Source organism: Nelusetta ayraudi, unplaced genomic scaffold (genome assembly GCF_046127955.1).
Source record: "Nelusetta ayraudi isolate G7.1 ecotype Tasmania unplaced genomic scaffold, CSIRO-AGI_Nayr_v1 ptg000034l, whole genome shotgun sequence".
Lineage (NCBI taxonomy): Eukaryota > Metazoa > Chordata > Actinopteri > Tetraodontiformes > Monacanthidae > Nelusetta > Nelusetta ayraudi.
In genome coordinates, this window is record NW_027466084.1 from 9,711,231 (window position 1) to 10,287,946 (window position 576,716).

The following is a 576,716-nucleotide window of genomic DNA, read 5'->3' on the forward strand; positions in this document are numbered from 1 at the left end:
GACGACCTGTCACCTGGCCTCCCTGTTTGTTGCATTTGCCTCCCTTGTCTGAAGGTAAACTTTAAATTACATTTCTTGAGTTTTTTCTCCATATTGTCCCTGGGATGATCTTTGGCTGACATAATCTTTCTCCAGAACTACAAGCCCTCACCAGCCTCCTTCTTCAGCATCGCACCCAGAGTTCCAGCACTGCAACCCGGTCACCCACTCGCACCAGGGGGGCCCAGCCTGAGGCCGAGTTTGTCATTGCAGTCTGCCGTCCCACATCGGACGCGCTGTCACCAGGCCTCCCTGTTGGTTGCATTTGCCTCCCTTGTCTGAAGGTAAACTTTAAATTACATTTCTTGAGTTTATTCTCCATATTGTCCCTGGGGTGATCTACGGCTGACTTAATCTTTCTCCAGAACTACAAGCCCTCACCAGCATGTTACTCCAGGCCACCCTGGGGCTCCAGCACTGCTGCCTGGTCCCCCACCCTCACCAGGGGTTTCCAGCCTTAGGGGGTGGTTGTCGTTGCAGTGGGCGTCGCCCTCTCGATCAAGCTTTCCCCAGGCCTCCCTGTTGGTTGCATTTGCCTCCCTTGTCTGAAGGTAAACTTTAAATTACATTTCTTGAGTTTATTTTCTAGATTGTCCCTGGGATGATCTTTGGCTGACATAATCTTGCTCCAGAACTACAAGCCCTCACCATTCTTTGTCTTCACCATCGCACCCAGAGCTCTGGCCTGCAACCCGGTCCCCCACTCGCACCAGGGGGGCCCAGCCTGAGGCCGAGTTTGTCATTGCAGTGTGCCGTCCCATGTCGGACGCGCTGTCACCAGGCCTCCCTGTTGGTTGCATTTGCCTCCCTTGTCTGAAGGTAAACTTTAAATTCCATTTCTTGAGTTTATTCTCCATATTGTCCCTGGGATGATCTTTGGCTGAAATAATCTTTCTCCAGAACTACAAGCCCTCACAAGCCTTTGTCTTCAGCACCGCACCAGGAGTTCCGCCAGTGCAACCTCGGTCCCCCACTCGCACCAGGGGGGCCCAGCCTGAGGCCGAGGTTGTCATTGCAGTGTGCCGCCCCACGTCGGACGAGCTGTCACCAGGCCTCCCTGTTGGTTGCATTTGCCTCCCTTGTCTGAAGGTAAACTTTAAATTCCATTTCTTGAGTTTATTCTCCATTTTGTGCCTGGGATGATCTTTGGCTGACTTAATCTTGCTCCAGAACTACAAACCCTCACAAGTCTTTGTCTCCAGCACCACACCCAGGGCTCCAGCACTGCAACCCGGTCCCCCACTCACACCAGGGGGGCCCAGCCTGAGGCTGATTTTGTCATTGCAGTCTGCCGTCCCATGTCGGACGCGCTGTCCCCAGGCCTCCCTGTTGGTTGCATTTGCCTCCCTTGTCTGAAGGTAAACTTTAAATTCCATTTCTTGAGTTTATTCTCCATATTGTCCCTGGGATGATCTTTGGCTGACATAATCTTTCTCCTGAACTACAAGCCCTCACCAGCCTTTGTCTTCAGCACTGCACCAGGAGTTCCGCCAGTGCAACCTCGGTCCCCCACTCGCACCAGGGGGGCCCAGCCTGAGGCCGAGGTTGTCATTGCAGTGTGCCGTCCCATGTCGGACGACCTGTCACCAGGCCTCCCTGTTGGTTGCATTTGCCTCCCTTGTCTGAAGGTAAACTTTAAATTACATTTCTTGAGTTTATTCTCCATATTGTCCCTGGGATGATCTTTGGCTGACATGATCTTTCTCCAGAACTACAAGCCCTCACCAGCCTTTGTTTTCAGCACCGCACCCAGAGCTCTAGCACTGCAACCCGGTCCCCTACTCACACTAGGGGGGCCCACCCTAAGGGCGATTTTGTCATTGCAGTGTGCCGCCCCACATCGGACGAGCTGTCCCCAGGCCTCCCTGTTGGTTGCATTTGCCTCCCTTGTCTGAAGGTAAACTTTAAATTCCATTTCTTGAGTTTATTCTCCATATTGTCCCTGGGATGATCTACGGCTGACTTTATCTTGCTCCAGAACTACAAGCCCTCACCAGCATGTGACTCCAGGCCAGACCGGGGTTCCAGCCAGGGCTCTAGCACTGCTGCCCGGTCCCCCACCCTCACCATGGGTGTCCAGCCTTAGGGGTTGGTTGTCGTTGCAGTGGGCGTCGCCCTCTCGATCAAGCTTTCCCCAGGCCTCCCTGTTGGTTTCATTTGCCTCTCTTGTCTGAAGGTAAACTTTAAATTCCATTTCTTGAGTTTAGTCTCCATATTGTCCCTGGGATGATCTTTGGCTGACTTAATCTTGCTCCAGAACTACAAGCCCTTACAAGTCTTTGTCTCCAGCACCACACCCAGGGCTCCAGCACTGCAACCCGGTCCCCCACTCAAACCGGGGGGGCCCAACCTGAGGCTGATTTTGTCATTGCAGTGTGCCGTCCCATGTCGGACGCGCTGTCACCAGGCCTCCCTGTTGGTTGCATTTGCCTCCCTTGTCTGAAGGTAAACTTTAAATTCCATTTCTTGAGTTTATTCTCCATATTGTCCCTGGGATGATCTTTGGCTGACATAATCTTTCTCCAGAACTACAAGCCCTCACCAGCATGTGACTCCAGGCCACCCTGGGGCACCAGCCAGGGCTCCAGCACTGCTGCCCGGTCCCCCACTCTCACCAGGGGTGCCCAGCCTTAGGCGGTGGTTGTCGTTGCAGTGGGCGTCTCCCTCTCGATCAAGCTTTCCCCAGGCCTCCCTGTTGGTTGCATTTGCCTCCCTTGTCTGAAGGTAAACTTTAAATTCCATTTCTTGAGTTTATTCTCCATATTGTCCCTGGGATGATCTTTGGCTGACATAATCTTTCTCCAGAACTACAAGCCCTCACCAGCCTTTGTCTTCACCATCGCACCCAGAGCTACAGCACTGCAACCTGGTCCCCCACTCACACTAGGGGGGCCCAGCCTGAGGCCGAGTTTGTCATTGCAGTGTGCCGTCCCATGTCGGACGACCTGTCATCTAGCCTCCCTGTTGGTTGCATTTGCCTCCCTTGTCTGAAGGTAAACTTTAAATTACATTTCTTGAGTTTATTCTCCATATTGTCCCTGGGATGATCTTTGGCTGACATAATCTTTCTCCAGAACTACAAGCCCTCACAAGCCTTTGTCTTCAGCAACGCACCAGGAGTTCCGCCTGTGCAACCTCGGTCCCCCCCTCGCACCAGGGGGGCCCAGCCTGAGGCCGAGGTTGTCATTGCAGTGTGCCGCCTCACGTCGGACGAGCTGTCACCAGGCCTCCCTGTTGGTTGCATTTGCCTCCCTTGTCTGAAGGTAAACTTTAAATTCCATTTCTTGAGTTTATTCTCCATATTGTCCCTGGGATGATCTTTGGCTGACTTAATCTTGCTCCAGAACTACAAGCCATCACAAGTCTTTGTCTCCAGCACCACACCCAGGGCTCCAGCACTGCAACCCGGTCCCCCACTCACACCGGGGGGGCCCAACCTGAGGCGGATTTTGTCATTGCAGTCTACCGTCCCATGTCGGACGCGCTGTCACCAGGCCTCCCTGTTGGTTGCATTTGCCTCCCTTGTCTGAAGGTAAACTTTAAATTCCATTTCTTGAGTTTATTCTCCATATTGTCCCTGGGATGATCTTTGGCTGACATAATCTTTCTCCAGAACTACAAGCCCTCACCAGCCTTTGTCTTCACCATCGCACCCAGAGCTCTGGCCTGCAACCCGGTCAGCCACTCGCACCAGGGGGTCTAGCCTGAGGCCTAGTTTTTCATTGCAGTGTGCCGTCCCATGTCGGACGTGCTGTCACCAGGCCTCCCTGTTGGTTGCATTTGCCTCCCTTGTCTGAAGGTAAACTTTAAATTCCATTTCTTGAGTTTATTCTCCATATTGTCCCTGGGATGATCTTTGGCTGACATAATCTTTCTCCTGAACTACAAGCCCTCACCAGCAAGTGACTCCAGGCCACCCTGTGGCTCCAGCCAGGGCTCCAGCACTGCTGCCCGGTACCCCACTCTCACCAGGGGGGCCCAGCCTGAGGCCGAGGTTGACATTGCAGTGTGCCGTCCCACATCGGACGCGCTGTCACCATGCCTCCCTGTTGGTTGCATTTGCCTCCCTTGTCTGAAGGTAAACTTTAAATTCCATTTCTTGAGTTTATTCTCCATATTGTCCCTGGGATGATCTTTGACTGACATAATCTTTCTCCAGAACTACAAGCCCTCACCATCCTCTGTCTTCACCATCGCACCCAGAGCTCCTGCACTGCAACCCGGTCCCCCACTCTCACTAGGGGGGCCCAGCCTGAGGGCGATTTTGTCATTGCAGTGTGCCGCCCCACATCGGACGAGCTGTCACCAGGCCTCCCTGTTGGTTGCATTTGCCTCCCTTGTCTGAAGGTAAACTTTAAATTCCCTTTCTTCAGTTTATTCTCCATATTGTCCCTGGGATGATCTTTGGCTGACTTAATCTTGCTCCAGAACTACAAGCCCTCACCAGGATGTGACTCCAGGCCACCCCGGGGCTCCGGCCAGGGCTCCAGCACTGCTGCCCAGTCCCCCACCCTCACCAGGGGTGCCCAGTCTTAGGCGGTGGTTGTCGTTTCAGTGGGCGACGCCCTCTCGATCAAGCTTTCCCCAGGCCTCCCTGTTGGTTGCATTTGCCTCCCTTGTCTGAAGGTAAACTTTAAATTACATTTCTTGAGTTTATTCTCCATATTGTCCCTGGGATGATCTTTGGCTGACATAATCTTTCTCCAGAACTACAAGCCCTCACCAGCCTTTGTCTTCACCATTGCACCCAGAGCTCTGGCCTTTGTTGTGATTCTATATTTAGTTTAATGCATTATAGCAGTGAGAGTTAGTATATTAGCAAATATTGTATGTATGTGTTAGAAGTATTATAGTTAGTTAAATGTTTAAATGTAATGAATGTCAATACATGTAGTCCTCTTATAATCATTTGCCCATTCTTATCAGTACCATTCAGAACCTCGGAGTAAAGACAGATACTGTTTGACTGATTAAGCCTCAGGAACAGTGACTTGGGGTGATCAAAGTGGGGGTGAGCACAGAAACTGCATTTGTTACCCCCCATAAAGTTTGTGACCCTTTCAGGCACGGGAACACAAACTTTTCACCTCAGGGTTTTATGGCAGGAAAGTTTCCAGCAGACCAGATCGAGAGGAGGATGGACTATTTGGCTCCCGGCCAAATAAGGACTTGTTTCCTGCCACAGATTAGCCTAAAACGGGGAAGGCTACACCATCGGACAGCCAATAGGAGGACGACATGGAAGAAGACATCTACATATTTTATTACTGTTTGTTTCTGTATTTAAGATGGCGTAAGGGACAGATAGATCAGACTTGGCATCTGATAACACATTGTTGTTGTTAGGGTTAAGCCTCCGGAGCTCTGTACCAAGTATCTTGTTTTTTCTGTTACTAAAACTTCTTAAGATTTCATTTGTCTACTATTCTCTTCATTCAACGAACACGCGGTTTGGTAGCATAAGATTGGATAAAAGAACCAAACCAACACAGTGGGCGTCGCCCTCTCGATCAAGCTTTCCCCAGGCCTCCCTGTTGGTTGCATTTGCCTCCCTTGTCTGAAGGTAAACTTTATATTCCATTTCTTGAGTTTATTTTCCATATTGTCCCTGGGATGATCTTTGGCTGACATAATCTTGCTCCAGAACTACAAGCCCTCACCAGCCTTTGTCTTCACCATCGCACCCAGAGCTCTGGCCTGCAACCCAGTTAGCCACTCGCACCAGGGGTTCCAGTGTGAGGCCGAGGTTGTCATTGCAGTGTGCCGTCCCATGTCGGACGCGCTGTCACCAGGCCTCCCTGTTGGTTGCATTTGCCTCCCTTGTCTGAAGGTAAACTTTAAATTCCATTTCTTGAGTTTATTCTCCATATTGTCCCTGGGATGATCTTTGGCTGACTTAATCTTGCTCCAGAACTACAAGCCCTCACCAGCCTTTGTCTTCACCATCGCACCCAGAGCTCTGGCCTGCAACCCGGTCACCCACTTGCACCAGGGGGGCCCAGCCTGAGGCCGAGTTTGTCATTGCAGTGTGCCGTCCCATGTCGGACGCGCTGTCACCAGGCCTCCCTGTTGGTTGCATTTGCCTCCCTTGTCTGAAGGTAAACTTTAAATTCCATTTCTTGAGTTTATTCTCCATATTGTCCCTGGGATGATCTTTGGCTGACATAATCTTTCTCCAGAACTACAAGCCCTCACCAGCCTTTGTCTTCACCACCGCACCCAGAGCTCTAGCCTGCAACCTTGTCACCCACTCGCACCAAGGGGGCCCAGCCTGAGGCCGAGTTTGTCATTGCAATGTGCTGTCCCATGTCGGACGCGCTCTCACCAGGCCTCCCTGTTGGTTGCATTTGCCTCCCTTGTCTGAAGGTAAACTTTAAATTCCCTTTCTTGAGTTTATTCTCCATATTGTCCCTGGGATGATCTACGGCTGACTTAATCTTGCTCCAGAACTACAAGCCCTCACCAGCCTTTGACTTCAGCACCGTACCAGGATTTCTGCCAGTGCAACCTCGGTCCCCCACTCGCACCAGGGGGGCCCAGCCTGAGGCCGAGGTTGTCATTGCAGTGTGCCGTTCCATGTCGGACGCGCTGTCACCAGGCCTCCCTGTTGGTTGCATTTGCCTCCCTTGTCTTAAGGTAAACTTTAAATTCCATTTCTTGAGTTTATTCTCCATATTGTCCCTGGGATGATCTTTGGCTGACATAATCTTTCTCCAGAACTACAAGCCCTCAGCAGCCTTTGTCATCGCCATCGCACCCAGAGCTCTGGCCTGCAACCCGGTTAGCCACTCGCACCAGGGGTTCCAGTCTGAGGCCGAGGTTGTCATTGCAGTGTGCCGTCCCATGTCGGACGACCTGTCACCAGGCCTCCCTGTTGGTTGCATTTGCCTCCCTTGTCTGAAGGTAAACTTTAAATTCCATTTCTTGAGTTTATTCTCCATATTGTCCCTGGGATGATCTACGGCTGACTTAATCTTGCTCCAGAACTACAAGCCCTCACCAGCCTTTGTCTTCACCATCGCACCCAGAGCTCTGGCCTGCAACCTGGTCACCCACTTGCACCAGGGGGGCCCAGCCTGAGGCCGAGTTTGTCATTGCAGTGTGCCGTCCCATGTCGGACGCGCTCTCACCAGGCCTCCCTGTTGGTTGCATTTGCCTCCCTTGTCTGAAGGTAAACTTTAAATTACATTTCTTGAGTTTATTCTCCATATTGTCCCTGGGATGATCTTTGGCTGACATAATCTTGCTCCAGAACTACAAGCCCTCACCAGCCTTTGACTTCAGCACCGTACCAGGATTTCTGCCAGTGCAACCTCAGTCCCCCACTCGCACCAAGGGGGCCCAGCCTGAGGCCGAGTTTGTCATTGCAATGTGCTGTCCCATGTCGGACGCGCTGTCACCAGGCCTCCCTGTTGGTTGCATTTGCCTCCCTTGTCTGAAGGTAAACTTTAAATTACATTTCTTGAGTTTATTCTCCATATTGTCCCTGGGATGATCTTTGGCTGACATAATCTTTCTCCAGAACTACAAGCCCTCACCAGCCTTTGTCTTCACCATCGCACCCAGAGCTCTGGCCTGCAACCTTGTCACCCACTCGCACCAAGGGGGCCCAGCCTGAGGCCGAGTTTGTCATTGCAATGTGCTGTCCCATGTCGGACGCGCTGTCACCAGGCCTCCCAGTTGGTTGCATTTGCCTCCCTTGTCTGAAGGTAAACTTTAAATTCCCTTTCTTGTGTTTATTCTCCATATTGTCCCTGGGATGATCTACGGCTGACTTAATCTTACTCCAGAACTACAAGCCCTCACCAGCATGTGACTCCAGGCCACCCTGGGGCTCCAGCCAGGCCTCCAGCACTGCTGCCCGGTTCCCCACTTTCACCAGGGGTTCCCAGACTTAGGCGGTGGTTGTCGTTGCAGTGGGCGTCGCCCTCTCGATCAAGCTTTCCCCAGACCTCCCTGTTGGTTGCATTTGCCTCCCTTGTCCGAAGGTAAACTTTAAATTACATTTCTTGAGTTTAGTCTCCATATTGTCCATGGGATGATCTTTGGCTGACATAATCTTTCTCCAGAACTACAAGCCCTCACCAGCCTTTGTCTTCACCATCGCACCCAGAGCTCTGGCCTGCAACCCGGTCAGCCACTCGCACCAGGGGGGCCCAGCCTGAGGCCGAGTTTGTCATTGCAGTGTGCCGTCCCATGTCGGACGCGCTGTCACCAGGCCTCCCTGTTGGTTGCATTTGCCTCCCTTGTCTGAAGGTAAACTTTAAATTCCATTTCTTGAGTTTATTCTCCATATTGTCCCTGGGATGATCTACGGCTGACTTAATCTTACTCCAGAACTACAAGCCCTCACCAGCATGTGACTCCAGGCCACCCTGGGGCTCCAGCTAGGGCTCCAGCACTGCTGCCCGGTCCCCCACTTTCACCAGGGGTTCCCAAACTTAGGCGGTGGTTGTCGTTGCAGTGGGCGTCGCCCTCTCGATCAAGCTTTCCCCAGGCCTCCCTGTTGGTTGCATTTGCCTCCCTTGTCTGAAGGTAAACTTTAAATTCCATTTCTTGAGTTTAGTCTCCACATTGTCCCTGGGATGATCTTTGGCTGACATAATCTTTCTCCAGAACTACAAGCCCTCACAAGCCTTTGTCTCCAGCACCACACCCAGGGCTCCAGCACTGCTGCCCAGTCCTCCACTCTCACCAGGGGTGCCCAGCCTTAGGCGGTGGTTGTCGTTGCAGTGGGCGTCGCCCTCTCGATCAAGCTTTCCCCAGGCCTCCCTGTTGGTTGCATTTGCCTCCCTTGTCTGAAGGTAAACTTTAAATTATATTTCTTGAGTTTATTCTCCATATTGTCCCTGGGATGATCTTTGGCTGACATAATCTTTCTCCAGAACTACAAGCCCTCACCAGCATGTGACTCCAGGCCACCCTGGGGCTCCAGCCAGGGCTCCAGCACTGCTGCCCGGTCCCCCACTCTCACCAGGGGTGCCCAGCCTTAGGCGGTGGTTGTCGTTGCAGTGGGCGTCGCCCTCTCGATCAAGCTTTCCCCAGGCCTCCCTGTTGGTTGCATTTGCCTCCCTTGTCTGAAGGTAAACTTTAAATTCCATTTCTTGAGTTTATTTTCCAGATTGTCCCTGGGATGATCTTTGGCTGACATAATCTTGCTCCAGAACTACAAGCCCTCACCATTCTTTTTCTTCACCATCGCACCCAGAGCTCTGGCCTGCAACCCGGTCAGCCACTCGCACCAGGGGGGCCCAGCCTGAGGCCGAGTTTGTCATTGCAGTGTGCCGTCCCATGTCGGACGCGCTGTCACCAGGCCTCCCTGTTGGTTGCATTTGCCTCCCTTGTCTGAAGGTAAACTTTAAATTCCATTTCTTGAGTTTATTCTCCATATTGTCCCTGGGATGATCTACGGCTGACTTAATCTTACTCCAGAACTACAAGCCCTCACCAGCATGTGACTCCAGGCCACCCTGGGGCTCCAGCTAGGGCTCCAGCACTGCTGCCCGGTCCCCCACTTTCACCAGGGGTTCCCAAACTTAGGCGGTGGTTGTCGTTGCAGTGGGCGTCGCCCTCTCGATCAAGCTTTCCCCAGGCCTCCCTGTTGGTTGCATTTGCCTCCCTTGTCTGAAGGTAAACTTTAAATTCCATTTCTTGAGTTTAGTCTCCACATTGTCCCTGGGATGATCTTTGGCTGACATAATCTTTCTCCAGAACTACAAGGCCTCACAAGCCTTTGTCTCCAGCACCACACCCAGGGCTCCAGCACTGCTGCCCAGTCCTCCACTCTCACCAGGGGTGCCCAGCCTTAGGCGGTGGTTGTCGTTGCAGTGGGCGTCGCCCTCTCGATCAAGCTTTCCCCAGGCCTCCCTGTTGGTTGCATTTGCCTCCCTTGTCTGAAGGTAAACTTTAAATTATATTTCTTGAGTTTATTCTCCATATTGTCCCTGGGATGATCTTTGGCTGACATAATCTTTCTCCAGAACTACAAGCCCTCACCAGCATGTGACTCCAGGCCACCCTGGGGCTCCAGCCAGGGCTCCAGCACTGCTGCCCGGTCCCCCACTCTCACCAGGGGTGCCCAGCCTTAGGCGGTGGTTGTCGTTGCAGTGGGCGTCGCCCTCTCGATCAAGCTTTCCCCAGGCCTCCCTGTTGGTTGCATTTGCCTCCCTTGTCTGAAGGTAAACTTTAAATTACATTTCTTGAGTTTATTTTCCAGATTGTCCCTGGGATGATCTTTGGCTGACATAATCTTGCTCCAGAACTACAAGCCCTCACCATTCTTTTTCTTCACCATCGCACCCAGAGCTCTGGCCTGCAACCCGGTCAGCCACTCGCACCAGGGGGGCCCAGCCTGAGGCCGAATTTGTCATTGCAGTGTGCCGTCCCATGTCGGACGCGCTGTCACCAGGCCTCCCTGTTGGTTGCATTTGCCTCCCTTGTCTGAAGGTAAACTTTAAATTCCATTTCTTGAGTTTATTCTCCATATTGTCCCTGGGATGATCTTTGGCTGACATAATCTTTCTCCAGAACTACAAGCCCTCACAAGCTTTTGTCTTCAGCACCGCACCAGGAGTTCCGCCAGTGCAACCTCGGTCCCCCACTCTCACCAGGGGGGCCCAGCCTGAGGCCGAGGTTGTCATTGCAGTGTGTCGCCCCACGTCGGACGAGCTGTCACCAGGCCTCCCTGTTGGTTGCATTTGCCTCCCTTGTCTGAAGGTAAACTTTAAATTCCATTTCTTGAGTTTATTCTCCATTTTGTGCCTGGGATGATCTTTGGCTGACTTAATCTTGCTCCAGAACTACAAGCCCTCACAAGTCTTTGTCTCCAGCACCACACCCAGGGCTCCAGCTTTGCAACCCGGTCCCCCACTCACACCAGGGGGGCCCAGCCTGAGGCTGATTTTGTCATTGCAGTGTGCCGTCCCACATCGGACGCGCTGTCCCCAGGCCTCCCTGTTGGTTGCATTTGCCTCCCTTGTCTGAAGGTAAACTTTAAATTCCATTTCTTGAGTTTATTCTCCATATTGTCCCTGGGATGATCTTTGGCTGACATAATCTTTCTCCTGAACTACAAGCCCTCACCAGCCTTTGACTTCAGCACCGCACCAGGAGTTCCGCCAGTGCAACCTCGGTCCCCCACTCGCACCAGGGGGGCCCAGCCTTAGTCCGAGGTTGTCATTGCAGTGTGCCGTCCCACATCGGACGCGCTGTCTCCAGGCCTCCCTGTTGGTTGCATTTGCCTCCCTTGTCTGAAGGTAAACTTTAAATTCCATTTCTTGAGTTTATTCTCCATATTGTCCCTGGGATGATCTACGGCTGACTTAATCTTGCTCCAGAACTACAAGCCCTCACCAGCCTTTGTCTCCAGCACCACACCCAGAACTCTGGCCTGCAACCCGGTCAGTCACTCGCACCAGGGGCGCCCAGCCTGAGGCCGAGTTTGTCATTGCAGTGTGCCCAGAACTACAAGCCCTCACCAGCCTTTGTTTTCACCATCGCACCCAGAGCTCTGGCCTGCAACCCGGTCAGCCACTCGCACCAGGGGGGCCCAGCTTGAGGCCGAGTTTGTCATTGCAGTGTGCTGTCCCATGTCGGACGCGCTGTCACCAGGCCTCCCTGTTGGTTGCATTTGCCTCCCTTGTCTGAAGGTAAACTTTAAATTACATTTCTTGAGTTTATTCTCCATATTGTCCCTGGGATGATCTACGGCTGACTTAATCTTGCTCCAGAACTACAAGCCCTCACCAGCATGTGACTCCAGGCCACCCTGGGGCTCCAGCCAGGGCTCCAGCACTGCTGCCCGGTCCCCCACTCTCACCAGGGGTGCCCAGCCTTAGGCGGTGGTTGTCGTTGCAGTGGGCGTCGCCCTCTCGATCAAGCTTTCCCCAGGCCTCCCTGTTGGTTGCATTTGCCTCCCTTGTCTGAAGGTAAACTTTAAATTACATTTCTTGACTTTTTTCTCCATATTGTCCCTGGGATGATCTACGGCTGACTTAATCTTTCTCCAGAACTACAAGCCCTCACCAGCCTCTGTCTTCAGCACCGCACCCAGTGCTCCAGCACTGCAACCCGGTTCCCCACTCTCACTAGGGGGGCCCAGCCTAAGGGCGATTTTGTCATTGCAGTGTGCTGCCCCACATCGGACGAGCTGTCACCAGGCCTCCCTGTTGGTTGCATTTGCCTCCCTTGTCTGAAGGTAAACTTTAAATTCCCTTTCTTGAGTTTAGTCTCCATATTGTCCCTGTGATGATCTTTGGCTGACTTAATCTTGCTCCAGAACTACAAGCCCTCACCAGCATGTGACTCCAGGCCACCCCGGGGCTCCAGCCAGGCCTCCAGCACTGCTGCCCGGTCCCCCACTCTCACCAGGGGTGCCCAGCTTTAGGCGGTGGTTGTCGTTGCAGTGGGCGTCGCCCTCTCGATCAAGCTTTCCACAGGCCTCCCTGTTGGTTGCATTTGCCACCCTTGTCTGAAAGTAAACTTTAAATTACATTTCTTGAGATTATTCTCCATATTGTCCCTGGGATGATCTACGGCTGACATAATCTTTCTCCAGAACTACAAGCCCTCACCAGCCTTTGTCTTCACCATCGCACCCAGAGCTCTGGCCTGTAACCCGGTCAGCCACTCGCACCAGGGGGGCCCAGCCTGAGGCCGAGTTTGTCATTGCATTGTGCTGTCCCTTTTCGGACGACCTGTCATCAGGACTCCCTGTTGGTTGTATTTGCCTCCCTTGTCTGAAGGTAAACTTTAAATTCCATTTCTTGAGTTTATTCTCCATATTGTCCCTGGGATAATCTTTGGCTGACTTAATCTTTCTCCAGAACTACAAGCCCTCACCAGCCTTTGTGTTCAGCACCGCACCAGGAGTTCCGCCAGTGCAACCTCGGTCCCCCACTTTCACCAGGGGGGCCCAGCCTGAGGCCGAGGTTGTCATTGCAGTGTGCCGTCCCACATCGGACGCACTGTAACCTGGCCTCCCTGTTGGTTGCATTTGCCTCCCTTGTCTGAAGGTAAACTTTAAATTAAATTTCTTGAGTTCATTCTCCATATTGTCCCTGGGATGATCTTTGGCTGACATAATCTTTCTCCAGAACTACAAGCCCTCACCAGCCTTTGTCTTCACCATCGCACCCAGAGTTCTGACTTGCAACCTTGTCACCCACTCGCACCAAGGGGGCCCAGCCTGAGGCCGAGTTTGTCATTGCAATGTGCTGTCCCATGTCGTACGCGCTGTCACCAGGCCTCCCTGTTGGTTGCATTTGCCTCCCTTGTCTGAAGGTAAACTTTAAATTCCCTTTCTTGAGTTTATTCTCCATATTGTCCCTGGGATGATCTACGGCTGACTTAATCTTGCTCCGGAACTACAAGCCCTCACCAGCATGTGACTCCAGGCCACACCGGGGCTCCAGCCAGGGCTCCAGCACTGCTGCCCGGTCCCCCACCCTCTCCAGGGGGGCCCATCCTTAGGCGGTGGTTGTCGTTGCAGTGGGCGTCGCCCTCTCGATCAAGCTTTCCCCAGGCCTCCCTGTTGGTTGCATTTGCCTCCCTTGTCTGAAGGTAAACTTTAAATTCCATTTCTTGAGTTTATTCTCCATATTGTCCCTGGGATGATCTTTGGCTGACATAATCTTTCTCCAGAACTACAAGCCCTCACCAGCCTTTGTCTTCACCATCGCACCCAGAGCTCTGGCCTGCAACCCGGTTAGCCACTCGCACTAGGGGTTCCAGCCTGAGGCCGAGGTTGTCATTGCAGTGTGCCGTCCCATGTCGGACGACCTGTCACCAGGCCTCCCTGTTGGTTGCATTTGCCTCCCTTGTCTGAAGGTAAACTTTAAATTACATTTCTTGAGTTTATTCTCCATATTGTCCCAGGGATGATCTTTGGCTGACTTAATCTTGCTCCAGAACTACTAGCTTTCACCAGCCTTTGTCTTCACCATCGCACCCAGAGCTCTGGCCTGCAACCCGGTCCCCCACCCTCACCAGGGGGGCCCAGCCTGATGCCGAGTTTGTCATTGCAGTGTGCCGTCCCATGTCGGACGCGCTGTCACCAGGCCTCCCTGTTGGTTGCATTTGCCTCCCTTGTCTTAAGGTAAACTTTAAATTCCATTTCTTGAGTTTATTCTCCATATTGTCCCTGGGATGATCTTTGGCTGACATAATCTTTCTCCAGAACTACAAGCCCTCACCAGCCTTTGTCTTCACCATCGCACCCAGAGCTCTGGCCTGCAACCCAGTTAGCCACTCGCACCAGGGGTTCCAGTCTGAGGCCGAGGTTGTCATTGCAGTGTGCCGTCCCATGTCGGACGCGCTGTCACCAGGCCTCCCTGTTGGTTGCATTTGCCTCCCTTGTCTGAAGGTAAACTTTAAATTCCATTTCTTGAGTTTATTCTCCATATTGTCCCTGGGATGATCTTTGGCTGACTTAATCTTGCTCCAGAACTACAAGCCCTCACCAGCCTTTGTCTTCACCATCGCACCCAGAGCTCTGGCCTGCAACCCGGTCACCCACTTGCACCAGGGGGGCCCAGCCTGAGGCCGAGTTTGTCATTGCAGTGTGCCGTCCCATGTCGGACGCGCTCTCACCAGGCCTCCCTGTTGGTTGTATTTGCCTCCCTTGTCTGAAGGTAAACTTTAAATTACATTTCTTGAGTTTATTCTCCATATTGTCCCTGGGATGATCTACGGCTGACTTAATCTTGCTCCGGAACTACAAGCCCTCACCAGCATGTGACTCCAGGCCACACCGGGGCTCCAGCCAGGGCTCCAGCACTGCTGCCCGGTCCCCCACCCTCTCCAGGGGGGCCCATCCTTAGGCGGTGGTTGTCGTTGCAGTGGGCGTCGCCCTCTCGATCAAGCTTTCCCCAGGCCTCCCTGTTGGTTGCATTTGCCTCCCTTGTCTGAAGGTAAACTTTAAATTCCATTTCTTGAGTTTATTCTCCATATTGTCCCTGGGATGATCTTTGGCTGACATAATCTTTCTCCAGAACTACAAGCCCTCACCAGCCTTTGTCTTCACCATCGCACCCAGAGCTCTGGCCTGCAACCCGGTTAGCCACTCGCACTAGGGGTTCCAGCCTGAGGCCGAGGTTGTCATTGCAGTGTGCCGTCCCATGTCGGACGACCTGTCACCAGGCCTCCCTGTTGGTTGCATTTGCCTCCCTTGTCTGAAGGTAAACTTTAAATTACATTTCTTGAGTTTATTCTCCATATTGTCCCAGGGATGATCTTTGGCTGACTTAATCTTGCTCCAGAACTACTAGCTTTCACCAGCCTTTGTCTTCACCATCGCACCCAGAGCTCTGGCCTGCAACCCGGTCCCCCACCCTCACCAGGGGGGCCCAGCCTGATGCCGAGTTTGTCATTGCAGTGTGCCGTCCCATGTCGGACGCGCTGTCACCAGGCCTCCCTGTTGGTTGCATTTGCCTCCCTTGTCTTAAGGTAAACTTTAAATTCCATTTCTTGAGTTTATTCTCCATATTGTCCCTGGGATGATCTTTGGCTGACATAATCTTTCTCCAGAACTACAAGCCCTCACCAGCCTTTGTCTTCACCATCGCACCCAGAGCTCTGGCCTGCAACCCAGTTAGCCACTCGCACCAGGGGTTCCAGTCTGAGGCCGAGGTTGTCATTGCAGTGTGCCGTCCCATGTCGGACGCGCTGTCACCAGGCCTCCCTGTTGGTTGCATTTGCCTCCCTTGTCTGAAGGTAAACTTTAAATTCCATTTCTTGAGTTTATTCTCCATATTGTCCCTGGGATGATCTTTGGCTGACTTAATCTTGCTCCAGAACTACAAGCCCTCACCAGCCTTTGTCTTCACCATCGCACCCAGAGCTCTGGCCTGCAACCCGGTCACCCACTTGCACCAGGGGGGCCCAGCCTGAGGCCGAGTTTGTCATTGCAGTGTGCCGTCCCATGTCGGACGCGCTCTCACCAGGCCTCCCTGTTGGTTGCATTTGCCTCCCTTGTCTGAAGGTAAACTTTAAATTACATTTCTTGAGTTTATTCTCCATATTGTCCCTGGGATGATCTTTGGCTGACATAATCTTTCTCCAGAACTACAAGCCCTCACCAGCCTTTGTCTTCACCATCGCACCCAGAGCTCTAGCCTGCAACCTTGTCACCCACTCGCACCAAGGGGGCCCAGCCTGAGGCCGAGTTTGTCATTGCAATGTGCTGTCCCATGTCGGACGCGCTCTCACCAGGCCTCCCTGTTGGTTGCATTTGCCTCCCTTGTCTGAAGGTAAACTTTAAATTCCCTTTCTTGAGTTTATTCTCCATATTGTCCCTGGGATGATCTACGGCTGACTTAATCTTGCTCCAGAACTACAAGCCCTCACCAGCCTTTGACTTCAGCACCGTACCAGGATTTCTGCCAGTGCAACCTCGGTCCCCCACTCGCACCAGGGGGGCCCAGCCTGAGGCCGAGGTTGTCATTGCAGTGTGCCGTCCCATGTCGGACGCGCTGTCACCAGGCCTCCCTGTTGGTTGCATTTGCCTCCCTTGTCTTAAGGTAAACTTTAAATTCCATTTCTTGAGTTTATTCTCCATATTGTCCCTGGGATGATCTTTGGCTGACTTAATCTTGCTCCAGAACTACAAGCCCTCACCAGCCTTTGACTTCAGCACCGTACCAGGATTTCTGCCAGTGCAACCTCGGTCCCCCACTCGCACCAGGGGGGCCCAGCCTGAGGCCGAGGTTGTCATTGCAGTGTGCCGTCCCATGTCGGACGCGCTGTCACCAGGCTTCCCTGTTGGTTGCATTTGCCTCCCTTGTCTGAAGGTAAACTTTAAATTCCCTTTCTTGAGTTTATTCTCCATATTGTCCCTGGGATGATCTACGGCTGACTTAATCTTGCTCCAGAACTACAAGCCCTCACCAGCCTTTGACTTCAGCACCGTACCAGGATTTCTGCCAGTGCAACCTCGGTCCCCCACTCGCACCAGGGGGGCCCAGCCTGAGGCCGAGGTTGTCATTGCAGTCTGCCGTCCCATGTCGGACGCGCTGTCACCAGGCCTCCCTGTTGGTTGCATTTGCCTCCCTTGTCTTAAGGTAAACTTTAAATTCCATTTCTTGAGTTTATTCTCCATATTGTCCCTGGGATGATCTTTGGCTGACATAATCTTTCTCCAGAACTACAAGCCCTCACCAGCCTTTGTCATCACCATCGCACCCAGAGCTCTGGCCTGCAACCCGGTTAGCCACTCGCACCAGGGGTTCCAGTCTGAGGCCGAGGTTGTCATTGCAGTGTGCCGTCCCATGTCGGACGCGCTGTCACCAGGCCTCCCTGTTGGTTGCATTTGCCTCCCTTGTCTGAAGGTAAACTTTAAATTCCATTTCTTGAGTTTATTCTCCATATTGTCCCTGGGATGATCTACGGCTGACTTAATCTTGCTCCAGAACTACAAGCCCTCACCAGCCTTTGTCTTCCCCATCGCACCCAGAGCTCTGGCCTGCAACCCGGTCACCCACTTGCACCAGGGGGGCCCAGCCTGAGGCCGAGTTTGTCATTGCAGTGTGCCGTCCCATGTCGGACGCGCTGTCACCAGGCCTCCCTGTTGGTTGCATTTGTCTCCCTTGTCTGAAGGTAAACTTTAAATTACATTTCTTGAGTTTATTCTCCATATTGTCCCTGGGATGATCTTTGGCTGACATAATCTTTCTCCAGAACTACAAGCCCTCACCAGCCTTTGTCTTCACCATCGCACCCAGAGCTCTAGCCTGCAACCTTGTCACCCACTCGCACCAAGGGGGCCCAGCCTGAGGCCGAGTTTGTCATTGCAATGTGCTGTCCCATGTCGGACGCGCTGTCACCAGGCCTCCCTGTTGGTTGCATTTGCCTCCCTTGTCTGAAGGTAAACTTTAAATTCCCTTTCTTGAGTTTATTCTCCATATTGTCCCTGGAATGATCTACGGCTGACTTAATCTTGCTCCAGAACTACAAGCCCTCACCAGCCTTTGACTTCAGCACCGTACCAGGATTTCTGCCAGTGCAACCTCAGTCCCCCACTCGCACCAAGGGGGCCCAGCCTGAGGCCGAGTTTGTCATTGCAATGTGCTGTCCCATGTCGGACGCGCTGTCACCAGGCCTCCCTGTTGGTTGCATTTGTCTCCCTTGTCTGAAGGTAAACTTTAAATTCCATTTCTTGAGTTTATTCTCCATATTGTCCCTGGGATGATCTTTGGCTGACATAATCTTTCTCCAGAACTACAAGCCCTCACCAGCCTTTGTCTTCACCATCGCACCCAGAGCTCTAGCCTGCAACCTTGTCACCCACTCGCACCAAGGGGGCCCAGCCTGAGGCCGAGTTTGTCATTGCAATGTGCTGTCCCATGTCGGACGCGCTGTCACCAGGCCTCCCTGTTGGTTGCATTTGCCTCCCTTGTCTGAAGGTAAACTTTAAATTCCCTTTCTTGAGTTTATTCTCCATATTGTCCCTGGAATGATCTACGGCTGACTTAATCTTGCTCCAGAACTACAAGCCCTCACCAGCCTTTGACTTCAGCACCGTACCAGGATTTCTGCCAGTGCAACCTCAGTCCCCCACTCGCACCAAGGGGGCCCAGCCTGAGGCCGAGTTTGTCATTGCAATGTGCTGTCCCATGTCGGACGCGCTGTCACCAGGCCTCCCTGTTGGTTGCATTTGCCTCCCTTGTCTGAAGGTAAACTTTAAATTCCATTTCTTGAGTTTATTCTCCATATTGTCCCTGGGATGATCTACGGCTGACATAATCTTTCTCCTGAACTACAAGCCCTCACAAGCCTTTGTCTCCAGCACCACACCCAGGGCTCCAGCACTGCAACCCGGTCCCCCACTCTCACCAGGGGGGCCCAGCCTGAGGCTGATTTTGTCATTGCACTGTGCCGTCCCACATCGGACGCGCTATCACCAGGCCTCCCTGTTGGTTGCATTTGCCTCCCTTGTCTGAAGGTAAACTTTAAATTCCATTTCTTGAGTTTATTCTCCATATTGTCCCTGGGATGATCTACGGCTGACTTAATCTTGCTCCAGAACTACAAGCCCTCACCAGCCTTTGTCTTCACCATCGCACCCAGAGCTCTGGCCTGCAACCCGGTCACCCACTTGCACCAGGGGGGCCCAGCCTGAGGCCGAGTTTGTCATTGCAGTGTGCCGTCCCATGTCGGACGCGCTCTCACCAGGCCTCCCTGTTGGTTGCATTTGTCTCCCTTGTCTGAAGGTAAACTTTAAATTACATTTCTTGAGTTTATTCTCCATATTGTCCCTGGGATGATCTTTGGCTGACATAATCTTTCTCCAGAACTACAAGCCCTCACCAGCCTTTGTCTTCACCATCGCACCCAGAGCTCTAGCCTGCAACCTTGTCACCCACTCGCACCAAGGGGGCCCAGCCTGAGGCCGAGTTTGTCATTGCAATGTGCTGTCCCATGTCGGACACGCTGTCACCAGGCCTCCCTGTTGGTTGCATTTGCCTCCCTTGTCTGAAGGTAAACTTTAAATTCCATTTCTTGAGTTTATTCTCCATATTGTCCCTGGAATGATCTACGGCTGACTTAATCTTGCTCCAGAACTACAAGCCCTCACCAGCCTTTGACTTCAGCACCGTACCAGGATTTCTGCCAGTGCAACCTCAGTCCCCCACTCGCACCAAGGGGGCCCAGCCTGAGGCCGAGTTTGTCATTGCAATGTGCTGTCCCATGTCGGACGCGCTGTCACCAGGCCTCCCTGTTGGTTGCATTTGCCTCCCTTGTCTGAAGGTAAACTTTAAATTCCCTTTCTTGAGTTTATTCTCCATATTGTCCCTGGGATGATCTACGGCTGACATAATCTTTCTCCAGAACTACAAGCCCTCACAAGCCTTTGTCTCCAGCACCACACCCAGGGCTCCAGCACTGCAACTCGGTCCCCCACTCTCACCAGGGTGGCCCAGCCTGAGGCTGATTTTGTCATTGCACTGTGCCGTCCCACATCGGACGCGCTATCACCAGGCCTCCCTGTTGGTTGCATTTGCCTCCCTTGTCTGAAGGTAAACTTTAAATTCCATTTCTTGAGTTTATTCTCCATATTGTCCCTGGGATGATCTACGGCTGACTTAATCTTGCTCCAGAACTACAAGCCCTCACCAGCCTTTGTCTTCACCATCGCACCCAGAGCTCTGGCCTGCAACCCGGTCACCCACTTGCACCAGGGAGGCCCAGCCTGAGGCCGAGTTTGTCATTGCAGTGTGCCGTCCCATGTCGGACGCGCTCTCACCAGGCCTCCCTGTTGGTTGCATTTGTCTCCCTTGTCTGAAGGTAAACTTTAAATTACATTTCTTGAGTTTATTCTCCATATTGTCCCTGGGATGATCTTTGGCTGACATAATCTTTCTCCAGAACTACAAGCCCTCACCAGCCTTTGTCTTCACCATCGCACCCAGAGCTCTAGCCTGCAACCTTGTCACCCACTCGCACCAAGGGGGCCCAGCCTGAGGCCGAGTTTGTCATTGCAATGTGCTGTCCCATGTCGGACGCGCTGTCACCAGGCCTCCCTGTTGGTTGCATTTGCCTCCCTTGTCTGAAGGTAAACTTTAAATTCCCTTTCTTGAGTTTATTCTCCATATTGTCCCTGGAATGATCTACGGCGGACTTAATCTTGCTCCAGAACTACAAGCCCTCACCAGCCTTTGACTTCAGCACCGTACCAGGATTTCTGCCAGTGCAACCTCAGTCCCCCACTCGCACCAAGGGGGCCCAGCCTGAGGCCGAGTTTGTCATTGCAATGTGCTGTCCCATGTCGGACGCGCTGTCACCAGGCCTCCCAGTTGGTTGCATTTGCCTCCCTTGTCTGAAGGTAAACTTTAAATTCCCTTTCTTGAGTTTATTCTCCATATTGTCCCTGGGATGATCTACGGCTGACATAATCTTTCTCCAGAACTACAAGCCCTCACAAGCCTTTGTCTCCAGCACCACACCCAGGGCTCAAGCACTGCAACCCGGTCCCCCACTCTCACCAGGGGGGCCCAGCCTGAGGCTGATTTTGTCATTGCACTGTGCCGTCCCACATCGGACGCGCTATCACCAGGCCTCCCTTTTGGTTGCATTTGCCTCCCTTGTCTGAAGGTAAACTTTAAATTCCCTTTCTTGAGTTTATTCTCCATATTGTCCCTGGGATGATCTTTGGCTGACTTAATCTTGCTCCAGAACTACAAGCCCTCACCAGCCTTTGTCTTCACCATCGCACCCAGAGCTCTGGCCTGCAACCCGGTCACCCACTCGCACCAGGGGGGCCCAGCCTGAGGCCGAGGTTGTCATTGCAGTGTGCCGTCCCATGTCGGACGCGCTGTCACCAGGCCTCCCTGTTGGTTGCATTTGCCTCCCTTGTCTGAAGGTAAACTTTAAATTCCATTTCTTGAGTTTATTCTCCATATTGTCCCTGGGATGATCTTTGGCTGACATAATCTTTCTCCAGAACTACAAGCCCTCACCAGCCTTTGTCTTCACCATCGCACCCAGAGCTCTGGCCTGCAACCTTGTCACCCACTCGCACCAAGGGGGCCCAGCCTGAGGCCGAGTTTGTCATTGCAATGTGCTGTCCCATGTCGGACGCGCTGTCACCAGGCCTCCCAGTTGGTTGCATTTGCCTCCCTTGTCTGAAGGTAAACTTTAAATTCCATTTCTTGAGTTTATTCTCCATATTGTCCCTGGGATGATCTTTGGCTGACATAATCTTTTTCCAGAACTACAAGCCCTCACCAGCCTTTGTCTTCAGCACCGCACCAGGAGTTCTGCCAGTGCAACCTCGGTCCCCCACTCACACCATGGGGGCCCAGCCTGAGGCCGAGGTTGTCATTGCAGTGTGCCGTCCCACATCTGACGCGCTATCACCAGGCCTCCCTGTTGGTTGCATTTGCCTCCCTTGTCTGAAGGTAAACTTTAAATTCCCTTTCTTGTGTTTATTCTCCATATTGTCCCTGGGATGATCTACGGCTGACTTAATCTTACTCCAGAACTACAAGCCCTCACCAGCATGTGACTCCAGGCCACCCTGGGGCTCCAGCTAGGGCTTCAGCACTGCTGCCCGGTCTCGCACTTTCACCAGGGGTTCCCAAACTTAGGCGGTGGTTGTCGTTGCAGTGGGCGTCGCCCTCTCGATCAAGCTTTCCCCAGGCCTCCCTGTTGGTTGCATTTGCCTCCCTTGTCTGAAGGTAAACTTTAAATTCCATTTCTTGAGTTTAGTCTCCACATTGTCCCTGGGATGATCTTTGGCTGACATAATCTTTCTCCAGAACTACAAGCCCTCACAAGCCTTTGTCTCCAGCACCACACCCAGGGCTCCAGCACTGCAACCCGGTCCCCCACTCAACCCAGGGGGGCCCAGCCTGAGGCTGATTTTGTCATTGCACTGTGCCGTCCCACATCGGACGCGCTATCACCAGGCCTCCCTGTTGGTTGCATTTGCCTCCCTTGTCTGAAGGTAAACTTTAAATTCCATTTCTTGAGTTTATTCTCCATATTGTCCCTGGGATGATCTACGGCTGACTTAATCTTGCTCCAGAACTACAAGCCCTCACCAGCATGTGACTCCAGGCCAGACCAGGGCTCCAGCCAGGGCTCCAGCACTGCTGCCCGGTCCCCCACCCTCACCAGGTGTGTCCAGCCATAGGGGGTGGTTGTCGTTGCAGTGGGCGTCGCCCTCTCGATCAAGCTTTCCCCAGGCCTCCCTGTTGGTTGCATTTGCCTCCCTTGTCTGAAGGTAAACTTTAAATTACATTTCTTGAGTTTATTCTCCATATTGTCCCTGGGATGATCTTTGGCTGACATAATCTTTCTCCAGAACTACAAGCCCTCACCAGCCTTTGTCTTCACCATCGCACCCAGAGCTCTGGCCTGCAACCTTGTCACCCACTCGCACCAAGGGGGCCCAGCCTGAGGCCGAGTTTGTCATTGCAATGTGCTGTCCCATGTCGGACGCGCTGTCACCAGGCCTCCCAGTTGGTTGCATTTGCCTCCCTTGTCTGAAGGTAAACTTTAAATTCCATTTCTTGAGTTTATTCTCCATATTGTCCCTGGGATGATCTTTGGCTGACATAATCTTTCTCCACAACTACAAGCCCTCACCAGCCTTTGTCTTCAGCACCGCACCAGGAGTTCCGCCAGTGCAACCTCGGTCCCCCACTCACACCAGGGGGGCCCAGCCTGAGGCTGATTTTGTCATTGCACTGTGCCGTCCCACATCGGACGCGCTATCACCAGGCCTCCCTGTTGGTTGCATTTGCCTCCCTTGTCTGAAGGTAAACTTTAAATTCCCTTTCTTGAGTTTATTCTCCATATTGTCCCTGGGATGATCTTTGGCTGACTTAATCTTGCTCCAGAACTACAAGCCCTCACCAGCCTTTGTCTTCACCATCGCACCCAGAGCTCTGGCCTGCAACCCGGTCACCCACTCGCACCAGGGGGGCCCAGCCTGAGGCCGAGGTTGTCATTGCAGTGTGCCGTCCCATGTCGGACGCGCTGTCACCAGGCCTCCCTGTTGGTTGCATTTGCCTCCCTTGTCTGAAGGTAAACTTTAAATTCCATTTCTTGAGTTTATTCTCCATATTGTCCCTGGGATGATCTTTGGCTGACATAATCTTTCTCCAGAACTACAAGCCCTCACCAGCCTTTGTCTTCACCATCGCACCCAGAGCTCTGGCCTGCAACCTTGTCACCCACTCGCACCAAGGGGGCCCAGCCTGAGGCCGAGTTTGTCATTGCAATGTGCTGTCCCATGTCGGACGCGCTGTCACCAGGCCTCCCAGTTGGTTGCATTTGCCTCCCTTGTCTGAAGGTAAACTTTAAATTCCATTTCTTGAGTTTATTCTCCATATTGTCCCTGGGATGATCTTTGGCTGACATAATCTTTTTCCAGAACTACAAGCCCTCACCAGCCTTTGTCTTCAGCACCGCACCAGGAGTTCTGCCAGTGCAACCTCGGTCCCCCACTCACACCATGGGGGCCCAGCCTGAGGCCGAGGTTGTCATTGCAGTGTGCCGTCCCACATCTGACGCGCTATCACCAGGCCTCCCTGTTGGTTGCATTTGCCTCCCTTGTCTGAAGGTAAACTTTAAATTCCCTTTCTTGTGTTTATTCTCCATATTGTCCCTGGGATGATCTACGGCTGACTTAATCTTACTCCAGAACTACAAGCCCTCACCAGCATGTGACTCCAGGCCACCCTGGGGCTCCAGCTAGGGCTTCAGCACTGCTGCCCGGTCTCGCACTTTCACCAGGGGTTCCCAAACTTAGGCGGTGGTTGTCGTTGCAGTGGGCGTCGCCCTCTCGATCAAGCTTTCCCCAGGCCTCCCTGTTGGTTGCATTTGCCTCCCTTGTCTGAAGGTAAACTTTAAATTCCATTTCTTGAGTTTAGTCTCCACATTGTCCCTGGGATGATCTTTGGCTGACATAATCTTTCTCCAGAACTACAAGCCCTCACAAGCCTTTGTCTCCAGCACCACACCCAGGGCTCCAGCACTGCAACCCGGTCCCCCACTCAACCCAGGGGGGCCCAGCCTGAGGCTGATTTTGTCATTGCACTGTGCCGTCCCACATCGGACGCGCTATCACCAGGCCTCCCTGTTGGTTGCATTTGCCTCCCTTGTCTGAAGGTAAACTTTAAATTCCATTTCTTGAGTTTATTCTCCATATTGTCCCTGGGATGATCTACGGCTGACTTAATCTTGCTCCAGAACTACAAGCCCTCACCAGCATGTGACTCCAGGCCAGACCAGGGCTCCAGCCAGGGCTCCAGCACTGCTGCCCGGTCCCCCACCCTCACCAGGTGTGTCCAGCCATAGGGGGTGGTTGTCGTTGCAGTGGGCGTCGCCCTCTCGATCAAGCTTTCCCCAGGCCTCCCTGTTGGTTGCATTTGCCTCCCTTGTCTGAAGGTAAACTTTAAATTACATTTCTTGAGTTTATTCTCCATATTGTCCCTGGGATGATCTTTGGCTGACATAATCTTTCTCCAGAACTACAAGCCCTCACCAGCCTTTGTCTTCACCATCGCACCCAGAGCTCTGGCCTGCAACCTTGTCACCCACTCGCACCAAGGGGGCCCAGCCTGAGGCCGAGTTTGTCATTGCAATGTGCTGTCCCATGTCGGACGCGCTGTCACCAGGCCTCCCAGTTGGTTGCATTTGCCTCCCTTGTCTGAAGGTAAACTTTAAATTCCATTTCTTGAGTTTATTCTCCATATTGTCCCTGGGATGATCTTTGGCTGACATAATCTTTCTCCACAACTACAAGCCCTCACCAGCCTTTGTCTTCAGCACCGCACCAGGAGTTCCGCCAGTGCAACCTCGGTCCCCCACTCACACCAGGGGGGCCCAGCCTGAGGCCGAGGTTGTCATTGCAGTGTGCCGTCCCACATCTGACGCGCTATCACCAGGCCTCCCTGTTGGTTGCATTTGCCTCCCTTATCTGAAGGTAAACTTTAAATTCCCTTTCTTGTGTTTATTCTCCATATTGTCCCTGGGATGATCTACGGCTGACTTAATCTTACTCCAGAACTACAAGCCCTCACCAGCATGTGACTCCAGGCCACCCTGGGGCTCCAGCCAGGCCTCCAGCACTGCTGCCCGGTCCCCCACTTTCACCAGGGGTTCCCAGACTTAGGCGGTGGTTGTCGTTGCAGTGGGCGTCGCCCTCTCGATCAAGCTTTCCCCAGGCCTCCCTGTTGGTTGCATGTGCCTCCCTTGTCTGAAGGTAAACTTTATATTCCATTTCTTGAGTTTATTCTCCATATTTTCCCTGGGATGATCTTTGGCTGACTTAATCTTGCTCCAGAACTACAAGCCCTCACCAGCCTTTGTCTTCACCATCGGACCCTGATCTCTGGCCTGCAACCCGGTCAGCCACTGGCACCAGGGGGGCCCAGCCTGAGGCCGAGTTTGTCATTGCAGTGTGCCGTCCCATGTCGGACGCGCTGTCACCAGGCCTCCCTGTTGGTTGCATTTGCCTCCCTTGTCTGAAGGTAAACTTTAAATTCCATTTCTTGAGTTTATTCTCCATATTGTCCCTGGGATGATCTTTGGCTGACATAATCTTTCTCCAGAACTACAAGCCCTCACCAGCCTTTGTCTTCAGCACCGCACCAGGATTTCTGCCAGTGCAACCTCGGTCCCCCACTCGCACCAGGGGGGCCCAGCCTGAGGCCGAGGTTGTCGTTGCAGTGTGCCGTCCCACATCGGACGCGCTGTCACCAGTCCTCCCTGTTGGTTGCATTTGCCTCCCTTGTCTGAAGGTATACTTTAAATTCCCTTTCTTGAGTTTATTCTCCATATTGTCCCTGGGATGATCTTTGGCTGACATAATCTTTCTCCAGAACTACAAGCCCTCACCAGCCTTTGTCTTCACCATCGCACCCAGAGCTTTGGCCTGCAACCCGGTCAGCCACTCGCACCAGGGGGGCCCAGCCTGAGACCGAGGTTGTCATTGCAGTGTGCCGTCCCATGTCGAACGACCTGTCATCTAGCCTCCCTGTTGGTTGCATTTGCCTCCCTTGTCTGAAGGTAAACTTTAAATTCCATTTCTTGAGTTTATTCTCCATATTGTCCCTGGGATGATCTTTGGCTGACATAATCTTTCTCCAGAACTACAAGCCCTCACCAGCCTTTGTCTTCAGCACCGCACCAGGATTTCTGCCAGTGCAACCTCGGTCCCCCACTCGCACCAGGGGGGCCCAGCCTGAGGCCGCGGTTGTCATTGCAGTGTGCCGTCCCACATCGGACGCGCTGTCACCAGTCCTCCCTGTTGGTTGCATTTGCCTCCCTTGTCTGAAGGTAAACTTTAAATTCCCTTTCTTGAGTTTATTCTCCATATTGTCCCTGGGATGATCTTTGGCTGACATAATCTTTCTCCAGAACTACAAGCCCTCACCAGCCTTTGTCTCCAGCACCACACCCAGGGCTCCAGCACTGCAACTCGGTCCCCCACTCACTCCAGGGGTGCCCTGCCTGAGGCTGATTTTGTCATTGCAGTGTGCCGTCCCATGTCGGACGCGCTGTCACCAGGCCTCCCTGTTGGTTGCATTTGCCTCCCTTGTCTGAAGGTTAACTTTAAATTCCATTTCTTGAGTTTATTCTCCATATTGTGCCTGGGATGATCTCCGGCTGACTTAATCTTGCTCCAGAACTACAAGCCCTCACCAGCCTTTGTCTTTAGCACCGCATCAGGAGTTCCGCCAGTGCAACCTTGGTCCCCCACTCGCACCAGGGGGGCCCAGCTTGAGGCAGAGGTTGTCATTGCAGTGTGCCGTCCCACATCGGACGCGCTGTCACCAGGCCTCCCTGTTGGTTGCATTTGCCTCCCTTGTCTGAAGGTAAACTTTAAATTCCATTTCTTGAGTTTATTCTCCATATTGTCCCTGGGATGATCTACGGCTGACTTAATCTTGCTCCAGAACTACAAGCCCTCACCAGCCTTTGTCTTCAGCACCGCACCAGGAGTTCCGTCAGTGCAACCTCGGTCCCCCACTCACACCAGGGGGGCCCAGCCTGAGGCCGAGGTTGTCATTGCAGTGTGCCGTTCCACATCGGACGCGCTGTCACCAGGCCTCCCTGTTGGTTGCATTTGCCTCCCTTGTCTGAAGGTAAACTTTAAATTCCATTTCTTGAGTTTATTCTCCATATTGTCCCTGGGATGATCTTTGGCTGACATAATCTTTCTCCAGAACTACAAGCCCTCACCAGCTTCTGTCTTCACCATCGCACCCAGAGCTACAGCACTGCAACCCGGTCCCCCACTCACACTAGGGGGGCCCAGCCTGAGGCCGAGTTTGTCATTGCAGTGTGCCGTCCCATGTCGGACGACCTGTCTTCTAGCCTCCCTGTTGGTTGCATTTGCCTCCCTTGTCTGAGGGTAAACTTCAAATTCCATTTCTTGAGTTTATTCTCCATATTGTCCCTGGGATTATCTTTGGCTGACATAATCTTTCTCCAGAACTACAAGCCCTCACAAGCCTTTGTCTTCAGCACCGCACCAGGAGTTCCGCCAGTGCAACCTCGGTCCCCCACTCGCACCAGGGGGGCCCAGCCTGAGGCCGAGGTTGTCATTGCAGTGTGCCGTCCCATGTCGGACGCGCTGTCACCAGGCCTCCCTTTTGGTTGCATTTGCCTCCCTTGTCTGAAGGTAAACTTTAAATTACATTTCTTGAGTTTATTCTCCATATTGTGCCTGGGATGATCTTTGGCTGACATAATCTTGCTCCAGAACTACAAACCCTCACAAGCCTTTGTCTCCAGCACCACACCCAGGGCTCCAGCACTGCTGCCCGGTCACCCACTCACACCAGGGGGGCCCAGCCTGAGGCTGATTTTGTCATTGCAGTGTGCCGTCCCACATCGGACGCGCTGTCACCAGGCCTCCCTGTTGGTTGCATTTGCCTCCCTTGTCTGAAGGTAAACTTTAAATTCGATTTCTTGAGTTTGTTCTCCATATTGTGCCTGGGATGATCTACGGCTGACTTAATCTTGCTCCAGAACTACAAGCCCTCACCAGCATGTGACTCCAGGCCAGACCGGGGCTCCAGCCAGGGCTCCAGTACTGCTGCCCGGTCCCCCACTCTCACCAGGGGTGCCCAGCCTTAGGCGGTGGTTGTCGTTGCAGTGGGCGTCGCCCTCTCGATCAAGCTTTCCCCAGGCCTCCCTGTTGGTTGCATTTGCCTACCTTGTCTGAATGTAAACTTTAAATTACATTTCTTGAGTTTATTCTCCTTATTTTCCCCTGGGATGATCTTTGGCTGACATAATCTTTCCCCAGAACTACAAGCCCTCACCAGCCTTTGTCTTCAGCACCGCACCCAGAGCTCCAGCACTGCAACCCGGTCCCCTACTCACACTAGGGGGGCCCACCCTAAGGGCGATTTTGTCATTGCAGTGTGCCGCCCCACATCGGACGAGCTGTCCCCAGTCCTCCCTGTTGGTTGCATTTGCCTCCCTTGTCTGAAGGTAAACTTTAAATTCCCTTTCTTGAGTTTATTCTCCATATTGTCCCTGGGATGATCTACGGCTGACTTTATCTTGCTCCAGAACTACAAGCCCTCACCAGCATGTGACTCCAGGCCAGACCGGGGTTCCAGCCAGGGCTCTAGTACTGCTGCCCGGTCCCCCACTCTCACCAGGGGTGCCCAGCCTTAGGCGGTGGTTGTCGTTGCAGTGGGCGTCGCCCTCTCGATCAAGCTTTCCCCAGGCCTCCCTGTTGGTTGCATTTGCCTCCCTTGTCTGAAGGTAAACTTTAAATTACATTTCTTGAGTTTATTCTCCATATTTTCCCCTGGGATGATCTTTGGCTGACATAATCTTTCCCCAGAACTACAAGCCCTCACCAGCCTTTGTTTTCAGCACCGCACCCAGAGCTCTAGCACTGCAACCCGGTCCCCTACTCACACTAGGGGGGCCCACCCTAAGGGCGATTTTGTCATTGCAGTGTGCCGCCCCACATCGGACGAGCTGTCCCCAGGCCTCCCTGTTGGTTGCATTTGCCTCCCTTGTCTGAAGGTAAACTTTAAATTCCATTTCTTGAGTTTATTCTCCATATTGTCCCTGGGATGATCTACGGCTGACTTTATCTTGCTCCAGAACTACAAGCCCTCACCAGCATGTGACTCCAGGCCAGACCGGGGTTCCAGCCAGGGCTCTAGCACTGCTGCCCGGTCCCCCACCCTCACCATGGGTGTCCAGCCTTAGGGGTTGGTTGTCGTTGCAGTGGGCGTCGCCCTCTCGATCAAGCTGTCCCCAGGCCTCCCTGTTGGTTGCATTTGCCTCCCTTGTCTGAAGGTAAACTTTAAATTCCATTTCTTGAGTTTAGTCTCCATATTGTCCCTGGGATGATCTTTGGCTGACTTAATCTTGCTCCAGAACTACAAGCCCTCACAAGTCTTTGTCTCCAGCACCACACCCAGGGCTCCAGCACTGCAACCCGGTCCCCCACTCACACCGGGGGGGCCCAACCTGAGGCTGATTTTGTCATTGCAGTGTGCCGTCCCATGTCGGACGCGCTGTCACCAGGCCTCCCTGTTGGTTGCATTTGCCTCCCTTGTCTGAAGGTAAACTTTAAATTCCATTTCTTGAGTTTATTCTCCATATTGTCCCTGGGATGATCTTTGGCTGACATAATCTTTCTCCAGAACTACAAGCCCTCACCAGCATGTGACTCCAGGCCACCCTGGGGCACCAGCCAGGGCTCCAGCACTGCTGCCCGGTCCCCCACTCTCACCAGGGGTGCCCAGCCTTAGGCGGTGGTTGTCGTTGCAGTGGGCGTCGCCCTCTCGATCAAGCTTTCCCCAGGCCTCCCTGTTGGTTGCATTTGCCTCCCTTGTATGAAGGTAAACTTTAAATTACATTTCTTGAGTTTATTCTCCATATTGTCCCTGGGATGATCTTTGGCTGACATAATCTTTCTCCAGAACTACAAGCCCTCACCAGCTTCTGTCTTCACCATCGCACCCAGAGCTCCAGCACTGCAACCTGGTCCCCCACTCACACTAGGGGGGCCCAGCCTGAGGCCGAGTTTGTCATTGCAGTGTGCCGTCCCATGTCGGACGACCTGTCATCTAGCCTCCCTGTTGGTTGCATTTGCCTCCCTCGTCTGAAGGTAAACTTTAAATTCCATTTCTTGAGTTTATTTTCCATATTGTCCCTGGGATGATCTTTGGTTGACATAATCTTGCTCCAGAACTACAAGCCCTCACCATTCTTTGTCTTCACCATCGCACCCAGAGCTCTGGCCTGCAACCCGGTCACCCACTCGCACCAAGGGGGCCCAGCCTGAGGCCGAGTTTGTCATTGCAGTGTGCCGTCCCATGTCGGACGCGCTGTCACCAGGCCTCCCTTTTGGTTGCATTTGCCTCCCTTGTCTGAAGGTAAACTTTAAATTACATTTCTTGAGTTTATTCTCCATATTGTGCCTGGGATGATCTTTGGCTGACATAATCTTGCTCCAGAACTACAAACCCTCACAAGCCTTTGTCTCCAGCACCACACCCAGGGATCCAGCACTGCTGCCCGGTCACCCACTCACACCAGGGGGGCCCAGCCTGAGGCTGATTTTGTCATTGCAGTGTGCCGTCCCACATCGGACGCGCTGTCACCAGGCCTCCCTGTTGGTTGCATTTGCCTCCCTTGTCTGAAGGTAAACTTTAAATTCCATTTCTTGAGTTTATTCTCCATATTGTGCCTGGGATGATCTACGGCTGACTTAATCTTGCTCCAGAACTACAAGCCCTCACCAGCATGTGACTCCAGGCCAGACCGGGGCTCCAGACAGGGCTCCAGTACTGCTGCCCGGTCCCCCACTCTCACCAGGGGTGCCCAGCCTTAGGCGGAGGTTGTCGTTGCAGTGGGCGTCGCCCTCTCGATCAAGCTTTCCCCAGGCCTCCCTGTTGGTTGCATTTGCCTCCCTTGTCTGAAGGTAAACTTTAAATTACATTTCTTGAGTTTATTCTCCATATTTTCCCCTGGGATGATCTTTGGCTGACATAATCTTTCCCCAGAACTACAAGCCCTCACCAGCCTTTGTTTTCAGCACCGCACCCAGAGCTCTAGCACTGCAACCCGGTCCCCTACTCACACTAGGGGGGCCCACCCTAAGGGCGATTTTGTCATTGCAGTGTGCCGCCCCACATCGGACGAGCTGTCCCCAGGCCTCCCTGTTGGTTGCATTTGCCTCCCTTGTCTGAAGGTAAACTTTAAATTCCATTTCTTGAGTTTATTCTCCATATTGTCCCTGGGATGATCTACGGCTGACTTTATCTTGCTCCAGAACTACAAGCCCTCACCAGCATGTGACTCCAGGCCAGACCGGGGTTCCAGCCAGGGCTCTAGCACTGCTGCCCGGTCCCCCACCCTCACCATGGGTGTCCAGCCTTAGGGGTTGGTTGTCGTTGCAGTGGGCGTCGCCCTCTCGATCAAGCTGTCCCCAGGCCTCCCTGTTGGTTGCATTTGCCTCCCTTGTCTGAAGGTAAACTTTAAATTCCATTTCTTGAGTTTAGTCTCCATATTGTCCCTGGGATGATCTTTGGCTGACTTAATCTTGCTCCAGAACTACAAGCCCTCACAAGTCTTTGTCTCCAGCACCACACCCAGGGCTCCAGCACTGCAACCCGGTCCCCCACTCACACCGGGGGGGCCCAACCTGAGGCTGATTTTGTCATTGCAGTGTGCCGTCCCATGTCGGACGCGCTGTCACCAGGCCTCCCTGTTGGTTGCATTTGCCTCCCTTGTCTGAAGGTAAACTTTAAATTCCATTTCTTGAGTTTATTCTCCATATTGTCCCTGGGATGATCTTTGGCTGACATAATCTTTCTCCAGAACTACAAGCCCTCACCAGCATGTGACTCCAGGCCACCCTGGGGCTCCAGCCAGGGCTCCAGCACTGCTGCCCGGTCCCCCACTCTCACCAGGGGTGCCCAGCCTTAGGCGGTGGTTGTCGTTGCAGTGGGCGTCGCCCTCTCGATCAAGCTTTCCCCAGGCCTCCCTGTTGGTTGCATTTGCCTCCCTTGTATGAAGGTAAACTTTAAATTACATTTCTTGAGTTTATTCTCCATATTGTCCCTGGGATGATCTTTGGCTGACATAATCTTTCTCCAGAACTACAAGCCCTCACCAGCTTCTGTCTTCACCATCGCACCCAGAGCTCCAGCACTGCAACCTGGTCCCCCACTCACACTAGGGGGGCCCAGCCTGAGGCCGAGTTTGTCATTGCAGTGTGCCGTCCCATGTCGGACGACCTGTCATCTAGCCTCCCTGTTGGTTGCATTTGCCTCCCTCGTCTGAAGGTAAACTTTAAATTCCATTTCTTGAGTTTATTTTCCATATTGTCCCTGGGATGATCTTTGGTTGACATAATCTTGCTCCAGAACTACAAGCCCTCACCATTCTTTGTCTTCACCATCGCACCCAGAGCTCTGGCCTGCAACCCGGTCACCCACTCGCACCAAGGGGGCCCAGCCTGAGGCCGAGTTTGTCATTGCAGTGTGCCGTCCCATGTCGGACGCGCTGTCACCAGGCCTCCCTTTTGGTTGCATTTGCCTCCCTTGTCTGAAGGTAAACTTTAAATTACATTTCTTGAGTTTATTCTCCATATTGTGCCTGGGATGATCTTTGGCTGACATAATCTTGCTCCAGAACTACAAACCCTCACAAGCCTTTGTCTCCAGCACCACACCCAGGGATCCAGCACTGCTGCCCGGTCACCCACTCACACCAGGGGGGCCCAGCCTGAGGCTGATTTTGTCATTGCAGTGTGCCGTCCCACATCGGACGCGCTGTCACCAGGCCTCCCTGTTGGTTGCATTTGCCTCCCTTGTCTGAAGGTAAACTTTAAATTCCATTTCTTGAGTTTATTCTCCATATTGTGCCTGGGATGATCTACGGCTGACTTAATCTTGCTCCAGAACTACAAGCCCTCACCAGCATGTGACTCCAGGCCAGACCGGGGCTCCAGACAGGGCTCCAGTACTGCTGCCCGGTCCCCCACTCTCACCAGGGGTGCCCAGCCTTAGGCGGAGGTTGTCGTTGCAGTGGGCGTCGCCCTCTCGATCAAGCTTTCCCCAGGCCTCCCTGTTGGTTGCATTTGCCTACCTTGTCTGAATGTAAACTTTAAATTACATTTCTTGAGTTTATTCTCCATATTTTCCCCTGGGATGATCTTTGGCTGACATAATCTTTCCCCAGAACTACAAGCCCTCACCAGCCTTTGTCTTCAGCACCGCACCCAGAGCTCCAGCACTGCAACCCGGTCCCCTACTCACACTAGGGGGGCCCACCCTAAGGGCGATTTTGTCATTGCAGTGTGCCGCCCCACATCGGACGAGCTGTCCCCAGGCCTCCCTGTTGGTTGCATTTGCCTCCCTTGTCTGAAGGTAAACTTTAAATTCCCTTTCTTGAGTTTATTCTCCATATTGTCCCTGGGATGATCTACGGCTGACTTTATCTTGCTCCAGAACTACAAGCCCTCACCAGCATGTGACTCCAGGCCAGACCGGGGTTCCAGCCAGGGCTCTAGCACTGCTGCCCGGTCCCCCACTCTCACCAGGGGTGCCCAGCCCTAGGCGGTGGTTGTCGTTGCAGTGGGCGTCGCCCTCTCGATCAAGCTTTCCCCAGGCCTCCCTGTTGGTTGCATTTGCCTCCCTTGTCTGAAGGTAAACTTTAAATTACATTTCTTGAGTTTATTCTCCATATTTTCCCCTGGGATGATCTTTGGCTGACATAATCTTTCCCCAGAACTACAAGCCCTCACCAGCCTTTGTTTTCAGCACCGCACCCAGAGCTCTAGCACTGCAACCCGGTCCCCTACTCACACTAGGGGGGCCCACCCTAAGGGCGATTTTGTCATTGCAGTGTGCCGCCCCACATCGGACGAGCTGTCCCCAGGCCTCCCTGTTGGTTGCATTTGCCTCCCTTGTCTGAAGGTAAACTTTAAATTACATTTCTTGAGTTTATTCTCCATATTGTCCCTGGGATGATCTTTGGCTGACATAATCTTTCTCCAGAACTACAAGCCCTCACAAGCCTTTGTCTCCAGCACCACACCCAGGGCTCCAGCACTGCAACCCGGTCCCCCACTCACACCAGGGGGGCCCAGCCTGAGGCTGATTTTGTCATTGTAGTGTGCCGTCCCACATCGGACGCGCTATCACCAGGCCTCCCTGTTGGTTGTATTTGCCTCCCTTGTCTGAAGGTAAACTTTAAATTCCATTTCTTGAGTTTATTTTCCATATTTTCCCTGGGATGATCTTTGGCTGACATAATCTTTCTCCAGAACTACAAGCCCTCACCAGCCTTTGTCTTCACCATCGCACCCAGAGCTCTGGCCTGCAACCCGGTCACCCACTCGCACCAGGGGGGCCCAGCCTGAGGCTGATTTTGTCATTGCAGTGTGCTGTCCCATGTCGGACGCGCTGTCACCAGGCCTCCCTGTTGGTTGCATTTGCCTCCCTTGTCTGAAGGTAAACTTTAAATTCCATTTCTTGAGTTTATTCTCCATATTGTGCCTTGGATGATCTACGGCTGACTTAATCTTGCTCCAGAACTACAAGCACTCACCAGCATGTGACTCCAGGCCACACCGGGGCTCCAGCCAGGGCTCCAGCACTGCTGCCCGGTCCCCCACCCTCACCAGGGGTGCCCATCCTTAGGCGGTGGTTGTCGTTGCAGTGGGTGTCGCCCTCTCGATCAAGCTTTCCCCAGGCCTCCCTGTTGGTTGCATTTGCCTCCATTGTCTGAAGGTAAACTTTAAATTACATTTCTTGAGTTTATTCTCCATATTGTGCCTGGGATGATCTACGGCTGACTTAATCTTGCTCCAGAACTATAAGCCCTCACCAGCATGTGACTCCAGGCCACACCGGGGCTCCAGCCAAGGCTCCAGCCAGGGCTCCAGCCAGGGCTCCAGCACTGCTGCCCAGTCCCCCACTCTCACCAGGGGGGCCCAGCCTTAGGCGGTGGTTGTCGTTGCAGTGGGCGACGCCCTCTCGATCAAGCTTTCTCCAGGCCTCCCTGTTGGTTGCATTTGCCTCCCTTGTCTGAAGGTAAACTTTAAATTCCCTTTCTTGAGTTTATTCTCCATATTGTGCCTGGGATGATCTACGGCTGACTTAATCTTGCTCCAGAACTATAAGCCCTCACTAGCATGTGACTCCAGGCTACTTCGGGGCTCCAGCCAGGGCTCCAGCCAGGGCTCCAGCACTGCTGCCCAGTCCCCCACCCTCACCAGGGGTGCCCAGCCTTAGGCGGTGGTTGTCGTTTCAGTGGGCGACGCCCTCTCGATCAAGCTTTCCCCAGGCCTCCCTGTTGGTTGCATTTGCCTCCCTTGTCTGAAGGTAAACTTTAAATTACATTTCTTGAGTTTATTCTCCATATTGTCCCTGGGATGATCTTTGGCTGACATAATCTTTTTCCAGAACTACAAGCCCTCACCAGCCTTTTTCTTCACCATTGCACCCAGAGCTCTGGCCTTTGTTGTGATTCTATATTTAGTTTAATGCATTATAGCAGTGAGAGTTAGTATATTAGCAAATATTGTATGTATGTGTTAGAAGTATTATAGTTAGTTAAATGTTTAAATGTAATGAATGTCAATACATGTAGTCCTCTTATAATCATTTGCCCATTCTTATCAGTACCATTCAGAACCTCGGAGTAAAGACAGATACTGTTTGACTGATTAAGCCTCAGGAACAGTGACTTGGGGTGATCAAAGTGGGGGTGAGCACAGAAACTGCATTTGTTACCCCCCATAAAGTTTGTGACCCTTTCAGGCACGGGAACACAAACTTTTCACCTCAGGGTTTTATGGCAGGAAAGTTTCCAGCAGACCAGATCGAGAGGAGGATGGACTATTTGGCTCCCGGCCAAATAAGGACTTGTTTCCTGCCACAGATTAGCCTAAAACGGGGAAGGCTACACCATCGGACAGCCAATAGGAGGACGACATGGAAGAAGACATCTACATATTTTATTACTGTTTGTTTCTGTATTTAAGATGGCGTAAGGGACAGATAGATCAGACTTGGCATCTGATAACACATTGTTGTTGTTAGGGTTAAGCCTCCGGAGCTCTGTACCAAGTATCTTGTTTTTTCTGTTACTAAAACTTCTTAAGATTTCATTTGTCTACTATTCTCTTCATTCAACGAACACGCGGTTTGGTAGCATAAGATTGGATAAAAGAACCAAACCAACACAGTGGGCGTCGCCCTCTCGATCAAGCTTTCCCCAGGCCTCCCTGTTGGTTGCATTTGCCTCCCTTGTCTGAAGGTAAACTTTAAATTCCATTTCTTGAGTTTATTCTCCGTATTGTCCCTGGGATGATCTTTGGCTGACATAATCTTTCTCCTGAACTACAAGCCCTCACCAGCCTTTGTCTTCAGCACCGCACCAGGAGTTCCGCCAGTGCAACCTCGGTCCCCCACTCGCACCAGGGGGGCCCAGCCTGAGGCTGATTTTGTCATTGCAGTGTGCCGTCCCACATCGGACGCGCTATCACCAGGCCTCCCTGTTGGTTGCATTTGCTTCCCTTGTCTGAAGGTAAACTTTAAATTCCATTTCTTGAGTTTATTCTCCATATTGTCCCTGGGATGATCTTTGGCTGACTTAATCTTGCTCCAGAACTACAAGCCCTCACCAGCCTTTGTCTCCAGCACCACACCCAGAGCTCTGGCCTGCAACCCGGTCAGTCACTCGCACCAGGGGCGCCCAGCCTGAGGCCGAGTTTGTCATTGCAGTGTGCCCAGAACTACAAGCCCTAACCAGCCTTTGTCTTCACCATCGCACCCAGAGCTCTGGCCTGCAACCCGGTCAGCCACTCGCACCAGGGGGGCCCAGCTTGAGGCCGAGTTTGTCATTGCAGTGTGCTGTCCCATGTCGGACGCGCTGTCACCAGGCCTCCCTGTTGGTTGCATTTGCCTCCCTTGTCTGAAGGTAAACTTTAAATTCCATTTCTTGAGTTTATTCTCCATATTGTCCCTGGGATGATCTACGGCTGACTTAATCTTGCTCCAGAACTACAAGCCCTCACCAGCATGTGACTCCAGGCCACCCTGGGGCTCCAGCCAGGGCTCCAGCACTGCTGCCCGGTCCCCCACTCTCACCAGGGGTGCCCAGCCTTAGGCGGTGGTTGTCGTTGCAGTGGGCGTCGCCCTCTCGATCAAGCTTTCCCCAGGCCTCCCTGTTGGTTGCATTTGCCTCCCTTGTCTGAAGGTAAACTTTAAATTCCATTTCTTGAGTTTATTCTCCATATTGTCCCTGGGATGATCTTTGGCTGACATAATCTTTCTCCAGAACTACAAGCCCTCACCAGCCTCTGTCTTCAGCACCGCACCCAGAGCTCCAGCACTGCAACCCGGTTCCCCACTCTCACTAGGGGGGCCCAGCCTGAGGGCGATTTTGTCATTGCAGTGTGCCGCCCCACATCGGACGAGCTGTCACCAGGCCTCCCTGTTGGTTGCATTTGCCTCCCTTGTCTGAAGGTAAACTTTAAATTCCCTTTCTTGAGTTTATTCTCCATATTGTCCCTGGGATGATCTACGGCTGACTTAATCTTGCTCCAGAACTACAAGCCCTCACCAGCATGTGACTCCAGGCAATCCCGGGGCTCCAGCCAGGCCTCCAGCACTGCTGCCCGGTCCCCCACTCTCACCAGGGGTGCCCAGCCTTAGGCGGTGGTTGTCGTTGCAGTGGGCGTCGCCCTCTCGATCAAGCTTTCCCCAGGCCTCCCTGTTGGTTGCATTTGCCACCCTTGTCTGAAGGTAAACTTTAAATTACATTTCTTGAGATTATTCTCCATATTGTCCCTGGGATGATCTACGGCTGACATAATCTTTCTCCAGAACTACAAGCCCTCACCAGCCTTTGTCTTCACCATCGCACCGAGAGCTCTGTCCTGCAACCCGGTCAGCCACTCGCACCAGGGGGGCCCAGCCTGAGGCCGAGTTTGTCATTGCATTGTGCCGTCCCTTTTCGGACGACCTGTCATCAGGACTCCCTGTTGGTTGTATTTGCCTCCCATGTCTGAAGGTAAACTTTAAATTCCATTTCTTGAGTTTATTCTCCATATTGTTCCTGGGATGATCTTTGGCTGACTTAATCTTTCTCCAGAACTACAAGCCCTCACCAGCCTTTGTCTTCAGCACCGCGCCAGGATTTGTGCCAGTGCAACCTCTGTCCCCCACTCGCACCAGGGGGGCCCAGCCTGAGGCCGAGGTTGTCATTGCAGTGTGCCGTCCCACATCGGACGCGCTGTAACCTGGCCTCCCTGTTGGTTGCATTTGCCTCCCTTGTCTGAAGGTAAACTTTAAATTCCATTTCTTGAGTTTATTCTCCATATTGTCCCTGGGATGATCTTTTGCTGACATAATCTTTCTCCAGAACTACAAGCCCTCACAAGACTTTGTTTCCAGCACCACAACCAGGGCTCCAGCACTGCAACCCGGTCTCCCACTCACACCAGGGGGGCCCAGCCTGAGGCTGATTTTGTCATTGCAGTGTACCGACCCACATCGGACGCGTTATCACCAGGCCTCCCTGTTGGTTGCATTTGCCTCCCTTGTCTGAAGGTAAACTTTAAATTAAATTTCTTGAGTTCATTCTCCATATTGTCCCTGGGATGATCTTTGGCTGACATAATCTTTCTCAAGAACTACAAGCCCTCACCAGCCTTTGTCTTCACCATCGCACCCAGAGTTCTGGCTTGCAACCTTGTCACCCACTCGCACCAAGGGGGCCCAGCCTGAGGCCGAGTTTGTCATTGCAATGTGCTGTCCCATGTCGGACGCGCTGTCACCAGGCCTCCCTGTTGGTTGCATTTGCCTCCCTTGTCTGAAGGTAAACTTTAAATTCCCTTTCTTGAGTTTATTCTCCATATTGTCCCTGGGATGATCTCCGGCTGACTTAATCTGGCTCCAGAACTACAAGCCCTCACCAGCATGTGACTCCAGGCTACCCTGGGGCTCCAGCCAGGGCTCCAGCACTGCTGCCCGGTCCCCCACTCTCACCAGGGGGGCCCAGCCTTAGGCGGTGGTTGTCGTTGCAGTGGGCGTCGCCCTCTCGATCAAGCTTTCCCCAGGCTTCCCTGTTGGTTGCATTTGCCTCCCTTGTCTGAAGGTAAACTTTAAATTACATTTCTTGAGTTTATTTTCCATATTGTCCCTGGGATGATCTTTGGCTGACATAATCTTTCTCCAGAACTACAAGCCCTCACCAGCCTTTGTCTTCACCATCACACCCAGAGCTCTGGCCTGCAACCCGGTCACCCACTCGCACCAAGGGGGCCCAGCCTGAGGCCGAGTTTGTCATTGCAGTGTGCCGTTCCATGTCGTACGCGCTGTCACCAGGCCTCCCTGTTGGTTGCATTTGCCTCCCTTGTCTGAAGGTAAACTTTAAATTACATTTCTAGAGTTTATTCTCCATATTGTCCCTGGGATGATCTTTGGCTGACCTAATCTTTCTCCAGAACTACAAGCCCTCACCAGCATGTGACTCCAGGCCACACCGGGGCTCCAGCCAGGGCTCCAGCACTGCTGCCCGGTCCCCCAGCCTCACCAGGTGTGCCCAGCCTTAGGCGGTGGTTGTCGTTGCAGTGGGCGTCGCCCTCTCGATCAAGCTTTCCCCAGGCCTCCCTGTTGGTTGCATTTGCCTCCCTTGTCTGAAGGTAAACTTTAAATTACATTTCTTGACTTTATTCTCCATATTGTCCCTGGGATGATCTTTGGCTGACATAATCTTTCTCCAGAACTAAAAGCCCTCACAAGCCTTTGTCTCCAGCACCACACCCAGGGATCCAGCACTGCAACTCGGTCCCCCACTCACAACAGGGGTGCCCAGCCTGAGGCTAATTTTGTCATTGCAGTGTGCCGTCCCATGTCGGACGCGTTGTCACCAGGCCTCCCTGTTGGTTGCATTTGCCTCCCTTGTCTGAAGGTAAACTTTAAATTACATTTCTTGAGTTTATTCTCCATATTGTCCCTGGGATGATCTTTGGCTGACATAATCTTTCTCCAGAATTACAAGCCCTCACCAGCCTTTGTCTTCACCATCGCACCCAGAGCTCTGGCCTGCAACCCGGTCAGCCACTCGCACCAGGGGGGCCCAGCCTGAGGCCGAGTTTGTCATTGCAGTGTGCCGTCCCACATCGGACGCGCTATCACCAGGCCTCCCTGTTGGTTGCATTTGCCTCCCTTGTCTGAAGGTAAACTTTAAATTCCATTTCTTGAGTTTATTCTCCATATTGTGCCGGGGATGATCTACGGCTGACTTAATCTTGCTCCAGAACTACAAGCCCTCACCAGCATGTGACTCCAGGCCAGACCGGGGCTCCAGCCAGGGCTCTAGCACTGCTGCCCGGTCCCCCACCCTCACCAGGGGTGTCCAGCCTTAGGGGGTGGTTGTCGTTGCAGTGGGCGTCGCCCTCTCGATCAAGCTTTCCCCAGGCCTCCCTGTTGGTTGCATTTGCCTCCCTTGTCTGAAGGTAAACTTTAAATTACATTTCTTGAGTCTATTTTCCATATTGTCCCTGGGATGATCTTTGGCTGACATAATCTTGCTCCAGAACTACAAGCCCTCACCATTCTTTGTCTTCACCATCGCACCCAGAGCTCTGGCCTGCAACCCGGTCAGCCACTCGCACCAAGGGGCCCCAATCTGTGGCCGAGTTTGTCATTGCAGTGTGCCGTCCCATGTCGGACGCGCTGTCACCAGGCCTCCCTGTTGGTTGCATTTGCCTCCCTTGTCTGAAGGTAAATTTTAAATTCCATTTCTTGAGTTTATTCTCCATATTGTCCCTGGGATGATCTTTGGCTGACATAATCTTGCTCCAGAACTACAAGCCCTCACAAGCCTTTGTCTTCAGCACCGCACCAGGAGTTCCGCCAGTGCAACCTCGGTCCCCCACTCGCACCAGGGGGGCCCAGCCTGAGGCCGAGGTTGTCATTGCAGCTTTCCGTTCCACGTCGGACGAGCTGTCACCAGGCCTCCCTGTTGGTTGCATTTGCCTCCCTTGTCTGAAGGTAAACTTTAAATTCCATTTCTTGTGTTTATTCTCCATATTGTCCCTGGGATGATCTTTGGCTGACTTAATCTTGTTCCAGAACTACAAGCCCTCACAAGTCTTTGTCTCCAGCACCACAACCAGGGCTCCAGCACTGCAACCCGGTTCCCCACTCACACCAGGGGGGCCCAGCCTGAGGCTGATTTTGTCATTGCAGTCTGCCGTCCCATGTCGGACGCGCTGTCCCCAGGCCTCCCTGTTGGTTGCATTTGCCTCCCTTGTCTGAAGGTAAACTTTAAATTCCATTTCTTGTGTTTATTCTCCATATTGTCCCTGGGATGATCTTTGGCTGACATAATCTTTCTCCAGAACTACAAGCCCTCACCAGCCTTTGTCTTCACCATCGCACCCAGAGCTCTGGCCTGCAACCCGGTCAGCCACTCGCACCAGGGGGGCCCAGCCTGAGGCTGAGTTTGTCATTGCAGTGTGCCCAGAACTACAAGCCCTCACCAGCCTTTGTCTTCACCATCGCACCCAGAGCTCTGGCCTGCAACCCGGTCACCCACTCGCACCAGGGGGGCCCAGCCTGAGGCCGAGTTTGTCATTGCAGTGTGCTCTCCCATGTCGGACGCGCTGTCACCAGGCCTCCCTGTTGGTTGCATTTGCCTCCCTTGTCTGAAGGTAAATTTTAAATTCCATTTCTTGAGTTTATTGTCCATATTGTCCCTGGGATGATCTACGGCTGACTTAATCTTGCTCCAGAACTACAAGCCCTCACCAGCATGTGACTCCAGGCCACCCTGGGGCTCCAGTCAGGGCTCCAGCACTGCTGCCCGGTCCCCCACTCTCACCAGGGGTGCCCAGCCTTAGGCGGTGGTTGTCGTTGCAGTGGGCGTCGCCCTCTCGATCAAGCTTTCCCCAGGCCTCCCTGTTGGTTGCATTTGCCTCCCTTGTCTGAAGGTAAACTTTAAATTCCATTTCTTGAGTTTATTCTCCATATTGTCCCTGGGATGATCTTTGGCTGACATAATCTTTCTCCAGAACTACAAGCCCTCACCAGCTTCTGTCTTCACCATCGCACCCAGAGCTACAGCACTGCAACCCGGTCCCCCACTCACACTAGGGGGGCCCAGCCCTAGGCCGAGTTTGTCATTGCAGTGTGCCGTCCCATGTCGGACGACCTGTCATCAGGCTTCCCTGTTGGTTGCATTTGCCTCCCTTGTCTGAGGGTAAACTTCAAATTCCATTTCTTGAGTTTATTCTCCATATTGTCCCTGGGATGATCTACGGCTGACATAATCTTTCTCCAGAACTACAAGCACTCACAAGCCTTTGTCTCCAGCACCACACCCAGGGCTCCAGCACTGCAACTCGGTCCCCCACTCACACCAGGGGTGCCAAGCGTGAGGCTGATTTTGTCATTGCAGTGTGTCGTCCCACATCGGACGCGCTGTCACCAGGCCTCCCTGTTGGTTGCATTTGCCTCCCTTGTCTGAAGGTAAACTTTAAATTCCCTTTCTTGTGTTTATTCTCCATATTGTCCCTGGGATGATCTTTGGCTGACATAATCTTTCTCCAGAACTACAAGCCCTCACCAGCCTTTGTCTTCACCATCGCACCCAGAGCTCTGGCCTGCAACCCGGTCAGCCACTCGCACCAGGGGGCCCAGCCTGAGGCCTAGTTTTTCATTGCAGTGTGCCGTCCCATGTCGGACGTGCTGTCACCAGTCCTCCCTGTTGGTTGCATTTGCCTCCCTTGTCTGAAGGTAAACTTTAAATTCCATTTCTTGAGTTTATTCTCCATATTGTCCCTGGGATGATCTTTGGCTGACATAATCTTTCTCCTGAACTACAAGCCCTCACCAGCATGTGACTCCAGGCCACCCTGGGGCTCCAGCCAGGGCTCCAGCACTGCTGCCCGGTACCCCACTCTCACCAGGGGGGCCCAGCCTGAGGCCGAGGTTGTCATTGCAGTGTGCCGTCCCACATCGGACGCGCTGTCACCATGCCTCCCTGTTGGTTGCATTTGCCTCCCTTGTCTGAAGGTAAACTTTAAATTCCATTTCTTGAGTTTATTCTCCATATTGTCCCTGGGATGATCTACGGCTGACTTAATCTTGCTCCAGAACTACAAGCCCTCACCAGCATGTGACTCCAGGCCACCCTGGGGCTCCAGCCAGGGCTCCAGCACTGCTGCCCGGTCCCCCACTCTCACCAGGGGTGCCCAGCCTTTGTCTTCACCATCGCACCCAGAGCTCTGGCCTGCAACCCGGTCACCCACTCGCACCAGGGGGGCCCAGCCTGAGGCCGAGTTTGTCATTGCAGTGTGCTCTCCCATGTCGGACGCGCTGTCACCAGGCCTCCCTGTTGGTTGCATTTGCCTCCCTTGTCTGAAGGTAAATTTTAAATTCCATTTCTTGAGTTTATTGTCCATATCGTCCCTGGGATGATCTACGGCTGACTTAATCTTGCTCCAGAACTACAAGCCCTCACCAGCATGTGACTCCAGGCCACCCTGGGGCTCCAGCCAGGGCTCCAGCACTGCTGCCCGGTCCCCCACTCTCACCAGGGGTGCCCAGCCTTAGGCGGTGGTTGTCGTTGCAGTGGGCGTCGCCCTCTCGATCAAGCTTTCCCCAGTCCTCCCTGTTGGTTGCATTTGCCTCCCTTGTCTGAAGGTAAACTTTAAATTCCATTTCTTGAGTTTATTCTCCATATTGTCCCTGGGATGATCTTTGGCTGACATAATCTTTCTCCAGAACTACAAGCCCTCACCAGCATGTGACTCCAGGCCACCCTGGGGCTCCAGCCAGGGCTCCAGCACTGCTGCCCGGTACCCCACTCTCACCAGGGGGGCCCAGCCTGAGGCCGAGGTTGTCATTGCAGTGTGCCGTCCCACATCGGACGCGCTGTCACCATGCCTCCCTGTTGGTTGCATTTGCCTCCCTTGTCTGAAGGTAAACTTTAAATTCCATTTCTTGAGTTTATTCTCCATATTGTCCCTGGGATGATCTACGGCTGACTTAATCTTGCTCCAGAACTACAAACCCTCACCAGCATGTGACTCCAGGCCACCCTGGGGCTCCAGCCAGGGCTCCAGCACTGCTGCCCGGTCCCCCACTCTCACCAGGGGTGCCCAGCCTTAGGGGGTGGTTGTCGTTGCAGTGGGCGTCGCCCTCTCGATCAAGCTTTCCCCAGGCCTCCCTGTTGGTTGCATTTGCCTCCCTTGTCTGAAGGTAAACTTTAAATTCCATTTCTTGAGTTTATTCTCCATATTGTCCCTGGGATGATCTTTGGCTGACATAATCTTTCTCCAGAACGACAAGCCCTCACCAGCCTTTGTCTTCACCATCGCACCCAGAGCTTTGGCCTGCAACCCGGTCAGCCACTCGCACCAGGGGGGCCCAGCCTGAGGCCGGGTTTGTCATTGCAGTGTGCCCAGAACTACAAGCCCTCACCAGCCTTTGTCTTCACCATCGCACCCAGAGCTCTGGCCTGCAACCCGGTCACCCACTCACACCAGGGGGGCCCTGCCTGAGGCCGAGTTTGTCATTGCAGTTTGCCGTCCCTTGTCGGACGCGCTGTCACCAGGCTTCCCTGTTGGTTGCATTTGCCTCCCTTGTCTGAAGGTAAACTTTAAATTCCATTTCTTGAGTTTATTCTCCATATTGTCCCTGGGATGATCTTTGGCTGACATAATCTTTCTCCAGAACTACAAGCCCTCACCAGCCTTTGTCTTCACCATCGCACCGAGAGCTCTGGCCTGCAACCCGGTCAGCCACTCGCACCAGGGGGGCCCAGCCTAAGGCCGAGTTTGTCATTGGTGTGTGCTCTCCCATGTCGGACGCGCTGTCACCAGGCCTCCCTGTTGGTTGCATTTGCCTCCCTTGTCTGAAGGTAAACTTTAAATTCCATTTCTTGAGTTTATTCTCCATATTGTCCCTGGGATGATCTACGGCTGTCTTAATCTTGCTCCAGAACTACAAGCCCTCACCAGCATGTGACTCCAGGCCACCCTGGGGCTCCAGCCAGGGCTCCAGCACTGCTGCCCGGTCCCCCACTCTCACCAGGGGTGCCCAGCCTTAGGGGGTGGTTGTCGTTCCAGTGGGCGTCGCCCTCTCGATCAAGCTTTCCCCAGGCCTCCCTGTTGGTTGCATTTGCCTCCCTTGTCTGAAGGTAAACTTTAAATTCCATTTCTTGAGTTTATTCTCCATATTGTCCCTGGGATGATCTTTGGCTGACATAATCTTTCTCCAGAACGACAAGCCCTCACCAGCCTTTGTCTTCACCATCGCACCCAGAGCTTTGTCCTGCAACCCGGTCAGCCACTCGCACCAGGGGGGCCCAGCCTGAGGCCGCGGTTGTCATTGCAGTGTGCCGTCCCACATCGGACGCGCTGTCACCAGTCCTCCCTGTTGGTTGCATTTGCCTCCCTTGTCTGAAGGTAAACTTTAAATTCCCTTTCTTGAGTTTATTCTCCATATTGTCCCTGGGATGATCTTTGGCTGACATAATCTTTCTCCAGAACTACAAGCCCTCACCAGCCTTTGTCTCCAGCACCACACCCAGGGCTCCAGCACTGCAACTCGGTCCCCCACTCACACTAGGGGTGCCCAGCCTGAGGCTGATTTTGTCATTGCAGTGTGCCGTCCCATGTCGGACGCGCTGTCACCAGGCCTCCCTGTTGGTTGCATTTGCCTCCCTTGTCTGAAGGTAAACTTTAAATTACATTTCTTGAGTTTATTCTCCATATTGTGCCTGGGATGATCTCCGGCTGACTTAATCTTGCTCCAGAACTACAAACCCTCACAAGCCTTTGTCTCCAGCACCACACCCAGGGCTCCAGCACTGCTGCCCGGTCACCCACTCACACCAGGGGGGCCCAGCCTGAGGCTGATTTTGTCATTGCAGTGTGCCGTCCCACATCGGACGCGCTGTCACCAGGCCTCCCCGTTGGTTGCATTTGCCTCCCTTGTCTGAAGGTAAACTTTAAATTCCATTTCTTGAGTTTATTCTCCATATTGTGCCTGGGATGATCTACGGCTGACTTAATCTTGCTCCAGAACTACAAGCCCTCACCAGCATGTGACTCCAGGCCAGACCGGGGCTCCAGCCAGGGCTCCAGTACTGCTGCCCGGTCCCCCACTCTCACCAGGGGTGCCCAGCCTTAGGCGGTGGTTGTCGTTGCAGTGGGCGTCGCCCTCTCGATCAAGCTTTCCCCAGGCCTCCCTGTTGGTTGCATTTGCCTACCTTGTCTGAATGTAAACTTTAAATTACATTTCTTGAGTTTATTCTCCATATTTTCCCCTGGGATGATCTTTGGCTGACATAATATTTCCCCAGAACTACAAGCCCTCACCAGCCTTTGTCTTCAGCACCGCACCCAGAGCTCCAGCACTGCAACCCGGTCCCCTACTCACACTAGGGGGGCCCACCCTAAGGGCGATTTTGTCATTGCAGTGTGCCGCCCCACATCGGACGAGCTGTCCCCAGGCCTCCCTGTTGGTTGCATTTGCCTCCCTTGTCTGAAGGTAAACTTTAAATTCCCTTTCTTGAGTTTATTCTCCATATTGTCCCTGGGATGATCTACGGCTGACTTTATCTTGCTCCAGAACTACAAGCCCTCACCAGCATGTGACTCCAGGCCAGACCGGGGTTCCAGCCAGGGCTCTAGCACTGCTGCCCGGTCCCCCACTCTCACCAGGGGTGCCCAGCCTTAGGCGGTGGTTGTCGTTGCAGTGGGCGTCGCCCTCTCGATCAAGCTTTCCCCAGGCCTCCCTGTTGGTTGCATTTGCCTCCCTTGTCTGAAGGTAAACTTTGAATTACATTTCTTGAGTTTATTCTCCATATTTTCCCCTGGGATGATCTTTGGCTGACATAATCTTTCCCCAGAACTACAAGCCCTCACCAGCCTTTGTTTTCAGCACCGCACCCAGAGCTCTAGCACTGCAACCCGGTCCCCTACTCACACTAGGGGGGCCCACCCTAAGGGCGATTTTGTCATTGCAGTGTGCCGCCCCACATCGGACGAGCTGTCCCCAGGCCTCCCTGTTGGTTGCATTTGCCTCCCTTGTCTGAAGGTAAACTTTAAATTCCATTTCTTGAGTTTATTCTCCATATTGTCCCTGGGATGATCTACGGCTGACTTTATCTTGCTCCAGAACTACAAGCCCTCACCAGCATGTGACTCCAGGCCAGACCGGGGTTCCAGCCAGGGCTCTAGCACTGCTGCCCGGTCCCCCACCCTCACCATGGGTGTCCAGCCTTAGGGGTTGGTTGTCGTTGCAGTGGGCGTCGCCCTCTCGATCAAGCTGTCCCCAGGCCTCCCTGTTGGTTGCATTTGCCTCCCTTGTCTGAAGGTAAACTTTAAATTCCATTTCTTGAGTTTAGTCTCCATATTGTCCCTGGGATGATCTTTGGCTGACTTAATCTTGCTCCAGAACTACAAGCCCTTACAAGTCTTTGTCTCCAGCACCACACCCAGGGCTCCAGCACTGCAACCCGGTCCCCCACTCAAACCGGGGGGGCCCAACCTGAGGCTGATTTTGTCATTGCAGTGTGCCGTCCCATGTCGGACGCGCTGTCACCAGGCCTCCCTGTTGGTTGCATTTGCCTCCCTTGTCTGAAGGTAAACTTTAAATTCCATTTCTTGAGTTTATTCTCCATATTGTCCCTGGGATGATCTTTGGCTGACATAATCTTTCTCCAGAACTACAAGCCCTCACCAGCATGTGACTCCAGGCCACCCTGGGGCACCAGCCAGGGCTCCAGCACTGCTGCCCGGTCCCCCACTCTCACCAGGGGTGCCCAGCCTTAGGCGGTGGTTGTCGTTGCAGTGGGCGTCTCCCTCTCGATCAAGCTTTCCCCAGGCCTCCCTGTTGGTTGCATTTGCCTCCCTTGTCTGAAGGTAAACTTTAAATTACATTTCTTGAGTTTATTCTCCATATTGTCCCTGGGATGATCTTTGGCTGACATAATCTTTCTCCAGAACTACAAGCCCTCACCAGCTTCTGTCTTCACCATCGCACCCTGAGCTACAGCACTGCAACCTGGTCCCCCACTCACACTAGGGGGGCCCAGCCTGAGGCCGAGATTGTCATTGCAGTGTGCCGTCCCATGTCGGACGACCTGTCATCTAGCCTCCCTGTTGGTTGCATTTGCCTCCCTCGTCTGAAGGTAAACTTTAAATTACATTTCTTGAGTTTATTCTCCATATTGTCCCTGGGATGATCTTTGGCTGACATAATCTTTCTCCAGAACTACAAGCCCTCACAAGCCTTTGTCTTCAGCACCGCACCAGGAGTTCCGCCTGTGCAACCTCGGTCCCCCCCTCGCACCAGGGGGGCCCAGCCTGAGGCCGAGGTTGTCATTGCAGTGTGCCGCCTCACGTCGGACGAGCTGTCACCAGGCCTCCCTGTTGGTTGCATTTGCCTCCCTTGTCTGAAGGTAAACTTTAAATTCCATTTCTTGAGTTTATTCTCCATATTGTCCCTGGGATGATCTTTGGCTGACTTAATCTTGCTCCAGAACTACAAGCCCTCACAAGTCTTTGTCTCCAGCACCACACCCAGGGCTCCAGCACTGCAACCCGGTCCCCCACTCACACCGGGGGGGCCCAACCTGAGGCGGATTTTGTCATTGCAGTCTGCCGTCCCATGTCGGACGCGCTGTCACCAGGCCTCCCTGTTGGTTGCATTTGCCTCCCTTGTCTGAAGGTAAACTTTAAATTCCATTTCTTGAGTTTATTCTCCATATTGTCCCTGGGATGATCTTTGGCTGACATAATCTTTCTCCAGAACTACAAGCCCTCACCAGCCTTTGTCTTCACCATCGCACCCAGAGCTCTGGCCTGCAACCCAGTCAGCCACTCGCACCAGGGGGTCTAGCCTGAGGCCTAGTTTTTCATTGCAGTGTGCCGTCCCATGTCGGACGTGCTGTCACCAGGCCTCCCTGTTGGTTGCATTTGCCTCCCTTGTCTGAAGGTAAACTTTAAATTCCATTTCTTGAGTTTATTCTCCATATTGTCCCTGGGATGATCTTTGGCTGACATAATCTTTCTCCAGAACTACAAGCCCTCACCAGCTTCTGTCTTCACCATCGCACCCAGAGCTACAGCACTGCAACCCGGTCCCCCACTCACACTAGGGGGGCCCAACCCTAGGCCGAGTTTGTCATTGCAGTGTGCCGTCCCATGTCGGACGACCTGTCATCAGGCTTCCCTGTTGGTTGCATTTGCCTCCCTTGTCTGAGGGTAAACTTCAAATTCCATTTCTTGAGTTTATTCTCCATATTGTCCCTGGGATGATCTACGGCTGACATAATCTTTCTCCAGAACTACAAGCCCTCACAAGCCTTTGTCTCCAGCACCACACCCAGGGCTCCAGCACTGCAACTCGGTCCCCCACTCACACCAGGGGTGCCAAGCCTGAGGCTGATTTTGTCATTGCAGTGTGTCGTCCCACATCGGACGCGCTATCACCAGGCCTCCCTGTTGGTTGCATTTGCCTCCCTTGTCTGAAGGTAAACTTTAAATTCCCTTTCTTGTGTTTATTCTCCATATTGTCCCTGGGATGATCTTTGGCTGACATAATCTTTCTCCAGAACTACAAGCCCTCACCAGCCTTTGTCTTCACCATCGCACCCAGAGCTCTGGCCTGCAACCCGGTCAGCCACTCGCACCAGGGGGCCCAGCCTGAGGCCTAGTTTTTCATTGCAGTGTGCCGTCCCATGTCGGACGTGCTGTCACCAGTCCTCCCTGTTGGTTGCATTTGCCTCCCTTGTCTGAAGGTAAACTTTAAATTCCATTTCTTGAGTTTATTCTCCATATTGTCCCTGGGATGATCTTTGGCTGACATAATCTTTCTCCTGAACTACAAGCCCTCACCAGCATGTGACTCCAGGCCACCCTGGGGCTCCAGCCAGGGCTCCAGCACTGCTGCCCGGTACCCCACTCTCACCAGGGGGGCCCAGCCTGAGGCCGAGGTTGTCATTGCAGTGTGCCGTCCCACATCGGACGCGCTGTCACCATGCCTCCCTGTTGGTTGCATTTGCCTCCCTTGTCTGAAGGTAAACTTTAAATTCCATTTCTTGAGTTTATTCTCCATATTGTCCCTGGGATGATCTACGGCTTACTTAATCTTGCTCCAGAACTACAAGCCCTCACCAGCATGTGACTCCAGGCCACCCTGGGGCTCCAGCTAGGCCTCCAGCACTGCTGCCCGGTCCCCCACTTTCACCAGGGGTTCCCAGACTTAGGCGGTGGTTGTCGTTGCAGTGGGCGTCGCCCTCTCGATCAAGCTTTCCCCAGGCCTCCCTGTTGGTTGCATTTGCCTCCCTTGTCTGAAGGTAAACTTTAAATTACATTTCTTGAGTTTATTCTCCATATTGTCCCTGGGATGATCTTTGGCTGACATAATCTTTCTCCAGAACTACAAGCCCTCACCAGCCTTTGTCTTCACCATCGCACCCAGAGCTCTGGCCTGCAACCTTGTCACCCACTCGCACCAAGGGGGCCCAGCCTGAGGCCGAGTTTGTCATTGCAATGTGCTGTCCCATGTCGGACGCGCTGTCACCAGGCCTCCCAGTTGGTTGCATTTGCCTCCCTTGTCTGAAGGTAAACTTTAAATTCCCTTTCTTGTGTTTATTCTCCATATTGTCCCTGGGATGATCTACGGCTGACTTAATCTTACTCCAGAACTACAAGCCCTCACCAGCATGTGACTCCAGGCCACCCTGGGGCTCCAGCCAGGCCTCCAGCACTGCTGCCCGGTTCCCCACTTTCACCAGGGGTTCCCAGACTTAGGCGGTGGTTGTCGTTGCAGTGGGCGTCGCCCTCTCGATCAAGCTTTCCCCAGGCCTCCCTGTTGGTTGCATTTGCCTCCCTTGTCCGAAGGTAAACTTTAAATTACATTTCTTGAGTTTAGTCTCCATATTGTCCATGGGATGATCTTTGGCTGACATAATCTTTCTCCAGAACTACAAGCCCTCACCAGCCTTTGTCTTCACCATCGCACCCAGAGCTCTGGCCTGCAACCCGGTCAGCCACTCGCACCAGGGGGGCCCAGCCTGAGGCCGAGTTTGTCATTGCAGTGTGCCGTCCCATGTCGGACGCGCTGTCACCAGGCCTCCCTGTTGGTTGCATTTGCCTCCCTTGTCTGAAGGTAAACTTTAAATTCCATTTCTTGAGTTTATTCTCCATATTGTCCCTGGGATGATCTACGGCTGACTTAATCTTACTCCAGAACTACAAGCCCTCACCAGCATGTGACTCCAGGCCACCCTGGGGCTCCAGCTAGGGCTCCAGCACTGCTGCCCGGTCCCCCACTTTCACCAGGGGTTCCCAAACTTAGGCGGTGGTTGTCGTTGCAGTGGGCGTCGCCCTCTCGATCAAGCTTTCCCCAGGCCTCCCTGTTGGTTGCATTTGCCTCCCTTGTCTGAAGGTAAACTTTAAATTCCATTTCTTGAGTTTAGTCTCCACATTGTCCCTGGGATGATCTTTGGCTGACATAATCTTTCTCCAGAACTACAAGCCCTCACAAGCCTTTGTCTCCAGCACCACACCCAGGGCTCCAGCACTGCTGCCCAGTCCTCCACTCTCACCAGGGGTGCCCAGCCTTAGGCGGTGGTTGTCGTTGCAGTGGGCGTCGCCCTCTCGATCAAGCTTTCCCCAGGCCTCCCTGTTGGTTGCATTTGCCTCCCTTGTCTGAAGGTAAACTTTAAATTATATTTCTTGAGTTTATTCTCCATATTGTCCCTGGGATGATCTTTGGCTGACATAATCTTTCTCCAGAACTACAAGCCCTCACCAGCATGTGACTCCAGGCCACCCTGGGGCTCCAGCCAGGGCTCCAGCACTGCTGCCCGGTCCCCCACTCTCACCAGGGGTGCCCAGCCTTAGGCGGTGGTTGTCGTTGCAGTGGGCGTCGCCCTCTCGATCAAGCTTTCCCCAGGCCTCCCTGTTGGTTGCATTTGCCTCCCTTGTCTGAAGGTAAACTTTAAATTACATTTCTTGAGTTTATTTTCCAGATTGTCCCTGGGATGATCTTTGGCTGACATAATCTTGCTCCAGAACTACAAGCCCTCACCATTCTTTTTCTTCACCATCGCACCCAGAGCTCTGGCCTGCAACCCGGTCAGCCACTCGCACCAGGGGGGCCCAGCCTGAGGCCGAGTTTGTCATTGCAGTGTGCCGTCCCATGTCGGACGCGCTGTCACCAGGCCTCCCTGTTGGTTGCATTTGCCTCCCTTGTCTGAAGGTAAACTTTAAATTCCATTTCTTGAGTTTATTCTCCATATTGTCCCTGGGATGATCTACGGCTGACTTAATCTTACTCCAGAACTACAAGCCCTCACCAGCATGTGACTCCAGGCCACCCTGGGGCTCCAGCTAGGGCTCCAGCACTGCTGCCCGGTCCCCCACTTTCACCAGGGGTTCCCAAACTTAGGCGGTGGTTGTCGTTGCAGTGGGCGTCGCCCTCTCGATCAAGCTTTCCCCAGGCCTCCCTGTTGGTTGCATTTGCCTCCCTTGTCTGAAGGTAAACTTTAAATTCCATTTCTTGAGTTTAGTCTCCACATTGTCCCTGGGATGATCTTTGGCTGACATAATCTTTCTCCAGAACTACAAGCCCTCACAAGCCTTTGTCTCCAGCACCACACCCAGGGCTCCAGCACTGCTGCCCAGTCCTCCACTCTCACCAGGGGTGCCCAGCCTTAGGCGGTGGTTGTCGTTGCAGTGGGCGTCGCCCTCTCGATCAAGCTTTCCCCAGGCCTCCCTGTTGGTTGCATTTGCCTCCCTTGTCTGAAGGTAAACTTTAAATTATATTTCTTGAGTTTATTCTCCATATTGTCCCTGGGATGATCTTTGGCTGACATAATCTTTCTCCAGAACTACAAGCCCTCACCAGCATGTGACTCCAGGCCACCCTGGGGCTCCAGCCAGGGCTCCAGCACTGCTGCCCGGTCCCCCACTCTCACCAGGGGTGCCCAGCCTTAGGCGGTGGTTGTCGTTGCAGTGGGCGTCGCCCTCTCGATCAAGCTTTCCCCAGGCCTCCCTGTTGGTTGCATGTGCCTCCCTTGTCTGAAGGTAAACTTTAAATTACATTTCTTGAGTTTATTTTCCAGATTGTCCCTGGGATGATCTTTGGCTGACATAATCTTGCTCCAGAACTACAAGTCCTCACCATTCTTTTTCTTCACCATCGCACCCAGAGCTCTGGCCTGCAACCCGGTCAGCCACTCGCACCAGGGGGGCCCAGCCTGAGGCCGAATTTGTCATTGCAGTGTGCCGTCCCATGTCGGACGCGCTGTCACCAGGCCTCCCTGTTGGTTGCATTTGCCTCCCTTGTCTGAAGGTAAACTTTAAATTCCATTTCTTGAGTTTATTCTCCATATTGTCCCTGGGATGATCTTTGGCTGACATAATCTTTCTCCAGAACTACAAGCCCTCACAAGCTTTTGTTTTCAGCACCGCACCAGGAGTTCCGCCAATGCAACCTCGGTCCCCCACTCGCACCAGGGGGGCCCAGCCTGAGGCCGAGGTTGTCATTGCAGTGTGTCGCCCCACGTCGGACGAGCTGTCACCAGGCCTCCCTGTTGGTTGCATTTGCCTCCCTTGTCTGAAGGTAAACTTTAAATTCCATTTCTTGAGTTTATTCTCCATTTTGTGCCTGGGATGATCTTTGGCTGACTTAATCTTGCTCCAGAACTACAAGCCCTCACAAGTCTTTGTCTCCAGCACCACACCCAGGGCTCCAGCTTTGCAACCCGGTCCCCCACTCACACCAGGGGGGCCCAGCCTGAGGCTGATTTTGTCATTGCAGTGTGCCGTCCCACATCGGACGCGCTGTCCCCAGGCCTCCCTGTTGGTTGCATTTGCCTCCCTTGTCTGAAGGTAAACTTTAAATTCCATTTCTTGAGTTTATTCTCCATATTGTCCCTGGGATGATCTTTGGCTGACATAATCTTTCTCCTGAACTACAAGCCCTCACCAGCCTTTGACTTCAGCACCGCACCAGGAGTTCCGCCAGTGCAACCTCGGTCCCCCACTCGCACCAGGGGGGCCCAGCCTTAGTCCGAGGTTGTCATTGCAGTGTGCCGTCCCACATCGGACGCGCTGTCTCCAGGCCTCCCTGTTGGTTGCATTTGCCTCCCTTGTCTGAAGGTAAACTTTAAATTCCATTTCTTGAGTTTATTCTCCATATTGTCCCTGGGATGATCTACGGCTGACTTAATCTTGCTCCAGAACTACAAGCCCTCACCAGCATGTGACTCCAGGCCAGACCGGGGCTCCAGCCAGGGCTCTAGCACTGCTGCCCGGTCCCCCACCCTCACCAGGGGTGTCCAGCCTTAGGGGGTGGTTGTCGTTGCAGTGGGCGTCGCCCTCTCGATCAAGCTTTCCCCAGGCCTCCCTGTTGGTTGCATTTGCCTCCCTTGTCTGAAGGTAAACTTTAAATTACATTTCTTGAGTCTATTTTCCATATTGTCCCTGGGATGATCTTTGGCTGACATAATCTTGCTCCAGAACTACAAGCCCTCACCATTCTTTGTCTTCACCATCGCACCCAGAGCTCTGGCCTGCAACCCGGTCAGCCACTCGCACCAAGGGGCCCCAATCTGTGGCCGAGTTTGTCATTGCAGTGTGCCGTCCCATGTCGGACGCGCTGTCACCAGGCCTCCCTGTTGGTTGCATTTGCCTCCCTTGTCTGAAGGTAAATTTTAAATTCCATTTCTTGAGTTTATTCTCCATATTGTCCCTGGGATGATCTTTGGCTGACATAATCTTGCTCCAGAACTACAAGCCCTCACAAGCCTTTGTCTTCAGCACCGCACCAGGAGTTCCGCCAGTGCAACCTCGGTCCCCCACTCGCACCAGGGGGGCCCAGCCTGAGGCCGAGGTTGTCATTGCAGCTTTCCGTTCCACGTCGGACGAGCTGTCACCAGGCCTCCCTGTTGGTTGCATTTGCCTCCCTTGTCTGAAGGTAAACTTTAAATTCCATTTCTTGTGTTTATTCTCCATATTGTCCCTGGGATGATCTTTGGCTGACTTAATCTTGTTCCAGAACTACAAGCCCTCACAAGTCTTTGTCTCCAGCACCACAACCAGGGCTCCAGCACTGCAACCCGGTTCCCCACTCACACCAGGGGGGCCCAGCCTGAGGCTGATTTTGTCATTGCAGTCTGCCGTCCCATGTCGGACGCGCTGTCCCCAGGCCTCCCTGTTGGTTGCATTTGCCTCCCTTGTCTGAAGGTAAACTTTAAATTCCATTTCTTGTGTTTATTCTCCATATTGTCCCTGGGATGATCTTTGGCTGACATAATCTTTCTCCAGAACTACAAGCCCTCACCAGCCTTTGTCTTCACCATCGCACCCAGAGCTCTGGCCTGCAACCCGGTCAGCCACTCGCACCAGGGGGGCCCAGCCTGAGGCTGAGTTTGTCATTGCAGTGTGCCCAGAACTACAAGCCCTCACCAGCCTTTGTCTTCACCATCGCACCCAGAGCTCTGGCCTGCAACCCGGTCACCCACTCGCACCAGGGGGGCCCAGCCTGAGGCCGAGTTTGTCATTGCAGTGTGCTCTCCCATGTCGGACGCGCTGTCACCAGGCCTCCCTGTTGGTTGCATTTGCCTCCCTTGTCTGAAGGTAAATTTTAAATTCCATTTCTTGAGTTTATTGTCCATATTGTCCCTGGGATGATCTACGGCTGACTTAATCTTGCTCCAGAACTACAAGCCCTCACCAGCATGTGACTCCAGGCCACCCTGGGGCTCCAGTCAGGGCTCCAGCACTGCTGCCCGGTCCCCCACTCTCACCAGGGGTGCCCAGCCTTAGGCGGTGGTTGTCGTTGCAGTGGGCGTCGCCCTCTCGATCAAGCTTTCCCCAGGCCTCCCTGTTGGTTGCATTTGCCTCCCTTGTCTGAAGGTAAACTTTAAATTCCATTTCTTGAGTTTATTCTCCATATTGTCCCTGGGATGATCTTTGGCTGACATAATCTTTCTCCAGAACTACAAGCCCTCACCAGCTTCTGTCTTCACCATCGCACCCAGAGCTACAGCACTGCAACCCGGTCCCCCACTCACACTAGGGGGGCCCAGCCCTAGGCCGAGTTTGTCATTGCAGTGTGCCGTCCCATGTCGGACGACCTGTCATCAGGCTTCCCTGTTGGTTGCATTTGCCTCCCTTGTCTGAGGGTAAACTTCAAATTCCATTTCTTGAGTTTATTCTCCATATTGTCCCTGGGATGATCTACGGCTGACATAATCTTTCTCCAGAACTACAAGCACTCACAAGCCTTTGTCTCCAGCACCACACCCAGGGCTCCAGCACTGCAACTCGGTCCCCCACTCACACCAGGGGTGCCAAGCGTGAGGCTGATTTTGTCATTGCAGTGTGTCGTCCCACATCGGACGCGCTGTCACCAGGCCTCCCTGTTGGTTGCATTTGCCTCCCTTGTCTGAAGGTAAACTTTAAATTCCCTTTCTTGTGTTTATTCTCCATATTGTCCCTGGGATGATCTTTGGCTGACATAATCTTTCTCCAGAACTACAAGCCCTCACCAGCCTTTGTCTTCACCATCGCACCCAGAGCTCTGGCCTGCAACCCGGTCAGCCACTCGCACCAGGGGGCCCAGCCTGAGGCCTAGTTTTTCATTGCAGTGTGCCGTCCCATGTCGGACGTGCTGTCACCAGTCCTCCCTGTTGGTTGCATTTGCCTCCCTTGTCTGAAGGTAAACTTTAAATTCCATTTCTTGAGTTTATTCTCCATATTGTCCCTGGGATGATCTTTGGCTGACATAATCTTTCTCCTGAACTACAAGCCCTCACCAGCATGTGACTCCAGGCCACCCTGGGGCTCCAGCCAGGGCTCCAGCACTGCTGCCCGGTACCCCACTCTCACCAGGGGGGCCCAGCCTGAGGCCGAGGTTGTCATTGCAGTGTGCCGTCCCACATCGGACGCGCTGTCACCATGCCTCCCTGTTGGTTGCATTTGCCTCCCTTGTCTGAAGGTAAACTTTAAATTCCATTTCTTGAGTTTATTCTCCATATTGTCCCTGGGATGATCTACGGCTGACTTAATCTTGCTCCAGAACTACAAGCCCTCACCAGCATGTGACTCCAGGCCACCCTGGGGCTCCAGCCAGGGCTCCAGCACTGCTGCCCGGTCCCCCACTCTCACCAGGGGTGCCCAGCCTTTGTCTTCACCATCGCACCCAGAGCTCTGGCCTGCAACCCGGTCACCCACTCGCACCAGGGGGGCCCAGCCTGAGGCCGAGTTTGTCATTGCAGTGTGCTCTCCCATGTCGGACGCGCTGTCACCAGGCCTCCCTGTTGGTTGCATTTGCCTCCCTTGTCTGAAGGTAAATTTTAAATTCCATTTCTTGAGTTTATTGTCCATATCGTCCCTGGGATGATCTACGGCTGACTTAATCTTGCTCCAGAACTACAAGCCCTCACCAGCATGTGACTCCAGGCCACCCTGGGGCTCCAGCCAGGGCTCCAGCACTGCTGCCCGGTCCCCCACTCTCACCAGGGGTGCCCAGCCTTAGGCGGTGGTTGTCGTTGCAGTGGGCGTCGCCCTCTCGATCAAGCTTTCCCCAGTCCTCCCTGTTGGTTGCATTTGCCTCCCTTGTCTGAAGGTAAACTTTAAATTCCATTTCTTGAGTTTATTCTCCATATTGTCCCTGGGATGATCTTTGGCTGACATAATCTTTCTCCAGAACTACAAGCCCTCACCAGCATGTGACTCCAGGCCACCCTGGGGCTCCAGCCAGGGCTCCAGCACTGCTGCCCGGTACCCCACTCTCACCAGGGGGGCCCAGCCTGAGGCCGAGGTTGTCATTGCAGTGTGCCGTCCCACATCGGACGCGCTGTCACCATGCCTCCCTGTTGGTTGCATTTGCCTCCCTTGTCTGAAGGTAAACTTTAAATTCCATTTCTTGAGTTTATTCTCCATATTGTCCCTGGGATGATCTACGGCTGACTTAATCTTGCTCCAGAACTACAAACCCTCACCAGCATGTGACTCCAGGCCACCCTGGGGCTCCAGCCAGGGCTCCAGCACTGCTGCCCGGTCCCCCACTCTCACCAGGGGTGCCCAGCCTTAGGGGGTGGTTGTCGTTGCAGTGGGCGTCGCCCTCTCGATCAAGCTTTCCCCAGGCCTCCCTGTTGGTTGCATTTGCCTCCCTTGTCTGAAGGTAAACTTTAAATTCCATTTCTTGAGTTTATTCTCCATATTGTCCCTGGGATGATCTTTGGCTGACATAATCTTTCTCCAGAACGACAAGCCCTCACCAGCCTTTGTCTTCACCATCGCACCCAGAGCTTTGGCCTGCAACCCGGTCAGCCACTCGCACCAGGGGGGCCCAGCCTGAGGCCGGGTTTGTCATTGCAGTGTGCCCAGAACTACAAGCCCTCACCAGCCTTTGTCTTCACCATCGCACCCAGAGCTCTGGCCTGCAACCCGGTCACCCACTCACACCAGGGGGGCCCTGCCTGAGGCCGAGTTTGTCATTGCAGTTTGCCGTCCCTTGTCGGACGCGCTGTCACCAGGCTTCCCTGTTGGTTGCATTTGCCTCCCTTGTCTGAAGGTAAACTTTAAATTCCATTTCTTGAGTTTATTCTCCATATTGTCCCTGGGATGATCTTTGGCTGACATAATCTTTCTCCAGAACTACAAGCCCTCACCAGCCTTTGTCTTCACCATCGCACCGAGAGCTCTGGCCTGCAACCCGGTCAGCCACTCGCACCAGGGGGGCCCAGCCTAAGGCCGAGTTTGTCATTGGTGTGTGCTCTCCCATGTCGGACGCGCTGTCACCAGGCCTCCCTGTTGGTTGCATTTGCCTCCCTTGTCTGAAGGTAAACTTTAAATTCCATTTCTTGAGTTTATTCTCCATATTGTCCCTGGGATGATCTACGGCTGTCTTAATCTTGCTCCAGAACTACAAGCCCTCACCAGCATGTGACTCCAGGCCACCCTGGGGCTCCAGCCAGGGCTCCAGCACTGCTGCCCGGTCCCCCACTCTCACCAGGGGTGCCCAGCCTTAGGGGGTGGTTGTCGTTCCAGTGGGCGTCGCCCTCTCGATCAAGCTTTCCCCAGGCCTCCCTGTTGGTTGCATTTGCCTCCCTTGTCTGAAGGTAAACTTTAAATTCCATTTCTTGAGTTTATTCTCCATATTGTCCCTGGGATGATCTTTGGCTGACATAATCTTTCTCCAGAACGACAAGCCCTCACCAGCCTTTGTCTTCACCATCGCACCCAGAGCTTTGTCCTGCAACCCGGTCAGCCACTCGCACCAGGGGGGCCCAGCCTGAGGCCGCGGTTGTCATTGCAGTGTGCCGTCCCACATCGGACGCGCTGTCACCAGTCCTCCCTGTTGGTTGCATTTGCCTCCCTTGTCTGAAGGTAAACTTTAAATTCCCTTTCTTGAGTTTATTCTCCATATTGTCCCTGGGATGATCTTTGGCTGACATAATCTTTCTCCAGAACTACAAGCCCTCACCAGCCTTTGTCTCCAGCACCACACCCAGGGCTCCAGCACTGCAACTCGGTCCCCCACTCACACTAGGGGTGCCCAGCCTGAGGCTGATTTTGTCATTGCAGTGTGCCGTCCCATGTCGGACGCGCTGTCACCAGGCCTCCCTGTTGGTTGCATTTGCCTCCCTTGTCTGAAGGTAAACTTTAAATTACATTTCTTGAGTTTATTCTCCATATTGTGCCTGGGATGATCTCCGGCTGACTTAATCTTGCTCCAGAACTACAAACCCTCACAAGCCTTTGTCTCCAGCACCACACCCAGGGCTCCAGCACTGCTGCCCGGTCACCCACTCACACCAGGGGGGCCCAGCCTGAGGCTGATTTTGTCATTGCAGTGTGCCGTCCCACATCGGACGCGCTGTCACCAGGCCTCCCCGTTGGTTGCATTTGCCTCCCTTGTCTGAAGGTAAACTTTAAATTCCATTTCTTGAGTTTATTCTCCATATTGTGCCTGGGATGATCTACGGCTGACTTAATCTTGCTCCAGAACTACAAGCCCTCACCAGCATGTGACTCCAGGCCAGACCGGGGCTCCAGCCAGGGCTCCAGTACTGCTGCCCGGTCCCCCACTCTCACCAGGGGTGCCCAGCCTTAGGCGGTGGTTGTCGTTGCAGTGGGCGTCGCCCTCTCGATCAAGCTTTCCCCAGGCCTCCCTGTTGGTTGCATTTGCCTACCTTGTCTGAATGTAAACTTTAAATTACATTTCTTGAGTTTATTCTCCATATTTTCCCCTGGGATGATCTTTGGCTGACATAATCTTTCCCCAGAACTACAAGCCCTCACCAGCCTTTGTCTTCAGCACCGCACCCAGAGCTCCAGCACTGCAACCCGGTCCCCTACTCACACTAGGGGGGCCCACCCTAAGGGCGATTTTGTCATTGCAGTGTGCCGCCCCACATCGGACGAGCTGTCCCCAGGCCTCCCTGTTGGTTGCATTTGCCTCCCTTGTCTGAAGGTAAACTTTAAATTCCCTTTCTTGAGTTTATTCTCCATATTGTCCCTGGGATGATCTACGGCTGACTTTATCTTGCTCCAGAACTACAAGCCCTCACCAGCATGTGACTCCAGGCCAGACCGGGGTTCCAGCCAGGGCTCTAGCACTGCTGCCCGGTCCCCCACTCTCACCAGGGGTGCCCAGCCTTAGGCGGTGGTTGTCGTTGCAGTGGGCGTCGCCCTCTCGATCAAGCTTTCCCCAGGCCTCCCTGTTGGTTGCATTTGCCTCCCTTGTCTGAAGGTAAACTTTGAATTACATTTCTTGAGTTTATTCTCCATATTTTCCCCTGGGATGATCTTTGGCTGACATAATCTTTCCCCAGAACTACAAGCCCTCACCAGCCTTTGTTTTCAGCACCGCACCCAGAGCTCTAGCACTGCAACCCGGTCCCCTACTCACACTAGGGGGGCCCACCCTAAGGGCGATTTTGTCATTGCAGTGTGCCGCCCCACATCGGACGAGCTGTCCCCAGGCCTCCCTGTTGGTTGCATTTGCCTCCCTTGTCTGAAGGTAAACTTTAAATTCCATTTCTTGAGTTTATTCTCCATATTGTCCCTGGGATGATCTACGGCTGACTTTATCTTGCTCCAGAACTACAAGCCCTCACCAGCATGTGACTCCAGGCCAGACCGGGGTTCCAGCCAGGGCTCTAGCACTGCTGCCCGGTCCCCCACCCTCACCATGGGTGTCCAGCCTTAGGGGTTGGTTGTCGTTGCAGTGGGCGTCGCCCTCTCGATCAAGCTGTCCCCAGGCCTCCCTGTTGGTTGCATTTGCCTCCCTTGTCTGAAGGTAAACTTTAAATTCCATTTCTTGAGTTTAGTCTCCATATTGTCCCTGGGATGATCTTTGGCTGACTTAATCTTGCTCCAGAACTACAAGCCCTTACAAGTCTTTGTCTCCAGCACCACACCCAGGGCTCCAGCACTGCAACCCGGTCCCCCACTCAAACCGGGGGGGCCCAACCTGAGGCTGATTTTGTCATTGCAGTGTGCCGTCCCATGTCGGACGCGCTGTCACCAGGCCTCCCTGTTGGTTGCATTTGCCTCCCTTGTCTGAAGGTAAACTTTAAATTCCATTTCTTGAGTTTATTCTCCATATTGTCCCTGGGATGATCTTTGGCTGACATAATCTTTCTCCAGAACTACAAGCCCTCACCAGCATGTGACTCCAGGCCACCCTGGGGCACCAGCCAGGGCTCCAGCACTGCTGCCCGGTCCCCCACTCTCACCAGGGGTGCCCAGCCTTAGGCGGTGGTTGTCGTTGCAGTGGGCGTCTCCCTCTCGATCAAGCTTTCCCCAGGCCTCCCTGTTGGTTGCATTTGCCTCCCTTGTCTGAAGGTAAACTTTAAATTACATTTCTTGAGTTTATTCTCCATATTGTCCCTGGGATGATCTTTGGCTGACATAATCTTTCTCCAGAACTACAAGCCCTCACCAGCTTCTGTCTTCACCATCGCACCCTGAGCTACAGCACTGCAACCTGGTCCCCCACTCACACTAGGGGGGCCCAGCCTGAGGCCGAGATTGTCATTGCAGTGTGCCGTCCCATGTCGGACGACCTGTCATCTAGCCTCCCTGTTGGTTGCATTTGCCTCCCTCGTCTGAAGGTAAACTTTAAATTACATTTCTTGAGTTTATTCTCCATATTGTCCCTGGGATGATCTTTGGCTGACATAATCTTTCTCCAGAACTACAAGCCCTCACAAGCCTTTGTCTTCAGCACCGCACCAGGAGTTCCGCCTGTGCAACCTCGGTCCCCCCCTCGCACCAGGGGGGCCCAGCCTGAGGCCGAGGTTGTCATTGCAGTGTGCCGCCTCACGTCGGACGAGCTGTCACCAGGCCTCCCTGTTGGTTGCATTTGCCTCCCTTGTCTGAAGGTAAACTTTAAATTCCATTTCTTGAGTTTATTCTCCATATTGTCCCTGGGATGATCTTTGGCTGACTTAATCTTGCTCCAGAACTACAAGCCCTCACAAGTCTTTGTCTCCAGCACCACACCCAGGGCTCCAGCACTGCAACCCGGTCCCCCACTCACACCGGGGGGGCCCAACCTGAGGCTGATTTTGTCATTGCAGTGTGCCGTCCCACATCGGACGCGCTGTCCCCAGGCCTCCCTGTTGGTTGCATTTGCCTCCCTTGTCTGAAGGTAAACTTTAAATTCCATTTCTTGAGTTTATTCTCCATATTGTCCCTGGGATGATCTTTGGCTGACATAATCTTTCTCCTGAACTACAAGCCCTCACCAGCCTTTGACTTCAGCACCGCACCAGGAGTTCCGCCAGTGCAACCTCGGTCCCCCACTCGCACCAGGGGGGCCCAGCCTTAGTCCGAGGTTGTCATTGCAGTGTGCCGTCCCACATCGGACGCGCTGTCTCCAGGCCTCCCTGTTGGTTGCATTTGCCTCCCTTGTCTGAAGGTAAACTTTAAATTCCATTTCTTGAGTTTATTCTCCATATTGTCCCTGGGATGATCTACGGCTGACTTAATCTTGCTCCAGAACTACAAGCCCTCACCAGCCTTTGTCTCCAGCACCACACCCAGAACTCTGGCCTGCAACCCGGTCAGTCACTCGCACCAGGGGCGCCCAGCCTGAGGCCGAGTTTGTCATTGCAGTGTGCCCAGAACTACAAGCCCTCACCAGCCTTTGTTTTCACCATCGCACCCAGAGCTCTGGCCTGCAACCCGGTCAGCCACTCGCACCAGGGGGGCCCAGCTTGAGGCCGAGTTTGTCATTGCAGTGTGCTGTCCCATGTCGGACGCGCTGTCACCAGGCCTCCCTGTTGGTTGCATTTGCCTCCCTTGTCTGAAGGTAAACTTTAAATTACATTTCTTGAGTTTATTCTCCATATTGTCCCTGGGATGATCTACGGCTGACTTAATCTTGCTCCAGAACTACAAGCCCTCACCAGCATGTGACTCCAGGCCACCCTGGGGCTCCAGCCAGGGCTCCAGCACTGCTGCCCGGTCCCCCACTCTCACCAGGGGTGCCCAGCCTTAGGCGGTGGTTGTCGTTGCAGTGGGCGTCGCCCTCTCGATCAAGCTTTCCCCAGGCCTCCCTGTTGGTTGCATTTGCCTCCCTTGTCTGAAGGTAAACTTTAAATTACATTTCTTGAGATTATTCTCCATATTGTCCCTGGGATGATCTACGGCTGACATAATCTTTCTCCAGAACTACAAGCCCTCACCAGCCTTTGTCTTCACCATCGCACCCAGAGCTCTGGCCTGTAACCCGGTCAGCCACTCGCACCAGGGGGGCCCAGCCTGAGGCCGAGTTTGTCATTGCATTGTGCTGTCCCTTTTCGGACGACCTGTCATCAGGACTCCCTGTTGGTTGTATTTGCCTCCCTTGTCTGAAGGTAAACTTTAAATTCCATTTCTTGAGTTTATTCTCCATATTGTCCCTGGGATAATCTTTGGCTGACTTAATCTTTCTCCAGAACTACAAGCCCTCACCAGCCTTTGTGTTCAGCACCGCACCAGGAGTTCCGCCAGTGCAACCTCGGTCCCCCACTTTCACCAGGGGGGCCCAGCCTGAGGCCGAGGTTGTCATTGCAGTGTGCCGTCCCACATCGGACGCACTGTAACCTGGCCTCCCTGTTGGTTGCATTTGCCTCCCTTGTCTGAAGGTAAACTTTAAATTAAATTTCTTGAGTTCATTCTCCATATTGTCCCTGGGATGATCTTTGGCTGACATAATCTTTCTCCAGAACTACAAGCCCTCACCAGCCTTTGTCTTCACCATCGCACCCAGAGTTCTGACTTGCAACCTTGTCACCCACTCGCACCAAGGGGGCCCAGCCTGAGGCCGAGTTTGTCATTGCAATGTGCTGTCCCATGTCGTACGCGCTGTCACCAGGCCTCCCTGTTGGTTGCATTTGCCTCCCTTGTCTGAAGGTAAACTTTAAATTCCCTTTCTTGAGTTTATTCTCCATATTGTCCCTGGGATGATCTACGGCTGACTTAATCTTGCTCCGGAACTACAAGCCCTCACCAGCATGTGACTCCAGGCCACACCGGGGCTCCAGCCAGGGCTCCAGCACTGCTGCCCGGTCCCCCACCCTCTCCAGGGGGGCCCATCCTTAGGCGGTGGTTGTCGTTGCAGTGGGCGTCGCCCTCTCGATCAAGCTTTCCCCAGGCCTCCCTGTTGGTTGCATTTGCCTCCCTTGTCTGAAGGTAAACTTTAAATTCCATTTCTTGAGTTTATTCTCCATATTGTCCCTGGGATGATCTTTGGCTGACATAATCTTTCTCCAGAACTACAAGCCCTCACCAGCCTTTGTCTTCACCATCGCACCCAGAGCTCTGGCCTGCAACCCGGTTAGCCACTCGCACTAGGGGTTCCAGCCTGAGGCCGAGGTTGTCATTGCAGTGTGCCGTCCCATGTCGGACGACCTGTCACCAGGCCTCCCTGTTGGTTGCATTTGCCTCCCTTGTCTGAAGGTAAACTTTAAATTACATTTCTTGAGTTTATTCTCCATATTGTCCCAGGGATGATCTTTGGCTGACTTAATCTTGCTCCAGAACTACTAGCTTTCACCAGCCTTTGTCTTCACCATCGCACCCAGAGCTCTGGCCTGCAACCCGGTCCCCCACCCTCACCAGGGGGGCCCAGCCTGATGCCGAGTTTGTCATTGCAGTGTGCCGTCCCATGTCGGACGCGCTGTCACCAGGCCTCCCTGTTGGTTGCATTTGCCTCCCTTGTCTTAAGGTAAACTTTAAATTCCATTTCTTGAGTTTATTCTCCATATTGTCCCTGGGATGATCTTTGGCTGACATAATCTTTCTCCAGAACTACAAGCCCTCACCAGCCTTTGTCTTCACCATCGCACCCAGAGCTCTGGCCTGCAACCCAGTTAGCCACTCGCACCAGGGGTTCCAGTCTGAGGCCGAGGTTGTCATTGCAGTGTGCCGTCCCATGTCGGACGCGCTGTCACCAGGCCTCCCTGTTGGTTGCATTTGCCTCCCTTGTCTGAAGGTAAACTTTAAATTCCATTTCTTGAGTTTATTCTCCATATTGTCCCTGGGATGATCTTTGGCTGACTTAATCTTGCTCCAGAACTACAAGCCCTCACCAGCCTTTGTCTTCACCATCGCACCCAGAGCTCTGGCCTGCAACCCGGTCACCCACTTGCACCAGGGGGGCCCAGCCTGAGGCCGAGTTTGTCATTGCAGTGTGCCGTCCCATGTCGGACGCGCTCTCACCAGGCCTCCCTGTTGGTTGCATTTGCCTCCCTTGTCTGAAGGTAAACTTTAAATTCCATTTCTTGAGTTTATTCTCCATATTGTCCCTGGGATGATCTACGGCTGACTTAATCTTGCTCCGGAACTACAAGCCCTCACCAGCATGTGACTCCAGGCCACACCGGGGCTCCAGCCAGGGCTCCAGCACTGCTGCCCGGTCCCCCACCCTCTCCAGGGGGGCCCATCCTTAGGCGGTGGTTGTCGTTGCAGTGGGCGTCGCCCTCTCGATCAAGCTTTCCCCAGGCCTCCCTGTTGGTTGCATTTGCCTCCCTTGTCTGAAGGTAAACTTTAAATTCCATTTCTTGAGTTTATTCTCCATATTGTCCCTGGGATGATCTTTGGCTGACATAATCTTTCTCCAGAACTACAAGCCCTCACCAGCCTTTGTCTTCACCATCGCACCCAGAGCTCTGGCCTGCAACCCGGTTAGCCACTCGCACTAGGGGTTCCAGCCTGAGGCCGAGGTTGTCATTGCAGTGTGCCGTCCCATGTCGGACGACCTGTCACCAGGCCTCCCTGTTGGTTGCATTTGCCTCCCTTGTCTGAAGGTAAACTTTAAATTCCATTTCTTGAGTTTATTCTCCATATTGTCCCAGGGATGATCTTTGGCTGACTTAATCTTGCTCCAGAACTACTAGCTTTCACCAGCCTTTGTCTTCACCATCGCACCCAGAGCTCTGGCCTGCAACCCGGTCCCCCACCCTCACCAGGGGGGCCCAGCCTGATGCCGAGTTTGTCATTGCAGTGTGCCGTCCCATGTCGGACGCGCTGTCACCAGGCCTCCCTGTTGGTTGCATTTGCCTCCCTTGTCTTAAGGTAAACTTTAAATTCCATTTCTTGAGTTTATTCTCCATATTGTCCCTGGGATGATCTTTGGCTGACATAATCTTTCTCCAGAACTACAAGCCCTCACCAGCCTTTGTCTTCACCATCGCACCCAGAGCTCTGGCCTGCAACCCAGTTAGCCACTCGCACCAGGGGTTCCAGTCTGAGGCCGTGGTTGTCATTGCAGTGTGCCGTCCCATGTCGGACGCGCTGTCACCAGGCCTCCCTGTTGGTTGCATTTGCCTCCCTTGTCTGAAGGTAAACTTTAAATTCCATTTCTTGAGTTTATTCTCCATATTGTCCCTGGGATGATCTTTGGCTGACTTAATCTTGCTCCAGAACTACAAGCCCTCACCAGCCTTTGTCTTCACCATCGCACCCAGAGCTCTGGCCTGCAACCCGGTCACCCACTTGCACCAGGGGGGCCCAGCCTGAGGCCGAGTTTGTCATTGCAGTGTGCCGTCCCATGTCGGACGCGCTCTCACCAGGCCTCCCTGTTGGTTGCATTTGCCTCCCTTGTCTGAAGGTAAACTTTAAATTACATTTCTTGAGTTTATTCTCCATATTGTCCCTGGGATGATCTTTGGCTGACATAATCTTTCTCCAGAACTACAAGCCCTCACCAGCCTTTGTCTTCACCATCGCACCCAGAGCTCTAGCCTGCAACCTTGTCACCCACTCGCACCAAGGGGGCCCAGCCTGAGGCCGAGTTTGTCATTGCAATGTGCTGTCCCATGTCGGACGCGCTCTCACCAGGCCTCCCTGTTGGTTGCATTTGCCTCCCTTGTCTGAAGGTAAACTTTAAATTCCCTTTCTTGAGTTTATTCTCCATATTGTCCCTGGGATGATCTACGGCTGACTTAATCTTGCTCCAGAACTACAAGCCCTCACCAGCCTTTGACTTCAGCACCGTACCAGGATTTCTGCCAGTGCAACCTCGGTCCCCCACTCGCACCAGGGGGGCCCAGCCTGAGGCCGAGGTTGTCATTGCAGTGTGCCGTCCCATGTCGGACGCGCTGTCACCAGGCCTCCCTGTTGGTTGCATTTGCCTCCCTTGTCTTAAGGTAAACTTTAAATTCCATTTCTTGAGTTTATTCTCCATATTGTCCCTGGGATGATCTTTGGCTGACTTAATCTTGCTCCAGAACTACAAGCCCTCACCAGCCTTTGACTTCAGCACCGTACCAGGATTTCTGCCAGTGCAACCTCGGTCCCCCACTCGCACCAGGGGGGCCCAGCCTGAGGCCGAGGTTGTCATTGCAGTGTGCCGTCCCATGTCGGACGCGCTGTCACCAGGCTTCCCTGTTGGTTGCATTTGCCTCCCTTGTCTGAAGGTAAACTTTAAATTCCCTTTCTTGAGTTTATTCTCCATATTGTCCCTGGGATGATCTACGGCTGACTTAATCTTGCTCCAGAACTACAAGCCCTCACCAGCCTTTGACTTCAGCACCGTACCAGGATTTCTGCCAGTGCAACCTCGGTCCCCCACTCGCACCAGGGGGGCCCAGCCTGAGGCCGAGGTTGTCATTGCAGTGTGCCGTCCCATGTCGGACGCGCTGTCACCAGGCCTCCCTGTTGGTTGCATTTGCCTCCCTTGTCTTAAGGTAAACTTTAAATTCCATTTCTTGAGTTTATTCTCCATATTGTCCCTGGGATGATCTTTGGCTGACATAATCTTTCTCCAGAACTACAAGCCCTCACCAGCCTTTGTCATCACCATCGCACCCAGAGCTCTGGCCTGCAACCCGGTTAGCCACTCGCACCAGGGGTTCCAGTCTGAGGCCGAGGTTGTCATTGCAGTGTGCCGTCCCATGTCGGACGCGCTGTCACCAGGCCTCCCTGTTGGTTGCATTTGCCTCCCTTGTCTGAAGGTAAACTTTAAATTCCATTTCTTGAGTTTATTCTCCATATTGTCCCTGGGATGATCTACGGCTGACTTAATCTTGCTCCAGAACTACAAGCCCTCACCAGCCTTTGTCTTCACCATCGCACCCAGAGCTCTGGCCTGCAACCCGGTCACCCACTTGCACCAGGGGGGCCCAGCCTGAGGCCGAGTTTGTCATTGCAGTGTGCCGTCCCATGTCGGACGCGCTCTCACCAGGCCTCCCTGTTGGTTGCATTTGCCTCCCTTGTCTGAAGGTAAACTTTAAATTACATTTCTTGAGTTTATTCTCCATATTGTCCCTGGGATGATCTTTGGCTGACATAATCTTTCTCCAGAACTACAAGCCCTCACCAGCCTTTGTCTTCACCATCGCACCCAGAGCTCTAGCCTGCAACCTTGTCACCCACTCGCACCAAGGGGGCCCAGCCTGAGGCCGAGTTTGTCATTGCAATGTGCTGTCCCATGTCGGACGCGCTCTCACCAGGCCTCCCTGTTGGTTGCATTTGCCTCCCTTGTCTGAAGGTAAACTTTAAATTCCCTTTCTTGAGTTTATTCTCCATATTGTCCCTGGGATGATCTACGGCTGACTTAATCTTGCTCCAGAACTACAAGCCCTCACCAGCATGTGACTCCAGGCCACCCTGGGGCTCCAGCCAGGGCCGAGTTTGTCATTGCAATGTGCTGTCCCATGTCGGACGCGCTCTCACCAGGCCTCCCTGTTGGTTGCATTTGCCTCCCTTGTCTGAAGGTAAACTTTAAATTCCATTCCTTGAGTTGATTCTACATATTGTCCCTGGGATGATCTTTGGCTGACATAATCTTGCTCCAGAACTACAAGCCCTCACCAGCCTTTGACTTCAGCACCGTACCAGGATTTCTGCCAGTGCAACCTCGGTCCCCCACTCGCACCAGGGGGGCCCAGCCTGAGGCCGAGGTTGTCATTGCAGTGTGCCGTCCCATGTCGGACGCGCTGTCACCAGGCCTCCCTGTTGGTTGCATTTGCCTCCCTTGTCTTAAGGTAAACTTTAAATTCCATTTCTTGAGTTTATTCTCCATATTGTCCCTGGGATGATCTTTGGCTGACTTAATCTTGCTCCAGAACTACAAGCCCTCACCAGCCTTTGACTTCAGCACCGTACCAGGATTTCTGCCAGTGCAACCTCGGTCCCCCACTCGCACCAGGGGGGCCCAGCCTGAGGCCGAGGTTGTCATTGCAGTGTGCCGTCCCATGTCGGACGCGCTGTCACCAGGCTTCCCTGTTGGTTGCATTTGCCTCCCTTGTCTGAAGGTAAACTTTAAATTCCCTTTCTTGAGTTTATTCTCCATATTGTCCCTGGGATGATCTACGGCTGACTTAATCTTGCTCCAGAACTACAAGCTCTCACCAGCCTTTGACTTCAGCACCGTACCAGGATTTCTGCCAGTGCAACCTCGGTCCCCCACTCGCACCAGGGGGGCCCAGCCTGAGGCCGAGGTTGTCATTGCAGTGTGCCGTCCCATGTCGGACGCGCTGTCACCAGGCCTCCCTGTTGGTTGCATTTGCCTCCCTTGTCTTAAGGTAAACTTTAAATTCCATTTCTTGAGTTTATTCTCCATATTGTCCCTGGGATGATCTTTGGCTGACATAATCTTTCTCCAGAACTACAAGCCCTCACCAGCCTTTGTCATCACCATCGCACCCAGAGCTCTGGCCTGCAACCCGGTTAGCCACTCGCACCAGGGGTTCCAGTCTGAGGCCGAGGTTGTCATTGCAGTGTGCCGTCCCATGTCGGACGCGCTGTCACCAGGCCTCCCTGTTGGTTGCATTTGCCTCCCTTGTCTGAAGGTAAACTTTAAATTCCATTTCTTGAGTTTATTCTCCATATTGTCCCTGGGATGATCTACGGCTGACTTAATCTTGCTCCAGAACTACAAGCCCTCACCAGCCTTTGTCTTCCCCATCGCACCCAGAGCTCTGGCCTGCAACCCGGTCACCCACTTGCACCAGGGGGGCCCAGCCTGAGGCCGAGTTTGTCATTGCAGTGTGCCGTCCCATGTCGGACGCGCTGTCACCAGGCCTCCCTGTTGGTTGCATTTGTCTCCCTTGTCTGAAGGTAAACTTTAAATTACATTTCTTGAGTTTATTCTCCATATTGTCCCTGGGATGATCTTTGGCTGACATAATCTTTCTCCAGAACTACAAGCCCTCACCAGCCTTTGTCTTCACCATCGCACCCAGAGCTCTAGCCTGCAACCTTGTCACCCACTCGCACCAAGGGGGCCCAGCCTGAGGCCGAGTTTGTCATTGCAATGTGCTGTCCCATGTCGGACGCGCTGTCACCAGGCCTCCCTGTTGGTTGCATTTGCCTCCCTTGTCTGAAGGTAAACTTTAAATTCCCTTTCTTGAGTTTATTCTCCATATTGTCCCTGGAATGATCTACGGCTGACTTAATCTTGCTCCAGAACTACAAGCCCTCACCAGCCTTTGACTTCAGCACCGTACCAGGATTTCTGCCAGTGCAACCTCAGTCCCCCACTCGCACCAAGGGGGCCCAGCCTGAGGCCGAGTTTGTCATTGCAATGTGCTGTCCCATGTCGGACGCGCTGTCACCAGGCCTCCCTGTTGGTTGCATTTGCCTCCCTTGTCTGAAGGTAAACTTTAAATTCCCTTTCTTGAGTTTATTCTCCATATTGTCCCTGGGATGATCTACGGCTGACATAATCTTTCTCCTGAACTACAAGCCCTCACAAGCCTTTGTCTCCAGCACCACACCCAGGGCTCCAGCACTGCAACCCGGTCCCCCACTCTCACCAGGGGGGCCCAGCCTGAGGCTGATTTTGTCATTGCACTGTGCCGTCCCACATCGGACGCGCTATCACCAGGCCTCCCTGTTGGTTGCATTTGCCTCCCTTGTCTGAAGGTAAACTTTAAATTCCATTTCTTGAGTTTATTCTCCATATTGTCCCTGGGATGATCTACGGCTGACTTAATCTTGCTCCAGAACTACAAGCCCTCACCAGCCTTTGTCTTCACCATCGCACCCAGAGCTCTGGCCTGCAACCCGGTCACCCACTTGCACCAGGGGGGCCCAGCCTGAGGCCGAGTTTGTCATTGCAGTGTGCCGTCCCATGTCGGACGCGCTCTCACCAGGCCTCCCTGTTGGTTGCATTTGTCTCCCTTGTCTGAAGGTAAACTTTAAATTACATTTCTTGAGTTTATTCTCCATATTGTCCCTGGGATGATCTTTGGCTGACATAATCTTTCTCCAGAACTACAAGCCCTCACCAGCCTTTGTCTTCACCATCGCACCCAGAGCTCTAGCCTGCAACCTTGTCACCCACTCGCACCAAGGGGGCCCAGCCTGAGGCCGAGTTTGTCATTGCAATGTGCTGTCCCATGTCGGACACGCTGTCACCAGGCCTCCCTGTTGGTTGCATTTGCCTCCCTTGTCTGAAGGTAAACTTTAAATTCACTTTCTTGAGTTTATTCTCCATATTGTCCCTGGAATGATCTACGGCTGACTTAATCTTGCTCCAGAACTACAAGCCCTCACCAGCCTTTGACTTCAGCACCGTACCAGGATTTCTGCCAGTGCAACCTCAGTCCCCCACTCGCACCAAGGGGGCCCAGCCTGAGGCCGAGTTTGTCATTGCAATGTGCTGTCCCATGTCGGACGCGCTGTCACCAGGCCTCCCTGTTGGTTGCATTTGCCTCCCTTGTCTGAAGGTAAACTTTAAATTCCCTTTCTTGAGTTTATTCTCCATATTGTCCCTGGGATGATCTACGGCTGACATAATCTTTCTCCAGAACTACAAGCCCTCACAAGCCTTTGTCTCCAGCACCACACCCAGGGCTCCAGCACTGCAACGCGGTCCCCCACTCTCACCAGGGGGGCCCAGCCTGAGGCTGATTTTGTCATTGCACTGTGCCGTCCCACATCGGACGCGCTATCACCAGGCCTCCCTGTTGGTTGCATTTGCCTCCCTTGTCTGAAGGTAAACTTTAAATTCCATTTCTTGAGTTTATTCTCCATATTGTCCCTGGGATGATCTACGGCTGACTTAATCTTGCTCCAGAACTACAAGCCCTCACCAGCCTTTGTCTTCACCATCGCACCCAGAGCTCTGGCCTGCAACCCGGTCACCCACTTGCACCAGGGGGGCCCAGCCTGAGGCCGAGTTTGTCATTGCAGTGTGCCGTCCCATGTCGGACGCGCTCTCACCAGGCCTCCCTGTTGGTTGCATTTGTCTCCCTTGTCTGAAGGTAAACTTTAAATTACATTTCTTGAGTTTATTCTCCATATTGTCCCTGGGATGATCTTTGGCTGACATAATCTTTCTCCAGAACTACAAGCCCTCACCAGCCTTTGTCTTCACCATCGCACCCAGAGCTCTAGCCTGCAACCTTGTCACCCACTCGCACCAAGGGGGCCCAGCCTGAGGCCGAGTTTGTCATTGCAATGTGCTGTCCCATGTCGGACGCGCTGTCACCAGGCCTCCCTGTTGGTTGCATTTGCCTCCCTTGTCTGAAGGTAAACTTTAAATTCCCTTTCTTGAGTTTATTCTCCATATTGTCCCTGGAATGATCTACGGCTGACTTAATCTTGCTCCAGAACTACAAGCCCTCACCAGCCTTTGACTTCAGCACCGTACCAGGATTTCTGCCAGTGCAACCTCAGTCCCCCACTCGCACCAAGGGGGCCCAGCCTGAGGCCGAGTTTGTCATTGCAATGTGCTGTCCCATGTCGGACGCGCTGTCACCAGGCCTCCCAGTTGGTTGCATTTGCCTCCCTTGTCTGAAGGTAAACTTTAAATTCCCTTTCTTGAGTTTATTCTCCATATTGTCCCTGGGATGATCTACGGCTGACATAATCTTTCTCCAGAACTACAAGCCCTCACAAGCCTTTGTCTCCAGCACCACACCCAGGGCTCAAGCACTGCAACCCGGTCCCCCACTCTCACCAGGGGGGCCCAGCCTGAGGCTGATTTTGTCATTGCACTGTGCCGTCCCACATCGGACACGCTATCACCAGGCCTCCCTTTTGGTTGCATTTGCCTCCCTTGTCTGAAGGTAAACTTTAAATTCCCTTTCTTGAGTTTATTCTCCATATTGTCCCTGGGATGATCTTTGGCTGACTTAATCTTGCTCCAGAACTACAAGCCCTCACCAGCCTTTGTCTTCACCATCGCACCCAGAGCTCTGGCCTGCAACCCGGTCACCCACTCGCACCAGGGGGGCCCAGCCTGAGGCCGAGTTTGTCATTGCAGTGTGCCGTCCCATGTCGGACGCGCTGTCACCAGGCCTCCCTGTTGGTTGCATTTGCCTCCCTTGTCTGAAGGTAAACTTTAAATTCCATTTCTTGAGTTTATTCTCCATATGGTCCATGGGATGAACTTTGGCTGACATAATCTTTCGCCAGAACTACAAGCCCTCACCAGCCTTTGTCTTCATCACCGTACCAGGATTTGTGCCAGTGCAACCTCGGTCCCCCACTCGCACCAGGGGGGCCCAGCCTGAGGCCGAGGTTGTCATTGCAGTGTGCCGTCCCACATCGGACGCGCTGTCACCAGGCCTCCCTGTTGGTTGCATTTGCCTCCTTTGTCTGAAGGCAAACTTTAAATTACCTTTCTTGTGTTTATTCTCCATATTGTCCCTGGGATGATCTACGGCTGACTTAATCTTACTCCAGAACTACAAGCCCTCACCAGCATGTGACTCCAGGCCACCCTGGGGCTCCAGCTAGGCCTCCAGCACTGCTGCCCGGTCCCCCACTTTCACCAGGGGTTCCCAGACTTAGGCGGTGGTTGTCGTTGCAGTGGGCGTCGCCCTCTCGATCAAGCTTTCCCCAGGCCTCCCTGTTGGTTGCATTTGCCTCCCTTGTCTGAAGGTAAACTTTAAATTCCATTTCTTGAGTTTATTCTCCATATTGTCCCTGGAATGATCTACGGCTGACTTAATCTTGCTCCAGAACTACAAGCCCTCACCAGCCTTTGACTTCAGCACCGTACCAGGATTTCTGCCAGTGCAACCTCAGTCCCCCACTCGCACCAAGGGGGCCCAGCCTGAGGCCGAGTTTGTCATTGCAATGTGCTGTCCCATGTCGGACGCGCTGTCACCAGGCCTCCCTGTTGGTTGCATTTGCCTCCCTTGTCTGAAGGTAAACTTTAAATTCCCTTTCTTGAGTTTATTCTCCATATTGTCCCTGGGATGATCTACGGCTGACATAATCTTTCTCCAGAACTACAAGCCCTCACAAGCCTTTGTCTCCAGCACCACACCCAGGGCTCCAGCACTGCAACCCGGTCCCCCACTCTCACCAGGGGGGCCCAGCCTGAGGCTGATTTTGTCATTGCACTGTGCCGTCCCACATCGGACGCGCTATCACCAGGCCTCCCTGTTGGTTGCATTTGCCTCCCTTGTCTGAAGGTAAACTTTAAATTCCATTTCTTGAGTTTATTCTCCATATTGTCCCTGGGATGATCTACGGCTGACTTAATCTTGCTCCAGAACTACAAGCCCTCACCAGCCTTTGTCTTCACCATCGCACCCAGAGCTCTGGCCTGCAACCCGGTCACCCACTTGCACCAGGGGGGCCCAGCCTGAGGCCGAGTTTGTCATTGCAGTGTGCCGTCCCATGTCGGACGCGCTCTCACCAGGCCTCCCTGTTGGTTGCATTTGTCTCCCTTGTCTGAAGGTAAACTTTAAATTACATTTCTTGAGTTTATTCTCCATATTGTCCCTGGGATGATCTTTGGCTGACATAATCTTTCTCCAGAACTACAAGCCCTCACCAGCCTTTGTCTTCACCATCGCACCCAGAGCTCTGGCCTGCAACCTTGTCACCCACTCGCACCAAGGGGGCCCAGCCTGAGGCCGAGTTTGTCATTGCAATGTGCTGTCCCATGTCGGACGCGCTGTCACCAGGCCTCCCTGTTGGTTGCATTTGCCTCCCTTGTCTGAAGGTAAACTTTAAATTACATTTCTTGAGTTTATTCTCCATATTGTCCCTGGAATGATCTACGGCTGACTTAATCTTGCTCCAGAACTACAAGCCCTCACCAGCCTTTGACTTCAGCACCGTACCAGGATTTCTGCCAGTGCAACCTCAGTCCCCCACTCGCACCAAGGGGGCCCAGCCTGAGGCCGAGTTTGTCATTGCAATGTGCTGTCCCATGTCGGACGCGCTGTCACCAGGCCTCCCAGTTGGTTGCATTTGCCTCCCTTGTCTGAAGGTAAACTTTAAATTCCCTTTCTTGAGTTTATTCTCCATATTGTCCCTGGGATGATCTACGGCTGACATAATCTTTCTCCAGAACTACAAGCCCTCACAAGCCTTTGTCTCCAGCACCACACCCAGGGCTCAAGCACTGCAACCCGGTCCCCCACTCTCACCAGGGGGGCCCAGCCTGAGGCTGATTTTGTCATTGCACTGTGCCGTCCCACATCGGACGCGCTATCACCAGGCCTCCCTTTTGGTTGCATTTGCCTCCCTTGTCTGAAGGTAAACTTTAAATTCCCTTTCTTGAGTTTATTCTCCATATTGTCCCTGGGATGATCTTTGGCTGACTTAATCTTGCTCCAGAACTACAAGCCCTCACCAGCCTTTGTCTTCACCATCGCACCCAGAGCTCTGGCCTGCAACCCGGTCACCCACTCGCACCAGGGGGGCCCAGCCTGAGGCCGAGTTTGTCATTGCAGTGTGCCGTCCCATGTCGGACGCGCTGTCACCAGGCCTCCCTGTTGGTTGCATTTGCCTCCCTTGTCTGAAGGTAAACTTTAAATTCCATTTCTTGAGTTTATTCTCCATATGGTCCATGGGATGAACTTTGGCTGACATAATCTTTCGCCAGAACTACAAGCCCTCACCAGCCTTTGTCTTCATCACCGTACCAGGATTTGTGCCAGTGCAACCTCGGTCCCCCACTCGCACCAGGGGGGCCCAGCCTGAGGCCGAGGTTGTCATTGCAGTGTGCCGTCCCACATCGGACGCGCTGTCACCAGGCCTCCCTGTTGGTTGCATTTGCCTCCTTTGTCTGAAGGCAAACTTTAAATTACCTTTCTTGTGTTTATTCTCCATATTGTCCCTGGGATGATCTACGGCTGACTTAATCTTACTCCAGAACTACAAGCCCTCACCAGCATGTGACTCCAGGCCACCCTGGGGCTCCAGCTAGGCCTCCAGCACTGCTGCCCGGTCCCCCACTTTCACCAGGGGTTCCCAGACTTAGGCGGTGGTTGTCGTTGCAGTGGGCGTCGCCCTCTCGATCAAGCTTTCCCCAGGCCTCCCTGTTGGTTGCATTTGCCTCCCTTGTCTGAAGGTAAACTTTAAATTCCATTTCTTGAGTTTAGTCTCCATATTGTCCCTGGGATGATCTACGGCTGACATAATCTTTCTCCAGAACTACATGCCCTCACCAGCCTTTGTCTTCACCATCGCACCCAGAGCTCTGGCCTGCAACCTTGTCACCCACTCACACCAGGGGCGCCCAGCCTGAGGCTGATTTTGTCATTGCACTGTGCCGTCCCACATCGGACGCGCTGTCACCAGGCCTCCCAGTTGGTTGCATTTGCCTCCCTTGTCTGAAGGTAAACTTTAAATTCCATTTCTTGAGTTTATTCTCCATATTGTCCCTGGGATGATCTTTGGCTGACATAATCTTTCTCCAGAACTACAAGCCCTCACCAGCCTTTGTCTTCAGCACCGCACCAGGAGTTCCGCCAGTGCAACCTCGGTCCCCCACTCACACCAGGGGGGCCCAGCCTGAGGCCGAGGTTGTCATTGCAGTGTGCCGTCCCATGTCGGACGCGCTGTCACCAGGCCTCCCTGTTGGTTGCATTTGCCTCCCTTGTCTGAAGGTAAACTTTAAATTCCATTTCTTGAGTTTATTCTCCATATTGTCCCTGGGATGATCTTTGGCTGACATAATCTTTCTCCAGAACTACAAGCCCTCACCAGCCTTTGTCTTCAGCACCGTACCAGGATTTCTGCCAGTGCAACCTCGGTCCCCCACTCGCACCAGGGGGGCCCAGCCTGAGGCCGAGGTTGTCATTGCAGTGTGCCGTCCCATGTCGGACGACCTGTCATCTAGCCTCCCTGTTGGTTGCATTTGCCTTGTTTGTCTGAAGGTAAACTTTAAATTCCCTTTCTTGTGTTTATTCTCCATATTGTCCCTGGGATGATCTACGGCTGACTTAATCTTACTCCAGAACTACAAGCCCTCACCAGCATGTGACTCCAGGCCACCCTGGGGCTCCAGCCAGGCCTCCAGTACTGCTGCCCGGTCCCCCACTTTCACCAGGGGTTCCCAGAGTTAGGCGGTGGTTGTCGTTACAGTGGGCGTCGCCCTCTCGATCAAGTTTTCCCCAGGCCTCCCTGTTGGTTGCATTTGCCTCCCTTGTCTGAAGGTAAACTTTAAATTACATTTCTTGAGTTTAGTCTCCATATTGTCCATGGGATGATCTTTGGCTGACATAATCTTTCTCCAGAACTACAAGCCCTCACCAGCCTTTGTCTTCACCATCGCACCCAGAGCTCTGGCCTGCAACCCGGTCAGCCACTCGCACCAGGGGGGCCCAGCCTGAGGCCGAGTTTGTCATTGCAGTGTGCCGTCCCATGTCGGACGCGCTGTCACCAGGCCTCCCTGTTGGTTGCATTTGCCTCCCTTGTCTGAAGGTAAACTTTAAATTCACTTTCTTGAGTTTATTCTCCATATTGTCCCTGGAATGATCTACGGCTGACTTAATCTTGCTCCAGAACTACAAGCCCTCACCAGCCTTTGACTTCAGCACCGTACCAGGATTTCTGCCAGTGCAACCTCAGTCCCCCACTCGCACCAAGGGGGCCCAGCCTGAGGCCGAGTTTGTCATTGCAATGTGCTGTCCCATGTCGGACGCGCTGTCACCAGGCCTCCCTGTTGGTTGCATTTGCCTCCCTTGTCTGAAGGTAAACTTTAAATTCCCTTTCTTGAGTTTATTCTCCATATTGTCCCTGGGATGATCTACGGCTGACATAATCTTTCTCCAGAACTACAAGCCCTCACAAGCCTTTGTCTCCAGCACCACACCCAGGGCTCCAGCACTGCAACGCGGTCCCCCACTCTCACCAGGGGGGCCCAGCCTGAGGCTGATTTTGTCATTGCACTGTGCCGTCCCACATCGGACGCGCTATCACCAGGCCTCCCTGTTGGTTGCATTTGCCTCCCTTGTCTGAAGGTAAACTTTAAATTCCATTTCTTGAGTTTATTCTCCATATTGTCCCTGGGATGATCTACGGCTGACTTAATCTTGCTCCAGAACTACAAGCCCTCACCAGCCTTTGTCTTCACCATCGCACCCAGAGCTCTGGCCTGCAACCCGGTCACCCACTTGCACCAGGGGGGCCCAGCCTGAGGCCGAGTTTGTCATTGCAGTGTGCCGTCCCATGTCGGACGCGCTCTCACCAGGCCTCCCTGTTGGTTGCATTTGTCTCCCTTGTCTGAAGGTAAACTTTAAATTACATTTCTTGAGTTTATTCTCCATATTGTCCCTGGGATGATCTTTGGCTGACATAATCTTTCTCCAGAACTACAAGCCCTCACCAGCCTTTGTCTTCACCATCGCACCCAGAGCTCTAGCCTGCAACCTTGTCACCCACTCGCACCAAGGGGGCCCAGCCTGAGGCCGAGTTTGTCATTGCAATGTGCTGTCCCATGTCGGACGCGCTGTCACCAGGCCTCCCTGTTGGTTGCATTTGCCTCCCTTGTCTGAAGGTAAACTTTAAATTCCCTTTCTTGAGTTTATTCTCCATATTGTCCCTGGAATGATCTACGGCTGACTTAATCTTGCTCCAGAACTACAAGCCCTCACCAGCCTTTGACTTCAGCACCGTACCAGGATTTCTGCCAGTGCAACCTCAGTCCCCCACTCGCACCAAGGGGGCCCAGCCTGAGGCCGAGTTTGTCATTGCAATGTGCTGTCCCATGTCGGACGCGCTGTCACCAGGCCTCCCAGTTGGTTGCATTTGCCTCCCTTGTCTGAAGGTAAACTTTAAATTCCCTTTCTTGAGTTTATTCTCCATATTGTCCCTGGGATGATCTACGGCTGACATAATCTTTCTCCAGAACTACAAGCCCTCACAAGCCTTTGTCTCCAGCACCACACCCAGGGCTCAAGCACTGCAACCCGGTCCCCCACTCTCACCAGGGGGGCCCAGCCTGAGGCTGATTTTGTCATTGCACTGTGCCGTCCCACATCGGACACGCTATCACCAGGCCTCCCTTTTGGTTGCATTTGCCTCCCTTGTCTGAAGGTAAACTTTAAATTCCCTTTCTTGAGTTTATTCTCCATATTGTCCCTGGGATGATCTTTGGCTGACTTAATCTTGCTCCAGAACTACAAGCCCTCACCAGCCTTTGTCTTCACCATCGCACCCAGAGCTCTGGCCTGCAACCCGGTCACCCACTCGCACCAGGGGGGCCCAGCCTGAGGCCGAGTTTGTCATTGCAGTGTGCCGTCCCATGTCGGACGCGCTGTCACCAGGCCTCCCTGTTGGTTGCATTTGCCTCCCTTGTCTGAAGGTAAACTTTAAATTCCATTTCTTGAGTTTATTCTCCATATGGTCCATGGGATGAACTTTGGCTGACATAATCTTTCGCCAGAACTACAAGCCCTCACCAGCCTTTGTCTTCATCACCGTACCAGGATTTGTGCCAGTGCAACCTCGGTCCCCCACTCGCACCAGGGGGGCCCAGCCTGAGGCCGAGGTTGTCATTGCAGTGTGCCGTCCCACATCGGACGCGCTGTCACCAGGCCTCCCTGTTGGTTGCATTTGCCTCCTTTGTCTGAAGGCAAACTTTAAATTACCTTTCTTGTGTTTATTCTCCATATTGTCCCTGGGATGATCTACGGCTGACTTAATCTTACTCCAGAACTACAAGCCCTCACCAGCATGTGACTCCAGGCCACCCTGGGGCTCCAGCTAGGCCTCCAGCACTGCTGCCCGGTCCCCCACTTTCACCAGGGGTTCCCAGACTTAGGCGGTGGTTGTCGTTGCAGTGGGCGTCGCCCTCTCGATCAAGCTTTCCCCAGGCCTCCCTGTTGGTTGCATTTGCCTCCCTTGTCTGAAGGTAAACTTTAAATTCCATTTCTTGAGTTTATTCTCCATATTGTCCCTGGAATGATCTACGGCTGACTTAATCTTGCTCCAGAACTACAAGCCCTCACCAGCCTTTGACTTCAGCACCGTACCAGGATTTCTGCCAGTGCAACCTCAGTCCCCCACTCGCACCAAGGGGGCCCAGCCTGAGGCCGAGTTTGTCATTGCAATGTGCTGTCCCATGTCGGACGCGCTGTCACCAGGCCTCCCTGTTGGTTGCATTTGCCTCCCTTGTCTGAAGGTAAACTTTAAATTCCCTTTCTTGAGTTTATTCTCCATATTGTCCCTGGGATGATCTACGGCTGACATAATCTTTCTCCAGAACTACAAGCCCTCACAAGCCTTTGTCTCCAGCACCACACCCAGGGCTCCAGCACTGCAACCCGGTCCCCCACTCTCACCAGGGGGGCCCAGCCTGAGGCTGATTTTGTCATTGCACTGTGCCGTCCCACATCGGACGCGCTATCACCAGGCCTCCCTGTTGGTTGCATTTGCCTCCCTTGTCTGAAGGTAAACTTTAAATTCCATTTCTTGAGTTTATTCTCCATATTGTCCCTGGGATGATCTACGGCTGACTTAATCTTGCTCCAGAACTACAAGCCCTCACCAGCCTTTGTCTTCACCATCGCACCCAGAGCTCTGGCCTGCAACCCGGTCACCCACTTGCACCAGGGGGGCCCAGCCTGAGGCCGAGTTTGTCATTGCAGTGTGCCGTCCCATGTCGGACGCGCTCTCACCAGGCCTCCCTGTTGGTTGCATTTGTCTCCCTTGTCTGAAGGTAAACTTTAAATTACATTTCTTGAGTTTATTCTCCATATTGTCCCTGGGATGATCTTTGGCTGACATAATCTTTCTCCAGAACTACAAGCCCTCACCAGCCTTTGTCTTCACCATCGCACCCAGAGCTCTAGCCTGCAACCTTGTCACCCACTCGCACCAAGGGGGCCCAGCCTGAGGCCGAGTTTGTCATTGCAATGTGCTGTCCCATGTCGGACGCGCTGTCACCAGGCCTCCCTGTTGGTTGCATTTGCCTCCCTTGTCTGAAGGTAAACTTTAAATTCACTTTCTTGAGTTTATTCTCCATATTGTCCCTGGAATGATCTACGGCTGACTTAATCTTGCTCCAGAACTACAAGCCCTCACCAGCCTTTGACTTCAGCACCGTACCAGGATTTCTGCCAGTGCAACCTCAGTCCCCCACTCGCACCAAGGGGGCCCAGCCTGAGGCCGAGTTTGTCATTGCAATGTGCTGTCCCATGTCGGACGCGCTGTCACCAGGCCTCCCAGTTGGTTGCATTTGCCTCCCTTGTCTGAAGGTAAACTTTAAATTCCCTTTCTTGAGTTTATTCTCCATATTGTCCCTGGGATGATCTACGGCTGACATAATCTTTCTCCAGAACTACAAGCCCTCACAAGCCTTTGTCTCCAGCACCACACCCAGGGCTCAAGCACTGCAACCCGGTCCCCCACTCTCACCAGGGGGGCCCAGCCTGAGGCTGATTTTGTCATTGCACTGTGCCGTCCCACATCGGACGCGCTATCACCAGGCCTCCCTTTTGGTTGCATTTGCCTCCCTTGTCTGAAGGTAAACTTTAAATTCCCTTTCTTGAGTTTATTCTCCATATTGTCCCTGGGATGATCTTTGGCTGACTTAATCTTGCTCCAGAACTACAAGCCCTCACCAGCCTTTGTCTTCACCATCGCACCCAGAGCTCTGGCCTGCAACCCGGTCACCCACTCGCACCAGGGGGGCCCAGCCTGAGGCCGAGTTTGTCATTGCAGTGTGCCGTCCCATGTCGGACGCGCTGTCACCAGGCCTCCCTGTTGGTTGCATTTGCCTCCCTTGTCTGAAGGTAAACTTTAAATTCCATTTCTTGAGTTTATTCTCCATATGGTCCATGGGATGAACTTTGGCTGACATAATCTTTCGCCAGAACTACAAGCCCTCACCAGCCTTTGTCTTCATCACCGTACCAGGATTTGTGCCAGTGCAACCTCGGTCCCCCACTCGCACCAGGGGGGCCCAGCCTGAGGCCGAGGTTGTCATTGCAGTGTGCCGTCCCACATCGGACGCGCTGTCACCAGGCCTCCCTGTTGGTTGCATTTGCCTCCTTTGTCTGAAGGCAAACTTTAAATTACCTTTCTTGTGTTTATTCTCCATATTGTCCCTGGGATGATCTACGGCTGACTTAATCTTACTCCAGAACTACAAGCCCTCACCAGCATGTGACTCCAGGCCACCCTGGGGCTCCAGCTAGGCCTCCAGCACTGCTGCCCGGTCCCCCACTTTCACCAGGGGTTCCCAGACTTAGGCGGTGGTTGTCGTTGCAGTGGGCGTCGCCCTCTCGATCAAGCTTTCCCCAGGCCTCCCTGTTGGTTGCATTTGCCTCCCTTGTCTGAAGGTAAACTTTAAATTCCATTTCTTGAGTTTAGTCTCCATATTGTCCCTGGGATGATCTACGGCTGACATAATCTTTCTCCAGAACTACATGCCCTCACCAGCCTTTGTCTTCACCATCGCACCCAGAGCTCTGGCCTGCAACCTTGTCACCCACTCACACCAGGGGCGCCCAGCCTGAGGCTGATTTTGTCATTGCACTGTGCCGTCCCACATCGGACGCGCTGTCACCAGGCCTCCCAGTTGGTTGCATTTGCCTCCCTTGTCTGAAGGTAAACTTTAAATTCCATTTCTTGAGTTTATTCTCCATATTGTCCCTGGGATGATCTTTGGCTGACATAATCTTTCTCCAGAACTACAAGCCCTCACCAGCCTTTGTCTTCAGCACCGCACCAGGAGTTCCGCCAGTGCAACCTCGGTCCCCCACTCACACCAGGGGGGCCCAGCCTGAGGCCGAGGTTGTCATTGCAGTGTGCCGTCCCATGTCGGACGCGCTGTCACCAGGCCTCCCTGTTGGTTGCATTTGCCTCCCTTGTCTGAAGGTAAACTTTAAATTCCATTTCTTGAGTTTATTCTCCATATTGTCCCTGGGATGATCTTTGGCTGACATAATCTTTCTCCAGAACTACAAGCCCTCACCAGCCTTTGTCTTCAGCACCGTACCAGGATTTCTGCCAGTGCAACCTCGGTCCCCCACTCGCACCAGGGGGGCCCAGCCTGAGGCCGAGGTTGTCATTGCAGTGTGCCGTCCCATGTCGGACGACCTGTCATCTAGCCTCCCTGTTGGTTGCATTTGCCTTGTTTGTCTGAAGGTAAACTTTAAATTCCCTTTCTTGTGTTTATTCTCCATATTGTCCCTGGGATGATCTACGGCTGACTTAATCTTACTCCAGAACTACAAGCCCTCACCAGCATGTGACTCCAGGCCACCCTGGGGCTCCAGCCAGGCCTCCAGCACTGCTGCCCGGTCCCCCACTTTCACCAGGGGTTCCCAGAGTTAGGCGGTGGTTGTCGTTACAGTGGGCGTCGCCCTCTCGATCAAGTTTTCCCCAGGCCTCCCTGTTGGTTGCATTTGCCTCCCTTGTCTGAAGGTAAACTTTAAATTACATTTCTTGAGTTTAGTCTCCATATTGTCCATGGGATGATCTTTGGCTGACATAATCTTTCTCCAGAACTACAAGCCCTCACCAGCCTTTGTCTTCACCATCGCACCCAGAGCTCTGGCCTGCAACCCGGTCAGCCACTCGCACCAGGGGGGCCCAGCCTGAGGCCGAGTTTGTCATTGCAGTGTGCCGTCCCATGTCGGACGCGCTGTCACCAGGCCTCCCTGTTGGTTGCATTTGCCTCCCTTGTCTGAAGGTAAACTTTAAATTCCATTTCTTGAGTTTATTCTCCATATTGTCCATGGGATGATCTTTGGCTGACATAATCTTTCTCCAGAACTACAAGCCCTCACCAGCCTTTTTCTTCAGCACCGCACCAGGATTTCTGCCGGTGCAACCTCGGTCCCCCACTCACACCAGGGGGGCCCAGCCTGAGGCCGAGGTTGTCATTGCAGTGTGCCGTCCCACATCGGACGCGCTGTCACCAGGCCTCCCTGTTGGTTGCATTTGCCTCCCTTGTCTGAAGGTAAACTTTAAATTCCATTTCTTGAGTTTATTCTCCATATTGTCCCTGGGATGATCTTTGGCTGACATAATCTTTCTCCAGAACTACAAGCCCTCACCAGCCTTTGTCTTCAGCACCGCACCAGGATTTCTGCCAGTGCAACCTCGGTCCCCCACTCGCACCAGGGGGGCCCAGCCTGAGGCCGCGGTTGTCATTGCAGTGTGCCGTCCCACATCGGACGCGCTGTCACCAGTCCTCCCTGTTGGTTGCATTTGCCTCCCTTGTCTGAAGGTAAACTTTAAATTCCCTTTCTTGAGTTTATTCTCCATATTGTCCCTGGGATGATCTTTGGCTGACATAATCTTTCTCCAGAACTACAAGCCCTCACCAGCCTTTGTCTCCAGCACCACACCCAGGGCTCCAGCACTGCAACTCGGTCCCCCACTCACACCAGGGGTGCCCTGCCTGAGGCTGATTTTGTCATTGCAGTGTGCCGTCCCATGTCGGACGCGCTGTCACCAGGCCTCCCTGTTGGTTGCATTTGCCTCCCTTGTCTGAAGGTAAACTTTAAATTCCATTTCTTGAGTTTATTCTCCATATTGTGCCTGGGATGATCTCCGGCTGACTTAATCTTGCTCCAGAACTACAAGCCCTCACCAGCCTTTGTCTTTAGCACCGCATCAGGAGTTCCGCCAGTGCAACCTTGGTCCCCCACTCGCACCAGGGGGGCCCAGCTTGAGGCAGAGGTTGTCATTGCAGTGTGCCGTCCCACATCGGACGCGCTGTCACCAGGCCTCCCTGTTGGTTGCATTTGCCTCCCTTGTCTGAAGGTAAACTTTAAATTCCATTTCTTGAGTTTATTCTCCATATTGTCCCTGGGATGATCTACGGCTGACTTAATCTTGCTCCAGAACTACAAGCCCTCACCAGCCTTTGTCTTCAGCACCGCACCAGGAGTTCCGTCAGTGCAACCTCGGTCCCCCACTCACACCAGGGGGGCCCAGCCTGAGGCCGAGGTTGTCATTGCAGTGTGCCGTTCCACATCGGACGCGCTGTCACCAGGCCTCCCTGTTGGTTGCATTTGCCTCCCTTGTCTGAAGGTAAACTTTAAATTCCATTTCTTGAGTTTATTCTCCATATTGTCCCTGGGATGATCTTTGGCTGACATAATCTTTCTCCAGAACTACAAGCCCTCACCAGCTTCTGTCTTCACCATCGCACCCAGAGCTACAGCACTGCAACCCGGTCCCCCACTCACACTAGGGGGGCCCAGCCTGAGGCCGAGTTTGTCATTGCAGTGTGCCGTCCCATGTCGGACGACCTGTCTTCTAGCCTCCCTGTTGGTTGCATTTGCCTCCCTTGTCTGAGGGTAAACTTCAAATTCCATTTCTTGAGTTTATTCTCCATATTGTCCCTGGGATTATCTTTGGCTGACATAATCTTTCTCCAGAACTACAAGCCCTCACAAGCCTTTGTCTTCAGCACCGCACCAGGAGTTCCGCCAGTGCAACCTCGGTCCCCCACTCGCACCAGGGGGGCCCAGCCTGAGGCCGAGGTTGTCATTGCAGTGTGCCGTCCCATGTCGGACGCGCTGTCACCAGGCCTCACTGTTGGTTGCATTTGCCTCCCTCGTCTGAAGGTAAACTTTAAATTCCATTTCTTGAGTTTATTTTCCATATTGTCCCTGGGATGATCTTTGGCTGACATAATCTTTCTCCAGAACTACAAGCCCTCACCAGCATGTGACTCCAGGCCAGACCGGGGCTCCAGCCAGGGCTCCAGTACTGCTGCCCGGTCCCCCACTCTCACCAGGGGTGCCCAGCCTTAGGCGGTGGTTGTCGTTGCAGTGGGCGTCGCCCTCTCGATCAAGCTTTCCCCAGGCCTCCCTGTTGGTTGCATTTGCCTACCTTGTCTGAATGTAAACTTTAAATTACATTTCTTGAGTTTATTCTCCTTATTTTCCCCTGGGATGATCTTTGGCTGACATAATCTTTCCCCAGAACTACAAGCCCTCACCAGCCTTTGTCTTCAGCACCGCACCCAGAGCTCCAGCACTGCAACCCGGTCCCCTACTCACACTAGGGGGGCCCACCCTAAGGGCGATTTTGTCATTGCAGTGTGCCGCCCCACATCGGACGAGCTGTCCCCAGTCCTCCCTGTTGGTTGCATTTGCCTCCCTTGTCTGAAGGTAAACTTTAAATTCCCTTTCTTGAGTTTATTCTCCATATTGTCCCTGGGATGATCTACGGCTGACTTTATCTTGCTCCAGAACTACAAGCCCTCACCAGCATGTGACTCCAGGCCAGACCGGGGTTCCAGCCAGGGCTCTAGTACTGCTGCCCGGTCCCCCACTCTCACCAGGGGTGCCCAGCCTTAGGCGGTGGTTGTCGTTGCAGTGGGCGTCGCCCTCTCGATCAAGCTTTCCCCAGGCCTCCCTGTTGGTTGCATTTGCCTCCCTTGTCTGAAGGTAAACTTTAAATTACATTTCTTGAGTTTATTCTCCATATTTTCCCCTGGGATGATCTTTGGCTGACATAATCTTTCCCCAGAACTACAAGCCCTCACCAGCCTTTGTTTTCAGCACCGCACCCAGAGCTCTAGCACTGCAACCCGGTCCCCTACTCACACTAGGGGGGCCCACCCTAAGGGCGATTTTGTCATTGCAGTGTGCCGCCCCACATCGGACGAGCTGTCCCCAGGCCTCCCTGTTGGTTGCATTTGCCTCCCTTGTCTGAAGGTAAACTTTAAATTCCATTTCTTGAGTTTATTCTCCATATTGTCCCTGGGATGATCTTTGGCTGACATAATCTTTCTCCAGAACTACAAGCCCTCACCAGCATGTGACTCCAGGCCACCCTGGGGCACCAGCCAGGGCTCCAGCACTGCTGCCCGGTCCCCCACTCTCACCAGGGGTGCCCAGCCTTAGGCGGTGGTTGTCGTTGCAGTGGGCGTCGCCCTCTCGATCAAGCTTTCCCCAGGCCTCCCTGTTGGTTGCATTTGCCTCCCTTGTATGAAGGTAAACTTTAAATTACATTTCTTGAGTTTATTCTCCATATTGTCCCTGGGATGATCTTTGGCTGACATAATCTTTCTCCAGAACTACAAGCCCTCACCAGCTTCTGTCTTCACCATCGCACCCAGAGCTACAGCACTGCAACCTGGTCCCCCACTCACACTAGGGGGGCCCAGCCTGAGGCCGAGTTTGTCATTGCAGTGTGCCGTCCCATGTCGGACGACCTGTCATCTAGCCTCCCTGTTGGTTGCATTTGCCTCCCTCGTCTGAAGGTAAACTTTAAATTCCATTTCTTGAGTTTATTTTCCATATTGTCCCTGGGATGATCTTTGGCTGACATAATCTTGCTCCAGAACTACAAGCCCTCACCATTCTTTGTCTTCACCATCGCACCCAGAGCTCTGGCCTGCAACCCGGTCACCCACTCGCACCAAGGGGGCCCAGCCTGAGGCCGAGTTTGTCATTGCAGTGTGCCGTCCCATGTCGGACGCGCTGTCACCAGGCCTCCCTTTTGGTTGCATTTGCCTCCCTTGTCTGAAGGTAAACTTTAAATTACATTTCTTGAGTTTATTCTCCATATTGTCCCTGGGATGATCTTTGGCTGACATAATCTTGCTCCAGAACTACAAGCCCTCACCAGCTTCTGTCTTCACCATCGCACCCAGAGCTACAGCACTGCAACCCGGTCCCCCACTCACACTAGGGGGGCCCAGCCCTAGGCCGAGTTTGTCATTGCAGTGTGCCGTCCCATGTCGGACGACCTGTCATCAGGCTTCCCTGTTGGTTGCATTTGCCTCCCTTGTCTGAGGGTAAACTTCAAATTCCATTTCTTGAGTTTATTCTCCATATTGTCCCTGGGATGATCTACGGCTGACATAATCTTTCTCCAGAACTACAAGCACTCACAAGCCTTTGTCTCCAGCACCACACCCAGGGCTCCAGCACTGCAACTCGGTCCCCCACTCACACCAGGGGTGCCAAGCCTGAGGCTGATTTTGTCATTGCAGTGTGTCGTCCCACATCGGACGCGCTGTCACCAGGCCTCCCTGTTGGTTGCATTTGCCTCCCTTGTCTGAAGGTAAACTTTAAATTCCCTTTCTTGTGTTTATTCTCCATATTGTCCCTGGGATGATCTTTGGCTGACATAATCTTTCTCCAGAACTACAAGCCCTCACCAGCCTTTGTCTTCACCATCGCACCCAGAGCTCTGGCCTGCAACCCGGTCAGCCACTCGCACCAGGGGGCCCAGCCTGAGGCCTAGTTTTTCATTGCAGTGTGCCGTCCCATGTCGGACGTGCTGTCACCAGTCCTCCCTGTTGGTTGCATTTGCCTCCCTTGTCTGAAGGTAAACTTTAAATTCCATTTCTTGAGTTTATTCTCCATATTGTCCCTGGGATGATCTTTGGCTGACATAATCTTTCTCCTGAACTACAAGCCCTCACCAGCATGTGACTCCAGGCCACCCTGGGGCTCCAGCCAGGGCTCCAGCACTGCTGCCCGGTACCCCACTCTCACCAGGGGGGCCCAGCCTGAGGCCGAGGTTGTCATTGCAGTGTGCCGTCCCACATCGGACGCGCTGTCACCATGCCTCCCTGTTGGTTGCATTTGCCTCCCTTGTCTGAAGGTAAACTTTAAATTCCATTTCTTGAGTTTATTCTCCATATTGTCCCTGGGATGATCTACGGCTGACTTAATCTTGCTCCAGAACTACAAGCCCTCACCAGCATGTGACTCCAGGCCACCCTGGGGCTCCAGCCAGGGCTCCAGCACTGCTGCCCGGTCCCCCACTCTCACCAGGGGTGCCCAGCCTTTGTCTTCACCATCGCACCCAGAGCTCTGGCCTGCAACCCGGTCACCCACTCGCACCAGGGGGGCCCAGCCTGAGGCCGAGTTTGTCATTGCAGTGTGCTCTCCCATGTCGGACGCGCTGTCACCAGGCCTCCCTGTTGGTTGCATTTGCCTCCCTTGTCTGAAGGTAAATTTTAAATTCCATTTCTTGAGTTTATTGTCCATATCGTCCCTGGGATGATCTACGGCTGACTTAATCTTGCTCCAGAACTACAAGCCCTCACCAGCATGTGACTCCAGGCCACCCTGGGGCTCCAGCCAGGGCTCCAGCACTGCTGCCCGGTCCCCCACTCTCACCAGGGGTGCCCAGCCTTAGGCGGTGGTTGTCGTTGCAGTGGGCGTCGCCCTCTCGATCAAGCTTTCCCCAGTCCTCCCTGTTGGTTGCATTTGCCTCCCTTGTCTGAAGGTAAACTTTAAATTCCATTTCTTGAGTTTATTCTCCATATTGTCCCTGGGATGATCTTTGGCTGACATAATCTTTCTCCAGAACTACAAGCCCTCACCAGCATGTGACTCCAGGCCACCCTGGGGCTCCAGCCAGGGCTCCAGCACTGCTGCCCGGTACCCCACTCTCACCAGGGGGGCCCAGCCTGAGGCCGAGGTTGTCATTGCAGTGTGCCGTCCCACATCGGACGCGCTGTCACCATGCCTCCCTGTTGGTTGCATTTGCCTCCCTTGTCTGAAGGTAAACTTTAAATTCCATTTCTTGAGTTTATTCTCCATATTGTCCCTGGGATGATCTACGGCTGACTTAATCTTACTCCAGAACTACAAGCCCTCACCAGCATGTGACTCCAGGCCACCCTGGGGCTCCAGCCAGGGCTCCAGCACTGCTGCCCGGTCCCCCACTCTCACCAGGGGTGCCCAGCCTTAGGGGGTGGTTGTCGTTACAGTGGGCGTCGCCCTCTCGATCAAGCTTTCCCCAGGCCTCCCTGTTGGTTGCATTTGCCTCCCTTGTCTGAAGGTAAACTTTAAATTCCATTTCTTGAGTTTATTCTCCATATTGTCCCTGGGATGATCTTTGGCTGACATAATCTTTCTCCAGAACGACAAGCCCTCACCAGCCTTTGTCTTCACCATCGCACCCAGAGCTTTGTCCTGCAACCCGGTCAGCCACTCGCACCAGGGGGGCCCAGCCTGAGGCCGGGTTTGTCATTGCAGTGTGCCGTCCCATGTCGGACGCGCTGTCACCAGGCCTCCCTGTTTGTTGCATTTGCCTCCCTTGTCTGAAGGTAAACTTTAAATTCCATTTCTTGAGTTTATTCTCCATATTGTCCCTGGGATGATCTTTGGCTGACTTAATCTTGCTCCAGAACTACAAGCCCTCACAAGTCTTTGTCTCCAGCACCACACCCAGGGCTCCAGCACTGCAACCCGGTCCCCCACTCACACCGGGGGGGCCCAACCTGAGGCTGATTTTGTCTTTGCTGTCTGCCGTCCCATGTCTGACGCGCTGTCACCAGGCCTCCCTGTTGGTTGCATTTGCCTCCCTTGTCTGAAGGTAAACTTTAAATTCCATTTCTTGAGTTTATTCTCCATATTGTCCCTGGGATGATCTTTGGCTGACATAATCTTTCTCCAGAACTACAAGCCCTCACCAGCCTTTGTCTTCACCATCGCACCCAGAGCTCTGGCCTGCAACTCGGTCAGCCACTCGCACCAGGGGGGCCCAGCCTGAGGCCTAGTTTTTCATTGCAGTGTGCCGTCCCATGTCGGACGTGCTTTCACCAGGCCTCCCTGTTGGTTGCATTTGCCTCCCTTGTCTGAAGGTAAACTTCAAATTCCATTTCTTGAGTTTATTCTCCATATTGTGCCTGGGATGATCTTTGGCTGACATAATCTTTCTCCTGAACTACAAGCCCTCACCAGCATGTGACTCCAGGCCACCCTGGGGCTCCAGCCAGGGCTCCAGCACTGCTGCCCGGTACCCCACTCTCACCAGGGGGGCCCAGCCTGAGGCCGAGGTTGTCATTGCAGTGTGCCGTCCCACATCGGACGCGCTGTCACCATGCCTCCCTGTTGGTTGCATTTGCCTCCCTTGTCTGAAGGTAAACTTTAAATTCCATTTCTTGAGTTTATTCTCCATATTGTCCCTGGGATGTTCTTTGGCTGACATAATCTTTCTCCAGAACTACAAGCCCTCACCAGCCTTTGTCTTCACCATCGCACCCAGAGCTCTTGCCTGCTACCCGGTCAGCCACTGGCACCAGGGGGGCCCAGCCTGAGGCCGGGTTTGTCATTGCAGTGTGCCCAGAACTACAAGCCCTCACCAGCCTTTGTCTTCACCATCGCACCCAGAGCTCTGGCCTGCAACCCGGTCACCCACTCGCACCAGGGGGGCCCTGCCTGAGGCCGAGTTTGTCATTGCAGTTTGCCGTCCCTTGTCGGACGCGTTGTCACCAGGCTTCCCTGTTGGTTGCATTTGCCTCCCTTGTCTGAAGGTAAACTTTAAATTCCATTTCTTGAGTTTATTCTCCATATTGTCCCTGGGATGATCTTTGGCTGACATAATCTTTCTCCAGAACTACAAGCCCTCACCAGCCTTTGTCTTCACCATCGCACCCAGAGCTCTGGCCTGCAACCCGGTCAGCCACTCGCACCAGGGGGGCCCAGCCTGAGGCTGAGTTTGTCATTGCAGTGTGCCCAGAACTACAAGCCCTCACCAGCCTTTGTCTTCACCATCGCACCCAGAGCTCTGGCCTGCAACCCGGTCAGCCACTCGCACCAGGGGGGCCCAGCCTGAGGCCGAGTTTGTCATTGCAGTGTGCTCTCCCATGTCGGACGCGCTGTCACCAGGCCTCCCTGTTGGTTGCATTTGCCTCCCTTGTCTGAAGGTAAACTTTAAATTCCATTTCTTGAGTTTATTCTCCATATTGTCCCTGGGATGATCTACGGCTGACTTAATCTTTCTCCAGAACTACAAGCCCTCACCAGCATGTGACTCCAGGCCACCCTGGGGCTCCAGCCAGGGCTCCAGCACTGCTGCCCGGTCCCCCACTCTCACCAGGGGTGCCCAGCCTTAGGGGGTGGTTGTCGTTGCAGTGGGCGTCGCCCTCTCGATCAAGCTTTCCCCAGGCCTCCCTGTTGGTTGCATTTGCCTCCCTTGTCTGAAGGTAAACTTTAAATTCCATTTCTTGAGTTTATTCTCCATATTGTCCCTGGGATGATCTTTGGCTGACATAATCTTTCTCCAGAACGACAAGCCCTCACCAGCCTTTGTCTTCACCATCGCACCCAGAGCTTTGTCCTGCAACCCGGTCAGCCACTTGCACCAGGGGGGCCCAGCCTGAGGCCGGGTTTGTCATTGCAGTGTGCTCTCCCATGTCGGACGCGCTGTCACCAGGCCTCCCTGTTTGTTGCATTTGCCTCCCTTGTCTGAAGGTAAACTTTAAATTCCATTTCTTGAGTTTATTCTCCATATTGTCCCTGGGATGATCTTTGGCTGACATAATCTTTCTCCAGAACTACAAGCCCTCACAAGCCTTTGTCTTCAGCACCGCACCAGGAGTTCCGCCTGTGCAACCTCGGTCCCCCACTCGCACCAGGGGGGCCCAGCCTGAGGCCGAGGTTGTCATTGCAGTGTGCCGCCTCACGTCGGACGAGCTGTCACCAGGCCTCCCTGTTGGTTGCATTTGCCTCCCTTGTCTGAAGGTAAACTTTAAATTCCATTTCTTGAGTTTATTCTCCATATTGTCCCTGGGATGATCTTTGGCTGACTTAATCTTGCTCCAGAACTACAAGCCCTCACAAGTCTTTGTCTCCAGCACCACACCCAGGGCTCCAGCACTGCAACCCGGTCCCCCACTCACACCGGGGGGGCCCAACCTGAGGCTGATTTTGTCTTTGCAGTCTGCCGTCCCATGTCGGACGCGCTGTCACCAGGCCTCCCTGTTGGTTGCATTTGCCTCCCTTGTCTGAAGGTAAACTTTAAATTCCATTTCTTGAGTTTATTCTCCATATTGTCCCTGGGATGATCTTTGGCTGACATAATCTTTCTCCTGAACTACAAGCCCTCACCAGCATGTGACTCCAGGCCACCCTGGGGCTCCAGCCAGGGCTCCAGCACTGCTGCCCGGTACCCCACTCTCACCAGGGGTGCCCAGCCTTAGGGGGTGGTTGTCGTTGCAGTGGGCGTCGCCCTCTCGATCATGCTTTCCCCAGGCCTCCCTGTTGGTTGCATTTGCCTCCCTTGTCTGAAGGTAAACTTTAAATTCCATTTCTTGAGTTTATTCTCCATATTGTCCCTGGGATGATCTTTGGCTGACATAATCTTTCTCCAGAACGACAAGCCCTCACCAGCCTTTGTCTTCACCATCGCACCCAGAGCTTTGTCCTGCAACCCGGTCAGCCACTCGCACCAGGGGGGCCCAGCCTGAGGCCGGGTTTGTCATTGCAGTGTGCCCAGAACTACAAGCCCTCACCAGCCTTTGTCTTCACCATCGCACCCAGAGCTCTGGCCGCAACCCGGTCACCCACTCGCACCAGGGGGGCCCTGCCTGAGGCCGAGTTTGTCATTGCAGTTTGCCGTCCCTTGTCGGACGCGCTGTCACCAGGCCTCCCTGTTGGTTGCATTTGCCTCCCTTGTCTGAAGGTAAACTTTAAATTCCATTTCTTGAGTTGATTCTACATATTGTCCCTGGGATGATCTTTGGCTGACATAATCTTTCTCCAGAACTACAAGCCCTCACCAGCCTTTGTCTTCAGCACCGCACCAGGATTTCTGCCAGTGCAAACTCGGTCCCCCACTCGCACCAGGGGGGCCCAGCCTGAGGCCGAGTTTGTCATTGCAGTGTGCCGTCCCACATCGGACGCGCTGTCACCAGGCCTCCCTGTTGGTTGCATTTGCCTCCCTTGTCTGAAAGTAAACTTTAAATTCCATTTCTTGAGTTTAGTCTCCATATTGTCCCTGGGATGATCTTTGGCTGACATAATCTTTCTCCAGAACTACAAGCCCTCACAAGCCTTTGTCTCCAGCACCACACCCAGGGCTCCAGCACTGCAACCCGGTCCCCCACTCACACCAGGGGGGCCCAGCCTGAGGCCGAGTTTGTCATTGCAGTGTGCCGTCCCTCATCGGACGCGCTATCACCAGGCCTCCCTTTCGGTTGCATTTGCCTCCCTTGTCTGAAGGTAAACTTTAAATTCCATTTCTTGAGTTTATTCTCCATATTGTGCCTGGGATGATCTACGGCTGACTTAATCTTGCTCCAGAACTATAAGCCCTCACCAGCATGTGACTCCAGGCCAGACCGGGGCTCCAGCCAGCGCTCCAGCACTGTTTCCCGGTCCCCCACCCTCACCATGGGTGTCCAGCCTTAGGGGGTGGTTGTCGTTGCAGTGGGCGTCACCCTCTCGATCAAGCTTTCCCCAGGCCTCCCTGTTTGTTGCATTTGCCTCCCTTGTCTGAAGGTAAACTTTAAATTACATTTCTTGAGTTTATTCTCCATATTGTCCCTGGGATGATCTTTGGCTGACATAATCTTTCTCCAGAACTACAAGCCCTCACCAGCCTTTGTCTTCACCATCGCACCCAGAGCTCTGGCCGGCAACCTTGTCACCCACTCGCACCAAGGGGGCCCAGCCTGAGGCCGAGTTTGTCAGTGCAATGTGCTGTCCCATGTCGGACGCGCTGTCACCAGGCCTCCCTGTTGGTTGCATTTGCCTCCCTTGTCTGAAGGTAAACTTTAAATTCCATTTCTTGAGTTTATTCTCCATATTGTCCCTGGGATGATCTTTGGCTGACTTAATCTTGCTCCAGAACTACAAACCCTCACCAGCCTTTGTCTTCAGCACCGCACCAAGAGTTCCGTCAGTGCAACCTCGGTCCCCCACTCACACCAGGGGGGCCCAGCCTGAGGCCGAGGTTGTCATTGCAGTGTGCCGTTCCACATCAGACGCGCTGTCACCAGGCCTCCCTGTTGGTTGCATTTGCCTCCCTTGTCTGAAGGTAAACTTTAAATTCCATTTCTTGAGTTTATTCTCCATATTGTCCCTGGGATGATCTTTGGCTGACATAATCTTTCTCCTGAACTACAAGCCCTCACCAGCATGTGACTCCAGCCCACCCTGGGGCTCCAGCCAGGGCTCCAGCACTGCTGCCCGGTACCCCACTCTCACCAGGGGTGCCCAGCCTTAGGGGGTGGTTGTCGTTGCAGTGGGCGTCGCCCTCTCGATCAAGCTTTCCCCAGGCCTCCCTGTTGGTTGCATTTGCCTCCCTTGTCTGAAGGTAAACTTTAAATTCCATTTCTTGAGTTTATTCTCCATATTGTCCCTGGGATGATCTTTGGCTGACATAATCTTTCTCCAGAACGACAAGCCCTCACCAGCCTTTGTCTTCACCATCGCACCCAGAGCTTTGTCCTGCAACCCGGTCAGCCACTCGCACCAGGGGGGCCCAGCCTGAGGCCGGGTTTGTCATTGCAGTGTGCCCAGAACTACAAGCCCTCACCAGCCTTTGTCTTCACCATCGCACCCAGAGCTCTGGCCGCAACCCGGTCACCCACTCGCACCAGGGGGGCCCTGCCTGAGGCCGAGTTTGTCATTGCAGTTTGCCGTCCCTTGTCGGACGCGCTGTCACCAGGCCTCCCTGTTTGTTGCATTTGCCTCCCTTGTCTGAAGGTAAACTTTAAATTCCATTTCTTGAGTTGATTCTACATATTGTCCCTGGGATGATCTTTGGCTGACATAATCTTTCTCCAGAAGTACAAGCCCTCACCAGCCTTTGTCTTCAGCACCGCACCAGGATTTCTGCCAGTGCAAACTCGGTCCCCCACTCGCACCAGGGGGGCCCAGCCTGAGGCCGAGTTTGTCATTGCAGTGTGCCGTCCCACATCGGACGCGCTGTCACCAGGCCTCCCTGTTGGTTGCATTTGCCTCCCTTGTCTGAAAGTAAACTTTAAATTCCATTTCTTGAGTTTAGTCTCCATATTGTCCCTGGGATGATCTTTGGCTGACATAATCTTTCTCCAGAACTACAAGCCCTCACAAGCCTTTGTCTCCAGCACCACACCCAGGGCTCCAGCACTGCAACCCGGTCCCCCACTCACACCGGGGGGGCCCAGCCTGAGGCTGATTTTGTCATTGCAGTGTGCCGTCCCTCATCGGACGCGCTATCACCAGGCCTCCCTTTCGGTTGCATTTGCCTCCCTTGTCTGAAGGTAAACTTTAAATTCCATTTCTTGTGTTTATTCTCCATATTGTGCCTGGGATGATCTACGGCTGACATAATCTTTCTCCAGAACTACAAGCCCTCACCAGCTTCTGTCTTCACCATCGCACCCAGAGCTACAGCACTGCAACCCGGTCCCCCACTCACACTAGGGGGGCCCAGCCTGAGGCCGAGTTTGTCATTGCAGTGTGCCGTCCCATGTCGGACGACCTGTCTTCTAGCCTCCCTGTTGGTTGCATTTGCCTCCCTTGTCTGAGGGTAAACTTCAAATTCCATTTCTTGAGTTTATTCTCCATATTGTCCCTGGGATTATCTTTGGCTGACATAATCTTTCTCCAGAACTACAAGCCCTCACAAGCCTTTGTCTTCAGCACCGCACCAGGAGTTCCGCCAGTGCAACCTCGGTCCCCCACTCGCACCAGGGGGGCCCAGCCTGAGGCCGAGGTTGTCATTGCAGTGTGCCGTCCCATGTCGGACGCGCTGTCACCAGGCCTCACTGTTGGTTGCATTTGCCTCCCTCGTCTGAAGGTAAACTTTAAATTCCATTTCTTGAGTTTATTTTCCATATTGTCCCTGGGATGATCTTTGGCTGACATAATCTTTCTCCAGAACTACAAGCCCTCACCAGCATGTGACTCCAGGCCAGACCGGGGCTCCAGCCAGGGCTCCAGTACTGCTGCCCGGTCCCCCACTCTCACCAGGGGTGCCCAGCCTTAGGCGGTGGTTGTCGTTGCAGTGGGCGTCGCCCTCTCGATCAAGCTTTCCCCAGGCCTCCCTGTTGGTTGCATTTGCCTACCTTGTCTGAATGTAAACTTTAAATTACATTTCTTGAGTTTATTCTCCTTATTTTCCCCTGGGATGATCTTTGGCTGACATAATCTTTCCCCAGAACTACAAGCCCTCACCAGCCTTTGTCTTCAGCACCGCACCCAGAGCTCCAGCACTGCAACCCGGTCCCCTACTCACACTAGGGGGGCCCACCCTAAGGGCGATTTTGTCATTGCAGTGTGCCGCCCCACATCGGACGAGCTGTCCCCAGTCCTCCCTGTTGGTTGCATTTGCCTCCCTTGTCTGAAGGTAAACTTTAAATTCCCTTTCTTGAGTTTATTCTCCATATTGTCCCTGGGATGATCTACGGCTGACTTTATCTTGCTCCAGAACTACAAGCCCTCACCAGCATGTGACTCCAGGCCAGACCGGGGTTCCAGCCAGGGCTCTAGTACTGCTGCCCGGTCCCCCACTCTCACCAGGGGTGCCCAGCCTTAGGCGGTGGTTGTCGTTGCAGTGGGCGTCGCCCTCTCGATCAAGCTTTCCCCAGGCCTCCCTGTTGGTTGCATTTGCCTCCCTTGTCTGAAGGTAAACTTTAAATTACATTTCTTGAGTTTATTCTCCATATTTTCCCCTGGGATGATCTTTGGCTGACATAATCTTTCCCCAGAACTACAAGCCCTCACCAGCCTTTGTTTTCAGCACCGCACCCAGAGCTCTAGCACTGCAACCCGGTCCCCTACTCACACTAGGGGGGCCCACCCTAAGGGCGATTTTGTCATTGCAGTGTGCCGCCCCACATCGGACGAGCTGTCCCCAGGCCTCCCTGTTGGTTGCATTTGCCTCCCTTGTCTGAAGGTAAACTTTAAATTCCATTTCTTGAGTTTATTCTCCATATTGTCCCTGGGATGATCTTTGGCTGACATAATCTTTCTCCAGAACTACAAGCCCTCACCAGCATGTGACTCCAGGCCACCCTGGGGCACCAGCCAGGGCTCCAGCACTGCTGCCCGGTCCCCCACTCTCACCAGGGGTGCCCAGCCTTAGGCGGTGGTTGTCGTTGCAGTGGGCGTCGCCCTCTCGATCAAGCTTTCCCCAGGCCTCCCTGTTGGTTGCATTTGCCTCCCTTGTATGAAGGTAAACTTTAAATTACATTTCTTGAGTTTATTCTCCATATTGTCCCTGGGATGATCTTTGGCTGACATAATCTTTCTCCAGAACTACAAGCCCTCACCAGCTTCTGTCTTCACCATCGCACCCAGAGCTACAGCACTGCAACCTGGTCCCCCACTCACACTAGGGGGGCCCAGCCTGAGGCCGAGTTTGTCATTGCAGTGTGCCGTCCCATGTCGGACGACCTGTCATCTAGCCTCCCTGTTGGTTGCATTTGCCTCCCTCGTCTGAAGGTAAACTTTAAATTCCATTTCTTGAGTTTATTTTCCATATTGTCCCTGGGATGATCTTTGGCTGACATAATCTTGCTCCAGAACTACAAGCCCTCACCATTCTTTGTCTTCACCATCGCACCCAGAGCTCTGGCCTGCAACCCGGTCACCCACTCGCACCAAGGGGGCCCAGCCTGAGGCCGAGTTTGTCATTGCAGTGTGCCGTCCCATGTCGGACGCGCTGTCACCAGGCCTCCCTTTTGGTTGCATTTGCCTCCCTTGTCTGAAGGTAAACTTTAAATTACATTTCTTGAGTTTATTCTCCATATTGTCCCTGGGATGATCTTTGGCTGACATAATCTTGCTCCAGAACTACAAGCCCTCACCAGCTTCTGTCTTCACCATCGCACCCAGAGCTACAGCACTGCAACCCGGTCCCCCACTCACACTAGGGGGGCCCAGCCCTAGGCCGAGTTTGTCATTGCAGTGTGCCGTCCCATGTCGGACGACCTGTCATCAGGCTTCCCTGTTGGTTGCATTTGCCTCCCTTGTCTGAGGGTAAACTTCAAATTCCATTTCTTGAGTTTATTCTCCATATTGTCCCTGGGATGATCTACGGCTGACATAATCTTTCTCCAGAACTACAAGCACTCACAAGCCTTTGTCTCCAGCACCACACCCAGGGCTCCAGCACTGCAACTCGGTCCCCCACTCACACCAGGGGTGCCAAGCCTGAGGCTGATTTTGTCATTGCAGTGTGTCGTCCCACATCGGACGCGCTGTCACCAGGCCTCCCTGTTGGTTGCATTTGCCTCCCTTGTCTGAAGGTAAACTTTAAATTCCCTTTCTTGTGTTTATTCTCCATATTGTCCCTGGGATGATCTTTGGCTGACATAATCTTTCTCCAGAACTACAAGCCCTCACCAGCCTTTGTCTTCACCATCGCACCCAGAGCTCTGGCCTGCAACCCGGTCAGCCACTCGCACCAGGGGGCCCAGCCTGAGGCCTAGTTTTTCATTGCAGTGTGCCGTCCCATGTCGGACGTGCTGTCACCAGTCCTCCCTGTTGGTTGCATTTGCCTCCCTTGTCTGAAGGTAAACTTTAAATTCCATTTCTTGAGTTTATTCTCCATATTGTCCCTGGGATGATCTTTGGCTGACATAATCTTTCTCCTGAACTACAAGCCCTCACCAGCATGTGACTCCAGGCCACCCTGGGGCTCCAGCCAGGGCTCCAGCACTGCTGCCCGGTACCCCACTCTCACCAGGGGGGCCCAGCCTGAGGCCGAGGTTGTCATTGCAGTGTGCCGTCCCACATCGGACGCGCTGTCACCATGCCTCCCTGTTGGTTGCATTTGCCTCCCTTGTCTGAAGGTAAACTTTAAATTCCATTTCTTGAGTTTATTCTCCATATTGTCCCTGGGATGATCTACGGCTGACTTAATCTTGCTCCAGAACTACAAGCCCTCACCAGCATGTGACTCCAGGCCACCCTGGGGCTCCAGCCAGGGCTCCAGCACTGCTGCCCGGTCCCCCATTCTCACCAGGGGTGCCCAGCCTTTGTCTTCACCATCGCACCCAGAGCTCTGGCCTGCAACCCGGTCACCCACTCGCACCAGGGGGGCCCAGCCTGAGGCCGAGTTTGTCATTGCAGTGTGCTCTCCCATGTCGGACGCGCTGTCACCAGGCCTCCCTGTTGGTTGCATTTGCCTCCCTTGTCTGAAGGTAAATTTTAAATTCCATTTCTTGAGTTTATTGTCCATATCGTCCCTGGGATGATCTACGGCTGACTTAATCTTGCTCCAGAACTACAAGCCCTCACCAGCATGTGACTCCAGGCCACCCTGGGGCTCCAGCCAGGGCTCCAGCACTGCTGCCCGGTCCCCCACTCTCACCAGGGGTGCCCAGCCTTAGGCGGTGGTTGTCGTTGCAGTGGGCGTCGCCCTCTCGATCAAGCTTTCCCCAGTCCTCCCTGTTGGTTGCATTTGCCTCCCTTGTCTGAAGGTAAACTTTAAATTCCATTTCTTGAGTTTATTCTCCATATTGTCCCTGGGATGATCTTTGGCTGACATAATCTTTCTCCAGAACTACAAGCCCTCACCAGCATGTGACTCCAGGCCACCCTGGGGCTCCAGCCAGGGCTCCAGCACTGCTGCCCGGTACCCCACTCTCACCAGGGGGGCCCAGCCTGAGGCCGAGGTTGTCATTGCAGTGTGCCGTCCCACATCGGACGCGCTGTCACCATGCCTCCCTGTTGGTTGCATTTGCCTCCCTTGTCTGAAGGTAAACTTTAAATTCCATTTCTTGAGTTTATTCTCCATATTGTCCCTGGGATGATCTACGGCTGACTTAATCTTACTCCAGAACTACAAGCCCTCACCAGCATGTGACTCCAGGCCACCCTGGGGCTCCAGCCAGGGCTCCAGCACTGCTGCCCGGTCCCCCACTCTCACCAGGGGTGCCCAGCCTTAGGGGGTGGTTGTCGTTACAGTGGGCGTCGCCCTCTCGATCAAGCTTTCCCCAGGCCTCCCTGTTGGTTGCATTTGCCTCCCTTGTCTGAAGGTAAACTTTAAATTCCATTTCTTGAGTTTATTCTCCATATTGTCCCTGGGATGATCTTTGGCTGACATAATCTTTCTCCAGAACGACAAGCCCTCACCAGCCTTTGTCTTCACCATCGCACCCAGAGCTTTGGCCTGCAACCCGGTCAGCCACTCGCACCAGGGGGGCCCAGCCTGAGGCCGGGTTTGTCATTGCAGTGTGCCCAGAACTACAAGCCCTCACCAGCCTTTGTCTTCACCATCGCACCCAGAGCTCTGGCCTGCAACCCGGTCACCCACTCACACCAGGGGGGCCCTGCCTGAGGCCGAGTTTGTCATTGCAGTTTGCCGTCCCTTGTCGGACGCGCTGTCACCAGGCTTCCCTGTTGGTTGCATTTGCCTCCCTTGTCTGAAGGTAAACTTTAAATTCCATTTCTTGAGTTTATTCTCCATATTGTCCCTGGGATGATCTTTGGCTGACATAATCTTTCTCCAGAACTACAAGCCCTCACCAGCCTTTGTCTTCACCATCGCACCGAGAGCTCTGGCCTGCAACCCGGTCAGCCACTCGCACCAGGGGGGCCCAGCCTAAGGCCGAGTTTGTCATTGGTGTGTGCTCTCCCATGTCGGACGCGCTGTCACCAGGCCTCCCTGTTGGTTGCATTTGCCTCCCTTGTCTGAAGGTAAACTTTAAATTCCATTTCTTGAGTTTATTCTCCATATTGTCCCTGGGATGATCTACGGCTGTCTTAATCTTGCTCCAGAACTACAAGCCCTCACCAGCATGTGACTCCAGGCCACCCTGGGGCTCCAGCCAGGGCTCCAGCACTGCTGCCCGGTCCCCCACTCTCACCAGGGGTGCCCAGCCTTAGGGGGTGGTTGTCGTTCCAGTGGGCGTCGCCCTCTCGATCAAGCTTTCCCCAGGCCTCCCTGTTGGTTGCATTTGCCTCCCTTGTCTGAAGGTAAACTTTAAATTCCATTTCTTGAGTTTATTCTCCATATTGTCCCTGGGATGATCTTTGGCTGACATAATCTTTCTCCAGAACGACAAGCCCTCACCAGCCTTTGTCTTCACCATCGCACCCAGAGCTTTGTCCTGCAACCCGGTCAGCCACTCGCACCAGGGGGGCCCAGCCTGAGGCCGGGTTTGTCATTGCAGTGTGCCGTCCCATGTCGGACGCGCTGTCACCAGGCCTCCCTGTTTGTTGCATTTGCCTCCCTTGTCTGAAGGTAAACTTTAAATTCCATTTCTTGAGTTTATTCTCCATATTGTCCCTGGGATGATCTTTGGCTGACTTAATCTTGCTCCAGAACTACAAGCCCTCACAAGTCTTTGTCTCCAGCACCACACCCAGGGCTCCAGCACTGCAACCCGGTCCCCCACTCACACCGGGGGGGCCCAACCTGAGGCTGATTTTGTCTTTGCTGTCTGCCGTCCCATGTCTGACGCGCTGTCACCAGGCCTCCCTGTTGGTTGCATTTGCCTCCCTTGTCTGAAGGTAAACTTTAAATTCCATTTCTTGAGTTTATTCTCCATATTGTCCCTGGGATGATCTTTGGCTGACATAATCTTTCTCCAGAACTACAAGCCCTCACCAGCCTTTGTCTTCACCATCGCACCCAGAGCTCTGGCCTGCAACTCGGTCAGCCACTCGCACCAGGGGGGCCCAGCCTGAGGCCTAGTTTTTCATTGCAGTGTGCCGTCCCATGTCGGACGTGCTTTCACCAGGCCTCCCTGTTGGTTGCATTTGCCTCCCTTGTCTGAAGGTAAACTTCAAATTCCATTTCTTGAGTTTATTCTCCATATTGTGCCTGGGATGATCTTTGGCTGACATAATCTTTCTCCTGAACTACAAGCCCTCACCAGCATGTGACTCCAGGCCACCCTGGGGCTCCAGCCAGGGCTCCAGCACTGCTGCCCGGTACCCCACTCTCACCAGGGGGGCCCAGCCTGAGGCCGAGGTTGTCATTGCAGTGTGCCGTCCCACATCGGACGCGCTGTCACCATGCCTCCCTGTTGGTTGCATTTGCCTCCCTTGTCTGAAGGTAAACTTTAAATTCCATTTCTTGAGTTTATTCTCCATATTGTCCCTGGGATGTTCTTTGGCTGACATAATCTTTCTCCAGAACTACAAGCCCTCACCAGCCTTTGTCTTCACCATCGCACCCAGAGCTCTTGCCTGCTACCCGGTCAGCCACTGGCACCAGGGGGGCCCAGCCTGAGGCCGGGTTTGTCATTGCAGTGTGCCCAGAACTACAAGCCCTCACCAGCCTTTGTCTTCACCATCGCACCCAGAGCTCTGGCCTGCAACCCGGTCACCCACTCGCACCAGGGGGGCCCTGCCTGAGGCCGAGTTTGTCATTGCAGTTTGCCGTCCCTTGTCGGACGCGTTGTCACCAGGCTTCCCTGTTGGTTGCATTTGCCTCCCTTGTCTGAAGGTAAACTTTAAATTCCATTTCTTGAGTTTATTCTCCATATTGTCCCTGGGATGATCTTTGGCTGACATAATCTTTCTCCAGAACTACAAGCCCTCACCAGCCTTTGTCTTCACCATCGCACCCAGAGCTCTGGCCTGCAACCCGGTCAGCCACTCGCACCAGGGGGGCCCAGCCTGAGGCTGAGTTTGTCATTGCAGTGTGCCCAGAACTACAAGCCCTCACCAGCCTTTGTCTTCACCATCGCACCCAGAGCTCTGGCCTGCAACCCGGTCAGCCACTCGCACCAGGGGGGCCCAGCCTGAGGCCGAGTTTGTCATTGCAGTGTGCTCTCCCATGTCGGACGCGCTGTCACCAGGCCTCCCTGTTGGTTGCATTTGCCTCCCTTGTCTGAAGGTAAACTTTAAATTCCATTTCTTGAGTTTATTCTCCATATTGTCCCTGGGATGATCTACGGCTGACTTAATCTTTCTCCAGAACTACAAGCCCTCACCAGCATGTGACTCCAGGCCACCCTGGGGCTCCAGCCAGGGCTCCAGCACTGCTGCCCGGTCCCCCACTCTCACCAGGGGTGCCCAGCCTTAGGGGGTGGTTGTCGTTGCAGTGGGCGTCGCCCTCTCGATCAAGCTTTCCCCAGGCCTCCCTGTTGGTTGCATTTGCCTCCCTTGTCTGAAGGTAAACTTTAAATTCCATTTCTTGAGTTTATTCTCCATATTGTCCCTGGGATGATCTTTGGCTGACATAATCTTTCTCCAGAACGACAAGCCCTCACCAGCCTTTGTCTTCACCATCGCACCCAGAGCTTTGTCCTGCAACCCGGTCAGCCACTTGCACCAGGGGGGCCCAGCCTGAGGCCGGGTTTGTCATTGCAGTGTGCTCTCCCATGTCGGACGCGCTGTCACCAGGCCTCCCTGTTTGTTGCATTTGCCTCCCTTGTCTGAAGGTAAACTTTAAATTCCATTTCTTGAGTTTATTCTCCATATTGTCCCTGGGATGATCTTTGGCTGACATAATCTTTCTCCAGAACTACAAGCCCTCACAAGCCTTTGTCTTCAGCACCGCACCAGGAGTTCCGCCTGTGCAACCTCGGTCCCCCACTCGCACCAGGGGGGCCCAGCCTGAGGCCGAGGTTGTCATTGCAGTGTGCCGCCTCACGTCGGACGAGCTGTCACCAGGCCTCCCTGTTGGTTGCATTTGCCTCCCTTGTCTGAAGGTAAACTTTAAATTCCATTTCTTGAGTTTATTCTCCATATTGTCCCTGGGATGATCTTTGGCTGACTTAATCTTGCTCCAGAACTACAAGCCCTCACAAGTCTTTGTCTCCAGCACCACACCCAGGGCTCCAGCACTGCAACCCGGTCCCCCACTCACACCGGGGGGGCCCAACCTGAGGCTGATTTTGTCTTTGCAGTCTGCCGTCCCATGTCGGACGCGCTGTCACCAGGCCTCCCTGTTGGTTGCATTTGCCTCCCTTGTCTGAAGGTAAACTTTAAATTCCATTTCTTGAGTTTATTCTCCATATTGTCCCTGGGATGATCTTTGGCTGACATAATCTTTCTCCTGAACTACAAGCCCTCACCAGCATGTGACTCCAGGCCACCCTGGGGCTCCAGCCAGGGCTCCAGCACTGCTGCCCGGTACCCCACTCTCACCAGGGGTGCCCAGCCTTAGGGGGTGGTTGTCGTTGCAGTGGGCGTCGCCCTCTCGATCATGCTTTCCCCAGGCCTCCCTGTTGGTTGCATTTGCCTCCCTTGTCTGAAGGTAAACTTTAAATTCCATTTCTTGAGTTTATTCTCCATATTGTCCCTGGGATGATCTTTGGCTGACATAATCTTTCTCCAGAACGACAAGCCCTCACCAGCCTTTGTCTTCACCATCGCACCCAGAGCTTTGTCCTGCAACCCGGTCAGCCACTCGCACCAGGGGGGCCCAGCCTGAGGCCGGGTTTGTCATTGCAGTGTGCCCAGAACTACAAGCCCTCACCAGCCTTTGTCTTCACCATCGCACCCAGAGCTCTGGCCGCAACCCGGTCACCCACTCGCACCAGGGGGGCCCTGCCTGAGGCCGAGTTTGTCATTGCAGTTTGCCGTCCCTTGTCGGACGCGCTGTCACCAGGCCTCCCTGTTGGTTGCATTTGCCTCCCTTGTCTGAAGGTAAACTTTAAATTCCATTTCTTGAGTTGATTCTACATATTGTCCCTGGGATGATCTTTGGCTGACATAATCTTTCTCCAGAACTACAAGCCCTCACCAGCCTTTGTCTTCAGCACCGCACCAGGATTTCTGCCAGTGCAAACTCGGTCCCCCACTCGCACCAGGGGGGCCCAGCCTGAGGCCGAGTTTGTCATTGCAGTGTGCCGTCCCACATCGGACGCGCTGTCACCAGGCCTCCCTGTTGGTTGCATTTGCCTCCCTTGTCTGAAAGTAAACTTTAAATTCCATTTCTTGAGTTTAGTCTCCATATTGTCCCTGGGATGATCTTTGGCTGACATAATCTTTCTCCAGAACTACAAGCCCTCACAAGCCTTTGTCTCCAGCACCACACCCAGGGCTCCAGCACTGCAACCCGGTCCCCCACTCACACCAGGGGGGCCCAGCCTGAGGCCGAGTTTGTCATTGCAGTGTGCCGTCCCTCATCGGACGCGCTATCACCAGGCCTCCCTTTCGGTTGCATTTGCCTCCCTTGTCTGAAGGTAAACTTTAAATTCCATTTCTTGAGTTTATTCTCCATATTGTGCCTGGGATGATCTACGGCTGACTTAATCTTGCTCCAGAACTATAAGCCCTCACCAGCATGTGACTCCAGGCCAGACCGGGGCTCCAGCCAGCGCTCCAGCACTGTTTCCCGGTCCCCCACCCTCACCATGGGTGTCCAGCCTTAGGGGGTGGTTGTCGTTGCAGTGGGCGTCACCCTCTCGATCAAGCTTTCCCCAGGCCTCCCTGTTTGTTGCATTTGCCTCCCTTGTCTGAAGGTAAACTTTAAATTACATTTCTTGAGTTTATTCTCCATATTGTCCCTGGGATGATCTTTGGCTGACATAATCTTTCTCCAGAACTACAAGCCCTCACCAGCCTTTGTCTTCACCATCGCACCCAGAGCTCTGGCCGGCAACCTTGTCACCCACTCGCACCAAGGGGGCCCAGCCTGAGGCCGAGTTTGTCAGTGCAATGTGCTGTCCCATGTCGGACGCGCTGTCACCAGGCCTCCCTGTTGGTTGCATTTGCCTCCCTTGTCTGAAGGTAAACTTTAAATTCCATTTCTTGAGTTTATTCTCCATATTGTCCCTGGGATGATCTTTGGCTGACTTAATCTTGCTCCAGAACTACAAACCCTCACCAGCCTTTGTCTTCAGCACCGCACCAAGAGTTCCGTCAGTGCAACCTCGGTCCCCCACTCACACCAGGGGGGCCCAGCCTGAGGCCGAGGTTGTCATTGCAGTGTGCCGTTCCACATCAGACGCGCTGTCACCAGGCCTCCCTGTTGGTTGCATTTGCCTCCCTTGTCTGAAGGTAAACTTTAAATTCCATTTCTTGAGTTTATTCTCCATATTGTCCCTGGGATGATCTTTGGCTGACATAATCTTTCTCCTGAACTACAAGCCCTCACCAGCATGTGACTCCAGCCCACCCTGGGGCTCCAGCCAGGGCTCCAGCACTGCTGCCCGGTACCCCACTCTCACCAGGGGTGCCCAGCCTTAGGGGGTGGTTGTCGTTGCAGTGGGCGTCGCCCTCTCGATCAAGCTTTCCCCAGGCCTCCCTGTTGGTTGCATTTGCCTCCCTTGTCTGAAGGTAAACTTTAAATTCCATTTCTTGAGTTTATTCTCCATATTGTCCCTGGGATGATCTTTGGCTGACATAATCTTTCTCCAGAACGACAAGCCCTCACCAGCCTTTGTCTTCACCATCGCACCCAGAGCTTTGTCCTGCAACCCGGTCAGCCACTCGCACCAGGGGGGCCCAGCCTGAGGCCGGGTTTGTCATTGCAGTGTGCCCAGAACTACAAGCCCTCACCAGCCTTTGTCTTCACCATCGCACCCAGAGCTCTGGCCGCAACCCGGTCACCCACTCGCACCAGGGGGGCCCTGCCTGAGGCCGAGTTTGTCATTGCAGTTTGCCGTCCCTTGTCGGACGCGCTGTCACCAGGCCTCCCTGTTTGTTGCATTTGCCTCCCTTGTCTGAAGGTAAACTTTAAATTCCATTTCTTGAGTTGATTCTACATATTGTCCCTGGGATGATCTTTGGCTGACATAATCTTTCTCCAGAAGTACAAGCCCTCACCAGCCTTTGTCTTCAGCACCGCACCAGGATTTCTGCCAGTGCAAACTCGGTCCCCCACTCGCACCAGGGGGGCCCAGCCTGAGGCCGAGTTTGTCATTGCAGTGTGCCGTCCCACATCGGACGCGCTGTCACCAGGCCTCCCTGTTGGTTGCATTTGCCTCCCTTGTCTGAAAGTAAACTTTAAATTCCATTTCTTGAGTTTAGTCTCCATATTGTCCCTGGGATGATCTTTGGCTGACATAATCTTTCTCCAGAACTACAAGCCCTCACAAGCCTTTGTCTCCAGCACCACACCCAGGGCTCCAGCACTGCAACCCGGTCCCCCACTCACACCGGGGGGGCCCAGCCTGAGGCTGATTTTGTCATTGCAGTGTGCCGTCCCTCATCGGACGCGCTATCACCAGGCCTCCCTTTCGGTTGCATTTGCCTCCCTTGTCTGAAGGTAAACTTTAAATTCCATTTCTTGTGTTTATTCTCCATATTGTGCCTGGGATGATCTACGGCTGACTTAATCTTGCTCCAGAACTATAAGCCCTCACCAGCATGTGACTCCAGGCCAGACCGGGGCTCCAGCCAGCGCTCCAGCACTGTTTCCCGGTCCCCCACCCTCACCATGGGTGTCCAGCCTTAGGGGGTGGTTGTCGTTGCAGTGGGCGTCACCCTCTCGATCAAGCTTTCCCCAGGCCTCCCTGTTTGTTGCATTTGCCTCCCTTGTCTGAAGGTAAACTTTAAATTACATTTCTTGAGTTTATTCTCCATATTGTCCCTGGGATGATCTTTGGCTGACATAATCTTTCTCCAGAACTACAAGCCCTCACCAGCCTTTGTCTTCACCATCGCACCCAGAGCTCTGGCCGGCAACCTTGTCACCCACTCGCACCAAGGGGGCCCAGCCTGAGGCCGAGTTTGTCAGTGCAATGTGCTGTCCCATGTCGGACGCGCTGTCACCAGGCCTCCCTGTTGGTTGCATTTGCCTCCCTTGTCTGAAGGTAAACTTTAAATTCCATTTCTTGAGTTTATTCTCCATATTGTCCCTGGGATGATCTTTGGCTGACTTAATCTTGCTCCAGAACTACAAACCCTCACCAGCCTTTGTCTTCAGCACCGCACCAAGAGTTCCGTCAGTGCAACCTCGGTCCCCCACTCACACCAGGGGGGCCCAGCCTGAGGCCGAGGTTGTCATTGCAGTGTGCCGTTCCACATCAGACGCGCTGTCACCAGGCCTCCCTGTTGGTTGCATTTGCCTCCCTTGTCTGAAGGTAAACTTTAAATTCCATTTCTTGAGTTTATTCTCCATATTGTCCCTGGGATGATCTTTGGCTGACATAATCTTTCTCCTGAACTACAAGCCCTCACCAGCATGTGACTCCAGCCCACCCTGGGGCTCCAGCCAGGGCTCCAGCACTGCTGCCCGGTACCCCACTCTCACCAGGGGTGCCCAGCCTTAGGGGGTGGTTGTCGTTGCAGTGGGCGTCGCCCTCTCGATCAAGCTTTCCCCAGGCCTCCCTGTTGGTTGCATTTGCCTCCCTTGTCTGAAGGTAAACTTTAAATTCCATTTCTTGAGTTTATTCTCCATATTGTCCCTGGGATGATCTTTGGCTGACATAATCTTTCTCCAGAACGACAAGCCCTCACCAGCCTTTGTCTTCACCATCGCACCCAGAGCTTTGTCCTGCAACCCGGTCAGCCACTCGCACCAGGGGGGCCCAGCCTGAGGCCGGGTTTGTCATTGCAGTGTGCCCAGAACTACAAGCCCTCACCAGCCTTTGTCTACACCATCGCACCCAGAGCTCTGGCCGCAACCCGGTCACCCACTCGCACCAGGGGGGCCCTGCCTGAGGCCGAGTTTGTCATTGCAGTTTGCCGTCCCTTGTCGGACGCGCTGTCACCAGGCCTCCCTGTTTGTTGCATTTGCCTCCCTTGTCTGAAGGTAAACTTTAAATTCCATTTCTTGAGTTGATTCTACATATTGTCCCTGGGATGATCTTTGGCTGACATAATCTTTCTCCAGAACTACAAGCCCTCACCAGCCTTTGTCTTCAGCACCGCACCAGGATTTCTGCCAGTGCAAACTCGGTCCCCCACTCGCACCAGGGGGGCCCAGCCTGAGGCCGAGTTTGTCATTGCAGTGTGCCGTCCCACATCGGACGCGCTGTCACCAGGCCTCCCTGTTGGTTGCATTTGCCTCCCTTGTCTGAAAGTAAACTTTAAATTCCATTTCTTGAGTTTAGTCTCCATATTGTCCCTGGGATGATCTTTGGCTGACATAATCTTTCTCCAGAACTACAAGCCCTCACAAGCCTTTGTCTCCAGCACCACACCCAGGGCTCCAGCACTGCAACCCGGTCCCCCACTCACACCGGGGGGGCCCAGCCTGAGGCTGATTTTGTCATTGCAGTGTGCCGTCCCTCATCGGACGCGCTATCACCAGGCCTCCCTTTCGGTTGCATTTGCCTCCCTTGTCTGAAGGTAAACTTTAAATTCCATTTCTTGTGTTTATTCTCCATATTGTGCCTGGGATGATCTACGGCTGACTTAATCTTGCTCCAGAACTATAAGCCCTCACCAGCATGTGACTCCAGGCCAGACCGGGGCTCCAGCCAGCGCTCCAGCACTGTTTCCCGGTCCCCCACCCTCACCATGGGTGTCCAGCCTTAGGGGGTGGTTGTCGTTGCAGTGGGCGTCACCCTCTCGATCAAGCTTTCCCCAGGCCTCCCTGTTTGTTGCATTTGCCTCCCTTGTCTGAAGGTAAACTTTAAATTACATTTCTTGAGTTTATTCTCCATATTGTCCCTGGGATGATCTTTGGCTGACATAATCTTTCTCCAGAACTACAAGCCCTCACCAGCCTTTGTCTTCACCATCGCACCCAGAGCTCTGGCCGGCAACCTTGTCACCCACTCGCACCAAGGGGGCCCAGCCTGAGGCCGAGTTTGTCAGTGCAATGTGCTGTCCCATGTCGGACGCGCTGTCACCAGGCCTCCCTGTTGGTTGCATTTGCCTCCCTTGTCTGAAGGTAAACTTTAAATTCCATTTCTTGAGTTTATTCTCCATATTGTCCCTGGGATGATCTTTGGCTGACTTAATCTTGCTCCAGAACTACAAACCCTCACCAGCCTTTGTCTTCAGCACCGCACCAAGAGTTCCGTCAGTGCAACCTCGGTCCCCCACTCACACCAGGGGGGCCCAGCCTGAGGCCGAGGTTGTCATTGCAGTGTGCCGTTCCACATCAGACGCGCTGTCACCAGGCCTCCCTGTTGGTTGCATTTGCCTCCCTTGTCTGAAGGTAAACTTTAAATTCCATTTCTTGAGTTTATTCTCCATATTGTCCCTGGGATGATCTTTGGCTGACATAATCTTTCTCCAGAACTACAAGCCCTCACCAGCTTCTGTCTTCACCATCGCACCCAGAGCTACAGCACTCCAACCCGGTCCCCCACTCACACTAGGGGGGCCCAGCCTGAGGCCGAGTTTGTCATTGCAGTGTGCCGTCCCATGTCGGACGAGTTGTCACCAGGCCTCCCTGTTGGTTGCATTTGCCTCCATTGTCTGAAGGTAAACTTTAAATTCCATTTCTTGAGTTTATTCTCCATATTGTGCCTGGGATGATCTTTGGCTGACATAATCTTTCTCCAGAACTACAAGCCCTCACCAGCCTTTGTCTTCACCATCGCACCCAGAGCTCTGGCCTGCAACCTTGTCACCCACACGCACCAAGGGGGCCCAGCCTGAGGCCGAGTTTGTCAGTGCAATGTGCTGTCCCATGTCGGACGCGCTGACACCAGGCCTCCCTGTTGGTTGCATTTGCCTCCCTTGTCTGAAGGTAAACTTTAAATTCCATTTCTTGAGTTTATTCTCCATATTGTCCCTGGGATGATCTTTGGCTGACTTAATCTTGCTCCAGAACTACAAACCCTCACCAGCCTTTGTCTTCAGCACCGCACCAGGAGTTCCGTCAGTGCAACCTCGGTCCCCCACTCACACCAGGGGGGCCCAGCCTGAGGCCGAGGTTGTCATTGCAGTGTGCCGTTCCATGTCGGACGCGCTGTCACCAGGCCTCCCTGTTGGTTGCATTTGCCTCCCTTGTCTGAAGGTAAACTTTAAATTCCATTTCTTGAGTTTATTCTCCATATTGTCCCTGGGATGATCTTTGGCTGACATAATCTTTCTCCAGAACTACAAGCCCTCACCAGCCTTTGTCTTCACCATCGCACCCAGAGCTCTGGCCTGCAACCCGGTCAGCCACTCGCACCAGGGGGGCCCAGCCTGAGGCGTAGTTTTTCATTGCAGTGTGCCGTCCCATGTCGGACGTGCTGTCACCAGGCCTCCCTGTTGGTTGCATTTGCCTCCCTTGTCTGAAGGTAAACTTTAAATTCCATTTCTTGAGTTTATTCTCCATATTGTCCCTGGGATGATCTTTGGCTGACATAATCTTTCTCCAGAACTACAAGCCCTCACCAGCCTTTGTCTTCACCATCGCACCCAGAGCTCTGGCCTGCAACCCGGTCAGCCACTCGCACCAGGGGGGCCCTGCCTGAGGCTGATTTTGTCATTGCAGTGTGCCGTCCCACATCGGACGCGCTATCACCAGGCCTCCCTTTCGGTTGCATTTGCCTCCCTTGTCTGAAGGTAAACTTTAAATTCCATTTCTTGAGTTTATTCTCCATATTGTGCCTGGGATGATCTTTGGCTGACATAATCTTTCTCCAGAACTACAAGCCCTCACCAGCCTTTGTCTTCACCATCGCACCCAGAGCTCTGGCCTGCAACCTTGTCACCCACACGCACCAAGGGGGCCCAGCCTGAGGCCGAGTTTGTCAGTGCAATGTGCTGTCCCATGTCGGACGCGCTGACACCAGGCCTCCCTGTTGGTTGCATTTGCCTCCCTTGTCTGAAGGTAAACTTTAAATTCCATTTCTTGAGTTTATTCTCCATATTGTCCCTGGGATGATCTTTGGCTGACTTAATCTTGCTCCAGAACTACAAACCCTCACCAGCCTTTGTCTTCAGCACCGCACCAGGAGTTCCGTCAGTGCAACCTCGGTCCCCCACTCACACCAGGGGGGCCCAGCCTGAGGCCGAGGTTGTCATTGCAGTGTGCCGTTCCATGTCGGACGCGCTGTCACCAGGCCTCCCTGTTGGTTGCATTTGCCTCCCTTGTCTGAAGGTAAACTTTAAATTCCATTTCTTGAGTTTATTCTCCATATTGTCCCTGGGATGATCTTTGGCTGACATAATCTTTCTCCAGAACTACAAGCCCTCACCAGCCTTTGTCTTCACCATCGCACCCAGAGCTCTGGCCTGCAACCCGGTCAGCCACTCGCACCAGGGGGGCCCAGCCTGAGGCGTAGTTTTTCATTGCAGTGTGCCGTCCCATGTCGGACGTGCTGTCACCAGGCCTCCCTGTTGGTTGCATTTGCCTCCCTTGTCTGAAGGTAAACTTTAAATTCCATTTCTTGAGTTTATTCTCCATATTGTCCCTGGGATGATCTTTGGCTGACATAATCTTTCTCCAGAACTACAAGCCCTCACCAGCCTTTGTCTTCACCATCGCACCCAGAGCTCTGGCCTGCAACCCGGTCAGCCACTCGCACCAGGGGGGCCCTGCCTGAGGCTGATTTTGTCATTGCAGTGTGCCGTCCCACATCGGACGCGCTATCACCAGGCCTCCCTTTCGGTTGCATTTGCCTCCCTTGTCTGAAGGTAAACTTTAAATTCCATTTCTTGAGTTTATTCTCCATATTGTGCCTGGAATGATCTTTGGCTGACATAATCTTTCTCCAGAACCACAAGCCCTCACCAGCCTTTGTCTTCACCATCGCACCCAGAGCTCTGGCCTGCAACCTTGTCACCCACACGCACCAAGGGGGCCCAGCCTGAGGCCGAGTTTGTCAGTGCAATGTGCTGTCCCATGTCGGACGCGCTGACACCAGGCCTCCCTGTTGGTTGCATTTGCCTCCCTTGTCTGAAGGTAAACTTTAAATTCCATTTCTTGAGTTTATTCTCCATATTGTCCCTGGGATGATCTTTGGCTGACTTAATCTTGCTCCAGAACTACAAACCCTCACCAGCCTTTGTCTTCAGCACCGCACCAGGAGTTCCGTCAGTGCAACCTCGGTCCCCCACTCACACCAGGGGGGCCCAGCCTGAGGCCGAGGTTGTCATTGCAGTGTGCCGTTCCATGTCGGACGCGCTGTCACCAGGCCTCCCTGTTGGTTGCATTTGCCTCCCTTGTCTGAAGGTAAACTTTAAATTCCATTTCTTGAGTTTATTCTCCATATTGTCCCTGGGATGATCTTTGGCTGACATAATCTTTCTCCAGAACTACAAGCCCTCACCAGCCTTTGTCTTCACCATCGCACCCAGAGCTCTGGCCTGCAACCCGGTCAGCCACTCGCACCAGGGGGGCCCAGCCTGAGGCGTAGTTTTTCATTGCAGTGTGCCGTCCCATGTCGGACGTGCTGTCACCAGGCCTCCCTGTTGGTTGCATTTGCCTCCCTTGTCTGAAGGTAAACTTTAAATTCCATTTCTTGAGTTTATTCTCCATATTGTCCCTGGGATGATCTTTGGCTGACATAATCTTTCTCCAGAACTACAAGCCCTCACCAGCCTTTGTCTTCACCATCGCACCCAGAGCTCTGGCCTGCAACCCGGTCAGCCACTCGCACCAGGGGGGCCCTGCCTGAGGCTGATTTTGTCATTGCAGTGTGCCGTCCCACATCGGACGCGCTATCACCAGGCCTCCCTTTCGGTTGCATTTGCCTCCCTTGTCTGAAGGTAAACTTTAAATTCCATTTCTTGAGTTTATTCTCCATATTGTGCCTGGGATGATCTACGGCTGACTTAATCTTGCTCCAGAACTATAAGCCCTCACCAGCATGTGACTCCAGGCCAGACCGGGGCTCCAGCCAGCGCTCCAGCACTGTTTCCCGGTCCCCCACCCTCACCATGGGTGTCCAGCCTTAGGGGGTGGTTGTCGTTGCAGTGGGCGTCACCCTCTCGATCAAGCTTTCCCCAGGCCTCCCTGTTGGTTGCATTTGCCTCCCTTGTCTGAAGGTAAACTTTAAATTACATTTCTTGAGTTTATTCTCCATATTGTCCCTGGGATGATCTTTGGCTGACATAATCTTTCTCCAGAACTACAAGCCCTCACCAGCCTTTGTCTTCACCATCGCACCCAGAGCTCTGGCCTGCAACCTTGTCACCCACTCGCACCAAGGGGGCCCAGCCTGAGGCCGAGTTTGTCAGTGCAATGTGCTGTCCCATGTCGGACGCGCTGTCACCAGGCCTCCCTGTTGGTTGCATTTGCCTCCCTTGTCTGAAGGTAAACTTTAAATTCCATTTCTTGAGTTTATTCTCCATATTGACCCTGGGATGATCTTTGGCTGACTTAATCTTGCTCCAGAACTACAAACCCTCACCAGCCTTTGTCTTCAGCACCGCACCAGGAGTTCCGTCAGTGCAACCTCGGTCCCCCACTCACACCAGGGGGGCCCAGCCTGAGGCCGAGGTTGTCATTGCAGTGTGCCGTTCCATGTCGGACGCGCTGTCACCAGGCCTCCCTGTTGGTTGCATTTGCCTCCTTTGTCTGAAGGTAAACTTTAAATTCCATTTCTTGAGTTTATTCTCCCTATTGTCCCTGGGATGATCTACGGCTGATTTTATCTTGCTCCAGAACTACAAGCCCTCACCAGCATGTGACTCCAGGCCAGACCGGGGTTCCAGCCAGGCTTCCAGCACTGCTGCCCGGTCCGCCACCCTCACCAGGGGTGTCCAGCCTTTGGGGGTGGTTGTCGTTGCATTGGGCGTCGCCCTCTCTATCAAGCTTTCCCCAGGCCTCCCTGTTGGTTGCATTTGCCTCCCTTGTCTGAAGGTAAACTTTAAATTACATTTCTTGAGTTTATTCTCCATATTGTCCCTGCGATGATCTTTGGCTGACATAATCTTTCTCCAGAACTACAAGCCCTCACCAGCCTTTGTCTTCAGCACCGCACCAGGAGTTCCGCCAGTGCAACCTTGGTCCCCCACCCTCACCAGGGGTGTCCAGCCTTAGGGGGTGGTTATCGTTGCAGTGGGCGTCGCCCTCTTGATCAAGCTTTCACCAGGCCTCCCTGTTGGTTGCATTTGCCTCCCTTGTCTGAAGGTAAACTTTAAATTACATTTCTTGAGTTTATTCTCCATATTGTGCCTGGGATGATCTTTGGCTGACATAATCTTTCTCCAGAACGACAAGCCCTCACCAGCCTTTGTCTTCACCATCGCACCCAGAGCTTTGGCCTGCAACCCGGTCAGCCACTCGCACCAGGGAGGCCCAGCCTGAGGCCGGGTTTGTCATTGCAGTGTGCCCAGAACTACAAGCCCTCACCAGCCTTTGTCTTCACCATCGCACCCAGAGCTCTTGCCTGCAACCCAGTCACCCACTCGCACCAGGGGGGCCCTGCCTGAGGCCGAGTTTGTCATTGCAGTTTGCCGTCCCTTGTCGGACGCGCTGTCACCAGGCCTCCCTGTTGGTTGCATTTGCCTCCCTTGTCTGAAGGTAAACTTTAAATTCCATTTCTTGAGTTTATTCTCCATATTGTCCCTGGGATGATCTTTGGCTGACATAATCTTTCTCCAGAACTACATGCCTTCACCAGCCTTAGTCTTCACCATCGCACCCAGAGCTCTGGCTTGCAACCCGGTCAGCCACTCGCACCAGGGGGGCCCAGCCTGAGGCTGAGTTTGTCATTGCAGTGTGCCCAGAACTACAAGCCCTCACCAGCCTTTGTCTTCACCATCGCACCCAGAGCTCTGGCCTGCAACCCGGTCAGCCACTCGCACCAGGGGGGCCCAGCCTGAGGCCGAGTTTGTCATTGCAGTGTGCTCTCCCATGTCGGACGCGCTGTCACCAGGCCTCCCTGTTGGTTGCATTTGCCTCCCTTGTCTGAAGGTAAACTTTAAATTCCATTTCTTGAGTTTATTCTCCATATTGTCCCTGGGATGATCTACGGCTGACTTAATCTTGCTCCAGAACTACAAGCCCTCACCAGCATGTGACTCCAGGCCACCCTGGGGCTCCAGCCAGGGCTCCAGCACTGCTGCCCGGTCCCCCATTCTCACCAAGGGTGCCCAGCCTTAGGGGGTGGTTGTCGTTGCAGTGGGCGTCGCCCTCTCGATCAAGCTTTCCCCAGGCCTCCCTGTTGGTTGCATTTGCCTCCCTTGTCTGAAGGTAAACTTTAAATTACATTTCTTGAGTTTATTCTCCATATTGTCCCTGGGATGATCTTTGGCTGACATAATCTTTCTCCAGAACGACAAGCCCTCACCAGCCTTTGTCTTCACCATCGCACCCAGAGCTTTGTCCTGCAACCCGGTCAGCCACTCGCATTAGGGGGGCCCTGCCTGAGGCCGGGTTTGTCATTGCAGTGTGCCGTCCCATGTCGGACGCGCTATCACCAGGCCTCCCTGTTTGTTGCATTTGCCTCCCTTGTCTGAAGGTAAACTTTAAATTCCATTTCTTGAGTTTATTCTCCATATTGTCCCTGGGATGATCTTTGGCTGACATAATCTTTCTCCAGAACTACAAGCCCTCACAAGCCTTTGTCTTCAGCACCGCACCAGGAGTTCCGCCTGTGCAACCTCGGTCCCCCACTCGCACCAGGGGGGCCCAGCCTGAGGCCGAGGTTGTCATTGCAGTGTGCCGCCTCACGTCGGACGAGCTGTCACCAGGCCTCCCTGTTGGTTGCATTTGCCTCCCTTGTCTGAAGGTAAACTTTAAATTCCATTTCTTGAGTTTATTCTCCATATTGTCCCTGGGATGATCTTTGGCTGACATAATCTTTCTCCAGAACTACAAGCCCTCACCAGCCTTTGTCTTCACCATCGCACCCAGAGCTCTGGCCTGCTACCCGGTCAGCCACTGGCACCAGGGGGGCCCAGCCTAAGGCCGAGTTTGTCATTGCAGTGTGCCGTCCCATGTCGGACGCGCTGTCATCAGGCCTCCTTTTTGGTTGCATTTGCCTCCCTTGTCTGAAGGTAAACTTTAAATTCCATTTCTTGAGTTTATTCTCCATATTGTCCCTGGGATGATCTTTGGCTGACATAATCTTTCTCCTTAACTACAAGCCCTCACCAGCCTTTGTCTTCAGCACCGCACCAGGATTTCTGCCAGTGCAACCTCGGTCCCCCACTCGCACCAGGGGGGCCCAGCCTGAGGCCGAGGTTGTCATTGCAGTCTGCCGTCCCATGTCGGACGCGCTGTCCCCAGGCTTCCCTGTTGGTTGCATTTGCCTCCCTTGTCTGAAGGTAAACTTTAAATTCCATTTCTTGAGTTTATTCTCCATATTGTCCCTGGGATGATCTTTGGCTGACATAATCTTTCTCCAGAACTACAAGCCCTCACCAGCCTTTGTCTTCACCATCGCACCCAGAGCTCTGGCCTGCAACCCGGTCAGCCACTCGCACCAGGGGGGCCCAGCCTGAGGCTGAGTTTGTCATTGCAGTGTGCCCAGAACTACAAGCCCTCACCAGCCTTTGTCTTCACCATCGCACCCAGAGCTCTGGCCTGCAACCTGGTCAGCCACTCGCACCAGGGGGGCCCAGCCTGAGGCCGAGTTTGTCATTGCAGTGTGCTCTCTCATGTCGGACGCGCTGTCACCAGGCCTCCCTGTTGGTTGCATTTGCCTCCCTTGTCTGAAGGTAAACTTTAAATTCCATTTCTTGAGTTTATTCTCCATATTGTCCCTGGGATGATCTACGGCTGACTTAATCTTGCTCCAGAACTACAAGCCCTCACCAGCATGTGACTCCAGGCCACCCTGGGGCTCCAGCCAGGGCTCCAGCACTGCTGCCCGGTCCCCCACTCTCACCAGGGGTGCCCAGCCTTAAGGGGTGGTTGTCGTTTCAGTGGGCGTCGCCCTCTCGATCAAGCTTTCCCCAGGCCTCCCTGTTGGTTGCATTTGCCTCCCTTGTCTGAAGGTAAACTTTAAATTCCATTTCTTGAGTTTATTCTCCATATTGTCCCTGGGATGATCTTTGGCTGACATAATCTTTCTCCAGAACGACAAGCCCTCACCAGCCTTTGTCTTCACCATCGCACCCAGAGCTTTGTCCTGCAACCCGGTCAGCCACTCGCACCAGGGGGGCCCAGCCTGAGGCCGGGTTTGTCATTGCAGTGTGCCCAGAACTACAAGCCCTCACCAGCCTTTGTCTTCACCATCGCACCCAGAGCTCTGGCCGCAACCCGGTCACCCACTCGCACCAGGGGGGCCCTGCCTGAGGCCGAGTTTGTCATTGCAGTTTGCCGTCCCTTGTCGGACGCGCTGTCACCAGGCCTCCCTGTTGGTTGCATTTGCCTCCCTTGTCTGAAGGTAAACTTTAAATTCCATTTCTTGAGTTGATTCTACATATTGTCCCTGGGATGATCTTTGGCTGACATAATCTTTCTCCAGAACTACAAGCCCTCACCAGCCTTTGTCTTCACCATCGCACCCAGAGCTCTGGCCTGCAACCCGGTCACCCACTCGCACCAGGGGGGCCCAGCCTGAGGCCGAGTTTGTCATTGCAGTGTGCTCTCCCATGTCGGACGCGCTGTCACCAGGCCTCCCTGTTGGTTGCATTTGCCTCCCTTGTCTGAAGGTAAATTTTAAATTCCATTTCTTGAGTTTATTGTCCATATCGTCCCTGGGATGATCTACGGCTGACTTAATCTTGCTCCAGAACTATAAGCCCTCACCAGCATGTGACTCCAGGCCAGACCGGGGCTCCAGCCAGCGCTCCAGCACTGTTTCCCGGTCCCCCACCCTCACCATTGGTGTCCAGCCTTAGGGGGTGGTTGTCGTTGCAGTGGGCGTCACCCTCTCGATCAAGCTTTCCCCAGGCCTCCCTGTTGGTTGCATTTGCCTCCCTTGTCTGAAGGTAAACTTTAAATTACATTTCTTGAGTTAATTCTCCATATTGTCCCTGGGATGATCTTTGGCTGACATAATCTTTCTCCAGAACTACAAGCCCTCACCAGCCTTTGTCTTCACCATCGCACCCAGAGCTCTGGCCTGCAACCTTGTCACCCACTCGCACCAAGGGGGCCCAGCCTGAGGCCGAGTTTGTCAGTGCAATGTGCTGTCCCATGTCGGACGCGCTGTCACCAGGCCTCCCTGTTGGTTGCATTTGCCTCCCTTGTCTGAAGGTAAACTTTAAATTCCATTTCTTGAGTTTATTCTCCATATTGTCCCTGGGATGATCTTTGGCTGACTTAATCTTGCTCCAGAACTACAAACCCTCACCAGCCTTTGTCTTCAGCACCGCACCAGGAGTTCCGTCAGTGCAACCTCGGTCCCCCACTCACACCAGGGGGGCCCAGCCTGAGGCCGAGGTTGTCATTGCAGTGTGCCGTTCCACATCGGCCGCGCTGTCACCAGGCCTCCCTGTTGGTTGCATTTGCCTCCCTTGTCTGAAGGTAAACTTTAAATTCCATTTCTTGTGTTTATTCTCCATATTGTCCCAGGGATGATCTTTGGCTGACTTAATCTTGCTCCAGAACTACAAGCCCTCACAAGTCTTTGTCTCCAGCACCACACCCAGGGCTCCAGCACTGCAACCCGGTTCCCCACTCACACCAGGGGGGCCCAGCCTGAGGCTGATTTTGTCATTGCAGTCTGCCGTCCCATGTCGGACGCGCTGTCCCCAGGCTTCCCTGTTGGTTGCATTTGCCTCCCTTGTCTGAAGGTAAACTTTAAATTCCATTTCTTGAGTTTATTCTCCATATTGTCCCTGGGATGATCTTTGGCTGACATAATCTTTCTCCAGAACTACAAGCCCTCACCAGCCTTTGTCTTCACCATCGCACCCAGAGCTCTGGCCTGCAACCCGGTCAGCCACTCGCACCAGGGGGGCCCAGCCTGAGGCTGAGTTTGTCATTGCAGTGTGCCCAGAACTACTAGCCCTCACCAGCCTTTGTCTTCACCATCGCACCCAGAGCTCTGGCCTGCAACCTGGTCAGCCACTCGCACCAGGGGGGCCCAGCCTGAGGCCGAGTTTGTCATTGCAGTGTGCTCTCCCATGTCGGACGCGCTGTCACCAGGCCTCCCTGTTGGTTGCATTTGCCTCCCTTGTCTGAAGGTAAACTTTAAATTCCATTTCTTGAGTTTATTCTCCATATTGTCCCTGGGATGATCTACGGCTGACTTAATCTTGCTCCAGAACTACAAGCCCTCACCAGCATGTGACTCCAGGCCACCCTGGGGCTCCAGCCAGGGCTCCAGCACTGCTGCCCGGTCCCCCACTCTCACCAGGGGTGCCCAGCTTTAAGGGGTGGTTGTCTTTTCAGTGGGCGTCGCCCTCTCGATCAAGCTTTCCCCAGGCCTCCCTGTTGGTTGCATTTGCCTCCCTTGTCTGAAGGTAAACTTTAAATTCCATTTCTTGAGTTTATTCTCCATATTGTCCCTGGGATGATCTTTGGCTGACATAATCTTTCTCCAGAACGACAAGCCCTCACCAGCCTTTGTCTTCACCATCGCACCCAGAGCTTTGTCCTGCAACCCGGTCAGCCACTCGCACCAGGGGGGCCCAGCCTGAGGCCGGGTTTGTCATTGCAGTGTGCCCAGAACTACAAGCCCTCACCAGCCTTTGTCTTCACCATCGCACCCAGAGCTCTGGCCGCAACCCGGTCACCCACTCGCACCAGGGGGGCCCTGCCTGAGGCCGAGTTTGTCATTGCAGTTTGCCGTCCCTTGTCGGACGCGCTGTCACCAGGCCTCCCTGTTGGTTGCATTTGCCTCCCTTGTCTGAAGGTAAACTTTAAATTCCATTTCTTGAGTTGATTCTACATATTGTCCCTGGGATGATCTTTGGCTGACATAATCTTTCTCCAGAACTACAAGCCCTCACCAGCCTTTGTCTTCAGCACCGCACCAGGATTTCTGCCAGTGCAAACTCGGTCCCCCACTCGCACCAGGGGGGCCCAGCCTGAGGCCGAGGTTGTCATTGCAGTGTGCCGTCCCACATCGGACGCGCTGTCACCAGGCCTCCCTGTTGGTTGCATTTGCCTCCCTTGTCTGAAAGTAAACTTTAAATTCCATTTCTTGAGTTTAGTCTCCATATTGTCCCTGGGATGATCTTTGGCTGACATAATCTTTCTCCTTAACTACAAGCCCTCACCAGCATGTGACTCCAGGCCACCCTGGGGCTCCAGCCAGGGCTCCAGCACTGCTGCCCGGTACCCCACTCTCACCAGGGGGGCCCAGCCTGAGGCCGAGGTTGTCATTGCAGTGTGCCGTCCCACATCGGACGCGCTGTCACCATGCCTCCCTGTTGGTTGCATTTGCCTCCCTTGTCTGAAGGTAAACTTTAAATTCCATTTCTTGAGTTTATTCTCCATATTGTCCCTGGGATGATCTTTGGCTGACATAATCTTTCTCCAGAACTACAAGCCCTCACCAGCCTTTGTCTTCACCATCGCACCCAGAGCTCTGGCCTGCTACCCGGTCAGCCACTGGCACCCACATCGGACGAGCTGTCACCAGGCCTCCCTGTTGGTTGCATTTGCCTCCCTTGTCTGAAGGTAAACTTTAAATTCCATTTCTTGTGTTTATTCTCCATATTGTCCCAGGGATGATCTTTGGCTGACTTAATCTTGCTCCAGAACTACAAGCCCTCACAAGTCTTTGTCTCCAGCACCACACCCAGGGCTCCAGCACTGCAACCCGGTTCCCCACTCACACCAGGGGGGCCCAGCCTGAGGCTGATTTTGTCATTGCAGTCTGCCGTCCCATGTCGGACGCGCTGTCCCCAGGCTTCCCTGTTGGTTGCATTTGCCTCCCTTGTCTGAAGGTAAACTTTAAATTCCATTTCTTGAGTTTATTCTCCATATTGTCCCTGGGATGATCTACGGCTGACTTAATCTTGCTCCAGAACTACAAGCCCTCACCAGCATGTGACTCCAGGCCACCCTGGGGCTCCAGCCAGGGCTCCAGCACTGCTGCCCGGTCCCCCACTCTCACCAGGGGTGCCCAGCCTTAGGGGGTGGTTGTCGTTTCAGTGGACGTCGCCCTCTCGATCAAGCTTTCCCCAGGCCTCCCTGTTGGTTGCATTTGCCTCCCTTGTCTGAAGGTAAACTTTAAATTCCATTTCTTGAGTTTATTCTCCATATTGTCCCTGGGATGATCTTTGGCTGACATAATCTTTCTCCAGAACGACAAGCCCTCACCAGCCTTTGTCTTCACCATCGCACCCAGAGCTTTGTCCTGCAACCCGGTCAGCCACTCGCACCAGGGGGGCCCAGCCTGAGGACGGGTTTGTCATTGCAGTGTGCCCAGAACTACAAGCCCTCACCAGCCTTTGTCTTCACCATCGCACCCAGAGCTCTGGCCGCAACCCGGTCACCCACTCGCACCAGGGGGGCCCTGCCTGAGGCCGAGTTTGTCATTGCAGTTTGCCGTCCCTTGTCGGACGCGCTGTCACCAGGCCTCCCTGTTGGTTGCATTTGCCTCCCTTGTCTGAAAGTAAACTTTAAATTCCATTCCTTGAGTTGATTCTACATATTGTCCCTGGGATGATCTTTGGCTGACATAATCTTTCTCCAGAACTACAAGCCCTCACCAGCCTTTGTCTTCAGCACCGCACCAGGATTTCTGCCAGTGCAAACTCGGTCCCCCACTCGCACCAGGGGGGCCCAGCCTGAGGCCGAGGTTGTCATTGCAGTGTGCCGTTCCACATCGGACGCGCTGTCACCAGGCCTCCCTGTTTGTTGCATTTGCCTTCCTTGTCTGAAGGTAAACTTTAAATTCCATTTCTTGAGTTTATTCTCCATATTGTCCCTGGGATGATCTTTGGCTGACATAATCTTTCTCCAGAACTACAAGCCCTCACCAGCTTCTGTCTTCACCATCGCACCCAGAGCTACAGCACTCCAACCCGGTCCCCCACTCACACTAGGGGGGCCCAGCCTGAGGCCGAGTTTGTCATTGCAGTGTGCCGTCCCATGTGGGACGAGTTGTCACCAGGCCTCCCTGTTGGTTGCATTTGCCTCCCTTGTCTGAAGGTAAACTTTAAATTCCATTTCTTGAGTTTATTCTCCATATTGTGCCTTGGGATGATCTTTGGCTGACATAATCTTTCTCCAGAACTACAAACCCTCACCAGCCTTTGTCTTCACCATCACACCCAGTGCTCTGGCCTGCAACCCGGTCACCCACTCGCACCAAGGGGGCCCAGCCTGAGGCCGAGTTTGTCCTTGCAGTGTGCCGTTCCATGTCGGACGCGCTGTCACCAGGCCTCCCTGTTGGTTGCATTTGCCTCCCTTGTCTGAAGGTAAACTTTAAATTCCATTTCTTGAGTTTATTCTCCATATTGTCCCTGGGATGATCTTTGGCTGACATAATCTTTCTCCAGAACTACAAGCCCTCACCAGCCTTTGTCTTCACCATCGCACCCAGAGCTCTGGCCTGCAACCCGGTCAGCCACTCGCACCAGGGGGGCCCAGCCTGAGGCCTAGTTTTTCATTGCAGTGTGCCGTCCCATGTCGGACGTGCTGTCACCAGGCCTCCCTGTTGGTTGCATTTGCCTCCCTTGTCTGAAGGTAAACTTTAAATTCCATTTCTTGAGTTTATTCTCCATATTGTCCCTGGGATGATCTTTGGCTGACATAATCTTTCTCCTTAACTACAAGCCCTCACCAGCATGTGACTCCAGGCCACCCTGGGGCTCCAGCCAGGGCTCCAGAACTGCTGCCCGGTACCCCACTCTCACCAGGGGGGCCCAGCCTGAGGCCGAGGTTGTCATTGCAGTGTGCCGTCCCACATCGGACGCGCTGTCACCATGCCTCCCTGTTGGTTGCATTTGCCTCCCTTGTCTGAAGGTAAACTTTAAATTCCATTTCTTGAGTTTATTCTCCATATTGTCCCTGGGATGATCTTTGGCTGACATAATCTTTCTCCAGAACTACAAGCCCTCACCAGCCTTTGTCTTCACCATCGCACCCAGAGCTCTGGCCTGCTACCCGGTCAGCCACTGGCACCAGGGGGGCCCAGCCTAAGGCCGGGTTTGTCATTGCAGTGTGCCGTCCCATGTCGGACGCGCTGTCATCAGGCCTCCTTTTTGGTTGCATTTGCCTCCCTTGTCTGAAGGTAAACTTTAAATTCCATTTCTTGAGTTTATTCTCCATATTGTCCCTGGGATGATTTTTGGCTGACATAATCTTTTTCCAGAACTACAAGCCCTCACCAGCCTTTGTCTTCAGCACCGCACCAGGATTTCTGCCAGTGCAACCTCGGTCCCCCACTCGCACCAGGGGGGCCCAGCCTGAGGCCGAGGTTGTCATTGCAGCTTGCCGTTCCACGTCGGACGAGCTGTCACCAGGCCTCCCTGTTGGTTGCATTTGCCTCCCTTGTCTGAAGGTAAACTTTAAATTCCATTTCTTGTGTTTATTCTCCATATTGTCCCAGGGATGATCTTTGGCTGACTTAATCTTGCTCCAGAACTACAAGCCCTCACAAGTCTTTGTCTCCAGCACCACACCCAGGGCTCCAGCACTGCAACCCGGTTCCCCACTCACACCAGGGGGGCCCAGCCTGAGGCTGATTTTGTCATTGCAGTCTGCCGTCCCATGTCGGACGCGCTGTCCCCAGGCTTCCCTGTTGGTTGCATTTGCCTCCCTTGTCTGAAGGTAAACTTTAAATTCCATTTCTTGAGTTTATTCTCCATATTGTCCCTGGGATGATCTACGGCTGACTTAATCTTGCTCCAGAACTACAAGCCCTCACCAGCATGTGACTCCAGGCCACCCTGGGGCTCCAGCCAGGGCTCCAGCACTGCTGCCCGGTCCCCCACTCTCACCAGGGGTGCCCAGCCTTAGGGGGTGGTTGTCGTTTCAGTGGGCGTCGCCCTCTCGATCAAGCTTTCCCCAGGCCTCCCTGTTGGTTGCATTTGCCTCCCTTGTCTGAAGGTAAACTTTAAATTCCATTTCTTGAGTTTATTCTCCATATTGTCCCTGGGATGATCTTTGGCTGACATAATCTTTCTCCAGAACGACAAGCCCTCACCAGCTTTTGTCTTCACCATCGCACCCAGAGCTTTGTCCTGCAACCCGGTCAGCCACTCGCACCAGGGGGGCCCAGCCTGAGGCCGGGTTTGTCATTGCAGTGTGCCCAGAACTACAAGCCCTCACCAGCCTTTGTCTTCACCATCGCACCCAGAGCTCTGGCCGCAACCCGGTCACCCACTCGCACCAGGGGGGCCCTGCCTGAGGCCGAGTTTGTCATTGCAGTTTGCCGTCCCTTGTCGGACGCGCTGTCACCAGGCCTCCCTGTTGGTTGCATTTGCCTCCCTTGTCTGAAGGTAAACTTTAAATTCCATTCCTTGAGTTGATTCTACATATTGTCCCTGGGATGATCTTTGGCTGACATAATCTTTCTCCAGAACTACAAGCCCTCACCAGCCTTTGTCTTCAGCACCGCACCAGGATTTCTGCCAGTGCAAACTCGGTCCCCCACTCGCACCAGGGGGGCCCAGCCTGAGGCCGAGGTTGTCATTGCAGTGTGCCGTCCCACATCGGACGCGCTGTCACCAGGCCTCCCTGTTGGTTGCATTTGCCTCCCTTGTCTGAAAGTAAACTTTAAATTCCATTTCTTGAGTTTAGTCTCCGAATTGTCCCTGGGATGATCTTTGGCTGACATAATCTTTCTCCAGAACTACAAGCCCTCACAAGCCTTTGTCTCCAGCACCACACCCAGGGCTCCAGCACTGCAACCCGGTCCCCCACTCACACCAGGGGGGCCCAGCCTGAGGCTGATTTTGTCATTGCAGTGTGCCGTCCCACATCGGACGCGCTATCACCAGGCCTCCCTTTCGGTTGCATTTGCCTCCCTTGTCTGAAGGTAAACTTTAAATTCCATTTCTTGAGTTTATTCTCCATATTGTGCCTGGGATGATCTACGGCTGACTTAATCTTGCTCCAGAACTATAAGCCCTCACCAGCATGTGACTCCAGGCCAGACCGGGGCTCCAGCCAGCGCTCCAGCACTGTTTCCCAGTCCCCCACCCTCACCATGGGTGTCCAGCCTTAGGGGGTGGTTGTCGTTGCAGTGGGCGTCACCCTCTCGATCAAGCTTTCCCCAGGCCTCCCTGTTGGTTGCATTTGCCTCCCTTGTTTGAAGGTAAACTTTAAATTACATTTCTTGAGTTTATTCTCCATATTGTCCCTGGGATGATCTTTGGCTGACATAATCTTTCTCCAGAACTACAAGCCCTCACCAGCCTTTGTCTTCACCATCGCACCCAGAGCTCTGGCCTGCAACCTTGTCACCCACTCGCACCAAGGGGGCCCAGCCTGAGGCCGAGTTTGTCAGTGCAATGTGCTGTCCCATGTCGGACGCGCTGTCACCAGGCCTCCCTGTTGGTTGCATTTGCCTCCCTTGTCTGAAGGTAAACTTTAAATTCCATTTCTTGAGTTTATTCTCCATATTGTCCCTGGGATGATCTTTGGCTGACTTAATCTTGCTCCAGAACTACAAACCCTCACCAGCCTTTGTCTTCAGCACCGCACCAGGAGTTCCGTCAGTGCAACCTCGGTCCCCCACTCACACCAGGGGGGCCCAGCCTGAGGCCGAGGTTGTCATTGCAGTGTGCCGTTCCACTTCGGACGCGCTGTCACCAGGCCTCCCTGTTGGTTGCTTTTGCCTCCCTTGTCTGAAGGTAAACTTTAAATTCCATTTCTTTAGTTTATTCTCCATATTGTCCCTGGGATGATCTTTGGCTGACATAATCTGTCTCCAGAACTACAAGCCCTCACCAGCTTCTGTCTTCACCATCGCACCCAGAGCTACAGCACTCCAACCCGGTCCCCCACTCACACTAGGGGGGCCCAGCCTGAGGCCGAGTTTGTCATTGCAGTGTGCCGTCCCATGTCGGACGAGTTGTCACCAGGCCTCCCTGTTGGTTGCATTTGCCTCCCTTGTCTGAAGGTAAACTTTAAATTCCATTTCTTGAGTTTATTCTCCATATTGTGCCTGGGATGATCTTTGGCTGACATAATCTTTCTCCAGAACTACAAGCCCTCACCAGCCTTTGTCTTCACCATCACACCCAGAGCTCTGGCCTGCAACCCGGTCACCCACTCGCACCAAGGGGGCCCAGCCTGAGGCCGAGTTTGTCATTGCAGTGTGCCGTTCCATGTCGGACGCGCTGTCACCAGGCCTCCCTGTTGGTTGCATTTGCCTCCCTTGTCTGAAGGTAAACTTTAAATTCCATTTCTTGAGTTTATTCTCCATATTGTCCCTGGGATGATCTACGGCTGACTTTATCTTGCTCCAGAACTACAAGCCCTCACCAGCATGTGACTCCAGGCCAGACCGGGGTTCCAGCCAGGCTTCCAGCACTGCTGCCCGGTCCGCCACCCTCACCAGGGGTTTCCAGCCTTAGGGGGTGGTTGTCGTTGCATTGGGCGTCGCCCTCTCGATCAAGCTTTCCCCAGGCCTCCCTGTTGGTTGCATTTGCCTCCCTTGTCTGAAGGTAAACTTTAAATTCCATTTCTTGAGTTTATTCTCCATATTGTCCCTGCGATGATCTTTGGCTGACATAATCTTTCTCCAGAACTACAAGCCCTCACCAGCCTTTGTCTTCAGCACCGCACCAGGAGTTCCGCCAGTGCAACCTTGGTCCCCCACCCTCACCAGGGGTGTCCAGCCTTAGGGGGTGGTTATCGTTGCAGTGGGCGTCGCCCTCTTGATCAAGCTTTCACCAGGCCTCCCTGTTGGTTGCATTTGCCTCCCTTGTCTGAAGGTAAACTTTAAATTCCATTTCTTGAGTTTATTCTCCATATTGTGCCTGGGATGATCTTTGGCTGACATAATCTTTCTCCAGAACGACAAGCCCTCACCAGCCTTTGTCTTCACCATCGCACCCAGAGCTTTGGCCTGCAACCCGGTCAGCCACTCGCACCAGGGGGGCCCAGCCTGAGGCCGGGTTTGTCATTGCAGTGTGCCCAGAACTACAAGCCCTCACCAGCCTTTGTCTTCACCATCGCACCCAGAGCTCTGGCCTGCAACCCGGTCACCCACTCGCACCAGGGGGGCCCTGCCTGAGGCCGAGTTTGTCATTGCAGTTTGCCGTCCCTTGTCGGACGCGCTGTCACCAGGCCTCCCTGTTGGTTGCATTTGCCTCCCTTGTCTGAAGGTAAACTTTAAATTCCATTTCTTGAGTTTATTCTCCATATTGTCCCTGGGATGATCTTTGGCTGACATAATCTTTCTCCAGAACTACAAGCCTTCACCAGCCTTTGTCTTCACCATCGCACCCAGAGCTCTGGCCTGCAACCCGGTCAGCCACTCGCACCAGGGGGGCCCAGCCTGAGGCTGAGTTTGTCATTGCAGTGTGCCCAGAACTACAAGCCCTCACCAGCCTTTGTCTTCACCATCGCACCCAGAGCTCTGGCCTGCAACCCGGTCAGCCACTCGCACCAGGGGGGCCCAGCCTGAGGCTGAGTTTGTCATTGCAGTGTGCCCAGAACTACAAGCCCTCACCAGCCTTTGTCTTCACCATCGCACCCAGAGCTCTGGCCTGCAACCCGGTCCCCCACTCTCACCAGGGGTGCCCAGCCTTAGGGGGTGGTTGTCGTTGCAGTGGGCGTCGCCCTCTCGATCAAGCTTTCCCCAGGCCTCCCTGTTGGTTGCATTTGCCTCCCTTGTCTGAAGGTAAACTTTAAATTCCATTTCTTGAGTTTATTCTCCATATTGTCCCTGGGATGATCTTTGGCTGACATAATCTTTCTCCAGAACTACAAGCCCTCACAAGCCTTTGTCTTCAGCACCGCACCAGGAGTTCCGCCTGTGCAACCTCGTTCCCCACTCGCACCAGGGGGGCCCAGCCTGAGGCCGAGGTTGTCATTGCAGTGTGCCGCCTCACGTCGGACGAGCTGTCACCAGGCCTCCCTGTTGGTTGCATTTGCCTCCCTTGTCTGAAGGTAAACTTTAAATTACATTTCTTGAGTTTATTCTCCATATTGTCCCTGGGATGATCTTTGGCTGACATAATCTTTCTCCAGAACTACAAGCCCTCACCAGCCTTTGTCTTCACCATCGCACCCAGAGCTCTGGCCTGCAACCCGGTCAGCCACTCGCACCAGGGGGGCCCAGCCTGAGGCCTAGTTTTTCATTGCAGTGTGCCGTCCCATGTCGGACGTGCTGTCACCAGGCCTCCCTGTTGGTTGCATTTGCCTCCCTTGTCTGAAGGTAAACTTTAAATTCCATTTCTTGAGTTTATTCTCCATATTGTCCCTGGGATGATCTTTGGCTGACATAATCTTTCTCCTTAACTACAAGCCCTCACCAGCATGTGACTACAGGCCACCCTGGGGCTCCAGCCAGGGCTCCAGCACTGCTGCCCGGTACCCCACTCTCACCAGGGGGGCCCAGCCTGAGGCCGAGGTTGTCATTGCAGTGTGCCGTTCCACATCGGACGCGCTGTCACCATGCCTCCCTGTTGGTTGCATTTGCCTCCCTTGTCTGAAGGTAAACTTTAAATTCCATTTCTTGAGTTTATTCTCCATATTGTCCCTGGGATGATCTTTGGCTGACATAATCTTTCTCCAGAACTACAAGCCCTCACCAGCCTTTGTCTTCACCATCGCACCCAGAGCTCTGGCCTGCTACCCGGTCAGCCACTGGCACCAGGGGGGCCCAGCCTAAGGCCGAGTTTGTCATTGCAGTGTGCCGTCCCATGTCGGACGCGCTGTCATCAGGCCTCCTTTTTGGTTGCATTTGCCTCCCTTGTCTGAAGGTAAACTTTAAATTCCATTTCTTGAGTTTATTCTCCATATTGTCCCTGGGATGATCTTTGGCTGACATAATCTTTCTCCAGAACTACAAGCCCTCACCAGCCTTTGTCTTCAGCACCGCACCAGGATTTCTGCCAGTGCAACCTCGGTCCCCCACTCGCACCAGGGGGGCCCAGCCTGAGGCCGAGGTTGTCATTGCAGCTTGCCGTTCCACGTCGGACGAGCTGTCACCAGGCCTCCCTGTTGGTTGCATTTGCCTCCCTTGTCTGAAGGTAAACTTTAAATTCCATTTCTTGTGTTTATTCTCCATATTGTCCCAGGGATGATCTTTGGCTGACTTAATCTTGCTCCAGAACTACAAGCCCTCACAAGTCTTTGTCTCCAGCACCACACCCAGGGCTCCAGCACTGCAACCCGGTCCCCCACTCACACCAGGGGGGCCCAGCCTGAGGCTGATTTTGTCATTGCAGTCTGCCGTCCCATGTCGGACGCGCTGTCCCCAGGCTTCCCTGTTGGTTGCATTTGCCTCCCTTGTCTGAAGGTAAACTTTAAATTCCATTTCTTGAGTTTATTCTCCATATTGTCCCTGGGATGATCTTTGGCTGACATAATCTTTCTCCAGAACTACAAGCCCTCACCAGCCTTTGTCTTCACCATCGCACCCAGAGCTCTGGCCTGCAACCCGGTCAGCCACTCGCACCAGGGGGGCCCAGCCTGAGGCTGAGTTTGTCATTGCAGTGTGCCCAGAACTACAAGCCCTCACCAGCCTTTGTCTTCACCATCGCAACCAGAGCTCTGGCCTGCAACCTGGTCAGCCACTCGCACCGGGGGGGCCCAGCCTGAGGCTGAGTTTGTCATTGCAGTGTGCTCTCCCATGTCGGACGCGCTGTCACCAGGCCTCCCTGTTGGTTGCATTTGCCTCCCTTGTCTGAAGTTAAACTTTAAATTCCATTTCTTGAGTTTATTCTCCATATTGTCCCTGGGATGATCTACGGCTGACTTAATCTTGCTCCAGAACTACAAGCCCTCACCAGCATGTGACTCCAGGCCACCCTGGGGCTCCAGCCAGGGCTCCAGCACTGCTGCCCGGTCCCCCACTCTCACCAGGGGTGCCCAGCCTTAGGGGGTGGTTGTCGTTGCAGTGGGCGTCGCCCTCTCGATCAAGCTTTCCCCAAGCCTCCCTGTTGGTTGCATTTGCCTCCCTTGTCTGAAGGATTGCATTTAAGGCATTTAAAGATGGCGCCGTCCATGGCTGCTATGGCACTGACGTGTGTTGTGTTCTGTCTAAGTTTTGTGTATGTGTCCTGTGAGCCTTCTTACACTAAAGAAGAGTTGCTGCACTTTAGGGGTTTTACCCCACCGGACCTTTTTCCAACATTACTCACCCGTTCCACGGATATATTGGATATCCTGGTGAGAGGGACAGCGTTCTTTGCCAATGCTGTACGCTGGACCAGAAGACAACGGGGGAAGCGAGGTGGTTGTCTGGTTCGTCTAAGGAGGAGAAGTTTGCGCCCACCACTCCCAGGTATATTCCTCTGTAACGTGAATTGCTTGCCCAATAAGATGGATGAACTCCAGCTGCTGGTTTCGCGGGACAACGACTTCAAATCCACGGCTGTTTTTGCGTTCGTGGAGACGCATCTGAAACCGGCAGACCCAGATGAGGCTGTACGGCTGGAGGGTTTTTCCGCGTTTCGTGCCGACAGAGACTTCGAGGCAGTGGCGAAGTCGCGTGGAGGTGGATTAATGTTCTTCGTGAACGATCGCTGGTGTTCCGACGTGACAGTGCTGCAACAACACTGTTCCATTGACATTGAAACTCTCTTCATACTCTGTCGCCCATTCTATTCCCCCCGTGAGTTTAACGCGTTCATCCTCGTGTGTGTTTACGTTCCTCCGGATGCTGACGTCACCGCAGCAGTGGACACACTGACCGAACAGCTGTCGGGGGCGGAGCGTACTTACCCGGACAGTTTGGCTGTGGTGCTCGGCGACTTTAACCAGGCTCATCTGAGCAGGGCTCTCCCCAAATACAGACAGCAGGTCACTTGTGCCACTAGGGGTACGAATATTCTGGATCACTGCTACTGCACTATCCGCCAGGCATACCACTCTGTCCCCCGTGCTGCACTGGGCAATGGAGATCACCATCTCATCCATCTGATCCCTCGCTACAGGCAGAGATTGAAAATATCAAAACCTGTGGTGCGGTGCTTCAGAGTGTGGTCCAGTGAAGCGAGTGAGAGACTCTGTGCATGGTTGGAAAATGCGGGCTGTGACCAGGACTTTGTTGGGTGGGCGGGGCCTGAGGCTGGAAACGACCTGGATGAATACACGGACACTGTGACATCATTCATCAGCCTCGGCGAGGAGGTGTGTGTCCCTATCCGCTCCAGGAAGATCTACAACAACGACAAGCCCTGGTTTTCAGCCCATCTCAGGAGGCTGAGGTCGGAGAAGGAGGGGGCCAGGCGTAGCGGTGACGTTGTTTTGTTTAGGCAGGCCAAGTACAGGTTTGCCAAAGCAGTGATGGAGGCAAAACATTGCTTCTCCAAGAGACTGCGCCAGCAGCTCTCTGAGGGGAACTCCTCCTCGGTCTGGAAAGGCCTGAAGACCATCACCAACTACAAGCCAAGGTCCCCGCAGGCGGCTGACAACCTCCTCCTCGCGAACGAGCTCAATGACTTTTACTGCAGGTTTGAGAAAGAGAGTTCCCCACCCGCCCTCTCCCTCCAACCCCCCCAGCTACAACCACAACCACTACCCCCATACACTAGGGTGTCCCTCTCCTCCCACCCCACATCCTCCCTCTCTGTTACGGAGAGAGAGGTGAAACTGCTGCTCAGGAGTCAGAACCCCCGGAAGGCGTCTGGCCCGGATTCTGTCTCCCCCTCTGTCTTGAAGCACTGCGCTGAACAGCTCGCCCCGGTGTTTACCAACATCTTCAACACCTCACTGGAGCTGTGTCGTGTCCCAGCATGCTTCAAGGCTTCAACCATCATCCCCGTCCCCAAGAAGGCCAAGGTCACAGGCCTGAATGACTACAGACCCGTTGCCCTGACCTCAGTGGTCATGAAGGTCCTGGAGCGCCTTGTCCTGGCTCACCTGAAGCGCATCACTGATCCTGAGCTGGACCCGTTGCAGTTTGCGTACAGAGCAAATAGATCCACGGAGGACGCCGTGAACATGGCTCTGCACCACACCCTAAACCATCTGGACACTGCCGGCAACTATGCCAGGATCTTGTTTGTCGACTTCAGTTCGGCCTTCAACACCATCCTACCATCCACCCTGGAGCACCAGCTGTCCCTGCTGCAAGTACCTGCCTCCACCTGCAGGTGGATTACGGACTTTCTGACCAACAGGTCTCAGCGTGTGAAGCTAGGGAAGAGCATCTCCAGCTCCAGGTCCACCAGCACCGGTTCCCCACAGGGCTGCGTCCTGTCCCCCCTCCTGTTCTCCCTGTATACCAACACCTGTGTTTCCATCCACCCCTCGGTCAAGCTCCTGAAGTTTGCTGACGACACCACCCTGGTCGGCCTCATCTCCAAGGGGGACGAGTCAGACTACAGGAGGGAGATCGAGCGGCTGCGGAGGTGGTGCAACCAAAACAACTTGGAGCTAAATACACGAAAGACAGTGGAGATGGTGGTGGACTTCCGGAGGAGCGCAGCCCCACCCCCTCCCATCATGCTGGAAGGCACCCAGGTGAAGGCCGTAGAGTCCTACAGGTTCCTGGGTATAACCATCTCCCAGGACCTAAAGTGGGAACGTAACATCACGGCCCTCCTGAAAAAGGCCCAGCAGAGGCTGTTCTTCCTTCGGCAGCTGAGGAAATTCAGACTGTCTAGGGATATGATGACCCAGTTCTACACGGCCATCATCGAGTCCATCATCACCCACTCCATCATCACCTGGTTCCCCGCTGCAGCTGCTAAGGATCTTGTCAAGCTGCAGCGGGTGATTCGCTCTGCAGAGAGGGTGATTGGCCGTCCCCTGCCCTCCCTAAAGTCCCTGCACGACTCCAGGGCACTGAGGAGGGCGAGGAAGATCATGGCCGACCCCTCCCACCCTGGTCACGGACTCCTCACCTTGCTCCCCTCTGGGAGAAGGATGCGGCTGCTGAAGGCCACTACAACTCGCCATAAACTGAGCTTCTTCCCCTCAGCCGCCAGGCTGCTCAATGACTCTGGCTTCCCTCCCTCTGCCCCTCCAGTGACACCAGTGACACCAGCACTCACCACCAGCAGTACATAAATACCCTGCACTAACTAATCCCAACATGCACTTTATCTATATATATATATATTACTATATATATGGTCTTTGTTTACTTCCGCGTTGCACTGTGTTGTATGTTTGTTAGTTGATATATATATGTGAAAAGAACTGAAATGCACACATGCATTGCCAAAACAAATTCCTACGTGTTTACACAATGGCAAATAAAGAAATCTGAATCTGTAAACTTTAAATTACATTTCTTGAGTTTATTCTCCATATTGTCCCTGGGATGATCTTTGGCTGACATAATCTTTCTCCAGAACGACAAGCCCTCACCAGCCTTTGTCTTCACCATCGCACCCAGAGCTTTGGCCTGCAACCCGGTCAGCCACTCGCACCAGGGGGGCCCAGCCTGAGGCCGGGTTTGTCATTGCAGTGTGCCCAGAACTACAAGCCCTCACCAGCCTTTGTCTTCACCATCGCACCCAGAGCTCTGGCCTGCAACCCGGTCACCCACTCGCACCAGGGGGGCCCTGCCTGAGGCCGAGTTTGTCATTGCAGTTTGCCGTCCCTTGTCGGACGCGCTGTCATCAGGCTTCCCTGTTGGTTGCATTTGCCTCCCTTGTCTGAAGGTAACCTTTAAATTCCATTTCTTGAGTTTATTCTCCATATTGTCCCTGGGATGATCTTTGGCTGACATAATCTTTCTCCAGAACTACAAGCCCTCACCAGCCTTTGTCTTCAGCACCGCACCAGGATTTCTGCCAGTGCAAAATCGGTCCCCCACTCGCACCAGGGGTGCCCAGCCTGAGGCCGAGGTTGTCATTGCAGTGTGCCGTCCCACATCGGACGCGCTGTCACCAGGCCTCCCTGTTGGTTGCATTTGCCTCCTTTGTCTGAAGGTAAACTTTAAATTCCCTTTCTTGAGTTTATTCTCCATATTGTCCCTGGGATGATCTACGGCTGACTTAATCTTGCTCCAGAACTACAAGCCCTCACCAGCATGTGACTCCAGGCCACCCTGGGTTTCCAGCCAAGGCTCCAGCACTGCTGCCCGGTCCCCCACTTTCACCAGGGGTTCCCAGACATAGGCGGTGGTTGTCGTTGCAGTGGGCGTCGCCCTCTCGATCAAGTTTTCCCCAGGGCCTCCCTGTTGGTTGTATTTGCCTCCCTTGTCTGAAGGTAAACTTTAAATTCCATTTCTTGAGTTTATTCTCCATATTGTCCCTGGGATGATCTTTGGCTGACTTAATCTTGCTCCAGAACTACAAGCCCTCACAAGCCTTTGTCTCCAGCACCACACCCAGGGCTCCAGCACTGCAACTCGGTCCCCCACTCACACCAGGGGTGCCCAGCCTGAGGCTAATTTTGTTATTGCAGTGTGCCGTCCCATGTCGGACGAGTTGTCACCAGGCCTCCCTGTTGGTTGCATTTGCCTCCCTTGTCTGAAGGTAAACTTTAAATTACATTTCTTGAGTTTATTCTCCATATTGTCCCTGGGATGATCTTTGGCTGACATAATCTTTCTCCGGAACTACAAGCCCTCACCAGCCTGTCTTCACCATCGCACCCAGAGCTCCAGCACTGCAACCCGGTCCCCCACTCACACTAGGGGGGCCTAGCCTGAGGGCAATTTTGTCATTGCAGTGTGCCGCCCCACATCGGACGCGCTGTCACCAGGCCTCCGTGTTGGTTGCATTTGCCTCCCTTGTCTGAAGGTAAACTTTAAATTCCATTTCTTGAGTTTATTCTCCATATTGTCCCTGGGATGATCTTTGGCTGACATAATCTTTCTCCAGAACTACAAGCCCTCATAAGCCTTTGTCTCCAGCACCACACCCCGGGCTCCAGCACTGCAACCCGGTCCCCCACTCACACCAGGGGGGCCCAGCCTGAGGCTGATTTTGTCATTGCAGTGTGTCGTCCCACATCGGACGCGCTATCACCAGGCCTCCCTGTTGGTTGCATTTGCCTCTCTTGTCTGAAGGTAAACTTTGAATTACATTTCTTGAGTTTATTCTCCATATTGTGCCTGTGATGATCTACGGCTGACTTAATCTTGCTCCAGAAATATAAGCCCTCACCAGCACGTGATTCCAGGCCACCTTGGGGCTCCAACCAGGGCTCCAGCACTGCTGCCCGGTCCCCCACCCTCACCAGGGGTGCCCAGCCTTAGGCGGTTGTTGTCGTTGCAGTGGGCGTCACCCTCTCGATCAAGCTTTCCCCAGGCCTCCCTGTTGGTTGCATTTGCCCCCCTTGTCTGAAGGTAAACTTTAAATTCCATTTCTTGTGTTTATTCTCCATATTGTCCCTGGGATGATCTTTGGCTGACATAATCTTTCTCCAGAACTACAAGCCCTCGCCAGTCTTTGTCTTCACCATCGCACCCAGAGCTCTGGCCTCTAACCCGGTCAGCCACTGGCACCAGGGGGGCCCAGTCTGAGACTGAGGTTGTCATTGCAGTGTGCCGTCCCACATTGGACGCGCTGTCACCAGACCTCCCTGTTGGTTGCATTTGCCTCCCTTGTCTGAAGGTAAACTTTAAATTCCATGTCTTGAGTTTATACTCCATATTGTCCCTGGGATGATCTACGGCTGACTTTATCTTGCTCCAGAACTACAAGCCCTCACCAGCATGTGACTCCAGGCCAGACCGGGGTTCCAGCCAGGGCTCCAGCACTGCTGCCCGGTCTCCCACCCTCACCAGGGGTGTCCAGCCTTAGGGGGTGGTTGTCGTTGCAGTGGGCGTCGCCCTCTCGATCAAGCTTTCCCCAGGCCTCCCTGTTGGTTGCATTTGCCTCCCTTGTCTGAAGGTAAACTTTAAATTCCATTTCTTGAGTTTATTCTCCATATTGTCCCTGCGTTGATCTTTGGCTGACATAATCTTTCTCCAGAACTACAAGCCCTCACCAACCTTTGTCTTCAGCACCGCACCAGGAGTTCCGCCAGTGCAACCTCGGTCCCCCACTCGCACCAGGGGGGCCCAGCCTGAGGCCGAGGTTGTCATTGCAGTGTGCCGTCCCACATCGGACGCGCTGTCACCAGGCCTCCCTGTTGGTTGCATTTGCCTCCCTTGTCTGAAAGTAAACTTTAAATTCCCTTTCTTGAGTTTATTCTCCATATTGTCCCTGGGATGATCTTTGGCTGACATAATCTGGCTCCAGAACTACAAGCTCTAACCAGCATGTGACTCCAGGCCACACCGGGGCTCCAGCCAGGGCTCCAGCACTGCTGCCCGGTCCCCCATCCTCACCAGGTGTGCCCAGCCTTAGGCGGTGGTTGTCGTTGCAGTGGGCGTCGCCCTCTCGATCAAGCTTTCCCCAGGCCTCCCTGTTGGTTGCATTTGCCTCCCTTGTCTGAAGGTAAACTTTAAATTACATTTCTTGACTTTATTCTCCATATTGTCCCTGGGATGATCTTTGGCTGACATAATCTTTCTCCAGAACTAAAAGCCCTCACAAGCCTTTGTCTCCAGCACCACACCCAGGGCTCCAGCACTGCAACTCGGTCCCCCACTCACACCAGGGGTGCCCAGCCTGAGGCTAATTTTGTCATTGCAGTGTGCCGTCCCATGTCGGACGAGTTGTCACCAGGCCTCCCTGTTGGTTGCATTTGCCTCCCTTGTCTGAAGGTATACTTTAAATTCCATTTCTTGAGTTTATTCTCCATATTGTCCCTGGGATGATCTTTGGCTGACATAATCTTTCTCCAGAACTACAAGCCCTCACCAGCCTTTGTCTTCACCATCGCACCCAGAGCTCTGGCCTGCAACCCGGTCAGCCACTCGCACCAGGGGGGCCCAGCCTGAGGCCGAGTTTGTCATTGCAGTGTGCCGTCCCACATCGGACGCGCTATCACCAGGCCTCCCTGTTGGTTGCATTTGCCTCCCTTGTCTGAAGGTAAACTTTAAATTCCATTTCTTGAGTTTATTCTCCATATTGTGCCTGGGATGATCTACGGCTGACTTAATCTTGCTCCAGAACTACAAGCCCTCACCAGCATGTGACTCCAGGCCAGACCGGGTCTCCAGCCAGGGCTCTAGCACTGCTGCCCGGTCCCCCACCCTCACCAGGGGTGTCCAGCCTTAGGGGGTGGTTGTCGTTGCAGTGGGCGTCGCCCTCTCGATCACGCTTTCCCCAGGCCTCCCTGTTGGTTGCATTTGCCTCCCTTGTCTGAAGGTAAACTTTAAATTACATTTCTTGAGTTTATTTTCCATATTGTCCCTGGGATGATCTTTGGCTGACATAATCTTGTTCCAGAACTACAAGCCCTCACCATTCTTTGTCTTCACCATCGCACCCAGAGCTCTGGACTGCAACCCGGTCACCCACTCGCACCAAGGGGCCCCATTCTGAGGCCGAGTTTGTCATTGCAGTGTGCCGTCCCATGTCGGACGCGCTGTCACCAGGCCTCCCTGTTGGTTGCATTTGCCTCCCTTGTCTGAAGGTAAACTTTAAATTACATTTCTTGAGTTTATTCTCCATATTGTCCCTGGGATGATCTTTGGCTGACATAATCTTGCTCCAGAACTACAAGCCCTCACCAGCCTTTGTCTTCAGCACCGCACCAGGAGTTCCGCCAGTGCAACCTCGGTCCCCCACTCGCACCAGGGGGGCCCAGCCTGAGGCCGAGGTTGTCATTGCAGGTTGCCGTTCCACGTCGGACGAGCTGTCACCAGGCCTCCCTGTTGGTTGCATTTGCCTCCCTTGTCTGAAGGTAAACTTTAAATTCCATTTCTTGTGTTTATTCTCCATATTGTCCCAGGGATGATCTTTGGCTGACTTAATCTTGCTCCAGAACTACAAGCCCTCACAAGTCTTTGTCTCCAGCACCACACCCAGGGCTCCAGCACTGCAACCCGGTCCCCCACTCACACCAGGGGGGCCCAGCCTGAGGCTGATTTTGTCATTGCAGTCTGCCGTCCCATGTCGGACGCGCTGTCCCCAGGCCTCCCTGTTGGTTGCATTTGCCTCCCTTGTCTGAAGGTAAACTTTAAATTCCATTTCTTTAGTTTATTCTCCATATTGTCCCTGGGATGATCTTTGGCTGACATAATCTTTCTCCAGAACTACAAGCCCTCACCAGCCTTTGTCTTCACCATCGCACCCAGAGCTCTGGCCTGCAACCCGGTCAGCCACTCGCACCAGGGGGGCCCAGCCTGAGGCTGAGTTTGTCATTGCAGTGTGCCCAGAACTACAAGCCCTCACCAGCCTTTGTCTTCACCATCGCACCCAGAGCTCTGGCCTGCAACCCGGTCAGCCACTCGCACCAGGGGGGCCCAGCCTGAGGCCGAGTTTGTCATTGCAGAGTGCTCTCCCATGTCGGACGCGCTGTCACCAGGCCTCCCTGTTGGTTGCATTTGCCTCCCTTGTCTGAAGGTAAACTTTAAATTCCATTTCTTGAGTTTATTCTCCATATTGTCCCTGGGATGATCTACGGCTGACTTAATCTTGCTCCAGAACTACAAGCCCTCACCAGCATGTGACTCCAGGCCACCCTGGGGCTCCAGCCAGGGCTCCAGCACTGCTGCCCGGTCCCCCACTCTCACCAGGGGTGCCCAGCCTTAGGGGGTGGTTGTCGTTGCAGTGGGCGTCGCCCTCTCGATCAAGCTTTCCCCAGGCCTCCCTGTTGGTTGCATTTGCCTCCCTTGTCTGAAGGTAAACTTTAAATTACATTTCTTGAGTTTATTCTCCATATTGTCCCTGGGATGATCTACGGCTGACTTTATCTTGCTCCAGAACTACAAGCCCTCACCAGCATGTGACTCCAGGCCAGACCGGGGTTCCAGCCAGGGCTCCAGCACTGCTGCCCGGTCTCCCACCCTCACCCGGGGTGTCCAGCCTTAGGGGGTGGTTGTCGTTGCAGTGGGCGTCGCCCTCTCGATCAAGCTTTCCCCAGGCCTCCCTGTTGGTTGCATTTGCCTCCCTTCTCTGAAAGTAAACTTTAAATTACATTTCTTGAGTTTATTCTCCATATTGTCCCTGCGATGATCTTTGGCTGACATAATCTTTCTCCAGAACTACAAGCCCTCACCAGCCTTTGTCTTCAGCACCGCACCAGGAGTTCCGCCAGTGCAACCTCGGTCCCCCACTCGCACCAGGGGGGCCCAGCCTGAGGCCGAGGTTGTCATTGCAGTGTGCCGTCCCACATCGGACGCGCTGTCACCAGGCCTCCCTGTTGGTTGCATTTGCCTCCCTTGTCTGAAGGTAAACTTTAAATTCCCTTTCTTGAGTTTATTCTCCATATTGTCCCTGGGATGATCTACGGCTGACTTAATCTGGCTCCAGAACTACAAGCCCTCACCAGCATGCGACTCCAGGCTACCCTGGGGCTCCAGCCAGGGCTCCAGCACTGCTGCCCGGTCCCCCACTCTCACCAGGGGTGCCCAGCCTTAGGCGGTGGTTGTCGTTGCAGTGGGCGTCGCCCTCTCGATCAAGCTTTCCCCAGGCCTCCCTGTTGGTTGCATTTGCGTCCCTTGTCTGAAGGTAAACTTTAAATTCCCTTTCTTGAGTTTATTCTCCATATTGTCCCTGGGATGATCTTTGGCTGACCTAATCTTTCTCCAGAACTACAAGCCCTCACCAGCATGTGACTCCAGGCCACACCGGGGCTCCAGCCAGGGCTCCAGCACTGCTGCCCGGTCCCCCAGCCTCACCAGGTGTGCCCAGCCTTAGGCGGTGGTTGTCGTTGCAGTGGGCGTCGCCCTCTCGATCAAGCTTTCCCCAGGCCTCCCTGTTGGTTGCATTTGCCTCCCTTGTCTGAAGGTAAACTTTAAATTACATTTCTTGACTTTATTCTCCATATTGTCCCTGGGATGATCTTTGGCTGACATAATCTTTCTCCAGAACTAAAAGCCCTCACAAGCCTTTGTCTCCAGCACCACACCCAGGGCTCCAGCACTGCAACTCGGTCCCCCACTCACACCAGGGGTGCCCAGCCTGAGGCTAATTTTGTCATTGCAGTGTGCCGTCCCATGTCGGACGAGTTGTCACCAGGCCTCCCTGTTGGTTGCATTTGCCTCCCTTGTCTGAAGGTAAACTTTAAATTACATTTCTTGAGTTTATTCTCCATATTGTCCCTGGGATGATCTTTGGCTGACATAATCTTTCTCCAGAACTACAAGCCCTCACCAGCCTTTGTCTTCACCATCGCACCCAGAGCTCTGGCCTGCAACCCGGTCAGCCACTCGCACCAGGGGGGCCCAGCCTGAGGCCGAGTTTGTCATTGCAGTGTGCTGTCCCACATCGGACGCGCTATCACCAGGCCTTCCTATTGGTTGCATTTGTCTCCCTTGTCTGAAGGTAAACTTTAAATTCCATTTCTTGTGTTTATTCTCCATATTGTCCCAGGGATGATCTTTGGCTGACTTAATCTTGTTCCAGAACTACAAGCCCTCACAAGTCTTTGTCTCCAGCACCACACCCAGGGCTCCAGCACTGCAACCCGGTTCCCCACTCACACCAGGGGGGCCCAGCCTGAGGCCGAGTTTGTCATTGCAGTGTGCTCTCCCATGTCGGACGCGCTGTCACCAGGCCTCCCTGTTGGTTGCATTTGCCTCCCTTGTCTGAAGGTAAACTTTAAATTCCATTTCTTGAGTTTATTCTCCATATTGTCCCTGGGATGATCTACGGCTGACTTAATCTTGCTCCAGAACTACAAGCCCTCACCAGCATGTGACTCCAGGCCACCCTGGGGCTCCAGCCAGGGCTCCAGCACTGCTGCCCGGTCCCCCACTCTCACCAGGGGTGCCCAGCTTTAGGGGGTGGTTGTCGTTGCAATGGGCGTCGCCCTCTCGATCAAGCTTTCCCCAGGCCTCCCTGTTGGTTGCATTTGCCTCCCTTGTCTGAAGGTAAACTTTAAATTCCATTTCTTGAGTTTATTCTCCATATTGTCCCTGGGATGATCTTTGGCTGACATAATCTTTCTCCAGAACGACAAGCCCTCACCAGCCTTTGTCTTCACCATCGCACCCAGAGCTTTGTCCTGCAACCCGGTCAGCCACTCGCACCAGGGGGGCCCAGCCTGAGGCCGGGTTTGTCATTGCAGTGTGCCCAGAACTACAAGCCCTCACCAGCCTTTGTCTTCACCATCGCACCCAGAGCTCTGGCCTGCAACCCGGTCACCCACTCGCACCAGGGGGGCCCTGCCTGAGGCCGAGATTGTCATTGCAGTTTGCCGTCCCTTTTCGGACGCGCTGTCACCAGGCTTCCCTGTTGGTTGCATTTGCCTCCCTTGTCTGAAGGTAAACTTTAAATTCCATTTCTTGAGTTTATTCTCCATATTGACCCTGGGATGATCTTTGGCTGACATAATCTTTCTCCAGAACTACAAGCCCTCACCAGCCTTTGTCTTCACCATCGCACCCAGAGCTCTGGCCTGCAACCTTGTCACCCACTCGCACCAAGGGGGCCCAGCCTGAGGCCGAGTTTGTCAGTGCAATGTGCTGTCCCATGTCGGACGCGCTGTCACCAGGCCTCCCTGTTGGTTGCATTTGCCTCCCTTGTCTGAAGGTAAACTTTAAATTCCATTTCTTGAGTTTATTCTCCATATTGTCCCTGGGATGATCTTTGGCTGACTTAATCTTGCTCCAGAACTACAAACTCTCACCAGCCTTTGTCTTCAGCACCGCACCAGGAGTTCCGTCAGTGCAACCTCGGTCCCCCACTCACACCAGGGGGGCCCAGCCTGAGGCCGAGGTTGTCATTGTTGTGTGCCGTTCCACATCGGACGCGCTGTCACCAGGCCTCCCTGTTGGTTGCATTTGCCTCCCTTGTCTGAAGGTAAACTTTAAATTCCATTTCTTGAGTTTATTCTCCATATTGTCCCTGGGATGATCTTTGGCTGACATAATCTTTCTCCAGAACTACAAGCCCTCACCAGCCTTTGTCTTCACCATCGCACCCAGAGCTCTGGCCTGCAACCCGGTCAGCCACTCGCACCAGGGGGGCCCAGCCTGAGGCTGAGTTTGTCATTGCAGTGTGCCCAGAACTACAAGCCCTCACCAGCCTTTGTCTTCACCATCGCACCCAGAGCTCTGGCCTGCAACCTGGTCAGCCACTCGCACCAGGGGGGCCCAGCCTGAGGCCGAGTTTGTCATTGCAGTGTGCTCTCCCATGTCGGACGCGCTGTCACCAGGCCTCCCTGTTGGTTGCATTTGCCTCCCTTGTCTGAAGGTAAACTTTAAATTCCATTTCTTGAGTTTATTCTCCATATTGTCCCTGGGATGATCTACGGCTGACTTAATCTTGCTCCAGAACTACAAGCCCTCACCAGCATGTGACTCCAGGCCACCCTGGGGCTCCAGCCAGGGCTCCAGCACTGCTGCCCGGTCCCCCACTCTCACCAGGGGTGCCCAGCCTTAGGGGGTGGTTGTCGTTGCAGTGGGCGTCGCCCTCTCGATCAAGCTTTCCCCAGGCCTCCCTGTTGGTTGCATTTGCCTCCCTTGTCTGAAGGTAAACTTTAAATTACATTTCTTGAGTTTATTCTCCATATTGTCCCTGGGATGATCTTTGGCTGACATAATCTTTCTCCAGAACTACAAGCCCTCACCAGCCTTTGTCTTCACCATCGCACCCAGAGCTCTGGCCTGCAACCTTGTCACCCACTCGCACCAAGGGGGCCCAGCCTGAGGCCGAGTTTGTCAGTGCAATGTGCTGTCCCATGTCGGACGCGCTGTCACCAGGCCTCCCTGTTGGTTGCATTTGCCTCCCTTGTCTGAAGGTAAACTTTAAATTCCATTTCTTGAGTTTATTCTCCATATTGTCCCTGGGATGATCTTTGGCTGACTTAATCTTGCTCCAGAACTACAAACCCTCACCAGCCTTTGTCTTCAGCACCGCACCAGGATTTCCGTCAGTGCAACCTCGGTCCCCCACTCACACCAGGGGGGCCCAGCCTGAGGCCGAGGTTGTCATTGCAGTGTGCCGTTCCACATCGGACACGCTGTCACCAGGCCTCCCTGTTGGTTGCATTTGCCTCCCTTGTCTGAAGGTAAACTTTAAATTCCATTTCTTGAGTTTATTCTCCATATTGTCCCTGGGATGATCTTTGGCTGACATAATCTTTCTCCAGAACTACAAGCCCTCACCAGCTTCTGTCTTCACCATCGCACCCAGAGCTACAGCACTCCAACCCGGTCCCCCACTCACACTAGGGGGGCCCAGCCTGAGGCCGAGTTTGTCATTGCAGTGTGCCGTCCCATGTCGGACGAGTTGTCACCAGGCCTCCCTGTTGGTTGCATTTGCCTCCCTTGTCTGAAGGTAAACTTTAAATTCCATTTCTTGAGTTTATTCTCCATATTGTGCCTGGGATGATCTTTGGCTGACATAATCTTTCTCCAGAACTACAAGCCCTCACCAGCCTTTGTCTTCACCATCACACCCAGAGCTCTGGCCTGCAACCCGGTCACCCACTCGCACCAAGGGGGCCCAACCTGAGGCCGAGTTTGTCATTGCAGTGTGCCGTTCCATGTCGGACGCGCTGTCACCAGGCCTCCCTGTTGGTTGCATTTGCCTCCCTTTTCTGAAGGTAAACTTTAAATTCCATTTCTTGAGTTTATTCTCCATATTGTCCCTGGGATGATCTTTGGCTGACATAATCTTTCTCCAGAACTACAAGCCCTCACCAGCCTTTGTCTTCACCATCGCACCCAGAGCTCTGGCCTGCAACCCGGTCAGCCACTCGCACCAGGGGGGCCCAGCCTGAGGCCTAGTTTTTCATTGCAGTGTGCCGTCCCATGTCGGACGTGCTGTCACCAGGCCTCCCTGTTGGTTGCATTTGCCTCCCTTGTCTGAAGGTAAACTTTAAATTCCATTTCTTGAGTTTATTCTCCATATTGTCCCTGGGATGATCTTTGGCTGACATAATCTTTCTCCTTAACTACAAGCCCTCACCAGCATGTGACTCCAGGCCACCCTGGGGCTCCAGCCAGGGCTCCAGCACTGCTGCCCGGTACCCCACTCTCACCAGGGGGGCCCAGCCTGAGGCCGAGGTTCTCATTGCAGTGTGCCGTCCCACATCGGACGCGCTGTCACCATGCCTCCCTGTTGGTTGCATTTGCCTCCCTTGTCTGAAGGTAAACTTTAAATTCCATTTCTTGAGTTTATTCTCCATATTGTCCCTGGGATGATCTTTGGCTGACATAATCTTTCTCCAGAACTACAAGCCCTCACCAGCCTTTGTCTTCACCATCGCACCCAGAGCTCTGGCCTGCTACCCGGTCAGCCACTGGCACCAGGGGGGCCCAGCCTAAGGCCGAGTTTGTCATTGCAGTGTGCCGTCCCATGTCGGACGCGCTGTCATCAGGCCTCCCTGTTGGTTGCATTTGCCTCCCTTGTCTGAAGGTAAACTTTAAATTCCATTTCTTGAGTTTATTCTCCATATTGTCCCTGGGATGATCTTTGGCTGACATAATCTTTCTCCAGAACTACAAGCCCTCACCAGCTTCTGTCTTCACCATCGCACCCAGAGCTACAGCACTCCAACCCGGTCCCCCACTCACACTAGGGGGGCCCAGCCTGAGGCCGAGTTTGTCATTGCAGTGTGCCGTCCCATGTCGGACGAGTTTTCACCAGGCCTCCCTGTTGGTTGCATTTGCCTCCCTTGTCTGAAGGTAAACTTTAAATTCCATTTCTTGAGTTTATTCTCCATATTGTCCCTGGGATGATCTTTGGCTGACATAATCTTTCTCCAGAACTACAAGCCCTCACCAGCCTTTGTCTTCACCATCGCACCCAGAGCTTTGTCCTGCAACCCGGTCAGCCACTCGCACCAGGGGGGCCCAGCCTGAGGCCGGGTTTGTCATTGCAGTGTGCCCAGAACTACAAGCCCTCACCAGCCTTTGTCTTCACCATCGCACCCAGAGCTCTGGCCGCAACCCGGTCACCCACTCGCACCAGGGGGGCCCTGCCTGAGGCCGAGTTTGTCATTGCAGTTTGCCGTCCCTTGTCGGACGCGCTGTCACCAGGCCTCCCTGTTGGTTGCATTTGCCTCCCTTGTCTGAAGGTAAACTTTAAATTCCATTTCTTGAGTTGATTCTACATATTGTCCCTGGGATGATCTTTGGCTGACATAATCTTTCTCCAGAACTACAAGCCCTCACCAGCCTTTGTCTTCAGCACCGCACCAGGATTTCTGCCAGTGCAAACTCGGTCCCCCACTCGCACCAGGGGGGCCCAGCCTGAGGCCGAGGTTGTCATTGCAGTGTGCCGTCCCACATCGGACGCGCTGTCACCAGGCCTTCCTGTTGGTTGCATTTGCCTCCCTTGTCTGAAAGTAAACTTTAAATTCCATTTCTTGAGTTTAGTCTCCATATTGTCCCTGGGATGATCTTTGGCTGACATAATCTTTCTCCAGAACTACAAGCCCTCACAAGCCTTTGTCTCCAGCACCACACCCAGGGCTCCAGCACTGCAACCCGGTCCCCCACTCACACCAGGGGGGCCCAGCCTGAGGCTGATTTTGTCATTGCAGTGTGCCGTCCCACATCGGACGCGCTATCACCAGGCCTCCCTTTCGGTTGCATTTGCCTCCCTTGTCTGAAGGTAAACTTTAAATTCCATTTCTTGAGTTTATTCTCCATATTGTCCCTGGGATGATCTTTGGCTGACATAATCTTTCTCCAGAACTACAAGCCCTCACCAGCCTTTGTCTTCACCATCGCACCCAGAGCTCTGGCCTGCAACCTTGTCACCCACTCGCACCAAGGGGGCCCAGCCTGAGGCCGAGTTTGTCAGTGCAATATGCTGTCCCATGTCGGACGCGCTGTCACCAGGCCTCCCTGTTGGTTGCATTTGCCTCCCTTGTCTGAAGGTAAACTTTAAATTCCATTTCTTGAGTTTATTCTCCATATTGTCCCTGGGATGATCTTTGGCTGACTTAATCTTGCTCCAGAACTACAAACCCTCACCAGCCTTTGTCTTTTGCACCGCACCAGGAGTTCTGTCAGTGCAACCTCGGTCACCCACTCACACCAGGGGGGCCCAGCCTGAGGCCGAGGTTGTCATTGCAGTGTGCCGTTCCACATCGGACGCGCTGTCACCAGGCCTCCCTGTTGGTTGCATTTGCCTCCCTTGTCTGAAGGTAAACTTTAAATTCCATTTCTTGAGTTTATTCTCCATATTGTCCCTGGGATGATCTTTGGCTGACATAATCTTTCTCCAGAACTACAAGCCCTCACCAGCTTCTGTCTTCACCATCGCACCCAGAGCTACAGCACTCCAACCCGGTCCCCCACTCACACTAGGGGGGCCCAGCCTGAGGCCGAGTTTGTCATTGCAGTGTGCCGTCCCATGTCGGACGAGTTGTCACCAGGCCTCCCTGTTGGTTGCATTTGCCTCCCTTGTCTGAAGGTAAACTTTATATTCCATTTCTTGAGTTTATTCTCCATATTGTGCCTGGGATGATCTTTGGCTGACATAATCTTTCTCCAGAACTACAAGCCCTCACCAGCCTTTGTCTTCACCATCACACCCAGAGCTCTGGCCTGCAACCCGGTCACCCACTCGCACCAAGGGGGCCCAGCCTGAGGCCGAGTTTGTCATTGCAGTGTGCCGTTCCATGTCGGACGCGCTGTCACCAGGCCTCCCTGTTGGTTGCATTTGCCTCCCTTGTCTGAAGGTAAACTTTAAATTCCATTTCTTGAGTTTATTCTCCATATTGTCCCTGGGATGATCTACGGCTGACTTTATCTTGCTCCAGAACTACAAGCCCTCACCAGCATGTGACTCCAGGCCAGACCGGGGTTCCAGCCAGGCTTCCAGCACTGCTGCCCGGTCCGCCACCCTCACCAGGGGTGTCCAGCCTTAGGGGGTGGTTGTCGTTGCATTGGGCGTCGCCCTCTCTATCAAGCTTTCCCCAGGCCTCCCTGTTGGTTGCATTTGCCTCCCTTGTCTGAAGGTAAACTTTAAATTACATTTGTTGAGTTTATTCTCCATATTGTCCCTGCGATGATCTTTGGCTGACATAATCTTTCTCCAGAACTACAAGCCCTCACCAGCCTTTGTCTTCAGCACCGCACCAGGAGTTCCGCCAGTGCAACCTTGGTCCCCCACCCTCACCAGGGGTGTCCAGCCTTAGGGGGTGGTTATCGTTGCAGTGGGCATCGCCCTCTTGATCAAGCTTTCACCAGGCCTCCCTGTTGGTTGCATTTGCCTCCCTTGTCTGAAGGTAAACTTTAAATTACATTTCTTGAGTTTATTCTCCATATTGTGCCTGGGATGATCTTTGGCTGACATAATCTTTCTCCAGAACGACAAGCCCTCACCAGCCTTTGTCTTCACCATCGCACCCAGAGCTTTGTCCTGCAACCCGGTCAGCCACTCGCACCAGGGGGGCCCAGCCTGAGGCCGGGTTTGTCATTGCAGTGTGCCCAGAACTACAAGCCCTCACCAGCCTTTGTCTTCACCATCGCACCCAGAGCTCTGGCCTGCAACCCGGTCACCCACTCGCACCAGGGGGGCCCTGCCTGAGGCCGAGTTTGTCATTGCAGTTTGCCGTCCCTTGTCGGACGCGCTGTCACCAGGCTTCCCTGTTGGTTTCATTTGCCTCCCTTGTCTGAAGGTAAACTTTAAATTCCATTTCTTGAGTTTATTCTCCATATTGTCCCTGGGATGATCTTTGGCTGACATAATCTTTCTCCAGAACTACAAGCCTTCACCAGCCTTTGTCTTCACCATCGCACCCAGAGCTCTGGCCTGCAACCCGGTCAGCCACTCGCACCAGGGGGGCCCAGCCTGAGGCTGAGTTTGTCATTGCAGTGTGCCCAGAACTACAAGCCCTCACAAGCCTTTGTCTCCAGCACCACACCCAGGGCTCCAGCACTGCAACCCGGTCCCCCACTCACACCAGGGGGGCCCAGCCTGAGGCTGATTTTGTCATTGCAGTGTGCCGTCCCACATCGGACGCGCTGTCACCAGGCCTCCCTGTTGGTTGCATTTGCCTCCCTTGTCTGAAGGTAAACTTTAAATTCCATTTCTTGAGTTTATTCTCCATATTGTCCCTGGGATGATCTTTGGCTGACATAATCTTTCTCCAGAACTACAAGCCCTCACCAGCTTCTGTCTTCACCATCGCACCCAGAGCTAAAGCACTCCAACCCGGTCCCCCACTCACACTAGGGGGGCCCAGCCTGAGGCCGAGTTTGTCATTGCAGTGTGCAGTCCCATGTCGGACGAGTTGTCACCAGGCCTCCCTGTTGGTTGCATTTGCCTCCCTTGTCTGAAGGTAAACTTTAAATTCCATTTCTTGAGTTTATTCTCCATATTGTCCCTGGGATGATCTTTGGCTGACATAATCTTTCTCCAGAACTACAAGCCCTCACCAGCCTTTGTCTTCACCATCGCACCCAGAGCTTTGTCCTGCAACCCGGTCAGCCACTCGCACCAGGGGGGCCCAGCCTGAGGCCGGGTTTGTCATTGCAGTGTGCCCAGAACTACAAGCCCTCACCAGCCTTTGTCTTCACCATCGCACCCAGAGCTCTGGCCGCAACCCGGTCACAGACTCGCACCAAGGGGGGCCCTGCCTGAGGCCGAGTTTGTCATTGCAGTTTGCCGTCCCTTGTCGGACGCGCTGTCACCAGGCCTCCCTGTTGGTTGCATTTGCCTCCCTTGTCTGAAGGTAAACTTTAAATTCCATTTCTTGAGTTTATTCTCCATATTGTCCCTGGGATGATCTACGGCTGACTTTATCTTGCTCCAGAACGACAAGCCCTCTCCAGCCTTTGTCTTCACCATCGCACCCAGAGCTTTGTCCTGCAACCCGGTCAGCCACTCGCACCAGGGGGGCCCTGCCTGAGGCCGGGTTTGTCATTGCAGTGTGCCGTCCCATGTCGGACGCGCTGTCACCAGGCCTCCCTGTTTGTTGCATTTGCCTCCCTTGTCTGAAGGTAAACTTTAAATTCCATTTCTTGAGTTTATTCTCCATATTGTCCCTGGGATGATCTTTGGCTGACATAATCTTTCTCCTTAACTACAAGCCCTCACCAGCATGTGACTCCAGGCCACCCTGGGGCTCCAGCCAGGGCTCCAGCACTGCTGCCCGGTACCCCACTCTCACCAGGGGGGCCCAGCCTGAGGCCGAGGTTGTCATTGCAGTGTGCCGTCCCACATCGGACGCGCTGTCACCATGCCTCCCTGTTGGTTGCATTTGCCTCCCTTGTCTGAAGGTAAACTTTAAATTCCATTTCTTGAGTTTATTCTCCATATTGTCCCTGGGATGATCTTTGGCTGACATAATCTTTCTCCAGAACTACAAGCCCTCACCAGCCTTTGTCTTCACCATCGCACCCAGAGCTCTGGCCTGCAACCTGGTCAGCCACTCGCACCAGGGGGGCACAGCCTGAGGCCGAGTTTGTCATTGCAGTGTGCTCTCCCATGTCGGACGCGCTGTCACCAGGCCTCCCTGTTGGTTGCATTTGCCTCCCTTGTCTGAAGGTAAACTTTAAATTCCATTTCTTGAGTTTATTCTCCATATTGTCCCTGGGATGATCTACGGCTGACTTAATCTTGCTCCAGAACTACAAGCCCTCACCAGCATGTGACTCCAGGCCACCCTGGGGCTCCAGCCAGGGCTCCAGCACTGCTGCCCGGTCCCCCACTCTCACCAGGGGTGCCCAGCTTTAGGGGGTGGTTGTCGTTGCAGTGGGCGTCGCCCTCTCGATCAAGCTTTCCCCAGGCCTCCCTGTTGGTTGCATTTGCCTCCCTTGTCTGAAGGTAAACGTTAAATTACATTTCTTGAGTTTATTCTCCATATTGTCCCTGGGATGATCTTTGGCTGACATAATCTTTCTCCAGAACGACAAGTCCTCACCAGCCTTTGTCTTCACCATCGCACCCAGAGCTTTGGCCTGCAACGCGGTCAGCCACTCGCACCAGGGGGGCCCAGCCTGAGGCCGGGTTTGTCATTGCAGTGTGCCCAGAACTACAAGCCCTCACCAGCCTTTGTCTTCACCATCGCACCCAGAGCTCTGGCCTGCAACCCGGTCACCCACTCGCACCAGGGGGGCCCTGCCTGAGGCCGAGTTTGTCATTGCAGTTTGCCGTCCCCTGTCGGACGCGCTGTCATCAGGCTTCCCTGTTGTTTGCATTTGCCTCCCTTGTCTGAAGGTAAACTTTAAATTCCATTTCTTGAGTTTATTCTCCATATTGTCCCTGGGATGATCTTTGGCTGACATAATCTTTCTCCAGAACTACAAGCCCTCACCAGCCTTTGTCTTCACCATCGCACCCAGAGCTATGGCCTGCAACCCGGTCAGCCACTCGCACCAGGGGGGCCCAGCCTGAGGCCGAGGTTGTCATTGCAGTGTGCCGTCCCTTGTCGGACGCGCTGTCACCAGGCCTCCCTGTTGGTTGCATTTGCCTCCCTTGTCTGAAGGTAAACTTTAAATTCCATTTCTTGAGTTTAGTCTCCATATTGTCCCTGGGATGATCTTTGGCTGACTTAATCTTGCTCCAGAACTACAAGCCATCACAAGTCTTTGTCTCCAGCACCACACCCAGGGCTCCAGCACTGCAACCCGGTCCCCCACTCACACCAGGGGGGCCCAGCCTGAGGCTGATTTTGTCATTGCAGTGTGCCGTCCCACATCGGACGCGCTATCACCAGGCCTCCCTTTCGGTTGCATTTGCCTCCCTTGTCTGAAGGTAAACTTTAAATTCCATTTCTTGAGTTTATTCTCCATATTGTGCCTGGGATGATCTACGGCTGACTTAATCTTGCTCCAGAACTATAAGCCCTCACCAGCATGTGACTCCAGGCCAGACCAGGGCTCCAGCCAGCGCTCCAGCACTGTTTCCCGGTCCCCCACCCTCACCATGGGTGTCCAGCCTTAGGGGGTGGTTGTCGTTGCAGTGGGCGTCACCCTCTCGATCAAGCTTTCCCCAGGCCTCCCTGTTGGTTGCATTTGCCTCCCTTGTCTGAAGGTAAACTTTAAATTCCATTTCTTGAGTTTATTCTCCACATTGTCCCTGGGATGATCTTTGGCTGACATAATCTTTCTCCAGAACTACAAGCCCTCACCAGCCTTTGTCTTCACCATCGCACCCAGAGCTCTGGCCTGCAACCTTGTCACCCACTCGCACCAAGGGGGCCCAGCCTGAGGCCGAGTTTGTCAGTGCAATGTGCTGTCCCATGTCGGACGTGCTGTCACCAGGCCTCCCTGTTGGTTGCATTTGCCTCCCTTGTCTGAAGGTAAACTTTAAATTCCATTTCTTGAGTTTATTCTCCATATTGTCCCTGGGATGATCTTTGGCTGACTTAATCTTGCTCCAGAACTACAAGCCCTCACCAGCCTTTGTCTTCAGCACCGCACCAGGAGTTCCGTCAGTGCAACCTCGGTCCCCCACTCACACCAGGGGGGCCCAGCCTGAGGCCGAGGTTGTCATTGCAGTGTGCCGTTCCACATCGGACGCGCTGTCACCAGGCCTCCCTGTTGGTTGCATTTGCCTCCCTTGTTTGAAGGTAAACTTTAAATTCCATTTCTTGAGTTTATTCTCCATATTGTCCCTGGGATGATCTTTGGCTGACATAATCTTTCTCCAGAACTACAAGTCCTCACCAGCTTCTGTCTTCACCATCGCACCCAGAGCTACAGCACTCCAACCCGGTCCCCCACTCACACTAGGGGGGCCCAGCCTGAGGCCGAGTTTGTCATTGCAGTGTGCCGTCCCATGTCGGACGAGTTGTCACCAGGCCTCCCTGTTGGTTGCATTTGCCTCCCTTGTCTGAAGGTAAACTTTAAATTACATTTCTTGAGTTTATTCTCCATATTGTGCCTGGGATGATCTTTAGCTGACATAATCTTTCTCCAGAACTACAAGCCCTCACCAGCCTTTGTCTTCACCATCACACCCAGAGCTCTGGCCTGCAACCCGGTCACCCACTCTCACCAAGGGGGCCCAGCCTGAGGCCGAGTTTGTCATTGCAGTGTGCCGTTCCATGTCGGACGCGCTGTCACCAGGCCTCCCTGTTGGTTGCATTTGCCTCCCTTGTCTGAAGGTAAACTTTAAATTCCATTTCTTGAGTTTATTCTCCATATTGTCCCTGGGATGATCTACGGCTGACTTTATCTTGCTCCAGAACTACAAGCCCTCACCAGCATGTGACTCCAGGCCAGACCGGGGTTCCAGCCAGGGCTCCAGCACTGCTGCCCGGTCCCCCACTCTCACCAGGGGTGCCCAGCCTTAGGGGGTGGTTGTCGTTGCAGTGGGCGTCGCCCTCTCGATCAAGCTTTCCCCAGGCCTCCCTGTTGGTTGCATTTGCCTCCCTTGTCTGAAGGTAAACTTTAAATTACATTTCTTGAGTTTATTCTCCATATTGTCCCTGGGATGATCTTTGGCTGACTTAATCTTGCTCCAGAACTACAAGCCCTCACAAGCCTTTGTCTCCAGCACCACACCCAGGGCTCCAGCACTGCAACCCGGTCCCCCACTCACACCAGGGGGGCCCAGCCTGAGGCTGATTTTGTCATTGCAGTGTGCCGTCCCATATCGGACGCGCTGTCACCAGGCCTCCCTGTTGGTTGCATTTGCCTCCCTTGTCTGAAGGTAAACTTTAAATTCCATTTCTTGAGTTTATTCTCCATATTGTCCCTGGGATGATCTTTGGCTGACATAATCTTTCTCCAGAACTACAAGCCCTCACCAGCTTCTGTCTTCACCATCGCACCCAGAGCTACAGCACTCCAACCCGGTCCCCCACTCACACTAGGGGGGCCCAGCCTGAGGCCGAGTTTGTCATTGCAGTGTGCAGTCCCATGTCGGACGAGTTGTTACCAGGCCTCCCTGTTGGTTGCATTTGCCTCCCTTGTCTGAAGGTAAACTTTAAATTCCATTTCTTGAGTTTATTCTCCATATTGTCCCTGGGATGATCTACGGCTGACTTTATCTTGCTCCAGAACTACAAGCCCTCACCAGCATGTGACTCCAGGCCAGACCGGGGTTCCAGCCAGGGCTCCAGCACTGCTGCCCGGTCTCCCACCCTCACCAGGGGTGTCCAGCCTTAGGGGGTGGTTGTCGTTGCAGTGGGCGTCGCCCTCTCGATCAAGCTTTCCCCAGGCCTCCCTGTTGGTTGCATTTGCCTCCCTTGTCTGAAGGTAAACTTTAAATTACATTTCTTGAGTTTATTCTCCATATTGTCCCTGCGATGATCTTTGGCTGACATAATCTTTCTCCAGAACTACAAGCCCTCACCAGCCTTTGTCTTCAGCACCGCACCAGGAGTTCCGCCAGTGCAACCTCGGTCCCCCACTCGCACCAGGGGGGCCCAGCCTGAGGCCGAGGTTGTCATTGCAGTGTGCCGTCCCACATCGGACGCGCTGTCACCAGGCCTCCCTGTTGGTTGCATTTGCCTCCCTTGTCTGAAGGTAAACTTTAAATTCCCTTTCTTGAGTTTATTCTCCATATTGTCCCTGCGATGATCTTTGGCTGACATAATCTTTCTCCAGAACTACAAGCCCTCACCAGCCTTTGTCTTCAGCACCGCACCAGGAGTTCCGCCAGTGCAACCTTGGTCCCCCACCCTCACCAGGGGTGTCCAGCCTTAGGGGGTGGTTGTCGTTGCAGTGGGCGTCGCCCTCTCGATCAGGCTTTCACCAGGCCTCCCTGTTGGTTGCATTTGCCTCCCTAGTCTGAAGGTAAACTTTAAATTCCCTTTCTTGAGTTTATTCTCCATATTGTCCCTGGGATGATCTACGGCTGACTTAATCTGGCTCCAGAACTACAAGCCCTCACCAGCATGTGACTCCAGGCTACCTTGGGGCTCCAGCCAGGGCTCCAGCACTGCTGCCCGGTCCCCCACCCTCACCAGGGGTGTCCAGCCTTAGGGGGTGATTGTCGTTGCAGTGGGCGTCGCCCTCTCGATCAAGCTTTCCCCAGGCCTCCCTGTTGGTTGCATTTGCCTCCCTTGTCTGAAGGTAAACTTTAAATTACATTTCTTGAGTTTATTTTCCATATTGTTCCTGGGATGATCTTTGGCTGACATAATCTTGCTCCAGAACTACAAGCCCTCACCATTCTTTGTCTTCACCATCGCATCCAGAGCTCTGGCCTGCAACCCGGTCACCCACTCGCACCAAGGGGCCCCATTCTGAGGCCGAGTTTGTCATTGCAGTGTGCCGTCCTATGTCGGACGCGCTGTCACCAGGCCTCCCTGTTGGTTGCATTTGCCTCCCTTGTCTGAAGGTAAACTTTAAATTACATTTCTTGAGTTTATTCTCCATATTGTCCCTGGGATGATCTTTGGCTGACATAATCTTGCTCCAGAACTACAAACCCTCACAAGTCTTTGTCTCCAGCACCACAACCAGGGCTCCAGCACTGCAACCCGGTTCCCCACTCACACCAGGGGGGCCCAGCCTGAGGCTGATTTTGTCATTGCAGTCTGCCGTCCCATGTCGGACGCGCTGTCCCCAGGCTTCCCTGTTGGTTGCATTTGCCTCCCTTGTCTGAAGGTAAACTTTAAATTCCATTTCTTGAGTTTATTCTCCATATTATCCTTGGGATGATCTTTGGCTGACATAATCTTTCTCCAGAACTACAAGCCCTCACCAGCCTTTGTCTTCACCATCGCACCCAGAGCTCTGGCCTGCAACCCGGTCAGCCACTCGCACCAGGGGGGCCCAGCCTGAGGCTGAGTTTGTCATTGCAGTGTGCCCAGAACTACAAGCCCTCACCAGCCTTTGTCTTCACCATCGCACCCAGAGCTCTGGCCTGCAACAAGGTCAGCCACTCGCACCAGGGGGGCCCAGCCTGAGGCCGAGTTTGTCATTGCAGTGTGCTCTCCCATGTCGGACGCGCTGTCACCAGGCCTCCCTGTTGGTTGCATTTGCCTCCCTTGTCTGAAGGTAAACTTTAAATTCCATTTCTTGAGTTTATTCTCCATATTGTCCCTGGGATGATCTACGGCTGACTTAATCTTGCTCCAGAATTACAAGCCCTCACCAGCATGTGACTCCAGGCCACCCTGGGGCTCCAGCCAGGGCTCCAGCACTGCTGCCCGGTCCCCCACTCTCACTAGGGGTACCCAGCCTTAGGGGGTGGTTGTCGTTGCAGTGTGCAGTCCCATGTCGGACGAGTTGTCACCAGGCCTCCCTGTTGGTTGCATTTGCCTCCCTTGTCTGAAGGTAAACTTTAAATTCCATTTCTTGAGTTTATTCTCCATATTGTCCCTGGGATGATCTACGGCTGACTTTATCTTGCTCCAGAACTACAAGCCCTCACCAGCATGTGACTCCAGGCCAGACCGGGGTTCCAGCCAGGGCTCCAGCACTGCTGCCCGGTCTCCCACCCTCACCAGGGGTGTCCAGCCTTAGGGGGTGGTTGTCGTTGCAGTGGGCGTCGCCCTCTCGATCAAGCTTTCCCCAGGCCTCCCTGTTGGTTGCATTTGCCTCCCTTGTCTGAAGGTAAACTTTAAATTACATTTCTTGAGTTTATTCTCCATATTGTCCCTGCGATGATCTTTGGCTGACATAATCTTTCTCCAGAACTACAAGCCCTCACCAGCCTTTGTCTTCAGCACCGCACCAGGAGTTCCGCCAGTGCAACCTCGGACCCCCACTCGCACCAGGGGGGCCCAGCCTGAGGCCGAGGTTGTCATTGCAGTGTGCCGTCCCACATCGGACGCGCTGTCACCAGGCCTCCCTGTTGGTTGCATTTGCCTCCCTTGTCTGAAGGTAAACTTTAAATTCCCTTTCTTGAGTTTATTCTCCATATTGTCCCTGCGATGATCTTTGGCTGACATAATCTTTCTCCAGAACTACAAGCCCTCACCAGCCTTTGTCTTCAGCACCGCACCAGGAGTTCCGCCAGTGCAACCTTGGTCCCCCACCCTCACCAGGGGTGTCCAGCCTTAGGGGGTGGTTGTCGTTGCAGTGGGCGTCGCCCTCTCGATCAGGCTTTCACCAGGCCTCCCTGTTGGTTGCATTTGCCTCCCTAGTCTGAAGGTAAACTTTAAATTCCCTTTCTTGAGTTTATTCTCCATATTGTCCCTGGGATGATCTACGGCTGACTTAATCTGGCTCCAGAACTACAAGCCCTCACCAGCATGTGACTCCAGGCTACCTTGGGGCTCCAGCCAGGGCTCCAGCACTGCTGCCCGGTCCCCCACCCTCACCAGGGGTGTCCAGCCTTAGGGGGTGATTGTCGTTGCAGTGGGTGTCGCCCTCTCGATCAAGCTTTCCCCAGGCCTCCCTGTTGGTTGCATTTGCCTCCCTTGTCTGAAGGTAAACTTTAAATTACATTTCTTGAGTTTATTTTCCATATTGTTCCTGGGATGATCTTTGGCTGACATAATCTTGCTCCAGAACTACAAGCCCTCACCATTCTTTGTCTTCACCATCGCATCCAGAGCTCTGGCCTGCAACCCGGTCACCCACTCGCACCAAGGGGCCCCATTCTGAGGCCGAGTTTGTCATTGCAGTGTGCCGTCCTATGTCGGACGCGCTGTCACCAGGCCTCCCTGTTGGTTGCATTTGCCTCCCTTGTCTGAAGGTAAACTTTAAATTACATTTCTTGAGTTTATTCTCCATATTGTCCCTGGGATGATCTTTGGCTGACATAATCTTGCTCCAGAACTACAAACCCTCACAAGTCTTTGTCTCCAGCACCACAACCAGGGCTCCAGCACTGCAACCCGGTTCCCCACTCACACCAGGGGGGCCCAGCCTGAGGCTGATTTTGTCATTGCAGTCTGCCGTCCCATGTCGGACGCGCTGTCCCCAGGCTTCCCTGTTGGTTGCATTTGCCTCCCTTGTCTGAAGGTAAACTTTAAATTCCATTTCTTGAGTTTATTCTCCATATTATCCTTGGGATGATCTTTGGCTGACATAATCTTTCTCCAGAACTACAAGCCCTCACCAGCCTTTGTCTTCACCATCGCACCCAGAGCTCTGGCCTGCAACCCGGTCAGCCACTCGCACCAGGGTGGCCCAGCCTGAGGCTGAGTTTGTCATTGCAGTGTGCCCAGAACTACAAGCCCTCACCAGCCTTTGTCTTCACCATCGCACCCAGAGCTCTGGCCTGCAACAAGGTCAGCCACTCGCACCAGGGGGGCCCAGCCTGAGGCCGAGTTTGTCATTGCAGTGTGCTCTCCCATGTCGGACGCGCTGTCACCAGGCCTCCCTGTTGGTTGCATTTGCCTCCCTTGTCTGAAGGTAAACTTTAAATTCCATTTCTTGAGTTTATTCTCCATATTGTCCCTGGGATGATCTACGGCTGACTTAATCTTGCTCCAGAATTACAAGCCCTCACCAGCATGTGACTCCAGGCCACCCTGGGGCTCCAGCCAGGGCTCCAGCACTGCTGCCCGGTCCCCCACTCTCACTAGGGGTACCCAGCCTTAGGGGGTGGTTGTCGTTGCAGTGGGCGTCGCCCTCTCGATCAAGCTTTCCCCAGGCCTCCCTGTTGGTTGCATTTGCCTCCCTTGTCTGAAGGTAAACTTTAAATTACATTTCTTGAGTTTATTCTCCATATTGTCCCTGGGATGATCTTTGGCTGACATAATCTTTCTCCCGAACGACAAGCCCTCACCAGCCTTTGTTTTCACCATCGCACCCAGAGCTTTGGCCTGCAACCCGGTCAGCCACTCGCACCAGGGGGGCCCAGCCTGAGGCCGGGTTTGTCATTGCAGTGTGCCCAGAACTACAAGCCCTCACCAGCCTTTGTCTTCACCATCGCACCCAGAGCTCTGGCCTGCAACCCGGTCACCCACTCGCACCAGGGGGGCCCTGCCTGAGGCCGAGTTTGTCATTGCAGTGTGCCGTCCCTTGTCGGACGCGCTGTCACCAGGCCTCCCTGTTGGTTGCATTTGCCTCCCTTGTCTGAAGGTAAACTTTAAATTACATTTCTTGAGTTTATTCTACACATTGTCCCTGGGATGATCTTTGGCTGACATAATCTTTCTCCAGAACCACAAGCCCTCACCAGCCTTTGTCTTCAGCACCGCACCAGGATTTCTGCCAGTGCAAACTCGGTCCCCCACTCGCACCAGGGGGGCCCAGCCTGAGGCCGAGGTTGTCATTGCAGTGTGCCGTCCCACATCGGACGCGCTGTCACCAGGCCTCCCTGTTGGTTGCATTTGCCTCCTTTGTCTGAAGGTAAACTTTAAATTCCCTTTCTTGAGTTTATTCTCCATATTGTCCCTGGGATGATCTACGGCTGACTTAATCTTGCTCCAGAACTACAAGCCCTCACCAGCATGTGACTCCAGGCCACCCTGGGTTTCCAGCCAGGGCTCCAGCACTGCTGCCCGGTCCCCCACTTTCACCAGGGGTTCCCAGACTTAGGCGGTGGTTGTCGTTGCAGTGGGCGTCGCCCTCTCGATCAAGCTTTCCCCAGGCCTCCCTGTTGGTTGTATTTGCCTCCCTTGTCTGAAGGTAAACTTTAAATTCCATTTCTTGAGTTTATTCTCCATATTGTCCCTGGGATGATCTTTGGCTGACTTAATCTTGCTCCAGAACTACAAGCCCTCACAAGCCTTTTTCTCCAGCACCACACCCAGGGCTCCAGCACTGCAACTCGGTCCCCCACTCACACCAGGGGTGCCCAGTCTGAGGCTAATTTTGTCATTGCATTGTGCCGTCCTATGTCGGACGAGTTGTCACCAGGCCTCCCTGTTGGTTGCATTTGCCTCCCTTGTCTGAAGGTAAACTTTAAATTCCATTTCTTGAGTTTATTCTCCATATTGTCCCTGGGATGATCTACGGCTGACATAATCTTTCTCCAGAACTACAAGCCCTCACCAGCCTTTGTCTTCACCATCGCACCCAGAGCTCTGGCCTGCAACCCGGTCAGCCACTCGCACCAGGGGGGCCCAGCCTGAGGCTGAGTTTGTCATTGCATTGTGCCGTCCCTTTTCGGACGACCTGTCATCAGGACTCCCTGTTGGTTGCATTTGCCTCCCTTGTCTGAAGGTAAACTTTAAATTCCATTTCTTGAGTTTATTCTCCATATTGTCCCTGGGATGATCTTTGGCTGACTTAATCTTTCTCCAGAACTACAAGCCCTCACCAGCCTTTGTCTTCAGCACCGCACCAGGAGTTCCGCCAGTGCAACCTCATTCCCCCACTCGCACCAGGGGTGCCCAGCCTGAGGCCGAGGTTGTCATTGCAGTGTGCCGTCCCACATCGGACGCGCTGTAACCTGGCCTCCCTGTTGGTTGCATTTGCCTCCCTTGTCTGAAGGTAAACTTTAAATTCCATTTCTTGACTTTATTCTCCATATTGTCCCTGGGATTATCTTTTGCTGACATAATCTTTCTCCAGAACTACAAGCCCTCACTAGCCTTTGTTTCCAGCACCACAACCAGGGCTCCAGCACTGCTGCCCGGTCCCCCACTCACACCAGGGGGGCCCAGCCTGAGGCTGATTTTGTCATTGCAGTGTGCCGTCCCACATCAGACGCGCTATCACCAGGCCTCCCTGTTGGTTGCATTTGCCTCCCTTGTCTGAAGGTAAACTTTAAATTACATTTCTTGAGTTTATTCTCCATATTGTCCCTGGGATGATCTTTGGCTGACATAATCTTTCTCCAGAACTACAAGCCCTCACCAGCCTTTGTCTTCACAATCGCACCTAGAGTTCTGGCCTGTAACCTTGTCACCCACTCGCACCAAGGGGGCCCAGCCTGAGTCCGAGTTTGTCATTGCAATGTGCTGTCCCATGTCGGACGCGCTGTCACCAGGCCTCCTTGTTGGTTGCATTTGCCTCCCTTGTCTGAAGGTAAACTTTAAATTCCCTTTCTTGAGTTTATTCTCCATATTGTCCTTGGGATGATCTACGGCTGACATAATCTTTCTCCAGAACTACAAGCCCTCACCAGCATGTGACTCCAGGCCACCCCGGGGCTCCAGCCAGGCCTCCAGCACTGCTGCCCGGTCCCCCACCCTCACCAGGGGTGCCCAGCCTTAGGCGGTGGTTGTCGTTGCAGTGGGCGTCGCCCTCTCGATCAAGCTTTCCCCAGGCCTCCCTGTTGGTTGCATTTACCTCCCTTGTCTGAAGGTTAACTTTAAATTCCTTTTCTTGACTTTATTCTCCATATTGTCCCTGGGATGATCTTTGGCTGACATAATCTTTCTCCAGAACTACAAGCCCTCACGAGCCTCAGTCTTCAGCACCACACCCAGAGCTCCAGCACTGCAACCCGGTTCCCCACTTTCACTAGGGGGGCCCAACCTGAGGGCGATTTTGTCATTGCAGTGTGCCGCCCCACATCGGACGAGCTTTCACCAGGCCTCCCTGTTGGTTGCATTTGCCTCCCTTGTCTGAAGGTAAACTTTAAATTCCCTTTCTTGAGTTTATTCTCCATATTGTCCCTGGGATGATCTACGGCTGACTTAATCTTGCTCCAGAACTACAAGCCCTCACCAGCATGTGACTCCAGGCCACCCCGGGGTTCCAGCCAGGCCTCCAGCACTGCTGCCCGGTCCCCCACTCTCACCAGGGGTGCCCAGCCTTAGGCGGTGGTTGTCGTTGCAGTGGGCGTCGCCCTTTCGATCAAGCTTTCCACAGGCCTCCCTGTTGGTTGCATTTGCCTCCCTTGTCTGAAGGTAAACTTTAAATTACATTTCTTGAGTTTATTCTCCATATTGTCCCTGGGATGATCTACGGCTGACATAATCTTTCTCCAGAACTACAAGCCCTCACCAGCCTTTGTCTTCACCATCGCACCCAGAGCTCTGGCCTGCAACCCGGTCAGCCACTCGCACCAGGGGGGCCCAGCCTGAGGCCGAGTTTGTCATTGCATTGTGCCGTCCCTTTTCGGACGACCTGTCATCAGGACTCCCTGTTGGTTGCATTTACCTCTCATGTCTTAAGGTAAACTTTAAATTACATTTCTTGAGTTTATTTTCCAGATTGTCCCTGGGATGATCTTTGGCTGACATAATCTTCTCCAGAACTACAAGCCCTCACCAGCCTTTGTCTTCACCATCGCACCCAGAGCTCTGGCCTGCAACCCGGTCACCCACTCGCACCAAGGGGGCCCAGCCTGAGTCCGAGTTTGTCATTGCAGTGTGCCGTCCCATGTCGGACCCGCTGTCACCAGGCCTCCCTGTTGGTTGCATTTGCCTCCCTTGTCTGAAGGTAAACTTTAAATTACATTTCTTGAGTTTATTCTCCATATTGTCCCTGGGATGATCTTTGGCTGACATAATCTTTCTCCAGAACTACAAGCCCTCACCTGCCTCTGTCTTCACCATCGCACCCAGAGCTCCAGCACTGCAACCCGGTCCCCCACCCTCACCAGGGGTGCCCAGCCTTAGGCGGTTGTTGTCGTTGCAGTGGGCGTCGCCCTCTCGATCAAGCTTTCCCCAGGCCTCCCTGTTGGTTGCATTTGCCTCCCTTGTCTGAAGGTAAACTTTAAATTCCATTTCTTGTGTTTATTCTCCATATTGTCCCTGGGATGATCTTTGGCTGACATGATCTTTCTCCAGAACTACAAGCCCTCACCAGCCTTTGTCTTCACCATCGCACCCAGAGCTCTGGCCTGCAACCCGGTCAGCCACTGGCACCAGGGAGGCTCAGCCTGAGGCCGAGTTTGTCATTGCAGTTTGCCGTCCCATGTCGGACGCGCTTTCATCAGGCCTCCTTGTTGGTTGCATTTGCCTCCCTTGTCTGAAGGTAAACTTTAAATTACATTTCTTGAGTTTATACTCCATATTTTCCCTGGGATGATCTACGGCTGACTTAATCTTGCTCCAGAACTACAAGCCCTCACCAGCATGTGACTCCAGGCCACCCTGGGGCTCCAGCCAGGGCTCCAGCACTGCTGCCCGGTCCCCCACTCTCACCAAGGGTGCCCAGCCTTAGGCGATGGTTGTCGTTGCCGTGGGCGTCGCCCTCTCGATCAAGCTTTCCCCAGGCCTCCCTGTTGGTTGCATTTGCCTCCCTTGTCTGAAGGTAAACTTTAAATTCCATTTCTTGAGTTTATTCTCCATATTTTCCCTGGGATGATCTTTGGCTGACTTAATCTTGCTCCAGAACTACAAGCCCTCACCAGCCTTTGTCTTCACCATCACACCCTGAGCTCTGGCCTGCAACCCGGTCAGCCACTGGCACCAGGGGTGCCCAGCCTGAGGCCGAGTTTGTCATTGCAGTGTGCCGTCCCACATCGGACGCGCTATCACCAGGCCTCCCTGTTGGTTGCATTTGCCTCCCTTGTCTGAAGGTAAACTTTAAATTCCATTTCTTGAGTTTATTCTCCATATTGTCCCTGGGATCATCTTTGGCTGACATAATCTTTTTCCAGAACTACAAGCCCTCACCAGCCTTTGTCTTCAGCACCGCACCAGGAGTTCCGCCAGTGCAACATCGGTCCCCCACTCACACCAGGGGGGCCCAGCCTGAGGCCGAGGTTGTCATTGCAGTGTGCCGTTCCACATCAGACGCGCTGTCACCAGGCCTCCCTGTTGGTTGCATTTGCCTCCCTTGTCTGAAGGTAAACTTTAAATTCCATTTCTTGAGTTTATTCTCCATATTGTCCCTGGGATGATCTTTGGCTGACATAATCTTTCTCCAGAACTACAAGCCCTCACCAGCCTTTGTCTTCAGCACCGCACCATGAGTTCCGCCAGTGCAACATCGGTCCCCCACTCACACCAGGGGGGCCCAGCCTGAGGCCGAGGTTGTCATTGCAGTGTGCCGTCCCACATCGGACGCGCTGTCACCAGGCCTCCCTGTTGGTTGCATTTGCCTCCCTTGTCTGAAGGTAAACTTTAAATTCCATTTCTTGAGTTTATTCTCCATATTGTCCCTGTGATGATCTTTGGCTGACTTAATCTTGCTCCAGAACTACAAGCCCTCACAAGTCTTTGTCTTCAGCACCACACCCAGGGCTCCAGCACTGCAACCCGGTCTCCCACTCACACCAGGGGGGCCCAACCTGAGGCTGATTTTGTCATTGCAGTCTGCCGTCCCATGTCGGACGCGCTGTCACCAGGCCTCCCTTTTGGTTGCATTTGCCTCCCTTGTCTGAAGGTAAACTTTAAATTCCATTTCTTGAGTTTATTCTCCATATTGTCCCTGGGATGATCTTTGGCTGACATAATCTTTCTCCAGAACGACAAGCCCTCACCAGCCTTTGTCTTCACCATCGCACCCAGAGCTTTGGCCTGCAACCCGGTCAGCCACTCGCACCAGGGGGGCCCAGCCTGAGGCCGGGTTTGTCATTGCAGTGTGCCCAGAACTACAAGCCCTCACCAGCCTTTGTCTTCACCATCGCACCCAGAGCTCTGGCCTGCAACCCGGTCACCCACTCGCACCAGGGGGGCCCTGCCTGAGGCCGAGTTTGTCATTGCAGTTTGCCGTCCCTTGTCGGACGCGCTGTCACCAGGCTTCCCTGTTGGTTTCATTTGCCTCCCTTGTCTGAAGGTAAACTTTAAATTCCATTTCTTGAGTTTATTCTCCATATTGTCCCTGGGATGATCTTTGGCTGACATAATCTTTCTCCAGAACTACAAGCCTTCACCAGCCTTTGTCTTCACCATCGCACCCAGAGCTCTGGCCTGCAACCCGGTCAGCCACTCGCACCAGGGGGGCCCAGCCTGAGGCTGAGTTTGTCATTGCAGTGTGCCCAGAACTACAAGCCCTCACAAGCCTTTGTCTCCAGCACCACACCCAGGGCTCCAGCACTGCAACCCGGTCCCCCACTCACACCAGGGAGGCCCAGCCTGAGGCTGATTTTGTCATTGCAGTGTGCCGTCCCACATCGGACGCGCTGTCACCAGGCCTCCCTGTTGGTTGCATTTGCCTCCCTTGTCTGAAGGTAAACTTTAAATTCCATTTCTTGAGTTTATTCTCCATATTGTCCCTGGGATGATCTTTGGCTGACATAATCTTTCTCCAGAACTACAAGCCCTCACCAGCTTCTGTCTTCACCATCGCACCCAGAGCTAAAGCACTCCAACCCGGTCCCCCACTCACACTAGGGGGGCCCAGCCTGAGGCCGAGTTTGTCATTGCAGTGTGCAGTCCCATGTCGGACGAGTTGTCACCAGGCCTCCCTGTTGGTTGCATTTGCCTCCCTTGTCTGAAGGTAAACTTTAAATTCCATTTCTTGAGTTTATTCTCCATATTGTCCCTGGGATGATCTTTGGCTGACATAATCTTTCTCCAGAACTACAAGCCCTCACCAGCCTTTGTCTTCACCATCGCACCCAGAGCTTTGTCCTGCAACCCGGTCAGCCACTCGCACCAGGGGGGCCCAGCCTGAGGCCGGGTTTGTCATTGCAGTGTGCCCAGAACTACAAGCCCTCACCAGCCTTTGTCTTCACCATCGCACCCAGAGCTCTGGCCGCAACCCGGTCACAGACTCGCACCAAGGGGGGCCCTGCCTGAGGCCGAGTTTGTCATTGCAGTTTGCCGTCCCTTGTCGGACGCGCTGTCACCAGGCCTCCCTGTTGGTTGCATTTGCCTCCCTTGTCTGAAGGTAAACTTTAAATTCCATTTCTTGAGTTTATTCTCCATATTGTCCCTGGGATGATCTACGGCTGACTTTATCTTGCTCCAGAACGACAAGCCCTCTCCAGCCTTTGTCTTCACCATCGCACCCAGAGCTTTGTCCTGCAACCCGGTCAGCCACTCGCACCAGGGGGGCCCTGCCTGAGGCCGGGTTTGTCATTGCAGTGTGCCGTCCCATGTCGGACGCGCTGTCACCAGGCCTCCCTGTTTGTTGCATTTGCCTCCCTTGTCTGAAGGTAAACTTTAAATTCCATTTCTTGAGTTTATTCTCCATATTGTCCCTGGGATGATCTTTGGCTGACATAATCTTTCTCCTTAACTACAAGCCCTCACCAGCATGTGACTCCAGGCCACCCTGGGGCTCCAGCCAGGGCTCCAGCACTGCTGCCCGGTACCCCACTCTCACCAGGGGGGCCCAGCCTGAGGCCGAGGTTGTCATTGCAGTGTGCCGTCCCACATCGGACGCGCTGTCACCATGCCTCCCTGTTGGTTGCATTTGCCTCCCTTGTCTGAAGGTAAACTTTAAATTCCATTTCTTGAGTTTATTCTCCATATTGTCCCTGCGATGATCTTTGGCTGACATAATCTTTCTCCAGAACTACAAGCCCTCACCAGCCTTTGTCTTCACCATCGCACCCAGAGCTCTGGCCTGCAACCTGGTCAGCCACTCGCACCAGGGGGGCACAGCCTGAGGCCGAGGTTGTCATTGCAGTGTGCTCTCCCATGTCGGACGCGCTGTCACCAGGCCTCCCTGTTGGTTGCATTTGCCTCCCTTGTCTGAAGGTAAACTTTAAATTCCATTTCTTGAGTTTATTCTCCATATTGTCCCTGGGATGATCTACGGCTGACTTAATCTTGCTCCAGAACTACAAGCCCTCACCAGCATGTGACTCCAGGCCACCCTGGGGCTCCAGCCAGGGCTCCAGCACTGCTGCCCGGTCCCCCACTCTCACCAGGGGTGCCCAGCTTTAGGGGGTGGTTGTCGTTGCAGTGGGCGTCGCCCTCTCGATCAAGCTTTCCCCAGGCCTCCCTGTTGGTTGCATTTGCCTCCCTTGTCTGAAGGTAAACGTTAAATTACATTTCTTGAGTTTATTCTCCATATTGTCCCTGGGATGATCTTTGGCTGACATAATCTTTCTCCAGAACGACAAGTCCTCACCAGCCTTTGTCTTCACCATCGCACCCAGAGCTTTGGCCTGCAACGCGGTCAGCCACTCGCACCAGGGGGGCCCAGCCTGAGGCCGGGTTTGTCATTGCAGTCTGCCGTCCCCTGTCGGACGCGCTGTCATCAGGCTTCCCTGTTGGTTGCATTTGCCTCCCTTGTCTGAAGGTAAACTTTAAATTCCATTTCTTGAGTTTATTCTCCATATTGTCCCTGGGATGATCTTTGGCTGACATAATCTTTCTCCTGAACTACAAGCCCTCACCAGCCTTTGTCTTCACCATCGCACCCAGAGCTATGGCCTGCAACCCGGTCAGCCACTCGCACCAGGGGGGCCCAGCCTGAGGCCGAGGTTGTCATTGCAGTGTGCCGTCCCTTGTCGGACGCGCTGTCACCAGGCCTCCCTGTTGGTTGCATTTGCCTCCCTTGTCTGAAGGTAAACTTTAAATTCCATTTCTTGAGTTTAGTCTCCATATTGTCCCTGGGATGATCTTTGGCTGACATAATCTTTCTCCAGAACTACAAGCCCTCACAAGCCTTTGTCTCCAGCACCACACCCAGGGCTCCAGCACTGCAACCCGGTCCCCCACTCACACCAGGGGGGCCCAGCCTGAGGCTGATTTTGTCATTGCAGTGTGCCGTCCCACATCGGACGCGCTATCACCAGGCCTCCCTTTCGGTTGCATTTGCCTCCCTTGTCTGAAGGTAAACTTTAAATTCCATTTCTTGAGTTTATTCTCCATATTGTGCCTGGGATGATCTACGGCTGACTTAATCTTGCTCCAGAACTATAAGCCCTCACCAGCATGTGACTCCAGGCCAGACCAGGGCTCCAGCCAGCGCTCCAGCACTGTTTCCCGGTCCCCCACCCTCACCATGGGTGTCCAGCCTTAGGGGGTGGTTGTCGTTGCAGTGGGCGTCACCCTCTCGATCAAGCTTTCCCCAGGCCTCCCTGTTGGTTGCATTTGCCTCCCTTGTCTGAAGGTAAACTTTAAATTCCATTTCTTGAGTTTATTCTCCACATTGTCCCTGGGATGATCTTTGGCTGACATAATCTTTCTCCAGAACTACAAGCCCTCACCAGCCTTTGTCTTCACCATCGCACCCAGAGCTCTGGCCTGCAACCTTGTCACCCACTCGCACCAAGGGGGCCCAGCCTGAGGCCGAGTTTGTCAGTGCAATGTGCTGTCCCATGTCGGACGTGCTGTCACCAGGCCTCCCTGTTGGTTGCATTTGCCTCCCTTGTCTGAAGGTAAACTTTAAATTCCATTTCTTGAGTTTATTCTCCATATTGTCCCTGGGATGATCTTTGGCTGACTTAATCTTGCTCCAGAACTACAAGCCCTCACCAGCCTTTGTCTTCAGCACCGCACCAGGAGTTCCGTCAGTGCAACCTCGGTCCCCCACTCACACCAGGGGGGCCCAGCCTGAGGCCGAGGTTGTCATTGCAGTGTGCCGTTCCACATCGGACGCGCTGTCACCAGGCCTCCCTGTTGGTTGCATTTGCCTCCCTTGTTTGAAGGTAAACTTTAAATTCCATTTCTTGAGTTTATTCTCCATATTGTCCCTGGGATGATCTTTGGCTGACATAATCTTTCTCCAGAACTACAAGTCCTCACCAGCTTCTGTCTTCACCATCGCACCCAGAGCTACAGCACTCCAACCCGGTCCCCCACTCACACTAGGGGGGCCCAGCCTGAGGCCGAGTTTGTCATTGCAGTGTGCCGTCCCATGTCGGACGAGTTGTCACCAGGCCTCCCTGTTGGTTGCATTTGCCTCCCTTGTCTGAAGGTAAACTTTAAATTACATTTCTTGAGTTTATTCTCCATATTGTGCCTGGGATGATCTTTAGCTGACATAATCTTTCTCCAGAACTACAAGCCCTCACCAGCCTTTGTCTTCACCATCACACCCAGAGCTCTGGCCTGCAACCCGGTCACCCACTCTCACCAAGGGGGCCCAGCCTGAGGCCGAGTTTGTCATTGCAGTGTGCCGTTCCATGTCGGACGCGCTGTCACCAGGCCTCCCTGTTGGTTGCATTTGCCTCCCTTGTCTGAAGGTAAACTTTAAATTCCATTTCTTGAGTTTATTCTCCATATTGTCCCTGGGATGATCTACGGCTGACTTTATCTTGCTCCAGAACTACAAGCCCTCACCAGCATGTGACTCCAGGCCAGACCGGGGTTCCAGCCAGGGCTCCAGCACTGCTGCCCGGTCCCCCACTCTCACCAGGGGTGCCCAGCCTTAGGGGGTGGTTGTCGTTGCAGTGGGCGTCGCCCTCTCGATCAAGCTTTCCCCAGGCCTCCCTGTTGGTTGCATTTGCCTCCCTTGTCTGAAGGTAAACTTTAAATTACATTTCTTGAGTTTATTCTCCATATTGTCCCTGGGATGATCTTTGGCTGACTTAATCTTGCTCCAGAACTACAAGCCCTCACAAGCCTTTGTCTCCAGCACCACACCCAGGGCTCCAGCACTGCAACCCGGTCCCCCACTCACACCAGGGGGGCCCAGCCTGAGGCTGATTTTGTCATTGCAGTGTGCCGTCCCATATCGGACGCGCTGTCACCAGGCCTCCCTGTTGGTTGCATTTGCCTCCCTTGTCTGAAGGTAAACTTTAAATTCCATTTCTTGAGTTTATTCTCCATATTGTCCCTGGGATGATCTTTGGCTGACATAATCTTTCTCCAGAACTACAAGCCCTCACCAGCTTCTGTCTTCACCATCGCACCCAGAGCTACAGCACTCCAACCCGGTCCCCCACTCACACTAGGGGGGCCCAGCCTGAGGCCGAGTTTGTCATTGCAGTGTGCAGTCCCATGTCGGACGAATTGTCACCAGGCCTCCCTGTTGGTTGCATTTGCCTCCCTTGTCTGAAGGTAAACTTTAAATTCCATTTCTTGAGTTTATTCTCCATATTGTCCCTGGGATGATCTTTGGCTGACATAATCTTTCTCCAGAACTACAAGCCCTCACAAGCCTTTGTCTTCAGCACCGCACCAGGAGTTCCGCCTGTGCAACCTCGGTCCCCCACTCGCACCAGGGGGGCCCAGCTTGAGGCCGAGGTTGTCATTGCAGTGTGCCGCCTCACGTCGGACGAGCTGTCACCAGGCCTCCCTGTTGGTTGCATTTGCCTCCCTTGTCTGAAGGTAAACTTTAAATTACATTTCTTGAGTTTATTCTCCATATTGTCCCTGGGATGATCTTTGGCTGACTTAATCTTGCTCCAGAACTACAAGCCCTCACAAGTCTTTGTCTCCAGCACCACACCCAGGGCTCCAGCACTGCAACCCGGTCCCCCACTCACACCGGGGGGGCCAAACCTGAGGCTGATTTTGTCTTTGCAGTCTGCCGTCCCATGTCGGACGCGCTGTCACCAGGCCTCCTTGTTGGTTGCATTTGCCTCCCTTGTCTGAAGGTAAACTTTAAATTACATTTCTTGAGTTTATTCTCCATATTGTCCCTGGGATGATCTTTGGCTGACATAATCTTTCTCCAGAACTACAAGCCCTCACCAGCCTTTGTCTTCACCATCGCACCCAGAGCTCTGGCCTGCAACCCGGTCAGCCACTCGCACCAGGGGGGCCCAGCCTGAGGCCTAGTTTTTCATTGCAGTGTGCCGTCCCATGTCGGACGTGCTGTCACCAGGCCTCCCTGTTGGTTGCATTTGCCTCCCTTGTCTGAAGGTAAACTTTAAATTCCATTTCTTGAGTTTATTCTCCATATTGTCCCTGGGATGATCTTTGGCTGACATAATCTTTCTCCTTAACTACAAGCCCTCACCAGCATGTGACTCCAGGCCACCCTGGGGCTCCAGCCAGGGCTCCAGCACTGCTGCCCGGTACCCCACTCTCACCAGGGGGGCCCAGCCTGAGGCCGAGGTTGTCATTGCAGTGTGCCGTCCCACATCGGACGCGCTGTCACCATGCCTCCCTGTTGGTTGCATTTGCCTCCCTTGTCTGAAGGTAAACTTTAAATTCCATTTCTTGAGTTTATTCTCCATATTGTCCCTGGGATGATCTTTGGCTGACATAATCTTTCTCCAGAACTACAAGCCCTCTCCAGCCTTTGTCTTCACCATCGCACCCAGAGCTCTGGCCTGCTACCCGGTCAGCCACTGGCACCAGGGGGGCCCAGCCTAAGGCCGAGTTTGTCATTGCAGTGTGCCGTCCCATGTCGGACGCGCTGTCATCAGGCCTCCTTTTTGGTTGCATTTGCCTCCCTTGTCTGAAGGTAAACTTTAAATTCCATTTCTTGAGTTTATTCTCCATATTGTCCCTGGGATGATCTTTGGCTGACATAATCTTTCTCCAGAACTACAAGCCCTCACCAGCCTTTGTCTTCAGCACCGCACCAGGATTTCTGCCAGTGCAACCTCGGTCCCCCACTCGCACCAGGGGGGCCCAGCCTGAGGCCGAGGTTGTCATTGCAGCTTGCCGTTCCACGTCGGACGAGCTGTCACCAGGCCTCCCTGTTGGTTGCATTTGCCTCCCTTGTCTGAAGGTAAACTTTAAATTCCATTTCTTGTGTTTATTCTCCATATTGTCCCAGGGATGATCTTTGGCTGACTTAATCTTGCTCCAGAACTACAAGCCCTCACAAGTCTTTGTCTCCAGCACCACACCCAGGGCTCCAGCACTGCAACCCGGTTCCCCACTCACACCAGGGGGGCCCAGCCTGAGGCTGATTTTGTCATTGCAGTCTGCCGTCCCATGTCGGACGCGCTGTCCCCAGGCTTCCCTGTTGGTTGCATTTGCCTCCCTTGTCTGAAGGTAAACTTTAAATTCCATTTCTTGAGTTTATTCTCCATATTGTCCCTGGGATGATCTTTGGCTGACATAATCTTTCTCCAGAACTACAAGCCCTCACCAGCCTTTGTCTTCACCATCGCACCCAGAGCTCTGGCCTGCAACCCGGTCAGCCACTCGCACCAGGGGGGCCCAGCCTGAGGCTGAGTTTGTCATTGCAGTGTGCCCAGAACTACAAGCCCTCACCAGCCTTTGTCTTCACCATCGCACCCAGAGCTCTGGCCTGCTACCCGGTCAGCCTCTGGCACCAGGGGGGCCCAGCCTAAGGCCGAGTTTGTCATTGCAGTGTGCCGTCCCATGTCGGACGCGCTGTCATCAGGCCTACTTTTTGGTTGCATTTGCCTCCCTTGTCTGAAGGTAAACTTTAAATTCCATTTCTTGAGTTTATTCTCCATATTGTCCCTGGGATGATCTTTGGCTGACATAATCTTTCTCCAGAACTACAAGCCCTCACCAGCCTTTGTCTTCAGCACCGCACCAGGATTTCTGCCAGTGCAAAATCGGTCCCCCACTCGCACCAGGGGGGCCCAGCCTGAGGCCGAGGTTGTCATTGCAGTATGCCGTCCCACATCGGACGCGCTGTCACCAGGCCTCCCTGTTGGTTGCATTTGCCTCCTTTGTCTGAAGGTAAACTTTAAATTCCCTTTCTTGAGTTTATTCTCCATATTGTCCCTGGGATGATCTACGGCTGACTTAATCTTTCTCCAGAACTACAAGCCCTCACCAGAATGTGACTCCAGGCCACCCTGGGTTTCCAGCCAAGGCTCCAGCACTGCTGCCCGGTCCCCCACTTTCACCAGGGGTTCCCAGACATAGGCGGTGGTTGTCGTTGCAGTGGGCGTCGCCCTCTCGATCAAGTTTTCCCCAGGGCCTCCCTGTTGGTTGTATTTGCCTCCCTTGTCTGAAGGTAAACTTTAAATTCCATTTCTTGAGTTTATTCTCCATATTGTCCCTGGGATGATCTTTGGCTGACTTAATCTTGCTCCAGAACTACAAGCCCTCACAAGCCTTTGTCTCCAGCACCACACCCAGGGCTCCAGCACTGCAACTCGGTCCCCCACTCACACCAGGGGTGCCCAGCCTGAGGCTAATTTTGTTATTGCAGTGTGCCGTCCCATGTCGGACGAGTTGTCACCAGGCCTCCCTGTTGGTTGCATTTGCCTCCCTTGTCTGAAGGTAAACTTTAAATTCCATTTCTTGAGTTTATTCTCCATATTGTCCCTGGGATGATCTTTGGCTGACATAATCTTTCTCCGGAACTACAAGCCCTCACCAGCCTCTGTCTTCACCATCGCACCCAGAGCTCCAGCACTGCAACCCGGTCCCCCACTCACACTAGGGGGGCCTAGCCTGAGGGCAATTTTGTCATTGCAGTGTGCCGCCCCACATCGGACGCGCTGTCACCAGGCCTCCCTGTTGGTTGCATTTGCCTCCCTTGTCTGAAGGTAAACTTTAAATTCCATTTCTTGAGTTTATTCTCCATATTGTCCCTGGGATGATCTTTGGCTGACATAATCTTTCTCCAGAACTACAAGCCCTCATAAGCCTTTGTCTCCAGCACCACACCCCGGGCTCCAGCACTGCAACCCGGTCCCCCACTCACACCAGGGGGGCCCAGCCTGAGGCTGATTTTGTCATTGCAGTGTGTCGTCCCACATCGGACGCGCTATCACCAGGCCTCCCTGTTGGTTGCATTTGCCTCTCTTGTCTGAAGGTAAACTTTGAATTACATTTCTTGAGTTTATTCTCCATATTGTGCCTGGGATGATCTACGGCTGACTTAATCTTGCTCCAGAAATATAAGCCCTCACCAGCACGTGATTCCAGGCCACCTTGGGGCTCCAACCAGGGCTCCAGCACTGCTGCCCGGTCCCCCACCCTCACCAGGGGTGCCCAGCCTGAGGCCGAGGTTGTCATTGCAGTGTGCCGTCCCACATCGGACGCGCTGTCACCATGCCTCCCTGTTGGTTGCATTTGCCTCCCTTGTCTGAAGGTAAACTTTAAATTCCATTTCTTGAGTTTATTCTCCATATTGTCCCTGGGATGATCTTTGGCTGACATAATCTTTCTCCAGAACTACAAGCCCTCTCCAGCCTTTGTCTTCACCATCGCACTCAGAGCTCTGGCCTGCTACCCGGTCAGCCACTGGCACCAGGGGGGCCCAGCCTAAGGCCGAGTTTGTCATTGCAGTGTGCCGTCCCATGTCGGACGCGCTGTCATCAGGCCTCCTTTTTGGTTGCATTTGCCTCCCTTGTCTGAAGGTAAACTTTAAATTCCATTTCTTGAGTTTATTCTCCATATTGTCCCTGGGATGATCTTTGGCTGACATAATCTTTCTCCAGAACTACAAGCCCTCACCAGCCTTTGTCTTCAGCACCGCACCAGGATTTCTGCCAGTGCAACCTCGGTCCCCCACTCGCACCAGGGGGGCCCAGCCTGAGGCCGAGGTTGTCATTGCAGCTTGCCGTTCCACGTCGGACGAGCTGTCACCAGGCCTCCCTGTTGGTTGCATTTGCCTCCCTTGTCTGAAGGTAAACTTTAAATTCCATTTCTTGTGTTTATTCTCCATATTGTCCCAGGGATGATCTTTGGCTGACTTAATCTTGCTCCAGAACTACAAGCCCTCACAAGTCTTTGTCTCCAGCACCACACCCAGGGCTCCAGCACTGCAACCCGGTTCCCCACTCACACCAGGGGGGCCCAGCCTGAGGCTGATTTTGTCATTGCAGTCTGCCGTCCCATGTCGGACGCGCTGTCCCCAGGCTTCCCTGTTGGTTGCATTTGCCTCCCTTGTCTGAAGGTAAACTTTAAATTCCATTTCTTGAGTTTATTCTCCATATTGTCCCTGGGATGATCTTTGGCTGACATAATCTTTCTCCAGAACTACAAGCCCTCACCAGCCTTTGTCTTCACCATCGCACCCAGAGCTCTGGCCTGCAACCCGGTCAGCCACTCGCACCAGGGGGGCCCAGCCTGAGGCTGAGTTTGTCATTGCAGTGTGCCCAGAACTACAAGCCCTCACCAGCCTTTGTCTTCACCATCGCACCCAGAGCTCTGGCCTGCTACCCGGTCAGCCTCTGGCACCAGGGGGGCCCAGCCTAAGGCCGAGTTTGTCATTGCAGTGTGCCGTCCCATGTCGGACGCGCTGTCATCAGGCCTACTTTTTGGTTGCATTTGCCTCCCTTGTCTGAAGGTAAACTTTAAATTCCATTTCTTGAGTTTATTCTCCATATTGTCCCTGGGATGATCTTTGGCTGACATAATCTTTCTCCAGAACTACAAGCCCTCACCAGCCTTTGTCTTCAGCACCGCACCAGGATTTCTGCCAGTGCAAAATCGGTCCCCCACTCGCACCAGGGGGGCCCAGCCTGAGGCCGAGGTTGTCATTGCAGTATGCCGTCCCACATCGGACGCGCTGTCACCAGGCCTCCCTGTTGGTTGCATTTGCCTCCTTTGTCTGAAGGTAAACTTTAAATTCCCTTTCTTGAGTTTATTCTCCATATTGTCCCTGGGATGATCTACGGCTGACTTAATCTTTCTCCAGAACTACAAGCCCTCACTAGAATGTGACTCCAGGCCACCCTGGGTTTCCAGCCAAGGCTCCAGCACTGCTGCCCGGTCCCCCACTTTCACCAGGGGTTCCCAGACATAGGCGGTGGTTGTCGTTGCAGTGGGCGTCGCCCTCTCGATCAAGTTTTCCCCAGGGCCTCCCTGTTGGTTGTATTTGCCTCCCTTGTCTGAAGGTAAACTTTAAATTCCATTTCTTGAGTTTATTCTCCATATTGTCCCTGGGATGATCTTTGGCTGACTTAATCTTGCTCCAGAACTACAAGCCCTCACAAGCCTTTGTCTCCAGCACCACACCCAGGGCTCCAGCACTGCAACTCGGTCCCCCACTCACACCAGGGGTGCCCAGCCTGAGGCTAATTTTGTTATTGCAGTGTGCCGTCCCATGTCGGACGAGTTGTCACCAGGCCTCCCTGTTGGTTGCATTTGCCTCCCTTGTCTGAAGGTAAACTTTAAATTACATTTCTTGAGTTTATTCTCCATATTGTCCCTGGGATGATCTTTGGCTGACATAATCTTTCTCCGGAACTACAAGCCCTCACCAGCCTCTGTCTTCACCATCGCACCCAGAGCTCCAGCACTGCAACCCGGTCCCCCACTCACACTAGGGGGGCCTAGCCTGAGGGCAATTTTGTCATTGCAGTGTGCCGCCCCACATCGGACGCGCTGTCACCAGGCCTCCCTGTTGGTTGCATTTGCCTCCCTTGTCTGAAGGTAAACTTTAAATTCCATTTCTTGAGTTTATTCTCCATATTGTCCCTGGGATGATCTTTGGCTGACATAATCTTTCTCCAGAACTACAAGCCCTCATAAGCCTTTGTCTCCAGCACCACACCCCGGGCTCCAGCACTGCAACCCGGTCCCCCACTCACACCAGGGGGGCCCAGCCTGAGGCTGATTTTGTCATTGCAGTGTGTCGTCCCACATCGGACGCGCTATCACCAGGCCTCCCTGTTGGTTGCATTTGCCTCTCTTGTCTGAAGGTAAACTTTGAATTACATTTCTTGAGTTTATTCTCCATATTGTGCCTGGGATGATCTACGGCTGACTTAATCTTGCTCCAGAAATATAAGCCCTCACCAGCACGTGATTCCAGGCCACCTTGGGGCTCCAACCAGGGCTCCAGCACTGCTGCCCGGTCCCCCACCCTCACCAGGGGTGCCCAGCCTTAGGCGGTTGTTGTCGTTGCAGTGGGCGTCGCCCTCTCGATCAAGCTTTCCCCAGGCCTCCCTGTTGGTTGCATTTGCCCCCCTTGTCTGAAGGTAAACTTTAAATTCCATTTCTTGTGTTTATTCTCCATATTGTCCCTGGGATGATCTTTGGCTGACATAATCTTTCTCCAGAACTACAAGCCCTCACCAGTCTTTGTCTTCACCATCGCACCCAGAGCTCTGGCCTGTAACCCGGTCAGCCACTGGCACCAGGGGGGCCCAGTCTGAGACTGAGGTTGTCATTGCAGTGTGCCGTCCCACATTGGACGCGCTGTCACCAGACCTCCCTGTTGGTTGCATTTGCCTCCCTTGTCTGAAGGTAAACTTTAAATTCCATGTCTTGAGTTTATACTCCATATTGTCCCTGGGATGATCTACGGCTGACTTTATCTTGCTCCAGAACCACAAGCCCTCACCAGCATGTGACTCCAGGCCAGACCGGGGTTCCAGCCAGGGCTCCAGCACTGCTGCCCGGTCTCCCACCCTCACCAGGGGTGTCCAGCCTTAGGGGGTGGTTGTCGTTGCAGTGGGCGTCGCCCTCTCGATCAAGCTTTCCCCAGGCCTCCCTGTTGGTTGCATTTGCCTCCCTTGTCTGAAGGTAAACTTTAAATTACATTTCTTGAGTTTATTCTCCATATTGTCCCTGCGTTGATCTTTGGCTGACATAATCTTTCTCCAGAACTACAAGCCCTCACCAGCCTTTGTCTTCAGCACCGCACCAGGAGTTCCGCCAGTGCAACCTCGGTCCCCCACTCGCACCAGGGGGGCCCAGCCTGAGGCCGAGGTTGTCATTGCAGTGTGCCGTCCCACATCGGACGCGCTGTCACCAGGCCTCCCTGTTGGTTGCATTTGCCTCCCTTGTCTGAAGGTAAACTTTAAATTCCCTTTCTTGAGTTTATTCTCCATATTGTCCCTGGGATGATCTACGGCTGACTTAATCTGGCTCCAGAACTACAAGCCCTCACCAGCATGCGACTCCAGGCTACCCTGGGGCTCCAGCCAGGGCTCAAGCACTGCTGCCCGGTCCCCCACTCTCACCAGGGGTGCCCAGCCTTAGGCGGTGGTTGTCGTTGTAGTGGGCGTCGCCCTCTCGATCAAGCTTTCCCCAGGCCTCCCTGTTGGTTGCATTTGCCTCCCTTGTCTGAAGGTAAACTTTGAATTACATTTCTTGAGTTTTTTTCCATATTGTCCCTGGGATGATCTTTGGCTGACATAATCTTTCTCCAGAACTACAAGCCCTCACCAGCCTTTCTCTTCACCTTCACACCCAGAGCTCTGGCCTGCAACCCGGTCACCCACTCGCACCAAGGGGGCCCAGCCTGAGGCCGAGTTTGTCATTGCAGTGTGCCGTTCCATTTCGGACGCGCTGTCACCAGGCCTCCCTGTTGGTTGCATTTGCCTCCCTTGTCTGAAGGTAAACTTTAAATTCCATTTCTTGAGTTTATTCTCCATATTGTCCCTGGGATGATCTACGGCTGACTTAATCTGGCTCCAGAACTACAAGCCCTCACCAGCATGTGACTCCAGGCTACCCTGGGGCTCCAGCCAGGGCTCCAGCACTGCTGCCCGGTCCCCCACTCTCACCAGGGGGGCCCAGCCTTAGGCGGTGGTTGTCGTTGCAGTGGGCGTCGCCCTCTCGATCAAGCTTTCCCCAGGCCTCCCTGTTGGTTGCATTTGCCTCCCTTGTCTGAAGGTAAACTTTAAATTACATTTCTTGAGTTTATTTTCCATATTGTCCCTGGGATGATCTTTGGCTGACATAATCTTTCTCCAGAACTACAAGCCCTCACCAGCCTTTGTCTTCACCATCACACCCAGAGCTCTGGCCTGCAACCCGGTTACCCACTCGCACCAAGGGGGCCCAGCCTGAGGCCGAGTTTGTCATTGCAGTGTGCCGTTCCATGTCGTACGCGCTGTCACCAGGCCTCCCTGTTGGTTGCATTTGCCTCCCTTGTCTGAAGGTAAACTTTAAATTACATTTCTAGAGTTTATTCTCCATATTGTCCCTGGGATGATCTTTGGCTGACCTAATCTTTCTCCAGAACTACAAGCCCTCACCAGCATGTGACTCCAGGCCACACCGGGGCTCCAGCCAGGGCTCCAGCACTGCTGCCCGGTCCCCCAGCCTCACCAGGTGTGCCCAGCCTTAGGCGGTGGTTGTCGTTGCAGTGGGCGTCGCCCTCTCGATCAAGCTTTCCCCAGGCCTCCCTGTTGGTTGCATTTGCCTCCCTTGTCTGAAGGTAAACTTTAAATTACATTTCTTGACTTTATTCTCCATATTGTCCCTGGGATGATCTTTGGCTGACATAATCTTTCTCCAGAACTAAAAGCCCTCACAAGCCTTTGTCTCCAGCACCACACCCAGGGCTCCAGCACTGCAACTCGGTCCCCCACTCACACCAGGGGTGCCCAGCCTGAGGCTAATTTTGTCATTGCAGTGTGCCGTCCCATGTCGGACGAGTTGTCACCAGGCCTCCCTGTTGGTTGCATTTGCCTCCCTTGTCTGAAGGTAAACTTTAAATTCCATTTCTTGAGTTTATTCTCCATATTGTCCCTGGGATGATCTTTGGCTGACATAATCTTTCTCCAGAACTACAAGCCCTCACCAGCCTTTGTCTTCACCATCGCACCCAGAGCTCTGGCCTGCAACCCGGTCAGCCACTCGCACCAGGGGGGCCCAGCCTGAGGCCGAGTTTGTCATTGCAGTGTTCCGTCCCACATCGGACGCGCTATCACCAGGCCTCCCTGTTGGTTGCATTTGCCTCCCTTGTCTGAAGGTAAACTTTAAATTCCATTTCTTGAGTTTATTCTCCATATTGTGCCGGGGATGATCTACGGCTGACTTAATCTTGCTCCAGAACTACAAGCCCTCACCAGCATGTGACTCCAGGCCAGACCGGGGCTCCAGCCAGGGCTCTAGCACTGCTGCCCGGTCCCCCACCCTCACCAGGGGTGTCCAGCCTTAGGGGGTGGTTGTCGTTGCAGTGGGCGTCGCCCTCTCGATCAAGCTTTCCCCAGGCCTCCCTGTTGGTTGCATTTGCCTCCCTTGTCTGAAGGTAAACTTTAAATTACATTTCTTGAGTCTATTTTCCATATTGTCCCTGGGATGATCTTTGGCTGACATAATCTTGCTCCAGAACTACAAGCCCTCACCATTCTTTGTCTTCACCATCGCACCCAGAGCTCTGGCCTGCAACCCGGTCACCCACTCGCACCAAGGGGCCCCATTCTGAGGCCGAGTTTGTCCTTGCAGTGTGCCGTCTCATGTCGGACGCGCTGTCACCAGGCCTCCCTGTTGGTTGCATTTGTTTCCCTTGTCTGAAGGTAAATTTTAAATTCCATTTCTTGAGTTTATTCTCCATATTGTCCCTGGGATGATCTTTGGCTGACATAATCTTGCTCCAGAACTACAAGCCCTCACAAGCCTTTGTCTTCAGCACCGCACCAGGAGTTCCGCCAGTGCAACCTCGGTCCCCCACTCGCACCAGGGGGGCCCAGCCTGAGGCCGAGGTTGTCATTGCAGCTTGCCGTTCCACGTCGGACGAGCTGTCACCAGGCCTCCCTGTTGGTTGCATTTGCCTCCCTTGTCTGAAGGTAAACTTTAAATTCCATTTCTTGTGTTTATTCTCCATATTGTCCCAGGGATGATCTTTGGCTGACTTAATCTTGTTCCAGAACTACAAGCCCTCACAAGTCTTTGTCTCCAGCACCACACCCAGGGCTCCAGCACTGCAACCCGGTTCCCCACTCACACCAGGGGGGCCCAGCCTGAGGCTGATTTTGTCATTGCAGTCTGCCGTCCCATGTCGGACGCGCTGTCCCCAGGCCTCCCTGTTGGTTGCATTTGCCTCCCTTGTCTGAAGGTAAACTTTAAATTCCATTTCTTGAGTTTATTCTCCATATTGTCCCTGGGATGATCTTTGGCTGACATAATCTTTCTCCAGAACTACAAGCCCTCACCAGCCTTTGTCTTCACCATCGCACCCAGAGCTCTGGCCTGCAACCCGGTCAGCCACTCGCACCAGGGGGGCCCTGCCTGAGGCTGAGTTTGTCATTGCAGTGTGCCCAGAACTACAAGCCCTCACCAGCCTTTGTCTTCACCATCGCACCCAGAGCTCTGGCCTGCAACCCGGTCAGCCACTCGCACCAGGGGGGCCCAGCCTGAGGCCGAGTTTGTCATTGCAGTGTGTTCTCCCATTTCGGACGCGCTGTCACCAGGCCTCCCTGTTGGTTGCATTTGCCTCCCTTGTCTGAAGGTAAACTTTAAATTCCATTTCTTGAGTTTATTCTCCATATTGTCCCTGGGATGATCTACGGCTGACTTAATCTTGCTCCAGAACTACAAGCCCTCACCAGCATGTGACTCCAGGCCACCCTGGGGCTCCAGCCAGGGCTCCAGCACTGCTGTCCGGTCCCCCACTCTCACCAGGGGTGCCCAGCCTTAGGGGGTGGTTGTCGTTGCAGTGGGCGTCGCCCTCTCGATCAAGCTTTCCCCAGGCCTCCCTGTTGGTTGCATTTGCCTCCCTTGTCTGAAGGTAAACTTTAAATTCCATTTCTTGAGTTTATTCTCCAGATTGTCCCTGGGATGATCTACGGCTGACTTTATCTTGCTCCAGAACTACAAGCCCTCACCAGCATGTGACTCCAGGCCAGACCGGGGTTCCAGCCAGGGCTCCAGCACTGCTGCCCGGTCTCCCACCCTCACCAGGGGTGTCCAGCCTTAGGGGGTGGTTGTCGTTGCAGTGGGCGTCGCCCTCTCGATCAAGCTTTCCCCAGGCCTCCCTGTTGGTTGCATTTGCCTCCCTTGTCTGAAGGTAAACTTTAAATTACATTTCTTGAGTTTATTCTCCATATTGTCCCTGCGATGATCTTTGGCTGACATAATCTTTCTCCAGAACTACAAGCCCTCACCAGCCTTTGTCTTCAGCACCGCACCAGGAGTTCCGCCAGTGCAACCTCGGACCCCCACTCGCACCAGGGGGGCCCAGCCTGAGGCCGAGGTTGTCATTGCAGTGTGCCGTCCCACATCGGACGCGCTGTCACCAGGCCTCCCTGTTGGTTGCATTTGCCTCCCTTGTCTGAAGGTAAACTTTAAATTCCCTTTCTTGAGTTTATTCTCCATATTGTCCCTGGGATGATCTACGGCTGACTTAATCTGGCTCCAGAACTACAAGCCCTCACCAGCATGCGACTCCAGGCTACCCTGGGGCTCCAGCCAGGGCTCCAGCACTGCTACCCGGTCCCCCACTCTCACCAGGGGTGCCCAGCCTTAGGCGGTGGTTGTCGTTGCAGTGGGCGTCGCCCTCTCGATCAAGCTTTCCCCAGGCCTCCCTGTTGGTTGCATTTGCCTCCCTTGTCTGATGGTAAACTTTAAATTACATTTCTTGAGTTTATTTTCCATATTGTCCCTGGGATGATCTTTCGCTGACATAATCTTTCTCCAGAACTACAAGCCCTCACCAGCCTTTGTCTTCACCATCACACCCAGAGCTCTGGCCTGCAACCCAGTCACCCACTCGCACCAAGGGGGCCCAGCCTGAGGCCGAGTTTGTCATTGCAGTGTGCCGTTCCATGTCGGACGCGCTGTCACCAGGCCTCCCTGTTGGTTGCATTTGCCTCCCTTGTCTGAAGGTAAACTTTAAATTCCATTTCTTGAGTTTATTCTCCATATTGTCCCTGGGATGATCTACGGCTGACTTTATCTTGCTCCAGAACTACAAGCCCTCACCAGCATGTGACTCCAGGCTAGACCGGGGTTCCAGCCAGGCTTCCAGCACTGCTGCCCGGTCCGCCACCCTCACCAGGGGTGTCCAGCCTTAGGGGGTGGTTGTCGTTGCAGTGGGCGTCGCCCTCTCTATCAAGCTTTCCCCAGGCCTCCCTGTTGGTTGCATTTGCCTCCCTTGTTTGAAGGTAAACTTTAAATTCCATTTCTTGAGTTTATTCTCCATATTGTCCCTGCGATGATCTTTGGCTGACATAATCTTTCTCCAGAACTACAAGCCTTCACCAGCCTTTGTCTTCAGCACCTCACCAGGAGTTCCGCCAGTGCAACCTTGGTCCCCCACCCTCACCAGGGGTGTCCAGCCTTAGGGGGTGGTTGTCGTTGCAGTGGGCGTCGCCCTCTCGATCAGGCTTTCACCAGGCCTCCCTGTTGGTTGCATTTGCCTCCCTAGTCTGAAGGTAAACTTTAAATTCCCTTTCTTGAGTTTATTCTCCATATTGTCCCTGGGATGATCTACGGCTGACTTAATCTGGCTCCAGAACTACAAGCCCTCACCAGCATGTGACTCCAGGCTACCTTGGGGCTCCAGCCAGGGCTCCAGCACTGCTGCCCGGTCCCCCACCCTCACCAGGGGTGTCCAGCCTTAGGGGGTGATTGTCGTTGCAGTGGGCGTCGCCCTCTCGATCAAGCTTTCCCCAGGCCTCCCTGTTGGTTGCATTTGCCTCCCTTGTCTGAAGGTAAACTTTAAATTACATTTCTTGAGTTTATTTTCCATATTGTCCCTGGGATGATCTTTGGCTGACATAATCTTGCTCCAGAACTACAAGCCCTCACCATTCTTTGTCTTCACCATCGCATCCAGAGCTCTGGCCTGCAACCCGGTCACCCACTCGCACCAAGGGGCCCCATTCTGAGGCCGAGTTTGTCATTGCAGTGTGCCGTCCTATGTCGGACGCGCTGTCACCAGGCCTCCCTGTTGGTTGCATTTGCCTCCCTTGTCTGAAGGTAAACTTTAAATTACATTTCTTGAGTTTATTCTCCATATTGTCCCTGGGATGATCTTTGGCTGACATAATCTTGCTCCAGAACTACAAGCCCTCACAAGTCTTTGTCTCCAGCACCACAACCAGGTCTCCAGCACTGCAACCCGGTTCCCCACTCACACCAGGGGGGCCCAGCCTGAGGCTGATTTTGTCATTGCAGTCTGCCGTCCCATGTCGGACGCGCTGTCCCCAGGCTTCCCTGTTGGTTGCATTTGCCTCCCTTGTCTGAAGGTAAACTTTAAATTCCATTTCTTGAGTTTATTCTCCATATTATCCTTGGGATGATCTTTGGCTGACATAATCTTTCTCCAGAACTACAAGCCCTCACCAGCCTTTGTCTTCACCATCGCACCCAGAGCTCTGGCCTGCAACCCGGTCAGCCACTCGCACCAGGGGGGCCCAGCCTGAGGCTGAGTTTGTCATTGCAGTGTGCCCAGAACTACAAGCCCTCACCAGCCTTTGTCTTCACCATCGCACCCAGAGCTCTGGCCTGCAACAAGGTCAGCCACTCGCACCAGGGGGGCCCAGCCTGAGGCCGAGTTTGTCATTGCAGTGTGCTCTCCCATGTCGGACGCGCTGTCACCAGGCCTCCCTGTTGGTTGCATTTGCCTCCCTTGTCTGAAGGTAAACTTTAAATTCCATTTCTTGAGTTTATTCTCCATATTGTCCCTGGGATGATCTACGGCTGACTTAATCTTGCTCCAGAATTACAAGCCCTCACCAGCATGTGACTCCAGGCCACCCTGGGGCTCCAGCCAGGGCTCCAGCACTGCTGCCCGGTCCCCCACTCTCACTAGGGGTACCCAGCCTTAGGGGGTGGTTGTCGTTGCAGTGGGCGTCGCCCTCTCGATCAAGCTTTCCCCAGGCCTCCCTGTTGGTTGCATTTGCCTCCCTTGTCTGAAGGTAAACTTTAAATTACATTTCTTGAGTTTATTCTCCATATTGTCCCTGGGATGATCTTTGGCTGACATAATCTTTCTCCCGAACGACAAGCCCTCACCAGCCTTTGTTTTCACCATCGCACCCAGAGCTTTTGCCTGCAACCCGGTCAGCCACTCGCACCAGGGGGGCCCAGCCTGAGGCCGGGTTTGTCATTGCAGTGTGCCCAGAACTACAAGCCCTCACCAGCCTTTGTCTTCACCATCGCACCCAGAGCTCTGGCCTGCAACCCGGTCACCCACTCGCACCAGGGGGGCCCTGCCTGAGGCCGAGTTTGTCATTGCAGTGTGCCGTCCCTTGTCGGACGCGCTGTCACCAGGCCTCCCTGTTGGTTGCATTTGCCTCCCTTGTCTGAAGGTAAACTTTAAATTACATTTCTTGAGTTTATTCTACACATTGTCCCTGGGATGATCTTTGGCTGACATAATCTTTCTCCAGAACCACAAGCCCTCACCAGCCTTTGTCTTCAGCACCGCACCAGGATTTCTGCCAGTGCAAACTCGGTCCCCCACTCGCACCAGGGGGGCCCAGCCTGAGGCCGAGGTTGTCATTGCAGTGTGCCGTCCCACATCGGACGCGCTGTCACCAGGCCTCCCTGTTGGTTGCATTTGCCTCCTTTGTCTGAAGGTAAACTTTAAATTCCCTTTCTTGAGTTTATTCTCCATATTGTCCCTGGGATGATCTACGGCTGACTTAATCTTGCTCCAGAACTACAAGCCCTCACCAGCATGTGACTCCAGGCCACCCTGGGTTTCCAGCCAGGGCTCCAGCACTGCTGCCCGGTCCCCCACTTTCACCAGGGGTTCCCAGACTTAGGCGGTGGTTGTCGTTGCAGTGGGCGTCGCCCTCTCGATCAAGCTTTCCCCAGGCCTCCCTGTTGGTTGTATTTGCCTCCCTTGTCTGAAGGTAAACTTTAAATTCCATTTCTTGAGTTTATTCTCCATATTGTCCCTGGGATGATCTTTGGCTGACTTAATCTTGCTCCAGAACTACAAGCCCTCACAAGCCTTTTTCTCCAGCACCACACCCAGGGCTCCAGCACTGCAACTCGGTCCCCCACTCACACCAGGGGTGCCCAGTCTGAGGCCGAGGTTGTCATTGCAGTGTGCCGTCCCACATCGGACGCGCTGTCACCAGGCCTCCCTGTTGGTTGCATTTGCCTCCCTTGTCTGAAGGTAAACTTTAAATTACATTTCTTGAGTTTATTCTCCATATTGTCCCTGGGATGATCTACGGCTGACATAATCTTTCTCCAGAACTACAAGCCCTCACCAGCCTTTGTCTTCACCATCGCACCCAGAGCTCTGGCCTGCAACCCGGTCAGCCACTCGCACCAGGGGGGCCCAGCCTGAGGCTGAGTTTGTCATTGCATTGTGCCGTCCCTTTTCGGACGACCTGTCATCAGGACTCCCTGTTGGTTGCATTTGCCTCCCTTGTCTGAAGGTAAACTTTAAATTCCATTTCTTGAGTTTATTCTCCATATTGTCCCTGGGATGATCTTTGGCTGACTTAATCTTTCTCCAGAACTACAAGCCCTCACCAGCCTTTGTCTTCAGCACCGCACCAGGAGTTCCGCCAGTGCAACCTCATTCCCCCACTCGCACCAGGGGTGCCCAGCCTGAGGCCGAGGTTGTCATTGCAGTGTGCCGTCCCACATCGGACGCGCTGTAACCTGGCCTCCCTGTTGGTTGCATTTGCCTCCCTTGTCTGAAGGTAAACTTTAAATTCCATTTCTTGACTTTATTCTCCATATTGTCCCTGGGATTATCTTTTGCTGACATAATCTTTCTCCAGAACTACAAGCCCTCACTAGCCTTTGTTTCCAGCACCACAACCAGGGCTCCAGCACTGCTGCCCGGTCCCCCACTCACACCAGGGGGGCCCAGCCTGAGGCTGATTTTGTCATTGCAGTGTGCCGTCCCACATCAGACGCGCTATCACCAGGCCTCCCTGTTGGTTGCATTTGCCTCCCTTGTCTGAAGGTAAACTTTAAATTACATTTCTTGAGTTTATTCTCCATATTGTCCCTGGGATGATCTTTGGCTGACATAATCTTTCTCCAGAACTACAAGCCCTCACCAGCCTTTGTCTTCACAATCGCACCTAGAGTTCTGGCCTGTAACCTTGTCACCCACTCGCACCAAGGGGGCCCAGCCTGAGTCCGAGTTTGTCATTGCAATGTGCTGTCCCATGTCGGACGCGCTGTCACCAGGCCTCCTTGTTGGTTGCATTTGCCTCCCTTGTCTGAAGGTAAACTTTAAATTCCCTTTCTTGAGTTTATTCTCCATATTGTCCTTGGGATGATCTACGGCTGACATAATCTTTCTCCAGAACTACAAGCCCTCACCAGCATGTGACTCCAGGCCACCCCGGGGCTCCAGCCAGGCCTCCAGCACTGCTGCCCGGTCCCCCACCCTCACCAGGGGTGCCCAGCCTTAGGCGGTGGTTGTCGTTGCAGTGGGCGTCGCCCTCTCGATCAAGCTTTCCCCAGGCCTCCCTGTTGGTTGCATTTACCTCCCTTGTCTGAAGGTTAACTTTAAATTCCTTTTCTTGACTTTATTCTCCATATTGTCCCTGGGATGATCTTTGGCTGACATAATCTTTCTCCAGAACTACAAGCCCTCACGAGCCTCTGTCTTCAGCACCACACCCAGAGCTCCAGCACTGCAACCCGGTTCCCCACTTTCACTAGGGGGGCCCAGCCTGAGGGCGATTTTGTCATTGCAGTGTGCCGCCCCACATCGGACGAGCTGTCACCAGGCCTCCCTGTTGGTTGCATTTGCCTCCCTTGTCTGAAGGTAAACTTTAAATTCCCTTTCTTGAGTTTATTCTCCATATTGTCCCTGGGATGATCTACGGCTGACTTAATCTTGCTCCAGAACTACAAGCCCTCACCAGCATGTTACTCCAGGCCACCCCGGGGTTCCAGCCAGGCCTCCAGCACTGCTGCCCGGTCCCCCACTCTCACCAGGGGTGCCCAGCCTTAGGCGGTGGTTGTCGTTGCAGTGGGCGTCGCCCTTTCGATCAAGCTTTCCACAGGCCTCCCTGTTGGTTGCATTTGCCTCCCTTGTCTGAAGGTAAACTTTAAATTACATTTCTTGAGTTTATTCTCCATATTGTCCCTGGGATGATCTACGGCTGACATAATCTTTCTCCAGAACTACAAGCCCTCACCAGCCTTTGTCTTCACCATCGCACCCAGAGCTCTGGCCTGCAACCCGGTCAGCCACTCGCACCAGGGGGGCCCAGCCTGAGGCCGAGTTTGTCATTGCATTGTGCCGTCCCTTTTCGGACGACCTGTCATCAGGACTCCCTGTTGGTTGCATTTACCTCTCATGTCTTAAGGTAAACTTTAAATTACATTTCTTGAGTTTATTTTCCAGATTGTCCCTGGGATGATCTTTGGCTGACATAATCTTCTCCAGAACTACAAGCCCTCACCAGCCTTTGTCTTCACCATCGCACCCAGAGCTCTGGCCTGCAACCCGGTCACCCACTCGCACCAAGGGGGCCCAGCCTGAGTCCGAGTTTGTCATTGCAGTGTGCCGTCCCATGTCGGACCCGCTGTCACCAGGCCTCCCTGTTGGTTGCATTTGCCTCCCTTGTCTGAAGGTAAACTTTAAATTACATTTCTTGAGTTTATTCTCCATATTGTCCCTGGGATGATCTTTGGCTGACATAATCTTTCTCCAGAACTACAAGCCCTCACCTGCCTCTGTCTTCACCATCGCACCCAGAGGTCCAGCACTGCAACCCGGTCCCCCACCCTCACCAGGGGTGCCCAGCCTTAGGCGGTTGTTGTCGTTGCAGTGGGCGTCGCCCTCTCGATCAAGCTTTCCCCAGGCCTCCCTGTTGGTTGCATTTGCCTCCCTTGTCTGAAGGTAAACTTTAAATTCCATTTCTTGTGTTTATTCTCCATATTGTCCCTGGGATGATCTTTGGCTGACATGATCTTTCTCCAGAACTACAAGCCCTCACCAGCCTTTGTCTTCACCATCGCACCCAGAGCTCTGGCCTGCAACCCGGTCAGCCACTGGCACCAGGGAGGCCCAGCCTGAGGCCGAGTTTGTCATTGCAGTTTGCCGTCCCATGTCGGACGCGCTTTCATCAGGCCTCCTTGTTGGTTGCATATGCCTCCCTTGTCTGAAGGTAAACTTTAAATTACATTTCTTGAGTTTATACTCCATATTTTCCCTGGGATGATCTACGGCTGACTTAATCTTGCTCCAGAACTACAAGCCCTCACCAGCATGTGACTCCAGGCCACCCTGGGGCTCCAGCCAGGGCTCCAGCACTGCTGCCCGGTCCCCCACTCTCACCAAGGGTGCCCAGCCTTAGGCGATGGTTGTCGTTGCCGTGGGCGTCGCCCTCTCGATCAAGCTTTCCCCAGGCCTCCCTGTTGGTTGCATTTGCCTCCCTTGTCTGAAGGTAAACTTTAAATTCCATTTCTTGAGTTTATTCTCCATATTTTCCCTGGGATGATCTTTGGCTGACTTAATCTTGCTCCAGAACTACAAGCCCTCACCAGCCTTTGTCTTCACCATCACACCCTGAGCTCTGGCCTGCAACCCGGTCAGCCACTGGCACCAGGGGTGCCCAGCCTGAGGCCGAGTTTGTCATTGCAGTGTGCCGTCCCACATCGGACGCGCTATCACCAGGCCTCCCTGTTGGTTGCATTTGCCTCCCTTGTCTGAAGGTAAACTTTAAATTCCATTTCTTGAGTTTATTCTCCATATTGTCCCTGGGATCATCTTTGGCTGACATAATCTTTTTCCAGAACTACAAGCCCTCACCAGCCTTTGTCTTCAGCACCGCACCAGGAGTTCCGCCAGTGCAACATCGGTCCCCCACTCACACCAGGGGGGCCCAGCCTGAGGCCGAGGTTGTCATTGCAGTGTGCCGTTCCACATCAGACGCGCTGTCACCAGGCCTCCCTGTTGGTTGCATTTGCCTCCCTTGTCTGAAGGTAAACTTTAAATTCCATTTCTTGAGTTTATTCTCCATATTGTCCCTGGGATGATCTTTGGCTGACATAATCTTTCTCCAGAACTACAAGCCCTCACCAGCCTTTGTCTTCAGCACCGCACCATGAGTTCCGCCAGTGCAACATCGGTCCCCCACTCACACCAGGGGGGCCCAGCCTGAGGCCGAGATTGTCATTGCAGTGTGCCGTCCCACATCGGACGCGCTGTCACCAGGCCTCCCTGTTGGTTGCATTTGCCTCCCTTGTCTGAAGGTAAACGTTAAATTACATTTCTTGAGTTTATTCTCCATATTGTCCCTGTGATGATCTTTGGCTGACTTAATCTTGCTCCAGAACTACAAGCCCTCACAAGTCTTTGTCTTCAGCACCACACCCAGGGCTCCAGCACTGCAACCCGGTCTCCCACTCACACCAGGGGGGCCCAACCTGAGGCTGATTTTGTCATTGCAGTCTGCCGTCCCATGTCGGACGCGCTGTCACCAGGCCTCCCTTTTGGTTGCATTTGCCTCCCTTGTCTGAAGGTAAACTTTAAATTCCATTTCTTGAGTTTATTCTCCATATTGTCCCTGGGATGATCTTTGGCTGACATAATCTTTCTCCAGAACTACAAGCCCTCACCAGCCTTTGTCTTCAGCACCGCACCAGGAATTCCGCCAGTGCAACCTCGGTCCCCCACTCTCACCAGGGGGGCCCAGCCTGAGGCCGAGGTTGTCATTGCAGTGTGCCGTCCCACATCGGACGCGCTGTCACCAGGCCTCCCTGTTGGTTGCATTTGCCTCCCTTGTCTGCAGGTAAACTTTAAATTCCCTTTCTTGAGTTTATTCTCCATATTGTCCCTGGGATGATCTACGGCTCACTTAATCTTGCTCCAGAACTACAAGCCCTCACCAGCATGTGACTCCAGGCCTCCCTGGGGCTCCAGCCAGGGCTCCAGCACTGCTGCCCGGTCCCCTACTCTCACCAGGGGTGCCCAGCCTTAGGCGGTGGTTGTCGTTGCAGTGGGCGTCGCCCTCTCGATCAAGCTTTCCCCAGGCCTCCCTGTTGGTTGCATTTGCCTCCCTTGTCTGAAGGTAAACTTTAAATTACATTTCTTGAGTTTATTCTCCATATTGTCCCTGGGATGATCTTTGGCTGACATAATCTTTCTCCAGAACTACAAGCCCTCACCAGCCTTTGTCTTCACCATCGCACCCTGAGCTTTGGCCTGCAACTCTGTCAGCCACTCGCACCAGGGGGGCCCAGCCTGAGGCCGAGGTTGTCATTGCAGTGTGCCGTCCCACATCGGACGCGCTATCACCAGGCCTCCCTGTTGGTTGCATTTGCCTCCCTTGTCTGAAGGTAAACTTTAAATTCCATTTCTTGAGTTTATTCTCCATATTGTCCCTGGGATGATCTTTGGCTGACATAATCTTTCTCCAGAACTACAAGCCCTCACCAGCCTTTGTCTTCAGCACCGCACCAGGAGTTCCGCCAGTGCAACATCGGTCCCCCACTCACACCAGGGGGGCCCAGCCTGAGGCCGAGGTTGTCATTGCAGTGTGCCGTCCCACATCGGACGCGCTGTCACCAGGCCTCCCTGTTGGTTGCATTTGCCTCCCTTGTCTGAAGGTAAACTTTAAATTACATTTCTTGAGTTTATTCTCCATATTGTCCCTGTGATGATCTTTGGCTGACTTAATCTTGCTCCAGAACTACAAGCCCTCACAAGTCTTTGTCTTCAGCACCACACCCAGGGCTCCAGCACTGCAACCCGGTCTCCCACTCACACCAGGGGGGCCCAACCTGAGGCTGATTTTGTCATTGCAGTCTGCCGTCCCATGTCGGACGCGCTGTCACCAGGCCTCCCTTTTGGTTGCATTTGCCACCCTTGTCTGAAGGTAAACTTTAAATTCCATTTCTTGACTTTATTCTCCATATTGTCCCTGGGATGATCTTTGGCTGACATAATCTTTCTCCAGAACTACAAGCCCTCACCAGCCTTTGTCTTCAGCACCGCACCAGGAGTTCCGCCAGTGCAACCTCGGTCCCCCACTCTCACCAGGGGGGCCCAGCCTGAGGCCGAGGTTGTCATTGCAGTGTGCCGTCCCACATCGGACGCGCTGTCACCAGGCCTCACTGTTGGTTGCATTTGCCTCCCTTGTCTGAAGGTAAACTTTAAATTCCCTTTCTTGAGTTTATTCTCCATATTGTCCCTGGGATGATCTACGGCTGACTTAATCTTGCTCCAGAACTACAAGCCCTCACCAGCATGTGACTCCAGGCCTCCCTGGGCCTCCAGCCAGGGCTCCAGCACTGCTGCCCGGTCCCCCACTCTCACCAGGGGTGCCCAGCCTTAGGCGGTGGTTGTCGTTGCAGTGGGCGTCGCCCTCTCGATGAAGCTTTCCCCAGGCCTCCCTGTTGGTTGCATTTGCCTCCCTTGTCTGAAGGTAAACTTTAAATTACATTTCTTGAGTTTATTCTCCATATTGTCCCTGGGATGTTCTTTGGCTGACATAATCTTTCTCCAGAACTACAAGCCCTCACCAGCCTTTGTCTTCACCATCGCACCCAGAGCTTTGGCCTGCAACCCTGTCAGCCACTCGCACCAGGGGGGCCCAGCCTGAGGCCGAGGTTGTCATTGCAGTGTGCCGTCCCATGTCGGACGACCTGTCATCAGGCCTCCCTGTTGGTTGCATTTGCCTCCCTTGTCTGAAGTTAAACTTTAAATTCCCTTTCTTGAGTTTATTCTCCATATTGTCCCTGGGATGATCTTTGGCTGACTTAATCTGGCTCCAGAACTACAAGCCCTCACCAGCATGTGACTCCAGGCTACCCTGGGGCTCCAGCCAGGGCTCCAGCACTGCTGCCCGGTCCCCCACTCTCACCAGGGGGGCCCTGCCTTAGGCGGTGGTTGTCGTTGCAGTGGGCGTCGCCCTCTCGATCAAGCTTTCCCCAGGCCTCCCTGTTGGTTGCATTTGCCTCCCTTGTCTGAAGGTAAACTTTAAATTACATTTCTTGAGTTTATTCTCCATATTGTCCCTGGGATGATCTTTGGCTGACATAATCTTTCTCCAGAACGACAAGCCCTCACCAGCCTTTGTCTTCACCATCGCACCCAGAGCTTTGGCCTGCAACCCGGTCAGCCACTCGCACCAGGGGGGCCCAGCCTGAGGCCGGGTTTGTCATTGCAGTGTGCCCAGAACTACAAGCCCTCACCAGCCTTTGTCTTCACCATCGCACCCAGAGCTCTGGCCTGCAACCCGGTCACCCACTCGCACCAGGGGGGCCCTGCCTGAGGCCGAGTTTGTCATTGCAGTGTGCCCAGAACTACTAGCCCTCACCAGCCTTTGTCTTCACCATCGCACCCAGAGCTCTGGCCTGCAACCCGGTCACCCACTCGCACCAGGGGGGCCCTGCCTGAGACCGAGTTTGTCATTGCAGTGTGCCGTCCCTTGTCGGACGCGCTGTCACCAGGCCTCCCTGTTGGTTGCATTTGCCTCCCTTGTCTGAAGGTAAACTTTAAATTCCATTTCTTGAGTTTATTCTCCATATTGTCCCTGGGATGATCTTTGGCTGACATAATCTTTCTCCAGAACTACAAGCCCTCACTAACCTTAGTCTTCAGCACTGCACCAGGATTTCTGCCAGTGCAAACTCGGTCCCCCACTCGCACCAGGGGGGCCCAGCCTGAGGCCGAGTTTGTCATTGCAGTTTGCCGTCCCATGTTGGACGCGCTGTCACCAGGCCTCCCTGTTTGTTGCATTTGCCTCCCTTGTCTGAAGGTAAAATTTAAATTACATTTCTTGAGTTTATTCTCCAGATTGTCCCTGGGATGATCTTTGGCTGACATAATCTTCTCCAGAACTACAAGCCCTCACCAGCCTTTGTCTTCACCATCGCACCCAGAGCTCTGGCCTGCAACCCGGTCACCCACTCGCACCAAGGGGGCCCAGCCTGAGTCCGAGTTTGTCATTGCAGTGTGCCGTCCCATGTCGGACGCGCTGTCACCAGGCCTCCCTGTTGGTTGCATTTGCCTCCCTTGTCTGAAGGTAAACTTTAAATTACATTTCTTGAGTTTATTCTCCATATTGTCCCTGGGATGATCTTTGGCTGACATAATCTTTCTCCAGAACTACAAGCCCTCACCAGCCTTTGTCTTCACCATCGCACCCAGAGCTCTGGCCTGCAACCCGGTCAGCCACTCGCACCAAGGGGGCCAAGCCTGAGGCCGAGTTTGTCATTGCAGTGTGCCGTCCCATGTCGGACGCGCTGTCATCAGGCCTCCCTGTTGGTTGCATTTGCCTCCCTTGTCTGAAGGTAAACTTTAAATTACATTTTTTGAATTAATTGTCCATATTGTCCCTGGGATGATCTTTGGCTGACATAATCTTTCTCCAGAACTACAAGCCCTCACAAGCCTTTGTCTCAAGCACCACACCCAGGTCTCCAGCACTGCAACCCGGTCCCCCACTCACACCAGGGGGGCCCAGCCTGAGGCTGATTTTGTCATTGCAGTGTGCCGTCCCACATCGGACGCGCTATCACCAGGCCTCCCTGTTGGTTGCATTTGCCTCCCTTGTCTGAAGGTAAACTTTAAATTCCATTTCTTGAGTTTATTCTCCATATTGTCCCTGGGATGATCTTTGGCTGACTTAATCTTGCTCCAGAACTACAAGCCCTCACCAGCATGTGACTCCAGGCCAGACCGGGGCTCCAGCCAGGGCTCCAGCACTGCTGCCTGGTCCCCCACTCTCACCAGGGGTGCCCAGCCTTAGGCGGTGGTTGTCGTTGCAGTGGGCGTCGCCCTCTCGATCAAGCTTTCCACAGGCCTCCCTGTTGGTTGCATTTGCCTCCCTTGTCTGAAGGTAAACTTTAAATTACATTTCTTGAGTTTATTCTCCATATTGTCCCTGGGATGATCTACGGCTGACATAATCTTTCTCCAGAACTAGAAGCCCTCACCAGCCTTTGTCTTCACCATCGCACCCAGAGCTCTGGCCTGCAACCCGGTCACCCACTCGCACCAGGGGGGCCCAGCCTGAGGCCGAGTTTGTCATTGCATTGTGCCGTCCCTTTTCGGACGACCTGTCATCAGGACTCCCTGTTGGTTGCATTTGCCTCCCTTGTCTGAAGGTAAACTTTAAATTCCATTTCTTGAGTTTATTCTCCATATTGTCCCTGGGATGATCTTTGGCTGACATAATCTTTCTCCAGAACTACAAGCCCTCACCAACCTTTGTCTTAAGCACTGCACCAGGATTTCTGCCAGTGCAAACTCGGTCCCCCACTCGCACCAGGGGGGCCCAGCCTGAGGCCGAGGTTGTCATTGCAGTGTGCCGTCCCACATCAGACGCGCTGTAACCTGGCCTCCCTGTTGGTTGCATTTGCCTCCCTTGTCTGAAGGTAAACTTTAAATTCCATTTCTTGACTTTATTCTCCATATTGTCCCTGGGATTATCTTTTGCTGACATAATCTTTCTCCAGAACTACAAGCCCTCACTAGCCTTTGTTTCCAGCACCACAACCAGGGCTCCAGCACTGCTGCCCGGTCCCCCACTCACACCAGGGGGGCCCAGCCTGAGGCTGATTTTGTCATTGCAGTGTGCCGTCCCACATCGGACGCGCTATCACCAGGCCTCCCTGTTGGTTGCATTTGCCTCCCTTGTCTGAAGGTAAACTTTAAATTCCATTTCTTGAGTTTATTCTCCATATTGTCCCTGGGATGATCTTTGGCTGACATAATCTTCCTCCAGAACTACAAGCCCTCACCAGCCTTTGTCTTCACCATCGCACCCAGAGCTCTGGCCTGCAACCTTGTCACCCACTCGCACCAAGGGGGCCCAGCCTGAGGCCGAGTTTGTCATTGCAATGTGCTGTCCCATGTCGGACGCGCTGTCACCAGGCCTCCTTGTTGGTTGCATTTGCCTCCCTTGTCTGAAGGTAAACTTTAAATTCCCTTTCTTGAGTTTATTCTCCATATTGTCCCTGGGATGATCTACGGCTGACTTAATCTTGCTCCAGAACTACAAGCCCTCACCAGCATGTGACTCCAGGCCACCCCGGGGCTCCAGCCAGGCCTCCAGCACTGCTATCCGGTCCCCCACCCTCACCAGGGGTGCCCAGCCTTAGGCGGTGGTTGTCGTTGCAGTGGGCGTCGCCCTCTCGATCAAGCTTTCCCCAGGCCTCCCTGTTGGTTGCGTTTACCTTCCTTGTCTGAAGGTAAACTTTAAATTCCATTTCTTGACTTTATTCTCCATATTGTCCCCGGGATGGTCTTTGGCTGACATAATCTTTCTCCAGAACTACAAGCCCTCACGAGCCTCTGTCTTCAGCACCGCACCCAGAGCTCCAGCACTGCAACCCGGTTCCCCACTCTCACTAGGGGGGCCCAGCCTGAGGGCGATTTTGTCATTGCAGTGTGCCTCCCCACATCGGACGAGCTGTCACCAGGCCTCCCTGTTGGTTGCATTTGCCTCCCTTGTCTGAAGGTAAACTTTAAATTCCCTTTCTTGAGTTTATTCTCCATATTGTCCCTGGGATGATCTACGGCTGACTTAATCTTGCTCCAGAACTACAAGCCCTCACCAGCATGTGACTCCAGGCCACCCCGGGGCTCCAGCCAGGCCTCCAGCACTGCTGCCCGGTCCCCCACTCTCACCAGGGGTGCCCAGCCTTAGGCGGTGGTTGTCGTTGCAGTGGGCGTCGCCCTCTCGATCAAGCTTTCCACAGGCCTCCCTGTTGTTTGCATTTGCCTCCCTTGTCTGAAGGTAAACTTTAAATTACATTTCTTGAGTTTATTCTCCATATTGTCCCTGGGATGATCTACGGCTGACATAATCTTTCTCCAGAACTACAAGCCCTCACCAGCCTTTGTCTTCACCATCGCACCCAGAGCTCTGGCCTGCAACCCGGTCAGCCACTCGCACCAGGGGGGCCCAGCCTGAGGCCGAGTTTGTCATTGCATTGTCCCGTCCCTTTTCGGACGACCTGTCATCAGGACACCCTGTTGGTTGCATTTGCCTCCCTTGTCTGAAGGTAAACTTTAAATTCCATTTCTTGAGTTTATTCTCCATATTGTCCCTGGGATGATCTTTGGCTGACATAATCTTTCTCCAGAACTACAAGCCCTCACCAGCCTTTGTCTTCAGCACCGCACCATGAGTTCCGCCAGTGCAACATCGGTCCCCCACTCACACCAGGGGGGCCCAGCCTGAGGCCAAGGTTGTCATTGCAGTGTGCCGTCCCACATCGGACGCGCTGTCACCAGGCCTCCCTGTTGGTTGCATTTGCCTCCCTTGTCTGAAGGTAAACTTTAAATTACATTTCTTGAGTTTATTCTCCATATTGTCCCTGTGATGATCTTTGGCTGACTTAATCTTGCTCCAGAACTACAAGCCCTCACAAGTCTTTGTCTTCAGCACCACACCCAGGGCTCCAGCACTGCAACCCGGTCTCCCACTCACACCAGGGGGGCCCAACCTGAGGCTGATTTTGTCATTGCAGTCTGCCGTCCCATGTCGGACGCGCTGTCACCAGGCCTCCCTTTTGGTTGCATTTGCCTCCCTTGTCTGAAGGTAAACTTTAAATTCCATTTCTTGAGTTTATTCTCCATATTGTCCCTGGGATGATCTTTGGCTGACATAATCTTTCTCCAGAACTACAAGCCCTCACCAGCCTTTGTCTTCAGCACCGCACCAGGAATTCCGCCAGTGCAACCTCGGTCCCCCACTCTCACCAGGGGGGCCCAGCCTGAGGCCGAGGTTGTCATTGCAGTGTGCCGTCCCACATCGGACGCGCTGTCACCAGGCCTCCCTGTTGGTTGCATTTGCCTCCCTTGTCTGCAGGTAAACTTTAAATTCCCTTTCTTGAGTTTATTCTCCATATTGTCCCTGGGATGATCTACGGCTCACTTAATCTTGCTCCAGAACTACAAGCCCTCACCAGCATGTGACTCCAGGCCTCCCTGGGGCTCCAGCCAGGGCTCCAGCACTGCTGCCCGGTCCCCTACTCTCACCAGGGGTGCCCAGCCTTAGGCGGTGGTTGTCGTTGCAGTGGGCGTCGCCCTCTCGATCAAGCTTTCCCCAGGCCTCCCTGTTGGTTGCATTTGCCTCCCTTGTCTGAAGGTAAACTTTAAATTACATTTCTTGAGTTTATTCTCCATATTGTCCCTGGGATGATCTTTGGCTGACATAATCTTTCTCCAGAACTACAAGCCCTCACCAGCCTTTGTCTTCACCATCGCACCCTGAGCTTTGGCCTGCAACTCTGTCAGCCACTCGCACCAGGGGGGCCCAGCCTGAGGCCGAGGTTGTCATTGCAGTGTGCCGTCCCACATCGGACGCGCTATCACCAGGCCTCCCTGTTGGTTGCATTTGCCTCCCTTGTCTGAAGGTAAACTTTAAATTCCATTTCTTGAGTTTATTCTCCATATTGTCCCTGGGATGATCTTTGGCTGACATAATCTTTCTCCAGAACTACAAGCCCTCACCAGCCTTTGTCTTCAGCACCGCACCAGGAGTTCCGCCAGTGTAACATCGGTCCCCCACTCACACCAGGGGGGCCCAGCCTGAGGCCGAGGTTGTCATTGCAGTGTGCCGTCCCACATCGGACGCGCTGTCACCAGGCCTCCCTGTTGGTTGCATTTGCCTCCCTTGTCTGAAGGTAAACTTTAAATTACATTTCTTGAGTTTATTCTCCATATTGTCCCTGTGATGATCTTTGGCTGACTTAATCTTGCTCCAGAACTACAAGCCCTCACAAGTCTTTGTCTTCAGCACCACACCCAGGGCTCCAGCACTGCAACCCGGTCTCCCACTCACACCAGGGGGGCCCAACCTGAGGCTGATTTTGTCATTGCAGTCTGCCGTCCCATGTCGGACGCGCTGTCACCAGGCCTCCCTTTTGGTTGCATTTGCCACCCTTGTCTGAAGGTAAACTTTAAATTCCATTTCTTGACTTTATTCTCCATATTGTCCCTGGGATGATCTTTGGCTGACATAATCTTTCTCCAGAACTACAAGCCCTCACCAGCCTTTGTCTTCAGCACCGCACCAGGAGTTCCGCCAGTGCAACCTCGGTCCCCCACTCTCACCAGGGGGGCCCAGCCTGAGGCCGAGGTTGTCATTGCAGTGTGCCGTCCCACATCGGACGCGCTGTCACCAGGCCTCACTGTTGGTTGCATTTGCCTCCCTTGTCTGAAGGTAAACTTTAAATTCCCTTTCTTGAGTTTATTCTCCATATTGTCCCTGGGATGATCTACGGCTGACTTAATCTTGCTCCAGAACTACAAGCCCTCACCAGCATGTGACTCCAGGCCTCCCTGGGCCTCCAGCCAGGGCTCCAGCACTGCTGCCCGGTCCCCCACTCTCACCAGGGGTGCCCAGCCTTAGGCGGTGGTTGTCGTTGCAGTGGGCGTCGCCCTCTCGATGAAGCTTTCCCCAGGCCTCCCTGTTGGTTGCATTTGCCTCCCTTGTCTGAAGGTAAACTTTAAATTACATTTCTTGAGTTTATTCTCCATATTGTCCCTGGGATGTTCTTTGGCTGACATAATCTTTCTCCAGAACTACAAGCCCTCACCAGCCTTTGTCTTCACCATCGCACCCAGAGCTTTGGCCTGCAACCCTGTCAGCCACTCGCACCAGGGGGGCCCAGCCTGAGGCCGAGGTTGTCATTGCAGTGTGCCGTCCCATGTCGGACGACCTGTCATCAGGCCTCCCTGTTGGTTGCATTTGCCTCCCTTGTCTGAAGTTAAACTTTAAATTCCCTTTCTTGAGTTTATTCTCCATATTGTCCCTGGGATGATCTTTGGCTGACTTAATCTGGCTCCAGAACTACAAGCCCTCACCAGCATGTGACTCCAGGCTACCCTGGGGCTCCAGCCAGGGCTCCAGCACTGCTGCCCGGTCCCCCACTCTCACCAGGGGGGCCCTGCCTTAGGCGGTGGTTGTCGTTGCAGTGGGCGTCGCCCTCTCGATCAAGCTTTCCCCAGGCCTCCCTGTTGGTTGCATTTGCCTCCCTTGTCTGAAGGTAAACTTTAAATTACATTTCTTGAGTTTATTCTCCATATTGTCCCTGGGATGATCTTTGGCTGACATAATCTTTCTCCAGAACGACAAGCCCTCACCAGCCTTTGTCTTCACCATCGCACCCAGAGCTTTGGCCTGCAACCCGGTCAGCCACTCGCACCAGGGGGGCCCAGCCTGAGGCCGGGTTTGTCATTGCAGTGTGCCCAGAACTACAAGCCCTCACCAGCCTTTGTCTTCACCATCGCACCCAGAGCTCTGGCCTGCAACCCGGTCACCCACTCGCACCAGGGGGGCCCTGCCTGAGGCCGAGTTTGTCATTGCAGTGTGCCCAGAACTACTAGCCCTCACCAGCCTTTGTCTTCACCATCGCACCCAGAGCTCTGGCCTGCAACCCGGTCACCCACTCGCACCAGGGGGGCCCTGCCTGAGACCGAGTTTGTCATTGCAGTGTGCCGTCCCTTGTCGGACGCGCTGTCACCAGGCCTCCCTGTTGGTTGCATTTGCCTCCCTTGTCTGAAGGTAAACTTTAAATTCCATTTCTTGAGTTTATTCTCCATATTGTCCCTGGGATGATCTTTGGCTGACATAATCTTTCTCCAGAACTACAAGCCCTCACTAACCTTAGTCTTCAGCACTGCACCAGGATTTCTGCCAGTGCAAACTCGGTCCCCCACTCGCACCAGGGGGGCCCAGCCTGAGGCCGAGTTTGTCATTGCAGTTTGCCGTCCCATGTTGGACGCGCTGTCACCAGGCCTCCCTGTTTGTTGCATTTGCCTCCCTTGTCTGAAGGTAAAATTTAAATTACATTTCTTGAGTTTATTCTCCAGATTGTCCCTGGGATGATCTTTGGCTGACATAATCTTCTCCAGAACTACAAGCCCTCACCAGCCTTTGTCTTCACCATCGCACCCAGAGCTCTGGCCTGCAACCCGGTCACCCACTCGCACCAAGGGGGCCCAGCCTGAGTCCGAGTTTGTCATTGCAGTGTGCCGTCCCATGTCGGACGCGCTGTCACCAGGCCTCCCTGTTGGTTGCATTTGCCTCCCTTGTCTGAAGGTAAACTTTAAATTACATTTCTTGAGTTTATTCTCCATATTGTCCCTGGGATGATCTTTGGCTGACATAATCTTTCTCCAGAACTACAAGCCCTCACCAGCCTTTGTCTTCACCATCGCACCCAGAGCTCTGGCCTGCAACCCGGTCAGCCACTCGCACCAAGGGGGCCAAGCCTGAGGCCGAGTTTGTCATTGCAGTGTGCCGTCCCATGTCGGACGCGCTGTCATCAGGCCTCCCTGTTGGTTGCATTTGCCTCCCTTGTCTGAAGGTAAACTTTAAATTACATTTTTTGAATTAATTGTCCATATTGTCCCTGGGATGATCTTTGGCTGACATAATCTTTCTCCAGAACTACAAGCCCTCACAAGCCTTTGTCTCAAGCACCACACCCAGGTCTCCAGCACTGCAACCCGGTCCCCCACTCACACCAGGGGGGCCCAGCCTGAGGCTGATTTTGTCATTGCAGTGTGCCGTCCCACATCGGACGCGCTATCACCAGGCCTCCCTGTTGGTTGCATTTGCCTCCCTTGTCTGAAGGTAAACTTTAAATTCCATTTCTTGAGTTTATTCTCCATATTGTCCCTGGGATGATCTTTGGCTGACTTAATCTTGCTCCAGAACTACAAGCCCTCACCAGCATGTGACTCCAGGCCAGACCGGGGCTCCAGCCAGGGCTCCAGCACTGCTGCCTGGTCCCCCACTCTCACCAGGGGTGCCCAGCCTTAGGCGGTGGTTGTCGTTGCAGTGGGCGTCGCCCTCTCGATCAAGCTTTCCACAGGCCTCCCTGTTGGTTGCATTTGCCTCCCTTGTCTGAAGGTAAACTTTAAATTACATTTCTTGAGTTTATTCTCCATATTGTCCCTGGGATGATCTACGGCTGACATAATCTTTCTCCAGAACTACAAGCCCTCACCAGCCTTTGTCTTCACCATCGCACCCAGAGCTCTGGCCTGCAACCCGGTCACCCACTCGCACCAGGGGGGCCCAGCCTGAGGCCGAGTTTGTCATTGCATTGTGCCGTCCCTTTTCGGACGACCTGTCATCAGGACTCCCTGTTGGTTGCATTTGCCTCCCTTGTCTGAAGGTAAACTTTAAATTCCATTTCTTGAGTTTATTCTCCATATTGTCCCTGGGATGATCTTTGGCTGACATAATCTTTCTCCAGAACTACAAGCCCTCACCAACCTTTGTCTTAAGCACTGCACCAGGATTTCTGCCAGTGCAAACTCGGTCCCCCACTCGCACCAGGGGGGCCCAGCCTGAGGCCGAGGTTGTCATTGCAGTGTGCCGTCCCACATCAGACGCGCTGTAACCTGGCCTCCCTGTTGGTTGCATTTGCCTCCCTTGTCTGAAGGTAAACTTTAAATTCCATTTCTTGACTTTATTCTCCATATTGTCCCTGGGATTATCTTTTGCTGACATAATCTTTCTCCAGAACTACAAGCCCTCACTAGCCTTTGTTTCCAGCACCACAACCAGGGCTCCAGCACTGCTGCCCGGTCCCCCACTCACACCAGGGGGGCCCAGCCTGAGGCTGATTTTGTCATTGCAGTGTGCCGTCCCACATCGGACGCGCTATCACCAGGCCTCCCTGTTGGTTGCATTTGCCTCCCTTGTCTGAAGGTAAACTTTAAATTCCATTTCTTGAGTTTATTCTCCATATTGTCCCTGGGATGATCTTTGGCTGACATAATCTTCCTCCAGAACTACAAGCCCTCACCAGCCTTTGTCTTCACCATCGCACCCAGAGCTCTGGCCTGCAACCTTGTCACCCACTCGCACCAAGGGGGCCCAGCCTGAGGCCGAGTTTGTCATTGCAATGTGCTGTCCCATGTCGGACGCGCTGTCACCAGGCCTCCTTGTTGGTTGCATTTGCCTCCCTTGTCTGAAGGTAAACTTTAAATTCCCTTTCTTGAGTTTATTCTCCATATTGTCCCTGGGATGATCTACGGCTGACTTAATCTTGCTCCAGAACTACAAGCCCTCACCAGCATGTGACTCCAGGCCACCCCGGGGCTCCAGCCAGGCCTCCAGCACTGCTATCCGGTCCCCCACCCTCACCAGGGGTGCCCAGCCTTAGGCGGTGGTTGTCGTTGCAGTGGGCGTCGCCCTCTCGATCAAGCTTTCCCCAGGCCTCCCTGTTGGTTGCGTTTACCTTCCTTGTCTGAAGGTAAACTTTAAATTCCATTTCTTGACTTTATTCTCCATATTGTCCCCGGGATGGTCTTTGGCTGACATAATCTTTCTCCAGAACTACAAGCCCTCACGAGCCTCTGTCTTCAGCACCACACCCAGAGCTCCAGCACTGCAACCCGGTTCCCCACTCTCACTAGGGGGGCCCAGCATGAGGGCGATTTTGTCATTGCAGTGTGCCTCCCCACATCGGACGAGCTGTCACCAGGCCTCCCTGTTGGTTGCATTTGCCTCCCTTGTCTGAAGGTAAACTTTAAATTCCCTTTCTTGAGTTTATTCTCCATATTGTCCCTGGGATGATCTACGGCTGACTTAATCTTGCTCCAGAACTACAAGCCCTCACCAGCATGTGACTCCAGGCCACCCCGGGGCTCCAGCCAGGCCTCCAGCACTGCTGCCCGGTCCCCCACTCTCACCAGGGGTGCCCAGCCTTAGGCGGTGGTTGTCGTTGCAGTGGGCGTCGCCCTCTCGATCAAGCTTTCCACAGGCCTCCCTGTTGTTTGCATTTGCCTCCCTTGTCTGAAGGTAAACTTTAAATTACATTTCTTGAGTTTATTCTCCATATTGTCCCTGGGATGATCTACGGCTGACATAATCTTTCTCCAGAACTACAAGCCCTCACCAGCCTTTGTCTTCACCATCGCACCCAGAGCTCTGGCCTGCAACCCGGTCAGCCACTCGCACCAGGGGGGCCCAGCCTGAGGCCGAGTTTGTCATTGCATTGTCCCGTCCCTTTTCGGACGACCTGTCATCAGGACACCCTGTTGGTTGCATTTGCCTCCCTTGTCTGAAGGTAAACTTTAAATTCCATTTCTTGAGTTTATTCTCCATATTGTCCCTGGGATGATCTTTGGCTGACATAATCTTTCTCCAGAACTACAAGCCCTCACCAGCCTTTGTCTTCAGCACCGCACCATGAGTTCCGCCAGTGCAACATCGGTCCCCCACTCACACCAGGGGGGCCCAGCCTGAGGCCAAGGTTGTCATTGCAGTGTGCCGTCCCACATCGGACGCGCTGTCACCAGGCCTCCCTGTTGGTTGCATTTGCCTCCCTTGTCTGAAGGTAAACTTTAAATTACATTTCTTGAGTTTATTCTCCATATTGTCCCTGTGATGATCTTTGGCTGACTTAATCTTGCTCCAGAACTACAAGCCCTCACAAGTCTTTGTCTTCAGCACCACACCCAGGGCTCCAGCACTGCAACCCGGTCTCCCACTCACACCAGGGGGGCCCAACCTGAGGCTGATTTTGTCATTGCAGTCTGCCGTCCCATGTCGGACGCGCTGTCACCAGGCCTCCCTTTTGGTTGCATTTGCCTCCCTTGTCTGAAGGTAAACTTTAAATTCCATTTCTTGAGTTTATTCTCCATATTGTCCCTGGGATGATCTTTGGCTGACATAATCTTTCTCCAGAACTACAAGCCCTCACCATTCTTTGTCTTCACCATCGCACCCAGAGCTCTGGCCTGCAACCCGGTCACCCACTCGCACCAAGGGGCCCCATTCTGAGGCCGATTTTGTCATTGTAGTGTGCCGTCCCATGTCGGACGCGCTGTCACCAGGCCTCCCTGTTGGTTGCATTTGCCTCCCTTGTCTGAAGGTAAACTTTAAATTCCCTTTCTTGAGTTTATTCTCCATATTGTCCCTGGGATGATCTTTGGCTGACATAATCTTTCTCCAGAACTACAAGCCCTCACAGGCCTTTGTCTTCAGCACCGCACCAGGAGTTCCGCCAGTGCAACCTCGGTCCCCCACTCGCACCAGGGGGGCCCAGCCTGAGGCCGAGGTTGTCATTGCAGTGTGCCGTTTCACATCGGACGAGCTGTCACCAGGCCTCCCTGTTGGTTGCATTTGCCTCTCTTTTCTGAAGGTAAACTTTAAATTCCATTTCTTGTGTTTATTCTCCATATTTTCCCAGGGATGATCTTTGGCTGACTTAATCTTGCTCCAGAACTACAAGCCCTCACAAGTCTTTGTCTCCAGCACCACACCCAGGGCTCCAGCACTGCAACCCGGTTCCCCACTCACACCAGGGGGGCCCAGCCTGAGGCTGATTTTGTCATTGCAGTCTGCCGTCCCATGTCGGACGCGCTGTCCCCAGGCCTCCCTGTTGGTTGCAATTTCCTCCCTTGTCTGAAGGTAAACTTTAAATTCCATTTCTTGAGTTTATTCTCCATATTGTCCCTGGGATGATCTTTGGCTGACATAATCTTTCTCCAGAACTACAAGCCCTCACCAGCCTTTGTCTTCACCATCGCACCCAGAGCTCTGGCCTGCAACCCGGTCAGCCACTCGCACCAGGGGGGCCCAGCCTGAGGCTGAGTTTGTCATTGCAGTGTGCCCAGAACTACAAGCCCTCACCAGCCTTTGTCTTCACCATCGCACCCAGAGCTCTGGCCTGCAACCCGGTCACCCACTCGCACCAAGGGGGCCCAGCCTGAGTCCGAGTTTGTCATTGCAGTGTGCCGTCCCATGTCGGACGCGCTGTCACCAGGCCTCCCTGTTGGTTGCATTTGCCTCCCTTGTCTGAAGGTAAACTTTAAATTACATTTCTTGAGTTTATTCTCCATATTGTCCCTGGGATGATCTACGGCTGACTTAATCTTGCTCCAGAACTACAAGCCCTCACCAGCATGTGACTCCAGGCCAACCCGGGGCTCCAGCCAGGCCTCCAGCACTGCTGCCCGGTCCCCCACTCTCACCAGGGGTGCCCAGCCTTAGGCGGTGGTTGTCGTTGTAGTGGGCGTCGCCCTCTCGATCAAGCTTTCCTCAGGCCTCCCTGTTGGTTGCATTTGCCTCCCTTGTCTGAAGGTAAACTTTAAATTACATTTCTAGAGTTTATTCTCCATATTGTCCCTAGGATGATCTACGGCTGACATAATCTTTCTCCAGAACTACAAGCCCTCACCAGCCTTTGTCTTCACCATCGCACCCAGAGCTCTGGCCTGCAACCCGGTCAGCCACTCGCACCAGGGGGGCCCAGCCTGAGGCCGAGTTTGTCATTGCATTGTGCCGTCCCTTTTCGGACGACCTGTCATCAGGACTCCCTGTTGGTTGCATTTACCTCCCATGTCTTAAGGTAAACTTTAAATTACATTTCTTGTGTTTATTTTCCAGATTGTCCCTGGGATGATCTTTGGCTGACATAATCTTCTCCAAAACTACAAGCCCTCACCAGCCTTTGTCTTCACCATCGCACCCAGAGCTCTGGCCTGCAACCCGGTCACCCACTCGCACCAAGGGGGCCCAGCCTGAGTCCGAGTTTGTCATTGCAGTGTGCCGTCCCATGTCGGACGCGCTGTCACCAGGCCTCCCTGTTGGTTGCATTTGCCTCCCTTGTCTGAAGGTAAACTTTAAATTCCATTTCTTGAGTTTATTCTCCATATTGTGCCTGGGATGATCTACGGCTTACTTAATCTTGCTCTAGAACTACAAGCCCTGACCAGCATGTGACTCCAGGCCAGACCGGGGCTCCAGCCCGGGCTCCAGCACTGCTGCCCGGTCCCCCATCCTCACCAGGGGTGTCCAGCCTCAGGGGGTGGTTGTCGTTGCAGTGGGCGTCGCCCTCTCGATCAAGCTTTCCCCAGGCCTCCCTGTTGGTTGCATTGGCCTCCCTTGTCTGAAGGTAAACTTTAAATTCCATTTCTTGAGTTTATTCTCCATATTGTCCCTGGGATGATCTTTGGCTGACATAATCTTTCTCCAGAACCACAAGCCCTCACAAGCCTTTGTCTTCACCATCGCACCCAGAGCTTTGGCCTGCAACCCGGTCAGCCACTCGCACCAGGGGGGCCCAGCCTGAGGCCGGGTTTGTCATTGCAGTGTGCCCAGAACTACAAGCCCTCACCAGCCTTTGTCTTCACCCTCGCACCCAGCGCTCTGGCCTGCAACCCGGTCAGTCACTGGCACCAGGGGGGCCCAGCCTGAGGCCGAGTTTGTCATTGCAGTGTGCCGTCCCTTTTCGGACGCGCTGTCATCAGGCCTCCTTGTTGGTTGCATTTGCCTCCCTTGTCTGAAGGTAAACTTTAAATTACATTTCTTGTGTTTATTCTCCATATTGTCCCTGGGATGATCTTTGGCTGACATAATCTTTCTCCAGAACTACAAACCCTCACCAGCCTTTGTCTTCAGTACCGCACCAGGAGTTCCGCCTGTGCAACCTCGATCCCCCACTCACACCAGGGGGGCCCAGCCTGAGGCCGAGGTTGTCATTGCAGTGTGCTGTTCCACATTGGACGCGCTGTCACCAGGCCTCCCTGTTGGTTGCATTTGCCTCCCTTGTCTGAAGGTGAACTTTAAATTCCATTTCTTGAGTTTATTCTCCATATTTTCCCTGGGATGATCTTTGGCTGACTTAATCTTGCTCCAGAACTACAAGCCCTCACCAGCATGTGACTCCAGGCCACCCTGGGGCTCCAGCCAGGGCTCCAGCACTGCTGCCCAGTCCCCCACTCTCACCAGGGGTGCCCAGCCTTAGGCGGTGGTTGTCGTTGCAGTGGGCGTCGCCCTCTCGATCAAGCTTTCCCCAGGCCTCCCTGTTGGTTGCATTTGCCTCCCTTGTCTGAAGGTAAACCTTAAATTATATTTCTTGAGTTTATTCTCCATATTGTCCCTGGGATGATCTTTGGCTGACATAATCTTTCTCCAGAACTACAAGCCCTCACCAGCCTTTGTCTTCACCATCGCACCCAGAGCTCTGGCCTGCAACCCGGTCAGCCACTCGCACCAGGGGGGCCCAGCCTGAGGCCGAGTTTTTCATTGCAGTGTGCCGTCCCATTTCGGACGTGCTGTCACCAGGCCTCCCTGTTGGATGCATTTGCCTCCCTTGTCTGAAGGTAAACTTTAAATTCCATTTCTTGACATTATTCTCCATATTGTCCCTGGGATGATCTTTGGCTGACATAATCTTTCTCCAGAACTACAAACCCTCACAAGCCTTTGTCTCCAGCACCACACCCAGGGCTCCAGCACTGCTGCCCGGTCACCCACTCACACCAGGGGGGCCCAGCCTGAGGCTGATTTTGTCATTGCAGTGTGCCGTCCCACATCGGACGCGCTGTCACCAGGCCTCCCTGTTGGTTGCATTTGCCTCCCTTGTCTGAAGGTAAACTTTAAATTCCATTTCTTGAGTTTATTCTCCATATTGTGCCTGGGATGATCTACGGCTGACTTAATCTTGCTCCAGAACTACAAGCCCTCACCAGCATGTGACTCCAGGCCAGACCGGGGCTCCAGCCAGTGCTACAGCACTGCTGCCCGGTCCCCCACTCTCACCAGGGGTGCCCAGCCTTAGGCGGTGGTTGTCGTTGCAGTGGGCGTCGCCCTCTCGATCAAGCTTTCCCCAGGCCTCCCTGTTGGTTGCATTTGCCTCCCTTGTCTGAAGGTAAACTTTAAATTACATTTCTTGAGTTTATTCTCCATATTTTCCCCTGGGATGATCTTTGGCTGACATAATCTTTCTCCAGAACTACAAGCCCTCACCAGCCTTTGTCTTCAGCACCGCACCCAGAGCTCCAGCACTGCAACCCGGTCCTCTACTCACACTAGGGGGCCCACCCTAAGGGCGATTTTGTCATTGCAGTGTGCCGCCCCACATCGGACGAGCATTCCCCAGGCCTCCCTGTTGGTTGCATTTGCCTCCCTTGTCTGAAGGTAAACTTTAAATTCCATTTCTTGAGTTTATTCTCCATATTGTCCCTGGGATGATCTACGGCTGACTTAATCTTGCTCCAGAACTACAAGCCCTCACCAGCATGTGACTCCAGGCCACCCTGGGGCTCCAGCCAGGGCTCCAGCACTGCTGCCTGGTCCCCCACTCTCACCAGGGGTGCCCAGCCTTAGGGGGTGGTTGTCGTTGCAGTGGGCGTCGCCCTCTCGATCAAGCTTTCCCCAGGCCTCCCTGTTGGTTGCATTTGCCTCCCTTGTCTGAAGGTAAACTTTAAATTCCATTTCTTGAGTTTATTCTCCATATTGTCCCTGGGATGATCTCTGGCTGACATAATCTTTCTCCAGAACGACAAGCCCTCACCAGCCTTTGTCTTCACCATCGCACCCAGAGCTTTGGCCTGCAACCCGGTCAGCCACTCGCACCAGGGGGGCCCAGCCTGAGGCCGGGTTTGTCATTGCAGTGTGCCCAGAACTACAAGCCCTCACCAGCCTTTGTCTTCACCATCGCACCCAGAGCTCTGGCCTGCAACCCGGTCACCCACTCGCACCAGGGGGGCCCTGCCTGAGGCCGAGTTTGTCATTGCAGTGTGCCTTCCCTTGTCGGACGCGCTGTCACCAGGGCCTCCCTGTTGGTTGCATTTGCCTCCCTTGTCTGAAGGTAAACTTTAAATTCCATTTCTTGAGTTTATTCTCCATATTGTCCCTGGGATGATCTTTGGCTGACATAATCTTTCTCTAGAACTACAAGCCCTCACAAGCCTTTGTCTCCAGCACCACACCCAGGGCTCCAGCACTGCAACCCGGTCCCCCACTCACACCAGGGGGGCCCAGCCTGAGGACGATTTTGTCATTGCACTGTGCCGTCCCACATCGGACGCGCTATCACCAGGCCTCCCTGTTGGTTGTATTTGCCTCCCTTGTCTGAAGGTAAACTTTAAATTCCATTTCTTGAGTTTATTCTCCATATTGTGCCTGGGATGATCTACGGCTGACTTAATCTTGCTCCAGAACTATAAGCCCTCACCAGCATGTAAATCCAGGCCAGACCGGGGCTCCAGCCAGGGCTCCAGCACTGCTGCCCGGTCCCCCACCCTCACCAGGGGTGTCCAGCCTTAGGGGGTGGTTGTCGTTGCAGTGGGCGTCGCCCTCTCGATCAAGCTTTCCCCAGGCCTCCCTGTTGGTTGCATTTGCCTCCCTTGTCTGAAGGTAAACTTTAAATTCCATTTCTTGAGTTTATTCTCCATATTGTCCCTGGGATGATCTTTGGCTGACATAATCTTTCTCCAGAACTACAAGCCCTCACCAGCCTTTGTCTTCACCATCGCACCCAGAGCTCTGGCCTGCAACCTTGTCACCCACTCCCACCAAGGGGGCCCAGCCTGATGCCGAGTTTGTCATTGCAATGTGCTGTCCCACATCGGACGCGCTGTCACCAGGCCTCCCTGTTGGTTGCATTTGTCTCCCTTGTCTGAAGGTAAACTTTAAATTATATTTCTTGAGTTTATTCTCCATATTGTCCCTGGGATGATCTTTGGCTGACATAATCTTTCTCCAGAACTACAAGCCTTCACCAGCCTTTGTCTTCACCATCGCACCCAGAGCTCTGGCCTGCAACCCGGTCAGCCACTCGCACCAGGGGTGCCCAGCCTGAGGTCCAGGTTGTCATTCCAATTTGCCGTCCCATGTCGGACGCGCTGTCACCAGGCCTCCCTGTTGGTTGCATTTGCCTCCCTTGTCCAAAGGTAAACTTTAAATTACATTTCTTGAGATTATTCTCCATATTGTCCCTGGGATGATCTTTGGCTGACATAATCTTTCTCCAGAACTACAAGCCCTCACCATCCTCTGTCTTCACCATCGCACCCAGAGCTCCAGCACTGCAACCCGGTCCCCCACTCACACTCGGGGGGCCCAGCCTGAGGTCGATTTTGTCATTGCAGTGTGCCGTCCCATGTCGGACAACCTGTCATCAAGCCTCCCTGTTGGTTGCATTTGCCTCCCTTGTCTGAAGGTAAACTTTAAATTACATTTCTTGAGTTTATCCTCCATATTGTCCCTGGGATGATCTTTGGCTGACATAATCTTGCTCCAGAACTACAAGCCCTCACCAGCCTTTGTCTTCAGCACCGCTCCAGGAGTTCCGCCAGTGCAACCTCGGTCCCCCACTCGCACCACGGGGGCCAAGGCTGAAGCCGAGGTTGTCATTGCAGTGTGCCGTCCCACATCGGACGCGCTGTCACCAGGCCTCCCTGTTGGTTGCATTTGCCTCCCTTGTCTGAAGGTAAACTTTAAATTATATTTCTTGAGTTTATTCTCCATATTGTCCCTGGGATGATCTTTGGCTGACATAATCTTTCTCCAGAACTACAAGCCTTCACCAGCCTTTGTCTTCACCATCGCACCCAGAGCTCTGGCCTGCAACCCGGTCAGCCACTCGCACCAGGGGTGCCCAGCCTGAGGTCCAGGTTGTCATTCCAATTTGCCGTCCCATGTCGGACGCGCTGTCACCAGGCCTCCCTGTTGGTTGCATTTGCCTCCCTTGTCCAAAGGTAAACTTTAAATTACATTTCTTGAGATTATTCTCCATATTGTCCCTGGGATGATCTTTGGCTGACATAATCTTTCTCCAGAACTACAAGCCCTCACCATCCTCTGTCTTCACCATCGCACCCAGAGCTCCAGCACTGCAACCCGGTCCCCCACTCACACTCGGGGGGCCCAGCCTGAGGTCGATTTTGTCATTGCAGTGTGCCGCCCCACATCGGACGAGCTGTCACTAGGCCTCCCTGTTGGTTGCATTTGCCTCCCTTGTCTGAAGGTAAACTTTAAATTCCCTTTCTTGACTTTATTCTCCATATTGTCCATGGGATGATCTTTGGCTGACTTAATCTTGCTCCAGAACTACAAGCCCTCACCAGCATGTGACTCCAGCACCACACCCCGGGCTCCAGCACTGCAACCCGGTCCCCGACTCACACCAGGGGGGCCCAGCCTGAGGCTGATTTTGTCATTGCAGTGTGCCGTCCCACATCGGACGCGCTATCATCAGGCCTCCCTGTTGGTTGCATTTGCCTCCCTTGGCTGAAGGTAAACTTTAAATTCCATTTCTTGAGTTTATTCTCCATATTGTGCCTGGGATGATCTACGGCTGACTTAATCTTGCTCCAGAAATATAAGCCCTCACCAGCATGTGATTCCAGGCCACCCTGGGTCTCCAACCAGGGCTCCAGCACTGCTGCCCGGTCCCCCACCCTCACCAGGGGTTCCCAGCCTTAGGCGGTTGTTGTCGTTGCAGTGGGCGTCGCCCTCTCGATCAAGCTTTCCCCAGGCCTCCCTGTAGGTTGCATTTGCCTCCCTTGTCTGAAGTTAAACTTCAAATTACATTTCTTGTGTTTATTCTCCATATTGTCCCTGGGATGATCTTTGGCTGACATAATCTTCCTCCAGAACTACAAGCCCTCACCATTCTTTGTCTTCACCATCGCACCCAGAGCTCTGGCCTGTAACCCGGTCCCCCACTGGCACCAGCGGGGCCCAGCCTGGGGGCGATTTTGTCATTGCAGTGTGCCGTCCCATGTCGGACAACCTGTCATCAAGCCTCCCTGTTGGTTGCATTTGCCTCCCTTGTCTGAAGGTAAACTTTAAATTACATTTCTTGAGTTTATCCTCCATATTGTCCCTGGGATGATCTTTGGCTGACATAATCTTGCTCCAGAACTACAAGCCCTCACCAGCCTTTGTCTTCAGCACCGCTCCAGGAGTTCCGCCAGTGCAACCTCGGTCCCCCACTCGCACCACGGGGGCCAAGGCTGAAGCCGAGGTTGTCATTGCAGTGTGCCGTCCCACATCGGACGCGCTGTCACCAGGCCTCCCTGTTGGTTGCATTTGTCTCCCTTGTCTGAAGGTAAACTTTAAATTCCCTTTCTTGAGTTTATTCTCCATATTGTCCCTGGGATGATCTACGGCTGACTTAATCTTGCTCCAGAACTACAAGCCCTCACCAGCATGTGAGTCCAGGCCACCCTGGGGCTCCAGCCAGGGCTCCAGCATTGCTGCCCGGTCCCCCACTCTCACCAGGGGTGCCCAGCCTTAGGCGGTGGTTGTCGTTGCAGTGGGCGTCGCCCTCTCGATCAAGCTTTCCCCAGGCCTCCCTGTTGGTTGCATTTGCCTCCCTTGTCTGAAGGTAAACTTTAAATTCCATTTCTTGAGTTTATTCTCCATATTGTCCCTGGGATGATCTTTGGCTGACATAATCTTTCTCCAGAACTACTAGCCCTCACAAGCCTTTGTCTCCAGCACCACACCCAGGGCTCCAGCACTGCAACCCGGTCCCCCACTCACACCAGGGGGGCCCAGCCTGAGGCTGATTTTGTCATTGCAGTGTGCCGTCCCACATCTGACGCGATATCACCAGGCCTCCCTGTTGGTTGCATTTGCCTCCCTTGTCTGAAGGTAAACTTTAAATTCCATTTCTTGAGTTTATTCTCCATATTGTCCCTGGGATGATCTTTGGCTGACATAATCTTTCTCCAGAACTACAAGCCCTCACAAGCCTTTGTCTCCAGCACCACACCCAGGGCTCCAGCACTGCAACCCGGTCCCCCACTCATACCAGGGGGGCCCAGCCTGAGGCTGATTTTGTCATTGCAGTGTGCCGTCCCACATCGGACGCTCTATCACCAGGCCTCCCTGTTGGTTGCATTTGCCTCCCTTGTCTGAAGGTAAACTTTAAATTCCATTTCTTGAGTTTATTCTCCATATTGTCCCTGGGATGATCTTTGGCTGACATAATCTTTCTCCAGAACTACAAGCCCTCACCAGCCTTTTTCTTCAGCACCGCACCAGGAGTTCCGCCAGTGCAACCTTGGTCCCCCACTCGCACCAGGGGGGCCCAGCCTGAGGCCGAGGTTGTCATTGCAGTGTGCCGTCCCACATCGGACGCGCTGTCACCAGGCCTCCCTGTTGGTTGCATTTGCCTCCCCTGTCTGAAGGTAAACTTTAAATTCCATTTCTTGAGTTTATTCTCCATATTGTCCCTGGGATGATCTTTGGCTGACATAATCTTTCTCCAGAACTACAAGCCCTCACCAGCCTTTGTCTTCACCATTGCACCCAGAGCTCTGGCCTGCAACTCGGTCAGCCACTTTCACCAGGGGGGCCCAGACTGAGGCCGAGTTTGTCATTGCAGTGTGCCGTTCCATGTCGGACGCGCTGTCACCAGGCCTCCCTGTTGGTTGCATTTGCCTCCCTTGTCTGAAGGTAAACTTTAAATTACATTTCTAGAGTTTATTCTCCATATTGTCCCTGGGATGATCTTTGGCTGACCTAATCTTTCTCCAGAACTACAAGCCCTCACCAGCATGTGTCTCCAGGCCACACCGGGGCTCCAGCCAGGGCTCCAGCACTGCTGCCCGGTCCCCCAGCCTCACCAGGTGTGCCCAGCCTTGGGCGGTGGTTGTCGTTGCAGTGGGCGTCGCCCTCTCGATCAAGCTTTCCCCAGGCCTCCCTGTTGGTTGCATTTGCCTCCCTTGTCTGAAGGTAAACTTTAAATTCCATTTCTTGACTTTATTCTCCATATTGTCCCTGGGATGATCTTTGGCTGAAATAATCTTTCTCCAGAACTAAAAGCCCTCACAAGCCTTTGTCTCCAGCACCACACCCAGGGCTCCAGCACTGCAACTCGGTCCCCCACTCACACCAGGGGGGCCCAGCCTGAGGCTAATTTTGTCATTGCAGTGTGCCGTCCCATGTCGGACGCGCTGTCACCAGGCCTCCCTGTTGGTTGCATTTGCCTCCCTTGTCTGAAGGTAAATTTAAATTACATTTCTTGAGTTTATTCTCCATATTGTCCCTGGGGTGATCTTTGGCTGACATAATCTTTCTCCAGAACTACAAGCCCTCACCAGCCTTTGTCTTCAGCATCGTACCCAGAGCTCTGGCCTGCAACCCGGTCAGCCACTCGCACCAGGGGGTCCCAGCCTGAGGCCCAGATTGTCATTGCAGTGTGCCGTCCCATGTCGGACGCGCTGTCACCAGGCCTCCCTGTTGGTTGCATTTGCCTCCCTTGTCTGAAGGTAAACTTTAAATTCCATTTCTTGAGTTTATTCTCCATATTGTCCATGGGATGATCTTTGGCTGACTTAATCTTTCTCCAGAACTACTGGCCCTCACCAGCATGTGACTCCAGGTCACCCTGGGGCTCCAGCCAGGGCTCCAGCACTGCTGCCCGGTCCCCCAGCCTCACCAGGTGTGCCCAGCCTTAGGTGGTGGTTGTCGTTGCAGTGGGCGTCGCCCTCTCGATCAAGCTTTCCCCAGGCCTCCCTGATGGTTGCATTTGCCTCCCTTGTCTGAAGGTAAACTTTAAATTCCATTTCTTGAGTTTATTCTCCATATTGTCCCTGGGATGATCTTTGGCTGACATAATCTTTCTCCAGAACTAAAAGCCTTCACAAGCCTTTGTCTCCAGCACCACACCCAGGGCTCCAGCACTGCAACTTGGTCCCCCACTCACACCAGGGGGGCCCAGCCTGAGGCTAATTTCTTCATTGCAGTGTGCCGTCCCATGTCGGACGCGCTGTCACCAGGCCTCCCTGTTGGTTGCATTTGCCTCCCTTGTCTGAAGGTAAACTTTAAATTCCATTTCTTGAGTTTATTCTCCATATTGTGCCTGGGATGATCTTTGGCTGACATAATCTTTCTCCAGAACTACAAGCTCTCACCAGCCTTTGTCTTCACCATCGCACCCAGAGCTCTGGCCTGCAACCCGGTCAGCCACTCGCACCAGGGGGGCCCAGCCTGAGGCCGGGTTTGTCATTGCAGTGTGCCCAGAACTACAAGACCTCACCAGCCTTTGTCTTCACCATCGCACCCAGAGCTCTGGCCGCAACCCGGTCCCCCACTCACACCAGGGGGGCCCAGCCTGAGGCTGATTTTGTCATTGCAGTGTGCCGTCCCACATCTGACGCGCTATCACCAGGCCTCCCTGTTGGTTGCATTTGCCTCCCTTGTCTGAAGTTAAACTTTAAATTACATTTCTTGAGTTTATTCTCCATATTGTCCCTGGGATGATCTTTGGCTGACATAATCTTTCTCCAGAACTACAAGCCCTCACCAGCCTTTGTCTTCAGTACCGCACCAGGAGTTCCGTCTGTGCAACCTCGGTCCCCCACTCACACCAGGGGGGCCCAGCCTGAGGCCGAGGTTGTCATTGCAGTGTGCTGTTCCACATCGGATGCGCTGTCACCAGGCCTCCCTGTTGGTTGCATTTGCCTCCCTTGTCTGAAGTTAAACTTTAAATTCCATTTCTTGAGTTTATTCTCCATATTGTCCCTGGGATGATCTTTGGCTGACTTAATCTTGCTCCAGAACTACAAGCCCTCACCAGCATGTGACTCCAGGCCACCCTGGGGCTCCAGCCAGGACTCCAGCACTGCTGCCCAGTCCCCCACTCTCACCAGGGGTGCCCAGCCTTAGGCGGTGGTTGTCGTTGCAGTGGGCGTCGCCCTCTCGATCAAGCTTTCCCCAGGCCTCCCTGTTGGTTGCATTTGCCTCCCTTGTCTGAAGGTAAACCTTAAATTATATTTCTTGAGTTTATTCTCCATATTGTCCCTGGGATGATCTTTGGCTGACATAATCTTTCTCCAGAACTACAAGCCCTCACCAGCCTTTGTCTTCACCATCGCACCCAGAGCTCTGGCCTGCAACCTGGTCAGCCACTCGCACCAGGGGGGCCCAGCCTGAGGCCGAGTTTTTCATTGCAGTGTGCCGTCCCATGTCGGACGTGCTGTCACCAGGCCTCCCTGTTGGATGCATTTGCCTCCCTTGTCTGAAGGTAAACTTTAAATTCCATTTCTTGAGTTTATTCTCCATATTGTCCCTGGGATGATCTTTGGCTGACATAATCTTTCTCCAGAACTACAAACCCTCACAAGCCTTTGTCTCCAGCACCACACCCAGGGCTCCAGCACTGCTGCCCGGTCACCCACTCACACCAGGGGGGCCCAGCCTGAGGCCTAGGTTGTCATTGCAGTGTGCCGTCCCATGTCGGACGCGCTGTCACCAGGCCTCCCTGTTGGTTGCATTTGCCTCCCTTGTCTGAAGGTAAACTTTAAATTCCATTTCTTGAGTTTATTCTCCATATTGTGCCTGGGATGATCTACGGCTGACTTAATCTTGCTCCAGAACTACAAGCCCTCACCAGCATGTGACTCCAGCACCACACCCAGAACTCCAGCACTGCAACCCGGTCCCCCACTCACACTCGGGGGGCCCAGCCTGAGGCTGATTTTGTCATTGCAGTGTGCCGTCCCACATCGGACGCGCTATCACCAGGCCTCCCTGTTGGTTGCATTTGCCTCCATTGTCTGAAGGTAAACTTTAAATTCCATTTCTTGAGTTTATTCTCCATATTGTGCCTGGGATGATCTACGGCTGACTTAATCTTGCTCCAGAACTATAAGCCCTCACCAGCATGTGATTCCAGGCCACCCTGGGGCTCCAACCAGGGCTCCAGCACTGCTGCCCGGTCCCCCACCCTCACCAGGGGTGCCCAGCCTTAGGCGGTTGTTGTCGTTGCAGTGGGCGTCGCCCTCTCGATCAAGCTTTCCCCAGGCCTCCCTGTAGGTTGCATTTGCCTCCCTTGTCTGAAGTTAAACTTTAAATTACATTTCTTGTGTTTATTCTCCATATTGTCCCTGGGATGATCTTTGGCTGACATAATCTTTCTCCAGAACTACAAGCCCTAACCATTCTTTGTCTTCACCATCGCACCCAGAGCTCTGGCCTGTAACCCGGTCCCCCCTGGCACCAGGGGGGCCCAGCCTGGGGGCGATTTTGTCATTGCAGTGTGCCGTCCCATGTCGGACGACCTGTCATCAGGCCTCCCTGTTGGTTGCATTTGCCTCCCTTGTCTGAAGGTAAACTTTAAATTACATTTCTTGAGTTTATCCTCCATATTGTCCCTGGGATGATCTTTGGCTGACATAATCTTGCTCCAGAACTACAAGCCCTCACAAGCCTTTGTCTTAAGCACCGCACCAGGAGTTCCGCCATTGCAACCTCGGTCCCCCACTCGCACCAGGGGGGCCCAGCCTGAGGCCGAGGTTGTCATTGCAGTGTGCCGTCCCACATCGGACGCGCTGTCACCAGGCCTCCCTGTTGGTTGCATTTGCCTCCCTTGTCTGAAGGTAAACTTTAAATTCCATTTCTTGAGTTTATTCTCCATATTGTGCCTGGGATGATCTACGGCTGACTTAATCTTATTCCAGAACTACAAGCCCTCACCAGCATGTGACTCCAGGCCAACCTGGGGCTCCAGCCAGGGCTCCAGCACTTCTGCCCGGTCCCCCACTCTCACCAGGGGTGCCCAGCCTTAGGCGGTGGTTGTCGTTGCAGTGGGCGTCGCCCTCTCGATCAAGCTTTCCCCAGGCCTCCCTGTTGGTTGCATTTGCTTCTCTTGTCTGAAGGTAAACTTTAAATTATATTTCTTGAGTTTATTCTCCATATTGTCCCTGGGATGATCTTTGGCTGACATAATCTTTCTCCAGAACTACAAGCCCTCACCAGCTTCTGTCTTCACCATCGCACCCAGAGCTACAGCACTGCAACCCGGTCCCCCACTCACACAAGGGGGGCCCAGCCCTAGGCCGAGTTTGTCATTGCAGTGTGCCGTCCCATGTCGGACGACCTGTCATCAGGCCTCCCTGTTGGTTGCATTTGCCTCCCTTGTCTGAGGGTAAACTTCAAATTACATTTCTTGCGTTTATTCTCCATATTGTCCCTGGGATGATCTTTGGCTGACTTAATCTTTCTCCAGAACTACAAGCCCTCACCAGCCTTTGTCTTCAGCACCGCTCCAGGAGTTCCGCCAGTGCAACCTCGGTCCCCCACTCACACCACGGGGGCCAAGCCTGAGGCCGAGGTTGTCATTGCAGTGTGCCGTCCCACATCGGACGCGCTTTCACCAGGCCTCCCTGTTGGTTGCATTTGCCTCCCTTGTCTGAAGGTAAACTTTAAATTCCCTTTCTGTAGTTTATTCTCCATATTGTCCCTGGGATGATCTACGACTGACTTAATCTTGCTCCAGAACTACAAGCCCTCACCAGCATGTGAGTCCAGGCTACCCTGGGGCTCCAGCCAGGGCTCCAGCATTGCTGCCCGGTCCCCCACTCTCACCAGGGGTGCCCAGCCTTAGGCGGTGGTTGTCGTTGCAGTGGGCGTCGCCCTCTCGATCAAGCTTTCCCCAGGCCTCCCTGTTGGTTGCATTTGCCTCCCTTGTCTGAAGGTAAACTTTAAATTCCATTTCTTGAGTTTATTCTCCATATTGTCCCTGGGATGATCTTTGGCTGACATAATCTTTCTCCAGAACTACTAGCCCTCACAAGCCTTTGTCTCCAGCACCACACCCAGGGCTCCAGCACTGCAACCCGGTCCCCCACTCACACCAGGGGGGCCCAGCCTGAGGCTGATTTTGTCATTGCAATGTGCCGTCCCACATCTGACGCGCTATCACCAGGCCTCCCTGTTGTTTGCATTTGCCTCCCCTGTCTGAAGGTAAACTTTAAATTCCATTTCTAGAGTTTATTCTCCATATTGTCCCTGGGATGATCTTTGGCTGACATAATCTTTCTCCAGAACTACAAGCCCTCACAAGCCTTTGTCTCCAGCACCACACCCAGGGCTCCAGCACTGCAACCCGGTCCCCCACTCATACCAGGGGGGCCCAGCCTGAGGCTTATTTTGTCATTGCAGTGTGCCGTCCCACATCGGACGCTCTATCACCAGGCCTCCCTGTTGGTTGCATTTGCCTCCCTTGTCTGAAGGTAAACTTTAAATTCCATTTCTTGAGTTTATTCTCCATATTGTCCCTGGGATGATCTTTGGCTGACATAATCTTTCTCCAGAACTACAAGCCCTCACCAGCCTTTGTCTTCAGCACCGCACCAGGAGTTCCGCCAGTGCAACCTTGGTCCCCCACTCGCACCAGGGGGGCCCAGCCTGAGGCCGAGGTTGTCATTGCAGTGTGCCGTCCCACATCGGACGCGCTGTCACCAGGCCTCCCTGTTGGTTGCATTTGCCTCCCTTGTCTGAAGGTAAACTTTAAATTCCATTTCTTGAGTTTATTCTCCATATTGTCCCTGGGATGATCTTTGGCTGACATAATCTTTCTCCAGAACTACAAGCCCTCACTAGCCTTTGTCTTCACCTTCGCACCCAGAGCTCTGGCCTGCAACCCGGTCAGCCACTCGCACCAGGGGGGCCCAGACTGAGGCCGAGTTTGTCATTGCAGTGTGCCGTTCCATGTCGGACGCGCTGTCACCAGGCCTCCCTGTTGGTTGCATTTGCCTCCCTTGTCTGAAGGTAAACTTTAAATTACATTTCTAGAGTTTATTCTCCATATTGTCCCTGGGATGATCTTTGGCTGACCTAATCTTTCTCCAGAACTACAAGCCCTCACCAGCATGTGTCTCCAGGCCACACCGGGGCTCCAGCCAGGGCTCCAGCACTGCTGCCCGGTCCCCCAGCCTCACCAGGTGTGCCCAGCCTTGGGCGGTGGTTGTCGTTGCAGTGGGCGTCGCCCTCTCGATCAAACTTTCCCCAGGCCTCCCTGTTGGTTGCATTTGCCTCCCTTGTCTGAAGGTAAACTTTAAATTCCATTTCTTGAGTTTATTCTCCATATTGTCCCTGGGTTGATCTTTGGCTGACATAATCTTTCTCCAGAACTACAAGCCCTCACCAGCCTTTGTCTTCACCATCGCACCCAGAGCTCTGGCCTGCAACCCGGTCACCCACTCGCACCAGGGGGGCCCAGCCTGAGGCTGAGTTTGTCATTGCAGTGTGCCGTCCCATGTCGGACGCGCTATCACCAGGCCTCCTTGTTGGTTGCATTTGCCTCCCTTGTCTGAAGGTAAACTTTAAATTCCATTTCTTGAGTTTATTCTCCATATTGTCCCTGGGATGATCTTTGGCTGACATAATCTTGCTCCAGAACTACAAGCCCTCACAAGCCTTTTTCTTCAGCACCGCACCAGGAGTTCCGCCAGTGCAACCTCGGTCCCCCACTCGCACCAGGGGGGCCCAGCCTGAGGCCTAGGTTGTCATTGCAGTGTGCCGTCCCATGTCGGACGCGCTGTCACCAGGCCTCCCTGTTGGTTGCATTTGCCTCCCTTGTCTGAAGGTAAACTTTAAATTCCCTTTCTTGAGTTTATACTCCATATTGTCCCTGGGATGATCTACGGCTGACTTAATCTTGCTCCAGAACTACAAGCCCTCACCAGCATGTGACTCTAATCCACCCTGGGGCTCCAACCAGGGCTCCAGCACTGCTGTCCGGTCCCCCACTCTCACCAGGGGTGCCCAGCCTTAGGCGGTGGTTGTCGTTGCAGTGGGCGTCGCCCTCTCGATCAAGCTTTCCCCAGGCCTCCCTGTTGGTTGCATTTGCCTCCCTTGTCTGAAGGTAAACTTTAAATTCCCTATCTTGAGTTTATTCTCCATATTGTCCCTGGGATGATCTACGGCTGACTTAATCTTGCTCCAGAACTACAAGCCCTCACCAGCATGTGACTCCAGGCCACCCTGGGCCTCCAGCCAGGGCTCCAGCACTGCTGCCTGGTCCCCCACTCTCACCAGGGGTGCCCAGCCTTAGGCGGTGGTTGTCGTTGCAGTGGGCGTCGCCCTCTCGATCAAGCTTTCCCCAGGCCTCCCTGTTGGTTGCATTTGCCTCCCTTGTCTGAAGGTAAACTTTAAATTCCATTTCTATAGTTTATTTTCCATATTGTCCCTGGGATGATCTTTGGCTGACATAATCTTTCTCCAGAACTACAAGCCCTCACCAGCCTCTGTCTTCAGCACCGCACCCAGAGCTCCAGCACTGCAACCCGGTCCCCCACTCACACTAGGGGGGCACAGCCTGAGGCCGAGTTTGCCATTGCAGTGTGCCGTCCCATGTCGGACGACCTGTCATCAGGCCTCCTTATTGGTTGCATTTGCCTCCCTTCTCTGAGGGTAAACTTCAAATTACATTTCTTGAGTTTATTCTCCATATTGTCCCTGGGATGATCTTTGGCTGACATAATCTTGCTCCAGAACTACAAGCCCTCACAAGCCTTTGTCTTCAGCACCGCACCAGGAGTTCCGGCAGTGCAACCTCGGTCCCCCACTCGCACCAGGGGGGCCAAGCTCTAGGCCGAGGTTGTCATTGCAGTGTGCCGTCCCACATCGGACGCGCTGTCACCAGGCCTCCCTGTTGGTTGCATTTGCCTCCCTTGTCTGAAGGTAAACTTTAAATTCCCTTTCTTGAGTTTATTCTCCATATTGTCCCTGGGATGATCTACGGCTGACTTAATCTTGCTCCAGAACTACAAGCCCTCACCAGCATGTGAGTCCAGGCCACCCTGGGGCTCCAGCCAGGGCTCCAGCATTGCTGCCCGGTCCCCCACTCTCACCAGGGGTGCCCAGCCTTAGGCGGTGGTTGTCGTTGCAGTGGGCGTCGCCCTCTCGATCAAGCTTTCCCCAGGCCTCCCTGTTGGTTGCATTTGCCTCCCTTGTCTGAAGGTAAATTTAAATTCCATTTCTTGAGTTTATTCTCCATATTGTCCCTGGGGTGATCTTTGGCTGACATAATCTTTCTCCAGAACTACAAGCCCTCACCAGCCTTTGTCTTCACCATCGCACCCAGAGCTCTGGCCTGCAACCCGGTCAGCCACTCGCACCAGGGGGGCCCAGCCTGAGGCCCAGATTGTCATTACAGTGTGCCGTCCCATGTCGGACGCGCTGTCACCAGGCCTCCCTGTTGGTTGCATTTGCCTCCCTTGTCTGAAGGTAAACTTTAAATTCCATTTCTTGAGTTTATTCTCCATATTGTCCCTGGGATGATCTTTGGCTGACATAATCTTTCTCCAGAACTACAAGCCCTCACAAGCCTTTGTCTCCAGCACCACACCCAGGGCTCCAGCACTGCAACCCGGTCCCCCACTCATACCAGGGGGGCCCAGCCTGAGGCTGATTTTGTCATTGCAGTGTGCCGTCCCACATCGGACGCTCTATCACCAGGCCTCCCTGTTGGTTGCATTTGCCTCCCTTGTCTGAAGGTAAACTTTAAATTCCATTTCTTGAGTTTATTCTCCATATTGTCCCTGGGATGATCTTTGGCTGACATAATCTTTCTCCAGAACTACAAGCCCTCACCAGCCTTTTTCTTCACCACCGCACCAGGAGTTCCGCCAGTGCAACCTTGGTCCCCCACTCGCACCAGGGGGGCCCAGCCTGAGGCCGAGGTTGTCATTGCAGTGTGCCGTCCCACATCGGACGCGCTGTCACCAGGCCTCCCTGTTGGTTGCATTTGCCTCCCCTGTCTGAAGGTAAACTTTAAATTCCATTTCTTGAGTTTATTCTCCATATTGTCCCTGGGATGATCTTTGGCTGACATAATCTTTCTCCAGAACTACAAGCCCTCACCAGCCTTTGTCTTCACCATTGCACCCAGAGCTCTGGCCTGCAACTCGGTCAGCCACTTTCACCAGGGGGGCCCAGACTGAGGCCGAGTTTGTCATTGCAGTGTGCCGTTCCATGTCGGACGCGCTGTCACCAGGCCTCCCTGTTGGTTGCATTTGCCTCCCTTGTCTGAAGGTAAACTTTAAATTACATTTCTAGAGTTTATTCTCCATATTGTCCCTGGGATGATCTTTGGCTGACCTAATCTTTCTCCAGAACTACAAGCCCTCACCAGCATGTGTCTCCAGGCCACACCGGGGCTCCAGCCAGGGCTCCAGCACTGCTGCCCGGTCCCCCAGCCTCACCAGGTGTACCCAGCCTTGGGCGGTGGTTGTCGTTGCAGTGGGCGTCGCCCTCTCGATCAAGCTTTCCCCAGGCCTCCCTGTTGGTTGCATTTGCCTCCCTTGTCTGAAGGTAAACTTTAAATTCCATTTCTTGACTTTATTCTCCATATTGTCCCTGGGATGATCTTTGGCTGAAATAATCTTTCTCCAGAACTAAAAGCCCTCACAAGCCTTTGTCTCCAGCACCACACCCAGGGCTCCAGCACTGCAACTCGGTCCCCCACTCACACCAGGGGGGCCCAGCCTGAGGCTAATTTTGTCATTGCAGTGTGCCGTCCCATGTCGGACGCGCTGTCACCAGGCCTCCCTGTTGGTTGCATTTGCCTCCCTTGTCTGAAGTTAAATTTAAATTCCATTTCTTGAGTTTATTCTCCATATTGTCCCTGGGGTGATCTTTGGCTGACATAATCTTTCTCCAGAACTACAAGCCCTCACCAGCCTTTGTCTTCACCATCGCACCCAGAGCTCTGGCCTGCAACCCGGTCAGCCACTCGCACCAGGGGGGCCCAGCCTGAGGCCCAGATTGTCATTACAGTGTGCCGTCCCATGTCGGACGCGCTGTCACCAGGCCTCCCTGTTGGTTGCATTTGCCTCCCTTGTCTGAAGGTAAACTTTAAATTCCATTTCTTGAGTTTATTCTCCATATTGTCCATGGGATGATCTACGGCTGACTTAATCTTTCTCCAGAACTACAGGCCCTCACCAGCATGTGACTCCAGGTCACCCTGGGGCTCCAGCCAGGGCTCCAGCACTGCTGCCCGGTCCCCCAGCCTCACCAGTTGTGCCCAGCCTTAGGCGGTGGTTGTCGTTGCAGTGGGCGTCGCCCTCTCGATCAAGCTTTCCCCAGGCCTCCCTGTTGGTTGCATTTGCCTGCCTTGTCTGAAGGTAAACTTTAAATTCCATTTCTTGAGTTTATTCTCCATATTGTCCCTGGGATGATCTTTGGCTGACATAATCTTTCTCCAGAACTAAAAGCCCTCACAAGCCTTTGTCTCCAGCACCACACCCAGGGCTCCAGCACTGCAACTCGGTCACCCACTCACACCAGGGGGGCCCAGCCTGAGGCTAATTTTGTCATTGCAGTGTGCCGTCCCATGTCGGACGCGCTGTCACCAGGCCTCCCTGTTGGTTGCATTTGCCTCCCTTGTCTGAAGGTAAACTTTAAATTCCATTTCTTGAGTTTATTCTCCATATTGTCCCTGGGATGATCTTTGGCTGACATAATCTTTCTCCAGAACTACAAGCCCTCACCAGCCTTTGTCTCCAGCACCACACCCAGGGCTCCAGCACTGAAATTCGGTCCCCCACTCACACCAGGGGGGCCCAGCCTGAGGCTAATTTTGTCATTGCAGTGTGCCGTCCCATGTCGGACGCGCTGTCACCAGGCCTCCCTGTTGGTTGCATTTGCCTCCCTTGTCTGAAGGTAAATTTAAATTACATTTCTTGAGTTTATTCTCCATATTGTCCCTGGGGTGATCTTTGGCTGACATAATCTTTCTCCAGAACTACAAGCCCTCACCAGCCTTTGTCTTCAGCATCGTACCCAGAGCTCTGGCCTGCAACCCGGTCAGCCACTCGCACCAGGGGGTCCCAGCCTGAGGCCCAGATTGTCATTGCAGTGTGCCGTCCCATGTCGGACGCGCTGTCACCAGGCCTCCCTGTTGGTTGCATTTGCCTCCCTTGTCTGAAGGTAAACTTTAAATTCCATTTCTTGAGTTTATTCTCCATATTGTCCATGGGATGATCTACGGCTGACTTAATCTTTCTCCAGAACTACTGGCCCTCACCAGCATGTGACTCCAGGTCACCCTGGGGCTCCAGCCAGGGCTCCAGCACTGCTGCCCGGTCCCCCAGCCTCACCAGGTGTGCCCAGCCTTAGGCGGTGGTTGTCGTTGCAGTGGGCGTCGCCCTCTCGATCAAGCTTTCCCCAGGCCTCCCTTTTGGTTGCATTTGCCTCCCTTGTCTGAAGGTAAACTTTAAATTCCATTTCTTGAGTTTATTCTCCATATTGTCCCTGGGATGATCTTTGGCTGACATAATCTTTCTCCAGAACTAAAAGCCTTCACAAGCCTTTGTCTCCAGCACCACACCCAGGGCTCCAGCACTGCAACTTGGTCCCCCACTCACACCAGGGGGGCCCAGCCTGAGGCTAATTTCTTCATTGCAGTGTGCCGTCCCATGTCGGACGCGCTGTCACCAGGCCTCCCTGTTGGTTGCATTTGCCTCCCTTGTCTGAAGGTAAACTTTAAATTCCATTTCTTGAGTTTATTCTCCATATTGTGCCTGGGATGATCTTTGGCTGACATAATCTTTCTCCAGAACTACAAGCTCTCACCAGCCTTTGTCTTCACCATCGCACCCAGAGCTCTGGCCTGCAACCCGGTCAGCCACTCGCACCAGGGGGGCCCAGCCTGAGGCCGGGTTTGTCATTGCAGTGTGCCCAGAACTACAAGCCCTCACCAGCCTTTGTCTTCACCATCGCACCCAGAGCTCTGGCCGCAACCCGGTCCCCCACTCACACCAGGGGGGCCCAGCCTGAGGCTGATTTTGTCATTGCAGTGTGCCGTCCCACATCTGACGCGCTATCACCAGGCCTCCCTGTTGGTTGCATTTGCCTCCCTTGTCTGAAGTTAAACTTTAAATTACATTTCTTGAGTTTATTCTCCATATTGTCCCTGGGATGATCTTTGGCTGACATAATCTTTCTCCAGAACTACAAGCCCTCACCAGCCTTTGTCTTCAGTACCGCACCAGGAGTTCCGTCTGTGCAACCTTGGTCCCCCACTCACACCAGGGGGGCCCAGCCTGAGGCCGAGGTTGTCATTGCAGTGTGCTGTTCCACATCGGATGCGCTGTCACCAGGCCTCCCTGTTGGTTGCATTTGCCTCCCTTGTCTGAAGTTAAACTTTAAATTCCATTTCTTGAGTTTATTCTCCATATTGTCCCTGGGATGATCTTTGGCTGACTTAATCTTGCTCCAGAACTACAAGCCCTCACCAGCATGTGACTCCAGGCCACCCTGGGGCTCCAGCCAGGACTCCAGCACTGCTGCCCAGTCCCCCACTCTCACCAGGGGTGCCCAGCCTTAGGCGGTGGTTGTCGTTGCAGTGGGCGTCGCCCTCTCGATCAAGCTTTCCCCAGGCCTCCCTGTTGGTTGCATTTGCCTCCCCTGTCTGAAGGTAAACCTTAAATTATATTTCTTGAGTTTATTCTCCATATTGTCCCTGGGATGATCTTTGGCTGACATAATCTTTCTCCAGAACTACAAGCCCTCACCAGCCTTTGTCTTCACCATCGCACCCAGAGCTCTGGCCTGCAACCTGGTCAGCCACTCGCACCAGGGGGGCCCAGCCTGAGGCCGAGTTTTTCATTGCAGTGTGCCGTCCCATGTCGGACGTGCTGTCACCAGGCCTCCCTGTTGGATGCATTTGCCTCCCTTGTCTGAAGGTAAACTTTAAATTCCATTTCTTGAGTTTATTCTCCATATTGTCCCTGGGATGATCTTTGGCTGACATAATCTTTCTCCAGAACTGCAAACCCTCACAAGCCTTTGTCTCCAGCACCACACCCAGGGCTCCAGCACTGCTGCCCGGTCACCCACTCACACCAGGGGGGCCCAGCCTGAGGCTGATTTTGTCATTGCAGTGTGCCGTCCCACATCGGACGCGCTGTCACCAGGCCTCCCTGTTGGTTGCATTTGCCTCCCTTGTCTGAAGGTAAACTTTAAATTCCATTTCTTGAGTTTATTCTCCATATTGTGCCTGGGATGATCTACGGCTGACTTAATCTTGCTCCAGAACTACAAGCCCTCACCAGCATGTGACTCCAGCACCACACCCAGAACTCCAGCACTGCAACCCGGTCCCCCACTCACACTCGGGGGGCCCAGCCTGAGGCTGATTTTGTCATTGCAGTGTGCCGTCCCACATCGGACGCGCTATCACCAGGCCTCCCTGTTGGTTGCATTTGCCTCCATTGTCTGAAGGTAAACTTTAAATTCCATTTCTTGAGTTTATTCTCCATATTGTGCCTGGGATGATCTACGGCTGACTTAATCTTGCTCCAGAACTATAAGCCCTCACCAGCATGTGATTCCAGGCCACCCTGGGGCTCCAACCAGGGCTCCAGCACTGCTGCCCGGTCCCCCACCCTCACCAGGGGTGCCCAGCCTTAGGCGGTTGTTGTCGTTGCAGTGGGCGTCGCCCTCTCGATCAAGCTTTCCCCAGGCCTCCCTGTAGGTTGCATTTGCCTCCCTTGTCTGAAGTTAAACTTTAAATTACATTTCTTGTGTTTATTCTCCATATTGTCCCTGGGATGATCTTTGGCTGACATAATCTTTCTCCAGAACTACAAGCCCTAACCATTCTTTGTCTTCACCATCGCACCCAGAGCTCTGGCCTGTAACCCGGTCCCCCCTGGCACCAGGGGGGCCCAGCCTGGGGGCGATTTTGTCATTGCAGTGTGCCGTCCCATGTCGGACGACCTGTCATCAGGCCTCCCTGTTGGTTGCATTTGCCTCCCTTGTCTGAAGGTAAACTTTAAATTACATTTCTTGAGTTTATCCTCCATATTGTCCCTGGGATGATCTTTGGCTGACATAATCTTGCTCCAGAACTACAAGCCCTCACAAGCCTTTGTCTTAAGCACCGCACCAGGAGTTCCGCCACTGCAACCCGGTCCCCCACTCATACCAGGGGGGCCCAGCCTGAGGCTGATTTTGTCATTGCAGTGTGCCGTCCCACATCTGACGCGCTATCACCAGGCCTCCCTGTTGGTTGCATTTGCCTCCCTTGTCTGAAGTTAAACTTTAAATTACATTTCTTGAGTTTATTCTCCATATTGTCCCTGGGATGATCTTTGGCTGACATAATCTTTCTCCAGAACTACAAGCCCTCACCAGCCTTTGTCTTCAGTACCGCACCAGGAGTTCCGTCTGTGCAACCTCGGTCCCCCACTCACACCAGGGGGGCCCAGCCTGAGGCCGAGGTTGTCATTGCAGTGTGCTGTTCCACATCGGATGCGCTGTCACCAGGCCTCCCTGTTGGTTGCATTTGCCTCCCTTGTCTGAAGTTAAACTTTAAATTCCATTTCTTGAGTTTATTCTCCATATTGTCCCTGGGATGATCTTTGGCTGACTTAATCTTGCTCCAGAACTACAAGCCCTCACCAGCATGTGACTCCAGGCCACCCTGGGGCTCCAGCCAGGACTCCAGCACTGCTGCCCAGTCCCCCACTCTCACCAGGGGTGCCCAGCCTTAGGCGGTGGTTGTCGTTGCAGTGGGCGTCGCCCTCTCGATCAAGCTTTCCCCAGGCCTCCCTGTTGGTTGCATTTGCCTCCCCTGTCTGAAGGTAAACCTTAAATTATATTTCTTGAGTTTATTCTCCATATTGTCCCTGGGATGATCTTTGGCTGACATAATCTTTCTCCAGAACTACAAGCCCTCACCAGCCTTTGTCTTCACCATCGCACCCAGAGCTCTGGCCTGCAACCTGGTCAGCCACTCGCACCAGGGGGGCCCAGCCTGAGGCCGAGTTTTTCATTGCAGTGTGCCGTCCCATGTCGGACGTGCTGTCACCAGGCCTCCCTGTTGGATGCATTTGCCTCCCTTGTCTGAAGGTAAACTTTAAATTCCATTTCTTGAGTTTATTCTCCATATTGTCCCTGGGATGATCTTTGGCTGACATAATCTTTCTCCAGAACTACAAACCCTCACAAGCCTTTGTCTCCAGCACCACACCCAGGGCTCCAGCACTGCTGCCCGGTCACCCACTCACACCAGGGGGGCCCAGCCTGAGGCTGATTTTGTCATTGCAGTGTGCCGTCCCACATCGGACGCGCTGTCACCAGGCCTCCCTGTTGGTTGCATTTGCCTCCCTTGTCTGAAGGTAAACTTTAAATTCCATTTCTTGAGTTTATTCTCCATATTGTGCCTGGGATGATCTACGGCTGACTTAATCTTGCTCCAGAACTACAAGCCCTCACCAGCATGTGACTCCAGCACCACACCCAGAACTCCAGCACTGCAACCCGGTCCCCCACTCACACTCGGGGGGCCCAGCCTGAGGCTGATTTTGTCATTGCAGTGTGCCGTCCCACATCGGACGCGCTATCACCAGGCCTCCCTGTTGGTTGCATTTGCCTCCATTGTCTGAAGGTAAACTTTAAATTCCATTTCTTGAGTTTATTCTCCATATTGTGCCTGGGATGATCTACGGCTGACTTAATCTTGCTCCAGAACTATAAGCCCTCACCAGCATGTGATTCCAGGCCACCCTGGGGCTCCAACCAGGGCTCCAGCACTGCTGCCCGGTCCCCCACCCTCACCAGGGGTGCCCAGCCTTAGGCGGTTGTTGTCGTTGCAGTGGGCGTCGCCCTCTCGATCAAGCTTTCCCCAGGCCTCCCTGTAGGTTGCATTTGCCTCCCTTGTCTGAAGTTAAACTTTAAATTACATTTCTTGTGTTTATTCTCCATATTGTCCCTGGGATGATCTTTGGCTGACATAATCTTTCTCCAGAACTACAAGCCCTAACCATTCTTTGTCTTCACCATCGCACCCAGAGCTCTGGCCTGTAACCCGGTCCCCCCTGGCACCAGGGGGGCCCATCCTGGGGGCGATTTTGTCATTGCAGTGTGCCGTCCCATGTCGGACGACCTGTCATCAGGCCTCCCTGTTGGTTGCATTTGCCTCCCTTGTCTGAAGGTAAACTTTAAATTACATTTCTTGAGTTTATCCTCCATATTGTCCCTGGGATGATCTTTGGCTGACATAATCTTGCTCCAGAACTACAAGCCCTCACAAGCCTTTGTCTTAAGCACCGCACCAGGAGTTCCGCCAGTGCAACCTCGGTCCCCCACTCGCACCAGGGGGGCCCAGCCTGAGGCCGAGGTTGTCATTGCAGTGTGCCGTCCCACATCGGACGCGCTGTCACCAGGCCTCCCTGTTGGTTGCATTTGCCTCCCTTGTCTGAAGGTAAACTTTAAATTCCATTTCTTGAGTTTATTCTCCATATTGTGCCTGGGATGATCTACGGCTGACTTAATCTTATTCCAGAACTACAAGCCCTCACCAGCATGTGACTCCAGGCCAACCTGGGGCTCCTGCCAGGGCTCCAGCACTTCTGCCCGGTCCCCCACTCTCACCAGGGGTGCCCAGCCTTAGGCGGTGGTTGTCGTTGCAGTGGGCGTCGCCCTCTCGATCAAGCTTTCCCCAGGCCTCCCTGTTGGTTGCATTTGCTTCTCTTGTCTGAAGGTAAACTTTAAATTATATTTCTTGAGTTTATTCTCCATATTGTCCCTGGGATGATCTTTGGCTGACATAATCTTTCTCCAGAACTACAAGCCCTCACCAGCTTCTGTCTTCACCATCGCACCCAGAGCTACAGCACTGCAACCCGGTCCCCCACTCACACAAGGGGGGCCCAGCCCTAGGCCGAGTTTGTCATTGCAGTGTGCCGTCCCATGTCGGACGACCTGTCATCAGGCCTCCCTGTTGGTTGCATTTGCCTCCCTTGTCTGAGGGTAAACTTCAAATTACATTTCTTGCGTTTATTCTCCATATTGTCCCTGGGATGATCTTTGGCTGACTTAATCTTTCTCCAGAACTACAAGCCCTCACCAGCCTTTGTCTTCAGCACCGCTCCAGGAGTTCCGCCAGTGCAACCTCGGTCCCCCACTCACACCACGGGGGCCAAGCCTGAGGCCGAGGTTGTCATTGCAGTGTGCCGTCCCACATCGGACGCGCTTTCACCAGGCCTCCCTGTTGGTTGCATTTGCCTCCCTTGTCTGAAGGTAAACTTTAAATTCTCTTTCTGTAGTTTATTCTCCATATTGTCCCTGGGATGATCTACGACTGACTTAATCTTGCTCCAGAACTACAAGCCCTCACCAGCATGTGAGTCCAGGCTACCCTGGGGCTCCAGCCAGGGCTCCAGCATTGCTGCCCGGTCCCCCACTCTCACCAGGGGTGCCCAGCCTTAGGCGGTGGTTGTCGTTGCAGTGGGCGTCGCCCTCTCGATCAAGCTTTCCCCAGGCCTCCCTGTTGGTTGCATTTGCCTCCCTTGTCTGAAGGTAAACTTTAAATTCCATTTCTTGAGTTTATTCTCCATATTGTCCCTGGGATGATCTTTGGCTGACATAATCTTTCTCCAGAACTACTAGCCCTCACAAGCCTTTGTCTCCAGCACCACACCCAGGGCTCCAGCACTGCAACCCGGTCCCCCACTCACACCAGGGGGGCCCAGCCTGAGGCTGATTTTGTCATTGCAATGTGCCGTCCCACATCTGACGCGCTATCACCAGGCCTCCCTGTTGTTTGCATTTGCCTCCCCTGTCTGAAGGTAAACTTTAAATTCCATTTCTAGAGTTTATTCTCCATATTGTCCCTGGGATGATCTTTGGCTGACATAATCTTTCTCCAGAACTACAAGCCCTCACAAGCCTTTGTCTCCAGCACCACACCCAGGGCTCCAGCACTGCAACCCGGTCCCCCACTCATACCAGGGGGGCCCAGCCTGAGGCTTATTTTGTCATTGCAGTGTGCCGTCCCACATCGGACGCTCTATCACCAGGCCTCCCTGTTGGTTGCATTTGCCTCCCTTGTCTGAAGGTAAACTTTAAATTCCATTTCTTGAGTTTATTCTCCATATTGTCCCTGGGATGATCTTTGGCTGACATAATCTTTCTCCAGAACTACAAGCCCTCACCAGCCTTTGTCTTCAGCACCGCACCAGGAGTTCCGCCAGTGCAACCTTGGTCCCCCACTCGCACCAGGGGGGCCCAGCCTGAGGCCGAGGTTGTCATTGCAGTGTGCCGTCCCACATCGGACGCGCTGTCACCAGGCCTCCCTGTTGGTTGCATTTGCCTCCCTTGTCTGAAGGTAAACTTTAAATTCCATTTCTTGAGTTTATTCTCCATATTGTCCCTGGGATGATCTTTGGCTGACATAATCTTTCTCCAGAACTACAAGCCCTCACTAGCCTTTGTCTTCACCTTCGCACCCAGAGCTCTGGCCTGCAACCCGGTCAGCCACTCGCACCAGGGGGGCCCAGACTGAGGCCGAGTTTGTCATTGCAGTGTGCCGTTCCATGTCGGACGCGCTGTCACCAGGCCTCCCTGTTGGTTGCATTTGCCTCCCTTGTCTGAAGGTAAACTTTAAATTACATTTTTTGAATTAATTGTCCATATTGTCCCTGGGATGATCTTTGGCTGACATAATCTTGCTCCAGAACTACAAGCCCTCACCAGCCTTTGTCTTCACCATCGCACCCAGAGCTCTGGCCTGCAACCCGGTCAGCCACTCGCACCAGGGGGGCCCAGCCTGAGGCCGAGTTTGTCATTGCATTGTGCCGTCCCTTTTCGGACGACCTGTCATCAGGACTCCCTGTTGGTTGCATTTACCTCCCATGTCTTAAGGTAAACTTTAAATTACATTTCTTGTGTTTATTTTCCAGATTGTCCCTGGGATGATCTTTGGCTGACATAATCTTCTCCAGAACTACAAGCCCTCACCAGCCTTTGTCTTCACCATCGCACCCAGAGCTCTGGCCTGCAAACCGGTCACCCACTCGCACCAAGGGGGCCCAGCCTGAGTCCGAGTTTGTCATTGCAGTGTGCCGTCCCATGTCGGACGCGCTGTCACCAGGCCTCCCTGTTGGTTGCATTTGCCTCCCTTGTCTGAAGGTAAACTTTAAATTCCATTTCTTGAGTTTATTCTCCATATTGTGCCTGGGATGATCTTTGGCTTACTTAATCTTGCTCTAGAACTACAAGCCCTGACCAGCATGTGACTCCAGGCCAGACCGGGGCTCCAGCCCGGGCTCCAGCACTGCTGCCCGGTCCCCCATCCTCACCAGGGGTGTCCAGCCTCAGGGGGTGGTTGTCGTTGCAGTGGGCGTCGCCCTCTCGATCAAGCTTTCCCCAGGCCTCCCTGTTGGTTGCATTTGCCTCCCTTGTCTGAAGGTAAACTTTAAATTCCATTTCTTGAGTTTATTCTCCATATTGTCCCTGGGATGATCTTTGGCTGACATAATCTTTCTCCAGAACCACAAGCCCTCACCAGCCTTTGTCTTCACCATCGCACCCAGAGCTCTGGCCTGCAACCTTGTCACCCACTCGCACCAGGGGGGCCCAGCCTGAGGCCGGGTTTGTCATTGCAGTGTGCCCAGAACTACAAGCCCTCACCAGCCTTTGTCTTCACCCTCGCACCCAGAGCTCTGGCCTGCAACCCGGTCAGTCACTGGCACCAGGGGGGCCCAGCCTGAGGCCGAGTTTGTCATTGCAGTGTGCCGTCCCTTTTCGGACGCGCTGTCATCAGGCCTCCTTGTTGGTTGCATTTGCCTCCCTTGTCTGAAGGTAAACTTTAAATTACATTTCTTGTGTTTATTCTCCATATTGTCCCTGGGATGATCTTTGGCTGACATAATCTTTCTCCAGAACTACAAGCCCTTACCAGCCTTTGTCTTCAGCACCGCACCAGGAGTTCCGCCAGTGCAACCTCGGTCCCCCACTCACACCAGGGGGGCCCAGCCTGAGGCCGAGGTTGTCATTGCAGTGTGCCGTCCCACATCGGATGCGCTGTCACCAGGCCTCCCTGTTGGTTGCATTTGCCTCCCTTGTCTGAAGGTAAACTTTAAATTCCATTTCTTGAGTTTATTCTCCATATTTTCCCAGGGATGATCTTTGGCTGACTTAATCTTGCTCTACAACTACAAGCCCTCACCAGCATGTGACTCCAGGCCACCCTGGGGCTCCAGCCAGGGCTCCAGCACTGCTGCCCAGTCTCCCACTCTCACCAGGGGTGCCCAGCCTTAGGCGGTGGTTGTCGTTGCAGTGGGCGTCGCCCTCTCGATCAAGCTTTCCCCAGGCCTCCCTGTTGGTTGCATTTGCCTCCCTTGTCTGAAGGTAAACTTTAAATTATATTTCTTGAGTTTATTCTCCATATTGTCCCTGGGATGATCTTTGGCTGACATAATCTTTCTCCAGAACTACAAGCCCTCACCAGCCTTTGTCTTCACCATCGCACCCAGAGCTCTGGCCTGCAACATGGTCAGCCACTCGCACCAGGGGGGCCCAGCCTGAGGCCGAGTTTTTCATTGCAGTGTGCCGTCCCATGCCGGACGTGCTGTCACCAGGCCTCCCTGTTGGTTGCATTTGCCTCCCTTGTCTGAAGGTAAACTTTAAATTACATTTCTTGAGTTTATTTTCCATATTGTCCCTGGGATGATCTTTGGCTGACATAATCTTTCTCCAGAACTACAAGCCCTCACCAGCCTTTCTCTCCAGCACCACACCCAGGGCTCCAGCACTGCAACCTCGGTCCCCCACTCACACCAGGGGGGCCCAGCCTGAGGCTGATTTTTTCATTGCAGTGTGCCGTCCCACATCGGACACGCTGTCACCAGGCCTCCCTGTTGGTTGCATTTGCCTCCCTTGTCTGAAGGTAAACTTTAAATTCCATTTCTTGAGTTTATTCTCCATATTTTCCCTGGGATGATCTTTGGCTGACTTAATCTTGCTCCAGAACTACAAGCCCTCACCAGCATGTGACTCCAGGCCACCCTGGGGCTCCAGCTAGGGCTCCAGCACTGCTGCCCGGTCCCCCACTCTCACCAGGGGGGCCCAGCCTGAGGCCGAGGTTGCCATTGCAGTGTGCCGTCCCACATCGGACGCGCTGTCACCATGCCTCCGTGTTGGTTGCCTTTGCCTCCCTTGTCTGAAGGTAAACTTTAAATTCCCTTTCTTGAGTTTATTCTCCATATTGTCCTTGGGATGATCTTTGGATTGACTTAATCTTACTCCAGAACTACAAGCCCTCACCAGCATGTGACTCCAGGCCACCCTGGGGCTCCAGCCAGGGCTCTAGCACTGCTGCCCGGTCCCCCACTTTTTCCAGGGGTTCCCAGACTTAGGCGGTGGTTGTCGTTGCAGTGGGCGTCGCCCTCTCGATCAAGCTTTCCCCAGGCCTCCCTGTTGGTTGCATTTGCCTCCCTTGTCTGAAGGTAAACTTTAAATTACATTTCTTGAGTTTAGTCTCCATATTGTCCCTGGGATGATCTACGGCTGACATAATCTTTCTCCAGAACTACAAGCCCTCACAAGCCTTTGTCTCCAGCACCACACCCAGGGCTCCAGCACTGCAACCCGGTCCCCCACTCACACCAGGGCGGCCCAGCCTGAGGCTGATTTTGTCATTGCACTGTGCCGTCCCATGTCGGACGCGCTATCACCAGGCCTCCCTGTTGGTTGCATTTGCCTCCCTTGTCTGAAGGTAAACTTTAAATTCCATTTCTTGAGTTTATTCTCCATATTGTCCCTGGGATGATCTTTGGCTGACATAATCTTTCTCCTGAACTACAAGCCCTCACCAGCCTTTGTCTTCACCATCGCACCCAGAGCTCTGGCCTGCAACCTTGTCACCCACTCGCACCAAGGGGGCCCAGCTTGAGGCCGAGTTTGTCATTGCAATGTGCTGTCCCATGTCGGACGCGCTGTCACCAGGCCTCCCAGTTGGTTGCATTTGCCTCCCTTGTCTGAAGGTAAACTTTAAATTACATTTCTTGAGTTTATTCTCTTTATTGTCCCTGGGATGATCTTTGGCTGACATAATCTTTCTCCAGAACTACAAACCCTCACCAGCCTTTGTCTTCACCACCGCACCAGGAGTTCCGCCAGTGCAACCTCAGTCCCCCACTCACACCAGGGGGGCCCAGCCTGAGGCCGAGGTTGTCATTGTAGTGTATCGTCCCATGTCGGACGCGCTGTCATCAGGCCTCCTTGTTGGTTGCATTTGCCTCCCTTGTCTGAAGGTAAACTTTAAATTCCATTTCTTGAGTTTATTCTCCATATTGTCCCTGGGATGATCTTTGGCTGACATAATCTTTCTCCAGAACTACAAGCCCTCACCAGCCTTTGTCTTCACCATCGCACCCAGAGCTCTGGCCTGCAACCCGGTCAGCCACTCGCACCAGGGGGGCCCAGCCTGAGGCCGAGTTTTTCATTGCAGTGTGCCGTCCCATGTCGGACGTGCTGTCACCAGGCTTCCCTGTTGGTTGCATTTGCCTCCCTTGTCTGAAGGTAAACTTTAAATTACATTTCTTGAGTTTATTCTCCATATTGTCCCTGGGATGATCTTTGGCTCACATAATCTTTCTCCAGAACTAAAAGCCCTCACAAGCCTTTGTCTCCAGCACCACACCCAGGGCTCCAGCACTGCAACTCGGTCCCCCACTCACACCAGGGGGGCCCAGCCTGAGGCTAATTTCTTCAGTGCAGTGTGCCGTCCCATGTCGGACGCGCTGTCACCAGGCCTCCCTGTTGGTTGCATTTGCCTCCCTTGTCTGAAGGTAAACTTTAAATTCCATTTCTTGAGTTTATTCTCCATATTGTCCCTGGGATGATCTTTGGCTGACATAATCTTTCTCCAGAACTACAAGCCCTCACCAGCCTTTGTCTTCACCATCGCACCCAGAGCTCTGGCCTGCAACCCGGTCAGCCACTCGCACCAGGTGGGCCCAGCCTGAGGCCCAGGTTGTCATTGCAGTGTGCCGTCCAATGTCGGACGCGCTGTCACCAGGCCTCCCTATTGGTTGCATTTGCCTCCCTTGTCTGAAGGTAAACTTTAAATTCCCTTTCTTGAGTTTATTCTCCATATTGTCCCTGGGATGATCTACGGCTGACTTAATCTTTCTCCAGAACTACAGGCCCTCACCAGCATGTGACTCCAGGTCACCCTGGGGCTCCAGCCAGGGCTCCAGCACTGCTGCCCGGTCCCCCACTCTCACCAGGGGTGCCCAGCCTTAGGCGGTGGTTGTCGTTGCAGTTGGGCGTCGCCCTCTCGATCAAGCTTTCCCCAGTCCTCCCTGTTGGTTGCATTTGCCTCCCTTGTCTGAAGGTAAACTTTAAATTACATTTCTTGAGTTTAGTCTCCATATTGTCCATGGGATGATCTACGGCTGTCATAATCTTTCTCCAGAACTACAAGCCCTCACAAGCCTTTGTCTCCAGCACCACACCCAGGGCTCCAGCACTGCAACCCGGTCCCCCACTCACACCAGGGGGGCCCAGCCTGAGGCTGATTTTGTCATTGCAGTGTGCCGTCCCACATCGGACGCGCTATCACCAGGCCTCCCTGTTGGTTGCATTTGCCTCCCTTGTCTGAAGTTAAACTTTAAATTACATTTCTTGAGTTTATTCTCCATATTGTCCCTGGGATGATCTTTGGCTGACATAATCTTTCTCCAGAACTACAAACCCTCACCAGCCTTTGTCTTCAGTACCGCACCAGGAGTTCCGCCTGTGCAACCTCGATCCCCCACTCACACCAGGGGGGCCCAGCCTGAGGCCGAGGTTGTCATTGCAGTGTGCTGTTCCACATTGGACGCGCTGTCACCAGGCCTCCCTGTTGGTTGCATTTGCCTCCCTTGTCTGAAGGTGAACTTTAAATTCCATTTCTTGAGTTTATTCTCCATATTTTCCCTGGGATGATCTTTGGCTGACTTAATCTTGCTCCAGAACTACAAGCCCTCACCAGCATGTGACTCCAGGCCACCCTGGGGCTCCAGCCAGGGCTCCAGCACTGCTGCCCAGTCCCCCACTCTCACCAGGGGTGCCCAGCCTTAGGCGGTGGTTGTCGTTGCAGTGGGCGTCGCCCTCTCGATCAAGCTTTCCCCAGGCCTCCCTGTTGGTTGCATTTGCCTCCCTTGTCTGAAGGTAAACCTTAAATTATATTTCTTGAGTTTATTCTCCATATTGTCCCTGGGATGATCTTTGGCTGACATAATCTTTCTCCAGAACTACAAGCCCTCACCAGCCTTTGTCTTCACCATCGCACCCAGAGCTCTGGCCTGCAACCCGGTCAGCCACTCGCACCAGGGGGGCCCAGCCTGAGGTCGAGTTTTTCATTGCAGTGTGCCGTCCCATTTCGGACGTGCTGTCACCAGGCCTCCCCGTTGGATGCATTTGCCTCCCTTGTCTGAAGGTAAACTTTAAATTCCATTTCTTGACATTATTCTCCATATTGTCCCTGGGATGATCTTTGGCTGACATAATCTTTCTCCAGAACTACAAACCCTCACAAGCCTTTGTCTCCAGCACCACACCCAGGGCTCCAGCACTGCTGCCCGGTCCCCCACTCACACCAGGGGGGCCCAGCCTGAGGCTGATTTTGTCATTGCAGTGTGCCGTCCCACATCGGACGCGCTGTCACCAGGCCTCCCTGTTGGTTGCATTTGCCTCCCTTGTCTGAAGGTAAACTTTAAATTCCATTTCTTGAGTTTATTCTCCATATTGTCCCTGGGATGATCTTTGGCTGACATAATCTTTCTCCAGAACTACAAACCCTCACCAGCCTTTGTCTTCAGCACCGCACCCAGAGCTCCAGCACTGCAACCCGGTCCTCTACTCACACTAGGGGGCCCACCCTAAGGGCGATTTTGTCATTGCAGTGTGCCGCCCCACATCGGACGAGCATTCCCCAGGCCTCCCTGTTGGTTGCATTTGCCTCCCTTGTCTGAAGGTAAACTTTAAATTCCATTTCTTGAGTTTATTCTCCATATTGTCCCTGGGATGATCTACGGCTGACTTAATCTTGCTCCAGAACTACAAGCCCTCACCAGCATGTGACTCCAGGCCACCCTGGGGCTCCAGCCAGGGCTCCAGCACTGCTGCCCGGTCCCCCACTCTCACCAGGGGTGCCCAGCCTTAGGGGGTGGTTGTCGTTGCAGTGGGCGTCGCCCTCTCGATCAAGCTTTCCCCAGGCCTCCCTGTTGGTTGCATTTGCCTCCCTTGTCTGAAGGTAAACTTTAAATTCCATTTCTTGAGTTTATTCTCCATATTGTCCCTGGGATGATCTCTGGCTGACATAATCTTTCTCCAGAACGACAAGCCCTCACCAGCCTTTGTCTTCACCATCGCACCCAGAGCTTTGGCCTGCAACCCGGTCAGCCACTCGCACCAGGGGGGCCCAGCCTGAGGCCGGGTTTGTCATTGCAGTGTGCCCAGAACTACAAGCCCTCACCAGCCTTTGTCTTCACCATCGCACCCAGAGCTCTGGCCTGCAACCCGGTCACCCACTCGCACCAGGGGGGCCCTGCCTGAGGCCGAGTTTGTCATTGCAGTGTGCCTTCCCTTGTCGGACGCGCTGTCACCAGGGCCTCCCTGTTGGTTGCATTTGCCTCCCTTGTCTGAAGGTAAACTTTAAATTCCATTTCTTGAGTTTATTCTCCATATTGTCCCTGGGATGATCTTTGGCTGACATAATCTTTCTCTAGAACTACAAGCCCTCACAAGCCTTTGTCTCCAGCACCACACCCAGGGCTCCAGCACTGCAACCCGGTCCCCCACTCACACCAGGGGGGCCCAGCCTGAGGACGATTTTGTCATTGCACTGTGCCGTCCCACATCGGACGCGCTATCACCAGGCCTCCCTGTTGGTTGTATTTGCCTCCCTTGTCTGAAGGTAAACTTTAAATTCCATTTCTTGAGTTTATTCTCCATATTGTGCCTGGGATGATCTACGGCTGACTTAATCTTGCTCCAGAACTATAAGCCCTCACCAGCATGTAAATCCAGGCCAGACCGGGGCTCCAGCCAGGGCTCCAGCACTGCTGCCCGGTCCCCCACCCTCACCAGGGGTGTCCAGCCTTAGGGGGTGGTTGTCGTTGCAGTGGGCGTCGCCCTCTCGATCAAGCTTTCCCCAGGCCTCCCTGTTGGTTGCATTTGCCTCCCTTGTCTGAAGGTAAACTTTAAATTCCATTTCTTGAGTTTATTCTCCATATTGTCCCTGGGATGATCTTTGGCTGACATAATCTTTCTCCAGAACTACAAGCCCTCACCAGCCTTTGTCTTCACCATCGCACCCAGAGCTCTGGCCTGCAACCTTGTCACCCACTCCCACCAAGGGGGCCCAGCCTGATGCCGAGTTTGTCATTGCAATGTGCTGTCCCATGTCAGACGCGCTGTCACCAGGCCTCCCTGTTGGTTGCATTTGCCTCCCTTGTCTGAAGGTAAACTTTAAATTCCATTTCTTGAGTTTATTCTCCATATTTTCCCTGGGATGATCTACGGCTGACTTAATCTTGCTCCAGAACTACAAGCCCTCACCAGCATGTGACTCCAGGCCAGACCGGGGCTCCAGCCAGGGCTCCAGCACTGCTGCCCGGTCCCCCACTCTCACCAGGTGTGCCCAGCCTTAGGCGGTGGTTGTCGTTGCATTGGGCGTCGCCCTCTCAATCAAGCTTTCCCCAGGCCTCCCTGTTGGTTGCATTTGCCTCCCTTGTCTGAAGGTAAACTTTAAATTATATTTCTTGAGTTTATTCTCCATATTGTCCCTGGGATGATCTTTGGCTGACATAATCTTTCTCCAGAACTACAAGCCTTCACCAGCCTTTGTCTTCACCATCGCACCCAGAGCTCTGGCCTGCAACCCGGTCAGCCACTCGCACCAGGGGTGCCCAGCCTGAGGTCCAGGTTGTCATTCCAATTTGCCGTCCCATGTCGGACGCGCTGTCACCAGGCCTCCCTGTTGGTTGCATTTGCCTCCCTTGTCCAAAGGTAAACTTTAAATTACATTTCTTGAGATTATTCTCCATATTGTCCCTGGGATGATCTACGGCTGACATAATCTTTCTCCAGAACTACAAGCCCTCACCATCCTCTGTCTTCACCATCGCACCCAGAGCTCCAGCACTGCAACCCGGTCCCCCACTCACACTCGGGGGGCCCAGCCTGAGGTCGATTTTGTCATTGCAGTGTGCCGCCCCACATCGGACGAGCTGTCACTAGGCCTCCCTGTTGGTTGCATTTGCCTCCCTTGTCTGAAGGTAAACTTTAAATTCCCTTTCTTGACTTTATTCTCCATATTGTCCATGGGATGATCTTTGGCTGACTTAATCTTGCTCCAGAACTACAAGCCCTCACCAGCATGTGACTCCAGCACCACACCCCGGGCTCCAGCACTGCAACCCGGTCCCCGACTCACACCAGGGGGGCCCAGCCTGAGGCTGATTTTGTCATTGCAGTGTGCCGTCCCACATCGGACGCGCTATCATCAGGCCTCCCTGTTGGTTGCATTTGCCTCCCTTGGCTGAAGGTAAACTTTAAATTCCATTTCTTGAGTTTATTCTCCATATTGTGCCTGGGATGATCTACGGCTGACTTAATCTTGCTCCAGAAATATAAGCCCTCACCAGCATGTGATTCCAGGCCACCCTGGGTCTCCAACCAGGGCTCCAGCACTGCTGCCCGGTCCCCCACCCTCACCAGGGGTTCCCAGCCTTAGGCGGTTGTTGTCGTTGCAGTGGGCGTCGCCCTCTCGATCAAGCTTTCCCCAGGCCTCCCTGTAGGTTGCATTTGCCTCCCTTGTCTGAAGTTAAACTTCAAATTACATTTCTTGTGTTTATTCTCCATATTGTCCCTGGGATGATCTTTGGCTGACATAATCTTCCTCCAGAACTACAAGCCCTCACCATTCTTTGTCTTCACCATCGCACCCAGAGCTCTGGCCTGTAACCCGGTCCCCCACTGGCACCAGCGGGGCCCAGCCTGGGGGCGATTTTGTCATTGCAGTGTGCCGTCCCATGTCGGACAACCTGTCATCAAGCCTCCCTGTTGGTTGCATTTGCCTCCCTTGTCTGAAGGTAAACTTTAAATTACATTTCTTGAGTTTATCCTCCATATTGTCCCTGGGATGATCTTTGGCTGACATAATCTTGCTCCAGAACTACAAGCCCTCACCAGCCTTTGTCTTCAGCACCGCTCCAGGAGTTCCGCCAGTGCAACCTCGGTCCCCCACTCGCACCACGGGGGCCAAGGCTGAAGCCGAGGTTGTCATTGCAGTGTGCCGTCCCACATCGGACGCGCTGTCACCAGGCCTCCCTGTTGGTTGCATTTGTCTCCCTTGTCTGAAGGTAAACTTTAAATTCCCTTTCTTGAGTTTATTCTCCATATTGTCCCTGGGATGATCTACGGCTGACTTAATCTTGCTCCAGAACTACAAGCCCTCACCAGCATGTGAGTCCAGGCCACCCTGGGGCTCCAGCCAGGGCTCCAGCATTGCTGCCCGGTCCCCCACTCTCACCAGGGGTGCCCAGCCTTAGGCGGTGGTTGTCGTTGCAGTGGGCGTCGCCCTCTCGATCAAGCTTTCCCCAGGCCTCCCTGTTGGTTGCATTTGCCTCCCTTGTCTGAAGGTAAACTTTAAATTCCATTTCTTGAGTTTATTCTCCATATTGTCCCTGGGATGATCTTTGGCTGACATAATCTTTCTCCAGAACTACTAGCCCTCACAAGCCTTTGTCTCCAGCACCACACCCAGGGCTCCAGCACTGCAACCCGGTCCCCCACTCACACCAGGGGGGCCCAGCCTGAGGCTGATTTTGTCATTGCAGTGTGCCGTCCCACATCTGACGCGATATCACCAGGCCTCCCTGTTGGTTGCATTTGCCTCCCTTGTCTGAAGGTAAACTTTAAATTCCATTTCTTGAGTTTATTCTCCATATTGTCCCTGGGATGATCTTTGGCTGACATAATCTTTCTCCAGAACTACAAGCCCTCACAAGCCTTTGTCTCCAGCACCACACCCAGGGCTCCAGCACTGCAACCCGGTCCCCCACTCATACCAGGGGGGCCCAGCCTGAGGCTGATTTTGTCATTGCAGTGTGCCGTCCCACATCGGACGCTCTATCACCAGGCCTCCCTGTTGGTTGCATTTGCCTCCCTTGTCTGAAGGTAAACTTTAAATTCCATTTCTTGAGTTTATTCTCCATATTGTCCCTGGGATGATCTTTGGCTGACATAATCTTTCTCCAGAACTACAAGCCCTCACCAGCCTTTTTCTTCAGCACCGCACCAGGAGTTCCGCCAGTGCAACCTTGGTCCCCCACTCGCACCAGGGGGGCCCAGCCTGAGGCCGAGGTTGTCATTGCAGTGTGCCGTCCCACATCGGACGCGCTGTCACCAGGCCTCCCTGTTGGTTGCATTTGCCTCCCCTGTCTGAAGGTAAACTTTAAATTCCATTTCTTGAGTTTATTCTCCATATTGTCCCTGGGATGATCTTTGGCTGACATAATCTTTCTCCAGAACTACAAGCCCTCACCAGCCTTTGTCTTCACCATTGCACCCAGAGCTCTGGCCTGCAACTCGGTCAGCCACTTTCACCAGGGGGGCCCAGACTGAGGCCGAGTTTGTCATTGCAGTGTGCCGTTCCATGTCGGACGCGCTGTCACCAGGCCTCCCTGTTGGTTGCATTTGCCTCCCTTGTCTGAAGGTAAACTTTAAATTACATTTCTAGAGTTTATTCTCCATATTGTCCCTGGGATGATCTTTGGCTGACCTAATCTTTCTCCAGAACTACAAGCCCTCACCAGCATGTGTCTCCAGGCCACACCGGGGCTCCAGCCAGGGCTCCAGCACTGCTGCCCGGTCCCCCAGCCTCACCAGGTGTGCCCAGCCTTGGGCGGTGGTTGTCGTTGCAGTGGGCGTCGCCCTCTCGATCAAGCTTTCCCCAGGCCTCCCTGTTGGTTGCATTTGCCTCCCTTGTCTGAAGGTAAACTTTAAATTCCATTTCTTGACTTTATTCTCCATATTGTCCCTGGGATGATCTTTGGCTGAAATAATCTTTCTCCAGAACTAAAAGCCCTCACAAGCCTTTGTCTCCAGCACCACACCCAGGGCTCCAGCACTGCAACTCGGTCCCCCACTCACACCAGGGGGGCCCAGCCTGAGGCTAATTTTGTCATTGCAGTGTGCCGTCCCATGTCGGACGCGCTGTCACCAGGCCTCCCTGTTGGTTGCATTTGCCTCCCTTGTCTGAAGGTAAATTTAAATTACATTTCTTGAGTTTATTCTCCATATTGTCCCTGGGGTGATCTTTGGCTGACATAATCTTTCTCCAGAACTACAAGCCCTCACCAGCCTTTGTCTTCAGCATCGTACCCAGAGCTCTGGCCTGCAACCCGGTCAGCCACTCGCACCAGGGGGTCCCAGCCTGAGGCCCAGATTGTCATTGCAGTGTGCCGTCCCATGTCGGACGCGCTGTCACCAGGCCTCCCTGTTGGTTGCATTTGCCTCCCTTGTCTGAAGGTAAACTTTAAATTCCATTTCTTGAGTTTATTCTCCATATTGTCCATGGGATGATCTTTGGCTGACTTAATCTTTCTCCAGAACTACTGGCCCTCACCAGCATGTGACTCCAGGTCACCCTGGGGCTCCAGCCAGGGCTCCAGCACTGCTGCCCGGTCCCCCAGCCTCACCAGGTGTGCCCAGCCTTAGGCGGTGGTTGTCGTTGCAGTGGGCGTCGCCCTCTCGATCAAGCTTTCCCCAGGCCTCCCTGATGGTTGCATTTGCCTCCCTTGTCTGAAGGTAAACTTTAAATTCCATTTCTTGAGTTTATTCTCCATATTGTCCCTGGGATGATCTTTGGCTGACATAATCTTTCTCCAGAACTAAAAGCCTTCACAAGCCTTTGTCTCCAGCACCACACCCAGGGCTCCAGCACTGCAACTTGGTCCCCCACTCACACCAGGGGGGCCCAGCCTGAGGCTAATTTCTTCATTGCAGTGTGCCGTCCCATGTCGGACGCGCTGTCACCAGGCCTCCCTGTTGGTTGCATTTGCCTCCCTTGTCTGAAGGTAAACTTTAAATTCCATTTCTTGAGTTTATTCTCCATATTGTGCCTGGGATGATCTTTGGCTGACATAATCTTTCTCCAGAACTACAAGCTCTCACCAGCCTTTGTCTTCACCATCGCACCCAGAGCTCTGGCCTGCAACCCGGTCAGCCACTCGCACCAGGGGGGCCCAGCCTGAGGCCGGGTTTGTCATTGCAGTGTGCCCAGAACTACAAGACCTCACCAGCCTTTGTCTTCACCATCGCACCCAGAGCTCTGGCCGCAACCCGGTCCCCCACTCACACCAGGGGGGCCCAGCCTGAGGCTGATTTTGTCATTGCAGTGTGCCGTCCCACATCTGACGCGCTATCACCAGGCCTCCCTGTTGGTTGCATTTGCCTCCCTTGTCTGAAGTTAAACTTTAAATTACATTTCTTGAGTTTATTCTCCATATTGTCCCTGGGATGATCTTTGGCTGACATAATCTTTCTCCAGAACTACAAGCCCTCACCAGCCTTTGTCTTCAGTACCGCACCAGGAGTTCCGTCTGTGCAACCTCGGTCCCCCACTCACACCAGGGGGGCCCAGCCTGAGGCCGAGGTTGTCATTGCAGTGTGCTGTTCCACATCGGATGCGCTGTCACCAGGCCTCCCTGTTGGTTGCATTTGCCTCCCTTGTCTGAAGTTAAACTTTAAATTCCATTTCTTGAGTTTATTCTCCATATTGTCCCTGGGATGATCTTTGGCTGACTTAATCTTGCTCCAGAACTACAAGCCCTCACCAGCATGTGACTCCAGGCCACCCTGGGGCTCCAGCCAGGACTCCAGCACTGCTGCCCAGTCCCCCACTCTCACCAGGGGTGCCCAGCCTTAGGCGGTGGTTGTCGTTGCAGTGGGCGTTGCCCTCTCGATCAAGCTTTCCCCAGGCCTCCCTGTTGGTTGCATTTGCTTCCCTTGTCTGAAGGTAAACCTTAAATTATATTTCTTGAGTTTATTCTCCATATTGTCCCTGGGATGATCTTTGGCTGACATAATCTTTCTCCAGAACTACAAGCCCTCACCAGCCTTTGTCTTCACCATCGCACCCAGAGCTCTGGCCTGCAACCTGGTCAGCCACTCGCACCAGGGGGGCCCAGCCTGAGGCCGAGTTTTTCATTGCAGTGTGCCGTCCCATGTCGGACGTGCTGTCACCAGGCCTCCCTGTTGGATGCATTTGCCTCCCTTGTCTGAAGGTAAACTTTAAATTCCATTTCTTGAGTTTATTCTCCATATTGTCCCTGGGATGATCTTTGGCTGACATAATCTTTCTCCAGAACTACAAACCCTCACAAGCCTTTGTCTCCAGCACCACACCCAGGGCTCCAGCACTGCTGCCCGGTCACCCACTCACACCAGGGGGGCCCAGCCTGAGGCTGATTTTGTCATTGCAGTGTGCCGTCCCACATCGGACGCGCTGTCACCAGGCCTCCCTGTTGGTTGCATTTGCCTCCCTTGTCTGAAGGTAAACTTTAAATTCCATTTCTTGAGTTTATTCTCCATATTGTGCCTGGGATGATCTACGGCTGACTTAATCTTGCTCCAGAACTACAAGCCCTCACCAGCATGTGACTCCAGCACCACACCCAGAACTCCAGCACTGCAACCCGGTCCCCCACTCACACTCGGGGGGCCCAGCCTGAGGCTGATTTTGTCATTGCAGTGTGCCGTCCCACATCGGACGCGCTATCACCAGGCCTCCCTGTTGGTTGCATTTGCCTCCATTGTCTGAAGGTAAACTTTAAATTCCATTTCTTGAGTTTATTCTCCATATTGTGCCTGGGATGATCTACGGCTGACTTAATCTTGCTCCAGAACTATAAGCCCTCACCAGCATGTGATTCCAGGCCACCCTGGGGCTCCAACCAGGGCTCCAGCACTGCTGCCCGGTCCCCCACCCTCACCAGGGGTGCCCAGCCTTAGGCGGTTGTTGTCGTTGCAGTGGGCGTCGCCCTCTCGATCAAGCTTTCCCCAGGCCTCCCTGTAGGTTGCATTTGCCTCCCTTGTCTGAAGTTAAACTTTAAATTACATTTCTTGTGTTTATTCTCCATATTGTCCCTGGGATGATCTTTGGCTGACATAATCTTTCTCCAGAACTACTAGCCCTAACCATTCTTTGTCTTCACCATCGCACCCAGAGCTCTGGCCTGTAACCCGGTCCCCCCTGGCACCAGGGGGGCCCAGCCTGGGGGCGATTTTGTCATTGCAGTGTGCCGTCCCATGTCGGACGACCTGTCATCAGGCCTCCCTGTTGGTTGCATTTGCCTCCCTTGTCTGAAGGTAAACTTTAAATTACATTTCTTGAGTTTATCCTCCATATTGTCCCTGGGATGATCTTTGGCTGACATAATCTTGCTCCAGAACTACAAGCCCTCACAAGCCTTTGTCTTAAGCACCGCACCAGGAGTTCCGCCAGTGCAACCTCGGTCCCCCACTCGCACCAGGGGGGCCCAGCCTGAGGCCGAGGTTGTCATTGCAGTGTGCCGTCCCACATCGGACGCGCTGTCACCAGGCCTCCCTGTTGGTTGCATTTGCCTCCCTTGTCTGAAGGTAAACTTTAAATTCCATTTCTTGAGTTTATTCTCCATATTGTGCCTGGGATGATCTACGGCTGACTTAATCTTATTCCAGAACTACAAGCCCTCACCAGCATGTGACTCCAGGCCAACCTGGGGCTCCAGCCAGGGCTCCAGCACTTCTGCCCGGTCCCCCACTCTCACCAGGGGTGCCCAGCCTTAGGCGGTGGTTGTCGTTGCAGTGGGCGTCGCCCTCTCGATCAAGCTTTCCCCAGGCCTCCCTGTTGGTTGCATTTGCTTCTCTTGTCTGAAGGTAAACTTTAAATTATATTTCTTGAGTTTATTCTCCATATTGTCCCTGGGATGATCTTTGGCTGACATAATCTTTCTCCAGAACTACAAGCCCTCACCAGCTTCTGTCTTCACCATCGCACCCAGAGCTACAGCACTGCAACCCGGTCCCCCACTCACACAAGGGGGGCCCAGCCCTAGGCCGAGTTTGTCATTGCAGTGTGCCGTCCCATGTCGGACGACCTGTCATCAGGCCTCCCTGTTGGTTGCATTTGCCTCCCTTGTCTGAGGGTAAACTTCAAATTACATTTCTTGCGTTTATTCTCCATATTGTCCCTGGGATGATCTTTGGCTGACTTAATCTTTCTCCAGAACTACAAGCCCTCACCAGCCTTTGTCTTCAGCACCGCTCCAGGAGTTCCGCCAGTGCAACCTCGGTCCCCCACTCACACCACGGGGGCCAAGCCTGAGGCCGAGGTTGTCATTGCAGTGTGCCGTCCCACATCGGACGCGCTTTCACCAGGCCTCCCTGTTGGTTGCATTTGCCTCCCTTGTCTGAAGGTAAACTTTAAATTCCCTTTCTGTAGTTTATTCTCCATATTGTCCCTGGGATGATCTACGACTGACTTAATCTTGCTCCAGAACTACAAGCCCTCACCAGCATGTGAGTCCAGGCTACCCTGGGGCTCCAGCCAGGGCTCCAGCATTGCTGCCCGGTCCCCCACTCTCACCAGGGGTGCCCAGCCTTAGGCGGTGGTTGTCGTTGCAGTGGGCGTCGCCCTCTCGATCAAGCTTTCCCCAGGCCTCCCTGTTGGTTGCATTTGCCTCCCTTGTCTGAAGGTAAACTTTAAATTCCATTTCTTGAGTTTATTCTCCATATTGTCCCTGGGATGATCTTTGGCTGACATAATCTTTCTCCAGAACTACTAGCCCTCACAAGCCTTTGTCTCCAGCACCACACCCAGGGCTCCAGCACTGCAACCCGGTCCCCCACTCACACCAGGGGGGCCCAGCCTGAGGCTGATTTTGTCATTGCAATGTGCCGTCCCACATCTGACGCGCTATCACCAGGCCTCCCTGTTGTTTGCATTTGCCTCCCCTGTCTGAAGGTAAACTTTAAATTCCATTTCTAGAGTTTATTCTCCATATTGTCCCTGGGATGATCTTTGGCTGACATAATCTTTCTCCAGAACTACAAGCCCTCACAAGCCTTTGTCTCCAGCACCACACCCAGGGCTCCAGCACTGCAACCCGGTCCCCCACTCATACCAGGGGGGCCCAGCCTGAGGCTTATTTTGTCATTGCAGTGTGCCGTCCCACATCGGACGCTCTATCACCAGGCCTCCCTGTTGGTTGCATTTGCCTCCCTTGTCTGAAGGTAAACTTTAAATTCCATTTCTTGAGTTTATTCTCCATATTGTCCCTGGGATGATCTTTGGCTGACATAATCTTTCTCCAGAACTACAAGCCCTCACCAGCCTTTGTCTTCAGCACCGCACCAGGAGTTCCGCCAGTGCAACCTTGGTCCCCCACTCGCACCAGGGGGGCCCAGCCTGAGGCCGAGGTTGTCATTGCAGTGTGCCGTCCCACATCGGACGCGCTGTCACCAGGCCTCCCTGTTGGTTGCATTTGCCTCCCTTGTCTGAAGGTAAACTTTAAATTCCATTTCTTGAGTTTATTCTCCATATTGTCCCTGGGATGATCTTTGGCTGACATAATCTTTCTCCAGAACTACAAGCCCTCACTAGCCTTTGTCTTCACCTTCGCACCCAGAGCTCTGGCCTGCAACCCGGTCAGCCACTCGCACCAGGGGGGCCCAGACTGAGGCCGAGTTTGTCATTGCAGTGTGCCGTTCCATGTCGGACGCGCTGTCACCAGGCCTCCCTGTTGGTTGCATTTGCCTCCCTTGTCTGAAGGTAAACTTTAAATTACATTTCTAGAGTTTATTCTCCATATTGTCCCTGGGATGATCTTTGGCTGACCTAATCTTTCTCCAGAACTACAAGCCCTCACCAGCATGTGTCTCCAGGCCACACCGGGGCTCCAGCCAGGGCTCCAGCACTGCTGCCCGGTCCCCCAGCCTCACCAGGTGTGCCCAGCCTTGGGCGGTGGTTGTCGTTGCAGTGGGCGTCGCCCTCTCGATCAAACTTTCCCCAGGCCTCCCTGTTGGTTGCATTTGCCTCCCTTGTCTGAAGGTAAACTTTAAATTCCATTTCTTGAGTTTATTCTCCATATTGTCCCTGGGGTGATCTTTGGCTGACATAATCTTTCTCCAGAACTACAAGCCCTCACCAGCCTTTGTCTTCACCATCGCACCCAGAGCTCTGGCCTGCAACCCGGTCACCCACTCGCACCAGGGGGGCCCAGCCTGAGGCTGAGTTTGTCATTGCAGTGTGCCGTCCCATGTCGGACGCGCTATCACCAGGCCTCCTTGTTGGTTGCATTTGCCTCCCTTGTCTGAAGGTAAACTTTAAATTCCATTTCTTGAGTTTATTCTCCATATTGTCCCTGGGATGATCTTTGGCTGACATAATCTTGCTCCAGAACTACAAGCCCTCACAAGCCTTTTTCTTCAGCACCGCACCAGGAGTTCCGCCAGTGCAACCTCGGTCCCCCACTCTCACCAGGGGGGCCCAGCCTGAGGCCTAGGTTGTCATTGCAGTGTGCCGTCCCATGTCGGACGCGCTGTCACCAGGCCTCCCTGTTGGTTGCATTTGCCTCCCTTGTCTGAAGGTAAACTTTAAATTCCCTTTCTTGAGTTTATACTCCATATTGTCCCTGGGATGATCTACGGCTGACTTAATCTTGCTCCAGAACTACAAGCCCTCACCAGCATGTGACTCTAATCCAACCTGGGGCTCCAACCAGGGCTCCAGCACTGCTGCCCGGTCCCCCACTCTCACCAGGGGTGCCCAGCCTTAGGCGGTGGTTGTCGTTGCAGTGGGCGTCGCCCTCTCGATCAAGCTTTCCCCAGGCCTCCCTGTTGGTTGCATTTGCCTCCCTTGTCTGAAGGTAAACTTTAAATTCCCTATCTTGAGTTTATTCTCCATATTGTCCCTGGGATGATCTACGGCTGACTTAATCTTGCTCCAGAACTACAAGCCCTCACCAGCATGTGACTCCAGGCCACCCTGGGCCTCCAGCCAGGGCTCCAGCACTGCTGCCTGGTCCCCCACTCTCACCAGGGGTGCCCAGCCTTAGGCGGTGGTTGTCGTTGCAGTGGGCGTCGCCCTCTCGATCAAGCTTTCCCCAGGCCTCCCTGTTGGTTGCATTTGCCTCCCTTGTCTGAAGGTAAACTTTAAATTCCATTTCTTGAGTTTATTTTCCATATTGTCCCTGGGATGATCTTTGGCTGACATAATCTTGCTCCAGAACTACAAGCCCTCACAAGCCTTTGTGTCCAGCACCACACCCAGGGCTCCAGCACTGCAACCCGGTCCCCCACTCACACCAGGGGGGCCCAGCCTGAGGCTGATTTTGTCATTGCAGTGTGCCGTCCCACATCGGACGCGCTATCACCAGGCCTACCTGTTGGTTGCATTTGCCTCCCTTGTCTGAAGGTAAACTTTAAATTCCCTTTCTTGAGTTTATACTCCATATTGTCCCTGGGATGATCTACGGCTTACTTAATCTTGCTCCAGAACTACAAGCCTTCACCAGCATGTGACTCCAAGCCACCCTGGGGCTCCAACCAGGGCTCCAGCACTGCTGCCCGGTCCCCCACTCTCACCAGGGGTGCCCAGCCTTAGGCGGTGGTTGTCGTTTGCAGTGGGCGTCGCCCTCTCGATCAAGCTTTCCCCAGGCCTCCCTGTTGGTTGCATTTGCCTCCCTTGTCTGAAGGTAAACTTTAAATTCCATTTCTATAGTTTATTTTCCATATTGTCCCTGGGATGATCTTTGGCTGACATAATCTTTCTCCAGAACTACAAGCCCTCACCAGCCTCTGTCTTCAGCACCGCACCCAGAGCTCCAGCACTGCAATCCGGTCCCCCACTCACACTAGGGGGGCACAGCCTGAGGCCGAGTTTGCCATTGCAGTGTGCCGTCCCATGTCGGACGACCTGTCATCAGGCCTCCTTATTGGTTGCATTTGCCTCCCTTCTCTGAGGGTAAACTTCAAATTACATTTCTTGAGTTTATTCTCCATATTGTCCCTGGGATGATCTTTGGCTGACATAATCTTGCTCCAGAACTACAAGCCCTCACAAGCCTTTGTCTTCAGCACCGCACCAGGAGTTCCGGCAGTGCAACCTCGGTCCCCCACTCGCACCAGGGGGGCCAAGCTCTAGGCCGAGGTTGTCATTGCAGTGTGCCGTCCCACATCGGACGCGCTGTCACCAGGCCTCCCTGTTGGTTGCATTTGCCTCCCTTGTCTGAAGGTAAACTTTAAATTCCCTTTCTTGAGTTTATTCTCCATATTGTCCCTGGGATGATCTACGGCTGACTTAATCTTGCTCCAGAACTACAAGCCCTCACCAGCATGTGAGTCCAGGCCACCCTGGGGCTCCAGCCAGGGCTCCAGCATTGCTGCCCGGTCCCCCACTCTCACCAGGGGTGCCCAGCCTTAGGCGGTGGTTGTCGTTGCAGTGGGCGTCGCCCTCTCGATCAAGCTTTCCCCAGGCCTCCCTGTTGGTTGCATTTGCCTCCCTTGTCTGAAGGTAAATTTAAATTCCATTTCTTGAGTTTATTCTCCATATTGTCCCTGGGGTGATCTTTGGCTGACATAATCTTTCTCCAGAACTACAAGCCCTCACCAGCCTTTGTCTTCACCATCGCACCCAGAGCTCTGGCCTGCAACCCGGTCAGCCACTCGCACCAGGGGGGCCCAGCCTGAGGCCCAGATTGTCATTACAGTGTGCCGTCCCATGTCGGACGCGCTGTCACCAGGCCTCCCTGTTGGTTGCATTTGCCTCCCTTGTCTGAAGGTAAATTTAAATTCCATTTCTTGAGTTTATTCTCCATATTGTCCCTGGGGTGATCTTTGGCTGACATAATCTTTCTCCAGAGCTACAAGCCCTCACCAGCCTTTGTCTTCAGCATCGTACCCAGAGCTCTGGCCTGCAACCCGGTCAGCCACTCGCACCAGGGGGTCCCAGCCTGAGGCCCAGATTGTCATTGCAGTGTGCCGTCCCATGTCGGACGCGCTGTCACCAGGCCTCCCTGTTGGTTGCATTTGCCTCCCTTGTCTGAAGGTAAACTTTAAATTCCATTTCTTGAGTTTATTCTCCATATTGTCCATGGGATGATCTACGGCTGACTTAATCTTTCTCCAGAACTACTGGCCCTCACCAGCATGTGACTCCAGGTCACCCTGGGGCTCCAGCCAGGGCTCCAGCACTGCTGCCCGGTCCCCCAGCCTCACCAGGTGTGCCCAGCCTTAGGCGGTGGTTGTCGTTGCAGTGGGCGTCGCCCTCTCGATCAAGCTTTCCCCAGGCCTCCCTGTTGGTTGCATTTGCCTCCCTTGTCTGAAGGTAAACTTTAAATTCCATTTCTTGAGTTTATTCTCCATATTGTCCCTGGGATGATCTTTGGCTGACATAATCTTTCTCCAGAACTAAAAGCCTTCACAAGCCTTTGTCTCCAGCACCACACCCAGGGCTCCAGCACTGCAACTTGGTCCCCCACTCACACCAGGGGGGCCCAGCCTGAGGCTAATTTCTTCATTGCAGTGTGCCGTCCCATGTCGGACGCGCTGTCACCAGGCCTCCCTGTTGGTTGCATTTGCCTCCCTTGTCTGAAGGTAAACTTTAAATTCCATTTCTTGAGTTTATTCTCCATATTGTGCCTGGGATGATCTTTGGCTGACATAATCTTTCTCCAGAACTACAAGCTCTCACCAGCCTTTGTCTTCACCATCGCACCCAGAGCTCTGGCCTGCAACCCGGTCAGCCACTCGCACCAGGGGGGCCCAGCCTGAGGCCGGGTTTGTCATTGCAGTGTGCCCAGAACTACAAGCCCTCACCAGCCTTTGTCTTCACCATCGCACCCAGAGCTCTGGCCGCAACCCGGTCCCCCACTCACACCAGGGGGGCCCAGCCTGAGGCTGATTTTGTCATTGCAGTGTGCCGTCCCACATCTGACGCGCTATCACCAGGCCTCCCTGTTGGTTGCATTTGCCTCCCTTGTCTGAAGTTAAACTTTAAATTACATTTCTTGAGTTTATTCTCCATATTGTCCCTGGGATGATCTTTGGCTGACATAATCTTTCTCCAGAACTACAAGCCCTCACCAGCCTTTGTCTTCAGTACCGCACCAGGAGTTCCGTCTGTGCAACCTCGGTCCCCCACTCACACCAGGGGGGCCCAGCCTGAGGCCGAGGTTGTCATTGCAGTGTGCTGTTCCACATCGGATGCGCTGTCACCAGGCCTCCCTGTTGGTTGCATTTGCCTCCCTTGTCTGAAGTTAAACTTTAAATTCCATTTCTTGAGTTTATTCTCCATATTGTCCCTGGGATGATCTTTGGCTGACTTAATCTTGCTCCAGAACTACAAGCCCTCACCAGCATGTGACTCCAGGCCACCCTGGGGCTCCAGCCAGGACTCCAGCACTGCTGCCCAGTCCCCCACTCTCACCAGGGGTGCCCAGCCTTAGGCGGTGGTTGTCGTTGCAGTGGGCGTCGCCCTCTCGATCAAGCTTTCCCCAGGCCTCCCTGTTGGTTGCATTTGCCTCCCTTGTCTGAAGGTAAACCTTAAATTATATTTCTTGAGTTTATTCTCCATATTGTCCCTGGGATGATCTTTGGCTGACATAATCTTTCTCCAGAACTACAAGCCCTCACCAGCCTTTGTCTTCACCATCGCACCCAGAGCTCTGGCCTGCAACCTGGTCAGCCACTCGCACCAGGGGGGCCCAGCCTGAGGCCGAGTTTTTCATTGCAGTGTGCCGTCCCATGTCGGACGTGCTGTCACCAGGCCTCCCTGTTGGATGCATTTGCCTCCCTTGTCTGAAGGTAAACTTTAAATTCCATTTCTTGAGTTTATTCTCCATATTGTCCCTGGGATGATCTTTGGCTGACATAATCTTTCTCCAGAACTACAAACCCTCACAAGCCTTTGTCTCCAGCACCACACCCAGGGCTCCAGCACTGCTGCCCGGTCACCCACTCACACCAGGGGGGCCCAGCCTGAGGCCTAGGTTGTCATTGCAGTGTGCCGTCCCATGTCGGACGCGCTGTCACCAGGCCTCCCTGTTGGTTGCATTTGCCTCCCTTGTCTGAAGGTAAACTTTAAATTCCATTTCTTGAGTTTATTCTCCATATTGTGCCTGGGATGATCTACGGCTGACTTAATCTTGCTCCAGAACTACAAGCCCTCACCAGCATGTGACTCCAGCACCACACCCAGAACTCCAGCACTGCAACCCGGTCCCCCACTCACACTCGGGGGGCCCAGCCTGAGGCTGATTTTGTCATTGCAGTGTGCCGTCCCACATCGGACGCGCTATCACCAGGCCTCCCTGTTGGTTGCATTTGCCTCCATTGTCTGAAGGTAAACTTTAAATTCCATTTCTTGAGTTTATTCTCCATATTGTGCCTGGGATGATCTACGGCTGACTTAATCTTGCTCCAGAACTATAAGCCCTCACCAGCATGTGATTCCAGGCCACCCTGGGGCTCCAACCAGGGCTCCAGCACTGCTGCCCGGTCCCCCACCCTCACCAGGGGTGCCCAGCCTTAGGCGGTTGTTGTCGTTGCAGTGGGCGTCGCCCTCTCGATCAAGCTTTCCCCAGGCCTCCCTGTAGGTTGCATTTGCCTCCCTTGTCTGAAGTTAAACTTTAAATTACATTTCTTGTGTTTATTCTCCATATTGTCCCTGGGATGATCTTTGGCTGACATAATCTTTCTCCAGAACTACAAGCCCTAACCATTCTTTGTCTTCACCATCGCACCCAGAGCTCTGGCCTGTAACCCGGTCCCCCCTGGCACCAGGGGGGCCCAGCCTGGGGGCGATTTTGTCATTGCAGTGTGCCGTCCCATGTCGGACGACCTGTCATCAGGCCTCCCTGTTGGTTGCATTTGCCTCCCTTGTCTGAAGGTAAACTTTAAATTACATTTCTTGAGTTTATCCTCCATATTGTCCCTGGGATGATCTTTGGCTGACATAATCTTGCTCCAGAACTACAAGCCCTCACAAGCCTTTGTCTTAAGCACCGCACCAGGAGTTCCGCCATTGCAACCTCGGTCCCCCACTCGCACCAGGGGGGCCCAGCCTGAGGCCGAGGTTGTCATTGCAGTGTGCCGTCCCACATCGGACGCGCTGTCACCAGGCCTCCCTGTTGGTTGCATTTGCCTCCCTTGTCTGAAGGTAAACTTTAAATTCCATTTCTTGAGTTTATTCTCCATATTGTGCCTGGGATGATCTACGGCTGACTTAATCTTATTCCAGAACTACAAGCCCTCACCAGCATGTGACTCCAGGCCAACCTGGGGCTCCAGCCAGGGCTCCAGCACTTCTGCCCGGTCCCCCACTCTCACCAGGGGTGCCCAGCCTTAGGCGGTGGTTGTCGTTGCAGTGGGCGTCGCCCTCTCGATCAAGCTTTCCCCAGGCCTCCCTGTTGGTTGCATTTGCTTCTCTTGTCTGAAGGTAAACTTTAAATTATATTTCTTGAGTTTATTCTCCATATTGTCCCTGGGATGATCTTTGGCTGACATAATCTTTCTCCAGAACTACAAGCCCTCACCAGCTTCTGTCTTCACCATCGCACCCAGAGCTACAGCACTGCAACCCGGTCCCCCACTCACACAAGGGGGGCCCAGCCCTAGGCCGAGTTTGTCATTGCAGTGTGCCGTCCCATGTCGGACGACCTGTCATCAGGCCTCCCTGTTGGTTGCATTTGCCTCCCTTGTCTGAGGGTAAACTTCAAATTACATTTCTTGCGTTTATTCTCCATATTGTCCCTGGGATGATCTTTGGCTGACTTAATCTTTCTCCAGAACTACAAGCCCTCACCAGCCTTTGTCTTCAGCACCGCTCCAGGAGTTCCGCCAGTGCAACCTCGGTCCCCCACTCACACCACGGGGGCCAAGCCTGAGGCCGAGGTTGTCATTGCAGTGTGCCGTCCCACATCGGACGCGCTTTCACCAGGCCTCCCTGTTGGTTGCATTTGCCTCCCTTGTCTGAAGGTAAACTTTAAATTCCCTTTCTGTAGTTTATTCTCCATATTGTCCCTGGGATGATCTACGACTGACTTAATCTTGCTCCAGAACTACAAGCCCTCACCAGCATGTGAGTCCAGGCTACCCTGGGGCTCCAGCCAGGGCTCCAGCATTGCTGCCCGGTCCCCCACTCTCACCAGGGGTGCCCAGCCTTAGGCGGTGGTTGTCGTTGCAGTGGGCGTCGCCCTCTCGATCAAGCTTTCCCCAGGCCTCCCTGTTGGTTGCATTTGCCTCCCTTGTCTGAAGGTAAACTTTAAATTCCATTTCTTGAGTTTATTCTCCATATTGTCCCTGGGATGATCTTTGGCTGACATAATCTTTCTCCAGAACTACTAGCCCTCACAAGCCTTTGTCTCCAGCACCACACCCAGGGCTCCAGCACTGCAACCCGGTCCCCCACTCACACCAGGGGGGCCCAGCCTGAGGCTGATTTTGTCATTGCAATGTGCCGTCCCACATCTGACGCGCTATCACCAGGCCTCCCTGTTGTTTGCATTTGCCTCCCCTGTCTGAAGGTAAACTTTAAATTCCATTTCTAGAGTTTATTCTCCATATTGTCCCTGGGATGATCTTTGGCTGACATAATCTTTCTCCAGAACTACAAGCCCTCACAAGCCTTTGTCTCCAGCACCACACCCAGGGCTCCAGCACTGCAACCCGGTCCCCCACTCATACCAGGGGGGCCCAGCCTGAGGCTTATTTTGTCATTGCAGTGTGCCGTCCCACATCGGACGCTCTATCACCAGGCCTCCCTGTTGGTTGCATTTGCCTCCCTTGTCTGAAGGTAAACTTTAAATTCCATTTCTTGAGTTTATTCTCCATATTGTCCCTGGGATGATCTTTGGCTGACATAATCTTTCTCCAGAACTACAAGCCCTCACCAGCCTTTGTCTTCAGCACCGCACCAGGAGTTCCGCCAGTGCAACCTTGGTCCCCCACTCGCACCAGGGGGGCCCAGCCTGAGGCCGAGGTTGTCATTGCAGTGTGCCGTCCCACATCGGACGCGCTGTCACCAGGCCTCCCTGTTGGTTGCATTTGCCTCCCTTGTCTGAAGGTAAACTTTAAATTCCATTTCTTGAGTTTATTCTCCATATTGTCCCTGGGATGATCTTTGGCTGACATAATCTTTCTCCAGAACTACAAGCCCTCACTAGCCTTTGTCTTCACCTTCGCACCCAGAGCTCTGGCCTGCAACCCGGTCAGCCACTCGCACCAGGGGGGCCCAGACTGAGGCCGAGTTTGTCATTGCAGTGTGCCGTTCCATGTCGGACGCGCTGTCACCAGGCCTCCCTGTTGGTTGCATTTGCCTCCCTTGTCTGAAGGTAAACTTTAAATTACATTTCTAGAGTTTATTCTCCATATTGTCCCTGGGATGATCTTTGGCTGACCTAATCTTTCTCCAGAACTACAAGCCCTCACCAGCATGTGTCTCCAGGCCACACCGGGGCTCCAGCCAGGGCTCCAGCACTGCTGCCCGGTCCCCCAGCCTCACCAGGTGTGCCCAGCCTTGGGCGGTGGTTGTCGTTGCAGTGGGCGTCGCCCTCTCGATCAAACTTTCCCCAGGCCTCCCTGTTGGTTGCATTTGCCTCCCTTGTCTGAAGGTAAACTTTAAATTCCATTTCTTGAGTTTATTCTCCATATTGTCCCTGGGTTGATCTTTGGCTGACATAATCTTTCTCCAGAACTACAAGCCCTCACCAGCCTTTGTCTTCACCATCGCACCCAGAGCTCTGGCCTGCAACCCGGTCACCCACTCGCACCAGGGGGGCCCAGCCTGAGGCTGAGTTTGTCATTGCAGTGTGCCGTCCCATGTCGGACGCGCTATCACCAGGCCTCCTTGTTGGTTGCATTTGCCTCCCTTGTCTGAAGGTAAACTTTAAATTCCATTTCTTGAGTTTATTCTCCATATTGTCCCTGGGATGATCTTTGGCTGACATAATCTTGCTCCAGAACTACAAGCCCTCACAAGCCTTTTTCTTCAGCACCGCACCAGGAGTTCCGCCAGTGCAACCTCGGTCCCCCACTCGCACCAGGGGGGCCCAGCCTGAGGCCTAGGTTGTCATTGCAGTGTGCCGTCCCATGTCGGACGCGCTGTCACCAGGCCTCCCTGTTGGTTGCATTTGCCTCCCTTGTCTGAAGGTAAACTTTAAATTCCCTTTCTTGAGTTTATACTCCATATTGTCCCTGGGATGATCTACGGCTGACTTAATCTTGCTCCAGAACTACAAGCCCTCACCAGCATGTGACTCTAATCCACCCTGGGGCTCCAACCAGGGCTCCAGCACTGCTGTCCGGTCCCCCACTCTCACCAGGGGTGCCCAGCCTTAGGCGGTGGTTGTCGTTGCAGTGGGCGTCGCCCTCTCGATCAAGCTTTCCCCAGGCCTCCCTGTTGGTTGCATTTGCCTCCCTTGTCTGAAGGTAAACTTTAAATTCCCTATCTTGAGTTTATTCTCCATATTGTCCCTGGGATGATCTACGGCTGACTTAATCTTGCTCCAGAACTACAAGCCCTCACCAGCATGTGACTCCAGGCCACCCTGGGCCTCCAGCCAGGGCTCCAGCACTGCTGCCTGGTCCCCCACTCTCACCAGGGGTGCCCAGCCTTAGGCGGTGGTTGTCGTTGCAGTGGGCGTCGCCCTCTCGATCAAGCTTTCCCCAGGCCTCCCTGTTGGTTGCATTTGCCTCCCTTGTCTGAAGGTAAACTTTAAATTCCATTTCTTGAGTTTATTTTCCATATTGTCCCTGGGATGATCTTTGGCTGACATAATCTTGCTCCAGAACTACAAGCCCTCACAAGCCTTTGTGTCCAGCACCACACCCAGGGCTCCAGCACTGCAACCCGGTCCCCCACTCACACCAGGGGGGCCCAGCCTGAGGCTGATTTTGTCATTGCAGTGTGCCGTCCCACATCGGACGCGCTATCACCAGGCCTACCTGTTGGTTGCATTTGCCTCCCTTGTCTGAATGTAAACTTTAAATTACATTTCTTGAGTTTATTCTCCATATTGTCCCTGGGATGATCTACGGCTTACTTAATCTTGCTCCAGAACTACAAGCCTTCACCAGCATGTGACTCCAAGCCACCCTGGGGCTCCAACCAGGGCTCCAGCACTGCTGCCCGGTCCCCCACTCTCACCAGGGGTGCCCAGCCTTAGGCGGTGGTTGTCGTTTGCAGTGGGCGTCGCCCTCTCGATCAAGCTTTCCCCAGGCCTCCCTGTTGGTTGCATTTGCCTCCCTTGTCTGAAGGTAAACTTTAAATTCCATTTCTATAGTTTATTTTCCATATTGTCCCTGGGATGATCTTTGGCTGACATAATCTTTCTCCAGAACTACAAGCCCTCACTTGCCTCTGTCTTCAGCACCGCACCCAGAGCTCCAGCACTGCAACCCGGTCCCCCACTCACACTAGGGGGGCACAGCCTGAGGCCGAGTTTGCCATTGCAGTGTGCCGTCCCATGTCGGACGACCTGTCATCAGGCCTCCTTATTGGTTGCATTTGCCTCCCTTCTCTGAGGGTAAACTTCAAATTACATTTCTTGAGTTTATTCTCCATATTGTCCCTGGGATGATCTTTGGCTGACATAATCTTGCTCCAGAACTACAAGCCCTCACAAGCCTTTGTCTTCAGCACCGCACCAGGAGTTCCGGCAGTGCAACCTCGGTCCCCCACTCGCACCAGGGGGGCCAAGCTCTAGGCCGAGGTTGTCATTGCCGTGTGCCGTCCCACATCGGACGCGCTGTCACCAGGCCTCCCTGTTGGTTGCATTTGCCTCCCTTGTCTGAAGGTAAACTTTAAATTCCATTTCTTGAGTTTATTCTCCATATTGTCCCTGGGATGATCTACGGCTGACATAAACTTTCTCTAGAACTACAAGCCCTCACCAGCCTTTGTCTTCAGCACCGCACCAGGATTTCTGCCAGTGCAATCTCGGTCCCCCACTCGCACCAGGGGGGCCCAGCCTGAGGCTGAGGTTGTCATTGCAGTGTGCCGTCCCATGTCGGACGCGCTGTCACCAGGCCTCCCTGTTGGTTGCATTTGCCTCCCTTGTCTGAATGTAAACTTTAAATTACATTTTTTGAGTTTATTCTCCATATTGTGTCTGGGATGATCTATGGCTGACTTAATCTTGCTCCAGAACTACAAGCCCTCACCAGCATGTGACTCCAGGCCACACCGGGGCTCCAATCAGGGCTCCAGCACTGCTGCCCGGTCCCCCACCCTCACCAGGGGTGTCCAGCCTTAGGCGGTGGTTGTCGTTGCAGTGGGCGTCGCCCTCTCGATCAAGCTTTCCCCAGGCCTCCCTGTTGGTTGCATTTGCCTCCCTTGTCTGAAGGTAAACTTTAAATTCCATTTCTTGAGTTTATTCTCCACATTGTCCCTGGGATGATCTTTGGCTGACATAATCTTTCTCCAGAACTAAAAGCCCTCACAAGCCTTTGTCTCCAGCACCACACCCAGGGCTCCAGCACTGCAACTCGGTCCCCCACTCACACCAGGGGGGCCCAGCCTGAGGCTAATTTTGTCATTGCAGTGTGCCGTCCCATGTCGGACGCGCTGTCACCAGGCCTCCCTGTTGGTTGCATTTGCCTCCCTTGTCTGAAGGTAAACTTTAAATTCCATTTCTTGAGTTTATTCTCCATATTGTCCCTGGGATGATCTTTGGCTGACATAATCTTTCTCCAGAACTACAAGCCCTCACCAGCCTGTGTCTTCACCATCGCACCCAGAGCTCTGGCCTGCAACCCGGTCAGCCACTCGCGCCAGGGGGGCCCAGCCTGAGGCCCAGGTTTTCATTGCAGTGTGTCGTCCCATGTCGGACGCGCTGTCACCAGGCCTCCCTATTGGTTGCATTTGCCTCCCTTGTCTGAAGGTAAACTTTAAATTCCCTTTCTTGAGTTTATTCTCCATATTGTCCCTGGGATGATCTTTGGCTGACTTAATCTTTCTCCAGAACTACAGGCCCTCACCAGCATGTGACTCCAGGTCACCCTGGGGCTCCAGCCAGGGATCCAGCACTGCTGCCCGGTCCCCCACTCTCACCAGGGGTGCCCAGCCTTAGGCGGTGGTTGTCGTTGCAGTTGGGCGTCGCCCTCTCGATCAAGCTTTCCCCAGTCCACCCTGTTGGTTGCATTTGCCTCCCTTGTCTGAAGGTAAACTTTAAATTCCATTTCTTGAGTTTAGTCTCCATATTGTTCATGGGATGATCTACGGCTGACATAATCTTTCTCCAGAACTACAAGCCCTCACAAGCCTTTGTCTCCAGCACCACACCCAGGGCTCCAGCACTGCAACCCGGTCCTCCACTCACACCAGGGGGGCCCAGCCTGAGGCTGATTTTGTCATTGCAGTGTGCCGTCCCACATCGGACGCGCTATCACCAGGCCTCCCTGTTGTTTGCTTTTGCCTCCCTTTTCTGAAGGTAAACTTTAAATTACATTTCTTGAGTTTATTCTCCATATTGTCCCTGGGATGATCTTTGGCTGACATAATCTTTCTCCAGAACTACAAACCCTCACCAGCCTTTGTCTTCAGTACCGCACCAGGAGTTCCGCCTGTGCAACCTCGGTCCCCCACTCACATCAGGGGGGCCCAGCCTGAGGCCGAGGTTGTCATTGCAGTGTGCTGTTCCACATCGGACGCGCTGTCACCAGGCCTCCCTGTTGGTTGCATTTGCCTCCCTTGTCTGAAGGTGCACTTTAAATTACATTTCTTGAGTTTATTCTCCATATTGTCCCTGGGATGATCTTTGGCTGACTTAATCTTTCTCCAGAACTACAGGCCCTCACCAGCATGTGACTCCAGGTCACCCTGGGGCTCCAGCCAGGGCTCCAGCACTGCTGCCCGGTCCCCCACTCTCACCAGGGGTGCCCAGCCTTAGGCGGTGGTTGTCGTTGCAGTTGGGCATCGCCCTCTCGATCAAGCTTTCCCCAGTCCACCCTGTTGGTTGCATTTGCCTCCCTTGTCTGAAGGTAAACTTTAAATTACATTTCTTGAGTTTATTCTCCATATTGTCCCTGGGATGATCTTTGGATGACTTAATCTTTCTCCAGAACTACAGGCCCTCACCAGCATGTGACTCCAGGTCACCCTGGGGCTCCAGCCAGGGCTCCAGCACTGCTGCCCGGTCCCCCACTCTCACCAGGGGTGCCCAGCCTTAGGCGGTGGTTGTCGTTGCAGTTTGGCGTCGCCCTCTCGATCAAGCTTTCCCCAGTCCACCCTGTTGGTTGCATTTGCCTCCCTTGTCTGAAGGTAAACTTTAAATTCCATTTCTTGAGTTTAGTCTCCATATTGTCCATGGGATGATCTACGGCTGACATAATCTTTCTCCAGAACTACAAGCCCTCACAAGCCTTTGTCTCCAGCACCACACCCAGGGCTCCAGCACTGCAACCCGGTCCCCCACTCACACCAGGGGGGCCCAGCCTGAGGCTGATTTTGTCATTGCAGTGTGCCGTCCCACATCGGACGCGCTATCACCAGGCCTCCCTGTTGGTTGCATTTGCCTCCCTTGTCTGAAGGTAAACTTTAAATTCCATTTCTTGAGTTTATTCTCCATATTGTCCCTGGGATGATCTTTGGCTGACATAATCTTTCTCCAGAACTACAAACCCTCACCAGCCTTTGTCTTCAGTACCGCACCAGGAGTTCCGCCTGTGCAACCTCGGTCCCCCACTCACACCAGGGGGGCCCAGCCTGAGGCCGAGGTTGTCATTGCAGTGTGCTGTTCCACATCGGACGCGCTGTCACCAGGCCTCCCTGTTGGTTGCATTTACCTCCCTTGTCTGAAGGTAAACTTTAAATTACATTTCTAGAGTTTATTCTCCATATTGTCCCTGGGATGATCTTTGGCTGACATAATCTTGCTCCAGAACTCCAAGCCCTCACAAGCCTTTGTCTCCAGCACCACACCCAGGGCTCCAGCACTGCAACCCGGTCCCCCACTCACACCAGGGGGGCCCAGCCTGAGGTTGATTTTGTCATTGCAGTGTGCCGTCCCACATCGGACGTGCTATCACCAGGCCTCCCTGTTGGTTGCATTTTCCTCCCTTGTCTGAAGGTAAACTTTAAATTCCCTTTCTTGAGTTTATACTCCATATTGTCCCTGGGATGATCTACGGCTGACATAATCTTTCTCCAGAACTACAAGCCCTCACCAGCCTTTGTCTTCACCATCGCACCCAGAGCTCTGGCCTGCAACCCGGTCACCCACTCGCACCAGGGGGGCCCAGCCTGAGACCGAGTTTGTCATTGCAGTGTGCCGTCCCATGTCGGACACGCTGTCACCAGGCCTCCCTGTTGGTTGCATTTGCCTCCCTTGTCTGAAGGTAAACTTTAAATTCCCTTTCTTGAGTTTATACTCCATATTGTCCCTGGGATGATCTACAGCTGACTTAATCTTGCTCCAGAACTACAAGCCCTCACAAGCCTTTTTCTCCAGCACCACACCCAGGGCTCCAGCACTGCAACCCGGTCACCCACTCACACCAGGGGGGCCCAGCCTGAGGCTGATTTTGTCATTGCAGTGTGCCGTCCCACATCGGACGCGCTATTACCAGGCCTCCCTGTTGGTTGCATTTGCCTCCCTTGTCTGAAGGTAAACTTTAAATTCCCTTTCTTGAGTTTATACTCCATATTGTCCCTGGGATGATCTTTGGCTGACATAATCTTTCTCCAGAACTACAAGCCCTCACCAGCCTTTGTCTTCAGCACCGCACCCAGAGATCCAGCACTGCAACCCGGTCTGAGACCGAGTTTGTCATTGCAGTGTGCCGTCCCATGTCGGACGCGCTGTCACCAGACCTCCCTGTTGGTTGCATTTGCCTCCCTTGTCTGAAGGTAAACTTTAAATTCCCTTTCTTGAGTTTATTCTCCATATTGTCCCTGGGATGATCTTTGGCTGACATAATCTTGCTCCAGAACTACAAGCCCTCACAAGCCTTTGTCTTCAGCACCGCACCAGGAGTTCCGCCAGTGCAACCTCGGTCCCCCACTCGCACCAGGGGGGCCCAGCCTGAGGCCTAGGTTGTCATTGCAGTGTGCCGTCCCACATCGGACGCGCTATCACCAGGCCTCCCTGTTGGTTGCATTTTCCTCCCTCTTTTGAAGGTAAACTTTAAATTCCCTTTCTTGAGTTTATTCTCCATATTGTGCCTGGGATGATCTTTGGCTGACATAATCTTTCTCCAGAACTACAAGCCCTCACCAGCCTTTGTCTTCACCATCGCACCCAGAGCTCTGCCTGCAACCCGGTCCCCCACTCTCACCAGGGGGGCCCAGCCCTAGGCGGTTGTTGTCGTTGCAGTGGGCGTCGCCCTCTCGATCAAGCTTTCCCCAGGCCTCCCTGTTGGTTGCATTTGCCTACCTTGTCTGAAGGTAAACTTTAAATTACATTTCTTGAGTTTATTTTCCATATTGTCCCTGGGATGATCTTTGGCTGACATAATCTTTCTCCAGAACTACAAGCCCTCACCAGCCTTTGTCTTCACCATTGCACCCAGAGCTCTGGCCTTCAACCCGGTCACCCACTCGCACCAGGGGGGCCCAGCCTGAGACCGAGTTTGTCATTGCATTGTGCCGTCCCATGTCGGACGCGCTGTCACCAGGCCTCCCTGTTGGTTGCATTTGCCTCCCTTGTCTGAAGGTAAACTTTAATTTCCCTTTCTTGAGTTTATTCTCCATATTGTCCCTGGGATGGTCTTTGGCTGACATAATCTTGCTCCAGAACTACAAGCCCTCACAAGCCTTTGTCTTCAGCACCGCACCAGGAGTTCCGCCAGTGCAACCTCGGTCCCCCACTCGCACCAGTGGGGCCCAGCCTGAGGCCTAGGTTGTCATTGCAGTGTGCCGTCCCACATCGGACGCGCTATCACCAGGCCTCCCTGTTGGTTGCATTTGCCTCCCTTGTCTGAAGGTAAACTTTAAATTCCCTTTCTTGAGTTTATTCTCCATATTGTCCCTGGGATGATCTACGGCTGACTTAATCTTGCTCCAGAACTACAAGCCCTCACCAGCATGTGACTCCAGGCCACCCTGGGGCTCCAGCCAGGGCTCCAGCACTGCTGCCTGGTCCCCCACTCTTACCAGGGGTGCATAGCCGTAGGCGGTGGTTGTCGTTGCAGTGGGCGTCGCCCTCTCGATCAAGCTTTCCCCAGGCCTCCCTGTTGGTTGCATTTGCCTCCCTTGTCTGAAGGTAAACTTTAAATTCCATTTCTTGAGTTTATTTTCCATATTGTCCCTGGGATGATCTTTGGCTGACATAATCTTTCTCCAGAACTACAAGCCCTCACCAGCCTTTGTCTTCACCATCGCACCCAGAGCTCTGGCCTGCAACCCGGTCACCAACTCGCACCAGGGGGGCCCAGCCTGAGGCCGAGTTTGTCATTGCAGTGTGCCGTCCCATGTCGGACGCGCTGTCACCAGGCCTCCCTGTTGGTTGCATTTGCCTCCCTTGTCTGAAGGTAAACTTTAAATTCCCTTTCTTGAGTTTATACTCCATATTGTCCCTGGGATGATCTACGGCTGACTTAATCTTGCTCCATAACTACAAGCCCTCACCAGCATGTGACTCCAAGCCACCCTGGGGCTCCAACCAGGGCTCCAGCACTGCTGCCCGGTCCTCCACTCTCACCAGGGGTGCCCAGCCTTAGGCGGTGGTTGTCGTTGCAGTGGGCGTCGCCCTCTCGATCAAGCTTTCCCCAGGCCTCCCTGTTGGTTGCATTTGCCTTCCTTGTCTGAAGGTAAACTTTAAATTCCCTTTCTTGAGTTTATTCTCCATATTGTCCCTGGGATGATCTACGGCTGACTTAATCTTGCTCCCGAACTACAAGCCCTCACCAGCATGTGACTCTAGGCCACCCCGGGCCTCCAGCCAGGGCTCCAGCACTGCTGCCCGGTCCCCCACTCTCACCAGGGGTGCCCAGCCTTAGGCGGTGGTTGTCGTTGCAGTTGTTGTGATTCTATATTTAGTTTAATGCATTATAGCAGTGAGAGTTAGTATATTAGCAAATATTGTATGTATGTGTTAGAAGTATTACAGTTAGTTAAATGTTTAAATGTAATGAATGTCAATACATGTAGTCCTCTTATAATCATTGGCCCATTCTTATCAGTACCATTCAGAACCTCGGAGTAAAGACAGATACTGTTTGACTGATTAAGCCTCAGGAACAGTGACTTGGGGTGATCAAAGTGGGGATGAGCACAGAAACTGCATTTGTTACCCCCCATAAAGTTTGTGACCCTTTCAGGCACGGGAACACGAACCTTTCACCTCATGGTTTTATGGCAGGAAAGTTTCCAGCAGACCAGATCGAGAGGAGGATGGACTATTTGGCTCCCGGCCAAATAAGGACTTGTTTCCTGCCACAGATTAGCCTAAAACAGGGAAGGCTACACCATCGGACAGCCAATAGGAGGACGACATGGAAGAAGACATCTACATATTTTATTACTGTTTGTTTCTGTATTTAAGATGGCGTAAGGGACAGATGGATCAGACTTGGCATCTGATAACACATTGTTGTTGTTAGGGTTAAGCCTCCGGAGCTCTGTACCAAGTATCTTGTTTTTTCTGTTACTAAAACTTCTTAAGATTTCATTTGTCTACTATTCTCTTCATTCAACGAACACGCGGTTTGGTATCATGAGATTGGATAAAAGAACCAAACCAACAATTTGGTGACCCCGACGTGATGAGGAAGGACAAGGGAATCTGAGATTGAACACTACAACGGTCACTTTTGGGGACATCTGATGATGACAGGCCGGCCACAAAAAAAAAGGTAAGCAGACACTTGTTTAAAACAAAGTGCTGCATATTGGACATTCTAAAGTGTGGTCGTCAGTGTTCTGTGAAGTGTCCTAGATAGAGGAGCAAGATACTTGGAATCATTTTGTAGAATTTTTGTTTTGTAGAATTTTTGTTTTGTTTTAATTGCGACGAGGTAATGCTCGGAAAGTAGGACTTACGGTCTGAATTTTGTTTTGTTTTAATTGCGACGAGGTAATGCTCGGAAAGTAGGACTTACGGTCTGAATTTTGTTTTGTTTTAATTGCGACGAGGTAATGCTTGGAAAGTAGGACTTACGGTCTGAATTTTTGTTTTGTTTTAATTGCGACGAGGTAATGCTCGGAAAGTAGGACTTACGATCTGAATTTTGTTTTGTTTTAATTGCGACGAGGTAATGCTCGGAAAGTAGGACTTACGGTCTGAATTTTTGTTTTGTTTTAATTGCGACGAGGTAATGCTCGGAAAGTAGGACTTACGGTCTGAATTTTGTTTTGTTTTAATTGCGACGAGGTAATGCTCGGAAAGTAGGACTTACGGTCTGAATTTTGTTTTGTTTTAATTGCGACGAGGTAATGCTCGGAAAGTAGGACTAAGGTCTGAATTTTGTTTTGTTTTAATTGCGACGAGGTAATGCTCGGAAAGTAGGACTTACGGTCTGAATTTTTGTTTTGTTTTAATTGCGACGAGGTAATGCTCGGAAAGTAGGACTTACGGTCTGAATTTTTGTTTTGTTTTAATTGCGACGAGGTAAGGCTCGGAAAGTAGGACTTACGGTCTGAATTTTTGAATTTTGTTTTAATTGTGACGAGGTAAGGCTAGGAGGAATAAATTTAGTTGTTTAATTTCATTTTGTTATTTCTATAACGTTAAATGTCGGAAGTGTTTGGGGAATAAGCTGAGTAAAAGGGTGGTACTTGGAATGCAATTTACGGGAATGGACACGCCCGGCATCCAAGGAATATTATTGTGTGGGTGGTATATGAGTGAGAAATTGAACGTGAATTAAAAGATTCGTTGACCTTGGGAATTAACCCCAGAGTGAAACCGGGCCAACTAAAGTCAGCCTAAAAGCTTGTTTCACTGAGGCACTGAATTGGCCGACAGAGCCATTCACATTCAAGCTCGCTCGGGAACATAATAAATAAATAATTTCATAATAAATACATAAATAATTAGAATGGAAGGTAATAAAGATTGTTGGGATCAGGGAGATTTTTCTCCCTATCCCTGGTCTGTTGAAGAGCAGTGTCAATGGATGCTGGACCAACTGATTAGTGACAGTGATAAGGAGGTGCCTGCAGGGAGGCAGAGAAGAGTCCAGATAACATTCCAGGCCCCTCTGCTTCAGAAAAGAGGTGAGCAAAACAACAGCGTTATGTCAGCTCAGGAGCAGTTGTTGAAACTCAAGTTGGATGGGGCCAGGCGTGGAGTCAATGATTAAAGGAAGGAGGAAAAATGAAGGACCTTCAAATGGTCCAACAGCTGCCTCAGCAGGCTCCCCCTCAGGGACAAACACAGACAATTTGATTTCCTGACACCTATTGGGGCAGTCCTAGAGGGGGCAGAATTGGGTGATGCAGAAGGGGGTAAGGAGCGGGGCAGCGGCATCAGGTTACGGCTGAGATCAGTGTCACTGCTGGGGACAAAAGATGACAGTGGTGAAACAGCTGTGCATGAGCACAACAGCAGAGAGCACAGAGAGACTTGGACCCGCCTACCTGGCCCACAGCAGGGCAAGGCAACACCCTCCAGGCTGGGGGTCCTCCACAACAACAAGCTCCCAGTCCAGGAGCTGCTCCGCAAGGCCAGTGCACGCAGGGGGATTGTCACTGTGATGACTTTCAGTGATGGTGACCAGAAGTTCATATGGATGAGGCGCTGGCAGATCACAGAAGCGAGATGTCCTGATGAACTGAACTGAATTCCACATGTCGCATGTGAATGGATGCTAATTCAGCAACAGTCAAAGAAAGAACTGGAACTTGGAACATCCCCTGGAACTGGCAGACTGTTGCTGTTCAAAGCTGAAAGCCCTGGTTGTCTATGCTCCGACCTTTAACTCTGCCCGCTGACCCCTATCATGCCTCCTAAATCTACGATTGTGATAAAAATGAAGTGTTACGGGATGCATTTGAAAGCAAACTGGAAGGGACCTTTGGGTCCATGCGTCCCTTGTCTGTTGATGAGTCCCGGGTGTGTGGCTGCTCAGGTAGGCTGCATAGATGAAGTGGTATGGGATGGCTGAAGAGGCCTATCCTCATACCTACTGGCAATTCATGCTGAGCATCAGGCCAGAGATTTAGGCCACGTAATGAAACGCCTTGTCTTCGTTCAAGATTGGGTGGACACACAGTTTCCAAAGTTGTCATATTTGCCATCCAAAGATAGGTAGTCCCTGACCATAAAGACCTTTTCTTTTAGATATTTCTGAAGGAGAACACATGGTAAACGGTGTTCTCTTTCAGAATAAAGGGGGAGATAGGAAAGTGTATGTAAGCATAACGTAAGCTTGGGGCATGGCAGCAAAAAACAGCACATGCAGAGATGGGTCACGCCCTGACAGTGCAAACAACACATAGCGTAGTATCACTAGTTAGCTCAGCAGCATTTACTATGACATCACTCAGACAGACTAGGATAGACAAGATTTGAACTGCACCACACATGAAGGGATTAACATGGCAGATAGTACGGGGGAAGGTGAACAACATAGGTGCGAGGAGAAAGGGAAAGAGAGTGACTATACGGGTTCAGCATATGAAGTGGGAGCAAGAAAGGTAGATCAGTTTTTCTTATGACATCGGACTCTGCTATAAGACATGAGACAAATTTGACAGCATTCAGTCCGCAATATGAATGGTTTTGTTTAGATTAGGTCAATGCATTTTTCTGTTTGCCTTGAGATTTTGAGCTCCGTGTAATTTTCTTGTTCATCTACAACAGGGAGCCTCCCTACATGAGAAGACAGTTTGGAGGCAAAGGGAGCTGTGAATGTGGAAGGCATTTGGCGGGGCCCAGGTGGCCGACCGGTTCTCCCGCCCGGTTTTATAGGTGCTGTCTTGGAAGAGGCCCACGGCCTAATACACTGTGGGAAACTACAAATGATGAGGCATCTGACACATTCATGGTATCTGTTTAGCAAAGAATTTTTGATATGTACACATTCCAATGTGAGGTTAACAATTTGGCCATATGAGGGAAAGTTTCCACTACACTAATGGCAGGGTGAGAAAAAATTAATAGACCACACAGATTTGATTGATAGGGTAGATGGGTTCTGATACTTCCTGGTGGCAGTGGATGCATACACTTGCTGGCAGGAGGCGGTTCCCACAAAAGTAGAAGAGTAAAAAGCAATAATAAAATTTCTTATTATTTGATATATCCACACATGGTTTTCCCACAATAATTAGATTAGATTGGCACTCACATTTAAAAGACCTCCAAGAAGAAGAGAAGCGTGAGGCCTCAAACACGCTCTGGTACAGTTTCTCATGACTAATCACAAAGTAATCTGGAAATGAATTGAATGCTGAGTAGCAAATTGGCAAGGTTTATGCTCACAGTGGAATGAGGTGGACACAGGTGCTATCAATAGCCCTGATGTCAGCAAGATCTGTTATCTCCCGGACAGGATTCACCCCCTTTGAGCTTGGGTGGGTGTTCCCTCTCCGGGACCTAGAGCAGATAATTATTATTAAATCCATCACTGTTTTTGACATATAATCCGATTGTGATCAAACTAATAGCATTTCTCTTAAGTTTTCTCTCAACAGGTAAACTCGGGAGCCGCAGGTGAAGGAGAGCAGGGGACTCCAGACACATCGGAGTGGGTTCTCTTGAAAGCCATTAAGAGAAAGTGGACTGAGCCGAGGTGGACAGGACCATTCTAAGTAGTGGAGCGTACGACCCACACTGTTCGTTTGCAGGGCAAAGGTGAAACCTGGTATCACTGGAGCCAGTGCACACCGGCAGCTGCACCTCGGAGATCACTTCGTAACTGTGAAGAACATCAACAGGAAACAATATGAAGTTTTGGGTTTTATTACTGCCTGTGCTATTAGGTTTGTGCAAGGGGCGGATAGGTGAGATTTGTTTAGGTTACACAGGGGTGGTGTTAAATTATGTTAGGGGAAGTGACATTACATTTCAATTTGACTTGTGTGATGTAGTAGGAGGCTGTAGAAATCCGGAGGGATGGAGGAGTTATGATGTATATATATGTATGTACAGCGTGGTGCATTATACTTGTTTATATGGGGAAGGGGTGGTTCAGGAAATGTGTCCAAATTGGAGTTATGTACATTGGTATACAGGGCAGAACTGGAGTCCCAGTGTCCCAGCATTTTGGACAAAGGATGATAGGGACAAGATAACATTTACTAGGGGACAGTTGAGGGGACAGAAACATAGGGGTTTAAATCCACTGCTACTCTCCATCAGGGATATGCAGTATTCTCCACAAAGGAGGTTGGACGGGACAGGTGACAGATTGTTTTTAGTATTAGGTGTAAATGCAGCAGGTCAGGACCCAAAAGGTATTATAGAAATTAATTGGATTGACCCAGTGGCATTAAGTCCCGCACCAACAGCAATTCCTGTGTTGAGGGGGTTGGCCGAGGTTATCGCCGTTGATGTAACAAACCTGACCGCAGGAGATGTGGTCCGGATGGCGACGGGATATGGTGAGACCAACATTTGGATTGAATGGATACAATCTACAGTTAGAGACAGAAACATGACAAATTGTGTGGCTTGTTCCTCAGCTCGTCCCGTTCTGCGTACATTTCCGGCACCCTTATTGATTGACACTGACCCTCAAGGATTTCAATGTATGCTTTCTTTACATTTGTATGATAATTCTCCTAATTGTACTACTCTATCAGCCCTTTTCCCAGTGATGTCAAGCAAAACAGCTCCACCAATGTTTGCGCCGTCTAAAAGCAACTAAACGTGTCTCAGTAGGAATGGAGACGCTCAAATGGTACATCATGCAGACCCATTTTGGTATCAAGGGGGTTGGAATTGTTTTGCTGTTGTCCCTCCAAATGGTCAGGCACCGGCGCCATTTACGACTTTTGCTATCATTGACCTTTTGGGGTCAAAAGGGGGTGCCTGCTCCACGAGCCAGGGGAGGGAGAGTGACCCTAGCAGCCGATCCCACTTGAGATCGCCCACCTACATCAATGCTATTGGGGTTCCGAGAGGTGTTCCAGATGAGTATAAATTGGTTGACCAGGTGGCGTCGGGATTTGAGAATATTCCAATTTTATCTGCGTTGTTCCCTGTCACCCCAAATAAAAACATAGATCGGATTAATTAAATACATTATAATGTTCAGAGACTGGCTAACCTCACTCGGGATGCTGTTGCAGGTCTTTCAGAGCAGCTGGCGGCCACCTCGCTGGTGGCAGTTCAGAACAGGATGGCACTCGATATGCTCCTGGCTGAAAAAGGTGGTGTCTGCTCTATGTTTGGTGATCAATGTTGCATCTTTATTCCTAATAACACAGCCCCGGATGGTTCAGTAACTCGGGCGCTAGAAGGCCTGAGGACTTTGTCAGAAGAGTCGAAGGAAAATTCGGGCATTGATAATCCTCTGAGAAAATGGTTAGATAGAATGTTTGGAAAATGGAAAGTGATTATTGTATCTGTATTAATCTCATTAATTTCAGCTGTAACTAGTTTAGTTTTGTGTGGTTGTTGTTGTATTCCGTGTATTCGCTCATTATGTAATCGACTTATTGTTACTGCATTAGAAGGTAAACAACCCCCACCCTACCAAATGGCTCAATTTCAGAAGGAGAGGGCGCCATTGATGGAGGATTTGGAAGAGGAGGCAGTTGTTAAGGTGTTCTGAGGTGGTTTATGGTTGGCCTAGTGGAGGCTAGGCCAAAAGGGGGACTGTTGTGATTCTATATTTAGTTTAATGCATTATAGCAGTGAGAGTTAGTATATTAGCAAATATTGTATGTATGTGTTAGAAGTATTACAGTTAGTTAAATGTTTAAATGTAATGAATGTCAATACATGCAGTCCTCTTATAATCATTGGCCCATTCTTATCAGTACCATTCAGAACCTCGGAGTAAAGACAGATACTGTTTGACTGATTAAGCCTCAGGAACAGTGACTTGGGGTGATCAAAGTGGGGGTGAGCACAGAAACTGCATTTGTTACCCCCCATAAAGTTTGTGACCCTTTCAGGCACGGGAACACAAACTTTTCACCTCAGGGTTTTATGGCAGGAAAGTTTCCAGCAGACCAGATCGAGAGGAGGATGGACTATTTGGCTCCCGGCCAAATAAGGACTTGTTTCCTGCCACAGATTAGCCTAAAACGGGGAAGGCTACACCATCGGACAGCCAATAGGAGGACGACATGGAAGAAGACATCTACATATTTTATTACTGTTTGTTTCTGTATTTAAGATGGTGTAAGGGACAGATGGATCAGACTTGGCATCTGATAACACATTGTTGTTGTTAGGGTTAAGCCTCCGGAGCTCTGTACCAAGTATCTTGTTTTTTCTGTTACTAAAACTTCTTAAGATTTCATTTGTCTACTATTCTCTTCATTCAACGAACACGCGGTTTGGTAGCATAAGATTGGATAAAAGAACCAAACCAACACAGTGGGCGTCGCCCTCTCGATCAAGCTTTCCCCAGGCCTCCCTGTTGGTTGCATTTGCCTCCCTTGTCTGAAGGTAAACTTTAAATTCCATTTCTTGAGTTTATTCTCCATATTGTCCCTGGGATGATCTTCGGCTGACATAATCTTGCTCCAGAACGACAAGCCCTCACAAGCCTTTGTCTCCAGCACCACACCCAGGGCTCCAGCACTGCAACCCGGTCCCCCACTCACACCAGGGGGGCCCAGCTTGAGGCTGATTTTGTCATTGCAGTGTGCTGTCCCACATCGGACGCGCTATCACCAGGCCTACCTGTTGGTTGCATTTGCCTCCCTTTTCTGAAGGTAAACTTTAAATTCCATTTCTTGAGTTTATACTCCATATTGTCCCTGGGATGATCTTTGGCTGACTTAATCTTGCTCCAGAACTACAAGCCCTCACCAGCATGTGACTCCAGGCCACCCTGGGGCTCCAACCAGGGCTCCAGCACTGCTGCCCGGTCCCCCACTCTCACCAGGGGTGCCCAGCCTTAGGCGGTGGTTGTCGTTCGCAGTGGGCGTCGCCCTCTCGATCAAGCTTTCCCCAGGCCTCCCTGTTGGTTGCATTTGCCTCCCTTGTCTGAAGGTAAACTTTAAATTCCATTTCTTGAGTTTATTTTCCATATTGTCCCTGGGATGATCTTTGGCTGACATAATCTTTCTCCAGAACTACAAGCCCTCACCAGCCTCTGTCTTCAGCACCGCACCCAGAGCTCCAGCACTGCAACTCGGTCCCCCACTCGCACCAGGGGTGCCCAGCCTGAGGGCGATTTTGTCATTGCAGTGTGCCGTCCCATGTCGGACGACCTGTCATCAGGCCTCCCTGTTGGTTGCATTTGCCTCCCTTGTCTGAAGGTAAACTTTAAATTCCATTTCTTGAGTTTATTCTCCATATTGTCCCTGGGATGATCTTTGGCTGACATAATCTTTCTCCAGAACTACAAGCCCTCACAAGCCTTTGTCTTCAGCACCGCACCAGGAGTTCCGCCAGTGCAACCTCGGTCCCCCACTCGCACCAGGGGGGCCCAGCCTGAGGCCGAGGTTGTCATTGCAGTGTGCCGTCCCACATCGGACGCACTGTCACCAGGCCTCCCTGTTGGTTGCATTTGCCTCCCTTGTCTGAAGGTAAACTTTAAATTCCCTTTCTTGAGTTTATTCTCCATATTGTCCATGGGATGATCTACGGCTGACTTAATCTTGCTCCAGAACTACAAGCCCTCACCAGCATGTGAGTCCAGGCCACCCTGGGGCTCCAGCCAGGGCTCCAGCACTGCTGCCCAGTCCCCCACTCTCACCAGGGGTGCCCAGCCTTAGGCGGTGGTTGTCGTTGCAGTGGGCGTCGCCCTCTCGATCAAGTTTCCCCAGGTCTCCCTGTTGGTTGCATTTGCCTCCCTTGTCTGAAGGTAAACTTTAAATTCCATTTCTTGAGTTTATTCTCCATATTATCCCTGGGATGATCTTTGGGTGACATAATCTTTCTCCAGAACTACAAGCCCTCACCAGCCTCTGTCTTCAGCACCGCACCCAGAGCTCCAGCACTTTAACCCGGTCCCCCACTCACACCAGGGGGGCCCAGCCTGAGGCCGAGTTTGTCATTGCAGTGTGCCGTCCCACATCGGACGCGCTATCACCAGGCCTCCCTGTTGGTTGCATTTGCCTCCCTTGTCTGAAGGTAAACTTTAAATTCCATTTCTTGAGTTTATTCTCCATATTGTCCCTGGGATGATCTTTGGCTGACTTAATCTTGCTCCAGAACTACAAGCCCTCACCAGCATGTGACTCCAGGCCACCCTGGGGCTCCAGCCAGAGCTCCAGCATTGCTGCCCGGTCCCCCACTCTCACCAGGGGGGCCCAGCCTTAGGCGGTGGTTGTTGTTGCAGTGGGCGTCGCCCTCTCGATCAAGCTTTCCCCAGGCCTCCCTTTTGGTTGCATTTGCCTCCCTTGTCTGAAGGTAAACTTTAAATTACATTTCTTGAGTTTATTCTCCATATTGTCCCTGGGATGATCTTTGGCTGACATAATCTTTCTCCAGAACTACAAGCCCTCACCAGCCTTTGTCTTCACCACCGCACCAGGAGTTCCGCCAGTGCAACCTCGGTCCCCCACTCGCACCAGGGGGGCCCAGCCTGAGTCCGAGGTTGTCATTGCAGTGTGCTGTCCCACATCGGACGCGCTGTCACCATGCCTCCCTGTTGGTTGCATTTGCCTCCCTTGTCTGAAGGTAAACTTTAAATTACATTTCTTGAGTTTATTCTCCATATTGTCCCTGGGATGATCTTTGGCTGACATAATCTTGCTCCAGAACTACAAGCCCTCACCAGCATTTGTCTTCAGCACCGCACCAGGAGGTCCGCCAGTGCAACCTCGGTCCCCCACTCGCACCAGGGGGGCCCAGCCTGAGGCTGATTTTGTCATTGCAGTGTGCCGTCCCACATCGGACGCGCTATCACCAGGCCTCCCTGTTGGTTGCATTTGCCTCCCTTGTCTGAAGGTAAACTTTAAATTCCCTTTCTTGAGTTTATTCTCCATATTGTCCCTGGGATGATCTTTGGCTGACATAATCTTTCTCCAGAACTACAAGCCCTCACCAGCCTCTGTCTTCACCATCGCACCCAGAGCTCCAGCACTGCAACCCGGTCCCCCACTCACACTAGGGGGGCCCAGCCTGAGGGCGATTTTGTCATTGCAGTGTGCCGCCCCACATCGGACGAGCTGTCCCCAGGCCTCCCTGTTGGTTGCATTTGCCTCCCTTGTCTGAAGGTAAACTTTAAATTACATTTCTTGAGTTTATTCTCCATATTGTCCCTGGGATGATCTTTGGCTGACATAATCTTGCTCTAGAACTACAAGCCCGCACAAGCCTTTGTCTCCAGCACCACACCCCGGGCTCCAGCACTGCAACCCGGTCCCCCACTCACACCAGGGGGGCCCAGCCTGAGGCTGATTTTGTCATTGCAGTGTGCCGTCCCACATCGGACGCGCTATCACCAGGCCTCCCTGTTGGTTGCATTTGCCTCCCTTGTCTGAAGGTAAACTTTAAATTCCATTTCTTGAGTTTATTCTCCATATTGTCCCTGGGATGATCTTTGGCTGACATAATCTTGCTCCAGAACTACAAGCTCTCACCAGCATGTGACTCCAGGCCACCCCGGGACTCCAGCCATGGCTCCAGCACTGCTGCCCGGTCCCCCACTCTCACCATGGGTGCCCAGCAATAGGCGGTGGTTGTCGTTGCAGTGGGCGGCACCCCCTCGATCAAGCTTTCACCAGGCCTCCTTGTTTGTTGCAATTGCCTCCCTTGTCTGAAGGTAAACTTTAAATTCCATTTCTTGAGTTTATTCTCCATCTTGTCCCTGGGATGATCTTTGGCTGACATAATCTTTCTCCAGGACTACAAGCCCTCACCAGCCTTTGTCTTCACCACCGCACCAGGAGTTCCGCCAGTGCAACCTCGGTCCCCCACTCGCACCAGGGGGGCCCAGCCTGAGTCCGAGGTTGTCATTGCAGTGTGCTGTCCCACATCGGACGCGCTGTCACCAGGCCTCCCCGTTGGTTGCATTTGCCTCCCTTGTCTGAAGGTAAACTTTAAATTCCATTTCTTGACTTTATTCTCCATATTGTCCCTGGGATGATCTTTGGCTGACATAATCTTTCTCCAGAACTACAAGCCCTCACAAGCCTTTGTCTCCAGCACCACACCCAGGGCTCCAGCATTGCAACCTCGGTCCCCCACTCACACCAGGGGGGCCCAGCCTGAGGCTGATTTTGTCATTACAGTGTGCCGTCCCACATCGGACGCGCTATCACCAGGCCTCCCTGTTGGTTGCATTTGCCTCCCTTGTCTGAAGGTAAACTTTAAATTACATTTCTTGAGTTTATTCTCCATATTGTGCCTGGGATGATCTTTGGCTGACATAATCTTTCTCCAAAACCACAAGTCCTCACCAGCCTCTGTCTTCAGCACCTACCCAGAGCTCCAGCACTGCAACCCGGTCCCCCACTCACACTAGGGGGGCCCAGCCAGAGGGCAATTTTGTCATTGCAGTTTGCTGCCCCACATCGGATGAGCTCTCACCAGGCCTCCCTGTTGGTTGCATTTGCCTGCCTTGTCTGAAGGTAAACTTTAAATTCCATTTCTTGAGTTTATTCTCCATATTGTCCCTGGGATGATCTTTTGCTGACATAATCTTTCTCCAGAACAACAAGCCCTCACCAGCCTTTGTCTTCACCATCGCACCCAGAGCTCTGGCCTGCAACCCGGTCAGCCACTCGCACCAGGGGGGCCCAGCCTGAGGCCGAGTTTGTCATTGCAGTGTGCCGTCCCATGTCGGACGACCTGTCATCAGGCCTCCCTGTTGGTTGCATTTGCCTCCCTTGTCTGAAGGTAAACTTTAAATTCCATTTCTTGAGTTTATTCTCCATATTGTCCCTGGGATGATGTTTTGATGACATAATTTTTCTCCAGAACTACAAGCCCTCACCAGCCTTTGTCTTCAGCACTGCACCCAGAGCTCCAGCACTGCAACCCGGTCCCCCACTCATAGTAGGGGGGCCCAGCCGGAGGGCGATTTTGTCATTGCAGTGTGCCGCCCCACATCGGACGAGCTGTCACCAGGCCTCCCTGTTGGTTGCATATTCCTCCCTTGTCTGAAGGTAAACTTTAAATTCCATTTCTTGAGTTTATTCTCCATATTGTCCCTGGGATGATCTTTGGCTGACATAATCTTTCTCCAGAACTACAAGCCCTCACCAGCCTCTGTCTTCAGCACCGCACCCAGAGCTCCAGCACTGCAACTCGGTCCCCCACTCGCACCAGGGGTGCCCAGCCTGAGGGCGATTTTGTCATTGCAGTGTGCCGTCCCATGTCGGACGACCTGTCATCAGGCCTCCCTGTTGGTTGCATTTGCCTCCCTTGTCTGAAGGTAAACTTTAAATTACATTTCTTGAGTTTATTCTCCATATTGTCCCTGGGATGATCTTTGGCTGACATAATCTTGCTCCAGAACTACAAGCCCTCACAAGCCTTTGTCTTCAGCACCGCACCAGGAGTTCCGCCAGTGCAACCTCGGTCCCCCACTCGCACCAGGGGGGCCCAGCCTGAGGCCGAGGTTGTCATTGCAGTGTGCCGTCCCACATCGGACGCACTGTCACCAGGCCTCCCTGTTGGTTGCATTTGCCTCCCTTGTCTGAAGGTAAACTTTAAATTCCCTTTCTTGAGTTTATTCTCCATATTGTCCATGGGATGATCTACGGCTGACTTAATCTTTCTCCAGAACTACAAGCCCTCACCAGCATGTGAGTCCAGGCCACCCTGGGGCTCCAGCCAGGGCTCCAGCACTGCTGCCCAGTCCCCCACTCTCACCAGGGGTGCCCAGCCTTAGGCGGTGGTTGTCGTTGCAGTGGGCGTCGCCCTCTCGATCAAGTTTCCCCAGGTCTCCCTGTTGGTTGCATTTGCCTCCCTTGTCTGAAGGTAAACTTTAAATTCCATTTCTTGAGTTTATTCTCCATATTATCCCTGGGATGATCTTTGGGTGACATAATCTTTCTCCAGAACTACAAGCCCTCACCAGCCTCTGTCTTCAGCACCGCACCCAGAGCTCCAGCACTTTAACCCGGTCCCCCACTCACACCAGGGGGGCCCAGCCTGAGGCCGAGTTTGTCATTGCAGTGTGCCGTCCCACATCGGACGCGCTATCACCAGGCCTCCCTGTTGGTTGCATTTGCCTCCCTTGTCTGAAGGTAAACTTTAAATTCCATTTCTTGAGTTTATTCTCCATATTGTCCCTGGGATGATCTTTGGCTGACTTAATCTTGCTCCAGAACTACAAGCCCTCACCAGCATGTGACTCCAGGCCACCCTGGGGCTCCAGCCAGAGCTCCAGCATTGCTGCCCGGTCCCCCACTCTCACCAGGGGGGCCCAGCCTTAGGCGGTGGTTGTCGTTGCAGTGGGCGTCGCCCTCTCGATCAAGCTTTCCCCAGGCCTCCCTTTTGGTTGCATTTGCCTCCCTTGTCTGAAGGTAAACTTTAAATTACATTTCTTGAGTTTATTCTCCATATTGTCCCTGGGATGATCTTTGGCTGACATAATCTTTCTCCAGAACTACAAGCCCTCACCAGCCTTTGTCTTCACCACCGCACCAGGAGTTCCGCCAGTGCAACCTCGGTCCCCCACTCGCACCAGGGGGGCCCAGCCTGAGTCCGAGGTTGTCATTGCAGTGTGCTGTCCCATGTCGGACGCGCTGTCACCAGGCCTCCCTGTTGGTTGCATTTGCCTCCCTTGTCTGAAGGTAAACTTTAAATTACATGTCTTGAGTTTATTCTCCATATTGTCCCTGGGATGATCTTTGGCTGACATAATCTTGCTCCAGAACTACAAGCCCTCACCAGCATTTGTCTTCAGCACCGCACCAGGAGGTCCGCCAGTGCAACCTCGGTCCCCCACTCGCACCAGGGGGGCCCAGCCTGAGGCTGATTTTGTCATTGCAGTGTGCCGTCCCACATCGGACGCGCTATCACCAGGCCTCCCTGTTGGTTGCATTTGCCTTCCTTGTCTGAAGGTAAACTTTAAATTCCCTTTCTTGAGTTTATTCTCCATATTGTCCCTGGGATGATCTTTGGCTGACATAATCTTTCTCCAGAACTACAAGCCCTCACCAGCCTCTGTCTTCACCATCGCACCCAGAGCTCCAGCACTGCAACCCGGTCCCCCACTCACACTAGGGGGGCCCAGCCTGAGGGCGATTTTGTCATTGCAGTGTGCCGCCCCACATCGGACGAGCTGTCCCCAGGCCTCCCTGTTGGTTGCATTTGCCTCCCTTGTCTGAAGGTAAACTTTAAATTACATTTCTTGAGTTTATTCTCCATATTGTCCCTGGGATGATCTTTGGCTGACATAATCTTGCTCTAGAACTACAAGCCCGCACAAGCCTTTGTCTCCAGCACCACACCCCGGGCTCCAGCACTGCAACCCGGTCCCCCACTCACACCAGGGGGGCCCAGCCTGAGGCTGATTTTGTCATTGCAGTGTGCCGTCCCACATCGGACGCGCTATCACCAGGCCTCCCTGTTGGTTGCATTTGCCTCCCTTGTCTGAAGGTAAACTTTAAATTCCATTTCTTGAGTTTATTCTCCATATTGTCCCTGGGATGATCTTTGGCTGACATAATCTTGCTCCAGAACTACAAGCTCTCACCAGCATGTGACTCCAGGCCACCCCGGGACTCCAGCCATGGCTCCAGCACTGCTGCCCGGTCCCCCACTCTCACCATGGGTGCCCAGCAATAGGCGGTGGTTGTCGTTGCAGTGGGCGGCACCCCCTCGATCAAGCTTTCACCAGGCCTCCTTGTTTGTTGCAATTGCCTCCCTTGTCTGAAGGTAAACTTTAAATTCCATTTCTTGAGTTTATTCTCCATCTTGTCCCTGGGATGATCTTTGGCTGACATAATCTTTCTCCAGGACTACAAGCCCTCACCAGCCTTTGTCTTCACCACCGCACCAGGAGTTCCGCCAGTGCAACCTCGGTCCCCCACTCGCACCAGGGGGGCCCAGCCTGAGTCCGAGGTTGTCATTGCAGTGTGCTGTCCCACATCGGACGCGCTGTCACCAGGCCTCCCCGTTGGTTGCATTTGCCTCCCTTGTCTGAAGGTAAACTTTAAATTCCATTTCTTGACTTTATTCTCCATATTGTCCCTGGGATGATCTTTGGCTGACATAATCTTTCTCCAGAACTACAAGCCCTCACAAGCCTTTGTCTCCAGCACCACACCCAGGGCTCCAGCATTGCAACCTCGGTCCCCCACTCACACCAGGGGGGCCCAGCCTGAGGCTGATTTTGTCATTACAGTGTGCCGTCCCACATCGGACGCGCTATCACCAGGCCTCCCTGTTGGTTGCATTTGCCTCCCTTGTCTGAAGGTAAACTTTAAATTACATTTCTTGAGTTTATTCTCCATATTGTGCCTGGGATGATCTTTGGCTGACATAATCTTTCTCCAAAACCACAAGTCCTCACCAGCCTCTGTCTTCAGCACCTACCCAGAGCTCCAGCACTGCAACCCGGTCCCCCACTCACACTAGGGGGGCCCAGCCAGAGGGCAATTTTGTCATTGCAGTTTGCTGCCCCACATCGGATGAGCTCTCACCAGGCCTCCCTGTTGGTTGCATTTGCCTGCCTTGTCTGAAGGTAAACTTTAAATTCCATTTCTTGAGTTCATTCTCCATATTGTCCCTGGGATGATCTTTTGCTGACATAATCTTTCTCCAGAACAACAAGCCCTCACCAGCCTTTGTCTTCACCATCGCACCCAGAGCTCTGGCCTGCAACCCGGTCAGCCACTCGCACCAGGGGGGCCCAGCCTGAGGCCGAGTTTGTCATTGCAGTGTGCCGTCCCATGTCGGACGACCTGTCATCAGGCCTCCCTGTTGGTTGCATTTGCCTCCCTTGTCTGAAGGTAAACTTTAAATTCCATTTCTTGAGTTTATTCTCCATATTGTCCCTGGGATGATGTTTTGATGACATAATTTTTCTCCAGAACTACAAGCCCTCACCAGCCTTTGTCTTCAGCACTGCACCCAGAGCTCCAGCACTGCAACCCGGTCCCCCACTCATAGTAGGGGGGCCCAGCCGGAGGGCGATTTTGTCATTGCAGTGTGCCGCCCCACATCGGACGAGCTGTCACCAGGCCTCCCTGTTGGTTGCATATTCCTCCCTTGTCTGAAGGTAAACTTTAAATTCCATTTCTTGAGTTTATTCTCCATATTGTCCCTGGGATGATCTTTGGCTGACATAATCTTGCTCCAGAACTACAAGCTCTCACCAGCATGTGACTCCAGGCCACCCTGGGACTCAAGTCATGGCTCCAGCACTGCTGCCCGGTCCCCCACTCTCACCAGGGGTACCCAGCAATAGGCGGTGGTTGTCGTTCCAGTGGGCGTCGCCCTCTCGATCAAGCTTTCCCCAGGCCTCCTTGTTTGTTGCATTTGCCTCCCTTGTCTGAAGGTAAACTTTAAATTCCATTTCTTGAGTTTATTCTCCATATTGTCCCTGGGATGATCTTTGGCTGACATAATCTTTCTCCAGAACTACAAGCCCTCACAAGCCTTTGTCTTCACCATCGCACCCAGAGCTCTGGCCTGCAACCTTGTCACCCACTCGCACCAAGGGGGCCCAGCCTGAGGTCGAGTTTGACAGTGCAATGTGCTGTCCCATGTCGGACGCGCTGTCACCAGGCCTCCCTGTTGGTTGCATTTGCCTCCCTTTTCTGAAGGTAAACTTTAAATTCCATTTCTTGAGTTTATTCTCCATATTGTCCCTGGGATGATCTTTGGCTGACATAATCTTTCTCCAGAACTACAAGCCCTCACCAGCCTTTGTCTTCACCATCGCACCCAGAGCTCTGGCCTGCAATCCGGTCAGCCACTCGCACCAGGGGGGCCCAGTCTGAGGCCGAGTTTTTCATTGCAGTGTGCCGTCCCATGTCGGACGTGCTGTCACGAGGCCTACCTGTTGTTTGCATTTGCCTCCCTTGTCTGAAGGAAAACTTTAAATTCCATTTCTTGACATTATTTTCCATATTGTCCCTGGGATGATCTTTGGCTAACATAATCTTGCTCCAGAACTACAAGCCCTCACCAGCATGTGACTCCAGGCCACCCTGGGGCTCCAGCCAGGGCTCCAGCACTGCTGCCCGGTCCCCAACTCTCACCAGGGGTGCCCAGCCTTAGGCGGTGGTTGTCGTTGCAGTGGGCGTCGCCCTCTCGATCAAGCTTTCCCCAGGCCTCCCTGTTGGTTGCATTTGCCTCCCTTGTCTGAAGGTAAACTTTAAATTCCATTTCTTGAGTTTATTCTCCATATTGTCCGTGGGATGATCTTCGGCTGACATAATCTTGCTCCAGAACGACAAGCCCTCACAAGCCTTTGTCTCCAGCACCACACCCAGGGCTCCAGCACTGCAACCCGGTCCCCCACTCACACCAGGGGGACCCAGCCTGAGGCTGATTTTGTCATTGCAGTGTGCCGTCCCACATCGGACGCGCTATCACCAGGCCTACCTGTTGGTTGCATTTGCCTCCCTTTTCTGAAGGTAAACTTTAAATTCCCTTTCTTGAGTTTATACTCCATATTGTCCCTGGGATGATCTTTGGCTGACTTAATCTTGCTCCAGAACTACAAGCCCTCACCAGCATGTGACTCCAGGCCACCCTGGGGCTCCAACCAGGGCTCCAGCACTGCTGCCCGGTCCCCCACTCTCACCAGGGGTGCCCAGCCTTAGTCGGTGGTTGTCGTTCGCAGTGGGCGTCGCCCTCTCGATCAAGCTTTCCCCAGGCCTCCCTGTTGGTTGCATTTGCCTCCCTTGTCTGAAGGTAAACTTTAAATTCCATTTCTTGAGTTTATTTTCCATATTGTCCCTGGGATGATCTTTGGCTGACATAATCTTTCTCCAGAACTACAAGCCCTCACCAGCCTCTGTCTTCAGCACCGCACCCAGAGCTCCAGCACTGCAACTCGGTCCCCCACTCGCACCAGGGGTGCCCAGCCTGAGGGCGATTTTGTCATTGCAGTGTGCCGTCCCATGTCGGACGACCTGTCATCAGGCCTCCCTGTTGGTTGCATTTGCCTCCCTTGTCTGAAGGTAAACTTTAAATTACATTTCTTGAGTTTATTCTCCATATTGTCCCTGGGATGATCTTTGGCTGACATAATCTTGCTCCAGAACTACAAGCCCTCACAAGCCTTTGTCTTCAGCACCGCACCAGGAGTTCAGCCAGTGCAACCTCGGTCCCCCACTCGCACCAGGGGGGCCCAGCCTGAGGCCGAGGTTGTCATTGCAGTGTGCCGTCCCACATCGGACGCACTGTCACCAGGCCTCCCTGTTGGTTGCATTTGCCTCCCTTCTCTGAAGGTAAACTTTAAATTCCCTTTCTTGAGTTTATTCTCCATATTGTCCATGGGATGATCTACGGCTGACTTAATCTTGCTCCAGAACTACAAGCCCTCACCAGCATGTGAGTCCAGGCCACCCTGGGGCTCCAGCCAGGGCTCCAGCACTGCTGCCCAGTCCCCCACTCTCACCAGGGGTGCCCAGCCTTAGGCGGTGGTTGTCGTTGCAGTGGGCGTCGCCCTCTCGATCAAGTTTCCCCAGGTCTCCCTGTTGGTTGCATTTGCCTCCCTTGTCTGAAGGTAAACTTTAAATTCCATTTCTTGAGTTTATTCTCCATATTATCCCTGGGATGATCTTTGGCTGACATAATCTTGCTCCAGAACGACAAGCCCTCACAAGCCTTTGTCTCCAGCACCACACCCAGGGCTCCAGCACTGCAACCCGGTCCCCCACTCACACCAGGGGGGCCCAGCCTGAGGCTGATTTTGTCATTGCAGTGTGCCGTCCCACATCGGACGCGCTATCACCAGGCCTCCCTGTTGGTTGCATTTGCCTCCCTTTTCTGAAGGTAAACTTTAAATTCCCTTTCTTGAGTTTATACTCCATATTGTCCCTGGGATGATCTTTGGCTGACTTAATCTTGCTCCAGAACTACAAGCCCTCACCAGCATGTGACTCCAGGCCACCCTGGGGCTCCAACCAGGGCTCCAGCACTGCTGCCCGGTCCCCCACTCTCACCACGGGTGCCCAGCCTTAGGCGGTGGTTGTCGTTCGCAGTGGCCGTCGCCCTCTCGATCAAGCTTTCCCCAGGCCTCCCTGTTGGTTGCATTTGCCTCCCTTGTCTGAAGGTAAACTTTAAATTCCATTTCTTGAGTTTATTTTCCATATTGTCCCTGGGATGATCTTTGACTGACATAATCTTTCTCCAGAACTACAAGCCCTCACCAGCCTCTGTCTTCAGCACCGCACCCAGAGCTCCAGCACTGCAACTCGGTCCCCCACTCACACCAGGGGTGCCCAGCCTGAGGGCGATTTTGTCATTGCAGTGTGCCGTCCCATGTCGGACGACCTGTCATCAGGCCTCCCTGTTGGTTGCATTTGCCTCCCTTGTCTGAAGGTAAACTTTAAATTACATTTCTTGAGTTTATTCTCCATATTGTCCCTGGGATGATCTTTGGCTGACATAATCTTGCTCCAGAACTACAAGCCCTCACCAGCCTTTGTCTTCAGCACCGCGCCAGGAGTTCCGCCAGTGCAACCTCGGTCCCCCACTCGCACCAGGGGGGCCCAGCCTGAGGCCGAGGTTGTCATTGCAGTGTGCCGTCCCACATCGGACGCACTGTCACCAGGCCTCCCTGTTGGTTGCATTTGCCTCCCTTGTCTGAAGGTAAACTTTAAATTCCCTTTCTTGAGTTTATTCTCCATATTGTCCATGGGATGATCTACGGCTGACTTAACCTTGCTCCAGAACTACAAGCCCTCACCAGCATGTGAGTCCAGGCCACCCTGGGGCTCCAGCCAGGGCTCCAGCACTGCTGCCCAGTCCCACACTCTCACCAGGGGTGCCCAGCCTTAGGCGGTGGTTGTCGTTGCAGTGGGCGTCGCCCTCTCGATCAAGTTTCCCCAGGTCTCCCTGTTGGTTGCATTTGCCTCCCTTGTCTGAAGGTAAACTTTAAATTCCATTTCTTGAGTTTATTCTCCATATTATCCCTGGGATGATCTTTGGGTGACATAATCTTTCTCCAGAACTACAAGCCCTCACCAGCCTTTGTCTTCGCCACCGCACCCAGAGCTCTGGCCTGCAACCCGGTCAGCCACTCGCACCAGGGGGGCCCAGCCTGAGGCCGAGTTTTTCATTGCAGTGTGCCGTCCCATGTCGGACGTGCTGTCACCAGGCCTCCCTGTTGGTTGCATTTGCCTCCCTTGTCTGAAGGTAAACTTTAAATTCCATTTCTTGAGTTTATTCTCCATATTGTCCCTGGGATGATCTTTGGCTGACATAATCTTTCTCCAGAACTACAAGCCCTCACCAGCATGTGACTCCAGGCCACCCTGGGGCTCCAGCCAGGGCTCCAGCACTGCTGCCCGGTCCCCACTCTCACCAGGGTGGCCCAGCCTGAGGCCGAGGTTGTCATTGCAGTGTGCCGTCCCACATCGGACGCGCTGTCACCATGCCTCCCTGTTGGTTGCATTTGCCTCCCTTGTCTGAAGGTAAACTTTAAATTCCATTTCTTGAGTTTATTCTCCATATTGTCCCTGGGATGATCTTTGGCTGACATAATCTTGCTCCAGAACTACAAGCCCTCACAAGCCTTTGTCTTCAGCACCGCACCAGGAGTTCCGCCAGTGCAACCTCGGTCCCCCACTCGCACCAGGGGGGCCCAGCCTGAGGCCGAGGTTGTCATTGCAGTGTGCTGTCCCACATCGGACGCACTGTCACCAGGCCTCCCTGTTGGTTGCATTTGCCTCCCTTGTCTGAAGGTAAACTTTAAATTCCATTTCTTGAGTTTATTCTCCATATTGTCCCTGGGATGATCTTTGGCTGACATAATCTTTCTCCAGAACTACAAGCCCTCACCATTCTTTGTCTTCATCATCGCACCCAGAGCTCTGGCCTGCAACCCGGTCAGCCACTGGCACCAGGGGGGCCCAGCCTGAGGCTGATTTTGTCATTGCAGTTTGCCGTCCCATGTCGGACGACCTGTCATCAGGCCTCCCTGTTGGTTGCATTTGCCTCCCTTGTCTGAAGGTAAACTTTAAATTCCCTTTCTTGAGTTTATTCTCCATATTGTCCCTGGGATGATCTACGGCTCACTTAATCTTTCTCCAGAACTACAAGCCCTCACTAGCATGTGACTCCAGGCCAGACCGGGGCTCCAGCCAGGGCTCCAGCACTGTTGCCCGGTCCCCCACCCTCACCAGGGGTGCCCATCCTTAGGCGGTGGTTGTCGTTGCAGTGGGCGTCGCCCTCTCGATCAAGCTTTCCCAAGGCCTCCCTGTTGGTTGCATTTGCCTCCCTTGTCTGAAGGTAAACTTTAAATTCCATTTCTTGAGTTTATTCTCCATATTGTCCCTGGGATGATCTTTGGCTGACATAATCTTTCTCCAGAACTACAAGCCCTCACCTGCCTTTGTCTTCACCATCGCACCCAGAGCTCTGGCCTGCAACCCGGTCACCCACTCGCACCAGGGGGGCCCAGTCTGAGGCCGAGTTTGTCATTGCAGTGTGCCGTCCCATGTCGGACGCGCTGTCACCAGGCCTCCCTGTTGGTTGCATTTGCCTCCCTTGTCTGAAGGTAAACTTTAAATTACATTTCTTTAGTTTATTCTCCATATTGTCCCTGGGATGATCTTTGGCTGACATAATCTTTCTCCAGAACTACAAGCCCTCACCTGCCTTTGTCTTCAGCACCGCACCAGGATTTCTGCCAGTGCAACCTCGGTCCCCCACTCACACCAGGGGGGCCCAGCCTGAGGCCGAGGTTGTCATTGCAGTGTGCCGTCCCACATCGGACGCGCTGTCACCAGGCCTCCCTGTTGGTTGCATTTTCTTCCCTTGTCTGAAGGTAAACTTTAAATTCCCTTTCTTGAGTTTATTCTCCATATTGTCCCTGGGATGATCTTTGGCTGACATAATCTTGCTCCAGAACTATAAGCCCTCACCAGCATGTAACTCCAGGCCAGACCGGGGCTCCAGCCAGGGCTCCAGCACTGCTGCCCGGTCCCCCACCCTCACCAGGGGTGTCCAGCCTTAGGGGGTGGTTGTCGTTGCAGTGGGCGTCGCCCTCTTGATCAAGCTTTCCCCAGGCCTCCCTGTTGGTTGCATTTGCCTCCCTTGTCTGAAGGTAAACTTTAAATTACATTTCTTGAGTTTATTCTCCATATTGTCCCTGGGATGATCTTTGGGTGACATAATCTTGCTCCAGAACTACAAGCCCTCACCAGCATTTGTCTTCAGCACCGCACCAGGAGTTCCGCCAGTGCAACCTCGGTCCCCCACTCGCACCAGGGGGGCCCAGCCTGAGACTGATTTTGTCATTGCAGTGTGCCGTCCCACATCGGACGCGCTATCACCAGGCCTCCCTGTTGGTTGCATTTGCCTCCCTTGTCTGAAGGTAAACTTTAAATTCCATTTCTTGACTTTATTCTCCATATTGTCCCTGGGATGATCTTTGGCTGACATAATCTTTCTCCAGAACTACAAGCCCTCACCAGCCTCTTTCTTCACCATCGCACCCAGAGCTCCAGCACTGCAACCCGGTCCCCCACTCACACTAGGGGGGCCCAGCCTGAGGGCGATTTTGTCATTGCAGTGTGCCGCCCCACATCGGACGAGCTGTCACCAGGCCTCCCTGTTGGTTGCATTTGCCTCCCTTGTCTGAAGGTAAACTTTAAATTCCATTTCTTGAGTTTATTCTCCATATTGTCCCTGGGATGATCTTTGGCTGACATAATCTTTCTCCAGAACTACAAGCCCTCACCAGCCTTTGTCTTCACCACCGCACCAGGAGTTCCGCCAGTGCAACCTCGGTCCCCCACTCGCACCAGGGGGGCCCAGCCTGAGTCCGAGGTTGTCATTGCAGTGTGCTGTCCCATGTCGGACGCGCTGTCACCAGGCCTCCCTGTTGGTTGCATTTGCCTCCCTTGTCTGAAGGTAAACTTTAAATTACATGTCTTGAGTTTATTCTCCATATTGTCCCTTTGATGATCTTTGGCTGACATAATCTTTCTCCAGAACTACAAGCCCTCACCAGCATTTGTCTTCAGCACCGCACCAGGAGTTCCGCCAGTGCAACCTCGGTCCCCCACTCGCACCAGGGGGGCCCAGCCTGAGGCTGATTTTGTCATTGCAGTGTGCCGTCCCACATCGGACGCGCTATCACCAGGCCTCCCTGTTGGTTGCATTTGCCTCCCTTGTCTGAAGGTAAACTTTAAATTCCCTTTCTTGAGTTTATTCTCCATATTGTCCCTGGGATGATCTTTGGCTGACATAATCTTTCTCCAGAACTACAAGCCCTCACCAGCCTCTGTCTTCACCATCGCACCCAGAGCTCAAGCACTGCAACCCGGTCCCCCACTCACACTAGGGGGGCCCAGCCTGAGGGCGATTTTGTCATTGCAGTGTGCCGCCCCACATCGGACGAGCTGTCCCCAGGCCTCCCTGTTGGTTGCATTTGCCTCCCTTGTCTGAAGGTAAACTTTAAATTACATTTCTTGAGTTTATTCTCCATATTGTCCCTGGGATGATCTTTGGCTGACATAATCTTTCTCTAGAACTACAAGCCCGCACAAGCCTTTGTCTCCAGCACCACACCCCGGGCTCCAGCACTGCAACCCGGTCCCCCACTCACACCAGGGGGGCCCAGCCTGAGGCTGATTTTGTCATTGCAGTGTGCCGTCCCACATCGGACGCGCTATCACCAGGCCTCCCTGTTGGTTGCATTTGCCTCCCTTGTCTGAAGGTAAACTTTAAATTCCATTTCTTGAGTTTATTCTCCATATTGTCCCTGGGATGATCTTTGGCTGACATAATCTTGCTCCAGAACTACAAGCTCTCACCAGCATGTGACTCCAGGCCACCCCGGGACTCCAGCCATGGCTCCAGCACTGCTGCCCGGTCCCCCACTCTCACCATGGGTGCCCAGCAATAGGCGGTGGTTGTCGTTGCAGTGGGCGGCACCCCCTCGATCAAGCTTTCACCAGGCCTCCTTGTTTGTTGCAATTGCCTCCCTTGTCTGAAGGTAAACTTTAAATTCCATTTCTTGAGTTTATTCTCCATCTTGTCCCTGGGATGATCTTTGGCTGACATAATCTTTCTCCAGGACTACAAGCCCTCACCAGCCTTTGTCTTCACCACCGCACCAGGAGTTCCGCCAGTGCAACCTCGGTCCCCCACTCGCACCAGGGGGGCCCAGCCTGAGTCCGAGGTTGTCATTGCAGTGTGCTGTCCCACATCGGACGCGCTGTCACCAGGCCTCCCCGTTGGTTGCATTTGCCTCCCTTGTCTGAAGGTAAACTTTAAATTCCATTTCTTGACTTTATTCTCCATATTGTCCCTGGGATGATCTTTGGCTGACATAATCTTTCTCCAGAACTACAAGCCCTCACAAGCCTTTGTCTCCAGCACCACACCCAGGGCTCCAGCATTGCAACCTCGGTCGCCCACTCACACCAGGGGGGCCCAGCCTGAGGCTGATTTTGTCATTGCAGTGTGCCGTCCCACATCGGACGCGCTATCACCAGGCCTCCCTGTTGGTTGCATTTGCCTCCCTTGTCTGAAGGTAAACTTTAAATTCCATTTCTTGAGTTTATTCTCCATATTGTGCCTGGGATGATCTTTGGCTGACATAATCTTTCTCCAAAACCACAAGTCCTCACCAGCCTCTGTCTTCAGCACCTACCCAGAGCTCCAGCACTGCAACCCGGTCCCCCACTCACACTAGGGGGGCCCAGCCAGAGGGCAATTTTGTCATTGCAGTTTGCTGCCCCACATCGGATGAGCTCTCACCAGGCCTCCCTGTTGGTTGCATTTGCCTGCCTTGTCTGAAGGTAAACTTTAAATTCCATTTCTTGAGTTTATTCTCCATATTGTCCCTGGGATGATCTTTTGCTGACATAATCTTTCTCCAGAACTACAAGCCCTCACCAGCCTCTGTCTTCACCATCGCACCCAGAGCTCCAGCACTGCAACCCGGTCCCCCACTCACACTAGGGGGGCCCAGCCTGAGGGCGATTTTGTCATTGCAGTGTGCCGCCCCACATCGGACGAGCTGTCCCCAGGCCTCCCTGTTGGTTGCATTTGCCTCCCTTGTCTGAAGGTAAACTTTAAATTACATTTCTTGAGTTTATTCTCCATATTGTCCCTGGGATGATCTTTGGCTGACATAATCTTGCTCTAGAACTACAAGCCCGCACAAGCCTTTGTCTCCAGCACCACACCCCGGGCTCCAGCACTGCAACCCGGTCCCCCACTCACACCAGGGGGGCCCAGCCTGAGTCCGAGGTTGTCATTGCAGTGTGCTGTCCCACATCGGACGCGCTGTCACCAGGCCTCCCCGTTGGTTGCATTTGCCTCCCTTGTCTGAAGGTAAACTTTAAATTCCATTTCTTGACTTTATTCTCCATATTGTCCCTGGGATGATCTTTGGCTGACATAATCTTTCTCCAGAACTACAAGCCCTCACAAGCCTTTGTCTCCAGCACCACACCCAGGGCTCTAGCATTGCAACCTCGGTCCCCCACTCACACCAGGGGGGCCCAGCCTGAGGCTGATTTTGTCATTGCAGTGTGCCGTCCCACATCGGACGCGCTATCACCAGGCCTCCCTGTTGGTTGCATTTGCCTCCCTTGTCTGAAGGTAAACTTTAAATTCCATTTCTTGAGTTTATTCTCCATATTGTGCCTGGGATGATCTTTGGCTGACATAATCTTTCTCCAAAACCACAAGTCCTCACCAGCCTCTGTCTTCAGCACCTACCCAGAGCTCCAGCACTGCAACCCGGTCCCCCACTCACACTAGGGGGGCCCAGCCAGAGGGCAATTTTGTCATTGCAGTTTGCTGCCCCACATCGGATGAGCTCTCACCAGGCCTCCCTGTTGGTTGCATTTGCCTGCCTTGTCTGAAGGTAAACTTTAAATTCCATTTCTTGAGTTTATTCTCCATATTGTCCCTGGGATGATCTTTTGCTGACATAATCTTTCTCCAGAACAACAAGCCCTCACCAGCCTTTGTCTTCACCATCGCACCCAGAGCTCTGGCCTGCAACCCGGTCAGCCACTCGCACCAGGGGAGCCCAGCCTGAGGCCGAGTTTGTCATTGCAGTGTGCCGTCCCATGTCGGACGACCTGTCATCAGGCCTCCCTGTTGGTTGCATTTGCCTCCCTTGTCTGAAGGTAAACTTTAAATTCCATTTCTTGAGTTTATTCTCCATATTGTCCCTGGGATGATGTTTTGATGACATAATTTTTCTCCAGAACTACAAGCCCTCACCAGCCTTTGTCTTCAGCACTGCACCTAGAGCTCCAGCACTGCAACCCGGTCCCCCACTCACACTAGGGGGGCCCAGCCTGAGGGCGATTTTGTCATTGCAGTGTGCCGCCCCACATCGGACGAGCTGTCCCCAGGCCTCCCTGTTGGTTGCATTTGCCTCCCTTGTCTGAAGGTAAACTTTAAATTACATTTCTTGAGTTTATTCTCCATATTGTCCCTGGGATGATCTTTGGCTGACATAATCTTGCTCTAGAACTACAAGCCCGCACAAGCCTTTGTCTCCAGCACCACACCCCGGGCTCCAGCACTGCAACCCGGTCCCCCACTCACACCAGGGGGGCCCAGCCTGAGTCCGAGGTTGTCATTGCAGTGTGCTGTCCCACATCGGACGCGCTGTCACCAGGCCTCCCCGTTGGTTGCATTTGCCTCCCTTGTCTGAAGGTAAACTTTAAATTCCATTTCTTGACTTTATTCTCCATATTGTCCCTGGGATGATCTTTGGCTGACATAATCTTTCTCCAGAACTACAAGCCCTCACAAGCCTTTGTCTCCAGCACCACACCCAGGGCTCCAGCATTGCAACCTCGGTCCCCCACTCACACCAGGGGGGCCCAGCCTGAGGCTGATTTTGTCATTGCAGTGTGCCGTCCCACATCGGACGCGCTATCACCAGGCCTCCCTGTTGGTTGCATTTGCCTCCCTTGTCTGAAGGTAAACTTTAAATTCCATTTCTTGAGTTTATTCTCCATATTGTGCCTGGGATGATCTTTGGCTGACATAATCTTTCTCCAAAACCACAAGTCCTCACCAGCCTCTGTCTTCAGCACCTACCCAGAGCTCCAGCACTGCAACCCGGTCCCCCACTCACACTAGGGGGGCCCAGCCAGAGGGCAATTTTGTCATTGCAGTTTGATGCCCCACATCGGATGAGCTCTCACCAGGCCTCCCTGTTGGTTGCATTTGCCTGCCTTGTCTGAAGGTAAACTTTAAATTCCATTTCTTGAGTTTATTCTCCATATTGTCCCTGGGATGATCTTTTGCTGACATAATCTTTCTCCAGAACAACAAGCCCTCACCAGCCTTTGTCTTCACCATCGCACCCAGAGCTCTGGCCTGCAACCCGGTCAGCCACTCGCACCAGGGGAGCCCAGCCTGAGGCCGAGTTTGTCATTGCAGTGTGCCGTCCCATGTCGGACGACCTGTCATCAGGCCTCCCTGTTGGTTGCATTTGCCTCCCTTGTCTGAAGGTAAACTTTAAATTCCATTTCTTGAGTTTATTCTCCATATTGTCCCTGGGATGATGTTTTGATGACATAATTTTTCTCCAGAACTACAAGCCCTCACCAGCCTTTGTCTTCAGCACTGCACCTAGAGCTCCAGCACTGCAACCCGGTCCCCCACTCATAGTAGGGGGGCCCAGCCGGAGGGCGATTTTGTCATTGCAGTGTGCCGCCCCACATCGGACGAGCTGTCACCAGGCCTCCCTGTTGGTTGCATATTCCTCCCTTGTCTGAAGGTAAACTTTAAATTCCATTTCTTGAGTTTATTCTCCATATTGTCCCTGGGATGATCTTTGGCTGACATAATCTTGCTCCAGAACTACAAGCTCTCACCAGCATGTGACTCCAGGCCACCCTGGGACTCCAGTCATGGCTCCAGCACTGCTGCCCGGTCCCCCACTCTCACCAGGGGTGCCCAGCAATAGGCGGTGGTTGTCGTTCCAGTGGGCGTCGCCCTCTCGATCAAGCTTTCCCCAGGCCTCCTTGTTTGTTGCATTTGCCTCCCTTTTCTGAAGGTAAACTTTAAATTCCATTTCTTGAGTTTTTTCTCCATATTGTCCCTGGGATGATCTTTGGCTGACATAATCTTTCTCCAGAACTACAAGCCCTCACCAGCCTCTGTCTTCAATACCGCACCCAGAGCTCAAGCACTGCAACCCGGTCCCCCACTCACACTAGGGGGGCCCAGCCAGAGGGCAATTTTGTCATTGCAGTTTGCCGCCCCACATCGGATGAGCTCTCACCAGGCCTCCCTGTTGGTTGCATTTGCCTGCCTTGTCTGAAGTTAAACTTTAAATTCCATTTCTTGAGTTTATTCTCCATATTGTCCCTGGGATGATCTTTTGCTGACATAATCTTTCTCCAGAACTACAAGCCCTCACCAGCCTTTGTCTTCACCATCGCACCCAGAGCTCTGGCCTGCAACCCGGTCAGCCACTCGCACCAGGGGGGCCCAGCCTGAGGCCGAGTTTGTCATTGCAGTGTGCCGTCCCATGTCGGACGAGCTGTCACCAGGCCTCCCTGTTGGTTGCATTTGCCTCCCTTGTCTGAAGGTAAACTTTAAATTCCCTTTCTCTAGTTTATTCTCCATATTGTCCCTGGGATGATCTACGGCTGACTTAATCTTGCTCCAGAACTACAAGCCCTCACCAGCATGTGACTCCAGGCCACACCGGGGCTCCAGCCAGGGCTCCAGCACTGCTGCCCGGTCCCCCACGCTCACCAGGGGTGCCCAGCCTTAGGCGGTGGTTGTCGTTGCAGTGGGCGTCGCCCTCTCGATCAAGCTTTCCCCAGGCCTCCCTTTTGGTTGCATTTGCCTCCCTTGTCTGAAGGTAAACTTTAAATTACATTTCTTGAGTTTATTCTCCATATTGTCCCTGGGATGATCTTTGGCTGACATAATCTTTCTCCAGAACTACAAGCCCTCACCAGCCTTTGTCTTCACCATCGCACCCAGAGCTCTGGCCTGTGTAGTATCTGAACCCGCTGCTGCCTTCCTATGCATATGACATCATTTGATACATGGCAGAATGTGAACTCAATCTGAACCCTCTGTTGCCTTCCTCCCAAAAAGGGGAATTATTGTCCATTTATGGTTTTGTTCTTACCACTGTTATTAGATTGAAACCAGATGGCCATTAGGGGTGTAACTATGAATGCATACATCCCCCCCATATCCTGGATCTTTCTCCTCTTCTTGTTGGGAGGCATAAAAGGTGATGCGAACAAAGCATCATTGGAGTTGCTCACATCTGGCCCAGAGACATCCCCAGGCGTTCCATGGTGGCTGTCTGACTCTTGACTTCTTTGAAATAAACCAGTTTTTATCCAACTAAGTCTGTGTCAGTGAAGACTCCTTCAACATCTACATCACCTGAATCCACCAGAAGAATTCACCACAAATTTGGCGTCACGAACAGGATCTGCTGTGGCTGCTGACGCTGTCGCCATCTGCTTCCTTGGCCTGACTGCTGCTCCTTGTCGACAAAAGATAATAATGCACAATGTTCCTTTTATCTTAGGAGTGTTGGCTGGTTCAGTTAGGCCTTTGGCTGGCTGTCGTCTGGTCACACTGTATAAAGATCATTTGTGTGGGTGTGGATTTGGGTGTTGATGTTGTAGGACCCTTCGTCAAAATTCTTTTTTTTATTATTTTAAATGTTTTAGGATACCTTGGGAAGTTCGCTGATATGCGAAGATTTTTGTTTTAGTTCCCCTGGAAAGTCGCTTTTCAGCGACGTGTAGGTTCGATTGGTGGCCAGTATGTTCAGTTTTTCGTGAAGTTTGTTGTTTTAAGTTTTCTCCAGGACGTTCGCTCTTTAGTGAAGTTTGTTGTTTTACGGCTCCCCCAAGAAGTTCACTGTTTAGTGAAGTGTTTTATTTGTGCACGTGTTTTGAGCGTCTGGGACGTTCGCTCGAGCTGCCACGGGATTTGACCTAAGCCCTCTGGGAGGCCGTCTAGCATACGTGGCTGTGAAATCCTGGATGTCCGTTAGGGATATTCTGGTCAGCAGCTTTCGGGCAGCTGGAACTGTGGGTTAAATATCAGGTTGTAAATGACCTCTCTGGCATATGCTGACGAGTGATGTTTGATGCCGTTTGATCTGATCTCCACACTTCAAGGTAGCACAAATTTAGTTTGCATAATTTTTATGCTGTAGTCTTTTTCTTTGCGGCCGTAGTTGATATGCCGGTTAGGAGTGTGTGACTGTGTTATTTTTGTCGGGTACCGTTGTCTGTGTTTTTCTTTTGGGGGGATGTGCATGTGTGTGTGTGTATGAGAGGAGGAGTGACTGGGGTTTGTTTTTGTTCTCTGTGTGTCTGTCTTGATGTTCTTTGTGTGTGGAGAAGTTGGAAGTTTGGAGTTTTACATCACCTGTGTTAGAGCTGATATTAGAAATATAGTGATGTATGTGGAGAGGTTGAGTTGATTCCCTCATTGTTAAGTTTATGAGCCTACTGGGGACTTTTGCATAGACTGAATATAAGTAATAATAACTTATGAGCCCCAGCTAGGACGTTTTATTGTTTATTAGAATATTTTGAAGTTAATTTCTATGAGCCCAAATGAGGACTTTTTAGAATATTTTGAAGTTAATTTCTATGAGCCCAAATGAGGACTTTTTGCTTAGGTAACATTTTTGGAGGTCTCTGTTGAGGTGGTGAAGAGAGGAGCCTCATCAGTGACTTTTTGTTGCACCAACACACATATGCGTTGAATGTGCTGGCTCTTGTGTGCGTGTGGCGCTGGCTGTGAATGAGCAGCCGGAGCGAAGAGCGCGTGCAAGGGGGGCTAGATAAAGAAATGTGTGGAAATAAAGAATTTTCCTTTGTTTGTTTCAGGATTGGGTGATTTTGTGGGTTTTTCTTTTCTCATAAGGATTGTGTGCGTTTATTTTGGTTCATTTTGGGTTATTTTGGCCTTGGGGTTTTTTTTTTTTTTGGACTAGGGCGTGGTCTTTCTTTGTGTGGTCAGTCAGGGGTTGGTGCGCCTGGCTCCCAAGGAGCTGAGTGGGGTGTTTCACCTTCGGTGGTCAAGTGTGGACTGGAAGTTCTTCCCTGCCTCGAGGGGCGGGGCTTGTTTGCTCCTCCTACAAGTGGGGGTTATTCTTTTTCCTCACCCCCTCCTCACAGTTTTTTGAGATAAAAAAAAAAAAAAAAAAAAAAAGGGGGGGGGGGGGGAGTAGGTCTACTATGATAGAGCGGTTTATTAACTTTTGTTGATGGCTGTTTATAATTTGATAATAATTGTTTATAACTTTATAAACTAAAATAATGATTTCTCAGTAATTAATAATAAAAAGTAAATAAGCTTTGTGTTTTCTTTAGAGAATTTTACCAGTTTATTTATTATCTAATTTTTTTCTCTTTTCCTTTTCTGTATTTGTGATTCATCTGAACCTGGATCCTTTGGAGGCAGACAGGAGGACGAGTTGCCCTGTTGGTGACGGCATGGAGGTCTTGCATTTAAGGCCAGTGAAATTTATATATATACATATATTGTTTATGATTTGGAATTTACGCTTGTTCTCTTGTGGCCTCCTTTTGAACAGGTTCAGAAGGACATAAAATACGTTTATACACATTCCGAACTATTCTTGCATACTCTGATTTTTTACAGGTCATTTTTTAATCTTTTGTCTTTTTCTGGCTCGGTGCATATTATCTTGCTTTGCCTTTGTTATCTCTGTTTTTGAAAATTAAGGGTCAATTTTTTAGAATTCATAACTGAGTTTATTTTTTAGATTGAGAGCCCATATCGGAAACCTTTCAGTTCTTTTTTTACAATAGATAAACCCCGCGAAAGACGAAAATGACGGAGGTCGTTGCTAAACCCATAACACCACTTGAGGTGATGCAGAAAAATAATCCTCGTTAAAGGTTTAACAGAAGATTATATCTTGATTGAGAGAAAGACTTGATTAACAATTAAGAATATAGACTCAATAATAATAAAATTCTCGTGATCTGACATTAGTCTTCAGTTCAGGGATGGCTTCTATAAATTAACAAAACTATTCAGTTTGTTCATTAAACATGGAAGAATAGCCTGATGTCTGGGTTGGAGTATTCAGAGGTTATTGAACATGATACCCAATCTTATCTGACCAACTCAGAGGTTAAGGGTTTGAATAATGTCCAGTGAAACTTACCATATAACTAAGGTCTTTGGGATTCTGATTAATCCCTATCTTAGTTCAGTGATGGCAGATATAGACAAAGCATTCAGTGACCTTCTTAACATAGAAGAACAGCCCAGACATCTAGGTTGAGATATTCAGAGGTTTATATCTTCCAACTCAATAGTTAGAAAAACATGACACTCAATCTTTTCTATTCAACTCAGAGGTAAAGAGTACAAGCATTACTCAAATGAATTTACCATATAACTGAAGACTAAATCAATATCTGATGTCAGATTGCTCTCCACATAGAAACAAAAGTCTCAACAAGTTAATATTGAAGGGGAATGGATAACATACCAGTTTATTGCGATGTCCAGAGTAAAAATGCAGCAAAAATGTAATAGACCGGTTGTGTAAAAATGATGGTAAAACAAATCAAGAAGTCAAAGAAAAAGAAGAAGAAGAGAGAGAGAGAGAGAGAGAGAGAGAGAGAGAGAGAGAGAGAGAGAGAGAGAGTGAAAAAGAGAATCAAGAAAGAGAGTGGGTTCCAGAAAAGGAGAGGAAAAAGAGAGAGATAGTGGGTCCCAGAAAAGGAGAGAGAAAAAAAGAGAGAGTGGGTCCCAGAAAAGGAGAGAAAAAAGAGAAGCCTTCAGATTCTTTTTCCTTCCCTTAAATATCCTCCCAGAACAGAGACACTGCTAAAATGCATATTTAAAAGATTCAAATCAGATCTACTCTTCCTACTCGGGAACCTTTTGGTCATCAGGGGTAATTTTCCACAGCAACAATAGATCACCAAGACCTTCATACCTCTCGCACTGACACTCACAACATTTCAAAGGAAAGTTCTAAACAAAAGGCAGAGACAGTCCTTGAATGCAAATCCAACAAACACAAGGAGATACCTTTTGGCCCTCGGGGGTTCCTTTCCCGCGACATGTAAATCATGTTAGTTAATTACAATAGGTGAGATTGATACAGTTGTAACCCCCGTCTTTGAAGAACTTCCATTGTTAGAGAAAACACTTCAGGATGTGGATTTGACTGTCTTACACTGCTATGAAGGAACTTTTGCAGAAGGCTAAGATGCTTCGCTTCATAGGTACAGCGGTAAATGATGCTGAATTATTTGCTGCATATAGAGGTCAATTTTGGGGTGCGTTGCGTGATGCCTTCCCAACAAACGTACACCCTGACAACATTCTAATAGAGCCGTTGGGAGATCATGAGAATCCCAGGGCTTATGTGCCAAGAGCTCTCCAATCTTGGAGAAACGTTACCGGCAATGACCCCGACGCTAATCAAATGGAACAATCTATTGTGCGGACTAAAATCCAACAGGGACTGCCACTGGCAGTACGCAGTAAATTAGCAGAGGTGGTTGGTCTCGGCGGCATGGCCAAAAGCGTGTACATTGATCACATTGCCCATCAGGTTGAACTTTTTCGTAAGAAGGAGTCTGACCTGAAAACTCAAGAGCAGGAGACTCTCAGAAAACTCAATCAGTTGCAGCTAGGCGATAATAAACACAAAGAGAAAACACAAGCAGTGGTCATGACAGGTCAACCTGGTCAGGTGTCATCGATACAATCCAATCAAACCAATGTTCAACCACCACAACTTCACTAATTACTACTCAGCAGACTATGACGCTGTTGACCACATCTTCAAGTACTCATGTCACTCTACAAGCTGTTACTATTCCGACGATGACAACACGACGGGCGGAGACGACTCTGTTTCCAAAAGATGACAGTGTGGTTCAATCTACGACTATGACAACTACAGTTGTTACAACCGAATCTATTCCAAAGCGAATTGACCCGGGAGTAGCCTTACGGGATTCAGAAGGGCGACACAAAACTTCACGTGCCAAGGCGGGACGTGATCACAGGCACAAAACTTCGCGTGCCAAGGCGAGACGTAATCACAGATGGACAGCGTTTGGATTCGATTCATTTGTCTTGGAGATTTCGGATCCATTTGCGGCGAAAAATTTGTGGTTTCAACAGCTAACTCATGCATTGAGATCACAAGCATCAGTAAAGGGCCAATGCATCGTAAGAGTGCCTTCACCAAGCACTTGGCCTTCAATTCTAGAGGCAATAGCAGAGCCGTTGCCTTACGAGTGTCAATTTTCTTTGTTGACCTGGCTTTTCCATCTCCAAAGGGGTATGGACCTTAGATCGAGAAATGTGTCGATGGATGAGAACACCGGTATTTGCGATCCTTACAGAGGGCTGCCATACATTAATCTATTGGATCAACAGGATGATCTTTTAGCAGCAGTACCTGATTCTATTGGGGTGAAAACTGGGAGAGTTCCTACATGTTTTTGTGCCAACGATACTTATGCTGGTAAGGGAGTGTTTTTAGGGGTGTCAGATTGCAGACAATATCTCATGACGGTGCCTGATTCGGATCAATCTTATAGAGGAAGGGTGTATCCAGTAACTTTCAAGGGAAATAAAAATAGGCCGGACATATCCATAATGGTCGTGAGTGATCGTTTGCCCGCAGATGTGACGATTGGCACTTTCAGGGACATCTGGTGGATATGTGGGGACGTGGCGTATTTGTTTTTGCCTCATAATTGGGTTGGATGTTTCTACATGGCTACATTGAAACTCCCTTATGAAGTGTTTGCGCTTCAGGTAGGCTCTGATCCTGATCAGAGCCGCTCTGCGGCTGCTCCAGGATCTAGACTCAAGAGAAACTTGGCAGAATTTCACAATCTCGAATCCTGTCATTGGAGAATCAGCTTGGGAGAAAAATGGGGCCTGGGTTTATTTCCATGGTATGGGGTTGTATTTTTAGCGGAACATATCGACAATATCATGTATACGCTACAAGGTTTTGCAAATGAGACGATAAAGGGCTTTGAACATCTATCCAATACTCAGAGGAGTCACAGACTAACTCTGTTGAAACATGACATGGCCCTTGATTATATTCTGGCCAAGCAAGGTGGTTTGTGCTTGGCATTGAACCTAACAGGTGATGCTTGCTACACTTTGATCCCTGATAATGCGGACAATATGACCAATGTGATCGAGGCGTTGAAGAAAATTAGGGATGCGTTTGGTCCCTCTGAAAGCGCGGGGTCGTCTGCGACTGCGTGGCTTCAGGAGAGGTTTGGCCCTGTGGGAGTTATGCTTCTACAAGTCTTTAGCGCGGTCATTGTGTCACTAGGGATATTGTTTTGTTTTTGCACGCTGTCGTTGACATGTGCAAAGGCGATGATACTCCGATGGATAGGTGTAGTCATGCCTGGCGATTCGGTTCAGATGCCACTCCTCAAGGACGATGAGGAGGAGGAGATTGTCACCACTGTGGTGGATAAATATTCGTAGTAGTTGCAAGTGTATTATTATATTATGTTTCTTTCCTTTTTTGCATGATTATAGACTTTGTGTTTCTATTCTCTTCCTTGTGGGCGAGTGCCCAAGGGGGGAAATAGTATGTGTACTCATGTTTGATGTTTGATGTTTGATGTATCTCTTGTAATGGAAGTACATTTGTGATTTGTGATGTCTGTATACAAAAGATACTGGCAGATATTTTCTCTGTTTCAGGACAATAGTTGGGGAGCCTACGTGGGGGTGTCAACTATGTTAAGAATGGACTCAGAGACTCAAATAAGCTGATGAACACTGGAGGACCCTGAATGAGGATGCAGAACATGTGAAGATCCTGCATCAGGGGACTGTGAACAACAGAACTCGACGAAACCACTGTGTATTAACCACTGTGTTTATTTGTATTAACCTGAATTAATCTGAATTGCAACACAACATTTATTTTTTTGAGAATAAAGTTATTTGGCCTCCCTGTTGGTTGCATTTGCCTCCCTTGTCTGAAGGTAAACTTTAAATTACATTTCTTGAGTTTATTCTCCATATTGTCCCTGGGATGATCTTTGGCTGACATAATCTTTCTCCAGAACTACAAGCCCTCACCAGCCTCTGTCTTCACCATCACACCCAGAGCTCCAGCACTGCAACCCGGTCCCCCACTCACACTAGGGGGGCCCAGCCTGAGGGCGATTTTGTCATTGCAGTGTGCCGCCCCACATCGGACGAGCTGTCACCAGGCCTCCCTGTTGGTTGCATTTGCCTCCCTTGTCTGAAGGTAAACTTTAAATTCCATTTCTTGACTTTATTCTCCATATTGTCCCTGGGATGATCTTTGGCTGACATAATCTTGCTCCAGAACTACAAGCCCTCACAAGCCTTTGTCTCCAGCACCACACCCAGGGCTCCAGCACTGCAACCCGGTCCCCCACTCACACCAGGGGGGCCCAGCCTGAGGCTGATTTTGTCATTGCAGTTTGCTGTCCCACATCGGACGCGCTATCACCAGGCCTCCCTGTTGGTTGCATTTGCCTCCCTTGTCTGAAGGTAAACTTTAAATTACATTTCTTGAGTTTACTCTCCATGTTGTGTCTGGGATGATCTACGGCTGACTTAATCTTGCTCCAGAACTACAAGCCCTCACCAGCATGTGACTCCAGGCCACCCCTGGGCTCCAGCCAGGCCTCCAGCACTGCTGCCCGGTCCCCCACTCGCACCATGGGTGCCCAGCCTTCAGTGGTGGTTGTCGTTGCAGTGGGCGGCGCCCTCTCGATCAAGCTTTCCCCAGGCCACCCTGTTGGTTGCATTTGCCTCCCTTGTCTGAAGGTAAACTTTAAATTCCATTTCTTGAGTTTATTCTCCATATTGTCCCTGGGATGATCTACGGCTGACTTAATCGTGCTCCAGAACTACAAGCCCTCACCAGCATGTGACTCCAGGCCACCCCGGGTCTCTAGCCAGGGCTCCAGCACTGCTGCCCGGTCCCCCACTCTCACAAGGGGTGCCCAGCCTTAGGCGGTGGTTGTCGTTTCAGTGGGCGTCGCCCTCTCGATCAAGCTTTCCCCAGGCCTCCCTGTTGGTTGCATTTGCCTCCCTTGTCTGAAGGTAAACTTTAAATTACACTTCTTGAGTTTATTCTCCATATTGTCCCTGGGATGATCTTTGGCTGACATAATCTTTCTCCAGAACTACAAGCCCTCACAAGCCTTTGTCTTCAGCACCGCACCAGGAGTTCCGGCAGTGCAACCTCGGTCCCACATTCGCACCGGGGGGGCCCAGCCTGAGGCCGAGGTTTTCATTGCAGTGTGCCGTCCCACATCGGACGTGCTGTCACCAGGCCTTCCTGTTGGTTGCATTTGCCTCCCTTGTCTGAAGGTAAACTTTAAATTCCATTTCTTGAGTTTATTCTCCATATTGTCCCTGGGTTGCTCTACGGCTGACTTAATCTTTCTCCAGAACTACAAGCCCTCAACAGCATGTGACTCCAGGCCACCCCGGGGCTCCAGCCAGGCCTCCAGCACTGCTGCCCAGTCCCCCACTTACACCAGGGGTGCCCAGCCTTTGGCGGTGGTTGTCGTTGCAGTGGGCGGCGCCCTCTCGATCAAACTTTCCCCAGGCCACCCTGTTGGTTTCATTTGCCTCCCTTGTCTGAAGGTAAACTTTAAATTCCATTTCTTGAGTTTATTCTCCATATTGTCCCTGGGATGATCTTTGGCTGACATAATCTTTCTCCAGAACTACAAGCCCTCACCAGCCTTTGTCTTCAGCACCGCACTAGGAGTTCCGGCAGTGCAACCTCGGTCCCCCACTCGCACCAGGGGGGCCCAGCCTGAGGCCGAGGTTGTCATTGCAGTGTGCCGTCCCACATCGGACGCGCTGTCACCAGGCCTCCCTGTTGGTTGCATTTGCCTCCCTTGTCTGAAGGTAAACTTTAAATTCCAATTCTTGAGTTTATTCTCCATATTGTCCCTGGGATGATCTTTGGCTGACATAATCTTTCTCCAGAACTTCAAGCCCTCACCAGCCTTTGTCTTCAGCACTGCAACCCGGTCTCCCACTCACACCACGGGGGCCCAGCTTGAGGGCGATTTTGTCATTGCAGTTTGCCGCCCCACATCGGACGAGCTGTCACCAGGCCTCCCTGTTGGTTGCATTTGCCTCCCTTGTCTGAAGGTAAACTTTAAATTACATTTCTTGACTTTATTCTCCATATTTTCCCTGGGATGATCTTTGGCTGACATAATCTTTCTCCAGAACTACAAGCCCTCACCAGCCTTTGTCTCCAGCACCTTACCCAGGGCTCCAGCACTGAAGCCCGGTCCCCCACTCGCACCAGGGGGGCCCATCCTCTGTCTCTCTCTCCATCCTCTGTCTCTCTCCATCCTCTGTGTCTCTCTATCCTCTGTCTCTCTCTCCATATCCTCTCTTTCTCTCCATCCTCTGTTTCTCTCCATCCTCTATCTCTCTCTCTCTCCATCCTCCCTCTCTCTCTCTACATCTTCTGTCTGTCTCTCTCCATCCTCTGTCTCTCTCTCTCCATCCTCTGTCTGTCTCTCTCTCCATCCTCTGTCTCTCCATCCTCTGTCTCTCTCCATCCTCTGTCTCTCTCTCCATCCTCTGTCTCACTCTCTCCATCCTCTGTTTGTCTCTCTCCATCCTGTGTATCTATGTCTCTCTCTGTCCTCTGTCTCTCTCTCTCCATCCCCTCTCTCTCTCCATCCTCTATCTCTCTCTCTCCATCCTCCCTCTCTCTCTCTCCATCTTCTGTCTGTCTCTCTCCATCCTCTGTCTCTCTCTCTCCATCCTCTGTCTTTCTCTCTCTCCATCCTCTGTCTCTCCATCCTCTGTCTCTCTCCATCCTCTTTCTCTCTCTCCATCCTCTGTCTCACTCTCTCCATCCTCTGTTTGTCTGTCTCCATCCTGTGTATCTATGTCTCTCTCTGTCCTCTGTCTCTCTCTCTCCATCCTCTGTCTCTCCATCCTCTGTCTCTCTCTCCATCCTCTGTCTTTCTCTCTCTCCATCCTGTGTCTCACTCTCTCCATCCTCTGTTTGTCTCTCTCCATCCTGTGTATCTATGTCTCTCTATGTCCTCTTTCTGTCTCTCTCATCCTCTGTCTCTCTCTCTCCATCCTCTGTCTGTCTCTCTCTCCATCCTCTGTCTGTTTCTCTCCATCCTCTGTCTCTCTCTCTCTCCATCCTCTGTCTCTCTCCATCCTCTGTATCTCTCTCCATCCTGTCTTTCTCTCTCTCCATCCTCTGTCTCTCTCCATCCTCTTTCTGTCTCTCGCAATCCTCTGTCTCTCTCTCCATCTTGTGTGTCTCTCTCTCTCCATCCTCTCTCTCTTCATCCTCTGTCTGTCTCTCTCTCCATTCTCTGTCTCTCTCATCCTCTGTCTCTCTCTCCATCCTCTGTCTCTCTCCATTCTCTTTCTCTCTCCATCCTCTGTCTTTCTCTCTCTCATCCTCTGTCTCTCTCCATCCTCTGTCTGTCTCTCGCCATCCTCTGTCTCTCTCTCTCTCCAACCTGTGTCTCTCTCTCTCCATCCTCTATTTCTCTCTCTCTCCATCCTCCCTCTTTCTCTCTCCATCCTTTGTCTTTCTCTCTCCATCCTCGGTCTCTCTCTCTCTCCATCCTTTGTCTCTCTCTCCATCCTGTGTCTGTTTCTCTCCATCCTCTGTCTCTCTCTCTCCTTCCTCTGTCTCTCTCTCCATCCTGTCTGTCTCTCTCTCCATCCTCTGTCTCTCTCTCCATATCTTCTGTCTCCCTCTCTCCATATCCTCTCTCTCTCCATCCTCTGTCTCTCTCTCCATCCTCTTTCTCTCACCATCCTCTTTCCGTCTCTCTCCATCCTCTGTCTCTCTCCATCCTGTGTCTGTTTCTCTCCATCCTCTGTCTCTCTCTCTCCTTCCTCTGTCTCTCTCTCTCCATCCTCTGTCTTTCTCTCTCTCCATCCTCTGTCTCTCTCTCATCCTCTGTCTCTCTCTCCATATCCTCTGTCTCCCACTCTCCATCCTATGTCTCTCTCTCCATATCCTCTGTCTCTCCATCCTCTGTCTCTCTCTCCATCCTCTGTCTCTCACCATCCTCTGTCCGTCTCTCTCCATCCTCTGTCTCTCTCTCTCCATCTTGTGTCTCACTCTCTCCATCCTCTGTTTGTCTCTCTCCATCCTGTGTATCTATGTCTCTCTCTGTCCTCTTTCTGTCTCTCTCCATCCTCTGTCTCTCTCTCTCTCCATCCTCTGTCTGTCTCTCTCCATCATCTTTCTCTCTCTCTCTCTATCCTCTGTGTCTCTCTCTCCATCCTCTGTCTGTCTCTCTCCATTCTCTGTCTCCGTCTCTCTTCATCCTCTGTCCGTCTCTCTCCATCCTCTATCTCTCTCTCTCCATCTCCCTCTCTCTCTCTCCATCCTATGTCTGTCTCTCTCCATCCTCTGTCTCTCTCTCTCTGTCCATCCTCTGTGTCTCTCTCTCCATCCTCTGTCTGTCTCTCTCCATCCTCTCTCTCCATCCTCCCTCTCTCTCTCCGTCTGTCTCTCTTTCTCCATCCTCTGTCTCTGTCTCTCTCTCTCCATCCTCTGTCTGTTTCTCTCCATCCTCTGTCTCTCTCTCGCCATCCCCTCTCTCTCTCCATCCTCTGTCTCTCTCTCTCCATCCTCTGTCTCTCTCTCCATCCTCTATCTCTCTCTCTCCATCCTCCCTCTCTCTTTCTATCCATCCTCTGTCTTTCTCTCTCCATCTTCTGTCTCTCTCTCTCTCCGTCCTTTGTCTCTCTCTCTCCATCTACTGTCTCTCTCTCCATCCTCTGTCTCTTTCTCTCTCCATCCTCTGTCTCTCTCTCTCCATCCTCTCTCCATATCCATCCTCTATCTCTCTCTCTCTTCATCCTCCCTCTCTCTCCATCCTCTGTCTCTCTCACTCTTCATCCTCTGTCTGTCTCACTCTTTCTCCATCTCTTTGGGCATACAATACAAGAAGGTAAAGACTGCAGACATTTTATAAGAGTCCGAAATAAAAAGGAAAACAATAAGAAAACTCAACCTTGAAATGGAGAAAAAAAGAAGAAGAAGAAGAAAAAAAAAACCTTGAATTAGAGCTGAGTCATGCTTTCAATGCACGCTGTGTGCTGACTGGAACAAAAATGTAATAATAATTATTCTCCTTTCCTCTCCCAGCTTAAAATAAATAAAGGTCATTTGAATTATGATGGTGTCTGTTTGTTTCATGTATGCACGTTTTGACCTAAAAAGAGATTAACGTTTTTTTTTTTATTATCTGTAATCCTACCTTGGTGCTATGTTTGGTTGGAAGTTGAAACTCGGGCATCATTCATAAGGTTAGAAGAAATGCACTTAATGTACCATGAAATGCAACTTCTCAGAAATATTAAAACACTTTATGGTAATAAAAAGTGAGAAGAGGGAACAGTTGACATTTCTATTCTTTAAGGTAGTAGATATCATGACATTGAATTGAAAAAAAAGTACAGTGATAATAAACTAACGATTTGCAGCTTGTGAGGTGTAAATAGAAACCTCAATAAATGTGGCAAGACGCAAAGGCCTGGGCAGGCTTCCAACCCCAGACTTCCAGGTGATAGTCATGCGCACTAACCATTTGGCCAAGTAGCCAGGGTGCATGATCAATTATTGGAGGCATAGTGACAGGACCGTGAGATGTCACAAGAAAGAACCTCATGTTACTCTTTGATGTGTATTCATGTTTATATGGGATGTGTATTTTTATATATGATGCGTGGTAAAGTATAAGTTATGTAAGTGTAGGGGAGGAAATATCTAGACACAAATAGTAATATCTCCCCAATACGTATTCCGTCGTTCTGGTGTCAAGGTGAGGATTTCAAAGTAAAGTACATAATAATTAATTTAATCTGACTCCATTTGATAATAATAACTACTTTTATATCTTGATTGAGAGAAAGACTTGATTAACAATTAAGAATATAGACTCAATAATAATTAAATTCTCGTGATCTGACATTAGTCTTCAGTTCAGGGATGGCTTATATAAATTAACAAAACTATTCAGTTTGTTCATTAAACATGGAAGAATAGCCTGATGTCTTGGTTGGAGTATTCAGAGGTTATTGAACATGATACCCAATCTTATCTGTCCAACTCAGAGGTTAAGGGTTTGAATAATGTCCAGTGAAATTTACCATATAACTAAGGTCTTTGGGATTCTGATTAATCCCTATCTTAGTTCAGTGATGGCAGATATAGACAAAGCATTCAGTGACCTTCTTAACATAGAAGAACAGCCCAGACATCTAGGTTGAGATATTATACTCAATCTTTTCTATTCAACTCAGAGGTAAAGAGTACTAGCATTACTCAGATAAATCTACCATATAACTGACGACTTAATCAACATATAATGTCAGATTATTCTCCACATAGAACAAAAGTCTCAACAAGTTGATATTGAAGGGAAATGGATAACATACCAGTTTATTGCGATGTCCAGAGTAAAAATGCAGCAAAAATGTAACAGACTGGTTGTGTAAAAATGATGGTAAGCAAATCAAGAAGACAAAGAAAAAGAAGAAGAAGAAGAAGAGAGAGAGGGAGTGGGTCCCAGAAAAGGAGAGAAAAAAGAGAGTCTTTTCAGATTCTTGTTCCTTCCCTTAAATATCCTCCCAGAACAGAGACACTGCTAAAATGCATATTTAAAAGATTCAAATCAGATCTACTCTTCCTACTCGGGAACCTTTTGATCATCAGGGGTAATTTTCCACAGCAACAATAGATCACCAAGACCTTCATACCTCTCGAATCTTTGTTTTGCTCTGATTATTCCTTCAGGTTCATGTGTATGAATGAGTGTTCAAGTGTAAAGCTGTGTGCAGCTCTGTGCAGCTGTTGTCTTGCATGGAGACTTTCATTCAGCTCAGAAACAGGAGAAACAGAGTTCTTTCAGAGTAAGTCAGCACAGATATCACAGCTGCTCCTTCAAAAAAAAAGACAACATCTCAACTTGTTGAGATAAGGCCCATAACCACAATAAAAAAAGAAATCCAAGTGGTTGAATGAGTTTTCTTTTCAAAATCTGTATGCAATTGTTTACTTTTATAGATGTCTTGATTCAGCTGAGGAACAAGAGAGAAAAAAAAAATCCAAACTGTTATTCCACACAGAATACAATTTGCTCAATAAAAAATGCTGCTGCTTGAAGAAAACAGACATCAAAGTGATGGAATGCGTGTTCAAACATTTTCAAAAACTTTGAAGTCTGAAGTTGTTTGTAAACAGACTTTTAGGTCTGATGATCAAAGCCGTTCAAACGCTTTGAAGTCTGAAATTGTTTGTAAACAGACTTGTAAGTCTGATTACAAACCAATTCAAGTGCTTCTGCAGCTGCTGGCGTTGCTGATGCTGCTTCTGCTGCTTGAATAACACTCAACTTACTGGGGAACACTAAAAAAGATATAAAAAACAAAACTCTTTATGAACACAGGAGGAGCAGAAAATATTTTTTCACGCCATGACTGATGACAGACCTCTGTTGGTCTGAGAGGGAGGGGCACTGTGCGTATTCCGTTGCTTAATGTACACTGACCTGGTGTATTGTCAGTTTCATTTGAATCTTTGTTTTGCTGTGTTTATTCCTTCAGGCTCATGTGTATGAATGAGTGTTCAAGTGTAAAGCTGTGTGCAGCTCTGTGCAGCTGTTGTCTTGCATGGAGACTTTCATTCAGCTCAGAAACAGGAGAAACAGAGTTCTTTCAGAGTAAGTCAGCACAGATATCACAGCTGCTCCTTCAAAAAAAAAGACAACATCTCAACTTGTTGAGATAAGGCCCATAACCACAATAAAAAAAGAAATCCAAGTGGTTGAATGAGTTTTCTTTTCAAAATCTGTATGCGACTGTTTACTTTCATAGATGTCTTGATTCAGCTGAGGAACAAGAGAGAAAAAAAAAAAATCCAACCTGTTATGCCACACAGAATACAATTTGCTCAATAAAAAATGCTGCTGCTTGAAGAAAACAGACATCAAAGTGATGGAATGCGTGTTCAAACATTTTCAAAAACTTTAAAGTCTGAAGTTGTTTGTAAACAAACTTTTAGGTCTGATGATCAAAGCCGTTCAAACGCTTTGAAGTCTGAAGTTGTTTGTAAACAGACTTGTAAGTCTGATTACAAACCAATTAAAGTGCTTCTGCAGCTGCTGGCATTGCTGATGCTGCTTCTGCTGCTTGAATAACACTCAATTTACTGGGGAACACTACACTCAAAATAAGCAAACTGGTGGGCTGTTACATTAACTCAAGTGTAACATATTTTATCTAAGCTATACTTTAATGTTTCCAAGATGAACATGATTAAATCATGTTGGGTTTACATGAACTCAAACAACTAAACATTCACTAAATTCATTCATGTTGCCATAAAGTGAATAAATCACGTTTGTACAAGTCGGCAGGAAAAGCCAAGCAAACATCGCGATAGACCGCGAGATATCGATATCGCGGCAATTTGCAAAGACACCTGGGAAGAAGAACTGTCTGGTGGCATGCATGGAAAAGGTAAGTACTTGAACTCCATTAATATTCATCTCAATGCAAACGAAATACGATGCATAAATGTCATTATCCCTTAGTACATCATTTTCAGCGGTGGTGGTTAGTTATTTAATGTCATTAGACTAAAAAGCCGGCCGTCACCGTGAGCTGTCTCTTCGCTAGCATGGCGATGTTTAAGATAAACGTTACAAGTGGGAAACTCGTTATGGGGGGTAGTTTTGGCGAATTGCTGGTTAGTGCGCTTTGCAGTGTAACTGTGTGCAGGTTGTTTGGTGTATTTTATACTTGAGCATGAACATTTGCGTCTATTGCTGCGCAGCCGTCACCTTAAGACCCCCCCCCTTTTTAAGCCGTGGTGTAGAAAGCGGTGGTTTGTTTTACGCACGTAAAACACGTGATGTCTTCACAGCCACCAGAAAATGCACATCTTTTTATTCTTTGGTTTAAATCTGTTCTGAAAAGCTTTCTAAATGATAAAAACATCCAAAGGAAAACGAAAAACCTTTTATGGCAACGGGAACTTAACGTGGTCAGGAAACGGTTTCTAACAGCCGCTTCTTCTTCATCTTCCACCTGCGCTGCATGTTCGCGTCGCGCTTGGTGTGTATAGAAAAAAAAATTGCTGGCGAAACATTCGCCTTTTGGCGTCGCTTATTCGCGTCACTTCGCCTTTTGTCCGGTGTGTAAAGACCTGTACAGTTAAGTTAGCCACCCGCCTGACGTTAGCAAAGCCCGACGTTTATCGAACTTTTTTGCGTCGACCTCTACACACTCAAGACGAGTGTGTAGAGGTGAAGCTGCAGCAGCTAAAGCTAAATCGAAGGAATAGAGGTTTCATGAAAATAAGACGTTTTGTCATATTCTTGAAAAGCACCTTTTCATTACTTGAGTTTGAGGGTTGCAGTTTTAGAACAAATGTGTATGGAACATTTCACTCTCACAAGAATAGGAAACACAACCCACATATATTGAAAGATTTCAAGCCAGGTGTAGTTAAAATCACTGGAGTTTCACAAGAATCCTCTGATAATCCTGAGGAAGAGACACTTGATCAAGATGACTTTGCATTTGAAACAGCACATGCATGTTCGAGTAGAGATGTAGATGTAATGAAGAACTTACCGGAAGTAATTGAGCAAAATTTTGCTGCAGCGTTGCTCAAGTTGGAGCATTTTGCACATGTGCCAGGCACAAAAATTGATGAGTTCTTAGAGGAACTGCACTACTTGCTAAATTCAGCAACAATACCCCTCTCCATTAACACTCTTGAGGGTGTTTTTCAAAAACATAGTCCCACTACTGATCAGTCTGTGATAAGAGAAGTAGCCACTGCTCTATGCGCATCAAACCCATTGGTCAAAGCCATAGGGAAGGGTGGTTCCCTGAGCACATCTTATCTCCGCAAGCAGTATTATAAAGAAACCTTTATGGTTGTTGAAGCCATCGAGTACATACTTGATGCAAAGGAAAAAATAAGTTTTCAGTATGTGCCTGTACTGAAGTCTTTGCAGCAACTCTTTGAAAGGAGAGATGTTGTAGACAAGGTAGTTGAAAACCACAAAGCCCAGCAGAGTAACAGGGTGACTGGTGAGCAACATACTTACAAATCTTCTCAGGATGGTTCATACTTCCAGGGAAACAGTTTTCTCTCGGGGGATGAGTTGAAAATTTTGGTTAGCTTATACATAGATGACTTTGAGGTTTGTAACTCTCTGGTTACTTCTCGTAGGAAACATAAGCTTTGTGGAATCTACTGGACTTTGAATAATTTCCCTCCAGGCTCACATTCATCACTATCTTCAATTTACTTGGCAGTCTTGTGTAAGACGGATGATGTGAACAAGTTTGGTTATAACCGTGTCTTGCATCCTCTTCTTCAAGATATAAAAACTCTGGAGGAAGAGGGAGTTTTCGTTCCATTGCTTGGCAGATGTCTCAAAGGCACGATTCAGTTTGTTGCAGCAGACAACCTGGGAGCCCACAGTTTAGCTGGTTTTAATGCTTTTCTTCCGGGTATATCTGCCGATTTTGCATAGGAACAAGAACAGGCATCCAAACAGAAGAAGTGAAGTCAGGTGCATTCAGTCTCAGGACCAAAGAACTCCATGACTGTCATGTGAAATCAGCTCAGGAGAATGGCACAAGCTGTTTCGGAGTAAAAAGTCACTGTGTTATCACTAAAACTCTTGCCCACTTCAGTGTTAATGAAGGTTATCCACCAGATGTCATGCATGATGTGTTTGAGGGCATTGTGCCTGTGGAGCTTGCACATTGTTTGGCATTGCTGATTTCCAAAAAATATTTCAATCTGGAAACCCTCAACAAATCTATCCTGCATTTCCCCTACAAATGGGCAGATAAGACAAGTAGGCCACATGTGATCCCACACACGTTTTCATCAAGGAAAACAATAGGTGGAAACGCCCATGAAAACTGGGCCCTCTTAAGACTACTGCCATTCATAATTGGGCATCTAGTACCTGAGGATGAAATGGCATGGCAAATACTGATGGACTTAAAAGACGTTGTAGAGCTTGTGGTTGCTCCAACACACACAGATGAGTCCATCGCCTATCTTGAGGGAAAAATTTCAGAGCATAGACAAAAGTACCAAGAACTCTTACCTGATGTGAAACTGCTCCCAAAACATCATTATTTAGAGCACTATCCCCATCTGATCAGGATGTTTGGTCCACTTGTGGCACTCTGGACCATGTGATTTGAGGCCAAGCATAGTTTTTTTAAGCAGGTTGTGCGACACACCAATTGCTTTAAAAATATCCCCCTCTCACTCGCTACCAAGCATCAGCTAATGATTTCATATCACTTGAGATCATCCAGTTTTGAAAAAACTGCCTTTGAGATTACAAATGTGTCAACAGTTCCTGTGGCTGTTTTGAAACAGGAAATGGCTCAGACTATTGAACAGAAGTTCCCTGGTACAACTGAAGTTCACCTCATGAAATGCGTGTCAAGCAAAGGTGTACAATTCAGAAATGGGATGATAGTTGCTCATGGGTCTACAAGTGGACTGCCTGATTTTTGGCGAGATCCTGCAGATTTGCATTGTACATGAGAAACTATGTTTCATGCTGAAAAGGCTTTCTGGTTGGTACAGGGAACATTTCAGAGCCTTTGAGCTGGGTGCATGTGCTACCAGAGAAACTGTTTTGATTGAGCTTGGTGAACTTGCTGATTACTACCCTCTAGCAGACTACTTTGTTGGACATCTCAGAATGGTGACATTAAAAAGATACATCCATTTATAAAGTGCAGTAACTGATTAACCCTTCCACTGTTAGAAGAAGAGAAGAAATGAATGACCAGGAATGTTAAATGGTGAATGATTCTTTTGTCCTCTGATTAATCTGTTAAATTTCAGATCTACTCTTGTTAAAAGTTAAATTTCCTTGTTGTTCTCTTTCTCTTTGCACAGATTGCGTAATGACTGCCCCTGTGAAACTAAGAGTCATCCTAGGAGAAAACAATTCCCAGAGATTGTTTCTTCCTGATGGGATTCCACAGTCTGTCAGTGAACTCTCACAGCAAATAATGACACAGTGTGGAATAGAGGGGGATTTCAGGCTTCAATTCATGGACACAGAATTTGGGAATGAATTCACCAACTTGCTGACAATGTCGGATGTCCAGGACAAAGGAACCATTAAGGTCATCTTTATTTCAGATGCCCCTGGTCAGTCTGGTGGCTCAGCTCCTCCTCCCCCCACTCCCCCCTCAGCTTCTGCCTCCTCCCGCTCTCCAGATGACTCCTCATCCCTTTCATCTTGCTGCTCATTTGACACTGACATATTGTCTTCTGCCGAGTCCACCTCCTCAAGGTTGTCTGCATGGCCTGTAGTCTTCCAGGTTCCCAGGTTCTCCTATGATACTGAGCTACAGCTGGTCAGGGCCAATGTTGCTTTCATAGAAACCGGAACTTTGTTAAATCCTGATGCAAAACTAAAATCCTCCATTCTTAGTGGCTTAGCTGAAACGATAATCCAGTACAAAGTGTACCTCTCTGACTCAGAGTTTGAGGATGTTGCAGAAGCTCTTATATCAAAACATCCATGTCTGAAAGAGCCAGGTTCGGTCTCTGGATATGGTGGATGGAAAGCAAGCTTGAAGTATAAACTTGGTAACTACAGAACAAAGCTCAGGGAGCTTGGCTGTCCAGAAGTTACAGTGAATGCCCTAAAGCACAAACCTGATGGCAAGTGCAGTCCTGCCTATGGTGTTAAGAGGCCGAAAAAAGCAGAGGTGAATTATTGCCCCGCCTATCCAACTGGTGAAACAGCAAAGACGCTAGAAATGGTCAGAGTGGCACTCCTGTCAGAAGTACAAAAAAGAAATAATGATGAGAAGGTCGCAATGATGATGGAGAAGACCTTTGCCCTCAGAAGGGAAGAGGTAGTTGGAGAGGCACCTATGATAGCTGACTTCAAAACAAGGTGGCCAGCTCTCTTCCATGTGCGTGAGGTGAGTGAATGAATATGTGATGGAACAAACTGATATTAATTTAATACACTGCTACATTACATTACAGGAAAACTACTTATGAGACGTCACAAGTGAGGATGTCTGTCCTGTCTCTGACAGGACTGTGTATGGCATAGAAAAGACATAGAGAGAGATATTTGCATGTCATGCATTTGTATCTTGAATGGCCCGAGCTGCCAAAATCAAGTGTGATGTTGACATCAAAATAGGCAGAGTTGAGTTTTGTTTACCATTGTTCTTTATTCTAATTGTGCTGTAGGTGAGTTCCGAATTCAAGAGAATCACAACACTGCATCTGCAGTCAAAGTTCTTCTCTAAGCTGGATGCAAACTCTGGAAATCTGCTCAAGGCATATGCCAAAAAAGGTGGCACTCAAGGGAAAAAAATCAAGAGCATCATGGTACCCACAACCCAGGTATGACAACGATGGAAAAGAAAAGAAAATGTTCTCCCTGTACTGCAACTCCACTATTGTGGAAATGACTAATGTTCTGGAAATTAGATAGATAACTCAAATCAATTCCTGTACACAATTATAGATTTAACTAAAGGGGGAATTTACATAAGAAAAGGTTTGAACTTGTTTCAATTTGAAATTGTATACGTCATACATGAAAATGCCAGACTATTCAAAAAGGGTTGTTTTAAAAGTTAAAAGTTGTCTCAGCTAGGTGAAAGCTGCTCTATCGTTAGGTTGTGATGGTGTTCCTAATGTTTTTTTTCATATTTTCTCCGATCTGTTTACTTAGACGGACAGCGTTGACATCAGACGAGAATGCGTCCTCAAAGGTCTTTGTGTCTACTTGAATGAAGATCCAGAGAAGCTGGTGAAAGAATACATGGTATGTGAATTTACTTTTTATGTTTATTAAGGTTTTGATCAGTTGAAATAGATGGTTTCCTCTGGGTTCCAATCAGCAGTAAAATTGGGAAAGATAAGGTCTTAAATTTCTTTTTATATTCTCCCTACATGCTGGTAGCATTGCATTTGTAAACAAACCAGGTGCATATTTACAAATTGATGTCTGAACAGAACAATTTATTAGGCCAACTGGTACATACATGAGTTCTACCTATCAAATAACCCTCCTTTCAATTTGTCTGGGAACTTGAACAGTTTGTGGGAGACACTGTATGTAATTGTTTTTGATTATGTGAACGAAGGTAATTGGGGGGGGGGGAAAGGGATCGACTGTATATCAGTGAAAAATCATTGCCCTTTCTAAATTGTTTTGGCAGGCCGATGACGAAAGCATTGGAACAGCTATGACAGAGACGGTCTTTGGAATATTTGTCATCCGACATAAAGGAGCCGAGCCTGGTGATGACCCCGAGGATGTTGTAATCGTTCTGGAAGGGGTGGAAGTACTCAGCGACTTGAGAAATGTTCCTTTAGCTGTTGCAATGTTGCTCGCTCTTGTGTATGCTCTAAACCTGAGCTACCCTCCGGAGTTGAAATATACCTTTGAAGCACTTCAGAAGTTCATAATGGAACTAGATGGAAGCAGACTATCCAGAAAAGTACAAGCTCTCAAAACATTCCTTTGTCGTTAGTGAAGTGATGGAGAATCCTTCACAGAGGATTTGGAGATCTGATTTGTTACATGTGAAGGACTGTGACCCTGATTCTTTAATTTTATTGTTCTCAGTTGCATTTTGAAATTGTTTTCTATATTGTAAAGGAGTGTCAAAGGTCAAAAGCAAGGCAAGACACGGTCTTTTATTTTTATTTTTTTCTGAGTGGATTTTCAAGAAAATATGACTACTTTATTTTGTTGAAGCAACTGCTTTTGTTAGACTATTATTGCCTATTTGGAGAAAAAATATTTCGTTTCTCGAGGTTCTGTTAATACCCGCCTTTTAGTTTTTTGGAAACATTTTTGTATTGCTGTTAACAACTGCTTGTGTAAAATATTGTCCCACTTTGTATTGCTGTTAACAACTGCTTGTGTAAAATATTGTCCCACTTTGTATTACTGCCAGTGTTAAGCATTGTGACTGAAAAATATGTCTAAAAAAAATGTCTACCATTTGTCTTAGGTTTCTTTCCAATTGACAACAAACTGTTTACACTCAAATCGTATTCTTTGAATGACTGTAATTGAATAATGGAAAGTATTTCCATTTGATTAATTGGCTTCTTTTGGGAAATAAGCAATTTTGTTGGGCCAACTTATTTTACCTGGGTTGGATCAACTTAATATACTGGTGTAATTTTACTACTGTCAAATTAGTGGGTCAAATATTATTATATTTAGTCAGTCCCAACCATAGTAAAAAAGTTACATCAACCCTAATGAATTAATTGACCAAACCCAAACATATTGAGTTGGACCCAGACCGAGTAAATTAGTTCAATCAAGCCTAATAGATTAAGTTGAAACAACGTAAGTATGTCAAGTTGGACTAACAAAATTGTTTAATGCTGAAAGAAAGACATTTAATCACGTGGAAATACTTTCCATGATTTTTTTAAGTTCATTCAAAGATTTATTTTTTTGAGTGTAAAAAAGACTGATAAAAAAAAACTCTTTATGAACACAGGAGGAGCAGAAAATATTTTTTCACGCCATGACTGATGACAGACCTCTGTTGGTCTGAGATGGAGGGGCACTGTGCGTATTCCGTTGCTTAATGTACACTGACCTGGTGTATTGTCAGTTTCATTTGAATCTTTGTTTTGCTGTGTTTATTCCTTCAGGCTCATGTGTATGAATGAGTGTTCAAGTGTAAAGCTGTGTGCAGCTCTGTGCAGCTGTTGTCTTGCATGGAGACTTTCACTCAGCTCAGAAACAGGAGAAACAGAGTTCTTTCAGAGTAAGTCAGCACAGATATCACAGCTGCTCCTTCAAAAAAAAAGACAACATCTCAACTTGTTGAGATAAGGCCCATAACCACAATAAAAAAAGAAATCCAAGTGGTTGAATGAGTTTTCTTTTCAAAATCTGTATGCGACTGTTTACGTTCATAGATGTCTTGATTCAGCTGAGGAACAAGAGAGAAAAAAAATAATCCAACCTTTTATTCCACACAGAACACAATTTGCTCAATAAAAAATGCTGCTGCTTGAAGAAAACAGACATCAAAGTGATGGAATGCGTGTACAAACATTTTCAAAAACTTTGAAGTCTGAAGTTGTTTGTAAACAGACTTTTAGGTCTGATGATCAAAGCCGTTCAAACGCTTTGAAGTCTGAAGTTGTTTGTAAACAGACTTGTAAGTCTGATTACAAACCAATTCAAGTGCTTCTCCAGCTGCTGGCGTTGCTGATGCAGCTTCTGCTGCTTGAATAACACTCAATTTACTGGGGAACACTAGAAAAGATATATAAAAAAAACTCTTTATGAACACAGGAGGAGCAGAAAATATTTTTTCACGCCATGACTGATGACAGACCTCTGTTGGTCTGAGAGGGAGGGGCACTGTGCGTATTCCGTTGCTTAATGTACACAGACCTGGTGTATTGTCAGTTTCATTTGAATCTTTGTTTTGCTATGTTTATTCCTTCAGGCTCATGTGTATGAATGAGTGTTCAAGTGTAAAGCTGTGTGCAGCTCTGTGCAGCTGTTGTCTTGCATGGAGACTTTCATTCAGCTCAGAAACAGGAGAAACAGAGTTCTTTCAGAGTAAGTCAGCACAGATATCACAGCTGCTCCTTCAAAAAAAAAGACAACATCTCAACTTGTTGAGATAAGGCCCATAACCACAATAAAAAAAGAAATCCAAGTGGTTGAATGAGTTTTCTTTTCAAAATCTGTATGCGACTGTTTACGTTCATAGATGTCTTGATTCAGCTGAGGAACAAGAGAGAAAAAAAATAATCCAACCTTTTATTCCACACAGAACACAATTTGCTCAATAAAAAATGCTGCTGCTTGAAGAAAACAGACATCAAAGTGATGGAATGCGTGTACAAACATTTTCAAAAACTTTGAAGTCTGAAGTTGTTTGTAAACAGACTTTATAGGTCTGATGATCAAAGCCGTTCAAACGCTTTGAAGTCTGAAGTTGTTTGTAAACAGATTTGTAAGTCTGATTACAAACCAATTAAAGTGCTTCAGCAGCTGCTGGCGTTGCTTCTGCTGCTTCTGCTGCTTGAATGACACTCAATTTACTGGGGAACATTAAAAAAGATATTACAAAAAACTCTTTATGAACACAGGAGGAGCAGAAAATATTTTTTCACTCCATGACTGATGACAGACCTCTGTTGGTCTGAGAGGGAGGGGCACTGTGCGTATTCCGTTGCTTAATGTACACTGACCTGGTGTATTGTCAGTTTCATTTGAATCTTTGTTTTGATATATTAATTCCTTCAGGCTCATGTGTATGAATGAGTGTTCAAGTGTAAAGCTGAGTGCAGCTCTGTGCAGCTGTTGTCTTGCATGGAGACTTTCATTCAGCTCAGAAACAGGAGAAACAGAGTTCTTTCAGAGTAAGTCAGCACAGATATCACAGCTGCTCCTTCAAAAAAAAAAAGACAACATCTCAACTTGTTTAGATATGGCCCATAACCACAATAAAAAAAGAAATCCAAGTTGTTGAATGAGTTTTCTTTTCTAAATCTGTATGCGACTGTTTACTTTCATAGATGTCTTGATTCAGCTGAGGAACAAGACAGAGAAAAAAAAAATCCAACCTGTTATTCCACACACAATACAATTTGTTCAATAAAAAATGCTGCTGCTTGAAGAAAACAGACATCAAAGTGATGGAATGCGTGTTCAAACATTTTCAAAAACTTTGAAGTCTGAAGTTGTTTGTAAACAGACTTTATAGGTCTGATGATCAAAGCCGTTCAAACGCTTTGAAGTCTGAAGTTGTTTGTAAACAGATTTGTAAGTCTGATTACAAACCAATTAAAGTGCTTCAGCAGCTGCTGGCGTTGCTGATGCTGCTTCTGCTGCTTGAATGACACTCAATTTACTGGGGAACATTAAAAAAGATATTACAAAAAACTCTTTATGAACACAGGAGGAGCAGAAAATATTTTTTCACGCCATGACTGATGACAGACCTCTGTTGGTCTGAGAGGGAGGGGCACTGTGCGTATTCCGTTGCTTAATGTACACTGACCTGGTGTATTGTCAGTTTCATTTGAATCTTTGTTTTGATATATTAATTCCTTCAGGCTCATGTGTATGAATGAGTGTTCAAGTGTAAAGCTGAGTGCAGCTCTGTGCAGCTGTTGTCTTGCATGGAGACTTTCATTCAGCTCAGAAACAGGAGAAACAGAGTTCTTTCAGAGTAAGTCAGCACAGATATCACAGCTGCTCCTTCAAAAAAAAAAAGACAACATCTCAACTTGTTTAGATATGGCCCATAACCACAATAAAAAAAGAAATCCAAGTTGTTGAATGAGTTTTCTTTTCAAAATCTGTATGCGACTGTTTACTTTCATAGATGTCTTGATTCAGCTGAGGAACAAGACAGAGAAAAAAAAAATCCAACCTGTTATTCCACACACAATACAATTTGTTCAATAAAAAATACTGCTGCTTGAAGAAAACAGACATCAAAGTGATGGAATGCGTGTTCAAACATTTTCAAAAACTTTGAAGTCTGAAGTTGTTTGTAAATAGACTTTTAGGTCTGATGATCAAAGCCGTTCAAACGCTTTGAAGTCTGAAGTTGTTTTTTAAACAGACTTGTAAGTCTGATTACAAACCAATTAAAGTGCTTCTGCAGCTGCTGGCGTTGCTGATGCTGCTTCTGCTGCTTGAATAACACTCAATTTACTGGTGAACATTAAAAAAGATATTAAAAAAAACTCTTTATGAACACAGGAGGAGCAGAAAATATTTTTTCACGCCATGACTGATGACAGACCTCTGTTGGTCTGAGAGGGAGGGGCACAGTGCGTATTCCGTTGCTTAATGTACACTGACCTGGTGTATTGTCAGTTTCATTTGAATCTTTGTTTTGCTATGTTTATTCCTTCAGGCTCATGTGTATGAATGAGTGTTCAAGTGTAAAGCTGTGTGCAGCTCTGTGCAGCTGTTGTCTTGCATGGAGACTTTCATTCAGCTCAGAAATAGGAGAAACAGAGTTCTTTCAGAGTAAGTCAGCACAGATATCACAGCTGCTCCTTCAAAAAAAAGACAACATCTCAACTTGTTGAGATAAGGCCCAATAACCACAATAAAAAAAGAAATCCAAGTGGTTGAATGAGTTTTCTTTTCAAAATCTGTATGCAACTGTTTACTTTCATAGATGTCTTGATTCAGCTGAGGAACAAGAGAGAGAAAAAAAAAATCCAACCTGTTAACTTGACTGGAATTGTTATTTTCTATTGAAATACATGAGGGAAACATCTCTCCTCTTGTTCTTCAGTACATTTTAGGTTCCCCCATAAGGAAATAGTTGAATTCTCAATTTAACATAAAAACTCATTCAGACAGTGGGATGTAATTTTTTATTGCTCTATTGTGCTTGTCTCGCTGAGTTATGCGCAGTGTGAGCAGAAAGGGTGAACTTTCGTGGAATTCTTATTTTCTACTGAAATACATGAGGGAAAAATCTCTCCTGTTGTTCCTCAGTACATTGTAGGTTCCCCCATAAGGAAATAGTTGAATTCTTTTTTTTGAATGAGCAGCAGTGATATCTGTGCTGACTTACTCTGAAATAACTCTGTTTCTCTTGTTTCTGAGCTGAATTAAAATCTCTATGCAAGAAAACAGCTGCACAGAGCTGCACACAGCTTTACACTTGAACACTCATTCATACTCATCAGCCTGGAGGAATAAACAAAGCAAAACAAAGATTCAAGTGAGACTGATAATACACCGGGAAAAACAGGAGAGATGTTTTCCTTATGTTTTTCACCAGAGAAATACAATTCCATTCCAGTTCACCGTTTATGCTCGCAATGAGCATAAAGCACTTGTTTTCTTTCACAAATTCCTGAATTCACTAATTCAGTGCCCCCACTCCCCCCACACACACCGATTAAAGCAGATAACTTTTGAAATGTTTTTATTGTTTTTTCTTAAATAAAATATTCCAGTTATTGATGAAAAAATTTCTATCTTGTTTCAGTGGTGTCGATTTATTTGCATGGTTGATTTGTTCTTATGCGTTTGGTGAAGTGCAGTGGCAGCATTACGCCTGTGGGTGGGTACACAGACCGTGTGATGAATATCAGGTGAAGAACGATCACAGTCGACTCTCTGTTGATCTAAGATTGAGGGGCACTGTGCGTATTCCGTTGCTTGATGAACACTGACCTGGTGTATTGTCAGTCTTATTTGAATCTTTGTTTTGCTATGTTTATTCCTCCAGGCTCATGTGTATGAATGAGTGTTCAAATGTAAAGCTGTGTGCAGCTCTGTGCAGCTGGTTTCTTGCATGGAGACTTTAATTCAGATCAGAAACAGGAGACACAAAGTTCTTTAAGAGTAAGTCAGCACAGATATCACTGCTGCTCCTTCAAAAAAAAAGACAACATCTCAACTTGTTGAGATAAGGCCCATAACCACAATAAAAAAAGAAATCCAAGTGGTTGAATGAGTTTTCTTTTCAAAATCTGTATGCGACTGTTTACTTTCATAGATGTCTTGATTCAGCTGAGGAACAAGACAAAGAAAAAAAAAATCCAACCTGTTATTCCACACAGAATACAATTTGTTCAATAAAAAATGCTGCTGCTTGAAGAAAACAGACATCAAAGTGATGGAATGCGTGTTCAAACATTTTCAAAAACTTTGAAGTCTGAAGTTGTTTGTAAATAGACTTTTAGGTCTGATGATCAAAGCCGTTCAAACGCTTTGAAGTCTGAAGTTGTTTGTAAACAGACTTTTAGGTCTGATGATCAAAGCCGTTCAAACGCTTTGAAGTCTGAAGTTGTTTGTAAACAGACTTGTAATTCTGATTACAAACCAATTAAAGTGCTTCAGCAGCTGCTGGCGTTGCTGATGCTGCTTCTGCTGCTTGAATAACACTCAATTTACTGGTGAACATTAAAAAAGATATAAAAAAAAACTCTTTATGAACACAGGAGGAGCAGAAAATATTTTTTCACGCCATGACTGATGACAGACCTCTGTTGGTCTGAGAGGGAGGGGCACTGTGCGTATTCCGTTGCTTAATGTAGACTGACCTGGTGTATTGTCAGTTTCATTTGAATCTTTGTTTTGCTATGTTTATTCCTTCAGGCTCATGTGTATGAATGAGTGTTCAAGTGTAAAGCTGTGTGCAGCTATGTGCAGCTGTTGTCTTGCATGGAGACTTTCATTCAGCTCAGAAATAGGAGAAACAGAGTTCTTTCAGAGTAAGTCAGCACAGATATCACAGCTGCTCCTTCAAAAAAAAAGACAACATCTCAACTTGTTGAGATAAGGCCCAATAACCACAATAAAAAAAGAAATCCAAGTGGTTGAATGAGTTTTCTTTTCAAAATCTGTATGCGACTGTTTACTTTCATAGATGTCTTGATTCAGCTGAGGAACAAGAGAGAGAGAAAAAAATCCAACCTGTTAACTTGAGTGGAATTGTTATTTTCTGCTGAAATACATGAGGGAAACATCTCTCCTCTTGTTCTTCAGTACATTTTAGGTTCCCCCATAAGGAAATATTTGAATTCTCAATTTAACATAAAAACTCAATCAGACAGTGGGATATAATTTTTTATTGCTTTATTGTGCTTGTCTCGCTGAGTTATGCGCAGTGTGAGCAGAAAGGGTGAACTTTCGTGGAATTCTTATTTTCTACTGAAATACATGAGGGAAAAATCTCTCCTGTTGTTCCTCAGTACATTGTAGGTTCCCCCATAAGGAAATAGTTGAATTCTTTTTTTTGAATGAGCAGCAGTGATATCTGTGCTTACTTACTCTGAAAGAACTGTTTCTCTTGTTTCTGAGCTGAATTAAAATCACTATGCAAGAAAACAGCTGCACAGAGCTGCACACAGCTTTACACTTGAACACTCATTCATACTCATCAGCCTGGAGGAATAAACAAAGCAAAACAAAGATTCAAGTGAGACTGACAATACACCAGGAAAAACAGGAGAGATGTTTTCCTTATGTTTTTCACCAGAGAATTACAATTCCATTCAAGTTCACCGTTTATGCTCGCAATGAGCATAAAGCACTTGTTTTCTTTCACAAATTCCTGAATTCACTAATTCAGTGCCCCCACTCCCCCCACACACACTGATTAAAGCAGATAACTTTTGAAATGTTTTTATTGTTTTTTCTTAAATAAAATTATTCCAGTTATTGATGAAAAAATTTCTATCTTGTTTCAGTGATGTAGATTCATTTGCATGGTTGATTTGTTCTGATGCGTTTGGTGATGTGCAGTGGCACCATTACGCCTGTGGGTGGGGACACAGACCGTGTGATTAATATCAGGTGAAGAACGATCACAGTCGACTCTCTGTTGGTCGAAGATTGAGGGGCACTGTGCATATTCCGTTGCTTGATGAACACTGACCTGGTGTATTGTCAGTCTCATTTGAATTTTTGTTTTGCTATGTTTATTCCTCCAGGCTCATGTGTATGAATGAGTGTTCAAATGTAAAGCTTTGTGCAGCTCTGTGCAGCTGATTTCTTGCATGGAGACTTGAATTCAGATCAGAAACAGGAGACACAAAGTTCTTTAAGAGTAAGTCAGCACAGATATCACTGCTGCTCCTTCAAAAAAAAAGATAACATCTCAACTTGTTGAGATAAGGCCCATAATCACAATAAAAAAAGAAATCCAAGTGGTTGAATGAGTTATCTTTTCAAAATCTGTATGCGACTGTTTACTTTCATAGATGTCTTGATTCAGCTGAGGAACAAGACAGAGAAAAAAAAATCCAACCTGTTATTCCACACAGAATACAATTTGTTCAATAAAAAATGCTGCTGCTTGAAGAAAACAGACATCAAAGTGATGGAATGCGTGTTCAAACATTTTCAAAAACTTTGAAGTCTGAAGTTGTTTGTAAATAGACTTTTAGGTCTGATGATCAAAGCCGTTCAAACGCTTTGAAGTCTGAAGTTGTTTTTTAAACAGACTTGTAAGTCTGATTACAAACCAATTAAAGTGCTTCTGCAGCTGCTGGCGTTGCTGATGCTGCTTCTGCTGCTTGAATAACACTCAATTTACTGGTGAACATTAAAAAAGATATAAAAAAAAACTCTTTATGAACACAGGAGGAGCAGAAAATATTTTTTCACGCCATGACTGATGACAGACCTCTGTTGGTCTGAGAGGAGGGGCATTGTGCGTATTCCGTTGCTTAATGTACACTGACCTGGTGTATTGTCAGTTTCATTTGAATCTTTGTTTTGCAAAGTTTATTCCTTCAGGCTCATGTGTATGAATGAGTGTTCAAGTGTAAAGCTATGTGCAGCTCTGTGCAGCTGTTGTCTTGCATGGAGACTTTCATTCAGCTCAGAAACAGGAGAAATATAGTTCTTTCAGAGTAAGTCAGCACAGATATCACAGCTGCTCCTTCAAAAAAAAAAAGACAACATCTCAACTTGTTGAGATATGGCCCATAACCACAATAAAAAAAGAAATCCAAGTGGTTGAATGAGTTTTCTTTTCAAAATCTGTATGCGACTGTTTACTTTCATAGATGTCTTGATTCAGCTGAGGAACAAGAGAGAAAAAAAAAATCCAACCTTTTATTCCACACAGAATACAATTTGCTCAATAAAAAATGCTGCTGCTTGAAGAAAATAGACATCAAAGTGATGGAATGCGTGTTCAAACATTTTCAAAAACTTTGAAGTCTGAAGTTGTTTGTAAACAGACTTTATAGGTCTGATGATCAAAGCCGTTCAAACGCTTTGAAGTCTGAAGTTGTTTGTAAACAGATTTGTAAGTCTGATTACAAACCAATTAAAGTGCTTCAGCAGCTGCTGGCGTTGCTGATGCTGCTTCTGCTGCTTGAATGACACTCAATTTACTGGGGAACATTAAAAAAGATATTAAAAAAAACTCTTTATGAACACAGGAGGAGCAGAAAATATTTTTTCACGCCATGACTGATGACAGACCTCTGTTGGTCTGAGAGGGAGGGGCACTGTGCGTATTCCGTTGCTTAATGTACACTGACCTGGTGTATTGTCAGTTTCATTTGAATCTTTGTTTTGATATATTTATTCCTTCAGGCTCATGTGTATGAATGAGTGTTCAAGTGTAAAGCTGAGTGCAGCTCTGTGCAGCTGTTGTCTTGCATGGAGACTTTCATTCAGCTCAGAAACAGGAGAAACAGAGTTCTTTCAGAGTAAGTCAGCACAGATATCACAGCTGCTCCTTCAAAAAAAAAAAGACAACATCTCAACTTGTTTAGATATGGCCCATAACCACAATAAAAAAAGAAATCCAAGTTGTTGAATGAGTTTTCTTTTCAAAATCTGTATGCGACTGTTTACTTTCATAGATGTCTTGATTCAGCTGAGGAACAAGACAGAGAAAAAAAAAATCCAACCTGTTATTCCACACACAATACAATTTGTTTAATAAAAAATGCTGCTGCTTGAAGAAAACAGACATCAAAGTGATGGAATGCGTGTTCAAACATTTTCAAAAACTTTGAAGTCTGAAGTTGTTTGTAAATAGACTTTTAGGTCTGATGATCAAAGCCGTTCAAACGCTTTGAAGTCTGAAGTTGTTTTTTAAACAGACTTGTAAGTCTGATTACAAACCAATTAAAGTGCTTCTGCAGCTGCTGGCGTTGCTGATGCTGCTTCTGCTGCTTGAATAACACTCAATTTACTGGGGAACACTAAAAAAGATATTAAAAAAAACTCTTTATGAACACAGGAGGAGCAGAAAATATTTTTTCACGCCATGACTGATGACAGACCTCTGTTGGTCTGAGAGGGAGGGGCACAGTGCGTATTCCGTTGCTTAATGTACACTGACCTGGTGTATTGTCAGTTTCATTTGAATCTTTGTTTTGCTATGTTTATTCCTTCAGGCTCATGTGTATGAATGAGTGTTCAAGTGTAAAGCTGTGTGCAGCTCTGTGCAGCTGTTGTCTTGCATGGAGACTTTCATTCAGCTCAGAAATAGGAGAAACAGAGTTCTTTCAGAGTAAGTCAGCACAGATATCACAGCTGCTCCTTCAAAAAAAAGACAACATCTCAACTTGTTGAGATAAGGCCCAATAACCACAATAAAAAAAGAAATCCAAGTGGTTGAATGAGTTTTCTTTTCAAAATCTGTATGCAACTGTTTACTTTCATAGATGTCTTGATTCAGCTGAGGAACAAGAGAGAGAAAAAAAAATCCAACCTGTTAACTTGACTGGAATTGTTATTTTCTATTGAAATACATGAGGGAAACATCTCTCCTCTTGTTCTTCAGTACATTTTAGGTTCCCCCATAAGGAAATAGTTGAATTCTCAATTTAACATAAAAACTCATTCAGACAGTGGGATGTAATTTTTTATTGCTCTATTGTGCTTGTCTCGCTGAGTTATGCGCAGTGTGAGCAGAAAGGGTGAACTTTCGTGGAATTCTTATTTTCTACTGAAATACATGAGGGAAAAATCTCTCCTGTTGTTCCTCAGTACATTGTAGGTTCCCCCATAAGGAAATAGTTGAATTCTTTTTTTTGAATGAGCAGCAGTGATATCTGTGCTGACTTACTCTGAAATAACTCTGTTTCTCTTGTTTCTGAGCTGAATTAAAATCTCTATGCAAGAAAACAGCTGCACAGAGCTGCACACAGCTTTACACTTGAACACTCATTCATACTCATCAGCCTGGAGGAATAAACAAAGCAAAACAAAGATTCAAGTGAGACTGACAATACACCAGGAAAAACAGGAGAGATGTTTTCCTTATGTTTTTCACCAGAGAAATACAATTCCATTCCAGTTCACCGTTTATGCTCGCAATGAGCATAAAGCACTTGTTTTCTTTCACAAATTCCTGAATTCACTAATTCAGTGCCCCCACTCCCCCCACACACACCGATTAAAGCAGATAACTTTTGAAATGTTTTTATTGTTTTTTCTTAAATAAAATATTCCAGTTATTGATGAAAAAATTTCTATCTTGTTTCAGTGGTGTCGATTCCTTTTCATGGTTGATTTGATCTTATGCGTTTGGTGATGTGCAGTGGCACCATTACGCCTGTGGGTGGGGACACAGACCGTGTGATGAATATCAGGTGAAGAACGATCACAGTCGACTCTCTGTTGGTCTAAGATTGAGGGGCACTGTGCGTATTCCGTTGCTTGATGAACACTGACCTGGTGTATTGTCAGTCTCATTTGAATCTTTGTTTTGCTATGTTTATTCCTCCAGGCTCATGTGTATGAATGAGTGTTCAAATGTAAAGCTGTGTGCAGCTCTGTGCAGCTGGTTTCTTGCATGGAGACTTTAATTCAGATCAGAAACAGGAGACACAAAGTTCTTTAAGAGTAAGTCAGCACAGATATCACTGCTGCTCCTTCAAAAAAAAAGACAACATCTCAACTTGTTGAGATAAGGCCCATAACCACAATAAAAAAAGAAATCCAAGTGGTTGAATGAGTTTTCTTTTCAAAATCTGTATGCGACTGTTTACTTTCATAGATGTCTTGATTCAGCTGAGGAACAAGAGAGAAAAAAAAAATCCAACCTGTTATTCCACACAGAATACAATTTGCTCAATAAAAAATGCTGCTGCTTGAAGTAAATAGACATCAAAGTGATGGAATGCGTGTTCAAACATTTTCAAAAACTTTGAAGTCTGAAGTTGTTTGTAAACAGACTTTATAGGTCTGATGATCAAAGCCGTTCAAACGCTTTGAAGTCTGAAGTTGTTTGTAAACAGACTTTTAGGTCTGATGATCAAAGCCGTTCAAACGCTTTGAAGTCTGAAGTTGTTTGTAAACAGATTTGTAAGTCTGATTACAAACCAATTAAAGTGCTTCAGCAGCTGCTGGCGTTGCTGATGCTGCTTCTGCTGCTTGAATAACACTCAATTTACTGGGGAACACTAGAAAAGATATATAAAAAAAACTCTTTATGAACACAGGAGGAGCAGAAAATATTTTTTCACGCCATGACTGATGACAGACCTCTGTTGGTCTGAGAGGGAGGGGCACTGTGCGTATTCCGTTGCTTAATGTACACTGACCTGGTGTATTGTCAGTTTCATTTGAATCTTTGTTTTGATATATTTATTCCTTCAGGCTCATGTGTATGAATGAGTGTTCAAGTGTAAAGCTGAGTGCAGCTCTGTGCAGCTGCTGTCTTGCATGGAGACTTTCATTCAGCTCAGAAACAGGAGAAACAGAGTTCTTTCAGAGTAAGTCAGCACAGATATCACAGCTGCTCCTTCAAAAATAAAAAAGACAACATCTCAACTTGTTTAGATATGGCCCATAACCACAATAAAAAAAGAAATCCAAGTTGTTGAATGAGTTTTCTTTTCAAAATCTGTATGCGACTGTTTACTTTCATAGATGTCTTGATTCAGCTGAGGAACAAGACAGAGAAAAAAAAAATCCAACCTGTTATTCCACACACAATACAATTTGTTCAATAAAAAATGCTGCTGCTTGAAGAAAACAGACATCAAAGTGATGGAATGCGTGTTCAAACATTTTCAAAAACTTTGAAGTCTGAAGTTGTTTGTAAATAGACTTTTAGGTCTGATGATCAAAGCCGTTCAAACGCTTTGAAGTCTGAAGTTGTTTTTTAAACAGACTTGTAAGTCTGATTACAAACCAATTAAAGTGCTTCTGCAGCTGCTGGCGTTGCTGATGCTGCTTCTGCTGCTTGAATAACACTCAATTTACTGGTGAACATTAAAAAAGATATTAAAAAAAACTCTTTATGAACACAGGAGGAGCAGAAAATATTTTTTCACGCCATGACTGATGACAGACCTCTGTTGGTCTGAGAGGGAGGGGCACAGTGCGTATTCCGTTGCTTAATGTACACTGACCTGGTGTATTGTCAGTTTCATTTGAATCTTTGTTTTGCTATGTTTATTCCTTCAGGCTCATGTGTATGAATGAGTGTTCAAGTGTAAAGCTGTGTGCAGCTCTGTGCAGCTGTTGTCTTGCATGGAGACTTTCATTCAGCTCAGAAATAGGAGAAACAGAGTTCTTTCAGAGTAAGTCAGCACAGATATCACAGCTGCTCCTTCAAAAAAAAGACAACATCTCAACTTGTTGAGATAAGGCCCAATAACCACAATAAAAAAAGAAATCCAAGTGGTTGAATGAGTTTTCTTTTCAAAATCTGTATGCAACTGTTTACTTTCATAGATGTCTTGATTCAGCTGAGGAACAAGAGAGAGAAAAAAAAATCCAACCTGTTAACTTGACTGGAATTGTTATTTTCTATTGAAATACATGAGGGAAACATCTCTCCTCTTGTTCTTCAGAACATTTTAGGTTCCCCCATAAGGAAATAGTTGAATTCTCAATTTAACATAAAAACTCATTCAGACAGTGGGATGTAATTTTTTATTGCTCTATTGTGCTTGTCTCGCTGAGTTATGCGCAGTGTGAGCAGAAAGGGTGAACTTTCGTGGAATTCTTATTTTCTACTGAAATACATGAGGGAAAAATCTCTCCTGTTGTTCCTCAGTACATTGTAGGTTCCCCCATAAGGAAATAGTTGAATTCTTTTTTTTGAATGAGCAGCAGTGATATCTGTGCTGACTTACTCTGAAATAACTCTGTTTCTCTTGTTTCTGAGCTGAATTAAAATCTCTATGCAAGAAAACAGCTGCACAGAGCTGCACACAGCTTTACACTTGAACACTCATTCATACTCATCAGCCTGGAGGAATAAACAAAGCAAAACAAAGATTCAAGTGAGACTGACAATACACCAGGAAAAACAGGAGAGATGTTTTCCTTATGTTTTTCACCAGAGAAATACAATTCCATTCCAGTTCACCGTTTATGCTCGCAATGAGCATAAAGCACTTGTTTTCTTTCACAAATTCCTGAATTCACTAATTCAGTGCCCCCACTCCCGCCACACACACCGATTAAAGCAGATAACTTTTGAAATGTTTTTATTGTTTTTTCTTAAATAAAATATTCCAGTTATTGATGAAAAAATTTCTATCTTGTTTCAGTGGTGTCGATTTATTTGCATGGTTGATTTGTTCTTATGCGTTTGGTGATGTGCAGTGGCAGCATTACGCCTGTGGGTGGGTACACAGACCGTGTGATGAATATCAGGTGAAGAACGATCACAGTCGACTCTCTGTTGGTCTAAGATTGAGGGGCACTGTGCGTATTCCGTTGCTTGATGAACACTGACCTGGTGTATTGTCAGTCTCATTTGAATCTTTGTTTTGCTATGTTTATTCCTCCAGGCTCATGTGTATGAATGAGTGTTCAAATGTAAAGCTGTGTGCAGCTCTGTGCAGCTGGTTTCTTGCATGGAGACTTTAATTCAGATCAGAAACAGGAGACACAAAGTTCTTTAAGAGTAAGTCAGCACAGATATCACTGCTGCTCCTTCAAAAAAAAAGATAACATCTCAACTTGTTGAGATAAGGCCCATAACCACAATAAAAAAAGAAATCCAAGTGGTTGAATGAGTTTTCTTTTCAAAATCTGTATGCGACTGTTTACTTTCATAGATGTCTTGATTCAGCTGAGGAACAAGAGAGAAAAAAAAAATCCAACCTGTTATTCCACACAGAATACAATTTGCTCAATAAAAAATGCTGCTGCTTGAAGTAAATAGACATCAAAGTGATGGAATGCGTGTTCAAACATTTTCAAAAACTTTGAAGTCTGAAGTTGTTTGTAAACAGACTTTATAGGTCTGATGATCAAAGCCGTTCAAACGCTTTGAAGTCTGAAGTTGTTTGTAAACAGACTTTTAGGTCTGATGATCAAAGCCGTTCAAACGCTTTGAAGTCTGAAGTTGTTTGTAAACAGATTTGTAAGTCTGATTACAAACCAATTAAAGTGCTTCAGCAGCTGCTGGCGTTGCTGATGCTGCTTCTGCTGCTTGAATAACACTCAATTTACTGGGGAACACTAGAAAAGATATATAAAAAAAACTCTTTATGAACACAGGAGGAGCAGAAAATATTTTTTCACGCCATGACTGATGACAGACCTCTGTTGGTCTGAGAGGGAGGGGCACTGTGCGTATTCCGTTGCTTAATGTACACTGACCTGGTGTATTGTCAGTTTCATTTGAATCTTTGTTTTGATATATTTATTCCTTCAGGCTCATGTGTATGAATGAGTGTTCAAGTGTAAAGCTGAGTGCAGCTCTGTGCAGCTGCTGTCTTGCATGGAGACTTTCATTCAGCTCAGAAACAGGAGAAACAGAGTTCTTTCAGAGTAAGTCAGCACAGATATCACAGCTGCTCCTTCAAAAATAAAAAAGACAACATCTCAACTTGTTTAGATATGGCCCATAACCACAATAAAAAAAGAAATCCAAGTTGTTGAATGAGTTTTCTTTTCAAAATCTGTATGCGACTGTTTACTTTCATAGATGTCTTGATTCAGCTGAGGAACAAGACAGAGAAAAAAAAAATCCAACCTGTTATTCCACACACAATACAATTTGTTCAATAAAAAATGCTGCTGCTTGAAGAAAACAGACATCAAAGTGATGGAATGCGTGTTCAAACATTTTCAAAAACTTTGAAGTCTGAAGTTGTTTGTAAATAGACTTTTAGGTCTGATGATCAAAGCCGTTCAAACGCTTTGAAGTCTGAAGTTGTTTTTTAAACAGACTTGTAAGTCTGATTACAAACCAATTAAAGTGCTTCTGAAGCTGCTGGCGTTGCTGATGCTGCTTCTGCTGCTTGAATAACACTCAATTTACTGGTGAACATTAAAAAAGATATTAAAAAAAACTCTTTATGAACACAGGAGGAGCAGAAAATATTTTTTCACGCCATGACTGATGACAGACCTCTGTTGGTCTGAGAGGGAGGGGCACAGTGCGTATTCCGTTGCTTAATGTACACTGACCTGGTGTATTGTCAGTTTCATTTGAATCTTTGTTTTGCTATGTTTATTCCTTCAGGCTCATGTGTATGAATGAGTGTTCAAGTGTAAAGCTGTGTGCAGCTCTGTGCAGCTGTTGTCTTGCATGGAGACTTTAATTCAGATCAGAAACAGGAGACACAAAGTTCTTTAAGAGTAAGTCAGCACAGATATCACTGCTGCTCCTTCAAAAAAAAAGATAACATCTCAACTTGTTGAGATAAGGCCCATAACCACAATAAAAAAAGAAATCCAAGTGGTTGAATGAGTTTTCTTTTCAAAATCTGTATGCGACTGTTTACTTTCATAGATGTCTTGATTCAGCTGAGGAACAAGACAAAGAAAAAAAAAATCCAACCTGTTATTCCACACACAATACAATTTGTTCAATAAAAAATGCTGCTGCTTGAAGAAAACAGACATCAAAGTGATGGAATGCGTGTTCAAACATTTTCAAAAACTTTGAAGTCTGAAGTTGTTTGTAAATAGACTTTTAGGTCTGATGATCAAAGCCGTTCAAACGCTTTGAAGTCTGAAGTTGTTTGTAAACAGACTTTTAGGTCTGATGATCAAAGCCGTTCAAACGCTTTGAAGTCTGAAGTTGTTTGTAAACAGACTTGTAATTCTGATTACAAACCAATTAAAGTGCTTCAGCAGCTGCTGGCGTTGCTGATGCTGCTTCTGCTGCTTGAATAACACTCAATTTACTGGGGAACATTAAAAAAGATATAAAAAAAAAAACTCTTTATGAACACAGGAGGGGCAGAAAATATTTTTTCACGCCATGACTGATGACAGACCTCTGTTGGTCTGAGAGGGAGGGGCACTGTGCGTATTCCGTTGCTTAATGTACACTGACCTGGTGTATTGTCAGTTTCATTTGAATCTTTGTTTTGCTGTGTTTATTCCTTCAGGCTCATGTGTATGAATGAGTGTTCAAGTGTAAAGCTGTGTGCAGCTCTGTGCAGCTGTTGTCTTGCATGGAGACTTTTATTCAGCTCAGAAACAGGAGAAACAGAGTTCTTTCAGAGTAAGTCAGCACAGATATAACTGCTGCTCCTTCAAAAAAAAAAAGACAACATCTCAACTAGTTTAGATAAGGCCCATAACCACAATAAAAAAAGAAATCCAAGTGGTTGAATGAGTTTTCTTTTCAAAATCTGTATGCGACTGTTTACTTTCATTGTTGTCTTGATTCAGCTGAGGAACAAGAGAGAAAAAAAATCCAACCTGTTATTCCACACAGAATACAATTTGCTTAATAAAAAATGCTGCTGCTTGAAGAAAACAGACATCAAAGTGATGGAATTCGTGTTCAAACATTTTCAAAAACTTTGAAGTCTGAAGTTGTTTGTAAACAGACTTTTAGGTCTGATGATCAAAGCCGTTCAAATGCTTTGAAGTCTGAAGTTGTTTGTAAACAGATTTGTAAGTATGATTACAAACCAATTAAAGTGCTTCAGCAGCTGCTGGCGTTGCTGATGCTGCTTCTGCTGCTTGAATGACACTCAATTTACTGGGGAACATTAAAAAAGATATTAAAAAAAACTCTTTATGAACACAGGAGGAGCAGAAAATATTTTTTCACGCCATGACTGATGACAGACCTCTGTTGGTCTGAGAGGGAGGGGCACTGTGCGTATTCCGTTGCTTAATGTACACTGACCTGGTGTATTGTCAGTTTCATTTGAATCTTTGTTTTGATATATTTATTCCTTCAGGCTCATGTGTATGAATGAGTGTTCAAGTGTAAAGCTGAGTGCAGCTCTGTGCAGCTGCTGTCTTGCATGGAGACTTTCATTCAGCTCAGAAACAGGAGAAACAGAGTTCTTTCAGAGTAAGTCAGCACAGATATCACAGCTGCTCCTTCAAAAAAAAAAAGACAACATCTCAACTTGTTTAGATATGGCCCATAACCACAATAAAAAAAGAAATCCAAGTTGTTGAATGAGTTTTCTTTTCAAAATCTGTATGCGACTGTTTACTTTCATAGATGTCTTGATTCAGCTGAGGAACAAGACAGAGAAAAAAAAAATCCAACCTGTTATTCCACACACAATACAATTTGTTCAATAAAAAATGCTGCTGCTTGAAGAAAACAGACATCAAAGTGATGGAATGCGTGTTCAAACATTTTCAAAAACTTTGAAGTCTGAAGTTGTTTGTAAATAGACTTTTAGGTCTGATGATCAAAGCCGTTCAAACGCTTTGAAGTCTGAAGTTGTTTTTTAAACAGACTTGTAAGTCTGATTACAAACCAATTAAAGTGCTTCTGCAGCTGCTGGCGTTGCTGATGCTGCTTCTGCTGCTTGAATAACACTCAATTTACTGGTGAACATTAAAAAAGATATTAAAAAAAACTCTTTATGAACACAGGAGGAGCAGAAAATATTTTTTCACGCCATGACTGATGACAGACCTCTGTTGGTCTGAGAGGGAGGGGCACAGTGCGTATTCCGTTGCTTAATGTACACTGACCTGGTGTATTGTCAGTTTCATTTGAATCTTTGTTTTGCTATGTTTATTCCTTCAGGCTCATGTGTATGAATGAGTGTTCAAGTGTAAAGCTGTGTGCAGCTCTGTGCAGCTGTTGTCTTGCATGGAGACTTTCATTCAGCTCAGAAATAGGAGAAACAGAGTTCTTTCAGAGTAAGTCAGCACAGATATCACAGCTGCTCCTTCAAAAAAAAGACAACATCTCAACTTGTTGAGATAAGGCCCAATAACCACAATAAAAAAAGAAATCCAAGTGGTTGAATGAGTTTTCTTTTCAAAATCTGTATGCAACTGTTTACTTTCATAGATGTCTTGATTCAGCTGAGGAACAAGAGAGAGAAAAAAAAATCCAACCTGTTAACTTGACTGGAATTGTTATTTTCTATTGAAATACATGAGGGAAACATCTCTCCTCTTGTTCTTCAGTACATTTTAGGTTCCCCCATAAGGAAATAGTTGAATTCTCAATTTAACATAAAAACTCATTCAGACAGTGGGATGTAATTTTTTATTGCTCTATTGTGCTTGTCTCGCTGAGTTATGCGCAGTGTGAGCAGAAAGGGTGAACTTTCGTGGAATTCTTATTTTCTACTGAAATACATGAGGGAAAAATCTCTCCTGTTGTTCCTCAGTACATTGTAGGTTCCCCCATAAGGAAATAGTTGAATTCTTTTTTTTGAATGAGCAGCAGTGATATCTGTGCTGACTTACTCTGAAATAACTCTGTTTCTCTTGTTTCTGAGCTGAATTAAAATCTCTATGCAAGAAAACAGCTGCACAGAGCTGCACACAGCTTTACACTTGAACACTCATTCATACTCATCAGCCTGGAGGAATAAACAAAGCAAAACAAAGATTCAAGTGAGACTGACAATACACCAGGAAAAACAGGAGAGATGTTTTCCTTATGTTTTTCACCAGAGAAATACAATTCCATTCCAGTTCACCGTTTATGCTCGCAATGAGCATAAAGCACTTGTTTTCTTTCACAAATTCCTGAATTCACTAATTCAGTGCCCCCACTCCCCCCACACACACCGATTAAAGCAGATAACTTTTGAAATGTTTTTATTGTTTTTTCTTAAATAAAATATTCCAGTTATTGATGAAAAAATTTCTATCTTGTTTCAGTGGTGTCGATTTATTTGCATGGTTGATTTGTTCTTATGCGTTTGGTGATGTGCAGTGGCACCATTACGCCTGTGGGTGGGTACACAGACCGTGTGATGAATATCAGGTGAAGAACGATCACAGTCGACTCTCTGTTGGTCTAAGATTGAGGGGCACTGTGCGTATTCCGTTGCTTGATGAACACTAACCTGGTGTATTGTCAGTCTCATTTGAATCTTTGTTTTGCTATGTTTATTCCTCCAGGCTCATGTGTATGAATGAGTGTTCAAATGTAAAGCTGTGTGCAGCTCTGTGCAGCTGGTTTCTTGCATGGAGACTTTCATTCAGCTCAGAAACAGGAGAAACAGAGTTCTTTCAGAGTAAGTCAGCACAGATATCACAGCTGCTCCTTCAAAAAAAAGACAACATCTAAACTTGTTGAGATAAGGCCCATAACCACAATAAAAAAGAAATCCAAGTGGTTGAATGAGTTTTCTTTTCAAAATCTGTATGTGACTGTTTACTTTCATAGATGTCTTGATTCAGCTGAGGAACAAGAGAGAAAAAAAAATCCAACCTGTTATTCCACACAATACAATTTGCTCAATAAAAAATGCTGCTGCTTGAAGAAAATAGACATCAAAGTGATGGAATGCGTGTACAAACATTTTCAAAAACTTTGAAGTCTGAAGTTGTTTGTAAACAGACTTTATAGGTCAGATGATCAAAGCCGTTCAAACGCTTTGAAGTCTGAAGTTGTTTGTAAACAGACTTTTAGGTCTGATGATCAAAGCCGTTCAAACGCTTTGAAGTCTGAAGTTGTTTGTAAACAGACTTGTAATTCTGATTACAAACCAATTAAAGTGCTTCAGCAGCTGCTGGCGTTGCTGATGCTGCTTCTGCTGCTTGAATAACACTCAATTTACTGGTGAACATTAAAAAAGATATAAAAAAAAACTCTTTATGAACACAGGAGGAGCAGAAAATATTTTTTCACGCCATGACTGATGACAGACCTCTGTTGGTCTTAGAGGGAGGGGCACTGTGCGTATTCCGTTGCTTAATGTACACTGACCTGGTGTATTGTCAGTTTCATTTGAATCTTTGTTTTGCTATGTTTATTCCTTCAGGCTCATGTGTATGAATGAGTGTTCAAGTGTAAAGCTGTGTGCAGCTATGTGCATCTGTTGTCTTGCATGGAGACTTTCATTCAGCTCAGAAATAGGAGAAACAGAGTTCTTTCAGAGTAAGTCAGCACAGATATCACAGCTGCTCCTTCAAAAAAAAAGACAACATCTCAACTTGTTGAGATAAGGCCCAATAACCACAATAAAAAAAGAAATCCAAGTGGTTGAATGAGTTTTCTTTTCAAAATCTGTATGCGACTGTTTACTTTCATAGATGTCTTGATTCAGCTGAGGAACAAGAGAGAGAAAAAAAATCCAACCTGTTAACTTGACTGGAATTGTTATTTTCTGCTGAAATACATGAGGGAAACATCTCTCCTCTTGTTCTTCAGTACATTTTAGGTTCCCCCATAAGGAAATAGTTGAATTCTCAATTTAACATAAAAACTCATTCAGACAGTGGGATGTAATTTTTTATTGCTCTATTGTGCTTGTCTCGCTGAGTTATGCGCAGTGTGAGCAGAAAGGGTGAACTTTCGTGGAATTCTTATTTTCTACTGAAATACATGAGGGAAAAATCTCTCCTGTTGTTCCTCAGTACATTGTAGGTTCCCCCATAAGGAAATAGTTGAATTCTTTTTTTTGAATGAGCAGCAGTGATATCTGTGCTGACTTACTCTGAAAGAACTCTGTTTCTCTTGTTTCTGAGCTGAATTAAAATCTCTATGCAAGAAAACAGCTGCACAGAGCTGCACACAGCTTTACACTTGAACACTCATTCATACTCATCAGCCTGGAGGAATAAACAAAGCAAAACAAATATTCAAGTGAGACTGACAATACACCAGGAAAAACAGGAGAGATGTTTTCCTTATGTTTTTCACCAGAGAATTACAATTCCATTCAAGTTCACCGTTTATGCTCGCAATGAGCATAAAGCACTTGTTTTCTTTCACAAATTCCTGAATTCACTAATTCAGTGCCCCCACTCCACCCACACACACCGATTAAAGCAGATAACTTTTGAAATGTTTTTATTGTTTTTTCTTAAATAAAATTATTCCAGTTATTGATGAAAAAATTTCTGTCTTGTTTCAGTGGTGTCGATTCATTTGCATGGTTGATTTGTTCTTATGCGTTTGGTGATGTGCAGTGGCACCATTACGCCTGTGGGTGGGGACACAGACCGTGTGATGAATATCAGGTGAAGAACGATCACAGTCGACTCTCTGTTGGTCTAAGATTGAGGGGCACTGTGCGTATTCCGTTGCTTGATGAACACTAACCTGGTGTATTGTCAGTCTCATTTGAATCTTTGTTTTGCTATGTTTATTCCTCCAGGCTCATGTGTATGAATGAGTGTTCAAATGTAAAGCTGTGTGCAGCTCTGTGCAGCTGGTTTCTTGCATGGAGACTTTCATTCAACTCAGAAACAGGAGAAACAGAGTTCTTTCAGAGTAAGTCAGCACAGATATCACAGCTGCTCCTTCAAAAAAAAGACAACATCTAAACTTGTTGAGATAAGGCCCATAACCACAATAAAAAAGAAATCCAAGTGGTTGAATGAGTTTTCTTTTCAAAATCTGTATGTGACTGTTTACTTTCATAGATGTCTTGATTCAGCTGAGGAACAAGAGAGAAAAAAAAATCCAACCTGTTATTCCACACAATACAATTTGCTCAATAAAAAATGCTGCTGCTTGAAGAAAATAGACATCAAAGTGATGGAATGCGTGTACAAACATTTTCAAAAACTTTGAAGTCTGAAGTTGTTTGTAAACAGACTTTATAGGTCAGATGATCAAAGCCGTTCAAACGCTTTGAAGTCTGAAGTTGTTTGTAAACAGACTTTTAGGTCTGATGATCAAAGCCGTTCAAACGCTTTGAAGTCTGAAGTTGTTTGTAAACAGACTTGTAATTCTGATTACAAACCAATTAAAGTGCTTCAGCAGCTGCTGGCGTTGCTGATGCTGCTTCTGCTGCTTGAATAACACTCAATTTACTGGTGAACATTAAAAAAGATATAAAAAAAAACTCTTTATGAACACAGGAGGAGCAGAAAATATTTTTTCACGCCATGACTGATGACAGACCTCTGTTGGTCTTAGAGGGAGGGGCACTGTGCGTATTCCGTTGCTTAATGTACACTGACCTGGTGTATTGTCAGTTTCATTTGAATCTTTGTTTTGCTATGTTTATTCCTTCAGGCTCATGTGTATGAATGAGTGTTCAAGTGTAAAGCTGTGTGCAGCTATGTGCATCTGTTGTCTTGCATGGAGACTTTCATTCAGCTCAGAAATAGGAGAAACAGAGTTCTTTCAGAGTAAGTCAGCACAGATATCACAGCTGCTCCTTCAAAAAAAAAGACAACATCTCAACTTGTTGAGATAAGGCCCAATAACCACAATAAAAAAAGAAATCCAAGTGGTTGAATGAGTTTTCTTTTCAAAATCTGTATGCGACTGTTTACTTTCATAGATGTCTTGATTCAGCTGAGGAACAAGAGAGAGAAAAAAAATCCAACCTGTTAACTTGACTGGAATTGTTATTTTCTGCTGAAATACATGAGGGAAACATCTCTCCTCTTGTTCTTCAGTACATTTTAGGTTCCCCCATAAGGAAATAGTTGAATTCTCAATTTAACATAAAAACTCATTCAGACAGTGGGATGTAATTTTTTATTGCTCTATTGTGCTTGTCTCGCTGAGTTATGCGCAGTGTGAGCAGAAAGGGTGAACTTTCGTGGAATTCTTATTTTCTACTGAAATACATGAGGGAAAAATCTCTCCTGTTGTTCCTCAGTACATTGTAGGTTCCCCCATAAGGAAATAGTTGAATTCTTTTTTTTGAATGAGCAGCAGTGATATCTGTGCTGACTTACTCTGAAAGAACTCTGTTTCTCTTGTTTCTGAGCTGAATTAAAATCTCTATGCAAGAAAACAGCTGCACAGAGCTGCACACAGCTTTACACTTGAACACTCATTCATACTCATCAGCCTGGAGGAATAAACAAAGCAAAACAAATATTCAAGTGAGACTGACAATACACCAGGAAAAACAGGAGAGATGTTTTCCTTATGTTTTTCACCAGAGAATTACAATTCCATTCAAGTTCACCGTTTATGCTCGCAATGAGCATAAAGCACTTGTTTTCTTTCACAAATTCCTGAATTCACTAATTCAGTGCCCCCACTCCACCCACACACACCGATTAAAGCAGATAACTTTTGAAATGTTTTTATTGTTTTTTCTTAAATAAAATTATTCCAGTTATTGATGAAAAAATTTCTGTCTTGTTTCAGTGGTGTCGATTCATTTGCATGGTTGATTTGTTCTTATGCGTTTGGTGATGTGCAGTGGCACCATTACGCCTGTGGGTGGGGACACAGACCGTGTGATGAATATCAGGTGACGAACGATCACAGTCGACTCTCTGTTGGTCTAAGATTGAGGGGCACTGTGCGTATTCCGTTGCTTGATGAACACTGACCTGGTGTATTGTCAGTCTCATTTGAATTTTTGTTTTGCTATGTTTATTCCTCCAGGCTCATGTGTATGAATGAGTGTTCAAATGTAAAGCTTTGTGCAGCTCTGTGCAGCTGATTTCTTGCATGGAGACTTGAATTCAGATCAGAAACAGGAGACACAAAGTTCTTTCAGAGTAAGTCAGCACAGATATCACTGCTGCTTCTTCAAAAAAAAAGATAACATCTCAACTTGTTGAGATAAGGCCCATAACCACAATAAAAAAAGAAATCCAAGTGGTTGAATGAGTTTTCTTTTCAAAATCTGTATGCGACTGTTTACTTTCATAGATGTCTTGATTCAGCTGAGGAACAAGACAGAGAAAAAAAAAAATCCAACCTGTTATTCCACACACAATACAATTTGTTCAATAAAAAATGCTGCTGCTTGAAGAAAACAGACATCAAAGTGATGGAATGCGTGTTCAAACATTTTCAAAAACTTTGAAGTCTGAAGTTGTTTGTAAATAGACTTTTTGGTCTGATGATCAAAGCCGTTCAAACGCTTTGAAGTCTGAAGTTGTTTTTTAAACAGACTTGTAAGTCTGATTACAAACCAATTAAAGTGCTTCTGCAGCTGCTGGCGTTGCTGATGCTGCTTCTGCTGCTTGAATAACACTCAATTTACTGGGGAACACTAAAAAAGATATTAAAAAAAAACTCTTTATGAACACAGGAGGAGCAGAAAATATTTTTTCACGCCATGACTGATGACAGACCTCTGTTGTTCTGAGAGGGAGGGGCACTGTGCGTATTCCGTTGCTTAATGTACACTGACCTGGTGTATTGTCAGTTTCATTTGAATCTTTGTTTTGATATATTTATTCCTTCAGGCTCATGTGTATGAATGAGTGTTCAAGTGTAAAGCTGAGTGCAGCTCTGTGCAGCTGCTGTCTTGCATGGAGACTTTCATTCAGCTCAGAAACAGGAGAAAAAGAGTTCTTTCAGAGTAAGTCAGCACAGATATCACAGCTGCTCCTTCAAAAAAAAAAAAGACAACATCTCAACTTGTTTAGATAAGGCCCAATAACCACAATAAAAAAAGAAATCCAAGTGGTTGAATGAGTTTTCTTTTCAAAATCTGTATGCGATTGTTTACTTTCATAGATGTCTTGATTCAGCTGAGGAACAAGAGAGAGAAAAAAAAATCCAACCTGTTATTCCACACACAATACAATTTGCTCAATAAAAAATGCTGCTGCTTGAAGAAAACAGACATCAAAGTGATGGAAAGCGTGTTCAAATATTTTCAAAAACTTTGAAGTCTGAAGTTGTTTGTAAACAGACTTATAGGTCTGATGATCAAAGCCGTTCAAACGCTTTGAAGTCTGAAGTTGTTTGTAAACAGACTTGAAAGTCTGATTACAAACCAATTAAAGTGCTTCAGCAGCTGCTGGCGTTGCTGATGCTGCTTCTGCTGCTTGAATAACACTCAATTTACTGGGGAACACTAGAAAAGATATAAAAAAAAAAACTCTTTATGAACACAGGAGGAGCAGAAAATATTTTTTCACGCCATGACTGATGACAGACTTCTGTTGGTCTGAGAAGGAGGGGCACTGTGCGTATTCCGTTGCTTAATGTACACTGACCTGGTGTATTGTCAGTTTCATTTGAATCTTTGTTTTGCTAGTGTTCAAATGTAAAGCTGTGTGCAGCTCTATGCAGCTGTTTTCTTGCATAGAGACTTTAATTCAGCTCAGAAACAGGAGACGCAAAGTTCTTTCAGAGTAAGTCAGCACAGATATCACAGCTGCTCCTTCAAAAAAAAGACAACATCTAAACTTGTTTAGATAAGGCCCATAACCACAATAAAAAAAGAAATCCAAGTGGTTGAATGAGTTTTCTTTTCAAAATCTGTATTTGACTGTTTACTTTCATAGATGTCTTGATTCAGCTGAGGAACAAGAGAGAAAAAAAAAATCCAACCTGTTATTCCACACAGAATACAATTTGCTCAATAATAAATGCTGCTGCTTGGAGAAAATAGACATCAAAGTGATGGAATGCGTGTTCAAACATTATCAAAAACTTTGAAGTCTGAAGTTGTTTGTAAACAGACTTTATAGGTCTGATGATCAAAGCCGTTCAAACGCTTTGAAGTCTGAAGTTGTTTGTAAACAGACTTTTAGGTCTGATGATCAAAGCCGTTCAAACGCTTTGAAGTCTGAAGTTGTTTGTAAACAGACTTGTAATTCTGATTACAAACCAATTAAAGTGCTTCAGCAGCTGCTGGCGTTGCTGATGCTGCTTCTGCTGCTTGAATAACACTCAATTTACTGGTGAACATTAAAAAAGATATAAAAAAAAACTCTTTATGAACACAGGAGGAGCAGAAAATATTTTTTCACGCCATGACTGATGACAGACCTCTGTTGGTCTGAGAGGGAGGGGCACTGTGCGTATTCCGTTGCTTAATGTACACTGACCTGGTGTATTGTCAGTTTCATTTGAATCTTTGTTTTGATATATTTATTCCTCCAGGCTCATGTGTATGAATGAGTGTTCAAGTGTAAAGCTGAGTGCAGCTCTGTGCAGCTGTTGTCTTGCATGGAGACTTTCATTCAGCTCAGAAACAGGAGAAACAGAGTTCTTTCAGAGTAAGTCAGCACAGATATCACAGCTGCTCCTTCAAAAAAAAAAAAAAAACATCTCAACTTGTTTAGATAAGGCCCATAACCACAATAAAAAAAGAAATCCAAGTGGTTGAATGAGTTTTCTTTTCAAAATCTGTATGCGACTGTTTACTTTCATAGTTGTCTTGATTCAGCTGAGGAACAAGAGAGAAAAAAAAAAATCCAACCTGTTATTCCACACACAATCCAATTTGCTCAATAAAAAATGCTGCTGCTTGAAGAAAACAGACATCAAAGTGATGGAATGCGTGTTCAAACATTTTCAAAAACTTTGAAGTCTGAAGTTGTTTGTAAACAGACTTATAGGTCTGATGATCAAAACCGTTCAAACGCTTTGAAGTCTGAAGTTGTTTGTAAACAGACTTTTAGGTCTGATGATCAAAGCCGTTCAAACGCTTTGAAGTCTGAAGTTGTTTGTAAACAGACTTGTAAGTCTGATTACAAACCAATTAAAGTGCTTCTGCAGCTGCTGGCGTTGCTGATGCTGATTCTGCTGCTTGAATAACACTCAATTTACTGGGGAACACTAGAAAAGATATAAAAAAAAAAACTCTTTATGAACACAGGAGGAGCAGAAAATATTTTTTCACGCCATGACTGATGACAGACCTCTGTTGGTCTGAGAGGGAGGGGCACTGTGCGTATTCCGTTGCTTAATGTACACTGACCTGGTGTATTGTCAGTTTCATTTGAATCTTTGTTTTGCTATGTTTATTCCTTCAGGCTCATGTGTTCAAGTGTAAAGCTGTGTGCAGCTCTGTGCAGCTGTTGTCTTGCATGGAGACTTTTATTCAGCTCAGAAATAGGAGAAACAGAGTTCTTTCAGAGTAAGTCAGCACAGATATCACTGCTGCTCCTTCAAAAAAAAAGATAACATCTCAACTTGTTGAGATAAGGCCCATAACCACAATAAAAAAAGAAATCCAAGTGGTTGAATGAGTTTTCTTTTCAAAATTTGTATGCGACTGTTTACTTTCATAGATGTCTTGATTCAGCTGAGGAACAAGACAGAGAAAAAAAAAAATCCAACCTGTTATTCCACACACAATACAATTTGTTCAATAAAAAATGCTGCTGCTTGAAGAAAACAGACATCAAAGTGATGGAATGCGTGTTCAAACATTTTCAAAAACTTTGAAGTCTGAAGTTGTTTGTAAATAGACTTTTAGGTCTGATGATCAAAGCCGTTCAAACGCTTTGAAGTCTGAAGTTGTTTTTTAAACAGACTTGTAAGTCAGATTACAAACCAATTAAAGTGCTTCTGCAGCTGCTGGCGTTGCTGATGCTGCTTCTGCTGCTTGAATAACACTCAATTTACAGGGGAACACTAAAAAAGATATAAAAAAAAAACTCTTTATGAACACAGGAGGAGCAGAAAATATTTTTTCACGCCATGACTGATGACAGACCTCTGTTGGTCTGAGAGGGAGGGGCACTGTGCGTATTCCGTTGCTTAATGTACACTGACCTGGTGTATTGTCAGTTTCATTTGAATCTTTGTTTTGATATATTTATTCCTCCAGGCTCATGTGTATGAATGAGTGTTCAAGTGTAAAGCTGAGTGCAGCTCTGTGCAGCTGTTGTCTTGCATGGAGACTTTCATTCAGCTCAGAAACAGGAGAAACAGAGTTCTTTCAGAGTAAGTCAGCACAGATATCACAGCTGCTCCTTCAAAAAAAAAAAAATAACATCTCAACTTGTTTAGATAAGGCCCATAACCACAATAAAAAAAGAAATCCAAGTGGTTGAATGAGTTTTCTTTTCAAAATCTGTATGCGACTGTTTACTTTCATAGTTGTCTTGATTCAGCTGAGGAACAAGAGAGAAAAAAAAAAATCCAACCTGTTATTCCACACACAATCCAATTTGCTCAATAAAAAATGCTGCTGCTTGAAGAAAACAGACATCAAAGTGATGGAATGCGTGTTCAAACATTTTCAAAAACTTTGAAGTCTGAAGTTGTTTGTAAACAGACTTATAGGTCTGATGATCAAAACCGTTCAAACGCTTTGAAGTCTGAAGTTGTTTGTAAACAGACTTTTAGGTCTGATGATCAAAGCCGTTCAAACGCTTTGAAGTCTGAAGTTGTTTGTAAACAGACTTGTAAGTCTGATTACAAACCAATTAAAGTGCTTCTGCAGCTGCTGGCGTTGCTGATGCTGATTCTGCTGCTTGAATAACACTCAATTTACTGGGGAACACTAGAAAAGATATAAAAAAAAAAAATCTTTATGAACACAGGAGGAGCAGAAAATATTTTTTCACGCCATGACTGATGACAGACCTCTGTTGGTCTGAGAGGGAGGGGCACTGTGCGTATTCCGTTGCTTAATGTACACTGACCTGGTGTATTGTCAGTTTCATTTGAATCTTTGTTTTGCTATGTTTATTCCTTCAGGCTCATGTGTATGAATGAGTGTTCAAGTGTAAAGCTGTGTGCAGCTCTGTGCAGCTGTTGTCTTGCATGGAGACTTTTATTCAGCTCAGAAATAGGAGAAACAGAGTTCTTTCAGAGTAAGTCAGCACAGATATCACAGCTGCTCCTTCAAAAAAAAAGACATCTCAACTTGTTGAGATAAGGCCCAATAACCACAATAAAAAAAGAAATCCAAGTGGTTGAATGAGTTTTCTTTTCAAAATCTGTATGCGACTGTTTACTTTCATAGATGTCTTGATTCAGCTGAGGAACAAGAGAGAGAAAAAAAAATCCAACCTGTTTACTTGAGTGGAATTGTTATTTTCTGCTGAAATACATGAGGGAAACATCTCTCCTCTTGTTCTTCAGTACATTTTAGGTTCCCCCATAAGGAAATAGTTGAATTCTCAATTTAACATAAAAACTCATTCAGACAGTGGGATGTAATTTTTTATTGCTCTATTGTGCTTGTCTCGCTGAGTTATGCGCAGTGTGAGCAGAAAGGGTGAACTTTCGTGGAATTCTTATTTTCTACTGAAATACATGAGGGAAAAATCTCTCCTGTTGTTCCTCAGTACATTGTAGGTTCCCCCATAAGGAAATAGTTGAATTCTTTTTTTTGAATGAGCAGCAGTGATATCTGTGCTGACTTACTCTGAAAGAACTCTGTTTCTCTTGTTTCTGAGCTGAATTAAAATCTCTATGCAAGAAAACAGCTGCACAGAGCTGCACACAGCTTTACACTTGAACACTCATTCATACTCATCAGCCTGGAGGAATAAACAAAGCAAAACAAAGATTCAAGTGAGACTGACAATACACCAGGAAAAACAGGAGAGATGTTTTCCTAATTTTTTTCACCAGAGAATTACAGTTCTATTCAAGTTCACCGTTTATGCTCGCAATGAGCATAAAGCACTTGTTTTCGTTCACAAATTCCTGAATTCACTAATTCAGTGCCCCCACTCCCCCTACACACACCGATTAAAGCAGATAACTTTTGAAATGTTTTTATTGTTTTTTCTTAAATAAAATTATTCCAGTTATTGATGAAAAAATTTCTATCTTGTTTCAGTGGTGTCGATTCATTTGCATGGTTGATTTGTTCTTATGCGTTTGGTGATGTGCAGTGGCACCATTACGCCTGTGGGTGGGTACACAGACCGTGTGATGAATATCAGGTGACGATCGATCACAGTCGACTCTCTGTTGGTCTAAGATTGAGGGGCACTGTGCGTATTCCGTTGCTTGATGAACACTGACCTGGTGTATTGTCAGTCTCATTTGAATCTTTGTTTTGCTATGTTTATTCCTCCAGGCTCATGTGTATGAATGAGTGTTCAAATGTAAAGCTGTGTTCAGCTCTGTGCAGCTGATTTCTTGCATGGAGACTTTAATTCAGATCAGAAACAGGAGACACAAAGTTCTTTAAGAGTAAGTCAGCACAGATATCACTGCTGCTCCTTCAAAAAAAAAGATAACATCTCAACTTGTTGAGATAAGGCCCATAACCACAATAAAAAAAGAAATCCAAGTGGTTGAATGAGTTTTCTTTTCAAAATTTGTATGCGACTGTTTACTTTCATAGATGTCTTGATTCAGCTGAGGAACAAGACAGAGAAAAAAAAAAATCCAACCTGTTATTCCACACACAATACAATTTGTTCAATAAAAAATGCTGCTGCTTGAAGAAAACAGACATCAAAGTGATGGAATGCGTGTTCAAACATTTTCAAAAACTTTGAAGTCTGAAGTTGTTTGTAAATAGACTTTTAGGTCTGATGATCAAAGCCGTTCAAACGCTTTGAAGTCTGAAGTTGTTTTTTAAACAGACTTGTAAGTCTGATTACAAACCAATTAAAGTGCTTCTGCAGCTGCTGGCGTTGCTGATGCTGCTTCTGCTGCTTGAATAACACTCAATTTACAGGGGAACACTAAAAAAGATATAAAAAAAAAACTCTTTATGAACACAGGAGGAGCAGAAAATATTTTTTCACGCCATGACTGATGACAGACCTCTGTTGGTCTGAGAGGGAGGGGCACTGTGCGTATTCCGTTGCTTAATGTACACTGACCTGGTGTATTGTCAGTTTCATTTGAATCTTTGTTTTGATATATTTATTCCTTCAGGCTCATGTGTATGAATGAGTGTTCAAGTGTAAAGCTGAGTGCAGCTCTGTGCAGCTGTTGTCTTGCATGGAGACTTTCATTCAGCTCAGAAACAGGAGAAACAGAGTTCTTTCAGAGTAAGTCAGCACAGATATCACAGCTGCTCCTTCAAAAAAAAAAAGATAACATCTCAACTTGTTTAAATAAGGCCTATAACCACAATAAAAAAAGAAATCCAAGTGGTTGAATGAGTTTTCTTTTCAAAATCTGTATGCGACTGTTTACTTTCATAGTTGTCTTGATTCAGCTGAGGAACAAGAGAGAAAAAAAAAAATCCAACCTGTTATTCCACACACAATCCAATTTGCTCAATAAAAAATGCTGCTGCTTGAAGAAAACAGACATCAAAGTGATGGAATGCGTGTTCAAACATTTTCAAAAACTTTGAAGTCTGAAGTTGTTTGTAAACAGACTTATAGGTCTGATGATCAAAACCGTTCAAACGCTTTGAAGTCTGAAGTTGTTTGTAAATAGACTTTTAGGTCTGATGATCAAAGCCGTTCAAACGCTTTGAAGTCTGAAGTTGTTTTTTAAACAGACTTGTAAGTCTGATTACAAACCAATTAAAGTGCTTCTGCAGCTGCTGGCGTTGCTGATGCTGCTTCTGCTGCTTGAATAACACTCAATTTACTGGTGAACATTAAAAAAGATATTAAAAAAAACTCTTTATGAACACAGGAGGAGCAGAAAATATTTTTTCACGCCATGACTGATGACAGACCTCTGTTGGTCTGAGAGGGAGGGGCACAGTGCGTATTCCGTTGCTTAATGTACACTGACCTGGTGTATTGTCAGTTTCATTTGAATCTTTGTTTTGCTATGTTTATTCCTTCAGGCTCATGTGTATGAATGAGTGTTCAAGTGTAAAGCTGTGTGCAGCTCTGTGCAGCTGTTGTCTTGCATGGAGACTTTCATTCAGCTCAGAAATAGGAGAAACAGAGTTCTTTCAGAGTAAGTCAGCACAGATATCACAGCTGCTCCTTCAAAAAAAAGACAACATCTCAACTTGTTGAGATAAGGCCCAATAACCACAATAAAAAAAGAAATCCAAGTGGTTGAATGAGTTTTCTTTTAAAAATCTGTATGCAACTGTTTACTTTCATAGATGTCTTGATTCAGCTGAGGAACAAGAGAGAGAGAAAAAAATCCAACCTGTTAACTTGACTGGAATTGTTATTTTCTATTGAAATACATGAGGGAAACATCTCTCCTCTTGTTCTTCAGTACATTTTAGGTTCCCCCATAAGGAAATAGTTGAATTCTCAATTTAACATAAAAACTCATTCAGACAGTGGGATGTAATTTTTTATTGCTCTATTGTGCTTGTCTCGCTGAGTTATGCGCAGTGTGAGCAGAAAGGGTGAACTTTCGTGGAATTCTTATTTTCTACTGAAATACATGAGGGAAAAATCTCTCCTGTTGTTCCTCAGTACATTGTAGGTTCCCCCATAAGGAAATAGTTGAATTCTTTTTTTTGAATGAGCAGCAGTGATATCTGTGCTGACTTACTCTGAAATAACTCTGTTTCTCTTGTTTCTGAGCTGAATTAAAATCTCTATGCAAGAAAACAGCTGCACAGAGCTGCACACAGCTTTACACTTGAACACTCATTCATACTCATCAGCCTGGAGGAATAAACAAAGCAAAACAAAGATTCAAGTGAGACTGACAATACACCAGGAAAAACAGGAGAGATGTTTTCCTTATGTTTTTCACCAGAGAAATACAATTCCATTCCAGTTCACCGTTTATGCTCGCAATGAGCATAAAGCACTTGTTTTCTTTCACAAATTCCTGAATTCACTAATTCAGTGCCCCCACTCCCCCCACACACACCGATTAAAGCAGATAACTTTTGAAATGTTTTTATTGTTTTTTCTTAAATAAAATATTCCAGTTATTGATGAAAAAATTTCTATCTTGTTTCAGTGGTGTCGATTTATTTGCATGGTTGATTTGTTCTTATGCGTTTGGTGATGTGCAGTGGCACCATTACGCCTGTGGGTGGGTACACAGACCGTGTGATGAATATCAGGTGAAGAACGATCACAGTCGACTCTCTGTTGGTCTAAGATTGAGGGGCACTGTGCGTATTCCGTTGCTTGATGAACACTAACCTGGTGTATTGTCAGTCTCATTTGAATCTTTGTTTTGCTATGTTTATTCCTCCAGGCTCATGTGTATGAATGAGTGTTCAAATGTAAAGCTGTGTGCAGCTCTGTGCAGCTGGTTTCTTGCATGGAGACTTTCATTCAGCTCAGAAACAGGAGAAACAGAGTTCTTTCAGAGTAAGTCAGCACAGATATCACAGCTGCTCCTTCAAAAAAAAGACAACATCTAAACTTGTTGAGATAAGGCCCATAACCACAATAAAAAAGAAATCCAAGTGGTTGAATGAGTTTTCTTTTCAAAATCTGTATGTGACTGTTTACTTTCATAGATGTCTTGATTCAGCTGAGGAACAAGAGAGAAAAAAAAATCCAACCTGTTATTCCACACAATACAATTTGCTCAATAAAAAATGCTGCTGCTTGAAAAAAATAGACATCAAAGTGATGGAATGCGTGTACAAACATTTTCAAAAACTTTGAAGTCTGAAGTTGTTTGTAAACAGACTTTATAGGTCAGATGATCAAAGCCGTTCAAACGCTTTGAAGTCTGAAGTTGTTTGTAAACAGACTTTTAGGTCTGATGATCAAAGCCGTTCAAACGCTTTGAAGTCTGAAGTTGTTTGTAAACAGACTTGTAATTCTGATTACAAACCAATTAAAGTGCTTCAGCAGCTGCTGGCGTTGCTGATGCTGCTTCTGCTGCTTGAATAACACTCAATTTACTGGTGAACATTAAAAAAGATATAAAAAAAAACTCTTTATGAACACAGGAGGAGCAGAAAATATTTTTTCACGCCATGACTGATGACAGACCTCTGTTGGTCTTAGAGGGAGGGGCACTGTGCGTATTCCGTTGCTTAATGTACACTGACCTGGTGTATTGTCAGTTTCATTTGAATCTTTGTTTTGCTATGTTTATTCCTTCAGGCTCATGTGTATGAATGAGTGTTCAAGTGTAAAGCTGTGTGCAGCTATGTGCATCTGTTGTCTTGCATGGAGACTTTCATTCAGCTCAGAAATAGGAGAAACAGAGTTCTTTCAGAGTAAGTCAGCACAGATATCACAGCTGCTCCTTCAAAAAAAAAGACAACATCTCAACTTGTTGAGATAAGGCCCAATAACCACAATAAAAAAAGAAATCCAAGTGGTTGAATGAGTTTTCTTTTCAAAATCTGTATGCGACTGTTTACTTTCATAGATGTCTTGATTCAGCTGAGGAACAAGAGAGAGAAAAAAAATCCAACCTGTTAACTTGACTGGAATTGTTATTTTCTGCTGAAATACATGAGGGAAACATCTCTCCTCTTGTTCTTCAGTACATTTTAGGTTCCCCCATAAGGAAATAGTTGAATTCTCAATTTAACATAAAAACTCATTCAGACAGTGGGATGTAATTTTTTATTGCTCTATTGTGCTTGTCTCGCTGAGTTATGCGCAGTGTGAGCAGAAAGGGTGAACTTTCGTGGAATTCTTATTTTCTACTGAAATACATGAGGGAAAAATCTCTCCTGTTGTTCCTCAGTACATTGTAGGTTCCCCCATAAGGAAATAGTTGAATTCTTTTTTTTGAATGAGCAGCAGTGATATCTGTGCTGACTTACTCTGAAAGAACTCTGTTTCTCTTGTTTCTGAGCTGAATTAAAATCTCTATGCAAGAAAACAGCTGCACAGAGCTGCACACAGCTTTACACTTGAACACTCATTCATACTCATCAGCCTGGAGGAATAAACAAAGCAAAACAAATATTCAAGTGAGACTGACAATACACCAGGAAAAACAGGAGAGATGTTTTCCTTATGTTTTTCACCAGAGAATTACAATTCCATTCAAGTTCACCGTTTATGCTCGCAATGAGCATAAAGCACTTGTTTTCTTTCACAAATTCCTGAATTCACTAATTCAGTGCCCCCACTCCACCCACACACACCGATTAAAGCAGATAACTTTTGAAATGTTTTTATTGTTTTTTCTTAAATAAAATTATTCCAGTTATTGATGAAAAAATTTCTGTCTTGTTTCAGTGGTGTCGATTCATTTGCATGGTTGATTTGTTCTGATGCGTTTGGTGATGTGCAGTGGCACCATTACGCCTGTGGGTGGGGACACAGACCGTGTGATGAATATCAGGTGACGAACGATCACAGTCGACTCTCTGTTGGTCTAAGATTGAGGGGCACTGTGCGTATTCCGTTGCTTGATGAACACTGACCTGGTGTATTGTCAGTCTCATTTGAATCTTTGTTTTGCTATGTTTATTCCTCCAGGCTCATGTGTATGAATGAGTGTTCAAATGTAAAGCTTTGTGCAGCTCTGTGCAGCTGATTTCTTGCATGGAGACTTGAATTCAGATCAGAAACAGGAGACACAAAGTTCTTTAAGAGTAAGTCAGCACAGATATCACTGCTGCTTCTTCAAAAAAAAAGATAACATCTCAACTTGTTGAGATAAGGCCCATAACCACAATAAAAAAAGAAATCCAAGTGGTTGAATGAGTTTTCTTTTCAAAATCTGTATGCGACTGTTTACTTTCATAGATGTCTTGATTCAGCTGAGGAACAAGACAGAGAAAAAAAAAATCCAACCTGTTATTCCACACACAATACAATTTGTTCAATAAAAAATGCTGCTGCTTGAAGAAAACAGACATCAAAGTGATGGAATGCGTGTTCAAACATTTTCAAAAACTTTGAAGTCTGAAGTTGTTTGTAAATAGACTTTTTGGTCTGATGATCAAAGCCGTTCAAACGCTTTGAAGTCTGAAGTTGTTTTTTAAACAGACTTGTAAGTCTGATTACAAACCAATTAAAGTGCTTCTGCAGCTGCTGGCGTTGCTGATGCTGCTTCTGCTGCTTGAATAACACTCAATTTACAGGGGAACACTAAAAAAGATATTAAAAAAAAACTCTTTATGAACACAGGAGGAGCAGAAAATATTTTTTCACGCCATGACTGATGACAGACCTCTGTTGTTCTGAGAGGGAGGGGCACTGTGCGTATTCCGTTGCTTAATGTACACTGACCTGGTGTATTGTCAGTTTCATTTGAATCTTTGTTTTGATATATTTATTCCTTCAGGCTCATGTGTATGAATGAGTGTTCAAGTGTAAAGCTGAGTGCAGCTCTGTGCAGCTGCTGTCTTGCATGGAGACTTTCATTCAGCTCAGAAACAGGAGAAAAAGAGTTCTTTCAGAGTAAGTCAGCACAGATATCACAGCTGCTCCTTCAAAAAAAAAAAAGACAACATCTCAACCTGTTTAGATAAGGCCCAATAACCACAATAAAAAAAGAAATCCAAGTGGTTGAATGAGTTTTCTTTTCAAAATCTGTATGCGATTGTTTACTTTCATAGATGTCTTGATTCAGCTGAGGAACAAGAGAGAAAAAAAAAAATCCAACCTGTTATTCCACACACAATACAATTTGCTCAATAAAAAATGCTGCTGCTTGAAGAAAACAGACATCAAAGTGATGGAAAGCGTGTTCAAACATTTTCAAAAACTTTGAAGTCTGAAGTTGTTTGTAAACAGACTTATAGGTCTGATGATCAAAGCCGTTCAAACGCTTTGAAGTCTGAAGTTGTTTGTAAACAGACTTGAAAGTCTGATTACAAACCAATTAAAGTGCTTCTGCAGCTGCTGGCGTTGCTGATGCTGCTTCTGCTGCTTGAATAACACTCAATTTACTGGGGAACACTAGAAAAGATATTAAAAAAAAAACTCTTTATGAACACAGGAGGAGCAGAAAATATTTTTTCACGCCATGACTGATGACAGACTTCTGTTGGTCTGAGAAGGAGGGGCACTGTGCGTATTCCGTTGCTTAATGTACACTGACCTGGTGTATTGTCAGTTTCATTTGAATCTTTGTTTTGCTAGTGTTCAAATGTAAAGCTGTGTGCAGCTCTATGCAGCTGTTTTCTTGCATAGAGACTTTAATTCAGCTCAGAAACAGGAGACGCAAAGTTCTTTCAGAGTAAGTCAGCACAGATATCACAGCTGCTCCTTCAAAAAAAAGACAACATCTAAACTTGTTTAGATAAGGCCCATAACCACAATAAAAAAAGAAATCCAAGTGGTTGAATGAGTTTTCTTTTCAAAATCTGTATGTGACTGTTTACTTTCATAGATGTCTTGATTCAGCTGAGGAACAAGAGAGAAAAAAAAAATCCAACCTGTTATTCCACACAGAATACAATTTGCTCAATAATAAATGCTGCTGCTTGGAGAAAATAGACATCAAAGTGATGGAATGCGTGTTCAAACATTATCAAAAACTTTGAAGTCTGAAGTTGTTTGTAAACAGACTTTATAGGTCTGATGATCAAAGCCGTTCAAACGCTTAGAAGTCTGAAGTTGTTTGTAAACAGACTTTTAGGTCTGATGATCAAAGCCGTTCAAACGCTTTGAAGTCTGAAGTTGTTTGTAAACAGACTTGTAATTCTGATTACAAACCAATTAAAGTGCTTCAGCAGCTGCTGGCGTTGCTGATGCTGCTTCTGCTGCTTGAATAACACTCAATTTACTGGTGAACATTAAAAAAGATATAAAAAAAAACTCTTTATGAACACAGGAGGAGCAGAAAATATTTTTTCACGCCATGACTGATGACAGACCTCTGTTGGTCTGAGAGGGAGGGGCACTGTGCGTATTCCGTTGCTTAATGTACACTGACCTGGTGTATTGTCAGTTTCATTTGAATCTTTGTTTTGCTATGTTTATTCCTTCAGGCTCATGTGTATGAATGAGTGTTCAAGTGTAAAGCTGTGTGCAGCTATGTGCAGCTGTTGTCTTGCATGGAGACTTTCATTCAGCTCAGAAATAGGAGAAACAGAGTTCTTTCAGAGTAAGTCAGCACAGATATCACAGCTGCTCCTTCAAAAAAAAAGACAACATCTCAACTTGTTGAGATAAGGCCCAATAACCACAATAAAAAAAGAAATCCAAGTGGTTGAATGAGTTTTCTTTTCAAAATCTGTATGCGACTGTTTACTTTCATAGATGTCTTGATTCAGCTGAGGAACAAGAGAGAGAAAAAAAAATCCAACCTGTTAACTTGAGTGGAATTGTTATTTTCTGCTGAAATACATGAGGGAAACATCTCTCCTCTTGTTCTTCAGTACATTTTAGGTTCCCCCATAAGGAAATAGTTGAATTCTCAATTTAACATAAAAACTCATTCAGACAGTGGGATGTAATTTTTTATTGCTCTATTGTGCTTGTCTCGCTGAGTTATGCGCAGTGTGAGCAGAAAGGGTGAACTTTCGTGGAATTCTTATTTTCTACTGAAATACATGAGGGAAAAATCTCTCCTGTTGTTCCTCAGTACATTGTAGGTTCCCCCATAAGGAAATAGTTGAATTCTTTTTTTTGAATGAGCAGCAGTGATATCTCGTGCTGACTTACTCTGAAAGAACTCTGTTTCTCTTGTTTCTGAGCTGAATTAAAATCTCTATGCAAGAAAACAGCTGCACAGAGCTGCACACAGCTTTACACTTGAACACTCATTCATACTCATCAGCCTGGAGGAATAAACAAAGCAAAACAAAGATTCAAGTGAGACTGACAATACACCAGGAAAAAGAGGAGAGATGTTTTCCTTATGTTTTTCACCAGAGAATTACAATTCCATTCAAGTTCACCGTTTATGCTCGCAATGAGCATAAAGCACTTGTTTTCTTTCACAAATTCCTGAATTCACTAATTCAGTGCCCCCACTCCCCCCACACACACCGATTAAAGCAGATAACTTTTGAAATGTTTTTATTGTTTTTTCTTAAATAAAATTATTCCAGTTATTGATGAAAAAATTTCTATCTTGTTTCAGTGGTGTCGATTCATTTGCATGGTTGATTTGTTCTGATGCGTTTGGTGATGTGCAGTGGCACCATTACGCCTGTGGGTGGGGACACAGACCGTGTGATGAATATCAGGTGACGATCGATCACAGTCGACTCTCTGTTGGTCTATAATTGAGGGGCACTGTGCGTATTCCGTTGCTTGATGAACACTGACCTGGTGTATTGTCAGTCTCATTTGAATCTTTGTTTTGCTATGTTTATTCCTCCAGGCTCATGTATATGAATGAGTTTTCAAATGTAAAGCTGTGTTCAGCTCTGTGCAGCTGATTTCTTGCATGGAGACTTTAATTCAGATCAGAAAAAGGAGACACAAAGTTCTTTAAGAGTAAGTCAGCACAGATATCACTGCTGCTCCTTCAAAAAAAAAGATAACATCTCAACTTGTTGAGATAAGGCCCATAACCACAATAAAAAAAGAAATCCAAGTGGTTGAATGAGTTTTCTTTTCAAAATTTGTATGCGACTGTTTACTTTCATAGATGTCTTGATTCAGCTGAGGAACAAGACAGAGAAAAAAAAAAATCCAACCTGTTATTCCACACACAATACAATTTGTTCAATAAAAAATGCTGCTGCTTGAAGAAAACAGACATCAAAGTGATGGAATGCGTGTTCAAACATTTTCAAAAACTTTGAAGTCTGAAGTTGTTTGTAAATAGACTTTTAGGTCTGATGATCAAAGCCGTTCAAACGCTTTGAAGTCTGAAGTTGTTTTTTAAACAGACTTGTAAGTCAGATTACAAACCAATTAAAGTGCTTCTGCAGCTGCTGGCGTTGCTGATGCTGCTTCTGCTGCTTGAATAACACTCAATTTACAGGGGAACACTAAAAAAGATATAAAAAAAAAACTCTTTATGAACACAGGAGGAGCAGAAAATATTTTTTCACGCCATGACTGATGACAGACCTCTGTTGGTCTGAGAGGGAGGGGCACTGTGCGTATTCCGTTGCTTAATGTACACTGACCTGGTGTATTGTCAGTTTCATTTGAATCTTTGTTTTGATATATTTATTCCTTCAGGCTCATGTGTATGAATGAGTGTTCAAGTGTAAAGCTGAGTGCAGCTCTGTGCAGCTGTTGTCTTGCATGGAGACTTTCATTCAGCTCAGAAACAGGAGAAACAGAGTTCTTTCAGAGTAAGTCAGCACAGATATCACAGCTGCTCCTTCAAAAAAAAAAAGATAACATCTCAACTTGTTTAGATAAGGCCCATAACCACAATAAAAAAAGAAATCCAAGTGGTTGAATGAGTTTTCTTTTCAAAATCTGTATGCGACTGTTTACTTTCATAGTTGTCTTGATTCAGCTGAGGAACAAGAGAGAAAAAAAAAAATCCAACCTGTTATTCCACACACAATCCAATTTGCTCAATAAAAAATGCTGCTGCTTGAAGAAAACAGACATCAAAGTGATGGAATGCGTGTTCAAACATTTTCAAAAACTTTGAAGTCTGAAGTTGTTTGTAAACAGACTTATAGGTCTGATGATCAAAACCGTTCAAACGCTTTGAAGTCTGAAGTTGTTTGTAAACAGACTTTTAGGTCTGATGATCAAAGCCGTTCAAACGCTTTGAAGTCTGAAGTTGTTTGTAAACAGACTTGTAAGTCTGATTACAAACCAATTAAAGTGCTTCTGCAGCTGCTGGCGTTGCTGATGCTGATTCTGCTGCTTGAATAACACTCAATTTACTGGGGAACACTAGAAAAGATATAAAAAAAAAAACTCTTTATGAACACAGGAGGAGCAGAAAATATTTTTTCATGCCATGACTGATGACAGACCTCTGTTGGTCTGAGAGGGAGGGGCACTGTGCGTATTCCGTTGCTTAATGTACACTGACCTGGTGTATTGTCAGTTTCATTTGAATCTTTGTTTTGCTGTGTTTATTCCTTCAGGCTCATGTGCATGAATGAGTGTTCAAGTGTAAAGCTGTGTGCAGCTCTGTGCAGCTGTTGTCTTGCATGGAGACTTTTATTCAGCTCAGAAACAGGAGAAACAGAGTTCTTTCAGAGTAAGTCAGCACAGATATAACTGCTGCTCCTTCAAAAAAAAAAAGACAACATCTCAACTTGTTTAGATAAGGCCCATAACCACAATAAAAAAAGAAATCCAAGTGGTTGAATGAGTTTTCTTTTCAAAATCTGTATGCGACTGTTTACTTTAATAGATGTCTTGATTCAGCTGAGGAACAAGAGAGAAAAAAAAATCCAACCTGTTATTCCACACACAATACAATTTGTTTAATAAAAAATGCTGCTGCTTGAAGAAAACAGACATCAAAGTGATGGAATTCGTGTTCAAACATTTTCAAAAACTTTGAAGTCTGAAGTTGTTTGTAAACAGACTTTTAGGTCTGATGATCAAAGCCGTTCAAACGCTTTGAAGTCTGAAGTTGTTTGTAAACAGATTTGTAAGTCTGATTACAAACCAATTAAAGTGCTTCAGCAGCTGCTGGCGTTGCTGATGCTGCTTCTGCTGCTTGAATAACACTCAATTTACTGGGGAACATTAAAAAAGATATTAAAAAAAACTCTTTATGAACACAGGAGGAGCAGAAAATATTTTTTCACACCATGACTGATGACAGACCTCTGTTGGTCTGAGAGGGAGGGGCACTGTGCGTATTCCGTTGCTTAATGTACACTGACCTGGTGTATTGTCAGTCTCATTTGAATCTTTGTTTTGCTAGTGTTCAAATGTAAAGCTGTGTGCAGCTCTATGCAGCTGTTTTCTTGCATAGAGACTTTAATTCAGCTCAGAAACAGGAGACGCAAAGTTCTTTCAGAGTAAGTCAGCACAGATATCACAGCTGCTCCTTCAAAAAAAAGACAACATCTAAACTTGTTTAGATAAGGCCCATAACCACAATAAAAAAAGAAATCCAAGTGGTTGAATGAGTTTTCTTTTCAAAATCTGTATGTGACTGTTTACTTTCATAGATGTCTTGATTCAGCTGAGGAACAAGAGAGAAAAAAAAAATCCAACCTGTTATTCCACACAGAATACAATTTGCTCAATAAAAAATGCTGCTGCTTGAAGAAAATAGACATCAAAGTGATGGAATGCGTGTTCAAACATTATCAAAAACTTTGAAGTATGAAGTTGTTTGTAAACAGACTTTATAGGTCTGATGATCAAAGCCGTTCAAACGCTTTGAAGTCTGAAGTTGTTTGTAAACAGACTTTTAGGTCTGATGATCAAAGCCGTTCAAACGCTTTGAAGTCTGAAGTTGTTTGTAAACAGACTTGTAATTCTGATTACAAACCAATTAAAGTGCTTCAGCAGCTGCTGGCGTTGCTGATGCTGCTTCTGCTGCTTGAATAACACTCAATTTACTGGTGAACATTAAAAAAGATATAAAAAAAAACTCTTTATGAACACAGGAGGAGCAGAAAATATTTTTTCACGCCATGACTGATGACAGACCTCTGTTGGTCTGAGAGGGAGGGGCACTGTGCGTATTCCGTTGCTTAATGTACACTGACCTGGTGTATTGTCAGTTTCATTTGAATCTTTGTTTTGCTATGTTTATTCCTTCAGGCTCATGTGTATGAATGAGTGTTCAAGTGTAAAGCTGTGTACAGCTATCTGCAGCTGTTGTCTTGCATGGAGACTTTCATTCAGCTCAGAAATAGGAGAAACAGATTTCTTTCAGAGTAAGTCAGCACAGATATCACAGCTGCTCCTTCAAAAAAAAAGACATCTCAACTTGTTGAGATAAGGCCCAATAACCACAATAAAAAAAGAAATCCAAGTGGTTGAATGAGTTTTCTTTTCAAAATCTGTATGCGACTGTTTACTTTCATAGATGTCTTGATTCAGCTGAGGAACAAGAGAGAGAAAAAAAAATCCAACCTGTTAACTTGAGTGGAATTGTTATTTTCTGCTGAAATACATGAGGGAAACATCTCTCCTCTTGTTCTTCAGTACATTTTAGGTTCCCCCATAAGGAAATAGTTGAATTCTCAATTTAACATAAAAACTCATTCAGACAGTGGGATGTAATTTTTTATTGCTCTATTGTGCTTGTCTCGCTGAGTTATGCGCAGTGTGAGCAGAAAGGGTGAACTTTCGTGGAATTCTTATTTTCTACTGAAATACATGAGGGAAAAATGTCTCCTGTTGTTCCTCAGTACATTGTAGGTTCCCCCATAAGGAAATAGTTGAATTCTTTTTTTTGAATGAGCAGCAGTGATATCTGTGCTGACTTACTCTGAAAGAACTCTGTTTCTCTTGTTTCTGAGCTGAATTAAAATCTCTATGCAAGAAAACAGCTGCACAGAGCTGCACACAGCTTTACACTTGAACACTCATTCATACTCATCAGCCTGGAGGAATAAACAAAGCAAAACAAAGATTCAAGTGAGACTGACAATACACCAGGAAAAACAGGAGAGATGTTTTCCTAATTTTTTTCACCAGAGAATTACAATTCTATTCAAGTTCACCGTTTATGCTCGCAATGAGCATAAAGCACTTGTTTTCGTTCACAAATTCCTGAATTCACTAATTCAGTGCCCCCACTCCCCCTACACACACCGATTAAAGCAGATAACTTTTGAAATGTTTTTATTGTTTTTTCTTAAATAAAATTATTCCAGTTATTGATGAAAAAATTTCTATCTTGTTTCAGTGGTGTCGATTCATTTGCATGGTTGATTTGTTCTTATGCGTTTGGTGATGTGCAGTGGCACCATTACGCCTGTGGGTGGGGACACAGACCGTGTGATGAATATCAGGTGACGATCGATCACAGTCGACTCTCTGTTGGTTTATAATTGAGGGGCACTGTGCGTATTCCGTTGCTTGATGAACACTGACCTGGTGTATTGTCAGTCTCATTTGAATCTTTGTTTTGCTATGTTTATTCCTCCAGGCTCATGTGTATGAATGAGTGTTCAAATGTAAAGCTGTGTTCAGCTCTGTGCAGCTGATTTCTTGCATGGAGACTTTAATTCAGATCAGAAACAGGAGACACAAAGTTCTTTAAGAGTAAGTCAGCACAGATATCACTGCTGCTCCTTCAAAAAAAAAGATAACATCTCAACTTGTTGAGATAAGGCCCATAACCACAATAAAAAAAGAAATCCAAGTGGTTGAATGAGTTTTCTTTTCAAAATTTGTATGCGACTGTTTACTTTCATAGATGTCTTGATTCAGCTGAGGAACAAGACAGAGAAAAAAAAAATCCAACCTGTTATTCCACACACAATACAATTTGTTCAATAAAAAATGCTGCTGCTTGAAGAAAACAGACATCAAAGTGATGGAATGCGTGTTCAAACATTTTCAAAAACTTTGAAGTCTGAAGTTGTTTGTAAATAGACTTTTAGGTCTGATGATCAAAGCCGTTCAAACGCTTTGAAGTCTGAAGTTGTTTTTTAAACAGACTTGTAAGTCTGATTACAAACCAATTAAAGTGCTTCTGCAGCTGCTGGCGTTGCTGATGCTGCTTCTGCTGCTTGAATAACACTCAATTTACAGGGGAACACTAAAAAAGATATAAAAAAAAAACTCTTTATGAACACAGGAGGAGCAGAAAATATTTTTTCACGCCATGACTGATGACAGACCTCTGTTGGTCTGAGAGGGAGGGGCACTGTGCGTATTCCGTTGCTTAATGTACACTGACCTGGTGTATTGTCAGTTTCATTTGAATCTTTGTTTTGATATATTTATTCCTTCAGGCTCATGTGTATGAATGAGTGTTCAAGTGTAAAGCTGAGTGCAGCTCTGTGCAGCTGTTGTCTTGCATGGAGACTTTCATTCAGCTCAGAAACAGGAGAAACAGAGTTCTTTCAGAGTAAGTCAGCACAGATATCACAGCTGCTCCTTCAAAAAAAAAAAGATAACATCTCAACTTGTTTAAATAAGGCCTATAACCACAATAAAAAAAGAAATCCAAGTGGTTGAATGAGTTTTCTTTTCAAAATCTGTATGCGACTGTTTACTTTCATAGTTGTCTTGATTCAGCTGAGGAACAAGAGAGAAAAAAAAAAATCCAACCTGTTATTCCACACACAATCCAATTTGCTCAATAAAAAATGCTGCTGCTTGAAGAAAACAGACATCAAAGTGATGGAATGCGTGTTCAAACATTTTCAAAAACTTTGAAGTCTGAAGTTGTTTGTAAACAGACTTATAGGTCTGATGATCAAAACCGTTCAAACGCTTTGAAGTCTGAAGTTGTTTGTAAACAGACTTTTAGGTCTGATGATCAAAGCCGTTCAAACGCTTTGAAGTCTGAAGTTGTTTGTAAACAGACTTGTAAGTCTGATTACAAACCAATTAAAGTGCTTCTGCAGCTGCTGGCGTTGCTGATGCTGATTCTGCTGCTTGAATAACACTCAATTTACTGGGGAACACTAGAAAAGATATAAAAAAAAAAACTCTTTATGAACACAGGAGGAGCAGAAAATATTTTTTCACGCCATGACTGATGACAGACCTCTGTTGGTCTGAGAGGGAGGGGCACTGTGCGTATTCCGTTGCTTAATGTACACTGACCTGGTGTATTGTCAGTTTCATTTGAATCTTTGTTTTGCTGTGTTTATTCCTTCAGGCTCATGTGTATGAATGAGTGTTCAAGTGTAAAGCTGTGTGCAGCTCTGTGCAGCTGTTGTCTTGCATGGAGACTTTTATTCAGCTCAGAAACAGGAGAAACAGAGTTCTTTCAGAGTAAGTCAGCACAGATATAACTGCTGCTCCTTCAAAAAAAAAAAGACAACATCTCAACTAGTTTAGATAAGGCCCATAACCACAATAAAAAAAGAAATCCAAGTGGTTGAATGAGTTTTCTTTTCAAAATCTGTATGCGACTGTTTACTTTCATAGTTGTCTTGATTCAGCTGAGGAACAAGAGAGAAAAAAAATCCAACCTGTTATTCCACACAGAATACAATTTGCTTAATAAAAAATGCTGCTGCTTGAAGAAAACAGACATCAAAGTGATGGAATTCGTGTTCAAACATTTTCAAAAACTTTGAAGTCTGAAGTTGTTTGTAAACAGACTTTTAGGTCTGATGATCAAAGCCGTTCAAATGCTTTGAAGTCTGAAGTTGTTTGTAAACAGATTTGTAAGTATGATTACAAACCAATTAAAGTGCTTCAGCAGCTGCTGGCGTTGCTGATGCTGCTTCTGCTGCTTGAATGACACTCAATTTACTGGGGAACATTAAAAAAGATATTAAAAAAAACTCTTTATGAACACAGGAGGAGCAGAAAATATTTTTTCACGCCATGACTGATGACAGACCTCTGTTGGTCTGAGAGGGAGGGGCACTGTGCGTATTCCGTTGCTTAATGTACACTGACCTGGTGTATTGTCAGTTTCATTTGAATCTTTGTTTTGATATATTTATTCCTTCAGGCTCATGTGTATGAATGAGTGTTCAAGTGTAAAGCTGAGTGCAGCTCTGTGCAGCTGCTTTCTTGCATGGAGACTTTCATTCAGCTCAGAAACAGGAGAAACAGAGTTCTTTCAGAGTAAGTCAGCACAGATATCACAGCTGCTCCTTCAAAAAAAAAAAGACAACATCTCAACTTGTTTAGATAAGGCCCATAACCACAATAAAAAAAGAAATCCAAGTGGTTGAATGAGTTTTCTTTTCAAAATCTGTATGCGACTGTTTACTTTCATAGTTGTCTTGATTCAGCTGAGGAACAAGAGAGAAAAAAAAAATCCAACGTGTTATTCCACACACAATACAATTTGCTCAATAAAAAATGCTGCTGCTTGATAGAAAACAGACATCAAAGTGATGGAATGCGTGTTCAAACATTTTCAAAAACTTTGAAGTCTGAAGTTGTTTGTAAACAGACTTATAGGTTTGATGATCAAAGCCGTTCAAACGCTTTGAAGTCTGAAGTTGTTTGTAAACAGACTTTTAGGTCTGATGATCAAAGCCGTTCAAACGCTTTGAAGTCTGAAGTTGTTTGTAAACAGACTTGTAAGTCTGATTACAAACCAATTAAAGTGCTTCTGCAGCTGCTGGCGTTGCTGATGCTGCTTCTGCTGCTTGAATAACACTCAATTTACTGGGGAACACTAGAAAAGATATTAAAAAAAAACTCTTTATGAACACAGGAGGAGCAGAAAATATTTTCTCACGCCATGACTGATGACAGACTTCTGTTGGTCTGAGACAATTTCAACTTTGTCCTAGAGACATGGGGCCACTTGCTATTTCATCAAGAGCACCAAAGAAACACCCACGCAAAATTTGGGGCTTCTAGTACTTGAGGAACGGAGAAATCCTAACCCTAATTTCAACTAACCCTAACCCTAACCCTAGTTTCAGCCTTAACGTTAACCCTAATTCAATGCAAGTCTATGGGGTGAAATTTCAACTTTGTCCTAGAGACATGGGGCCACTTGCATTTTCATCAAGAGCCCCAAAGAAACACCCACGCAAAATTTGGGGCTTCTAGTACTTGAGGAACGCAGAAACCCTAACCCTAATTTCAACTAACCCTAACCCTAACCCTAGTTTCAGCCTTAACGTTAACCCTAATTCAATGCAAGTCTATGGGGTGAAATTTCAACTTTGTCCTAGAGACATGGGGCCACTTGCTATTTCATCAAGAGCCCCAAAGAAGCGCCCACGCCAAATTTGGGGTTTCTAATACTTGAGGAAGACAGAAACCCTAACCCTAATTTCAGCTAACCCTAACCCTAACCCTAACCCTAGTTTCAGCCTTAATGTTAACCCTAATTCAATTCAAGTCTGATGGGGTTAAAATTCATTCAGACAGTGGGATGTCATTTTTTATTGCTCTATTGTGCTTCTCTCGCTGAGTTATGCGCAGTGTGAGCAGAAAGGGTGAACATGAGTCGAATTGTTATTTTCTGCTGAAATACATGAGGGAAACGTCTCTCCTGTTGTTCCTCAGTACATTGTAGGTTCCCCCATAAGGAAATAGTTGAGTTCTCAATTTAACATGAAAACTCATTCAGACAGTGGGATGTCATTTTTTATTGCTCTATTGTGCTTCTCTCGCTGAGTTATGCGCAGTGTGAGCAGAAAGGGTGAACTTGAGTGGAATTGTTATTTTCTACTGAAATACATGAGGGAAACATCTGTCCTGTTGTTCCTCAGTACAATGTAGGTTCCCCCATAAGGAAATAGTTGATTTCTCAATTTAACATGAAAACTCATTCAGACAGTGGGATGTCATTTTTTATTGCTCTATTGTGCTTCTCTCGCTGAGTGATGCGCAGTGTGAGCAGAAAGAGTGAACTTTGAGTGGAACTGTTATTTTCTGCTGAAATACATGAGGGAAACATCTCTCCTGTTGTTCCTCAGTACATTGTAGGTTCCCCCATAAGGAAATAGTTGATTTCTCAATTTAACATGAAAACTCATTCAGACAGTGGGATGTCATTTTTTATTGCTCTATTGTGCTTCTCTCGCTGAGTTATGCGCAGTGTGAGCAGAAAGGGTGAACTTGAGTGGAATTGTTATTTTCTGCTGAAATACATGAGGGAAACATCTCTCCTGTTGTTCATGAGTACATTGTAGGTTCCCCCATAAGGAAATAGTTGAATTCTCAATTTAACATGAAAACTCATTCAGACAGTGGGATGTCATTTTTTATTGCTCTATTGTGCTTCTCTCGCTGAGTTATGCGCAGTGTGAGCAGAAAGGGTGAACTTGAGTGGAATTGTTATTTTCTGCTGAAATACATGAGGGAAACATCTCTCCTGTTGTTCCTCAGTACATTGTAGGTCCCCCCATAAGGAAATAGTTGATTTCTCAATTTAACATGAAAACTCATTCAGACAGTGGGATGTCATTTTTTATTGCTCTATTGTGCTACTCTCGCTGAATTATGCGCAGTGTGAGCAGAAAGGGTGAACTTTGAGTGGAACTGTTATTTTCTGCTGAAATACATGGGGGAAACATCTCTCCTGTTGTTCCTCAGTACATTGTAGGTTCCCCCATAAGGAAATAGTTGATTTCCCAATTTAACATGAAAACTCATTCAGACAGTGGGATGTCATTTTTTATTGCTCTATTGTGCTTCTCTCGCTGAGTTATGTGCAGTGTGAGCAGAAAGGGTGAACTTGAGTGGAATTGTTATTTTCTGCTGAAATACATGAGGGAAACAGCTCTCCTGTTGTTCCTCAGTACATTGTAGGTTCCCCCATAAGGAAATAGTTGATTTCTCAATTTAACATGAAAACTCATTCAGACAGTGGGATGTCATTTTTTATTGCTCTATTGTGCTTCTCTCGCTGAGTTATGCGCAGTGTGAGCAGAAAGGGTGAACTTGAGTGGAATTGTTATTTTCTGCTGAAATACATGAGGGAAACATCTCTCCTGTTGTTCCTCAGTACATTGTAGGTCCCCCCATAAGGAAATAGTTGATTTCTCAATTTAACATGAAAACTCATTCAGACAGTGGGATGTCATTTTTTATTGCTCTATTGTGCTTGTCTCGCTGAATTATGCGCAGTGTGAGCAGAAAGGGTGAACTTTGAGTGGAACTGTTATTTTCTGCTGAAATACATGGGGGAAACATCTCTCCTGTTGTTCCTCAGTACATTGTAGGTTCCCCCATAAGGAAATAGTTGATTTCCCAATTTAACATGAAAACTCATTCAGACAGTGGGATGTCATTTTTTATTGCTCTATTGTGCTTCTCTCGCTGAGTTATGTGCAGTGTGAGCAGAAAGGGTGAACTTGAGTGGAATTGTTATTTTCTGCTGAAATACATGAGGGAAACAGCTCTCCTGTTGTTCCTCAGTACATTGTAGGTTCCCCCATAAGGAAATAGTTGATTTCTCAATTTAACATGAAAACTCATTCAGACAGTGGGATGTCATTTTTTATTGCTCTATTGTGCTTCTCTCGCTGAATTATGCGCAGTGTGAGCAGAAAGGGTGAACTTTGAGTGGAACTGTTATTTTCTGCTGAAATACATGGGGGAAACATCTCTCCTGTTGTTCCTCAGTACATTGTAGGTTCCCCCATAAGGAAATAGTTGATTTCCCAATTTAACATGAAAACTCATTCAGACAGTGGGATGTCATTTTTTATTGCTCTATTGTGCTTCTCTCGCTGAGTTATGTGCAGTGTGAGCAGAAAGGGTGAACTTGAGTGGAATTGTTATTTTCTGCTGAAATACATGAGGGAAACAGCTCTCCTGTTGTTCCTCACTACATTGTAGGTTCCCCCATAAGGAAATAGTTGATTTCTCAATTTAACATGAAAACTCATTCAGACAGTGGGATGTCATTTTTTATTGCTCTATTGTGCTTCTCTCGCTGAGTTATGCGCAGTGTGAGCAGAAAGGGTGAACTTGAGTGGAATTGTTATTTTCTGCTGAAATACATGAGGGAAACATCTGTCCTGTTGTTCCTCAGTACATTGTAGGTTCCCCCATAAGGAAATAGTTGATTTCTCAATTTAACATGAAAACTCATTCAGACAGTTGGGATGTCATTTTTTATTGCTCTATTGTGCTTCTCTCGCTGAATTATGCGCAGTGTGAGCAGAAAGGGTGAACTTGAGTGGAATTGTTATTTTTTGCTGAAATACATGAGGGAAACATCTCTCCTGTTGTTCCTGAGTACATTGTAGGTCCCCCCATAAGGAAATAGTTGATTTCTCAATTTAACATGAAAACTCATTCAGACAGTGGGATGTCATTTTTTATTGCTCTATTGTGCTTCTCTCGCTGAGTTATGCGCAGTGTGAGCAGAAAGGGTGAACTTGAGTGGAATTGTTATTTTCTGCTGAAATACATGAGGGAAACATCTCTCCTGTTGTTCCTGAGTACATTGTAGGTTCCCCCATAAGGAAATAGTTAAATTCTAAATTTAACATGAAAACTCATTCAGACAGTGGGATGTCATTTTTTATTGCTCTATTGTGCTTCTCTCGCTGAGTTATGCGCAGTGTGAGCAGAAAGGGTGAATTGAGTGGAATTGTTATTTTCTGCTGAAATACATGAGGGAAACATCTCTCCTGTTGTTCCTCACTACATTGTAGGTTCCCCCATAAGGAAATAGTTGAATTCTAAATTTAACATGAAAACTCATTCAGACAGTGGGATGTCATTTTTTATTGCTCTATTGTGCTTCTCTCGCTGAATTATGCGCAGTGTGAGCAGAAAGGGTGAACTTGAGTGGAATTGTTATTTTCTGCAGAAATACATGAGGGAAACATCTGTCCTGTTGTTCCTCAGTACATTGTAGGTTCCCCCATAAGGAAATAGTTGATTTCTCAATTTAACATGAAAACTCATTGAGACATTGGGATGTCATTTTTTATTGCTCTATTGTGCTTCTCTCGCTGAATTATGCGCAGTGTGAGCAGAAAGGGTGAACTTGAGTGGAATTGTTATTTTCTGCTGAAATACATGGGGGAAACATCTCTCCTGTTGTTCCTCTGTACATTGTAGGTTCCCCCATAAGGAAATAGTTGATTTCCCAATTTAACATGAAAACTCATTCAGACAGTGGGATGTCATTTTTTATTGCTCTATTGTGCTTCTCTCGCTGAGTTATGCGCAGTGTGAGCAGAAAGGGTGAACTTGAGTGGAATTGTTATTTTCTGCTGAAATACATGAGGGAAACATCTGTCCTGTTGTTCCTCACTACATTGTAGGTTCCCCCATAAGGAAATAGTTGAATTCTTTTTTTTGAAGGAGCAGCAGTGATATCTGTGCTGACTGACTGTAAAATAACTCCTAATTCATTTCAGAAACAGGAGAAAAATCCTGTTTCTGAAATGAATTAAAGTCTCTATGCAAGAAAACCGCTGCACTGAGCTGCACACAGCCTTAAACTTGAACATTCATTCATACTCATCTGCCTGGAGGAATAAACAAAGCAAAACTAAGATTCAAATGAGACTGACAATAGAGGAACAACAGGAAAGATTTTTTCGTTATTTTTTCCACCAGAGAATTACAATTCCATTCAAGTTCACCTTTTATGCTCGCATTGAGCATAAAGCTCTTGTTTTCTTTCACAAATTCCTGAATTCACTAATTCAGTGCCCCCACTCCCCTCCCACACACTGATTAAAGCAGATAACTTTTGAAATGTTTTTATTGTTTTTTCTTAAATAAAATTATTCCAGTTATTGATGAAAAAATTTCTATCTTGTTTCAGTGGTGTCGATTCCTTTTCATGGTTGATTTGATCTTATGCGTTTGGTGATGTGCAGTGGCACCATTACTCCTGTGGGTGGAGACACAGACCGTGTGATGAATATCAGGTGACGATCGATCACAGTCGACTCTCTGTTGGTCTGAGATTGAGGGGCACTGTGCGTATTCCGTTGCTTGATGAACACTGACCTGGTGTATTGTCAGTCTCATTTGAATCTTTGTTTTGCTAGTGTTAAAATGTAAAGCTGTGTGCAGCTCTATGCAGCTGTTTTCTTGCATAGAGACTTTAATTCAGCTCAGAAACAGGAGACACAAAGTTCTTTCAGAGTAAGTCAGCACAGATATCACTGCTGCTCCTTCAAAAAAAAAGACAACATCTCAACTTGTTGAGATAAGGCCGATAACCACAATAAAAAAAGAAATCCAAGTGGTTGAATGAGTTTTCTTTTCAAAATTTGTGTGCGACTGTTTACTGTCATAGTTGTCTTGATTCAGCTGAGGAAAAAGAGAGAGAAAAAAAAATCCAACCTGTTATTCCACACACAATACAATTTGCTCAATAAAAAATGCTGCTGCTTGAAGAAAACAGACATCAAAGTGATGGAATGCGTGTTCAAACATTTTCAAAAACTTTGAAGTGTGAAGTTGTTTGTAAACAGACTTTTAGGTCTGATGATCAAAGCCGTTCAAACGCTTTGAAGTCTGAAGTTGTTTGTAAACAGACTTGTAAGTCTGATTACAAACCAATTAAAGTGCTTCTGCAGCTGCTGGCGTTGCTGATGCTGATTCTGCTGCTTGAATAACACTCAATTTACTGGGGAACACTAGAAAAGATATAAAAAAAAAACTCTTTATGAACACAGGAGGAGCAGAAAATATTTTTTCACGCCATGACTGATGACAGACCTCTGTTGGTCTGAGAGGGAGGGGCACTGTGCGTATTCCGTTGCTTAATGTACACTGACCTGGTGTATTGTCAGTCTCATTTGAATCTTTGTTTTGCTAGTGTTCAAATGTAAAGCTGTGTGCAGCTCTATGCAGCTGTTTTCTTGCATAGAGACTTTAATTCAGCTCAGAAACAGGAGACGCAAAGTTCTTTCAGAGTAAGTCAGCACAGATATCACAGCTGCTCCTTCAAAAAAAAGACAACATCTAAACTTGTTTAGATAAGGCCCATAACCACAATAAAAAAAGAAATCCAAGTGGTTGAATGAGTTTTCTTTTCAAAATCTGTATGTGACTGTTTACTTTCATAGATGTCTTGATTCAGCTGAGGAACAAGAGAGAAAAAAAAAATCCAACCTGTTATTCCACACAGAATACAATTTGCTCAATAAAAAATGCTGCTGCTTGAAGAAAATAGACATCAAAGTGATGGAATGCGTGTTCAAACATTATCAAAAACTTTGAAGTCTGAAGTTGTTTGTAAACAGACTTTATAGGTCTGATGATCAAAGCCGTTCAAACGCTTTGAAGTCTGAAGTTGTTTGTAAACAGACTTTTAGGTCTGATGATCAAAGCCGTTCAAACGCTTTTGAAGTCTGAAGTTGTTTGTAAACAGACTTGTAATTCTGATTACAAACCAATTAAAGTGCTTCAGCAGCTGCTGGCGTTGCTGATGCTGCTTCTGCTGCTTGAATAACACTCAATTTACTGGTGAACATTAAAAAAGATATAAAAAAAAACTCTTTATGAACACAGGAGGAGCAGAAAATATTTTTTCACGCCATGACTGATGACAGACCTCTGTTGGTCTGAGAGGGAGGGGCACTGTGCGTATTCCGTTGCTTAATGTACACTGACCTGGTGTATTGTCAGTTTCATTTGAATCTTTGTTTTGCTATGTTTATTCCTTCAGGCTCATGTGTATGAATGAGTGTTCAAGTGTAAAGCTGTGTACAGCTATCTGCAGCTGTTGTCTTGCATGGAGACTTTCATTCAGCTCAGAAATAGGAGAAACAGAGTTCTTTCAGAGTAAGTCAGCACAGATATCACAGCTGCTCCTTCAAAAAAAAAGACATCTCAACTTGTTGAGATAAGGCCCAATAACCACAATAAAAAAAGAAATCCAAGTGGTTGAATGAGTTTTCTTTTCAAAATCTGTATGCGACTGTTTACTTTCATAGATGTCTTGATTCAGCTGAGGAACAAGAGAGAGAAAAAAAAATCCAACCTGTTAACTTGAGTGGAATTGTTATTTTCTGCTGAAATACATGAGGGAAACATCTCTCCTCTTGTTCTTCAGTACATTTTAGGTTCCCCCATAAGGAAATAGTTGAATTCTCAATTTAACATAAAAACTCATTCAGACAGTGGGATGTAATTTTTTATTGCTCTATTGTGCTTGTCTCGCTGAGTTATGCGCAGTGTGAGCAGAAAGGGTGAACTTTCGTGGAATTCTTATTTTCTACTGAAATACATGAGGGAAAAATCTCTCCTGTTGTTCCTCAGTACATTGTAGGTTCCCCCATAAGGAAATAGTTGAATTCTTTTTTTTGAATGAGCAGCAGTGATATCTGTGCTGACTTACTCTGAAAGAACTCTGTTTCTCTTGTTTCTGAGCTGAATTAAAATCTCTATGCAAGAAAACAGCTGCACAGAGCTGCACACAGCTTTACACTTGAACACTCATTCATACTCATCAGCCTGGAGGAATAAACAAAGCAAAACAAAGATTCAAGTGAGACTGACAATACACCAGGAAAAACAGGAGAGATGTTTTCCTAATTTTTTTCACCAGAGAATTACAATTCTATTCAAGTTCACCGTTTATGCTCGCAATGAGCATAAAGCACTTGTTTTCGTTCACAAATTCCTGAATTCACTAATTCAGTGCCCCCACTCCCCCTACACACACCGATTAAAGCAGATAACTTTTGAAATGTTTTTATTGTTTTTTCTTAAATAAAATTATTCCAGTTATTGATGAAAAAATTTCTATCTTGTTTCAGTGGTGTCGATTCATTTGCATGGTTGATTTGTTCTTATGCGTTTGGTGATGTGCAGTGGCACCATTACGCCTGTGGGTGGGGACACAGACCGTGTGATGAATATCAGGTGACGATCGATCACAGTCGACTCTCTGTTGGTTTATAATTGAGGGGCACTGTGCGTATTCCGTTGCTTGATGAACACTGACCTGGTGTATTGTCAGTCTCATTTGAATCTTTGTTTTGCTATGTTTATTCCTCCAGGCTCATGTGTATGAATGAGTGTTCAAATGTAAAGCTGTGTTCAGCTCTGTGCAGCTGATTTCTTGCATGGAGACTTTAATTCAGATCAGAAACAGGAGACACAAAGTTCTTTAAGAGTAAGTCAGCACAGATATAACTGCTGCTCCTTCAAAAAAAAAGATAACATCTCAACTTGTTGAGATAAGGCCCATAACCACAATAAAAAAAGAAATCCAAGTGGTTGAATGAGTTTTCTTTTCAAAATTTGTATGCGACTGTTTACTTTCATAGATGTCTTGATTCAGCTGAGGAACAAGACAGAGAAAAAAAAAATCCAACCTGTTATTCCACACACAATACAATTTGTTCAATAAAAAATGCTGCTGCTTGAAGAAAACAGACATCAAAGTGATGGAATGCGTGTTCAAACATTTTCAAAAACTTTGAAGTCTGAAGTTGTTTGTAAATAGACTTTTAGGTCTGATGATCAAAGCCGTTCAAACGCTTTGAAGTCTGAAGTTGTTTTTTAAACAGACTTGTAAGTCTGATTACAAACCAATTAAAGTGCTTCTGCAGCTGCTGGCGTTGCTGATGCTGCTTCTGCTGCTTGAATAACACTCAATTTACAGGGGAACACTAAAAAAGATATAAAAAAAAAACTCTTTATGAACACAGGAGGAGCAGAAAATATTTTTTCACGCCATGACTGATGACAGACCTCTGTTGGTCTGAGAGGGAGGGGCACTGTGCGTATTCCGTTGCTTAATGTACACTGACCTGGTGTATTGTCAGTTTCATTTGAATCTTTGTTTTGATATATTTATTCCTTCAGGCTCATGTGTATGAATGAGTGTTCAAGTGTAAAGCTGAGTGCAGCTCTGTGCAGCTGTTGTCTTGCATGGAGACTTTCATTCAGCTCAGAAACAGGAGAAACAGAGTTCTTTCAGAGTAAGTCAGCACAGATATCACAGCTGCTCCTTCAAAAAAAAAAAGATAACATCTCAACTTGTTTAAATAAGGCCTATAACCACAATAAAAAAAGAAATCCAAGTGGTTGAATGAGTTTTCTTTTCAAAATCTGTATGCGACTGTTTACTTTCAATAGTTGTCTTGATTCAGCTGAGGAACAAGAGAGAAAAAAAAAAATCCAACCTGTTATTCCACACACAATCCAATTTGCTCAATAAAAAATGCTGCTGCTTGAAGAAAACAGACATCAAAGTGATGGAATGCGTGTTCAAACATTTTCAAAAACTTTGAAGTCTGAAGTTGTTTGTAAACAGACTTATAGGTCTGATGATCAAAACCGTTCAAACGCTTTGAAGTCTGAAGTTGTTTGTAAACAGACTTTTAGGTCTGATGATCAAAGCCGTTCAAACGCTTTGAAGTCTGAAGTTGTTTGTAAACAGACTTGTAAGTCTGATTACAAACCAATTAAAGTGCTTCTGCAGCTGCTGGCGTTGCTGATGCTGATTCTGCTGCTTGAATAACACTCAATTTACTGGGGAACACTAGAAAAGATATAAAAAAAAAAACTCTTTATGAACACAGGAGGAGCAGAAAAATATTTTTTCACGCCATGACTGATGACAGACCTCTGTTGGTCTGAGAGGGAGGGGCACTGTGCGTATTCCGTTGCTTAATGTACACTGACCTGGTGTATTGTCAGTTTCATTTGAATCTTTGTTTTGCTGTGTTTATTCCTTCAGGCTCATGTGTATGAATGAGTGTTCAAGTGTAAAGCTGTGTGCAGCTCTGTGCAGCTGTTGTCTTGCATGGAGACTTTTATTCAGCTCAGAAACAGGAGAAACAGAGTTCTTTCAGAGTAAGTCAGCACAGATATCACAGCTGCTCCTTCAAAAAAAAAAAGACAACATCTCAACTAGTTTAGATAAGGCCCATAACCACAATAAAAAAAGAAATCCAAGTGGTTGAATGAGTTTTCTTTTCAAAATCTGTATGCGACTGTTTACTTTCATAGTTGTCTTGATTCAGCTGAGGAACAAGAGAGAAAAAAAATCCAACCTGTTATTCCACACAGAATACAATTTGCTTAATAAAAAATGCTGCTGCTTGAAGAAAACAGACATCAAAGTGATGGAATGCGTGTTCAAACATTTTCAAAAACTTTGAAGTCTGAAGTTGTTTGTAAACAGACTTATAGGTTTGATGATCAAAGCCGTTCAAACGCTTTGAAGTCTGAAGTTGTTTGTAAACAGACTTTTAGGTCTGATGATCAAAGCCGTTCAAACGCTTTGAAGTCTGAAGTTGTTTGTAAACAGACTTGTAAGTCTGATTACAAACCAATTAAAGTGCTTCTGCAGCTGCTGGCGTTGCTGATGCTGCTTCTGCTGCTTGAATAACACTCAATTTACTGGGGAACACTAGAAAAGATATTAAAAAAAAACTCTTTATGAACACAGGAGGAGCAGAAAATATTTTCTCACGCCATGACTGATGACAGACTTCTGTTGGTCTGAGACAATTTCAACTTTGTCCTAGAGACATGGGGCCACTTGCTATTTCATCAAGAGCACCAAAGAAACACCCACGCAAAATTTGGGGCTTCTAGTACTTGAGGAACGGAGAAATCCTAACCCTAATTTCAACTAACCCTAACCCTAACCCTAGTTTCAGCCTTAACGTTAACCCTAATTCAATGCAAGTCTATGGGGTGAAATTTCAACTTTGTCCTAGAGACATGGGGCCACTTGCATTTTCATCAAGAGCCCCAAAGAAACACCCACGCAAAATTTGGGGCTTCTAGTACTTGAGGAACGCAGAAACCCTAACCCTAATTTCAACTAACCCTAACCCTAACCCTAGTTTCAGCCTTAACGTTAACCCTAATTCAATGCAAGTCTATGGGGTGAAATTTCAACTTTGTCCTAGAGACATGGGGCCACTTGCTATTTCATCAAGAGCCCCAAAGAAGCGCCCACGCCAAATTTGGGGTTTCTAATACTTGAGGAAGACAGAAACCCTAACCCTAATTTCAGCTAACCCTAACCCTAACCCTAACCCTAGTTTCAGCCTTAATGTTAACCCTAATTCAATTCAAGTCTGATGGGGTTAAAATTCATTCAGACAGTGGGATGTCTTTTTTTATTGCTCTATTGTGCTTCTCTCGCTGAGTTATGCGCAGTGTGAGCAGAAAGGGTGAACATGAGTCGAATTGTTATTTTCTGCTGAAATACATGAGGGAAACGTCTCTCCTGTTGTTCCTCAGTACATTGTAGGTTCCCCCATAAGGAAATAGTTGAGTTCTCAATTTAACATGAAAACTCATTCAGACAGTGGGATGTCATTTTTTATTGCTCTATTGTGCTTCTCTCGCTGAGTTATGCGCAGTGTGAGCAGAAAGGGTGAACTTGAGTGGAATTGTTATTTTCTGCTGAAATACATGAGGGAAACATCTGTCCTGTTGTTCCTCAGTACATTGTAGGTTCCCCCATAAGGAAATAGTTGATTTCTCAATTTAACATGAAAACTCATTCAGACAGTGGGATGTCATTTTTTATTGCTCTATTGTGCTTCTCTCGCTGAGTGATGCGCAGTGTGAGCAGAAAGAGTGAACTTTGAGTGGAACTGTTATTTTCTGCTGAAATACATGAGGGAAACATCTCTCCTGTTGTTCCTCAGTACATTGTAGGTTCCCCCATAAGGAAATAGTTGATTTCTCAATTTAACATGAAAACTCATTCAGACAGTGGGATGTCATTTTTTATTGCTCTATTGTGCTTCTCTCGCTGAGTTATGCGCAGTGTGAGCAGAAAGGGTGAACTTGAGTGGAATTGTTATTTTCTGCTGAAATACATGAGGGAAACATCTCTCCTGTTGTTCATGAGTACATTGTAGGTTCCCCCATAAGGAAATAGTTGAATTCTCAATTTAACATGAAAACTCATTCAGACAGTGGGATGTCATTTTTTATTGCTCTATTGTGCTTCTCTCGCTGAGTTATGCGCAGTGTGAGCAGAAAGGGTGAACTTGAGTGGAATTGTTATTTTCTGCTGAAATACATGAGGGAAACATCTCTCCTGTTGTTCCTCAGTACATTGTAGGTCCCCCCATAAGGAAATAGTTGATTTCTCAATTTAACATGAAAACTCATTCAGACAGTGGGATGTCATTTTTTATTGCTCTATTGTGCTTCTCTCGCTGAGTTATGCGCAGTGTGAGCAGAAAGGGTGAACTTGAGTGGAATTGTTATTTTCTGCTGAAATACATGAGGGAAACATCTGTCCTGTTGTTCATCAGTACATTGTAGGTTCCCCCATAAGGAAATAGTTGATTTCTCAATTTAACATGAAAACTCATTCAGACAGTGGGATGTCATTTTTTATTGCTCTATTGTGCTTCTCTCGCTGAGTTATGCGCAGTGTGAGCAGAAAGGGTGAACTTGAGTGGAATTGTTATTTTCTGCTGAAATACATGAGGAAAACATCTGTCCTGTTGTTCATCAGTACATTGTAGGTTCCCCCATAAGGAAATAGTTGATTTCTCAATTTAACATGAAAACTCATTCAGACAGTGGGATGTCATTTTTTATTGCTCTATTGTGCTACTCTCGCTGAATTATGCGCAGTGTGAGCAGAAAGGGTGAACTTTGAGTGGAACTGTTATTTTCTGCTGAAATACATGGGGGAAACATCTCTCCTGTTGTTCCTCAGTACATTGTAGGTTCCCCCATAAGGAAATAGTTGTTTTCCCAATTTAACATGAAAACTCATTCAGACAGTGGGATGTAATTTTTTATTGCTCTATTGTGCTTGTCTCGCTGAGTTATGTGCAGTGTGAGCAGAAAGGGTGAACTTGAGTGGAATTGTTATTTTCTGCTGAAATACATGAGGGAAACAGCTCTCCTGTTGTTCCTCACTACATTGTAGGTTCCCCCATAAGGAAATAGTTGATTTCTCAATTTAACATGAAAACTCATTCAGACAGTGGGATGTCATTTTTTATTGCTCTATTGTGCTTCTCTCGCTGAATTATGCGCAGTGTGAGCAGAAAGGGTGAACTTTGAGTGGAACTGTTATTTTCTGCTGAAATACATGGGGGAAACATCTCTCCTGTTGTTCCTCAGTACATTGTAGGTTCCCCCATAAGGAAATAGTTGATTTCCCAATTTAACATGAAAACTCATTCAGACAGTGGGATGTCATTTTTTATTGCTCTATTGTGCTTCTCTCGCTGAGTTATGTGCAGTGTGAGCAGAAAGGGTGAACTTGAGTGGAATTGTTATTTTCTGCTGAAATACATGAGGGAAACAGCTCTCCTGTTGTTCCTCACTACATTGTAGGTTCCCCCATAAGGAAATAGTTGATTTCTCAATTTAACATGAAAACTCATTCAGACAGTGGGATGTCATTTTTTATTGCTCTATTGTGCTTCTCTCGCTGAGTTATGCGCAGTGTGAGCAGAAAGGGTGAACTTGAGTGGAATTGTTATTTTCTGCTGAAATACATGAGGGAAACATCTGTCCTGTTGTTCCTCAGTACATTGTAGGTTCCCCCATAAGGAAATAGTTGATTTCTCAATTTAACATGAAAACTCATTCAGACAGTGGGATGTCATTTTTTATTGCTCTATTGTGCTTCTCTCGCTGAATTATGCGCAGTGTGAGCAGAAAGGGTGAACTTGAGTGGAATTGTTATTTTTTGCTGAAATACATGAGGGAAACATCTCTCCTGTTGTTCCTGAGTACATTGTAGGTCCCCCCATAAGGAAATAGTTGATTTCTCAATTTAACATGAAAACTCATTCAGACAGTGGGATGTCATTTTTTATTGCTCTATTGTGCTTCTCTCGCTGAGTTATGCGCAGTGTGAGCAGAAAGGGTGAACTTGAGTGGAATTGTTATTTTCTGCTGAAATACATGAGGGAAACATCTCTCCTGTTGTTCCTGAGTACATTGTAGGTTCCCCCATAAGGAAATAGTTGAATTCTAAATTTAACATGAAAACTCATTCAGACAGTGGGATGTCATTTTTTATTGCTCTATTGTGCTTCTCTCGCTGAGTTATGCGCAGTGTGAGCAGAAAGGGTGAATTGAGTGGAATTGTTATTTTCTGCTGAAATACATGAGGGAAACATCTCTCCTGTTGTTCCTCACTACATTGTAGGTTCCCCCATAAGGAAATAGTTGAATTCTAAATTTAACATGAAAACTCATTCAGACAGTGGGATGTCATTTTTTATTGCTCTATTGTGCTTCTCTCGCTGAATTATGCGCAGTGTGAGCAGAAAGGGTGAACTTGAGTGGAATTGTTATTTTCTGCAGAAATACATGAGGGAAACATCTGTCCTGTTGTTCCTCAGTACATTGTAGGTTCCCCCATAAGGAAATAGTTGAATTCTTTTTTTTGAAGGAGCAGCAGTGATATCTGTGCTGACTGACTGTAAAATAACTCCTAATTCATTTCAGAAACAGGAGAAAAATCCTGTTTCTGAAATGAATTAAAGTCTCTATGCAAGAAAACCGCTGCACTGAGCTGCACACAGCCTTAAACTTGAACATTCATTCATACTCATCTGCCTGGAGGAATAAACAAAGCAAAACTAAGATTCAAATGAGACTGACAATAGAGGAACAACAGGAAAGATTTTTTCCTTATTTTTTCCACCAGAGAATTACAATTCCATTCAAGTTCACCTTTTATGCTCGCATTGAGCATAAAGCTCTTGTTTTCTTTCACAAATTCCTGAATTCACTAATTCAGTGCCCCCACTCCCCTCCCACACACTGATTAAAGCAGATAACTTTTGAAATGTTTTTATTGTTTTTTCTTAAATAAAATTATTCCAGTTATTGATGAAAAAATTTCTATCTTGTTTCAGTGGTGTCGATTCCTTTTCATGGTTGATTTGATCTTATGCGTTTGGTGATGTGCAGTGGCACCATTACTCCTGTGGGTGGAGACACAGACCGTGTGATGAATATCAGGTGACGATCGATCACAGTCGACTCTCTGTTGGTCTGAGATTGAGGGGCACTGTGCGTATTCCGTTGCTTGATGAACACTGACCTGGTGTATTGTCAGTCTCATTTGAATCTTTGTTTTGCTAGTGTTAAAATGTAAAGCTGTGTGCAGCTCTATGCAGCTGTTTTCTTGCATAGAGACTTTAATTCAGCTCAGAAACATGAGACACAAAGTTCTTTCAGAGTAAGTCAGCACAGATATCACTGCTGCTCCTTCAAAAAAAAAGACAACATCTCAACTTGTTGAGATAAGGCCGATAACCACAATAAAAAAAGAAATCCAAGTGGTTGAATGAGTTTTCTTTTCAAAATTTGTGTGCGACTGTTTACTGTCATAGTTGTCTTGATTCAGCTGAGGAAAAAGAGAGAGAAAAAAAAATCCAACCTGTTATTCCACACACAATACAATTTGCTCAATAAAAAATGCTGCTGCTTGAAGAAAACAGACATCAAAGTGATGGAATGCGTGTTCAAACATTTTCAAAAACTTTGAAGTGTGAAGTTGTTTGTAAACAGACTTTTAGGTCTGATGATCAAAGCCGTTCAAACGCTTTGAAGTCTGAAGTTGTTTGTAAACAGACTTGTAAGTCTGATTACAAACCAATTAAAGTGCTTCTGCAGCTGCTGGCGTTGCTGATGCTGATTCTGCTGCTTGAATAACACTCAATTTACTGGGGAACACTAGAAAAGATATAAAAAAAAACTCTTTATGAACACAGGAGGAGCAGAAAATATTTTTTCACGCCATGACTGATGACAGACCTCTGTTGGTCTGAGAGGGAGGGGCACTGTGCGTATTCCGTTGCTTAATGTACACTGACCTGGTGTATTGTCAGTCTCATTTGAATCTTTGTTTTGCTAGTGTTCAAATGTAAAGCTGTGTGCAGCTCTATGCAGCTGTTTTCTTGCATAGAGACTTTAATTCAGTTCAGAAACAGGAGACGCAAAGTTCTTTCAGAGTAAGTCAGCACAGATATCACAGCTGCTCCTTCAAAAAAAAGACAACATCTAAACTTGTTTAGATAAGGCCCATAACCACAATAAAAAAAGAAATCCAAGTGGTTGAATGAGTTTTCTTTTCAAAATCTGTATGTGACTGTTTACTTTCATAGATGTCTTGATTCAGCTGAGGAACAAGAGAGAAAAAAAAAATCCAACCTGTTATTCCACACAGAATACAATTTGCTCAATAAAAAATGCTGCTGCTTGAAGAAAATAGACATCAAAGTGATGGAATGCGTGTTCAAACATTATCAAAAACTTTGAAGTCTGAAGTTGTTTGTAAACAGACTTTATAGGTCTGATGATCAAAGCCGTTCAAACGCTTTGAAGTCTGAAGTTGTTTGTAAACAGACTTTTAGGTCTGATGATCAAAGCCGTTCAAACGCTTTGAAGTCTGAAGTTGTTTGTAAACAGACTTGTAATTCTGATTACAAACCAATTAAAGTGCTTCAGCAGCTGCTGGCGTTGCTGATGCTGCTTCTGCTGCTTGAATAACACTCAATTTACTGGTGAACATTAAAAAAGATATAAAAAAAAACTCTTTATGAACACAGGAGGAGCAGAAAATATTTTTTCACGCCATGACTGATGACAGACCTCTGTTGGTCTGAGAGGGAGGGGCACTGTGCGTATTCCGTTGCTTAATGTACACTGACCTGGTGTATTGTCAGTTTCATTTGAATCTTTGTTTTGCTATGTTTATTCCTTCAGGCTCATGTGTATGAATGAGTGTTCAAGTGTAAAGCTGTGTGCAGCTATGTGCAGCTGTTGTCTTGCATGGAGACTTTCATTCAGCTCAGAAACAGGAGAAACAGAGTTCTTTCAGAGTAAGTCAGCACAGATATCACAGCTGCTCCTTCAAAAAAAAAGACAACATCTCAACTTGTTGAGATAAGGCCCAATAACCACAATAAAAAAAGAAATCCAAGTGGTTGAATGAGTTTTCTTTTCAAAATCTGTATGCGACTGTTTACTTTCATAGATGTCTTGATTCAGCTGAGGAACAAGAGAGAGAAAAAAAAATCCAACCTGTTAACTTGAGTGGAATTGTTATTTTCTGCTGAAATACATGAGGGAAACATCTCTCCTCTTGTTCTTCAGTACATTTTAGGTTCCCCCATAAGGAAATAGTTGAATTCTCAATTTAACATAAAAACTCATTCAGACAGTGGGATGTAATTTTGTATTGTTCTATTGTGCTTGTCTCGCTGAGTTATGCGCAGTGTGAGCAGAAAGGGTGAACTTTCGTGGAATTCTTATTTTCTACTGAAATACATGAGGGAAAAATGTCTCCTGTTGTTCCTCAGTACATTGTAGGTTCCCCCATAAGGAAATAGTTGAATTCTTTTTTTTGAATGAGCAGCAGTGATATCTGTGCTGACTTACTCTGAAAGAACTCTGTTTCTCTTGTTTCTGAGCTGAATTAAAATCTCTATGCAAGAAAACAGCTGCACAGAGCTGCACACAGCTTTACACTTGAACACTCATTCATACTCATCAGCCTGGAGGAATAAACAAAGCAAAACAAAGATTCAAGTGAGACTGACAATACACCAGGAAAAACAGGAGAGATGTTTTCCTAATTTTTTTCACCAGAGAATTACAATTCTATTCAAGTTCACCGTTTATGCTCGCAATGAGCATAAAGCACTTGTTTTCGTTCACAAATTCCTGAATTCACTAATTCAGTGCCCCCACTCCCCCTACACACACCGATTAAAGCAGATAACTTTTGAAATGTTTTTATTGTTTTTTCTTAAATAAAATTATTCCAGTTATTGATGAAAAAATTTCTATCTTGTTTCAGTGGTGTCGATTCATTTGCATGGTTGATTTGTTCTTATGCGTTTGGTGATGTGCAGTGGCACCATTACGCCTGTGGGTGGGGACACAGACCGTGTGATGAATATCAGGTGACGATCGATCACAGTCGACTCTCTGTTGGTCTATAATTGAGGGGCACTGTGCGTATTCCGTTGCTTGATGAACACTGACCTGGTGTATTGTCAGTCTCATTTGAATCTTTGTTTTGCTATGTTTATTCCTCCAGGCTCATGTGTATGAATGAGTGTTCAAATGTAAAGCTGTGTTCAGCTCTGTGCAGCTGATTTCTTGCATGGAGACTTTAATTCAGATCAGAAACAGGAGACACAAAGTTCTTTAAGAGTAAGTCAGCACAGATATCACTGCTGCTCCTTCAAAAAAAAAGATAACATCTCAACTTGTTGAGATAAGGCCCATAACCACAATAAAAAAAGAAATCCAAGTGGTTGAATGAGTTTTCTTTTCAAAATTTGTATGCGACTGTTTACTTTCATAGATGTCTTGATTCAGCTGAGGAACAAGACAGAGAAAAAAAAAAATCCAACCTGTTATTCCACACACAATACAATTTGTTCAATAAAAAATGCTGCTGCTTGAAGAAAACAGACATCAAAGTGATGGAATGCGTGTTCAAACATTTTCAAAAACTTTGAAGTCTGAAGTTGTTTGTAAATAGACTTTTAAGTCTGATGATCAAAGCCGTTCAAACGCTTTGAAGTCTGAAGTTGTTTTTTAAACAGACTTGTAAGTCTGATTACAAACCAATTAAAGTGCTTCTGCAGCTGCTGGCGTTGCTGATGCTGCTTCTGCTGCTTGAATAACACTCAATTTACAGGGGAACACTAAAAAAGATATAAAAAAAAAACTCTTTATGAACACAGGAGGAGCAGAAAATATTTTTTCACGCCATGACTGATGACAGACCTCTGTTGGTCTGAGAGGGAGGGGCACTGTGCGTATTCCGTTGCTTAATGTACACTGACCTGGTGTATTGTCAGTTTCATTTGAATCTTTGTTTTGATATATTTATTCCTTCAGGCTCATGTGTATGAATGAGTGTTCAAGTGTAAAGCTGAGTGCAGCTCTGTGCAGCTGTTGTCTTGCATGGAGACTTTCATTCAGCTCAGAAACAGGAGAAACAGAGTTCTTTCAGAGTAAGTCAGCACAGATATCACAGCTGCTCCTTCAAAAAAAAAAAGATAACATCTCAACTTGTTTAAATAAGGCCTATAACCACAATAAAAAAAGAAATCCAAGTGGTTGAATGAGTTTTCTTTTCAAAATCTGTATGCGACTGTTTACTTTCATAGTTGTCTTGATTCAGCTGAGGAACAAGAGAGAAAAAAAAAAAATCCAACCTGTTATTCCACACACAATCCAATTTGCTCAATAAAAAATGCTGCTGCTTGAAGAAAACAGACATCAAAGTGATGGAATGCGTGTTCAAACATTTTCAAAAACTTTGAAGTCTGAAGTTGTTTGTAAACAGACTTATAGGTTTGATGATCAAAACCGTTCAAACGCTTTGAAGTCTGAAGTTGTTTGTAAACAGACTTTTAGGTCTGATGATCAAAGCCGTTCAAACGCTTTGAAGTCTGAAGTTGTTTGTAAACAGACTTGTAAGTCTGATTACAAACCAATTAAAGTGCTTCTGCAGCTGCTGGCGTTGCTGATGCTGATTCTGCTGCTTGAATAACACTCAATTTACTGGGGAACACTAGAAAAGATATAAAAAAAAAAACTCTTTATGAACACAGGAGGAGCAGAAAATATTTTTTCACGCCATGACTGATGACAGACCTCTGTTGGTCTGAGAGGGAGGGGCACTGTGCGTATTCCGTTGCTTAATGTACACTGACCTGGTGTATTGTCAGTTTCATTTGAATCTTTGTTTTGCTGTGTTTATTCCTTCAGGCTCATGTGTATGAATGAGTGTTCAAGTGTAAAGCTGTGTGCAGCTCTGTGCAGCTGTTGTCTTGCATGGAGACTTTTATTCAGCTAAGAAACAGGAGAAACAGAGTTCTTTCAGAGTAAGTCAGCACAGATATAACTGCTGCTCCTTCAAAAAAAAAAAAGACAACATCTCAACTAGTTTAGATAAGGCCCATAACCACAATAAAAAAAGAAATCCAAGTGGTTGAATGAGTTTTCTTTTCAAAATCTGTATGCGACTGTTTACTTTCATAGTTGTCTTGATTCAGCTGAGGAACAAGAGAGAAAAAAAATCCAACCTGTTATTCCACACAGAATACAATTTGCTTAATAAAAAATGCTGCTGCTTGAAGAAAACAGACATCAAAGTGATGGAATGCGTGTTCAAACATTTTCAAAAACTTTGAAGTCTGAAGTTGTTTGTAAACAGACTTTTAGGTCTGATGATCAAAGCCGTTCAAATGCTTTGAAGTCTGAAGTTGTTTGTAAACAGATTTGTAAGTATGATTACAAACCAATTAAAGTGCTTCAGCAGCTGCTGGCGTTGCTGATGCTGCTTCTGCTGCTTGAATGACACTCAATTTACTGGGGAACATTAAAAAAGATATTAAAAAAAACTCTTTATGAACACAGGAGGAGCAGAAAATATTTTTTCACGCCATGACTGATGACAGACCTCTGTTGGTCTGAGAGGGAGGGGCACTGTGCGTATTCCGTTGCTTAATGTACACTGACCTGGTGTATTGTCAGTTTCATTTGAATCTTTGTTTTGATATATTTATTCCTTCAGGCTCATGTGTATGAATGAGTGTTCAAGTGTAAAGCTGAGTGCAGCTCTGTGCAGCTGCTGTCTTGCATGGAGACTTTCATTCAGCTCAGAAACAGGAGAAACAGAGTTCTTTCAGAGTAAGTCAGCACAGATATCACAGCTGCTCCTTCAAAAAAAAAAAGACAACATCTCAACTTGTTTAGATAAGGCCCATAACCACAATAAAAAAAGAAATCCAAGTGGTTGAAAGAGTTTTCTTTTCAAAATCTGTATGCGACTGTTTACTTTCATAGTTGTCTTGATTCAGCTGAGGAACAAGAGAGAAAAAAAAAATCCAACGTGTTATTCCACACACAATACAATTTGCTCAATAAAAAATGCTGCTGCTTGAAGAAAACAGACATCAAAGTGATGGAATGCGTGTTCAAACATTTTCAAAAACTTTGAAGTCTGAAGTTGTTTGTAAACAGACTTATAGGTTTGATGATCAAAGCCGTTCAAACGCTTTGAAGTCTGAAGTTGTTTGTAAACAGACTTTTAGGTCTGATGATCAAAGCCGTTCAAACGCTTTGAAGTCTGAAGTTGTTTGTAAACAGACTTGTAAGTCTGATTACAAACCAATTAAAGTGCTTCTGCAGCTGCTGGCGTTGCTGATGCTGCTTCTGCTGCTTGAATAACACTCAATTTACTGGGGAACACTAGAAAAGATATTAAAAAAAAACTCTTTATGAACACAGGAGGAGCAGAAAATATTTTCTCACGCCATGACTGATGACAGACTTCTGTTGGTCTGAGACAATTTCAACTTTGTCCTAGAGACATGGGGCCACTTGCTATTTCATCAAGAGCCCCAAAGAAGCGCCCACACCAAATTTGGGGTTTCTAATAATTGAAGAACGCAGAAACCCTAACCCTAATTTCAGCTAACCCTAACCCTAACCCTAGTTTCAGTCTTAACGCAACCCTAATTCAATGCAAGTCTATAGGTTGACATTTCAACTTTGTCGTAGAGACATGGGGCCACTTGCATTTTCATCAAGAGCACCAAAGAAACACCCACGCAAAATTTGGGGCTTCTAGTACTTGAGGAACGCAGAAACCCTAACCCTAATTTCAACTAACCCTAACCCTAACCCTAGTTTCAGCCTTAACGTTAACCCTAATTCAATGCAAGTCTATGGGGTGAAATTTCAACTTTGTCCTAGAGACATGGGGCCACTTGCTATTTCATCAAGAGCCCCAAAGAAGCGCCCACGCCAAATTTGGGGTTTCTAATACTTGAGGAAGACAGAAACCCTAACCCTAATTTCAGCTAACCCTAACCCTAACCCTAACCCTAGTTTCAGCCTTAACGTTAACCCTAATTCAATGCAAGTCTATGGGGTGAAATTTCAACTTTGTCCTAGAGACATGGGGCCACTTGCATTTTCATCAAGAGCCCCAAAGAAACACCCACGCAAAATTTGGGGCTTCTAGTACTTGAGGAACGCAGAAACCCTAACCCTAATTTCAACTAACCCTAACCCTAACCCTAGTTTCAGCCTTAACGTTAACCCTAATTCAATGCAAGTCTATGGGGTGAAATTTCAACTTTGTCCTAGAGACATGGGGCCACTTGCTATTTCATCAAGAGCCCCAAAGAAGCGCCCACGCCAAATTTGGGGTTTCTAATACTGGAGGAAGACAGAAACCCTAACCCTAATTTCAGCTAACCCTAACCCTAACCCTAACCCTAGTTTCAGCCTTAATGTTAACCCTAATTCAATTCAAGTCTGATGGGGTTAAAATTCATTCAGACAGTGGGATGTCTTTTTTTATTGCTCTATTGTGCTTCTCTCGCTGAGTTATGCGCAGTGTGAGCAGAAAGGGTGAACTTGAGTGGAATTGTTATTTTCTGCTGAAATACATGAGGGAAACATCTCTCCTGTTGTTCCTCAGTACATTGTAGGTTCCCCCATAAGGAAATAGTTGATTTCTCAATTTAACATGAAAACTCATTCAGACAGTGGGATGTCATTTTTTATTGCTCTATTGTGCTTCTCTCGCTGAATTATGCGCAGTGTGAGCAGAAAGGGTGAACTTTGAGTGGAACTGTTATTTTCTGCTGAAATACATGGGGGAAACATCTCTCCTGTTGTTCCTCAGTACATTGTAGGTTCCCCCATAAGGAAATAGTTGATTTCCCAATTTAACATGAAAACTCATTCAGACAGTGGGATGTCATTTTTTATTGCTCTATTGTGCTTCTCTCGCTGAGTTATGTGCAGTGTGAGCAGAAAGGGTGAACTTGAGTGGAATTGTTATTTTCTGCTGAAATACATGAGGGAAACAGCTCTCCTGTTGTTCCTCACTACATTGTAGGTTCCCCTATAAGGAAATAGTTGATTTCTCAATTTAACATGAAAACTCATTCAGACAGTGGGATGTCATTTTTTATTGCTCTATTGTGCTTCTCTCGCTGAGTTATGCGCAGTGTGAGCAGAAAGGGTGAACTTGAGTGGAATTGTTATTTTCTGCTGAAATACATGAGGGAAACATCTCTCCTGTTGTTCCTGAGTACATTGTAGGTCCCCCCATAAGGAAATAGTTGATTTCTCAATTTAACATGAAAACTCATTCAGACAGTGGGATGTCATTTTTTATTGCTCTATTGTGCTTCTCTCGCTGAGTTATGCACAGTGTGAGCAGAAAGGGTGAACTTTGAGTGGAACTGTTATTTTCTGCTGAAATACATGAGGGAAACATCTCTCCTGTTGTTCCTCAGTACATTGTAGGTTCCCCCATAAGGAAATAGTTGATTTCTCAATTTAACATGAAAACTCATTCAGACAGTGGGATGTCATTTTTTATTGCTCTATTGTGCTTCTCTCGCTGAGTTATGCGCAGTGTGAGCAGAAAGGGTGAACTTGAGTGGAATTGTTATTTTCTGCTGAAATACATGAGGAAAACATCTGTCCTGTTGTTCCTCAGTACATTGTAGGTTCCCCCATAAGGAAATAGTTGATTTCTCAATTTAACATGAAAACTCATTCAGACAGTGGGATGTCATTTTTTATTGCTCTATTGTGCTTCTCTCGCTGAGTTATGCGCAGTGTGAGCAGAAAGGGTGAACTTTGAGTGGAACTGTTATTTTCTGCTGAAATACATGGGGGAAACATCTCTCCTGTTGTTCCTCAGTACATTGTAGGTTCCCCCATAAGGAAATAGTTGATTTCTCAATTTAACATGAAAACTCATTCAGACAGTGGGATGTCATTTTTTATTGCTCTATTGTGCTTCTCTCGCTGAATTATGCGCAGTGTGAGCAGAAAGGGTGAACTTGAGTGGAATTGTTATTTTCTGCTGAAATACATGAGGGAAACATCTCTCCTGTTGTTCCTGAGTACATTGTAGGTTCCCCCATAAGGAAATAGTTGAATTCTAAATTTAACATGAAAACTCATTCAGACAGTGGGATGTCATTTTTTATTGCTCTATTGTGCTTCTCTCGCTGAGTTATGCGCAGTGTGAGCAGAAAGGGTGAACTTGAGTGGAATTGTTATTTTCTGCTGAAATACATGAGGGAAACATCTCTCCTGTTGTTCCTGAGTACATTGTAGGTCCCCCCATAAGGAAATAGTTGATTTCTCAATTTAACATGAAAACTCATTCAGACAGTGGGATGTCATTTTTTATTGCTCTATTGTGCTTCTCTCGCTGAGTTATGCACAGTGTGAGCAGAAAGGGTGAACTTTGAGTGGAACTGTTATTTTCTGCTGAAATACATGAGGGAAACATCTCTCCTGTTGTTCCTCAGTACATTGTAGGTTCCCCCATAAGGAAATAGTTGAATACTCAATTTAACATGAAAACTCATTCAGACAGTGGGATGTCATTTTTTATTGCTCTATTGTGCTTCTCTCGCTGAATTATGCGCAGTGTGAGCAGAAAGGGTGAACTTTGAGTGGAACTGTTATTTTCTGCTGAAATACATGGGGGAAACATCTCTCCTGTTGTTCCTCAGTACATTGTAGGTTCCCCCATAAGGAAATAGTTGATTTCTCAATTTAACATGAAAACTCATTCAGACAGTGGGATGTCATTTTTTATTGCTCTATTGTGCTTCTCTCGCTGAATTATGCGCAGTGTGAGCAGAAAGGGTGAACTTGAGTGGAATTGTTATTTTCTGCTGAAATACATGAGGGAAACATCTCTCCTGTTGTTCCTGAGTACATTGTAGGTCCCCCCATAAGGAAATAGTTGATTTCTCAATTTAACATGAAAACTCATTCAGACAGTGGGATGTCTTTTTTTATTGCTCTATTGTGCTTCTCTCGCTGAGTTATGCGCAGTGTGAGCAGAAAGGGTGAACTTGAGTGGAATTGTTATTTTCTGCTGAAATACATGAGGGAAACATCTCTCCTGTTGTTCCTGAGTACATTGTAGGTTCCCCCATAAGGAAATAGTTGAATTCTAAATTTAACATGAAAACTCATTCAGACAGTGGGATGTCATTTTTTATTGCTCTATTGTGCTTCTCTCGCTGAGTTATGCGCAGTGTGAGCAGAAAGGGTGAACTTGAGTGGAATTGTTATTTTCTGCTGAAATACATGAGGGAAACATCTCTCCTGTTGTTCCTGAGTACATTGTAGGTTCCCCCATAAGGAAATAGTTGAATTCTAAATTTAACATGAAAACTCATTCAGACAGTGGGATGTCTTTTTTTATTGCTCTATTGTGCTTCTCTCGCTGAGTTATGCTCAGTGTGAGCAGAAAGGGTGAACTTGAGTGGAATTGTTATTTTCTGCTGAAATACATGAGGGAAACATCTCTCCTGTTGTTCCTGAGTACATTGTAGGTTCCCCCATAAGGAAATAGTTGAATTCTAAATTTAAGATGAAAACTCATTCAGACAGTGGGATGTCATTTTTTATTGCTCTATTGTGCTTCTCTCGCTGAATTATGCGCAGTGTGAGCAGAAAGGGTGAACTTGAGTGGAATTGTTATTTTCTGCAGAAATACATGAGGGAAACATCTGTCCTGTTGTTCCTCAGTACATTGTAGGTTCCCCCATAAGGAAATAGTTGATTTCTCAATTTAACATGAAAACTCATTCAGACAGTGGGATGTCATTTTTTATTGCTCTATTGTGCTTCTCTCGCTGAATTATGCGCAGAGTGAGCAGAAAGGGTGAACTTGAGTGGAATTGTTATTTTCTGCTGAAATACATGGGGGAAACATCTCTCCTGTTGTTCCTCTGTACATTGTAGGTTCCCCCATAAGGAAATAGTTGATTTCCCAATTTAACATGAAAACTCATTCAGACAGTGGGATGTCATTTTTTATTGCTCTATTGTGCTTCTCTCGCTGAGTTATGCGCAGTGTGAGCAGAAAGGGTGAACTTGAGTGGAATTGTTATTTTCTGCTGAAATACATGAGGGAAACATCTCTCCTGTTGTTCCTCACTACATTGTAGGTTCCCCCATAAGGAAATAGTTGAATTCTTTTTTTTGAAGGAGCAGCAGTGATATCTGTGCTGACTGACTGTAAAATAACTCCTAATTCATTTCAGAAACAGGAGAAAAATCCTGTTTCTGAAATGAATTAAAGTCTCTATGCAAGTAAACGGCTGCACTGAGCTGCACACAGCCTTAAACTTGAACATTCATTCATATTCATCTGCCTGGAGGAATAAACAAAGCAAAACTAAGATTCAAATGAGACTGACAATAGAGGAACAACAGGAAAGATTTTTTCCTTATTTTTTCCACCAGAGATTTACAATTCCATTCAAGTTCACCTTTTATGCTCGCATTGAGCATAAAGCTCTTGTTTTCTTTCACAAATTCCTGAATTCACTAATTCCGTGCCCCCACTCCCCCCCACACACTGATTAAAGCAGATAACTTTTGAAATGTTTTTATTGTTTTTTCTTAAATAAAATTATTCCAGTTATTGATGAAAAAATTTCTATCTTGTTTCAGTGGTGTCGATTCCTTTTCATGGTTGATTTGATCTTATGCGTTTGGTGATGTGCAGTGGCACCATTACTCCTGTGGGTGGAGACACAGACCGTGTGATGAATATCAGGTGACGATCGATCACAGTCGACTCTCTGTTGGTCTGAGATTGAGGGGCACTGTGCGTATTCCGTTGCTTGATGAACACTGACCTGGTGTATTGTCAGTCTCATTTGAATCTTTGTTTTGCTAGTGTTAAAATGTAAAGCTGTGTGCAGCTCTATGCAGCTGTTTTCTTTCATAGAGACTTTAATTCAGATCAGAAACAGGAGACACAAAGTTCTTTAAGAGTAAGTCAGCACAGATATCACTGCTGCTCCTTCAAAAAAAAAGACAACATCTCAACTTGTTGAGATAAGGCCCATAACCACAATAAAAAAAGAAATCCAAGTGGTTGAATGAGTTTTCTTTTCAAAATTTGTGTGCGACTGTTTACTTTCATAGTTGTCTTGATTCAGCTGAGGAAAAAGACAGAGAAAAAAAAATCCAACCTGTTATTCCACACACAATACAATTTGCTCAATAAAAAATGCTGCTGCTTGAAGAAAACAGACATCAAAGTGATGGAATGCGTGTTCAAACATTTTCAAAAACTTTGAAGTGTGAAGTTGTTTGTAAACAGACTTTTAGGTCTGATGATCAAAGCCGTTCAAACGCTTTGAAGTCTGAAGTTGTTTGTAAACAGACTTGTAAGTCTGATTACAAACCAATTAAAGTGCTTCTGCAGCTGCTGGCGTTGCTGATGCTGATTCTGCTGCTTGAATAACACTCAATTTACTGGGGAACACTAGAAAAGATATAAAAAAAAAAACTCTTTATGAATACAGGAGGAGCAGAAAATATTTTTTCACGCCATGACTGATGACAGACCTCTGTTGGTCTGAGAGGGAGGGGCACTGTGCGTATTCCGTTGCTTAATGTACACTGACCTGGTGTATTGTCAGTTTCATTTGAATCTTTGTTTTGCTGTGTTTATTCCTTCAGGCTCATGTGTATGAATGAGTGTTCAAGTGTAAAGCTGTGTGCAGCTCTGTGCAGCTGTTGTCTTGCATGGAGACTTTTATTCAGCTCAGAAACAGGAGAAACAGAGTTCTTTCAGAGTAAGTCAGCACAGATATAACTGCTGCTCCTTCAAAAAAAAAAAGACAACATCTCAACTTGTTTAGATAAGGCCCATAACCACAATAAAAAAAGAAATCCAAGTGGTTGAATGAGTTTTCTTTTCAAAATCTGTATGCGACTGTTTACTTTAATAGATGTCTTGATTCAGCTGAGGAACAAGAGAGAAAAAAAAATCCAACCTGTTATTCCACACAGAATACAATTTGTTCAATAAAAAATGCTGCTGCTTGAAGAAAACAGACATCAAAGTGATGGAATTCGTGTTCAAACATTTTCAAAAACTTTGAAGTCTGAAGTTGTTTGTAAACAGACTTTTAGGTCTGATGATCAAAGCCGTTCAAACGCTTTGAAGTCTGAAGTTGTTTGTAAACAGATTTGTAAGTCTGATTACAAACCAATTAAAGTGCTTCAGCAGCTGCTGGCGTTGCTGATGCTGCTTCTGCTGCTTGAATAACACTCAATTTACTGGGGAACATTAAAAAAGATATTAAAAAAAACTCTTTATGAACACAGGAGGAGCAGAAAATATTTTTTCACGCCATGACTGATGACAGACCTCTGTTGGTCTGAGAGGGAGGGGCACTGTGCGTATTCCGTTGCTTAATGTACACTGACCTGGTGTATTGTCAGTCTCATTTGAATCTTTGTTTTGCTAGTGTTCAAATGTAAAGCTGTGTGCAGCTCTATGCAGCTGTTTTCTTGCATAGAGACTTTAATTCAGTTCAGAAACAGGAGACGCAAAGTTCTTTCAGAGTAAGTCAGCACAGATATCACAGCTGCTCCTTCAAAAAAAAGACAACATCTAAACTTGTTTAGATAAGGCCCATAACCACAATAAAAAAAGAAATCCAAGTGGTTGAATGAGTTTTCTTTTCAAAATCTGTATGTGACTGTTTACTTTCATAGATGTCTTGATTCAGCTGAGGAACAAGAGAGAAAAAAAAAATCCAACCTGTTATTCCACACAGAATACAATTTGCTCAATAAAAAATGCTGCTGCTTGAAGAAAATAGACATCAAAGTGATGGAATGCGTGTTCAAACATTATCAAAAACTTTGAAGTCTGAAGTTGTTTGTAAACAGACTTTATAGGTCTGATGATCAAAGCCGTTCAAACGCTTTGAAGTCTGAAGTTGTTTGTAAACAGACTTTTAGGTCTGATGATCAAAGCCGTTCAAACGCTTTTGAAGTCTGAAGTTGTTTGTAAACAGACTTGTAATTCTGATTACAAACCAATTAAAGTGCTTCAGCAGCTGCTGGCGTTGCTGATGCTGCTTCTGCTGCTTGAATAACACTCAATTTACTGGTGAACATTAAAAAATATATAAAAAAAAACTCTTTATGAACACAGGAGGAGCAGAAAATATTTTTTCACGCCATGACTGATGACAGACCTCTGTTGGTCTGAGAGGGAGGGGCACTGTGCGTATTCCGTTGCTTAATGTACACTGACCTGGTGTATTGTCAGTTTCATTTGAATCTTTGTTTTGCTATGTTTATTCCTTCAGGCTCATGTGTATGAATGAGTTTTCAAGTGTAAAGCTGTGTGCAGCTATGTGCAGCTGTTGTCTTGCATGGAGACTTTCATTCAGCTCAGAAATAGGAGAAACAGAGTTCTTTCAGAGTAAGTCAGCACAGATATCACAGCTGCTCCTTCAAAAAAAAAGACAACATCTCAACTTGTTGAGATAAGGCCCAATAACCACAATAAAAAAAGAAATCCAAGTGGTTGAATGAGTTTTCTTTTCAAAATCTGTATGCGACTGTTTACTTTCATAGATGTCTTGATTCAGCTGAGGAACAAGAGAGAGAAAAAAAAATCCAACCTGTTAACTTGAGTGGAATTGTTATTTTCTGCTGAAATACATGAGGGAAACATCTCTCCTCTTGTTCTTCAGTACATTTTAGGTTCCCCCATAAGGAAATAGTTGAATTCTCAATTTAACATAAAAACTCATTCAGACAGTGGGATGTAATTTTTTATTGCTCTATTGTGCTTGTCTCGCTGAGTTATGCGCAGTGTGAGCAGAAAGGGTGAACTTTCGTGGAATTCTTATTTTCTACTGAAATACATGAGGGAAAAATGTCTCCTGTTGTTCCTCAGTACATTGTAGGTTCCCCCATAAGGAAATAGTTGAATTCTTTTTTTTGAATGAGCAGCAGTGATATCTGTGCTGACTTACTCTGAAAGAACTCTGTTTCTCTTGTTTCTGAGCTGAATTAAAATCTCTATGCAAGAAAACAGCTGCACAGAGCTGCACAGAGCTTTACACTTGAACACTCATTCATACTCATCAGCCTGGAGGAATAAACAAAGCAAAACAAAGATTCAAGTGAGACTGACAATACACCAGGAAAAACAGGAGAGATGTTTTCCTAATTTTTTTCACCAGAGAATTACAATTCTATTCAAGTTCACCGTTTATGCTCGCAATGAGCATAAAGCACTTGTTTTCGTTCACAAATTCCTGAATTCACTAATTCAGTGCCCCCACTCCCCCTACACACACCGATTAAAGCAGATAACTTTTGAAATGCTTTTATTGTTTTTTCTTAAATAAAATTATTCCAGTTATTGATGAAAAAATTTCTATCTTGTTTCAGTGGTGTCGATTCATTTGCATGGTTGATTTGTTCTTATGCGTTTGGTGATGTGCAGTGGCACCATTACGCCTGTGGGTGGGGACACAGACCGTGTGATGAATATCAGGTGACGATCGATCACAGTCGACTCTCTGTTGGTCTATAATTGAGGGGCACTGTGCGTATTCCGTTGCTTGATGAACACTGACCTGGTGTATTGTCAGTCTCATTTGAATCTTTGTTTTGCTATGTTTATTCCTCCAGGCTCATGTGTATGAATGAGTGTTCAAATGTAAAGCTGTGTTCAGCTCTGTGCAGCTGTTGTCTTGCATGGAGACTTTAATTCAGATCAGAAACAGGAGACACAAAGTTCTTTAAGAGTAAGTCAGCACAGATATCACTGCTGCTCCTTCAAAAAAAAAAGATAACATCTCAACTTGTTGAGATAAGGCCCATAACCACAATAAAAAAAGAAATCCAAGTGGTTGAATGAGTTTTCTTTTCAAAATTTGTATGCGACTGTTTACTTTCATAGATGTCTTGATTCAGCTGAGGAACAAGACAGAGAAAAAAAAAATCCAACCTGTTATTCCACACACAATACAATTTGTTCAATAAAAAATGCTGCTGCTTGAAGAAAACAGACATCAAAGTGATGGAATGCGTGTTCAAACATTTTCAAAAACTTTGAAGTCTGAAGTTGTTTGTAAATAGACTTTTAGGTCTGATGATCAAAGCCGTTCAAACGCTTTGAAGTCTGAAGTTGTTTTTTAAACAGACTTGTAAGTCTGATTACAAACCAATTAAAGTGCTTCTGCAGCTGCTGGCGTTGCTGATGCTGCTTCTGCTGCTTGAATAACACTCAATTTACAGGGGAACACTAAAAAAGATATAAAAAAAAAACTCTTTATGAACACAGGAGGAGCAGAAAATATTTTTTCACGCCATGACTGATGACAGACCTCTGTTGGTCTGAGAGGGAGGGGCACTGTGCGTATTCCGTTGCTTAATGTACACTGACCTGGTGTATTGTCAGTTTCATTTGAATCTTTGTTTTGATATATTTATTCCTTCAGGCTCATGTGTATGAATGAGTGTTCAAGTGTAAAGCTGAGTGCAGCTCTGTGCAGCTGTTGTCTTGCATGGAGACTTTCATTCAGCTCAGAAACAGGAGAAACAGAGTTCTTTCAGAGTAAGTCAGCACAGATATCACAGCTGCTCCTTCAAAAAAAAAAAGATAACATCTCAACTTGTTTAAATAAGGCCTATAACCACAATAAAAAAAGAAATCCAAGTGGTTGAATGAGTTTTCTTTTCAAAATCTGTATGCGACTGTTTACTTTCATAGTTGTCTTGATTCAGCTGAGGAACAAGAGAGAAAAAAAAAAATCCAACCTGTTATTCCACACACAATCCAATTTGCTCAATAAAAAATGCTGCTGCTTGAAGAAAACAGACATCAAAGTGATGGAATGCGTGTTCAAACATTTTCAAAAACTTTGAAGTCTGAAGTTGTTTGTAAACAGACTTATAGGTCTGATGATCAAAACCGTTCAAACGCTTTGAAGTCTGAAGTTGTTTGTAAACAGACTTTTAGGTCTGATGATCAAAGCCGTTCAAACGCTTTGAAGTCTGAAGTTGTTTGTAAACAGACTTGTAAGTCTGATTACAAACCAATTAAAGTGCTTCTGCAGCTGCTGGCGTTGCTGATGCTGATTCTGCTGCTTGAATAACACTCAATTTACTGGGGAACACTAGAAAAGATATAAAAAAAAACTCTTTATGAACACAGGAGGAGCAGAAAATATTTTTTCACGCCATGACTGATGACAGACCTCTGTTGGTCTGAGAGGGAGGGGCACTGTGCGTATTCCGTTGCTTAATGTACACTGACCTGGTGTATTGTCAGTCTCATTTGAATCTTTGTTTTGCTAGTGTTCAAATGTAAAGCTGTGTGCAGCTCTATGCAGCTGTTTTCTTGCATAGAGACTTTAATTCAGCTCAGAAACAGGAGACGCAAAGTTCTTTCAGAGTAAGTCAGCACAGATATCACAGCTGCTCCTTCAAAAAAAAGACAACATCTAAACTTGTTTAGATAAGGCCCATAACCACAATAAAAAAAGAAATCCAAGTGGTTGAATGAGTTTTCTTTTCAAAATCTGTATGTGACTGTTTACTTTCATAGATGTCTTGATTCAGCTGAGGAACAAGAGAGAAAAAAAAAATCCAACCTGTTATTCCACACAGAATACAATTTGCTCAATAAAAAATGCTGCTGCTTGAAGAAAATAGACATCAAAGTGATGGAATGCGTGTTCAAACATTATCAAAAACTTTGAAGTCTGAAGTTGTTTGTAAACAGACTTTATAGGTCTGATGATCAAAGCCGTTCAAACGCTTTGAAGTCTGAAGTTGTTTGTAAACAGACTTTTAGGTCTGATGATCAAAGCCGTTCAAACGCTTTGAAGTCTGAAGTTGTTTGTAAACAGACTTGTAATTCTGATTACAAACCAATTAAAGTGCTTCAGCAGCTGCTGGCGTTGCTGATGCTGCTTCTGCTGCTTGAATAACACTCAATTTACTGGTGAACATTAAAAAAGATATAAAAAAAAACTCTTTATGAACACAGGAGGAGCAGAAAATATTTTTTCACGCCATGACTGATGACAGACCTCTGTTGGTCTGAGAGGGAGGGGCACTGTGCGTATTCCGTTGCTTAATGTACACTGACCTGGTGTATTGTCAGTTTCATTTGAATCTTTGTTTTGCTATGTTTATTCCTTCAGGCTCATGTGTATGAATGAGTGTTCAAGTGTAAAGCTGTGTGCAGCTATGTGCAGCTGTTGTCTTGCATGGAGACTTTCATTCAGCTCAGAAATAGGAGAAACAGAGTTCTTTCAGAGTAAGTCAGCACAGATATCACAGCTGCTCCTTCAAAAAAAAAGACAACATCTCAACTTGTTGAGATAAGGCCCAATAACCACAATAAAAAAAGAAATCCAAGTGGTTGAATGAGTTTTCTTTTCAAAATCTGTATGCGACTGTTTACTTTCATAGATGTCTTGATTCAGCTGAGGAACAAGAGAGAGAAAAAAAAATCCAACCTGTTAACTTGAGTGGAATTGTTATTTTCTGCTGAAATACATGAGGGAAACATCTCTCCTCTTGTTCTTCAGTACATTTTAGGTTCCCCCATAAGGAAATAGTTGAATTCTCAATTTAACATAAAAACTCATTCAGACAGTGGGATGTAATTTTGTATTGCTCTATTGTGCTTGTCTCGCTGAGTTATGCGCAGTGTGAGCAGAAAGGGTGAACTTTCGTGGAATTCTTATTTTCTACTGAAATACATGAGGGAAAAATGTCTCCTGTTGTTCCTCAGTACATTGTAGGTTCCCCCATAAGGAAATAGTTGAATTCTTTTTTTTGAATGAGCAGCAGTGATATCTGTGCTGACTTACTCTGAAAGAACTCTGTTTCTCTTGTTTCTGAGCTGAATTAAAATCTCTATGCAAGAAAAAAGGTGCACAGAGCTGCACACAGCTTTACACTTGAACACTCATTCATACTCATCAGCCTGGAGGAATAAACAAAGCAAAACAAAGATTCAAGTGAGACTGACAATACACCAGGAAAAACAGGAGAGATGTTTTCCTAATTTTTTTCACCAGAGAATTACAATTCTATTCAAGTTCACCGTTTATGCTCGCAATGAGCATAAAGCACTTGTTTTCGTTCACAAATTCCTGAATTCACTAATTCAGTGCCCCCACTCCCCCTACACACACCGATTAAAGCAGATAACTTTTGAAATGTTTTTATTGTTTTTTCTTAAATAAAATTATTCCAGTTATTGATGAAAAAATTTCTATCTTGTTTCAGTGGTGTCGATTCATTTGCATGGTTGATTTGTTCTTATGCGTTTGGTGATGTGCAGTGGCACCATTACGCCTGTGGGTGGGGACACAGACCGTGTGATGAATATCAGGTGACGATCGATCACAGTCGACTCTCTGTTGGTCTATAATTGAGGGGCACTGTGCGTATTCCGTTGCTTGATGAACACTGACCTGGTGTATTGTCAGTCTCATTTGAATCTTTGTTTTGCTATGTTTATTCCTCCAGGCTCATGTGTATGAATGAGTGTTCAAATGTAAAGCTGTGTTCAGCTCTGTGCAGCTGATTTCTTGCATGGAGACTTTAATTCAGATCAGAAACAGGAGACACAAAGTTCTTTAAGAGTAAGTCAGCACAGATATCACTGCTGCTCCTTCAAAAAAAAAGATAACATCTCAACTTGTTGAGATAAGGCCCATAACCACAATAAAAAAAGAAATCCAAGTGGTTGAATGAGTTTTCTTTTCAAAATTTGTATGCGACTGTTTACTTTCATAGATGTCTTGATTCAGCTGAGGAACAAGACAGAGAAAAAAAAAAATCCAACCTGTTATTCCACACACAATACAATTTGCTCAATAAAAAATGCTGCTGCTTGAAGAAAACAGACATCAAAGTGATGGAATGCGTGTTCAAACATTTTCAAAAACTTTGAAGTCTGAAGTTGTTTGTAAACAGACTTATAGGTTTGATGATCAAAGCCGTTCAAACGCTTTGAAGTCTGAAGTTGTTTGTAAACAGACTTTTAGGTCTGATGATCAAAGCCGTTCAAACGCTTTGAAGTCTGAAGTTGTTTGTAAACAGACTTGTAAGTCTGATTACAAACCAATTAAAGTGCTTCTGCAGCTGCTGGCGTTGCTGATGCTGCTTCTGCTGCTTGAATAACACTCAATTTACTGGGGAACACTAGAAAAGATATTAAAAAAAAACTGTTTATGAACACAGGAGGAGCAGAAAATATTTTCTCACGCCATGACTGATGACAGACTTCTGTTGGTCTGAGACAATTTCAACTTTGTCCTAGAGACATGGGGCCACTTGCTATTTCATCAAGAGCCCTAAAGAAGCGCCCACACCAAATTTGGGGTTTCTAATAATTGAAGAACGCAGAAACCCTAACCCTAATTTCAGCTAACCCTAACCCTAACCCTAGTTTCAGTCTTAACGCAACCCTAATTCAATGCAAGTCTATAGGTTGAAATTTCAACTTTGTCGTAGAGACATGGGGCCACTTGCATTTTCATCAAGAGCACCAAAGAAACACCCACGCAAAATTTGGGGCTTCTAGTACTTGAGGAACGCAGAAACCCTAACCCTAATTTCAACTAACCCTAACCCTAACCCTGGTTTCAGCCTTAACGTTAACCCTAATTCAATGCAAGTCTATGGGGTGAAATTTCAACTTTGTCCTAGAGACATGGGGCCACTTGCTATTTCATCAAGAGCCCCAAAGAAGCGCCCACGCCAAATTTGGGGTTTCTAATACTTGAGGAAGACAGAAACCCTAACCCTAATTTCAGCTAACCCTAACCCTAACCCTAACCCTAGTTTCAGCCTTAACGTTAACCCTAATTCAATGCAAGTCTATGGGGTGAAATTTCAACTTTGTGCTAGAGACATGGGGCCACTTGCATTTTCATCAAGAGCCCCAAAGAAACACCCACGCAAAATTTGGGGCTTCTAGTACTTGAGGAACGCAGAAACCCTAACCCTAATTTCAACTAACCCTAACCCTAACCCTAGTTTCAGCCTTAACGTTAACCCTAATTCAATGCAAGTCTATGGGGTGAAATTTCAACTTTGTCCTAGAGACATGGGGCCACTTGCTATTTCATCAAGAGCCCCAAAGAAGCGCCCACGCCAAATTTGGGGTTTCTAATACTTGAGGAAGACAGAAACCCTAACCCTAATTTCAGCTAACCCTAACCATAACCCTAACCCTAGTTTCAGCCTTAATGTTAACCCTAATTCAATTCAAGTCTGATGGGGTTAAAATTCATTCAGACAGTGGGATGTCTTTTTTTTATTGCTCTATTGTGCTTCTCTCGCTGAGTTATGCGCAGTGTGAGCAGAAAGGGTGAACTTGAGTGGAATTGTTATTTTCTGCTGAAATACATGAGGGAAACATCTCTCCTGTTGTTCCTCAGTACATTGTAGGTTCCCCCATAAGGAAATAGTTGATTTCTCAATTTAACATGAAAACTCATTCAGACAGTGGGATGTCATTTTTTATTGCTCTATTGTGCTTCTCTCGCTGAGTTATGCGCAGTGTGAGCAGAAAGGGTGAACTTGAGTGGAATTGTTATTTTCTGCTGAAATACATGAGGGAAACATCTCTCCTGTTGTTCATGAGTACATTGTAGGTTCCCCCATAAGGAAATAGTTGAATTCTCAATTTAACATGAAAACTCATTCAGACAGTGGGATGTCATTTTTTATTGCTCTATTGTGCTTCTCTCGCTGAGTTATGCGCAGTGTGAGCAGAAAGGGTGAACTTGAGTGGAATTGTTATTTTCTGCTGAAGTACATGAGGGAAACATCTCTCCTGTTGTTCCTGAGTACATTGTAGGTCCCCCCATAAGGAAATAGTTGAATTCTCAATTTAACATAAAAACTCATTCAGACAGTGGGATGTCATTTTTATTGCTCTATTGTGCTTCTCTCGCTGAGTTATGCGCAGTGTGAGCAGAAAGGGTGAACTTGAGTGGAATTGTTATTTTCTGCTGAAATACATGAGGGAAACATCTCTCCTGTTGTTCCTGAGTACATTGTAGGTCCCCCCATAAGGAAATAGTTGATTTCTCAATTTAACATGAAAACTCATTCAGACAGTGGGATGTCATTTTTTATTGCTCTATTGTGCTTCTCTCGCTGAGTTATGCGCAGTGTGAGCAGAAAGGGTGAACTTGAGTGGAATTGTTATTTTCTGCTGAAATACATGAGGGAAACATCTGTCCTGTTGTTCCTCAGTACATTGTAGGTACCCCCATAAGGAAATAGTTGATTTCTCAATTTAACATGAAAACTCATTCAGACAGTGGGATGTCATTTTTTATTGCTCTATTGTGCTTCTCTCGCTGAGTTATGCACAGTGTGAGCAGAAAGGGTGAACTTTGAGTGGAACTGTTATTTTCTGCTGAAATACATGAGGGAAACATCTCTCCTGTTGTTCCTCAGTACATTGTAGGTTCCCCCATAAGGAAATAGTTGATTTCCCAATTTAACATGAAAACTCATTCAGACAGTGGGATGTCATTTTTATTGCTCTATTGTGCTTCTCTCGCTGAGTTATGCGCAGTGTGAGCAGAAAGGGTGAACTTGAGTGGAATTGTTATTTTCTGCTGAAATACATGAGGGAAACATCTCTCCTGTTGTTCCTGAGTACATTGTAGGTCCCCCCATAAGGAAATAGTTGATTTCTCAATTTAACATGAAAACTCATTCAGACAGTGGGATGTCATTTTTTATTGCTCTATTGTGCTTCTCTCGCTGAGTTATGCGCAGTGTGAGCAGAAAGGGTGAACTTGAGTGGAATTGTTATTTTCTGCTGAAATACATGAGGGAAACATCTGTCCTGTTGTTCCTCAGTACATTGTAGGTCCCCCCATAAGGAAATAGTTGATTTCTCAATTTAACATGAAAACTCATTCAGACAGTGGGATGTCATTTTTTATTGCTCTATTGTGCTTCTCTCGCTGAGTTATGCACAGTGTGAGCAGAAAGGGTGAACTTTGAGTGGAACTGTTATTTTCTGCTGAAATACATGAGGGAAACATCTCTCCTGTTGTTCCTCAGTACATTGTAGGTTCCCCCATAAGGAAATAGTTGATTTCCCAATTTAACATGAAAACTCATTCAGACAGTGGGATGTCATTTTTTATTGCTCTATTGTGCTTCTCTCGCTGAGTTATGTGCAGTGTGAGCAGAAAGGGTGAACTTGAGTGGAATTGTTATTTTCTGCTGAAATACATGAGGGAAACAGCTCTCCTGTTGTTCCTCACTACATTGTAGGTTCCCCCATAAGGAAATAGTTGATTTCTCAATTTAACATGAAAACTCATTCAGACAGTGGGATGTCATTTTTTATTGCTCTATTGTGCTTCTCTCGCTGAGTTATGCGCAGTGTGAGCAGAAAGGGTGAACTTGAGTGGAATTGTTATTTTCTGCTGAAATACATGAGGGAAACATCTGTCCTGTTGTTCCTCAGTACATTGTAGGTACCCCCATAAGGAAATAGTTGATTTCTCAATTTAACATGAAAACTCATTCAGACAGTGGGATGTCATTTTTTATTGCTCTATTGTGCTTCTCTCGCTGAGTTATGCACAGTGTGAGCAGAAAGGGTGAACTTTGAGTGGAACTGTTATTTTCTGCTGAAATACATGAGGGAAACATCTCTCCTGTTGTTCCTCAGTACATTGTAGGTTCCCCCATAAGGAAATAGTTGATTTCCCAATTTAACATGAAAACTCATTCAGACAGTGGGATGTCATTTTTTATTGCTCTATTGTGCTTCTCTCGCTGAGTTATGTGCAGTGTGAGCAGAAAGGGTGAACTTGAGTGGAATTGTTATTTTCTGCTGAAATACATGAGGGAAACAGCTCTCCTGTTGTTCCTCACTACATTGTAGGTTCCCCCATAAGGAAATAGTTGATTTCTCAATTTAACATGAAAACTCATTCAGACAGTGGGATGTCATTTTTTATTGCTCTATTGTGCTTCTCTCGCTGAATTATGCGCAGTGTGAGCAGAAAGGGTGAACTTGAGTGGAATTGTTATTTTCTGCTGAAATACATGAGGGTAACATCTCTCCTGTTGTTCCTGAGTACATTGTAGGTTCCCCCATAAGGAAATAGTTGATTTCCCAATTTAACATGAAAACTCATTCAGACAGTGGGATGTCATTTTTTTATTGCTCTATTGTGCTTCTCTCGCTGAGTTATGCGCAGTGTGAGCAGAAAGGGTGAACTTGAGTGGAATTGTTATTTTCTGCTGAAATACATGAGGGAAACATCTCTCCTGTTGTTCCTGAGTACATTGTAGGTTCCCCCATAAGGAAATAGTTGAATTCTAAATTTAACATGAAAACTCATTCAGACAGTGGGATGTCATTTTTTATTGCTCTATTGTGCTTCTCTCGCTGAGTTATGCGCAGTGTGAGCAGAAAGGGTGAACTTGAGTGGAATTGTTATTTTCTGCTGAAATACATGGGGGAAACATCTCTCCTGTTGTTCCTCTGTACATTGTAGGTTCCCCCATAAGGAAATAGTTGATTTCCCAATTTAACATGAAAACTCATTCAGACAGTGGGATGTCATTTTTTATTGCTCTATTGTGCTTCTCTCGCTGAGTTATGCGCAGTGTGAGCAGAAAGGGTGAACTTGAGTGGAATTGTTATTTTCTGCTGAAATACATGGGGGAAACATCTCTCCTGTTGTTCCTCAGTACATTGTAGGTTCCCCCATAAGGAAATAGTTGATTTCCCAATTTAACATGAAAACTCATTCAGACAGTGGGATGTCATTTTTTATTGCTCTATTGTGCTTCTCTCGCTGAGTTATGCGCAGTGTGAGCAGAAAGGGTGAACTTGAGTGGAATTGTTATTTTCTGCTGAAATACATGAGGGAAACATCTCTCCTGTTGTTCCTGAGTACATTGTAGGTTCCCCCATAAGGAAATAGTTGAATTCTAAATTTAACATGAAAACTCATTCAGACAGTGGGATGTCATTTATTATTGCTCTATTGTGCTTCTCTCGCTGAATTATGCGCAGTGTGAGCAGAAAGGGTGAACTTGAGTGGAATTGTTATTTTCTGCAGAAATACATGAGGGAAACATCTGTCCTGTTGTTCCTCAGTACATTGTAGGTTCCCCCATAAGGAAATAGTTGATTTCTCAATTTAACATGAAAACTCATTCAGACAGTGGGATGTCATTTTTTATTGCTCTATTGTGCTTCTCTCGCTGAATTATGCGCAGTGTGAGCAGAAAGGGTGAACTTGAGTGGAATTGTTATTTTCTGCTGAAATACATGGGGGAAACATCTCTCCTGTTGTTCCTCTGTACATTGTAGGTTCCCCCATAAGGAAATAGTTGATTTCCCAATTTAACATGAAAACTCATTCAGACAGTGGGATGTCATTTTTTATTGCTCTATTGTGCTTCTCTCGCTGAGTTATGCGCAGTGTGAGCAGAAAGGGTGAACTTGAGTGGAATTGTTATTTTCTGCTGAAATACATGAGGGAAACATCTCTCCTGTTGTTCCTCACTACATTGTAGGTTCCCCCATAAGGAAATAGTTGAATTCTTTTTTTTGAAGGAGCAGCAGTGATATCTGTGCTGACTGACTGTAAAATAACTCTAATTCATTTCAGAAACAGGAGAAAAATCCTGTTTCTGAAATGAATTAAAGTCTCTATGCAAGTAAACGGCTGCACTGAGCTGCACACAGCCTTAAACTTGAACATTCATTCATATTCATCTGCCTGGAGGAATAAACAAAGCAAAACTAAGATTCAAATGAGACTGACAATAGAGGAACAACAGGAAAGATTTTTTCCTTATTTTTTCCACCAGAGAATTACAATTCCATTCAAGTTCACCTTTTATGCTCGCATTGAGCATAAAGCTCTTGTTTTCTTTCACAAATTCCTGAATTCACTAATTCCGTGCCCCCACTCCCCCCCCACACACTGATTAAAGCAGATAACTTTTGAAATGTTTTTATTGTTTTTTCTTAAATAAAATTATTCCAGTTATTGATGAAAAAATTTCTATCTTGTTTCAGTGGTGTCGATTCCTTTTCATGGTTGATTTGATCTTATGCGTTTGGTCATGTGCAGTGGCACCATTACTCCTGTGGGTGGAGACACAGACCGTGTGATGAATATCAGGTGACGATCGATCACAGTCGACTCTCTGTTGGTCTGAGATTGAGGGGCACTGTGCGTATTCCGTTGCTTGATGAACACTGACCTGGTGTATTGTCAGTCTCATTTGAATCTTTGTTTTGCTAGTGTTAAAATGTAAAGCTGTGTGCAGCTCTATGCAGCTGTTTTCTTTCATAGAGACTTTAATTCAGCTCAGAAACAGGAGACACAAAGTTCTTTAAGAGTAAGTCAGCACAGATATCACTGCTGCTCCTTCAAAAAAAAAAGACAACATCTCAACTTGTTGAGATAAGGCCCATAACCACAATAAAAAAAGAAATCCAAGTGGTTGAATGAGTTTTCTTTTCAAAATTTGTGTGCGACTGTTTACTTTCATAGTTGTCTTGATTCAGCTGAGGAAAAAGAGAGAGAAAAAAAAATCCAACCTGTTATTCCACACACAATACAATTTGCCCAATAAAAAATGCTGCTGCTTGAAGAAAACAGACATCAAAGTGATGGAATTCGTGTTCAAACATTTTCAAAAACTTTGAAGTCTGAAGTTGTTTGTAAACAGACTTTTAGGTCTGATGATCAAAGCCGTTCAAACGCTTTGAAGTCTGAAGTTGTTTGTAAACAGATTTGTAAGTCTGATTACAAACCAATTAAAGTGCTTCAGCAGCTGCTGGCGTTGCTGATGCTGCTTCTGCTGCTTGAATAACACTCAATTTACTGGGGAACATTAAAAAAGATATTAAAAAAAACTCTTTATGAACACAGGAGGAGCAGAAAATATTTTTTCACGCCATGACTGATGACAGACCTCTGTTGGTCTGAGAGGGAGGGGCACTGTGCGTATTCCGTTGCTTAATGTACACTGACCTGGTGTATTGTCAGTCTCATTTGAATCTTTGTTTTGCTAGTGTTCAAATGTAAAGCTGTGTGCAGCTCTATGCAGCTGTTTTCTTGCATAGAGACTTTCATTCAGCTCAGAAACAGGAGACGCAAAGTTCTTTCAGAGTAAGTCAGCACAGATATCACAGCTGCTCCTTCAAAAAAAAAAAGACAACATCTCAACTTGTTTAGATAAGGCCCATAACCACAATAAAAAAAGAAATCCAAGTGGTTGAATGAGTTTTCTTTTCAAAATCTGTATGTGACTGTTTACTTTCATAGATGTCTTGATTCAGCTGAGGAACAAGAGAGAAAAAAAAAATCCAACCTGTTATTCCACACAGAATACAATTTGCTCAATAAAAAATGCTGCTGCTTGAAGAAAATAGACATCAAAGTGATGGAATGCGTGTTCAAACATTATCAAAAACTTTGAAGTCTGAAGTTGTTTGTAAACAGACTTTATAGGTCTGATGATCAAAGCCGTTCAAACGCTTTGAAGTCTGAAGTTGTTTGTAAACAGACTTTTAGGTCTGATGATCAAAGCCGTTCAAACGCTTTGAAGTCTGAAGTTGTTTGTAAACAGACTTTTAGGTCTGATGATCAAAGCCGTTCAAACGCTTTGAAGTCTGAAGTTGTTTGTAAACAGACTTGTAATTCTGATTACAAACCAATTAAAGTGCTTCAGCAGCTGCTGGCGTTGCTGATGCTGCTTCTGCTGCTTGAATAACACTCAATTTACTGGTGAACATTAAAAAAGATATAAAAAAAAAACTCTTTATGAACACAGGAGGAGCAGAAAATATTTTTTCACGCCATGACTGATGACAGACCTCTGTTGGTCTGAGAGGGAGGGGCACTGTGCGTATTCCGTTGCTTAATGTACACTGACCTGGTGTATTGTCAGTTTCATTTGAATCTTTGTTTTGCTAGTGTTCAAATGTAAAGCTGTGTGCAGCTCTATGCAGCTGTTTTCTTGCATAGAGACTTTAATTCAGCTCAGAAACAGGAGACGCAAAGTTCTTTCAGAGTAAGTCAGCACAGATATCACAGCTGCTCCTTCAAAAAAAAGACAACATCTAAACTTGTTTAGATAAGGCCCATAACCACAATAAAAAAAGAAATCCAAGTGGTTGAATGAGTTTTCTTTTCAAAATCTGTATGTGACTGTTTACTTTCATAGATGTCTTGATTCAGCTGAGGAACAAGAGAGAAAAAAAAAATCCAACCTGTTATTCCACACAGAATACAATTTGCTCAATAAAAAATGCTGCTGCTTGAAGAAAATAGACATCAAAGTGATGGAATGCGTGTTCAAACATTATCAAAAACTTTGAAGTCTGAAGTTGTTTGTAAACAGACTTTATAGGTCTGATGATCAAAGCCGTTCAAACGCTTTGAAGTCTGAAGTTGTTTGTAAACAGACTTTTAGGTCTGATGATCAAAGCCGTTCAAACGCTTTGAAGTCTGAAGTTGTTTGTAAACAGACTTGTAATTCTGATTACAAACCAATTAAAGTGCTTCAGCAGCTGCTGGCGTTGCTGATGCTGCTTCTGCTGCTTGAATAACACTCAATTTACTGGTGAACATTAAAAAAGATATAAAAAAAAACTCTTTATGAACACAGGAGGAGCAGAAAATATTTTTTCACGCCATGACTGATGACAGACCTCTGTTGGTCTGAGAGGGAGGGGCACTGTGCGTATTCCGTTGCTTAATGTAGACTGACCTGGTGTATTGTCAGTTTCATTTGAATCTTTGTTTTGCTATGTTTATTCCTTCAGGCTCATGTGTATGAATGAGTGTTCAAGTGTAAAGCTGTGTGCAGCTATGTGCAGCTGTTGTCTTGCATGGAGACTTTCATTCAGCTCAGAAATAGGAGAAACAGATTTCTTTCAGAGTAAGTCAGCACAGATATCACAGCTGCTCCTTCAAAAAAAAAGACAACATCTCAACTTGTTGAGATAAGGCCCAATAACCACAATAAAAAAAGAAATCCAAGTGGTTGAATGAGTTTTCTTTTCAAAATCTGTATGCGACTGTTTACTTTCATAGATGTCTTGATTCAGCTGAGGAACAAGAGAGAGAAAAAAAAATCCAACCTGTTAACTTGAGTGTAATTGTTATTTTCTGCTGAAATACATGAGGGAAACATCTCTCCTCTTGTTCTTCAGTACATTTTAGGTTCCCCCATAAGGAAATAGTTGAATTCTCAATTTAACATAAAAACTCATTCAGACAGTGGGATGTAATTTTTTATTGCTCTATTTTGCTTGTCTCGCTGAGTTATGCGCAGTGTGAGCAGAAAGGGTGAACTTTCGTGGAATTCTTATTTTCTACTGAAATACATGAGGGAAAAATGTCTCCTGTTGTTCCTCAGTACATTGTAGGTTCCCCCATAAGGAAATAGTTGAATTCTTTTTTTTGAATGAGCAGCAGTGATATCTGTGCTGACTTACTCTGAAAGAACTCTGTTTCTCTTGTTTCTGAGCTGAATTAAAATCTCTATGCAAGAAAACAGCTGCACAGAGCTGCACACAGCTTTACACTTGAACACTCATTCATACTCATCAGCCTGGAGGAATAAACAAAGCAAAACAAAGATTCAAGTGAGACTGACAATACACCAGGAAAAACAGGAGAGATGTTTTCCTAATTTTTTTCACCAGAGAATTACAATTCTATTCAAGTTCACCGTTTATGCTCGCAATGAGCATAAAGCACTTGTTTTCGTTCACAAATTCCTGAATTCACTAATTCAGTGCCCCCACTCCCCCTACACACACCGATTAAAGCAGATAACTTTTGAAATGTTTTTATTGTTTTTTCTTAAATAAAATTATTCCAGTTATTGATGAAAAAATTTCTATCTTGTTTCAGTGGTGTCGATTCATTTGCATGGTTGATTTGTTCTTATGCGTTTGGTGATGTGCAGTGGCACCATTACGCCTGTGGGTCGGGACACAGACCGTGTGATGAATATCAGGTGACGATCGATCACAGTCGACTCTCTGTTGGTCTATAATTGAGGGGCACTGTGCGTATTCCGTTGCTTGATGAACACTGACCTGGTGTATTGTCAGTCTCATTTGAATCTTTGTTTTGCTATGTTTATTCCTCCAGGCTCATGTGTATGAATGAGTGTTCAAATGTAAAGCTGTGTTCAGCTCTGTGCAGCTGATTTCTTGCATGGAGACTTTAATTCAGATCAGAAACAGGAGACACAAAGTTCTTTAAGAATAAGTCAGCACAGATATCACTGCTGCTCCTTCAAAAAAAAAGATAACATCTCAACTTGTTGAGATAAGGCCCATAACCACAATAAAAAAAGAAATCCAAGTGGTTGAATGAGTTTTCTTTTCAAAATTTGTATGCGACTGTTTACTTTCATAGATGTCTTGATTCAGCTGAGGAACAAGACAGAGAAAAAAAAAAATCCAACCTGTTATTCCACACACAATACAATTTGTTCAATAAAAAATGCTGCTGCTTGAAGAAAACAGACATCAAAGTGATGGAATGCGTGTTCAAACATTTTCAAAAACTTTGAAGTCTGAAGTTGTTTGTAAATAGACTTTTAGGTCTGATGATCAAAGCCGTTCAAACGCTTTGAAGTCTGAAGTTGTTTTTTAAACAGACTTGTAAGTCTGATTTACAAACCAATTAAAGTGCTTCTGCAGCTGCTGGCGTTGCTGATGCTGCTTCTGCTGCTTGAATAACACTCAATTTACAGGGGAACACTAAAAAAGATATAAAAAAAAAACTCTTTATGAACACAGGAGGAGCAGAAAATATTTTTTCACGCCATGACTGATGACAGACCTCTGTTGGTCTGAGAGGGAGGGGCACTGTGCGTATTCCGTTGCTTAATGTACACTGACCTGGTGTATTGTCAGTTTCATTTGAATCTTTGTTTTGATATATTTATTCCTTCAGGCTCATGTGTATGAATGAGTGTTCAAGTGTAAAGCTGAGTGCAGCTCTGTGCAGCTGTTGTCTTGCATGGAGACTTTCATTCAGCTCAGAAACAGGAGAAACAGAGTTCTTTCAGAGTAAGTCAGCACAGATATCACAGCTGCTCCTTCAAAAAAAAAAAGATAACATCTCAACTTGTTTAAATAAGGCCTATAACCACAATAAAAAAAGAAATCCAAGTGGTTGAATGAGTTTTCTTTTCAAAATCTGTATGCGACTGTTTACTTTCATAGATGTCTTGATTCAGCTGAGGAACAAGAGAGAAAAAAAAAAAATCCAACCTGTTATTCCACACACAATCCAATTTGCTCAATAAAAAATGCTGCTGCTTGAAGAAAACAGACATCAAAGTGATGGAATGCGTGTTCAAACATTTTCAAAAACTTTGAAGTCTGAAGTTGTTTGTAAACAGACTTATAGGTCTGATGATCAAAACCGTTCAAACGCTTTGAAGTCTGAAGTTGTTTGTAAACAGACTTTTAGGTCTGATGATCAAAGCCGTTCAAACGCTTTGAAGTCTGAAGTTGTTTGTAAACAGACTTGTAAGTCTGATTACAAACCAATTAAAGTGCTTCTGCAGCTGCTGGCGTTGCTGATGCTGATTCTGCTGCTTGAATAACACTCAATTTACTGGGGAACACTAGAAAAGATATAAAAAAAAAAACTCTTTATGAACACAGGAGGAGCAGAAAATATTTTTTCACGCCATGACTGATGACAGACCTCTGTTGGTCTGAGAGGGAGGGGCACTGTGCGTATTCCGTTGCTTAATGTACACTGACCTGGTGTATTGTCAGTTTCATTTGAATCTTTGTTTTGCTGTGTTTATTCCTTCAGGCTCATGTGTATGAATGAGTGTTCAAGTGTAAAGCTGTGTGCAGCTCTGTGCAGCTGTTGTCTTGCATGGAGACTTTTATTCAGCTCAGAAACAGGAGAAACAGAGTTCTTTCAGAGTAAGTCAGCACAGATATAACTGCTGCTCCTTCAAAAAAAAAAAGACAACATCTCAACTAGTTTAGATAAGGCCCATAACCACAATAAAAAAAGAAATCCAAGTGGTTGAATGAGTTTTCTTTTCAAAATCTGTATGCGACTGTTTACTTTCATAGTTGTCTTGATTCAGCTGAGGAAAAAGAGAGAAAAAAAATCCAACCTGTTATTCCACACAGAATACAATTTGCTTAATAAAAAATGCTGCTGCTTGAAGAAAACAGACATCAAAGTGATGGAATTCGCGTTCAAACATTTTCAAAAACTTTGAAGTCTGAAGTTGTTTGTAAACAGACTTTTAGGTCTGATGATCAAAGCCGTTCAAATGCTTTGAAGTCTGAAGTTGTTTGTAAACAGATTTGTAAGTCTGATTACAAACCAATTAAAGTGCTTCAGCAGCTGCTGGCGTTGCTGATGCTGCTTCTGCTGCTTGAATGACACTCAATTTACTGGTGAACATTAAAAAAGATATTAAAAAAAACTCTTTATGAACACAGGAGGAGCAGAAAATATTTTTTCACGCCATGATTGATGACAGACCTCTGTTGGTCTGAGAGGGAGGGGCACTGTGCGTATTCCGTTGCTTAATGTACACTGACCTGGTGTATTGTCAGTTTCATTTGAATCTTTGTTTTGATATATTTATTCCTTCAGGCTCATGTGTATGAATGAGTGTTCAAGTGTAAAGCTGAGTGCAGCTCTGTGCAGCTGCTGTCTTGCATGGAGACTTTCATTCAGCTCAGAAACAGGAGAAACAGAGTTCTTTCAGAGTAAGTCAGCACAGATATCACAGCTGCTCCTTCAAAAAAAAAAAGACAACATCTCAACTTGTTTAGATAAGGCCCATAACCACAATAAAAAAAGAAATCCAAGTGGTTGAATGAGTTTTCTTTTCAAAATCTGTATGCGACTGTTTACTTTCATAGTTGTCTTGATTCAGCTGAGGAACAAGAGAGAAAAAAAAAATCCAACGTGTTATTCCACACACAATACAATTTGCTCAATAAAAAATGCTGCTGCTTGAAGAAAACAGACATCAAAGTGATGGAATGCGTGTTCAAACATTTTCAAAAACTTTGAAGTCTGAAGTTGTTTGTAAACAGACTTATAGGTTTGATGATCAAAGCCGTTCAAACGCTTTGAAGTCTGAAGTTGTTTGTAAACAGACTTTTAGGTCTGATGATCAAAGCCGTTCAAACGCTTTGAAGTCTGAAGTTGTTTGTAAACAGACTTGTAAGTCTGATTACAAACCAATTAAAGTGCTTCTGCAGCTGCTGGCGTTGCTGATGCTGCTTCTGCTGCTTGAATAACACTCAATTTACTGGGGAACACTAGAAAAGATATTAAAAAAAAACTCTTTATGAACACAGGAGGAGCAGAAAATATTTTCTCACGCCATGACTGATGACAGACTTCTGTTGGTCTGAGACAATTTCAACTTTGTCGTAGAGACATGGGGCCACTTGCTATTTCATCAAGAGCCCCAAAGAAGCGCCCACGCCAAATTTGGGGTTTCTAATAATTGAAGAACGCAGAAACCCTAACCCTAATTTCAGCTAACCCTAACCCTAACCCTAGTTTCAGTCTTAACGCAACCCTAATTCAATGCAAGTCTATGGGGTGAAATTTCAACTTTGTCCTAGAGACATGGGGCCACTTGCTATTTCATCAAGAGCCCCAAAGAAGCGCCCACGCCAAATTTGGGGTTTCTAATACTTGAGGAAGACAGAAACCCTAACCCTAATTTCAGCTAACCCTAACCCTAACCCTAACCCTAGTTTCAGCCTTAACGTTAACCCTAATTCAATGCAAGTCTATGGGGTGAAATTTCAACTTTGTCCTAGAGACATGGGGCCACTTGCTATTTCATCAAGAGCCCCAAAGAAACCCCCACGCAAAATTTGGGGCTTCTAGTACTTGAGGAACGCAGAAACCCTAACCCTAATTTCAACTAACCCTAACCCTAACCCTAGTTTCAGCCTTAACGTTAACCCTAATTCAATGCAAGTCTATGGGGTGAAATTTCAACTTTGTCCTAGAGACATGGGGCCACTTGCTATTTCATCAAGAGCCCCAAAGAAGCGCCCACGCCAAATTTGGGGTTTCTAATACTTGAGGAAGACAGAAACCCTAACCCTAATTTCAGCTAACCCTAACCCTAACCCTAACCCTAGTTTCAGCCTTAATGTTAACCCTAATTCAATTCAAGTCTGATGGGGTTAAAATTCATTCAGACAGTGGGATGTCTTTTTTTTATTGCTCTATTGTGCTTCTCTCGCTGAGTTATGCGCAGTGTGAGCAGAAAGGGTGAACTTGAGTGGAATTGTTATTTTCTGCTGAAATACATGAGGGAAACATCTCTCCTGTTGTTCCTCAGTACATTGTAGGTTCCCCCATAAGGAAATAGTTGATTTCTCAATTTAACATGAAAACTCATTCAGACAGTGGGATGTCATTTTTTATTGCTCTATTGTGCTTCTCTCGCTGAGTTATGCGCAGTGTGAGCAGAAAGGGTGAACTTGAGTGGAATTGTTATTTTCTGCTGAAATACATGAGGGAAACATCTGTCCTGTTGTTCCTCAGTACATTGTAGGTTCCCCCATAAGGAAATAGTTGATTTCTCAATTTAACATGAAAACTCATTCAGACAGTGGGATGTCATTTTTTATTGCTCTATTGTGCTTCTCTCGCTGAGTTATGCGCAGTGTGAGCAGAAAGGGTGAACTTGAGTGGAATTGTTATTTTCTGCTGAAATACATGAGGGAAACATCTCTCCTGTTGTTCATGAGTACATTTTAGGTTCCCCCATAAGAAAATAGTTGAATTCTCAATTTAACATGAAAACTCATTCAGACAGTGGGATGTCATTTTTTATTGCTCTATTGTGCTTCTCTCGCTGAGTTATGCGCAGTGTGAGCAGAAAGGGTGAACTTGAGTGGAATTGTTATTTTCTGCTGAAATACATGAGGGAAACATCTGTCCTGTTGTTCCTCACTACATTGTAGGTTCCCCCATAAGGAAATAGTTGATTTCTCAATTTAACATGAAAACTCATTCAGACAGTGGGATGTCATTTTTTATTGCTCTATTGTGCTTCTCTCGCTGAGTTATGCACAGTGTGAGCAGAAAGGGTGAACTTTGAGTGGAACTGTTATTTTCTGCTGAAATACATGAGGGAAACATCTCTCCTGTTGTTCCTCAGTACATTGTAGGTTCCCCCATAAGGAAATAGTTGATTTCTCAATTTAACATGAAAACTCATTCAGACAGTGGGATGTCATTTTTTATTGCTCTATTGTGCTTCTCTCGCTGAGTTATGCGCAGTGTGAGCAGAAAGGGTGAACTTGAGTGGAATTGTTATTTTCTGCTGAAATACATGAGGGAAACATCTCTCCTGTTGTTCATGAGTACATTGTAGGTTCCCCCATAAGGAAATAGTTGAATTCTCAATTTAACATGAAAACTCATTCAGACAGTGGGATGTCATTTTTTATTGCTCTATTGTGCTTCTCTCGCTGAGTTATGCGCAGTGTGAGCAGAAAGGGTGAACTTGAGTGGAATTGTTATTTTCTGCTGAAATACATGAGGGAAACATCTGTCCTGTTGTTCCTCACTACATTGTAGGTTCCCCCATAAGGAAATAGTTGATTTCTCAATTTAACATGAAAACTCATTCAGACAGTGGGATGTCATTTTTTATTGCTCTATTGTGCTTCTCTCGCTGAGTTATGCACAGTGTGAGCAGAAAGGGTGAACTTTGAGTGGAACTGTTATTTTCTGCTGAAATACATGAGGGAAACATCTCTCCTGTTGTTCCTCAGTACATTGTAGGTTCCCCCATAAGGAAATAGTTGATTTCTCAATTTAACATGAAAACTCATTCAGACAGTGGGATGTCATTTTTTATTGCTCTATTGTGCTTCTCTCGCTGAGTTATGCGCAGTGTGAGCAGAAAGGGTGAACTTGAGTGGAATTGTTATTTTCTGCTGAAATACATGAGGGAAACATCTCTCCTGTTGTTCATGAGTACATTGTAGGTTCCCCCATAAGGAAATAGTTGAATTCTCAATTTAACATGAAAACTCATTCAGACAGTGGGATGTCATTTTTTATTGCTCTATTGTGCTTCTCTCGCTGAGTTATGCGCAGTGTGAGCAGAAAGGGTGAACTTGAGTGGAATTGTTATTTTCTGCTGAAATACATGAGGGAAACATCTGTCCTGTTGTTCCTCACTACATTGTAGGTTCCCCCATAAGGAAATAGTTGATTTCTCAATTTAACATGAAAACTCATTCAGACAGTGGGATGTCATTTTTTATTGCTCTACTGTGCTTCTCTCGCTGAATTATGCGCAGTGTGAGCAGAAAGGGTGAACTTTGAGTGGAACTGTTATTTTCTGCTGAAATACATGAGGGAAACATCTCTCCTGTTGTTCCTCAGTACATTGTAGGTTCCCCCATAAGGAAATAGTTGATTTCTCAATTTAACATGAAAACTCATTCAGACAGTGGGATGTCATTTTTTATTGCTCTATTGTGCTTCTCTCGCTGAGTTATGCGCAGTGTGAGCAGAAAGGGTGAACTTGAGTGGAATTGTTATTTTCTGCTGAAGTAAAAGAGGGAAACATCTGTCCTGTTGTTCCTCAGTACATTGTAGGTTCCCCCATAAGGAAATAGTTGATTTCTCAATTTAACATGAAAACTCATTCAGACAGTGGGATGTCATTTTTTATTGCTCTATTGTGCTTCTCTCGCTGAATTATGCGCAGTGTGAGCAGAAAGGGTGAACTTGAGTGGAATTGTTATTTTCTGCTGAAATACATGGGGGAAACATCTCTCCTGTTGTTCCTCAGTACATTGTAGGTTCCCCCATAAGGAAATAGTTGATTTCCCAATTTAACATGAAAACTCATTCAGACAGTGGGATGTCATTTTTTATTGCTCTATTGTGCTTCTCTCGCTGAGTTATGCGCAGTGTGAGCAGAAAGGGTGAACTTGAGTGGAATTGTTATTTTCTGCTGAAATACATGAGGGAAACATCTCTCCTGTTGTTCCTCACTACATTGTAGGTTCCCCCATAAGGAAATAGTTGAATTCTTTTTTTTGAAGGAGCAGCAGTGATATCTGTGCTGACTGACTGTAAAATAACTCCTAATTCATTTCAGAAACAGGAGAAAAATCCTGTTTCTGAAATTAATTAAAGTCTCTATGCAAGTAAACGGCTGCACTGAGCTGCACACAGCCTTAAACTTGAACATTCATTCATATTCATCTGCCTGGAGGAATAAACAAAGCAAAACTAAGATTCAAATGAGACTGACAATAGAGGAACAACAGGAAAGATTTTTTCCTTATTTTTTCCACCAGAGAATTACAATTCCATTCAAGTTCACCTTTTATGCTCGCATTGAGCATAAAGCTCTTGTTTTCTTTCACAAATTCCTGAATTCACTAATTCCGTGCCCCCACCCCCCCCCACACACTGATTAAAGCAGATAACTTTTGAAATGTTTTTATTGTTTTTTCTTAAATAAAATTATTCCAGTTATTGATGAAAAAATTTCTATCTTGTTTCAGTGGTGTCGATTCCTTTTCATGGTTGATTTGATCTTATGCGTTTGGTGATGTGCAGTGGCACCATTACTCCTGTGGGTGGAGACACAGACCGTGTGATGAATATCAGGTGACGATCGATCACAGTCGACTCTCTGTTGGTCTGAGATTGAGGGGCACTGTGCGTATTCCGTTGCTTGATGAACACTGACCTGGTGTATTGTCAGTCTCATTTGAATCTTTGTTTTGCTAGTGTTAAAATGTAAAGCTGTGTGCAGCTCTATGCAGCTGTTTTCTTTCATAGAGACTTTAATTCAGCTCAGAAACAGGAGACACAAAGTTCTTTAAGAGTAAGTCAGCACAGATATCACTGCTGCTCCTTCAAAAAAAAAGACAACATCTCAACTTGTTGAGATAAGGCCCATAACCACAATAAAAAAAGAAATCCAAGTGGTTGAATGAGTTTTCTTTTCAAAATTTGTGTGCGACTGTTTACTTTCATAGATGTCTTGATTCAGCTGAGGAAAAAGAGAGAGAAAAAAAAATCCAACCTGTTATTCCACACACAATACAATTTGCTCAATAAAAAATGCTGCTGCTTGAAGAAAACAGACATCAAAGTGATGGAATGCATGTTCAAACATTTTCAAAAACTTTGAAGTGTGAAGTTGTTTGTAAACAGACTTTTAGGTCTGATGATCAAAGCCGTTCAAACGCTTTGAAGTCTGAAGTTGTTTGTAAACAGACTTGTAAGTCTGATTACAAACCAATTAAAGTGCTTCTGCAGCTGCTGGCGTTGCTGATGCTGATTCTGCTGCTTGAATAACACTCAATTTACTGGGGAACACTAGAAAAGATATAAAAAAAAAAACTCTTTATGAATACAGGAGGAGCAGAAAATATTTTTTCACGCCATGACTGATGACAGACCTCTGTTGGTCTGAGAGGGAGGGGCACTGTGCGTATTCCGTTGCTTAATGTACACTGACCTGGTGTATTGTCAGTCTCATTTGAATCTTTGTTTTGCTAGTGTTCAAATGTAAAGCTGTGTGCAGCTCTATGCAGCTGTTTTCTTGCATAGAGACTTTAATTCAGCTCAGAAACAGGAGACGCAAAGTTCTTTCAGAGTAAGTCAGCACAGATATCACAGCTGCTCCTTCAAAAAAAAAAAAGACAACATCTCAACTTGTTTAGATAAGGCCCATAACCACAATAAAAAAAGAAATCCAAGTGGTTGAATGAGTTTTCTTTTCAAAATCTGTATGTGACTGTTTACTTTCATAGATGTCTTGATTCAGCTGAGGAACAAGAGAGAAAAAAAAATCCAACCTGTTATTCCACACAGAATACAATTTGCTCAATAAAAAATGCTGCTGCTTGAAGAAAATAGACATCAAAGTGATGGAATGCGTGTTCAAACATTATCAAAAACTTTGAAGTCTGAAGTTGTTTGTAAACAGACTTTATAGGTCTGATGATCAAAGCCGTTCAAACGCTTTGAAGTCTGAAGTTGTTTGTAAACAGACTTTTAGGTCTGATGATCAAAGCCGTTCAAACGCTTTGAAGTCTGAAGTTGTTTGTAAACAGACTTGTAATTCTGATTACAAACCAATTAAAGTGCTTCAGCAGCTGCTGGCGTTGCTGATGCTGCATCTGCTGCTTGAATAACACTCAATTTACTGGTGAACATTAAAAAAGATATAAAAAAAAACTCTTTATGAACACAGGAGGAGCAGAAAATATTTTTTCACGCCATGACTGATGACAGACCTCTGTTGGTCTGAGAGGGAGGGGCACTGTGCGTATTCCGTTGCTTAATGTACACTGACCTGGTGTATTGTCAGTTTCATTTGAATCTTTGTTTTGCTAGTGTTCAAATGTAAAGCTGTGTGCAGCTCTATGCAGCTGTTTTCTTGCATAGAGACTTTAATTCAGCTCAGAAACAGGAGACGCAAAGTTCTTTCAGAGTAAGTCAGCACAGATATCACAGCTGCTCCTTCAAAAAAAAGACAACATTTAAACTTGTTTAGATAAGGCCCATAACCACAATAAAAAAAGAAATCCAAGTGGTTGAATGAGTTTTCTTTTCAAAATCTGTATGTGACTGTTTACTTTCATAGATGTCTTGATTCAGCTGAGGAACAAGAGAGAAAAAAAAAATCCAACCTGTTATTCCACACAGAATACAATTTGCTCAATAAAAAATGCTGCTGCTTGAAGAAAATAGACATCAAAGTGATGGAATGCGTGTTCAAACATTATCAAAAACTTTGAAGTCTGAAGTTGTTTGTAAACAGACTTTATAGGTCTGATGATCAAAGCCGTTCAAACGCTTTGAAGTCTGAAGTTGTTTGTAAACAGACTTTTAGGTCTGATGATCAAAGCCGTTCAAACGCTTTGAAGTCTGAAGTTGTTTGTAAACAGACTTGTAATTCTGATTACAAACCAATTAAAGTGCTTCAGCAGTTGCTGGCGTTGCTGATGCTGCTTCTGCTGCTTGAATAACACTCAATTTACTGGTGAACATTAAAAAAGATATAAAAAAAAACTCTTTATGAACACAGGAGGAGCAGAAAATATTTTTTCACACTATGACTGATGACAGACCTCTGTTGGTCTGAGAGGGAGGGGCACTGTGCGTATTCCGTTGCTTAATGTACACTGACCTGGTGTATTGTCAGTTTCATTTGAATCTTTGTTTTGCTATGTTTATTCCTTCAGGCTCATGTGTATGAATGAGTGTTCAAGTGTAAAGCTGTGTGCAGCTCTGTGCAGCTGTTGTCTTGCATGGAGACTTTCATTCAGCTCAGAAATAGGAGAAACAGAGTTCTTTCAGAGTAAGTCAGCACAGATATCACAGCTGCTCCTTCAAAAAAAAAGACAACATCTCAACTTGTTGAGATAAGGCCCAATAACCACAATAAAAAAAGAAATCCAAGTGGTTGAATGAGTTTTCTTTTCAAAATCTGTATGCGACTGTTTACTTTCATAGATGTCTTGATTCAGCTGAGGAACAAGAGAGAGAAAAAAAAATCCAACCTGTTAACTTGAGTGGAATTGTTATTTTCTGCTGAAATACATGAGGGAAACATCTCTCCTCTTGTTCTTCAGTACATTTTAGGTTCCCCCATAAGGAAATAGTTGAATTCTCAATTTAACATAAAAACTCATTCAGACAGTGGGATGTAATTTTTTATTGCTCTATTGTGCTTGTCTCGCTGAGTTATGCGCAGTGTGAGCAGAAAGGGTGAACTTTCGTGGAATTCTTATTTTCTACTGAAATACATGAGGGAAAAATGTCTCCTGTTGTTCCTCAGTACATTGTAGGTTCCCCCATAAGGAAATAGTTGAATTCTTTTTTTTGAATGAGCAGCAGTGATATCTGTGCTGACTTACTCTGAAAGAACTCTGTTTCTCTTGTTTCTGAGCTGAATTAAAATCTCTATGCAAGAAAACAGCTGCACAGAGCTGCACACAGCTTTACACTTGAACACTCATTCATACTCATCAGCCTGGAGGAATAAACAAAGCAAAACAAAGATTCAAGTGAGACTGACAATACACCAGGAAAAACAGGAGAGATGTTTTCCTAATTTTTTTCACCAGAGAATTACAATTCTATTCAAGTTCACCGTTTATGCTCGCAATGAGCATAAAGCACTTGTTTTCGTTCACAAATTCCTGAATTCACTAATTCAGTGCCCCCACTCCCCCTACACACACCGATTAAAGCAGATAACTTTTGAAATGTTTTTATTGTTTTTTCTTAAATAAAATTATTCCAGTTATTGATGAAAAAATTTCTATCTTGTTTCAGTGGTGTCGATTCATTTGCATGGTTGATTTGTTCTTATGCGTTTGGTGATGTGCAGTGGCACCATTACGCCTGTGGGTGGGGACACAGACCGTGTGATGAATATCAGGTGACGATCGATCACAGTCGACTCTCTGTTGGTCTATAATTGAGGGGCACTGTGCGTATTCCGTTGCTTGATGAACACTGACCTGGTGTATTGTCAGTCTCATTTGAATCTTTGTTTTGCTATGTTTATTCCTCCAGGCTCATGTGTATGAATGAGTGTTCAAATGTAAAGCTGTGTTCAGCTCTGTGCAGCTGATTTCTTGCATGGAGACTTTAATTCAGATCAGAAACAGGAGACACAAAGTTCTTTAAGAGTAAGTCAGCACAGATATCACTGCTGCTCCTTCAAAAAAAAAGATAACATCTCAACTTGTTGAGATAAGGCCCATAACCACAATAAAAAAAGAAATCCAAGTGGTTGAATGAGTTTTCTTTTCAAAATTTGTATGCGACTGTTTACTTTCATAGATGTCTTGATTCAGCTGAGGAACAAGACAGAGAAAAAAAAAAATCCAACCTGTTATTCCACACACAATACAATTTGTTCAATAAAAAATGCTGCTGCTTGAAGAAAACAGACATCAAAGTGATGGAATGCGTGTTCAAACATTTTCAAAAACTTTGAAGTCTGAAGTTGTTTGTAAATAGACTTTTAGGTCTGATGATCAAAGCCGTTCAAACGCTTTGAAGTCTGAAGTTGTTTTTTAAACAGACTTGTAAGTCTGATTACAAACCAATTAAAGTGCTTCTGCAGCTGCTGGCGTTGCTGATGCTGCTTCTGCTGCTTGAATAACACTCAATTTACAGGGGAACACTAAAAAAGATATAAAAAAAAAACTCTTTATGAACACAGGAGGAGCAGAAAATATTTTTTCACGCCATGACTGATGACAGACCTCTGTTGGTCTGAGAGGGAGGGGCACTGTGCGTATTCCGTTGCTTAATGTACACTGACCTGGTGTATTGTCAGTTTCATTTGAATCTTTGTTTTGATATATTTATTCCTTCAGGCTCATGTGTATGAATGAGTGTTCAAGTGTAAAGCTGAGTGCAGCTCTGTGCAGCTGTTGTCTTGCATGGAGACTTTCATTCAGCTCAGAAACAGGAGAAACAGAGTTCTTTCAGAGTAAGTCAGCACAGATATCACAGCTGCTCCTTCAAAAAAAAAAAGATAACATCTCAACTTGTTTAAATAAGGCCTATAACCACAATAAAAAAAGAAATCCAAGTGGTTGAATGAGTTTTCTTTTCAAAATCTGTATGCGACTGTTTACTTTCATAGTTGTCTTGATTCAGCTGAGGAACAAGAGAGAAAAAAAAAAATCCAACCTGTTATTCCACACACAATCCAATTTGCTCAATAAAAAATGCTGCTGCTTGAAGAAAACAGACATCAAAGTGATGGAATGCGTGTTCAAACATTTTCAAAAACTTTGAAGTCTGAAGTTGTTTGTAAACAGACTTATAGGTCTGATGATCAAAACCGTTCAAACGCTTTGAAGTCTGAAGTTGTTTGTAAACAGACTTTTAGGTCTGATGATCAAAGCCGTTCAAACGCTTTGAAGTCTGAAGTTGTTTGTAAACAGACTTGTAAGTCTGATTACAAACCAATTAAAGTGCTTCTGCAGCTGCTGGCGTTGCTGATGCTGATTCTGCTGCTTGAATAACACTCAATTTACTGGGGAACACTAGAAAAGATATAAAAAAAAAAACTCTTTATGAATACAGGAGGAGCAGAAAATATTTTTTCACGCCATGACTGATGACAGACCTCTGTTGGTCTGAGAGGGAGGGGCACTGTGCGTATTCCGTTGCTTAATGTACACTGACCTGGTGTATTGTCAGTTTCATTTGAATCTTTGTTTTGCTGTGTTTATTCCTTCAGGCTCATGTGTATGAATGAGTGTTCAAGTGTAAAGCTGTGTGCAGCTCTGTGCAGCTGTTGTCTTGCATGGAGACTTTTATTCAGCTCAGAAACAGGAGAAACAGAGTTCTTTCAGAGTAAGTCAGCACAGATATAACTGCTGCTCCTTCAAAAAAAAAAAGACAACATCTCAACTTGTTTAGATAAGGCCCATAACCACAATAAAAAAAGAAATCCAAGTGGTTGAATGAGTTTTCTTTTCAAAATCTGTATGCGACTGTTTACTTTCATAGTTGTCTTGATTCAGCTGAGGAACAAGAGAGAAAAAAAATCCAACCTGTTATTCCACACAGAATACAATTTGCTTAATAAAAAATGCTGCTGCTTGAAGAAAACAGACATCAAAGTGATGGAATTCGTGTTCAAACATTTTCAAAAACTTTGAAGTCTGAAGTTGTTTGTAAACAGACTTTTAGGTCTGATGATCAAAGCCGTTCAAATGCTTTGAAGTCTGAAGTTGTTTGTAAACAGATTTGTAAGTCTGATTACAAACCAATTAAAGTGCTTCAGCAGCTGCTGGCGTTGCTGATGCTGCTTCTGCTGCTTGAATGACACTCAATTTACTGGTGAACATTAAAAAAGATATTAAAAAAAACTCTTTATGAACACAGGAGGAGCAGAAAATATTTTTTCACGCCATGACTGATGACAGACCTCTGTTGGTCTGAGAGGGAGGGGCACTGTGCGTATTCCGTTGCTTAATGTACACTGACCTGGTGTATTGTCAGTTTCATTTGAATCTTTGTTTTGATATATTTATTCCTTCAGGCTCATGTGTATGAATGAGTGTTCAAGTGTAAAGCTGAGTGCAGCTCTGTGCAGCTGCTGTCTTGTATGGAGACTTTCATTCAGCTCAGAAACAGGAGAAACAGAGTTCTTTCAGAGTAAGTCAGCACAGATATCACAGCTGCTCCTTCAAAAAAAAAAAGACAACATCTCAACTTGTTTAGATAAGGCCCATAACCACAATAAAAAAAGAAATCCAAGTGGTTGAATGAGTTTTCTTTTCAAAATCTGTATGCGACTGTTTACTTTCATAGTTGTCTTGATTCAGCTGAGGAACAAGAGAGAAAAAAAAAATCCAACGTGTTATTCCACACACAATACAATTTGCTCAATAAAAAATGCTGCTGCTTGAAGAAAACAGACATCAAAGTGATGGAATGCGTGTTCAAACATTTTCAAAAACTTTGAAGTCTGAAGTTGTTTGTAAACAGACTTATAGGTTTGATGATCAAAGCCGTTCAAACGCTTTGAAGTCTGAAGTTGTTTGTAAACAGACTTGTAAGTCTGATTACAAACCAATTAAAGTGCTTCTGCAGCTGCTGGCATTGCTGATGCTGCTTCTGCTGCTTGAATAACACTCAATTTACTGGGGAACACTAGAAAAGATATTAAAAAAAAACTCTTTATGAACACAGGAGGAGCAGAAAATATTTTCTCACGCCATGACTGATGACAGACTTCTGTTGGTCTGAGACAATTTCAACTTTGTCCTAGAGACATGGGGCCACTTGCTATTTCATCAAGAGCCCCAAAGAAGCGCCCACACCAAATTTGGGGTTTCTAATAATTGAAGAACGCAGAAACCCTAACCCTAATTTCAGCTAACCCTAACCCTAACCCTAGTTTCAGTCTTAACGCAACCCTAATTCAATGCAAGTCTATAGGTTGAAATTTCAACTTTGTCGTAGAGACATGGGGCCACTTACATTTTCATCAAGAGCACCAAAGAAACACCCACGCAAAATTTGGGGCTTCTAGTACTTGAGGAACGGAGAAATCCTAACCCTAATTTCAACTAACCCTAACCCTAACCCTAGTTTCAGCCTTAACGTTAACCCTAATTCAATGCAAGTCTATGGGGTGAAATTTCAACTTTGTCCTAGAGACATGGGGCCACTTGCTATTTCATCAAGAGCCCCAAAGAAGCGCCCACGCCAAATTTGGGGTTTCTAATACTTGAGGAAGACAGAAACCCTAACCCTAATTTCAGCTAACCCTAACCCTAACCCTAACCCTAGTTTCAGCCTTAACGTTAACCCTAATTCAATGCAAGTCTATGGGGTGAAATTTCAACTTTGTCCTAGAGACATGGGGCCACTTGCATTTTCATCAAGAGCCCCAAAGAAACACCCACGCAAAATTTGGGGCTTCTAGTACTTGAGGAACGCAGAAACCCTAACCCTAATTTCAACTAACCCTAACCCTAACCCTAGTTTCAGCCTTAACGTTAACCCTAATTCAATGCAAGTCTATGGGGTGAAATTTCAACTTTGTCCTAGAGACATGGGGCCACTTGCTATTTCATCAAGAGCCCCAAAGAAGCGCCCACGGCAAATTTGGGGTTTCTAATACTTGAGGAAGACAGAAACCCTAACCCTAATTTCAGCTAACCCTAACCCTAACCCTAACCCTAGTTTCAGCCTTAATGTTAACCCTAATTCAATTCAAGTCTGATGGGGTTAAAATTCATTCAGACAGTGGGATGTCTTTTTTTATTGCTCTATTGTGCTTCTCTCGCTGAGTTATGCGCAGTGTGAGCAGAAAGGGTGAACTTGAGTGGAATTGTTATTTTCTGCTGAAATACATGAGGGAAACATCTCTCCTGTTGTTCCTCAGTACATTGTAGGTTCCCCCATAAGGAAATAGTTGATTTCTCAATTTAACATGAAAACTCATTCAGACAGTGGGATGTCATTTTTTATTGCTCTATTGTGCTTCTCTCGCTGAGTGATGCGCAGTGTGAGCAGAAAGGGTGAACTTGAGTGGAATTGTTATTTTCTGCTGAAATACATGAGGGAAACATCTCTCCTGTTGTTCCTGAGTACATTGTAGGTCCCCCCATAAGGAAATAGTTGAATTCTAAATTTAACATAAAAACTCATTCAGACAGTGGGATGTCATTTTTATTGCTCTATTGTGCTTCTCTCGCTATGTTATGCGCAGTGTGAGCAGAAAGGGTGAACTTGAGTGGAATTGTTATTTTCTGCTGAAATACATGAGGGAAACATCTCTCCTGTTGTTCCTGAGTACATTGTAGGTTCCCCCATGAGGAAATAGTTGATTTCTCAATTTAACATGAAAACTCATTCAGACAGTGGGATGTCATTTTTTATTGCTCTATTGTGCTTCTCTCGCTGAGTTATGCGCAGTGTGAGCAGAAAGGGTGAACTTGAGTGGAATTGTTATTTTCTGCTGAAGTAAATGAGGAAAACATCTGTCCTGTTGTTCCTCAGTACATTGTAGGTTCCCCCATAAGGAAATAGTTGATTTCTCAATTTAACATGAAAACTCATTCAGACAGTGGGATGTCATTTTTTATTGCTCTATTGTGCTTCTCTCGCTGAATTATGCGCAGTGTGAGCAGAAAGGGTGAACTTTGAGTGGAACTGTTATTTTCTGCTTAAATACATGGGGGAAACATCTCTCCTGTTGTTCCTCAGTACATTGTAGGTTCCCCCATAAGGAAATAGTTGATTTCCCAATTTAACATGAAAACTCATTCAGACAGTGGGATGTCATTTTTTATTGCTCTATTGTGCTTCTCTCGCTGAGTTATGCGCAGTGTGAGCAGAAAGGGTGAACTTGAGTGGAATTGTTATTTTCTGCTGAAATACATGAGGGAAACATCTCTCCTGTTGTTCCTCAGTACATTGTAGGTTCCCCCATAAGGAAATAGTTGATTTCTCAATTTAACATGAAAACTCATTCAGACAGTGGGATGTCATTTTTTATTGCTCTATTGTGCTTCTCTCGCTGAGTTATGCGCAGTGTGAGCAGAAAGGGTGAACTTGAGTGGAATTGTTATTTTCTGCTGAAATACATGAGGGAAACATCTGTCCTGTTGTTCCTCAGTACATTGTAGGTTACCCCATAAGGAAATAGTTGATTTCTCAATTTAACATGAAAACTCATTCAGACAGTGGGATGTCATTTTTTATTGCTCTATTGTGCTTCTCTCGCTGAATTATGCGCAGTGTGAGCAGAAAGGGTGAACTTGAGTGGAATTGTTATTTTCTGCTGAAATACATGAGGGAAACATCTCTCCTGTTGTTCCTGAGTACATTGTAGGTCCCCCCATAAGGAAATAGTTGATTTCTCAATTTAACATGAAAACTCATTCAGACAGTGGGATGTCATTTTTTATTGCTCTATTGTGCTTCTCTCGCTGAGTTATGCGCAGTGTGAGCAGAAAGGGTGAACTTGAGTGGAATTGTTATTTTCTGCTGAAATACATGAGGGAAACATCTGTCCTGTTGTTCCTCAGTACATTGTAGGTTCCCCCATAAGGAAATAGTTGATTTCTCAATTTAACATGAAAACTCATTCAGACAGTGGGATGTCATTTTTTATTGCTCTATTGTGCTTCTCTCGCTGAGTTATGCACAGTGTGAGCAGAAAGGGTGAACTTTGAGTGGAACTGTTATTTTCTGCTGAAATACATGAGGGAAACATCTCTCCTGTTGTTCCTCAGTACATTGTAGGTTCCCCCATAAGGAAATAGTTGATTTCTCAATTTAACATGAAAACTCATTCAGACAGTGGGATGTCATTTTTTATTGCTCTATTGTGCTTCTCTCGCTGAATTATGCGCTGTGTGAGCAGAAAGGGTGAACTTTGAGTGGAACTGTTATTTTCTGCTGAAATACATGAGGGAAACAGCTCTCCTGTTGTTCCTCACTACATTGTAGTTTCCCCCATAAGGAAATAGTTGATTTCTCTATTTAACATGAAAACTCATTCAGACAGTGGGATGTCATTTTTTATTGCTCTATTGTGCTTCTCTCGCTGAGTTATGCGCAGTGTGAGCAGAAAGGGTGAACTTGAGTGGAATTGTTATTTTCTGCTGAAATACATGAGGGAAACATCTGTCCTGTTGTTCCTCAGTACATTGTAGGTTACCCCATAAGGAAATAGTTGATTTCTCAATTTAACATGAAAACTCATTCAGACAGTGGGATGTCATTTTTTTATTGCTCTATTGTGCTTCTCTCGCTGAATTATGCGCAGTGTGAGCAGAAAGGGTGAACTTGAGTGGAATTGTTATTTTCTGCTGAAATACATGAGGGAAACATCTCTCCTGTAGTTCCTGAGTACATTGTAGGTCCCCCCATAAGGAAATAGTTGATTTCTCAATTTAACATGAAAACTCATTCAGACAGTGGGATGTCATTTTTTATTGCTCTATTGTGCTTCTCTCGCTGAGTTATGCGCAGTGTGAGCAGAAAGGGTGAACTTGAGTGGAATTGTTATTTTCTGCTGAAATACATGAGGGAAACATCTCTCCTCTTGTTCCTGAGTACATTGTAGGTTCCCCCATAAGGAAATAGTTGAATTCTAAATTTAACATGAAAACTCATTCAGACAGTGGGATGTCATTTTTTATTGCTCTATTGTGCTTCTCTCGCTGAGTTATGCGCAGTGTGAGCAGAAAGGGTGAACTTGAGTGGAATTGTTATTTTCTGCTGAAATACATGAGGGAAACATCTCTCCTGTTGTTCCTCACTACATTGTAGGTTCCCCCATAAGGAAATAGTTGAATTCTTTTTTTTGAAGGAGCAGCAGTGATATCTGTGCTGACTGACTGTAAAATAACTCCTAATTCATTTCAGAAACAGGAGAAAAATCCTGTTTCTGAAATGAATTAAAGTCTCTATGCAAGAAAACGGCTGCACTGAGCTGCACACAGCCTTAAACTTGAACATTCATTCATACTCATCTGCCTGGAGGAATAAACAAAGCAAAACTAAGATTCAAATGAGACTGACAATAGAGGAACGACAGGAAAGATTTTTTCCTTATTTTTTCCACCAGAGAATTACAATTCCATTCAAGTTCACCTTTTATGCTCGCATTGAGCATAAAGCTCTTGTTTTCTTTCACAAATTCCTGAATTCACTAATTCAGTGCCCCCACTCCCCCCCCACACACTGATTAAAGCAGATAACTTTTGAAATGTTTTTATTGTTTTTTCTTAAATAAAATTATTCCAGTTATTGATGAAAAAATTTCTCTCTTGTTTCAGTGGTGTCGATTCATTTACATGGTTGATTTGTTCTTATGCGTTTGGTGATGTGCAGTGGCACCATTACTCCTGTGGGTGGAGACACAGACCGTGTGATGAATATCAGGTGACGATCGATCACAGTCGACTCTCTGTTGGTCTGAGATTGAGGGGCACTGTGCGTATTCCGTTGCTTGATGAACACTGACCTGGTGTATTGTCAGTCTCATTTGAATCTTTGTTTTGCTAGTGTTAAAATGTAAAGCTGTGTGCAGCTCTATGCAGCTGTTTTCTTGCATAGAGACTTTAATTCAGCTCAGAAACAGGAGACACAAAGTTCTTTAAGAGTAAGTCAGCACAGATATCACTGCTGCTCCTTCAAAAAAAAAAGACAACATCTCAACTTGTTGAGATAAGGCCCATAACCACAATAAAAAAAGAAATCCAAGTGGTTGAATGAGTTTTCTTTTCAAAATTTGTGTGCGACTGTTTACTTACTTTAGTTGTCTTGATTCAGCTGAGGAAAAAGAGAGAGAAAAAAAAATCCAACCTGTTATTCCACACACAATACAATTTGTTCAATAAAAAATGCTGCTGCTTGAAGAAAACAGACATCAAAGTGATGGAATGCGTGTTCAAACATTTTCAAAAACTTTGAAGTGTGAAGGTGTTTGTAAACAGACTTTTAGGTCTGATGATCAAAGCCGTTCAAACGCTTTGAAGTCTAAAGTTGTTTGTAAACAGACTTTTAGGTCTGATGATCAAAGCCGTTCAAACACTTTGAAGTCTGAAGTTGTTTTTTAAACAGACTTGTAATTCTGATTACAAACCAATTAAAGTGCTTCTGCAGCTCCTGGCGTTGCTGATGCTGCTTCTGCTGCTTGAATAACACTCAATTTACAGGGGAACACTAAAAAAGATATAAAAAAAAAACTCTTTATGAACACAGGAGGAGCAGAAAATATTTTTTCACGCCATGACTGATGACAGACCTCTGTTGGTCTGAGAGGGAGGGGCACTGTGCGTATTCCGTTGCTTAATGTACACTGACCTGGTGTATTGTCAGTTTCATTTGAATCTTTGTTTTGATATATTTATTCCTTCAGGCTCATGTGTATGAATGAGTGTTCAAGTGTAAAGCTGAGTGCAGCTCTGTGCAGCTGTTGTCTTGCATGGAGACTTTCATTCAGCTCAGAAAGAGGAGAAACAGAGTTCTTTCAGAGTAAGTCAGCACAGATATAACTGCTGCTCCTTCAAAAAAAAAAAGATAACATCTCAACTTGTTTAGATAAGGCCCATAACCACAATAAAAAAAGAAATCCAAGTGGTTGAATGAGTTTTCTTTTCAAAATCTGTATGCTACTGTTTACTTTCATAGTTGTCTTGATTCAGCTGAGGAACAAGAGAGAAAAAAAAAATCCAACGTGTTATTCCACACAGAATACAATTTGCTCAATAAAAAATGCTGCTGCTTGAAGAAAACAGACATCAAAGTGATGGAATTCGTGTTCAAACATTTTCAAAAACTTTGAAGTCTGAAGTTGTTTGTAAACAGACTTTTAGGTCTGATGATCAAAGCCGTTCAAATGCTTTGAAGTCTGAAGTTGTTTGTAAACAGATTTGTAAGTCTGATTACAAACCAATTAAAGTGCTTCAGCAGCTGCTGGCGTTGCTGATGCTGCTTCTGCTGCTTGAATGACACTCAATTTACTGGGGAACATTAAAAAAGATATTAAAAAAAACTCTTTATGAACACAGGAGGAGCAGAAAATATTTTTTCACGCCATGACTGATGACAGACCTCTGTTGGTCTGAGAGGGAGGGGCACTGTGCGTATTCCGTTGCTTAATGTACACTGACCTGGTGTATTGTCAGTTTCATTTGAATCTTTGTTTTGATATATTTATTCCTTCAGGCTCATGTGTATGAATGAGTGTTCAAGTGTAAAGCTGAGTGCAGCTCTGTGCAGCTGCTGTCTTGCATGGAGACTTTCATTCAGCTCAGAAACAGGAGAAACAGAGTTCTTTCAGAGTAAGTCAGCACAGATATCACAGCTGCTCCTTCAAAAAAAAAAAGACAACATCTCAACTTGTTTAGATAAGGCCCATAACCACAATAAAAAAAGAAATCCAAGTGGTTGAATGAGTTTTCTTTTCAAAATCTTTATGCGACTGTTTACTTTCATAGTATTCTTGATTCAGCTGAGGAACAAGAGAGAAAAAAAAAATCCAACGTGTTATTCCACACACAATACAATTTGCTCAATAAAAAATGCTGCTGCTTGAAGAAAACAGACATCAAAGTGATGGAATGCGTGTTCAAACATTTTCAAAAACTTTGAAGTCTGAAGTTGTTTGTAAACAGACTTATAGGTTTGATGATCAAAGCCGTTCAAACGCTTTGAAGTCTGAAGTTGTTTGTAAACAGACTTGTAAGTCTGATGATCAAAGCCGTTCAAACGCTTTGAAGTCTGAAGTTGTTTGTAAACAGACTTGTAAGTCTGATTACAAACCAATTAAAGTGCTTCTGCAGCTGCTGGCGTTGCTGATGCTGCTTCTGCTGCTTGAATAACACTCAATTTACTGGGGAACACTAGAAAAGATATTAAAAAAAAACTGTTTATGAACACAGGAGGAGCAGAAAATATTTTCTCACGCCATGACTGATGACAGACTTCTGTTGATCTGAGACAATTTCAACTTTGTCCTAGAGACATGGGGCCACTTGCTATTTCATCAAGAGCCCCAAAGAAGCGCCCACACCAAATTTGGGGTTTCTAATAATTGAAGAACGCAGAAACCCTAACCCTAATTTCAGCTAACCCTAACCCTAACCCTAGTTTCAGTCTTAACGCAACCCTAATTCAATGCAAGTCTATAGGTTGAAATTTCAACTTTGTCGTAGAGACATGGGGCCACTTGCATTTTCATCAAGAGCACCAAAGAAACACCCACGCAAAATTTGGGGCTTCTAGTACTTGAGGAACGGAGAAATCCTAACCCTAATTTCAACTAACCCTAACCCTAACCCTAGTTTCAGCCTTAATGTTAACCCTAATTCAATGCAAGTCTATGGGGTGAAATTTCAACTTTGTCCTAGAGACATGGGGCCACTTGCTATTTCATCAAGAGCCCCAAAGAAGCGCCCACGCCAAATTTGGGGTTTCTAATACTTGAGGAAGACAGAAACCCTAACCCTAATTTCAGCTAACCCTAACCCTAACCCTAACCCTAGTTTCAGCCTTAATGTTAACCCTAAATTCAATTCAAGTCTGATGGGGTTAAAATTCATTCAGACAGTGGGATGTCTTTTTTTATTGCTCTATTGTGCTTCTCTCGCTGAGTTATGCGCAGTGTGAGCAGAAAGGGTGAACTTGAGTGGAATTGTTATTTTCTGCTGAAATACATGAGGGAAACATCTCTCCTGTTGTTCCTCAGTACATTGTAGGTTCCCCCATAAGGAAATAGTTGAGTTCTCAATTTAACATGAAAACTCATTCAGACAGTGGGATGTCATTTTTATTGCTCTATTGTGCTTCTCTCGCTGAGTTATGCGCAGTGTGAGCAGAAAGGGTGAACTTGAGTGGAATTGTTATTTTCTGCTGAAATACATGAGGGAAACATCTGTCCTGTTGTTCCTCAGTACATTGTAGGTTCCCCCATAAGGAAATAGTTGATTTCTCAATTTAACATGAAAACTCATTCAGACAGTGGGATGTCATTTTTTATTGCTCTATTGTGCTTCTCTCGCTGAGTTATGCGCAGTGTGAGCAGAAAGGGTGAACTTGAGTGGAATTGTTATTTTCTGCTGAAATACATGAGGGAAACATCTCTCCTGTTGTTCCTCAGTACATTGTAGGTTCCCCCATAAGGAAATAGTTGATTTCTCAATTTAACATGAAAAATCATTCAGACAGTGGGATGTCATTTTTTGTTGCTCTATTGTGCTTCTCTCGCTGAGTTATGCGCAGTGTGAGCAGAAAGGGTGAACATGAGTGGAATTGTTATTTTCTGCTGAAATACATGAGGGAAACATCTCTCCTGTTGTTCCTCAGTACATTGTAGGTTCCCCCATAAGGAAATAGTTGATTTCTCAATTTAACATGAAAACTCATTCAGACAGTGGGATGTCATTTTTTATTGCTCTATTGTGCTTCTCTCGCTGAATTATGCGCAGTGTGAGCATAAAGGGTGAACTTGAGTGGAATTGTTATTTTCTGCTGATATACATGAGGGAAATATCTCTCTTGTTGTTCCTCACTACATTGTAGGTTCCCCTATAAGGAAATAGTTGATTTCTCAATTTAACATGAAACCTCATTCAGACAGTGGGATGTCATTTTTTATTGCTCTATTGTGCTTCTCTCGCTGAATTATGCGCAGTGTGAGCAGAAAGGGTGAACTTGAGTGGAATTGTTATTTTCTGCAGAAATACATGAGGGAAACATCTGTCCTGTTGTTCCTCAGTACATTGTAGGTTCCCCCATAAGGAAATAGTTGATTTCTCAATTTAACATAAAAACTCATTCAGACAGTGGGATGTCATTTTTTATTGCTCTATTGTGCTTCTCTCGCTAAATTATGCGCAGTGTGAGCAGAAAGGGTGAACTTGAGTGGAATTGTTATTTTCTGCTGAAATATATGGGGGAAACATCTCTCCTGTTGTTCCTCTGTACATTGTAATTTCCCCCATAAGGAAATAGTTGATTTCCCAATTTAACATGAAAACTCATTCAGACAGTGGGATGTCATTTTTTATTGCTCTATTGTGCTTCTCTCGCTGAGTTATGCGCAGTGTGAGCAGAAAGGGTGAACTTGAGTGGAATTGTTATTTTCTGCTGAAATACATGAGGGAAACATCTCTCCTGTTGTTCCTCAGTACATTGTAGGTTCCCCCATAAGGAAATAGTTGATTTCTCAATTTAACATGAAAAATCATTCAGACAGTGGGATGTCATTTTTTATTGCTCTATTGTGCTTCTCTCGCTGAGTTATGCGCAGTGTGAGCAGAAAGGGTGAACTTGAGTGGAATTGTTATTTTCTGCTGAAATACATGGGGTAAACATCTCTCCTGTTGTTCCTCAGTACATTGTAGGTTCCCCCATAAGGAAATAGTTGATTTCCCAATTTAACATGAAAACTCATTCAGACAGTGGGATGTCATTTTTTATTGCTCTATTGTGCTTCTCTCGCTGAATTATGCGCAGTGTTAGCAGAAAGGGTGAACTTTGAGTGGAACTGTTATTTTCTGCTGAAATACATGAGGGAAACATCTCTCCTGTTGTTCCTCAGTACATTGTAGGTTCCCCCATAAGGAAATAGTTGATTTCCCAATTTAACATGAAAACTCATTCAGACAGTGGGATGTCATTTTTTATTGCTCTATTGTGCTTCTCTCGCTGAGTTATGTGCAGTGTGAGCATAAAGGGTGAACTTGAGTGGAATTGTTATTTTCTGCTGAAATACATGAGGGAAACAGCTCTCCTGTTGTTCCTCAGTACATTGTAGTTTCCCCCATAAGGAAATAGTTGATTTCTCAATTTAACATGAAAACTCATTCAGACAGTGGGATGTCATTTTTTATTGCTCTATTGTGCTTCTCTCGCTGAATTATGCGCAGTGTGAGCATAAAGGGTGAACTTGAGTGGAATTGTTATTTTCTGCTGATATACATGAGGGAAATATCTCTCTTGTTGTTCCTCACTACATTGTAGGTTCCCCTATAAGGAAATAGTTGATTTCTCAATTTAACATGAAACCTCATTCAGACAGTGGGATGTCATTTTTTATTGCTCTATTGTGCTTCTCTCGCTGAATTATGCGCAGTGTGAGCAGAAAGGGTGAACTTGAGTGGAATTGTTATTTTCTGCAGAAATACATGAGGGAAACATCTGTCCTGTTGTTCCTCAGTACATTGTAGGTTCCCCCATAAGGAAATAGTTGATTTCTCAATTTAACATAAAAACTCATTCAGACAGTGGGATGTCATTTTTTATTGCTCTATTGTGCTTCTCTCGCTAAATTATGCGCAGTGTGAGCAGAAAGGGTGAACTTGAGTGGAATTGTTATTTTCTGCTGAAATATATGGGGGAAACATCTCTCCTGTTGTTCCTCTGTACATTGTAATTTCCCCCATAAGGAAATAGTTGATTTCCCAATTTAACATGAAAACTCATTCAGACAGTGGGATGTCATTTTTTATTGCTCTATTGTGCTTCTCTCGCTGAGTTATGCGCAGTGTGAGCAGAAAGGGTGAACTTGAGTGGAATTGTTATTTTCTGCTGAAATACATGAGGGAAACATCTCTCCTGTTGTTCCTCACTACATTGTAGGTTCCCCCATAAGGAAATAGTTGAATTCTTTTTTTTGAATGAGCAGCAGTGATATTTGTGCTGACTGACTGTAAAATAACTCCTAATTCATTTCAGAAACAAGAGAAAAATCCTGTTTCTGAAATGAATTAAAGTCTCTATGCAAGAAAACAGTTGCACTGAGCTGCACACAGCCTTAAACTTGAACATTCATTCATACTCATCTGCCTGGAGGAATAAACAAAGCAAAACTAAGATTCAAATGAGACTGACAATAGAGGAACAACAGGAAAGATTTTTTCCTTATTTTTTCCACCAGAGAATTACAATTCCATTCAAGTTCACCTTTTATGCTCGCATTGAGCATAAAGCTCTTGTTTTCTTTCACAAATTCCTGAATTCACTAATTCAGTGCCCCCACTCCCCCCCCACACACTGATTAAAGCAGATAACTTTTGAAATGTTTTTATTGTTTTTTCTTAAATAAAATTATTCCAGTTATTGATGAAAAAATTTCTATCTTGTTTCAGTGGTGTCGATTCCTTTTCATGGTTGATTTGATCTTATGCGTTTGGTGATGTGCAGTGGCACCATTACTCCTGTGGGTGGAGACACAGACCGTGTAATGAATATCAGGTGACGATCGATCACAGTCGACTCTCTGTTGGTCTGAGATTGAGGGGCACTGTGCGTATTCCGTTGCTTGATGAACACTGACCTGGTGTATTGTCAGTCTCATTTGAATCTTTGTTTTGCTAGTGTTAAAATGTAAAGCTGTGTGCAGCTCTATGCAGCTGCTGTCTTGCATGGAGACTTTCATTCAGCTCAGAAACAGGAGAAACAGAGTTCTTTCAGAGTAAGTCAGCACAGATATCACAGCTGCTCCTTCAAAAAAAAAAGACAACATCTCAACTTGTTTAGATAAGGCCCATAACCACAATAAAAAAAGAAATCCAAGTGGTTGAATGAGTTTTCTTTTCAAAATCTGTATGCGACTGTTTACTTTCATAGTTGTCTTGATTCAGCTGAGGAACAAGAGAGAAAAAAAAATCCAACCTGTTATTCCACACAGAATACAATTTGCTTAATAAAAAATGCTGCTGCTTGAGGAAAACAGACATCAAAGTGATGGAATTCGTGTTCAAACATTTTCAAAAACTTTGAAGTCTGAAGTTGTTTGTAAACAGACTTTTAGGTCTGATGATCAAAGCCGTTCAAACGCTTTGAAGTCTGAAGTTGTTTTTTAAACAGATTTGTAAGTCTGATTACAAACCAATTAAAGTGCTTCTGCAGCTGTTGGCGTTGCTGATGCTGCTTCTGCTGCTTGAATAACACTCAATTTACTGGGGAACACTAGAAAAGATATTAAAAAAAAACTCTTTATGAACACAGGAGGAGCAGAAAATATTTTTTCACGCCATGACTGATGACAGACTTCTGTTGGTCTGAGAGGGAGGGGCACTGTGCGTATTCCGTTGCTTAATGTACACTGACCTGGTGTATTGTCAGTTTCATTTGAATCTTTGTTTTGATATGTTCATTCCTTCAGGCTCATGTGTATGAATGAGTGTTCAAGTGTAAACCTGTGTTCAGCTGTGTGCAGCTGCTTTCTTGCATGGAGACTTTCATTCAGCTCAGAAACAGACTTGTTTAGATAAGGCCCATAACCACAATAAAAAAAGAAATCCAAGTGGTTGAATGAGTTTTCTTTTCAAAATCTGTATGCGACTGTTTACTTTCATAGTTGTCTTGATTCAGCTGAGGAACAAGAGAGAAAAAAAATCCAACCTGTTATTCCACACAGAAAACAATTTGCTTAATAAAAAATGCTGCTGCTTGAAGAAAACAGACATCAAAGTGATGGAATGCGTGATCAAACATTTTCAAAAACTTTGAAGTCTGAAGTTGTTTGTAAACAGACTTATAGGTCTGATGATCAAAGCCGTTCAAACGCTTTGAAGTCTGAAGTTGTTTGTAAACAGACTTGTAAGTCTGATTACAAACCAATTAAAGTGCTTCTGCAGCTGCTGGCGTTGCTGATGCTGCTTCTGCTGCTTGAATAACACTCAATTTACTGGGGAACACTAGAAAAGATATAAAAAAAAAACTCTTTATGAACACAGGAGGAGCAGAAAATATTTTCTCACTCCATGACTGATGACAGACTTCTGTTGGTCTGAGACAATTTCAACTTTGTCCTAGAGACATGGGGCCACTTGCTATTTCATCAAGAGCCCCAAAGAAGCGCCCACACCAAATTTGGGGTTTCTAATAATTGAAGAACGCAGAAACCCTAACCCTAATTTCAGCTAACCCTAACCCTAACCCTAGTTTCAGTCTTAACGCAACCCTAATTCAATGCAAGTCTATAGGTTGAAATTTCAACTTTGTCGTAGAGACATGGGGCCAATTGCATTTTCATCAAGAGCACCAAAGAAACACCCACGCAAAATTTGGGGCTTCTAGTACTTGAGGAACGCAGAAACCCTAACCCTAATTTCAAATAACCCTAACCCTAACCCTAGTTTCAGCCTTAAGGTTAACACTAATTCAATGCAAGTCTATGGGGTGAAATTTCAACTTTGTCCTAGAGACATGCGGCCACTTGCTATTTCATCAAGAGCCCCGAAGAAGCGCCCACGCCAAATTTGGGGTTTCTAATACTTGAGGAAGACAGAAACCGTAACCCTAATTTCAGCTAACCCTAACCCTAACCCTAACCCTAGTTTCAGCCTTAATGTTAACCTTAATTCAATTCAAGTCTGATGGGGTTAAAATTCATTCAGACAGTGGCATGTCTTTTTTTATTGCTCTATTGTGCTTCTCTCGCTGAGTTATGCGCAGTGTGAGCAGAAAGGGTGAACTTGAGTGGAATTGTTATTTTCTGCTGAAATACATGAGGGAAACATCTCTCCTGTTGTTCCTCTATTGTCAGTCTCATTTGAATCATTGTTTTGCTTTGTTTATTCCTCCAGGCTGATGAGTATGAATGAGTATTCAAGTGTAAAGCTGTGTGCAGCTCTGTTTTCTTGCATAGAGACTTTAATTCAGCTCAGAAACAGGAGAAAAAGAGTTATTTCAGAGTAAGTCAGCACAGATATCACTGCTGCTCCTTCAAAAAAAAGATTTCAACTATTTCCTTATGGGGGAACCTACAATGTAGTGAGGAACAACAGGAGAGATGTTTCCCTCATGTATTTCAGCAGAAAATAACAATTCCACTCAAGTTCACCCTTTCTGCTCACACTGCGCATAACTCAGCGAGAGAAGCACAATAGAGCAATAAAAAATGACATCCCACTGTCTGAATGAGTTTTTATGTTAAATTGTAAAATCAACTATTTCCTTATGGGGGACCCTACAATGTACTGAGGAACAACAGGAGAGATGTTTCCCTCATGTATTTCAGCAGAAAATAACAATTCCACTCAAGTTCACCCTTTCTGCTCACACTGCGCATAACTCAGCGAGAGAAGCACAATAGAGCAATAAAAAATGACATCCCACTGTCTGAATGAGTTTTCATGTTAAATTGAGAAATCAACTATTTCCTCATGGGGGAACCTACAATGTACTGAGGAACAACAGGAGAGATGTTTCCCTCATGTATTTCAGCAGAAAATAACAATTCCACTCAAGTTCACCCTTTCTGCTCACACTGCGCATAACTCAGCGAGAGAAGCACAATAGAGCAACAAAAAATGACATCCCACTGTCTGAATGAGTTTTTATGTTAAATTGTAAAATCAACTATTTCCTTATGGGGGACCCTACAATGTACTGAGGAACAACAGGAGAGATGTTTCCCTCATGTATTTCAGCAGAAAATAACAATTCCACTCAAGTTCACCCTTTCTGCTCACACTGCGCATAACTCAGCAAGAGAAGCACAATAGAGCAATAAAAAATGACATCCCACTGTCTGAATGAGTTTTCATGTTAAATTGAGAATTCAACTATTACCTTATGGGGGACCCTACAATGTACTGAGGAACAACAGGAGAGATGTTTCCCTCATGTATTTCAGCAGAAAATAACAATTCCACTCAAGTTCACCCTTTCTGCTCACACTGCGCATAACTCAGCGAGAGAAGCACAATAGAGCAATAAAAAATGACATCCCACTGTCTGAATGAGTTTTCATGTTAAATTGAGAATTCAACTATTTCCTTATGGGGGAACCTACAACGTACTGAGGAACAACAGGAGAGATGTTTCCCTCATGTATTTCAGCAGAAAATAACAATTCCACTCAAGTTCACCCTTTCTGCTCACAACTGCGCATAACTCAGCGAAAGAAGCACAATAGAGCAATAAAAAATGACATCCCACTGTCTGAATGAGTTTTCATGTTAAATTGAGAATTCAACTATTTCCTTATGGGGGAACCTACAATGTACTGAGGAACAACAGGAGAGATGTTTCCCTCATGTATTTCAGCAGAAAATAACAATTCCACTCAAGTTCACCATTTCTGCTCACACTGCGCATAACTCAGCGAGAGAAGCACAATAGAGCAATAAAAAATGACATCCCACTGTCTGAATGAGTTTTCATGTTAAATTGAGAATTCAACTATTTCCTTATGGGGGAACCTACAATGTACTGAGGAACAACAGGAGAGATGTTTCCCTCATGTATTTCAGCAGAAAATAACAATTCCACTCAAGTTCACCCTTTCTGCTAACACTGCGCATAACTCAGCGAGAGAAGCACAATAGAGCAATAAAAAATGACATCCCACTGTCTGAATGAGTTTTCATGTTAAATTGAGAATTCAACTATTTCCTTATGGGGGAACCTACAATGTACTGAGGAACAACAGGAGAGATGTTTCCCTCATGTATTTCAGCAGAAAATAACAATTCCACTCAAGTTCACCCTTTCTGCTCACACTGCGCATAACTCAGCGAGAGAAGCACAATAGAGCAATAAAAAATGACATCCCACTGTCTGAATGAGTTTTTATGTTAAATTGAGAATTCAACTATTTCCTTATGGGGGGACCTACAATGTACTCAGGAACAACAGTAGAGATGTTTCCCTCATGTATTTCAGCAGAAAATAACACTTCCACTCAAGTTCACCCTTTCTGCTCACACTGCGCATAACTCAGCGAGAAAAGCACAATAGAGCAATAAAAAATGACATCCCACTGTCTGAATGAGTTTTCACCCCATCAGACTTGAATTGAATTAGGGTTAACGATAAGGCTGAAACTAGGGTTAGGGTTAGGGTTAGCTGAAATTAGGGTCAGGGTTTCTGCGTTCCTCAAGTATTAGAAACCCCAAATTTGGCGTGGGCGCTTCTTTGGGGCTCTTGATGAAATAGCAAGTGGCCCCATGTCTCTAGGACAAAGTTGAAATTTCACCCCATAGACTTGCATTGAATTAGGGTTAACGTTAAGGCTGAAACTAGGGTTAGGGTTAGGGTTAGTTGAAATTAGGGTTAGGGTTTCTGCCTTCCTCAAGTATTAGAAACCCCAAATTTTGCGTGGACACTTCTTGGGGGCTCCTGATGAAAAAGCAAATGGTCCCATGTCTCTAGGACAAAGTTGAAATTTCACCCCATAGACTTGCATTGAATTAGGGTTAACGTTAAGGCTGAAACTAGGGTTAGGGTTAGGGTTAGTTGAAATTAGGGTTAGGGTTTCTGCGTTCCTCAAGTACTAGAAGACCCAAATTCGGCGTGTGCGCTTCTTTGGGGGCTCTTGATGAAAAAGCAAGTGGCCCCATGTCTCTAGGACAAAGTTGAAATGTCAACCCATAGACTTGCATTGAATGAGGGTTAAGGATAAGGCTGAAAGTAGGGTTAGGGTAGGGATGGAGTTGTTATTCTCTGCTGGAATACATGAGGGAAACATCTCTCATGTTGTTCCTCAGTACATTTTAGGTTCCCCAACAAGGAAAAAGGTGAATTCTGAATTTAACATGAAAACTCATTCAGACGTCAGGATGTCATTCTTTATGGTGTTTATTGGCCTTATCTCAACGATTTGAGAGGTTGTTTTTTTTTTTTTTTTTAAAGGAGCAGCAGTGATATCTGTGCTGACTTACTCTGAAAGAATTCTGTTTCTCCTGTTTCTGAGCTGAATTGAAAGTCTCCATGCAAGACAACAGCTGCACACAGCTGCACACAGCTTTACACTTGAACACTCATTCATACACATGAGCCTGAAGGAATAAACAGAGGTCTGTCATCAGTCATGGCGTGAAAAAATATTTTCTGCTCCTCCTGTGTTCATAAAGAGTTTTTTTTTTATATCTTTTTTAATGTTCCCCAGTAAATTGAGTGTTATTCAAGCAGCAGAAGCAGCATCAGCCTTTCTGCAGCTGCTGAAGTACTTTAATTGGTTTGTAATCAGACTTACAAGTCTGTTTACAAACAACTTCAGACTTCAAAGCGTTTGAACGGCTTTGATCATCAGACCTAAAAGTCTGTTTACAAACAACTTCAGACTTCAAAGCGTTTGAACGGCTTTGATCATCAAACCTAAAAGTCTGTTTACAAACAACTTCAGACTTCAAAGTTTTTGAAAATGTTTCAACACGCATTCCATCACTTTGATGTCTGTTTTCTTCAAGCAGCAGCATTTTTTATTGAGCAAATTGTATTCTGTGTGGAATAACAGGTTGGATTTTTTTTTCTCTCTTGTTCCTCAGCTGAATCAAGACAACTATGAAAGTAAACCGTCGCATAAAGATTTTGAAAAGAAAACTCATTCAACCATTTGGATTTCTTTTTTTTATTGTGGTTATGGGCCTTATCTCAACAAGTTGAGATGTTGTCTTTTTTTTTGAAGGAGCAGCTGTGATATCTGTGCTGACTTACTCTGAAAGAACTCTGTTTCTCCTGTTTCTGAGCTGAATGAAAGTCTCCATGCAAGACAACAGCTGCACACAGCTGCACACAGCTTTACACTTGAACACTCATTCATACACATGAGCCTGAAGGAATAAACAGAGGTCTGTCATCAGTCAATGGCGTGAAAAAATATTTTCTGCTCCTCCTGTGTTCATAAAGAGTTTTTTTTTAATATCTTTTTTAATGTTCCCCAGTAAATTGAGTGTTATTCAAGCAGCAGAAGCAGCATCAGCAACGCCAGCAGCTGCTGAAGCACTTTAATTGGTTTGTAATCAGACTTACAAGTCTGTTTACAAACAACTTCAGACTTCAAAGCGTTTGAACGGCTTTGATCATCAGACCTAAAAGTCTGTTTACAAACACAACTTCAGACTTCAAAGCTTTTGCAAATGTTTCAACACGCATTCCATCACTTTGATGTCTTTTTTCTTCAAGCAGCAGCATTTTTTATTGAGCAAATTGTATTCTGTGTGGAATAACAGGTTGGATTTTTTTTTCTCTTTTGTTCCTCAGCTGAATCAAGACATCTATGAAAGTAAACAGTCGCATACAGATTTTGAAAAGAAAACTCATTCAACCACTTGGATTTCTTCTTTTATTGTGGTTATGGGCCTTATCTCAACAAGTTGAGATGTTGTCTTTTTTTTGAAGGAGCAGCTGTGATATCTGTGCTGACTTACTCTGAAAGAACTCTGTTTCTCCTGTTTCTGAGCTGAATGAAAGTCTCCATGCAAGACAACAGCTGCACACAGCTGCACACAGCTTTACACTTGAACACTCATTCATACACATGAGCCTGGAGGAATAAACATAGCAAAACAAAGATTCAAATGAAACTGACAATACACCAGGTCAGTGTTCATCAAGCAACGGAATACGCACAGTGCCCCTCAATCTCAGACCAACAGAGAGTCGACTGTGAACGATCGTCACCTGATATTCATCATACGGTCTGTGTCTCCACCCACAGGCGTAATGGTGCCACTGCACATCACCAAACGCATAAGAACAAATCAACCATGTAAATGAATCGACACCACTGAAACAAGAGAGAAATTGTTTCATCAATAACTGGAATAATTTTATTAAAAATATAAATATATATATATATATATATATATTTCAATAGTTATCTGCTTTAATCAATGTGTGTGGGGGGAGTGGGGGCACTGAATTAGTGAATTCAGGAATTTGTGAAAGAAAAAAAGTGCTTTATGCTCATTGCGAGCATAAAAGGTGAACTTGAATGGAATTGTAATTCTCTGCTGAAAAAAATCAGCTTCTCTGCTGAAAAAATTCAGCTTAGAAACAGGAGAAAAAGAGTTATTTCAGAGTAAGTCAGCACAGATATCACTGCTGCTCCTTCAAAAAAAAGATTTCAACTATTTCCTTATGGGGGAACCTACAATGTAGTGAGGAACAACAGGAGAGATGTTTCCCTCATGTATTTCAGCAGAGAATAACAATTCCACTCAAGTTCACCCTTTCTGCTCACACTGCGCATAACTCAGCGAGAGAAGCACAATAGAGCAATAAAAAATGACATCCCACTGTCTGAATGAGTTTTTATGTTAAATTGTAAAATCAACTATTTCCTTATGGGGGACCCTACAATGTACTGAGGAACAACAGGAGAGATGTTTCCCTCATGTATTTCAGCAGAAAATAACAATTCCACTCAAGTTCACCCTTTCTGCTCACACTGCGCATAACTCAGCGAGAGAAGCACAATAGAGCAATAAAAAATGACATCCCACTGTCTGAATGAGTTTTTATGTTAAATTGAGAATTCAACTATTACCTTATGGGGGAACCTACAATGTACTGAGGAACAACAGGAGAGATGTTTCCCTCATGTATTTCAGCAGAAAATAACAATTCCACTCAAGTTCACCCTTTCTGCTCACACTGCGCATAACTCAGCGAGAGAAGCACAATAGAGCAATAAAAAAATGACATCCCACTGTCTGAATGAGTTTTCATGTTAAATTGAGAAATCAACTATTTCCTCATGGGGGAACCTACAATGTACTGAGGAACAACAGGAGAGATGTTTCCCTCATGTATTTCAGCAGAAAATAACAATTCCACTCAAGTTCACCCTTTCTGCTCACACTGCGCATAACTCAGCGAGAGAAGCACAATAGAGCAATAAAAAATGACATCCCACTGTCTGAATGAGTTTTTATGTTAAATTGAGAATTCAACTATTACCTTATGGGGGAACCTACAATGTACTCAGGAACAACAGGAGAGATGTTTCCCTCATGTATTTCAGCAGAAAATAACAATTCCACTCAAGTTCACCCTTTCTGCTCACACTGCGCATAACTCAGCGAGAGAAGCACAATAGAGCAATAAAAAAATGACATCCCACTGTCTGAATGAGTTTTCATGTTAAATTGAGAATTCAACTATTTCCTTAAGGGGGAACCTACAATGTACTGAGGAACAACAGGAGAGATGTTTCCCTCATGTATTTCAGCAGAAAATAACAATTCCACTCAAGTTCACCCTTTCTGCTCACACTGCGTATAACTCAGCGAGAGAAGCACAATAGAGCAATAAAAAATGACATCCCACTGTCTGAATGAGATTTCATGTTAAATTGAGAATTCAACTATTTCCTTAAGGGGGAACCTACAATGTACTGAGGAACAACAGGAGAGATGTTTCCCTCATGTATTTCAGCAGAAAATAACAATTCCACTCAAGTTCACCCTTTCTGCTCACACTGCGCATAACTCAGCGAGAGAAGCACAATAGAGCAATAAAAAATGACATCCCACTGTCTGAATGAGTTTTCATGTTAAATTGAGAAATCAACTATTTCCTCATGGGGGAACCTACAATGTACTGAGGAACAACAGGAGAGATGTTTCCCTCATGTATTTCAGCAGAAAATAACAATTCCACTCAAGTTCACCCTTTCTGCTCACACTGCGCATAACTCAGCGAGAGAAGCACAATAGAGCAATAAAAAATGACATCCCACTGTCTGAATGAGTTTTCATGTTAAATTGAGAATTCAACTATTTCCTTATGGGGGGACCTACAATGTACTCAGGAACAACAGGAGAGATGTTTCCCTCATGTATTTCAGCAGAAAATAACAATTCCACTCAAGTTCACCATTTCTGCTCACACTGCGCATAACTCAGCGAGAGAAGCACAATAGAGCAATAAAAAATGACATCCCACTGTCTGAATGAGTTTTCATGTTAAATTGTAAAATCAACTATTTCCTTATGGGGGACCCTACAATGTACTGAGGAACAACAGGAGAGATGTTTCCCTCATGTATTTCAGCAGAAAATAACAATTCCACTCAAGTTCACCCTTTCTGCTCACACTGCGCATAACTCAGCGAGAGAAGCACAATAGAGCAATAAAAAATGACATCCCACTGTCTGAATGAGTTTTCATGTTAAATTGAGAATTCAACTATTTCCTTATGGGGGAACCTACAATGTACTGAGGAACAACAGGAGAGATGTTTCCCTCATGTATTTCAGCAGAAAATAACAATTCCACTCAAGTTCACCCTTTCTGCTCACAACTGCGCATAACTCAGCGAGAGAAGCACAATAGAGCAATAAAAAATGACATCCCACTGTCTGAATGAGTTTTCATGTTAAATTGTAAAATCAACTATTTCCTTATGGGGGAACCTACAATGTACTCAGGAACAACATGAGAGATGTTTCCCTCATGTATTTCAGCTGAAAATAACAATTCCACTCAAGTTCACCCTTTCTGCTCACACTGCGCATAACTCAGCGAGAGAAGCACAATAGAGCAATAAAAAATGACATCCCACTGTCTGAATGAGTTTTTATGTTAAATTGAGAATTCAACTATTTCCTTATGGGGGGACCTACAATGTACTCAGGAACAACAGTAGAGATGTTTCCCTCATGTATTTCAGCAGAAAATAACACTTCCACTCAAGTTCACCCTTTCTGCTCACACTGCGCATAACTCAGCGAGAAAAGCACAATAGAGCAATAAAAAATGACATCCCACTGTCTGAATGAGTTTTCACCCCATCAGACTTGAATTGAATTAGGGTTAACGATAAGGCTGAAACTAGGGTTAGGGTTAGGGTTAGCTGAAATTAGGGTCAGGGTTTCTGCGTTCCTCAAGTATTAGAAACCCCAAATTTGGCGTGGGCGCTTCTTTGGGGCTCTTGATGAAATAGCAAGTGGCCCCATGTCTCTAGGACAAAGTTGAAATTTCACCCCATAGACTTGCATTGAATTAGGGTTAACGTTAAGGCTGAAACTAGGGTTAGGGTTAGGGTTAGTTGAAATTAGGGTTAGGGTTTCTGCCTTCCTCAAGTATTAGAAACCCCAAATTTTGCGTGGACACTTCTTGGGGGCTCCTGATGAAAAAGCAAATGGTCCCATGTCTCTAGGACAAAGTTGAAATTTCACCCCATAGACTTGCATTGAATTAGGGTTAACGTTAAGGCTGAAACTAGGGTTAGGGTTAGGGTTAGTTGAAATTAGGGTTAGGGTTTCTGCGTTCCTCAAGTACTAGAAGACCCAAATTCGGCGTGTGCGCTTCTTTGGGGGCTCTTGATGAAAAAGCAAGTGGCCCCATGTCTCTAGGACAAAGTTGAAATGTCAACCCATAGACTTGCATTGAATGAGGGTTAAGGATAAGGCTGAAAGTAGGGTTAGGGTAGGGATGGAGTTGTTATTCTCTGCTGGAATACATGAGGGAAACATCTCTCATGTTGTTCCTCAGTACATTTTAGGTTCCCCAACAAGGAAAAAGGTGAATTCTGAATTTAACATGAAAACTCATTCAGACGTCAGGATGTCATTCTTTATGGTGTTTATTGGCCTTATCTCAACGATTTGAGAGGTTGTTTTTTTTTTTTTTTTTAAATGAGCAGCAGTGATATCTGTGCTGACTTACTCTGAAAGAATTCTGTTTCTCCTGTTTCTGAGCTGAATTGAAAGTCTCCATGCAAGACAACAGCTGCACACAGCTGCACACAGCTTTACACTTGAACACTCATTCATACACATGAGCCTGAAGGAATAAACAGAGGTCTGTCATCAGTCATGGCGTGAAAAAATATTTTCTGCTCCTCCTGTGTTCATAAAGAGTTTTTTTTTTATATCTTTTTTAATGTTCCCCAGTAAATTGAGTGTTATTCAAGCAGCAGAAGCAGCATCAGCCTTTCTGCAGCTGCTGAAGTACTTTAATTGGTTTGTAATCAGACTTACAAGTCTGTTTACAAACAACTTCAGACTTCAAAGCGTTTGAACGGCTTTGATCATCAGACCTAAAAGTCTGTTTACAAACAACTTCAGACTTCAAAGTTTTTGAAAATGTTTCAACACGCATTCCATCACTTTGATGTCTGTTTTCTTCAAGCAGCAGCATTTTTTATTGAGCAAATTGTATTCTGTGTGGAATAACAGGTTGGATTTTTTTTTCTCTCTTGTTCCTCAGCTGAATCAAGACAACTATGAAAGTAAACAGTCGCATAAAGATTTTGAAAAGAAAACTCATTCAACCATTTGGATTTCTTTTTTTTATTGTGGTTATGGGCCTTATCTCAACAAGTTGAGATGTTGTCTTTTTTTTTGAAGGAGCAGCTGTGATATCTGTGCTGACTTACTCTGAAATAACTCTGTTTCTCCTGTTTCTGAGCTGAATGAAAGTCTCCATGCAAGACAACAGCTGCACACAGCTGCACACAGCTTTACACTTGAACACTCATTCATACACATGAGCCTGAAGGAATAAACAGAGGTCTGTCATCAGTCAATGGCGTGAAAAAATATTTTCTGCTCCTCCTGTGTTCATAAAGAGTTTTTTTTTTATATCTTTTTTAATGTTCCCCAGTAAATTGAGTGTTATTCAAGCAGCAGAAGCAGCATCAGCAACGCCAGCAGCTGCTGAAGCACTTTAATTGGTTTGTAATCAGACTTACAAGTCTGTTTACAAACAACTTCAGACTTCAAAGCGTTTGAACGGCTTTGATCATCAGACCTAAAAGTCTGTTTACAAACAACTTCAGACTTCAAAGCGTTTGAACGGCTTTGATCATCAAACCTAAAAGTCTGTTTACAAACAACTTCAGACTTCAAAGTTTTTGAAAATGTTTCAACACGCATTCCATCACTTTGATGTCTGTTTTCTTCAAGCAGCAGCATTTTTTATTGAGCAAATTGTATTCTGTGTGGAATAACAGGTTGGATTTTTTTTTCTCTCTTGTTCCTCAGCTGAATCAAGACAACTATGAAAGTAAACAGTCGCATAAAGATTTTGAAAAGAAAACTCATTCAACCATTTGGATTTCTTTTTTTTATTGTGGTTATGGGCCTTATCTCAACAAGTTGAGATGTTGTCTTTTTTTTTGAAGGAGCAGCTGTGATATCTGTGCTGACTTACTCTGAAAGAACTCTGTTTCTCCTGTTTCTGAGCTGAATGAAAGTCTCCATGCAAGACAACAGCTGCACACAGCTGCACACAGCTTTACACTTGAACACTCATTCATACACATGAGCCTGAAGGAATAAACAGAGGTCTGTCATCAGTCAATGGCGTGAAAAAATATTTTCTGCTCCTCCTGTGTTCATAAAGAGTTTTTTTTTTATATCTTTTTTAATGTTCCCCAGTAAATTGAGTGTTATTCAAGCAGCAGAAGCAGCATCAGCAACGCCAGCAGCTTGCTGAAGCACTTTAATTGGTTTGTAATCAGACTTACAAGTCTGTTTACAAACAACTTCAGACTTCAAAGCGTTTGAACGGCTTTGATCATCAGACCTAAAAGTCTGTTTACAAACACAACTTCAGACTTCAAAGCTTTTGCAAATGTTTCAACACGCATTCCATCACTTTGATGTCTTTTTTCTTCAAGCAGCAGCATTTTTTATTGAGCAAATTGTATTCTGTGTGGAATAACAGGTTGGATTTTTTTTTCTCTTTTGTTCCTCAGCTGAATCAAGACATCTATGAAAGTAAACAGTCGCATACAGATTTTGAAAAGAAAACTCATTCAACCACTTGGATTTCTTCTTTTATTGTGGTTATGGGCCTTATCTCAACAAGTTGAGATGTTGTCTTTTTTTTGAAGGAGCAGCTGTGATATCTGTGCTGACTTACTCTGAAAGAACTCTGTTTCTCCTGTTTCTGAGCTGAATGAAAGTCTCCATGCAAGACAACAGCTGCACACAGCTGCACACAGCTTTACACTTGAACACTCATTCATACACATGAGCCTGGAGGAATAAACATAGCAAAACAAAGATTCAAATGAAACTGACAATACACCAGGTCAGTGTTCATCAAGCAACGGAATACGCACAGTGCCCCTCAATCTCAGACCAACAGAGAGTCGACTGTGAACGATCGTCACCTGATATTCATCATACGGTCTGTGTCTCCACCCACAGGCGTAATGGTGCCACTGCACATCACCAAACGCATAAGAACAAATCAACCATGTAAATGAATCGACACCACTGAAACAAGAGAGAAATTGTTTCATCAATAACTGGAATAATTTTATTAAAAATATAAATATATATATATATATATATATATTTCAATAGTTATCTGCTTTAATCAATGTGTGTGGGGGGAGTGGGGGCACTGAATTAGTGAATTCAGGAATTTGTGAAAGAAAAAAAGTGCTTTATGCTCATTGCGAGCATAAAAGGTGAACTTGAATGGAATTGTAATTCTCTGCTGAAAAAAATAAGGAAAAAATCTTTCCTGTTGTTCCTCTATTGTCAGTCTCATTTGAATCTTTGTTTTGCTTTGTTTATTCCTCCAGGCTGATGAGTATGAATGAGTATTCAAGTGTAAAGCTGTGTGCAGCTCTGTTTTCTTGCATAGAGACTTTAATTCAGCTCAGAAACAGGAGAAAAAGAGTTATTTCAGAGTAAGTCAGCACAGATATCACTGCTGCTCCTTCAAAAAAAAGATTTCAACTATTTCCTTATGGGGGAACCTACAATGTAGTGAGGAACAACAGGAGAGATGTTTCCCTCATGTATTTCAGCAGAGAATAACAATTCCACTCAAGTTCACCCTTTCTGCTCACACTGCGCAAAACTCAGCGAGAGAAGCACAATAGAGCAATAAAAAATGACATCCCACTGTCTGAATGAGTTTTTATGTTAAATTGTAAAATCAACTATTTCCTTATGGGGGACCCTACAATGTACTCAGGAACAACAGGAGAGATGTTTCCCTCATGTATTTCAGCAGAAAATAACAATTCCACTCAAGTTCACCCTTTCTGCTCACACTGCGCATAACTCAGCGAGAGAAGCACAATAGAGCAATAAAAAATGACATCCCACTGTCTGAATGAGTTTTTATGTTAAATTGTAAAATCAACTATTTCCTTATGGGGGACCCTACAATGTACTGAGGAACAACAGGAGAGATGTTTCCCTCATGTATTTCAGCAGAAAATAGCAATTCCACTCAAGTTCACCCTTTCTGCTCACACTGCGCATAACTCAGCGAGAGAAGCACAATAGAGCAATAAAAAATGACATCCCAATGTCTGAATGAGTTTTTATGTTAAATTGAGAATTCAACTATTACCTTATGGGGGAACCTACAATGTACTCAGGAACAACAGGAGAGATGTTTCCCTCATGTATTTCAGCAGAAAATAACAATTCCACTCAAGTTCACCCTTTCTGCTCACACTGCGCATAACTCAGCGAGAGAAGCACAATAGAGCAATAAAAAAATGACATCCCACTGTCTGAATGAGTTTTCATGTTAAATTGAGAATTCAACTATTTCCTTATGGGGGAACCTACAATGTACTGAGGAACAACAGGAGAGATGTTTCCCTCATGTATTTCAGCAGAAAATAACAATTCCACTCAAGTTCACCATTTCTGCTCACACTGCGCATAACTCAGCGAGAGAAGCACAATAGAGCAATAAAAAATGACATCCCACTGTCTGAATGAGTTTTCACCCCATCAGACTTGAATTGAATTAGGGTTAACGATAAGGCTGAAACTAGGGTTAGGGTTAGGGTTAGCTGAAATTAGGGTTAGGGTTTCTGCGTTCCTCAAGTACTAGAAGACCCAAATTCGGCGTGTGCGCTTCTTTGGGGGCTCTTGATGAAAAAGCAAGTGGCCCCATGTCTCTAGGACAAAGTTGAAATGTCAACCCATAGACTTGCATTGAATGAGGGTTAAGGATAAGGCTGAAAGTAGGGTTAGGGTAGGGATGGAGTTGTTATTCTCTGCTGGAATACATGAGGGAAACATCTCTCATGTTGTTCCTCAGTACATTTTAGGTTCCCCAACAAGGAAAAAGGTGAATTCTGAATTTAACATGAAAACTCATTCAGACGTCAGGATGTCATTCTTTATGGTGTTTATTGGCCTTATCTCAACGATTTGAGAGGTTGTTTTTTTTTTTTTTTTTAAAGGAGCAGCAGTGATATCTGTGCTGACTTACTCTGAAAGAATTCTGTTTCTCCTGTTTCTGAGCTGAATTGAAAGTCTCCATGCAAGACAACAGCTGCACACAGCTGCACACAGCTTTACACTTGAACACTCATTCATACACATGAGCCTGAAGGAATAAACAGAGGTCTGTCATCAGTCATGGCGTGAAAAAATATTTTCTGCTCCTCCTGTGTTCATAAAGAGTTTTTTTTTTATATCTTTTTTAATGTTCCCCAGTAAATTGAGTGTTATTCAAGCAGCAGAAGCAGCATCAGCAACACCAGCAGCTGCTGAAGTACTTTAATTGGTTTGTAATCAGACTTACAAGTCTGTTTACAAACAACTTCAGACTTCAAAGCGTTTGAACGGCTTTGATCATCAGACCTAAAAGTCTGTTTACAAACAACTTCAGACTTCAAAGTTTTTGAAAATGTTTCAACACGCATTCCATCACTTTGATGTCTGTTTTCTTCAAGCAGCAGCATTTTTTATTGAGCAAATTGTATTCTGTGTGGAATAACAGGTTGGATTTTTTTTTCTCTCTTGTTCCTCAGCTGAATCAAGACAACTATGAAAGTAAACAGTCGCATAAAGATTTTGAAAAGAAAACTCATTCAACCATTTGGATTTCTTTTTTTTATTGTGGTTATGGGCCTTATCTCAACAAGTTGAGATGTTGTCTTTTTTTTTGAAGGAGCAGCTGTGATATCTGTGCTGACTTACTCTGAAAGAACTCTGTTTCTCCTGTTTCTGAGCTGAATGAAAGTCTCCATGCAAGACAACAGCTGCACACAGCTGCACACAGCTTTACACTTGAACACTCATTCATACACATGAGCCTGAAGGAATAAACAGAGGTCTGTCATCAGTCAATGGCGTGAAAAAATATTTTCTGCTCCTCCTGTGTTCATAAAGAGTTTTTTTTTTATATCTTTTTTAATGTTCCCTAGTAAATTGAGTGTTATTCAAGCAGCAGAAGCAGCATCAGCAACGCCAGCAGCTGCTGAAGCACTTTAATTGGTTTGTAATCAGACTTACAAGTCTGTTTACAAACAACTTCAGACTTCAAAGCGTTTGAACGGCTTTGATCATCAGACCTAAAAGTCTGTTTACAAACAACTTCAGACTTCAAAGCGTTTGAACGGCTTTGATCATCAAACCTAAAAGTCTGTTTACAAACAACTTCAGACTTCAAAGTTTTTGAAAATGTTTCAACACGCATTCCATCACTTTGATGTCTGTTTTCTTCAAGCAGCAGCATTTTTTATTGAGCAAATTGTATTCTGTGTGGAATAACAGGTTGGATTTTTTTTTCTCTCTTGTTCCTCAGCTGAATCAAGACATCTATGAAAGTAAACAGTCGCATACAAATTTTGAAAAGAAAACTCATTCAACCACTTGGTTTTCTTCTTTTATTGTGGTTATGGGCCTTATCTCAAAAAGTTGAGATGTTTTCTTTTTTGTTGAAGGAGCAGCTGTGATATCTGTGCTGACTTACTCTGAAAGAACTCTGTTTCTCCTGTTTCTGAGCTGAATGAAAGTCTCCATGCAAGACAACAGCTGCACACAGCTGCACACAGCTTTACACTTGAACACTCATTCATACACATGAGCCTGAAGGAATAAACAGAGGTCTGTCATCAGTCATGGCGTGAAAAAATATTTTCTGCTCCTCCTGTGTTCATAAAGAGCTTTTGTTTTATATCTTTTTTAATGTTCCCCAGTAAATTGAGTGTTATTCAAGCAGCAGAAGCAGCATCAGCAACGCCAGCAGCTGCTGAAGCACTTTAATTGGTTTGTAATCAGACTTACAAGTCTGTTTACAAACAACTTCAGACTTCAAAGCGTTTGAACGGCTTTGATCATCAGACCTAAAAGTCTGTTTACAAACACAACTTCAGACTTCAAAGCTTTTGCAAATGTTTCAACACGCATTCCATCACTTTGATGTCTTTTTTCTTCAAGCAGCAGCATTTTTTATTGAGCAAATTGTATTCTGTGTGGAATAACAGGTTGGATTTTTTTTTTCTCTTTTGTTCCTCAGCTGAATCAAGACATCTATGAAAGTAAACAGTCGCATACAGATTTTGAAAAGAAAACTCATTCAACCACTTGGATTTCTTCTTTTATTGTGGTTATGGGCCTTATCTCAACAAGTTGAGATGTTGTCTTTTTTTTGAAGGAGCAGCTGTGATATCTGTGCTGACTTACTCTGAAAGAACTCTGTTTCTCCTGTTTCTGAGCTGAATGAAAGTCTCCATGCAAGACAACAGCTGCACAGAGCTGCACACAGCTTTACACTTGAACACTCATTCATACACATGAGCCTGGAGGAATAAACATAGCAAAACAAAGATTCAAATGAAACTGACAATACACCAGGTCAGTGTTCATCAAGCAACGGAATACGCACAGTGCCCCTCAATCTCAGACCAACAGAGAGTCGACTGTGAACGATCGTCACCTGATATTCATCATACGGTCTGTGTCTCCACCCACAGGCGTAATGGTGCCACTGCACATCACCAAACGCATAAGAACAAATCAACCATGTAAATGAATCGACACCACTGAAACAAGAGAGAAATTGTTTCATCAATAACTGGAATAATTTTATTAAAAATATAAATATATATATATATATATATATATATATATATATATATATATATTTCAATAGTTATCTGCAATCAATGTGTGTGGGGGGAGTGGGGGCACTGAATTAGTGAATTCAGGAATTTGTGAAAGAAAAAAAGTGCTTTATGCTCATTGCGAGCATAAAAGGTGAACTTGAATGGAATTGTAATTCTCTGCTGAAAAAAATAAGGAAAAAATCTTTCCTGTTGTTCCTCTATTGTCAGTCTCATTTGAATCTTTGTTTTGCTTTGTTTATTCCTCCAGGCTGATGAGTATGAATGAGTATTCAAGTGTAAAGCTGTGTGCAGCTCTGTTTTCTTGCATAGAGACTTTAATTCAGCTCAGAAACAGGAGAAAAAGAGTTATTTCAGAGTAAGTCAGCACAGATATCACTGCTGCTCCTTCAAAAAAAAGATTTCAACTATTTCCTTAAGGGGGAACCTACAATGTAGTGAGGAACAACAGGAGAGATGTTTCCCTCATGTATTTCAGCAGAAAATAACAATTCCACTCAAGTTCACCCTTTCTGCTCACACTGCGCATAACTCAGCGAGAGAAGCACAATAGAGCAATAAAAAATGACATCCCACTGTCTGAATGAGTTTTCATGTTAAATTGAGAAATCAACTATTTCCTCATGGGGGAACCTACAATGTACTGAGGAACAACAGGAGAGATGTTTCCCTCATGTATTTCAGCAGAAAATAACAATTCCACTGAAGTTCACCCTTTCTGCTCACACTGCGCATAACTCAGCGAGAGAAGCACAATAGAGCAATAAAAAATGACATCCCACTGTCTGAATGAGTTTTCATGTTAAATTGAGAATTCAACTATTTCCTTATGGGGGGACCTACAATGTACTGAGGAACAACAGGAGAGATGTTTCCCTCACGTATTTCAGCAGAAAATAACAATTCCACTCAAGTTCACCCTTTCTGCTCACACTGCGCATAACTCAGCGAGAGAAGCACAATAGAGCAATAAAAAATGACATCCCACTGTCTGAATGAGTTTTCATGTTAAATTGAGAAATCAACTATTTCCTCATGGGGGAACCTACAATGTACTGAGGAACAACAGGAGAGATGTTTCCCTCATGTATTTCAGCAGAAAATAACAATTCCACTGAAGTTCACCCTTTCTGCTCACACTGCGCATAACTCAGCGAGAGAAGCACAATAGAGCAATAAAAAATGACATCCCACTGTCTGAATGAGTTTTCATGTTAAATTGTAAAATCAACTATTTCCTTATGGGGGGACCTACAATGTACTGAGGAACAACAGGAGAGATGTTTCCCTCATGTATTTCAGCAGAAAATAACAATTCCACTCAAGTTCACCCTTTCTGCTCACACTGCGCATAACTCAGCGAGAGAAGCACAATAGAGCAATAAAAAAATGACATCCCACTGTCTGAATGAGTTTTCATGTTAAATTGAGAATTCAACTATTTCCTTATGGGGGAACCTACAATGTACTGAGGAATAACAGGAGAGATGTTTCCCTCATGTATTTCAGCAGAAAATAACAATTCCACTCAAGTTCACCCTTTCTGCTCACACTGCGCATAACTCAGCGAGAGAAGCACAATAGAGCAATAAAAAATGACATCCCACTGTCTGAATGAGTTTTCATGTTAAATTGAGAATTCAACTATTTCCTTAAGGGGGAACCTACAATGTACTGAGGAACAACAGGAGAGATGTTTCCCTCATGTATTTCAGCAGAAAATAACAATTCCACTCAAGTTCACCCTTTCTGCTCACACTGCGCATAACTCAGCGAGAGAAGCACAATAGAGCAATAAAAAATGACATCCCACTGTCTGAATGAGTTTTCATGTTAAATTGAGAATTCAACTATTTCCTTAAGGGGGAACCTACAATGTACTGAGGAACAACAGGAGAGATGTTTCCCTCATGTATTTCAGCAGAAAATAACAATTCCACTCAAGTTCACCATTTCTGCTCACACTGCGCATAACTCAGCGAGAGAAGCACAATAGAGCAATAAAAAATGACATCCCACTGTCTGAATGAGTTTTCATGTTAAATTGTAAAATCAACTATTTCCTTATGGGGGAACCTACAATGTACTGAGGAACAACAGGAGAGATGTTTCCCTCATGTATTTCAGCAGAAAATAACAATTCCACTCAAGTTCACCCTTTTCTGCTCACACTGCGCATAACTCAGCGAGAAAAGCACAATAGAGCAATAAAAAATGACATCCCACTGTCTGAATGAGTTTTTATGTTAAATTGAGAATTCAACTATTTCCTTATGGGGGAACCTACAACGTACTGAGGAACAACAGGAGAGATGTTTCCCTCATGTATTTCAGCAGAAAATAACAATTCCACTCAAGTTCACCCTTTCTGCTCACAACTGCGCATAACTCAGCGAGAGAAGCACAATAGAGCAATAAAAAATGACATCCCACTGTCTGAATGAGTTTTCATGTTTAATTGTAAAATCAACTATTTCCTTATGGGGGAACCTACAATGTACTCAGGAACAACATGAGAGATGTTTCCCTCATGTATTTCAGCTGAAAATAACAATTCCACTCAAGTTCACCCTTTCTGCTCACACTGCGCATAACTCAGCGAGAGAAGCACAATAGAGCAATAAAAAATGACATCCCACTGTCTGAATGAGTTTTTATGTTAAATTGAGAATTCAACTATTTCCTTATGGGGGGACCTACAATGTACTGAGGAACAACAGTAGAGATGTTTCCCTCATGTATTTCAGCAGAAAATAACAATTCCACTCAAGTTCACCCTTTCTGCTCACACTGCGCATAACTCAGCGAGAGAAGCACAATAGAGCAATAAAAAATGACATCCCACTGTCTGAATGAGTTTTCATGTTAAATTGAGAATTCAACTATTTCCTTATGGGGGAACCTACAATGTACTGAGGAATAACAGGAGAGATGTTTCCCTCATGTATTTCAGCAGAAAATAACAATTCCACAGAAGTTCACCCTTTCTGCTCACACTGCGCATAACTCAGCGAGAGAAGCACAATAGAGCAATAAAAAATGACATCCCACTGTCTGAATGAGTTTTCATGTTAAATTGAGAATTCAACTATTTCCTTATGGGGGAACCTACAATGTACTGAGGAACAACAGGAGAGATGTTTCCCTCATGTATTTCAGCAGAAAATAACAATTCCACTCAAGTTCACCATTTCTGCTCACACTGCGCATAACTCAGCGAGAGAAGCACAATAGAGCAATAAAAAATGACATCCCACTGTCTGAATGAGTTTTCATGTTAAATTGTAAAATCAACTATTTCCTTATGGGGGAACCTACAATGTACTGAGGAACAACAGGAGAGATGTTTCCCTCATGTATTTCAGCAGAAAATAACAATTCCACTCAAGTTCACCCTTTCTGCTCACACTGCGCATAACTCAGCGAGAAAAGCACAATAGAGCAATAAAAAATGACATCCCACTGTCTGAATGAGTTTTTATGTTAAATTGAGAATTCAACTATTTCCTTATGGGGGAACCTACAACGTACTGAGGAACAACAGGAGAGATGTTTCCCTCATGTATTTCAGCAGAAAATAACAATTCCACTCAAGTTCACCCTTTCTGCTCACAACTGCGCATAACTCAGCGAGAGAAGCACAATAGAGCAATAAAAAATGACATCCCACTGTCTGAATGAGTTTTCATGTTTAATTGTAAAATCAACTATTTCCTTATGGGGGAACCTACAATGTACTCAGGAACAACATGAGAGATGTTTCCCTCATGTATTTCAGCTGAAAATAACAATTCCACTCAAGTTCACCCTTTCTGCTCACACTGCGCATAACTCAGCGAGAGAAGCACAATAGAGCAATAAAAAATGACATCCCACTGTCTGAATGAGTTTTTATGTTAAATTGAGAATTCAACTATTTCCTTATGGGGGGACCTACAATGTACTCAGGAACAACAGTAGAGATGTTTCCCTCATGTATTTCAGCAGAAAATAACACTTCCACTCAAGTTCACCCTTTCTGCTCACACTGCGCATAACTCAGCGAGAGAAGCACAATAGAGCAATAAAAAATGACATCCCACTGTCTGAATGAGTTTTCATGTTAAATTGAGAATTCAACTATTTCCTTATGGGGGAACCTACAATGTACTGAGGAATAACAGGAGAGATGTTTCCCTCATGTATTTCAGCAGAAAATAACAATTCCACAGAAGTTCACCCTTTCTGCTCACACTGCGCATAACTCAGCGAGAGAAGCACAATAGAGCAATAAAAAATGACATCCCACTGTCTGAATGAGTTTTCATGTTAAATTGAGAATTCAACTATTTCCTTATGGGGGAACCTACAATGTACTGAGGAACAACAGGAGAGATGTTTCCCTCATGTATTTCAGCAGAAAATAACAATTCCACTCAAGTTCACCATTTCTGCTCACACTGCGCATAACTCAGCGAGAGAAGCACAATAGAGCAATAAAAAATGACATCCCACTGTCTGAATGAGTTTTCATGTTAAATTGTAAAATCAACTATTTCCTTATGGGGGAACCTACAATGTACTGAGGAACAACAGGAGAGATGTTTCCCTCATGTATTTCAGCAGAAAATAACAATTCCACTCAAGTTCACCCTTTCTGCTCACACTGCGCATAACTCAGCGAGAAAAGCACAATAGAGCAATAAAAAATGACATCCCACTGTCTGAATGAGTTTTTATGTTAAATTGAGAATTCAACTATTTCCTTATGGGGGAACCTACAACGTACTGAGGAACAACAGGAGAGATGTTTCCCTCATGTATTTCAGCAGAAAATAACAATTCCACTCAAGTTCACCCTTTCTGCTCACAACTGCGCATAACTCAGCGAGAGAAGCACAATAGAGCAATAAAAAATGACATCCCACTGTCTGAATGAGTTTTCATGTTTAATTGTAAAATCAACTATTTCCTTATGGGGGAACCTACAATGTACTCAGGAACAACATGAGAGATGTTTCCCTCATGTATTTCAGCTGAAAATAACAATTCCACTCAAGTTCACCCTTTCTGCTCACACTGCGCATAACTCAGCGAGAGAAGCACAATAGAGCAATAAAAAATGACATCCCACTGTCTGAATGAGTTTTTATGTTAAATTGAGAATTCAACTATTTCCTTATGGGGGGACCTACAATGTACTCAGGAACAACAGTAGAGATGTTTCCCTCATGTATTTCAGCAGAAAATAACACTTCCACTCAAGTTCACCCTTTCTGCTCACACTGCGCATAACTCAGCGAGAAAAGCACAATAGAGCAATAAAAAATGACATCCCACTGTCTGAATGAGTTTTCACCCCATCAGACTTGAATTGAATTAGGGTTAACGATAAGGCTGAAACTAGGGTTAGGGTTAGGGTTAGCTGAAATTAGGGTTAGGGTTTCTGCGTTCCTCAAGTATTAGAAACCCCAAATTTGGCGTGGGCGCTTCTTTGGGGCTCTTGATGAAATAGCAAGTGGCCCCATGTCTCTAGGACAAAGTTGAAATTTCACCCCATAGACTTGCATTGAATTAGGGTTAACGTTAAGGCTGAAACTAGGGTTAGGGTTAGTTGAAATTAGGGTTAGGGTTTCTGCCTTCCTCAAGTACTAGAAGACCCAAATTCGGCGTGTGCGCTTCTTTGGGGGCTCTTGATGAAAAAGCAAGTGGCCCCATGTCTCTAGGACAAAGTTGAAATGTCAACCCATAGACTTGCATTGAATGAGGGTTAAGGATAAGGCTGAAAGTAGGGTTAGGGTAGGGATGGAGTTGTTATTCTCTGCTGGAATACATGAGGGAAACATCTCTCATGTTGTTCCTCAGTACATTTTAGGTTCCCCAACAAGGAAAAAGGTGAATTCTGAATTTAACATGAAAACTCATTCAGACGTCAGGATGTCATTCTTTATGGTGTTTATTGGCCTTATCTCAACGATTTGAGAGGTTGTTTTTTTTTTTTTTTTTAAAGGAGCAGCAGTGATATCTGTGCTGACTTACTCTGAAAGAATTCTGTTTCTCCTGTTTCTGAGCTGAATTGAAAGTCTCCATGCAAGACAACAGCTGCACACAGCTTTACACTTGAACACTCATTCATACACATGAGCCTGAAGGAATAAACAGAGGTCTGTCATCAGTCATGGCGTGAAAAAATATTTTCTGCTCCTCCTGTGTTCATAAAGAGTTTTTTTTTTATATCTTTTTTAATGTTCCCCAGTAAATTGAGTGTTATTCAAGCAGCAGAAGCAGCATCAGCAACACCAGCAGCTGCTGAAGTACTTTAATTGGTTTGTAATCAGACTTACAAGTCTGTTTACAAACAACTTCAGACTTCAAAGCGTTTGAACGGCTTTGATCATCAGACCTAAAAGTCTGTTTACAAACAACTTCAGACTTCAAAGTTTTTGAAAATGTTTCAACACGCATTCCATCACTTTGATGTCTGTTTTCTTCAAGCAGCAGCATTTTTTATTGAGCAAATTGTATTCTGTGTGGAATAACAGGTTGGATTTTTTTTTCTCTCTTGTTCCTCAGCTGAATCAAGACAACTATGAAAGTAAACAGTCGCATAAAGATTTTGAAAAGAAAACTCATTCAACCATTTGGATTTCTTTTTTTTATTGTGGTTATGGGCCTTATCTCAACAAGTTGAGATGTTGTCTTTTTTTTTGAAGGAGCAGCTGTGATATCTGTGCTGACTTACTCTGAAAGAACTCTGTTTCTCCTGTTTCTGAGCTGAATGAAAGTCTCCATGCAAGACAACAGCTGCACACAGCTGCACACAGCTTTACACTTGAACACTCATTCATACACATGAGCCTGAAGGAATAAACAGAGGTCTGTCATCAGTCAATGGCGTGAAAAAATATTTTCTGCTCCTCCTGTGTTCATAAAGAGTTTTTTTTTTATATCTTTTTTAATGTTCCCCAGTAAATTGAGTGTTATTCAAGCAGCAGAAGCAGCATCAGCAACGCCAGCAGCTTGCTGAAGCACTTTAATTGGTTTGTAATCAGACTTACAAGTCTGTTTACAAACAACTTCAGACTTCAAAGCGTTTGAACGGCTTTGATCATCAGACCTAAAAGTCTGTTTACAAACAACTTCAGACTTCAAAGTTTTTGAAAATGTTTCAACACGCATTCCATCACTTTGATGTCTGTTTTCTTCAAGCAGCAGCATTTTTTATTGAGCAAATTGTATTCTGTGTGGAATAACAGGTTGGATTTTTTTTTCTCTCTTGTTCCTCAGCTGAATCAAGACATCTATGAAAGTAAACAGTCGCATACAAATTTTGAAAAGAAAACTCATTCAACCACTTGGTTTTCTTCTTTTATTGTGGTTATGGGCCTTATCTCAACAAGTTGAGATGTTTTCTTTTTTGTTGAAGGAGCAGCTGTGATATCTGTGCTGACTTACTCTGAAAGAACTCTGTTTCTCCTGTTTCTGAGCTGAATGAAAGTCTCCATGCAAGACAACAGCTGCACACAGCTGCACACAGCTTTACACTTGAACACTCATTCATACACATGAGCCTGAAGGAATAAACAGAGGTCTGTCATCAGTCATGGCGTGAAAAAATATTTTCTGCTCCTCCTGTGTTCATAAAGAGCTTTTGTTTTATATCTTTTTTAATGTTCCCCAGTAAATTGAGTGTTATTCAAGCAGCAGAAGCAGCATCAGCAACGCCAGCAGCTGCTGAAGCACTTTAATTGGTTTGTAATCAGACTTACAAGTCTGTTTACAAACAACTTCAGACTTCAAAGCGTTTGAACGGCTTTGATCATCAGACCTAAAAGTCTGTTTACAAACACAACTTCAGACTTCAAAGCTTTTGCAAATGTTTCAACACGCATTCCATCACTTTGATGTCTTTTTTCTTCAAGCAGCAGCATTTTTTATTGAGCAAATTGTATTCTGTGTGGAATAACAGGTTGGATTTTTTTTTTCTCTTTTGTTCCTCAGCTGAATCAAGACATCTATGAAAGTAAACAGTCGCATACAGATTTTGAAAAGAAAACTCATTCAACCACTTGGATTTCTTCTTTTATTGTGGTTATGGGCCTTATCTCAACAAGTTGAGATGTTGTCTTTTTTTTGAAGGAGCAGCTGTGATATCTGTGCTGATTTACTCTGAAAGAACTCTGTTTCTCCTGTTTCTGAGCTGAATGAAAGTCTCCATGCAAGACAACAGCTGCACACAGCTGCACACAGCTTTACACTTGAGCACTCATTCATACACATGAGCCTGGAGGAATAAACATAGCAAAACAAAGATTCAAATGAAACTGACAATACACCAGGTCAGTGTTCATCAAGCAACGGAATACGCACAGTGCCCCTCAATCTCAGACCAACAGAGAGTCGACTGTGAACGATCGTCACCTGATATTCATCATACGGTCTGTGTCTCCACCCACAGGCGTAATGGTGCCACTGCACATCACCAAACGCATAAGAACAAATCAACCATGTAAATGAATCGACACCACTGAAACAAGAGAGAAATTGTTTCATCAATAACTGGAATAATTTTATTAAAAATATAAATATATATATATATATATATATATATATATATATATATATATATATATGTATATATATATATATATATATATATATATATATATATATATTTCAATAGTTATCTGCTTTAATCAATGTGTGTGGGGGGAGTGGGGGCACTGAATTAGTGAATTCAGGAATTTGTGAAAGAAAAAAAGTGCTTTATGCTCATTGCGAGCATAAAAGGTGAACTTGAATGGAATTGTAATTCTCTGCTGAAAAAAATAAGGAAAAAATCTTTCCTGTTGTTCCTCTATTGTCAGTTTCATTTGAATCTTTGTTTTGCTTTGTTTATTCCTCCAGGCTGATGAGTATGAATGAGTATTCAAGTGTAAAGCTGTGTGCAGCTCTGTTTTCTTGCATAGAGACTTTAATTCAGCTCAGAAACAGGAGAAAAAGAGTTATTTCAGAGTAAGTCAGCACAGATATCACTGCTGCTCCATCAAAAAAAAGATTTCAACTATTTCCTTATGGGGGAACCTACAATGTAGTGAGGAACAACAGGAGAGATGTTTCCCTCATGTATTTCAGCAGAAAATAACAATTCCACTCAAGTTCACCCTTTCTGCTCACACTGCGCATAACTCAGCGAGAGAAGCACAATAGAGCAATAAAAAATGACATCCCACTGTCTGAATGAGTTTTTATGTTAAATTGTAAAATCAACTATTTCCTTATGGGGGACCCTACAATGTACTGAGGAACAACAGGAGAGATGTTTCCCTCATGTATTTCAGCAGAAAATAACAATTCCACTCAAGTTCACCCTTTCTGCTCACACTGCGCATAACTCAGCGAGAGAAGCACAATAGAGCAATAAAAAATGACATCCCACTGTCTGAATGAGTTTTCATGTTAAATTGAGTATTCAACTATTTCCTTATGGGGGACCCTACAATGTACTGAGGAACAACAGGAGAGATGTTTCCCTCATGTATTTCAGCAGAAAATAACAATTCCGCTCAAGTTCACCCTTTCTGCTCACAATGCGCATAACTCAGCGAGAGAAGCACAATAGCGCAATAAAAAATGACATCCCACTGTCTGAATGAGTTTTCATGTTAAATTGAGAATTCAACTATTTCCTTATGGGGGGACCTACAATGTACTCAGGAATAACAGGAGAGATGTTTCCCTAATGTATTTCAGCAGAAAATAACAATTCCACTCAAGTTCACCCTTTCTGCTCACACTGCGCATAACTCAGCGAGAGAAGCACAATAGAGCAATAAAAAATGACATCCCACTGTCTGAATGAGTTTTCATGTTAAATTGAGAATTCAACTATTTCCTTATGGGGGTACCTACAATGTACTCAGGAATAACAGGAGAGATGTTTCCCTCATGTATTTCAGCAGAAAATAACAATTCCACTCAAGTTCACCCTTTCTGCTCACACTGCGCATAACTCAGCGAGAGAAGCACAATAGAGCAATAAAAAATGACATCCCACTGTCTGAATGAGTTTTCATGTTAAATTGAGAATTCAACTATTTCCTTATGGGGGTACCTACAATGTACTCAGGAATAACAGGAGAGATGTTTCCCTCATGTATTTCAGCAGAAAATAACAATTCCACTCAAGTTCACCCTTTCTGCTCACACTGCGCATAACTCAGCGAGAGAAGCACAATAGAGCAATAAAAAATGACATCCCACTGTCTGAATGAGTTTTTATGTTAAATTGTAAAATCAACTATTTCCTTATGGGGGACCCTACAATGTACTGAGGAACAACAGGAGAGATGTTTCCCTCATGTATTTCAGCAGAAAATAACAATTCCACTCAAGTTCACCCTTTCTGCTCACACTGCGCATAACTCAGCGAGAGAAGCACAATAGAGCAATAAAAAATGACATCCCACTGTCTGAATGAGTTTTCATGTTAAATTGAGAATTCAACTATTTCCTTAAGGGGGAACCTACAATGTACTGAGGAACAACAGGAGAGATGTTTCCCTCATGTATTTCAGCAGAAAATAACAATTCCACTCAAGTTCACCATTTCTGCTCACACTGCGCATAACTCAGCGAGAGAAGCACAATAGAGCAATAAAAAATGACATCCCACTGTCTGAATGAGTTTTCATGTTAAATTGAGAATTCAACTATTTCCTTATGGGGGGACCTACAATGTACTGAGGAACAACAGGAGAGATGTTTCCCTCATGTATTTCAGCAGAAAATAACAATTCCACTCAAGTTCACCCTTTCTGCTCACACTGCGCATAACTCAGCGAGAGAAGCACAATAGAGCAATAAAAAATGACATCCCACTGTCTGAATGAGTTTTCATGTTAAATTGAGAATTCAACTATTTCCTTAAGGGGGAACCTACAATGTACTGAGGAACAACAGGAGAGATGTTTCCCTCATGTATTTCAGCAGAAAATAACAATTCCACTCAAGTTCACCCTTTCTGCTCACACTGCGCATAACTCAGCGAGAGAAGCACAATAGAGCAATAAAAAATGACATCCCACTGTCTGAATGAGTTTTCATGTTAAATTGAGAAATCAACTATTTCCTCATGGGGGAACCTACAATGTACTGAGGAACAACAGGAGAGATGTTTCCCTCATGTATTTCAGCAGAAAATAACAATTCCACTGAAGTTCACCCTTTCTGCTCACACTGCGCATAACTCAGCGAGAGAAGCACAATAGAGCAATAAAAAATGACATCCCACTGTCTGAATGAGTTTTCATGTTAAATTGAGAATTCAACTATTTCCTTATGGGGGGACCTACAATGTACTGAGGAACAACAGGAGAGATGTTTCCCTCATGTATTTCAGCAGAAAATAACAATTCCACTCAAGTTCACCCTTTCTGCTCACACTGCGCATAACTCAGCGAGAGAAGCACAATAGAGCAATAAAAAATGACATCCCACTGTCTGAATGAGTTTTCATGTTAAATTGAGAAATCAACTATTTCCTCATGGGGGAACCTACAATGTACTGAGGAACAACAGGAGAGATGTTTCCCTCATGTATTTCAGCAGAAAATAACAATTCCACTCAAGTTCACCCTTTCTGCTCACACTGCGCATAACTCAGCGAGAGAAGCACAATAGAGCAATAAAAAATGACATCCCACTGTCTGAATGAGTTTTCATGTTAAATTGAGAATTCAACTATTTCCTTATGGGGGGACCTACAATGTACTGAGGAACAACAGGAGAGATGTTTCCCTCATGTATTTCAGCAGAAAATAACAATTCCACTCAAGTTCACCCTTTCTGCTCACACTGCGCATAACTCAGCGAGAGAAGCACAATAGAGCAATAAAAAATGACATCCCACTGTCTGAATGAGTTTTCATGTTAAATTGAGAATTCAACTATTTCCTTATGGGGGGACCTACAATGTACTGAGGAACAACAGGAGAGATGTTTCCCTCATGTATTTCATCAGAAAATAACAATTCCACTCAAGTTCACCCTTTCTGCTCACACTGCGCATAACTCAGCGAGAGAAGCACAATAGAGCAATAAAAAATGACATCCCACTGTCTGAATGAGTTTTCATGTTAAATTGAGAATTCAACTATTTCCTTAAGGGGGAACCTACAATGTACTGAGGAACAACAGGAGAGATGTTTCCCTCATGTATTTCAGCAGAAAATAACAATTCCACTCAAGTTCACCCTTTCTGCTCACACTGCGCATAACTCAGCGAGAGAAGCACAATAGAGCAATAAAAAATGACATCCCACTGTCTGAATGAGTTTTCATGTTAAATTGAGAAATCAACTATTTCCTCATGGGGGAACCTACAATGTACTGAGGAACAACAGGAGAGATGTTTCCCTCATGTATTTCAGCAGAAAATAACAATTCCACTGAAGTTCACCCTTTCTGCTCACACTGCGCATAACTCAGCGAGAGAAGCACAATAGAGCAATAAAAAATGACATCCCACTGTCTGAATGAGTTTTCATGTTAAATTGAGAATTCAACTATTTCCTTATGGGGGGACCTACAATGTACTGAGGAACAACAGGAGAGATGTTTCCCTCATGTATTTCAGCAGAAAATAACAATTCCACTCAAGTTCACCCTTTCTGCTCACACTGCGCATAACTCAGCGAGAGAAGCACAATAGAGCAATAAAAAATGACATCCCACTGTCTGAATGAGTTTTCATGTTAAATTGAGAAATCAACTATTTCCTCATGGGGGAACCTACAATGTACTGAGGAACAACAGGAGAGATGTTTCCCTCATGTATTTCAGCAGAAAATAACAATTCCACTGAAGTTCACCCTTTCTGCTCACACTGCGCATAACTCAGCGAGAGAAGCACAATAGAGCAATAAAAAATGACATCCCACTGTCTGAATGAGTTTTCATGTTAAATTGAGAATTCAACTATTTCCTTATGGGGGGACCTACAATGTACTGAGGAACAACAGGAGAGATGTTTCCCTCATGTATTTCAGCAGAAAATAACAATTCCACTCAAGTTCACCCTTTCTGCTCACACTGCGCATAACTCAGCGAGAGAAGCACAATAGAGCAATAAAAAATGACATCCCACTGTCTGAATGAGTTTTCATGTTAAATTGAGAATTCAACTATTTCCTTAAGGGGGAACCTACAATGTACTGAGGAACAACAGGAGAGATGTTTCCCTCATGTATTTCAGCAGAAAATAACAATTCCACTCAAGTTCACCCTTTCTGCTCACACTGCGCATAACTCAGCGAGAGAAGCACAATAGAGCAATAAAAAATGACATCCCACTGTCTGAATGAGTTTTCATGTTAAATTGTAAAATCAACTATTTCCTTATGGGGGACCCTACAATGTACTCAGGAACAACAGGAGAGATGTTTCCCTCATGTATTTCAGCAGAAAATAACAATTCCACTCAAGTTCACCCTTTCTGCTCACACTGCGCATAACTCAGCGAGAGAAGCACAATAGAGCAATAAAAAATGACATCCCACTGTCTGAATGAGTTTTCACCCCATCAGACTTGAATTGAATTAGGGTTAACGATAAGGCTGAAACTAGGGTTAGGGTTAGGGTTAGCTGAAATTAGGGTTAGGGTTTCTGCGTTCCTCAAGTATTAGAAACCCCAAATTTGGCGTGGGCGCTTCTTTGGGGCTCTTGATGAAATAGGAAGTGGCCCCATGTCTCTAGGACAAAGTTGAAATTTCACCCCATAGACTTGCATTGAATTAGGGTTAACGTTAAGGCTGAAACTAGGGTTAGGGTTAGGGTTAGTTGAAATTAGGGTTAGGGTTTCTGCCTTCCTCAAGTACTAGAAGACCCAAATTCGGCGTGTGCGCTTCTTTGGGGGCTCTTGATGAAAAAGCAAGTGGCCCCATGTCTCTAGGACAAAGTTGAAATGTCAACCCATAGACTTGCATTGAATGAGGGTTAAGGATAAGGCTGAAAGTAGGGTTAGGGTAGGGATGGAGTTGTTATTCTCTGCTGGAATACATGAGGGAAACATCTCTCATGTTGTTCCTCAGTACATTTTAGGTTCCCCAACAAGGAAAAAGGTGAATTCTGAATTTAACATGAAAACTCATTCAGACGTCAGGATGTCATTCTTTATGGTGTTTATTGGCCTTATCTCAACGATTTGAGAGGTTGTTTTTTTTTTTTTTTTTAAAGGAGCAGCAGTGATATCTGTGCTGACTTACTCTGAAAGAATTCTGTTTCTCCTGTTTCTGAGCTGAATTGAAAGTCTCCATGCAAGACAACAGCTGCACACAGCTGCACACAGCTTTACACTTGAACACTCATTCATACACATGAGCCTGAAGGAATAAACAGAGGTCTGTCATCAGTCATGGCGTGAAAAAATATTTTCTGCTCCTCCTGTGTTCATAAAGAGTTTTTTTTTTATATCTTTTTTAATGTTCCCCAGTAAATTGAGTGTTATTCAAGCAGCAGAAGCAGCATCAGCAACACCAGCAGCTGCTGAAGTACTTTAATTGGTTTGTAATCAGACTTACAAGTCTGTTTACAAACAACTTCAGACTTCAAAGCGTTTGAACGGCTTTGATCATCAGACCTAAAAGTCTGTTTACAAACAACTTCAGACTTCAAAGTTTTTGAAAATGTTTCAACACGCATTCCATCACTTTGATGTCTGTTTTCTTCAAGCAGCAGCATTTTTTATTGAGCAAATTGTATTCTGTGTGGAATAACAGGTTGGATTTTTTTTTCTCTCTTGTTCCTCAGCTGAATCAAGACAACTATGAAAGTAAACAGTCGCATAAAGATTTTGAAAAGAAAACTCATTCAACCATTTGGATTTCTTTTTTTTATTGTGGTTATGGGCCTTATCTCAACAAGTTGAGATGTTGTCTTTTTTTTGAAGGAGCAGCTGTGATATCTGTGCTGACTTACTCTGAAAGAACTCTGTTTCTCCTGTTTCTGAGCTGAATGAAAGTCTCCATGCAAGACAACAGCTGCACACAGCTGCACACAGCTTTACACTTGAACACTCATTCATACACATGAGCCTGAAGGAATAAACAGAGGTCTGTCATCAGTCAATGGCGTGAAAAAATATTTTCTGCTCCTCCTGTGTTCATAAAGAGTTTTTTTTTTTATATCTTTTTTAATGTTCCCCAGTAAATTGAGTGTTATTCAAGCAGCAGAAGCAGCATCAGCAACGCCAGCAGCTGCTGAAGCACTTTAATTGGTTTGTAATCAGACTTACAAGTCTGTTTACAAACAACTTCAGACTTCAAAGCGTTTGAACGGCTTTGATCATCAGACCTAAAAGTCTGTTTACAAACAACTTCAGACTTCAAAGCGTTTGAACGGCTTTGATCATCAAACCTAAAAGTCTGTTTACAAACAACTTCAGACTTCAAAGTTTTTGAAAATGTTTCAACACGCATTCCATCACTTTGATGTCTGTTTTCTTCAAGCAGCAGCATTTTTTATTGAGCAAATTGTATTCTGTGTGGAATAACAGGTTGGATTTTTTTTTCTCTCTTGTTCCTCAGCTGAATCAAGACAACTATGAAAGTAAACAGTCGCATAAAGATTTTGAAAAGAAAACTCATTCAACCATTTGGATTTCTTTTTTTTATTGTGGTTATGGGCCTTATCTCAACAAGTTGAGATGTTGTCTTTTTTTTTGAAGGAGCAGCTGTGATATCTGTGCTGACTTACTCTGAAAGAACTCTGTTTCTCCTGTTTCTGAGCTGAATGAAAGTCTCCATGCAAGACAACAGCTGCACACAGCTGCACACAGCTTTACACTTGAACACTCATTCATACACATGAGCCTGAAGGAATAAACAGAGGTCTGTCATCAGTCAATGGCGTGAAAAAATATTTTCTGCTCCTCCTGTGTTCATAAAGAGTTTTTTTTTTATATCTTTTTTAATGTTCCCCAGTAAATTGAGTGTTATTCAAGCAGCAGAAGCAGCATCAGCAACGCCAGCAGCTTGCTGAAGCACTTTAATTGGTTTGTAATCAGACTTACAAGTCTGTTTACAAACAACTTCAGACTTCAAAGCGTTTGAACGGCTTTGATCATCAGACCTAAAAGTCTGTTTACAAACAACTTCAGACTTCAAAGCGTTTGAACGGCTTTGATCATCAAACCTAAAAGTCTGTTTACAAACAACTTCAGACTTCAAAGTTTTTGAAAATGTTTCAACACGCATTCCATCACTTTGATGTCTGTTTTCTTCAAGCAGCAGCATTTTTTATTGAGCAAATTGTATTCTGTGTGGAATAACAGGTTGGATTTTTTTTTCTCTCTTGTTCCTCAGCTGAATCAAGACATCTATGAAAGTAAACAGTCGCATACAAATTTTGAAAAGAAAACTCATTCAACCACTTGGTTTTCTTCTTTTATTGTGGTTATGGGCCTTATCTCAACAAGTTGAGATGTTTTCTTTTTTGTTGAAGGAGCAGCTGTGATATCTGTGCTGACTTACTCTGAAAGAACTCTGTTTCTCCTGTTTCTGAGCTGAATGAAAGTCTCCATGCAAGACAACAGCTGCACACAGCTGCACACAGCTTTACACTTGAACACTCATTCATACACATGAGCCTGAAGGAATAAACAGAGGTCTGTCATCAGTCATGGCGTGAAAAAATATTTTCTGCTCCTCCTGTGTTCATAAAGAGCTTTTGTTTTATATCTTTTTTAATGTTCCCCAGTAAATTGAGTGTTATTCAAGCAGCAGAAGCAGCATCAGCAACGCCAGCAGCTGCTGAAGCACTTTAATTGGTTTGTAATCAGACTTACAAGTCTGTTTACAAACAACTTCAGACTTCAAAGCGTTTGAACGGCTTTGATCATCAGACCTAAAAGTCTGTTTACAAACACAACTTCAGACTTCAAAGCTTTTGCAAATGTTTCAACACGCATTCCATCACTTTGATGTCTTTTTTCTTCAAGCAGCAGCATTTTTTATTGAGCAAATTGTATTCTGTGTGGAATAACAGGTTGGATTTTTTTTTTCTCTTTTGTTCCTCAGCTGAATCAAGACATCTATGAAAGTAAACAGTCGCATACAGATTTTGAAAAGAAAACTCATTCAACCACTTGGATTTCTTCTTTTATTGTGGTTATGGGCCTTATCTCAACAAGTTGAGATGTTGTCTTTTTTTTGAAGGAGCAGCTGTGATATCTGTGCTGACTTACTCTGAAAGAACTCTGTTTCTCCTGTTTCTGAGCTGAATGAAAGTCTCCATGCAAGACAACAGCTGCACACAGCTGCACACAGCTTTACACTTGAACACTCATTCATACACATGAGCCTGAAGGAATAAACAGAGGTCTGTCATCAGTCATGGCGTGAAAAAATATTTTCTGCTCCTCCTGTGTTCATAAAGAGCTTTTGTTTTATATCTTTTTTAATGTTCCCCAGTAAATTGAGTGTTATTCAAGCAGCAGAAGCAGCATCAGCAACGCCAGCAGCTGCTGAAGCACTTTAATTGGTTTGTAATCAGACTTACAAGTCTGTTTACAAACAACTTCAGACTTCAAAGCGTTTGAACGGCTTTGATCATCAGACCTAAAAGTCTGTTTACAAACACAACTTCAGACTTCAAAGCTTTTGCAAATGTTTCAACACGCATTCCATCACTTTGATGTCTTTTTTCTTCAAGCAGCAGCATTTTTTATTGAGCAAATTGTATTCTGTGTGGAATAACAGGTTGGATTTTTTTTTTCTCTTTTGTTCCTCAGCTGAATCAAGACATCTATGAAAGTAAACAGTCGCATACAGATTTTGAAAAGAAAACTCATTCAACCACTTGGATTTCTTCTTTTATTGTGGTTATGGGCCTTATCTCAACAAGTTGAGATGTTGTCTTTTTTTTGAAGGAGCAGCTGTGATATCTGTGCTGACTTACTCTGAAAGAACTCTGTTTCTCCTGTTTCTGAGCTGAATGAAAGTCTCCATGCAAGACAACAGCTGCACACAACTGCACACAGCTTTACACTTGAGCACTCATTCATACACATGAGCCTGGAGGAATAAACATAGCAAAACAAAGATTCAAATGAAACTGACAATACACCAGGTCAGTGTTCATCAAGCAACGGAATACGCACAGTGCCCCTCAATCTCAGACCAACAGAGAGTCGACTGTGAACGATCGTCACCTGATATTCATCATACGGTCTGTGTCTCCACCCACAGGCGTAATGGTGCCACTGCACATCACCAAACGCATAAGAACAAATCAACCATGTAAATGAATCGACACCACTGAAACAAGAGAGAAATTGTTTCATCAATAACTGGAATAATTTTATTAAAAATATAAATATATATATATATATATATATATATATATATATATATATATATATATATATATATATATATTTCAATAGTTATCTGCTTTAATCAATGTGTGTGGGGGGAGTGGGGGCACTGAATTAGTGAATTCAGGAATTTGTGAAAGAAAAAAAGTGCTTTATGCTCATTGCGAGCATAAAAGGTGAACTTGAATGGAATTGTAATTCTCTGCTGAAAAAAATAAGGAAAAAATCTTTCCTGTTGTTCCTCTATTGTCAGTCTCATTTGAATCTTTGTTTTGCTTTGTTTATTCCTCCAGGCTGATGAGTATGAATGAGTATTCAAGTGTAAAGCTGTGTGCAGCTCTGTTTTCTTGCATAGAGACTTTAATTCAGCTCAGAAACAGGAGAAAAAGAGTTATTTCAGAGTAAGTCAGCACAGATATCACTGCTGCTCCTTCAAAAAAAAGATTTCAACTATTTCCTTATGGGGGAACCTACAATGTAGTGAGGAACAACAGGAGAGATGTTTCCCTCATGTATTTCAGCAGAAAATAACAATTCCACTCAAGTTCACCCTTTCTGCTCACACTGCGCATAACTCAGCGAGAGAAGCACAATAGAGCAATAAAAAATGACATCCCACTGTCTGAATGAGTTTTCATGTTAAATTGTAAAATCAACTATTTCCTTATGGGGGACCCTACAATGTACTGAGGAACAACAGGAGAGATGTTTCCCTCATGTATTTCAGCAGAAAATAACAATTCCACTCAAGTTCACCCTTTCTGCTCACACTGCGCATAACTCAGCGAGAGAAGCACAATAGAGCAATAAAAAATGACATCCCACTGTCTGAATGAGTTTTCATGTTAAATTGAGAATTCAACTATTTCCTTATGGGGGAACCTACAATGTACTGAGGAATAACAGGAGAGATGTTTCCCTCATGTATTTCAGCAGAAAATAACAATTCCACTCAAGTTCACCCTTTCTGCTCACACTGCGCATAACTCAGCGAGAGAAGCACAATAGAGCAATAAAAAATGACATCCCACTGTCTGAATGAGTTTTTATGTTAAATTGAGAATTCAACTATTTCCTTATGGGGGGACCTACAATGTACTCAGGAATAACAGGAGAGATGTTTCCCTCATGTATTTCAGCAGAAAATAACAATTCCACTCAAGTTCACCCTTTCTGCTCACACTGCGCATAACTCAGCGAGAGAAGCACAATAGAGCAATAAAAAATGACATCCCACTGTCTGAATGAGTTTTCATGTTAAATTGAGAATTCAACTATTTCCTTATGGGGGAACCTACAATGTACTGAGGAACAACAGGAGAGATGTTTCCCTCATGTATTTCAGCAGAAAATAACAATTCCACTCAAGTTCACCCTTTCTGCTAACACTGCGCATAACTCAGCGAGAGAAGCACAATAGAGCAATAAAAAATGACATCCCACTGTCTGAATGAGTTTTCATGTTAAATTGAGAATTCAACTATTTCCTTATGGGGGAACCTACAATGTACTGAGGAACAACAGGAGAGATGTTTCCCTCATGTATTTCAGCAGAAAATAACAATTCCACTCAAGTTCACCATTTCTGCTCACACTGCGCATAACTCAGCGAGAGAAGCACAATAGAGCAATAAAAAATGACATCCCACTGTCTGAATGAGTTTTTATGTTAAATTGAGAATTCAACTATTTCCTTATGGGGGGACCTACAATGTACTCAGGAATAACAGGAGAGATGTTTCCCTCATGTATTTCAGCAGAAAATAACAATTCCACTCAAGTTCACCCTTTCTGCTCACACTGCGCATAACTCAGCGAGAGAAGCACAATAGAGCAATAAAAAATGACATCCCACTGTCTGAATGAGTTTTCATGTTAAATTGAGAATTCAACTATTTCCTTATGGGGGAACCTACAATGTACTGAGGAACAACAGGAGAGATGTTTCCCTCATGTATTTCAGCAGAAAATAACAATTCCACTCAAGTTCACCCTTTCTGCTAACACTGCGCATAACTCAGCGAGAGAAGCACAATAGAGCAATAAAAAATGACATCCCACTGTCTGAATGAGTTTTCATGTTAAATTGAGAATTCAACTATTTCCTTATGGGGGAACCTACAATGTACTGAGGAACAACAGGAGAGATGTTTCCCTCATGTATTTCAGCAGAAAATAACAATTCCACTCAAGTTCACCATTTCTGCTCACACTGCGCATAACTCAGCGAGAGAAGCACAATAGAGCAATAAAAAATGACATCCCACTGTCTGAATGAGTTTTCATGTTAAATTGTAAAATCAACTATTTCCTTATGGGGGAACCTACAATGTACTGAGGAACAACAGGAGAGATGTTTCCCTCATGTATTTCAGCAGAAAATAACAATTCCACTCAAGTTCACCCTTTCTGCTCACACTGCGCATAACTCAGCGAGAGAAGCACAATAGAGCAATAAAAAATGACATCCCACTGTCTGAATGAGTTTTTATGTTAAATTGAGAATTCAACTATTTCCTTATGGGGGGACCTACAATGTACTCAGGAATAACAGGAGAGATGTTTCCCTCATGTATTTCAGCAGAAAATAACAATTCCACTCAAGTTCACCCTTTCTGCTCACACTGCGCATAACTCAGCGAGAGAAGCACAATAGAGCAATAAAAAATGACATCCCACTGTCTGAATGAGTTTTCATGTTAAATTGAGAAATCAACTATTTCCTTATGGGGGAACATACAATGTACTGAGGAACAACAGGAGAGATGTTTCCCTCATGTATTTCAGCAGAAAAAAACAATTCCACTCAAGTTCACCCTTTCTGCTCACACTGCGCATAACTCAGCGAGAGAAGCACAATAGAGCAATAAAAAATGACATCCCACTGTCTGAATGAGTTTTTATGTTAAATTGAGAATTCAACTATTTCCTTATGGGGGAACCTACAATGTACTGAGGAACAACAGGAGAGATGTTTCCCTCATGTATTTCAGCAGAAAATAACAATTCCACTCAAGTTCACCCTTTCTGCTAACACTGCGCATAACTCAGCGAGAGAAGCACAATAGAGCAATAAAAAATGACATCCCACTGTCTGAATGAGTTTTCATGTTAAATTGTAAAATCAACTATTTCCTTATGGGGGACCCTACAATGTACTGAGGAACAACAGGAGAGATGTTTCCCTCATGTATTTCAGCAGAAAATAACAATTCCACTCAAGTTCACCCTTTCTGCTCACACTGCGCATAACTCAGCGAGAGAAGCACAATAGAGCAATAAAAAATGACATCCCACTGGCTGAATGAGTTTTCATGTTAAATTGAGAATTCAACTATTTCCTTATGGGGGAACCTACAATGTACTGAGGAACAACAGGAGAGATGTTTCCCTCATGTATTTCAGCAGAAAATAACAATTCCACTCAAGTTCACCCTTTCTGCTCACACTGCGCATAACTCAGCGAGAGAAGCACAATAGAGCAATAAAAAATGACATCCCACTGTCTGAATGAGTTTTCATGTTAAATTGAGAATTCAACTATTTCCTTATGGGGGGACCTACAATGTACTCAGGAATAACAGGAGAGATGTTTCCCTCATGTATTTCAGCAGAAAATAACAATTCCACTCAAGTTCACCCTTTCTGCTCACACTGCGCATAACTCAGCGAGAGAAGCACAATAGAGCAATAAAAAATGACATCCCACTGTCTGAATGAGTTTTCATGTTAAATTGAGAAATCAACTATTTCCTCATGGGGGAACCTACAATGTACTGAGGAACAACAGGAGAGATGTTTCCCTCATGTATTTCAGCAGAAAATAACAATTCCACTCAAGTTCACCCTTTCTGCTCACACTGCGCATAACTCAGCGAGAGAAGCACAATAGAGCAATAAAAAATGACATCCCACTGTCTGAATGAGTTTTCATGTTAAATTGAGAATTCAACTATTTCCTTATGGGGGAACATACAATGTACTGAGGAACAACAGGAGAGATGTTTCCCTCATGTATTTCAGCAGAAAAAAACAATTCCACTCAAGTTCACCCTTTCTGCTCACACTGCGCATAACTCAGCGAGAGAAGCACAATAGAGCAATAAAAAATGACATCCCACTGTCTGAATGAGTTTTTATGTTAAATTGAGAATTCAACTATTTCCTTATGGGGGAACCTACAATGTACTGAGGAACAACAGGAGAGATGTTTCCCTCATGTATTTCAGCAGAAAATAACAATTCCACTCAAGTTCACCCTTTCTGCTAACACTGCGCATAACTCAGCGAGAGAAGCACAATAGAGCAATAAAAAATGACATCCCACTGTCTGAATGAGTTTTCATGTTAAATTGTAAAATCAACTATTTCCTTATGGGGGACCCTACAATGTACTGAGGAACAACAGGAGAGATGTTTCCCTCATGTATTTCAGCAGAAAATAACAATTCCACTCAAGTTCACCCTTTCTGCTCACACTGCGCATAACTCAGCGAGAGAAGCACAATAGAGCAATAAAAAATGACATCCCACTGGCTGAATGAGTTTTCATGTTAAATTGAGAATTCAACTATTTCCTTATGGGGGAACCTACAATGTACTGAGGAACAACAGGAGAGATGTTTCCCTCATGTATTTCAGCAGAAAATAACAATTCCACTCAAGTTCACCCTTTCTGCTCACACTGCGCATAACTCAGCGAGAGAAGCACAATAGAGCAATAAAAAATGACATCCCACTGTCTGAATGAGTTTTCATGTTAAATTGAGAATTCAACTATTTCCTTATGGGGGGACCTACAATGTACTCAGGAATAACAGGAGAGATGTTTCCCTCATGTATTTCAGCAGAAAATAACAATTCCACTCAAGTTCACCCTTTCTGCTCACACTGCGCATAACTCAGCGAGAGAAGCACAATAGAGCAATAAAAAATGACATCCCACTGTCTGAATGAGTTTTCATGTTAAATTGAGTATTAAACTATTTCCTTATGGGGGACCCTACAATGTACTGAGGAACAACAGGAGAGATGTTTCCCTCATGTATTTCAGCAGAAAATAACAATTCCACTCAAGTTCACCCTTTCTGCTCACAATGCGCATAACTCAGCGAGAGAAGCACAATAGCGCAATAAAAAATGACATCCCACTGTCTGAATGAGTTTTCATGTTAAATTGAGAATTCAACTATTTCCTTATGGGGGGACCTACAATGTACTCAGGAATAACAGGAGAGATGTTTCCCTCATGTATTTCAGCAGAAAATAACAATTCCACTCAAGTTCACCCTTTCTGCTCACACTGCGCATAACTCAGCGAGAGAAGCACAATAGAGCAATAAAAAATGACATCCCACTGTCTGAATGAGTTTTCATGTTAAATTGAGAATTCAACTATTTCCTTATGGGGGGACCTACAATGTACTCAGGAATAACAGGAGAGATGTTTCCCTCATGTATTTCAGCAGAAAATAACAATTCCACTCAAGTTCACCCTTTCTGCTCACACTGCGCATAACTCAGCGAGAGAAGCACAATAGAGCAATAAAAAATAACATCCCACTGTCTGAATGAGTTTTCATGTTAAATTGTAAAATCAACTATTTCCTTATGGGGGACCCTACAATGTACTGAGGAACAACAGGAGAGATGTTTCCCTCATGTATTTCAGCAGAAAATAACAATTCCACTCAAGTTCACCCTTTCTGCTCACACTGCGCATAACTCAGCGAGAGAAGCACAATAGAGCAATAAAAAATGACATCCCACTGTCTGAATGAGTTTTCATGTTAAATTGAGAATTCAACTATTTCCTTATGGGGGAACCTACAATGTACTGAGGAACAACAGGAGAGATGTTTCCCTCATGTATTTCAGCAGAAAATAACAATTCCACTCAAGTTCACCCTTTCTGCTCACACTGCGCATAACTCAGCGAGAGAAGCACAATAGAGCAATAAAAAATGACATCCCACTGTCTGAATGAGTTTTCATGTTAAATTGAGAATTCAACTATTTCCTTATGGGGGAACCTACAATGTACTGAGGAACAACAGGAGAGATGTTTCCCTCATGTATTTCAGCAGAAAATAACAATTCCACTCAAGTTCACCATTTCTGCTCACACTGCGCATAACTCAGCGAGAGAAGCACAATAGAGCAATAAAAAATGACATCCCACTGTCTGAATGAGTTTTCATGTTAAATTGTAAAATCAACTATTTCCTTATGGGGGAACCTACAATGTACTGAGGAACAACAGGAGAGATGTTTCCCTCATGTATTTCAGCAGAAAATAACAATTCCACTCAAGTTCACCCTTTCTGCTCACACTGCGTATAACTCAGCGAGAGAAGCACAATAGAGCAATAAAAAATGACATCCCACTGTCTGAATGAGTTTTTATGTTAAATTGAGAATTCAACTATTTCCTTATGGGGGGACCTACAATGTACTCAGGAATAACAGGAGAGATGTTTCCCTCATGTATTTCAGCAGAAAATAACAATTCCACTCAAGTTCACCCTTTCTGCTCACACTGCGCATAACTCAGCGAGAGAAGCACAATAGAGCAATAAAAAATGACATCCCACTGTCTGAATGAGTTTTCATGTTAAATTGAGAAATCATCTATTTCCTCATGGGGGAACCTACAATGTACTGAGGAACAACAGGAGAGATTTTTCCCTCATGTATTTCAGCAGAAAATAACAATTCCACTCAAGTTCACCCTTTCTGCTCACACTGCGCATAACTCAGCGAGAGAAGCACAATAGAGCAATAAAAAATGACATCCCACTGTCTGAATGAGTTTTCATGTTAAATTGAGAATTCAACTATTTCCTTATGGGGGAACATACAATGTACTGAGGAACAACAGGAGAGATGTTTCCCTCATGTATTTCAGCAGAAAATAACAATTCCACTCAAGTTCACCCTTTCTGCTCACACTGCGCATAACTCAGCGAGAGAAGCACAATAGAGCAATAAAAAATGACATCCCACTGTCTGAATGAGTTTTTATGTTAAATTGAGAATTCAACTATTTCCTTATGGGGGAACCTACAATGTACTGAGGAACAACAGGAGAGATGTTTCCCTCATGTATTTCAGCAGAAAATAACAATTCCACTCAAGTTCACCCTTTCTGCTAACACTGCGCATAACTCAGCGAGAGAAGCACAATAGAGCAATAAAAAATGACATCCCACTGTCTGAATGAGTTTTCATGTTAAATTGTAAAATCAACTATTTCCTTATGGGGGACCCTACAATGTACTGAGGAACAACAGGAGAGATGTTTCCCTCATGTATTTCAGCAGAAAATAACAATTCCACTCAAGTTCACCCTTTCTGCTCACACTGCGCATAACTCAGCGAGAGAAGCACAATAGAGCAATAAAAAATGACATCCCACTGGCTGAATGAGTTTTCATGTTAAATTGAGAATTCAACTATTTCCTTATGGGGGAACCTACAATGTACTGAGGAACAACAGGAGAGATGTTTCCCTCATGTATTTCAGCAGAAAATAACAATTCCACTCAAGTTCACCCTTTCTGCTCACACTGCGCATAACTCAGCGAGAGAAGCACAATAGAGCAATAAAAAATGACATCCCACTGTCTGAATGAGTTTTCATGTTAAATTGAGAATTCAACTATTTCCTTATGGGGGGACCTACAATGTACTCAGGAATAACAGGAGAGATGTTTCCCTCATGTATTTCAGCAGAAAATAACAATTCCACTCAAGTTCACCCTTTCTGCTCACACTGCGCATAACTCAGCGAGAGAAGCACAATAGAGCAATAAAAAATGACATCCCACTGTCTGAATGAGTTTTCATGTTAAATTGAGTATTCAACTATTTCCTTATGGGGGACCCTACAATGTACTGAGGAACAACAGGAGAGATGTTTCCCTCATGTATTTCAGCAGAAAATAACAATTCCACTCAAGTTCACCCTTTCTGCTCACAATGCGCATAACTCAGCGAGAGAAGCACAATAGCGCAATAAAAAATGACATCCCACTGTCTGAATGAGTTTTCATGTTAAATTGAGAATTCAACTATTTCCTTATGGGGGGACCTACAATGTACTCAGGAATAACAGGAGAGATGTTTCCCTCATGTATTTCAGCAGAAAATAACAATTCCACTCAAGTTCACCCTTTCTGCTCACACTGCGCATAACTCAGCGAGAGAAGCACAATAGAGCAATAAAAAATGACATCCCACTGTCTGAATGAGTTTTCATGTTAAATTGAGAATTCAACTATTTCCTTATGGGGGTACCTACAATGTACTCAGGAATAACAGGAGAGATGTTTCCCTCATGTATTTCAGCAGAAAATAACAATTCCACTCAAGTTCACCCTTTCTGCTCACACTGCGCATAACTCAGCGAGAGAAGCACAATAGAGCAATAAAAAATAACATCCCACTGTCTGAATGAGTTTTTATGTTAAATTGTAAAATCAACTATTTCCTTATGGGGGACCCTACAATGTACTGAGGAACAACAGGAGAGATGTTTCCCTCATGTATTTCAGCAGAAAATAACAATTCCACTCAAGTTCACCCTTTCTGCTCACACTGCGCATAACTCAGCGAGAGAAGCACAATAGAGCAATAAAAAATGACATCCCACTGTCTGAATGAGTTTTCATGTTAAATTGAGAATTCAACTATTTCCTTAAGGGGGAACCTACAATGTACTGAGGAACAACAGGAGAGATGTTTCCCTCATGTATTTCAGCAGAAAATAACAATTCCACTCAAGTTCACCATTTCTGCTCACACTGCGCATAACTCAGCGAGAGAAGCACAATAGAGCAATAAAAAATGACATCCCACTGTCTGAATGAGTTTTCATGTTAAATTGAGAATTCAACTATTTCCTTATGGGGGAACCTACAATGTACTGAGGAACAACAGGAGAGATGTTTCCCTCATGTATTTCAGCAGAAAATAACAATTCCACTCAAGTTCACCCTTTCTGCTCACACTGCGCATAACTCAGCGAGAGAAGCACAATAGAGCAATAAAAAATGACATCCCACTGTCTGAATGAGTTTTCATGTTAAATTGAGAATTCAACTATTTCCTTATGGGGGGACCTACAATGTACTCAGGAATAACAGGAGAGATGTTTCCCTCATGTATTTCAGCAGAAAATAACAATTCCACTCAAGTTCACCCTTTCTGCTCACACTGCGCATAACTCAGCGAGAGAAGCACAATAGAGCAATAAAAAATGACATCCCACTGTCTGAATGAGTTTTCATGTTAAATTGTAAAATCAACTATTTCCTTATGGGGGACCCTACAATGTACTGAGGAATAACAGGAGAGATGTTTCCCTCATGTATTTCAGCAGAAAATAACAATTCCACTCAAGTTCACCCTTTCTGCTCACACTGCGCATAACTCAGCGAGAGAAGCACAATAGAGCAATAAAAAATGACATCCCACTGTCTGAATGAGTTTTTATGTTAAATTGAGTATTCAACTATTTCCTTATGGGGGACCCTACAATGTACTGAGGAACAACAGGAGAGATGTTTCCCTCATGTATTTCAGCAGAAAATAACAATTCCACTCAAGTTCACCCTTTCTGCTCACAATGCGCATAACTCAGCGAGAGAAGCACAATAGCGCAATAAAAAATGACATCCCACTGTCTGAATGAGTTTTCATGTTAAATTGAGAATTCAACTATTTCCTTATGGGGGGACCTACAATGTACTCAGGAATAACAGGAGAGATGTTTCCCTCATGTATTTCAGCAGAAAATAACAATTCCACTCAAGTTCACCCTTTCTGCTCACACTACGCATAACTCAGCGAGAGAAGCACAATAGAGCAATAAAAAATGACATCCCACTGTCTGAATGAGTTTTTATGTTAAATTGAGAATTCAACTATTTCCTTATGGGGGGACCTACAATGTACTCAGGAACAACAGGAGAGATGTTTCCCTCATGTATTTCAGCAGAAAATAACAATTCCACTCAAGTTCACCCTTTCTGCTCACACTGCGCATAACTCAGCGAGAGAAGCACAATAGAGCAATAAAAAATGACATCCCACTGTCTGAATGAGTTTTTATGTTAAATTGAGTATTCAACTATTTCCTTATGGGGGGACCTACAATGTACTCAGGAACAACAGTAGAGATGTTTCCCTCATGTATTTCAGCAGAAAATAACACTTCCACTCAAGTTCACCCTTTCTGCTCACACTGCGCATAACTCAGCGAGAAAAGCACAATAGAGCAATAAAAAATGACATCCCACTGTCTGAATGAGTTTTCACCCCATCAGACTTGAATTGAATTAGGGTTAACGATAAGGCTGAAACTAGGGTTAGGGTTAGGGTTAGCTGAAATTAGGGTTAGGGTTTCTGCGTTCCTCAAGTATTAGAAACCCCAAATTTGGCGTGGGCGCTTCTTTGGGGCTCTTGATGAAATAGCAAGTGGCCCCATGTCTCTAGGACAAAGTTGAAATTTCACCCCATAGACTTGCATTGAATTAGGGTTAACGTTAAGGCTGAAACTAGGGTTAGGGTTAGGGTTAGCTGAAATTAGGGTTAGGGTTTCTGCCTTCCTCAAGTATTAGAAACCCCAAATTTTGCGTGGACACTTCTTGGGGGCTCCTGATGAAAAAGCAAATGGTCCCATGTCTCTAGGACAAAGTTGAAATTTCACCCCATAGACTTGCATTGAATTAGGGTTAACGTTAAGGCTGAAACTAGGGTTAGGGTTAGGGTTAGTTGAAATTAGGGTTAGGGTTTCTGCGTTCCTCAAGTACTAGAAGACCCAAATTCGGCGTGTGCGCTTCTTTGGGGGCTCTTGATGAAAAAGCAAGTGGCCCCATGTCTCTAGGACAAAGTTGAAATGTCAACCCATAGACTTGCATTGAATGAGGGTTAAGGATAAGGCTGAAAGTAGGGTTAGGGTAGGGATGGAGTTGTTATTCTCTGCTGCAATACATGAGGGAAACATCTCTCATGTTGTTCCTCAGTACATTTTAGGTTCCCCAACAAGGAAAAAGGTGAATTCTGAATTTAACATGAAAACTCATTCAGACGTCAGGATGTCATTCTTTATGGTGTTTATTGGCCTTATCTCAACGATTTGAGAGGTTGTTTTTTTTTTTTTTTTTAAAGGAGCAGCAGTGATATCTGTGCTGACTTACTCTGAAAGAATTCTGTTTCTCCTGTTTCTGAGCTGAATTGAAAGTCTCCATGCAAGACAACAGCTGCACACAGCTGCACACAGCTTTACACTTGAACACTCATTCATACACATGAGCCTGAAGGAATAAACAGAGGTCTGTCATCAGTCAATGGCGTGAAAAAATATTTTCTGCTCCTCCTGTGTTCATAAAGAGTTTTTTTTTTATATCTTTTTTAATGTTCCCCAGTAAATTGAGTGTTATTCAAGCAGCAGAAGCAGCATCAGCAACGCCAGCAGCTGCTGAAGCACTTTAATTGGTTTGTAATCAGACTTACAAGTCTGTTTACAAACAACTTCAGACTTCAAAGCGTTTGAACGGCTTTGATCATCAGACCTAAAAGTCTGTTTACAAACACAACTTCAGACTTCAAAGCTTTTGCAAATGTTTCAACACGCATTCCATCACTTTGATGTCTTTTTTCTTCAAGCAGCAGCATTTTTTATTGAGCAAATTGTATTCTGTGTGGAATAACAGGTTGGATTTTTTTTTCTCTTTTGTTCCTCAGCTGAATCAAGACATCTATGAAAGTAAACAGTCGCATACAGATTTTGAAAAGAAAACTCATTCAACCACTTGGATTTCTTCTTTTATTGTGGTTATGGGCCTTATCTCAACAAGTTGAGATGTTGTCTTTTTTTTGAAGGAGCAGCTGTGATATCTGTGCTGACTTACTCTGAAAGAACTCTGTTTCTCCTGTTTCTGAGCTGAATGAAAGTCTCCATGCAAGACAACAGCTGCACAGAGCTGCACACAGCTTTACACTTGAACACTCATTCATACACATGAGCCTGGAGGAATAAACATAGCAAAACAAAGATTCAAATGAAACTGACAATACACCAGGTCAGTGTTCATCAAGCAACGGAATACGCACAGTGCCCCTCAATCTCAGACCAACAGAGAGTCGACTGTGAACGATCGTCACCTGATATTCATCATACGGTCTGTGTCTCCACCCACAGGCGTAATGGTGCCACTGCACATCACCAAACGCATAAGAACAAATCAACCATGTAAATGAATCGACACCACTGAAACAAGAGAGAAATTGTTTCATCAATAACTGGAATAATTTTATTAAAAATATAAATATATATATATATATATATAAATTTCAATAGTTATCTGCTTTAATCAATGTGTGTGGGGGGAGTGGGGGCACTGAATTAGTGAATTCAGGAATTTGTGAAAGAAAACAAGTGCTTTATGCTCATTGCGAGCATAAAAGGTGAACTTGAATGGAATTGTAATTCTCTGCTGAAAAAAATAAGGAAAAAATCTTTCCTGTTGTTCCTCTATTGTCAGTCTCATTTGAATCTTTGTTTTGCTTTGTTTATTCCTCCAGGCTGATGAGTATGAATGAGTATTCAAGTGTAAAGCTGTGTGCAGCTCTGTTTTCTTGCATAGAGACTTTAATTCAGCTCAGAAACAGGAGAAAAAGAGTTATTTCAGAGTAAGTCAGCACAGATATCACTGCTGCTCCTTCAAAAAAAAGATTTCAACTATTTCCTTATGGGGGAACCTACAATGTAGTGAGGAACAACAGGAGAGATGTTTCCCTCATGTATTTCAGCAGAAAATAACAATTCCACTCAAGTTCACCCTTTCTGCTCACACTGCGCATAACTCAGCGAGAGAAGCACAATAGAGCAATAAAAAATGACATCCCACTGTCTGAATGAGTTTTTATGTTAAATTGTGAATTCAACTATTTCCTTATGGGGGAACTTACAATGTACTGAGGAACAACAGGAGAGATGTTTCCCTCATGTATTTCAGCAGAAAATAACAATTCCACTCAAGTTCACCCTTTCTGCTCACACTGCGCATAACTCAGCGAGAGAAGCACAATAGAGCAATAAAAAATGACATCCCACTGTCTGAATGAGTTTTCATGTTGAATTGAGAATTCAACTATTTCCTTATGGGGGGACCTACAATGTACTGAGGAACAACAGGAGAGATGTTTCCCTCATGTATTTCAGCAGAAAATAACAATTCCACTCAAGTTCACCCTTTCTGCTCACACTGCGCATAACTCAGCAAGAGAAGCACAATAGAGCAATAAAAAATGACATCCCACTGTCTGAATGAGTTTTTATGTTAAATTGAGAATTCAACTATTTCCTTATGGGGGGACCTACAATGTACTCAGGAAAAACAGGAGAGATGTTTCCCTCATGCATTTCAGCAGAAAATAACAATTCCACTCAAGTTCACCCTTTCTGCTCACACTGCGCATAACTCAGCGAGAGAAGCACAATAGAGCAATAAAAAATGACATCCCACTGTCTGAATGAGTTTTTATGTTAAATTGAGAATTCAACTATTTCCTTATGGGGGGACCTACAATGTACTCAGGAATAACAGGAGAGATGTTTCCCTCATGTATTTCAGCAGAAAATAACAATTCCACTCAAGTTCACCCTTTCTGCTCACACTGCGCATAACTCAGCGAGAGAAGCACAATAGAGCAATAAAAAATGACATCCCACTGTCTGAATGAGTTTTCATGTTAAATTGAGAATTCAACTATTTCCTTATGGGGGAACCTACAATGTACTGAGGAACAACAGGAGAGATGTTTCCCTCATGTATTTCAGCAGAAAATAACAATTCCACTCAAGTTCACCCTTTCTGCTAACACTGCGCATAACTCAGCGAGAGAAGCACAATAGAGCAATAAAAAATGACATCCCACTGTCTGAATGAGTTTTCATGTTAAATTGAGAATTCAACTATTTCCTTATGGGGGAACCTACAATGTACTGAGGAACAACAGGAGAGATGTTTCCCTCATGTATTTCAGCAGAAAATAACAATTCCACTCAAGTTCACCATTTCTGCTCACACTGCGCATAACTCAGCGAGAGAAGCACAATAGAGCAATAAAAAATGACATCCCACTGTCTGAATGAGTTTTCATGTTAAATTGTAAAATCAACTATTTCCTTATGGGGGAACCTACAATGTACTGAGGAACAACAGGAGAGATGTTTCCCTCATGTATTTCAGCAGAAAATAACAATTCCACTCAAGTTCACCCTTTCTGCTCACACTGCGCATAACTCAGCGAGAGAAGCACAATAGAGCAATAAAAAATGACATCCCACTGTCTGAATGAGTTTTTATGTTAAATTGAGAATTCAACTATTTCCTTATGGGGGACCCTACAATGTACTGAGGAACAACAGGAGAGATGTTTCCCTCATGTATTTCAGCAGAAAATAACAATTCCACTCAAGTTCACCCTTTCTGCTCACACTGCGTATAACTCAGCGAGAGAAGCACAATAGAGCAATAAAAAATGACATCCCACTGTCTGAATGAGTTTTTATGTTAAATTGAGAATTCAACTATTTCCTTATGGGGGGACCTACAATGTACTCAGGAATAACAGGAGAGATGTTTCCCTCATGTATTTCAGCAGAAAATAACAATTCCACTCAAGTTCACCCTTTCTGCTCACACTGCGCATAACTCAGCGAGAGAAGCACAATAGAGCAATAAAAAATGACATCCCACCGTCTGAATGAGTTTTCATGTTAAATTGAGAAATCAACTATTTCCTCATGGGGGAACCTACAATGTACTGAGGAACAACAGGAGAGATGTTTCCCTCATGTATTTCAGCAGAAAATAACAATTCCACTCAAGTTCACCCTTTCTGCTCACACTGCGCATAACTCAGCGAGAGAAGCACAATAGAGCAATAAAAAATGACATCCCACTGTCTGAATGAGTTTTCATGTTAAATTGAGAATTCAACTATTTCCTTATGGGGGAACATACAATGTACTGAGGAACAACAGGAGAGATGTTTCCCTCATGTATTTCAGCAGAAAATAACAATTCCACTCAAGTTCACCCTTTCTGCTCACACTGCGCATAACTCAGCGAGAGAAGCACAATAGAGCAATAAAAAATGACATCCCACTGTCTGAATGAGTTTTTATGTTAAATTGAGAATTCAACTATTTCCTTATGGGGGAACCTACAATGTACTGAGGAACAACAGGAGAGATGTTTCCCTCATGTATTTCAGCAGAAAATAACAATTCCACTCAAGTTCACCCTTTCTGCTAACACTGCGCATAACTCAGCGAGAGAAGCACAATAGAGCAATAAAAAATGACATCCCACTGTCTGAATGAGTTTTCATGTTAAATTGTAAAATCAACTATTTCCTTATGGGGGACCCTACAATGTACTGAGGAACAACAGGAGAGATGTTTCCCTCATGTATTTCAGCAGAAAATAACAATTCCACTCAAGTTCACCCTTTCTGCTCACACTGCGCATAACTCAGCGAGAGAAGCACAATAGAGCAATAAAAAATGACATCCCACTGGCTGAATGAGTTTTCATGTTAAATTGAGAATTCAACTATTTCCTTATGGGGGAACCTACAATGTACTGAGGAACAACAGGAGAGATGTTTCCCTCATGTATTTCAGCAGAAAATAACAATTCCACTCAAGTTCACCCTTTCTGCTCACACTGCGCATAACTCAGCGAGAGAAGCACAATAGAGCAATAAAAAATGACATCCCACTGTCTGAATGAGTTTTCATGTTAAATTGAGAATTCAACTATTTCCTTATGGGGGACCCTACAATGTACTGAGGAACAACAGGAGAGATGTTTCCCTCATGTATTTCAGCAGAAAATAACAATTCCACTCAAGTTCACCCTTTCTGCTCACAATGCGCATAACTCAGCGAGAGAAGCACAATAGCGCAATAAAAAATGACATCCCACTGTCTGAATGAGTTTTCATGTTAAATTGAGAATTCAACTATTTCCTTATGGGGGGACCTACAATGTACTCAGGAATAACAGGAGAGATGTTTCCCTCATGTATTTCAGCAGAAAATAACAATTCCACTCAAGTTCACCCTTTCTGCTCACACTGCGCATAACTCAGCGAGAGAAGCACAATAGAGCAATAAAAAATGACATCCCACTGTCTGAATGAGTTTTCATGTTAAATTGAGAATTCAACTATTTCCTTATGGGGGTACCTACAATGTACTCAGGAATAACAGGAGAGATGTTTCCCTCATGTATTTCAGCAGAAAATAACAATTCCACTCAAGTTCACCCTTTCTGCTCACACTGTGCATAACTCAGCGAGAGAAGCACAATAGAGCAATAAAAAATAACATCCCACTGTCTGAATGAGTTTTCATGTTAAATTGTAAAATCAACTATTTCCTTATGGGGGACCCTACAATGTACTGAGGAACAACAGGAGAGATGTTTCCCTCATGTATTTCAGCAGAAAATAACAATTCCACTCAAGTTCACCCTTTCTGCTCACACTGCGCATAACTCAGCGAGAGAAGCACAATAGCGCAATAAAAAATGACATCCCACTGTCTGAATGAGTTTTCATGTTAAATTGAGAATTCAACTATTTCCTTATGGGGGGACCTACAATGTACTCAGGAATAACAGGAGAGATGTTTCCCTCATGTATTTCAGCAGAAAATAACAATTCCACTCAAGTTCACCCTTTCTGCTCACACTGCGCATAACTCAGCGAGAGAAGCACAATAGAGCAATAAAAAATGACATCCCACTGTCTGAATGAGTTTTCATGTTAAATTGAGAATTCAACTATTTCCTTAAGGGGGAACCTACAATGTACTGAGGAACAACAGGAGAGATGTTTCCCTCATGTATTTCAGCAGAAAATAACAATTCCACTCAAGTTCACCCTTTCTGCTCACACTGCGCATAACTCAGCGAGAGAAGCACAATAGAGCAATAAAAAATGACATCCCACTGTCTGAATGAGTTTTTATGTTAAATTGAGTATTCAACTATTTCCTTATGGGGGACCCTACAATGTACTGAGGAACAACAGGAGAGATGTTTCCCTCATGTATTTCAGCAGAAAATAACAATTCCACTCAAGTTCACCCTTTCTGCTCACAATGCGCATAACTCAGCGAGAGAAGCACAATAGCGCAATAAAAAATGACATCCCACTGTCTGAATGAGTTTTCATGTTAAATTGAGAATTCAACTATTTCCTTATGGGGGGACCTACAATGTACTCAGGAATAACAGGAGAGATGTTTCCCTCATGTATTTCAGCAGAAAATAACAATTCCACTCAAGTTCACCCTTTCTGCTCACACTACGCATAACTCAGCGAGAGAAGCACAATAGAGCAATAAAAAATGACATCCCACTGTCTGAATGAGTTTTTATGTTAAATTGAGAATTCAACTATTTCCTTATGGGGGGACCTACAATGTACTCAGGAACAACAGTAGAGATGTTTCCCTCATGTATTTCAGCAGAAAATAACACTTCCACTCAAGTTCACCCTTTCTGCTCACACTGCGCATAACTCAGCGAGAAAAGCACAATAGAGCAATAAAAAATGACATCCCACTGTCTGAATGAGTTTTCACCCCATCAGACTTGAATTGAATTAGGGTTAACGATAAGGCTGAAACTAGGGTTAGGGTTAGGGTTAGCTGAAATTAGGGTTAGGGTTTCTGCGTTCCTCAAGTATTAGAAACCCCAAATTTGGCGTGGGCGCTTCTTTGGGGCTCTTGATGAAATAGCAAGTGGCCCCATGTCTCTAGGACAAAGTTGAAATTTCACCCCATAGACTTGCATTGAATTAGGGTTAACGTTAAGGCTGAAACTAGGGTTAGGGTTAGGGTTAGCTGAAATTAGGGTTAGGGTTTCTGCCTTCCTCAAGTATTAGAAACCCCAAATTTTGCGTGGACACTTCTTGGGGGCTCCTGATGAAAAAGCAAATGGTCCCATGTCTCTAGGACAAAGTTGAAATTTCACCCCATAGACTTGCATTGAATTAGGGTTAACGTTAAGGCTGAAACTAGGGTTAGGGTTAGGGTTAGTTGAAATTAGGGTTAGGGTTTCTGCGTTCCTCAAGTACTAGAAGACCCAAATTCGGCGTGTGCGCTTCTTTGGGGGCTCTTGATGAAAAAGCAAGTGGCCCCATGTCTCTAGGACAAAGTTGAAATGTCAACCCATAGACTTGCATTGAATGAGGGTTAAGGATAAGGCTGAAAGTAGGGTTAGGGTAGGGATGGAGTTGTTATTCTCTGCTGCAATACATGAGGGAAACATCTCTCATGTTGTTCCTCAGTACATTTTAGGTTCCCCAACAAGGAAAAAGGTGAATTCTGAATTTAACATGAAAACTCATTCAGACGTCAGGATGTCATTCTTTATGGTGTTTATTGGCCTTATCTCAACGATTTGAGAGGTTGTTTTTTTTTTTTTTTTTAAAGGAGCAGCAGTGATATCTGTGCTGACTTACTCTGAAAGAATTCTGTTTCTCCTGTTTCTGAGCTGAATTGAAAGTCTCCATGCAAGACAACAGCTGCACACAGCTGCACACAGCTTTACACTTGAACACTCATTCATACACATGAGCCTGAAGGAATAAACAGAGGTCTGTCATCAGTCAATGGCGTGAAAAAATATTTTCTGCTCCTCCTGTGTTCATAAAGAGTTTTTTTTTTATATCTTTTTTAATGTTCCCCAGTAAATTGAGTGTTATTCAAGCAGCAGAAGCAGCATCAGCAACGCCAGCAGCTGCTGAAGCACTTTAATTGGTTTGTAATCAGACTTACAAGTCTGTTTACAAACAACTTCAGACTTCAAAGCGTTTGAACGGCTTTGATCATCAGACCTAAAAGTCTGTTTACAAACACAACTTCAGACTTCAAAGCTTTTGCAAATGTTTCAACACGCATTCCATCACTTTGATGTCTTTTTTCTTCAAGCAGCAGCATTTTTTATTGAGCAAATTGTATTCTGTGTGGAATAACAGGTTGGATTTTTTTTTCTCTTTTGTTCCTCAGCTGAATCAAGACATCTATGAAAGTAAACAGTCGCATACAGATTTTGAAAAGAAAACTCATTCAACCACTTGGATTTCTTCTTTTATTGTGGTTATGGGCCTTATCTCAACAAGTTGAGATGTTGTCTTTTTTTTGAAGGAGCAGCTGTGATATCTGTGCTGACTTACTCTGAAAGAACTCTGTTTCTCCTGTTTCTGAGCTGAATGAAAGTCTCCATGCAAGACAACAGCTGCACAGAGCTGCACACAGCTTTACACTTGAACACTCATTCATACACATGAGCCTGGAGGAATAAACATAGCAAAACAAAGATTCAAATGAAACTGACAATACACCAGGTCAGTGTTCATCAAGCAACGGAATACGCACAGTGCCCCTCAATCTCAGACCAACAGAGAGTCGACTGTGAACGATCGTCACCTGATATTCATCATACGGTCTGTGTCTCCACCCACAGGCGTAATGGTGCCACTGCACATCACCAAACGCATAAGAACAAATCAACCATGTAAATGAATCGACACCACTGAAACAAGAGAGAAATTGTTTCATCAATAACTGGAATAATTTTATTAAAAATATAAATATATATATATATATATATATATTTCAATAGTTATCTGCTTTAATCAATGTGTGTGGGGGGAGTGGGGGCACTGAATTAGTGAATTCAGGAATTTGTGAAAGAAAACAAGTGCTTTATGCTCATTGCGAGCATAAAAGGTGAACTTGAATGGAATTGTAATTCTCTGCTGAAAAAAATAAGGAAAAAATCTTTCCTGTTGTTCCTCTATTGTCAGTCTCATTTGAATCTTTGTTTTGCTTTGTTTATTCCTCCAGGCTGATGAGTATGAATGAGTATTCAAGTGTAAAGCTGTGTGCAGCTCTGTTTTCTTGCATAGAGACTTTAATTCAGCTCAGAAACAGGAGAAAAAGAGTTATTTCAGAGTAAGTCAGCACAGATATCACTGCTGCTCCTTCAAAAAAAAGATTTCAACTATTTCCTTATGGGGGAACCTACAATGTAGTGAGGAACAACAGGAGAGATGTTTCCCTCATGTATTTCAGCAGAAAATAACAATTCCACTCAAGTTCACCCTTTCTGCTCACACTGCGCATAACTCAGCGAGAGAAGCACAATAGAGCAATAAAAAATGACATCCCACTGTCTGAATGAGTTTTTATGTTAAATTGTGAATTCAACTATTTCCTTATGGGGGAACTTACAATGTACTGAGGAACAACAGGAGAGATGTTTCCCTCATGTATTTCAGCAGAAAATAACAATTCCACTCAAGTTCACCCTTTCTGCTCACACTGCGCATAACTCAGCGAGAGAAGCACAATAGAGCAATAAAAAATGACATCCCACTGTCTGAATGAGTTTTCATGTTGAATTGAGAATTCAACTATTTCCTTATGGGGGGACCTACAATGTACTGAGGAACAACAGGAGAGATGTTTCCCTCATGTATTTCAGCAGAAAATAACAATTCCACTCAAGTTCACCCTTTCTGCTCACACTGCGCATAACTCAGCGAGAGAAGCACAATAGAGCAATAAAAAATGACATCCCACTGTCTGAATGAGTTTTTATGTTAAATTGAGAATTCAACTATTTCCTTATGGGGGGACCTACAATGTACTCAGGAAAAACAGGAGAGATGTTTCCCTCATGCATTTCAGCAGAAAATAACAATTCCACTCAAGTTCACCCTTTCTGCTCACACTGCGCATAACTCAGCGAGAGAAGCACAATAGAGCAATAAAAAATGACATCCCACTGTCTGAATGAGTTTTCATGTTAAATTGAGTATTCAACTATTTCCTTATGGGGGAACCTACAATGTACTGAGGAACAACAGGAGAGATGTTTCCCTCATGTATTTCAGCAGAAAATAACAATTCCACTCAAGTTCACCCTTTCTGCTCACACTGCGCATAACTCAGCGAGAGAAGCACAATAGAGCAATAAAAAATGACATCCCACTGTCTGAATGAGTTTTTATGTTAAATTGAGAATTCAACTATTTCCTTATGGGGGGACCTACAATGTACTCAGGAACAACAGGAGAGATGTTTCCCTCATGTATTTCAGCAGAAAATAACAATTCCACTCAAGTTCACCCTTTCTGCTCACACTGCGCATAACTCAGCGAGAGAAGCACAATAGAGCAATAAAAAATGACATCCCACTGTCTGAATGAGTTTTCATGTTAAATTGAGAATTCAACTATTTCCTTATGGGGGGACCTACAATGTACTCAGGAACAACAGGAGAGATGTTTCCCTCATGTATTTCAGCAGAAAATAACAATTCCACTCAAGTTCACCCTTTCTGCTCACACTGCGCATAACTCAGCGAGAGAAGCACAATAGAGCAATAAAAAATGACATCCCACTGTCTGAATGAGTTTTTATGTTAAATTGAGAATTCAACTATTTCTTTATGGAGCGACCTACAATGTACTCAGGAAAAACAGGAGAGATGTTTCCCTCATGCATTTCAGCAGAAAATAACAATTCCACTCAAGTTCACCCTTTCTGCTCACACTGCGCATAACTCAGCGAGAGAAGCACAATAGAGCAATAAAAAAATGACATCCCACTGTCTGAATGAGTTTTCATGTTAAATTGAGAATTCAACTATTTCCTTATGGGGGAACCTACAATGTACTGAGGAACAACAGGAGAGATGTTTCCCTCATGTATTTCAGCAGAAAATAACAATTCCACTCAAGTTCACCCTTTCTGCTCACACTGCGCATAACTCAGCGAGAGAAGCACAATAGAGCAATAAAAAATGACATCCCACTGTCTGAATGAGTTTTTATGTTAAATTGAGAATTCAACTATTTCCTTATGGGGGAACCTACAATGTACTGAGGAACAACAGGAGAGATGTTTCCCTCATGTATTTCAGCAGAAAATAACAATTCCACTCAAGTTCACCCTTTCTGCTCACACTGCGCATAACTCAGCGAGAGAAGCACAATAGAGCAATAAAAAATGACATCCCACTGTCTGAATGAGTTTTCATGTTAAATTGAGTATTCAACTATTTCCTTATGGGGGAAACTACAATGTACTGAGGAACAACAGGAGAGATGTTTCCCTCATGTATTTCAGCAGAAAATAACAATTCCACTCAAGTTCACCCTTTCTGCTCGCACTGCGCATAACTCAGCGAGAGAAGCACAATAGAGCAATAAAAAATGACATCCCACTGTCTGAATAAGTTTTTATGTTAAATTGAGAATTCAACTATTTCCTTATGGGGGGACCTACAATGTACTCAGGAACAACAGGAGAGATGTTCCCCTCATGTATTTCAGCAGAAAATAACAATTCCACTCAAGTTCACCCTTTCTGCTCCCACTGCGCATAACTCAGCGAGAGAAGCACAATAGAGCAATAAAAAATGACATCCCACTGTCTGAATGAGTTTTCATGTTAAATTGAGTATTCAACTATTTCCTTATGGGGGAACCTACAATGTACTGAGGAACAACAGGAGAGATGTTTCCCTCATGTATTTCAGCAGAAAATAACAATTCCACTCAAGTTCACCCTTTCTGCTCACACTGCGCATAACTCAGCGAGAGAAGCACAATAGAGCAATAAAAAATGACATCCCACTGTCTGAATGAGTTTTCATGTTAAATTGAGAATTCAACTATTTCCTTATGGGGGGACCTACAATGTACTCAGGAACAACAGGAGAGATGTTTCCCTCATGTATTTCAACAGAAAATAACAATTCCACTCAAGTTCACCCTTTCTGCTCACACTGCGCATAACTCAGCGAGAGAAGCACAATAGAGCAATAAAAAATGACATCCCACTGTCTGAATGAGTTTTCATGTTAAATTGAGAATTCAACTATTTCCTTATGGGGGAACCTACAATGTACTGAGGAACAACAGGAGAGATGTTTCCCTCATGCATTTCAGCAGAAAATAACAATTCCACTCAAGTTCACCCTTTCTGCTCACACTGCGCATAACTCAGCGAGAGAAGCACAATAGAGCAATAAAAAATGACATCCCACTGTCTGAATGAGTTTTCATGTTAAATTGAGTATTCAACTATTTCCTTATGGGGGAACCTACAATGTACTGAGGAACAACAGGAGAGATGTTTCCCTCATGTATTTCAGCAGAAAATAACAATTCCACTCAGGTTCACCCTTTCTGGTCACACTGCGCATAACTCAGCGAGAGAAGCACAATAGAGCAATAAAAAATGACATCCCACTGTCTGAATGAGTTTTTATGTTAAATTGAGAATTCAACTATTTCTTTATGGGGGGACCTACAATGTACTGAGGAACAACAGGAGAGATGTTTCCCTCATGCATTTCAGCAGAAAATAACAATTCCACTCAAGTTCACCCTTTCTGCTCACACTGCGCATAACTCAGCGAGAGAAGCACAATAGAGCAATAAAAAATGACATCCCACTGTCTGAATGAGTTTTCATGTTAAATTGAGAATTCAACTATTTCCTTATGGGGGAACCTACAATGTACTGAGGAACAACAGGAGAGATGTTTCCCTCATGTATTTCAGCAGAAAATAACAATTCCACTCAAGTTCACCCTTTCTGCTCACACTGCGCATAATTCAGCTAGAGAAGCACAATAGAGCAATCAAAAAATGACATCCCACTGTCTGAATGAGTTTTCATGTTAAATTGTGAAATCAACTATTTCCTTGTGGGGGAACCTACAATGTACTGAGGAACAACAGGAGAGATGTTTCCCTCATGTATTTCAGCAGAAAATAACAATTCCACTCAAGTTCACCCTTTCTGCTCACACTGCGCATAATTCAGCTAGAGAAGCACAATAGAGCAATCAAAAAATGACATCCCACTGTCTGAATGAGTTTTCATGTTAAATTGTGAAATCAACTATTTCCTTGTGGGGGAACCTACAATGTACTGAGGAACAACAGGAGAGATGTTTCCCTCATGTATTTCAACAGAAAATAACAATTCCACTCAAGTTCACCCTTTCTGCTCACACTGCGCATAACTCAGCGAGAGAAGCACAATAGAGCAATAAAAAATGACATCCCACTGTCTGAATGAGTTTTCATGTTAAATTGAGAAATCAACTATTTCCTCATGGGGGAACCTACAATGTACTGAGGAACAACAGGACAGATGTTTCCCTCATGTATTTCAGCAGAAAATAACAATTCCACTCAAGTTCACCCTTTCTGCTCACACTGCGCATAACTCAGCGAGAGAAGCACAATAGAGCAATAAAAAATGACATCCCACTGTCTGAATGAGTTTTTATGTTAAATTGAGAATTCAACTATTTCCTTATGGGGGGGACCTACAATGTACTCAGGAAAAACAGGAGAGATGTTTCCCTCATGTATTTCTTCAGAAAATAACAATTCCACTCAAGTTCACCCTTTCTGCTCACACTGCGCATAACTCAGCGAGAGAAGCACAATAGAGCAATAAAAAATGACATCCCACTGTCTGAATGAGTTTTTATGTTAAATTGAGAATTCAACTATTTCCTTATGGGGGGGACCTACAATGTACTCAGGAAAAACAGGAGAGATGTTTCCCTCATGTATTTCAGCAGAAAATAACAATTCCACTCAAGTTCACCCTTTCTGCTCACACTGCGCATAACTCAGCGAGAGAAGCACAATAGAGCAATAAAAAATGACATCCCACTGTCTGAATGAGTTTTTATGTTAAATTGAGAATTCAACTATTTCCTTATGTGGGGACCTACAATGTACTCAGGAACAACAGGAGAGATGTTTCCCTCATGTATTTCAGCAGAAAATAACAATTCCACTCAAGTTCACCCTTTCTGCTCACACTGCGCATAACTCAGCGAGAGAAGCACAATAGAGCAATAAAAAATGACATCCTACTGTCTGAATGAGTTTTCACCCCATCAGACTTGAATTGAATTAGGGTTAACGATAAGGCTGAAACTAGGGTTAGGGTTAGGGTTAGCTGAAATTAGGGTTAGGGTTTCTGCGTTCCTCAAGTATTAGAAACCCCAAATTTGGCGATGGCGCTTCTTTGGGGCTCTTGATGAAATAGCAAGTGGCCCCATGTCTCTATGACAAAGTTGAAATTTCACCCCATAGACTTGCATTGAATTAGGGTTAACGTTAAGGCTGAAACTAGGGTTAGGGTTAGGGTTAGCTGAAATTAGGGTTAGGGTTTCTGCCTTCCTCAAGTACTAGAAGACCCAAATTCGGCGTGTGCGCTTCTTTGGGGGCTCTTGATGAAATAACAAGTGGCCCCATGTCTCTAGGACAAAGTTGAAATGTCAACCCATAGACTTGCATTGAATGAGGGTTAAGGATAAGGCTGAAAATAGGGTTAGGGTAGGGATGGAGTTGTTATTCTCTGCTGGAATACATGAGGGAAACATCTCTCATGTTGTTCCTCAGTACATTTTAGGTTCCCCAACTAAAAACTCATTCAGACAGTGGGATGTCATTTTTTATTGCTCTATTGTGCTTCTCTCGCTGAGTTATGCGCAGTGCGAGCAGAAAGGGTGAACTTGAGTGGAATTGTTATTTTCTGCTGAAATACATGAGGGAAACATCTGTCCTGTTGTTCCTCAGTACATTGTAGGTTCCCCCATGAGGAAATAGTTGATTTCTCAATTTAACATGAAAACTCATTCAGACAGTGGGATGTCATTTTTTATTGCTCTATTGTGCTTCTCTCGCTGAGTTATGCGCAGTGTGAGCAGAAAGGGTGAACTTGAGTGGAATTGTTATTTTCTGTTGAAATACATGAGGGAAACATCTCTCCTGTTGTTCCTCAGTCCATTGTAGGTTCCCCCACAAGGAAATAGTTGATTTCACAATTTAACATGAAAACTCATTCAGACAGTGGGATGTCATTTTTTGATTGCTCTATTGTGCTTCTCTCGCTGAGTTATGCGCAGTGTGAGCAGAAAGGGTGAACTTGAGTGGAATTGTTATTTTCTGCTGAAATACATGAGGGAAACATCTCTCCTGTTGTTTTTCAGTACATTGTAGGTTCCCCCATAAGGAAATAGTTGAATTCTCAATTTAACATGAAAACTCATTCAGACAGTGGGATGTCATTTTTTATTGCTCTATTGTGCTTCTCTTGCTGAGTTATGCGCAGTGTGAGCAGAAAGGGTGAACTTGAGTGGAATTGTTATTTTCTGCTGAAATACATGAGGGAAACATCTCTCCTGTTGTTCCTCAGTACATTGTAGGTTCCCCCATAAGGAAATAGTTGAATTCTCAATTTAACATGAAAACTCATTCAGACAGTGGGATGTCATTTTTTATTGCTCTATTGTGCTTCTCTCGCTGAGTTATGCGCAGTGTGAGCAGAAAGGGTGAACTTGAGTGGAATTGTTATTTTCTGCTGAAATACATGAGGGAAACATCTCTCCTGTTGTTCCTCAGTACATTGTAGGTCCCCCCATAAGGAAATAGTTGAATTCTCAATTTAACATAAAAACTCATTCAGACAGTGGGATGTCATTTTTTATTGCTCTATTGTGCTTCTCTCGCTGAGTTATGCGCAGTGTGAGCAGAAAGGGTGAACTTGAGTGGAATTGTTATTTTCTGCTGAAATACATGAGGGAAACATCTCTCCTGTTGTTCCTCAGTACATTGTAGGTTCCCCCATAAGGAAATAGTTGATTTTACAATTTAACATGAAAACTCATTCAGACAGTGGGATGTCATTTTTTATTGCTCTATTGTGCTTCTCTCGCTGAGTTATGCGCAGTGTGAGCAGAAAGGGTGAACTTGAGTTGAATTGTTATTTTCTGCTGAAATACATGAGGGAAACATCTCTCCTGTTGTTCCTCACTACATTGTAGGTTCCCCCATAAGGAAATAGTTGAAATCTTTTTTTTGAAGGAGCAGCAGTGATATCTGTGCTGACTTACTCTGAAATAACTCTTTTTCTCCTGTTTCTGAGCTGAATTAAAGTCTCTATGCAAGAAAACAGCTGCACAGAGCTGCACACAGCTTTACACTTGAACACTCATTCATACTCATCAGCATGGAGGAATAAACAATGCAAAACAAAGATTCAAATGAGACTGACAATAGAGGAACAACAGGAAAGTTTTTTTCCTTATTTTTTTCAGCAGAGAATTACAATTCCATTCAAGTTCACCTTTTATGCTCGCAATGAGCATAAAGCACTTGTTTTCTTTCACAAATTCCTGAATTCACTAATTCAGTGCCCCCACTCCCTCCACACACATTGATTAAAGCAGATAACTATTGAAATATATATATATATATTTTTTAATAATAACATTATTCCAGTTATTGATGAAACAATTTCTCTCTTGTTTCAGTGGTGTCGATTCATTTACATGGTTGATTTGTTCTTATGCGTTTGGTGATGTGCAGTGGCACCATTTCGCCTGTGGGTGGAGACACAGACCGTATGATGAATATCAGGTGACGATCGTTCACAGTCGACTCTCTGTTGGTCTGAGATTGATGAACACTGACCTGGTGTATTGTCAGTTTCATTTGAATCTTTGTTTTGCTATGTTTATTTCTCCAGGCTCATGTGTATGAATGAGTGTTCAAGTGTAAAGCTGTGTGCAGCTCTGTGCAGCTGTTGTCTTGCATGGAGACTTTCATTCAGCTCAGAAACAAGAGAAACAGAGTTCTTTCAGAGTAAGTCAGCACAGATATCACAGCTGCTCCTTCAAAAAAAAGACAACATCTCAACTTGTTGAGATAAGGCCCATAACCACAATAAAAGAAGAAATCCAAGTGGTTGAATGAGTTTTCTTTTCAAAATCTGTATGCGACTGTTTACTTTCATAGATGTCTTGATTCAGCTGAGGAACAAGAGAGAAAAAAAAATCCAACCTGTTATTCCACACAGAATACAATTTGCTCAATAAAAAATGCTGCTGCTTGAAGAAAACAGACATCAAAGTGATGGAATGCGTGTTCAAACATTTTCAAAAACTTTGAAGTCTGAAGTTGTTTGTAAAAAGACTTTTAGCTCTGATGATCAAAGCCGTTCAAACGCTTTGAAGTCTGAAGTTGTTTGTAAACAGACTTGTAAGTCTGATTACAAACCAATTAAAGTACTTCAGCAGCTGCTGGTGTTGCTGATGCTGCTTCTGCTGCTTGAATAACACTCAATTTACTGGGGAACATTAAAAAAGATATAAAAAAAAAACTCTTTATGAACACAGGAGGAGCAGAAAATATTTTTTCACGCCATGACTGATGACAGACCTCTGTTTATTCCTTCAGGCTCATGTGTATGAATGAGTGTTCAAGTGTAAAGCTGTGTGCAGCTGTGTGCAGCTGTTGTCTTGCATGGAGACTTTCAATTCAGCTCAGAAACAGGAGAAACAGAATTCTTTCAGAGTAAGTCAGCACAGATATCACTGCTGCTCCTTTATAAAAAAAAAAAAAAACAACCTCTCAAATCGTTGAGATAAGGCCAATAAACACCATAAAGAATGACATCCTGACGTCTGAATGAGTTTTCATGTTAAATCCAGAATTCACCTTTTTCCTTGTTGGGGAACCTAAAATGTACTGAGGAACAACATGAGAGATGTTTCCCTCATGTATTCCAGCAGAGATGTTTCCCTCATGTATTTCTTCAGAAAATAACAATTCCACTCAAGTTCACCCTTTCTGCTCACACTGCGCATAACTCAGCGAGAGAAGCACAATAGAGCAATAAAAAATGACATCCCACTGTCTGAATGAGTTTTCATGTTAAATTGAGTATTCAACTATTTCCTTATGGGGGAACCTACAATGTACTGAGGAACAACAGGAGAGATGTTTCCCTCATGTATTTCAGCAGAAAATAACAATTCCACTCAAGTTCACCCTTTCTGCTCACACTGCGCATAACTCAGCGAGAGAAGCACAATAGAGCAATAAAAAATGACATCCCACTGTCTGAATGAGTTTTCATGTTAAATTGAGAATTCAACTATTTCCTTATGGGGGGACCTACAATGTACTCAGGAACAACAGGAGAGATGTTTCCCTCATGTATTTCAGCAGAAAATAACAATTCCACTCAAGTTCACCCTTTCTGCTCACACTGCGCATAACTCAGCGAGAGAAGCACAATAGAGCAATAAAAAATGACATCCCACTGTCTGAATGAGTTTTCATGTTAAATTGAGAATTCAACTATTTCCTTATGGGGGGACCTACAATGTACTCAGGAACAACAGGAGAGATGTTTCCCTCATGTATTTCAGCAGAAAATAACAATTCCACTCAAGTTCACCCTTTCTGCTCACACTGCGCATAACTCAGCGAGAGAAGCACAATAGAGCAATAAAAAATGACATCCCACTGTCTGAATGAGTTTTCATGTTAAATTGAGTATTCAACTATTTCCTTATGGGGGAACCTACAATGTACTGAGGAACAACAGGAGAGATGTTTCCCTCATGTATTTCAGCAGAAAATAACAATTCCACTCAAGTTCACCCTTTCTGCTCGCACTGCGCATAACTCAGCGAGAGAAGCACAATAGAGCAATAAAAAATGACATCCCACTGTCTGAATGAGTTTTTATGTTAAATTGAGAATTCAACTATTTCCTTATGGGGGGACCTACAATGTACTCAGGAACAACAGGAGAGATGTTTCCCTCATGTATTTCAGCAGAAAATAACAATTCCACTCAAGTTCACCCTTTCTGCTCACACTGCGCATAACTCAGCAAGAGAAGCACAATAGAGCAATAAAAAATGACATCCCACTGTCTGAATGAGTTTTCATGTTAAATTGAGAATTCAACTATTTCCTTATGGGGGAACCTACAATGTACTCAGGAACAACAGGAGAGATGTTTCCCTCATGTATTTCAGCAGAAAATAACAATTCCACTCAAGTTCACCCTTTCTGCTCACACTGCGCATAACTCAGCGAGAGAAGCACAATAGAGCAATAAAAAATGACATCCCACTGTCTGAATGAGTTTTCATGTTAAATTGAGAATTCAACTATTTCCTTATGGGGGAACCTACAATGTACTGAGGAACAACAGGAGAGATGTTTCCCTCATGTATTTCAGCAGAAAATAACAATTCCACTCAAGTTCACCCTTTCTGCTCACACTGCGCATAACTCAGCGAGAGAAGCACAATAGAGCAATAAAAAATGACATCCCACTGTCTGAATGAGTTCTTATGTTAAATTGAGAATTCAACTATTTCCTTATGGGGGAACCTACAATGTACTCAGGAAAAATAGGAGAGATGTTTCCCTCATGTATTTCAGCAGAAAATAACAATTCCACTCAAGTTCACCCTTTCTGCTCACACTGCGCATAACTCAGCGAGAGAAGCACAATAGAGCAATAAAAAATGACATCCCACTGTCTGAATGAGTTCTTATGTTAAATTGAGAATTCAACTATTTCCTTATGGGGGGGACCTACAATGTACTCAGGAAAAATAGGAGAGATGTTTCCCTCATGTATTTCAGCAGAAAATAACAATTCCACTCAAGTTCACCCTTTCTGCTCACACTGCGCATAACTCAGCGAGAGAAGCACAATAGAGCAATAAAAAATGACATCCCACTGTCTGAATGAGTTTTCATGTTAAATTGAGTATTCAACTATTTCCTTATGGGGGAACCTACAATGTACTGAGGAACAACAGGAGAGATGTTTCCCTCATGTATTTCAGCAAAAAATAACAATTCCACTCAAGTTCACCCTTTCTGCTCACACTGCGCATAACTCAGCGAGAGAAGCACAATAGAGCAATAAAAAATGACATCCCACTGTCTGAATGAGTTTTCATGTTAAATTGAGAATTCAACTATTTCCTTATGGGGGGACCTACAATGTACTCAGGAACAACAGGAGAGATGTTTCCCTCATGTATTTCAGCAGAAAATAACAATTCCACTCAAGTTCACCCTTTCTGCTCACACTGCGCAAAACTCAGCGAGAGAAGCACAATAGAGCAATAAAAAATGACATCCCACTGTCTGAATGAGTTTTTATGTTAAATTGAGAATTCAACTATTTCCTTATGGGGGGACCTACAATGTACTCAGGAACAACAGGAGAGATGTTTCCCTCATGTATTTCAGCAGAAAATAACAATTCCACTCAAGTTCACCCTTTCTGCTCACACTGCGCATAACTCAGCGAGAGAAGCACAATAGAGCAATAAAAAATGACATCCCACTGTCTGAATGAGTTTTCATGTTAAATTGAGTATTCAACTATTTCCTTATGGGGGAACCTACAATGTACTGAGGAACAACAGGAGAGATGTTTCCCTCATGTATTTCAGCAGAAAATAACAATTCCACTCATGTTCACCCTTTCTGCTCACACTGCGCATAACTCAGCGAGAGAAGCACAATAGAGCAATAAAAAATGACATCCCACTGTCTGAATGAGTTTTCATGTTAAATTGAGAATTCAACTATTTCCTTATGGGGGGACCTACAATGTACTCAGGAACAACAGGAGAGATGTTTCCCTCATGTATTTCAGCAGAAAATAACAATTCCACTCAAGTTCACCCTTTCTGCTCACACTGCGCATAACTCAGCGAGAGAAGCACAATAGAGCAATAAAAAATGACATCCCACTGTCTGAATGAGTTCTTATGTTAAATTGAGAATTCAACTATTTCCTTATGGGGGGGACCTACAATGTACTCAGGAAAAATAGGAGAGATGTTTCCCTCATGTATTTCAGCAGAAAATAACAATTCCACTCAAGTTCACCCTTTCTGCTCACACTGCGCATAACTCAGCGAGAGAAGCACAATAGAGCAATAAAAAATGACATCCCACTGTCTGAATGAGTTTTCATGTTAAATTGAGTATTCAACTATTTCCTTATGGGGGAACCTACAATGTACTGAGGAACAACAGGAGAGATGTTTCCCTCATGTATTTCAGCAAAAAATAACAATTCCACTCAAGTTCACCCTTTCTGCTCACACTGCGCATAACTCAGCGAGAGAAGCACAATAGAGCAATAAAAAATGACATCCCACTGTCTGAATGAGTTTTCATGTTAAATTGAGAATTCAACTATTTCCTTATGGGGGGACCTACAATGTACTCAGGAACAACAGGAGAGATGTTTCCCTCATGTATTTCAGCAGAAAATAACAATTCCACTCAAGTTCACCCTTTCTGCTCACACTGCGCAAAACTCAGCGAGAGAAGCACAATAGAGCAATAAAAAATGACATCCCACTGTCTGAATGAGTTTTTATGTTAAATTGAGAATTCAACTATTTCCTTATGGGGGGACCTACAATGTACTCAGGAACAACAGGAGAGATGTTTCCCTCATGTATTTCAGCAGAAAATAACAATTCCACTCAAGTTCACCCTTTCTGCTCACACTGCGCATAACTCAGCGAGAGAAGCACAATAGAGCAATAAAAAATGACATCCCACTGTCTGAATGAGTTTTCATGTTAAATTGAGTATTCAACTATTTCCTTATGGGGGAACCTACAATGTACTGAGGAACAACAGGAGAGATGTTTCCCTCATGTATTTCAGCAGAAAATAACAATTCCACTCATGTTCACCCTTTCTGCTCACACTGCGCATAACTCAGCGAGAGAAGCACAATAGAGCAATAAAAAATGACATCCCACTGTCTGAATGAGTTTTCATGTTAAATTGAGAATTCAACTATTTCCTTATGGGGGGACCTACAATGTACTCAGGAACAACAGGAGAGATGTTTCCCTCATGTATTTCAGCAGAAAATAACAATTCCACTCAAGTTCACCCTTTCTGCTCACACTGCGCATAACTCAGCGAGAGAAGCACAATAGAGCAATAAAAAATGACATCCCACTGTCTGAATGAGTTTTCATGTTAAATTGAGTATTCAACTATTTCCTTATGGGGGAACCTACAATGTACTGAGGAACAACAGGAGAGATGTTTCCCTCATGTATTTCAGCAGAAAATAACAATTCCACTCAAGTTCACCCTTTCTGCTCGCACTGCGCATAACTCAGCGAGAGAAGCACAATAGAGCAATAAAAAATGACATCCCACTGTCTGAATGAGTTTTTATGTTAAATTGAGAATTCAACTATTTCCTTATGGGGGGACCTACAATGTACTCAGGAACAACGGGAGAGATGTTTCCCTCATGTATTTCAGCAGAAAATAACAATTCCACTCAAGTTCACCCTTTCTGCTCCCACTGCGCATAACTCAGCGAGAGAAGCACAATAGAGCAATAAAAAATGACATCCCACTGTCTGAATGAGTTTTCATGTTAAATTGAGTATTCAACTATTTCCTTATGGGGGAACCTACAATGTACTGAGGAACAACAGGAGAGATGTTTCCCTCATGTATTTCAGCAGAAAATAACAATTCCACTCAAGTTCACCCTTTCTGCTCACACTGCGCATAACTCAGCGAGAGAAGCACAATAGAGCAATAAAAAATGACATCCCACTGTCTGAATGAGTTTTCATGTTAAATTGAGTATTCAACTATTTCCTTATGGGGGAACCTACAATGTACTGAGGAACAACAGGAGAGATGTTTCCCTCATGCATTTCAGCAGAAAATAACAATTCCACTCAAGTTCACCCTTTCTGCTCACACTGCGCATAACTCAGCGAGAGAAGCACAATAGAGCAATAAAAAATGACATCCCACTGTCTGAATGAGTTTTCATGTTAAATTGAGTATTCAACTATTTCCTTATGGGGGAACCTACAATGTACTGAGGAACAACAGGAGAGATGTTTCCCTCATGTATTTCAGCAGAAAATAACAATTCCACTCAAGTTCACCCTTTCTGCTCACACTGCGCATAACTCAGCGAGAGAAGCACAATAGAGCAATAAAAAATGACATCCCACTGTCTGAATGAGTTTTCATGTTAAATTGAGTATTCAACTATTTCCTTATGGGGGAACCTACAATGTACTGAGGAACAACAGGAGAGATGTTTCCCTCATGTATTTCAGCAGAAAATAACAATTCCACTCAAGTTCACCCTTTCTGCTCGCACTGCGCATAACTCAGCGAGAGAAGCACAATAGAGCAATAAAAAATGACATCCCACTGTCTGAATGAGTTTTCATGTTAAATTGAGTATTCAACTATTTCCTTATGGGGGAACCTACAATGTACTGAGGAACAACAGGAGAGATGTTTCCCTCATGTATTTCAGCAGAAAATAACAATTCCACTCATGTTCACCCTTTCTGCTCACACTGCGCATAACTCAGCGAGAGAAGCACAATAGAGCAATAAAAAATGACATCCCACTGTCTGAATGAGTTTTTATGTTAAATTGAGAATTCAACTATTTCCTTATGGGGGGACCTACAATGTACTCAGGAACAACGGGAGAGATGTTTCCCTCATGTATTTCAGCAGAAAATAACAATTCCACTCAAGTTCACCCTTTCTGCTCCCACTGCGCATAACTCAGCGAGAGAAGCACAATAGAGCAATAAAAAATGACATCCCACTGTCTGAATGAGTTTTCATGTTAAATTGAGTATTCAACTATTTCCTTATGGGGGAACCTACAATGTACTGAGGAACAACAGGAGAGATGTTTCCCTCATGTATTTCAGCAGAAAATAACAATTCCACTCAAGTTCACCCTTTCTGCTCACACTGCGCATAACTCAGCGAGAGAAGCACAATAGAGCAATAAAAAATGACATCCCACTGTCTGAATGAGTTTTCATGTTAAATTGAGAATTCAACTATTTCCTTATGGGGGAACCTACAATGTACTGAGGAACAACAGGAGAGATGTTTCCCTCATGTATTTCAGCAGAAAATAACAATTCCACTCAAGTTCACCCTTTCTGCTCACACTGCGCATAACTCAGCGAGAGAAGCACAATAGAGCAATAAAAAATGACATCCCACTGTCTGAATGAGTTTTCATGTTAAATTGAGAATTCAACTATTTCCTTATGGGGGAACCTACAATGTACTGAGGAACAACAGGAGAGATGTTTCCCTCATGCATTTCAGCAGAAAATAACAATTCCACTCAAGTTCACCCTTTCTGCTCACACTGCGCATAACTCAGCGAGAGAAGCACAATAGAGCAATAAAAAATGACATCCCACTGTCTGAATGAGTTTTCATGTTAAATTGAGTATTCAACTATTTCCTTATGGGGGAACCTACAATGTACTGAGGAACAACAGGAGAGATGTTTCCCTCATGTATTTCAGCAGAAAATAACAATTCCACTCAAGTTCACCCTTTCTGCTCACACTGCGCATAACTCAGCGAGAGAAGCACAATAGAGCAATAAAAAATGACATCCCACTGTCTGAATGAGTTTTCATGTTAAATTGAGTATTCAACTATTTCCTTATGGGGGAACCTACAATGTACTGAGGAACAACAGGAGAGATGTTTCCCTCATGTATTTCAGCAGAAAATAACAATTCCACTCAAGTTCACCCTTTCTGCTCGCACTGCGCATAACTCAGCGAGAGAAGCACAATAGAGCAATAAAAAATGACATCCCACTGTCTGAATGAGTTTTTATGTTAAATTGAGAATTCAACTATTTCCTTATGGGGGGACCTACAATGTACTCAGGAACAACAGGAGAGATGTTTCCCTCATGTATTTCAGCAGAAAATAACAATTCCACTCAAGTTCACCCTTTCTGCTCACACTGCGCATAACTCAGCGAGAGAAGCACAATAGAGCAATAAAAAATGACATCCCACTGTCTGAATGAGTTTTCATGTTAAATTGAGAATTCAACTATTTCCTTATGGGGGAACCTACAATGTACTGAGGAACAACAGGAGAGATGTTTCCCTCATGTATTTCAGCAGAAAATAACAATTCCACTCAAGTTCACCCTTTCTGCTCACACTGCGCATAACTCAGCGAGAGAAGCACAATAGAGCAATAAAAAATGACATCCCACTGTCTGAATGAGTTTTTATGTTAAATTGAGAATTCAACTATTTCCTTATGGGGGGACCTACAATGTACTCAGGAACAACAGGAGAGATGTTTCCCTCATGCATTTCAGCAGAAAATAACAATTCCACTCAAGTTCACCCTTTCTGCTCACACTGCGCATAACTCAGCGAGAGAAGCACAATAGAGCAATAAAAAATGACATCCCACTGTCTGAATGAGTTTTCACCCCATCAGACTTGAATTGAATTAGGGTTAACAATAAGGCTGAAACTAGGGTTAGGGTTAGGGTTAGCTGAAATTAGGGTTAGGGTTTCTGCGTTCCTCAAGTACTAGAAGCCCCAAATTTGGCGTGGGCGCTTCTTTGGGGCTCTTGATGAAATAACAAGTGGCATGTCTCTAGGACAAAGTTGAAATTTCACCCCATAGACTTGCATTGAATGAGGGTTAAGGATAAGGCTGAAAGTAGGGTTCGGGTAGGGATGGAATTGTTATTCTCTGTTGGAATACATGAGGGAAACATCTCTCATGTTGTTCCTCAGTACATTGTAGGTTCCCCAATAAGGAAACAGGTGAATTCTGAATTTAACATGAAAACTCATTCAGACGTCAGGATGTCATTTTTTATTGTGTTTATTGGCCTTATCTCAACGATTTGAGAGGTTGTTTTTTTTTTTTTTTTTAAAGGAGCAGCAGTGATATCTGTGCTGACTTACTCTGAATGAACTTTGTGTCTCCTGTTTCTGATCTGAATTAAAGTCTCTATGCAAAAAACAGCTGCAAAGAGCTCTGCAAAGCTTTACATTTGAACACTCATTCATACACATGAGCCTGAAGGAATAAACAGAGGTCTGTCATCAGTCATGGCGTGAAAAAATATTTTCTGCTCCTCCTGTGTTCATAAAGAGTTTTTTTTATATATCTTTTTTAGTGTTCCCCAGTAAATTGAGTGTTATTCAAGCAGCAGAAGCAGCATCAGCAACGCCAGCAGCTGCAGAAGCGCTTTAATTGTTTTGTAATCAGACTTACAAGTCTGTTTACAAACAACTTCAGACTTCAAAGCGTTTGAACGGCTTTGATCATCAGACCTAAAAGTCTCTTTACAAACAACTTCAGACTTCAAAGCGTTTGAATGGCTTTGATCATCAGACCTAAAAGTTTCTTTACAAACAACTTCAGACTTCAAAGTTTTTGAAAATGTTTGAACACGCATTCCATCACTTTGATGTCTGTTTTCTTCAAGCAGCAGCATTTTTTATTGAGCAAATTGTATTCTGTGTGGAATAACAGGTTGGATTTTTTTTTTCTCTCTTGTTCCTCAGCTGAATCAAGACATCTATGAAAGTAAACAGTCGCATACAGATTTTGAAAAGAAAACTCATTCAACCACTTGGATTTCTTTTTTTATTGTGGTTATGGGCCTTATCTCAACAAGTTGAGATGTTGTCTTTTTTTTTGAAGGAGCAGCTGTGATATCTGTGCTGACTTACTCTGAATGAACTCTGTTTCTTCTGTTTCTGAGCTGAATGAATGTCTCCATGCAAGACAACAGCTGCACAGAGCTGCACACAGCTTTGCACTTGAACACTCATTCATACACATGAGCCTGAAGGAATAAACATAGCAAAACAAAGATTCAAATGAAACTGACAATACACCAGGTCAGTGTACATTGAGCAACGGAATACGCACAGTGCCCCTCCCTCTCAGACCAACAGAGGTCTGTCATCAGTCATGGCGTGAAAAAATATTTTCTGCTCCTCCTGTGTTCATAAAGAGTTTTTTTTTAAATCTTTTTTAGTGTTCCCCAGTAAATTGAGTGTTATTCGAGCAGCAGAAGCAGCATCAGCAACGCCAGCAGCTGCAGAAGCACTTTAATTGGTTTGTAATCAGACTTACAAGTCTGTTTACAAACAACTTCAGACTTCAAAGCGTTTGAACGGCTTTGATCATCAGAGCTAAAAGTCTTTTTACAAACAACTTCAGACTTCAAAGTTTTTGAAAATGTTTGAACACGCATTCCATCACTTTGATGTCTGTTTTCTTCAAGCAGCAGCATTTTTTATTGAGCAAATTGTATTCTGTGTGGAATAACAGGTTGGATTTTTTTTTCTCTCTTGTTCCTCAGCTTAATCAAGACATCTATGAAAGTAAACAGTCGCATACAGATTTTGAAAAGAAAACTCATTCAACCACTTGGATTTCTTTTTTTATCGTGGTTATGGGCCTTATCTCAACAAGTTGAGATGTTGTCTTTTTTTTTGAAGGAGCAGCTGTGATATCTGTGCTGACTTATTCTGAATGAACTCTGTTTCTCCTGTTTCTGAGCTGAATGAAAGTCTCCATGCAAGACAACAGCTGCACAGAGCTGCACACAGCTTTACACTTGAACACTCATTCATACACATGAGCCTGAAGGAATAAAAATAGCAAAACAAAGATTCAAATGAAACTGACAATACACTAGGTCAGTGTACATTAAGCAACAGAATACGCACAGTGCCCCTCCCTCTCAGACCAACAGAGGTCTGTTATCAGTCATGGCGTGAAAAAATATTTTCTGCTCCTCCGGTGTTCATAAAGAGTTTTTTTTTTATATCTTTTTTCGTGTTCCCCAGTAAATTGAGTGTTATTCGAGCAGCAGAAGCAGCATCAGCAACGCCAGCAGCTGCAGAAGCACTTTAATTGGTTTGTAATCAGACTTACAAGTCTGTTTACAAACAACTTCAGACTTCAAAGTGTTTGAACGGCTTTGATCATCAGACCTAAAAGTCTTTTTACAAACAACTTCAGACTTCAAAGTTTTTGAAATTGTTTGAACACGCATTCCATCACTTTGATGTCTGTTTTCTTCAAGCAGCAGCATTTTTTATTGAGCAAATTGTATTCTGTGTGGAATAACAGGTTGGATTTTTTTTTTCTCTCTTGTTCCTCAGCTTAATCAAGACATCTATGAAAGTAAACAGTCGCATACAGATTTTGAAAAGAAAACTCATTCAACCACTTGGATTTCTTTTTTTATCGTGGTTATGGGCCTTATCTCAACAAGTTGAGATGTTGTCTTTTTTTTTGAAGGAGCAGCTGTGATATCTGTGCTGACTTATTCTGAATGAACTCTGTTTCTCCTGTTTCTGAGCAGAATGAAAGTCTCCATGCAAGACAACAGCTGCACAGAGCTGCACACAGCTTTACACTTGAACACTCATTCATACACATGAGCCTGAAGGAATAAAAATAGCAAAACAAAGATTCAAATGAAACTGACAATACACCAGGTCAGTGTACATTCAGCAACGGAATACGCACAGTGCCCCTCCCTCTCAGACCAACAGAGGTCTGTCATCAGTCATGGCGTGAAAAAATATTTTCTGCTCCTCCGGTGTTCATAAAGAGTTTTTTTTTATATCTTTTTTAGTGTTCCCCAGTAAATTGAGTGTTATTCAAGCAGCAGAAGCAGCATCAGCAACGCCAGCAACTGCAGAAGCACTTTAATTGGTTTGTAATCAGACTTACAAGTCTGTTTACAAACAACTTCAGACTTCAAAGCGTTTGAACGGCTTTGATTATCAGACCTACAAGTCTGTTTACAAACAACTTCAGACTTCAAAGTTTTTGAAAATGTTTGCACACGCATTCCATCACTTTGATGTCTGTTTTCTTCAAGCAGCAGCATTTTTTATTGAGCAAATTGTGTTCTGTGTGGAATAACAGCTTGGATTTTTTTTTCTCTCTTGTTCCTCAGCTGAATCAAGACATCTATGAAAGTAAACAGTCGCATACAGATTTTGAAAAGAAAACTCATTCAACCACTTGGATTTCTTTTTTTATTGTGGTTATGGGCCTTATCTCAACAAGTTGAGATGTTGTCTTTTTTTTTGAAGGAGCAGCTGTGATATCTGTGCTGACTTACTCTGAATGAACTCTGTTTCTCCTATTTCTGAGCTGAATGAAAGTCTCCATGCAAGACAACAGCTGCACAGAGCTGCACACAGCTTTGCACTTGAACACTCATTCATACACATGAGCCTGAAGGAATAAACATAGAAAAACAAAGATTCAAATGAAACTGACAATACACCAGGTCAGTGTACATTAAGCAACAGAATACGCACAGTGCCCCTCCCTCTCAGACCAACAGAGGTCTGTCATCAGTCATGGCGTGAAAAAATATTTTCTGCTCCTCCGGTGATCATAAAGAGTTTTTTTTTATATATTTTTTAGTGTTCCCCAGTAAATTGAGTGTTATTCAAGCAGCAGAAGCAGCATCAGCAACGCCAGCAACTGCAGAAGAACTTTAATTGGTTTGTAATCAGACTTACAAGTCTGTTTACAAACAACTTCAGACTTCAAAGCGTTTGAACGGCTTTGATCATCAGACCTAAAAGTCTTTTTACAAACAACTTCAGACTTCAAAGTTTTTGAAAATGTTTGAACACGCATTCCATCACTTTGATGTCTGTTTTCTTCAAGCAGCAGCATTTTTTATTGAGCAAATTGTATTCTGTGTGGAATAACAGGTTGGATTTTTTTTTCTCTCTTGTTCCTCAGCTTAATCAAGACATCTATGAAAGTAAACAGTCGCATACAGATTTTGAAAAGAAAACTCATTCAACCACTTGGATTTCTTTTTTTATTATGGTTATGGGCCTTATCTCAACAAGTTGAGATGTTGTCTTTTTTTTTGAAGGAGCAGCTGTGATATCTGTGCTGACTTACTCTGAATGAACTCTGTTTCTCCTGTTTCTGAGCAGAATGAAAGTCTCCATGCAAGACAACAGCTGCACAGAGCTGCACACAGCTTTACACTTGAACACTCATTCATACACATGAGCCTGAAGGAATAAACATAGCAAAACAAAGATTCAAATGAGACTGACAATACACCAGGTCAGTGTTCATCAAGCAACGGAATACGCACAGTGCCCCTCAATCTCAGACCAACAGAGAGTCGACTGTGTTCGATCGTCACCTGATATTCATCACACGGTCTGTGTCTCCACCCAGAGGCGTAATGGTGCCACTGCACATCACCAAACGCATTAGAACAAATCAACAATGCAAATGAATTGACACCACTGAAACAAGAGAGAAATTGTTTCATCAATAACTGGAATAATTTTATTAAAAAAAAACAACAAAAAGATGTCAAAAATTATCTGCTTTAAACAGTGTGTGTGGGGGGAGTGGGGGCACTGAATTAGTGAATTCAGGAATTTGTGAAAGAAAACAAGTGACAAATACACCAGGTCAGTGTACATTAAGCAACGGAATACGCACAGTGCCCCTCCCTCTCAGACCAACAGAGGTCTGTCATCAGTCATGGCGTGAAAAAATATTTTCTGCTCCTCCTGTGTTCATAAAGAGTTTTTTTTATATCTTTTTTAGTGTTCCCCAGTTAATTGAGTGTTATTCAAGCAGCAGAAGCAGCATCAGAAATGCCAGCAGTTTCAGAAGAATTTTAATTGGTTTGTAATCAGACTTACAAGTCTGTTTACAAACAACTTCAGACTTCAAAGCGTTTGAACGGCTTTGATTATCAGACCTACAAGTCTGTTTACAAACAACTTCAGACTTCAAAGTTTTTGAAAATGTTTGCACACGCATTCCATCACTTTGATGTCTGTTTTCTTCAAGCAGCAGCATTTTTTATTGAGCAAATTGTATTCTGTGTGGAATAACAGGTTGGATTTTTTTTTTCTCTCTTGTTCCTCAGCTGAATCAAGACATCTATGAAAGTAAACAGTCGCATACAGATTTTGAAAAGAAAACTCATTCAACCACTTGGATTTCTTTTTTTATTATGGTTATGGGCCTTATCTCAACAAGTTGAGATGTTGTCTTTTTTTTTGAAGGAGCAGCTGTGATATCTGTGCTGACTTACTCTGAAAGAACTCTGTTTCTCCTGTTTCTGAGCTGAATGAAAGTCTCCATGCAAGACAACAGCTGCACAGAGCTGCACACAGCTTTACACTTGAACACTCATTCATACACATGAGCCTGAAGCAATAAAAATAGCAAAACAAAGATTCAAATGAAACTGACAATACACCAGGTCAGTGTACATTCAGCAACGGAATACGCACAGTGCCCCTCCCTCTCAGACCAACAGAGGTCTGTCATCAGTCATGGCGTGAAAAAATATTTTCTGCTCCTCCGGTGTTCATAAAGAGTTTTTTTTTATATCTTTTTTAGTGTTCCCCAGTAAATTGAGTGTTATTCAAGCAGCAGAAGCAGCATCAGCAACGCCAGCAACTGCAGAAGAACTTTAATTGGTTTGTAATCAGACTTACAAGTCTGTTTACAAACAACTTCAGACTTCAAAGCGTTTGAACGGCTTTGATTATCAGACCTACAAGTCTGTTTACAAACAACTTCAGACTTCAAAGTTTTTGAAAATGTTTGCACACGCATTCCATCACTTTGATGTCTGTTTTCTTCAAGCAGCAGCATTTTTTATTGAGCAAATTGTATTCTGTGTGGAATAACAGCTTGGATTTTTTTTTCTCTCTTGTTCCTCAGCTGAATCAAGACATCTATGAAAGTAAACAGTCGCATACAGATTTTGAAAAGAAAACTCATTCAACCACTTGGATTTCTTTTTTTATTGTGGTTATGGGCCTTATCTCAACAAGTTGAGATGTTGTCTTTTTTTTTGAAGGAGCAGCTGTGATATCTGTGCTGACTTACTCTGAATGAACTCTGTTTCTCCTATTTCTGAGCTGAATGAAAGTCTCCATGCAAGACAACAGCTGCACAGAGCTGCACACAGCTTTGCACTTGAACACTCATTCATACACATGAGCCTGAAGGAATAAACATAGAAAAACAAAGATTCAAATGAAACTGACAATACACCAGGTCAGTGTACATTAAGCAACGGAATACGCACAGTGCCCCTCCCTCTCAGACCAACAGAGGTCTGTCATCAGTCATGGCGTGAAAAAATATTTTCTGCTCCTCCTCTGTTCATAAAGAGTTTTTTTTTATATCTTTTTTAGTGTTCCCCAGTAAATTGAGTGTTATTCAAGCAGCAGAAGCAGCATCAGCAACGCCAGCAGCTGCAGAAGCACTTTAATTGTTTTGTAATCAGACTTACAAGTCTGTTTACAAACAACTTCAGACTTCAAAGCGTTTGAACGGCTTTGAACATCAGACCTAAAAGTCTCTTTACAAACAACTTCAGACTTCAAAGCGTTTGAATGGCTTTGATCATCAGACCTAAAAGTTTCTTTACAAACAACTTCAGACTTCAAAGTTTTTGAAAATGTTTGAACACGCATTCCATCACTTTGATGTCTGTTTTCTTCAAGCAGCAGCATTTTTTATTGAGCAAATTGTATTCTGTGTGGAATAACAGGTTGGATTTTTTTTTTTCTCTCTTGTTCCTCAGCTGAATCAAGACATCTATGAAAGTAAACAGTCGCATACAGATTTTGAAAAGAAAACTCATTCAACCACTTGGATTTCTTTTTTTATTGTGGTTATGGGCCTTATCTCAACAAGTTGAGATGTTGTCTTTTTTTTTGAAGGAGCAGCTGTGATATCTGTGCTGACTTACTCTGAATGAACTCTGTTTCTTCTGTTTCTGAGCTGAATGAATGTCTCCATGCAAGACAACAGCTGCACAGAGCTGCACACAGCTTTGCACTTGAACACTCATTCATACACATGAGCCTGAAGGAATAAACATAGCAAAACAAAGATTCAAATGAAACTGACAATACACCAGGTCAGTGTACATTGAGCAACGGAATACGCACAGTGCCCCTCCCTCTCAGACCAACAGAGGTCTGTCATCAGTCATGGCGTGAAAAAATATTTTCTGCTCCTCCTGTGTTCATAAAGAGTTTTTTTTTATATCTTTTTTAATGTTCCCCAGTAAATTGAGTGTTATTCGAGCAGCAGAAGCAGCATCAGCAACGCCAGCAGCTGCAGAAGCACTTTAATTGGTTTGTAATCAGACTTACAAGTCTGTTTACAAACAACTTCAGACTTCAAAGCGTTTGAACGGCTTTGATCATCAGACCTAAAAGTCTCTTTACAAACAACTTCAGACTTCAAAGTTTTTGAAAATGTTTGAACACGCATTCCATCACTTTGATGTCTGTTTTCTTCAAGCAGTAGCATTTTTTATTGAGCAAATTGTATTCTGTGTGGAATAACTGGTTGGATTTTTTTTTCTCTCTTTTCCTCTGCTGAATCAAGACATCTATGAAAGGAAACAGTCGCATACAGATTTTGAAAAGAAAACTCATTCAACCACTTGGATTTCTTTTTTTATTGTGGTTATGGGCCTTATCTCAACAAGCTGAGATGTTGTCTTTTTTTTTGAAGGAGCAGCTGTGATATCTGTGCTGACTTACTCTGAAAGAACTCTGTTTCTCCCGTTTCTGAGCTGAATGAAAGTCTCCATGCAAGACAACAGCTGCACAGAGCTGCACACAGCTTTACACTTGAACACTCATTCATACACATGAGCCTGAAGGAATAAAAATAGCAAAACAAAGATTCAAATGAAACTGACAATACACTAGGTCAGTGTACATTAAGCAACAGAATACGCACAGTGCCCCTCCCTCTCAGACCAACAGAGGTCTGTCATCAGTCATGGCGTGAAAAAATATTTTCTGCTCCTCCGGTGTTCATAAAGAGTTTTTTTTTTATATCTTTTTTAGTGTTCCCCAGTAAATTGAGTGTTATTCAAGCAGCAGAAGCAGCATCAGCAACGCCAGCAGCTGCAGAAGCACTTTAATTGGTTTGTAATCAGACTTACAAGTCTGTTTACAAACAACTTCAGACTTCAAAGCGTTTAAACGGCTTTGATCATCAGACCTAAAAGTCTCTTTACAAACAACTTCAGACTTCAAAGTTTTTGAAAATGTTTGAACACGCATTCCATCACTTTGATGTCTGTTTTCTTCAAGCAGCAGCATTTTTTATTGAGCAAATTGTATTCTGTGTGGAATAACAGGTTGGATTTTTTTTTCTCTCTTGTTCCTCAGCTGAATCAAGACATCTATGAAAGTAAACAGTCGCATACAGATTTTGAAAAGAAAACTCATTCAACCACTTGGATTTCTTTTTTTATTGTGGTTATGGGCCTTATCTCAACAAGTTGAGATGTTGTCTTTTTTTTTGAAGGAGCATCTGTGATATCTGTGCTGACTTAGTCTGAAAGAACTCTGTTTCTCCTGTTTCTGAGCTGAATGAAAGTCTCCATGCAAGACAACAGCTGCACAGAGCTGCACACAGCTTTGCACTTGAACACTCATTCATACACATGAGCCTGAAGGAATAAACATAACAAAACAAAGATTCAAATGAAACTGACAATACACCAGGTCAGTGTACATTAAGCAACGGAATACGCAGAGTGCCCCTCCCTCTCAGACCAACAGAGAGTCGACTGTGTTCGAGCGTCACCTGATATTCATCACACGGTCTGTGTCTCCACCCAGAGGCGTAATGGTGCCACTGCACATCACCAAACGCATTAGAACAAATCAACCATGCAAATGAATTGACACCACTGAAACAAGAGAGAAAATGTTTCATCAATAACTGGAATAATTTTATTAAAAAAAAAACAACAAAAAGATGTCAAAAATTATCTGCTTTAAACAGTGTGTGTGGGGGGAGTGGGGGCACTGAATTAGTGAATGCAGGAATTTGTGAAAGAAAACAAGTGACAAATACACCAGGTCAGTGTACATTCAGCAACGGAATAGGCACAGTGCCCCTCCCTCTCAGACCAACAGAGGTCTGTCATCAGTCATGGCGTGAAAAAATATTTTCTGCTCCTCCCGTGTTCATAAAGAGTTTTTTTTTATATCTTTTTTAATGTTTCCCAGTAAATTGAGTGTTATCCGAGCAGCAGAAGCAGCATCAGCAACGCCAGCAGCTGCAGAAGCACTTTAATTGGTTTGTAATCAGACTTACAAGTCTGTTTACAAACAACTTCAGACTTCAAAGCGTTTGAACGGCTTTGATCATCAGACCTAAAAGTCTCTTTACAAACAACTTCAGACTTCAAAGTTTTTGAAAATGTTTGAACACGCATTCCATCACTTTGATGTCTGTTTTCTTCAAGCAGCAGCATTTTTTATTGAGCAAATTGTATTCTGTGTGGAATAACAGGTTGGATTTTTTTTTTCTCTCTTGTTCCTCAGCTGAATCAAGACATCTATGAAAGTAAACAGTCGCATACAGATTTTGAAAAGAAAACTCATTCAACCACTTGGATTTCTTTTTTTATTGTGGTTATGGGCCTTATCTCAACAAGTTGAGATGTTGTCTTTTTTTTTGAAGGAGCAGCTGTGATATCTGTGCTGACTTACTCTGAATGAACTCTGTTTCTTCTGTTTCTGAGCTGAATGAATGTCTCCATGCAAGACAACAGCTGCACAGAGCTGCACACAGCTTTGCACTTGAACACTCATTCATACACATGAGCCTGAAGGAATAAACATAGCAAAACAAAGATTCAAATGAAACTGACAATACACCAGGTCAGTGTACATTCAGCAACGGAATAGGCACAGTGCCCCTCTCTCTCAGACCAACAGAGGTCTGTCATCAGTCATGGCGTGAAAAAATATTTTCTGCTCCTCCCGTGTTCATAAAGAGTTTTTTTTTATATCTTTTTTAATGTTTCCCAGTAAATTGAGTGTTATCCGAGCAGCAGAAGCAGCATCAGCAACGCCAGCAGCTGCAGAAGCACTTTAATTGGTTTGTAATCAGACTTACAAGTCTGTTTACAAACAACTTCAGACTTCAAAGCGTTTGAACGGCTTTGATCATCAGACCTAAAAGTCTCTTTACAAACAACTTCAGACTTCAAAGTTTTTGAAAATGTTTGAACACGCATTCCATCACTTTGATGTCTGTTTTCTTCAAGCAGCAGCATTTTTTATTGAGCAAATTGTATTCTGTGTGGAATAACAGGTTGGATTTTTTTTTCTCTCTTTTCCTCTGCTGAATCAAGACATCTATGAAAGGAAACAGTCGCATACAGATTTTGAAAAGAAAACTCATTCAACCACTTGGATTTCTTTTTTTATTATGGTTATGGGCCTTATCTCAACAAGTTGAGATGTTGTCCTTTTTTTTGAAGGAGCAGCTGTGATATCTGTGCTGACTTACTCTGAAAGAACTCTGTTTCTCCTGTTTCTGAGCTGAATGAAAGTCTCCATGCAAGACAACAGCTGCACAGAGCTGCACACAGCTTTACACTTGAACACTCATTCATACACATGAGCCTGAAGGAATAAAAATAGCAAAACAAAGATTCAAATGAAACTGACAATACACCAGGTCAGTGTACATTCAGCAACGGAATACGCACAGTGCCCCTCCCTCTCAGACCAACAGAGGTCTGTCATCAGTCATGGCGTGAAAAAATATTTTCTGCTCCTCCGGTGTTCATAAAGAGTTTTTTTTTATATCTTTTTTAGTGTTCCCCAGTAAATTGAGTGTTATTCAAGCAGCAGAAGCAGCATCAGCAACGCCAGCAACTGCAGAAGAACTTTAATTGGTTTGTAATCAGACTTACAAGTCTGTTTACAAACAACTTCAGACTTCAAAGCGTTTGAACGGCTTTGATTATCAGACCTACAAGTCTGTTTACAAACAACTTCAGACTTCAAAGTTTTTGAAAATGTTTGCACACGCATTCCATCACTTTGATGTCTGTTTTCTTCAAGCAGCAGCATTTTTTATTGAGCAAATTGTATTCTGTGTGGAATAACAGCTTGGATTTTTTTTTCTCTCTTGTTCCTCAGCTGAATCAAGACATCTATGAAAGTAAACAGTCGCATACAGATTTTGAAAAGAAAACTCATTCAACCACTTGGATTTCTTTTTTTATTGTGGTTATGGGCCTTATCTCAACAAGTTGAGATGTTGTCTTTTTTTTTGAAGGAGCAGCTGTGATATCTGTGCTGACTTACTCTGAATGAACTCTGTTTCTCCTGTTTCTGAGCTGAATGAAAGTCTCCATGCAAGACAACAGCTGCACAGAGCTGCACACAGCTTTACACTTGAACACTCATTCATACACATGAGCCTGAAGGAATAAAAATAGCAAAACAAAGATTCAAATGAAACTGACAATACACCAGGTCAGTGTACATTCAGCAACGGAATACGCACAGTGCCCCTCCCTCTCAGACCAACAGAGGTCTGTCATCAGTCATGGCGTGAAAAAATATTTTCTGCTCCTCCGGTGTTCATAAAGAGTTTTTTTTTATATCTTTTTTAGTGTTCCCCAGTAAATTGAGTGTTATTCAAGCAGCAGAAGCAGCATCAGCAACGCCAGCAACTGCAGAAGAACTTTAATTGGTTTGTAATCAGACTTACAAGTCTGTTTACAAACAACTTCAGACTTCAAAGCGTTTGAACGGCTTTGATTATCAGACCTACAAGTCTGTTTACAAACAACTTCAGACTTCAAAGTTTTTGAAAATGTTTGCACACGCATTCCATCACTTTGATGTCTGTTTTCTTCAAGCAGCAGCATTTTTTATTGAGCAAATTGTATTCTGTGTGGAATAACAGGTTGGATTTTTTTTTCTCTCTTTTCCTCTGCTGAATCAAGACATCTATGAAAGGAAACAGTCGCATACAGATTTTGAAAAGAAAACTCATTCAACCACTTGGATTTCTTTTTTTATTATGGTTATGGGCCTTATCTCAACAAGTTGAGATGTTGTCCTTTTTTTTGAAGGAGCAGCTGTGATATCTGTGCTGACTTACTCTGAAAGAACTCTGTTTCTCCTGTTTCTGAGCTGAATGAAAGTCTCCATGCAAGACAACAGCTGCACAGAGCTGCACACAGCTTTACACTTGAACACTCATTCATACACATGAGCCTGAAGGAATAAAAATAGCAAAACAAAGATTCAAATGAAACTGACAATACACCAGGTCAGTGTACATTCAGCAACGGAATACGCACAGTGCCCCTCCCTCTCAGACCAACAGAGGTCTGTCATCAGTCATGGCGTGAAAAAATATTTTCTGCTCCTCCGGTGTTCATAAAGAGTTTTTTTTTATATCTTTTTTAGTGTTCCCCAGTAAATTGAGTGTTATTCAAGCAGCAGAAGCAGCATCAGCAACGCCAGCAACTGCAGAAGAACTTTAATTGGTTTGTAATCAGACTTACAAGTCTGTTTACAAACAACTTCAGACTTCAAAGCGTTTGAACGGCTTTGATTATCAGACCTACAAGTCTGTTTACAAACAACTTCAGACTTCAAAGTTTTTGAAAATGTTTGCACACGCATTCCATCACTTTGATGTCTGTTTTCTTCAAGCAGCAGCATTTTTTATTGAGCAAATTGTATTCTGTGTGGAATAACAGCTTGGATTTTTTTTTCTCTCTTGTTCCTCAGCTGAATCAAGACATCTATGAAAGTAAACAGTCGCATACAGATTTTGAAAAGAAAACTCATTCAACCACTTGGATTTCTTTTTTTATTGTGGTTATGGGCCTTATCTCAACAAGTTGAGATGTTGTCTTTTTTTTTGAAGGAGCAGCTGTGATATCTGTGCTGACTTACTCTGAATGAACTCTGTTTCTCCTGTTTCTGAGCTGAATGAAAGTCTCCATGCAAGACAACAGCTGCACAGAGCTGCACACAGCTTTACACTTGAACACTCATTCATACACATGAGCCTGAAGGAATAAAAATAGCAAAACAAAGATTCAAATGAAACTGACAATACACCAGGTCAGTGTACATTCAGCAACGGAATACGCACAGTGCCCCTCCCTCTCAGACCAACAGAGGTCTGTCATCAGTCATGGCGTGAAAAAATATTTTCTGCTCCTCCGGTGTTCATAAAGAGTTTTTTTTTATATCTTTTTTAGTGTTCCCCAGTAAATTGAGTGTTATTCAAGCAGCAGAAGCAGCATCAGCAACGCCAGCAACTGCAGAAGAACTTTAATTGGTTTGTAATCAGACTTACAAGTCTGTTTACAAACAACTTCAGACTTCAAAGCGTTTGAACGGCTTTGATTATCAGACCTACAAGTCTGTTTACAAACAACTTCAGACTTCAAAGTTTTTGAAAATGTTTGCACACGCATTCCATCACTTTGATGTCTGTTTTCTTCAAGCAGCAGCATTTTTTATTGAGCAAATTGTATTCTGTGTGGAATAACAGCTTGGATTTTTTTTTCTCACTTGTTCCTCAGCTGAATCAAGACATCTATGAAAGTAAACAGTCGCATACAGATTTTGAAAAGAAAACTCATTCAACCACTTGGATTTCTTTTTTTATTGTGGTTATGGGCCTTATCTCAACAAGTTGAGATGTTGTCTTTTTTTTTGAAGGAGCAGCTGTGATATCTGTGCTGACTTACTCTGAATGAACTCTGTTTCTTCTGTTTCTGAGCTGAATGAATGTCTCCATGCAAGACAACAGCTGCACAGAGCTGCACACAGCTTTGCACTTGAACACTCATTCATACACATGAGCCTGAAGGAATAAACATAGCAAAACAAAGATTCAAATGAAACTGACAATACACCAGGTCAGTGTACATTCAGCAACGGAATAGGCACAGTGCCCCTCTCTCTCAGACCAACAGAGGTCTGTCATCAGTCATGGCGTGAAAAAATATTTTCTGCTCCTCCCGTGTTCATAAAGAGTTTTTTTTTATATCTTTTTTAATGTTTCCCAGTAAATTGAGTGTTATCCGAGCAGCAGAAGCAGCATCAGCAACGCCAGCAGCTGCAGAAGCACTTTAATTGGTTTGTAATCAGACTTACAAGTCTGTTTACAAACAACTTCAGACTTCAAAGCGTTTGAACGGCTTTGATCATCAGACCTAAAAGTCTCTTTACAAACAACTTCAGACTTCAAAGTTTTTGAAAATGTTTGAACACGCATTCCATCACTTTGATGTCTGTTTTCTTCAAGCAGCAGCATTTTTTATTGAGCAAATTGTATTCTGTGTGGAATAACAGGTTGGATTTTTTTTTCTCTCTTTTCCTCTGCTGAATCAAGACATCTATGAAAGGAAACAGTCGCATACAGATTTTGAAAAGAAAACTCATTCAACCACTTGGATTTCTTTTTTTATTATGGTTATGGGCCTTATCTCAACAAGTTGAGATGTTGTCCTTTTTTTTGAAGGAGCAGCTGTGATATCTGTGCTGACTTACTCTGAAAGAACTCTGTTTCTCCTGTTTCTGAGCTGAATGAAAGTCTCCATGCAAGACAACAGCTGCACAGAGCTGCACACAGCTTTACACTTGAACACTCATTCATACACATGAGCCTGAAGGAATAAAAATAGCAAAACAAAGATTCAAATGAAACTGACAATACACCAGGTCAGTGTACATTCAGCAACGGAATACGCACAGTGCCCCTCCCTCTCAGACCAACAGAGGTCTGTCATCAGTCATGGCGTGAAAAAATATTTTCTGCTCCTCCGGTGTTCATAAAGAGTTTTTTTTTATATCTTTTTTAGTGTTCCCCAGTAAATTGAGTGTTATTCAAGCAGCAGAAGCAGCATCAGCAACGCCAGCAACTGCAGAAGAACTTTAATTGGTTTGTAATCAGACTTACAAGTCTGTTTACAAACAACTTCAGACTTCAAAGCGTTTGAACGGCTTTGATTATAAGACCTACAAGTCTGTTTACAAACAACTTCAGACTTCAAAGTTTTTGAAAATGTTTGCACACGCATTCCATCACTTTGATGTCTGTTTTCTTCAAGCAGCAGCATTTTTTATTGAGCAAATTGTATTCTGTGTGGAATAACAGCTTGGATTTTTTTTTCTCTCTTGTTCCTCAGCTGAATCAAGACATCTATGAAAGTAAACAGTCGCATACAGATTTTGAAAAGAAAACTCATTCAACCACTTGGATTTCTTTTTTTATTGTGGTTATGGGCCTTATCTCAACAAGTTGAGATGTTGTCTTTTTTTTTGAAGGAGCAGCTGTGATATCTGTGCTGACTTACTCTGAATGAACTCTGTTTCTCCTGTTTCTGAGCTGAATGAAAGTCTCCATGCAAGACAACAGCTGCACAGAGCTGCACACAGCTTTGCACTTGAACACTCATTCATACACATGAGCCTGAAGGAATAAACATAGCAAAACAAAGATTCAAATGAAACTGACAATACACCAGGTCAGTGTACATTAAGCAACGGAATACGCACAGTGCCCCTCCCTCTCAGACCAACAGAGGTCTGTCATCAGTCATGGCGTGAAAAAATATTTTCTGCTCCTCCTCTGTTCATAAAGAGTTTTTTTTATATCTTTTTTAGTGTTCCCCAGTAAATTGAGTGTTATTCAAGCAGCAGAAGCAGCATCAGCAACGCCAGCAGCTGCAGAAGCACTTTAATTGGTTTGTAATCAGACTTACAAGTCTGTTTACAAACAACTTCAGACTTCAAAGCGTTTGAACGGCTTTGATCATCAGACCTAAAAGTCTCTTTACAAACAACTTCAGACTTCAAAGTTTTTGAAAATGTTTGAACACGCATTCCATCACTTTGATGTCTGTTTTCTTCAAGCAGCAGCATTTTTTATTGAGCAAATTGTATTCTGTGTGGAATAACAGGTTGGATTTTTTTTTCTCTCTTGTTCCTCAGCTTAATCAAGACATCTATGAAAGTAAACAGTCGCATACAGATTTTGAAAAGAAAACTCATTCAACCACTTGGATTTCTTTTTTTATTGTGGTTATGGGCCTTATCTCAACAAGTTGAGATGTTGTCTTTTTTTTTGAAGGAGCATCTGTGATATCTGTGCTGACTTACTCTGAAAGAACTCTGTTTCTCCTGTTTCTGAGCTGAATGACAGTCTCCATGCAAAGACAACACCTGCACAGAGCTGCACACAGCTTTACACTTGAACACTCATTCATACACATGAGCCTGAAGGAATAAAAATAGCAAAACAAAGATTCAAATGAAACTGACAATACACCAGGTCAGTGTACATTAAGCAACAGAATACGCACAGTGCCCCTCCCTCTCAGACCAACAGAGGTCTGTCATCAGTCATGACGTGAAAAAATATTTTCTATCCTTCTGTGTTCATAAAGAGTTTTTTTTTATATCTTTTTTAGTGTTCCCCAGTAAATTGAGTGTTATTCGAGCAGCAGAAGCAGCATCAGCAACGCCAGCAGCTTCAGAAGCACTTTAATTGGTTTGTAATCAGACTTACAAGTCTGTTTACAAACAACTTCAGACTTCAAAGCGTTTGAACGGCTTTGATCATCAGACCTACAAGTCTCTTTACAAACAACTTCAGACTTCAAAGTTTTTGAAAATGTTTGAACACGCATTCCATCACTTTGATGTCTGTTTTCTTCAAGCAGCAGCATTTTTTATTGAGCAAATTGTATTCTGTGTGGAATAACAGGTTGGATTTTTTTTTTCTCTCTTGTTCCTCAGCTTAATCAAGACATCTATGAAAGTAAACAGTCGCATACAGATTTTGAAAAGAAAACTCATTCAACCACTTGGATTTCTTTTTTTATTGTGGTTATGGGCCTTATCTCAACAAGTTGAGATGTTGTCTTTTTTTTTGAAGGAGCATCTGTGATATCTGTGCTGACTTAGTCTGAAAGAACTCTGTTTCTCCTGTTTCTGAGCTGAATGAAAGTCTCCATGCAAGACAACAGCTGCACAGAGCTGCACACAGCTTTGCACTTGAACACTCATTCATACACATGAGCCTGAAGGAATAAACATAGCAAAACAAAGATTCAAATGAAACTGACAATACACCAGGTCAGTGTACATTAAGCAACGGAATACGCACAGTGCCCCTCCCTCTCAGACCAACAGAGGTCTGTCATCAGTCATGGCGTGAAAAAATATTTTCTGCTCCTTCTGTGTTCATAAAGAGGTTTTTTTTATATCTTTTTTAGTGTTCCCCAGTAAATTGAGTGTTATTCAAGCAGCAGAAGCAGCATCAGCAATGCCAGCAGCTGCAGAAGCACTTTAATTGGTTTGTAATCAGACTTACAAGTCTGTTTACAAACAAAACTTCAGACTTCAAAGCGTTTGAACGGCTTTGATCATCAGACCTAAAAGTCTCTTTACAAACAACTTCAGACTTCAAAGTTTTTGAAAATGTTTGAACACGCATTCCATCACTTTGATGTCTGTTTTCTTCAAGCAGCAGCATTTTTTATTGAGCAAATTGTATTCTGTGTGGAATAACAGGTTGGATTTTTTTTTTCTCTCTTGTTCCTCAGCTTAATCAAGACATCTATGAAAGTAAACAGTCGCATACAGATTTTGAAAAGAAAACTCATTCAACCACTTGGATTTATTTTTTTATTGTGGTTATGGGCCTTATCTCAACAAGTTGAGATGTTGTCTTTTTTTTTGAAGGAGCAGCTGTGATATCTGTGCTGACTTATTCTGAATGAACTCTGTTTCTCCTGTTTCTGAGCTGAATGAAAGTCTCCATGCAAGACAACAGCTGCACAGAACTGCACACAGCTTTGCACTTGAACACTAATTCATACAAATGAGCCTGAAGGAATAAAAATAGCAAAACAAAGCTTCAAATGAAACTGACAATACACCAGGTCAGTGTACATTAAGCAACGGAATACGCACAGTGCCCCTCCCTCTCAGACCAACAGAGGTCTGTCATCAGTCATGACGTGAAAAAATATTTTCTATCCTTCTGTGTTCATAAAGAGTTTTTTTTTATATCTTTTTTAGTGTTCCCCAGTAAATTGAGTGTTATTCGAGCAGCAGAAGCAGCATCAGCAACGCCAGCAGCTTCAGAAGCACTTTAATTGGTTTGTAATCAGACTTACAAGTCTGTTTACAAACAACTTCAGATTTCAAAGCGTTTGAACGGCTTTGATCATCAGACCTACAAGTCTCTTTACAAACAACTTCAGACTTCAAAGTTTTTGAAAATGTTTGAACACGCATTCCATCACTTTGATGTCTGTTTTCTTCAAGCAGCAGCATTTTTTATTGAGCAAATTGTATTCTGTGTGGAATAACAGGTTGGATTTTTTTTTTCTCTCTTGTTCCTCAGCTTAATCAAGACATCTATGAAAGTAAACAGTCGCATACAGATTTTGAAAAGAAAACTCATTCAACCACTTGGATTTCTTTTTTTATTGTGGTTATGGGCCTTATCTCAACAAGTTGAGATGTTGTCTTTTTTTTTGAAGGAGCATCTGTGATATCTGTGCTGACTTAGTCTGAAAGAACTCTGTTTCTCCTGTTTCTGAGCTGAATGAAAGTCTCCATGCAAGACAACAGCTGCACAGAGCTGCACACAGCTTTGCACTTGAACACTCATTCATACACATGAGCCTGAAGGAATAAACATAGCAAAACAAAGATTCAAATGAAACTGACAATACACCAGGTCAGTGTACATTAAGCAACGGAATACGCACAGTGCCCCTCCCTCTCAGACCAACAGAGGTCTGTCATCAGTCATGGCGTGAAAAAATATTTTCTGCTCCTTCTGTGTTCATAAAGAGTTTTTTTTTATATCTTTTTTAGTGTTCCCCAGTAAATTGAGTGTTATTCAAGCAGCAGAAGCAGCATCAGCAACGCCAGCAGCTGCAGAAGCACTTTAATTGGTTTGTAATCAGACTTACAAGTCTGTTTACAAACAAAACTTCAGACTTCAAAGCGTTTGAACGGCTTTGATCATCAGACCTAAAAGTCTCTTTACAAACAACTTCAGACTTCAAAGTTTTTGAAAATGTTTGAACACGCATTCCATCACTTTGATGTCTGTTTTCTTCAAGCAGCAGCATTTTTTATTGAGCAAATTGTATTCTGTGTGGAATAACAGGTTGGATTTTTTTTTCTCTCTTGTTCCTCAGCTTAATCAAGACATCTATGAAAGTAAACAGTCGCATACAGATTTTGAAAAGAAAACTCATTCAACCACTTGGATTTCTTTTTTTATCGTGGTTATGGGCCTTATCTCAACAAGTTGAGATGTTGTCTTTTTTTTTGAAGGAGCAGCTGTGATATCTGTGCTGACTTATTCTGAATGAACTCTGTTTCTCCTGTTTCTGAGCTGAATGAAAGTCTCCATGCAAGACAACAGCTGCACAGAGCTGCACACAGCTTTACACTTGAACACTCATTCATACACATGAGCCTGAAGGAATAAAAATAGCAAAACAAAGATTCAAATGAAACTGACAATACACTAGGTCAGTGTACATTAAGCAACAGAATACGCACAGTGCCCCTCCCTCTCAGACCAACAGAGGTCTGTCATCAGTCATGGCGTGAAAAAATATTTTCTGCTCCTCCGGTGTTCATAAAGAGTTTTTTTTTTATATCTTTTTTCGTGTTCCCCAGTAAATTGAGTGTTATTCAAGCAGCAGAAGCAGCATCAGCAACGCCAGCAGCTGCAGAAGCACTTTAATTGGTTTGTAATCAGACTTACAAGTCTGTTTACAAACAACTTCAGACTTCAAAGCGTTTGAATGGCTTTGATCATCAGACCTAAAAGTCTCTTTACAAACAACTTCAGACTTCAAAGTTTTTGAAAATGTTTGAACACGCATTCCATCACTTTGATGTCTGTTTTCTTCAAGCAGCAGCATTTTTTATTGAGCAAATTGTATTCTGTGTGGAATAACAGGTTGGATTTTTTTTTCTCTCTTGTTCCTCAGCTTAATCAAGACATCTATGAAAGTAAACAGTCGCATACAGATTTTGAAAAGAAAACTCATTCAACCACTTGGATTTCTTTTTTTATTATGGTTATGGGCCTTATCTCAACAAGTTGAGATGTTGTCTTTTTTTTTGAAGGAGCAGCTGTGATATCTGTGCTGACTTACTCTGAATGAACTCTGTTTCTCCTGTTTCTGAGCAGAATGAAAGTCTCCATGCAAGACAACAGCTGCACAGAGCTGCACACAGCTTTACACTTGAACACTCATTCATACACATGAGCCTGAAGGAATAAACATAGCAAAACAAAGATTCAAATGAGACTGACAATACACCAGGTCAGTGTTCATCAAGCAACGGAATACGCACAGTGCCCCTCAATCTCAGACCAACAGAGAGTCGACTGTGTTCGATCGTCACCTGATATTCATCACACGGTCTGTGTCTCCACCCAGAGGCGTAATGGTGCCACTGCACATCACCAAACGCATTAGAACAAATCAACAATGCAAATGAATTGACACCACTGAAACAAGAGAGAAATTGTTTCATCAATAACTGGAATAATTTTATTAAAAAAAAACAACAAAAAGATGTCAAAAATTATCTGCTTTAAACAGTGTGTGTGGGGGGAGTGGGGGCACTGAATTAGTGAATTCAGGAATTTGTGAAAGAAAACAAGTGACAAATACACCAGGTCAGTGTACATTAAGCAACGGAATACGCACAGTGCCCCTCCCTCTCAGACCAACAGAGGTCTGTCATCAGTCATGGCGTGAAAAAATATTTTCTGCTCCTCCTGTGTTCATAAAGAGTTTTTTTTTTATATCTTTTTTAGTGTTCCCCAGTTAATTGAGTGTTATTCAAGCAGCAGAAGCAGCATCAGAAATGCCAGCAGTTTCAGAAGAATTTTAATTGGTTTGTAATCAGACTTACAAGTCTGTTTACAAACAACTTCAGACTTCAAAGCGTTTGAACGGCTTTGATTATCAGACCTACAAGTCTGTTTACAAACAACTTCAGACTTCAAAGTTTTTGAAAATGTTTGCACACGCATTCCATCACTTTGATGTCTGTTTTCTTCAAGCAGCAGCATTTTTTATTGAGCAAATTGTATTCTGTGTGGAATAACAGCTTGGATTTTTTTTTTCTCTCTTGTTCCTCAGCTGAATCAAGACATCTATGAAAGGAAACAGTCGCATACAGATTTTGAAAAGAAAACTCATTCAACCACTTGGATTTCTTTTTTTATTATGGTTATGGGCCTTATCTCAACAAGTTGAGATGTTGTCTTTTTTTTTGAAGGAGCAGCTGTGATATCTGTGCTGACTTACTCTGAAAGAACTCTGTTTCTCCTGTTTCTGAGCTGAATGAAAGTCTCCATGCAAGACAACAGCTGCACAGAGCTGCACACAGCTTTACACTTGAACACTCATTCATACACATGAGCCTGAAGCAATAAAAATAGCAAAACAAAGATTCAAATGAAACTGACAATACACCAGGTCAGTGTACATTCAGCAACGGAATACGCACAGTGCCCCTCCCTCTCAGACCAACAGAGGTCTGTCATCAGTCATGGCGTGAAAAAATATTTTCTGCTCCTGCGGTGTTCATTAAGAGTTTTTTTTTATATCTTTTTTTGTGTTCCCCAGTAAATTGAGTGTTATTCGAGCAGCAGAAGCAGCATCAGCAACGCCAGCAGCTGCAGAAGCACTTTAATTGGTTTGTAATCAGACTTACAAGTCTGTTTACAAACAACTTCAGACTTCAAAGCGTTTGAACGGCTTTGATCATCAGACCTAAAAGTCTCTTTACAAACAACTTCAGACTTCAAAGTTTTTGAAAATGTTTGAACACGCATTCCATCACTTTGATGTCTGTTTTCTTCAAGCAGCAGCATTTTTTATTGAGCAAATTGTATTCTGTGTGGAATAACAGGTTGGATTTTTTTTTCTCTCTTGTTCCTCAGCTTAATCAAGACATCTATGAAAGTAAACAGTCGCATACAGATTTTGAAAAGAAAACTCATTCAACCACTTGGATTTCTTTTTTTATTATGGTTATGGGCCTTATCTCAACAAGTTGAGATGTTGTCTTTTTTTTTGAAGGAGCAGCTGTGATATCTGTGCTGACTTACTCTGAAAGAACTCTGTTTCTCCTGTTTCTGAGCTGAATGAAAGTCTCCATGCAAGACAACAGCTGCACAGAGCTGCACACAGCTTTACACTTGAACACTCATTCATACACATGAGCCTGAAGGAATAAACATAGCAAAACAAAGATTCAAATGAAACTGACAATACACCAGGTCAGTGTACATTCAGCAACGGAATACGCACAGTGCTCCTCCCTCTCAGACCAACAGAGGTCTGTCATCAGTCATGGCGTGAAAAAATATTTTCTGCTCCTGCGGTGTTCATTAAGAGTTTTTTTTTATATCTTTTTTTGTGTTCCCCAGTAAATTGAGTGTTATTCGAGCAGCAGAAGCAGCATCAGCAACGCCAGCAGCTGCAGAAGCACTTTAATTGGTTTGTAATCAGACTTACAAGTCTGTTTACAAACAACTTCAGACTTCAAAGCGTTTGAACGGCTTTGATCATCAGACCTAAAAGTCTGTTTACAAACAACTTCAGACTTCAAAGTTTTTGAAAATGTTTGAACACGCATTCCATCACTTTGATGTCTGTTTTCTTCAAGCAGCAGCATTTTTTATTGAGCAAATTGTATTCTGTGTGGAATAACAGGTTGGATTTTTTTTTTCTCTCTTGTTCCTCAGCTGAATCAAGACATCTATGAAAGTAAACAGTCGCATACAGATTTTGAAAAGAAAACTCATTCAACCACTTGGATTTCTTTTTTTATTGTGGTTATGGGCCTTATCTCAACAAGTTGAGATGTTGTCTTTTTTTTTGAAGGAGCAGCTGTGATATCTGTGCTGACTTACTCTGAATGAACTCTGTTTCTTCTGTTTCTGAGCTAAATGAATGTCTCCATGCAAGACAACAGCTGCACAGAGCTGCACACAGCTTTGCACTTGAACACTCATTCATACACATGAGCCTGAAGGAATAAACATAGCAAAACAAAGATTCAAATGAAACTGACAATACACCAGGTCAGTGTACATTCAGCAACGGAATAGGCACAGTGCCCCTCCCTCTCAGACCAACAGAGGTCTGTCATCAGTCATGGCGTGAAAAAATATTTTCTGCTCCTCCCGTGTTCATAAAGAGTTTTTTTTTATATCTTTTTTAATGTTTCCCAGTAAATTGAGTGTTATCCGAGCAGCAGAAGCAGCATCAGCAACGCCAGCAGCTGCAGAAGCACTTTAATTGGTTTGTAATCAGACTTACAAGTCTGTTTACAAACAAAACTTCAGACTTCAAAGCGTTTGAACGGCTTTGATCATCAGACCTAAAAGTCTCTTTACAAACAACTTCAGACTTCAAAGTTTTTGAAAATGTTTGAACACGCATTCCATCACTTTGATGTCTGTTTTCTTCAAGCAGCAGCATTTTTTATTGAGCAAATTGTATTCTGTGTGGAATAACAGGTTGGATTTTTTTTTTCTCTCTTGTTCCTCAGCTTAATCAAGACATCTATGAAAGTAAACAGTCGCATACAGATTTTGAAAAGAAAACTCATTCAACCACTTGGATTTCTTTTTTTATTGTGGTTATGGGCCTTATCTCAACAAGTTGAGATGTTGTCTTTTTTTTTGAAGGAGCAGCTGTGATATCTGTGCTGACTTATTCTGAATGAACTCTGTTTCTCCTGTTTCTGAGCTGAATGAAAGTCTCCATGCAAGACAACAGCTGCACAGAACTGCACACAGCTTTGCACTTGAACACTAATTCATACAAATGAGCCTGAAGGAATAAAAATAGCAAAACAAAGCTTCAAATGAAACTGACAATACACCAGGTCAGTGTACATTAAGCAACGGAATACGCACAGTGCCCCTCCCTCTCAGACCAACAGAGGTCTGTCATCAGTCATGACGTGAAAAAATATTTTCTATCCTTCTGTGTTCATAAAGAGTTTTTTTTTATATCTTTTTTAGTGTTCCCCAGTAAATTGAGTGTTATTCGAGCAGCAGAAGCAGCATCAGCAACGCCAGCAGCTTCAGAAGCACTTTAATTGGTTTGTAATCAGACTTACAAGTCTGTTTACAAACAACTTCAGACTTCAAAGCGTTTGAACGGCTTTGATCATCAGACCTAAAAGTCTCTTTACAAACAACTTCAGACTTCAAAGTTTTTGAAAATGTTTGAACACGCATTCCATCACTTTGATGTCTGTTTTCTTCAAGCAGCAGCATTTTTTATTGAGCAAATTGTATTCTGTGTGGAATAACAGGTTGGATTTTTTTTTCTCTCTTGTTCCTCAGCTTAATCAAGACATCTATGAAAGTAAACAGTCGCATACAGATTTTGAAAAGAAAACTCATTCAACCACTTGGATTTCTTTTTTTATTGTGGTTATGGGCCTTATCTCAACAAGTTGAGATGTTGTCTTTTTTTTTGAAGGAGCATCTGTGATATCTGTGCTGACTTACTCTGAAAGAACTCTGTTTCTCCTGTTTCTGAGCTGAATGACAGTCTCCATGCAAAGACAACAGCTGCACAGAGCTGCACACAGCTTTACACTTGAACACTCATTCATACACATGAGCCTGAAGGAATAAAAATAGCAAAACAAAGATTCAAATGAAACTGACAATACACCAGGTCAGTGTACATTAAGCAACAGAATACGCACAGTGCCCCTCCCTCTCAGACCAACAGAGGTCTGTCATCAGTCATGACGTGAAAAAATATTTTCTATCCTTCTGTGTTCATAAAGAGTTTTTTTTTATATCTTTTTTAGTGTTCCCCAGTAAATTGAGTGTTATTCGAGCAGCAGAAGCAGCATCAGCAACGCCAGCAGCTTCAGAAGCACTTTAATTGGTTTGTAATCAGACTTACAAGTCTGTTTACAAACAACTTCAGACTTCAAAGCGTTTGAACGGCTTTGATCATCAGACCTAAAAGTCTCTTTACAAACAACTTCAGACTTCAAAGTTTTTGAAAATGTTTGAACACGCATTCCATCACTTTGATGTCTGTTTTCTTCAAGCAGCAGCATTTTTTATTGAGCAAATTGTATTCTGTGTGGAATAACAGGTTGGATTTTTTTTTTCTCTCTTGTTCCTCAGCTTAATCAAGACATCTATGAAAGTAAACAGTCGCATACAGATTTTGAAAAGAAAACTCATTCAACCACTTGGATTTCTTTTTTTATTGTGGTTATGGGCCTTATCTCAACAAGTTGAGATGTTGTCTTTTTTTTTGAAGGAGCAGCTGTGATATCTGTGCTGACTTATTCTGAAAGAACTCTGTTTCTCCTGTTTCTGAGCTGAATGAAAGTCTCAATGCAAGACAACAGCTGCACAGAGCTGCACACAGCTTTGCACTTGAACACTCATTCATACACATGAGCCTGAAGGAATAAACATAGCAAAACAAAGATTCAAATGAAACTGACAATACACCAGGTCAGTGTACATTCAGCAACGGAATACGCACAGTGCTCCTCCCTCTCAGACCAACAGAGGTCTGTCATCAGTCATGGCGTGAAAAAATATTTTCTGCTCCTGCGGTGTTCATTAAGAGTTTTTTTTTATATCTTTTTTTGTGTTCCCCAGTAAATTGAGTGTTATTCGAGCAGCAGAAGCAGCATCAGCAACGCCAGCAGCTGCAGAAGCACTTTAATTGGTTTGTAATCAGACTTACAAGTCTGTTTACAAACAACTTCAGACTTCAAAGCGTTTGAACGGCTTTGATCATCAGACCTAAAAGTCTGTTTACAAACAACTTCAGACTTCAAAGTTTTTGAAAATGTTTGAACACGCATTCCATCACTTTGATGTCTGTTTTCTTCAAGCAGCAGCATTTTTTATTGAGCAAATTGTATTCTGTGTGGAATAACAGGTTGGATTTTTTTTTTCTCTCTTGTTCCTCAGCTGAATCAAGACATCTATGAAAGTAAACAGTCGCATACAGATTTTGAAAAGAAAACTCATTCAACCACTTGGATTTCTTTTTTTATTGTGGTTATGGGCCTTATCTCAACAAGTTGAGATGTTGTCTTTTTTTTTGAAGGAGCAGCTGTGATATCTGTGCTGACTTACTCTGAATGAACTCTGTTTCTTCTGTTTCTGAGCTAAATGAATGTCTCCATGCAAGACAACAGCTGCACAGAGCTGCACACAGCTTTGCACTTGAACACTCATTCATACACATGAGCCTGAAGGAATAAACATAGCAAAACAAAGATTCAAATGAAACTGACAATACACCAGGTCAGTGTACATTCAGCAACGGAATAGGCACAGTGCCCCTCCCTCTCAGACCAACAGAGGTCTGTCATCAGTCATGGCGTGAAAAAATATTTTCTGCTCCTCCCGTGTTCATAAAGAGTTTTTTTTTATATCTTTTTTAATGTTTCCCAGTAAATTGAGTGTTATCCGAGCAGCAGAAGCAGCATCAGCAACGCCAGCAGCTGCAGAAGCACTTTAATTGGTTTGTAATCAGACTTACAAGTCTGTTTACAAACAAAACTTCAGACTTCAAAGCGTTTGAACGGCTTTGATCATCAGACCTAAAAGTCTCTTTACAAACAACTTCAGACTTCAAAGTTTTTGAAAATGTTTGAACACGCATTCCATCACTTTGATGTCTGTTTTCTTCAAGCAGCAGCATTTTTTATTGAGCAAATTGTATTCTGTGTGGAATAACAGGTTGGATTTTTTTTTTCTCTCTTGTTCCTCAGCTTAATCAAGACATCTATGAAAGTAAACAGTCGCATACAGATTTTGAAAAGAAAACTCATTCAACCACTTGGATTTCTTTTTTTATTGTGGTTATGGGCCTTATCTCAACAAGTTGAGATGTTGTCTTTTTTTTTGAAGGAGCAGCTGTGATATCTGTGCTGACTTATTCTGAATGAACTCTGTTTCTCCTGTTTCTGAGCTGAATGAAAGTCTCCATGCAAGACAACAGCTGCACAGAACTGCACACAGCTTTGCACTTGAACACTAATTCATACAAATGAGCCTGAAGGAATAAAAATAGCAAAACAAAGCTTCAAATGAAACTGACAATACACCAGGTCAGTGTACATTAAGCAACGGAATACGCACAGTGCCCCTCCCTCTCAGACCAACAGAGGTCTGTCATCAGTCATGACGTGAAAAAATATTTTCTATCCTTCTGTGTTCATAAAGAGTTTTTTTTTATATCTTTTTTAGTGTTCCCCAGTAAATTGAGTGTTATTCGAGCAGCAGAAGCAGCATCAGCAACGCCAGCAGCTTCAGAAGCACTTTAATTGGTTTGTAATCAGACTTACAAGTCTGTTTACAAACAACTTCAGACTTCAAAGCGTTTGAACGGCTTTGATCATCAGACCTAAAAGTCTCTTTACAAACAACTTCAGACTTCAAAGTTTTTGAAAATGTTTGAACACGCATTCCATCACTTTGATGTCTGTTTTCTTCAAGCAGCAGCATTTTTTATTGAGCAAATTGTATTCTGTGTGGAATAACAGGTTGGATTTTTTTTTCTCTCTTGTTCCTCAGCTTAATCAAGACATCTATGAAAGTAAACAGTCGCATACAGATTTTGAAAAGAAAACTCATTCAACCACTTGGATTTCTTTTTTTATTGTGGTTATGGGCCTTATCTCAACAAGTTGAGATGTTGTCTTTTTTTTTGAAGGAGCATCTGTGATATCTGTGCTGACTTACTCTGAAAGAACTCTGTTTCTCCTGTTTCTGAGCTGAATGACAGTCTCCATGCAAAGACAACAGCTGCACAGAGCTGCACACAGCTTTACACTTGAACACTCATTCATACACATGAGCCTGAAGGAATAAAAATAGCAAAACAAAGATTCAAATGAAACTGACAATACACCAGGTCAGTGTACATTAAGCAACAGAATACGCACAGTGCCCCTCCCTCTCAGACCAACAGAGGTCTGTCATCAGTCATGACGTGAAAAAATATTTTCTATCCTTCTGTGTTCATAAAGAGTTTTTTTTTATATCTTTTTTAGTGTTCCCCAGTAAATTGAGTGTTATTCGAGCAGCAGAAGCAGCATCAGCAACGCCAGCAGCTTCAGAAGCACTTTAATTGGTTTGTAATCAGACTTACAAGTCTGTTTACAAACAACTTCAGACTTCAAAGCGTTTGAACGGCTTTGATCATCAGACCTAAAAGTCTCTTTACAAACAACTTCAGACTTCAAAGTTTTTGAAAATGTTTGAACACGCATTCCATCACTTTGATGTCTGTTTTCTTCAAGCAGCAGCATTTTTTATTGAGCAAATTGTATTCTGTGTGGAATAACAGGTTGGATTTTTTTTTTCTCTCTTGTTCCTCAGCTTAATCAAGACATCTATGAAAGTAAACAGTCGCATACAGATTTTGAAAAGAAAACTCATTCAACCACTTGGATTTCTTTTTTTATTGTGGTTATGGGCCTTATCTCAACAAGTTGAGATGTTGTCTTTTTTTTTGAAGGAGCAGCTGTGATATCTGTGCTGACTTATTCTGAAAGAACTCTGTTTCTCCTGTTTCTGAGCTGAATGAAAGTCTCAATGCAAGACAACAGCTGCACAGAGCTGCACACAGCTTTGCACTTGAACACTCATTCATACACATGAGCCTGAAGGAATAAACATAGCAAAACAAAGATTCAAATGAAACTGACAATACACCAGGTCAGTGTACATTAAGCAACGGAATACGCACAGTGCCCCTCCCTCTCAGACCAACAGAGGTCTGTCATCAGTCATGACGTGAAAAAATATTTTCTATCCTTCTGTGTTCATAAAGAGTTTTTTTTTATATCTTTTTTAGTGTTCCCCAGTAAATTGAGTGTTATTCGAGCAGCAGAAGCAGCATCAGCAACGCCAGCAGCTTCAGAAGCACTTTAATTGGTTTGTAATCAGACTTACAAGTCTGTTTACAAACAACTTCAGACTTCAAAGCGTTTGAACGGCTTTGATCATCAGACCTAAAAGTCTCTTTACAAACAACTTCAGACTTCAAAGTTTTTGAAAATGTTTGAACACGCATTCCATCACTTTGATGTCTGTTTTCTTCAAGCAGCAGCATTTTTTATTGAGCAAATTGTATTCTGTGTGGAATAACAGGTTGGATTTTTTTTTCTCTCTTGTTCCTCAGCTTAATCAAGACATCTATGAAAGTAAACAGTCGCATACAGATTTTGAAAAGAAAACTCATTCAACCACTTGGATTTCTTTTTTTATTGTGGTTATGGGCCTTATCTCAACAAGTTGAGATGTTGTCTTTTTTTTTGAAGGAGCATCTGTGATATCTGTGCTGACTTACTCTGAAAGAACTCTGTTTCTCCTGTTTCTGAGCTGAATGACAGTCTCCATGCAAAGACAACACCTGCACAGAGCTGCACACAGCTTTACACTTGAACACTCATTCATACACATGAGCCTGAAGGAATAAAAATAGCAAAACAAAGATTCAAATGAAACTGACAATACACCAGGTCAGTGTACATTAAGCAACAGAATACGCACAGTGCCCCTCCCTCTCAGACCAACAGAGGTCTGTCATCAGTCATGACGTGAAAAAATATTTTCTATCCTTCTGTGTTCATAAAGAGTTTTTTTTTATATCTTTTTTAGTGTTCCCCAGTAAATTGAGTGTTATTCGAGCAGCAGAAGCAGCATCAGCAACGCCAGCAGCTTCAGAAGCACTTTAATTGGTTTGTAATCAGACTTACAAGTCTGTTTACAAACAACTTCAGACTTCAAAGCGTTTGAACGGCTTTGATCATCAGACCTAAAAGTCTCTTTACAAACAACTTCAGACTTCAAAGTTTTTGAAAATGTTTGAACACGCATTCCATCACTTTGATGTCTGTTTTCTTCAAGCAGCAGCATTTTTTATTGAGCAAATTGTATTCTGTGTGGAATAACAGGTTGGATTTTTTTTTTCTCTCTTGTTCCTCAGCTTAATCAAGACATCTATGAAAGTAAACAGTCGCATACAGATTTTGAAAAGAAAACTCATTCAACCACTTGGATTTCTTTTTTTATTGTGGTTATGGGCCTTATCTCAACAAGTTGAGATGTTGTCTTTTTTTTTGAAGGAGCAGCTGTGATATCTGTGCTGACTTATTCTGAAAGAACTCTGTTTCTCCTGTTTCTGAGCTGAATGAAAGTCTCAATGCAAGACAACAGCTGCACAGAGCTGCACACAGCTTTGCACTTGAACACTCATTCATACACATGAGCCTGAAGGAATAAACATAGCAAAACAAAGATTCAAATGAAACTGACAATACACCAGGTCAGTGTACATTAAGCAACGGAATACGCACAGTGCCCCTCCCTCTCAGACCAACAGAGGTCTGTCATCAGTCATGACGTGAAAAAATATTTTCTATCCTTCTGTGTTCATAAAGAGTTTTTTTTTATATCTTTTTTAGTGTTCCCCAGTAAATTGAGTGTTATTCGAGCAGCAGAAGCAGCATCAGCAACGCCAGCAGCTTCAGAAGCACTTTAATTGGTTTGTAATCAGACTTACAAGTCTGTTTACAAACAACTTCAGACTTCAAAGCGTTTGAACGGCTTTGATCATCAGACCTAAAAGTCTCTTTACAAACAACTTCAGACTTCAAAGTTTTTGAAAATGTTTGAACACGCATTCCATCACTTTGATGTCTGTTTTCTTCAAGCAGCAGCATTTTTTATTGAGCAAATTGTATTCTGTGTGGAATAACAGGTTGGATTTTTTTTTCTCTCTTGTTCCTCAGCTTAATCAAGACATCTATGAAAGTAAACAGTCGCATACAGATTTTGAAAAGAAAACTCATTCAACCACTTGGATTTCTTTTTTTATTGTGGTTATGGGCCTTATCTCAACAAGTTGAGATGTTGTCTTTTTTTTTGAAGGAGCATCTGTGATATCTGTGCTGACTTACTCTGAAAGAACTCTGTTTCTCCTGTTTCTGAGCTGAATGACAGTCTCCATGCAAAGACAACACCTGCACAGAGCTGCACACAGCTTTGCACTTGAACACTCATTCATACACATGAGCCTGAAGGAATAAACATAGCAAAACAAAGATTCAAATGAAACTGACAATACACCAGGTCAGTGTACATTAAGCAACGGAATAGGCACAGTGCCCCTCCCTCTCAGACCAACAGAGGTCTGTCATCAGTCATGGCGTGAAAAAATATTTTCTGCTCCTTCTGTGTTCATAAAGAGTTTTTTTTTATATCTTTTTTAGTGTTCCCCAGTAAATTGAGTGTTATTCAAGCAGCAGAAGCAGCATCAGCAATGCCAGCAGCTGCAGAAGCACTTTAATTGGTTTGTAATCAGACTTACAAGTCTGTTTACAAACAAAACTTCAGACTTCAAAGCGTTTGAACGGCTTTGATCATCAGACCTAAAAGTCTCTTTACAAACAACTTCAGACTTCAAAGTTTTTGAAAATGTTTGAACACGCATTCCATCACTTTGATGTCTGTTTTCTTCAAGCAGCAGCATTTTTTATTGAGCAAATTGTATTCTGTGTGGAATAACAGGTTGGATTTTTTTTTTCTCTCTTGTTCCTCAGCTTAATCAAGACATCTATGAAAGTAAACAGTCGCATACAGATTTTGAAAAGAAAACTCATTCAACCACTTGGATTTCTTTTTTTATTGTGGTTATGGGCCTTATCTCAACAAGTTGAGATGTTGTCTTTTTTTTTGAAGGAGCAGCTGTGATATCTGTGCTGACTTATTCTGAATGAACTCTGTTTCTCCTGTTTCTGAGCTGAATGAAAGTCTCCATGCAAGACAACAGCTGCACAGAACTGCACACAGCTTTGCACTTGAACACTAATTCATACAAATGAGCCTGAAGGAATAAAAATAGCAAAACAAAGCTTCAAATGAAACTGACAATACACCAGGTCAGTGTACATTAAGCAACGGAATACGCACAGTGCCCCTCCGTCTCAGACCGACAGAGGTCTGTCATCAGTCATGACGTGAAAAAATATTTTCTATCCTTCTGTGTTCATAAAGAGTTTTTTTTTATATCTTTTTTAGTGTTCCCCAGTAAATTGAGTGTTATTCGAGCAGCAGAAGCAGCATCAGCAACGCCAGCAGCTTCAGAAGCACTTTAATTGGTTTGTAATCAGACTTACAAGTCTGTTTACAAAACAACTTCAGATTTCAAAGCGTTTGAACGGCTTTGATCATCAGACCTACAAGTCTCTTTACAAACAACTTCAGACTTCAAAGTTTTTGAAAATGTTTGAACACGCATTCCATCACTTTGATGTCTGTTTTCTTCAAGCAGCAGCATTTTTTATTGAGCAAATTGTATTCTGTGTGGAATAACAGGTTGGATTTTTTTTTTCTCTCTTGTTCCTCAGCTTAATCAAGACATCTATGAAAGTAAACAGTCGCATACAGATTTTGAAAAGAAAACTCATTCAACCACTTGGATTTCTTTTTTTATTGTGGTTATGGGCCTTATCTCAACAAGTTGAGATGTTGTCTTTTTTTTTGAAGGAGCATCTGTGATATCTGTGCTGACTTAGTCTGAAAGAACTCTGTTTCTCCTGTTTCTGAGCTGAATGAAAGTCTCAATGCAAGACAACAGCTGCACAGAGCTGCACACAGCTTTGCACTTGAACACTCATTCATACACATGAGCCTGAAGGAATAAACATAGCAAAACAAAGATTCAAATGAAACTGACAATACACCAGGTCAGTGTACATTCAGCAACGGAATAGGCACAGTGCCCCTCCCTCTCAGACCAACAGAGGTCTGTCATCAGTCATGGCGTGAAAAAATATTTTCTGCTCCTCCCGTGTTCATAAAGAGTTTTTTTTTATATCTTTTTTAATGTTTCCCAGTAAATTGAGTGTTATCCGAGCAGCAGAAGCAGCATCAGCAACGCCAGCAGCTGCAGAAGCACTTTAATTGGTTTGTAATCAGACTTACAAGTCTGTTTACAAACAAAACTTCAGACTTCAAAGCGTTTGAACGGCTTTGATCATCAGACCTAAAAGTCTCTTTACAAACAACTTCAGACTTCAAAGTTTTTGAAAATGTTTGAACACGCATTCCATCACTTTGATGTCTGTTTTCTTCAAGCAGCAGCATTTTTTATTGAGCAAATTGTATTCTGTGTGGAATAACAGGTTGGATTTTTTTTTTCTCTCTTGTTCCTCAGCTTAATCAAGACATCTATGAAAGTAAACAGTCGCATACAGATTTTGAAAAGAAAACTCATTCAACCACTTGGATTTCTTTTTTTATTGTGGTTATGGGCCTTATCTCAACAAGTTGAGATGTTGTCTTTTTTTTTGAAGGAGCAGCTGTGATATCTGTGCTGACTTATTCTGAATGAACTCTGTTTCTCCTGTTTCTGAGCTGAATGAAAGTCTCCATGCAAGACAACAGCTGCACAGAACTGCACACAGCTTTGCACTTGAACACTAATTCATACAAATGAGCCTGAAGGAATAAAAATAGCAAAACAAAGCTTCAAATGAAACTGACAATACACCAGGTCAGTGTACATTAAGCAACGGAATACGCACAGTGCCCCTCCCTCTCAGACCAACAGAGGTCTGTCATCAGTCATGACGTGAAAAAATATTTTCTATCCTTCTGTGTTCATAAAGAGTTTTTTTTTATATCTTTTTTAGTGTTCCCCAGTAAATTGAGTGTTATTCGAGCAGCAGAAGCAGCATCAGCAACGCCAGCAGCTTCAGAAGCACTTTAATTGGTTTGTAATCAGACTTACAAGTCTGTTTACAAACAACTTCAGACTTCAAAGCGTTTGAACGGCTTTGATCATCAGACCTAAAAGTCTCTTTACAAACAACTTCAGACTTCAAAGTTTTTGAAAATGTTTGAACACGCATTCCATCACTTTGATGTCTGTTTTCTTCAAGCAGCAGCATTTTTTATTGAGCAAATTGTATTCTGTGTGGAATAACAGGTTGGATTTTTTTTTCTCTCTTGTTCCTCAGCTTAATCAAGACATCTATGAAAGTAAACAGTCGCATACAGATTTTGAAAAGAAAACTCATTCAACCACTTGGATTTCTTTTTTTATTGTGGTTATGGGCCTTATCTCAACAAGTTGAGATGTTGTCTTTTTTTTTGAAGGAGCATCTGTGATATCTGTGCTGACTTACTCTGAAAGAACTCTGTTTCTCCTGTTTCTGAGCTGAATGACAGTCTCCATGCAAAGACAACAGCTGCACAGAGCTGCACACAGCTTTACACTTGAACACTCATTCATACACATGAGCCTGAAGGAATAAAAATAGCAAAACAAAGATTCAAATGAAACTGACAATACACCAGGTCAGTGTACATTAAGCAACAGAATACGCACAGTGCCCCTCCCTCTCAGACCAACAGAGGTCTGTCATCAGTCATGACGTGAAAAAATATTTTCTATCCTTCTGTGTTCATAAAGAGTTTTTTTTTATATCTTTTTTAGTGTTCCCCAGTAAATTGAGTGTTATTCGAGCAGCAGAAGCAGCATCAGCAACGCCAGCAGCTTCAGAAGCACTTTAATTGGTTTGTAATCAGACTTACAAGTCTGTTTACAAACAACTTCAGACTTCAAAGCGTTTGAACGGCTTTGATCATCAGACCTAAAAGTCTCTTTACAAACAACTTCAGACTTCAAAGTTTTTGAAAATGTTTGAACACGCATTCCATCACTTTGATGTCTGTTTTCTTCAAGCAGCAGCATTTTTTATTGAGCAAATTGTATTCTGTGTGGAATAACAGGTTGGATTTTTTTTTTCTCTCTTGTTCCTCAGCTTAATCAAGACATCTATGAAAGTAAACAGTCGCATACAGATTTTGAAAAGAAAACTCATTCAACCACTTGGATTTCTTTTTTTATTGTGGTTATGGGCCTTATCTCAACAAGTTGAGATGTTGTCTTTTTTTTTGAAGGAGCAGCTGTGATATCTGTGCTGACTTATTCTGAAAGAACTCTGTTTCTCCTGTTTCTGAGCTGAATGAAAGTCTCAATGCAAGACAACAGCTGCACAGAGCTGCACACAGCTTTGCACTTGAACACTCATTCATACACATGAGCCTGAAGGAATAAACATAGCAAAACAAAGATTCAAATGAAACTGACAATACACCAGGTCAGTGTACATTAAGCAACGGAATACGCACAGTGCCCCTCCCTCTCAGACCAACAGAGGTCTGTCATCAGTCATGACGTGAAAAAATATTTTCTATCCTTCTGTGTTCATAAAGAGTTTTTTTTTATATCTTTTTTAGTGTTCCCCAGTAAATTGAGTGTTATTCGAGCAGCAGAAGCAGCATCAGCAACGCCAGCAGCTTCAGAAGCACTTTAATTGGTTTGTAATCAGACTTACAAGTCTGTTTACAAACAACTTCAGACTTCAAAGCGTTTGAACGGCTTTGATCATCAGACCTAAAAGTCTCTTTACAAACAACTTCAGACTTCAAAGTTTTTGAAAATGTTTGAACACGCATTCCATCACTTTGATGTCTGTTTTCTTCAAGCAGCAGCATTTTTTATTGAGCAAATTGTATTCTGTGTGGAATAACAGGTTGGATTTTTTTTTCTCTCTTGTTCCTCAGCTTAATCAAGACATCTATGAAAGTAAACAGTCGCATACAGATTTTGAAAAGAAAACTCATTCAACCACTTGGATTTCTTTTTTTATTGTGGTTATGGGCCTTATCTCAACAAGTTGAGATGTTGTCTTTTTTTTTGAAGGAGCAGCTGTGATATCTGTGCTGACTTATTCTGAAAGAACTCTGTTTCTCCTGTTTCTGAGCTGAATGAAAGTCTCAATGCAAGACAACAGCTGCACAGAGCTGCACACAGCTTTGCACTTGAACACTCATTCATACACATGAGCCTGAAGGAATAAACATAGCAAAACAAAGATTCAAATGAAACTGACAATACACCAGGTCAGTGTACATTAAGCAACGGAATACGCACAGTGCCCCTCCCTCTCAGACCAACAGAGGTCTGTCATCAGTCATGACGTGAAAAAATATTTTCTATCCTTCTGTGTTCATAAAGAGTTTTTTTTTATATCTTTTTTAGTGTTCCCCAGTAAATTGAGTGTTATTCGAGCAGCAGAAGCAGCATCAGCAACGCCAGCAGCTTCAGAAGCACTTTAATTGGTTTGTAATCAGACTTACAAGTCTGTTTACAAACAACTTCAGACTTCAAAGCGTTTGAACGGCTTTGATCATCAGACCTAAAAGTCTCTTTACAAACAACTTCAGACTTCAAAGTTTTTGAAAATGTTTGAACACGCATTCCATCACTTTGATGTCTGTTTTCTTCAAGCAGCAGCATTTTTTATTGAGCAAATTGTATTCTGTGTGGAATAACAGGTTGGATTTTTTTTTCTCTCTTGTTCCTCAGCTTAATCAAGACATCTATGAAAGTAAACAGTCGCATACAGATTTTGAAAAGAAAACTCATTCAACCACTTGGATTTCTTTTTTTATTGTGGTTATGGGCCTTATCTCAACAAGTTGAGATGTTGTCTTTTTTTTTGAAGGAGCATCTGTGATATCTGTGCTGACTTACTCTGAAAGAACTCTGTTTCTCCTGTTTCTGAGCTGAATGACAGTCTCCATGCAAAGACAACACCTGCACAGAGCTGCACACAGCTTTGCACTTGAACACTCATTCATACACATGAGCCTGAAGGAATAAACATAGCAAAACAAAGATTCAAATGAAACTGACAATACACCAGGTCAGTGTACATTAAGCAACGGAATAGGCACAGTGCCCCTCCCTCTCAGACCAACAGAGGTCTGTCATCAGTCATGGCGTGAAAAAATATTTTCTGCTCCTTCTGTGTTCATAAAGAGTTTTTTTTTATATCTTTTTTAGTGTTCCCCAGTAAATTGAGTGTTATTCAAGCAGCAGAAGCAGCATCAGCAATGCCAGCAGCTGCAGAAGCACTTTAATTGGTTTGTAATCAGACTTACAAGTCTGTTTACAAACAAAACTTCAGACTTCAAAGCGTTTGAACGGCTTTGATCATCAGACCTAAAAGTCTCTTTACAAACAACTTCAGACTTCAAAGTTTTTGAAAATGTTTGAACACGCATTCCATCACTTTGATGTCTGTTTTCTTCAAGCAGCAGCATTTTTTATTGAGCAAATTGTATTCTGTGTGGAATAACAGGTTGGATTTTTTTTTTCTCTCTTGTTCCTCAGCTTAATCAAGACATCTATGAAAGTAAACAGTCGCATACAGATTTTGAAAAGAAAACTCATTCAACCACTTGGATTTCTTTTTTTATTGTGGTTATGGGCCTTATCTCAACAAGTTGAGATGTTGTCTTTTTTTTTGAAGGAGCAGCTGTGATATCTGTGCTGACTTATTCTGAATGAACTCTGTTTCTCCTGTTTCTGAGCTGAATGAAAGTCTCCATGCAAGACAACAGCTGCACAGAACTGCACACAGCTTTGCACTTGAACACTAATTCATACAAATGAGCCTGAAGGAATAAAAATAGCAAAACAAAGCTTCAAATGAAACTGACAATACACCAGGTCAGTGTACATTAAGCAACGGAATACGCACAGTGCCCCTCCGTCTCAGACCGACAGAGGTCTGTCATCAGTCATGACGTGAAAAAATATTTTCTATCCTTCTGTGTTCATAAAGAGTTTTTTTTTATATCTTTTTTAGTGTTCCCCAGTAAATTGAGTGTTATTCGAGCAGCAGAAGCAGCATCAGCAACGCCAGCAGCTTCAGAAGCACTTTAATTGGTTTGTAATCAGACTTACAAGTCTGTTTACAAAACAACTTCAGATTTCAAAGCGTTTGAACGGCTTTGATCATCAGACCTACAAGTCTCTTTACAAACAACTTCAGACTTCAAAGTTTTTGAAAATGTTTGAACACGCATTCCATCACTTTGATGTCTGTTTTCTTCAAGCAGCAGCATTTTTTATTGAGCAAATTGTATTCTGTGTGGAATAACAGGTTGGATTTTTTTTTTCTCTCTTGTTCCTCAGCTTAATCAAGACATCTATGAAAGTAAACAGTCGCATACAGATTTTGAAAAGAAAACTCATTCAACCACTTGGATTTCTTTTTTTATTGTGGTTATGGGCCTTATCTCAACAAGTTGAGATGTTGTCTTTTTTTTTGAAGGAGCATCTGTGATATCTGTGCTGACTTAGTCTGAAAGAACTCTGTTTCTCCTGTTTCTGAGCTGAATGAAAGTCTCAATGCAAGACAACAGCTGCACAGAGCTGCACACAGCTTTGCACTTGAACACTCATTCATACACATGAGCCTGAAGGAATAAACATAGCAAAACAAAGATTCAAATGAAACTGACAATACACCAGGTCAGTGTACATTAAGCAACGGAATACGCACAGTGCCCCTCCCTCTCAGACCAACAGAGGTCTGTCATCAGTCATGGCGTGAAAAAATATTTTCTGCTCCTTCTGTGTTCATAAAGAGTTTTTTTTTATATCTTTTTTAGTGTTCCCCAGTAAATTGAGTGTTATTCAAGCAGCAGAAGCAGCATCAGCAACGCCAGCAGCTGCAGAAGCACTTTAATTGGTTTGTAATCAGACTTACAAGTCTGTTTACAAACAAAACTTCAGACTTCAAAGCGTTTGAACGGCTTTGATCATCAGACCTAAAAGTCTCTTTACAAACAACTTCAGACTTCAAAGTTTTTGAAAATGTTTGAACACGCATTCCATCACTTTGATGTCTGTTTTCTTCAAGCAGCAGCATTTTTTATTGAGCAAATTGTATTCTGTGTGGAATAACAGGTTGGATTTTTTTTTCTCTCTTGTTCCTCAGCTGAATCAAGACATCTATGAAAGTAAACAGTCGCATACAGATTTTGAAAAGAAAACTCATTCAACCACTTGGATTTCTTTTTTTATTGTGGTTATGGGCCTTATCTCAACAAGTTGAGATGTTGTCTTTTTTTTTGAAGGAGCAGCTGTGATATCTGTGCTGACTTACTCTGAATGAACTCTGTTTCTCCTGTTTCTGAGCTGAATGAAATTCTCCATGCAAGACAACAGCTGCACAGAGCTGCACACAGCTTTACACTTGAACACTCATTCATACACATGAGCCTGAAGGAATAAACATAGCAAAACAAAGATTCAAATGAAACTGACAATACACCAGGTCAGTGTACATTCAGCAACGGAATAGGCACAGTGCCCCTCCCTCTCAGACCAACAGAGGTCTGTCATCAGTCATGGCGTGAAAAAATATTTTCTGCTCCTCCTGTGTTCATAAAGAGTTTTTTTTTATATCTTTTTTAGTGTTCCCCAGTAAATTGAGTGTTATTCAAGCAGCAGAAGCAGCATCAGCAACGCCAGCAGCTGCAGAAGCACTTTAATTGGTTTGTAATCAGACTTACAAGTCTGTTTACAAACAACTTCAGACTTCAAAGTGTTTGAACGGCTTTGATCATCAGACCTAACAGTCTGTTTACAAACAACTTCAGACTTCAAAGTTTTTAAAAATGTTTGCACACGCATTCCATCACTTTGATGTCTGTTTTCTTCAAGCAGCAGCATTTTTTATTGAGCAAATTGTATTCTGTGTGGAATAACAGGTTGGATTTTTTTTTCTCTCTTGTTCCTCAGCTTAATCAAGACATCTATGAAAGTAAACAGTCGCATACAGATTTTGAAAAGAAAACTCATTCAACCACTTGGATTTCTTTTTTTATTGTGGTTATGGGCCTTATCTCAACAAGTTGAGATGTTGTCTTTTTTTTTGAAGGAGCAGCTGTGATATCTGTGCTGACTTATTCTGAATGAACTCTGTTTCTCCTGTTTCTGAGCTGAATGAAAGTCTCCATGCAAGACAACAGCTGCACAGAACTGCACACAGCTTTGCACTTGAACACTAATTCATACAAATGAGCCTGAAGGAATAAAAATAGCAAAACAAAGCTTCAAATGAAACTGACAATACACCAGGTCAGTGTACATTAAGCAACGGAATACGCACAGTGCCCCTCCGTCTCAGACCGACAGAGGTCTGTCATCAGTCATGACGTGAAAAAATATTTTCTATCCTTCTGTGTTCATAAAGAGTTTTTTTTTATATCTTTTTTAGTGTTCCCCAGTAAATTGAGTGTTATTCGAGCAGCAGAAGCAGCATCAGCAACGCCAGCAGCTTCAGAAGCACTTTAATTGGTTTGTAATCAGACTTACAAGTCTGTTTACAAAACAACTTCAGATTTCAAAGCGTTTGAACGGCTTTGATCATCAGACCTACAAGTCTCTTTACAAACAACTTCAGACTTCAAAGTTTTTGAAAATGTTTGAACACGCATTCCATCACTTTGATGTCTGTTTTCTTCAAGCAGCAGCATTTTTTATTGAGCAAATTGTATTCTGTGTGGAATAACAGGTTGGATTTTTTTTTTCTCTCTTGTTCCTCAGCTTAATCAAGACATCTATGAAAGTAAACAGTCGCATACAGATTTTGAAAAGAAAACTCATTCAACCACTTGGATTTCTTTTTTTATTGTGGTTATGGGCCTTATCTCAACAAGTTGAGATGTTGTCTTTTTTTTTGAAGGAGCATCTGTGATATCTGTGCTGACTTAGTCTGAAAGAACTCTGTTTCTCCTGTTTCTGAGCTGAATGAAAGTCTCCATGCAAGACAACAGCTGCACAGAGCTGCACACAGCTTTGCACTTGAACACTCATTCATACACATGAGCCTGAAGGAATAAACATAGCAAAACAAAGATTCAAATGAAACTGACAATACACCAGGTCAGTGTACATTAAGCAACGGAATACGCACAGTGCCCCTCCCTCTCAGACCAACAGAGGTCTGTCATCAGTCATGGCGTGAAAAAATATTTTCTGCTCCTTCTGTGTTCATAAAGAGTTTTTTTTTATATCTTTTTTAGTGTTCCCCAGTAAATTGAGTGTTATTCAAGCAGCAGAAGCAGCATCAGCAACGCCAGCAGCTGCAGAAGCACTTTAATTGGTTTGTAATCAGACTTACAAGTCTGTTTACAAACAAAACTTCAGACTTCAAAGCGTTTGAACGGCTTTGATCATCAGACCTAAAAGTCTCTTTACAAACAACTTCAGACTTCAAAGTTTTTGAAAATGTTTGAACACGCATTCCATCACTTTGATGTCTGTTTTCTTCAAGCAGCAGCATTTTTTATTGAGCAAATTGTATTCTGTGTGGAATAACAGGTTGGATTTTTTTTTCTCTCTTGTTCCTCAGCTGAATCAAGACATCTATGAAAGTAAACAGTCGCATACAGATTTTGAAAAGAAAACTCATTCAACCACTTGGATTTCTTTTTTTATTGTGGTTATGGGCCTTATCTCAACAAGTTGAGATGTTGTCTTTTTTTTTGAAGGAGCAGCTGTGATATCTGTGCTGACTTACTCTGAATGAACTCTGTTTCTCCTGTTTCTGAGCTGAATGAAATTCTCCATGCAAGACAACAGCTGCACAGAGCTGCACACAGCTTTACACTTGAACACTCATTCATACACATGAGCCTTGAAGGAATAAACATAGCAAAACAAAGATTCAAATGAAACTGACAATACACCAGGTCAGTGTACATTCAGCAACGGAATAGGCACAGTGCCCCTCCCTCTCAGACCAACAGAGGTCTGTCATCAGTCATGGCGTGAAAAAATATTTTCTGCTCCTCCTGTGTTCATAAAGAGTTTTTTTTTATATCTTTTTTAGTGTTCCCCAGTAAATTGAGTGTTATTCAAGCAGCAGAAGCAGCATCAGCAACGCCAGCAGCTGCAGAAGCACTTTAATTGGTTTGTAATCAGACTTACAAGTCTGTTTACAAACAACTTCAGACTTCAAAGTGTTTGAACGGCTTTGATCATCAGACCTAACAGTCTGTTTACAAACAACTTCAGACTTCAAAGTTTTTAAAAATGTTTGCACACGCATTCCATCACTTTGATGTCTGTTTTCTTCAAACAGCAGCATTTTTTTTATTGAGCAAATTGTATTCTGTGTGGAATAACAGGTTGGATTTTTTTTTTCTCTCTTGTTCCTGAGCTGAATCAAGACATCTATGAAAGTAAACAGTCGCATACAGATTTTGAAAAGAAAACTCATTCAACCACTTGGATTTCTTTTTTTATTGTGGTTATGGGCCTTATCTCAACAAGTTGAGATGTTGTCTTTTTTTTTGAAGGAGCAGCTGTTATATCTGTGCTGACTTACTCTGAAAGAACTCTGTTTCTCCTGTTTCTGAGCTGAATGAAAGTCTCCATGCAAGACAACAGCTGCACACAGCTGCACACAGCTTTACACTTGAACACTCATTCATACACATGAGCCTGAAGGAATAAACATAGCAAAACAAAGATTCAAATTAAACTGACAATACACCAGGTCAGTGTACATTAAGCAATGGAATACACACAGTGCCCCTCCCTCTCAGACCAACAGAGGTCTGTCATCAGTCATGGCATAAAAAAAATATTTTCTGCTCCTCCTGTGTTCATAAAGAGTTTTTTTTTTATATCTTTTTTAGTGTTCCCCAGTAAATTGAGTGTTATTCAAGAAGCAGAAGCAGCATCAGCAACGCCAGCACCTGCAGAAGGGTTAGGGTAAGGGTAAGGGTTAGAGTTAGGGTTAGGTGAAGACAAAATGGACCCTGTACATGGTAAGCCATGGTTAGGAAAGGCACGGTCCTTCCGGGAGCCATGCCAGGCCTAGGCTCCCCGCCCTTTGGTTTTTCCCACCACCCGAAGGTGGTGGGGGATGCAAAAATTGGACATAAATGCCGTGAAAAATGAAGATCGGGTCGTGGCGCAACGTTTCGACCAGTTGAGGTCTTCCTCAGGCGCTCACCGGTCTTGGGGCTTGGAGCAGACTGCCGATTGTGGCATATTGACTGCTCTTTGGGGCTGTGGCAGCTCCCTCTCTCGCCTCCATTCTTCCGTCCTCACACTTCATCCCTCTCGCTCTGCTTTTCGCTTGTTCTGTTCTTTGTTGTTTTTCGCTCATGTGCGTTTTTCTTATGTACCCTTGTATGTCCTTTGTAATTATCAATTTAGATTTTATTAAATTCCCTTGTTTTTATCCCAATTTGTCCCATCACTAATTGTTATGTAGTACTTATGTGTTGTATTTTATGTTTTGTATTTGTGTGCCAATTATGCCTAATTATGTGTTATTTATTTCTCCCACAGGTTGCAGTTTATCGTCGTGCCCAGGACGGAGTCGGATTGGGAAGTATTAGGTAGGTTTAATTTGTTTTAAAATTTGTTGTTGTATATTAATTTGTTTAATTTTTCTTCCCCCAGGTTGCAGTTTTACGTCGTGCCCAGGACGAAGCCGGTTTGGTAGGTAAGGTAAGTAATTTAGTCCCTTTGTCTTTCTCTTTCCTCTTTCCTTTTCTCTTCCTGTCGTCCGTTTCCTTTCCGTTTCCTCTTGACCTTTGACCTTTCCTCCTCCTCCTTCCTTTTTCCTTCAGCGTCAGAGGGGAGTGGTTAGGTTTAGGGTTCAGGAATTGGGCGGGGATTAGGGTTAGGATTAGGGTAAGGGTTAGGGTTAGGGTTAGGGTTGCGGAAGTAGTTTCCCCTTCCATAGGAAGGGGAAGGAGCTCTGGCCCTCCCGCCATAGCGGTCGCCGTCCCGCCGGGTCCCTCCATAAAAGTAGGGGGGACGCTGTCCCCCCCGATTGTTGCGGCGGACTGTTGTCCAACTGTCCGCCATCAGGTAAGTGGTAAGTATTTATTTATTGTATATTTATTTCTGTATTTATTAATTGTGTATTTATAATATTGTGTCTTAATCAACTTATTTATTTATTTATACTATTTATTTATTTATGTATAATATTTATTTATTTATTTATTAATAAAAACAAAAATAAAAACAAAAATAAACAACAAACAAAGGAAGTGTGCCAACTGAAACGACGTTTCGACCCTCCTCTGGGTCTTCCTCAGGTTTCTTGTGGCACAAAATAACTAAATGCAAGCTGAGTAGCTGTGGAAAAAAAATAGATGTTGCTCTCTTGAAGTCCGAAAGTGAAATGAGCCTTCTGGCTGCTCAGCTCGGCTTTATATTCAAAAAACGAAAAAAGCGATGAACGCATTTGCACTTTTGCATTTTATAATAAAATAGAAAATAAGAAAAACCCATTGGTTTTTTAATACATTTGAACTTAATATGAACTGATTTTAATTTTTTAATGTTTTTTTAATTAAATTAAATTATGTTTTTACAATATTAATGTTTATACATTTCTTAAATTTCTTAATGTTTTTAATAGTGTTTTTAATGTTTTTAATAGTGTTTTAAAGTGTTTTTAAAGATTTTTTTAGGGTTTTTAAAGATTTTTTTTAGATTTTTATTGGTTTTTTATTATTTTTTTAGATTTTTAATGGTTTTTAAGTTTGTATTTAAATTTTTAATGAAAAAGTTTTTTATCATTATACGCAATTTCAGGTTAATGAAAAAAAAAAAAAAAAAAAAAAAAAAAAAAAAAAAAAAAAAAAAAATATTAGGGTTATGTTTAGGACCGAATAGGGTTATGATTAGAATTGAATGTTAGTGCCAAATTAGGGTTAAATTTAGGGGTCAAATTAGGGTTATGGTTAGGATTAGAAATTAGGGCCAGATTAGGGTTAGGTTTAGGTTCAGATTAGGGTTATGGTTAGGTTTAGAATTAGGGCCAAATTAGGGTTATGTTTAGGAATAGGGTTAGGGTTAGGGTTAGGGTTAGGGTTAGGGTAGGGTTAGGTTTTCTGAAAAAAGCCTCCCTCCCGTAGGAGGGAGGAGGTGCACGGGCCCTCCGCCCTTCGCGACGTCCACCCCACCAGTCCCCTCGGGATGAATTGGGGGGCTGACCCCTGGGGCGGCCATAGTGGACCGTAGTCCAGCCGTCCCCCATCCCAAATTGTTTTTTTAATTATTTATTGTATGAATGTGTGTATGCTTGTGTAATTTATTTATTGATTTATTTATTTGTATGTATTTATTAATAATAAAATATAAAAAAATAATAAAAAAATAACAAAAATAAAAAACAAACAACAAAAGAAGGTGTGCTAAAACAAAAAAATTCACGACGTTTCAACTCTTATGAGTCTTCCTCAGGTGAAAAAAAATGAGAGCACACAAAAAAAGGTGTAACCTCCTCAATCGCTGGAGGAGGAATGACAAGGAGAGCTGAGCTGCAAGTGAATTTATACCCTCGCTTTTTTTTCGAACTCTCGCTTTTCTTTAACTTTTTAAATAAAATGAACTGTGAATGATTTCTTGGTTTTAATTAACGTAATAATCAAACTTTTTATTGTTTTTAATCAATATTTAAATTTTTAATAGTTTTTAATAATTTTAAATTGTTTTTTTCAACATTTTTCATTTTTTAACTTTTTATTGTAGATTTTCATAGTTTTTAACTTTTTTTGGTGTTTTTAACCTTTTAAATAGTTTTTAAGGTGTTTTTTTAGATTTTTTTGGTGTTTTTAAGAAAAGAATTTTTTAAAATTTTTTTGTTATTTTTATATTTTTTTATTTTTTTAATGTTTTTAATGTTTTTAAGATTTTAATTATTTATTTACTTATAGGAAAAAAAAAAAAAAAAAAAAAAAAAAAAAAAAAAATAGAATTTAAGCTAGGGTTAGGAAGAAACAGAGTTAGGTTTAAGAATAGAGCTAGGGTTAAGATTAGGGCAGAAATTAGGGTTAGGTTTAGGCATAGAAAAGAAACGGTTAGGGTTAGGAAATAGAGCTAGGGTTAGGATTAGGGCAGAAATTAGGGTTAGGGTTAGGTATAGAAAAGAAACAGGGTTAGGTTTAGGAAATAGAGCTAGGGTTAGGATTAGGGCAGAGATTAGGGTTAAGTTTAGGCATAGAAAAGAAACGGGGTTAGGGTTAGGGTTAGGGTTAGGGTTAGGGTTAGGGTAGGGTTAGGGTTAGGGTTAGGGTTAGGGGTTAGGGTTAGGGTTAGGATGAGGGAAAAAGGGCCTCCCCCGGAAGGAGGAGGCCGGAGCTCTCTCCGCCCACCCAGCGGACTTCCCGCTCCCTTTGTCCCTTTGTGGGGGGCGGGGCCCTTGACGGCGGCGGCCGTAACGGACCTCCGTCCACTCCATGAATTGTATGCAGGTAAGTAGGTATTTATTGTGTGATTGTGTATTCCAGGTAAGTGTGTATTTATTGTATGAGTGTGTTCCAGGTAAGTATGTATTTATTGTTATTTATTGTATGATTGTGTTGAGGTAAGTATGTATTGATAGTATGAATTTATTTATTCAATAATGAAATGTATAATGTATTAGTATATTTATTATTATTTATTAGTTTGCTTATTTATTAATCAGAATGTATCTATTAATAAACAAACAAAAAAACAAAAACAACAAACAACTAAGGAAGGTGTGCCTAAAGTAAACAAACACGACGTTTCGGCCAATAAACAGGCCTTCTTCAGGTGGGCACACAAATAATGATGTGCTCTCCTTGAGAGCTAGAGCAATAATGAGCAGGAGGCTGAGTTCTCCCTCTATTTATGCCCTCCTGCTCCAAACGCTTTTTCTAAATAATGAACGCTTTTTTAACAAAACGGTTTTTAACGCTTTTTTAATTAACACTTTTTTAACGCTTTTTTTAATAAATTATATTTAACACTTTTAATAAATAAGGGTTAGGGTTAGGGTAGGGTTAGGGTTAGGGTTAGGGTTAGGGTTAGGGTAAGGGTTAGGGTTAGGGTTAGGGTAAGGGTTAGGGTTAGGTTTAGGAAAAAAAGAGTTTTCTCCAAGGAGAAAACCTGGTGCACTCTCTGCGAGAGAGTGGATCCAGGTGGGGCCCCTAGCCCTTGGTTAGTCCACCACCCGAAAGTGGTGGGTTTTCCAAAAATTTCACATAGCTGAATAGCTAGCGTAAAGACGGCGTACGCGCAACGTTTCGGCCTCTTATGGCCTTCCTCAGGCGCTGGCCGTCTGATGGAGCTGACTGCCTGTTATGGCGTAAGTCGCTCAGGGCCCGTGCACTGTTGCACCTCCCTCCCTTCTTTCCAAAAAATTGGCTAAAAAATTGTTTTTTCAGGTTGCAGTTTAACGTCGTACCCAGGACGCAGGTAAGTAAAAATTTAGTATTTCCTAATAGGGTTTAATTTAGAATGCTTAGATATAGCTTTTTAGGTTTTAATTTGTTACCTGTAAATAGACACCCACCGTCATCTACTAGACAGACCCTAATATGGGATTTTCTGAATTTTTCCATCAGGTGGGAAGACCAACCCGAAGGTAAGTCTTATTCAAATAGTGTTATCACGCCAAATTGTAGAATTAATTCCTTTTTTCCTTTTCCTCCACAGGGGCTCCAATTAAGAGGTAAGTATTTGTTTTTTGTCCAATTAATTGTTTTCTCTTCCTTTTACAGGGTTCCAGATCAGGTAGGTAAGTATCCTCTTTCCTTCTCCTCTATCCTTTTGTTCTTCTTTTCTTCCTTTCCTGTCCCCGTCTTCTTTCCTCCTTCATACTGTTCTTCCTGTACTTCTCCTTTATTCCTCCAGTCTTCCTTTCTTCTCGTCCGTCTCCTTTCTTCTCCCTTGATCCTCTGTTCTACTCCGGATCCTTGTCCGTAGCCGCACTAATCTTCTCTTTTCTTCTCCTTTAGGTGCTATTGCCAAGGCTTCATCATGTCTTCTGCCCACTCGATGCCTCCCACCCCCCATCCCCATATGCGCGCTCGCAAGCGGTTCAATAAAATATTAGCTCAACTGGTATTTTTCGTCAGTGGCTTTCTTTATAGTGGCTCAACCGGTATATTACCTCGGCGGCCTATCCCTTTGGCTGAGCATATGGCGTAGAAAGACAGATGGGCCATAGATTAGGGCCAAAACTCGAATACTGGGTTGGATAGGGGCCAAGGCTAGGCTTTAGGTGTTAGATACAGGGTCTGGGTTAAATACTGAGATCGGGAATTAAATATGGGATAGAACTGGGGTTTAGGTCCAGTTTAGGGGATTGAAACAATCAGGGGTTCAGTTTAGACGTTGGTAAGGGGTTAGGGTTAGGGTTAGGATAGGCTAGGGTTAGGCCTAGTTCCAAATAGTCCGAATTAGTGGTTCAGTTTAGGCGTAAAGGCCGAATTGGTTAGGCTTAGGCGTGCCCATCGAAGTGGTTAGGTTTAGTATAGGGTTAGGGTTAGGTGTACATGTCCAATTAGGGAATAACAACAGGCAAAAAGGGCTCGAAGGCTAGGGGACCACATCCCTTCACACACCCTCCGAGACCTGGCCGGGTAGGTTTAGGAAAAAAAGAGTTTTCTCCAAGGAGAAAACCTGGTGCACTCTCTGCGAGAGAGTGGATCCAGGTGGGGCCCCTAGCCCTTGGTTAGTCCACCACCCGAAAGTGGTGGGTTTTCCAAAAATTTCACATAGCTGAATAGCTAGCGTAAAGACGGCGTACGCGCAACGTTTCGGCCTCTTATGGCCTTCCTCAGGCGCTGGCCGTCTGATGGAGCTGACTGCCTGTTATGGCGTAAGTCGCTCAGGGCCCGTGCACTGTTGCACCTCCCTCCCTTCTTTCCAAAAAATTGGCTAAAAAATTGTTTTTTCAGGTTGCAGTTTAACGTCGTACCCAGGACGCAGGTAAGTAAAAATTTAGTATTTCCTAATAGGGTTTAATTTAGAATGCTTAGATATAGCTTTTTAGGTTTTAATTTGTTACCTGTAAATAGACACCCACCGTCATCTACTAGACAGACCCTAATATGGGATTTTCTGAATTTTTCCATCAGGTGGGAAGACCAACCCGAAGGTAAGTCTTATTCAAATAGTGTTATCACGCCAAATTGTAGAATTAATTCCTTTTTTCCTTTTCCTCCACAGGGGCTCCAATTAAGAGGTAAGTATTTGTTTTTTGTCCAATTAATTGTTTTCTCTTCCTTTTACAGGGTTCCAGATCAGGTAGGTAAGTATCCTCTTTCCTTCTCCTCTATCCTTTTGTTCTTCTTTTCTTCCTTTCCTGTCCCCGTCTTCTTTCCTCCTTCATACTGTTCTTCCTGTACTTCTCCTTTATTCCTCCAGTCTTCCTTTCTTCTCGTCCGTCTCCTTTCTTCTCCCTTGATCCTCTGTTCTACTCCGGATCCTTGTCCGTAGCCGCACTAATCTTCTCTTTTCTTCTCCTTTAGGTGCTATTGCCAAGGCTTCATCATGTCTTCTGCCCACTCGATGCCTCCCACCCCCCATCCCCATATGCGCGCTCGCAAGCGGTTCAATAAAATATTAGCTCAACTGGTATTTTTCGTCAGTGGCTTTCTTTATAGTGGCTCAACCGGTATATTACCTCGGCGGCCTATCCCTTTGGCTGAGCATATGGCGTAGAAAGACAGATGGGCCATAGATTAGGGCCAAAACTCGAATACTGGGTTGGATAGGGGCCAAGGCTAGGCTTTAGGTGTTAGATACAGGGTCTGGGTTAAATACTGAGATCGGGAATTAAATATGGGATAGAACTGGGGTTTAGGTCCAGTTTAGGGGATTGAAACAATCAGGGGTTCAGTTTAGACGTTGGTAAGGGGTTAGGGTTAGGGTTAGGATAGGCTAGGGTTAGGCCTAGTTCCAAATAGTCCGAATTAGTGGTTCAGTTTAGGCGTAAAGGCCGAATTGGTTAGGCTTAGGCGTGCCCATCGAAGTGGTTAGGTTTAGTATAGGGTTAGGGTTAGGTGTACATGTCCAATTAGGGAATAACAACAGGCAAAAAGGGCTCGAAGGCTAGGGGACCACATCCCTTCACACACCCTCCGAGACCTGGCCGGGTAGGTTTAGGAAAAAAAGAGTTTTCTCCAAGGAGAAAACCTGGTGCACTCTCTGCGAGAGAGTGGATCCAGGTGGGGCCCCTAGCCCTTGGTTAGTCCACCACCCGAAAGTGGTGGGTTTTCCAAAAATTTCACATAGCTGAATAGCTAGCGTAAAGACGGCGTACGCGCAACGGGTTAGGGTTAGGGTTAGGGTTAGGTTTAGGAAAAAAAAGGTTCTCCTAAGAGACCTTGTGCACTCTCCGCTACAGAGTGTGCTTAGGGTGGGCCCCCAAGCCCTTAGGTTTTTCCACCACCCTAAGGTGGTGGGGTTTCAAAAAATTACACATCTCTTGTGTTGGATGCGAAAGACAGCGTTCGCGCAACGTTTCGACCTGATATGGTCTTCATCAGGCGCTGGCTGTCTTGGGAGCAGGCTGCCTGATATGGCATTAGCCGCTCAAAAATGGCCCGTGCACTGCTGCACCTCCCTTCCCAAAATTTAAAGCCGAATTAATGTTTTATTTTGCCGTAAATGGCTTTTTAAACTTTTTCTCTAATTTTTTAGGTTGCAGTTTAACGTCGTACCCAGGACGGTGAGGTAAGTGTTCCAATTAGTAATTTAGGTGTCTTTTATGACTTAATTAATTGCTTTTTCCTTTCCAGGGTTCCCGATCCAGGTGAGTAAAGGTAAGTCCTCTTTTCTTCCTTTCTCCTTCCTTTTCCTCTATCCTTTTCTTCTTCCTTCCTTCTTTTCCATCCCCGTCTTCTTCCTCCCTCTTGTTTCCTGTTCTTCCTTTGTTCCTCCTTTGTTCCTCCAGTCTTCCTTTCTCCTCTTCCGCTCGACTATCCACTGTCTCTCTCGGTTCCATCTTCTGTATCCAATAGGGGTTAAGTTGAGGATCAACGACAAAGCAGAGGGTAGGATCAGGAATTAAATACGGGATAGATCTGGGGTTAAGGGAATAATTATAGTGGATAGACACAGACAGGGGTTAGGCTTAGACGTTTTAAAGGGGTTATGGTTAGGTTTAGGGTTAGGATAGGGTTAGGGCTACGTCCAAATTAGTGGGTTCAGTTTAGGCGTCCATCGAATTGGTTCAGTTTAGGCGGGAATTCCGAATTGGTTAGGTTTAGGCGTGTCCCTCGAATGGGTTAGGTTTAGTGTAGGGGCTTAGGGTTAGGTGTAAAGGTCCAATTAGGGGATAAAGCAGGCAATGAGGGGCTCGAGGGCTAGGGGACCACATCCCTTCACAACACCCTCCGGGACCTGGCAGGGTAGGTTTAGGAAAAAAAAGGTTCTCCTAAGAGACCTTGTGCACTCTCCGCTACAGAGTGTGCTTAGGGTGGGCCCCCAAGCCCTTAGGTTTTTCCACCACCCTAAGGTGGTGGGGTTTCAAAAAATTACACATCTCTTGTGTTGGATGCGAAAGACAGCGTTCGCGCAACGTTTCGACCTGATATGGTCTTCATCAGGCGCTGGCTGTCTTGGGAGCAGGCTGCCTGATATGGCATTAGCCGCTCAAAAATGGCCCGTGCACTGCTGCACCTCCCTTCCCAAAATTTAAAGCCGAATTAATGTTTTATTTTGCCGTAAATGGCTTTTTAAACTTTTTCTCTAATTTTTTAGGTTGCAGTTTAACGTCGTACCCAGGACGGTGAGGTAAGTGTTCCAATTAGTAATTTAGGTGTCTTTTATGACTTAATTAATTGCTTTTTCCTTTCCAGGGTTCCCGATCCAGGTGAGTAAAGGTAAGTCCTCTTTTCTTCCTTTCTCCTTCCTTTTCCTCTATCCTTTTCTTCTTCCTTCCTTCTTTTCCATCCCCGTCTTCTTCCTCCCTCTTGTTTCCTGTTCTTCCTTTGTTCCTCCTTTGTTCCTCCAGTCTTCCTTTCTCCTCTTCCGCTCGACTATCCACTGTCTCTCTCGGTTCCATCTTCTGTATCCAATAGGGGTTAAGTTGAGGATCAACGACAAAGCAGAGGGTAGGATCAGGAATTAAATACGGGATAGATCTGGGGTTAAGGGAATAATTATAGTGGATAGACACAGACAGGGGTTAGGCTTAGACGTTTTAAAGGGGTTATGGTTAGGTTTAGGGTTAGGATAGGGTTAGGGCTACGTCCAAATTAGTGGGTTCAGTTTAGGCGTCCATCGAATTGGTTCAGTTTAGGCGGGAATTCCGAATTGGTTAGGTTTAGGCGTGTCCCTCGAATGGGTTAGGTTTAGTGTAGGGGCTTAGGGTTAGGTGTAAAGGTCCAATTAGGGGATAAAGCAGGCAATGAGGGGCTCGAGGGCTAGGGGACCACATCCCTTCACAACACCCTCCGGGACCTGGCAGGGTAGGTTTAGGAAAAAAAAGGTTCTCCTAAGAGACCTTGTGCACTCTCCGCTACAGAGTGTGCTTAGGGTGGGCCCCCAAGCCCTTAGGTTTTTCCACCACCCTAAGGTGGTGGGGTTTCAAAAAATTACACATCTCTTGTGTTGGATGCGAAAGACAGCGTTCGCGCAACGTTTCGACCTGATATGGTCTTCATCAGGCGCTGGCTGTCTTGGGAGCAGGCTGCCTGATATGGCATTAGCCGCTCAAAAATGGCCCGTGCACTGCTGCACCTCCCTTCCCAAAATTTAAAGCCGAATTAATGTTTTATTTTGCCGTAAATGGCTTTTTAAACTTTTTCTCTAATTTTTTAGGTTGCAGTTTAACGTCGTACCCAGGACGGTGAGGTAAGTGTTCCAATTAGTAATTTAGGTGTCTTTTATGACTTAATTAATTGCTTTTTCCTTTCCAGGGTTCCCGATCCAGGTGAGTAAAGGTAAGTCCTCTTTTCTTCCTTTCTCCTTCCTTTTCCTCTATCCTTTTCTTCTTCCTTCCTTCTTTTCCATCCCCGTCTTCTTCCTCCCTCTTGTTTCCTGTTCTTCCTTTGTTCCTCCTTTGTTCCTCCAGTCTTCCTTTCTCCTCTTCCGCTCGACTATCCACTGTCTCTCTCGGTTCCATCTTCTGTATCCAATAGGGGTTAAGTTGAGGATCAACGACAAAGCAGAGGGTAGGATCAGGAATTAAATACGGGATAGATCTGGGGTTAAGGGAATAATTATAGTGGATAGACACAGACAGGGGTTAGGCTTAGACGTTTTAAAGGGGTTATGGTTAGGTTTAGGGTTAGGATAGGGTTAGGGCTACGTCCAAATTAGTGGGTTCAGTTTAGGCGTCCATCGAATTGGTTCAGTTTAGGCGGGAATTCCGAATTGGTTAGGTTTAGGCGTGTCCCTCGAATGGGTTAGGTTTAGTGTAGGGGCTTAGGGTTAGGTGTAAAGGTCCAATTAGGGGATAAAGCAGGCAATGAGGGGCTCGAGGGCTAGGGGACCACATCCCTTCACAACACCCTCCGGGACCTGGCAGGGTAGGTTTAGGAAAAAAAAGGTTCTCCTAAGAGACCTTGTGCACTCTCCGCTACAGAGTGTGCTTAGGGTGGGCCCCCAAGCCCTTAGGTTTTTCCACCACCCTAAGGTGGTGGGGTTTCAAAAAATTACACATCTCTTGTGTTGGATGCGAAAGACAGCGTTCGCGCAACGTTTCGACCTGATATGGTCTTCATCAGGCGCTGGCTGTCTTGGGAGCAGGCTGCCTGATATGGCATTAGCCGCTCAAAAATGGCCCGTGCACTGCTGCACCTCCCTTCCCAAAATTTAAAGCCGAATTAATGTTTTATTTTGCCGTAAATGGCTTTTTAAACTTTTTCTCTAATTTTTTAGGTTGCAGTTTAACGTCGTACCCAGGACGGTGAGGTAAGTGTTCCAATTAGTAATTTAGGTGTCTTTTATGACTTAATTAATTGCTTTTTCCTTTCCAGGGTTCCCGATCCAGGTGAGTAAAGGTAAGTCCTCTTTTCTTCCTTTCTCCTTCCTTTTCCTCTATCCTTTTCTTCTTCCTTCCTTCTTTTCCATCCCCGTCTTCTTCCTCCCTCTTGTTTCCTGTTCTTCCTTTGTTCCTCCTTTGTTCCTCCAGTCTTCCTTTCTCCTCTTCCGCTCGACTATCCACTGTCTCTCTCGGTTCCATCTTCTGTATCCAATAGGGGTTAAGTTGAGGATCAACGACAAAGCAGAGGGTAGGATCAGGAATTAAATACGGGATAGATCTGGGGTTAAGGGAATAATTATAGTGGATAGACACAGACAGGGGTTAGGCTTAGACGTTTTAAAGGGGTTATGGTTAGGTTTAGGGTTAGGATAGGGTTAGGGCTACGTCCAAATTAGTGGGTTCAGTTTAGGCGTCCATCGAATTGGTTCAGTTTAGGCGGGAATTCCGAATTGGTTAGGTTTAGGCGTGTCCCTCGAATGGGTTAGGTTTAGTGTAGGGGCTTAGGGTTAGGTGTAAAGGTCCAATTAGGGGATAAAGCAGGCAATGAGGGGCTCGAGGGCTAGGGGACCACATCCCTTCACAACACCCTCCGGGACCTGGCAGGGTAGGTTTAGGAAAAAAAAGGTTCTCCTAAGAGACCTTGTGCACTCTCCGCTACAGAGTGTGCTTAGGGTGGGCCCCCAAGCCCTTAGGTTTTTCCACCACCCTAAGGTGGTGGGGTTTCAAAAAATTACACATCTCTTGTGTTGGATGCGAAAGACAGCGTTCGCGCAACGTTTCGACCTGATATGGTCTTCATCAGGCGCTGGCTGTCTTGGGAGCAGGCTGCCTGATATGGCATTAGCCGCTCAAAAATGGCCCGTGCACTGCTGCACCTCCCTTCCCAAAATTTAAAGCCGAATTAATGTTTTATTTTGCCGTAAATGGCTTTTTAAACTTTTTCTCTAATTTTTTAGGTTGCAGTTTAACGTCGTACCCAGGACGGTGAGGTAAGTGTTCCAATTAGTAATTTAGGTGTCTTTTATGACTTAATTAATTGCTTTTTCCTTTCCAGGGTTCCCGATCCAGGTGAGTAAAGGTAAGTCCTCTTTTCTTCCTTTCTCCTTCCTTTTCCTCTATCCTTTTCTTCTTCCTTCCTTCTTTTCCATCCCCGTCTTCTTCCTCCCTCTTGTTTCCTGTTCTTCCTTTGTTCCTCCTTTGTTCCTCCAGTCTTCCTTTCTCCTCTTCCGCTCGACTATCCACTGTCTCTCTCGGTTCCATCTTCTGTATCCAATAGGGGTTAAGTTGAGGATCAACGACAAAGCAGAGGGTAGGATCAGGAATTAAATACGGGATAGATCTGGGGTTAAGGGAATAATTATAGTGGATAGACACAGACAGGGGTTAGGCTTAGACGTTTTAAAGGGGTTATGGTTAGGTTTAGGGTTAGGATAGGGTTAGGGCTACATCCAAATTAGTGGGTTCAGTTTAGGCGTCCATCGAATTGGGTTAGGGTTAGGGTTAGGGTTAGGGTTAGGGTTAGGGTTAGGGTTTAGGGTTAGGGTTAGGGTTAGGGTTAGGGTTAGGGTAAGGGTTAGGGTAGGGTTAGGGTTAGGGTTAGGGTTAGGGTTAGGGTTAGGGTTAGGATGAGGGAAAAAGGGCCTCCCCCGGAAGGAGGAGGCCGGAGTTCTCTCCGCCCACCCAGCGGACTTCCCGCTCCCTTTGTCCCTTTGTGGGGGGCGGGGCCCTTGACGGCGGCGGCCGTAACGGACCTCCGTCCACTCCATGAACTGTATGCAGGTAAGTATGTATTTATTGTGTGATTGTGTATTTCAGGTAAGTGTGTATTTATTGTATGAGTGTGTTCCAGGTAAGTAAGTATTTATTGTTTGTGTTGTCCAGGTAAGTATGTATTTATTGTTATTTATTGTATGATTGTGTTCAGGTAAGTATGTATTGATAGTATGAATGTATTTATTCAATAATGAAATGTATAATGTATTAGTATATTTATTATTATTTATTAGTTTGCTTATTTATTAATCAGAATGTATCTATTAATAAACAAACAAAAAAACAAAAACAACAAACAACTAAGGAAGGTGTGCCTAAAGTAAACAAAAACGACGTTTCGGCCAATAAACAGGCCTTCTTCAGGTGGGCACACAAATAATGACGTGCTCTCCTTGAGAGCTAGAGCAATAATGAGCAGGAGGCTGAGTTCTCCCTCTATTTATGCCCTCCTGCTCCAAACGCTTTTTTAACAAAACGGTTTTTAACGCTTTTTTAATTAACACTTTTTTAACGCTTTTTTTTAATAAAATATATTTAACACTTTTAATAGATAAAATATTTGCTCTGTTTTTAATGTTTTTAAATCTTTATAACTTTTTAATGTTTTTCAATAGTTTTTTATCTTTTTTTGTACTTTTAACAGTTTTTTAATTTTATAATTTTTTTATATAACATTTTTAATTTTTTAATGAATTTTTTTATTATTTTTTTTATTTTTTAGAAGAGAATGAAATGATAAAAAGTCTAGAATAGAATAGGATAGGGTTAAGAATAGTGGTTAAGTTTAGGTAAGAAGAAAGTGGTTAAGGTTAGGGTTAGGATAGTGGTTAGGGTTAGAGTTAAGAATAGTGGTTAAGTTTAGGGTTAGAGAAAAGGGGTTAGGGTTAGGGCCAGAAGAGTGGTTAGGGTTAGGTTTAGGAAAGTGGTTAAGTTTAGGCAAGAGAAGAAAGTGGTTAAGTTTAGGCAAGAGAAGAAAGTGGTTAGGGTTAGGGCCAGAAGAGTGGTTAGGGTTAAGTTTAGGAAAGTGGTTAAGTTTAGGCAAGAGAAGAAAGTGGTTAGGGTTAGGGACAGAAGAGTGGTTAAGGTTAGGATTAGGAAAGTAGTTATGGTTAGGTTTAGGATTGGGGAAAGGAGAGTGGTTAGGGTTAGGGCCAGGAAAGCGGTTATGGTTAGGTTTAGGCTTGGGGAAGGGAGAGTGGTTAAGGTTAGGGCCAGGGAAGCGGTTAGGGTTAGGTTTAGGATTGGGGAAGGGAAAGTGGTTAGGGTTAGGGCCAGGAAAATGGTTAGGGTTAGGGAAAGGAGAGTGCTTAGGGTTAGGGCCAGGAAAGCGGCTAAGGTAGGGATAGATTAGGTTTAGGGTAGGCCAAAAAAAACGAACTCCTGGAGGAGTTCTACAGGTAGGTCTCCACGGTAAGTATTGCTTCCATCTTTTTTTTCTTTTTTTCTTTTTTTCTTTTTCCAGGTTCCCCGAATAAAGGTAGGTGAATTAACCTAATTTTGCTTCAAATTCAATCCCAATGGTTCCCTGGTCCCCAAAATAAAAATCCAAAACCGTTCCCTTTTCTTCCTTTCCCAAGTCGTCCAATTAGAATTCCTCTCCAATCCCGCTAATTTTAAATTTGACAGTCCGTGTTCCAGAAAATGTTCAATTAATGGTGTATGAATTTCTTTTTTGTTTTTAATTTTACCAATGTGTTGTGCCAGCCGAGATGCTAGCTCATTTTTAGTTTCCCCAATGTATTTTTTATTACAAACCCCACATACAATTACATAGACACAATTAAATGATTTTAAATCAAATTCCCCATGAATTTTGAATAATTGATTTGTGCTGCTCCTAATAAAGGTCAATTGTATCAAATAATTTCGTTGTTTTGGTGGTTTTTTCCAATTAAGAGAAGGTAATTTTGCACAAACCAGCCAATCCTTTAAATTATCATTGCGTCTGTATGCTGAAACTGGTATCGAATTTTGAATAATTTTTTTAGGTTTTAAAATTTTCTCAAAATTAGTCTTCCATGCCCTATTCAATCTTGTACTGGTAGACGAAAATGTAGTAATTAAAGGAATTTTTTTGGCCAAATTTTTATCTTTTTTATTTTGAAAATTCTTAAAACAAAATCTGAGAAATGTCCGCGTGTATCCCCTTTTCGAAAGAGCCTTGAACAAGGTCTTAACGGCCTCCAAAAAATCCTCCCGTCTGGTGCAGATTCTGTGGAATCTCATCAGCTGTGCTTTCACAATACCTCTAAAGGTATGTGTTGGATGAAAACTACTTTTATGAAGTAGGGAATGAGTGTCCGTGGGTTTAAAGAAAACTTTAATATCTAGCTCCCCCGTTACTAAAAATTGTGGGCCTTTAAAAATAGTAGTATCCAAAAATTGAATAGATTCCTTTTTAATTTCCAATTTTAATTTTATAGACGGATCGTGTGAATTTAAAATATTAAAAAATTCTTGAAATTCCTCCATGGATCCCGTCCAGATTCCCAAGATGTCATCCAAATATCTAAAATAACAAAATGGTTTATTTTTACATTTTAATATAGCCTCCCGTTCCCAATTTGCCATGAATATATTCGCATAAGCGGGTGCAAACCTCTTGCCCATAGCTGTCCCTTTTATTTGCAAATAAAATTCTTCATTAAATACAAAATCATTTCGCATTAAATTTATTTTGAGCAACTCCAGCAATTCCTCGTCCGGCCTGCCCGGGTCTGGGTACCTCTCAAAGGCCTCTTTAACGCACTGGATCCCTGCCAAAATTGGAATATTTGTGTATAAATTATCCACGTCCATTGAAAAAAAGAATGAATTGAAAGGAATTTTTAATTTTTTAACCAAATCAATGAAATAATAAGTATCCTTAACATAAGAGGGGTGTTTGACTGAAATGGGGTTGAGGAAAAAATCAATGAATTCTGTTGTGTGGTAGGTCTCGCTACCACAATCCGAGACAATTGGTCTACCTGGTGGAACTTGGAACGGGACCGTCCACGTTCCTGGGTCTTTATGGATTTTTGGGAGGAGGTAGAACCTCCTCTCCCTAGGTTCCCCCGAGCCACCCAAAAATTGTCTCTGTTTTTCATTAATATATTTCTTTTTCTTTAAAGAATCCAGGATCTTCCCTACCATGGGCACCGTATCCAAATAAATAGGCTTTTCTAATTTTTTGTAATAGACCGGATCATTTAGTTGTCTCTCCACTTCCATAATATATTGATTTCGGCTTAAAATAACAATGGCTGAGCCCTTATCTGCTGGTTTTATAATAATACTTTTTAAACTTTTTAAATCTTTCAAAATTTTAATCTCTTCCAATGAAATATTCGTTACCTCTTTTATGAATTTGTAACCTTTTTTAAATATTTTTAAATCTTCATGAATTAAATTTTTAACTGGGGGTGGGAGAATTTCTAAAGGGGGTGTCCAAATCGAGGGGCCAACAAAGGGCGTAATTTTTTTAACTGGGGCATTACAATAATAAGAGGCCAATTTAATTTTCCGATGATACTGTTGCAAATCAAATTCCAATTGTAATTTTTGATCTTTACCCAATGAAATTGTAGGGATAAAGGATAAGCCTTTACTGAGCAAATTATATTGTGGCCTGGAAAGCTTAAAATTTTGTGCCAGGACCACCACCTCTTGCGCCACCAGGGGTTTTGGGCTATCAGACCCCCCTAAATCCTGACTTAGGGGGCAGCAAAGTTTAAATAGCCCATCCAGTGCTTGAAGATGGCGCTGGCCGTCTCCGAGGTCCAATGAATATCATCTTCTACCGTCTGGAATTGGTCATCAGGTAAGGTAGGTATGTAGGGGAAGTTCCTCTTTAGATAGGCATTGAGGAACTCCAAATTCTCCCTCTCCTCAGCTGGGAGATTAGCTGAAAAATTAATCTGGGGAATCCAGATTTCAGCCAAGGGGAACTTCTTTTTAATGGCTCTGACTGCCCCTTGTACAGTCTTCATAGTAGTTTCCCTCAGTTTGTTTCCCCTACTGTTTATCCCGAAGGCGAGTACCACTTTCTCAACCATCAAATCTTCCGGTGGGTTTGATTTTTCAATTAGGGCATGTGCATGGCGAAAGTGGCTCCCTGGGTAGCTTTCTATTTGCAGGTCACGGTTGAGGAAGTCTGGAAACTGGGAAAGGTTTGAGTCTCCCAAAATAATCCATTTTTTCTCCACCTCTAGCCTCCAATCCGTAAGCTTCCTCTGTGTGTTAGTGTGGCGGCGGACCTTGAAGCGCTCCGGCTGCGGAGAAGAGGAACTGAAAGAAAAATCAAAAGCCCCTTCCGGAAATCGCTCTACCTCCTCTTCAGAGGATGTGTCTGGTGAGAAAAGAGGTAGGGAGGTCATCAGGGCCTGGCTTGCCTGAGCTACCACCTGTCTCAATGTATGAGGGGAAGGGGTATTTACCCTTTCCTGCTCCACCGACCCAACAGACAAAATGGATTCTGTCTGGTGGATCTGGGCCGCCACCTGGATGGGAGACCGCGACGATGGAACAGGCGTGGAGCCTTGTTCCTCGAGGTAAGTCGGGTGATTGATGACTCTAGGGACTTCCTCTAGGTCATTTTCCTCTGAGTCTGATGTAAAATGCCAGGAGAAGGGGGGCTTGTTGAGGATAACCCCCACGGTCGTCCGACCACCCCTTCGTCTCTGGACTTTTGGGGACAGCACAGGTCCCTGTGCTGGAAACCAGTCCGCCTCTTGATCCCCGTCCGTCATTGTAGCCACCGAAGTGGACTTTTTCTGGACTGGGACTGTCTGGGTCTGAAAGGTCACAGCCTTGGACTGTGAAGGCTCTTGGACCTGAACCGAACAATCCACGCTGACCGGTCTAGGGGCCTGTACCGGCTCCACCGACTCTTCCAGCTGCAATCTTGCTGTGATGACAGCTTCCGCGTGGTCAATAACATCTTGATCTATTCGAGGTAGGTCACGTCTAACCCACCGGACTGCTACCTCGAAAGCTCTCCTCCAATCTTGCGTGGGCATTCCGGCGAGCTCCTCCAACCTTAGGTCTAGGCTGGTTTCATAATGCTCAACCAGAATCAGGTAAGTTGTATGTCCCCAATTCTTGGCATTACCCACAATAAAATCCACTGTCTTCTCTGTTGGGTAAGCCGGTTTAATCATCTCGGCCAGAAGGTCAACCATTCTCGCGATCATCCTCGGCTCTGGCCTATCTGGTTTTGGGGACACATTTTGAAGGTGGTGGACCACCTTAATCACAGCCTTAAGCTTATGGATAAGCTTCCGTAGCTGTGGACCCGCCGACTGCCTCAGCACGTCCGGATTTCCAACCAAGGGGCGGCGCCTCCATTGGCCTGGTTTCGGTAAGTTCCTACGGACCGTGTCGGCATAGGATCGATTCCGGGGACTGGGGTAGCGAGTCGTCCTAACTGGGGGAGGACCTGGCCGGCTAGGATGAGGGAAAAAGGGCCTCCCCCGGAAGGAGGAGGCCGGAGCTCTCTCCGCCCACCCAGCGGACTTCCCGCTCCCTTTGTCCCTTTGTGGGGGGCGGGGCCCTTGACGGCGGCGGCCGTAACGGACCTCCGTCCACTCCATGAACTGTATGCAGGTAAGTATGTATTTATTGTGTGATTGTGTATTTCAGGTAAGTGTGTATTTATTGTATGAGTGTGTTCCAGGTAAGTAAGTATTTATTGTTTGTGTTGTCCAGGTAAGTATGTATTTATTGTTATTTATTGTATGATTGTGTTCAGGTAAGTATGTATTGATAGTATGAATGTATTTATTCAATAATGAAATGTATAATGTATTAGTATATTTATTATTATTTATTAGTTTGCTTATTTATTAATCAGAATGTATCTATTAATAAACAAACAAAAAAACAAAAACAACAAACAACTAAGGAAGGTGTGCCTAAAGTAAACAAAAACGACGTTTCGGCCAATAAACAGGCCTTCTTCAGGTGGGCACACAAATAATGACGTGCTCTCCTTGAGAGCTAGAGCAATAATGAGCAGGAGGCTGAGTTCTCCCTCTATTTATGCCCTCCTGCTCCAAACGCTTTTTTTAACAAAACGGTTTTTAACGCTTTTTTAATTAACACTTTTTTAACGCTTTTTTTAATAAATTATATTTAACACTTTTAATAAATAAAATATTTGCTCTGTTTTTAATGTTTTTAAGTCTTTATAACTTTTTAATGTTTTTTCAATAGTTTTTTTATCTTTTTTTGTACTTTTAACAGTTTTTTAATTTTATAATTTTTTTATATAACATTTTTAATTTTTTAATGAATTTTTTTATAATTTTTTTATTTTTTAGAAGAGAATGAAATGATAAAAAGTCTAGAATAGAATAGGATAGTGGTTAGGGTTAAGAATAGTTGTTAAGTTTAGGGTTAGAGAAAAGGGGTTAGGGTTAGGGCCAGAAGAGTGGTTAGGGTTAAGTTTAGGAAAGTGGTTAAGTTTAGGCAAGAGAAGGAAGTGGTTAGGGTTAGGGCCAGAAGAGTGGTTAGGGTTAAGTTTAGGAAAGTGGTTAAGTTTAGGCAAGAGAAGAAAGTGGTTAGGGTTAGGGCCAGAAGAGTGGTTAGGGTTAAGTTTAGGAAAGTGGTTAAGTTTAGGCAAGAGAAGAAAGTGGTTAGGGTTAGGGAAAGAAGAGTGGTTAGGGTTAGGATTAGGAAAGTAGTTAGGGTTAGGGTTAGGATTGGGGAAAGGAGAGTGGTTAGGGTTAGGGCCAGGAAAGCGGTTATGGTTAGGTTTAGGCTTGGGGAAGGGGGAGTGGTTAAGGTTAGGGCCAGGAAAGCGGTTAGGGTTAGGTTTAGGATTGGGGAAGGGAAAGTGGTTAGGGTTAGGGCCAGGAAATGGTTAGGGTTAGGGAAAGGAGAGTGGTTAGGGTTAGGAGAGTGGTTAGGGTTAGGGCCAGGAAAGCGGCTAAGGTAGGGATAGATTAGGTTTAGGGTAGGCCAAAAAAAACTAGAACTCCTGGAGGAGTTCTACAGGTAGGTCTCCACGGTAAGTATTCCTTCCATCTTTTTTCCTTTTTTTCTTTCTTTCCCCAGGTTCCCCGAATAAAGGTAGGTGAATTAACCTAATTTTGTTTCAAATTCAATCCCAATGGTTCCCTGGTCCCCAAAATAAAAATCCAAAACCGTTCCCTTTTTTTCCTTTCCCAAGTCGTCCAATTAGAATTCCTCTCCAATCCCGCTAATTTTAAATTTGACAGTCCGTGTTCCAAAAAATGTTCAATTAAGGGTGTATGAATTTCTTTTTTGTTTTTAATTTTACCAATGTGTTGTGCCAGCCGAGATGCTAGCTCATTTTTAGTTTCCCCAATGTATTTTTTATTACAAACCCCACATACAATTACATAGACACAATTAAATGATTTTAAATCAAATTCCCCATGAATTTTGAATAATTGATTTGTGCTGCTCCTAATAAAGGTCAATTGTACCAAATAATTTCGTTGTTTTGGTGGTTTTTTCCAATTAAGAGAAGGTAATTTTGCACAAACCAGCCAATCTTTTAAATTATCATTGCGTCTGTATGCTGAAACTGGTATCGAATTTTGAATAATTTTTTTAGGTTTTAAAATTTTCTCAAAATTAGTCTTCCATGCCCTATTTAATCTTGTACTGGTAGACGAAAATGTAGTAATTAAAGGAATTTTTTGGGCCAAATTTTTATCTTTTTTATTTTGAAAATTCTTAAAACAAAATCTGAGAAATGTCCGCGTGTATCCCCTTTTCGAGAGAGCCTTGAATAAGGTCTTAACGGCCTCCAAAAAATCCTCCCGTCTGGTGCAGATTCTGTGGAATCTCATCAGCTGTGCTTTCACAATACCTCTAAAGGTATGTGTTGGATGAAAACTACTCTTATGGAGTAGGGAATGAGTGTCCGTGGGTTTAAAGAAAACTTTAATATCTAGCTCCCCCGTTACTAAAAATTGTGGGCCTTTAAAAATTGTAGTATCCAAAAATTGAATAGATTCCTTTTTAATTTCCAATTTTAATTTTATAGATGGATCGTGTGAATTTAAAATATTAAAAAAATCTTGAAATTCCTCCATGGATCCCGTCCAGATTCCCAAGATGTCATCCAAATATCTAAAATAACAAAATGGTTTATTTTTACATTTTAATATTGCCTCCCGTTCCCAATTTGCCATGAATATATTCGCATAAGCGGGTGCAAACCTCTTGCCCATAGCTGTCCCTTTTATTTGCAAATAAAATTCTTCATTAAATACAAAATCATTTCTCATTAAATTTATTTTGAGCAACTCCAGCAATTCCTCGTCCGGCCTGCCCGGGTCTGGGTACCTCTCAAAGGCCTCTTTAACGCACTGGATCCCTGCCAAAATTGGAATATTTGTGTATAAATTATCTACGTCCATTGAAAAAAAGAATGAATTGAAAGGAATTTTTAATTTTTTAACCAAATCAATGAAATAATAAGTATCCTTAACATAAGAGGGGTGTTTGACTGAAATGGGGTTAAGGAAAAAATCAATGAATTCTGTTGTGTGGTAGGTCTCGCTACCACAATCCGAGACAATTGGTCTACCTGGTGGAACTTGGAACGGAACCGTCCACGTTCCCGGGTCTTTATGGATTTTTGGGAGGAGGTAGAACCTCCTCTCCCTAGGTTCCCCCGAGCCCCCCAAAAATTGTCTCTGTTTTTCATTAATATATTTCTTTTTCTTTAAAGAATCCAGGATCTTCCCTACCATGGGCACCGTATCCAAATAAATAGGCTTTTCTAATTTTTTGTAATAGACCGGATCATTTAGTTGTCTCTCCACTTCCATAATATATTGATTTCGGCTTAAAATAACAATGGCTGAGCCCTTATCTGCTGGTTTTATAATAATACTTTTTAAACTTTTTAAATCTTTCAAAATTTTAATCTCTTCCAATGAAATATTTGTTTCCTCTTTTATGAATTTGTAACCTTTTTTAAATATTTTTAAATCTTCATGAATTAAATTTTTAACCGGGGGTGGGAGAATTTCTAAAGGGGGTGTCCAAATCGAGGGGCCAACAAAGGGCGTAATTTTTTTAAAAGGGGCATTACGATAATAAGAGGCCAATTTAATTTTTCGATGATACTGTTGCAAATCAAATTCCAATTGTAATTTTTGATCTTTACCCAATGAAATTGTAGGGATAAAGGATAAGCCCTTACTGAGCAAATTATATTGTGGCCTGGAAAGCTTAAAATTTTGTGCCAGGACCACCACCTCTTGCGCCACCAGGGGTTTTGGGCTATCAGACCCCCCTAAATCCTGACTTAGGGGGCAGCAAAGTTTAAATAGCCCATCCAATGCTTGAAGATGGTGCTGGCCGTCTCCGAGGTCCAATGAATATCATCTTCTACCGTCTGGAATTGGTCATCAGGTAAGGTAGGTATGTGGGGGAAGTTCCTCTTTAGATAGGCATTGAGGAACTCCAAATTCTCCCTCTCCTCAGCTGGGAGATTAGCTGAAAAATTAATCTGGGGAATCCAGATTTCAGCCAAGGGGAACTTCTTTTTAATGGCTCTGACTGCCCCTTGTACAGTCTTCATAGTGGTTTCCCTCAGTTTGTTTCCCCTACTGTTTATCCCGAAGGCGAGTACCACTTTCTCCACCATCAAATCTTCCGGTGGGTTTGATTTTTCAATTAGGGCATGTGCATGGCGAAAGTGGCTCCCTGGGTAGCTTTCTATTTGCAGGTCACGGTTGAGGAAGTCTGGAAACTGGGAAAGGTTTGAGTCTCCCAAGATAATCCATTTTTTCTCTACCTCTAGCCTCCAATCCGTAAGCTTCCTCTGTGTGTTAGTGTGGCGGCGGACCTTGAAGCGCTCCGGCTGCGGAGAAGAGGAACTGAAAGAAAAATCAAAAGCCCCTTCCGGAAATTGCTCTACCTCCTCTTCAGAGGATGTGTCTGGTGAGAAAAGAGGTAGGGAGGTCATCAGGGCCTGGCTTGCCTGAGCTACCACCTGTCTCAAGGTATGAGGGGAAGGGGTATTTACCCTTTCCTGCTCCACCGACCCAACAGACAAAATGGATTCTGTCTGGTGGATCTGGGCCGCCACCTGGATGGGAGACCGCGACGATGGAACAGGCGTGGAGCCTTGTTCCTCGAGGTAAGTCGGGTGATTGATGACTCTAGGGACTTCCTCTAGGTCATTTTCCTCTGAGTCTGATGTAAAATGCCAGGA